The 554,520-nt window shown below is 41.2% G+C and overlaps 29 protein-coding genes, 7 long non-coding RNA genes and 5 other non-coding genes across 61 annotated transcripts; 18 read left to right on the top strand and 23 right to left on the bottom strand.

The window, feature by feature from the left end:
• Positions 1–10,668: 10,668 nt before the first annotated feature.
• On the bottom strand, positions 10,669–46,441 carry LOC148326079 (fibroblast growth factor 12). 5 transcript variants are annotated; one of them, XM_088310916.1, is made up of 6 exons: positions 42,926–43,293; positions 35,306–35,353; positions 32,005–32,115; positions 23,635–23,738; positions 11,738–11,936; positions 10,669–11,498 (listed from the first exon to the last, which is right to left on the bottom strand). In XM_088310916.1, exons 1-6 carry the CDS (start codon positions 43,077–43,079, stop codon positions 11,383–11,385), a joined length of 732 nt encoding a protein of 243 aa, XP_088167042.1. In that variant the 5' UTR covers positions 43,080–43,293; the 3' UTR covers positions 10,669–11,382. The 5 variants fall into 5 exon arrangements, with proteins under 5 accessions (XP_088167042.1, XP_088167041.1, XP_088167046.1 ...); XM_088310915.1 differs by lacking the exon at positions 42,926–43,293 and adding an exon at positions 36,279–37,271; XM_088310920.1 differs by lacking the exons at positions 35,306–35,353; positions 42,926–43,293 and adding an exon at positions 46,316–46,441.
• A 3,101-nt stretch (positions 46,442–49,542) lies between these two features.
• On the top strand, positions 49,543–55,082 carry LOC148326078 (presenilin-associated rhomboid-like protein A, mitochondrial). Its single transcript, XM_088311181.1, has 10 exons — positions 49,543–49,657; positions 50,012–50,159; positions 50,458–50,562; positions 50,650–50,782; positions 51,074–51,169; positions 51,839–51,988; positions 52,691–52,761; positions 52,856–52,957; positions 53,167–53,264; positions 53,572–55,082. The coding sequence occupies exons 1-10, from the start codon at positions 49,578–49,580 to the stop codon at positions 53,711–53,713; spliced, it is 1,125 nt and encodes a 374-aa protein (XP_088167307.1). The 5' UTR covers positions 49,543–49,577; the 3' UTR covers positions 53,714–55,082.
• Positions 55,081–69,597, bottom strand: rc3h1b (ring finger and CCCH-type domains 1b). Of its 2 annotated transcripts, none has more exons than XM_088311179.1 (19): positions 69,437–69,597; positions 67,976–68,399; positions 66,046–66,166; positions 64,220–64,459; positions 63,973–64,148; positions 63,649–63,849; positions 63,194–63,326; positions 62,912–63,030; positions 62,724–62,836; positions 62,377–62,616; positions 61,231–61,442; positions 60,738–61,147; positions 59,949–60,104; positions 59,705–59,860; positions 59,407–59,626; positions 59,179–59,321; positions 58,645–58,863; positions 58,169–58,272; positions 55,081–58,053 (listed from the first exon to the last, which is right to left on the bottom strand). In XM_088311179.1, exons 2-19 carry the CDS (start codon positions 68,204–68,206, stop codon positions 57,897–57,899), a joined length of 3,351 nt encoding a protein of 1,116 aa, XP_088167305.1. In that variant the 5' UTR covers positions 68,207–68,399; positions 69,437–69,597; the 3' UTR covers positions 55,081–57,896. The 2 variants fall into 2 exon arrangements, with proteins under 2 accessions (XP_088167305.1, XP_088167306.1); XM_088311180.1 differs by having other exon boundaries at positions 58,645–58,836.
• A 147-nt stretch (positions 69,598–69,744) lies between these two features.
• Positions 69,745–83,514, top strand: LOC148326075 (uncharacterized). 2 transcript variants are annotated; one of them, XM_088311507.1, is made up of 10 exons: positions 69,745–70,175; positions 70,496–71,331; positions 73,292–73,355; positions 76,587–76,739; positions 76,818–77,989; positions 79,394–79,541; positions 80,206–80,422; positions 80,740–80,852; positions 81,140–81,330; positions 82,048–83,514. In XM_088311507.1, exons 2-10 carry the CDS (start codon positions 70,530–70,532, stop codon positions 82,239–82,241), a joined length of 3,054 nt encoding a protein of 1,017 aa, XP_088167633.1. In that variant the 5' UTR covers positions 69,745–70,175; positions 70,496–70,529; the 3' UTR covers positions 82,242–83,514. The 2 variants fall into 2 exon arrangements, with proteins under 2 accessions (XP_088167633.1, XP_088167632.1); XM_088311506.1 differs by having other exon boundaries at positions 80,197–80,422.
• Positions 72,311–80,375, bottom strand: LOC148326076 (uncharacterized). 2 transcript variants are annotated; one of them, XR_015846187.1, is made up of 2 exons: positions 80,192–80,375; positions 72,311–72,656 (listed from the first exon to the last, which is right to left on the bottom strand). It is a non-coding gene; the product is annotated as an uncharacterized LOC148326076 (long non-coding RNA). The 2 variants fall into 2 exon arrangements; XR_015846188.1 differs by lacking the exon at positions 80,192–80,375 and adding an exon at positions 73,837–73,952.
• A 2,329-nt stretch (positions 83,515–85,843) lies between the features above and the next one.
• On the top strand, positions 85,844–94,167 carry tal1 (T-cell acute lymphocytic leukemia 1). The gene is made up of 4 exons (XM_088310498.1): positions 85,844–85,989; positions 87,029–87,692; positions 89,325–89,413; positions 91,546–94,167. Exons 2-4 carry the CDS (start codon positions 87,139–87,141, stop codon positions 92,052–92,054), a joined length of 1,152 nt encoding a protein of 383 aa, XP_088166624.1. The 5' UTR covers positions 85,844–85,989; positions 87,029–87,138; the 3' UTR covers positions 92,055–94,167.
• Positions 94,168–97,469: 3,302 nt separating this feature from the next.
• On the bottom strand, positions 97,470–100,263 carry LOC148326073 (uncharacterized). Its single transcript, XR_015846097.1, has 4 exons — positions 99,518–100,263; positions 98,799–98,844; positions 98,633–98,705; positions 97,470–97,906 (listed from the first exon to the last, which is right to left on the bottom strand). It is a non-coding gene; the product is annotated as an uncharacterized LOC148326073 (long non-coding RNA).
• On the top strand, positions 99,492–105,789 carry ppm1la (protein phosphatase, Mg2+/Mn2+ dependent, 1La). 2 transcript variants are annotated; one of them, XM_088310499.1, is made up of 4 exons: positions 99,492–100,241; positions 102,645–102,855; positions 103,454–103,615; positions 103,923–105,789. In XM_088310499.1, exons 1-4 carry the CDS (start codon positions 99,843–99,845, stop codon positions 104,276–104,278), a joined length of 1,128 nt encoding a protein of 375 aa, XP_088166625.1. In that variant the 5' UTR covers positions 99,492–99,842; the 3' UTR covers positions 104,279–105,789. The 2 variants fall into 2 exon arrangements, with proteins under 2 accessions (XP_088166625.1, XP_088166627.1); XM_088310501.1 differs by having other exon boundaries at positions 99,495–100,241; positions 102,645–102,819.
• LOC148326072 (uncharacterized) lies at positions 102,658–104,230 on the bottom strand. The gene is made up of 3 exons (XR_015846098.1): positions 103,913–104,230; positions 103,057–103,181; positions 102,658–102,844 (listed from the first exon to the last, which is right to left on the bottom strand). It is a non-coding gene; the product is annotated as an uncharacterized LOC148326072 (long non-coding RNA).
• Positions 105,790–110,811: 5,022 nt separating the features above from the next.
• arl14 (ARF like GTPase 14) lies at positions 110,812–112,497 on the top strand. Its single transcript, XM_088310502.1, has one exon. It carries the CDS (start codon positions 110,889–110,891, stop codon positions 111,498–111,500), a length of 612 nt encoding a protein of 203 aa, XP_088166628.1. The 5' UTR covers positions 110,812–110,888; the 3' UTR covers positions 111,501–112,497.
• A 3,715-nt stretch (positions 112,498–116,212) lies between these two features.
• On the bottom strand, positions 116,213–119,949 carry LOC148326069 (zona pellucida sperm-binding protein 3-like). The gene is made up of 8 exons (XM_088311901.1): positions 119,398–119,949; positions 118,190–118,302; positions 117,832–117,935; positions 117,593–117,770; positions 117,377–117,494; positions 116,829–116,914; positions 116,520–116,755; positions 116,213–116,397 (listed from the first exon to the last, which is right to left on the bottom strand). Exons 1-8 carry the CDS (start codon positions 119,779–119,781, stop codon positions 116,360–116,362), a joined length of 1,257 nt encoding a protein of 418 aa, XP_088168027.1. The 5' UTR covers positions 119,782–119,949; the 3' UTR covers positions 116,213–116,359.
• A 582-nt stretch (positions 119,950–120,531) lies between these two features.
• LOC148326068 (schwannomin-interacting protein 1) lies at positions 120,532–129,752 on the bottom strand. 3 transcript variants are annotated; one of them, XM_088311840.1, is made up of 8 exons: positions 129,526–129,752; positions 129,124–129,393; positions 125,052–125,161; positions 123,825–123,939; positions 123,270–123,476; positions 122,423–122,546; positions 122,198–122,291; positions 120,532–121,401 (listed from the first exon to the last, which is right to left on the bottom strand). In XM_088311840.1, exons 2-8 carry the CDS (start codon positions 129,313–129,315, stop codon positions 121,350–121,352), a joined length of 894 nt encoding a protein of 297 aa, XP_088167966.1. In that variant the 5' UTR covers positions 129,316–129,393; positions 129,526–129,752; the 3' UTR covers positions 120,532–121,349. The 3 variants fall into 3 exon arrangements, with proteins under 3 accessions (XP_088167966.1, XP_088167965.1, XP_088167967.1); XM_088311839.1 differs by having other exon boundaries at positions 123,822–123,939; positions 129,526–129,746; XM_088311841.1 differs by lacking the exons at positions 129,124–129,393; positions 129,526–129,752 and adding an exon at positions 126,850–127,015 and having other exon boundaries at positions 123,822–123,939.
• A 1,221-nt stretch (positions 129,753–130,973) lies between these two features.
• LOC148326067 (uncharacterized) lies at positions 130,974–133,348 on the bottom strand. Its single transcript, XM_088310206.1, has 5 exons — positions 133,073–133,348; positions 132,701–132,847; positions 132,131–132,249; positions 131,099–131,933; positions 130,974–131,021 (listed from the first exon to the last, which is right to left on the bottom strand). The coding sequence occupies exons 1-4, from the start codon at positions 133,293–133,295 to the stop codon at positions 131,106–131,108; spliced, it is 1,317 nt and encodes a 438-aa protein (XP_088166332.1). The 5' UTR covers positions 133,296–133,348; the 3' UTR covers positions 130,974–131,021; positions 131,099–131,105.
• A 1,244-nt stretch (positions 133,349–134,592) lies between these two features.
• Positions 134,593–137,006, bottom strand: LOC148326066 (uncharacterized). Of its 2 annotated transcripts, none has more exons than XM_088311300.1 (4): positions 136,664–137,006; positions 136,439–136,585; positions 136,214–136,335; positions 134,593–135,431 (listed from the first exon to the last, which is right to left on the bottom strand). In XM_088311300.1, the coding sequence occupies exons 1-4, from the start codon at positions 136,920–136,922 to the stop codon at positions 134,619–134,621; spliced, it is 1,341 nt and encodes a 446-aa protein (XP_088167426.1). In that variant the 5' UTR covers positions 136,923–137,006; the 3' UTR covers positions 134,593–134,618. The 2 variants fall into 2 exon arrangements, with proteins under 2 accessions (XP_088167426.1, XP_088167425.1); XM_088311299.1 differs by having other exon boundaries at positions 136,655–136,995.
• Positions 137,007–137,992: 986 nt separating this feature from the next.
• On the bottom strand, positions 137,993–140,423 carry LOC148326065 (uncharacterized). Its single transcript, XR_015846168.1, has 3 exons — positions 140,313–140,423; positions 140,026–140,211; positions 137,993–138,167 (listed from the first exon to the last, which is right to left on the bottom strand). It is a non-coding gene; the product is annotated as an uncharacterized LOC148326065 (long non-coding RNA).
• On the top strand, positions 138,571–142,745 carry LOC148326064 (uncharacterized). Its single transcript, XM_088311298.1, is given in 10 exon segments — positions 138,571–138,769; positions 139,403–139,464; positions 139,560–139,661; positions 139,904–139,990; positions 140,077–140,273; positions 140,352–140,404; positions 140,485–140,797; positions 140,893–141,051; positions 141,160–141,379; positions 141,696–142,745. Coding segments are annotated over 10 exon segments (1,470 nt in total). The 5' UTR covers positions 138,571–138,750; the 3' UTR covers positions 141,954–142,745.
• Positions 141,974–146,075, bottom strand: selenot1a (selenoprotein T, 1a). The gene is made up of 6 exons (XM_088311301.1): positions 145,868–146,075; positions 144,334–144,444; positions 143,611–143,737; positions 143,253–143,340; positions 142,889–143,055; positions 141,974–142,814 (listed from the first exon to the last, which is right to left on the bottom strand). The coding sequence occupies exons 1-5, from the start codon at positions 146,008–146,010 to the stop codon at positions 142,931–142,933; spliced, it is 594 nt and encodes a 197-aa protein (XP_088167427.1). The 5' UTR covers positions 146,011–146,075; the 3' UTR covers positions 141,974–142,814; positions 142,889–142,930.
• A 1,011-nt stretch (positions 146,076–147,086) lies between these two features.
• kif2c (kinesin family member 2C) lies at positions 147,087–155,499 on the bottom strand. Of its 3 annotated transcripts, none has more exons than XM_088311037.1 (23): positions 155,393–155,499; positions 155,201–155,271; positions 155,010–155,104; positions 153,964–154,068; positions 153,768–153,816; positions 153,653–153,682; positions 152,823–152,942; positions 152,623–152,742; positions 151,972–152,069; positions 151,790–151,885; positions 151,644–151,698; positions 151,415–151,577; positions 150,600–150,690; positions 150,468–150,531; positions 150,289–150,380; positions 149,577–149,719; positions 149,063–149,276; positions 148,883–148,993; positions 148,037–148,104; positions 147,849–147,927; positions 147,685–147,765; positions 147,488–147,599; positions 147,087–147,386 (listed from the first exon to the last, which is right to left on the bottom strand). In XM_088311037.1, the coding sequence occupies exons 2-23, from the start codon at positions 155,259–155,261 to the stop codon at positions 147,328–147,330; spliced, it is 2,106 nt and encodes a 701-aa protein (XP_088167163.1). In that variant the 5' UTR covers positions 155,262–155,271; positions 155,393–155,499; the 3' UTR covers positions 147,087–147,327. The 3 variants fall into 3 exon arrangements, with proteins under 3 accessions (XP_088167163.1, XP_088167164.1, XP_088167165.1); XM_088311039.1 differs by having other exon boundaries at positions 147,088–147,386; positions 152,823–152,954; positions 155,393–155,472; XM_088311038.1 differs by lacking the exon at positions 153,653–153,682 and having other exon boundaries at positions 152,823–152,954.
• A 22,223-nt stretch (positions 155,500–177,722) lies between these two features.
• ptch2 (patched 2) lies at positions 177,723–211,420 on the bottom strand. The gene is made up of 23 exons (XM_088311818.1): positions 210,845–211,420; positions 208,391–208,583; positions 196,980–197,169; positions 196,828–196,897; positions 196,647–196,738; positions 193,675–193,783; positions 193,509–193,595; positions 193,312–193,433; positions 192,441–192,588; positions 191,324–191,455; positions 191,067–191,222; positions 190,701–190,793; positions 190,502–190,627; positions 189,137–189,515; positions 188,526–189,047; positions 187,619–187,761; positions 187,358–187,538; positions 186,089–186,369; positions 184,662–184,799; positions 184,118–184,260; positions 179,979–180,357; positions 179,335–179,845; positions 177,723–179,087 (listed from the first exon to the last, which is right to left on the bottom strand). The coding sequence occupies exons 1-23, from the start codon at positions 210,992–210,994 to the stop codon at positions 179,017–179,019; spliced, it is 4,416 nt and encodes a 1,471-aa protein (XP_088167944.1). The 5' UTR covers positions 210,995–211,420; the 3' UTR covers positions 177,723–179,016.
• A 12,215-nt stretch (positions 211,421–223,635) lies between these two features.
• On the bottom strand, positions 223,636–251,426 carry eif2b3 (eukaryotic translation initiation factor 2B, subunit 3 gamma). The gene is made up of 12 exons (XM_088311365.1): positions 251,128–251,426; positions 250,497–250,662; positions 248,764–248,921; positions 243,184–243,343; positions 242,941–243,052; positions 236,583–236,672; positions 235,030–235,166; positions 233,913–234,103; positions 233,756–233,821; positions 233,428–233,576; positions 228,600–228,703; positions 223,636–223,778 (listed from the first exon to the last, which is right to left on the bottom strand). Exons 2-12 carry the CDS (start codon positions 250,642–250,644, stop codon positions 223,726–223,728), a joined length of 1,368 nt encoding a protein of 455 aa, XP_088167491.1. The 5' UTR covers positions 250,645–250,662; positions 251,128–251,426; the 3' UTR covers positions 223,636–223,725.
• A 970-nt stretch (positions 251,427–252,396) lies between these two features.
• LOC148326059 (uncharacterized) lies at positions 252,397–286,085 on the top strand. The gene is made up of 3 exons (XR_015846166.1): positions 252,397–252,466; positions 254,337–254,434; positions 285,957–286,085. It is a non-coding gene; the product is annotated as an uncharacterized LOC148326059 (long non-coding RNA).
• A 2,101-nt stretch (positions 286,086–288,186) lies between these two features.
• Positions 288,187–298,111, bottom strand: plk3 (polo-like kinase 3 (Drosophila)). The gene is made up of 15 exons (XM_088311254.1): positions 297,784–298,111; positions 296,556–296,663; positions 296,363–296,479; positions 296,045–296,174; positions 295,776–295,863; positions 294,560–294,655; positions 293,322–293,520; positions 292,778–292,904; positions 292,484–292,599; positions 291,940–292,060; positions 291,770–291,853; positions 291,332–291,494; positions 291,124–291,253; positions 290,935–291,045; positions 288,187–289,875 (listed from the first exon to the last, which is right to left on the bottom strand). The coding sequence occupies exons 1-15, from the start codon at positions 298,000–298,002 to the stop codon at positions 289,681–289,683; spliced, it is 2,004 nt and encodes a 667-aa protein (XP_088167380.1). The 5' UTR covers positions 298,003–298,111; the 3' UTR covers positions 288,187–289,680.
• A 1,696-nt stretch (positions 298,112–299,807) lies between these two features.
• cacybp (calcyclin binding protein) lies at positions 299,808–303,349 on the bottom strand. The gene is made up of 6 exons (XM_088312167.1): positions 303,191–303,349; positions 302,026–302,236; positions 301,849–301,945; positions 301,016–301,115; positions 300,505–300,599; positions 299,808–300,405 (listed from the first exon to the last, which is right to left on the bottom strand). Exons 1-6 carry the CDS (start codon positions 303,206–303,208, stop codon positions 300,240–300,242), a joined length of 687 nt encoding a protein of 228 aa, XP_088168293.1. The 5' UTR covers positions 303,209–303,349; the 3' UTR covers positions 299,808–300,239.
• An 826-nt stretch (positions 303,350–304,175) lies between these two features.
• Positions 304,176–305,594, bottom strand: mrps14 (mitochondrial ribosomal protein S14). Its single transcript, XM_088310652.1, has 3 exons — positions 305,458–305,594; positions 304,938–305,102; positions 304,176–304,601 (listed from the first exon to the last, which is right to left on the bottom strand). Exons 1-3 carry the CDS (start codon positions 305,524–305,526, stop codon positions 304,419–304,421), a joined length of 417 nt encoding a protein of 138 aa, XP_088166778.1. The 5' UTR covers positions 305,527–305,594; the 3' UTR covers positions 304,176–304,418.
• Positions 305,595–312,321: 6,727 nt separating this feature from the next.
• Positions 312,322–342,662, top strand: tnn (tenascin N). The gene is made up of 21 exons (XM_088310653.1): positions 312,322–312,489; positions 312,572–313,338; positions 316,598–316,780; positions 323,116–323,304; positions 323,394–323,594; positions 324,378–324,752; positions 328,292–328,425; positions 328,591–328,720; positions 329,478–329,660; positions 329,739–329,828; positions 334,822–335,085; positions 335,499–335,762; positions 335,843–336,106; positions 337,084–337,347; positions 338,409–338,539; positions 339,692–339,830; positions 339,913–340,064; positions 340,354–340,450; positions 340,532–340,696; positions 341,248–341,411; positions 342,012–342,662. Exons 4-21 carry the CDS (start codon positions 323,118–323,120, stop codon positions 342,138–342,140), a joined length of 3,333 nt encoding a protein of 1,110 aa, XP_088166779.1. The 5' UTR covers positions 312,322–312,489; positions 312,572–313,338; positions 316,598–316,780; positions 323,116–323,117; the 3' UTR covers positions 342,141–342,662.
• On the bottom strand, positions 327,312–338,659 carry LOC148326055 (uncharacterized). Of its 3 annotated transcripts, none has more exons than XR_015846108.1 (4): positions 338,381–338,659; positions 337,187–337,327; positions 334,842–336,086; positions 327,312–331,392 (listed from the first exon to the last, which is right to left on the bottom strand). It is a non-coding gene; the product is annotated as an uncharacterized LOC148326055 (long non-coding RNA). The 3 variants fall into 3 exon arrangements; XR_015846109.1 differs by having other exon boundaries at positions 334,842–335,035; positions 335,863–337,327; positions 338,381–338,656; XR_015846107.1 differs by having other exon boundaries at positions 334,842–337,327; positions 338,381–338,657.
• Positions 342,663–347,677: 5,015 nt separating the features above from the next.
• kiaa0040 (KIAA0040 ortholog) lies at positions 347,678–353,786 on the bottom strand. Its single transcript, XM_088310266.1, has 2 exons — positions 353,642–353,786; positions 347,678–348,474 (listed from the first exon to the last, which is right to left on the bottom strand). Exon 2 carries the CDS (start codon positions 348,196–348,198, stop codon positions 347,866–347,868), a length of 333 nt encoding a protein of 110 aa, XP_088166392.1. The 5' UTR covers positions 348,199–348,474; positions 353,642–353,786; the 3' UTR covers positions 347,678–347,865.
• An 11,387-nt stretch (positions 353,787–365,173) lies between these two features.
• tnr (tenascin R (restrictin, janusin)) lies at positions 365,174–479,230 on the bottom strand. Of its 3 annotated transcripts, XM_088311657.1 has the most exons (32): positions 479,211–479,230; positions 478,879–479,106; positions 438,406–438,450; positions 425,507–425,562; positions 414,430–414,556; positions 413,841–414,054; positions 412,887–412,987; positions 412,616–412,781; positions 409,606–410,082; positions 405,614–405,733; positions 405,351–405,494; positions 403,971–404,086; positions 401,019–401,169; positions 396,282–396,460; positions 396,017–396,107; positions 395,627–395,727; positions 394,707–394,809; positions 394,224–394,313; positions 392,689–392,822; positions 392,448–392,577; positions 390,262–390,528; positions 388,263–388,382; positions 387,915–388,058; positions 383,474–383,593; positions 381,684–381,827; positions 375,519–375,649; positions 372,488–372,620; positions 371,959–372,110; positions 371,778–371,874; positions 367,491–367,652; positions 367,147–367,310; positions 365,174–365,368 (listed from the first exon to the last, which is right to left on the bottom strand). In XM_088311657.1, exons 5-32 carry the CDS (start codon positions 414,511–414,513, stop codon positions 365,249–365,251), a joined length of 4,155 nt encoding a protein of 1,384 aa, XP_088167783.1. In that variant the 5' UTR covers positions 414,514–414,556; positions 425,507–425,562; positions 438,406–438,450; positions 478,879–479,106; positions 479,211–479,230; the 3' UTR covers positions 365,174–365,248. The 3 variants fall into 3 exon arrangements, with proteins under 3 accessions (XP_088167783.1, XP_088167784.1, XP_088167785.1); XM_088311658.1 differs by lacking the exon at positions 479,211–479,230 and having other exon boundaries at positions 395,627–395,709; positions 478,879–479,169; XM_088311659.1 differs by lacking the exons at positions 390,262–390,528; positions 479,211–479,230 and having other exon boundaries at positions 478,879–479,168.
• A 26,106-nt stretch (positions 479,231–505,336) lies between these two features.
• best4 (bestrophin 4) lies at positions 505,337–510,869 on the top strand. Its single transcript, XM_088311286.1, has 10 exons — positions 505,337–505,375; positions 506,463–506,633; positions 506,736–506,889; positions 507,899–507,999; positions 508,646–508,879; positions 508,946–509,100; positions 509,868–509,945; positions 510,008–510,241; positions 510,309–510,463; positions 510,656–510,869. Exons 3-10 carry the CDS (start codon positions 506,738–506,740, stop codon positions 510,867–510,869), a joined length of 1,323 nt encoding a protein of 440 aa, XP_088167412.1. The 5' UTR covers positions 505,337–505,375; positions 506,463–506,633; positions 506,736–506,737.
• Positions 510,870–511,554: 685 nt separating this feature from the next.
• LOC148326049 (uncharacterized) lies at positions 511,555–513,718 on the bottom strand. Its single transcript, XR_015846183.1, has 3 exons — positions 513,495–513,718; positions 512,965–513,026; positions 511,555–512,256 (listed from the first exon to the last, which is right to left on the bottom strand). It is a non-coding gene; the product is annotated as an uncharacterized LOC148326049 (long non-coding RNA).
• Positions 512,328–512,390, bottom strand: LOC148326050 (small nucleolar RNA SNORD63). The gene has a single exon (XR_015846250.1). It is a non-coding gene; the product is annotated as a small nucleolar RNA SNORD63 (small nucleolar RNA).
• Positions 513,719–514,276: 558 nt separating the features above from the next.
• On the top strand, positions 514,277–522,303 carry hectd3 (HECT domain containing 3). Of its 2 annotated transcripts, none has more exons than XM_088311217.1 (19): positions 514,277–514,395; positions 514,695–515,124; positions 515,858–516,111; positions 516,921–517,056; positions 517,459–517,580; positions 517,657–517,770; positions 517,882–517,964; positions 518,555–518,720; positions 518,816–518,897; positions 519,206–519,388; positions 519,569–519,790; positions 520,101–520,214; positions 520,300–520,389; positions 520,967–521,173; positions 521,249–521,378; positions 521,641–521,715; positions 521,784–521,859; positions 521,946–522,014; positions 522,109–522,303. In XM_088311217.1, the coding sequence occupies exons 2-19, from the start codon at positions 514,774–514,776 to the stop codon at positions 522,191–522,193; spliced, it is 2,559 nt and encodes an 852-aa protein (XP_088167343.1). In that variant the 5' UTR covers positions 514,277–514,395; positions 514,695–514,773; the 3' UTR covers positions 522,194–522,303. The 2 variants fall into 2 exon arrangements, with proteins under 2 accessions (XP_088167343.1, XP_088167342.1); XM_088311216.1 differs by having other exon boundaries at positions 521,784–521,871.
• Positions 522,304–522,928: 625 nt separating this feature from the next.
• rps8a (ribosomal protein S8a) lies at positions 522,929–525,746 on the top strand. The gene is made up of 6 exons (XM_088311218.1): positions 522,929–523,023; positions 523,750–523,856; positions 524,067–524,166; positions 524,935–525,110; positions 525,306–525,435; positions 525,604–525,746. Exons 1-6 carry the CDS (start codon positions 523,020–523,022, stop codon positions 525,711–525,713), a joined length of 627 nt encoding a protein of 208 aa, XP_088167344.1. The 5' UTR covers positions 522,929–523,019; the 3' UTR covers positions 525,714–525,746.
• LOC148326047 (small nucleolar RNA SNORD55/SNORD39) lies at positions 523,596–523,673 on the top strand. The gene has a single exon (XR_015846251.1). It is a non-coding gene; the product is annotated as a small nucleolar RNA SNORD55/SNORD39 (small nucleolar RNA).
• Positions 523,892–524,000, top strand: LOC148326046 (small nucleolar RNA SNORD46). Its single transcript, XR_015846247.1, has one exon. It is a non-coding gene; the product is annotated as a small nucleolar RNA SNORD46 (small nucleolar RNA).
• LOC148326045 (small nucleolar RNA SNORD38) lies at positions 524,202–524,270 on the top strand. The gene has a single exon (XR_015846246.1). It is a non-coding gene; the product is annotated as a small nucleolar RNA SNORD38 (small nucleolar RNA).
• Positions 525,153–525,219, top strand: LOC148326044 (small nucleolar RNA SNORD38). The gene has a single exon (XR_015846252.1). It is a non-coding gene; the product is annotated as a small nucleolar RNA SNORD38 (small nucleolar RNA).
• Positions 525,747–526,489: 743 nt separating the features above from the next.
• acadm (acyl-CoA dehydrogenase medium chain) lies at positions 526,490–530,257 on the top strand. The gene is made up of 12 exons (XM_088311081.1): positions 526,490–526,649; positions 526,940–527,054; positions 527,194–527,291; positions 527,371–527,440; positions 527,510–527,610; positions 527,721–527,801; positions 528,122–528,252; positions 528,328–528,436; positions 529,036–529,176; positions 529,254–529,349; positions 529,480–529,728; positions 529,846–530,257. Exons 1-12 carry the CDS (start codon positions 526,635–526,637, stop codon positions 529,915–529,917), a joined length of 1,278 nt encoding a protein of 425 aa, XP_088167207.1. The 5' UTR covers positions 526,490–526,634; the 3' UTR covers positions 529,918–530,257.
• Positions 530,258–530,384: 127 nt separating this feature from the next.
• Positions 530,385–532,303, bottom strand: LOC148326041 (uncharacterized). 2 transcript variants are annotated; one of them, XM_088311086.1, is made up of 3 exons: positions 532,066–532,303; positions 531,385–531,563; positions 530,385–531,297 (listed from the first exon to the last, which is right to left on the bottom strand). In XM_088311086.1, exons 1-3 carry the CDS (start codon positions 532,229–532,231, stop codon positions 530,806–530,808), a joined length of 837 nt encoding a protein of 278 aa, XP_088167212.1. In that variant the 5' UTR covers positions 532,232–532,303; the 3' UTR covers positions 530,385–530,805. The 2 variants fall into 2 exon arrangements, with proteins under 2 accessions (XP_088167212.1, XP_088167211.1); XM_088311085.1 differs by having other exon boundaries at positions 530,385–531,563.
• A 217-nt stretch (positions 532,304–532,520) lies between these two features.
• rabggtb (Rab geranylgeranyltransferase subunit beta) lies at positions 532,521–536,219 on the top strand. 2 transcript variants are annotated; one of them, XM_088311082.1, is made up of 9 exons: positions 532,521–532,645; positions 532,931–533,038; positions 533,982–534,179; positions 534,254–534,359; positions 534,780–534,832; positions 534,917–535,027; positions 535,120–535,245; positions 535,639–535,788; positions 535,855–536,219. In XM_088311082.1, exons 1-9 carry the CDS (start codon positions 532,643–532,645, stop codon positions 535,993–535,995), a joined length of 996 nt encoding a protein of 331 aa, XP_088167208.1. In that variant the 5' UTR covers positions 532,521–532,642; the 3' UTR covers positions 535,996–536,219. The 2 variants fall into 2 exon arrangements, with proteins under 2 accessions (XP_088167208.1, XP_088167209.1); XM_088311083.1 differs by lacking the exon at positions 532,521–532,645 and adding an exon at positions 532,652–532,818.
• Positions 536,220–538,079: 1,860 nt separating this feature from the next.
• Positions 538,080–554,270, top strand: st6galnac3 (ST6 (alpha-N-acetyl-neuraminyl-2,3-beta-galactosyl-1,3)-N-acetylgalactosaminide alpha-2,6-sialyltransferase 3). The gene is made up of 5 exons (XM_088311586.1): positions 538,080–538,328; positions 544,436–544,630; positions 549,374–549,783; positions 552,513–552,620; positions 553,734–554,270. Exons 1-5 carry the CDS (start codon positions 538,311–538,313, stop codon positions 553,921–553,923), a joined length of 921 nt encoding a protein of 306 aa, XP_088167712.1. The 5' UTR covers positions 538,080–538,310; the 3' UTR covers positions 553,924–554,270.
• Positions 554,271–554,520: the final 250 nt, after the last annotated feature.

The raw sequence follows: 554,520 nt of genomic DNA, 5'->3' as shown, positions 1-554,520 counted from the left end.
TCAGGCTGCCCACGATAAAAGACCACTCTAAAATTTGCATTTCTATGGTATTGGAGGGGCGGGGCGAGGGGAGTTAAATTACTATTTGCCTCATGCTGTGCATCACCTTTATTGCACAAGTGGGCCTCACGCCGCCTGCAATTCCTGGCTACTGTAAAATGTGCATTTCTATTATTTGGGAGGGTTAGTGGGTTTGATCAGAAAACAAGTCAGTATTAATTTACACGTTTACAATTGGCCCTTTATTGTGGGGAAACCTAAAATACATCTGTGCAATAATCATGCTGTCAAACCAGCATCTTGATATAACACACCTGTGAGGTGGATTGAGTTAGTTGGCAAAGAAGAAGTGCTCATGAAGAAAAGGTCTTGCTCTCTGAGGTCTGCTCATGAAGAAGGAGAGAAATAAAAGGGGATGCATTTGTAATTTTGTTCCGTATACAATCAAAACTAAAGTTACTCATACCTTTGCCAATTATGTTACTTTCAATGATATTGGAGCATGTACAAATTTCACAATGTGTTAAAAAAAAAAAAAACATATTCATCATAATAATAAAACCTCCGATATATATTGAATAGCAAAAAAAAAAAAAAAAGACTGAAAAATTCATGTAATAAAGCAGTTATTATTACACCGGTACCACTCTCAGTCAATCAAAGGTAACGTCACAATAAATAACACATGGCAGCACCGAGGCCGGTCCAAGAATTGTGTTGTCGTCGTGGAAATGATGACTCATTCATTGCGCTCGCTATAAAAGTGAATGACGTGATCGTGATTGGGAATTCCTGCGTTGTTCACATCCCAACTTTGAGTCATATTTGAGTCAATTGAAGGCAATTTTTTTTCCAAAAGGACCGCATGGATATGCATAATATAAGGAAATACAGTAAAATGCTCATGCTTTTTCCATTCAAGTAAAAGTCACAACGAAGCAATACCTGGACAGATATTGAGTATTGTTGTTCATCATTGTGTGTTTCTGCTCCATTGACCCAGAAAACTATCCACAGAGCAATACCCCTCAAAGGAGCAGTTATTCAAACCCGGGATCAATCGATGAAATCTCCCTCCATAGTTTACACTGAAACCAACATGCCCAAAATACAGTTGCCTTTTGGCACACGCGTATCCCATGCAATCGATTGAGGGCAGTCAAAAATAACAAAAAAGTCAGATGTTATGTAAGTGTGCACATATCACAGAAAAGCTGAAAGCGAGTGCAAAACCTCTTGAGTGGAATACAAAACGTGTAACGGGTAAAGCTTGTCATTCATTTTTTTTTTTTTTTTTTTTACTACTACTGCTCATGAGCACTTCTGCACCGAGTTCGAATCAAGCATCGGTGCTAGTTTTGTTTGATTAAAAAAAAAAATTCTCAATATGTTCATCATTTTGAATATTCTTAAAAAATGTCATTGTCACTGACAAGCGCGATAGTTCACTCACCTGACTTTTTTGCAGGCATGGTGGGTTGAGTTCGTGACCGACTTAATGCAAATGTGAATGGTTGTCTGTCCCGATATCTGCCCTGTGACTGAATGGCGACCATTCCAGGTTGTCATCTGTTTTTGGCCTGCAGTCAGACGGAATAAGAAAATGGATGGATGGCTAAAGCTCATGAGATTTTCTGATTTCCCAAAAACTGCACCTTGAGGAAGAAGTGGCGTACCAAGCAGACGCTCCGCCGACAGATGCCACCTTGAATTAAAGCCCGACCCAGCACGGGTGAGTGTGCACGCTTGTCAACTCAGAAGTGTGTGGCCTTCATAACGGGATTATTCGACTCACCACATTGCACTTACTAATTGTTTAGCTGGCCGGATGAGGACGCTACACCTTTCTAATTGTGTTAGCATAGGCATTTGTTGAAAGGTGGATGCCTCTCAAGGACAGCGTGTTCCACATGCAGTACATGTATTCTGTGAATGGCTGTGATCCGCTAGGTGATGCAGTTGTATTAGTGAGTCACCATAAACATCGTAAACAGTGACAAGTATGTCTTCATTTCGACCCTCTTAAGTTAAGCAGTGCAGAAATCTCATTAGCGACGGACACTAAAAACTTACTGCATGGAACAAATGATCACATGACCTTTATGGCCTCTGGATGTCACGCAGAGTTGTGAGCGCGTGCGTGTCCCGATTTATGATACCTGTGAGTTTCTTGCCATCATTATTCACATCTGTGCCGCGGTACTTTTTTTCATTCCACTTTTTCATACATGAGTTGGTTTTACAGCACACGTTTTGAGTAAATGAGGATGTCCTTATATGGATGTAGACTTTCCAACATCATCACAGTATGCAAATAACCTCCGTCTTCTTGGGCCACCTTAAAGTCAGACGAGGTGCATGTCTCCAGAGACGACAGGACAAGCTGAAATGGCGCACTCCTTTTGCATTCTGGCACTTTTCTGTTTGGTATTGCCTGCAATGGGGAAGCCAGGAAGCGAATGGAAAGACCCGCAACTTGGCAAAGGTCGACCGTGGCTCATGCAAATACAAGACAACCAGGTAAGACGGCTTCTATATATCAACAAGCATGCACACCACATTGACATGAATGGAAAATTGGGGGTGGGCATCAAACCCACAACCTCAGAGCCACAAAACTGTGAGCCACTCTGTAGTGATTTGCATCTCCTTCCATTGTGAACTTGCAAATTGCCCAAAATTCAGCCGAGTCACATATATTTAAAAAGCGATGCATTATCTTGATCTGTTCCGTTCCGTCCCCTGACAAAATCTGACGTGCTGTCAGAGTCACCTGTCAGATTTTTGTCACTCCGATATCCTTAGTCATTCATCTGTGAAATTGCAGCTTAGATATTACTGATTTTACTTTATAGTCCCCACTTGTTTCGTGCAAAAGTTTTCAGACCACGCAGAGTGATCGCAAATAATCAAGATATTATATTATATTATATTATATATTATATTATATTATATTATATTACATTAATTACATTACATTACATTACATTACATTACATTATATTATATTATATTATATTATATTATATTATATTACATTACATTACATTACATTACATTACATTACATTATATTATATTATATTATATTATATTATATACAATTCAGTTGTCTTTAACATTTTTTTAAATTGTTTGTTTTCAAACAAGTATTTATCAGCTGATGTACATTTTAGATTTCCAAACAATAAACAGGAACTTTCACTTTGCCGCCCTTTTTGCAGGAGCTGACAGACAAAGAGCTGTTGCAGTTGTTGTACAAACTCTTCAAACAGGACAACGAAATAGAGATGGAGATGGATGTGGAGGAGAAGCAGGTGGAAAGGGGATTGGAGAGGAGAGCGAGTCCTCAAGTCCGCAGAGCAGGGTGCAGAATCTTCTTCTGGAAATCCTGGACTGCCTGCTAACCATACCAACCAATTCATACTTTGTATTTCTTTTGCTCATATCGGTCGGAATCACATTCATCTGCTCCTTTTATTGAAATCCCGTTTACGTTACGTCAAGTGACGGTTTAAGCATCAATGCTAATGCAATCCAAGAGCTGTCTTGGCTTATCCACCAAGGATGCCATATTTGCTATTAAAACAATTTTAAATTGAAACTTTTGTTTTCGGGGAGAACAATTGTGATGCCAAATCAATTCTATAAATTACAAATAAAAGGAATACGGACAATATTTTCGAGGGTGAAACGCTCCCCTTATTAAATCATTTCTTAACTGTACATGCAAAGTTTTACATGACATTTTAACCCTCCCATTTTAACACAGAAAGACAAAGTCGACATCATGGATGTATTCATGGCTTCAACACCTGTCAGGAATTTTGCCATTCAGCTCCTTGTTAGAGAACATCACATTGTGCAAAAGTCATAAATCATTGAAGAGTTGGACATGTGCCTTCAAAGGTTACATAAGGTCACATTGTGTTCACTTGTGAAGGTTCTAATGCATTTTAGATGCAACCAGATTCTGCTTTGTTGTATTTAACCCTATATGGCTGCAGAATGTGGGAATATAAGTGGTAAAAAATGCACATTGACACAATTTACATCTCCCTATAACAGGAAGCGCCAACATTCCTTTAGTTTTTTTCAATCACATATTGCTACACACATGCCCAGCTGCTCTGGTAAAACAAGCATACATGCGTGGGTGGGGTTAGGCGGACAGCTGAGTGGGCGCACGAGTCCCTTGTTAATGGATGAGTGCGTTCGCCAGTATTCCGCCTGAGTGTGAATATAGGCGAGAAAGTGGACCCAAGTGCATGGAAGCAGGGGGAAACAAAAAAAAAAAAAAAAAAAAGGAAAAATGTCTTTTTAATGTTTGTATCCAAATAGTTAGGTCTCTGGAGTGTCTGCCCGCCACCAACAAGTGTGAAATAATAAAGGCATCTTTAGTCATCTGGCTATTTCTGAAAAGGTGCCTGTAAGCGAGCCGTTCTTCCCTCCAAATATAATTTCATAATAATAATAATAATAATAATATAACATGCAATATCGTGATAGATTTGATCATTTTCATGAATTAATTTATGCTCCTCAACAGGTGATTTTTTTCCCCCCAAATGTCAAATAAATAAATTACAATGCATGGTAAAACCTGTATTGCGCAAGCATTTACTGGTTAAACTTAAAAACAAAACAAAAAACACACGTGCCAGAGAAAAGATTTGAACCCAGAACCCCGAAAAATGTGCACCAGACGAGCCAACCACTCGGTGACCATCTAAAAATACCAAAAACAACTTCAAAATACACTAAGCAAAGAACAATTTTGTCCCGATGCTCTTTCTCATGCAGCTGCCCCACATGTGGAAGTAAACAAATGAGAATTGAGTCTCCCATACTCCGCACCAAGTGAACACAGCTCGAAAGTGCGGCACATCAAAGACGCACCAGTTATCTTCAATTGAGCACAGGCCAATTATTTTTAATGAATAGAATGAGGAGGAAACAGAGAAACGGGAGGAAGTCCCAAAGGTGCAGCACAGACCAAAGCAAAAAGTGAGCATGAGAAGAAGACGGCATTATCGTGGATCGTGACAACCACGCACCCTCGCGGAGACCTTGACAGCTTTATGTGCTCGTATCTTACACACAACTTGTTGCCTGGCGTCACGCATCCATTTTATTTATGAAATGGCGCGTAACTTCCTGCCCAAACTGCTGACAGTGAAACTGAGGAAAATCTTTTCTTGACAACAGGCAGTCAGTTGTTACTGTGTGCACTGTAGGCGACCCCAACAGACTCCCACCGGAGTCCTTAACGTCTCGATTTGACTCTTCTCTGCGCTTAAAGGGAATTGATGAAATCTATTTGGTTAACTGTGAGCAAATAGCACAGATCTTTTTTTCCATTACGGGAAGATGTGCTTACTGATATCATCTAGCATTGGAAGCTCCTCTTGTCCAGGCTCGAATGTTACCAGAAACACTTTACAAATTCCTTTATTTGTGCATCATCCTGCTTCCCGTCCCACTTTTGCTTCCGTGACCAAAATTGCCCGACAGCAACTGTGGATTCTTGCCAGAATTCTACAAACTCTGACTGGCCGTGAGGCAGTGAAAGTGTCCAAACATGATTTGTGGTTGGATGAGTACGTCTGGGACAGGATGACTGGAGGAGGACAAACAGCCTACTGTCTGCAGGATGTTTTTTAGGCCATTGTGACGACTAACACTAACCATTCGTTTTCGCAATAAACAGTTTGTTGATTTACCGCCGCTCATCCTCATTTCATTGTTTAAGCAGATGCTAAAGTAGTTCTGTCTGATTACTGTATTTTCAAGGCCAAAAGACGCTCTGTATCAAAGGGCGCAGCACCAGTTGAGGGTGCTATTTCTGTCTTTAATACTTAGATTGGGCGCGTGCTAGCTCGCGCATGCTAGCTCGCGCATGCTAGCTCTCGCAAGCTAGCTCGCGCATGCTAGCTCTCGCGTGCCAGCACTCATGCGAAGAAGGGATCGCTGTCAGTCGCAGCACCTCACACACATCTACACACATTAATAATAATCAGCATCTCTGTTCAGTATGGTGAAGTTTATTTATTTATTTTTTTTAGGTTTTTATGTTATTGGAAAAATATCGATTGTGAACTGCTCCACATACGTGGCACAGTTGTTTGTTGTTATTTATTATACTGTACAGTAGTGATGGTCTGTAGCAGTACCAAATATGCGTCCGAACACTGTCCTTGAGAATTGAAAAACACAAAACACCCAAAATTGGACTGTCTTCTTGTCCTTTTTGTCCCTTCGGTGTGCTGCAGCCATTGTGCAGAAGAGAAGACAGCGGCGCGTCCTGAAAGTCAGGGCAGCTTTCGCCCTCCTCCTCCTCCTCCTCCTCCTCCTCATTCTCTTTACAGCCGGCATGGAAGGTCTGTTTCCATGACAACGGTAGAATTAAGGCCGAAGGAGCGCCGTTCCAAAATGACACGACGTATTTAAGAGGATAGCGAGACTGTAAATCACTCCGGTTGAATTGATAGCAGGGGAAAAGGGGATTGGATTTTGGGGAATGCGAAAAGCCGCAGGCTGATGGATGTAGTCCGACGCACGGCGACGCACAACAACTGCCCGTCATCATTTGCAGCAAATAAATCACAGGGTGGATTTGGTAACATAATCTTTATTCTTAAACAATCACTAACTTCATTCGGATTGTTTTTGTTCATCATCAATGCATATTTTTTTTTTCTCCACACAATTCATAGTGCATATATGGGTGTGTTTCGATGCAGTGAAACCATCTGCAAACATAAAAAGAACTTATTAAAATCACATACAATGAAAGCCTTTTGCTTTAACCATTCATTCGTCAACAAATCTTTTTTTTTTTACTTCACAAACGCTCTCAATCTGCTGTCAATAAATAGTACATCCAATGACATGCATCACTTTGAGTCTACATTTGCACCAATATAAACCTCTGTAGAAAAGATACTTATGTATGTTCATGTGTATATATATATATATATATATATATATATATATATATATATATATATATATATATATATATATATGCTGGTTTTGTCGCTTGTCATCCTGTATAATCTAATATAACGCATGTATGCTAATATGCTGCAGGTTACTGTGGAAGTGGAATTAACTCAGATACTGATATCAACCCTCCCACACATCCTTAATGATACACAATGCACGCTTCCATATGTGCAAATTGCCGCCAGCATGTTCTCGCAAGGATTTAGTCAGGAATTGTACACAGAAAGTAAGCACTACATTATGATCAAACTGGATAAGATGCCAGCAACACACAGAATATGGTCAAATGCCTGCAAAAACATACCTGCCATAAATATGGCCAAAAGGCTGGGTGAAGAAAAACAATTCATTTTCAAGCAGTCCGTTGAAATAGGGCTCATATTATAATGAGATTTGAAAACAAACAACATGAAAAAAACAAAAACAATAATTGGACCTGTATTCTATGACTGTAGTTACCAGCATTTCCTCTGGCAAAGGATGATTAAGACCACAATGAAAACAAATACATCATTTACAAGACAAGAGTAAAGGAATCCCAAGATTAAAGCCAAGGTTTTACAACAAAAGTTAAGTAAAATCCCCAGGAAAAGTTCTTAGAGGTTTACAATTTAAAAAAAAATGAAAGAAAAACAATCAAGAGACAGGAATGCGTGACTGAGGAGATATAATTATTTCTCATGCTGACTTGTTTCCTCGGGCTTCAGGAGCTTTGCTTAAAGCGTGGCAGAAGGTCCACATCCCAAAAAAATGAAAAAAGGCCCATCTCTTGTTTGTCAACAATTAAGCTAGCAAACGGGCTGCGCAAAGGCAGCTAGTAGATTCAGAAGTGTCACCTAATTTGCAACATTACTGCCCAACATGTATGTTTATCACCTCGTTTTGATTTTTAATTGAGTCTACATTCCCCAAAACATTTCAAACATTTAACATTTTAGTAACATTCCATTACCAACAAGTCATGCTAGCAACATAGCAGCCTTGGCTTCCATGGATTTGTTTATAGTGCTAAAGCTAGCTTAGTATTGCTAACGTTTTAATTTTATTACAAGATTGAAGTGGCACTGTTGACAAAATAATAATGTATTGGTAATATCAGAATAGAATAACGTTTTTAAAAAAAATGATGAAAATTAAGTCATATTTTCAATCACAATCTTACAAATCTAGAAATTGTTATATTATAGTGTAGAAGTCAAGCTTACGAGAATAAATTCTTTTATTTAGATTTAAGTCCAAATTGCCGGACAAATTCAAGAGTCAAGTACTGCAAACCTTCACATGATCCTATAATTCGACTTTATACTCATAGGGCTTTATTTTTATATTTAACATATCGAAGTAATTTTATTTTTCCCCACCTCAATTTTCGGTGGTGCCCAAAAATATTCTTTACAAGAATGTTCTATGAAGGCCCACGAGTCGTAACATGGCATTTTGATTAATATTGCGTTTGTGGAATATGAGTTAAGCAGTAATATTCAATCGTTTTTAGCTATGTAGGGCGGCCATTTTGCCATTTGTTGTCAACTGAGAATGACATCACAGTTGCTCAGGGCTCAGATAACATCCAATCACAGCTCAGCTTCAGAGAACAGGTGAGCCATGATTGGTCGTTACCTGAGCCCTGCGCAACTGTGATGTCATTTTCAGTCGGGAGACGTGACAAAATGGCTGCCACCTACATGGCTAAAACAAGAGGATTTTGTTTCTTAACTCATATTCCACAAATATCATCTCAATCAGAATGTCGTGTTTAGACTAGTGAAGGCGCATCAAACGTATTATTGCTAAGAAGTTTTGGGGGTTGACTTCCCCTTTAAACTATTCTCCTACAAAATTAATGCGAGAGCAGGCTTTCCCTTGCCACACAACATAAATGTGACCAAAAGACTGGGTGAAAAAAACGGCAATTAATTTTCAAGCAGTCCATTGAAATATAAGATAAAAAAAGGCAGAGAAGAACCCCAACTAAGTCACAGTAGTACAGTGGATAAGGACCCATAGTGAATTTCTCTTTCATGTTTTCTCCCTGTACGAATGGTCGATGCAGTGAGCCTAATTATTACAATGTTAGTGTAAATCTGCAATTGCAGGTATTTAAAAATTTTAAACTCTTAATTGCCATCGTTGGCATTTCTGTAAGAATGCCAACATTGTTCTCCCACTGCAAATCTGGTCAGTGGATTTTTACGTCGTCATTATCCTCCCGCTGCATGTTTGATAATTTTATCTGTGATGCATTTTATTGTATATTTTATGAGTCTGTGTTAGTTGTTGTATAGAACAGTTTCGGACTTTTATATGTGTCGATTTTTTATTTTATATGCTAGACAACAGATGTCAATTAGCCAGCCGTCTGTCTTTTAATATCGATTCATGTCTACATTGTCCATAAATGCAATAATAAATAAACAAATAAATAAATGAATACAAATGTAATTGCCTATATTAATAATTGAGATCATAAACTACAAAATATAATACCAAAAAAGTTCGGAAGAAGAGGCGCTAAGCATTTCAAACACAAACATAGTGCAGACAGCATGTCATGAAAAAAAATCATCATATAATTGGAAAAAAATAGGAGTAGATGGGTTAAATGTCGGCGACTTAGCAAATGTGGAACCACAAATAAATATACACCGCACAGAATACATACTGTGAGGATTGATGTATGGTTCTGTTTGGACGGTGTTAAGGTTTATAATTACCAAATCATCTATGCTAATTGCAACTAGCCCATCTATGGCGTTTTCCATTACGTGTTAGCTGTAAGCTAGCTGACTTTCCTTTGACAAAATTACACAGTTGTCTCGAACATTTTGGGGTGTTTAGATTTTATGTGTCAGTTTTACAGTAAACTTCATCTGGGAGTGACAAATAAACAGTTTGAAGCAAGCACACTTGACTTCTTCTACTTGGAGAATTGCGAGTGAGAGAATGAGAACAGATGCTAAAGAATGCCTTTAAAAATATATATTTTAACACGTTTTAATATGTTTAAAGCACGAGGGAGGGTTAAAACCTGAACTAATTTGGTTATATGTCCTGCCTATGTCGCATAAATTCGCCGATTGTAGGTTGGTCTGGAATGTATCCCCTTTTCCTACCCCATGAGATTTTTTCAAACTTTCTAACTCTTGGTTGCAAAACGCCGCTTCAATGGACCGACTAACACTTCCTGAGACAGACATTGGACACACTAATTGGAGGAAAAGGAATTGGGTAATGTGGCATACACAGCATTTACACGGCAGAGCAGCCAGTTCGCTCGCTGCAAAGACCTCTGCAGTTCATTGGTCACTAATTCAGGCAAGGTTGTGTTTGCCTCCGTCGGATGGCAAAGGCGCTCTTCCACCATGGATGTTTTCACATTAAAATATCACCTATCCGTTCTCTCGTTTCATCAAGGTCCATGCCGTGATTTCAACCCTAATGTAACATGTGAAGATCGATGAAGTGCAAAAAATGTTTTGGGCTAATAGTGTTACTGATGCTGGTCATCCCCCTTTTTTTTTTTTTTTTTTGGAAGGAGAACAATATTTCCTGTAGTCCCCTTTCAACTTAACCCAACCAGCTCATCTCAAACATATTGAATCCTTTGTACTTGATCAAATAGTTCAGACACGCATGACACGTTCTAGTAATAACACGTTAATACCTCCTAGTCTGTTTATATTGCTTCTGACGCTGCGCACAAGTTGTAGTCACACATCCAGTACACACCTGAGTTACTGACATCCCATCATAAGCACTCTTGTGACTACATCAGCGAATACATTCAGGCAGAGCAGCTCATGTGATTCAAGATTAATCCATGAGGAATTATTAAATGTGTCGGTTTTTTAAAAAGCTGTACTCATGGTCAGCTTCACAGCAAATTGGTGTGTTGATGCATTAGTTATTATTGGCAAATCAAACACAAGAGAGCATTTACAAAAGAATGCATATGAAAAGTGAGCACGTAGTAAAGCTTTTTTTTTTTTCACAGCATAAAATGTAAATGAGAGATATTTGTGTGAGGAGAGGCCTCTGATCCATTGCGTGTCACAGCTCTTTTTTGCATAAAATATCGGTCGAGTCCTGATTGAAAATGTTTATATATATAGATAGATATATATATAGATTTCCTCTGTTTCATAGTAATTCTTCTAAAAGTTTTCACAGGCAAGCGTTCAAAGTTTGTCCCGTCTTGTCATGAGAGTACAGAAAGAGCTCCTCGGTTGCCACGACGACGACGACACTATTTCAGCGAGGAAGCGGTGGTGTGTACGTTTTGGGCGGGAAGTTTCCTAAGATCCCTCCCTTTTTAAGTGGGGGTGGGGAGGGCGTTCAGGCCACGCCCCTCAGTGGAAGCCCCTCCCTTTGATTGCTATGAGGAGTCCTGGTTGACTGCTTTGCCTCCGTTCATGGTGGGGGTCCCTGAGCTCTTCCGGGAGCGGTGCTTGTCCTCGATCTCGTGCAGCGACGGCTCGCGGTACATGCAGACTAAGAAAGATGGCAGGGGTGGGGGGGGGCGAAATGAACAAATGAGAATGCAGATGGATAGAAACAAGGTAAACAGTTAAGTTGGGAATTAGTTAACTGCAACGGACTAAAATATACACAATAAAAAATGATTGAAGGTTAACTTTTTTTTTTTAAAGGGGATGTCAACCCCCCAAAATTCTTTACAATAAATTATTCTATGCGCCTTTGAACGTTTAATTTATTCATTTTTTTGTTACCTTCAATGGGCCTCGGTACAAAGTGAGAGGAGGGTTTTGTCTTCTTGACCCGATTGCCTTTCATGACTTGGCCCTCCTTGGTGAGGCCGAGGAACCAGGCCCGGCCCGACTCCTGCTGCCGGTACACAGTGGACGAGTAGATCACGTAGTAGTTCTCGAAAACCGACTCCTTGAATTTGCACTCCGGCGTGAACATTTCCTGTGAGAGGCGAATACATACAGTACTGTAAATATATTAATCGTGAAACAATGTGTCCAAACCTTTTACAGAAAAATGGAAGCATGCAACAACACCGGCTTGGACATTCTTGGACTCTTGAGTCATTAAAATACACTAAAACAAATCCATCAAGCAAGTCAATGTAGTGGTAACCTAAATCAAATCGAAGTCAGTATGAACGCAGAAAGTTCACTTCCAGTGGAAAAGTGAAAAATGGACTCCCACCACGAGCACGTGAACATTGCCAAGGTCAGCAAACACACCACACATGCTAGCACACACACCAACACACATGTCCTTGTGAATTCAAACCAAATTAGGATAACGGGGCAACAATGGAAGATTTCTATCACTCCTCATCATTATCAAAGCAGCGCGTCAAGGAGAAAGTCAATGAGTCGCAGGAAAGATGGAAAAGACGAGATATTGGCTGCGTTCTACATGACTGTCATGGCAAAGCGGAGAAGCAAATAATGATCTATGTCATCACGGCCTCTGTGCGACTGTGTGTTTCTAATTCACCTCTCTGTATGTACGGATGTACACTGATTCTATTTTCACCTGGCATAAAATCCCACTCAAGCATATTCCCACCCACTCCGGGATCTTCATTGCGCTACTTTTGGGTCCAACTAATACCCGGACCGAGCAGCCGTTTGAGTAATGCGGTCAGTTTTAACGACTCCTTGGCGAAGGTTCAGTCATGAAAAACTTCTCTTTCACCTTCTCCCGGGAGTTCCTGCCCCATCCTACTCCATCACTACGGCTTTCCCACGCCCTCGGAATGACTCCTATTCACCGTTTCCACTGTCTCAACATGATCACCTCGACTCTACTTGGCTACAAAAAAACTATACTCCATTACATGCGCCATCCAACCCCTCTACAACCATACACACAAACGCACACTCCTCTACATTGTAAATCCACGCCCCCTCCTTACAAATAAAGCTCAGAATTCTTTTATTTTTTTTTTTAGAGCTCATTTTTGTTTGGTTGTCTGTGCTGGCGATACATTATGAATTACAGCAAAAAAAAAAAAAAGTGACCAACTGTTGTCCACGCATAAAATTAGCAGCAAAACTCCATGTCACGATCTGCTTTGTTGTTTTAGGATATTATTATTTATTTATTTTTTTACTTTAGTTCCATGTTTGTTTCCGTGTTCCTATGTCTTCTGTCTCATCAAGCTTATTGTATCCACCTGTGTTGGTTTACCCAAGCCTCAGTGTTCACCAATCAGCTCCCGCCAACCCTTCGTGTCTTGTCCAGGTGTTCCTCGTTGTCTCGCTAATTTGTTTGTATTTAGTTCCCGGTTTGCTTTCACTTCTTGTCAGTTCATTGTCCATGTCAGATGTTGTTGTCTTCCATTGTCTTGGTGCCTGACTCACCCCGTCAAGTTAATTCAAGTCCTTGTGTTTTGTTGGTTCCTGCTATTTTGTACTTTTTTTGCCCAGTCCCTTGTTTGCTTTGTTGTCTTTACTGCTGCCTCACTGCATTTGCGTCCTCCTCCACCATTCCGAAACCTAAATATGACACCTCACATGCTGTGTGACCGTTGCGTCAATTAGTGTACAGCTGCACTAAAAGTTCTATAAAAGATGAGAAATGTATTTAAAAAATTTGAGTTTTTCTCATTCCTTTTTAGGTCCATGTATCGATGGCAAGGAATAGGCAAAATGTTTGATGATTCATTCCTTTAAAAATGGATTGTTCATGATTGGCATCTTGTCGCAATTGAGGTCAACTGGAGTGGAGTTTGGATTTCCGTCTGAGATCCGGCTCCAACCCATTACAAATGTTTTTGTTTTGTCCTTTTCCTGATTTAGCATAAATTCCTCTTCAGCTCTTCAAGTGGAAGCCTGAAGGTTTTATTCCGAAATCCACTTTGTTTAAATTTCTCTTCCAACTGAAAAAAAACCAAGCTTTTACCTTGAATAATGTTTTGTCTGGTGATGCATTGTGCCTTTTTGTTACAAAGAACAGCATTTATTAGATAGACATTCGTCAGGATGTGGGGAAATATTTTATGGTCTGATAAAACTAAAATACCTAAAGTCAAAGTACCACATTCCAATATTTATGATGCGAAACCAACACTGTGCATCATCACACAAATAAAATAATTCATTTAACACGAATAACCTCATTTTTTAAAATATACCCCAGCTCTCCTCTTTATTTGAACGAGAAACCTTGAAAATGAAGAAAGTTATATTGATGTAGATAGATGTAGTTGATTCAGAACAGAGAGTTTTGTTTTTATGGAGCCTTGTCTCGATTTATCGGGGACATATTACTGAAAATTGTCTTTTTAATGGCTTGTATACAAATAGTTGGCTCTCTGAAGTGCCTTCCCACCCATGAAGTGTGAAATGAAACAACCACATAAATCGTTTGCTGTCTGCCGAGTTCTGAAAATGTGTCTGTGAGCTCGATGCTGTGCACTTCTGACCCGCTGTTACGTCATCGAGGGGCTGATTTAAATAATGACTCCACCACCAGCACCGTGGTGGTCCTCTGGCCATGACATGGCAAACGGCGTTCGGTTCTGATGCGTGACACCTGCTTGCTTGGTGAAGTTTTTCATATATTCACCGTTGCGCAACTTTTTCTCCCCACACTCCTGGCTCTGCTCCAATGCTCAGGCACCGCCAACGGTCGTCATGGTAATGATTGACGTGTGCTAAAAGTATGCTACGGATAGAACTGAGAATTGCTTTAAATTGTTGAAAAAAAATATTTTTAAAAAACATATATACTCCCCCGACACTGCTTTATCTAAAGCAGACACCTTGAAAATGAGTCAAGTTGTGCAGATAGCTGTAGCGATGCAGAACAGCTGGATTGGTTCTACACAGCCTAATCTCATTTTAAAGCAGGATTTGTGTGTGTGTGTGTGTGAGTGCATGCGGACGTGTATGCGTGTGTGTGCTGGCGCTTGTGAATGTGTGTGTTGGCAGTGTGTGTTGGCAATATCTCCTGCAGGTTTCTGTGCCCTTTTAAAGTTGTCCAATTCCAATTCCCGCCAGAGGTGACCATTTATATGATGTTGACGTGCGCGCAAGGCGTGTGTGTGCGCGCGCGTGTGTCGATGTGTAAAGCCAAAGAAATAATTAAAGCTGGTCCAAAAAAAAAAAAAACGACAGGTTGCGGATTTTTTTTCACACCTGTTACATTTCATAACTGGTCTCAAGGAAGTATGTTGACGCGATACATACATACACATTTTTATGTTGATGTAAGGACCTTTATGAAAAGTAATGCTGTAAGATAAGTTTCAACTGATAAATTGCTTCAGGATACAAGTTTGTGGTATATTCCTGCGTTAAACTATTACTATTAACTATCAATACAGGCATTTATAACTATATTTGGGGTGACGTCAAGTACTAGCAGTTTTCAAGTACTGAATTATGAAGCCTAAGTGGTGTTTTTGACCACTTGAGGGCAGTACCACAAACTATGAACAATATTTAAGGACACCAAAAGAGATAAAACTCCATCTCCATTTCGGCAATGAAATAAACGCACCAGATAATCGCATTGTTTATCTGTGTGTATTCATCTCATTGGTGTTACAAAGTATTGACTAATTAAAAATAAAGGCTGCCATATGTTGTCGAAAGGAAATGTGCGTGTGTGTGTGTGTGCGTGCACTATGCTCACACAGTATTTCACAGCTCAGCAACAGCTTGAGTCACTGCCCGTTTATTCCTAAAAGACACAAGCGTGCAAGGCAAGCACCGGAAAGGACTTTGGGAAGGTGAGGTCCTAGAGGTCAGCGCTGTATGGACACCTCACAGGGCGAGTTAGCGGTGGCCTACAGACGTTCCGTCAAATTGTAAAAGTTTCGATCTGGGCTGGGGCTCAGCGGGTCACGTCCTGCCTGTCTGGTGCCGGACGTGTTTGTGTGTGTGCTTGCAGCAGTGGTTCTGAAACTGAGGTCCGCAAGCAGTAATTTGGGGTCCATAAAATAATGAGCTATAAATGATAATGCTTTGTTGCAAAATTAAGCGCCTTTTCACTTAGAAAGCATATACGTCATATAATCTTTCATTTATTTATTTTTTTTTGTCATGTCGATGGAGGAAATTGCGATTGTGATTGGGGAGTACATTCGCTCAAGATGGTGGAAGACGCTCATTGCACTGGTAGTGTGGAGAAACAATGTTAGACAAAACAATCATTGAATATTTAGGATAGGATATTTACAGCTGTTGAACCGTGATTCAAGCTAGCAATAGCATTTAGCATTAGCCACAGTTTTAGCACCACCGACAGTGGATTAGCAATATTAATACATTTCTTTTACTGTGAGAGGATGGCTATGACGAGTAGCAACATCTCATCTGCAGTCTCAACGTAGCGTAACACCGCAACATTGGAGCTAATTGTTAGCCAATGCGTGACATTTTGCATTAGGAGTTAGCGTTAAGCTAGCAGACTTTCCCAAGGCCAAGTTATGTCATTTTTTTAAAGACACAATGTATAATTCACTGTGAGTGTCAATAAAAATAATTTTCAGTCATTCTGCTGCCTGTTAAGTTCATGCTGAAAAAATAAAAAATAAAACTCAACAATAAACTCATCATTTGGGTCACTCATTCATTAGTCAAAGAACCACTGTATAAAATTAAATTTATTAAAATTTTCTTCAGTTCCTTTCTCACGGGTGAAACATTCAAAATATAAAAATTCCCATGGCATTTTGGGCCGCACATGGTCGTTATGTTTGATTGGTAAAAGGGCAAAGTGTGAAACCTTGAAAAAGAATCTCTCCCGCTATGCAAGCCCGGACCAAAAAGTTTTCGGAATCCCTGGTAATAAGTCACAAGTATGAGCGCACTGTACTGCTCCTCAGAAGCTGTCACGCCACAGCGTCCTCCGTCCAAACAACGCAGCCGCAAGGACATCACTCCATGAGCTTGGCTTTGAGTATGTTGCGTGTAGAGAAAAACACTCTTGGGAATGATAAGGGCAGAATGTAAGTGACTTTGAAGTCTGACAGCGCACCTTGTTTGCAGATGACGGAGTGGGAAAAATGAGGTGAGGAACGCGGGTCGCAGTTTCTCATTAATGAAATCACCTTAATGGATTCGTGTGGAGCGCAGAAGCGCACAATGAAGAGGAATAAACACCGAAAAGGAGTGTAGCTCACTCACACGATAAAATGCTTGCCAAATGGTTCACCGACGGAGTTGGTTTGTCTGAGAGGAATACATAATGAAGCGTAGTTAGTGCAACAAAACTAGCGCACATTTCACGGCTAACAAACAGAGTGACTGCAAAATTCATATCAGGGCCGGCTTTTATGTTGCCTTTTGCCTTGAGATTTTTTTTGGGGTGTGTACAATGTGTGCCTTGGCTCAATAAAGTTTTGGGAACCGCTGTCCTAGACAGATGGGCGTTGCTAAATTGCAAAGCTTTTCTATCGACGTTGTCGCACGTGGGCAGAGCATGGCATTAAAGGCTGATGACCGTTTGGAGGATTGGCCATGATGAAGAGTGTGCGAGGGCATGTTCATTGCTCCACGTAGCTTTCATTTACATCACATATATAGAGGACTGAGAATTGGGGGGTATTGCTCACGAGCGCAGTGAAATGTTTTGTCTGGAAGTGGAAAGAAAACACAAGGGAACAAAACAGTGGAATAGTAGGTAAATGTGAATTAGCTATGGATTAAATGTTTCACTCCGCAGTTCAATATGACAATCTCAAGGGTTCTTTGTGAGATGAAATTTCAGGGGTGCTGAAAATTTGGTTTTGGCAACTTTAAATTTTTTAAAAACATTTTTGTCTGTTTTGGGCTCTCAATCAAATTCAAATAGTGCAAGTCACAAAAAGTAATAAATTTGACTTAATGAGTATGAAATTGCAGTCGGTTAAAACCAAGATTTGCGATCTCCCTGGCCAACTTTACTGTAAATCATTCGCCCGTGTAGGTCTGCTTTCAAGTTCCATATAAACGTCCTTTGCACACTACACGGACTCCAGCAAACCAATGTCGCCATCCATCTTGTCAACGACTGCCCCGATTCTTTTGGTGGTGATTTAAGTCAGCTGTGTTCACACCCACAGCGGCACAAAACACCTGTTTTAAAATGCACCAAGCTGTGTGAGTCTGCAAAAATGAAAACAAATGAAAAACTGCACAAAACTAGACTGTAGTATCAATTGAGCTGTGTCCGCTATTAGGAAATACAGCAAATGTGTACCACCTGAAGCTCAAGTTTCAGTTAACGGGGAGAATTAGTATTCATTGGGGTAAGAACTTGTTTGAACACAATTTTTAAGCATTTCATTAAACAATCTTTATCTTCCTGTGTTTAATTTTCACTACTTCCTGATGATTTCACACATGAATTTATTCCGTGAATATTGAGTGATTCGTGTGCCAGGTGCCTGTGAGAGGCAAGTGGCGACGTCGTTCGACAGATGACGAGAACAGAACAACAGAACAAACTGGGCTGCTCGCAGAACTGAGTTGAACGCCTTCACAAGCCTAATCAGCGTTGGCGACAGTTGTTCTTTGACTTTGTACGAGGCCGCAGAGGATTCTGGAAGGAATTCCATTTGAATTTGGGCCGAAGCCATCAATGTACCTGAAAGACTTCGCCTTAAAGAAAATCCCTGGACTGACATGGAATCCCCAAGGTGCTCATTCATATTCCGGCAGGAATTCAGGTCAGGTATGGTCTAGACTGGTATATTCGATCACAATATATTTTCCTCTTTCTCTCCACCTCGATGCTTATTTTCTCTCCGTCTCACTCCAAAGAGTCAGCATGTGGTTGTGTTTTGACCTTGCTGATGACCTTCCACAGAACACAGTGATGATAAATGACTCAAACGACAGCACAAACGCGTGCTAATACCCCACTGGTCAAAGGAGGGAAAAAAACTGAACGGCAAAAATGGCTTTTTATCTGAAAGGTTCTTTTTAGTTGCTTAATATGTTTAGGAAAAATCTGTTTAGTACTATGCCCATAATTTGTAATAATTTGAGTCATCACGAATGAAATCTGGAGATCTCAGCGCAAGCTTTTTAGACAGAACAAATTAAGCAATGAATGAAATGATCAAACATTCCCTGAAGCACAAGAGCATAGAAAACAAGAAAGCCAAAGCAGCATTTCATTAAGCTATTGTGGCTCCTTTTTTTTTTTTTTTACCTTGAACAAAACTGAACCACTCTCGCTAACCTTCCACAACTTTGACACAATCCTCCATTAGGACCTTCAGGGAAGGTTTTACTGTGACGTGTCATTTATTTCTGTGACATAAATAAGAAGTTAAATAAAAAAAGAATAGGAGCAGTTACTCGAGATGGATGGATGCTTAGCCCGAGCTTGATGGGAAGCTGGATGGAAATCGATGACAGGCAACTGACAAGGACTATACAATACGGTGCAAAAGTTTTGGGTCACTCTCAGTCAGCTGTTTTACTAATGCTGTTACTTGCACATACGACTTTAGAAGCTTGTCAGGAACCTCCGATACAAAGAATTCAATACAGCGCTGCTGTTTGTTAGTTAGGAGTCTAATTTCTCGTGAATGGAGGATGCCACACAGATGGGTGGTACCATCACCAATGTTGGTTACAGGCAGTTCTCTATTGATACCACAAGTTACTCATGTGGTGAAACAAAAATCTTACCTGCGCCTTTTGCCAGATGCACACAGAAACCTTTTATATATATATATATATATATATATATATATATATATATATATATATATATGTATATATGTATATGTATAGAAAGAGAGAGAGAGAGAGAGAGAGACAGTTAGACAGAAAGAGAGAGAGAGAGATAGACACACACACAGAAAGAGAGAGAGAGAGAGAAATATAGAGGGAGAGGGACAGACAGTTAGACAGAAAGAGAGAGAAAGAGAGAGAGGGAGAGAGAGAGAGAGAGAGACAGATAGACACACACACAGAAAGAGAGAGAGAGGGAGAGAGAGACAGACAGTTAGACAGAAAGAGAGAGAGGGAGAGAGAGAGAGAGTTAGACATAAAGAGAGAGAGAGAGAGAGAGACAGACAGTTAGACAGAAAGAGAGAGAGAGAGAAGGAGAGAGAGAGAGAGACAGATAGACAAACACACAGAAAGAGAGAGAGAGAGAGAGAGAGAGATGGGGACAAAAATGGGAATAGAGTTGGATGGATGATGGATGGATGACAACCCTTGTAGTTATTGATATACTTAGATTGTATAATTATAGAGGCGGATGGAAGGAGCGATAGATAGATAGATAGAGTGCTGATTGTTGCTGTGCTAGGCAACAGCAAACTAGGTCATATTGAGAAGAATTTATGAATAATGGAAAGGGGTATCTTCATTGTAGCTGCTCAGCTCCCACACTCTAACACAGCTAAAAGACTCCACACAAGCATTATTAACCGCCCTCACCCACAGCCTCATCAGCAAAAGCCTAAACAGGGCTCGAGCCAATCAACACCGACCACTTAAAGTGATGAAGACCGGCGGCAAAAAAAAAAAAAAAGGCAACAGCTACCTAAATGGCTTCCCAAATCTCACATCGCCGCGCCACAACAAGGCAGAAAAGCAGAGGTGAGGGAAGCGTGACCAATAGCCCTCAATAATGACCTCCCGGGAGAGAGCCTGCTGTGTATGCTTGAGATTTTAGGGAGAGAAATGATAATAAGACGAAAAAAAAACATCACCGTTTCATGGAATATGAAAAGTTGAAGTCATAAAGAAACAGATTTGTTTGCATTGTTGTTGAAAGGTAATTTATGGGCTACTCACAGCTCACATTTTTGTGAAGGTGTTGTCGTGAATTGTGCAAGTCAAAGCATTTAGTAAGTTAACAAATGTAATTGATTTTAATGAACTTTATTTCGTAGTAAATCGCGGTTCATTTGCCTTTATTTAAGCATAAACCTAATTTATGAATCCATTCATCTGCTATCGAGCGTAGTACAAATGAATTTATTGCTCGTGTTTGTTTAAAAAAAAAAATTGATGGGAAGATGACCTTGAAAAAAATAATCACAAATTCAATCGCATTATTTTGGGGGGTGGGGGGTGAGGGGGGGGGTTCATTATTTTTCAAACGCACTCAACCCAACTGAATTTTCAGCCTATCTTCTGCATCTAACCTGTACTGCTGAATAATTGGATGCGGGAATACACCCTTTGCGATCCATATGCTAATTTAGTCCATCGCTGAGCAGCGTACAAGGCTCGGAAGTCCATCTCATGCATTCTGCCCGCTGATGCATGCTGATTTCCCATGTTTCCATCCCAGCGATGTGACCAAAGTGCATTTGCCTCATGATTTTTCATTAAAATGCACTGCAAAAAAAAAAAAAAAAAAAAAAAAACACACTTCCTTTAGACCAACATTTCCGCCGCATGTCCAAAAAGGTCAAAATTGCGTTTGCTGGCCCATAAAATGGATAATTAACAGGATGAATGGCGTGTCATGGCAGTTAGGCTGAAAGCCGCCATTTGACAGGATGGCACCGCTCAGCTTGTAAGTCATAATAATCGTCAAACCGCCAGACACAAATGATGCTTTCGTGAACGGGGTGCACGCAAAGCTGGCCGGGTGAGACTGTGTGCTCAATTTGGCGTAATTTCAATGAATCACACGACGGCCTGGGTGCTATTTGACATTAATTAGACTGGCGGGCGGTGGGAGGTTATCACCGTGAGCAATGTGAGCTTGTTTATGTGTCTTAAGTTATGAATGAAATGAGTCTAGCCAGATGAGTCACGTTTGCATACGTATTAAACGTCCTTGTCTGAACTGGCAAGGGCTCATGAGTCCGCTCAAATTTGGAACGATACATATTTGCCAGGCATTGCGTCTCGAGAGCAAAATGGACGCCATCTGGACCCGTCTTTGTCTTGATTAATCTGCTCCCGTATCGGTTCATGCAATCAAACACCCGCTGGTCTGTCCTTTAAATATTTGATGAGGGTTTTGACATTTTAAAATCAAATCAGACAGATGGGCTGTGGCGAACACGAACTTCTTGTTCTGTCGTTTTCTGTCATTTCCAGCTGGGTTAAACGCCACGAGACTGGTAGTTACGTAAGCATGTTAACGAGGGATATGTTCCCGTATCTGCGCGTATGGCACGTTTTTCACTTCCTCTGCATGTCAAATATTCCAGTGTGTTACCGAGGCGCGTTTTCATCCTCGCTGTAACTGGCAGCGAAATTAAATTTGACATCCGTGACTCTTTCCACCCCCACCCGCCGTTTGGCTACCCACACTCGCCCGCGCGCTTCTCGCATCTTACGCCGCATAAGAAATCTCTCCGCATGATATTTACACCCCCGCTGAGTTCATTTCTGGAACCCAGCGGAATAATAATTCCGGTGATGTGCGGATTCGGTGCATAAAAGTTACATTTTCTTTGGTTCACATTCTTAATATTGAAATTGCTGATAAGCAATCAGAAATATTTTTGTGCAAAAAGAGGTTCAAATTGTTATTCGTTTTAAGATGTATGAATACAAATATGTAATGTGCGATAGTGTTTATAAGTTTGGGGTCACTTAGAAAAGCATTAGAGTATATTTTGATGTTCGAATTTTTTTCCGACAGATTCCAGTACAATTATTCACTCTTTGAGTGCTCACCGAAAATGAGTTATGATACCTCTCGTATTTTAGATATATAAAATTATACTCAGCACAATGACAAAAAATGAAAAAAAACATACATTAAATTTTTTAAATATACTAAATGGATTTTATTTATTTATTTATTTATTTATTTTATTTAATGATTTTATTTAGTGCAGCCACTTGATCAAAATGTAGTGAATTCAACACACATTTTTAGTGTTCTAACATGGAGGAATGACTTGATTTGATTTGTTTTGGGCTAAGTATTGGTGTCTGGTATCGGCAGCCTCCATGAGTACCCGATACCTCAAAATAAATACTATTTAATAATATTGGTACTCACCCATCCCAAATTGATAGATAGAAAAACTGTACATACCACAATTCAAACTTTTGAAGTCACTTAGAAAGCACTAACTATGGGTTGACTAAAGATTTTGTAGACTTTTTTGTAGTCAAATCCAATTTGGTAAAAGTTAAGTGAAAGTCGATGAATCGATTATGTCATTATTTCCTTGGTTTTTTTTTTTCTTTTGTTTTCCAGCACAGTACAATCATCCCCAACTTTCTTTGCACCCCAAACCAGTTTGACTTAAAGACGGAAACCAGTGGCTCAGCTGGAATGGTCGCCAGCTCACTCACAACCCTAATGACAATAAAACAGATGGATGGATACCCTGGCATCGCCTCAAAGCAATCTAGCTTTTCAACAGCATCCCTCTGCTACTTTTCAAACGCATTATACTCAGCGCATACGGCCACAACCGAGTGGAAGGTTTGTTTGCGGATAAACTCGACGGTGAGTCAATAAGACGAGAGCAGGCAATTTGAAACAATGAGTCCTGAACTCAATGTCGAATTAAATGTAAAACATGCGCCATGCTGCTTGATCAACAAAGTGGGAGGATAAGTGGTTCACAACAACACAATACCAGTACATCACAAGGGCTCTTGTGCTAATGCTGGATACTCATCAAAGAGGATAGAACAGAACGTGTGCTGCATGCACAAATGCTGGTCACACACACACGCACACGCATTCTGGAAATTGTGGGTCTTACAGAGCTGTAGAGCATGCCCTCGCCGTTCATGCCGATGTAGAAGCCACTCTTCACTCCCTGGATGGCCACCACTCTCAGACCCACGGGGATAAGATTAAACAGGGCTGCGCAGGCAAAGTCAGTCGGGGCAGCAGTAGGCACATGTACAAAGAGACAAAAAGAAAAGAAGAAGAAGAAGACAATTTAGTTTTCACTTAGCTCTCATCGGCATGAGAGTGTCTGATCTCTCTCTCTCTCTCTCGCTGTGCTTGCCTTTCTGGCGCTCTGACAGCGGTAAAGTGAAGGGAACAAGACGTGAACAATGGGAGGTGCAGCCACCTGCCAGAGGAGCATTAAAGTGGCTGTTTGGCAAAAGGCGATCGAGCTTTAGTGCTCAACGGTAATGTTTGAAAGGTAAAATCAACCTGCAACATGATATGTTTTTTCATAATGAAGACAAATGTACTTGGGAGCTGGATTGACAGGGAATTTCACTTTGATTGACAGGTGCGGGCAGAGTGATGCATGAAACCTCCAGTATATCTCCAGAATGCAATATTAGCAATGAAAGTAACAACTGAAATCACAAAGTTACAGATTTCATACACTTTTGGTGGTAAGTTGAGTTGTGCAGTCAGTTACTAAACAAATTACTTGATTACAGAGGCTAGTTGTGGTAGCATTTAAGCATGGATGTTCAGGGTTTGGCATATTTTACTTTTATTGATTTCAAATCATTTCGCCCCATTGAAATAAATGGAAATGACCTTTGATTAAAAAAAATTAAAAAGTTGGAAATAACATAGTAATAACGCAGTAATAAAATAATTAAAAAGTTCTATGAATTAAAATGTTTGTGCATCATGATTATGTATTATGTAATTATGTATGCAGCTCCTTCTGGTGGTCCTTTTGCTTTTTGTGTTTTTTTTTTGTGTATTTTTTATTTTTTTTTGGTGGGTGTGTAATGGCTTTTATGGGTGTATTTTATTGACCCACAGACAACATGGCATGATTGTCAAGATAGTAGAAGAATGCCCTGGGCGCTATAGAATCAAAGGGAGGAAACAGGTGACGGAGACTCTTCACGCTTTGCTTTGTAGACACAATACATGTGAAATTATGAATATAGTGAAGTCATCTGCGACGTTGCAACACCTGTGATCCAACTTCCCACTCGCAACAAAACTACTGGCCGACAGTCTGCAACTCATGAAAACTAAAACTCGGAATGGAATGTTTGTTAGTAAAACAGGGGTAATACAATTTTTAGATATTATTTACACGATTAATGTGACCATGCAGATACTGCAAATAAAAATCTAAAATTTTCTTTGCATTTCTTTCATTTTGTTAATGACTTAATAACTGTCGTGTTCTGTCTCAGATGAGTTTGATTTTGCATTTGGTCCACCTGGGCTTGTCATCCCAGTCCAAAGTGTGAGCCAATCAGCTCCCTCTTGTCCAGGTGCTCCTGGTTGTCTCGTCAATTTGTCTGTATTTACTTCCCTGCTTTCTTTCAGTCCGTGTCGGTTCGTTGTCCTCTGACTGTTTGCCATATTGTTTGTCTTTTTTTTGTTTTTTTTGCATTCTTGGAAATGACACACATTTTTTTGTGCACTCCTTGCCTGGCTCCCCTGCGTTTAAGCCTGTGATCGCTTAGGTTGTCCAATTCGACAGATATGTTGTTATCTGCTGGCCTTTTGGGTCAAACAAGAGTATTTGGTCAAGTACAAGACTCCTAAACTATCTTACAGTGCCAAATGTGTCAGACAAAAGAATATCCACCAGCAATACATCAGCACAAACGAATACAACAAAAAGACGGTCCTCTGGCATTCAGCTATTCTGCTTTATCACAATAACGTCTGTGAGTTTTGATCAGATTTGACTGACTCTGCAACATAAGCGAGACGCCTCAGCGTCGTTATCGCACTCGGTTATCACTGAATGTTGATTGGCGCCGGAGCGCCGCACTAAAACACAAAGACGAGCTGAATTTACTCCCGTCCAAATACCAAAGTCTGTTATAACTGCGGCATAATGCGCCGCTGTTAAATCCTCGTAAATCACAGCGAGACGCCCCCGTGATGACAGCACATTTTAATATTGCAATCCTCGTGGAAGAAATTCACCGAGATGACCTAAACGCTCCTTGAGGATGTTGATTGCAGGAAAGATAAAAAAAAAAAAAAGTGGTTATTAGAAATTCTCATCATCCAGGTCATTGGTTATCTGGAAATGTCACACTGGAAGCAATTTGCTTCTTGCGCTTTCATTAACATACCTAAGAGTCATTGTTATCTCTGTGGCTTCACTTCTACTCACGGCGAGGACAAAACTGTGACTTTCATGGACTTTGGTCCCGGCTGGCGTGTGAAGGGACATTCTCCATGCACTGCAGGTTTTCCCCTACATTGTGGGGATGATTGTCTGGCGAGTGGTGATGGGGAACATCCGATAAGGCTGGCGGGGACGAGGGCAGACGTGCCAACACAAGACTGTCCTCTGAGGAGATTCAATTTGGTTCAATGAATATCGACGGCTGCTCAGGACCGTCGATGGTGGAAATGTGCCCCCGGGCCTCTGACGCAGCTGATTCACACGGGTAGCTGTTTTAGGAATGTATATCCTCGAGACACACACACGTCGCAAAGGCATAAGGGTCCGCTCGCGCCTTAAATTCTTAACTCTGAGTTGTTTCATTTCTTCCGGTGGCCCTTGGTTGACCTCTGTCTTTCTCGCTTAAAACTCCCTGCCGCATTTGTCACGCTGATGGCCGGCCGTATTTCTTGCACGGAATACCGCAAAATTCCCAATTTTAATTCTAATTCTAGCCTTTTCTAAATACCGTTCGAAAAGCTTGCATTCACCTCCTTTCTGAAAACAAATTTGCGAACACAATTTTTAAATTGTCAGAATGTAATTATTGCAGTCGCACATGCTTAAAGCACTATAACACAGAAACCGCCATCGTTAGCGCGTCAATGGCGTTTCGCATTATGTGTTAGCATTAAGCTAGCGCATTTTATACAGTATGTGGTTGTTTTCAATTCACAATGTTGAGTTATTTTTGTCCGCCGTTTAGTTTGACAATAAACTTCAACTGGGTGTGCCACTGAAGAGCTTGAAGCCTTTTTATTTTTGTTTTGCGAAATTCTTCCGTATCCGCAAAAAACTGCAGTTTGATTTGAAGTGTGCCGCCACGACAGTGCTCATATTTCAATGATATTATTTTATTTTTTTTTTACTTGCAAGTCAAAGCAGAAAATCGTTGTCATCTCATATCTGTTAAAACTCATATGTAAGGTCTGTTTAATTTTTTAAAGAACACTTAGGCCTACTACACGACTGTACGTTAACGTTGGTCATGTTGGTGGTATGTGAGAATTTTTGCAGATGGTACTGTTTGAGAACGACTGTGGAATGACTTAACCCTGACTTTTAATATTTCTGCCTACCGTGACATTTCGAGCAATTCGATGCCCCCACTATTGTGAGAACAATTTCAAAAAGGCCCAAAGCAAAAAGCATTGCCGATGAACACGAATGCCAAGGTCACATTATCCAAATTTAAAGAGTGACAAAAGCCCTCTGTGTATCCCACAAAGTCTCGATCAAATTTAACCTCATGGGTTGAGAAAATGTTCCAAATTGTGCCCGGGAGCTCCAGTGGTTCGAAAGTCTTGTTTCATTCCATCTATCACCTTTACGTGTTTGACACAAATGGAGTGTGAAGGTGTCATAACCAATAAGAAATATCTTTCGCTGTGTGCCAGCAATTACTGAAGACGATCAAGGGATGGCGATGAAATTAATAACGGCTCTGATTTCTAAAATGGGTGTTAATTAATCGAATGAAGTTTCACAGCCTTCAACGTTAACAAGCTGTCATGCTTGTCTCTCTATTTGCAAAAAGACGTTTCGCAGATCGGATCGGCTGGATGCGATCGGCAGTATATTTTGCATTTTTATGCAAAATTGATCATCTTAGTAATGTCATAATTTGCAGATCTGATCCACAAAATAAGAAGTTAGAGCAAATGTCATTTTGTTCACTCCAGGGGCGTTCTGTGCTTCCATTGTTAATGATCCAAGGTTTCATGTAGACGAATGACCACTTGCACTCACACTCACACCTAGGGACAATTCAGAAAGTTCACTCAACCTACTAAGCATGTTTTTCAAATGTGGGAGGAAAGCAGAGTACCCGAGAACGCCGCGCAGGAAGGCCGGAGCCAGAATCGCTCTGTGTTGTGAGGCGGGCATGCGAACCAGACAACCACCGTGCTACCCCTAGCATATACAATCAGATTTAAAAAAAAAAAAAAAAAGAAGAAATCTATCCTTTACCACAACCCCCATCCCAGCTCCCTGCCCCATTTTACACATGCTAAATGTTTATCAGCGTTTTTATGAGTATTTTTAAGGTTTAATTGTGATTTAATTTTTTTTTATCCAGTGCATTTTAATGGGCATATCATTACTATTATAAATTTGGTGCTCTTCGTCGGCCGCAAATAGCAGTGATCAACTGTATAGTAAATAAAGATGCTTAAAAAAAATATATATATATATAAATATATATATATATATATATTTTTTTTTTTTTTTTAAATCCTAATAAATCTAACTTTTTTTAACTCACTGATCAATGATCGCCTCCAAAATCCTGATTGTGTAAAGCCTATTTGCAAGCGTTATCCATCTGCATACATTAATTTTACAAGCTACTGAACAATGCCTCGCCCTATCTGGAAGTCATTGAGTGCAGAAATTGATTTGAAAAAAAAAAAAAAAAGTGCCATTCCAACACACTGTTGGTTTAGGTATTCAGGTTGCATCATGTCGCTCACTTCCATCGGTTCTGCGGAATACTCGCTGAAAATAAATTACAGCTCATGTCTGCTGCTGAGGATGTCGCAGGTCAGAAAGGAGCATGGCTCAAGGCTCGAGGGCTAATCTATTATTCAAATACAGCAGCCTCTCAATCAATACGTCCGAGCTGGATCTGAATACTAAAATTTTTGTGCTGCGCAAGCCCGCTCCGGCACTCCCTTCCTCCTCACCCTGTTTTCTTTCTACCTTCAAACTGTCTACGCTCGCGGCACCACATATGGAGAATTATTTATTGGCTACAAACGGAGACGTTGGTATTTTTAGTTTCATGCGGCTGAATTATTCACCGCGGCCCTTCATCCTTGGACTGGCATCGCTGCTTAACAAGAGGATTACCTCAAGGTGGGGAAGCCCTCAACAAACTACAAAAAACTCTCGAATACATCAAACGCCTCTAAACAGAAACATTTTTAAAGAGCAAAAAGAAAATGCCATCTTTTTTTTTTTTTTCGCTAAACTCTCTTTCCCCTGCGCGGTAATCCTTCTTTGGCCGAACACCCTGCCTTGACATTAATCTGTAAGTGGTTCTCACTCAGAGTTGATCCACATAAAACATAGAAAGCATGACAGAGAGAGCTTGTTCTGTCCACCAGAACGCAGCCGGGGGTCCAGAAGCTTTGGCAAGATGTTTTCAGACAAGAAGGATTATGATTGTTTTCCCGTCTGGCTTCGCTCCAGACTGGGAGACCATTCTTTGCTGACATGTGATTTTCCCCTTATCCTCCTTATCCTGTACATTTTGTATTTTTTTTTTAGAAAAAGGCAGTATGTCCTTTAATCAATGGAACTCTGAAGTTAAACATTCCCTTTCAAATCAGGTGTGGGCAAACTACGGCCCGGGGGCCACATGTGGCCCGTTTAACGTTTTAATCCGGCCCGCCGAACTTGAAAAAAATTGTAATGAATAAACCTTGTTAATATTTTATTTTCTAAATACTGTGGTTTTTCAAAGTCATATATATTGTTCTAATGCTTTTGTTCACTTTCATTTAAAATTAAATTTATTTTTTTTCTCTCATCATTGCACTTAGAAAAACGTATCCAATGTTAATTATAACCTCACTTTTATTTTAATGCAAAGAGTCGAAAAGTAGACCTTGTTCCTTTGCCTGTCTTATATTCTCACTGGTGTGTGTGCATGTGTGTGCGCGCGCGTGCCCGAGTGTGTATTTGTGGCCGTTGCATGAGGCAGATGATAAATGTGTGTTCATTTATGCATCGAGTGAATGCCCCCTCGATCGCATTTTCCAGCTTTAGTCTGTGTGTCCGGAAGGTGAGTCACATCATATTAAGTCTCAACGCGCAGCAGACTTACGTTTTACTTTCTATTCTTTTCTTTCTCATTTATTATTGAGGTCAAATTTGTCGTCTTGGCCATATTGAAGTAAGCAGTCCGGACAGGGACACGCGACGCCACTTCCCCACGTCGCAACAAGTTCCATTTGGGGTTTTATGGTGATCAAACCTTTGTCGTTTTTTTTGGTCATTTTTTTGTCCTCTGCATTCGACCTATCACGGAACCAATAACGGTAACTCGGTAAAATAAAACCCAAAGAACAGAATTGTGGAGTTGCGCAGCTGAAATCGACAGAGTGTGCAGGGTTGGGCAAATTTGAGTGGCTGACCAGTGGCCAGTTTTACTGTTAATTTTTTTTTTTTAAGCTGCAGATGGAACATCCAATCAAAAATGCATATGCGCTTTCGCAAAAATCGAAAGTCAGGCCGACTACGGCTGCCATGTTGCCACTGAGCCGTTCCAATACAGAATATTGCTTGCATCAGGCGGAATCCTCACACTTCCAATTCCATCAACCTTTTCAAAGCCAAACAAAACGTTTGTTCATCATTAAAGACAGCGATGCAGTTTCAACACTTTAGATCAGCAATTTGTGAAAATAACAGACCAATAGAAAACAAGTGTCAATGACAGTGATATAAAGTACATACACATTTTTTTAAAGTAACAATTATAATGCTGTCAACTGAATAGTTATAATTTCATATTTCTCTGGGGATAGAAAGCAAAGCAGGGGGAGTCTCTGTCAGCAAAATGCAAGGATGCAGCAGGTGAATGGGACGAAAGAGCTTTGTCAACAGCCTCTCAAAACATCCACGCTTTCCTTATTGTCTTTTCTTTCCTCCTTAATTGTCTTTATCTTTGTGACGATCCGCGTCTCTCTTGACAGTCACGCTACGTTTTGGCGGTTCAATAAAACATAAAACTATTATTTTATTTTCTTTGTGGAACCTCAAAATCCACAAAAGGGTCAAAGTTTGTCTGTTGACGTATCGGTTGGTTGGCCGCTTGGTATGCGAGAGTGTGTCGCCAACTTCACTCGTGTTCTGTCGGCATACGGTGAGCCTCACTGAACAGAAGTTGCAGGAAATATGTTCACGACTGGTTGTTTTACAATTTTGACGGGACTTTTGTCACATATTTCCCCCCCAAATACTCTTTATAGTTTTGAATGTTGACATTTTGAGTTACACACTTTGAAGTGGTGCGGAAAAGAGTAAACTGCTCGTGAAATATTCCCATTAAAAAAAAAAAAAATTTAAAAAGCTTACAGAGTAAACTTTACAAGAACACTCCCATGTAAGAGTTAGCGTTGTTGTAGGGAGGAAACCTTTGTGGATGTGATGAGAATTTTTTCAAAAAGGACAGACTAAGCAGGAACGGAAGTGGCTTTTCGTCTGCCCCTATCATCGCCTCTAACGGTGTCAAGTACCCAGAGTATGGAATTCAAATATTTACACTGGGAGCAGAATTAAATCAAGTGTGCTGGCCCTTAAACTGAGAGTTCAACGATGCGAGAAAGAGAGTGGGCCAAAATACGGATGCAATACGTGCTATTGTGTGAAGAAGCAATTGAGAGCCAAAATGAGCATCCCTAATTTGCATTTAATTTGTGCAAAGGGATGAAGTGCAATAAATACAGCCAAATCTACAGTGCGACACCGGTCCGAGCCCATCTGTGAATTTTCTTCGCTGAAAAAGGTTCCCATAAACTCTCTAACGATATCTACCCAGTGCTTATATTATACCCCATTTAATAACGCAGAGACCCGCGGCTCTTAGTCCGAAGCGGCTAATGTGCATACAAATCCGTTTTTAAGGCAAAATTTTGCTATTGTGGCTTTTAATTGGGTGTGAAATTACGGTAAGTGGATGTGAATAGGAAATTAGTCAGATAATAAGCTTTAAATAAATTTAAATAAATACATTTATGAATTATGAAACCTCTGCCATTAGTCTCTCGTCATGCATGGACATTTTTAATTTTTATTTATTTATTTTTTTTTGGGTGGGGGCAAACTGGTGAAACGCAAGGACGGGCTTTAAAAGGACAACGATGGGAGGGTGCCCAGGTCGCGGACAGAGGAAGGTCCGGCAAAATATGGCAAAGTGCCGATATCTGCTAAAAACATACTTTGTCCACATACGCAGGTGTTACTTATTTATTGTAAAAATGGTGCGAAGGCGCCACTCACTGTTGTCGCTGTTCTCGTCCTTGCTGCCATCAATGGTACCGTCCGGCTTCATCTGCAGGTAGAAGCCCTGCTGGCTGAACAGTCGTGTCACGATGCCTTTCAGCTGTGGCTCTGCAACGCGCACACACAACACACACACACACACATTGGGCCAAGCCACAACCCACCCCGGCCCAGCAAGAGCATGTCAGACAAAAAATTCGGAAACAAACCAGCTTTTTTTTTTTTTTTTTTTTTTTTTTTGACATTTGATAGTCCAAACAAAAAAAAAATACATTTATACTGAAAGCTGGAGTGTACACCCAAGAAGAAAATGTGTTAAGAATACATCAGATCACATCCCATCGTCTTACTCACTTGAACCTTACCAGCTGCTCAGCAATAATGAATTATAATGAGACGTCTGTTGCGCCCCACGTGGTAATGAAACTACCCCCCCTGGACGGTATTTGCAGCGAGCACATTTTATAATTATCTCCTTCAAAGGAAGATTCAACAAGCAGTTTGAACGGGCAGATTCTCACAGTGCTATTTGTTCATGTAGAAGTTTCCACAGTTTTACATTTCAATCACCCTGACTGACCTCCAACTTTTAGTCTGTGTCATCTGGTGCCTCGCCAGGGTGCTGCTGAAAACACTTCACGAGGGGCGACGGGCGGGGAGGCGGAGATCAGGTTAAATAACTACCGCCCGTCTGGCAATGCCAGAGAGGGAACGGATGTGTGAGAAAACGAATCGCCTTGTTTGATAAGGTTTGAGGCTCGTAATGAAATTTGTTATTTGTTCCCCACAACGGATGAGCCTTTCGGGGGGTGGAGGCACAGAGACAAACAAAACAAATCATTTTGTATTCTCCGGCTGACAAAGGGAACAAATTATGCAGTTTGTCGCAGCAGATTTGTGGAAGATCTGCGAACATTTGCACTTATTTCAAGCGCGGCTGTGTCATACACAGGAATGTGGGATGGCATGCGTAAGAGGACTGCGCGTTCCTAAAACCACATTCGGAAAAGAAAAAGGAAAAAAAATCAAAAAATAATTATTAAGAGGAAGAAGATTATTCCAACGTATGGAAGAAAGACTTCCGGTAAAATGTCTGTGGAGCAGCATTCCGAGTATGCTCCACGAAATATCCATTGAGCAACACGTTCTGGGAAAAACAACTCTTATCTGAGCGACAGGCTAATTGTCCTGCAAAGTCATAACAAATTTAGAGGTCGATCCATTCGAGGAAGCAACCGCTAGTTTCTTTTTTACTACATCTCTCGAGAGCTGAAGGCTCAGGATCCAGATTACTGAACACTTTTTTTTTTTTTCAACTTTTATGTCGAGCTGATGTCAGCTCATCGTGGACCATCTGCTGCAGGCACAGCAGGCCCATGAAGAAGAGGGATGTTGCAATGGAACCTATAAAAAAAAAAAAAGTGGCTGCAGCCAGTGTGACCTCGGTTTCTGCACGTCCGTTACGATACACTGGAATTAAGTTTCAATCTCGATTTCTTAACTATGGTTCAATATACACTATGAATTTTCATACATGCATACATCTATTTTACATCCTGCTTATCGTCACAAAGGTTGTCATAATATTATGTATATTACAATTATTTTTTTTTACAACTATATTCCTTTTATTATGTTTGTAAAAGAGACGGACAAATGGCATCCCTCACTCTGAGTGGCCCTTGATTAATTTTTTAAAAATTTAAAATGGTCACAATATCTGAACAGTCTGAAGTTGTAATAACAGTGTTCACCACCAGATGGCAGACAATGCTCACTAGTGCACTTCAAGATGTAATTGTGCATTCGTCAGGAGCCGCATTAGGTCAAGAAAACGGTGTCTTTCAGTTAAAACGGGAAGCAAAGCTCCAGATTTTAACCTAAGTCACCACTAAAAAGACGATCTCAAAAATGCACAAACAGCAGCAAGCTTTGACAGTTCATTAACAGTGCATGAAGGGATCCTAAATTTTTCTCCTGTAAAAATATGGATTGGGGACAAACTTTACTGCTCTAAACTGCACTGTGTTAACCAGGAGAGTTATTAGTCCGATTAATATAAATAAATAAAAAAAAACATAATATAAGAAGTTTGGAGCTTATACAATAATCCCCCATTTTTTGCGGTTAACGGGGACCAGAGCCCCCTGCAAAAAGTGAAAAACCTGCTTTAGCTCACAGATGTCAAACTCCGGTCCTCGAGGGCCACTATCCGGCATGTTTCCGATGTTTCCCTCCTACAACACACCTGATTCAAACGATCGGGATCGTTATCAGGCTCCTGCGGAGCTTGCTGTTAGCGGGCCAGCGAGCGCTGGAGTTTGACACCTGTGCTTTAGATTCTCGGCTGCAATTTGATCCAGTCGGCTTTATTTTTCTTCAAAGTGTAAAACCAAAGAAATGTCAAACCTTCCAGGTTTCACTGTTGAAAAAAATGCAGCGCTTTCATTAGCAGCTCAATAAAACAACTATCAGAGATGTGCAGAGTGTTCCATATCTACTCAACCGAGACATCCGTCACCAACTCACCTACCCTTGGGGGCCATCCATTCCTGGGACGAGCCCTTCATCATCCATCACACGCTGGCTGAGTTGACCGGGCGCAATTACATGCGATAAGCGCACGTCCATAAATGTGTGTGGCCGTCACTGCCTGGCTCATCAGTTCCGATCATTTAACAGCGTGTGTGTACAGTACAAAGAAAAACTCCAAAGCACACAAGAGTATAATGGTTGCCATTGTGTGTTTGTGGATAGTGTGATGGCTGACAGCAGCCGGTATCAAAAGGTCATACACGTACGTCATACTAAACAGGACAAGACATTTAGGTACGCTGACAAATGGTGTCATGGCCGTGAAATGGTGAATGATCACCTGGTCTAATAGCGACACACACACACACACACACAGCATATTCATCAACACCAATGTACACCTACACTAGAGCTTGACACACACAATAGTTACAGATTTCGGAGGAGGAGCGAGGTTTTGATCCAACATTGACCAAAATAAATAGAAAAAAGAAAAAAAGCAGAAATCAAATGAGGAGGCAGAGCCAAACCTTTTTTTTTTTTTTTGAAAGACAGCCACACAGAGATGAGAGGACAAAAAAGTCAGCAATCAGACAGGTGTTGAAAGCCCAACGGAGCCCCCCCTTTCCTCTAGATGTGTCCCTCCCCACAACCCCCCCACCGGCCCCAAAAAGAGGAGGAGGGGGGCGAGTCGACATGGGCGCAAGATGGGGTGGAGACGAGAAGAAACACAGCACACACGGATGGAGGCTGAGCTACTGACCTAGCCTGCATCCCTTATGGGACACCTGTGGAGGTTTCGAGGGTGCATCTTACGAAGTACGGGGGGGGTGGTTGGGACAGAAGGAGAAACAGTCTTTTAAAACAGGCAGATTTGATTTCTTTAAAAAAAAATTCATTGAATCGGTTTGTATAAGCAAAAATATGTCAAGGCATCGGTAGGGGGGGGGGTGTCACATTCATCACGGTCTTATGATGTCATGTAATGTTTAAGAGTTACCTACCTGCCAAATAGTGGCCAACTAATTTTCACATCTGGCATTTTATGGCAGTGGAATTGTTTATTGACGCTGATCCATATGAGTTTTTAATCAGTCTGCTTGTCTGTCTGTGGGACTCTCCCATAAAAACTACCTGGGGGATGACTTCCATTACTGTGCACCAACACCGAACTATCGTATGGCATCAATAAAAGCGGAGTAGCTCTTAATCACTGAGGCCATACCTCCCTCCACTGCAGTAATGCTCCCACTCTCTGCAATAAACATTTACCATTAAAACATTTAATCTGAAAAGAGCCTTGTGGTGCACTGCGGTGCAACTTATCCCCCTCCTCTGGAAAACCCCAATCAGCATTCATTTGGAATTGAAGCTTTGTTCAGGGGGCGGGGACAGGGGGGGGGGGGGGTGTTCTAGTTGTTCACATGCACGACGGAAAACTCCTCGTGTATTCTGATCAGCGCAAAGGGGGTGACGTCACATCCGAAACATGTTCTAGATATCAGGAAGGGACATCAGAAAGGAACAGGTGGATTTATTTTTCTGGCACCGCGGAGAATTTCTACCTTCTGGGGGTATTTTGGGAGCCAGTGATTGCAGCACAAAGGCTCTGCTGCTTTGAAGGGGAGCGGGGAGGGTTTGGGCTGGGTTCAGTTGGGAAGGGGGGGTGGTGGTGGGGGGGGCCATTCGCACACAACGCGCGCATCGCCGTGCCGGTGAACGGGGGGTGCACTGACCTGGTCGCCGGCGCACGGGTCTTTTCTTGCCGCTGCAGAAGCGCACTTTGCTGAAGACCCCCAAAAAATGCCGCTCGCACAGAGAGCGGGGGTCCTTGCTGGGGCTGGGGCGACGCTTGGACGTGGACACCCGGTCGCTGTTCGACTCCCTCGCCTGGCGCTTCTGGCGGATCAGAGAGCTGGCGATCGCAGCCATCTCCCCGAGCCGAGTCAAAAAACACCCAAGAGTCTGGTGCAACTGAGAGGGGAAGCTGGTGCAGAATTTTGATGCAAAAAAAATAAAAAATAGGGAGACGGTAGATTCTGAGTGCCAAACAGACGCTTCAACCAAATGTCATGCTGATGAGGAACTCTGATTCCGGAACATCATTGAGATTCCAGTTGCATTTTCACGCAATATAAAAGAACTTTGTTGTACCGTCGGGACTTAATTGCTATCAATCTACCCACTGGACCGTGCAAACACGCAACAGTCTTGATAAGTTGCATGTCATCAAGAGAGCTTCTGCCTTCTGCTATTCCGAATCCTCCATCTCCTTCTGGGTTTCTTTTTAACAATTCTTCATATGGACTGCAAAAAAAAAAAAAAAAAAAACCTTTCGGTGTTTAATCCACGTTCATGACTGGGATACGCAGTGGCTGTGCACGGCGTTGTGCAAGGAGCCCAGATGATCCCGTGCATGCACGCTGCACGCTCCGGTTCCGACGATGGCACCTCTCAATGCAACGGGAGAGAGGGTGGGGGGGTGGAAAGGGGAGATCGGCAGTGAAGGGTGCTGCAGAGATGTGATAGAAGCCTGCAGGAGGGTGGGGAAAGGGGGGAGATTGTCGTATCAAAAGCAACAATTAGTTTCACGGAGCGCCCCAAGAAAAAAAGAGAGTGGCATTATTCCTCGGTGTGTCTCGCTGCGTGGATGCTGTGGGTTTGCTCCATCGCCGACAGACAACGTGAGCGCTCCATAGACCGCCTCACCCTCTTCCTCCCCTGACTGCTCCTCCTCCTCCTCCTCCTCACTCTCCCTTTCTCTCCAACTCTTTTAACGCAATCATACGTGATTGTATTAGGAATTCTCACAGCCATGCAATGAGAGTGCTGCTAGAAAATGTGAAGAAATAATAAGGCAAAAAAATAAGGGAAGAGGGTGGAGGATGATGCTAAATGTCTCACTATTGTTCCATTTGGATGATTATGGGATGTTAAGGAAATGGTCATGTATCGAATCATAATTGTAAAATAAGGACATATTTGTATCTCAGGGCTGGGGAAACCTTTATGAACAAATGTTTATCATAAAATATTTTATATCAGGGCTTGAACAAACACCTCAATTTTACCTTTGCGCGCTGAACATAATAGCTTGAAGTCGATAAATTACCAATGATATTTTGGCATTAACAACATAGATGCCTCGCTGAAACCAACAAGTGGTTTGTCGGCACACCACGCCCGCCTGAAAGGCGATCCGCTAATGCTAGCTGGCGAGCATCGGCCTAAATCCTCACCTCCATCGTCAGCGAATTCAACAAATACCCTCCGGTAACAATAAAGGCACATTATGGCGATTGCTTGAACGACAAAATGAAGACAAGAGGTGGTCGATCAATAACCTCTTTATTGGGAAAATGATCGATTAATGTCGCCAACATCTAGTGTTTCACTGAAGCCTCAACAGTCTATAAAACTTTTGGAACACAACCTCATGGTTGCGACAATACTTCATTGAAAAAGGATTTCGACCTCCTATATTTTTTTAAATCATATATATTGTACACTGTGGGACAGGGACGGGCAACTGAGGCACCCTAAAAATAAATTTTTTTTTGCAACCCCACACACTTTTTGAAAACACGCTTGTGAATAGTCATTATACATTTGAACGGATATGAAAATCTCAGAAACATTAAGGGGAGAAACTAAATTGAAAAAAAAAATGGAAAAAAAACTCTGTGATTATGCAAATCTCTGGCTGTCGAACAACAAATGTGCAAGGGTCGATTTTTGTTTTAAATTGTAATATCACCATTCCCCACTAGATGGCAGATATTGCTTAGGGAAGCTTACACTGAGTCTTATGCTATCCTTTTCTACAACATGAGTAGGCCTCATAATGTTTTGCAGATTTGGGAGGATATGCAGAATGCACATTGTAGCTCAGTAATATTGAAATTTTGAGTGCGTTGTTTTTTTTTATAGCAAAAATGCACAAAATGAATTCCTGCACTTAATTTTGGTTTGCTGTGAAGCAGTTTTGTGCCGTCCTTTAATGGTATTCTTGGTGCAAAAAAGTCCTTTGCACAGGAAGAAAAAATCAATTTTGTTGTCAGCTTCAAACCCTTTCTCGTTGGGTTAGAAAAGTGGCTCATTTGTACAGTACATGCATGGCAATGTATTATGAAAAATGAAATGTATAAAGAGCGTGTATTTTGCACATAATATTTAAAATGCCATATTTTGTTAGAAGTGTGTGGTACTATGAGGTACCCCAGTCGCACTGATGAAAAATTGCAGCTGCCTGCAGCATTTAAGTTCCCCAACCCTGACGGTTGTGTCATGTGAATTGGTCTTAAGAGTTTTACAAGTTCCAACTGTCAGTGAGTCCTTGAGGGTATGTGAAGGTGAATGGATGAACAAATTGGGGTCTGGGACCTATTCAAGGCGGGACAGAGGACAAAGTGAATTAGCAAGCTTGTGTGTGGTGCAAAAAGACACGGTGAGTTAGGAACTGAAAAACAATATCAAAGACATCATTCATTAATTGACATCAAGTTGAATATCATCACCTTAGTTAGCATCTGCAACAAAAAAAAAAGCAATGAGGATTTATGATGATTTTTTGTTGTTTTTTTTAAATCTCAAAGGTATGTATGACCAACAGGCCATAGGTTGTGCTATACTTTTTGACACTATAATGCTACAGTGCAGTACACATAATGAGAAGAAATTTGAACCCTTTCACCCCCTTCCAAAGACAGCAAAGGCCAAAACTACACGGCCAGCATCCCAGAACCACCCAACCGCATCCGCCCCGTTGCCGGTCCGCAAAGGTGATGAACCGGTCAATGACGGAAGGTTGGCGAACATTGGCATAGAACACACACTTAAAACCCAGACAATGACAGCATGCGTGTGAGTGCATGTTGTGCATCTTTTTCTTTCCACATGAAACATTTAAAAAAAAATTCCCAGGCTCAGTTTAACACATTTCCTCCACAAAATACTTATTTTATTTATACCTCCTTATATAAAATGAGAATATCATCGGTGGAGGCCCCCCGTGTCTGAGAGTGAGATAAGAGCGACAAACACATTCAGGCTATTTCCAGGGAGAGAATAAAGATAGCAAAAAACAAATGGAGTTTGCTTGCAAGAGTCTATAAAGATCTCTTCAATTCTATCTTGCCGTAATGCTATTGGCGTGTCTTTGATATGTCAAAACTATGAGAAGAAACATCGATAACAACCACATTCTCGGCAGAGTTGGGCTCTTAAAAGTGATGGGGGGCATCAGCTGGTGGTCTGGAGTATGTGGAATGATGTTTCACAGAAATTGAGACATACGTTATGAATTTGTAAAGAATCCTCTAAATAGCGCCAGAGACAAAGACAATTGATATTCTTTTCGACGTCTGGCACACGAACCCTGCTGCAGTAAAACCTAAATGTTATGTTCTGTTACATACCATGATCATATTAATTTTTTATATCAACATGTGTCCTGTTAAATTAAGCCGCGTTATGCATGTGAAAATGAGGAAGAAAATTAACCAAGCAGCCACCGATACAAGAAAAAAAAAAGCATAGTGGAAGAAGTCTAATGGATTTCTTTATGTGTGCTGACCTCTTGTGGTGAAAAGCTTAACTACAACTAGTAAAGGCTCCTTGGTGGAAGTTTTCATTCACTAAAGTCCATCATTTATTACGCTAATGACCTTGACAAGATGACACCAAATTGTTATTCCCTTCTAAAAGCACACATCAAATTTACCAATTCGATTTCATTTTCTATTCCGTGTTTAACTTATAATCATGCCATTATCTTTCAGCTTTGTATATCCATCCATCCGTTTGCCAAACCCCAAATTATTACCCATCCAGTTGAATCAAATGCTGTCATTTCATTGACTGTCAAAGTATTGATTCAATTGTGCTGTAATGAATTCGGTCGTGTCTGTTGTTTCCTACTAATTTATATAATAAATTGACTTGCAAGTGTGACAAGAATACTCAGGGTCTAACACTGTCCAGAGATGCAGAATGCAATGGCTATAAAAAGTCAACACACCCCTGGTTAAAAGTAACGTTTTTTCCAAAGTGACCTACAATAGAACTTGCACAAACCAATTTAAAAACATATTTTCAAGAGACGAAGGAAAAATAAGCAACTGGGATAATGTGGTTGCAAAACTGTGCACACCCTCCTATAAGATCTGAATTAACCAATCACATTCAAGCACATGTTAAATGGGAGTTAGCATAACATTTAAAGTACTTTTGATTAACTCATTCGCTACCATTGACGGATATAGACATATTTTCATTTTACCTGGGCTGGCAGTGAATGAGTTAACCTGAAATATTTTTTTTTATAAATGCCTGCCAAAGCCTAGGAGAACAGCTGAACTTTATTTGGAATGGGAACCACTTCTAAAGTCTCTAAAAGTTTGGTTGGTGTGTAGACATTTTGTATCCTGTTAAGGACTAACAATCAGTCATGCAGATCCCAACATTTGCTGCTTTTGGTCCATTTGTCTCAGAGGAGTCGGCTATACTTGCTTCTAATTGACTGGCCTGAATTAGGAGCGAGCCCTCGACTGAAATCCTGAAGATCATAACGTTGTGGAGCAGAAGGCCAGAGTTACTTTTAATAGTAAAGTGGAAAGGGTTATACACTTATGAAATGTGTGGAGTTGATAAGTCCCGTTATTGAGCTCCCACACTGTAAAGACAAACAAAACCAAAGAAAAAAACACAACTTGTATTTTTGGGGCCTAAAACAGTCATTTAAGTTGGAACAACTTTAAAACATAAGTTACTGACATTCATGGCAACAATGTTCGTTAACACAACACAAGCAAGTTGTTTGCGCCAAAACCAAGAAGGGATGGAAGGAATTTTTTAGTTTTTATCAAGTGCATGTAATGTCACTTGTACATGTAAGAAGGATTACAATTGCTGAAGACAATTGAAACAACTTGAACAGAAGTGAAAAAAAGTGCAATGTTATGGGGCATGTATTCAATATATTTCCAGCAGGCTTCACTTTCCACGGGAGGTCATTTGTGCTGTCCTTATTCAATGACTTAAAGAGGTTAATTAAAGCTTAAAACGTGCAAACGTGCAAGCCACTGAATTAATAATTCATTTATAAGTGCTTCTAAAGGGCAGACTTATTCATGGCAAGAAAAATTAGCAAACAACATCAGCCATTCATTGAACGACACACAGTCATACTAGTCAGTCTTTTTTTTATCCTCTTTACTTTCATGCTGTAAAGTTACTTTTTACAGCGTGCAACCCTGTTCAAATACCAGTTTCTCTGATTTAAAAAAAAATAGGACCAAAATATATCATTTAAAATAATATAAAATGTGACCTGACCTGTAGAACTCATTTTTCTTTTCTTTTTTTATTTATTTGTTGGTTTGTTTGTTTATTTATGCAAAATCAGATCGCTGATATAAAGTGGTTGCATAAGTGTCCACACCCTCTTAGAAATGGGCATGTGGCTAGTGTTCAGAATTAACCAATCACAATGAATCTCATGATAAAATGGGAGACAGCACACACCTGCCAACATTTAAAGTTCCTCCAGTTAACCCTGAAAAAAAGTTGAGCTGTTCTAGTGGGCTTTTCCTAACTTTGATTTTGTTTTGTTTTGGCATTCTGGCTGTTTCATGCACAAACACTGACTGGTATTTCAAAATGTATATCAATCACATCAAGAAAAATAGCTCCAAAAGCATGATGCTGCCTCCACCACGCTTCATTGTACATATAGCGGGTCAATCATACTTTTCATCGGATACCAGCAACTTCTCTCGGGAATTTAGGGAAAAGCCCATGCGGGTTATGATGGCACATGAGTTTAATGGGGGGAACTTCCTCAACTTTTCCACACGTTAACCGAGCTGCGGAACATGACCAGCAGGTTTCAAACAATAACCTCTAGGGCGCCAAGGGGAGTATTTTATGTCCTGCCTCCTTATTAAGTATAGTGTGAGCACATTCTGCCATCACTGCATCATGCACTGTGCATGCAGAACACGAGTGCACAAGTGAAAAGTTTGGCAGCCTGGGCCTTGTGGTACGACGCTATCCCTGGTGCTAATGTTTGGGGGATACTTTGACGCGACAATGCGCGCGTTCGACGTGTGCACGGAGCGTGGAAGAGGACTGCGGGGCTTTCGACGCTAACTGGTGCACACACTCAACTGGGGCCGGATGAGGAGCGACTCAGCCGCAGCACTTGACTTGTTGTGTGTGCGGGCCAATGAAAGCACTCGACAGCCTTCCTCTTCATCGTCACCATCATCCCCACTCGCAACCCCCCCCCCCCCCCCCACTAGGAGCATGCAAAGCGAGCGTGTTGTGTGTGTGGTGGGGGTTCGTGATGATGAGGAGGGGTTCGGAGGGGTTCGTCTCTCACCGTCGGTGATAGTGGTCGACTTCGATCGTTGTCCACAGAAACACTGCAGCATATGCGCTCCTTTCTGAAGGAATGGCCTCAGAATCTTCATTGATTTGGCTTTTTGGATGGCAGCCCTCCTCAATCCAAACAATGGCTCAACACTGCACAGCATGCAGGGTCAGGCAGCATAACGTATACAGCCAGCCTGCCGCGCTCTCCTTCTTTACAGCCTTGGAAGGGCACAGTCTGCAGGACACGTTTGGCTAAAACGAGGCATCTTGAGGTGGTCTCACCACCACCACCACCTCCGCCACCACCTTCTCCTCTAGTCCCTTTCGTCTACTCAGTCGTCATCCTCGCTCCTCTCGCTCGCTTCTCCAGGCAACGCAAAAGGACGACACGCCGTGCTCCAATTGTACGACACCGGTAGCGGGACGTAATAGCAAGGGGGGGGGGGGGGGGGGGGGGGACCAGGAGAGATCGGTGGGTGGGAGGAGGAGGGGGAGGTGGTGATGCTGCTGGTGGTGATGTTGGTACTGGCGCGGGAGGTTTTGTGGGTGAGGGAGGGGACACGAGGAGCGCTTGTGCTCCGCCAGAGGTGGCAAAAGTACTCGCGCTCTGGAATTGAGTAGAAGAGACTTTAGAGACGTGTTCGGAAAGACCACTTTTAAACCTGCTGATGAAGTTATAGCAACAAAGAAATGCGTTTAAATATTAATTATCGGTAGCCGAATTTGACGCGGAGCCTGGTATTCTGATTAGAATGAAACCGAATGACCGAACTGAATGACAATCCTCAGAATAGCCACTCACAGCCATCAAATTAAACATAAAACTAAGAAAATTATGTTGTATATTGAAAACAAGCACAGAACGTTGCTTTAAAGGCCACTATCATAATGCTAACATATTGGGAAGCACAGACGGTGTGGTGTTGTAGCGCTTTCAGCAACATTTTGGTGCAGCAACACATGTAGACAGACAATCTAACAGCGCACACACAGGCATATTTTTCTCCCCAGCAAAAGGATACAAATGAAAAATAGATTACAAAAGTATTGCTGCAGATTTCTGAGCCACTTAGTTGAGTGAAAAACCTCTTCATTTGTCTGCATTACTTTAAGCCATGCATAAACAGTTTAATTCTTTACATTCTTCTTGAGTATATTATTACATGTTTTTATAAAGTACAATGTTATAGCGTGGTATTTAATAAAACACAATAATTATTGCGCACCAACTTCAGTGCAGCATTTGCAGCATTTACATTGCTGCGCTAATAAGGTTTGCACAATGTAATAATGTCGCCACCGACCTTGGGCTTACGTGTTATGCGTATTTTAATGCATACAATGTACATAGGATGTTTCTGGTCAGCAAGTAGCCATGCAAATAAGAAAAGGTTAGTGTAGAGTAGAGAGATTGGGTGAGGGAAGGGAAGGTGGGAGGGGCATGCTGATAGAGCGATGGTGAATATTCATCTCTCTATGCTGTCCCTGTGCACAACCACTCCCCACTGTATGCAAAGAAGACAGTGAACAGTATTAGGAAAGAGTTATACAGTATACAGCAAACTCATGTTACTGTCGGTCTCCACTTGCTTTGCTGCCTCTGCCATAACCTTCTTTAAAACAAGATGTCCTGAGTGTGTTAGGAACAAACGCTCGTCTGCATGTGATGACACCACGGAAAGATAAGACAGCTCTGGTTTCACCTCCACTCACAGGAAAAGCGCAGAATGTCAGGTGAAAAGTTCACCTTGTAAACCGATCTGCAAACATCCGTGTCGTTCTGCTACTCAAATAGTAAATGTAAAAAAACAAATGGCGTCTATTAAATGTGAAATGATCATTATTTGGAGCCAGTAAGCACATTATGCTAACAAATCTGTACTACAGTGTTCCCTCGCTACTCTCTCGGTAATCAGGACTGAGCTAGGCGGGTCACAGTGAAAATCGTCGCAAAATGAATATATATTCCACAAGAGGGCAGCAAAGAACTCCTTTTTTTTTTTCAAATTGAATCTCCTCAACTCACCTCAACTTCAATTTGAAGACTCTAAATTGTCTGTAGATGTTTATGTGCATTTAAATTGTTGATTGTCTCTCTGTCCTCATTGACTGATGACCGGTCGAGGGTGTATCCCGCCTCTAGACCAAAGTCAGCTAGGATAACGTCCAGCTCACTTGCAACTTTGATTTGCGAGCAAAAAGATGTAGAAGCACTGATATGGTGCCAGTGAACTCAACGCACTTCACAATAAACATCAGCTTGGCAGATTTAAAAAAAAAAAAAAAGAGGATTCAAGTCTTTTATGTTCACCCCCAGAGGAATTTACTGTCAAACTATTAAATTTGAAAATTTAATATTACATTCAATTTTATTATTGTTGTTTTGTGAAACCGCACATTGATATCTATAGTCTATTGCGAAGCACTTCTAGATAGATGCAAACTACATTTCGTTGCTCTTAACTCTGTTGTGGTCAATGACAATAAAGTTGAATTATTTTCTATTTTTATTACAGTGTTATTATCTCATTAAGGTTTTTGGGGAGACTGGAATAATTTAATGTCTTTTTCATTCATTTCAAGGCGAAATATGAAATATTACAACGCAGTGAGTTACAAGCGTGGTCACGGGATAAATTAAACTTGTATTGTAAAAGTATCTTTTATTTCCTTTAGTTGAGACTTTATTTGTGTAAAACAGGATTTTGCCAAATTATTCAGCTCAATGTTCAAATGTAAAATATGATTTTATTCCTCGGCAACAACCTAATTTACTCAAATAGATTCTGTATTGCCATCACATAAATATATACTGAAGATATGCTAGTGTAAAGACTACAACAAACGTGAAAAAAAAAACATTTATTTGAGAATAAATTTGCCTACTTACAGCACTTTACTTAGACAATAGGCAACCTTAAATTGGGTCTAACTAACCTTAAATTTGGGAATTATGATCCGGCTACATATTTGACCTATGAAAAAAAAATTTAATTAAAAAGAGAATGGGATCCAAATACCCAGAAATTAATAATCAGCCTCATGTTTGCACCACAATAAGGATGCGTCATGCACAATGTTTGGGATCCAAATGTAAGCAAAGACAACTCGTGTCAATCCACTGTGCATGGTTACCGAAGGATATTCACACCCAGTCACCGAGTGAACAAAGTTAGGAGGAAGAGGGAGCTCAAAAGTAACCACGTGCTGCAGCAGCTAAGTGTGGCTCCTTATGATTGAACATATTTCGCCAACATCACATAAACCACATATAGTGCCCACCCCCTCTAATGCAGGTCCGATTTGACACAACACAAAACCGCTCGGAACATGATCCAACTGAACAAAAAGAACATCACCTTCTAGAAATGAGCTCGTAGCTACGGAGCGTCCTTACCGGCATTTTTATCCCCCATGTCCTTTTGTGGTGCCGAGGTTTAAGCGACCGCAGATGCTCCCTGGACCGGGTTCCGTTACTCGCCCTCCTTCGGGAGAGAAGAGCGCTTTGGAGTCAGGATGTTTGTTTCAATGAACAGAACTCCCCCCCACTCCACCCCTGTGTGTGTCGCAAAATGATGCACGGGGAAGAAAACTCAGAAAGGAGGTGGTGTTTGAAGGTGGACAGTTGCTTCAGGTGAAGTCTCTCTCTCTCCCACTCTCTCTCTCTCTCTCTCTCTCTCTCACTCACTCACTCACTCACTCACTCGCTCACTCACTCACTCACTCACTCACTCACTCTCTCTCTCTCTCTCTCTCACTCACTCACTCACTCACTCACTCACTCACTCACTCACTCTCTCTCTCTCGCTCTCTCTCTCACTCACTCACTCACTCACTCACTCACTCACTCACTCTCTCTCTCTCGCTCTCTCGCTCTCTCTGCACTGAGATTGGCTGATAAAGGATCTTTTCCTGAATTATTATGATTAAGGTAGAGTAAGGTTGCTTGTGTGTCTCATTAAAGTCCAGAAGTCAGAATATAGAATTGTCATTTGACAAAATCATACCCAATATAGTCTTCACTGTGGCACTTTTATTAACATACTAGACCTCACATTCCGTCGCGCAGTGAGTTGAGGCACGCTGTCCGATAATTGCTGACCAAATGCTGTCATGTTTTAACAGCAGTATGGGGCAGGTTATAATTTGCGAATACGATCAATAGCTGCCCCCCTGAGAGTCCACTCCATATTGTGCCGGTCGTTTGAGATTTCTGAAGAATACTGTGTGCAGTAGAATAAGTGTGGACTCTAAATGTGTTACAATGAGTCTCAAAGTGTGGTTAATGTACCAGTAAAACACACTGCCTGACTTTTACTGACAAAATATTTGTCGCCATCCTCATGTTCTACTGTAGTATCTGTGACTTTGAGTGTGTATGGCTTTAAAAGGCAGGTCCTGTGCTGGTGAGTGATATGGGTGTGAGGGAATGAGAGTGCAGAGCTGGTTGGCTGTTAAACCCGTTTGTCAGTCTGTGTGTTGAGTGACTCATCGTCAGTTGTGGCCATCTGAAGTTCGTGTATTAAATTGCGTGTTTTTTCTTTCTTGACGTTTGTTGAATAAATCATTTCCTTCTTTTATTTCAATGCATACAAGAGAACGTCACTTCATCGCCAGCTATATCACACGCAATTGATACAGAAATTGTACTTTCTATCTGTTTTTGTTGGTGCGCCACTCTTAATCTATTGCATTTTTAATACTAAAAACATCAGGCTCACTGTAGTGCAAACCTGCTTTAGTGACGCTGTCATGCTAAAAGGCTTGCGTGGTGAAATAAATAATGTGCACTGTTGGCTTTATTTGAAACGTCACTGTATTAAGTTCACACTGTGACCGAACAGCGCAATAGGGAGGGAAAATGACAGAAAACAAGAGCCAGTGTGTTAATGTCCGACAGGCTCATTGATCAGTGTTGGAGAAAGCGTCCTGTCAGCACTTGTGGGACTCGCTGATAACAGCTCCAGTTTCCTCTGATGTCTAAAAAACATTTGAAAGCTGAGCCAGGGAATTTATCTGCGCAACCACAGAGAATCACATGATCAGCTGAATTACATGATTTTTTGTTTTTGTTTTTGTAATCTCAGATCTTTCTTTTGCTGTCCTAAAATCAAGACCCACTGCCTTGCTCCAGCCACGGGCTGGCGTCAGTTCCCAGAGAATCGATGACAGTACCCTACGAAAGAGGACACGTCTGCTGGGGAAAAATAAATGTCCTGCATTGATCGGGAAAGAACTTGAACTCTTGCATAGATTTTGACAGCAGTCATTTAAAAAAAAAAAAGTTGTACAAATAGAGATTTTAAACCAAACAACCAAACAAAGGTGACCGTTCTCATACTGATCACTATCACCTTGTTTTCAACGTGTGTTCTCCGATTACTGTCACCCTTCATCATGTTTCTCCTCCGCTCCACCACCATGTCCTGGTCCGACCCACAGGATAATATCGCCAACAGGATATCATCTAACTTGGCAGAGTGTCCTTGGACCTATACGGAGGCAAAGGCATAATGCTGTCCTTTATGTATATTTGAATGGACAAATAATCAACAGGAGGACGCCGCATTTCTGTGAATGAAAATGTTAAACGTCAGCAGCTTCGATGCGTTACATCATATGGTGTGATGCTAAAGGCCAGCACGTGTATTGCAGATGTGGTCTTGGAAGGGAGCCCTGGCTTCTCTGCGGACACTGCAGTGCAGCTATATTGGAACGTCTTCCCCTAATTCCGGAGTCAATGGCAAGTTTGTGCGAAGTTTGTGGAACTTGTCCGGATGCCAATAACTACACCCGCCGACATCAATAATTCTCACCTCTGTGAGGCCTCAGCTGCTTTCGTTCTTGTTTTCTTAGAAACAACCCATGGCGTCTTCGTCTGAGTAAATAAACGTCAAATATATGTGTATATGGTTCAGTTAGCCAGTTGCAGATTTTATTCACAGTCTGGACGTGGAGGGGAGAACTGGTCGGGAGGGATCTCACAACAAAAATCTAATGGATTTGTTGCTTTTTTGAAGACTAGTCGCTATAAGTGGGGGGGTCAAAAAGGATGCTGGATAAAACAAGGTATTCGTTGTATGATAAAATAATTGAAATACTACTAACTGAAAAACACATAAGGGAAATGGAATAAGACTGTCAGCTTGGCATTTAATAGATACTGGTACAAATTATGCAGAGTGAGTGGTCACCTCGGTCATGTGTTCTTTACAGGCGTCAGGATAATCAAATATGGTGACTAGTCTTCATATTGACAGTAAGTGAAGCCGCTGTCACTGTGGTTTATTTTATTTTATTGTATTTTATTTTATCATGTTGAGATTTTGAACGCATTCTGTTATTTTAAACGCATTCTGAAATTTCTATTTCGGCCACAAGAGGGTGCTGCATATTTACTCACAAAAGCGATGCTGCCCACAAACTATTTGGACTTACTGCATAGAGCGTACAGTCGTAGAGTATTTTACTATTTTGTTTTTGACGTTTTTGGTTTTTAAATTCGACTCGCTCGCTAGAAAAGAGAACGATTACGTAGTGCTACGTAAACGCGCCTAAGCAATTTTTAACGTTTGGATGACGTATTGAACCTTGAAATGCAATTGGCTGAACCTCAGTGTGTGGGCGGAACTTCCGGTTAGGGGGACCCAAACACAAACATGGCGTGGAGGGGCTGCATTATGAACTGGACGCGAATAAACCAAATTCCATCTCAAAGCATTGCTTTGCGAACATCCTGGTAAGGGGAAAGCCATTATAGAGTATATTTTATATTTGTCGAGAGGATTAACGACTAGAGAATGCCTGTAAGTGGCTGACGCTTAGCTGAGAGCTAACCACTGTCGTTGGCAACCAAGTGTCAATGAATGACAACTAACTGCTGCTTGCATGTCATGTGTCATGCCGGTGATCTCGATTTTAATCCATGATAATCATATTGATCATGCTGTTGACATGTCATACATATGTTCTCCTAACCCATGCAATTTCTCATTGAACAACTCAAATCATGACGTAAGCTGTCTGTCATTGATGCTCCTTTTGAAATGCTTCCCCGTTTTTTCAAAGGCTCGATTTTTTTCTGTCAAACGAGGCGTGGATTCCGTCGCGACTTGAAAAGACCAGAAACCAAGAGAAGCAACGTCAGGAATGAAACACCTCCGGAAAGCCCGCAAGGACCGGCACTTCGACCTCATGTCCGCCGGCCGAAGCTGCTCAAGCCTCTGATGTTCACACTGGGGGTAAGCCCTCCACCCCTTGCTACTATGTTGACCTTAAACTGAAACTTGTATTGTATTAGTTCACCACACACACACAGACACCCCCACAATGCTGGCCTTCTCAGAAGTGTATATGCAAATTAAGTAATATGCCCTTAATGCTTTGTTGGGCCTCCTTTTAATGACAGCATCATGTGGGGGGCATGGAGGCGATCAGCCTTTGGAACAGTTCAGGTGTTATTGTGGACAAAAAATCTATATCATTACAACATTTTCATCTGCCTCTCGTCATGAAATAGTTGTCCTAACGCCACGTCAGTTTACAGGCTGCTCTTTTGGTGCCGCGGCGATCCTGCAGTACGAGAACATAAAGTCAAGAATCCGAACTTTAAGGGACGAAGAGGAGTCCGATAAACTGCTACGGGTGAGGTTTTGTTTAAACAAAAAAAAAAAAAAAAAGAACTTTGTTTGGACTGTCATTGAGGATCTTTGTGTTGTGTTATGATGTTAGGGTTCCACAGACATGACGTACTGGCATGACTGGTGGAGCCAGCTGACGTTCTACCAGCGCCAGCTCATCCTCCTCATGTCCATAGCGGACGACTTCTGGAGCAGACGCACTGAAGGCCAGAAGACTGTCGCTGGTCAGGAACATACTTTGGTTACACGCGTCTGTAGAAAGGCAACACACCTCTGAGAAAAATGTTTTCCTCCATTGATGTGACATAACAGGTATAACTGAATTGAAAAAGAAAAAAAAAATCAAGAGGCAGACTGAAAACCAACAAGTGCGATAACATGGTTGCAAAAGTGTGCACACCCTCTTATAATTCAAACTTCTGTTTAAATATGTCAGCACACACTGGTCACCATTTAAAGTGTTTCGGATTATTTGTCATTTTTGAGCTCACAAAAGCGTGATGGTTCTTTTGCAGGCATTATCGTGGCCAACGCGTTGGTGCTGTGCTGTTGGAGGATCCCTTCGCTGCAAAGGGGCATGATGAAATATTTCACATCCAACCCCGCCGCCAGTGAGTATCGCAGCAATCAAAAGGACATTTGTAATCACATCATCCTGTTTTTTTATTTATTTTTTGGTGATATATTTATTATACCAATTCAAAGGAAATTTAACTGCATTGAATTTTTCCTCCTGTGTCACTACTTAAATTTCATAACACGTTTTTCCTATTTTTGTCATGTTTATTTTGTCCTTATAAATTTCAGCTTTATATCAGGCCATTCCAGGAGTAGCAAAAGTCAGAGTCATAAAATCTATCAATTTTGACAGATGTGATCAATTTCAAATTTCTGAGTTATCAAGCAGTAAGTCCAAATTTTCAATTTTCTTAAAGTAAAAAAAAATATATATCTCAAGCCACTCCTCCACTTTCAATCTTTTTTTCCAGCCACCAAAAGAGCTTGCATTACCTATTTGTCCTTTTTTTCCATTCAGTAGCGTAGTTTGGCCAAAGTTTTCTTTTCTCTTGACTTAGGCGTGATTTTTCTACATATTAGAATTAAACTGACCTGATTCTCAAAATCTTTTCCTCTATCGTCTTTCATAATTAATACCTCTGACTTTATTCATAGTCTTCGTCCTTGTCATATTTCTTTGTTGTACATTCCAATTTTATTTTTGTAATACACAAATAGAGCGGCTCAACTGACGTTCTTCCTGGTCGTCTTTTTTTGGTCAGAGAGTCAGTGTCTTCCCATGGTCCTGTCCTCGTTCAGTCACTACTCCATCCTCCACTTGATGGCCAACATGTATGTCCTGTGGACATTCTCCTCAGGGATCGTCTCGCTCTTAGGGAGGGAGCAGTTTCTCGCCGTCTACATGTCGGCCGGTAAGTCGTGATTGACACATTTTTCAACATAAAAACGGTTTTCTCAGAATAACGTCACAGTTTATTGTGCTGCTGATGACGCTGGGGTACTGAAGATGATCATTTTGACTTTTTCATATCTTCAAATGTAGTTTTCCCTGCTTGAAATTAGTTTTTGAATGCATTTTTAATTTTATGCCTATCAAATTATAAATGTATTCACTGTAAGTTGTGACTTTCCTAAAGTGATAACTTTTACTTTGCAACTTGCACATTTTTGTTTTAAAATATTTTTTTTCTGTACTTTCAAGTCTTTTCATAAGAATATTTTTTAATAATACCATTTCATTTTCATATATTTACAAGTAACTTTTTTCTTTTTTATTTACCTCTTGTGTGCATTTTTTTCATACAAACACACATGACTGTTGCCATGGACTTAATTTCTTTCAGCTAGTTTTAATATATTAACATTATTTTTCCCTTTTAGGATGCAAATATATTATAATTTTAAATTATATTACAATCATATATATATATATATATATATATATATATATAAAAATAATCATATATAAATATATATAATCATATATAAATATATATAATGTATTTGCATATCACTTGATTCACTTAAACTAGGATATTTGACTGTTTAATATTCTTATTTACAGTATATATTTGTACACAGTTGTTAAGACTGACCGTTTTCTCACCCTCCAGGTGTTATTTCTACTATGTTCAGCTACGTTTGTAAAACAACCTCTGGACGCATCTACCCTTCCTTAGGAGCGGTGAGACACTTCTCCAATAACAGTTGATGCAGGACAAGCGATTTAAAACCAAAAATTGAACAGAGTTTTTTTTTTTTTTTTGGTCGCCTATCAGTCAGGTGCAATCATGGCAGTGGTAGCTGCGGTCTGTTCCAAAGTCCCGGACGCCAAACTGAGCATCATTTTCCTCCCTATGGTCACGTTTACAGCGGGAAATGTGAGTAGAACAGTCTGAGATCACATTGCGCCTTCACAGAAATCATCATGCTTTGTTTTGATTCAACACAACTGTTTATTTTAGATACTCTATGTGTGAATGAGCGGAATAAAGTCCAGTGTATGAATGAGTGACTGACTAAAATTAGAGCTGAGTGGGTTTGCTTCATGCCAGTTCAGCAAGCCTAATTCAATTTTGCTGCTCTTTAGGCTCTGAAAGCTATTGTTGCTGTGGATGTGGCGGGTTTGCTGTTGGGATGGCAGATGTTTGACCATGCGGCTCACATCGGCGGAGCTCTTTTTGGCGTGTAAGTGCAGAAATGGAGAAGATGTTGTGATTTAAGTCATGATCTGAAGAAGGTGGGAGCTTGTTGTCACATGCTCCCTCAGTCATGATTTCAATTAAAGCAAAATAAGTCAAGTACTATGAAATTGATGTAAGTCATGGGAAATCATATTCAAATGCGTTTCATGACCTGGTGCATTTGTCCGAAAAAGCAATTTTGCTGAGCGCGAGAATGAGAAGTCAGTTTTAAAAGACATTTGAATGAAAGTGAAATTGATTAGAAATAATGATTAATGTCAATCAACCCTAAGTGTGTTTTTGTTTTGCAGCTGGTACGTTGCGTACGGTCACAAACTGATCTGGGGCAAGAGGGAGTCATTGGTCAAGATGTGGCACAGCATTCGTGCGCCTGGCGGTGGCGGGTCAAAGCCTGGAGTGGATAACAAGGGAGGACCACCTGGCCCCAAATGAAACTCGCTGGTATCCCTTAAGAGAATTGAATCATGTTCCTCCATCATCCCCCTCAGGATATGCAAGCGGCCTCTTATGGAAATGGAGCTCAATGATGTTTAAAAATGTTTCTTCACTATTTACTTTTTTATTGTTATTATTTCCATGTCAAAGCTAAACGTTTACGATCTGCTTTCATATTATTATTGTGAAGTGTTGCATTTAGTGACAGTTGGGCTCTCCGAACTCTTTAACCACTACCAAATACACTTGTTACTGTTTTAATTTGGTCACTGTGCCCACTGTGTTCAATTCCATCCGCAAAGAAGTCAAACCATCCGTTTGTCTGCCACTTATCCTCATGTGGATGAGCTGGACCCTCTATGGCTTTCTGTCCCATAACGAACTAACCACTATGCACATCTATGGACAGTTACGTCTGCAGTGAACCCAAAATGCAAGTTTTGGGAATGTGTGATGTAGCATTGGGAGAGAGCCAAGATTTGAATCCAAAACCAGTGATGTGTCCTCTGTGTCGAGACTCGAGTATTTGAAGCACGCACCTGAAAATAAGTAAATTACCTACTTTTAAAATCAAGTAATTCCAGTTTTTAAAATTGAGTAATTCTAGTAATCATGTACTTAGTTGCATTTAAAGTCAAGTAATTACAGTAAAGTAAAATAACTCAGTTATGTATAAAATCAAGTAATTCTAATAAGCAAGTAAATTAGTTACTTTTGTAATTGACAAGTAAACGCATTTTGGCCTAAGTTAGAATTCTGGTCCGTTATTGCAACTTTTGCCATGCACGTACAAGCCTACGTAGAATTTGGATATTGGTCTGATCATACTCATTCTGGTGTATCAACAGTGGATATAAAAAGTCTACACACCCCCGTTTAATTTGTGAGAAAATGAGACCATAAAAAAACCTGTTCCGCCCTTAATGTGACCTACTGAAACATCTGAACTTTAACATAAGTGCATGTGACTGCCAATGCAAATTCTCAAGTCATATATTCCAGTTGAGGGTGTGCTCATTTGCGCACATTATCTTAGTCATGTGTAAATTTCTATTTAAAGGATTTAAAAAAAAAAAAAAATATATCAATTGAGCTGTTCAAGTTATAAAATCATTTATAATGGTGTATGGATGTCACAAATTCTATTATTATAACAGGGGTGTGAATTTTTTCTTAATCCACTGAGACACAAGATGACCGTCCATGACTAGACATCGTTCGTACATTTGAATATTTCATCTTGGCTCAAACAGCTATCACGATGACGTTCGTTCACAAATTAAAGCTGTGAAAATATGCATTTATTTTATATCCAAGTGTTTACATGTTTCATGACCATTTGTAATAAAGTGAGACCCACACTCAAGAGTTAGCAATCTCATTTAATCTTTTCCCCCTAAACTCGGAATCACTGTTGTACATAAGTTACATTTTGTGTCAAATTTCACAGGTTCACTTTTTTTTTCCTCCTCAAACTTCCAGTTTGACCTCTTCCTCGTATCAAACAAACAAACAAAAAAGCAGATTGTATTATACAAAAATGCAAACCAATTTTCACACAGTGAATTCTCTTACAAAGTCAAAATGGCGTCGTAATGGCTACATCCACATTGGAGGAAGATAATTCTAGACATTCCTTAATGGAGTATAATATACATATAAAACCTTTTTTTTCCTGCTGAAATTAAACCTGTACCTTAATTTAAGAGATATTTTTTTTTTTTTTTACAAGGGAAGCAATCGTTATTAAATAAAAAAAAAAAATCAGGTTGCAATTTTTGTTGCACGCTAAATTGGTGAAATAAAATGTGAGCCTAAAACAGCGGTAACAGAGCTCAGTGATTTAAAAAAAAGTTTGGGGGTGGGATTTAACTGGATTATCTCAGCGAGGGGGGAATTGGCAGCAGTTCCCCTCGGAAACATCAAATCAGCATCTCTTGCAATTCGCCGTGTTGTAAAGCCCCAAATGCGACGTTGTCCGACCTAAAAGGTGTTGGAATAGCAGTCAGGCAGACTTATTTTATGGGGGTTGATTTGCACTTAAATAATGTGACACAAAAAAGAGCTCAACAAAGAGCATTTAAAAAAAAAAAAATGACTGTGAAAGTCCTCCAACTACTCTTGCAGCTTTCGGTTTGGAGGTCACAATCAGATTCTACTGCAGAAAGCCCCAAAAATTAAAAATCAACAATTTACTAATCCAGCTAGACCAAGAAAAAATGCCTAAAAACTTCTGAATTTGTTTTGGCAGTATTGCAATGTTGAAATGGGTGATTAGGATACTGTGTGGTACGACTTGGGCTTTAAATATTTAGAAAACTGAGGAGGATGTCAGCCTTTAAGTCTACTTTGTATCCTTTTAAGCGGGCGGAGTTAACTTTTCTCATCTTTACCATTACAGCACAATTTGAGGACAAATAAAATAAAATCGGGAAAAAAACAATTGTTTACAATAGAACAAACACACAAAGCTCCATTAAAGTCTCCCCCCACCCCACAACAACAACAAAAAAAATCTCTCACCCCCGAAAGTTACAGAATTGTTTTTTTGTCTTCTTCGGAAGCATAGTCTTATCTTTGTTTGAACACAAAAGATTTAAGTGAACACACGTCAAATGCGCACAGAAAGTCCTTCGTCTGGGAAAGGATAAAGTCTGTGTTGGCAACCAGTGGACAGAAAAATAAAAAGTCAAATCCAAAAAAAAGAAAAAAAAAAACAAAATAAACATCTTGCTGATTCTAAAGTAGAGATCATTTAATATAAATGCTGAGCGAGTAGAATAAGAGGTGGCACATTAATAGTGCTTTAGTATATTAATGTATGTATACATACTCGTATGTATAAGTGAGCTGTGTACCTAAACGATAAATGTAGCGCTTGGCGGGCGGGGGGGTTAAAAGCGGGCGGGTGGCAGGAAGAGAACCGGATGGACACGAAACATTGGCGTCCGACTCCGTTGTGGCCTCCGTGTCAAGTGACGGCAGTAAACGTAACACGGATCGCGACTCGCTTAGTGGTGACGATGGTGGTGATGATGACAGCAGTGGAGCGTGTGATGATTCATAAACGTGACGTGAACGCTGCTGCTGTGGAAGCATTTGCTGGCGGTTCCTGACGGCTAAGAGTGCACACAAAACAGCCTGCTGCAGCTTCCCTGTCCCCCAAAACCGTCGTGTAAAGCATGAAAAACTTAAAAAAAAAAAAAAAAAAAAACACAAAAAGGGAAGGCAACTTCATAGAAGTTAGGCGACCACGTGACGAGATCATCCCAATGGGGAGGCTTTTTGTGAGTGGCCAGACGAGAAGCTCTGAGGAGGGAAAGGCTCATCAGTCAAGTTTGACCCTGATGCAGGAGGATGCGGCCGGCCTGAGGACGTGCATTCATCCAAAGCACTTTTTTTTTGGGGGGGGGTACAATATTGTGACCACGGTGCGTGAGGAAGAAGCACATTCCCTTATCAAGAAAGTTGCAATCTTTAAAACAGAATGCTTCCATTAAATATTTAATATACTGCTGTTAAGTATGCAAAAAAGACAGACATCCTAAAAATGCATTCATTTAAAAAAATAAAATAAATCATGCTTCTCGTGGCAGTCAGGTGGCGTTCTTTCCCTTCCCAGACCATCTGGATCTGTGCAACCATTTTTTATTTATTTTTTTTAACGATTCTGGGGGGCGAGGGCCAACTTGCGAGCTGCTGCTCTCTCCTCCTAGTGTGACGCTAGATTCCGGAGGCTGCTTTCATCGGTAACTGTTTGTTTTGTTTTGTTATTTTGTCGTTTTGTTTTGCACGCCTTGTGACAAGAATCTTGAGTAAGGGGGAGGGGACAGAGGTGGGACAAGTGAATCCCTTTCGAGTGCCACTGTCACCATCACCACCCTGTTCCTCTTCCTGAATGTGAGCCTTGTTAAGTCTAGAATTCAAAAGGGGTGGGGATAGAGAAGGAACAACAAAAACACACACAAAGAAATGTTATCATATGCCCTGGCTTCCAGGCAAGGAAAGTTCCAACAAAAAAAAAAAAAAAGCTCATTCACAGAACAAAAAGAAAGAAAATTCATATCACGGCAGATACTGCTCATCTTCTAAATAGAATGTGTATGTATGCCTGTGCATGCTTTTCAACAGAGCATCTTGTGTGTGTGTGTGCGTGTGTGCGCGTGTAAGTGTGTACTGCTTAAGAGCAGGAATGGACAACCCCGTTCTTCTGCATTTCTGAGCCCGTGCCGACCGGGTCAGAACACAGGTTCAACGTAGACGTCTTGCTTGTCAGTGACAGGATGGACCCGCCCACTGCACCTTCTTGTAGACTACTGGAGCCGTTTGACACCTCACTGCACAGACATTCGCCCACCACCACCAAAAAATTAATAAGAAACAGGAGACCAGAGAGACCACGGCGGTGGGAGGGTGAGATGTGAGATGTGAAACAACAGCGCTTCAACTTACCCGAGAGCAAGGGAGATTTCTTCCAGCTGAGTCTTGTGCTCAGGTTGTCCATTCTCGGCCGATTTCATCTTGTACTGTTGCACCTCGTGGGCTACTTGGTTCTCCTGGGATTGCAAACAAACATTTTGCTGTGTAAATGTCTGTGGCTTCACCGATTTCCTTACGTAATTAGAAATCATTCAGTGGTCACCACTGGTTATGTAACGAGACAAAAGACAACGGGCAACACGGCCGGACGCAACTAAAATGAAAAACTGGTGGATAAAAAAAAATCTGAGTCGCTTTGTTGCACACCAAACGAGTGAGCACAGCACATTGCAACGGACCAACGGCCACGCTGGATTGCGCTTGAGACTCAACATACAATAAACTATTAGCGTCTATTCAACCACCGCACGTTGCGTTTGAAGGTTGTGTTCTAATGAATCAAAACTGTTGTATAAACAGCTAAATGACACAGTTGTGCGGATCCTCACCATTGCCATTTCACGGGTGCGTTTTCCAATCTCTCTCTCCACCTGGTGGAGCTCCAGGCTTAGCTGTTCGCTGGAGACTGCTGCAGCACTGGCCCCCCCTGTTGGCCACTTGGGGGGCTGCTGTGACTGAGCAGCGGCAGCCTGCACTTGGCTGCTGGTCACCGGCGGGCCTGCTAAGGCACTGGTTTCTCTCTGCAGCAGTAAAGGGTTACTAGCAGACTGTGAACACAAGAAGGAAATGAATATGGGATGAATATGAATATTTGGGGGGAAAAAAAGCCTAAAGCCAGCAGCATAGAGCTGTGCAGGTGAACTAGACGGAATGGGGCAATCGAGTTGCCATCCTCACATTCAATTTTCTATCTGAGACTTTGAATGTGTTGGGCTTTAAAAGGCTTGATTTCGACATGTTGAGTGACTTGGTATAGACTATAGAGTGAAGATTTTTTTTTACATGGCTTCCCCTTTTAAACAGACAAAGCCCAAGTGACCTCTTAAAAATAAATAAAATAAACTTGTGCGCATAACGTTTACCTCCATGCTTTGCATCTGCGTCTGTTGGTTGATCTGCTGGTTGACCTGCTGCAGCTCAATCTTTAACTGTTCCCTGTCCTGGGCTGTCTGATGGGAGGGGTACGAAGTTCCGCCCCATCCTGCATGGCTTCCATACATGTATTCTGACGGAACGGAAATCGTAAGTCAAAGTGAGGCAGACGGAAACAAGCTTGTGCTGAGACGGTTTTAATTTTTTTTTTTTTGTACCGGCCATGGACATGTGTTTCGAGTTGGGATTCTGTGGGGCGGTGACCATAGCTTGGACTGGGCCGGTCTGGTAACCCGTCTTGGAGGTACGGGAGATGGCACCAAAGCGTGAGACGGTGGGCTGGGGACCAAAAGGAATAATGGGGTCGTCGTCCTTCACTTCTGCACCCCTCCTAGGGGCCTCCAGTGATGGTTCCCTCAGAACCTTAGCGTCAACATTCTGATAAAACACATGAAAGATCAGTAAAGTTCCAAGAACGTTATACGCTGGAGCGGTTTCTTTATAGTCTCAACTCACCATCATGTCCATGGCACCAGGAACCATAACATCTTTGGGTTTGGCATCCTTAGAGCCAATGTAGGAGCTAATCGTATCACACGACCATGGCGAGTATTGGCCAGCGTAGTCCGGCTCTCTGCATTTGCCGATGCTATTGGAGCTCTCATCGCCATACTGCAGATGTACACAAAAAAACAGCGTGCTAAAATTGAATCTTGAAACTTTTTACAGTAGATCATGCATCCAGGAGAGAGGTGCTGACCTCAGGAGGGTAGTCGCTGGGAAACGGGTGCGAGAGAGTGGGGGAGGCAGCAAAGGGTGGAGGAGAGATGACTTTCCTTTCCTCGAGCTGCGAGAGGAGCTCTAGGCGACGGCGGTGGAGATAGTCCAGACTGGGCTGGGATCCGGCATAAGATGTCTGCAACATAGAACGACCATTGTAAATCTATTTGATCTACGGGTGCAACTACTGATTATTTTAATTGATTAATCTGTAAATTGTTTTTGTCAATTAATCGGATTAAAAAAATAATTCCACCTCTTTATATTAAAAAATAATAAAATACAGCCAATTGCAAAGTACACACTTGCACCGTCACTGACCAGGAACCGATCCCGCATAAGTCAGGCAAGTGTACCACTACACCATCAGCGACTGTTAGATTGTTTTCCAAAGTAAAAGTAGATAATTGCACGTGTCTTATTTTGAAAAAGTCTGCTGGTATGGAGGACTACACAAATCTGGGGCTATTTACCGTTGTGAGGCTATAATTCCAAGATCTAGACAATTTAAATGAAGTCTGAGTGTCCGAGTGTGAGCTGTGGCTGACAGCAGCTCCTGGGAGTGTGTGTTTATCGTGTTGTAATCTCTTGGTGTTCAATAAACAGATTCTCACTTAAAGGGATTACAGTAGTAAGTAAGTGAGTGAAAGATATCGTAAAAACTAAAAAACAAAAACAAAAAAACAAACAAAAAAAAAATTGCTACCGAACAATAAGCCAGTATAGCACGGCCAACATCAATCATGACAAATGATTCAAAATCACTCACCCTGACACAAGTTCTCATGGGTTGTGATTGTGCTCCTGGTGGGTAGTAGCCTTCTGCTGGGTATCTATCCCGCACACTGGGCTCTGGGTGGTACATGGAGTTCGCCTGTCCGGCTGATTGTGGGGGAACATCCAATGGCGTGGAGCTTATCCTGACGAGACCATCCCTTTGAGATGGGTAAGGCTGAGGGGGAGGCGGCGGGCCGCTGTAGGTCCCGTGGCGTACGCGTTCATAGTGTGACGGGTGAGGGTACGAAAAGGGGGGACCAGAGTGGGGGGCCTGGTAAGGGCGCTCGGATGGGCCGTAACCAGGGTATGGGTCGTGGTAAGGGGGTCCTGACTCGCTCGGGGGTGGAGGGTTACGGATGTAATCCCGAGAGACATACTGTGGTGGTTGCGGGTAGGGGTACCCTGAGGGGGGAAAAAAAATGAGGAAAGAAAAGTCAATTTCCCGAAACGACAGATGCGCATCAGCGTGTTGCGCTAAATCGTACCTGGTGGATACTGTGATGGCTCATACTGGGAAGCAGAGGGTGGGGGGCGCGTGTCGGAGTAGAACATCTCGGGGAGCTGCTGCTGTGGGTACACGGGGGAACCTCGGGCGACAGGCATTTGCTTCACACCGGAGAGATGATCTGGAGCCATCCGTGGGTGAGCCAGGGCATGAGGTGGCAGAGGCATACCAGTCTTGGGCACAGGGTCCAGCCTAAGTAGGAAATAAATGCGGTGAGTCTTTATAGTAAGTCAGTAAATATCCTCATCAGCAATGTCCAAAAGTGCTCAAGTATTATGAATGCTTGTGTTTTTCTTCTATACTAAAAAGGAGGCAGATATTATAAAACGGCATTATTATTATTATTATAATTTTTTTTTTTTTTTAAATCAGGCATATTTTGATTAAAGTCATGTTTTTTTCCCCAATCACGCTTCAGGACGATGTTCCTCCCTTAAATGCGTATTTGCGGACAGTGTAAAGCTCTCTTGAAGAGCATGCACTCGAGCTGACCCCCAGTTGTCTTGGGTCTAATTTAACTTATTAGCTGGCACATTTTTGCCGCAAGACAAATTTGATTGTATCCAGAAGTGGTTAATTATTTTAGTCGCACAATATAATCTTAAAATCGTCAGACTAAGGGTGCACAAGAAAAAAACTCTGAAATCTGTGCTAAAACTCCAGACCATTGCAAAACTAAATTGTAATGGAGCGCTTCCATTCTCACCGTAAAGTTCGGACATCAGATTGAATTTCAAAACGCACCCGAGGCATCCAAACTTGGCAGACTTGGACTGTTTACTTGCAAACTGCAAATGCTACTAGCGCATGTTCTCTTGGGAATGTTTTTCGACCAATCTACACATGGCAACTCCCTGGGAACAAAAGACAAATCGGAACACTTGGCACCACTGCGTAAGAAAGAGCTTGACGCCTTTTTGAAAGAATTGTTCAAGTCTGCCAACTGCTACTTGCAAAGTGAGTTGAGCGCCCAGCCATCATACTATACTTGTTATCTCAAAGTTTTGCTTGCAAGGCAAATAAAAAAAAAACTGATTCAATAACACGCAGCACTGACGAGATGAATATCTCGGCATCCTCGACTGTGCATGACTGGAATCAGCAGCATGATGAATTCCCTACTCACAGATCAGGTGGTGATCCCGGGGCACTTGGACTCCCTCCATCCATCTTGAGCGGCTTCCGCAGCAGTTCGTACGGGACCGAATCAGCACCGCGCGGGATGAGCTGCGGCAGGGAGGGTGCGATGCACCCGTTTGTGAGGGGTGAAGGCTTCCTGGTCACGGCCACGTCAAGGGGAAGGCCGTCTTCGGGTCCGCCTGAACCGGGGAGACGAGCTGCCAAGCGCTTATTCATCTTTCGATACCTAATGAGTACAAATAAATACAATGGCTGTCGAAATACTGCTTTTGGCGGGTAACCGCTAGGCAGAAGGCAATGTCAATTCCACCACAATATCAAATTGACACTGACTTCTCCAGCTCTTCCTGAGAGTGAGCAAAGGTGCAGCTCGCTCCACGGGGGCATCCTCCTTTCAGTTTCATGTCACGACACATGTACGTCTTGTACTTGCTGTGTTGAGGAGGCTATAAACAGATTTGACTCTTATTACTCGGAGTGGAAGACAACCATTGGATACATTTTAGAAACTGACACACTACCTGTTGAGGGTCAGCTCCTTTTTTGCTGTGGTTCTGGATGAAGTCCACTAGTCCATGCACGACGGTCTTCACCGCCACCAAGCCCTTCTCGAGCTGCTCCCACGTGGGAGGGGGAGCGTCTGGGTGAGAAATGAGCAAAGCGGGGATTATGTTTCAAGATTGCAATTTCATACCTGAACAATTCTTAACAATTCTGCTCACAGCTCAGCTATTTGAGGTCATCTTTTTTTTTTTTTTTTTTTGTCTTGCTACATAGTTGGAACACATTTGTTTTATTCTTACCGGGGCTGGGATCAATGTTGGCGAGCAGTTCAAGGTGAGGCCGCAGTCTGTTGAGGTTGGCTGGATCGCCAGTCCTCTGCAGGGCAATTGTGAGCTCTTGGACACTCTGGGCAAAGGATGCTGGGGTCTGCAGCTATGTAGGTCACAAGGAAACAGGGAGTCAACGCGTCAGTGCTTTTATGCTTGGCAGGCTGCCTTATCAAATACTTTGAAAAGCGTGTTGTGAATATGTTCAGTGCAGTGAAAATTTGCCTCCTTCTTAAATATCGTTTCATTACTTAAATGTTTAAGAGCATCAAACACTATACAAATATAACCCAGTTAAAAAGTAGTTTTTAATTGGCAACCATTAATTAAAGAAAAAAAAACATTCAAAGCTACCTGATGCTGTGTGAGAAAGCAAAAAAAACTAAGAAGGTGCAAATACTCGATCCAGAACACCACAACAAACGCACCTTATCTATGATGGACTGCATGTGTGACTTGTGCGACTGATCCCCATATAACAGAGAAGACCACTGGTCGGGTGCGATGCGCAAGCCGCCCTCCATGGCAATTTGCACAATCTGAGAGTCGTGCTCGCGTCGCAGAGCCTCGTAAGTGCGGAACTCCTCCTTCAGTTGCATGAGGGATGAATCTTCGTCTCGTTTGGTCACCTAAAAAGCCATAGAATAACGCATCATTTTTCTCCAGTTATGGTACTACAAAATATTCACTGGACTGAAGGATGACACTCAAAGAAGCAAATTGTGATTCTAAAGACATTAAATCAGGCGTACCTTGAAGCAGGAGGCCCTGTAAAGGAGCTGCACCACATGGCCTATACTCGTCTTGGAGGCCTGTGGAAAGCGAGGTTCAAGCCTCTGGACCACAAAGAGAACCAAAACCTTCCTGGAAAGAGCCGAGCCATCCTCCAGTGCGAGAAGGACCAGTTTCAGGGCCTCTTCTTGCATGGCTTGGAGAAATAAACGTCAGCATTAACGACTGGTCATTTTTCTTTTAGTGCTATAGTGGCGGGCAATGTACCTGGGCCAAGAAACTGACAACCGCGCGCACGGACCGCAGCCCACAGGTTGGACGACAACTGCTGGGGGTTCTGGTGCTGCAAGATGAGCTCCGTGACTGTTCGCTCGCCCAGAGAGCGGGCGGCCCTCATGGCCCGAACGCGACCTTCCTCTTCCACAAGCTGGCAGTGGACAAGAGTGACCAGTTTCCTCTGCATGGGTCGACTCAGCATACTTTGCGCCGTGCTGCTCAGACCGACCCCTGGCGAAAGATCAAGCCCAGAGATTAATCATTGAATTTCCAACAGTAGAAATGTAAACTTTTTAAGCGCCAGTAAAACTTTATTAGCACGGGTACGTGGGAAGTACAGAACTCTTGTTTTTAAGGTCAATGCTCTAAGATGAGTTTAAAACAACATAAATCTGTTTTGGGTTATCTACAATGTAGACTATTAATATAGGTTGTTATAAAAAATATGTGGGTGGTGTTATTTAATTGTGGTTATGCACTGTACATGTTTTAAACAAGGGGAGCGTCAACGTTGCATAATCAACACTGCCTTTTAAGGACTTGGCAGTACGGAGTTCCGCATTTCAAATTTATTATATGCCAAGTTGCTTTGCAAAATCTTAACAATACACTTGTCACAGTTCAAACTAAATAATGACACATCAACCACCATAATGGCAGGTTACATTCATTTGTCTTGCATTACTTTCACCAACATGTTAAAATTTCAATCATGAGTCCACAAATTAAAATCCATTTTAAACTGTCTGTAAAAGCTGGTATTTTTCCGCCTTTTTGAAGTGTTATTTTTTATGTCTTGCTGGTGAAGCCGTCGTCCGCAATGGCCACATTGGGGTACGCTCAACACTCAATTCTCCTGCCCAGCTGGGTTGTGCGACAAGTTTTTTTTTTATATGTCACACCAGATGCTGCTGTTGACATCATCCACTTTTGTGATGGCAGAGTTCTGTGTGAAAGCGAAAGGTGGATACATGCCAAGTCTTTGGTTACGCTGCTAAAGAACCTTGCGAAGTAGTTGCTCCTGACATTTAAAATCTCACACACAAGGCAATGTTTTGTTCCTCGTGCACATTTTTTATTACTCAACATGTTTAGCGTGTGTGCGCGTGCGATAAGCAAGGTGCTGGCAGAAACGGCTCTCACAGCATTGGCACTGTTACTCAGGTTTTAGAGGGCCATTAAATGAACTAAACATTTTCAAATATTAATCATTGTCAAACACAACGGACAGGCAACCTGACTGGTGAGTAGGACTAGGAGAGGGTGTGAGTTGTTTTATCACAACATGCCATTGCCATGCCATCACTGATGACTATCATGGTGCCAAAATTGGGGGAATATTCTATTTCTTTTTTTGGAAACCAAGACTTTTATTGCTTTACAAAGCTAGCTCCCAGCTACAATCAACACCCAGATCTTTGTCGTTACAAAATAATTAAATGTAAATTACTACGCGTCAGTAGAATGACATGACACCATCTGGATGATTTGTCCCTAATTATCTCCTCACAAATCACGCTCATGATGTCAGCTTGTGCCCAGACAGACAGCAGCCTGGTCAATAAGGATGTCAAATTCATTCATCACATGCGCTAATTGTTGTGAGTAAGCAGGCAGGCATGCAACTCAACCACACTGCTAAATGTGCAATGAGGTGCCGACATCAGTGAGTATACGGCATCGCTAGTGTATTCTGTCTCTGATAGCGCACTATAGGCCACTACAATTGATCAGCCGAGATGATTGTGAATGAGGCAGGAATGAGAACTGGTCTTAAAAGGCAAGCAAGTCCATAGCGCGTGTGCGTGTTGCAGCACCTCGTGTGTTGCTGAGGGGTTTCAGGTAGAGGGCCAACTCCTCCACACACTGCCTCGCCTCATCATAATGCTGCGAGTCCTCCGGACTGCTAATCAAGGCAACTGGCTGAGCCTTGGGAACCTGCACAATAAGAGGGAGTGGGAAAAGGGTCAACAGCAGGAAGCTTTCAATGAAATGGGGTCATTTCCACACAAAATAATTGGCTAAATAAAGATTGTCCACGCAAATCTTTTTTTTTTTCCCCAGTGAGGCTATATAAAGACTATGTCGTCAATATAAAAAAATTAAGTCAGTCAGTCGAGCAGATCACATGACAGCAGTAATATAATTGCCTCAATTTATGCAAAATAACCAATTGTTGTACACAAAGGTAGTATTAGGGTACTGCGACACCACCATCATCGTCATCATAGTTCAAGGAACAAAAATTGGCCACAAGGATTTTTTAACTGTCATCACCCATTACAGCGTAAACAAATACCATATAAATATCTACAAACCGTTTCTATTTTTAGCTGTTCCTTTACAGCAGTGACATTTTCAATTCAAGGCCCAAATTAGAAGGCGCTAAAAAATACCATTTATTACCATATCAAAATATTCATCCAGAAATGTTTTAAACAAATTTGTTACAACTGCGTTCCTACTTGATGTTGAATGAAATAACTTGAATTTGATGCTTAATCAGCAATACAAACTTACATGTGACGCTGGAAGTCTTTTGTACACTATTAATGGGCTTATGGGACAGAAGTTTTTTTTCTTCTTGACTATTTCAAGATTTGATAATCAGCCCCATTACCCATTACCACAAGGAACTTTCCAAGGCATTCCTGCTTGACAGCCAATATGTTGATTGCGCCACGCCCAGCTATAAAAACACCACCCGGAAGAATTAAGATTCTTCTCACAAAGCAGAGACTCAAGAAAACACTTGTATCAAATAATGGAGCCTCAGAATCTCTTAATACCCAAACAACGCATTCATAAACCATTGGGGACACCTATCTGACATATTCTGGTTAGGTCGCCGCCGTTGGAACGGAATTTGTTGTAATTAAGTGTGCACAGCAACACAGGATGTAATAATATGGTTAAACAGCTCACAAGCCGAGCTGCAGCGGCAAGTGTCCTTTTGGCTAACGTGAGGCGTTTAAATGACTTACCTTCAACTGGATGTCTGACAGCTAGGAATTATGTCCTCATGTATTGGCGATGGAACTGACATGAAAATTCATTTGATATACAAGGAAACTGAGCACTGTCGGTTTTCTCCCTCAATATTGCGATTTAATGAGATTGTGGAGTCAAGGTTAATCCGTATTACAATAAACAATATCTGATTTATAATGTTTTGGTTTTATTGGTTAAGCTTACACTAAGGCAAGGCAAATGAACCACATATTAATATATATTTTTATTTTATTTGTTTAAATCTACTTCAATTACAGTTACCTCACTAAACACTTAGATTTGCAGTCTTTTACGCATTCATTATGCTAACTTCCCCAAAAATTCAACCAAAAAAAGTGTGCCATGAACATTAGGTCAGTAAATTATAAATCAGATAATGTTAGCAAATCTGAGGCTTTATCACTTCCACTTTTCATGTTTTATGATACAATGAGATGCAAAAAAAGTGGACTGCACTTCTTAAGCACTGAAATTCACGAGACATTATATAAATAAAATAAACACATAAAAAAAGCCTACTACTACTTTTCCCCCCCTCAAATTGAATTTGACTACACTGCAATGTCAATTTGAAATTGATTAACTGTCCAGCCCAACTCCCAAATCAAGGTAACGCTGTCTTTCTAGGGACATTTTGCTTGGTTGTGTACCGTGAGACTTTTCCGATGTAAAACATGTGCACTGTGTTCAATAAAGGTTGTGAAACACTGCAATAAAAGAGTAAAGGTGTCCCACCTGGCCTCCCACCAGTTGCAGCAGGGCTGTGTTGACAGGCAGCTGCTCGATGTCCGTGCTGATGGCCGTCTGGTCAAAGGGACAGGCCTTACGGTGCAGCTTGTTCAGGCACATCTTGCAGACGGTGTGTCCACAGCCCAAACTGATGGGCCGCCGAACAGTCTCTTCAAATGTCTGTGTGCAGATGGGACAGAGCAGGAACTCTGTCCACTGTGGCGCTTGAACTGGCATGATGATTATAAGTGGGTGGGGACGAGTGTGTGCAACTGTGTATAAACTATGACAGAAAAAAATATATAATAATAATAATAATAATAATAATAATAATAATATATGAAAGATTCCACTGGAATCAAGAATTGTTTTCTTCCGAACTAAATGTCCTCACACATTGTGGATTTTGGGTCACATCACACGATGAATACTGGAGAAAGAGGGAAACAAAAAAAAAAGGCATTTTACAGTCAGTAAACACTTCACTGCATTTACATGTCACATAACCAGCAATAATTCATACTCACAACATTTAATTAACAAGTCCTTGCTCTATATTAACGCTACGCTGACGCTACTTTAGCATCCAACATCCAAACAAAAAACGCCAGAGGTAGTCAGGTGTCCCAAATGCAAATCCGAAGAATTGTGCGGATCTGTCGCTGTGGGTTCGAGAGCAAACAAGCCCAAAACAACTACTTATGTGGCCTACTTAATCGTGCAGCTCGCCACTGAGGCTATGGACAAAGGGTGCTTGAATTAGCTAACAGCCTCTCTACGCTATCCCGAACTTGTTGTGAAGCTGACGTTTGCCAATAGAATTAAAGTAGCATTAAGCCGCAAGCATTCTTTGATTGTAGGCTCCAGTTGTCTACTGTCGTAACTATCGTGTCACACGTACCAAGTGGGTAACTGATAGAAAGCTCACACTCAGCTGATTTACGGGGGGCAAAAGCGGACTTGTTAGCTACCGTGCGGCTATGGGTGGCTAGGCAAACCAGCGATTCTAACGCCATGCCAATTAACAAATTAAGTTGCTTCCGTGGTTAAATATACCACCGGGGGGTTATAACACTGACATTTTCTTAACATTTCGACGGATATATTCCGTCCTTACAGGCCGTGGGCGAGTATTAATCCAGAAAACTGTGGTCGAACCAGCGAAAAGTGAGGCTCGGCAGATTATGTAACATTGGGAAACCAAAGCATCCAAAATGGGTTAAAATGTGTCTTTTACGATTAAATTACGTAGTTCAGAAAAACGATGGGTGAGTTCTTTCTTCAAGTTTTGCAGAGGCTGCGAATACAAAATACTCCGGTCGCTAGGCTGGAAGCAAGCAATGCTAACATGCTAACGAACAAACCCAGGCTATCGTTCCGAGCTCTGCATCGCAAATGCCACTAAAAACAAACACACAGCTTCCACCGAACCACACAAATGTTCTCTGCAACGGCGCCGCTACTCACTCATTCCAAAAGACTTGGAAGATGTTCATCTTTAGTTAAGAAAATGCGATATTTCCTTGCCATGTCGACTGTGCAGCGCAGCCGCTGCCGAGGGGGGGTTTTGTCGGGGAAGGGTGTCAACTCTACGGGGCGAGACCAGACGGGGCTAGCCGGTTACAGCTAGCTGAGGCGCGTGCGCGCGTATGCGCGCGCGTCGATGAGCCAAGGGCTCCCCCTAGTGGGGAGGCGCTGCAAGGGCGCGCGAAACCCCCCCTAAACAAATCACATCTGGAGGTGCACGCGTGGTTGTGTGTGTGTGTGCGCGCACGTATGACAACATTAGATATGAAAACAGAGAGGGGGCTGGATGAATGTTATGACAAGACGCACGCACTCTTGTGTCATCTTATTTTTCGATGATTTAACGCCATTAAGATTAAAGATCTGATGCACCCTCTGCCCTCTTTTTGTTATTTAATCCTCCTCATTGACATATCAATGTTCGGATCGCGCGTTACGCAACAGTAAAAGAGGAGCTTCACTCGGGAAAGCTGCTACGCGAGGCAAGGGCGAAATTTATGATTTTTTTCCGGGTTTTTTTTGTCAACTGTAATCCCGTTGTGATAATTTCTGAGTGGGATTACCGCGCCAATCACGAGACTGCGACCGACCTGGATGCACATCATGGGAGTGAAGAGTGATGTTTTGGCAATTCACTCCTGGACCTGAGATTTTAGTGCAACTCGAAAAGAAATTTACGGTAATCACCCCCATTGATAAAACACGTTGTTTTGTTTGCTACTTTGTTCTCGTATTATGCAGCGTTGTAATGCACTATTATGCACCTTGACTTAATTCCGAAGCATTTTTTGTAATGTTAGATTGCTTGTTGGCGAACAGGCTCAGTTGCATGCAGCACTTGCTTATTCTCATTCGAAAGGATTATCCTGCAAAGTAATCAGTGGATGAAGCAACGTGACCAAATCCACGTTTCATATCTCTTCACCGTGCATATCAGAAAGGAAGTTGTCCTTTGGTAATATTAGTTTGTTTTATTTGATATTTTTTGTTTTATAACAGCGCACAAGTAGGCGTCATTGTGCATGAGCAGCCAATGGAGGACAAGAAGGTGGAGGGGGAAATTCAAACGGAATCCGTCTCCAATTTACCCCTGGGCTCAGCTTTCCTGCCATCATCTCCTGGGAGCGGGAACAAATCGGATGGCGAAGATCCGACCGATGTCCCCTTCAGGCTACAACACACTGGGAAAGGTCAAGCCGTTGTTACTTCCTGCCAGTCGGGAGCACTAAGCAGCAGTGACGAAGATGAGAAGAAGGAGGAGGTAGAGGTGCAAGTCAAGTTGGAGATCCACAGCCCTCCGGCGGCCGCACCTGTGCAGCTTCAGGAAGATGAAGAAGAGAAGAGCGAAACACATCCTCCTTGTTCCCCCTCTGCATTTCTACCTGACAGCAACAGGACAGACAACCCCATCACACCTCCGTCACCACCCGCGCTCTCCTGCTCCATTTTAGCACCTAGCCCCCAAACCCCTCCCCCCACCACAATCAGACACTGGGCTCCCCCAAAGGGCTTCTGGAGGGTGGCCCGGCCGGAGACGTTGCTTCTAAACGGTGTGGACCCCCATAACGTGGCCTCGGCTTCACCCTGCAAGGACTACATTCAAGGGCAGGACAAGACAACAGGCCAGGGAGACATTGTGGGAAATGCCGCGGTTGACGCCGAAGCGTCCAAAGTGGACAAGCATGATGGCGTGTGTATGTCTTCATCAAGCGGGGGCTTCGCTGCTGATGAGAAAGTGAGGCAAAGAGCTTCTGAGAAATTGAAAGAAAGACAACAAAACTACACAGAGCAACAATGCAGAGAAGGATTTGCAACTGACAGCGTGGATTATGAAGGTACGTCTGCAGAGAATCTGCTGATCGAAACTTGCAAATAACTTGCACGAATGTGGCAAAAGCAGGATGCAAAAGTTGATGTGAGTTTTGACTTTGACATTGTGACTTTTACTGTTGAATTCGTTTGCATCGGAGGCCTTTTAGACTGTTGAAATGATCTTGAACAAAATTGAAGATTTTTTTTTCTGCTTTCTGAATTAATGATATTGTTTATTATTATATTAATAATAATAATAATATTCCCTTTATTAGTCCCACAATGGGGAAATTCGAGATTCGAACCCAGGCCTCCTGGGGAGACTGGGTCCTGAACGCGGCGCCTTAGACCACTCGGCCATCCTGGCAGCCAAAATATTATTTAATATTACTACATTATTTTACTTTAAAATGAACCTTCACAGATGGCTGATACATCTGCAACAGTTTTGTGAAATGTGAATTTTTGACTAATCTATTTTTCACAATTTGTCACAACCATTCCAACAATAATTGGAACAATTGCGTGAATTGTTCCAGAGCTACACTGTAGGAACAAACTTCGACAATTCTTATATTCTTTTTAATATTTAAAAATGTTCTGTTGAGGAAATGGTGTTTCCCGCCATTTACAACAAAGAAATAAGCATATACAGAACTGCCGTCCCAATTTGCTTGCTTTGTCGTGCTAGCTACGCTAACATTGTTGCCATAAATGTCAAGTAATGTATTTCATAATCATTTCAAATTTAAATTCCACTTTTAGTCCCCAAAACATACAATCATCACTGCCATGTAGCGTCGCATAAAAGCGCAATATGTAACCTGGCACGTTTCCTATTGAACAGACGTGCAGATGTGAGCGCTGTGCATGTTGCTATTATTAGCAAGCAGCAACTGTGGGGGAGGTGGCTGACTTTTTATATTTCTCTGACACTTTGCGTGTTTGGGGCGGTGTAGACTCGGTAATATTTGTACTTTATGATCATTTTAGGACGACAGGAAAAGCTACGTGATTTATTATCAAATCCGTCTCAGTTGTAATAACAGCTTTCTGTTCACGGAGGAGCAAACAATGACATTGTAATACACTACTTACAAATGAAAGCACTATAAATTTGTAGAACTACACAATTGAAGTGAAGTAGCATGAAGAAGTGTGAACCAATAATAAAAAAAAGAGTCCTAGACTTCCGTATCCATCCAACTCAGTGGTTCCTTTAACCTGGGTTGGCTCGAACTCCAAGAATTCATTCATCAGGTCAGTCTCAGCGGCCCAGCCGAAGGTCAGGAAGCACATCTTGAGATCCTCACGCCATTTGTTGCCACATATCTTTATGGGCAATCCTCTTCAAGGAAGGTAGACATAAAAAAAATAAAAAGGAACAAGCTTTGTTGTAAAAACAATATGAGCGTGATGCTTGCCAAGGTGAAGTTTTGTCTTTCTGAACTTGTCTGAAATGCAAGAGTAAAAGTCATTTTGATTTGTAGCAAATACTCACTGAGTTGTATTTCTGCTTTTGGTATTATTTGGTTTTGTTGGTTTACTGAACGCAGATTTGGTGTTCAACTAATGAATCATTGTGTGCACTAATGAACCTAAAGATCAGGTTTTGGATGTTATATTTTTTTCCAGTTCCAAGGGTTTCAGTCAATGTATGCATGAAACTTGCCGGTTCAGCGTCTCCAAAGTTAAGAACCACTGGTCGAATCGCAGTAGGGCAAGTTCGTTTTTGCAATCAGTGGTGTATGCTGTGACACAAAAGACGGAGCAGATAATCCCATGTCATAAAACACAGGAACCAGCAGAGCACATTTTGGGAATCGTTGGCATAAAACTCAAATCAACCAACAAAAGTAGCCCAAGTGAAGAGCTCAAGTTGTAATGCGATACGCAGACAATGAAATAAAATGATGGGATTTATCGTCACAGCTACATTTGCAAATGCCACCTCTAACACCTCTTTCGGTATTTTTGTGGCAGATCAGGGAGCGCACGGTGGTTTAGAGGACTCAATCATTCTTCAGGAACTGGAGCCCTACTTGAGGTGAGCGTTGACGTGATTATTTTGGTGCATAGAAAGTGTGGCGCGACTCATGTGGTGTATTTATATCCTCTTCTTATTACGGCCGCGTCACACTTGCGATTCTGTCAATGTCAGTTTTGTTCTAAATACGACATGAGTCGTGCCAAAGAAATTCAGAATGTCTCTGACGATAGATGTAGATGTTTGTTTTTGTTTTTTGCAGTGGATGAGTCATACTTGTATTTAATATTCCTTCTCTGACACACACACCCATTGACTGATGGCGGCATTCTCCTTCAATTCTTTTTTAAGCTTTGATGTCTCCATTGAACAGTGGTGGGAAGCGACAACGTATTAAAGTACTCGAGGAGATTTTTCAGATAGATTTTTCGGGTGACTTATGTTTGGGATCATTTCACACTAAAATAAAATAAAGCACTGCATAAGGTCCAACATCACAACAGCACAAGGTATCGATGCTAGCTAATTTCATATAGCCTACCGTCGCTAGTTCAAACATTTTGGAATGCTTTCAACAAGTGGTCAAGGATAGACGCAGCCACAACAACCGTAACAAAAGTTAAGGCGAAATAGATGTGACCACAAATGATGCTCAGGTAGTAACGCAGACTGGCTAACAGTTAGCTAGTTAACCGCCAGCCGCTAACAGCTAAGTAAACTCATTGGCTGGCTCCCAAGTCACTCACCAGGAAAGCCCCACCTTTTAAAGCCACACACGCTTAAAATCTTGGAAGTTACAATGTGGAATGTAAGGATGGTAACTCCTAAAGTGGACAACAATAATACTTGTACCTCATGTGCACATTTTTGTTGTTAATGCAAATGTATTTATTTTTATCAAATTACCCAATTCTAAAAATACTTGATAGCTGCAGCACAAAGTTAACAAAGCTTTGGGATACAATTTAATGTTGCTCGACATGTAACATCTGTTTTTCTTTTTTTTTTTAGTGTTTTTTATTCTCAGCACGAGCACTATTTAAATTAATAAAAATAGTGAAGTGTTTTAAAGTTTTTTTTCATTGTATAACTGACAGTAATGTTTTTTTTTGTTTTTTTTTTACTCTTGCAAGAAAATTCCAGAGTTTGGACTCTTTTAGTCTGACTTAAAAACAGGAATCCAATCAGTAATTCAACTTTAGTCTCTGCACTTTTTTTAAGTAGAGTGAGTCATTTTGCAGTCTGTGCGATCATCAACCTTGCCATCCACTTATTACATCATAATTTTCCGTGTCACATGTCAAAAAGCGATTCATCTGGATCACGCTGATTTTGCTTTAAAGCCCCACATTTTGGTGTCAGGCTTGACCAACAACTTGAATCATTAATCTCCCACTTCAATTTCAACAAAGGTGACATTTCCGCAGCCATTATCATTATTAGAGAAGGTATTATTGTAATCATGATCAGAATCCCTAGACTGGAACAGATGGTCAACCAAAACAGGCTCCTCGCCATGCCATGTTTGTCAATGTTGGGATGAAAACATTGACATGACAAACTTTAATCTAGTGAAAAACAGTATGCTCTTCCCCTGTATACACGTTGGCGAACGAATCCCAGTGTGTCCATGACAAGGATAATCCACGGCGAGTGTATCATGCTATCTTTATCGCTGGGCCAGGGCTTAAAAACGAGTACAGATGATGAAGCACAATGCAGAACAGCTTAGCCTCGGGCCATAAGGAGGAGGGATGGATAGATGACGTGTCGCTTTGCCGCTTTACGCCAGTGCCACGCCCCGGACTATCTATGATTGCATAAGAGAGATTCTGGAAGCTTGATCCACTCTTCATTAAGTCAATCTGCCGAATATGATGTAGTCGGTCGGATATGTCGCCACACACAAGCATTTAATTTATCGAATGGGGTTCTTATGGGAGTGTACTCGGAAATGTGTATTATTATTTTGACAGTGCGGTGGAGGAGGAGTTCTGTTTTGAGGTTCAGGGTTCAAATCTTCTCAACAATCTTTTTTTGTATGCATTTTGCGGTGTTTTTCTTGACTGCACTGCTTTCCCGTTGAGTAAGTGGATATTAGTGTGGCTTGGCCAACAAGTGTCAGCATTTTTCTGTCCTGTGATTTATCACAGGAAAACTTGCTTCAGCAGAATTTGACAAGCATAACAAATCTGTAACGAAATGAACAGATTAATAAATTTGATAAACATCTCTGGTGAGTATGATGTATTTCATTAAAAAACCGAAAAATATCAAGTTTGTTTTCAGATAAACATTGATTCTGAACTGCTTGATATGACCTGGCATAATTATTTTCTGTTATTTTTTGGGGGGTGTGTGGTATTAACGATTTCCCTAATTGAAATGTGATAGTTGGTGGATTTAGAGTTGGATTAAGTTGGGTAAATCCTCACTGAAGGCCCAGTTATTAAATGCAAAGCCCCCTACTGCCAAAAGCACATCACTTGGTGGTAACCTTGGCTACTATAGTTTTGGAATTTTAATTACAGTTGGTTTGGCTTTTTTTAATTTTAGTTAGTTTTAAATCATTTTTTTAGGGTAGTTTTTGTAAATTCTTATTATTATTTTTATTTTATTTTCAAAAATGTGTTTTAGTGTTGATTTAGTTAGTTTTAGTATTAGCTTTTGATTTACAAAAATGTGTTTTACAGTAGTTGTACAGTATTGTGCAGTGAAAATTCTACAGCAATTTTATTCCAAAACATTTTGATAATACAGGGTACAGTTTAAAAATCCACAGACTTTGAATCTTAATGCCGTGCATACCTCTACTAAAGTTAGCTGCAGGCACCCTAATTATAATGAAGCTAAGATGTCATGTTTGCCAAGTTGCAAACTTCCAAATTGATTTGTGGGTTGAATTCCTGTTGAGAAGTTTTCAACCTGGGTGTGCAGTGTACTATTTTTTTATAAAGTGTAGTTATTTTTTTCATGTATGAAGCAAAAAAACAGCACTTTTTACCCAGCGTTGCATTTTGTAGTTAAATGTCAAGAGCCATTTGAATTCACTCCCAAAGGCTCGCGTATTAAATGAATTGCCAAAGATAAAAACAAATTTTCTCTAATATTATAGTTTGTTGTTGTTTTTGTAAATCACTTTATTTTATTTCATTAACGAAAATGTTTTATCAATTTTAGTTTTAATTATTTCATTAGTTTTGGGGGGACTAGACAATAAATTCACCCATCCCGTCCATGTATGCGTTTCCTGACCAACATTTTTTTTTTTCTATCAATGTCAATGTTTAGATCACTCCTAATAATCAGCGATGAACTCCCTCTGAGTCCAAGACACGAGCAAGCCAAGCTCCTCCTGGAGCGAGCGCGCCTCAAGGCTCGCTCCAACCACGTTAAAGGTGACCGCCCCAGCAGACGCTCCCATTCCGATCACAGATCCACTGCGTAAGTTCACTCTGTAGGCTTATCCTAGAAACTGCATAGAACTGCATTCCGGTTTATCATCAACCATATTTATTGCAGTAAGAAACAGCAAGTTGACGCTCACAATCCAGCACTGGTGCAGAAAGCCATTCAAGCCAAAGAGGATCTCACTGCTCAAAGTGCATCTGGTCCACTTCTGGTCCCTGAGCAAGGAGACACCTCCCACGGGGATCAGGTTGGTCGATCCAGGCGGTATGGCTGCTCCCCCACTCGGGTACGCTTTGAAGACGAATCAGAGAGAGAAGCAGAATCTCGGTACCTGGACAGGGTGAGACAACGGGGTAGACCTGCCGTACCCAAGTCTAAAACCAGAGATAGCAATACGGATTCCAGCAGTAGTGGCTCAGAGAGGAGTAGGAGCCACAGGAGTGTCTCCATGCCTCTTCTGCAGAAGCAAGAGATGGGTGTCAATGCCGAAACCATGACGGTGATGAGAGAGATCATAATCTTGGTGAAGAAATGCGAGGCGTGTGGTTCTGTCGTGAGGGAACCTCAGCCGGTCTCCTCACTAACAGACCCGCAAAACATTGAGTTACAGCAGATTGGAAACCCTGAGGATACGAGGGGTAGAACAGTTCCTTGTTGGGTACCTCCGACCAAACCAGAAGTCAGCACCCGTCCAAAAGCTCCACTGACGGTCACATTTGCGGGTGCCTTTGTTCTGGGGGAGAACAAAGAAAGAAGCACAGGATGGAAATCCTCAGGTTTTGGGAAGCTCAGGAGAAGGAGCAGGAAAGGAGAAAGTCGAGTGGAGTCCGGCAACGGCCCCTATGGTCCATCCTGGGCTCAGAGGCGTAACTCCAATCCCAGGAACAGAGTCAACTTGAGCAGAGCTGTTTCCTTCGCACCAGACAGCCCCGTGACTCTTGAGCCACGTTTGATGGGTGCCGCCGGCGGAGTGAGGGAAGCACCCACCCTGCCTATCAAATCTGCTCTTAAGTCAAGCTCAAGGAACCGCTGTGCTGCAGGTCAGTCAACCGTGCAGTTCCAGATGGCGTCGAGTCAGGGAGGAGAGGTCGGGCCTCAGCATTCGGGACTCTTGGACTGTCCAGAGGCAAGGAGGGAGGCACCTGCGTCTTCAGCGCAAGGATCCCTTGCGATAAGCAACCCAGCAGCATGTATCAGGCCCTCCACGCTGAGGTACTCCCCCGCTCGTCTCAACCCCGACATGCCAGACGGCGAGGTCTGGGATGCATCTTTGGAAGGAGCGGGTGAGTGCACATGAGTAGAAAATTGCGCGGTTAAGAACTTGTACTTTTAGCACATGCATACACTATGCGCAAAAAGTTTGGGATATTTGGCTTTTGGGTGGCCATGGGCAAACTACGGCCCGGGGGCCACATGTGGCCCGTTAAACGTTTTAATCCGGCCCGACGAACTTGAAAAAAAATTAAATGAATAAACCTTGTTAATGTTTTATTTTCTAAATACTGTGGTGTGTCAAAGACATATATTTGTTGTAATGATTTTGTTCATTTTTATTCCAAATTAAATGTATTTTTTTTCTCAGATGAGGTGAGGTTACCAAAACACTCCATCCATCTGCTCTTGGTCCGGCCCCTCTGTCACATTTTAGAACCCATTGTGGCCCGCCAATTAAAAAGTTTGCCCACCCCTGTGTTAGATGAGAGAGGAATGTGATCAAAGTCTCCACTGACAAGAATGAGGGCGCCGGGATACTAAAATTGTTATGTCACAATAACAGCGTGCATGATGCCGTATTGGCTGGAGGATGAGCAAATGAAAAGTGAATGTAAACAAACAACTGCAGTTTTTTTTTTTTTTAAAGCCATCGGCGTGTTAACCCTTCATGGTAAATGAAAAGGACTGTTCAAATCTCCTGCCCCATTTAGTCCTCTCTCCTTCACTTTCTAAGTGTTGTATCTTGAAGGGCATTTATTCAGAAACTGAGGGAAATGTACTGATCTTACCTCAACTACATTAAAAGTATACTGTCTTTTTTTTTTTTTTTTTTTAATGATTCGGGTCCTTGCTTTAACCTTGGTTTGAGAATTATGGCTGCTAAGAGTGCTGACAACAAAAACTTTACTGTTTGTCCCATTGATTTAAGCTTCCTGAGACATCCTGTGTTTGATACCATTAGAAATCAATAGACTGCTTGCTCTGACATTGCGGCACATTGACACTGCACTCATCCCTGCCAAGCTACAAATCCAATTTAGACCAATTGTAAAGAATGACAAAATGGTTGATTACGCAACACTCAACAGGAAAAATGTCAAATGTAATTTTATTATTTCATACTTTATTGTATCTGGAATTTTTTTATTCAGAAATGATCAAATTTCTTTTAATTTGGCTTTTGTCTCATTTTGAAAGAGAACCGTACTTAGGATTTATGTAATACAGTGCAATCATCAGCGCAGTTCTCAGACGCAGTATAAAACTAAATGAATGTTCAGTGATTTGCAGGAATGCAAAGAAAAACCCAGTTCTTTATTTAGCCTAATATTACTTCTTCGTCACTTTTAGAAAAGAATTACAAATACAATTTGCAGTGTTCCCATTTGCAAATCTATTACACGGATTTAATCTTTCCCTCACTATTAGTCAATGCAACAAATCTGATCCTCACTTGCCTATTCTTTGGCCAGTGACTACAGACACGGGTGCTGGGTCAGAGTTCCATCCGGCTATGCGCAGCCTGGCCTTGTCACGGGCTGAGGATCTCAGAGCCGAGCTCTTGAGAGCCGAACATATGAAAGCGGAAGCCGTTTGGGAGGACAACACAGACGGGTCCAGGTGAGAGACAAGACAGAGACACATAGTTATTAGAACCTAATACACAACCTGCCTTCCATTTTGAAAAAAACATACATACAGTGCCAAAAACATGCTGATTTGAGAGTCAGTGTGGAGGACTTAATTAAATATAGATGGGGAAAAACATCCCCCTCTAAAAGCTAATCCACAGGGAATTAGAGCCATGCCATCAGTCAACAGGATGTCATTGTGAGAGGAATGTTGATCTAGTCAAAGCAACGCTGCCCTCTTGTGGAAATAAAATGCACTTGCAGAATTAATTAGAATAGGTGCAACTGAACCTCCAAAATCGAACACAATTCGTGGGTGAATTTTTTAATTCCCGGCTCAAATTGTCAACAATCTAAAACCTTGAGAATCTGTCATAATTTTAAAGTGATATATGTGCGAGGGTGGGACAATTATTAGTGTAAAGGGCTGAGAAGTCTAACTATCTCAAAATATTTTTTTATCACAAATGGCGCCTGTTCAAACTTCAAAGTTTAGTTTGACATAACGACCCCCCAAAAAATCTGACAGTATTTTTTCAGAAAAAGTTTGATTGATCTTTAAAAATTATTAAATTTTCGGGGCATTTCCAGTTTCTACTGTATTGTCAGTTGTGTTTTTATATACCATACTTTGTGTACCTGAGCTTTTACAGGAAGCTGGATGGGCGACCAAAGCTTTTCTTGCGTCGCTTCTTTTCCTCCATCGGCCTGAACAGCGTCGGCAGACTGGTGAAGGGAGGCCGTTCCAGTAGCATGGAGCAGCTCAGCATTCCCGCCAGCAAGTCCAACACCACTTCCCCGAGTCCCACGCGCAGACCGCATCCCACCATCCGGATACAGAGGACGCCCTCGCTGCAGACCCTGCACACGGTGAGCAACACGGGTGCTTGATTTGAATTTATAACTAGTTTGCACCCTACAGAGTCTATTCACAATACTCATGTCAACAGCATGGTACCCTGCAATTCCTTAAGATTTTCAAGGGTCAAGATTGAAAGAAGTGAAAAGAATATTTCCACCCAAAATGGCTTAGCAAAAACAAACATCTTGGCAGACAATACACAAGCATAGATATTTAATCTTGTTTAGATTTGGTTTTCCAGTGTAGTTGTAACACACTAAGTGGTCACAATACGAAATAGAACTTCACTCCCAACGCATTTTTAATCTTGTCTTTTTGCCACCAGGCGCTGCCACTGGCCCAACTACGCAAAGCCTCGTCTGTGCAGAGTTTAGAAAGGAGAACAGAGCGTACAACCATCCTGGGGGAGGTGCAGATACCTTATGGCCTAGCGCCAAGGTAAGTACACTAAAGTAGCACGGCGTGAAAAGCATTAGGACCCTCCCTAGTTTTGGATATGCATCGACACTAGCCTTTAGAAAGATAATAAAGTTTTTTTAATTAACTCATTTACTGCCATTGACGGCTAAAGACGTCAAAGATCCTTTTTTTTTTTTTTTTTTTAACTCTGCTGGTAGTGAATTAATTAACAATCAGATCTATGTCAAGGAAAATGGATGATTGGATAATTGTTGACATTGAGAATACCAAATATTGAAACATTCTACATACGTGTTCTACCACAGCCCTGACAGCCCCCAACTGGAGCTCCACCGGACTCTGAGTGTTGAAGACTTAATCCCCTCCAGGGTGGTGCGACCGGCGGGGAGGGTTTCTCAGGCTTTTCCTGATGGGTCTCTTCTCCTGGAGCTCATCAGACCCCCAAATGGTCCCTTTGGTTTTGTCATCTCAAGGGGCAAAGGCAGACCTGACACGGGTACAATTTTGTACAATGTAGAGATCAGGGATGGGCAATAGTCTGAGTGGCCCATTGATTATTTAAAAAAAATGTTGGGGGGGGCTTTATTTTTTTGCAAATCCAAATAATTATTAAACTGTAACCCTTTGGTGCACATAAATTGGGTCCTTGACTGCGCTATACAAAATCTGGATAGGCCTAATTTTTTTATGAATTTGGAATGCTATGCAGGACAAATATAGTATTCCAATACGTTCTTATTTAAACTTTTTACTGAGTTTTTTTTTTATTATAAAAATGTACAAAATGAGTCATTGCGCTTAATGTCGGTTTCTTGTTCAGCAGTTTTGTGCCATCCTTGAATGCTATTTTTTTTTTTTATGCAAGAGGGCCCTTTGTACTGGAAAATATACAGAATCCGGTTATTTTGTTGTTTGCTTTAAACTCTTGGTTGCCGGGTTTGGATAGTGGATCTTTTATTCGTGCATTGAAAATGTAGTAGCAAAAATTAAATGCATGTATTCTGTCCGTATTTAAAATAGGGTTTTTTTGTGATACATCTAATTAGAAAATGCGTAGTCTTACGTGAGCCCGCTGATGAAAAATGATGGCCCACTTCAGCATTTAAGTTGCCCATTCCTGATTTAGATCATTGTTCAATGCCATTATTAAACCAAAGTAACATTCCATTGACTTTACCGAAGATCATGCATACCTCTCACTTTGTTCTTCCAGGTGTTTATGTCGAGAAAGTGGGCGATGGAACTGGTGACGTTCCATATGTGGGTCTCCTGGGCGTGGGGGACGAGATTGTTCAAGTGAATGGGGAAGTGGTGGCAGGACTCAGTCTGGACCAGGTGACCCGGCTCATGACGAGGGAAAGCGTCGCCTCTCTCAGGATCATGCCGGCTCGGCGTAGCCCACGCTGAATGGAGGACAAACAACACCACAACTGACCTGTATGGAAACAATAGCTGGATTATATACTGTATACAGTGAGCCTCCGGATATTTGAGGTTCGGTATTCACAAATTCATATTCGACCCATCCTCTGTTTGTGAAAAAAAATGTATTCGAAGTCTGATTTCTAGAGCTCAGGTCAAAGCAATAGTGAAAATATTTTTGCCAAGGGAATGTTGAAATGAGTAGAGGAGCTTCAGTTAGACAAAAATAGTGCTTTGCCACCATCACGTGGCAAGTATTAAACCTTTTGGGGAGGTGTCAATTATTTACGGCAGGGGCATGGTTGAAAAATTCACTGCAGTTTGGTGTTCATTTTCACGCTTGATCCGAAGGTCCAGTGATGATTACCTTGCAGGAACGAGGGACAACACAATAGAAATACTCAACTGTATCAGCTTTATTTTTATATATATATTTTATGATCAGGAATACTTTTATCCTAAATGAACAGAGCATGATATACTTATTTGCATTATAGTGTGACATAAGTTGTACCTTTTACCATTAGATCCACAATCTGACATCATGCAAAATGTCCAGAAATATAATGTTTATATTTTTGCTACAGTAAGGGAACCATCCAACTATGACTATAAACTAAATCATGAATAAAGAGCAATGACTTGCAAAGGTCGCCTGAAGCAGCACGTGTCGGTTCACTATTTGGCAAGCGCCAGCATACAGCCACTTATTTATAGTTATCTATTGTCTTAAATGTCAGCATGTGCTATACAGTTTAGGACGAGGCAAAAGGGGAAGAAATTAATTGTCTTTGATGAGGCTAACATGCATGATTTTTTTTAAATGTGGGCACAAGGCAGAGTACCAAGAGAAACTCCGAACGGGCAGAATCGAACCTTAGACCTCTCGACTGAGGTAGACAGCTAACCAGTAGTCAACCATGCTGGCTGGGAAAAATATGAATTGTTCACAAATATATACAAATTTGTTTATCCTGAGTTCATATTTGTCACGTTAAAACTAATGTACAAAGCATTTAGAATGCTTTGTACATTAGTGAGGGGCGGAGCAATATGGTGGCCATGACCACCCTCACATTTAAAGTAAGATTTTAATACCTGTGACGTTCCTGTCATTCTAGCATGGGTGCAGTGATTGTAGATGCCTTATTACGGTGTGAAAAAATTTACTTGATCTGTATGCAATTTAAAAAAAAAAAATCTAATTTGTTTTTTTACCATCAATAAACGTTTTACTTTCACATTAGCACACAACCAACATGGCCGTGAAGTCACTGTTTTTCATACCATCCGCAGCCACATGGCTTCATGAAATAAATTGAACACATGCCAATTTTGTGCAGCACACATAATACGCAGATGAACAAACCTAAGCAAAAAAAAACAATCTTAAGAATTGAGAAGAATTAACAAATATTTGTGTCATTGTTCTTTTTAAATATTCAAATGAGCGAGCCATCAATCATAGTACGCAAAATGGTGTTGGCTGCTGGTGACAATTGATCACTTATTGACTGTGAGCTCGTTAATCAGTGCATGAGATTGACAGACTGCAAACAACACAAGTAATTTGCATCTAATAAATAAAGATCAGCAAAGTGTTTCTTTTTCAAGTAGATCCTGCTTAGTTTGTGAGTGTTGGGCAAGGTTCTGTAATTGTTTTCATTTCATGTGAGAATCAGAATCAGAAATCCCTTTATTGTCATTGTACTCAAGTGTGCAACGAGATTGTTATGAAAAACAATGACTTTTTTTGTCGAAGGTGTGACAAGTGTATGCTCACACTTCACTGAAAAGGTTTTGGCGGGCCCGCTGTTGGTTATGTGATAAAGTAGAAAAATTGCAATTTCAAAATTAAACTTTGGAAAATTGTCGTCGGTGAATCTTTGTTTTACGTGTAAAAAAAAACGTAACCGCTCACGCTGTCAATTTGCAATAAAATCTCGTGATTCTTTTCGTAAATTTTCAAAATAAAATTCCCACCCAACAGCAAGTTAGATAAAAAAAACGTGCAACATTAGAGCAAATTTAGAAACTAAAACCGTAGTCTTTTCAATTATAAATGTTGAGAAACAGCCTAAAGCATAATAACAACCAATACATGCAGACGTGTGGTCTCTAAAAAAGTGAAACTCATATTTCCGACCGTGCATGTGTTCTCATGCAGTGCTGTGTGCAGGATGACGGTCGTGACTGAACGCCGGACTGCGGTCGTGACTGCACGTTGGCTCGCGCGTGCATCGTGCAGACAATCGTGACTGACCGTTGCGCTTTGCAAACATCCGTCGGAACACGAGAAGAAACGATCCATAAAACACTGATAGCAATCTGAAGACGTCTACGGTGCACTTTGCACCAGTTGAACGAACCGCACGTTTTGTTGCATTTAATACAATTAAATTAGCAGACAGAAATCCGTTATTAATGGCATCCGTTGTTACCTGCCGCTATTGGGAGCTGCCGCAAATGTGCTCCGTGATAGTGTGTCACCGTTAATGCTGCTCCTTTATTTATTTATCTGATGTGTGTGTGACCACAAGGCGATAGCCTCGCGCTTTATCTCCCCCGGCCACGTCTCTCCACCTCCCCCGGGGAACCGCCACCAAACCTCCCCAGTGGCCCTCAACACAATGACACTGTACTAATTTATTATATAATAATAAAATCATAAAAGAATCTTGACATCAGAGGCATCACAAATAGTCAGATTGGACCTGTTTATTTGTATTTATTTACTTATTTTGTTTTGTTCGTTGAGACCCCAAAACGATTTAAAAAGTGTGTGCTCGTGCGTGTCTATACACTGTGCGCGCACACACGCGTGCACACACACATTCATATTATTGTAAACGTCTCCTTAATTCCCCATAGACACAGTTCCTTAAAAACAAACGTTCTGATTTTATTTATTAATTTCCCCGTCATTTATTCGAATGGCTCCGAATGTATCAAAATTACCCTGACTGCATGCAATAATATTTAAAAATGTCATTGTTCTGCATCCATACGTACTTTATGTAAAAAATAATACATATGTAACGTATGACCGTTAAATTATTTTTTTGTTTTATTTTCTCTCTGTTTAGGTGTCTCATATTGCATTATTAAAGGAATAGTGTCAATTGGCCATTAAGGTCCCATCTCGGTGATAATTGAACCTTCATCATAGTATGGGATATGCGTTCAAAGACATTGATCCTTTTAGGCTGCAAAAAGGATAAAGTCTTGTTTTATCTGATTTAAGGATAAATGAGCCTATCAGACAAAAAGAGAAGCCGGTCAAAAGCTGAACATGAGCTTTTGTTTCTTTTATATCTCTCAAAAAAAAATTAAATAAATGGAACACCTCGATAGCCACCGCTGTTACAGTATAGTCTACTACCTCACGTCAGTACATGCTCCCCCCCAACCCCCCCCCCGCGACAGGCAAATAATAATGAATCATTTCATAAATAATGGCTTTAGGGGGGCTTATCGCGAATGAAGAGGCCGCCGCCGTGCGCTTATCTCCCTCGGCCACATTGCGGCCTGGGTTCCGCCGAGCGAGCGCGCGTTGGATACGGTGCGGAATACACACACGTACAGTACACACACATACACACTTGGGCACGAAACACACACTGGAAGCCCAGGAAAAAAAAAAAAAAAAGAAAAGAAAAAACGTCAGACATGGATGACCCACTCACAAAATGGCTCCACTTACGCGGTAGCATCAACAGCAGCACTCCCGACGGTAAGTGCTCCCAAACGGGCGTTTGTCGTCGTTGGGTCGCTTTATTGTCTAATTTGAGATTTTGATGGCAATATGTGCATGGAATTGTGGGATTATTATGGGTTCGCTCGCTATTATGCTATTCGATGCTTCGGACTATGCTCGGAAGGCTAATGGAACGGATGCAAGGCCTACGAGGGGCATTTGGGAGGAATTCGAAATGTTTTACCTGTCAAATTCACCTTTGAAATGTTGTTTTGATGTTTGTTTATTTATCGATCAGAGCTGGTGTTGATTTAAGGTGTGGATCGTTTAAAAAAAACTGAAAGCACTACCGCCTTGGTTAAAAAAAAAAAGCTGTTTTTGTTTGTTTGAGACTAAAGATGTTGCATCCTTTCTGAGCCAATGTAACACGTATATACGTAAATGTTCTGTGCTATCGTAATTAAGTCGTGGAGAATTATGGAAAAATGTTTCGAAAGGATTTATCAACCTGTACCAGACAAAAAGCATGGCATAAATGAACAACATTTAAAGCAAAAGGACATGTGTTCTAAAGACTAAAATTGAACTTAAAAAAGATGAAAGCTGCTCTTATTATCGCGCTTGTTGTCACACACACACACACACACAGACACACAAAAAGACTGAAATAAATAAAGCTCCCTTTCTGGTTTTGGCACAATGAGACGATTTTATTTATTTAATAAGCGCTAAATTGCATTTCGTTACAAAAATGTGACTGCAGACAATCAAAAATATGATTAAAAATATTATTTTGACACACAACATTAAGGCTGTTATATTTTTAAGCTTTTGTCATTTTGCCACCAACTTGGCTTTTCAGACAATACAAAAATAAACATGAAAAAAAGTTATGTTCGTTTTGTCTGAAAAATGTGACTAAAAACAATAAAAAAAATCAATTTAAAAAAAAAAGGCTTTTCGCCTGGTTTTAAACGCATCGGCGATCGGGAATCCACAATGCATGTTTACACAATGAGATATTGTTCTGTACAAATGGAGAAAAAAAAGTGTCTAATTGGTTTTTTCCCCATAGGGTTGCACGTATACACACCACCAATGTTTTTATAATGGCGCGTGAATTATGGTTTGAATCGTGTTAATCCGGACTGTGTGAGAAGAGCGACCAGGAAAATAAAACAAAAAATGATGGAAAAAAGGCAGCCGGACCTTTGTCGTGGGAGTCCAGACGCAGAGTCCGGTCGTGCAAAACCTGAGGACTCGTCCATCATCATCAGATGCGAGGAAGAGGAGGAGGTGAGGATGAGGAGAAGGAGGAGGAGGAGGAACGAGGAGGAGGAGAAGAAGGAGGAGGACAAGAAAGAAGGGGGAGGGCTCTCCACGACTGATGACGCGCCCCTGCAGAACTCGACTAACGGGACCGTCATCGTCATCAACGGCGTTGCCAAGGAAACCGCCTCTCGCGACGCCCTTGACCTGAAAAGGGAAGTGCCGGTGATCGAGCTCTCCAGGAGGGACGCTATAAAGGCGCTGGAGAGGAGGGCGGAGAGCCATTTGGTGCCCATCACGGAGCTCCGCAGACCTCCTCTTCCTCCCGCTCTTCCTCCTCCTCCTCCTCCTACACTGCCGCACACCCAACGAGACGACGCTCGAATGGTCCAGCTGAGCCCCAACGCGTTCCCTGTCCCGGCCCGGGCCATGCTCTACAACCTGGCGCAGCCTCTCGCCGCCATCAACAGGTACACGCGTACACACACACACACACACAAAACTGTAAAAACATTTTTCTCATTTGTCAGATGAACGATAACAATGTGTGTATTTTTATGATTGCACAGAGCATTGGCGCATGTTGTAATAAATTAACACAATACACATTAATAATGGTGTTATTAACATCAATATCAATTTGCATCACTTTGCATGCGGGGGAGGAGGTTTTATAATAAGGTCCTAAAAAAAACATTTTGTGTAATGTTTTGTTAGGGAGGTTGCAGAATGATGATGTAATGATGAGGTAACGTGATCAGTGTTAAGATGTTTTTTTTTTCCTGCAAGAGGTCTTATTTTTAATTTATTTTGTATGCAGATGATCAATTTGTGCATGCCATATGCTGTAAAAACAAAATAATGATGACGTAATACCTGCGTTTTTAGGTTATATTTTGCAGATGATTACATGCACGCTATTTGATGACACACACACACACACGCACGCACCCCCACACCCACCCCACCCCCCCACACACACACTCGCGCGCGCGCGTACGCACACGCATATACATAGATAGAGACACACATATATATGTGACTATATGGAATGATGACTAAGATAACATTAGTGTTAAGATAAATGTGCTTTTCTGCTAGTTGTCTTTTGCAGACCTTTTTTTTACATGCATGTGATGTGATCACTCATGGACATGCAAAAATTATATTAGTAATGATTAAAGTTACATGTCAGCATGTGTTGATGTAGATTTTATTGTATCAGGTGTTTATTTGAAGATTGGGTGCAAAAAAGTAGCATTTTAATCCATGTTGATGAAGTTATGGGAAAGGGAAAGCGAAAGCTCATATTGACATAATGATGTAATGAAAATTAATTTTTTTTACAATGTAATGATCACACAATGGTGATAAAACTAACATATAAGCAGTTATAATATCAGTTTTCCTGTATGTGCTCTTATTATGATGATGTTGCGAGGGTCAGGGGAAATAACATTTTGATGTAAAATGATGATAAAATGAACATATTAGCAGTTTTAATCTGCATTTTGTTCAAGTGCTCTTATTTTTGCATTTTTTTGCAAATAAAAATAACATTCTTGATGACACAATTATGATAAGGCTAACATGCAGTGTCCACATTTAAAATTTTTATTATTAGAAAAAAAATTATCATTTTGAATTATAATGAAACTAACATTTGTAATTTTACACGCATTTCTCGCTTGAAGATAAGATGTAAAAAAAATAAATAAAGTAACATTTTAATGTATATTGATGGTGATGATAAAGTGAACATATTACCAATGTTAAAATGGATTTTACTTATTTTGATCATGTTTATAGAGAAAAATTAACATGTTGATGCACAATGATAATAAAGCTAACACATTGTCAGTATAAAGAAATGTTTTTCTTAATGTTACATCATTTCAACAAATAATGGTGATATATGATGATAAAACCTAATATGATCAGTGTTAACATGCATTCCCCTCCTTTTATTTCATGATGACGAGGAATAAATGTATTTTTTTTATGTAGATGTGATGATAATGCAGATGCCGTATATATGATATGAAACGACATTGACTGTAACGTGCTGCTCTTGTCTTGTTTTGTTTTCTGTGGCCGTCTAGTTTTGGAGGGGATTCTGAGCAGTACAGCATGTACCCCAGCAACAGGGTAAAACGCCGCCCGGCGCCTTATGAGGTTGAACTCGACGAGGGTAGGCGCATTTTAGATCTTTATAAGTATGGTAAGACGCACTTCTGCTGTGTCCTCCCACCTGCCGGTTATAGCGCCCCACCTCCTCACTCCCTCCTCATCGCCATCCGTCATCCATCCCCTGAAATGCATCTACCAGGTCTTGCAAAAATAAATAAATATATATATATCAATAATAATCCCTGTCAAAGCTATAATTAATTGTATCAAATTAGAGTGAGATCCTTTTCGGGTAGATCTGTAATTTCTGGTTTGAACCGTCTTCTCCACCATTGCCCACTCATAGTGACACATGCAAGGTTGGAGGATGGGAGAATGGGAGAGGAGGAGGGGGCTGCTTTTGCTGCTTCCACCTCCATGCCAAGTATTTACTGCAGAGTGGGCTGAGGGAGGGATTAAGATAGATTGGGTGTGTTCCAAGGACGACAAAAGCCTGGAAGACACCATGGATGGGGGGGGGTGTGAGGATGTGACTGCATGCACTAGGGTCTTTTATATTTACAGTATGTACATACATAAAACGATGCCTATCGCTGACAGTCGGTGGGTCATTTTCATTTCCAGCGCGATACATGTTTTTCAATACGTGAGTCGTCGTTTGGCCGATATTTTGCTTTGACTTGTGAGCAACAATAAGCAACAGTTTGGCAGAGAGTGAACAATTTCTTTTAAAAAAAAAAAAAATTTCTGTTGAAATTCCTTTACATCATGTATCAGTGACCTTTTATGTGACGGATTTATGAACACAAACTGTGGTGCAACAGATGTCGACAGACAGACATAACGATACCTTTGCAAAAAGTGACTAATGCTCATAGTAGATGAACATTAAGGATGTTGAATAAATGCTCAGACGGCTTTTTTTCCCACGACTGCAAGACATTTACGCACACTTTGGTGCACTAATGGGAAATGTACTAGTTGGCATCCTCATGCTATTAGTACTGCAAGTGAAGTGCTACATGTACAACTAGTAGAATTTTATAATGTCACCAGTAGTACAATTAGCACGTTGTTGTAATAAGTACTTGTCCTACCAGTGCATTCAATTATTCGATATCCATGATTTACATATTCTTTTTAAGTATACGAAATAGGTTGGCCATCGCATTGCTTTCTTCACCAAATGATGACGAGCGAAGTAAGGTTGTCATGCGCCGCTCTGTTTAACATTTTAAAATCTCATAAAAGCATAAAATAAATAATGTGTGTCTGGCAGTCTTCATTAGGGTGGTGGGGAAAGGCTACATCGGCTACATAATCTTCACTAACAACCCAGCCTAAATTTAGCTTCTCCCCGACATACGCAGCTTGTCTCTTACTCGACAGGTATCACTCAAATATACTTTGTTGTCCAAAAAAAAACAAAAAAAAACGACTCTACATGCCATTAATCCGCTCCAGCCCCGGAAAGACAGCAACATTTTTTGGTATGTTTTTGGTGAGGGGGCAAAAAAAAATTAACTGTGCTGTAAAATACTATTAAATCGCGATGGGTTGAAGGGGGATGTGGACCAGTGAGGGACATCAGGAGCTGACAGCTAAGTTCGGCCATTTTCCATTCACTAAAGCTCCATGCTCCTTGTGAGTGTTTTCATTTTGTATCTTGTCAAAGTCCGGGCGGAATCTCCAAAATCAAAAGACAGCATTCTGCTTGCGTTACCCGACTGGTATTACTACCTTATATTGCTGTCATATACCTTTACATACCAACATATGCACAACACCACCCCCAAATTATGTTAAATTGCACATTTAAAAAGCTAAATAAAATAGCATTGATTTGAAAACTATACGAAAATGACCAAATTTGGACATATGGCATTTCCTCCCGAAAGCGACAATTTGTATCTTTTAGTGTTTGTCCCTTTCAATCTGAGTTTGTCTTTCCATTTTATTTCCACTTCACTCAAGCGGTGGTCTATCTGAAAGCTCGCTCATGTCTAAAATGTTGGCTAGCAGCACAAAGACCAAAAAAAAAAAAAAATCAATCAAGCAACGGCTCGTAAATTGGGACATTCGTAAATGAAAGAAATTTGTCAGGGGGATTACTGTGTTCCTTTAATGTAATGTTCCTTTAATTTAAAACTGCTCTGTAAATTACTCACGTTTCTTTCATGTTTCTCCGTCTAGCCGGCCAACCGAAGATTGTCCGGCGTATCTTCACCAACAGCCGCGAGCGTTGGCGGCAGCAGAATGTGAACGGCGCCTTCGCAGAGCTCCGTAAACTCATCCCCACTCACCCTCCGGACAAAAAGCTGAGCAAGAACGAGATCCTACGTCTGGCCATGAAGTACATCAGCTTCCTTTCCAACCTCCTGGAGGACCAGGACGGGGGGCGCAACGTTGGCGCCACAACTGAAGGGGACACCGGGATCCTAGTTGGGGCCCACGAGGGGGCGCCTCAGGGCGGGCCGCGTCAGGGCACGGTGGTCGGCTTGGCCAGGGACGACCTGCTGGAGACCATGTCGCCCAGCTCGAGTTGCGGAAGCTTGCCCGACGGGGACGCCGAAGGCAGCCCGGAGAGCTTTATGGAGGATCAGGACTCTCCTCCCGCTCCGAGGACTATCGCGGCTTCACGCGGCCCTCCGCTCCATCTCAGGCGCAATGGACGCCCGCTGGATGGCTCCGGCCGACGATGATCCCGACGCCGATAGTGTGCAAAACACGACACGTGAGACTTAACCTGAATAGGATGAAAAGAGTGTGTTTACATGTGAGGGTCATTTGAGATGGAGAATGAAGCTCTGCATTGCGAGACAACATGGACCTGACTACCTACCTTCCCGTCTCCACACTTGACAACCAGACGCTGGAATTTGGCGCAACAACTTGTATATTCTGCATGTCTTTGAGCGAACGGCATGCGGATTAAATATTTCGTGGTTTTTAACGAGCGAAGAGATTCTGTAGCGACGGAGAAACGTATGGGCCAAATTCGAAATCCCTTGTATTGTATTGGAAAGAAAAAACAACAATGTGCAATCAAAGCAAAAACGAGACCAAACAATAATGAAACACTGCATAAAAAAAAAGCAAGACTTTTTGCAATTATTAACATTAAGACCACTGACCATTGGTTTTATTGAGGCAAATATCCAAAGTGAAATTGGACTGTCATGCCCACCAATGTCATGTGTACCAAAATGACTACAGATACAATGAGGTTGTTTTCTCACGAGAATTTAGTAAGATGACTAGAAGTCCTCGAAACCAGATGTAAACCATAAAGCTCATAAATTGCTCATTCCAAGATGACTATGAAAATAACCAAAGCTTAACAAAGAGTTGAATAATTAAGCCCTTTTCACACTGCACTTAGTGTGAAAAAGTCGCACAACATTAAATAACCGATTGCCAGCATGGACATGTTTGGAAGTGCTGAATTTGCAGTCTACCGGGAAGTAAAAAAAAAAAAATGGAGACTTTACTGCTTGTTAAAGTGGACAAGATTTAAGATTGTCATCACATTACACTGGTTAACAAAATTTGACTTTTTTTTTTAAATCAGAGATGCAAGAAATCTTTTCTAAATTAATCATTTCTAATCTACCCTTTGTTTTTCTTGAGCACATCTGATTTTTATAACAATACAAATTAGAATTAATATAATATGTAACATAGTAATTTATTCAATAATATTTATGAATTAAGGGTTAGGTTCAGCAACAGGTGGAATTTTCAAAGATAAATCGCACGTGTGCATGGTCAAATATCTGTTGTGCTGTAGGTCGAACTTAAAAAAAACGTGAAAAAAAACTGATGTGCTACGAAAAAAAAGTAAAGACATTTTTTTTTTAAATCAGCGTCAAAAATACATTTAGCGACACATAAAGCCATCTCTGATTAAAATTTGCTGTTGACCACTGTTAGAAGTGACTACAAAAATATCTTTAGTTGTTCCGGTCCTAATCCTAACAGTTTTTATTTTTAAATAAATCATTTCAGGGCAGTACAATGGAGTAGAGGGTCGCACTCTCACCAAATTCTCGTGAGAACACAGCTCAGTATGAAAGGCATAAAAAAACTGTCCTTTGAGTCTTATCGTAGTCAAGCAACGGTGTATTGTAAATAGCTTTATATTTTCACGGAACAACGTAATGTAGTTGAAGATGTACCTATAGTGTGTTGTTTGTCCACAGGTTTTGCTGAAACGAGAGAAGATATGTAAAGCAAGCGGCCGGGAGTCGTAAACACAAAATGTCGGTACCATTTAAATCTCGTTTCAGTTTGGTGGCGAGAAAAACGACAACGGACTCAAAACGAATTTACGCAACTTTGCATGGGAGGTACAAGAACACACGACGATTCTCGAGGTGTACAAAATGTCGGTCACGACGTCATTTTGACATGAATGTCTGTTTCTTTTTTTTTTTGTTTGTTTTTAACTAATGCCGTGTAGTTTTAGAAAGGTACAAAGATAAGCCCCTTGGTTGCCAAGCTGAACACCGACAGACAACAATCACAAGCACATGCACAGAAATTAATATCGTGACAGCACCAGCAGTTTTCGGACAGAGACGGTCAACATGTTTGCTGACCGATTTTGTGCATTCTGCTTTTTTTAGCAGAACTTAGTAACCTATATTGGTACCTTTGGTAACGATGGTATTTTATGAATTGCGGTAAAGGGACATTGTACGTTTGGTTATGACATATTTGTCGTATGATCGATGTATCTATGAATATATCCAATGTTAAATCCATTGAATTTTACACAAAACTCTCTGAATAAAAGATGCGGATCGAAAAGTCTCCGATGTGCTCAGTCATTTTGAAATCGAAAAATCAAAGGAGCAAGAAAAAGAAAAAAGGTCAATGGCGTAGAATACATGCAGCATGCATCCTAATCTTAGGCACAGCTTCAGGGTAAATCAATGAGAAGGTTTAATTAATCATCGTCATTCTTTAGCCGGCGTGGGCAAACCACGGCCCGGGGGCCACTTGCGGCCCGTTAAATGTTTTAATCCGGCCCGCCGAATTTGAAAAAAAAATTAAAGATTGTGGTTTTTCTAAGGCATATATATTGTTGCAATGTTTTTGTTCACTTTCATTTCAAATTAAATGCATTTTTTTGTCAATCAAACATTGCAAAAGCAAATGTTTGGTGCGGCTCTTGGATTGGATCTCATCACAGTATATTGCGCAGGGGTACCTAATGTTGTGGCCGGTCCTCAGCGACCCTCGCAGGCTGAAAGTGGCATTCCACTTCTTTGAAGCGGCATCCTCGTCATGCATCTCCCTCCGTGGACGCTGGAATCCTCACTTCCTCCCCAGCAAGTGACAACTTCCTGTCGAGGTCAGCGTGGCTCAGTGACCTACAGGATATCCTGCCATTGTCAAAGAGCCTTGGACAGCCTCCCCCAGCATTTGTCCGAACATACGCTGTTGTGTCTGCAATGCGCCAGTAGAGCTCCCACTCGATAAAGCGCGGTCCACACATACCGATAATTGGAACATATTTCAGCATCCTGCCCCATTAAGTGGATAATAGGGACAATTTTTTTTTTTTGCGCCTTCCAATCAAAGTCAGCAGAGGTTTCTTTCTCGGATGCCTCTTAAAAATGTGTGTTAAGAGTGATTATTTTATCCGCCACGATCTGTTTGAAAAACAATCGACCCGACAATCGTAAATGTTAAACCTGTTCAATATTCGCACAGAGGATGTGAAAATGGAGAGAAACACCAATGAGAGTGACGCAAATTAGCATAAGCAAAAGTGTGAGTTCAAGTAAATCAAGGTACAGCAATACGTGTTAATCGTCTACTTTTCTGGCGTCCAATCAAAGTCGACAAAGACTCAATTGTCGCCTGTCGAAAGATGATCCTGAGTGATTATCCTTCGATGTGGTGTGTGTTCAAAGTCAAAAACCTGATGTGCAAAAGAAAAAATGAGGGCAGATTCAAAGTCAGCACAAGAAAAAAAATAATCTAGAAAAATTCACTTTCATCTCTGATTTAAAAAAAAATTGAAAAAAAAAAATGTGTTGACCAGTGTTCCTCCCCTTCAAGTCAACAAAGTCCCAATTCTGAGATGTGTAAGGATTATCTTGCGTGTAAATGTAAGGCTCTAAAAGAAAAGAAAAACTTGTAGATCCCCACCCCCCCCGAATCCAAAAATGTGATTAAAATGCCAATAAACTTAATGCAACTCATTGCCAGTGACTAATAAAAAGTAATTTAAGAAAACCTTCGCTTGATCATTGAATAAAATCCAAATCAAATCTTGTATGGATGAATGACTCTCTCTCAAACCATTTTCTTGACAGTAATGATACGATCATGAAACCACCAAAAAGTTCCGTATAGGAAATGGCAAAAACAATCCTCTTGGACTTCTTTTGCAAGTGTATTGTCGATAGCGTGGAGGGGCACCACATGAATTCTCGCCTCGGCCCTGATTGGAGGTGTCTTTATATGTGTAGCGTGCCGAGCACCCCACACACTATCATCGTGAGCACACCTGGCAATTTCTCCATTTGTGGGGTCTCTCACATTTCCAAAAAAAAAACGGTCAAGATGTGGAAAAACTGGTTGGAATAATTTATTCTGGGGGGAAAAAAAAGTGGAATTACTTCTGGAAAATGTGTGAGACATCCATGTGTTTGAAAAGCTGCAGCGTGCTGCACGCTCTGACTCCGGTGAGGAGGCTCTCTGGGTTAATCCCTCTACCTGCCTCAGTGTTCCTGATGCTCCCAAAAAACTCACCAAAAGAGAGGGAGTGCGTATGAGAGGAGGCCTGCGCGTGTGTGTCTGAGTTGGAGTGTGCACTCCGCATAAATGTGTGTGTGTGTGTGTGCACGTGTTTATCAGCTCCGTGCAGATGGGTGGCTGAGTGGCTCTTGCAGCCAAATGATTCAGTATGTTAATTAGTTGTTATCTGCGCTGCTGCAGGAACAATATACTGTCTTTCTCTCAGTGGGAATCCAGCCTGCTGGGAACAGATTACACTGCACACACTGCCAACGTAGTTATTTATATTTTCACGCCCAGTAGTAGAAAATACATAAACGCAGGCCTATAAACAAACAACTAGGATGCACTTTTAACACACACACACACACACACACCACGATGAATATAAAATTGAGGACAATTTGGAAGAATTTTACACTCTTTAAAAAGTACTCTTATTTCATATGATCAAGTCACTTTTCTGTACTCTAAAATTTGATTTCTCCCATTTTAGCGAATTACAGATGATTTTTTGCAAGACTGATGAAGAATGCATCCTGCAACAAAAAAAAAAAGAAATCTCACGCTCAAAATATAGTGCTTGTTTTGATTGGTGTTATTATTATGACTTGCAATGGATTTATGATTGTGGTTGGAGGTTGCAGAGGTGTGCGACTGCACTGCGTCATACTGAAAACTGTGATATATTGCTGACATTGCACACTGTACTAGAAGATCATCGCACAAATTGTGTCTGTAGCACTAAAAGAAGTCACCGAGTGGACTCAATGGCTCGACTTGTGTGAATTTGTATGGTGGGAGTGCTTTTTAATTATTCTCAGAGGGGGGGGGGGATGCTGCAAAGTGTGTGAAGCTATAAGGCATCATATAAAATAAAATTGTATATTATTATCACCTAATTAATTAATTAATTTAGTAAATTTCCCTACTGTGTAAGTCATACTGTTGTCAGGTGCATGTGTGGCAATGAATTGATGAAATTGGAAATAAAGTTGCACTGCAATAAATTTGAATATCTTTTTTTAAAAAAAAAATCATTTTGATTGTTTCCTATATATATATATATATATATTTTTTTTTTTTTAATACAACACTCTTGAGTAGAAAATATAACTAACCAAGTGAAAACAATACTGGATTTGTACCTGTAATATAATCCTTAACACAGATCTAAATTTATTAGATTTATATTATTATTTTAAAAAAATCTATTCAATAATACATGTCTAAAAAGTTGATCATTTATTTAGTTAGTTTTTATTAAATAGTCAAAGCACAACCCGAATAAATGCAAATACAACATACAAATTCTCTCACCGCCGGGCTGATTCCAGCAGAATGTCACTGTAAAATAAAAATATTCTTTAGAAATGTATCGCTTAGATGGATTGCTGTTGTGTGCAGGCGAATGAGTTAGTGCCTCTCTGGGCAGGGATGTCACATTTGTAAAAGTCAATGCCATTTTTCACTGCATGGCGAGGGCACGGTCGAGTAGTAATTGATGTTGATGTCATGTTGTGTCTTTACTGCAGAGGGTTATCCGTACCGGGGTGCGAAAAGGCAGCTCTTCTGAGTCGTGTCAACCAGGCTTTTTAGATTTTACTTGCGTAAGATTTATTCAATATGCAATTCACCTTCAACCTTTTCTTAGAAGACAAACAGGAATGTCAGTGTTGCTTCAGTCGAGTTGGTGGCTTTTAGAGTGGCTTGGTTTGTAGATGGGGCAGAGGTTTGGGCCATAGTAAGAGCAGAAGCTTGATCGTTATCTGAGGTAGAAGCTTGGTTGGTCGAGCTGGGCCTGGATGGGAACACGTTCCTTAGAGTTGGCTAGATTGTACGGCCATCAATTGTCCAATAAAAATATATTTTGTCCTGAATGCATTCAGTCAGTCAGAGTGGATTTTTTTTTTTTTTATAAACTTTGCAATTTACCCCACGTTTGTTACAACTGTCCCTGAGTACATTAGCAATCAGTGAGTTGGGGGCTTAAAGTTAAAAGTTTAAACATTACCACAATCAATCTTAAAGAAAGATAACTCAAGAGACACACAAATTGATGTGATTAACTAAAAAGCAGGCTATGTAAAATAATAATTTGGGGGGGGGGGACTCTTAGCTCAAACTGATCTTTTCCTTAACAAATTTTCAAACTACTTCAAATTACTTTTTCACATGTGGACTGAGTAAAAAAAAATAAGCATGTATAAGGTGAATCAGGTGATTCCCAACTTGTTCCTGATTGTTGTTGCAAATGACCCGTGTTACATCTGTCCACGATTTCCCCTACCAGAGGAAGGACCCACAATTTCATAGTCAAAATGAAAAAAAAAACCTCTGAATACAATTGACAGACAAAGGAAGGGTATTTAAAAAGCAACACTGTCACCTAGTGGTGAGCTGTAAGAATAGCTGTCTGCTTCACAGTTATAAGCCTTAGGTTTTTTTTTGTTTTGTTTTGTTTTAAATCTTCACTTGAACAAAACACGCAAACACGGCGTGTGTTGAAGAATTGGGTGCATGTTACCATTTGATGAAAAGGAGCGCCTCATTGCTTGGGACTCATCATCCATTGCATTGCTTTTGCCCCACTAGGGCAACTCCAGCACAGGACAGGGAACAGGAAAAAAATATGTAATAAATAGACTATTATTTTTATTCACAGGCAATGTGTAAACACAGATAATACTCACACTTATCAGTAAGAAATGCTCTTGGGATCGCATCACTTGATGGTATCTAAAAAAAAGGTCATTGTTAAGATATGAAATCATCATCATTCAAACAAATGCAATTGTACACAAATTCCCTATTATTTAGTAGAGGTTTGCAAGCCCAAAACATAAAGGCTCGGGAAAAAAAATGCGGAGCAGTTGCGCGAATCAATTGATTAATTCGAGGAGCAACTATCTAATTTCGGGGAGCACATGTTTCGTTTTAATTTCTGTATTTACTCAAGATTAATCCCAAGGGTTTTATTAAGCACAGGAAATATATAACATAATGAATGAAAAAAAATGAACACCAAAATCCAAAGAAATAATTTCTTATTATTACGACTGCAATATAAAAGTGTGGCCTTTTTTTCTGCGTGACCCTAATACTCCTTTGTCCATGGGGCAGATTTTCCAAATGAAAAATTCGGACGACAAAATTCAAGGCGAGTGACATTTGTACGACTTTTGGATTTACAACAGACCAATTTTAGACCGGAAGTGTTGCTGCTGCTCACTCGCAATCACGAACAGTCAAATGTCGCAACATCCGCTGTGGATTTTCAGAACAAAAGCATTTGCTCAAACGCGTGGTTTACTTCCGTATAATTTTCCTCTCATACAAAATAGACTGAAGTGTGTTGGGCTGTATGTGTTTAAACGCCGATCTGAATCACATGGAAAGTAGAGAGTCAAACCAGGGTCTGCCGCAGCTGAAAGGAAGGCGACTCTTCCTACCCCGCCCCCCGCGTCGCTCTCCGCGGGGTGGGTCTGAGCCAGCCTGCAAGTTAGCAACATCCGCGTCCACCTCTTGAGATGGACCGTGAGACCTTGTGCTCAGGTCGGGAGTCGCTTCGCTGCTGATTTAAAGCCAAAGCGAATGACGGTGGCCCCGCCGCCTGAGTCATAGCCGCCCGGCGTGCGGTAGTCGCGGCCACAAAAGCTCCAGCAGGCCTTGGTGGCGGCGGTGGTGCGTTCAATGTCCCCCGTTGATGGAGTGAACCGTGCTTTGGGCGGCGTGTGATGATAGGAGACACGATGACGCTCTTGTCTCTTCTGGGTCGGATCATGCGCTATTTTCTCCTCAGGCCGGAGACGTTATTCTTGCTGTGCATCAGCCTGGCGCTATGGAGCTACTTCTTCCATACGGACGAGGTAAAGACCATCGTCAAGTCGAGCCGCGACGCCGTGAAGATGGTGAAGGGCAAAGTGGCCGAGATGATGCACAACGAGCGGCTGGGAGGCCTCAGTGTGCTGGACGCCGAATTCTCCAAGACCTGGGAGTTCAAGAGCGACAACGTGGCCGTGTACTCCATACAAGGCAGGAGGGACCACATGGAAGACCGCTTCGAGGTGCTCACCGACATCGCTAACAAGAGCCACCCGTCCATCTTCGGCATCTTCGACGGCCACGGCGGAGAGGTAAGCGACATGGGCCTCCCTGTTGCACCTGAATGCGTCATTTGGTCTCATCTGGACCCCAAATACATGATCTGCATCACTGGGTGCAGAGAGGCTACACGGAATATAACTGGATGAATATATAATAAATGATTAGACTGCAGTACACTATTGTAATGCGAAAATGGTTTTTAATTAGCCGCATTGGTATTACTCACAATAGTAGTAGTAGAGTAACAGAGTTCTCATCATTACCACTGCCTTGTTTCTTTGTGTGCACCCCCATACCCTCTCCCCTCTGCTTGAACCATCACAAAGAAAGCACATGTGTGTGTGTGTGTGATTGTGTGTTTTGTCTTCCTTCCACCCCCTGTGTCGTCAAGGATCAGTGGATTTCATGTCATCAGACTGAGCGCCCCATTGCAGCCATCTGTCTTCGCTACCCCCCTACCACCGGCCCCCAAAGGGCCCAATATACGTGCAGAACTCAAAATCATCTAAAATCATCTTTGCCTATTGACATGAATGGAAATGCATTCCAAAACCACGACTATCTATCGTTTGTCAGCAATAAGATAAGCATATTTTCCAAAGGCAAAGCTATGAGTTTCAAACACACAACATGTAATTTGCTTTGTTCCATGTTTAGTTTGACAGTAATCGTCAACTGTGAGTGACATTAAACAGCTTGTTCAATTGACATACCTTACGTGATGTTTATGATTTGGAATATAATGTAATGAAATGTAACCAAAAAAAGAGTTATGTTATTCACAGCACAAGTGTATGTTCAGTTTGGTTACTTTGAAATTGTTTGATTTGGTCAGACTTACTGCACACATTTCCAGACTGTCGACACAACAATTTGAAGCTTAAGGATTTAATTTCCTCAGGAATTTTCTGTGGCTGAAAAGTTAAATGAACATTTTTTTAATGCAATCCTCCTGCAGCGGAGCCACCACGGAACACGACACCCTCTCCTTCTGAATCTTGTATCAGGCTTTCATTTCCTGTTGCCCTTGGCAGTTTGTTAGGTCCTTTTTGATGACCGCAAGTTGGATACTGGAAATGTGAATTTATTCAACGGGACTCCTTCTTTCTATTCTTGTCCTATCAACAACTATTTAACCAACCCAAACAGGACATTTCTGGTTTTCTCTCATCATGCACTTTCCTTCCCATCTTTAACTTCTTCCTTTCTTCATTTTCATTTTACAGTATGTCCGTGTTATATTTTATTTGTTGGGGCTATTGGAATATACGTTTATTGCGTTTCTCTATGACTGTAATCCTCAGTAATAGTGTTGCTCATGTTTACTTGTGGTCCAGAAGTGGCAATTTGCTGCTTATGAAGCTGGCAGAACAGTAATTTCAGTTGGCAGTTAAAAGCATCAAAGATGCCGACAATAATCAAATATGGGTGGATGGATAGAAAATAATACAGTTCAGGCTCAAACCAAAAAAAAAATAAATAAATGACACGACTCACAACCAACATTTTAACATGAGCAAAATGACATAAGCTAAAGTAAAGCAAACCCGCTCACCTTATGAAGATGCTTGATAGGCATGTAAAAAGTTCAATTTTCTTCAGTACAGTTTCCATCTTCGCTCTCACTGGTAGTCTTCTGTAGCGTCTCAAAGGACCAGTGGAGTGAATCCTTTTGCTGCTCACTGAGCTGAAGTCTCAAAAGATTTGCTGGCGTCACACACACGCAGATGGTTAAAAAAAATTTAGCAACTTTTTTTTTTTTTTAATTCTCAGTTAAAAAAAAAGGGTTGAACTCCAAATGATTTTTTTTTGGTCTTGGGAGGTTTTACTGTACAGTAGTCAAGTCTAGTCAATTTTATTTGTATAGCCCTTAATCACAGACAGTGGTGTTCAAACTTTTTTTAATAAAGCACCACTATTAAAGGATTATAATTCAATAATTATTCAATTTCAATATATTGCACATAAAGTTAAATTAAAAAAATACCTTAAATAAATATGTGTAAAGAAACTGTACTGCAACTTTTGAATATTCACTTCAATTTGTTCAACACTTTGAGAATCACTGCTTGTGTGATAAAATCTAGAATTGTATCGTGTATAAACAGTCAAATAAAAACATAAAATATATTACAGCAAACTGGACCGTAACTGTCCGAGCTTCCCCTGTAAAAATAAATCAAAACTCTAAAAAATACTTGACATATAATTGTGATTATGCTATTGTGATTTTTACGTTTCACCAGAATCTTGCCGAGCAAAACGAGGAGGGCAAGCAGGCTGGACTTTGCTTAATAATTTAACAGGAGGCCTCAAAATATGTGACTGCACAATTAAACAAGCTGATTAAAGCCTATACATTTGTTTGGGTTATCAAATGTCAAGCTTTGGAAATGAGAACTCAACTCAACCCCCCCCCCCCTTCCCACAAGGCGGCAGCGGACTACGTGAAGGCCCACTTACCCGAAGCCTTGAGGCAGCAGCTGCAGGCGTTGGAGCGAGAAAGGAAGGAAAGCGCACCGTCTTACGCCGGCATCCTGGAGCAGCGCATCCTGAACGTGGACCGAGAGATGCTGGACAAGCTGTCTGCCAATCACGATGAGGCGGGTCAGTGTACAGGAAGCTGTTTGCACTTGATGGGAGGTAGCATATCATAAATAACTTTCAATGATGATGTGACTTAACGTTGTTTCAATGCTTTAACAAAAGTGACATTCTCGAATTGTCTTCTGTGATCCACATTTCTTTTTTTTTTTAACTTCATCAATCAATCAAGTATGTTCTCCCTATCAGAAGCTAACGCTAATCCATACATCCAACTAAAAACAATGCAGCTCTGCTTACCTTTTGTCTATGGCATGAGAGCACGGGTGTTCAGCATGACAGTGCCTCTGCATTGCAGTGCTTCAGACAGTTTTGTCTGGCTGCCGCTTGAAAAGGTCTCTTGATCTTCACCACAAATTTTCTACCTAAGTAAAAAAAAAAAAAAAAAAATCAAGGTCCTTAGCATTAATTCAAGGGTATATATACACAACAGTACAATGTAATTTCTGTAAAACAATACTAAAAATGCCGTGAGAAGTATGTCAGGACTGTAGTTGGTGATATAGTCTTTTAAATCATCTTTGTCAGCACGTTTGACTTTAAAATTTGATGTATGAAGCAAATGCAACTCCACTGTGGACAATGTACAGAATTTGCTTCAGATGTTTTATGTCCTTTTCAAACATGTGTTGTCCAGGAACCACGTGTCTGGTGGCGCTACTGTCAGACAGAGAATTGACCGTCGCCAACGTCGGCGACTCCCGCGGCGTCCTCTGCGACAAAGACGGCAACGCCGTCGCGCTATCACACGACCACAAACCATATCAGCTCAAAGAGCGCAAGAGGATCAAGAGGGCAGGTAAGATAAGAGGAAAGAATATCTAAGAAGAGAAAATGAAGTTATTAACAAAATATCTTAGGTTAGAAGGAGCGAGTCGAAGACGTGGCGAGTACAACACAACAGGGATAGATTTAAAATGGGACCAAAGGGGGGGGGGGATTTTTGTTGACAATTCAAAGCAAAAAGTTGAGGTCACTGTTGTATTTTGGAGACTACCAGATCTCTTAGTTCACACTGACAGTTTCGGGAGCTTATGCTGAACACGTGCATCTTGGCTGCCCCCTGCTGGTGAATTCTGACACGGCATCTTCTCACCTTTCCATAGGAGGCTTCATCAGTTTTAACGGATCCTGGAGAGTGCAGGGAATTCTGGCCATGTCCCGCTCTCTCGGCGACTACCCGTTAAAGAACCTCAACGTGGTCATCCCCGACCCGGACATCATGACGTTCGACCTGGACAAACTACAGCCGGAGTTTATGATCTTGGCGTCCGACGGCCTGTGGGACGCCTTCAGCAATGAGGAGGCGGTGCGCTTCGTCCGAGAGCGCCTGGACGAGCCGCACTTTGGCGCCAAAAGCATCGTCCTGCAGTCCTTCTACCGCGGTTGCCCTGACAACATCACCGTTATGGTGGTCAAGTTCAAAAGCGGGGCGGGAGGGAGCAGTAAGCCGGGGGAGTAAGTGAAGGGGACTGTATGCAACTTTTCCCATTGTGTTCAATACTACCGGAGGACAAAGACGAGCATGAGTATTGGCAAAGTGTACAACTGGATAAATTTGACCAAATTAAGACAAGGGAGTCTAAATATCATTAATCATTGCTTAAGAGAAAGTACCAGCATGTATCATTCAAGTACTGTACCCGATTGGTGCAAGCCCACAGGAGCTTCTTCAGAAGAGGCCAACGGTTAGTGCCTAATTATGTGTGGGAAAATACGAGCCTTTTGCTGCAATGCAACAACGTTCCCATTTAGCAGATTTCCTCAAATACAGGCGTCTGCCCTAATGGACACCTGGCCCCAGTTAAACGCAGACTTGAACAAATAAACGCCACAGATCAAAATGAACCGTTTTTTCCCGATCATAATGTTAACACTAGGTGGCTGTAATTACCTTTACTTTGCTGTCATCTGTTAAATTTAAAGTTGTGGGTGGAGTTGATCAAGAACCGATTATGGATCAATAGCACACATGCCACAAATAGATTTCTCTCGACCCATGGTTGCCGAGGGCCACCGCCCTGTTGGCCCCACCCTCTGCATGGCCCTGGCTTGTTGCCTTTCGGGTTGCGTCCATTTACACTCATCTACGGTTAATTGTCTTAAATTAACCTAAATGCAAGTTTTTTTAAACATGGAAACAAGCCGCAGGATCCGGAAATGCAGACAGAAAGATTTGAACCCGGGACCTCTCGACAGCGGGGCAGACATGCTTACCATTCTGCCATTGAAAACGATGTTAGCGAGTAACTCCACAGGAAAATTTTAAAGTCGATTACGTTAATGCGGGACTAACAATTCAAGTCCAGAAAAATGGTACGCAAGGGTTTATGTAACATTCAAAGACTGATGGAGGCTGAAATGCAATCCATCCATCCATCCATTTTCTGGAGCACTTGTCCACATTACGGTTATGAGTCTGCTGGAACCTCTCCCAGCTGAATTAGGGCAAGAGGTGGGGGCAAACATCTGGACTGGTCATCAGCGAATCGCAGGGCACATGTAGACAAACCCACAGCAGATAAGTCTTCAATTAACTTACGCGGAAAATTTCGAGATATGGGAGGAAACAGGGAGAACATACAAAATTAGATACTTGACTACTATAAAAAAAAAAAAATAGAAATTTAACGATGAAACTGTATTTGTCCAAATAAAGTGATCTCGCTAAAAGATGCCACAGTCCCAAATATGACTCGAATCTTTTAACGTCATAATACAGTGGTGCCTTGAGATACGAGTTTAATTTGTTCCGTGGCCACACTCAAAACTTCTCAAATCATCTTTCCCCATTCAAGTGTATACAAATTTTATTAATCCGTTCCAGACTTCCACCTCCTTGGAAAAAAAAATTGGGGTGGCATGGAATAGAGATTTGAAAAAAAAAAGTTATGTGAAAAATAGCACTGTATATTATACTTTATACAAGCATCTGTTTGCTTGATATAATTAAATATAATGTAAAGAATCTGGTGCGCACCTGGGAGCAGTATATTATAGATATTGATATGCATGCAAAAAAAAAAAAAAAAGAAATCGACCGAACGACAGCTCGCACCCCGAAAGGGTATCTCAAGTCACCGCTGTACACACCAAAAATGCACTTTTCATTGCTTTGTAATTTTTAATCACTTCCTCAATGAAGCAAGAGGATTTGACTGGATCGTATACCTAATGTGGTTTCTTACCGGTCCTTCTGTGCACGTCTCCGAAGCTCATGAACAAAAGTAGCCCGTGGCAGCTGCCATGAGAATCTGAATGATGAGGCAAGGTGTTGCACTGCAGTGCAGTGCAGTCGCACCTGTAGAGTGAAAGTGAAATGCGAGGAGTTCCTCAAGCAATAGTCTGATCAGTGTCTGGGGTGATATGTTTCAAGCAAAAGCTACGGAAAACCATGACTCATCAGTATATTTATTTCAATATATTTTGCGTTCTTGCTGGAATTTAGTTGGATATTGTACAAGTTGAGCTTTATTCCGCATACATAAAAAGCTTTTTAACCAACAAACGTTCTTTATTTTGCGCTAATTCTAAATGTTTTTCCTTTAAAAGATTGCCGTGCAAAATCCAACTAAATTCCCTTGAAAGGTGACTTCTTTGTGAAAGAAGTGGAAGTGTTCATTTCATTTTCAACTTACCTTCTATGCCTTATTTATTGAGTTGTTGGTGTTGAGCAGATTGCCAAATCTGCATACTGTATATTCATCTTATTTTTGTTCAACTGTTTTACAATAAAATACATACTCATCACTTTACTTTGGAACTTATCATTTCAATGGGTCGGGGGAAGCTAACGACCTGTGCACCACATGATATTAGTGGACCGGGCTGATGCAATTTCTCCCAAATAAAATGAGTTATATAAAACTTTTAGAAGAAGAAAACGCTTAACTCATAAATGCTCATAATGCATCACATTTGCTTTATAGCCTTTCACAATTGTACCTGGGCACAATTTTAAAATCCTTATCTTTGTCTTTTCTTGCATTCCGGATGCCATTTCGCTATAGGTTAGCATATGAACTGTTAGCATGTAAATAATTGAACCATTCATTTTCAATTTAGTTTGTGTCCTCGGCGCACAATGGTTATTTCTTTTAAATCTGGTTTTATGTTAACTGCACTAAACATATTAATTCGCTATATGTGAGCAGACAAATTGTTATTTTACTAGCAAAGACTACAAAGTTGAATCCTCGTCAATCTGCTTTTGTACTTTCTGCACTAGGGATGCCAGCTTGCGATAGGAGGGGTTCACCTTTGTGCTAAAAATAGTAACATATCCCACAATCCCATGTGGGCAACTTCACCTTGTATGTATATATACATTTCATAAAGCGAAAATAAAATAGCTTAATTTACATTGAGTAACTCGGGCAAAGACAAAGATGGTCCTTTTACGTAGTTTTACTTTAAAAAGTAGCTTGACAGATCCAAAATAATTTTTGCGCTTTGCTAAGCAAATTCAAATACATCTGTACGTCTTTAGCAAATCGTTTTCTCATCTACATTCAAGAGTACCTAAGCTCCTTAAGACTAATGATGGGAAAATGAAGCTTCAAATTTGCTTCATGAACCATTTGTTGTATTTTTGAGTCCCGTGGATGACACTGTTGGTTTAAATAAAGTTTTTTTTTAAAAAAAATGGCAAGTCAGTGTGCTTTCAGCTCAATATTGAACAGAGAGGGCCATCTACTGGAGCCCAAAAATACTACAACAGGTTCATGAAGCAGATTTGAATCACTACTTACGACCACTTCTACAATTACAAGGAAAACTGTTCTTTCTTGTTCTTCCAAGCTGTTGTTCTAGGCAAAATCGTCAAGTAAAACAATTGATGAAAAAAACAACAACAACAAAAAACGAACATCTGCTAGCAAAATGTTATCAAATGCTAATCAAAATTAGCATTGATGTTCAGGTAAATTATAAACCATCAAACAACACACAGGGAGCGATCCACGGGTGTTGTATACTTTTCTTCCTGTATCATAACTTTTCATGAGAACACGGAAAACAGCAGCAAGACTGCGTTTTAACATGAAGCTCTCTCCAGAATGCTAACCGATGTGGATTTTTTTTTTGTGCCAGGCAACCACAGCAACAGCTCACAGTGAAAGTAGGGGGTCAACACCTAAAGTTGTTTTTGTCCTTAGTGTCAGTTTGTAATGATTTTGGGAAATCTAAAGAATCCAAGCTATGACCGGCTTACTGTATACCGTCTTACATTTGATCTTCCAGAAGAACAAATTAGTTTTTAATTCGGATGACTGTAGATCCATCAACAATAAGAACAGTGGTGACGTCACCAACACGATGACTGTGCCTGCCTAACCGTAAACAACGTCAACACGGCACACGCAATGAAACCCAACACCTCTTCATCAATGTGCGATCCTGCACGTCCAAGTGACGGCCCGCACCAGGTGCACCCCCTCAGAATAGTCTGGACCAGACCGCAAGTGTCTGATGACCACAAAACCCACTGCGCTACATTACGGCTTAACGGGAACACTTCAACAAATACGCCAGAGGCGCGCGAGCCGCCGGGATAAATAAGGTACACAGTGGCGTTTTAAAAGATAAACTTCTGGATTTTGAAGCGTTTGCGTCCAGAATGGGTCAGCAAGGTTCCAAATCTCCGTCAGAAGCCCGTGTGATTTTCCAGCGTTTGGCTGCGGTGGATTTGTCTCAAAAGGCCGACGCGGGTTCCTCCTCTCAAGGCCAGGTCGTATGCATCCAGAGATCGATGAGCCGCCAGCCTGCGCAGCGGCCACCACCGGAGCGACCTGCGGGCTGCTCACCTCGCAGCCGCGGTCACCGGGACGCCACAGGGCTGGTCTACGTCATGGACAACCCGACCGGCGGCGTGTGGGTGAAGCCGAGAGAGCAATGGACAAGAACTTGAACCCGGATGTAACATGAACGGAATTATTCCACTAAACTAAGTGAGGAATAACACAAATCCAGTCGTGTTGGCCTTTGGATTTGGCACATGTGCCGATCGGTGCCCTTTTCCGTGGAGCGGATTCCACATGATTGTCTCTTGGTCCACCTCGGAGTTGAGTGGATCGATGACGTTTATTGATTTAGTCACTTGACACATTCATGTGGTCAATGCTGGACTTCATTGGGGGAGAACGTGAGCCCAAGCGCAAAGTAGTGAGCCATCAGACTGGAGGGGAAAAAAGAAATTTAATTTACATGCAGACTGCGAAGCAGTGCAGTATTCTTTACATGCATGGCATTTTTGCAAATTGGATGAGCTCAGATTCAAGAGCAAATAAGAAGAGCTGCAGTGTCAAGATAAGCGCAACGTTTACGTATTAATTGTCTGTGGCATTGATCTTCACTTTGTCGACATTTACTGATGCTAGTGACTGAAAATGTTATTGGATTTGATTAAGGAACAAGTTGTTCAGAAAATGCCAGGCAAAAAGTTAAATGACACAATTTCAATTTAAATGTTGTTTTCTTTCCAGAAATAACTTGACTATGCTTTGTTTGGTGAGTGTGAGGCATTTGTGGTTCATTCTATTACTGTAATAAACTTGAATGAGCCTACGGAGTGTTTGAAATTGTGGTTCCTTGCAGGGCGTGGAAATTGGAAGGTATTTCTTTCCTTGTTACATGTCACTGCCTGCCGATTCAGCTTGTTCTGAAACTGGTCAGAAGTCAAGTCGAGTGATTTACGATGACTACTGTACAATCAGGTTATACTTCTTTACTAAGTTGACTGTTTTGTGTCGCGTTCACTTGTTTGTTTCGTTGCATAACCAATAAAGCAGTCGACATTTCATTTTCTGATATGGCCTTTCACGTGTTTATTTAATACAAAAAAAACTCTTGTTTATATTTTTAGGTACTCTATGACTCACGATACAATGTTTGTTTTTGTTTTTATTGAATTCCACTGTTATGACGTGGTTGAGCTATTATTTGTTTATAATATTTACACTACAGTAATTAAAAAAAACAACATTATTTTATGCATAAGTGTCTTTTGAGGACTTATTGGGCTAAATCTGGGATCTTGTGTAGGAATTTTTCACCAACTCATGATTAAATTATGAGTTCAAATGACAAAATTCCTTGAATTCCAAAACCATGTCAAGTTTTAGTGGCAGATGCTCCAAAGCTACGATGATACATACGTATCATGACACACGTCTTGACAAACACTTACGAGAAAATGCAAACTACAAAATGACCCCTAAAGACAAAGGACTCCATCAGGGGGAAAAGGTGAAAGGTCTGAGACTAGCCAAGTCAATCACCAGATCATAACCCAATAGAGCATGCATTTCTTGAAGAGGAGCCGGAAAAGAAAAACCTCCAGACACAAACAAGAACTGAAAGAGGCGGCAGTAAAGTTAAAGCTAAAGTTATTCGATTTAATTATATATTAAAAAAATCCTGATTCAGCTGATTCTGCCCATACTAGAGTGGTTCGACCCAACATGTCACAAGCCATCTCGTGTCAATCACTTGAAGCCGCAAACAATTGAGTTGAGGTTGAAGCCTTCTGAAAAAAATTCGGGAACAAGTGCAAAAGAAGGCCAAATCAGAGTCGGCAAAATTACTTTATTACGTAAAATTAAAATTACGTTGAAGATTGTATTTGATTTCGATTTACACCCACAAGTTGCAGATCTCTTCTCTGATCAAAAAGCGGACACTGTTGATTATTTTTGTGGACTAAAACAAATGAAGTTCTAAAGTTTCTCAAGTTGAATAAATCAGACACTGATTGCATGTTTGAATGACTTTTTTCTAACCTACTTACTTAGCTGAAAAAAATATTTCGCAGTGGGTAAAATTGCTGAAAATTGGTTGCGAACCACTTCTCTAAGGTGTCAATATCGTTTAAAAAATTGACCGTCTCCTTTGTCGCGTCTGCTCAGGTAATAGTTGATCTATTAAGGTCATTACTCTCCACAGGAAATTATGCAATAGCAAGAACACACCTTAAACCTCGAGCAGGTAAAAAAAAAAAGAAGTGTTCACCTCCCCAGATGAAAACGCCTTGAATCAGACTGCGTGTGTTACCTGACTGCACTTGTGTGACCTGAATGGGGCAGCGGGGCTCCACACAACCCGAGGTCCGGGTCCTCATTCTGGGTCTGGACAACGCCGGCAAGTCGACCCTCCTGTACAAGTTGAAACACGACATGTTGGTCAGCACTGTCCCCACCATCGGCTTCAACGTGGAAATGTTCGACATCAAGAGGAAAAAGAAGAACTTCGCCCTGACCGTGTGGGACGTGGGCGGCCAGGCGGAAATGCGCCGCCACTGGCGCAGTTTCCACCAGGACACGGCGGCCGTCGTCTTCGTGGTGGACAGCACGGACCCAGCCCGGATGCCGGAGGCGAAGCGGGAGTTGGAGAAAACCCTGAAGAGCGAGCAGCTCCACGGGCGTCCGCTCGCCGTGCTCGCCAACAAGCAGGACGTGGACGGCGCCATGACCGCGCTGGAAATAATAGACAACTTCAACTTGCGGAAGATTTGCGGCCACAGGGACTGGTTCGTCCAGCCGTGCTCCGCGTCCGTTGGCTCCGGCCTGGAAGAAGCTCTCAAGAGGATCGGCCACATGGTCAAACTCCCGTCGGAATCTTCTTCGGCCACGATGAAGGAGAACATTAAAGACACCGTGAATTACATCAGAACTAAGTCTGTGCATTGAATGTGGATTTGGATTTTGGACACCACCTTCGTGTAATTGAAACTGACGGTTGTAGTGGTTCTGCCAGATTTTATTTGAGGTGTCGTTTTGAATAGTGGGCTGTGTAATACAACTCCCCTAGTGACAATTTCAAATGTTTTGTAAGAAACTTTAACTTGGGCAATATTTCAAAGAAAACATGCATATGCTGTAATTACAACGTCATAACTCAACTACTTGCAAAAATAGAGTAGTTTTGAAATCTAAAAAAAAAAAAACATTCTGTTTTCCTCAAATGCATTTACACTATGGTACACTAATGGACTGAAGTTTTGAAATCTTCCTTCAGATAAAGTGCTAAGAACATTGACACTATATTGTAAGTAATACATTTCATTGGAATTGTGGTTTGGAGAAGGTGTCAATATTATTAGTCTCATAATGGACAAATATTTGTTATGTAACTTTGTTTGGGCGGTGACAATGTCGCAAACTAAACATGCAATCGAAAACTTTTTTTTTTAATAGAGATTAAAAATGGGCTGTAGTATTGAAATCATGTATTGTATTCAACACGTCTGCCCTAAATGGAACATTATATTGTTGCATAGAACAGTTAGCAACTTTACTCTCATAATGAAAATGTGTTCTATTGTTTTTTTTTCCAGCAACTTGTGTAAATGTGGGGAAACATTTTTCATGTAGTCCTCGACTAAAGGGCTGTATAGTTTTTAAATCTTAAAAGCTTACGTAAAATATTTTAGTCCCGTTTCCATCAAAATATGCAAATAAACTACGCAACAATAATGGACTGCAGTTTTGAAATCTACTGATGTAAAGTCCTGTACAATATTGTAGTCAGACATTTGATTTGAATTATGGTATGGAAAAAGTTCTCAGTTATATTAGCTTAATACCGTTTGTAAGTAACTTGATTTGAATTGTAGAAATCTTTCAACAACAACAATTAAATACTCTAATAAAAACGTTTTAGTATTAGACTAAAAATGGACTGGTAATGAAATCTGAATTTATTGATCAGCATTTTGCTCTTATAAGTGAGATTGTCATAAGTGATAGTCCACATTTTCAAAGTCAATATTGAAGCTTTTATGTCTAATGAATGAATATGACCTTGTTGCTGATATCATCAGGCTGTAAAACTAATTTTATTTTCCGACTGTGGTGCGCCGTTTTTACCCCCCCCCCCAAAAAAAAAAAATTACTGATGCTTATTATTTTTTGTTCTAACAGTTCTGTGATGAACGTTGACCGTCATTTCAATTGTCACACTGCCAAATTCAGCAAAAGTAGAATAATAAAAAAAATAAAAAGTATCAAGTGGACCAAGCAATAAACTGGCATTAAATTGAGTAGCTGTAAAAAGTCACCGCTGGCATCACTTTGACTGTAACGCGATCCTTGTGATGCTGCAGACAAATACTGTTCATCACTATATTCATCCCTGAAATTAAATTATAGGGACATGCACCATTTTTAATGCACACAGGGGTGTTTAATTTTTATTCACATTCTTGTGGTGGACATAGATGCATTTATTTGATGTTTTGTCATTTTGAGAAAGAACTGACCAGAATCAGGGGGGTATGGATTGTGTAAATAAAACTGGAAATTATCATCACGTTGATTTAACGTTAACATTTTAGTTCCTAGTAATCGTTTTTGTTTGGGGGACATGTATAGTGTGGCTGGCTTGATTCTGTCTTTTATATATATATATTAAAAAAATCAACTGTTAGAATGTCAAATTTAAATGTTAATGGGTTGTACTTATGTAAAAATTCTATTTTATGGTTACCTTGTTGACTTTCAAGAGACTCAAAGTACTGTCAATATTGCAATGTGAGGCAATGCAATTATTAACCTGGCCTGCTATAAAAGTGAATAGCTACTCCCCACAGTGATAAAAAACAATAAAGCGGTGGTGCATCGTATAAGATTAAGTCACTAAGAGACATGCCTTGTGGGTTTCACCTGTGATTTAGAGCGCCGAACCAGGAAACAAAGTTATGAGTAGTTTATTCCAGACCTGCTATCAGGTATTGGTGAATTATTCATAAACATTAGCAAAAGGCCATTAAAGTCAGCTACTTATGGAGTATCAATGGTAGCTCATGAGCAAATGTTTTCTTGTTGACCATATTTCTTTGAAGTACATCCAAATGGAACACAAGTCTTTCGAAAAGACATCGGTCCTTGTCAAGTAGTTCCCACGGAGGACTGAAGTTGTCCATACCGTACTGACTCCTCATAGGTGGGTAGACGCTTGCACTGGTCATACGTGGGCAGCTGAGCCGTGGTTCCGCCGTCCGGGAGGCTGTCCGGCGTGGAGCTCTCCACCAGCAGCTCCTGTGAGGTCGTGACGGCCGGGTGTCCGCCGTTGTCCGGGCTGAGCTGTCTGGATCGGGAACACAACACGCGCTGGACCAAGTATCCCAAAGCGAAGAGCAGGAGCATGATGAGAACGCCAGAGAGTTTGCGAGTCGCCATGGCGACGTGGTAGTAGGTCCCATCCTCCAGGGGGTTGCAACAGGCGCTGGCGTTTCCTCGAGGGCAGCATTCCTGGTCGTCGCGGCAAAAAGTGGGTCCGCATCTCTGGATGGAGTGCGTGCGGAGAACAGAAGACAGGGTGAGTACAGCCAACATTTGGTATTGGTGGGAAAACATCGCTGTGAGTGATCAGATGAGCTGCCAAAGAGGCAGGATGCATTGGAGACGGGTCACAAACGGATCATTTCGAGTCCACAGAGAAGCGCCTCGCTCTCACCGTGTTCCCACTCGTATGTGCTCTGCAACACAAAGACTCAACACATTTATTATGCACTTAGTGAGCTCCTTATAGCTTCTAGTGAATTGCAACCAAAAGCCTTACATGCGTATTCATTTGCTATCAAAGTAAACAGGCGCCCGGGAAATCGACCCGTCATGTCCCTAGCGCTGAAAGACAACTAATGATTTATTACAGATGGGACCAAAAAAAAAAACAAGTTTCAGAACCACAGCCAAGGCTCCGAACACCCCCAGGAACTTTTAATACAAGACATGCTGACCAGAGGTGAAGGAGATGCTCATAAAAGTATTCGTGGCACACTGAAAGCCCCCGTGGATAAAAACGTAATGGATTAAAAGCTCGTCTACAAAGGTGGTCTTGTCTGGTAAAATGGTCCCAAGTGGTGTGCTGCTGCAGTTGTATATTTTGGGGGATTAATAATTGAGATGGGCTGCTTCGAGCTTGTCAAGAAGTTTGAAGCCAAAATTTAGTAATGGTAAATCATATTGTTTTGGTTAGCATTTTTTGTTTAACGAATAATTCCATCCATATTTCTTCATAATGGTTGATGACTTAAAGGGGAAGTCAACCCAAAAACTTTCTTTCCATTATGACCTGCGCATCGTCACTAGTCTAAAAACAGCATTTTGATTAATATTGCATTGGTGGAATATGAAATAAGCAATAAAATCCACCCGGTTTTCCATCTCAGGGGGCGGCCATTTTGTCACTTGCTGTCGACTGAAAATGACATCACAGTTGATCAGGTAATAGCCAATGACGCTCAGCTTCAGGAAACAGATGAGCCATGATTGGTTCTTGACAAGTGGCGGCGCAAAGTACTTTTTGTAAAGAAACATTTTTGGATGACTTTTAGTTTTAATCTACCGTTCAATATTTGGTTTTCAACAATGAATTTGAAACTTTTGACCATGACGGGATACATTTACAGGTATATTCTGCCTGGATGGCATAGTGCGGTCACAAGCATTAAGGGATCAAAGACATTTCATTTGCATTTTTAAATTAATGGATTATCAAAAATTTCTTCCCGCCAAATCAAGTGGCACAGGAAAAAAAAAATCCATCACAATCAGGCAGTAAACAATGTAGCATAATTGCAACTCAATTTATGACCGTGCTTGTTTTAATGAATTCATACATTTAGAATTGACTAAAAATTTAAATTCTATTGTAATGATATTTACATTGGATTCATCTACCGCCAATTAAAATCCAGACCATGCCTTTTTGTGCACTTTTTGGATAGATTCTTTAAAGGTGCGTTAAAATGTTAGTCTTGACTGACGTGAGGGCAGAAATGCTCTCATAATGAGCTTGGATTTCCAAAACCTAGCCAAGTTATTTCCTCTTCCAAGACTGGCGGAGGCTTGTTTAATTTCCCTCATAAATTAAGTCCTTTTTTTTTTTTTTTATTAAAAAGGCAACATGTCAAAAATATTTTCATTTCAGTTTTGTGCATCAATTACAGGCTTACATGGCAGGATGTTATTTGGGCAAAAATAACGTACAATATTGCCCAGATATCCACGGTACATGTTTTGTCTCTAAAGCCAACCCTTCAACGCTTACATGAGGCACCTCTCACAACAATCAATAATTGTGACTTGATGGGCATGTTGTGGGTGGTAATGGAAGGAAGTGCTCCTTAATAGCTTCCCTCCTCTATGCAGAACAGACAATATGTTGGATTGATCAGAGGATGCCGAAAGGGTTCACAGTACGTTTGTGTACTTGAACAGAAAGAAGCCGCATCTCTCAAATCCATTTCTGTTTTCTCGCGGCTAATGATGCTGAGTGCTTAGAAACCCAACGCTAATCAAATTGTTTACAAGTGTCATTCTGAGTCCCCCGCGGACCGAGACACAGGAAGCTCGCGAAAGCATCAGTAAAGTGGGTTAAAAACAACAAAATTCAGGCGTAGTGTAAAACATGTATATTGTCAAGAGAGCAAGAGAGATTGGAGGGGAAAAAAGTGCAAACGTGTTTTGTCACGAAATCAATTCAATTTCCAGCGTGTGAAGTTCATCATGGATTGAGCATCCGCAAACGGACTCGTGACAGATGTCTATTCAACAGAAAGAGGCCCAAGCTGCATGACTCTCACTGCAAAACACAGAATTAAAAATGACATCCAAGACACAAAAGCAAATAAACCACATGAGTTTAACCTCTCATGTCACATTTTTCCATAGTGTGCTGTTCCCATTTCCTCATTTTTGTCTCACCTGATTTGTAATCATTTTGTCGTGTCATGCCCGAAGAGGGTTGCTGATATCTGTGGCTTTGCAACCTTTCAGGCCGGACATGCAGAGAACTAGTTGGTTGCTTGGGCTCGTTCGGAGCAAAATTCGATCCAAAATTTGCATACATCCTCGCCTTCGTAGCAGTGGTCATTTCCTTTGTGGCTGCAAGTGGATTGCAGGATCGACAGTTTGCGTGTTCGCCATCTGCTGACCTCCACCTGCACAAGCAGATAAAACATGACTGGCCAAAAAGGTGCAATTTACTGAAATGTCTGTACCAAGTGCTGTTACCTGTTGTCAATAAAAGAGCAGGCCCTGTTTTGAGAGCTGTCAGCCAATAAGTTCGGAACAGCCCTCAACCAGCATGTGATGTAGACCTACCAAGTACACAACAACGCCTTTTAGTCGTCACCAAGCATTGCATCCGACTCAAGGAGGGTACACGTGAATAATCGGGACGAATTTGAGTTTCACCTTGCGATTTAAGGTAGCAAATTTTCAGATTCTCCTAAATGATTATTAGATCCAATACCCGGGATAGGTCCAACATGTGTTAAGTATTAATATAATTCCAAATCAAGAGAAGAGTTTGCAATTGCAATATAGACAACAGTTAGCCTAACTTCATCCATTCTTTTTTGGAATTCCTCAACATTCTGAATATCCAGTGGTACCATGAGAGCTCTCAAAGATCAGCCTTGGCATGACATGCATCTAGTTAGGCGAAGAAACTGTCACTGCATGTGCGGGAGGGTCTCATTTAAAAAAAAAAAAAAAAACAGTATGCATGTACCCGTTTGAGTTCCAAGGCAGCATTTTGTGAACAAGGATGTTATAACCTGACTGTGGGCCTGCTGGTGAAACCTGAATGCTTCGAGCTGCAGTTGAAGCGTGTGCCCCTCAAGCCTGGGCAAGAAGTGAGAGCTGGAGTTGGTATGGAAGGCATCAGTGAGGCATCTGATGGGGGGGGGGGGGCGGGGAGTAAATCAAGGTGGGTTATTCATTCTGATTAAGAGCTGCAAGATTATGCATTCCATATACTATTAAGAACTCACCCATTTTGCTCAATAAAGTCATATCTTAAGGAGGCATGCGGGTCTGGGACGGCCGTGGCAGTGCAATGCTCGACGTAGACGCGCAAGGGCTTGTGTTTGCGGACCACGGCGGACGCCTCCAAGTGCATCGGGTCACCCATGAAGTATGCATGCGAGCGCCTCTCAAACATCCAATTGTCTGGAAAAAAATTTTTATTTAGTGTAATATAAATTTTTAGACGAAATAGAATATTGTCCACCAGTCATGAGGCGCAGTTTGAAGTCGATGTGACTCTCAGCTGAGCCAACTCCGACGGAAGCAATCCACGTGGGGTGCAGGGAAATTCCGCCCACGGAATAGCTCCTGAAAACAGAATTGCTTAATCTCAATTGCATTGATCAATGACTTAAAAGTTCACCCAATCTGTTGTTGAAAATGACAATCAAATGCAGCTGGACTTACAGATATGCAAAAATACAACCAAAGTTTCAATTACTCTCTAACAGCAAACAGAAGTGCAATGTGGCCCACAATGAAAACATTTGACAATCTCAAAGCATGCATAAAAAGTCAAACCATGAGAATCAGACAAGACCTTAGTTTAAAAAATAAATTACTTGTCAAAATGGCACTCGACCGGAATAGTTGCTCCGTCCAGTCGTAACAGGCCTGCAGCTGGCTCGGGCGTGTAGACCAGCACGTTGGAATAGATGATCTTGTCTTGTGTTGACTAGAGGGATGGAAAATTGGTTTTGAGTAAGTCTTGAAATCCAGGGTTCATGCCTTTTTGAACATAAAATTCAAGCACTCGAGGTCAATTTTCAGCTAGATTTGAATACATAAGGAGCAACTAGCAGCACTTGACAGCACTGAGTGGTCCTTTTATAAAGTTTCTGGCCAAAAAGTTTGTAATTATTATTCTTTTTTTTAACACCAACATCTGTTCACGGTAAATGGGTTGGGCGGAACTCCTCAAAAATACATTTCAAACGGGGAAGGGGAAAAAAAACAAAAAACAAATATGCCGAACTGCATTCCTGCAGCAAAATGTGATTCAATCATGCACCGCTAGATGGCAGCCATGTCTTGGGTATGGACACACTGCAACTCAATTACAATGATCTATTTAGTAACATGAATTGAGTTTACATAAGTCACATTTATTTTCGTAAATGAGAAAAAAGATCAGATTTAACAAAATAGAGTTGCACTTAAAAATGGGTCTATACTACAACATGAACAGACCTATTTTTGGGGGATTCAGAATGAAATGCCAGACAAATATACTACCTAAATATTTTGAGTGAGTTGATTTTCGTGTAGAACAAACAGTTCTTGCACTTAATGTTGGTTTGCTGTTTAACAGATTTGTGCCGTCCTTGAACTGTATTTTTTTAATGGGTCTTTTGTACTTGGGGCAGCATGCGGTTATTTAGTTTGCTTCAACATCTTTGTTGCTAGATTTTTTTCCCCATACATGCATTGAGAAATTAAGTAATGAAACATATTAGGGGCACATAATTTGTCCATATTTTCAGGTTTTTGTGGGCCTGTGTGCTCCCCCAGGTAAACTGAAGAAAAATGGTGGCTACTTTTAACACATAAATTGCGCACACCTGTAATACACGTTCACATTGCGTTAAAAAAAAAAAACTCCATTAAAGACGAGCTAAAAGTTTTAAGTTCGGTTTGTCAAAAAAAAAAAAACACTTACACAAGCAATGGTCAACACTTGCATTAAAGTTAAATAACGGAAGTCGAGTGCCATCAAAATAAATAAAATAATTGAAAGATTTCAAAAAGCCCAGTGTGCAGTTGTGTTTACCGAGAGCCGAGTTCCACAGTCCATCAGGTCGGCCCAGATGGTCAACGTCTCGCCATCACCCGTTTGTCGCGCACGGCATGACCCACTTCCACCCGCTGGGTCGGAACCAAGGCGCAGATGTTCCGGCTCCACCAGAAAGCCCATCTCAAACAAATCCGCCTGAAGCACGAGCTCCATAGCGTCTGAATGACATTTTACAAGCACCGCTTTGGGTCGACTTTGCAGCTGCTGTGAAGACACTTCAGATTGGACGGGAGGTGAAGCAGGCACGCTCGGTACATGAGCTCCGTCTTGGTTGTAAGATACCAAGTGGTAGCGGCGGCTTTCTGTGCGGGTGAAAAGAACGAAGAGGACGAAAGCGACCCAAGATGGGGAGCGGTTCATTTTGAAGTTGGCGCGGTTAAGGTTGCACTAGCCTCACCACCGCTCCAGACAATCGCTAATGTGCGACTATGCCGCCTTGTTGATAATGAAATTAAGATATATTGCAGCTTTTCTTTTAGTTTAGCGTTTATTAACTTCCGTCGCAAAAAACTCCCGCCTTAATTAGACACCATCGGCATCAGGTGAGCGGTCATATGAGGTCATTTCCGGTTCAGGTCACGACAGCGGCTACTTCAAAGGAAGTCATACGTACTATACATTGTTTCTTTGTGTATATTTTTCTTAAAGTGTATTTATTATTTGTGTATTGAATAGATTAATTTTAAAAAGTGTTTTTTTTGGGTGGGTGCTGGCATTTATCTGGTATTTGAAGTCATTTGTGGTTCTCGTCAATACACTCAGCTCACAATAACATAAGTGTGCTTATCCATTCTTACGTCTTTATGATCTCGTGAAACCTCATTTTTCATTTTACTCGGCTGGTAAAAAAGATGTGGTGAAGTGTTGAAGAAGAACCGAATGTAGGCTCACTCAGACCCCAGTCTCCATGGCAACAAAAGCCAGATTAGAAGTCGACATTTGAAGGATGCATGAATTTTTGCACCGACATGCAAGCATACTCAAAATGTTTTAATGTAATATTTAAAAAAAAATTTAAGTTGCAATTTTGTTGGGTCACGTGCAATTAATTAAAAAACCCACTAGGTGGGGCTACAAAATCCAGTTAAGTAACAAGACTCAACCATTCCACACACTTAAAATGTTTATTATTCTATATCTTTAAAGTCATCATACAGGACATGTATCCACATAGCATACAATAGAAAAAACAAAGTTGACATTATGCTAAAAGGACACATTGACAATGAGCAATACGTTTTTTTTTCTTTAATAAACATCCTTTCTGTCCGTAAACCTTTCGATCACATAAAATAGATAGTCTGGGATTTAGTTATTCTCTTTTTCTTGCTGAGTAAATTGATCCTCAGAAAAAAAAAACTGCATTTATTTTGAGGCCGTTCATGATGCTTTTTCCATATCTTTCATGTGTTGTACAGATGTACGCAACGTAAAATGTGCAAAGATAAAGCTCAAAAAGTACAATGAAAGTGTGCACGATAGCAGCGACCGTTGTACATCCAGTTGTATGTCTTGGCGATTCTCAGCTTTGAAGCGATGCTTTAAATGCGCACGGGGAGACTAAATTTCTATTGCAAGAGCGAATTCCAGTTTCAACTCTGACGGACAAATAAAGAACAAAGTGTGCAAGTGTCCCTCTAAAGGTTTACTTTACAAAAACCCTTAAAGTGGCAAAGTTGGTTTTATGATGGAATTATGTCAAAAAAAATTCCCTTAACTCTTTGAAATATGCCATGTTGAATCCAGCGGAGTGGAAACGTGAAAAACCCGGTCGGTCCAGTGGTGCAATACTTTATGTGCATATCGAAACATTATATGGCCTCTTCTTTTCTCCACAGACAGCACAGATGGCGTTTCCGTGGCAACACAAGTGACAATCCAATGAGTGGGTACTACGTCGGACGGCGTGCAGATGGACACATGGGAATTCATTTAGCGTTTGCCTTCTCAGCCTGGTGCCGCTGATGACTGTGAGCGTGTCTGTATCAAGACAAAGAGCTAGTGTGAATGTGTGGATTTATCAGTGGTGGGCCAATGAGAAGCAACGACCGCCGAGAAGAAACTTATCCATGCTTTTATCTCAAGTAGACTCGGCTATTGTGACGACCTTCTCACTGGACTACTTCAAAAGAGCATCAAACAGCTGCAGCTCATTTAGAACCCTGCAGCTTGGGTTCTGACCACAACAAAAAAAATATCAGAATAAATGAATTACTCCAGTCCTAAATGATTTGCACTGGCTCCCAGTCAGCTGTAAAAGAAATTTTGAAATCCAGCTACTGCTCTATAAATCATTGAATGGCTTGGGTTCCGAATCTATTCAAGAAATGCTGATTAAAAATGAACCCAGTTGGCATCTGAGATCTGCAGACTTGGGTCAATTAGTGAAATTCAGAGTTCAAAGTAAACACGGTGAAGCAGCATTAAGCTGTTATGCTGCACAGAAAATGGAAAAAGCTGCCAACAGAAGAGATTTCTTAAAATTTTAATAATTTTTTTCCTTTCCGTAATTGTAGAAACCTACTTTTATTTCTATTCTTTATTTTTCTGTTAATGCGTTTAAACGTGAACTCCTTCACTACCAGTCAAGTAAAAAAAAAATTTAAAAATGGATATTTGACGTCTTTAGCCGTCAATGGCAGTAAATGAGTGAATGTACCACATGCTTCTAAAAAAAATTACAAGCTACTTTTGTGTCCACTGCTTTGCTTCTTAATGTCATTAACTGTTGTGTTTGTAAATGCGAGAGTGGTCATTGGTAAGAGCTGGTGCTCACCTGGTGAGGTCCTCGATGTCCACCAGCATGGCATCCTGCTCAACATGCTGCTCGTCCCTAAGCAGCAGCAGCTGCACCAGCTCCTCATTCAGACCTGGAATGTACACTCGCAACTGTGAAGCAGACTGCGTGTTGTGCAATGTAAACAAGATCTTACTAAAAGAAGTAACCAATGTTCTGTGCCCGATAAAGCATGACTGAAATACTTGAGTCGGATCTACTTACTCTGAATCTGCGAGTGCAAGTCGTTTGTAATGACTTGAAGCTGCCCAAGACTCATATCTCTCATGTCGCCTCGCCTCAGATTCCTCTTCATCAAACCTTCGCTGATGTGAGGCAGATGGGGAAGCTGCATGCATCGACAAAAGCACAAAGCAAAAAAACGAAAAAAACATAAATATATTAACGAATGTGATCTCTGCACCCTAAACATGGCAGTGGCAGAGGTCTTCAATCCTGTTCCTTGAGGGTCACTGTCCTGTCACTTTTTCCATCTGTGCCTGCTGCAACACACCGGATTCAAATGATCAGAATCATTGTCCCGCTTCTGCAGACCTTGCTGATTATCGGCTCATGTGAGGACAATGACCCTCGAGGAACAGGATTGAAGACGCCTGGTTTGGGGTTTTTGCAACAAGCATGCACAAACACAGTACAGCGCAGGAGATATGAAATGCAGTGAACAACCCACAAGAAACACAAGACTTAAAACAATGGCAATAAAGTTTTCTTTAGTTTTCTTAAATCAGCGCAATCCAAATTATATTAATGAAATAATAAAAAAAATTGCAAAAAAAAAATAATACTACATTTACTTTTTAGAATAAAACCTTTAAATTTTTTAATCAACACTTGCACCCACTATTTTTATTTTGCAGTTTTCAGGATGGTGGTGCTACATTATGTTTTTTATTATTATTTAATTATTTAATCTATAATCAACTTAATTGATATATTTAATTAAATTATTTATTATATTTGCACTGGAGAGGGGCGATCCAATGTACAATGACGATAAAGGGCATTCTGATTCTGATTCACACTTTAGAGAGAAATGTGCTTCTTGACTGACCAGATCTGCCACTGGCGAGCGTCTGTGCTGCTGGATCTGCCTCTCCACCTCCACCTGCATACGGGCCATCGGTCTGGCCAGAGCCAGGGCCACCCGAGCCTCCTCCTGTAGCCTCCGCTGCACCCGCCAGAACCCGCCGCAGTCGTCCAGCGGATCCGAGTCCTCCTCCGCCGTGTCTCGATCCGATAACGACGAGCTTTGCTTGCTCTGAAGAAAGACGATTTGGATTAGTGTCATTCAAAATGCTGGCACATGTATGCATGTTTTTTTTTTTTTAATGATGACAATTTATGGCAAATTATTTTGTCAACCCCAAAGTTACGAATCATGGACCCCAAGGTGGTCCGGGGACCCTGGTTTGAGAACCATTGGTGAAAAAGAGTGAAGGTGGATACTTGGTCTCTTCATTAGGTACCCCTGCATTATCTATGAGTTATTCATTTTGAATCCAAAGAGATACATTTATAATCTATATAAAGGGAATTTTCTTTGAAGCAGCTCTCGCATTTAGAGTTTCCAAGTACAACCCAATCTCGCTCCAGCTGTGCATACCACCGGTGACAAGGGCGTGTCCAGACTGGTTTCTGTCCTGCTGTCCTCCGCATCGCTGTCTTTGTCACTGCTGCTGTCGTTGACAAAACACACTTGCAGGTTGACTCCACTGTGGAACCTGACAGAGAGTACCCACACTTTTTAAAAACACAACTCCAAAGATATAATATACACACAAACAGCAAAATATGTATGACAGGTTGGACCATAACAGGCGTCTACCCTGTCAATGTCGGCCATTGTTTTTGGCTAATGTTAGCTTCAGTTAGCAAATTGACTGTATGGTGCTTAATAAAAATATTTTGAATTTCTAACGATTTTTACATGAATATTTCACTATTACAGTACACATAAAAATGAAAATGATGAAACATAAATGTAAATATTTATTCTGCAATCATCCACCGTTTCAGGTACCAAATGCTGGCTTGCATGTCATTGAAAACCATCAGATGGTTTCTAAAAAACTAAAAAATGGCAGTAATATGGTTGAATGCAAATGAAGTAATTAATCACAATATTGATGTATAATTTTATATGTTCTATGCGCCTTCACTAATCTAAACGTGGCATTTTGATAAATATTTGTGGAATATGAGTTAAGCAGTTTTTAGCCATCTAAGGACGCAGCCATTTTCTCACTTCCTGTCAACTGAAAATGAAATCACAGTTGCTCAGGGCTCAGCTCATGACCAATCATGGTTCATCTTCAGGAAACTGGTGAGCCATGATTGGTTATTACCTCAGCAACTGTGATGTCATTTTCAGTCGACAGAAGTGACAAAATGGCCGCCCCCTGACGTTGCTAAAAACGATTGTTTTCTCATATTCCGGAAATTTAATACTAATCAGAATGCCATGCTTTGACTAGTGGGCCTGCATAGAGCATATTTTGGTCAAGAAAATATTTGGGTTGACTTCCCCTTTAAATATGAAAGGCACCACAGACAGATTTACAGACTTTAATGCGACTAAGTAAATTGAATCTTTAGGCCTCCTAGCATGCTTCATACAGTATTCATCTGCGGTTTTATTCTACTGAGTAGAGCCGTCTTACTAAAAAAAAAAAAAGAAAAAAAAAAAAAAAAAAAGAGTGGCAAACATAATTAAATAATCCATGATGTTAGAAGGCGGGCGCATCAGCCAGCGTTGAAAATAGACTGAGATCAAACACGTCAGTCAGAATAGAAAAGAAAAACAATACTTCACACGCTCCATTCAAAAACCCACCGAGAGGACAGGTCGTTCTTGCTGCAGCTGGTGAAGATGACTGGCTCGTCGTCATAGAAACTGCCCAGGGCAAGTTTCTGCCTAATAGACTCTCTCTCATTTCGCTGGGCCTGGCAGAAAAACAAGGAAAAAAAAAATACAATTCAGGATTAGGAAACCAATTCATTGTTTACAGGGAGATGTTGGTCATCCTTCAACAAGAACATTCTGGATACACATGTTGTCAAATATTATTTTCAGATATACATACTTGTCTGTTTTTGATTACATTTTTGGAATTATATATTTTGTTGATCAATGCACAACACAAATCTCTGCAAAGTCAGCTGGGATTGGCTTCAGCTCGCACTTGACCCTAATTAGGACAAGTGCGATAGAAAATGGATGAGTAGATGTTCGGGTGTAATACCATAGACATCAACTTTTTCAACTCAAGAGAGATCCAAATTAGAAATACGGTACGAGTGACCCGACTGATGAGTTTTTGGAGATACAAGCCACCAATTTGCTCTGTTTCGTGAGATCAAATTTGAGATATGAGCGCGATTTGATGGCGGTGAAATCAACTCAGTTCAGTTTAGAACAATTTGCAATTTGACAGTTAGTGAACAAGGCTTTACAAAAGACGCTCAAGCCACTCCCAGTTTGCTGTCAAATTCAACATGAAACAAAGAATTACGTGTGTATAACCAAATAGTTGCCCGAATAAAGTCACAAATAATGCAAAAATCTACAACCAGCCTAATGATTAGCATCTGTGTCTGAGTGTTACAACCCCTTTAAGCGATGAACACAAACGGTGGAGCAACAAATGTAAACAGACATCAATAATAAGAAACAACCAGTTGGGCTGGGTGAAGATCCAGGACTACATACACGATGCGTACAAACGCCTGCCTCCACACGGTTGTCATGGTAACAAAATCCAGTGTAGCCTTTGGCCTCACAGTGTGCACGGTGGGATGAGGGCTACCTCATTTGCACGAGATACCAAGAAAGTGATTTCAGTTGTGATGAAAAATGCACAACGGGTCTCCTTGAAGTAATTTCCGTCGATTGAGACGATCGCAAGACTCATACTGGGTGGGCGGGTCACATGTAAACCATCGCACTGCATCATGGGATGTAAAGGCAGCACCCTGTGTGGATGAAGGAATGATGAGGCACATTCAGCCTCGCCTTGATTGAAACCTTCACCAAGTAGAACCAACCACATTTACAACAAGCGCTAGAAAAATGTATTGGATATTTTCCACATTTTTCCGCCACATTTCGATACTTCTTTATTTTTCACCACAACCATTAATCTCATTTGCATCGTATTCCCAAAAGTGTACCTTATTATTTTTAGCATCGACATCTATCTCAATGTCATCACAACGCATCCATGTTTCATTTCTGCCACTGTGGCAACCCTTTTTTTTTTTTTTTTTTGGTATAATGAGATTCATGTCCCAAGGCTATCAATGTGTATGACTGATTTTTTTTTTTCTCATGGCATACACACATACTATTGCCACAAAGCATGTGATAAAAGATAATCCATCTTTACCAGCCTCACAGTTACACACAACATTTGACTTTTGACACAAATGGCACACCTTTTTTGCACGGACGTCCTGCGTACTGAATGTGATGGGAGAGATACGCAGACGACAAAAAAAAGAACACACCCGCCTCTCTACAGCTGAATCATCCACAGCATCACAACAGTGATGGGTGCCAATCACGTCACACCTGACAACTGCTTCTGCACGACATCACGTACACACACGCACACGCATGAAGGGACACACACCTGGTAAACGCGTTTCTCCTGGTGCACCATCCTTCATCGCATCGTACTGAACACGCAAGCACGCCCTGCCCTTCCTCTACACTGCAGTGGAGCCGGACCCAGGAGACCCTCTCATATGCTGCAGGAGGGAGGGAGCGGGACGGGGAGGGGGAGGGCGAGAAGGGGGGGGGGCGTGGGAAGACAAATGCAGGAGGAGAGGAGGGGATGGAAGGAGGCGCTCGTTCTCCGCCAGATGTGCTATCTGTTCCTCCATCTTTGCTGTCTTTTTCAAGTCTGAATATTGTGAGTGCAGGCCGATAACTGATCAATAAATTGCTTCAATATTCTCCAATGATCTGTTCCCTCCCCCATTTTGAAAAAAAAAAAAAAAAAAAGCACTCAAAATCACACGTCTCAAACTCAAGGCCTGTTGGTCATTTTTAGCCATTAAAGGTTACGTCACGAATTGCAGAGGCAAAATAAATCAATTACACTTCATCATCGTCATCATCATTGCCCCATAGAATCAAAAAATTCACTATTTCATTAGGATGAAGTAATTTTCACAAGTCCTGGTGTGCGTAACTTGGCCACAGCAGCATAAAACAGCCACGCTAACAAAAACAAAGATGAGTTTCACAACTACTTCAAGTCACACAGTGAACAACAATAGTATCGGTCATACTTTTGCAGAGTATAAAGAATCCATACAAGCGAGGATTATTAGATTGTCCATCTACATGTGTTGCTGCACTGTTTTTGGTCATATAGGGTTATAACATTGCAACGATCAATGCTATTGCACTGAATCTGAATCTCCTGAAAGAAAGATTAATTATGGATGTCGCGTTAAATGAGTGGTCCGCAAAAAAAATAATAAATAAAGTTTCATACCCCTGCTGTGATTTCGCTATTCGTGCTTTAGTTTTGGTTAGCGGACAGTTCAAGGTACAAGCCACCTCTCGTCTAAATGAGGACATCCACAACAGAAATTGGTTGGACGATTGCTTTTCCTCCAACCTCATTTCGCATCACAGATCGCAATCTGACGACAAGAGACAAGAGCAACCACACACACACACGCACACACACGCGCACACCCCCCCACACACACTTACGGCTCAGAGTGGTGTGTCACAGCAAGGCATGCTGGGTAAACAATGTTTTGTTTTGAGTCATCTATCCCGCTTCATTGCATCAGATAACTATAAATATCCCGGCCGTTTCTCGAAGAAGAAAAGGCTGAGCCGCGATGAGTGTGCATTTGCTTGATGACTAAAACACAGGAGTGGCTCTTCTATGCAGGTATGCGCAGTAAAAACCTCTCAAGTACAAGTCGATCGCTTTCGTTTGCAATCAGCGGCTATTCGACACGACTGTGACATGCTGTTAGCGAGCTAGATACTGAATGTCATCGTCTACGCCCCGAAAATGCATCTTCCTTCCAGCTTGTCCACAGCTGTGGCCGCTTTAGAGCGCATGTACATGCACGAGAAAGGCTGAAGTGGAAAATAAAAGTCTTGCTTGACAACCATGCATCTGACAAGGCCACTTTAGAGTGCCTCATTGTCTGCTCTGATTGTGTGCGCCTCAAGATGATTTTTTTTTTTTAAGTCTCAAAATGCACAAATAAAACTGAAATGCAGACGTGATCAAGCTCATTTGAATCCTGAATTTCCAGCGGTAGTGTGATGATATTCATTTTTATGGGATAATTTGGTTTTGCAATATCCATAAACTGATCATTTTTCCTGCAATATGTGGATAGCTTCACGCAAAAGACAAAACACGCAACATACCATCCATGAAGATACATTTGTACCAAATTCTACAAAATGTCACACTGTCAAGGCTAATTGATAGACTTTGATTAATTAGTAGTTAATATTTAAATGATCTCATTAGCGTATTCATGATACATAAGCAAGCATGTTTTTTTCTGCGAGATGGGTTAACATCTTTCATTGCTTTAATACCTCTATTAAGTCGTTTACTGCCATTGACGGCGAATGACGTCAAAAATCCTTTTTTTTTTTTTAACTCGGCTGTTAGTGAATGAGTTCATATTTAAATGTGCAATTAAGCTCTGTGAGATGCATACAGTATATATCGTGCATACTAATATTATACTTACCACTTCAGCATTATTACATTTTTATCTACATTCTAGTTCTGTTGCAAAAAGATTTGCAGGCTTGTTTACTTCAAGCATGCCTTGTTTATAGAGGACTGTGATCCACTGCAGATCCACAGATCCAATAATAATAAACATAAATAAATCAAAATAAAACTGACCGATATGCTGGACAGTCTGCTTTGCCCACCGTTGTAACACTCCTGAAGCTCCTCAGCCCAGCTGCGACTGTTCACCATAAAACCTCTTTCAGCCTCCGCGCCGGCCCCCTTCCCAAAGTCCAGCCACCACTGTTCTGCTCCGACACCTCCCATGAACACTTCACCCATGTCCACATCATAGTCCTCCTCCATGGACAGATTGTGCGGATGCCCCGAGATGTGTGGCTAATCAGATAACCTGAATAATGGCAGCATCCATCTTCATGTTCCCTGGAATTATAAAACAAGGAAATTCAACATAATCAACATTGACAATTGATGTGGTGATCGTAATGGCATTGTGGTAACACTGCAACTGAAATTAAAATGCATCCAGACCACAAATCTCACAAAAGCACTCACCTTCATTGGAGATTGTCTGGTTTCCAGTTCAGTTCCAGCACGGCGAACGAAACAAGAGCTTCCTCTCGCATGCCTTAATGGGAGTTCGATTAAAACCATTTGAGGTTGCAATTTGCATTAGAGGAGGTTCATGAGGCTCAGTGCCCGGCCAAGAGGAGCGACACAAGCGCACATCCCCGTGTTGGCAAATGCAACATGAACCGGGAGGTCACGTGCGGCCCGGCTCCAATGATGTGTGGAGATGCGCATCACGGCCCGGGTGCCCAGAGGAGATGGCACCATGTGGAAATATATATGAACGGACAGAATGGGGTGGAGGGTGCATGCGCACTGGGAAGCAAAGCAAGATAAAAAAAATAAAATTAAAAAACAGCAAAAGAAGCTTGTTTACTCCCTCATTTTTTTTGCTCTACATTTTCAACTCGGAATACACAGCTATGTTCTATTTCATTTTTAAAACACGAAATGACAACGGTAAATATGAGTAAAATAACAGTAATTTGTAGTAATCACATTTTTGCTCAATGCGGGCAATGAAAAAAAGTCCACACATGGCAGAAACTTGAAAAAAAAAATATTCAGTTTTTCTTTTTTTTTTTTTTAAATTAACTTAACTAATATAAATTTGGTGGTCCTGTGAGATTATATGGCTGTATTTGACTCGAGGGATCGACTACGGCAAGTGGAAGAGGCATGTAGCGTTTCAAAGGCAACACAGTCTTGGCGATGTTGGAGTTTATTTTTAAACGAAATTCACTATTTTGGCCCAAATTTGTGATGACTTGTGAAACTTGAGGAATGCAACTAAATGAGAGGGGGGGGGAAAAGGAATTTTTCAATCAACATTAACTCAGGCGGTAAGACTGACATTTGGTCGGCAAGCTCCTCTGATCAATGTGCAACACGTGAAAAAAAAAAAATCATTTTTTTTTGGCAAGCGCTTTGCAGCACAGATGTATTAGCATTTTAAAGAGTGCTTGTGGACGAAGCTAAATAAAATCTATTCAGCCGAGAAAAATTGGCAGCAAATACAATTAAGACTTAGAAATGCGTTTAGGCCGTCTCAGCAATGAGTTTAATGTGCCGATATTTAATTTGCCTCAACATTTTTCCATCCACTTTTGGACGGAAAGAAGTGAGGGGGTGCTTTGCTCGTTTATCTTGGACTAAGTAACATCTGATTTATGTCATCGACTTAAATTGGTTATGTTCTTAGAATATCGAGAAGAAACTACAGCTGCATGCCATTATATAGCATCATTTAAATAATTGCTCACCATGTTACATCAATTTCCCTCTTCACCATCACCTGGTCTGATGGCGCAGAAAAAAATAAATAAAGCCTCAATCACTGAACTAGGTCTTAAGATTTCTTTAAGTCTGACGATTTTGAACCCCAGGTCGAGTAACATTTGTATTTAACAGCAGAGACGACACTTGAAACCAACTTTGACTTAAAACATTTATTGAATGCCAGTACGCCGTGATGATAAGCCCTGAAAGAGAAAAATGGACATTACAATACTGCACGCAACCATTCCAAAACAAAAATTCCCAACCAAGTGACGCTTACCATCAAGCTAGGGTTCAAGATCATCCCAGTCAAAGGGAATGTCTTCATCCTCCTCTTGGGAAAACCAGGGCTGCTGTTGCCAGTACTGGTAGTTCAGGAGTGGGACAGATTTGTAGCCGGCAGCGGGTAAACTTTTAGGGTTGGCTGCAACCGGCGCGCCTGCGTTGTACGAGATTTCTTGTGCGTCGGGGTCATTCTGTGATTGAGTTCTGGGTCGACACCGTCGAGTCGTCGTAGGAGAAGGAGTAGTAACGTTATCATCGATGATGCGTTTGCAAGGCCTTCTAGTAGTAGTTTTAGTGGGAGTGGGGGTGGTGGTGGTGGTGGCGGCGGCAGTAGTAGTTGTGGGAGGGTTGGTGGTCGGAGGAGGAGAAGGCGGGGTCAATGTAGTCAGAACTTGGGTAGTATCCAATTCTAGTTTATTTCGGAGCGCTTGATGATATAGAAAATGTGGCAAAGGACAAAGCACTCCAGGTGGGTGGCAGTAGGGGGCCGCCGGGTTCTGTCGATAGTGTCCATAGAGGGGATAAGGCGCTGGAAGGTACGGATAGGAGTGAGAAACGAGATGTGGGCTTGGGTACAGGGGGTTGTAAGCACGATTTACAAGCGGGTACATGTGGGGGTTCTTTAAGATATGCAAGTAGTACAGGTAATTCAAGTAGTTATGGTAGTGCTGGTATTGAAGGTAAGGATTATTGCCAGATGTTGCCTCGTCGACGTCACGCTTGGATCGGTCCACTTTCGGGGGGGTTAGAGGAGTCAATGCGGGAAACACGGGGCAGGCGAGTGTAACTGAATTCTCCAGGAAGTTCATCGGCAGCACATGATAGCCATTCTGGGGGAGGGGGGGGAAGAAAAAAAAAAGGGGGGGGGGTTGTTCAGCACCAGGGAGAAAAATTTGAGCATAACTGGCAATAACCTGACAAAGAATTTTCAAATTTTGTGAGCAAGTTTCTACCAAACTCATCCATTTCATTCACAAAGGCCGATTTTAATGCCACTGATGGAATCTCTTAAATAGTAACCACATACCTTTTGTGTCACATAACAGCCACCGTATGAAACATCCATAACTAGGCCAAGGGAATTCTGATGGAGCAAGTGGCCACAAGATTCCGACAGGTGATTTAAAGACAGAGAAAGCCCAGCGCCTGAAACAAGGACACAGCAAATGAAAAAGTGGGCCAACTGCATTCATCTCGTCTTTTTTTTTTTTTAAGCATCAATGCATCTGTGAATATTTACCATCTTTGATTAAATGACATGCAAGTTGTTAACATGTATACACCGTCATGGACACGCCCACAGAGTTGGAAACATGAGAAATGTTTCAGTCATTACAATTTTAAATTTAACTTGAATGGTGCAGGCCTCAGTGCACACGTTAGTGAATTGGGTTGTTCAAGTTACAAGTGCTGCGAGGTTTGCATACGACAACGCTTCAGTGCATCTGGCACAAACACTGAATCCCAACTGTTCCTTGCCCGGGCCCGCTTAGAAAAAAATTAAAAAAATATATATATATAAAAATTGGCCCACCCCGGAGTTAACCCACTCTTGTTCTCCGTGGCGGAAATTTCAAGGCGAGAGCAACAAAGTTACCCAGGTCGAGCTCCAAGTTGGCAGCGCCACGTCCAGTGACTTTTAATTTCATCTTCGTCGGACCACATTGCAGCGAGGGTTCTGAGAGCCGCCATGCTGCTTCAACTGCCATAAGCTTGTCCGACTGGGATCCCTGCTCACGCATTTCTTCAAGAAAAGAGCGTTTTGACATACATGAAGTTGATCACTTCAAAGCATGACAAGAAGAATTCAGCAGAACTGATTTTCTGAATGCATTCAAAAACAGCAACAAGGACAGCAAAAGCAATGGGGCAATTTTTTTAACCAATCAGATTACAAATTAGCCAAGCCAAGATTCAATATTTTATATGTTTGAGAAGTTCCTGGAAGAGAAGGCAGGTATGAACTTACCTGAAACATCAGCTTCTGACAAGGAGCTCAATTCTTTGCCATTGAAGAGAATCTTACCCTGCCGCATGCCGAGTTTCTCGCGGGCTAATCGCCATGGGAGAATCTTACTAAGGCTCTTCTGCCTAAAACAGCTGAAAGCCGGGAGAAGGGCACCCAGGAGCAAGACAACCACTACGGTACGACATGAGGCACGTCGTGTTGGAGCACCCGCCGCCATGCTCATGGAAACACTTGACGATGACACAATGACATCGATGAGCAACTCTTAAAGGGGAAAAAATGCTCTGTGGTTGGAGGGCGTCAGCCTGGCCACAGCTGACACCTGTGCTCATTAAGGGCTCAACAGGTGAGCTCATTAGGCCCTTACGATCCCATTGGTCCGCTCTTTTTCTGTTGTCTTTACAACCAATTATGCCTGATACACACACATGCACTTTTTTAACCCAGATTTTTAGAATTGGCAAGTATGTGCTTCCTGCTTTTAGTGTGCTGTACTCCAGATGTGCAACACAAGGCAGCCAAGGGTGGCAAAAAGTACTCAATAAAGTACTCAAAAAATAAACAATCATAATAATTAGCATAAAGAAATTGCAGCAGGATTAAACAATTCACTGGATGACAGGATATAAATAGGTGTGTTATATTAAGATACAATCACAGTTTTTAATCCATCTTATTTTTTCCAAGAATACAATTGTCACTTTGGGAAGTTTGAAATGTTATGATACTGGAGTTTTAAAAAAGGTTTGGTAAAAAAATAGTTTGTTGATTCAAATTATTTCATTAAAAAAAAAAAAGGTAACTAAAATGTATTGAGAGAAAAAAAAGTAAAGGTTGAATGCACGATGTTTCCAGGGGTGGAGTTAATTACCAGTACAGATACTTGAGTAAAAAAAAAAAAAAAAAACTATAAAAAATTAGAATACCTCGTTCAACTACTGAGTAAAAGTCAAAAGCAGACTTATACTTATGTACAAAAGTAAAAAAAAAAAATTGTCAATTAAGAAATACCAATTTTGATAACTTGGCTCAAGAGTGAATGTTTTTTTTTTTTTAATAAATCAAGAGGAAGCTCAGAGTGTGGACTCTATAGAAAAAAAATTCTGATCCAAGAGCCAGGTTTCATCAGATCAATGTTTCATGCTGTCAAAATGTTTCCAAAATGATGCAATACTTGCTAAGCCAAAATAAAAATCCCTTTCGTAAGCTTATGGCCACGGCAACTTGCCCTCATTGATAAATTCATATTCCCAAAATTACCCCATTCTAATTTTCAGTGTGCATCCAATGATGTACAACACTTATACCGAGAGAAAAAATTAGCTGCACATCACGTTCTGGCTTTCCCATTACCTGACATCTTGCTTAAATTTCACATTTGTGTAAGAAACCTCAAAATCACTCATTTTACACTTCAAACATGACGAAAAATAGCAATGATACAAATGCCTTCCCATTTCTGTAGTCATTCACTTGTCAACAACCATGAAATTTGCTACAAAAGAATGAGACGTTTTTTTTTTTTAGCAATTTATTTGAGTTATGTTCACTGATTGGCATACATTGCCGCAAGCAGGTCTTCATAGGAGATGTAGTGCATTAGCTCAGGTGGAAACTGGTATAATGGATTGTACGGCAACGGAGTGGTTTCAGCGGCAGGTGTTGTTGCAGTTTTGGTCGGCGCTGGGGTGGTTGTTGACTGTACTGGAGGGATAGAAGCAGGAACATGGGGAACTTTGGAGAGAGTTGCTGACTTGGCAGGAATGTTCAGGTGCCGGTTCCCGGCTTGTGGCTGATGTCCCGGGAAGGACCAGAGGGAGGGGTTGAAGAACGGGTACTGGGCCACCGCCTGGGGAAGCTGGTATGGCCGAGGCAGATTTGGCACATAGGGAATGTGTGGCATGACGGGGTACGGGGGCACAAAGGGGTTCGGTGGTGCTTGCAGCCCGTAATTGAACAAGGGGTTCTGAGGCGCTAGGGGATTCGGAAGCCCAGGCGAGGAGCCGGGACTATGGGGCATAGGTGGCCACTTGGGCACAAAGGGCCACTTGGGCATGTGAGGAATAGAATGGGGTGATAGGGCCCTGGGGTTCAGGGGGCCAGTTGGGCCCCGAGGGCTCATGACGGGAGATTGGGCCGGGCTGCGGGGCTCAAAGGGTGACCAAATGTTCAGAGGGGATTTTGGACCGTTGGAGACTGGGGGCCACTTGGGAAGATGCCTAAATTCAGGCCCCTTGGTGACCGCTGAATGGGTTTGGGGTGGGCTGCTAACCTTGGGGGCATCCATTGCAGTCTGTTTTGTGCACATGAGGACGACTGGAACCCCCTGCCAATACATTGGAAGCGCATAACTTCCTGCCTAAAGGGGAAACAAAAAGAAAATTAAAATAATTACACCTTTTCACACAAGTAGTATTATGGCCACACTTGGGGAAGAAAAAAAAAAGAAAGAAATTATAGTTTTAGTCTCAAGATTGAAACTATAAAATAAAATTGTATATTAGCAACAAAATCATGAAAGGCATTAATTCATTCTTTAAGTCATACTTTTGAGGAATGGCCAAATCTTATCATAAGTACACCCTCAAATACACAATTTCTAATCCAATCTTAACTAATCAACTATTCACATAAAATCTTTAAAAAAAAAAAAGACAAAATTGCAACTAATCTCCAAAATAGAACTTCGCAAAAATTTATTAAAGCAACCTCCGAATGACAAAAAAAAACATTTTATCTTTAATCACAATAAGCAACTTACACAACTCAAAAAAATACTAAACTCAAAAATGAAACTATACTCATTAAAACTGAGCCATTTCTAAAAAAAAAAAAAAGAAAAAAAAACATTTCACAAATACACAAGTATAATAAAAATGGCAAACTCCCAGAAAAATACAACTTCCTCCAAGAAACACTTTTCTTAAAGTCACAATTATCCTCCAAAATGCAAATTTTATTCCATTTAAAAAAATGCACCACTTACCTGGACAAAACTCAAGCATTTTTTCACAATAATCATATTTTAACTTATCTAAACATGTAATTTCCTCATACAGCAATATTTCACAAACCACCAAAATCAGGCTTGCCCCAATTCCCATTTGTTGAGGACATTGTGAACATATTACTCAGCCTTACCTGTTGAAGCATGTAACAACCACCATATGGAACATACATGAGGAATCCAAGGGAATTTCGATGCATATTGTAGCCACAGTGCAAGGGCACAAGTGGGAGAGGCAATGGCGGTGCATTGGGCGCTACACAAAGAGAGGAGGGGACAAAAAAAAAAAATTCAAACAATCAAACTCAACTGATAGACCCAATTGTTTTCATTTCTTTGTCCAAAGCATGACACTTAACCTTGCTGCACTGTCATGTGAGGTAGGCCTTGTCTCTTCACACTGAGCTTCATGTGGTTATCTCCACACTGCAGGGAAGCCATTCGTCTCCACCAGGCCTCTGGCGATGTAGGTGGCTGCAGGTGCAGCGGGCTCATGCCCCAGCCTCCTGAACGACATTTTAATGGACAACATAAGCGTTGAGCTGAAAATTTGGGAAATTTAAAATGAAGCCTACCTGGGGTACCTGCAGAATCAGCCTGATAAGCATATTCATCCTCCACTGAAATGTTAGGCTTCTTGGCTTCTTCATCCACTATTGGAGGGTCCCAAAGAGGAACTTTCCCAAAAACAATCTTACCCCGCCTAAAGCCCTCAGGAACATGTTTTCGCCGGTCTGCCTTCTTGAGGCGATAACAGTCGACCACGTGTGCCAAAAAACAGGCTAAAATAAGCGCTGCGGTAATGTGGCGGACTGGAGCATTTGCGCTTTTGTCTTTGTGCATCTCGTCGCTAAACGCGTGAAACTCGTGCAGAGGACGGACAGTGCCACTTTAGCGCTACTTTTTGAGTTGAGCATCACTTCCGGGTAGCGTGACGAGTAGAGCTGTAGCAACCAATCAGAAGCCTGGGTAGGCAGGGTTAATTGATTATCTGAAGATTAGTTGCACCTGGCAGGACACAAAGTTAAAAGGGGCGGGGCTAGTAACACCAAATATTTAATTTGAACGTAACTAGATATGGATACAGTCGAGAAATATATGAAGTAAAAATAGAGTCATCAGAAAATAAATATTAGATGAAAAGTCCAATAAGGTGTTGTCCATCATCATAAATTAATACAACATCAAATAGTTTGTCGAAGTATGAATATTTATTCATTAAATTAAACATACATGTTTCCTGTATAAGGTTAGGCGTCCGACGCGTTTGACCATTCTGACGTCATACTCGCGTTTTCATCGCTTTCATTTTGACGTACAGCTCTACACCACAGTCCCTTCTCTCAAAATGCTTCTTGTTCATCACCGTTTCAACTTTACTCGAAAATAAACCCACGTGTGACATAATGTCACATCTTTTTGTAGTCCACGTAAGGTGAAAATACACATCCCAAATTGGCGTCAGATATTATTAATCAGATAATTTCTGTGTGGCTCACATTAGTTTGCTCATTGGCGCTATCTGCTGGAGAGACTGTGTATAACACCATTCAGCCGGACTCAGGGTGATGTTTGCAGGTTAATAAATAAAAGTACGAAATAAGGGATTGCTCCATGGTGTTTCAGTCATTTTGCTATTCTTGGTAAGTAAAAGGTGATGTCATTGATTTTTCCAGGATTCAGCCACTAAATGTGTCCCAAGGCCTCGATCCATGACTACAGAGCAAAGTTCATCTGCTGCTTAAACGTTCCTGAGCAGCCACCACATGGCAAGTTTGGTTAGTTCATTTTATTTATTTTTTGCACATTATCATTTGAAAAGCTTACTCATTATTGGTTTGAATCTCTGCTCTAGTGTTCCTGTGTGGAATTAGAATTTTCACATGGGATTTGTCCTGGTAACTTCCTTCCACATCCCCAAAACTTGCATGTTAGATTTATCAAAGAATGAAAAATATTGTACTGGTGTGAACGTGAGTGAGAATGGTTAGTCTATATGTGTCCTGCGCTTGAATGACAACCAGTCCGGGTTGTACCCTGCACCTCAGCCCAAAGTCCACTGGGATAGGCTCCAGCTCACCCACGATTCTATCAAGGACAAAAAAAGTGGATGGATTGATAGTTAAATGGAATATTGCTGGTTGAAATCAGGTTAACTTGAAAATTAATAAAGACAAATGACTGACTAAGATTAGCTACTAATCAACATCCCTCTCCAGTGGACTACATAGTATCATATCAAATTGAGGTTGCTATGGTTACCCATAATAGCCACGAGTAGTTCATCTCCATGGTTACTGACAACAATAGAGGGTATGAGGCATTATTGCATGCATGTCTGGAGTGTGGGTGAGTTTTACTTGCACCTTGTACATATTCACAAAATTTTGTCACTTTTTTGTTCATTTTATAATCAAAATGTTTTGGAACTTCCTTATTATGATTGTTGAATTGCAATTTGAGTGAGGCATGGGCGTGTAGTAGTCGGATTTCAGCTTTACTGGAATATCCACTTGTCCTACTCAAACTTAATTGAGAAGAAATTGGTAGACATGCTAACCACTTGCCTATGGTGCTGTGTAAAAATCCTCTGGTGCAAAATGTATCTCCAGGATAGAAACTTTGAACGTGAAGCGAGAGCAGCGTGGAGAGGAAGGAAAAACGGAAAACGATGAGGTCCAGCATTTCCAGTGAGTCTTCTCCAAGCATACACAAGTCAATCGTCTGAAAGAATCACGGGGGAATACATAAAATCTACAATGGGTGCAGAAAGTCTACACACCCCTGTTCAATTACCGTTTTTTTTAAGCATTAATAACAAAAATTAAATGCAGATAGCAGTGAGGTTTATTTGTAGTGAGGAACCAACTCTGGAGTCTGATAAAAATATGAATTCAAATAAAAGATTCGTCTGCATTTCAGTTGTGACCTTATGATTCAATCATCTTGCTTCAATTTTGTTGGATTGAAAAAGAAACAGCAACAACTCTGCAAGATAAATCATCATAATTTATAATCTGTACAACACAATCGTTTCAACTATTTTTTTTCATACAAGAGTAAGTAAAAAGCATTTGACTGGTAGAATGATCATCCATGCATTTTCTGTATCTCTTGTTGTCCATTTCTATAATTAGGACTTGTCCATCAATGGTCTCCTTCTGTGGTGGCATCACAAATGCAAACAACCTCAATTTGCTGAAGTCGTCTATGACATCACGCATATTGACTGTTCCAAGATTTGCATCTAAAATAAAATGTACCACTTTTAGGTTTGACTGGAGTTTCCACTTGACCCTAAAATTAACTTGTTACTCCCTTAGAAAATGCGGTTGCAAAGCTAGAACATGATATCTGCGAGCTCCTCCGTGACCTGAACAATTACGTGAGTACAAACCAAGCAGGCAGGATATGACTGCTCGCTGATATAATTTGGTCTCGCTTGCATGATTGATCAGAGGACATGCTCTCTCACACCAGGCTTTCTGCGACACGCCCACCCAATGCATCAGAGCAGGAGTCCTGAGCTACCACCGCGAGTCCGACAACCACCGGCTTGCCATCGCAGCCGCACATTTAGAGGTATTCAAATTAAATTTATGGTTTTCTAGTCCTTGTTTTGTTGATATTTGATTTATTTTTTTCCTACATCCACATCAAAAAATCATTCTTTAAATAAGTGGAGCAAAAGAGTTCAAAGTAAACACGGTGAAGCGGCATTTAGCTGTTATGCTGCACACAAATGGAATAAGCTGCAGCCCAGAGTGTAAATGCTTTTAAACCCAGTTTAAAAACAGATTTTAATTTTCTGTACGTGTTCCCAGCCTCCGTTTGAGTGCCCTGGAAAGTGTGAATACTGCCACAAAACCGCCAAGCCTGTGCTGGATGTGAGATGGGAAGATGAAATGGAGGTGAGACAGAGTGGCGGCAGGATGCGGATATTTACCAAAGGCTCCGTCGGGCAAAGCTCATGGCCGACCGTGCGTGTCCCCGTCAGGCGGTGTCGAGCTTTTGCTGTGCTCAGCGCAAGAGGCTATGCATGGCCCTTGTTAGGAAAAGGCCTTCGGTGGAGACTGACCTGGAGGATGACTTGCCGCGGCGGGAAGAAAAACCCACCGACCTGGCAGAGGCGCTGCTTAGCGGCAGAGAGAAAAAGAACGCCCGAAGTTTTAGTGACCTTTCCCGTGGACTGATGTAAGGAATTGAGTGCAAAGCGAAAAGCATGCAACACACCATTGATGCGAGTCTAACGGTCGCAATGTGTTGTGTCAGGGAACTGGCAGGGTTAAAGAGAGATGACGACGCCTCCCAACAAGCAGAACCCAGTGAGTGCAGAAAAACATCCGTCGTCTTTTTTTTTTTTTTCCCAGGGAGGTATTTACCCCGAATTATTGTCGCCTCGCAGCCCCAGAAGCAAAAGTCCTCAGTTTCCGGCTCGCTGGTTCCGCAGAAGAGGGCGGCTGGACATTGAAGAATGTCGCTGAGAATGTTGTGCAACTCAAAAAGGAGGAGACCAGAGAGTCCACTTGCGACCACAAGCCGCCTCTGTTTGGCATATGTCACCAAAAGGGGAGAAAAGACGCACCAACTCTCTCGCTCACACTTACATTCCCTCACTAACCATTTCTACGTTAACAGGATGGAGAATTTCAACAGAAATTTTACATGGACGGCAGGCCCTTTCTTAACTTGTTCCCAGATGGCTCCGCTCAGATCTAGTATGCACTCAGCAAGATAATAGCTTGACCACGGAGTATACATTTTGTACGTAAGGCAATCAAATCTGTGCCGCCACCCTTATCTTTGCCCATAGTTATCCCGGAGGCCTCTTGGCTCTAGTCTTTGTCGTGACCAAAATGAAGGAACGGGTTTGCATCGTCTATGACAACAACCTGACGCCCCCCAGGGCCATCCGAGCCATCTTCCAGTACAACGGCAAGGCAACATGTTACCACAGCAACGGAAACATATGGTAAACAGATGGTAAAAAGAAATATTGACGTTCAATCAGTTTTGCTCTAATCCTGGGCTACGTCCAAATACGAACAACCCATTTATGCCGATTCTCCGATTGCTTTAGGTTGAGCCTAAATAGCTCAGGTGGTCAGTGTTTGGATGAGACGGGTGCCAGGGTCCGTCGCTGGAGCTGGAAAACGCTTCCACCCCCTCACCTGCCTCCTCTCTTCTTGTCTCTCAATAAGCACATCGGGGTGCGGGTCCTGGGGAAGGATCAAATTTTTGTCTCCTTCCTGGCTAATGGTCAACAGGCGCGGTGTAGCATGGGAAGCTGCAGCGCTCAGGTAATGTTGGGAGGATATCTGGACTATGTTAAGATTTTAAAGGATCTGCTATAAAACCAGCAAATGCTCTAAATACAAAATTTTGTTGAAACCTTTTTATAGATTTAGTATAGCACTCAGAGTACTTCATAAAAAAAAAAAATGATAGGGAAGGGGTGGAAAAAGAAAAACTTCCATAACCCATGAGTGCTCAAAACCTTTTGGAAAATGGATTCTCTGATGCATACTTTCAAATAAACATTTCCAAAGTTAGTTTAATAGACATGTAAAAATAGAGACGGCTCCATTAAAAGAGCAACGTGCCTTCCCCTTGCAGTGTAAATGCACAAGAGAGATGCCTACTAGCGGGCCTTCGCTGCTGAAGGACGAGCTGTTCGTGCTGGCCGCTCGGGTGAAAATCCACCTGTGCATCCAGCATCTCAACTGGAGTCTTCTGACGCCTCTGCACCAGAAGAGCACGCCGGCCCAAAGCATCCGGGTCTTCGGCAAAAAGCTGCTGGAGGTCAGCACCAACGTCTTGATGAGCCAGCACGAACGTGCCTTCATCAGGGGCTGCCTCCAGGACTGTCTCTAAGGGAAGAAGAGCCCGCTGCCTCATAGTTACAATAGGTTTTTATTTATCGTATCAACTCATTCCAAGTTATGCAAATATAAAAATTACTCAAATCAAAAAAACTAAATCGCCCAATGTTATTTGCTTTTCTACAGGGCTGAACCTACTTTGACAACAATACCTTTTTAGTAATTCTACAGGATGCTCAAGAGGACACTGCGCACTTGGATTTTTAAGACATGTTCCAATACGGACTACAGGAGGAACATACGGCATGTATTCTATATTTTTAACAAGACATGTTTCAAATAGTGCATGTTGCACGGAAACATTAAACACAACAAACAGAGCAACAAGAGCATTTCTTACAGTTCTTGCAATGTGCGCAAAATGGAGAATTAGAATCTCTGGACTTCTTCAGCCCCTTGAGTAGCGTACAGGGCTCGGCCTGGAACCTCAAGTAAACGACTTGTGTTGGCAAAAGTATCATATAGCCAAGTTGAAAATTGCAATGCATAACATGTACTCTATATTAAAAAAATGATGTCAAAAATAAAAGTGCACACTGACTTTCAGAGCACCGTGTACATTTGGCTCAGTGGTAAATGTTTTATTAAAGACTACTTTGTAAGCAACCATATAAATCTCATAATTTGACTTCTTTGATCACATGTTGAGAGAATAGTATAAGAAAATGACCGACTGGTTGGCAGTGTCGCCATCAAGCCCACTCTGCTGTCGGGGGCGGCTCATCTCGAAGGGCTGCGCTGACAATGATGTGCGCGTGGGCGGGGCATCCAGTCTGCGCCAGCAGTGGTCCTGCCTTTAGCGCAGACCTTCATAAACATCACGTCACAGCCCTACGAGAGGTCCACCTCAAACCTGGGCGGGGAGGAGAGAACAACGGCTTAGAAAGACCAGAACGGCAAAACAGTGAGAGATGGTAGCGTGCTTACACGGAGGGGCTTTTGGCCGCGGCCACACAGTGAGGAGCGCCGTTAGGAGTGGTGGAGCGGCTTCGTGTTCATGTGCACGTTCATCTTCATTTCATTGTCCAGGATCTGCACCAGCTGCTGCACGGAGGGCAGGTGGCCCGACTCCAGTTTGGACCATACCGGCACATCTACATACATACACGCAATAGCGAGAATCTATAAACTGCACCCCTGACTTCAGTCCTCGAGTAGTAGACGGAGCGGTCTTGAAACTCAAATTTTCTTTCAGTAAAATGATAATACTGAAAATTGCAATCATTTTGGTCATGATAATGAGAAAAAATTATCACATCACTATTGACTCTGGTTTTTAAAACGTACTTACCATTAAATGTTATTTCAAAAGCTCCCGTGGACATCAATTGGTTTTCAATCATGTTGCTGAGAAAGAACACCATCATGCATGCGTATATCTGAAAGAAATGTTGAAATACAACCGGATTTAGCGCAAGGGAAGATGGCCAATCAGAACACTCACTGCTCTTTCAGAGCCACTGACTTAAATGCGAGCCCTGGCCATAGAACGGTCACAAACATCACTCTTGAAGACAGGCTAATAAAATCTTATGGGGCTTGGAGTCAACTCGGCAAGCAACACGCTCTTCAGCCAGCACCCTAGAGGAAGTTACACCAACTAAATAAAGAAACCAAAACAGCAGACTTCAGCCACAATGATAACGTACCTTATTTCCCTGGCCCCACTCCCAGACCGCCGGGGGTTGCACGCCAAAGAGGGCGAACGGATCCTTGCCAATAATGATCATCCCGATAACCAGGAGTTTGAAGACAGACAGAAAGGAAGCAATGTGCCTGGGGGGGGGGCAACAAACAATAGCAGCTATCAAAAACCAGCCATGTGTTCAACTTCTTTCATGCACATGACTCAGATCGCCCTTGATAACACACTGAAGGAACATGGACAGTCACAATAAATTGAGATAACTGTCAAATATATATATATTTTTTTCCCCCCTAGCAAGCAAAGGCTAGGGAAAATGATGTACTGTAAAAACTCCAAAGGATATTTAGCCATAATTTAGAATTGGTCCTATTAATATAAAAAGGCAAAAATCAAGTCTGGGAAATGATTGTTTGACTTGCTTGAGTCAAGTCTTTTAGGTGCGTTTTATCAACAACTCAACTGATGAGGACCCTTGGGTATCATTAACAGACGTTGACCACAAACCCACGGGAACACTCCACAACAACAATACCGTCAGTTACTTTTATGGGCAAAATCAGCCACTTTTAACACGTTACTCGACACCCAACAATTGAAATGTTTGTCTCCTTTAACTCAGCATGTGTTCACACTAAAGCAGCGGACAATAATCCGAGTTGTCCTTCCAAACCCTTTAAAGAAAGCAGATTACAAACCGCTCGCGATTTGGCAGATAATCTCTTACCGATAGGCTGGGATGGGAAGGTAATTCTCCCCCTCGATGCGGATGTCCGGGTACCGCTGGTACAAGGCCTGCGTGTACTCCTCAAACACCCGCTTGTACCCTCAGGAGATGCTGCAAGGATAAAAACATTATACGAAGTGTACATTTTCAGGGTCCAGTGTAAATTTTAACCTGGATCTCTCGCAGCGCTAACTGCTCTGAGAAATCAATTGTTGACATTTCAGGTGCTTCATGTAGCTTGCAACTGGCTTCAATCCTGTTCCTCGAGCGACAGTGTCCTGCCTGTTTTTCGTTCCTCCCTGCGGCAACAGACCTGATTCAAATGATCGTTAAATAGCTTCTGCAAACCTTGTTGATGATCTGATGACTTGAATCAGGTGTGTTGCAGCAGGGAGAGATGGAAGGGCAGGACATAGGCCCTCCAGGAATATGGTTGAGGACCCCTGGTGTACTGGCTTGATGTGTGTAGCATTTGTAAATGTAAATAAAACTGAAAATCTACAACACAATGCCAATCACTGCAGTTTATGTGGAGAATATGTTGCACACTTGTGAAGCAGCCTTCTAATCTGTTCTTCTAATTGCTCTTGCTGATATTGTCAATGCGGCTCAAACAAAGAGCAAAAGAGAATTCTGAATTTTAATAACCTACCATATGCGAACAACGTTTAACTGACCTTAGTATCGTAACAGGGATGGACGGCACCAGGATTTTTTTCCTCTCTCAACGGCTAAAAGTGAGTTTAACCGATACAAAGGGGGCTAAGAAAAAAAAATTTAATATAAAATGAAATGCTGGAGAGGCTTTCCTGGAGTTACACAGAGTTCTAACAGGGATATAGGCATGATGTCACACCATCCCTGCATCAACCACACAATTGGGGAGCAGAATGCAACACACGAAAAATCTAATCCTTAACACAAGCAACAAAAATTCAATTATTGCACAAGGTTCTTAAGATTGTTTTGTTTTCGAAATGCAATATTTTCCTTTCTTAGATGCAGTTTTCTTGATTTAATTTTTTTATTTTCTGCTGTCTTCTTGTTTATAATTCTATATATTTGAAGAAAATATGAAGGTCTACTCCAGTGTTTTCCCATCGTTTAGGTGGGTTCACGCAGTGAGCCATTAAAGCAACGAACGCCACTGGCGGTACTTTTTTTTCAAATTTGGTGGTTTTATATTCATGCCTAAAAATGAAAATCATAAATATTTACTGCAATTATGATTTTAGCGTGGGTTAGTAACGGACGACAGCATGGGGGTTGACATTCGGTTTACGTCGCTACTCCATCGTAAATCGAGATACTTCTGTAAACATTCTAAAAGGGGCTCAGCTAGAACTGACAGACGTACATAAAACACTCTCACCCGAAATTAGAAATTTCCAACGAGGAGAGAAATTATTCGGTGCTTGTCACTCGAAGGTTACCTTCTCAAAACGACGCACGACGAGCGAGAGTACGAACGGTTAGCCTTAGCTTCCGTTTTAGTGCTAACACGCGATGACTAGCCACATTTCGTCGAACTTACCAAATCTGGAACTTGACCAAGGGCCCTGCGGCGAACTGCATTTTCATCTTCTTCACGCCGCTGCTGATGTCACCGGACGCGGCGAGACACAGCGATAAGACCCCTAGGGCGAGGAACGAGAAGCGGAGCCACTTCATCGCCATTTCTTTCCGGGTGGTGTATTTCCACCCTTCTCAACCGAACCCGAGTGAGTGACAACTGAAACGGAAGACATGGTTGGTCTATTATTGGGCTCTTGTCTTCTTCTCCAGCGAGTCAGGACCCTAAAACTGTTGCGTCTCAAATTTAGCACCACCTAGAGGTTTGGTTCTACTTAAATTAAACTGTTGTATTCAGAATTACGAAGAGTATTGAAAGCAATTTGCTCGTGACTGCATGCGAGAGCAATCTGCGATTGGAGGAGAACAAGGAAGTGAGCGGACAGATGCGTTCAGGGCGATTTGACATGTCTGAAGCCAGCGCTGTATATGACTTTGAGGATGTCGCCATTTATTCGTCATTTTAATGTATCGTACTATTATGAATCATCAGTAGAGGGATTTAAAAGATACAAATGCACAATATGTATTTTAATAGCTAACTGGATGATTTTCCACAACATTCCGAGTCATACGGCACTCATAGGGATACATAACTAACTCATATAGACCACAGGTGTCAAAGTCGTAATACGGGGGCCTGATTTGGACCAACACATTTTATGTAGGCCACACAAGCAAATCATGTGTCAACTTTCATTATCTTGTTAAAATCTGAACCAAAATTTCATGTCAAGTGTAATTGCAAAAGTTTTAGTTGCCCATTTCACATTCACTCAAAAAGTAACTCAAACTATGAACCAGGACTATTTTCAAAATTGAGAGCCATACAATTTGTTGTGCATATGTAATACAATGAGACAAACTCGTATTTGTTTTCACAAAGTAGCCCGCTACAAAAAGTAGTTTGAAACCCCCAAATTTGTCCTACTAAAACTTACAAAAATAACCATGTATTCCATTTAGCATGAACTTTGTCACACTTGCCAGATTAGTCTTTAGCTCATTGCTGCCCATTGAAGGCATCGGAAAATAGACGTACATGTCTAATCCATTTACGTTCGCCTACATGGCAGAAAAAAAGCATATGGAGGAAAAATATTTTTACAGAACATTTCACTTTATTCCCTCATTCCAGGACTGGAAAATTGGCTATTCATGTGCCAGGTTTTCCAGGACGTGTAAGAATCCTAGCAAATGGACTTGGGCTGGCCTTCAGGGGACATCATGCAAACCCCGTGTTCACAGGTCCGGTCACGGCATCATGGAACAGGCACAATATGCAGCAGCCATCCACAAGTTAAAGATAATTTTCAGTTATTTAGTGCTCACATTCTTTTATTTAAAAGGTACACACATTTTATTTAATATAACCAAGTAAACATAAAAACAGGTCATTTAATTGACAGTTTAATCTGTGACTCAATGGCCGAGTCGGGCCCTCTCCTCCACCAAAGCAGTACGTAATGTCAGCAATATTTCTGTTGATGGATTTAAGCAACAAATAAGTGTTAATTCAATAATTCCCACATTCTCTACTTGAGAATGAGTTGAATTCGAATTTGATATGATTTGCACAAACCTGTTAACTTGGAGAACTGGGAGAAGTCGATGAGGTTGGGGAGCGCTGCCTCAATGTCATATGAGGGTTCCTCCATGGACTTGAACAGTTCTTTTGTTCTCTGATGAAGGCTCTTCAAGCAAACATGGAAAGCATTGAAGATGACAATCATATTCATTTTGAAAGTCAACGTATGCCGCAACGTAAAGAAAGGCTACCTGAAGCTCGACATAGACCTTCTCTTCCAAGTCGGCCACATGACTTAAAGCATCAAACACTGTGGTGGCCACAGCAGAGTCCTTTGACAGAAATCAACTGATTTAGTCACAAGAGGTGTTTGATCCTTGAAAATCTCCAAGGACGTCTAATTTAACGTGCTGACCTCATCTGAAGAGCAGTTCACTGGCTCCTGTGTTTTGGCCTCTCCGCTGGCTTTGGACTTCACATTCAGCTCCTTTACTCTATTAAAAAAAAAAAAAAAAAAGTTCAGGATTAACCAAATTGAAGCAAATAAAATCCAAATTCTTCAAGGATGCATCTTTGTAATTTGGCACCAAGTTAAAAGTGTACCTGTCAGCGTAACGTAGTGTATTCATGGTGTATTCGCAAGAAGCCATTCCTGGTGACACCATTGCGATCTGATCAGGAGAAAAGCAAGGAACATTTGCAATTTATGCGAGTGAACAAGTTTGATATTGTCGCCATTCTATTAAGAAAAAGTCAATGAAAGCATCAACAATACTTTTCTTTCTACTACCTGACTATAAGCTCCTACTTCCCCCCCCGTGCTTTGAACACTGCAGCTTTTAATGTGATACGGTTTATTTATGAATTTTGACTGTCTAGCTTCAAGCAGTCAATTGATCCACCCAAACGAAATTATCAAATACCCCACAGTTGACCATTGAAACTGACCAGAGTCAGCCCTCAAATCGAATATTCATCAGCCATTTGTGGTTGGAGTGCGCACATGGGCTACCTGAAATGTGAAAATCTGCGCGCATTGCTAGCCACAGAAGACAGCATTTCTGGCCATACAGCGGCATCCTTGATGCAAGTCAACTTGTCCAGTTGATTTTTTTTTTGCGCTGATTCCAAATCTTAATTTTCTGTAATATGAATAAATTACCAACAGTACAGGTGGAATTTTTCTTTGGAAACGTCAGCAATAAATCTTTTTTGTGTATGCTAGCTATTACAGGTCAAACAAAAAACAAAAATACATCTCAAATACCTGATGTGCAAGAAGCAAGAAAAAAAAAAGTGAAGGCATTTTTTTTTAAAATCAGTATTCAAAATATTCTCAGTGACAAATACATTGCTGAATAAAATGTGCTTTGGACCTTTGTTACTGTGTTTTACCATTTGACTGTAATGTAGCAGCGGCCATAAGTAACATCCAGAATGTTTACATACCATGCAGGTTCTAGACTTCTCTCCGATGAAGGAATCTCGGAGGACCTTGGTTAAAGTGCTCATCCTGAAGGGAATGTGATCACTGTTCATGCCCAGTGAACGGATGCACTCCTACGATAAAGAGTGGAAGCAGAAAAACATTTAAGCACATGCTCAAATGTCACATCGTCAACGCCACACCTTCAGGGCCAAGAGGCTGCGGTTGATCTCGGCCGTCTCCACCATGGTGTTACGGTCGTTGCTGTTGATGTCCATGCCCCGCTCGTTGCCCGCCAGGTCGACCAGGGAGAACTTGCCGTGCAGCGTGGTGGCGCGGTCGTTGCGTCTGAGGATGATCTGGAGGACGGCGTGGGAGCGCGAGGAGTTTGCGTTGGCCGAGGTCTGACCAAATGTTCTGGAGAGGAGAGGAGAAGCCAGTCACGTTGACGTTAACAGTTGGGATGCTCATCGTGATCAATTGAAGGGGACAACATTTTGGAAAATGTAAGTTTTAATGTTTTTGCACAGTTTACAAATACTTCAATCCCTTGTTCTCAGTCATTTGATTCTTAGGAAAGTAGGCTAGAATGGACAGCTGCAAAACAAGTACGACGGCATTTTCGGCGCATGTCACTCATTCATTTTCTGTTATGCCTAAAACGGTAGAAAAACACATTTTGATGGCATGGGAGTTTTAAATTGGTTCAACTCATACCTGCTCGCACTGCCCAGCTGAATCAATTTAATGACTTCGTCTGCCGAGGGCACGTAGACCTCCTCCAGGCCCACAACCTGCACCTGCTGATGCTCGTCCTGCAGCACCCGCAGCATGGTCTTCTTATTCAGCAGGTCGTACACCTGCAGAAATTGAACATTGATTACTTCAAGATTAATCTGTCAATGATTTAGTGAATCAGGTACAAAGTTTAATCCCTGTTAAAAAACAGGACATTTTCCAAAATAATGTGCATTTTATGCACTAACACACATTTTTTGATTTGAGCACTCGTTTGGTCCGTAATGTAGAAAACAGGCAAAAATGACGATCATTGTTATCCATATTTAAAGCAGATGTTTAAAAATTCTTATTTTGAGTCAACACAATAATAAGCAGTCTGCATTCATAGAGGACTAAAGAAATCTGAGAATATTTAGAGATAAAAATTCTGAGGACTTGGATAATTTTAGGTCTCCTAATGACTAATAAAATAGCAAATATTATTCTAATTTGACAACTGAAAAATCATTGCACTTATAATCACCATATAAACAATCAACAGAGGGGAAAAAAGGTAATGAAAAAATGAATGAACAGGGGAGCAAGTGAACCAATTAAAAAATTAACGCCAACACTTGAGAGAGCAAATGAGAGGAAAATTGAATTAATAATGGAAAAACAGAAAAATGACAGACACAAAATATCTTACTTTGCCATTGTAGATCTCAAAAAAGCTGACGTAAGTCAAAAGATTCAGGTTGGCGTACCTCCTGTGACTGAGGTAGGTGAAAACATCCTGGGCTAAAGAAAAAAAAAAATGTAAAGAAACGTGCGGGGGAATTCAACAGGCTTGAAATGAGCTTCAGATTCGTCGTCCTGAAGTCATACCTGCTAAAGCGTAAATCCCCTTGGAGCAATTCTGCTGCTTTCCTGAGAAATCACCACCCATGGTCTGTGCAAGCAGACAACAAGTCAAACCACAACAACAACATTTTACAGCCCAATCAGCAAGACACTCACATGAGTTTTCCCAGTTCCCGTCTGCCCATAAGCGAAACATGTGGCCATGCCCCCTTCGAAGATGGACTGCACCAGAGGCTTTGCAGTGAACCTGGGCAGCATTAAAAGCAGTTGGGGAAACAAAACAAAGCAAGCTCATTTGGACATGATTTTTTTTTTTTTATTGTTTAGCAAATTTCTTTGACTACAGACAAAAGCTGGATCAGGCGGGCCGTGCAGTTTGACGACTTATTGTATGTTAAAGTTGATGAATATTTGATATGTTAACTATTCATTGTTTTCCCAAAAGGAGGCATTTATTTCCATATTAAGGTGTAAAGAAATTTCGGTGGAAGTCGATCTAAGACGGAAGTTGGTATCAGGGGGGAAAAAAATGACATGCCGGAAAGGGGTAGGGGACCTAAACTAAATTCTGTCATTGGCATTTGCTTCTTCTGTAAGCAAAGTGTGAGATCTACATAGAAAAAAAAAATAAACACCAGAATTGCAAATCTGATTTTTTTTTTTTTAATGGCAAAATCACCCAGCCCAAGTGATTTATTAATAAAATGCTACATATTTTTAAAAACAGGAAAACAGTCATGCATGGACGATTTCAGTTAGTTGATAGAAATTTGAGAAAATATGAGTTCATGTCCATGCCTTTCTTAGTCGACTTGTTTTTCATTACGCAATAGCATGAAGCTGTCACCAATTTTAGGTGGTTTTAAGTATCAGTACACATGTAATCATGTTTCTTGTTCAGTTTGACAACAAACTGCAACTGAGAAGCAATAGAAAGGTTTTCCTTCAGGCTAGCTAAATGCGAGCGTTACCTGTAGACCAAGTCATTGGTGGACGTCTCATCAAAAGAATAGTCAAACTGGAAGATTTGAGTATCCAAATACTTGGTCAGGTCCACTTTTTGTTTTGGCTCGTGGACCAGCAGAACGCCTCTCCCAGGCACTGAGACCACATCGATATCCCTTCTATTCAGCTCTAATACAGAGGAAAAAAATATTTTAAGGCTTGTGAAAGGCAGAGCATCTTCACTTTTGTACACACCTTGCTTATTCATTGGACGTTTGCGGACGCACACACAAATCTTGTGAGGCTCAATCTAAAACACACACAGAGGAAGGTAAAAAAAACAAACTGCATGCTATAGGCAGAAAATCTTTATACAAGATGTTGCTCAAGTATAAACATACCACACCAGTGGGTGATAACGGGATGGTTTCCATGGTCTCTCGGAAGTCTTGGATCATTTCGTAGAATTGCTGGTTGGGTCGGGATGACTCTTTGAACTTGGAAAGTGAATGCAAGATGAACAGATAACCTTGACAAGTTTCATTAAAGGTTTTAAGCGTAAAATGAATATACGACGACTAACCTTGCCCTTCTTGGTGTGCAATTCAGGCGGCTTGACAACGTTAGACAGTCTTTTGTTGGTTTTGTTGAGTTCCTGAGGGGCCACAGTTTTCCTCCGGCCTGAAGGATGAAGAGGGGGAAAAAAAACCATGACTCATGCTATTAGTGCCTTAGAGGGTACATTCAAACAATGGAGTTTTTAATATTTGTGTACAACGACAGCGTGAAATTACCCATTTCACTTAATTGAGTCGACAAATCTACAGTGGAACCAAGGCTTACATTACAATCCGTTAGTGACTTACAGGGGGGGAAAAAAACACGCAAGCCTCGATAAAACCGGTTTTGCAATGCAATTTGCTGGTCACACTTCACATTTTGCACCTCAATAAAACATGAAATAGCAAAACTGAGAATCGGGGAATTTTACATTTTTCCAGAACCTCAGAGACCCAAAAAGCTTCACCTATGTTAATGTTACAGAAAAGCAGTTTTGTCACCTATGCGCAATGCAAAGTTCGTCAAGGCAAGTTCAGCACTACAACCAGCTTGCTGGCAAAGAGCTTCGGCAGGCCGCAGGTTGTTAAACACATCCTCACTAACATGGCGGCCAAAAAGATAGACTTCTGATGAAGGGATGACGAGTAGTTTAACAGAAGACAGAGAAGTTGACCTGAAGATTTAGATGGAGCAATCTTCACCGATTCAACATTTTCCTTCACGGCCTCGTGGACAAAAGGCACAGATGACGTTGGTTTAGCCTCCCTCTTTCGTCGCAACTCGTTCGGAATCACTGTACAAGGCAAAAAAAGAATGCATCAAAGTCAGTAAATATGTTTGCGTGATAATTGAGAGGTTAAGGTTTCGACCGACCAGCATTTGTGAGGGCCGTTGGAGGTTCAATGGGAATTGGCCCTAAAGCGCCCTCGGAAGACGGCGCAGGGACGGAAGTTTGAGCCTGGAACCGGTTTGTCTGTCGGAACTGAGACCGACCTACAATTGAAACTGAGAGAAAAGGGGGGAAAAAAAACCCAAAAAAACAAAAAACAAACACAGGTTAGTCATATTTGCACTACAATATTTTGGGGAAGTCATTTGAGAAAGTGAAGTTCCCAGTTTCATCAACCATTGTTGTTCGTTCAGCCATAACCATGTTCCCATTGTGGCAAAACCAAACATGTCATCATCATCACTTAAAATGGAAAACTTTAGGGGAAACCTTTTAAAAATTATCTTTCTACAAAGCGTTGTCTCCCGAATGTCTGCACACCTATCGAGTGTGAAATTAAAGCACCAAGTTCACCTTTTGTCCTTTGCCTATGTTTTAACATGCATCTGTGAGCTAATTTACATAAAAACAGACACACTAAAAACAAACAAATGCAGTTCCATTAACTTGCCAGCTAGGCTGGGAGATGATCCAGAGCTAATTTCAAGCGGCAGACGGACTGCACGGAAGAACTTTTATGACAAAGAGTTAAAAAAAAAAAAAAAAAAAGAAATCTCCCTTAAATTTACAATGCAAGAAAGCATTAGTGGCGTGAAATCAGCAGATGCTATAAACAAGCAACAATATCGGTGATCGGTGGTGTTGGACCTCCCCCAAAGATTAAACACCTCAATCCCACCGAGAGGTGTAATAAGAAAATCAGTGATTCGCTTTAAGAGAGCGGGAGAGAGTAACGGCGCTTGCATTGCCTTGCCTTCAGTCTTGTCCACAGATGGTGTGGAGGCTTTTGGAGGGAAGCATGGCATTCGGTGACAAGATCCAAAACACAGAATCAGAACAAGACAACCCAGTGGTTTTTATTTCCGTACCTATGGCCGGGCCAGGAATCCTGGATGAGCGCAGTCGACCCTCGTACTTCTACGGAAGCAGACAGAAAACACACCTATCAATGGTGAGAACTCTACACCCTGTGCCTTAATTTGAGTCAGGAAAAAAATCCTGAAATCTGCCTTACATATTATTTGGTGGCAATGAAAAATAATAAACAGAAAAAAATAAACACACCCTCTGTGCAGGAAGAGTATTGGATTTTTCCACAGATTTGTTCATGGCGGCCGGGATGTCGTCCTGCAGCTCTGGATTGAGTGCCAAAAACTCATCCATATCCAGCTGTATGGAAGAGCAACAAGATGGTTCAGAAACATTGTGTTAAAACCACCAGTAGTCCACTTTAAATGACCGTTACCGTGAGTTGTGTAGGCTTGGCACTGGCAAATGCCTCTAGCTGCCATGTGTGTGATTGTTTGATTATCGCCGTAGTGTTTTGGGTGCTGTCTCCACAAGTGATTATTTAAACACGTTTGCCATGTTGCCATCCGAACGGAGTCTCTACAAATAACTTTGGTTTACGTCCTGCCCTTCAGAGAAAAGCCAAACCAAATCCACACTGTGGATGTTGAGTTTCTTTTTGGTACCAACTGTTTTGTGGAGACTTTCCGCCATGGCTACCCGCCACACAAACAAACAGGAAGGAGGGAATGTCACATGGGTGCACTGTGTTTGCTGTGATGGTCAGGTACACGTCAGCGTCTGTGAGCCACATAGAGCTAAACTAAAATGTGCCCTATAGACGATCGAACGATCTTTCGGCTTTATGAGATCGTCAACACATTAAGATCCTTAATGATCAAATATCGCCCACCACTACGTGAGTGCTTTTAGTTCTCTGATGATTTTTTTTTTTTACTCTCGCAACATTTTAAAAAAAGATTCAATTTCTAGTCCTTACTTTGCCAAAATAGGATTGCTACTGGAGATGAAAAAAATGATGGACAACTACGGGCAAGTAAATTCAATAACTATATTTTTTAATTACTATAAAATTTGGGACTTTAACTTAAAATTCTCTGAATTTCAGCCTCCTGACTGTAAATATTCTCAGATTTCAGTCGCACTCCATAAAAGCAAATTGATTAGAATTGAATGATTTTTGATAGTGCGAAGTTGGGAGAGAAGGCCTTACTCCGTAATTAAAAGTGCAGAATGCAGATGATGCTACATCGGAGTGGAACCGTTCACAATATAAAACTTATGTATTTATTTTAACTGACCTCCTTAGCTCGATGAATCTCATTCTCGACCCACTCTGCCATCACGGTGGACTTCACGGCGTCCACAGACTTCAAGGTGGCCTGATGGACGCGGCCTGTGACGGGGGGACGTAACCAACGGACCGGTCAAAAAAAAAAATAAAGCCTACAAACACGACATGACAGCGTCTTAAAGAACACTGTGAACTCACCATCGCTGCGACTGATTTTCACTGAGCGTCCAACAAGTTGCCTGGACATTCGGGACTCCATTTTGCCAACTCTGAAACGACAGAATTAAGTATAGCGACCGCGTTAGCGTTGTCGTCGATATTGAATATTCCTTTGAGGTCGGTTAAGCAAGTGAATGTGTGACAGAGTCGTCCTCACGTCGTTCCTCTTACTTGTTTTGTTGTTTTTGTTTTCTTATTGCTTTGACGCACCCGGGGCAAGCCAAGTCTGACACAACAAACACCAGCCCAGATTTGAATTGGATTTATTTCGAGTGTTTAACAATCTGATTGGTCGTCAGTGTGACGCTTTCTCTTCTTCTTAAGAAAAACATCCGGGCTCTGCTTTCACAGCGCCATCCAGCGGCCATATGGAATATTGTCGTTCGTGCCATGCCGCGGAGACATTAGTGCAACATTACAGCGTAATAATACCCTAAAAAGGATGGACGGTATAATAATAATAATAATAATAATAATAATAAGAATGACATGTGATGTGCTGTATTGTACATTTAGGAAATTGCTATATCAATATTGCGATACTTAACATGTACCAAAAGAATCCAATTTTTCACCTCTAAACAAATCCAATGAGAGAATTATATATATTTTTTTCATTCTGCCAAATAATCTGCTTCTCCTCACAAGGGTCACTGGCGTGCTGGAGCCTATCCACAGCTGTCTTCGGGCAGCAGGCGGGGTTCAGCTTAACTGGTTGCCATCCGCTCTTACACTCGCACCTAGGAACAATTTAGAGTGTTCGAACCGGAGCACCTGGAGAAAACCAACGTAGGCACCGGGATAACATGCAAACTCCACACAGGAAGGATGAGCCGGAATCGAACGCACAACCTCTGCACTGTGAGGCCATCGTGCTAACCACTTGTCTACCGTGCCACCCTGAGATGTTTCCGTAAAGTCATATTAGTTATACTATTCAACATTCATATTGAATCATAATTTAATACTTTTATGTTGAACATTAATTATTTAGGTCTGTTCTAAAAATAGCTTGCCTGTGATGGTACATTATGATTTCCCAGTACCATTGTGGAATTAATCAATTAGATATGTGAACATTGGCTGACATCTATCGTAATATTTCTTGCACTTTGATGTTGACCTATTTCCTAATCAATGTAAGAAGCTGTTAACATCATCAGTGTCTTCACATAAATGAATATAATTAATTATTAATGTAAACGAAAAACACAGACGGTCATCTGGGCAAAATTTTTATTTCAAAAGCATTTAACAAACTGGTCGCCATTCCCTTTATTCAATAACAAAGAAGTAGCACTTCGCTTCAGAATGGTTGGTCAAATCTGCTCCACATCCTCCAAAAATTAGAGAATGGTGACACTTGGCATTAATAAAGGTGAGTTGAGTAGAGATTTCATTTGATCAGGGTGCAGGAATCCTAAATTCATCCACATGCTCCCCCCTGAAACACACACGCACACGCACACACCTGCGTTCCATGGCTCACTCCCCCATGACATCAACGACCAAGGACAGCTGGGGAATGACCCATAATTCAGCTCAGCCTTGCCTTCAGCGTGCGAGGCTTCCCGTTTCCCCTCTTCACGCCGAGTCGCCCCCGAAGCCTAAACACGGTTTTTGTGTCCACACCCTCCCAGACCCCCTAGTAACTATACACAAGCAGGTATGTGTACACATTTCCCGCAAGTGACGCTGACATATGACATATCAAAGGTTTCATAAACAGCTTGGTGGGCCTTCCGCCTGCTCCCTCCCCTCAGCAAAGGATGAAAAATAAACAGATCACTGTGGGCTTGGACCATTTGGTGGGTCTCGCCTGCGGATGACTGGGTGGCCCAGGGCTGCTTGGTGTGAGGCCTGGGATGGAGCCACAACTGTTTCCTGTGAGCTGCCCAACCCCCACTGCTTCTCCACAACTGCCTTTGTGGGTGGCATAAAACCCGGACCCCCAGGCCCCCACTAAAATCCAGTCCTCTCATGCCCCTCCCCCATTTCTTTTTTTTTTTTTTTACACTTTGCGTCCACTAGCTCACAACTGCTAACACTCCCCTTAGTGGCCGCGTACGTAATTAAACGAGTAAGTGAAACAGCAGTTCTCAAACTTTTTGCATCACGTACTATCTGAAAATGACTTCACTCTCCAAGTAACTCCATGACAATCAGTATTAAAATACAGTAATAGGCCTAAGTGTAAATCAAAAACGTGACAGAAGTTGTACCTCAAAAGTATATTTAATATATATTCCTCTTTGCATCTATAATTCTCTTTTTTTTTTTGTCATGACTGGATCTCAATGCCACCCTAGTGACTGACTAGGGACCAACTCAGCATAAAATTTACCCAAGTTTGCCCAAAGTCATCTGGGCTCGACTCCAGCTCACTTGTGACCCTGAACCGGATAACATGGATGACCGGATGGGTCGTAAAGATCTTAAAAAAAAAAAAAAAAAAAAAGAGGGAAAAAAATTCATCTGGCACACATGTGCCAAAGTTAACAGATACCCGGATTTCCTGGAAGGAAACAATCATTTAGATCTTTGATCCCAGCAGCGATTATCTTAATTAAGACGACATCATTCGGGAGCTCCTTTTATATCACATTTAAAAAAAAAGTCTGTTTTTCCTGTGCTGTGGTTCTGCATTAATGGCACCAACATGGAATAAGGGTGATAGTGCTGGTGGGGGGCCCGGGGCGGGCGGTTGAGGGTTGGTTCAGTTGTGTTAGATAAACTGTATACTGTAAGATATATTTCTTTATATTATCTGAGCACATTTATTTTTAGTTATATTTTTGTGTTTCAGTTTGATGTGTAAGATTTCAGTTATATGTGAGAGTATGTCAGCAATGAGCATGAGAGTATTTTTTAGTGGGTGTGCGAGAGTCCATCGTTATATGAGCGTTCAGCAGGGTTTGTGAGAATTCCATTATTGCGTGTGAGAGTGTTCAGTAGTGGGTGTGAATTGTTTCAGTAATGTGTGAGAGTTGTGTTTCAGTAATGTAAAAAAGAGATGGACATTTCAATGTTATGTCTTGGAGTGTTTGTTCATTGATTTTGTGAGAGTGTTTCAGTAGTGTGAGAGAGCATATCAATATAGTGATACAAGAGTGTTTCAGTCGTCTCTACATGAGAAAATACATGTCACTAATGCGTGAGACTGTTTAATTTTTTTTTATGTGAGAGAATAACATTTCACTAGTGTTTGATAGAGCGCAAAAAGAAATTCAGTCATTCGTTTGATCGCGTTACTGTGGTGTGTATGAGAGAGTTTCAGTTGTAAGTGTGAGAGGTGATCATAAATAATGCCATGCAAAATAATCTGCATCTTTGAATCTGCACTCTACTTGGAACTTCATTAGCATGCGCGCATTTGCCACGTGCTTTGCCGCAGCCACGGCGTTCAGGTGGGATTTCACTCGAGCTCCAAGCAAGCACGTTATTAGTGTCACTTGAACCACCCAGCATGTGTTTCCACTCATGAGCTTCAAACCCCAACGATAGATAAAAAATTGCGAGCCGCCAGGTTTGAATTTCTGAGCGCACGAACTTGTGACATCCACCTTACCGTCCGACTCGTGCTGACAAGATTTGAGTAGTAATCTTGCTAATGATCATACCGGGGGGAGTCATGGGGTGATTGGAAACGAAGCAGCATAAGTGTTAGCGCTGGTGGTTTGACGTGATGGAAGGCAGGGGGGGCTCTTGTATCTGTTGGCCCTGAATATGTTTGACTGCTTTTTTCCGTCTGCGAAAAGCATATTTTTCCCCCAACTCAATGTAAAGAAAATTGGCCGAGGCGATGGCTCTGTTCCGCTTTGCAGACTAAATAAACACAGATGCATATATTTTGTGAGCTCAACAAACTGACAAACCACCCAGGAAGCTTGACGCCTGCACAGAGGAGCTGAAAAAGACATTTAACCACTTTGGGAAAATTGGGGAGTTTTGCCATTTTAGGGCAATCGCAGTTAACTGGTACTGATCACTGGCGAATTCTAAACAAATGCAAATAAGACAAATTGCAAAAACTAAAAAAAAAAATACTTAAAGGCGAAGTCAAGTGAAAAACAATTGCTCCAACTAGTCTAACCACAGCATTCTGATTACATAATACAGCTTTTGTAACTATGATTTGTGACAAAATGGCCGCCTACTGAGATGGATAAAAACATGAGGCTTTGTCTGCTAATTCATAATTCCACAAATGCAAGATTAATCAGAATACCATGTTAAGACTAGTGGGATGGCATAGAACATTTTATTGTCAAGAAAATGTTTGACTTGACTTTCCCTATTAAGCAACGAAGCTAACTAGCGCTTTAATTAAGTTAACTAGTTAGCTAGCTAGCTTGATAATTTTAACATTTTTGAATCAAGTACAGTTGCTCCAAAGTGTTTTTCATCATTAAAGGATAATGTAAATGGCAGTCAATTTAAAACTGAACAAAGGTTGGACTGCTCGGAGCCACTTTTGTGATCCTGGCATGGAAGTCCATTGTTTCAGAGGGGTCTCGTTCACACCTCCTGTGGTGCAGCTGTGATCTAATCTTCCTGCATTCCTCTCCTGAATGTCTGGTCATTAGCATGGTCTAAACTTCAGTTACACTTAAAGGATTTCATACTTTTGACTATTAAAGGAATATAAGAGTTTGAGCTTAACATAGTTCATTAGATGTTGGTGCATCCAATGTATGAAAATGTGATATTGTAAAATGCTGAGAGTGTGACTGGTGGCGCGAGGCTGGTTGCGGGGGTTGTGCAAGAATGGAATGTTTTAGAAACAGAAGGTGCTGAGCGAGACGAGATGACTCCGGGAAGGAGCGGCCATCGGGGGAATCGCACGCAGGAGGAGCCACGGGATTCGGCGGGAGGAGAAAGACCAATGAGAGCGAGCTAAAGTTAACTGCAATACACATAGCCAATAGAATCATGCCAGGATGCCTTTGTCTGTGCCATTTTGCATGTTGTATAGTATGAATCAGGACTGGGCAACTCGGGGGTAGAACACATTCGCTGGTGGTATGAGAGGTGTAGAGCTGTATTGAGAGGGACCCAAACTCAAGTTGTAGATTTGTGTGTTAGGAATAAATCCACTCGTGTGTGAAAATGCCGGCTTCCTGATACCTTTCTATTGCAGAACGAGCGCGCATATTGTTGGATGTGTGAGAGTTGGGTAAGGTCGCAAATTGGAGTCAGATTACTTATTTGAGTTTACATTGGGTTAAAGTTAAATTCTAACATTGATATAAAGATAAATTCCAACAATTTATGGTGACGCCGACGGTGATGCATGAGAGGTAATAGAAGTCTGGGACTTCAAAGAGAGTCTGGGACTCTAAGAAAAGGAAAGAAGCCTGGGGCTTCAAGAGCCTGGGGCTCAAAGGAAGCCTGGGGCTTCAGGAAAAACCACAAGAGTCTGGGACTCGGGCCTGGGGCCCACGTCCACACCAGGTGACGACCTGATAAAGATTAAAGGATAAAGGAGCCACACTTCTGACCGGCCTTCCTCTTGGGCCCACAGTGACATAAGGTAAGCAGATCCTTTTCAAATTCTGCATATTGGCAACGCTAAATTATAAGAGGAAGGCGGAGTGGAACGGCGTTAAAATGTATAAATAAATAAGTGTAAAAGTGTGGACGATAGTAGTGTAAAATCTGGGATTTACCTACTAGAATAGTTTGGAACTATTCGTGGTTAAGATATGATATGGTTAAATAAATAAATAAATATATAAATAAATAAGTGTAAAAGTGTGGACGATAGTAGTGTAAAATCTGGGATTTACCTACTAGAATAGTTTGGAACTATTCGTGGTTAAGATACGGTATAAAATCTGGGATTTACGTATCGGGACACGGTTTAAAATCTGGGATTTACGTGTCTGTGTGGAAGCTGTGTGAATGTGAAGGCTAAAATTGTTCTGCGTAAGAAGTGGTTGGGACACACACGAGTGGATTTCAAGATGGCGAAGGAGAGTAAGTGTGATAGTGGTCTCGGGTGTGGCACGGAGATTAAGGATAAATTCATAAAAATGAAACATAAAAAAAGAGAAGAAAAACATGAAGTAGGGATGAAATAAGAAAAGAGAAAGAAAGAAAGCTAGAGAAAAGAGAAGAAATTGTGTCAGTGTAGAGATTGGAAGTTCAATAAGAAAAGAGAAAGGAACAATTAATGTTCCATTGAAAGGAGGATGATTAAACAGGCAGTATTGAAGAAGGTGTGACTTGAACAAATGAAAAGGATAAGAATTAGGGTCTGCTGTAAGGAGGAATTGAAGAAATAAATATTTTATGTTTCATACTTTAGTTGATGGTCTTTCTATTAAGGTAACTGTAATTAGTAACTGGAATGAAATGCACAGATGGAAATGACACAAAGAAAAAAGATTGGTGTTAAGAAATCATAATTGAATGAAGCTTTTGAGAGCATGAGAAAACTTTGCAAGAGCATAGGTGGTTCCTGACTTTGTAGTTTGTGATTTGATACCTTGATTGTTTGAGTGGCTTTGGTAAGGCTACAGTGAATTTGGAAAATTAAAGGAAAAAAAATAAGAGTGAGAAAGATTTTACAGAAGGCAATGAGTATAGGTGTAATCGTAAAATCATGAGTGTGCTCTAACAAAGAGTTAACAGCTCTTTGAAGTTAGATGCTCGTTCCCAAGTAGGGGGAGGAAGTCAGAGAAAGAGGATGAAGTGATTGAAAAAGCGGAAGAAAAGACGGAATGTCTGAGAGGCATTTATCCACAGTTGCCAGACTCGCAACAGTATGTGTTTGAGCCGCCGCCCGATCCGACGGCGCCATTAATGGGGGGGGAGCAGAATGGTTTGAGATGCAAAAGATAAAACGATTCACGGATGGCACCAGCGACCATACAATTGATCGAACAGGCTGTGAATAATGAGAGAGAGGGTGCGCGGAGAACAGCAGGGGAGTGTGGAGACGCCCGTGCTGGCCCCGGGGGGGGGAAGCACCAACAGGAACATGTAAACATTTCAGACACAAGAGGAAAAACAGGCATCAATGGCAGTCGTTAACTGATTGAAAAGGAAGATATGCCTTTTGGTGCTCTCGTAAGAAGGTCACAGTCCTTTTGTTTCAGAGGTGTGTCGCGGCACCCCCCACGATGTTGCAGACGTTGATCTAATCTTCAGGCATCTGCCTCTCATTGAGGTGTGGAGCAGTTTTTTTACAGTGCTAGTGTAGTATGGTACGGGATAAAATATATGTATTCAACCTAACAATAAATACAAATTAGCAGGGAATTAGAACACAAGTTAAACACTGAAACATGCAGGGGATGCCTGAGGAACAGCAGGGCGGCGACAATCTTATTAAAATTTAAATTTTAAGCAAAGGGATTATGGTTTTGGGATAAGTTTTAAGTGAAGTATTCTATGAACATGTTGAAAGAAAATCTTTGGAAAGGGGAATATCTAGCCATTGGAGATTGGTTTACCAAATATAAAGTTGGACTAAATAGTTTTGTAGATGATTTATTAACTGATGTGTATTAAATGTGACAAAGGTGGAAGACAGATGTTTTTTTTGACTGTACGACGCGAACGCTGACATGACAATTTTAGAGGATATGACATCATTCCATAAATACCAGACTGCTAACATTCGCATCTATGAGCTGTTTGATGTCACAGGTGCAGTTTCGTCAGCTACGTCCTTGAGAGGAGAAACAACTTCACGGGGAGTGAATGGGAAAATCCAGAGACCCACAGTTGTAAATTTTGGCATACGCTGGCTAAATTGAGGCAAAATTAAGGAACTGCCAGCACAAATCACAGTGGAACCAAGGCGGACGCGCCAAGGGAGGGGTCTCTGTGTGGAATTGGAAAGTATCGTTTGGTGAATGAAAGTGTGAAAGAAAAAGTGTTTGGATGCATATGTGGTGTGAGTGAATGTTTAAGGGACGGGCCTCAGGACAGACAATTGTTTGAGGTCACCGGCAAGCCCTTACAGTACTTAGGATGCGATGGGTGGACAGGCCTGATCAACCTGAATCCCTATTGCACTCCCGAGTATTGATTTTCAAATTGTTTTTGGAGAAAGATTGGAGTAATTAAATTCAAGCATCAAGTGAATGGTTGATTGACGTTATTACACAAAATTTATGCAAAACTGAAAGTTTTGGAAGGAAGATAATTTACCCCTTCTCATTCTCACTGGCAAGTGCCACTCGTCCAGTTCTGTCCACAGGTTTGAGGTGACATGTGACCAGTGTGACCAGAAGGCCAGAGACTGCTTCAAATAGCGCCTCACCACTACCATCCCAGAGGTTCTCCTCAACAAGGAGGGAGATATAAGACATATTCACATTGGATGCGCGACTAGATAACACACACCCAGTCCAGGATAGGGCAAAATTTTCTTGGATTGTTCAGACTTTTCCATATAATACAGCACCACAGCAGTGATACTTGAAGTTAATGTCGAATTAGTGGCACTGTTTTTATGGAAAATTACTCACTTAACGCAAGGGTAAGTTGTTGTAGAGGAGATATTTCAGACAAAAATGACCCTGAAGTGGTCACAAGCACGTGTCTCATGTTGGATGTATGAAATTTTATTCTGATATTTTCCATTGTAACGTATTTCATTGTATTTAGGACTAAGACATTGTAAAACACTGTTTGGAAGAACTTATAGAATACCTCAAATTTAAGAACAAATGGGAAATAGATGTTGAAGCAACTTTAGTTGACCATATGTGAAAAATGTTAGGAAAACAAAAGACAGGCGCAAATTTAGAGTGACAAAGCTCTTTCCGTCTCCCAGCAGGGGCAGTAATCTAGTAAAGCCAGGATACTGGGTGCTTGTAGGAAGTTTGAAGATAAGACATTTGTAATTACCCAAGGGGGAAGGAGGGGTTAGTAACAGCTCTCACAGCTGTAAAGATAGCAGAAAGGTCAACATTGGTTTATTCGACATGTTGTAAAGAGGTCACACGTTGTAAAGAGGTCACGTTGGTTGAAATCTCCTACAAAGGAGACACCAGACTAAGAGGTTTATACAGAGTTACAGGCGGGACAAAATTTATTTCAGAGGAACTATCCTCACTTGAGGCCGAGGCCAGATCTGCTGACCAGCATGATGGTCACCAGCTAAATGGGGACACCTCAGGTGAGATTGGCTGTGCCGTGCATCAGATATTTCTGGCCCGTTGGGGTCGATGTTGCTGTGTCTTTCAGGTGGGGAAAAGGGAGACAGGCCTGGTCTATGTGGCCAGGGCGAGACATGAATGGAGTGAGACTTCCGGCAGTGACCCATCCAATAATGTCGACATTACACAGCTGTTCCAGTTGGCCGTCCACAAGGGCGTGCACCTTCCAGTGGCAGACATCAGGCGAAATAGTCCATGAATGAAATAATGCTAATCGGCCTAAGTAGAACACATTTTGTACCTAATTTTGCACGACATCAGAAAAGGAATATATGGGATTGGATTAAGGAGCGTGACTAAAATTGTTGTACTTGCAGGTTTAGAAGGCCAAGAGAGATAAGAAAAAAGGAGGCAGCTGCTCCTTCCACTTCTGCTGCTTCTGGGCAAGGTTCGGGTGACGCAGCGCCACAGCAGACTGGCTGCTGTCCATAGCAGGCCAGTCAACGAGGTTGGGATTGCAGTAACAGAGGTACGGGTGGTTACTGACGGGGGTTGTGAGTGGGGTGTGCACTTGCTGCGGGGTGTGGGGTCACTGGGTGATGAGCTGTCCATGCCGAGCCACTTTCTGGAATGTGCCATCCTCCGGTGCCATATCTGTCACAAAGAGCTCCACCAGCGCAGGGGGCGCCACCGTTACCCACTCCCAACGCACTTGACACAAACCCGCTCGTACCCCATTCCATGACAGGGGGCAGCGGAGCTTCAGCATTCGAGGACTAGCAGGTCCTAGCAGTCCGGGGACGGTGGATGGACAAGTTTTCGATGGTGCTGGATATTGGGGCGAGCTATGAGCTCCTTCCGCAACCCCCACTGAGCCATGTGGACTCTCAAGAGTGCCTGAGTCACTGCCATTGACTGAACGAACACTGGAATTCGAGTGGCATTCCCGGATGGGACTGAACTTGACTGTGCACATCCGTTGGAGGGAGCATATGTCGTGCTCTCTTCCTTCCCAGTGGCTAAACTGAACTGAAACATTTGAGGGCAGCTCTGAAACCTGGTTCCCATCCTCCCGCGGTGGGTATTCCCTGTTCTTGCTCTGGTCTGAGTGGTTTAGCAACCGCCACCCTTTCAATTCACCAATTGACATATCACATTGTACATGTGATCACAAACATGATTTGGTTTATCAAAAATGCACTCATCCAAATTTAGTCATGAGTGCATCTTGCGTTAGAATTATATATTTGTTATGTCTACTGGCGTTGCCTCGCACGCGTGCCTTGTCCCTGAGCAGCGGAAATGGTATGAATTGTTTACTTTCGCCGAGCCACAAATCGCATTGAATATTGATGAGCGTCATCATACTAGAGATCTAGACCCCATAGTTGTTGCACAATCGGGAGATCATATATCAGCACCGACTACAAATTCTTTGGTTTTGGGAACATTACTAAATTTCAAAATTTCCAGGGAAGGGTCGCTCGGAAATGGTAGTTCTGTGTGTGTCTCTGCTAGAGGTGTTGTGGACCCAGGGCCCGACTGAGTTGGGGCTCGGCTCCACAGCTCCGCGATGTTTTTACTGTCTCTACCCCCTCCCCCAGTTGACAGAATCAGTGTGGGCACAGCCTGTAGGTGGATTGAGCCAATCATGAGACAATAGGAGGTGAAGACTGCAGCGGTCTTGGAGCTGTCTATGTCTTGTAGAGCACCTTTTCTTCCCATAAAAAAAAAAAAAAATAAATAATATAAAAAATAGAGGTTTAATTCGGTATCTGCGTTATTATAGTTTTGGGATTTTTTATTTTAAGCATAAATGGTTACTGTTTCATTTGTGTTGCTTTAAAATTTGTCAATTAACAGTCAAAATTGGAGCGTTAGCTCGAGGCTTAATTTGTAATCTCGGAACACAGTTAGATGTTTGAACTCAGTGAACTCAGCATCACTGGAGTCGGACATCGCTCCGTACATCAACCTCCGGGTGCTTTCCCGGAGGTGGACTCATTCTCGCTGATAAGGACAGTTTAGAGTTCTGGCTAGAACCTGACACGCCATCCAATTGGGAACTACAGGATAAAAGTGGTGCCATAGCTCACAGTTGCGCCCGGCCCCAGTATTTGTGCCCGCCATGGTTGAGCTTAGAGGTTGACCGCCCGGACGGGCAGGTCAAGAGAGGGAATGTGTAGATGGCATGAATTGGATCAAAGTCAGACACTTTCGAGTCTGAACAAAGACGATGACGATGCAAATGTTTAACTTATTGACTATTTTACCTGCTGGCGTGTGCTTTGTGTGGACGATGTTTGCGTTTGAACATAGGATGCGGGATGACAGAAGTGATGGAGCGAAAGGAGCATGTAATGGAATGGTATGGTATGGAGCAGAGCGAGATGATGGTAAGACGCTGACACAGACACAACAACTACTGCTAAATCTGAAATGTAAACAACCGACACAGGTGAACACTTGGGTACAATTTTAATTGGACACACCCATGGAATGATGTGGGAATAAAAAAGAAAGAGCCTATTTTTGACACCCAAGTTGCAAAACAAAAGTTCACCTGCCTAAAAGTTAAATGGGACTGGTCCTGGGATTGGAAATCTCCAGGAGTCATGGTGTAATGAAAATGTGTCTTTGCCAGTAGGAATCCCTCTCGCTCGTGATGATGTTTGGCTGTGGTGTGGAGAGAAAGTGCTGTACGATAGGCTTCCCACCAATGCCTCAGGTAAGTGCGCCCTGGTAACGCTGATCATGCCAGTTAGTGTGACAGCCTTAGATCTGGCCAAAATGGAGTGGGAAGGTGTTGGACAATGGGGAAGAATCCCCTTCCTTAACAGGAAGAGAAGGGACATGCAAGAATGGTTGAATGCAGGAGATCCCACGTATATAGATGCAATTGGAGTTCCAAGAGGGATCCCTGACGAGTATAAATTGGTGGATCAAATTGCGGCAGGATGGGAGAGCCTTTTCCTGTTCGTTACAGTAAACAAAAATGTGGACCGGATTAATTATGTCCACTATAATGTCCAACGATTGGCGAATTTTACCACCTCAGCACTCCAGGCAGTGCATGAGCAATTGGCTGCCACGTCTCTTATGGCATTCCAGAACAGAATAAGCTTAGATATGTTGTTAGCCGAAAGAGGAGGGGTGTGTGGTATTTTTGGGGATCAGTGTTGTACTCTGATTCCCAACAATACATCTCCTGACGGTCGCCTTACCAAGGCATTGGAGGGTCTGCGCACGCGAAGTAACAAAATGAAGGAGCACTCAGGTGTGGACACCAGTTGGTATTCTGACTGGTTCAACATCTTTGGTAAATATAAAAGCCTGATTGCATCAGTACTGATTTCTATCGCTGTGTTTGCCGCTATTATGGTGTTATGCGGATGTTGCTGTATTCCATGTATCAGATCATTAACTGTTAAGACAATAGAACGCACGTTGGGGCCACTCCCTCCGGGTGGTCGGTACATGATGATCCCTCAAAAGGACCCCCAGGAGGCGGAGGTAGCCGTGGCCCTCCGGGAGTCCAGGATGTGAGTATGGAAAGATGGCCTCGGGGACCTGAGGCCATAAGGAGGGAAGGAAATTTTCTACTGATTCTTATTCTTTTACTAATTGTTTGATGTGTTTTAGTTTTATGGCAAGTGATGTCGAGCTCGTGTGCAGCAATGAAATAAGGTGTTCAAGTGATGACCTCAGATGTCTGAGGTCATGAGAGGGATTAAAGGATAATGTAAATGGCAGTCAATTTAAAACTGAACAAAGGTTGGACTGCTCGGAGCCACTTTTGTGATCCTGGCATGGAAGTCCATTGTTTCAGAGGGGTCTCGTTCACACCTCCTGTGGTGCAGCTGTGATCTAATCTTCCTGCATTCCTCTCCTGAATGTCTGGTCATTAGCATGGTCTAAACTTCAGTTACACTTAAAGGATTTCATACTTTTGACTATTAAAGGAATATAAGAGTTTGAGCTTAACATAGTTCATTAGATGTTGGTGCATCCAATGTATGAAAATGTGATATTGTAAAATGCTGAGAGTGTGACTGGTGGCGCGAGGCTGGTTGCGGGGGTTGTGCAAGAATGGAATGTTTTAGAAACAGAAGGTGCTGAGCGAGACGAGATGACTCCGGGAAGGAGCGGCCATCGGGGGAATCGCACGCAGGAGGAGCCACGGGATTCGGCGGGAGGAGAAAGACCAATGAGAGCGAGCTAAAGTTAACTGCAATACACATAGCCAATAGAATCATGCCAGGATGCCTTTGTCTGTGCCATTTTGCATGTTGTATAGTATGAATCAGGACTGGGCAACTCGGGGGTAGAACACATTCGCTGGTGGTATGAGAGGTGTAGAGCTGTATTGAGAGGGACCCAAACTCAAGTTGTAGATTTGTGTGTTAGGAATAAATCCACTCGTGTGTGAAAATGCCGGCTTCCTGATACCTTTCTATTGCAGAACGAGCGCGCATATTGTTGGATGTGTGAGAGTTGGGTAAGGTCGCAAATTGGAGTCAGATTACTTATTTGAGTTTACATTGGGTTAAAGTTAAATTCTAACATTGATATAAAGATAAATTCCAACATCATATTTAACCGTCCAAAAGTGAAAACTTCAAGGGACAGCTAATTGTAATCTGGCATCAATGTGGGAGGCCTTCATTTGATTTTATATTATTTATGGAATAATATTAAACAACATGACTGGTAAATTACAATTCATAAAGTGAATTTGAAATAAAAAACAAAACAAAATCGTAATATTATGGAGAAATGCCAAATTATTAGCCTAATAGCATAACTGTGATGTTCTTTATTTTTTTTTTGACGTTTTCACAAAACACAATAAGTTTAACCATCAAGAGAATCCAGTCGCTTAGTTACAACCTTTGTGGGTGACAGATTTTCACGGGTAGGTCTGGAATGTTTCCTTCCCAAAGTATTCGATTCACATATTACGGTACATATGAGCTCAAGTAGGTTTTAAGAAGGAAATTGTGTTCAGAAGCGACTGTGTATAATGTTTCTTTACAAAGCGACATAGCCAACTATTAACCTGGCATACATCAAACAGGTTTACTTTGACCTGCCTTCTTGTGAAACTTTTCAAAAAGCAAACCTGTTTTTTTTTGTGTCACCACCAGGGGGAAGTGATGCTACAGAGAGGTGAGTTAACCTGCCAGGCTAAAATAAATAAATAAATAAATAAAAGTGAATAAGAACAGAAGTGTAGGCCTACTCCCCAAAGTGTCCTATTTTAGACTGAAGCAGACCTTTGGAGGCTCTTTGTTGATTTATTGATTCATGACTGAACTTAGTGTGTGTCCAAGCAGCCGAACTGAGCAAATACAGCCGCACGCCTGGAACGTTCTCTCATTAGAGCGCATTAGTATTGGCGGCGCGTGCTGAAACGCGCCCATTTTGCTTCCAAGAGCATCATTAGAGAAAAGCTGCCATACAGACTAAACTTACTCTTCAAACACATCAGTTTCAACAAGAAGCCTGTTCACCTTTTGAGCTCGGCCATCGAAACCGCCTTGCAAGCCAGCGGCCACCTACTGTACGTTTGCCCAGCTGGCAAATATGATCCGTTTCTTCGGGTCTAATTTTGTTTATTTATTAGCTGTGTGCAGCAAAAGTGTGGTGAGAGTAGCACACACAGCTGCACGGCACCACAGGGACGGCCTGTGTGCTTTCCTCTGACAGTAACAATTTAACATCCAAACTATTTATTTATGACATTAATAAAAATAACTTTACTACGGAAGACGGGATAATTGCTTATTAGCCTTTCGTTTACATTGTGTTCGACTTCCGCACAGCTTTAACTACTTAACGATTGCACTGATATTGGAATCATTTTATCTTTCAAAACACAGCCTTGGGTGATGGTTTTCACAGGAACGTATAAAAATGAAACACTTGCGTGATAAAAATAACCCTAAATGGCACACTGGCAAACGTTTCAGCAAGATGTTTTCCGCTCTCACACAGCTTTACATGCTTCACAACACGGAGTGAGGATGATTTCATCTTTAAAAATAGCTGTAATTCTGGTTTAGGAAGAACTGTTTTAAAAGTTAGCTAACTAGCACAGTAGCCAATTAGCTAGCCAGCTAGATTGTTTTTTCCTCTTTCACAGCTTTAAATACTTAACAACAGCGCTAATATTGGGATGGTTCTGTCTTATAAAACACCAGTGTTGGTTCATTAAGAAAAAAAGTCAATTTTGACGTTAATCAAGTGAACAGTACTTTTACTGCCTGACTGGGTAGAAAGCTAACTGGCACATTTGCTAAAGACCTATCTAGAAAGATGTTTTTTTTTTTTTTAACAAATTCAACAATATAACTGTAATATTTTGTTTACCCTACCCTTGTTTTAATAATATTGAGTAATGTGAAAAAAATTCTACATATAAAACATACAAACTCAAATGTGAACACCAACTGGAACCGCAACCCAAATATATCATTAAATGTATTAGTGTGTTTTTTTTTTAATTAATTCTTTAAACACATGGCTATAACATTTTGACTCCCTTTTTTTTCATTAGTGACCACAGCAGAGGGGCCATCTGTTTGCTGGCATAGTGATAGGTGCAACATGTGGTCCCCAAAAACTCAACGCACACCCACATCTTGGGTTTTAATAGCCCCCCCCTCTACACCACAGCATACTGTAAGACCAAAAAAAAGAAAAAGAGGCTAATATAACCATTTCAAGGTTTCAATCAGTTGACAATAGATTGTTTAATATTAAATTGCTTAACTATTCAATTGTTTAATGCGCCTTCTTCCAAGCCAGAAAATATTTGGAAACACACTGACTTCTGTTGCAAACGTAGTGGGATCATATTTACGACTGTTACGGTTGTTTTTAATGAGCAAGGCTTGAATTGTACAAATGACCTCATAAACAATTGGAGAAATTGTACTATTTGTTGTGTTGAAACATATGCCAAGACTGACTCATTAAGTCCAAATATCAACGATGGCTTATGGAACGTGACTTTATTGTAAGATATCAAACAAAACATCCACTCGTCCATTTAATATATTTCTTGTTCTCATTATAGTTGCTGGGCTGGATGCTATTCCATCTGACTTTGAGCAGGAGGCAGGGTACATTCTGAACTGGTCGCTCGTCAATCACAAAGCACATTTCCACACTTTACGTCTATGAAAACTCATAAATTAAAGTTCCTCTTCATTTACTAACAAACATTCACACAAGGGCTAAACGATTTTGAAAAAATAAACTATTTGTTTTTTTTTTGCCCCAGTATTGCGATTGTGATTCATTATGCGATTATTTTTTTTCAAGGTCCTTGTCGGATGTATTCATTTTGTTTTTTCTCACAAACACAAGTAATTAATTAATCAGTATAACAAGAAACAATATCAGATTTGTTATATGTAATGCTAAAATAAAATCAAGTGAACAAAAAAATTACATTTATCAACTCCAATTACAGTTGTAAACTTACTATACACTTTGCCTCGCAGTCTTTTAAGCGTTCACTACGACAACGTCACAAAAATCGACCAAACAAGTGGGGAGTAAACCTAAGACAGCAAGTCACAAGTCACATTGCGACAATAATTTTACATGCAACATGTGGCCTTGCACTTGTTAATGGCGCACTAAATTTATCTCGACTTTCCAGACCACCAAATAAAGACGTTTTGGTGAGTTTTGGTTGGAAATCTGTGTCAAGAATTCTGACATCCATCCTGACTTGGATTTGAAGCACAGTCCTCATGTCGGAAGTGTCACCCAACAAAAAGTCATTTTCATTATTTGCTCCAAAACGACCCAAATTTGATGTGCGTGTGCTGGCGAAACCCAAGATAAAAATAAAAATTTGATGCCAACTATCTTCTTGTTGCCAAGCAACAATGTTGAGCGAAGTCGAAGAGTTTTCAGTCCATCATTTTGTCGTGCTTCCATCTTGATAGTTATGACTTTTTGTCCATGGCGTGTAGAAATGTTTTTGCTCAAATGAACATGCGGAACAAAAGAAGCCACATTGTGAGCGTCAAAGAGCATTTTTCCTTGTCATCAAAGATGTCACCACCGCACACACACATGGCCTGAGTGTGTGAAGAAGTGTCGAGACGAATGAGAACGCACACTGACGCATGGTGTCAATTACAGCCATTGCTCCCTGGCAAGGCCCAGTCCACCTCCTCTTCCTCCTCCTCACCACATGAAATGTGTGTGTGCCAGCCGAGCACTGAGCCTTCATTAGCTTTTACTAGCCCACTTGGATGTGTTTAGCGTTGCTCTCCATCACCACACACACTCCCCTCTGCTCTTTCTGACTTGTCTAATTACTATCCCCCGCCTTCCCTTCTATTTTTTTTTTTTTTTGTTGTCAGCGTCCCTTTCCTATTATTACACCATAGCTGCAATTTAAACTTCAGTAACACTTACAGACCCACGCAGTGAGGTGTGTTCGATAGAAGTTTTTTTCAGATCAGTACAAGAAAAATTTAATTAAACCAAAAACATTGTGAACAAAGACCTTTCTTTCTGACACGGATTAGATTTGGCTGATTTGACCGTCTGCGCCAGAGTTCAGTGCCAACTAATGCAGATGAAGACTTATTCGATGCCAAATGTTTTAGTTTTTTTTTTTTTACATTAAGTATCGGTGCTTGGTATCGGTAGCCTTCATGAGTACACGTCAAGGCACGATACCTGTTATGGGTCTCGCCCATCTTTAACCACTGCTCACGTTTCTTTTCACTTATATTTAAAATGCTCTTGCAGTCTGTTGAAACACACACACACATTACTGAAATGCTCTCACACACGACTGAAACACTCAGAGCATTTTGGTAGTGTGTAACACACTACAGATTTATTTGACTTCTGAAAAGCTCATACAACAAACATACACATTTTTTTTTTATCACATTCACAACCGAAACGCTCTAACACACAAGTGAAACACTCTCCTAGAAACTAATACAATGCTCTCACACACTGCTAAAACACTCTTAAACATTACTGAAAGGCTCGCACACTTTACTGCCATTTTGCGTGCTCACACATGCACACACGCACAATTAAAACGTTCTAAACAAATTTTTCTACTCATATATGACATGCTCGCTGATTTTACAGATTTTTTTCCCCACTCATATGCACTCACACATCAGACTGACATACATTCATAAGACATACTGAAATGGAATATGCGTTTCGGTAGTGTGTGAGAGCGCTTCAGTCGTTTGCGTGTGAGCATTTCAAAAGTGGTGAGCGAGAGGTAATCTTGATTTTGTCCCTGACGGCCTCTCATAGTTGGGTCCCCTACTCTCTCTCTCTCATACACACAATGATCCAGCGTCAGGTCTGGCCCTCGGAGTGTTATGGTTTGAACTAAACAAAGCGCTTCTAAACACTGAGGCCCTCTCATAGTTAGATTCTTCTGTAAACAGCCAGGCACAGAATGAATCAATTAAAAGGGCATTACGACGCTTCCTGTTTATTTAAAACATGTTTACTCTGCGCCGGCCCTCCCGCCTGTCTACATGATTGCTGGATTCCTCCTCCTTTTTCTCCTTGCAGCCAAGGTATATCCACACGCGCACCCCCCCCCCCCCACACACACACACACACAACACATGTATACATAGGATGTTGATTGCAAACACATTTGCTATGCTGATTTTGGTATATATTGATTTCACTCCTTCCTCTGATGATGAGAAGAGCTTGCGAGAGTGCAATCACAAGAGCGGAAAAACAAACGAGTGCATTTTCTGATTGAGCGGGAGAAGGTGTAAAATCAAAAAGAGCAGAAAAGTTGAGATTGAATGTGATGGGGGGGGGGGAAGACCAAAAAAGCCGCAATGTTTACAGCTGTAGCACATTTGAAACTTTGCTGCGGCAAGCAACATATTTGACATTAGAAAAGCATATTTTGAACGCATTTTGTATTAACAAAACTCTGGTACACCACCAAAAAGTGGATATGCAGATTTATTATTTAACAAAGGAAAATGATTTGTTGTAAATGAATAATTTTAATGGGAGTAATTAGTGACATTTTATCATTTCACCAAAACAGTATTTGCAATTAGCTTATTTTGGGCTCTATTTTAGCTAAATATCAATTAGCTTTTTCCAGAGGATTATGAGTGTGTGTGTGTGGGGGGGGGGGGGGGTGGTAATCAAACCAACAAAACAGATGTTTTAATCAATGAAACCAAATGAGTACTGAGTTTTTTTACAGTTGAGTCGCATTGCTAACATGGCTCTTCGCAGAGCACTGGTATTGATTTCAGTGTAGTTGATTTAAAAAATAAGTCAAGGGTTTGTTTTACTGAAGTGGTAGCCATAAGGGAAAAAACGTGAGAAGAAATCATGTCAAATATACTTTTTAATCAATGAAATTAATATATTGAGACACTTTCGTAATGGAGGGGAAAGGCGATGTTAAATGAGAACGTGTGGTACGTCACCACCAAGACTACTTTGTTTCTTGCTTTTCTTCCAATTCCCCCATTCTTCGTCTTTCATGTGGCTTGCTGAGTGCAAAAGTACACTTACATACACAAACGCGTGCAAACACACGCACATAGTAGCATGTATTTCAACACACCCCTAAACACACTTTTCTTTACTAATCAGCCCTTTTGAATTCAGCCAACAATGGCCGCTCATCCTCAGGCCACCCACTCAGCAGTGTACACACACACACACGCACACGCACGCACCATCAACAGATCACAAGTTCACTCTTTTGTTCACCTCACCTTCGCAATGTCAGGTCAGCAGTGTTATCTGCAATATCGGCCCACACACACGCACACGCCTGTGTTTTATGTTGTGACTTGATGTATTGTGTGCGAACACAAAAGAACAGTCCATGATTTTCAAATCAACTTATTTAAGGAAGTAAGTAAGTTATGAAGTGAGGGTGGATGATGGTATGAAAGGCAATAAGTAATTAATTAAGGATGGAAAGAAGGACGAGAAAAGAGCAGCAATGATGCAAACAAGAAAGAACAGAAAATAGGTAGGAAGGACTAAATGAATGAATAATGAGAGCAAGGTAGGAGGAAGGCTCATACAATGTTAGAAGGAAGTAAGCAAGAAAACACAGATTTTATGTAGGGTATAAGAGCAGAGGAGGAAGGTCGAAAGGAAGGAAAACAGAAGGGAAGAGGTAAGGAAGGGAGAAAGTGAAGAGGAAAGGATGTTTTATTTAATTGAAAGCAAGCAAGGAAGGAATGGCAGGAAGAAGGGAGGTAGTGATGAAGGAAGTCTGGAAGTGAAGAAGGAAGATGTACGAATGGAATCAATGATAGTAAACAAAGGAAGAGGAGAAAGAACATAAGTAAGGAGGGAGGAAGGGGGAAACAATTGAGATGGATGGAAGTAAAGGATAGAGGTTAGGTGTGAAGTTCAAGGATGTATGAAGGTAAGGAAAGATTGAAGAAGGAACGAGCTAGGATGGAAGGAAAGAGGGAATGAAAGTACAAATCATGGAAGTCGGGAAGTACAGTTGAATGGGCAGAAGGAAGGACGAAAGGAAGGTACAAAATGTACTAAAAGAAGGAAGAAAATTATGTATGAACGGAAGGAATGGAGAAAGGAAGGATGGAAACAAGGAAGGAAGAAGGAAAAACTATAAGGGGGAGGAAGGAAGGAAGGAAAGGAGGGCTAAGGATATAGCATGGCGGAAGTAAAGCGTGGATGGAAGGAAGAAAGAAAACTGGGATGCAAGGAATGAATGGAGGGGACAAGGAAGGAATGAAAGAAAGAAGGAAAAAAGGAAGGCCATAAGAAAGGATCAAAGGAAGGAAGCAAGGTAGGAAGGGACGATAGAATGAAGGGAACAATGGTTGGTTGATAGAACAATGGAAGGATGGAAGGAAAGAAGGAAATAAAGATGCATGGAAAGTAGAAAGGATGTAGGAAAGAAGAAAGGCACAAACGTCTTCTCAATATGTTTTGACAGTCGACAGTGGGCGACAGTTTGAAACACCTCGAGGCAGACATTTTGGGACTCGCTGAGACAGAACCGAATACTGTGTCAATATCAAAAAGACAGTCGCGTCAATAATGTTTCGTGTTTGAGGTTTGCTTCAAGTGTGGGATGACGATGACGCTATCAGATGCAGACAAATGCTGCTGTTGTATGAGAAGGACAGCCTCTACCTTTCATCTACACAGGTGGGCCCAGTGTGTGTGTGCATGCGGGTGCGCGTGCATGGCTGTATATTTATGTATGAGGAAGCGAAGGATGGAGGCTGTTAGTGTATGGTTCGAATTTAGGTTGATTTTGTTTGTGTGTGTTCTCATTGCGGAGGGTCTCAAGTGGAACAGTGTGAAGAACTGTCAAGGATGAAAGGTTGTCAAACAAAATGTGAGGCAATTTGCACATTTAACCATTTGACACAAACGGTGGCTTTAATGAATGAAGGAAAATATTTTTTCCCCTCCATTTTCTTTGATTACCCATTTAAATGAAAAGAAAAGGGTTCAAATTTCAAGTTATATTTAGAAAGCGATATTTTAAAAAAACATGAAATCTGTCAAAAACAAGGAAATGAAAACATTTCTAAACCACATCACACTGATATATTTCTTTCAATAATATTCCAACGTGCTTCACACAAACAAGGAACTACAAATGGCATTTTTCAGTTCTCTGTTTACAGTGACTGCTGAACATTTCTTAACGAACAAGCATATATGGGCGCCTTACCCCATTTGCCGGTCCGTCCTCTGCCCCCCACCCTCGACTTGGACACCCTTCCGTCCTAACACTTTCGTCCTTATTCTTGAAAGTAATTGTCCTCTGGCCTCGTCCGTCTTCGTCCTTACATTTCACCTCCTGCCCCCTACAAAAAAAAAAGACCGCGCATATTGACGTCATTGACCAACGATGTCTCTTCTTTTTCTTCTTCTCCTCTTCGTGCAACCAAAACGTTCCCGCCGACGCGTTTCCAGTACAGTGCGCGCAGTTGGGTGATTGAAGCGTTCCAAGTGATACAAGTCGAAATCATGCTTTCGTCAGTACTATCAGCTCCAAACGTACGTGCAAACTGACTGGAGTCCGCGTGGTTAGCAGGAATGAAGTCACATCAGGTCGGTTAATAATCGGGTTTCCCATTTTATTTTCACTTTCTCCTTCTTCCTCCCGCTCATTTAGACTAACTTCTCTTCCGGGTTTTCTCCCGCCAACCTTGTATACGTCATACGACACGTACAGTAGCTGTCTAAGGCCATGCCTGAAAAAAAAGAAAAGAAAAAGGCTTTGCCTGTAACAGAAGGCAAATTTTGTCCGCAGAATATTAGCATAACACACGTCAATACTGCAACCAAGAATTGGCAAAGACACATGGAACTTTTTTTTTTCATTGAATTTATTTTTGTTAGTTAATTTTCTATAGCAGGTGAGAGAACATAGCGGTCACACAGGGGGGTTTCTTGAGCATAGTTTTCTGAAGTCACAGTGTTTTAGACATGGACAATGACAAAGGAGGGCGCCAGGAAGGATGAAACAAGGTGTAAAAGTGACACCTTCATGTTTCTCAACAACTGCCCCAATAACATAATAATGCCCCCCTTTTCCTAGATACAAACAAAAAGGAAATCAAACTCAGCAACAAATAGATATATTTATATATAATATAGATTTACTCTTTAAAAATAGAACTTCAGTCTAAATACTAACATCTGTACAAACTACAAAAATAAAATTTTAATATAAATAATTTATATGGCATGACATTAAAATTTTTTTTAACTACAAACAATGCACAAGCTTCCCCTCAACCTCCTCCATATAAACTCCTCAAGCCATGGCTGGTTATGTAGGGAGATTGTTTTCCCACACTGCACAGTAGCTACTCAACATTTTATTTTATTTTTTCTTTATGTAAATAAACCAAAGCTGCCACTTGAAAACTACAGAAAAGATCTTCCCTGCAAATGACACTGGCAGTGATGAGACAATTTCTGTAACGTAAGAACTCCAGAGGAAATAAAGTGGAAAGACAACAAAATAACAACAACAAAAAACAGAGCTGCTGTCAAATGTGAATAATAGCTTATAGGTAACTCCATTGGGGTTACAACAAATTCAAAAGTCTCCCTTATAGTTCCCATTGTGTTAAATGTGAGGTGCAGCCACAAATAACAAAACCTTCAAGTAGACACAACTGCAAAGGACTTAATACTGAGCTCTGGATTCTGCATTGACAATAACGATGAAGGCACATTGTTAAGAAATCTGTTAGATCTCACAGTACAATATTATATTATGCGTGTGTGTGGCTTTAAGCGGGAGGAAGAGGGGTTACTGCATTTTTTTTAAGGCAAATCACTTAAAATGACTTTGTGTAGCAGCAAAAAACCCAACATCATAATACAAATAGAAATAAAACACTGACCATGTATGTTCAATAGCCTATTATCTTAATAGGATCTCACTCTGTGTGGACACTTTTTACATATAGCACATTATTCTCCTCATTCTATACACTATGCTGGGGGTCAAGAAAAAAAAAACAACACCCCCCCCACAAAAAAACTTACACGAGTATACCCAAAGTTATACAGTGCTCTTTTAAATAGCTTCCCTCTTTTTTTTTAGTATTAAAATATATACTCATAGATTTACATAATGTCCTTCAAATAAATCTGTGGCGTCTATGTACATTTTCCAGACGATGGGTGTGCGGAGGAGTCGAGCACTCTGGTCGTTTGGATTCTTGACCCGCCTGAAAAACATGAGAGAAAAGTGAATTAGATTTTTGGAAAGGTCTTTGCTCGCTATTTATGCCGGCGATGTATAGTGACAGGCAGAAACATTAAATGGTCTTCCACTAGATGGCAGAATTTGTCTAAACACTTTTTGTGATTTTTTTTCCTTTGCTCTGAGATTCTTGTCTCATGGAAAATATTTTCCATGACTCAAAAAAAGGTTGGGAAATTGTTGCTAAGAACGCAAAAGGTGCAAAGTCTCACCTTGTCTGGTCTGCTGCGTCATCTGATCCTGTGTACATTCCACATCCTGGAGCTCTAAAGAGTCTCTCTTGCACGAGTAAAACTTAGTCCTCTTAGCGGCCTCAAAGCAGTCCGACTCAGTGTCCGTGTCGAAGCCTTCGTGCATGTAGCCCTGATACGCCGCTCCGGGCAGGGTCGGATGCACAGCCACCGTCACGGAGGCCGTGGCCGTCACCATGGTGACAGGCCCCCCGGCTGCCGAATTCCCGTAGCTGGCGGGCCCTTTAGTCCTGTTTGGCTGAGGCCCTCTCCCGCTCTGTACTCTGGGGCCACTCGGGTAAGTCCGCCCAGGGTTGTGAGCTCTGTCTCCAGGTAAGTTTTGTTGTCCTGGCTGCTGCTGCTGCTGCTGCTGCTGGTCCCGCTTGGGTCCATCCCAGCATGTCACCTGTGAGCTCAAAGGCGACTGAGCATTGTGTGAAGAGTCACTTGACGGTTCTAGCCGTCCTCCGGTTTCTCTCAGCGGCCTCACCACCTATCACAGAGAATATATTTTTAAACTTAAGATTTTTCTAAATATTTCTGCTGGCTCCAAACTTTTGGAGTCAGTGATGTACATAGAAATTCCAGTGTAAATCTAAATGGTGTGTGCGTGTGATTCTGCGTACCGTGAGTTTAGGGAAGCTGGGATTCTTGCTGGCCTCCAGCAGAATGTGCGAGGTCGCAGGCGGCACACTGTACAGGCTGCGGTCGCAGTACTTGTAATCCTCCTCACCGATCCCCGACGTGCTCGTCATCTCCGAGTAATATTCCGAGTCGGACGTCTCGGAGAAAGCCCGGCGAGGGTCGTGGTGGTCCGCGAAGTACCCGTGGTGAGCCATGGGCGGAGGGAGAGGCGGCTCGGGCGAAGGCGCCGATGGGCGGCTGCCTTCGTCAGACGCAGCCAGCTCGGCAGGTGGGCCCAGCATGGAGAGGAGGACCGGGAGCAGGACCAAGCCGTTGAGCATTCCCAGAATGGTCAGAATGGCCAACACGGCAAAGAAATATCTGAGAAGGCAAGAGGTAAGGGACGTTAAAGCGGGATATACACAGATCGATAATTGTGACAAATCAATTTCAGCATAGAGCATAGTCTGTAAACACAAGTTAGAAAATAAGCTAACAATTAGCTTAGCTTCTTCTACCATGTGGCACCATGCTGCCTCTCACAGGTTAGTTTTGTTACTACACCAAACATCTGGTCCTGGGGGGAGCCTTGTAGTTTTCGGTGGCATTGCTAATTTTTATTCCTCTTCAAGTATGGGGTCTCTCACATTTTTTAAATTGGAAAGGCACTAAATCATCATCCGTATTCTGCAGTTTGATGAAGGCGAGAAGAGGAAGAAGTAAAAGAGGAGCCCGGTCGGTGTTTGTGTATCAAAGACTGAGGATGAGAGGGGGGCAAATCTGATTCCCGTTCTCTACAAGCAAAATACCCTTTGATGCTGCCGTGGCTGTTGCTACAAGAACTTCCCTCCGCGTTTTTGTGTTGTGTGCGGCTAAGCACAGCTAAAGAGAATGTGGGGGGGGAGCGCACCACAAGAAAGAACTCCCAAGAAAATTAGAGAGGAGTTCACTTAAATACTAACAGAAAGCGAAGCGCGAGAACGACAGTGAGATGTAGGCGGTACAGAATGGAGACAAGCTCTGAAAATGATTGGTACTTATCACCCTGTTCTCTGAGGGTCATACGAAATTTCGCATTTATCCACATTGGGGTCGCAGGTGTTTCCGGCCAATCACAGGGCTCATACAATACAAACAATCATTCACACGCACGGAATTTAGATTTTTTTTTTTTTACTTAACATGCATGTTTAATATTTTTTAGTACATTTATCGAGCTACCCATTTTCTCTCTTCATTGGAAAAAATGTTTGACACCCTAACATCCTGGATTTTGGCCTGTTTTCCTCCCACTTCTCCTCTCTATGCACCACTCTTCAGCTAGGAGCGGAGGCTTGGTAGCGATCGATGTTAGGCTTTTACTCAAATGATTTTGCGCTGACGGACCAGGACAAGATCTGAAGTGGTGCACTTCCCGTCAAGCATCCCTGTAGTGGATTCGAATTTGAGTGACTGGAACACATCCTGAGGAAGAAACACCTCCCCAAAAGTGTCCACCTTCATTTTCTGAAATGAACTTTCATGATGTTTTCGCCAACACCACACTATGCGATAAAAATGTCCACTTGGCTTCCATTGCATCCTGGTCATCCTGGATGGGGGTTCTTCCCATCTAAGATTCCTTTTCAAGGTTTTTTCCCCTTCCAAACGGTTTCTTTGAGTTTTTCCTTGCCTGGCTGTGGGTTTTGACTAGAGGATGTTGTCAAATTTTCGTGAACTTTGGGCTTTGAGACTCTATTGTGATTCAGGGCGATACAAATATACTTGACTGGTTTGATATGTTTTTAGAATTGCATGTCGGGCTGACTCAAATCCTCTCACAAATCGCAAAAAGGCCCATGATGAGCCAAAGGTCCCCCACATGCATGCATTAAAACGGCACATCAACTGAAATCTTTCAAGAGCTTTGTAGCAACGCCAAGCTGACTTCACGTTGCGCGCTGTGCCATCAAGTCTCCTTTAAAAAAATGCATGGGCGAGTGAGACAGATGGACGATGGTGAGACCGAGGCGAGAGAGAGAGAGAGAGAGCGCGAGACCGACGTCAGCATGGACCTCCGACGGCGTCTCGCTCTTCGGAATTCTGTTGTTTATACAAACTTTAATCTTTTCCATTCGTCGTCGGGGTCTGGGGAGTCGTGAGTGAGAATGAGGGCAGTGGGTGTTTACATGTGTGCATGTATGTGGATAAGTGTGTGTGTGTGCGTGTGTGTCCACGCGCTCCTGCTACGGACTGAATGTGCCGAATTAGGCGTGCTGTTTATTCAGTGTATTACAAGGCCACGAGATGTTTACTGCAGCTTATTTACCCTACTCTGGCTAGTCAGCTTCACCACAGGACCTCCAGCAAAGATACCCCAGACCAATTTGTGTCATTTTGAAAAGGCAAGCAAACAACAATATAGTGTTCCTTCATTTTTTTTAATGTTTTTTTTTTTCCCCCAGTATCTGCTTGTGTTGAAAAGTAGCAGTTGTTTGAATGTTTACAATTACCACAAACATCTATTCTTATTTCCTTTAGCCGGTCTATGGTGTTAGCACGGAGCTATTTGACTTTCATTAGAAGGAATTACACGGTTTGGTTGAACATTTTGGTGTTTAATTTTCTAATGGGAGCAGTAAAATTGAAAATATAAAGAAAATTCTCTCTAGATCGCAGATTTTCACCTTTGCATGTGTAACGTTTCCCCGTTATAAATGTACACTGTACATGTTTACACCTTTTCTCCTTCATCTGGATGCAAGGAAGCCACCCTCTGAGCACATGTCCGCCTCTCTTCTCTCTCTCTCTGCTCCCTTGCCTTCCTTTTTGCAGACAAACTGTGCTTTTTATGTCACGGAGGCCCTGCTTGCAGTCTGTGAGCTCAAGGTTGTGGTTTTGGGTTCTGGGCCCCGAGACCACATTCAGCTGAAAAACATTGAGCTATTTGCCTTCTTTTTTCCCCACTCTGACCATGAAACACTGGTAAAAAACGGGTGTACGCACACGAACACACGACATCCATGTCTGTTGGTGGCCTACGCACAATCTAACTGCCTGACCAGTTCAAATTTAGCACCACTTTTTTTTTTTTTAACTATGGCACCCAATGCGGAGGTGGTGAGCGCCAAACAGATGATAGGAATTTTTTTCCAGATTCCCGTGCATGTGTGTGCGAGAGAGAGAAGGAGAGACACCACCCAGTGGGTAGGAGAACACTTCCATGTTTACGAGCAGCTGCTACACACCCTTGATGTTTTCCCCATTTGTTGTGTGTTCTGTGGTCGGTCGGAGAGATGGATTCATGTGCGTGTGTGTGTGTGTGTGTGTGTGTGTCCGGAGTGACGGAACCAGGTGCATGTTTGTTGCCGTGTGCGTATGTGTGTGTGCATAAATAAGGGTGTAACATTCCCACCTGCATGCTACTCTGACCCCCCACAAGGCTTCCTACCAACTGGCTCCACACCTCAGCGACGTCAAACTAAATATTTTCTGACGGTAACATATGGATGGTGTCGCATGCTCAGAAGCAGCAAGTAACAAAGCATTTGTACAAAAGCGGATTGTTCAGGTGTGTGTAATGCACTTGTGTATTCACTTTTGTCCTCTACATTTGAAAAAAGAAGCTTATTACCTTTTTCAAAAATATATTTTAGTTCGCAGCAATAGCAACGCTATAGGAGCTATAGCCTCTGATTAAAATTGCACCCAATTAATTTGTACTCCTACTAAGTATATGAAATGAGGCTTGAAAAATGGCTGCAAGTTCATCTAGCATCTTTCTCATGCCTGCACATTCCTACATGTATGGAATGCTGGATGCCCCACCGGCAAGCTCACAAGCGAACGCGCTTTGGCCTAGTCATAATAACTAAAGTAAATCACAATTGCACAAGATAACCACTGATGAGATGAAAGCAATGAAGTTCTTAGATGGCGAGGGAGGTGCGCCAAAATGCATCACTGGGTGCTATTTTAACCAAAGCCCCCACCACCACCCCCAAAAAAAAAAAAAATCTGGAAAACTGAAACGGTCAAATCGGAGTCTTTGCGATTATCTTCAAACATGTACGATGCTGAATGAGTACTTTACTTTTTTTTTTTTTTCAACACAACTATCCGTACTTCTATTTGAGATCATCCACACACACTTGCGTCTCACCTCATGATGAAGTCAAACTCGGAGCCCGCCAGCATGAGCACGCCCAGAAGGGTGGAAATGGCGCCGTCAACCACCGGGGCAAACATGTGCTCCAGAGCCACGGCCGAGCGCTTGTTTCTGCTGCCAATGGCTGTCAGGAATCCCTGCCGCAAAAAAAAAGAGGGGGTAGGGTGTGAGTGGGAAAGGTGGAAAGGAGCAAGGAGTTGGAAATCTTGCCGATCGCACAAAACCCGCGCTTGAGGTGGTGAGGCTTGGCACTTGTCGGAATTCCTGGATTTGTTTTATTTGGGGGGGGCGGGGTGTATAGAGCGACAGGATGGTATTCTATATGTGAAGCGAGGTGGTTTCAAGTGAGGGTGGGCACTGGATGGAATTTCCTTTTGGGAAAATTGGGGAAATTAACAATAAGTATGTGTATTTTTTTTTTAGATTTGGTCTGGTGTACCGAACACAGATTTAAAACACCAACTAGAGGACTGTGAGGCAGATGTGCTAACCGCCTGTCCACTCACTGTGCAGCAAACATCTCCTGATGTGAACTCACCAGCGCAATGTGAACAGTGAACTCCACTCCGATGCCCACCGAGGCGATGAGGATGACCACGGGGATGGCGCTCAGCTTGATGCCGATCAAACCCATGATGCCGAACAGCTCCACTGTCATCATGGCCAGGATAAAGACCTAAAGACAAAAAAAAAATATTTTGTTGGACGGAATTGCCCGATGAAAGAATGGAAGCAAGACGGCGTGAGGATTAAAGGTGACGTGAGGGAATGAGTTGAGCTCTTTTGCCTTTTCACCCCACACACTTTGACCTCCGGGTCTCGGTGGTGTGGCATCAAATTACCCAGCCCGGGGCTAATACTTCTCCATCCCACCAAGCTTCTTGCTTTTCCTCCCACAGAGGTGCTCGTAATGATTGACAGAAAGTGAGACAATAGCTCCCCTCATGTTTAACTGCCTGCCGGTGAAATTATCGCAGCTCGGTTTGCTGTTAATAATCGTGTTACGACGCTGAATTGTAGAGATTTGCAGTTGACGATATTTTTTTTTAGAGAACACACATCCAAAGCTGCTGTAAGCTACAGCTCACGTCCAGACGCTCACACACATGCATCACATGCAACCACACCAGGCCCCGCCTCTTAAAGGCACACTCATGTCCACAGACACTACAATACGTTAAGTATTTTACCATATTATGGTTCGATTATCACCCGCGATAAAGTATAATAAAAGACACACCCGCTGTTGCAAACAGGGACCAGAAGACAGTTTTTGAGAGCTTTTGATCCAGGCGGGGCCTCGTCACCGAGGCATGGTTAAATTACAACTTGATAAAAGCCGTTTTACTGCTCAATCAGATACAGGCCGACTGAACGCTTCCAAAGGATGGAGACTACACGCGCATGTATGTGTGTGTGTGTGTGTCTGATTTCAGTCCAATTAAACACATTCCAGCAGAAGCTGCAACTGTTGTTGCGGTCCAGCCCACCCCCTCAACCGGCTGTGGACATGCATTTGTCGGGGGGTGGGTGGGCACCAGCTTGTGTGTGAAACGTTTTCTAACAACTCAAGACTGTCTCTCTTTTTCTGGCTCACACATCTCTCTGATGGATGGGTCGAGCGGGCCAAGGTCGCGACTGGGCAGATCCGTCCTGTCCCCGAGCCTCTCGTTCTCCCCCTGACAAAAGCAGTGATGGAGTTGGAGGTAGAGGCTTTGGGAGGGCAAAGTCTTTGCATTCCCTTTTCTAAGGCCGGCCCTGCCTACATTAGAATGACAAAGGTCCCGCGTATGTGTGTGCGCACCGGCCCTCCGCAGCGCGAAAGGGGCCCCCCGTCGGACGACGTTATTGAGCTGTGCCGAGGTGGTTGAGAGCAAAGTGGGGAGGAAGACAAGCGGGAGGAACGGGGGGCTAATCATGTTGTTGAGGTGGAAAATATTAAAGACGGTGGTGCGGTTGACTCACAATGATGCCGGCGGTCCACGGGTTGAGCAGGAGCAGAGCGCAAACCAGGAAGGTGCACGCCAGCACCACGCTGATGGCCAGGAGGAACCAATGTCTGAGTCCTATGTACTGTTCCCAGAACAGGAACGGGTATCCGTTGGGGTAGTTGAACACGCCCTTGCGGGTGAACTCGTCGCAGATGGCTCGCACGCTCTCGATGGCTTCCACAAAGTCGCCGGCTTGCCGCAGTCCGTTCAGGTAGTACGGGAACTGAGCAAACTCAAGGGGCTCTGCGGCTGGAACTGCGAGGGCGAAAAGAAGGGCAGGATGTGAGGGAGTAGTCGAAATTAAGATCAAAATTGCAGTGTTGATTTATTTATTATTATTATTTATATTATTTATTTATTATTTTGATTTATTACAGTATTTATATTTGAGATCAATTTACAGAATTACATTATAACAGCTTTGTGTGACTAGGCCGCGATTACCAGAGTAGGTTAATCTGGGAGTTATTGAAAGAAGATAATTATTTTATCACAGATTTTTTTAAAATACGATATCTATTTTTTTTTAGGTGTTATAACAGTGAATTTAAATAGTGCATTTAAATGTATGCCTGTGAATTTTTATTTTGGGATCATGTTCAAAAAACATATGCCTCAATGTTAAGAATAAAATAATCATTTAATCTTATATTTTAGGAAGGCATAACAGTAGATCTTGTTCCTTTCTGTCTCTTTGATGTTGTAATATCACTTTGAGGTGTCAGCTGCATGAGGCAGATAATAACGGCCTGTTCATTCATGTACGCGTGACCTCGCCTGAGGAGAACTAGGCCGACACCTTTTCGAGCGATGAGGTTGTATTTTCTTAATCAAACTAAATCGACCATGGGTGTGAATGTGAGTGTGAATATTTCATGGTCCAATTTTGTCCTACAATTTTCTGGCCCTGCCTCTCGCCCAATGACAGCTGGGATAGGCTCCAACATGCCCGTGACCCTTGTGAGGATAGCGGTTCAGAAAATGCATGGCTGGATGGGAAAAATTGTATTTCTCATTATTCTCCCAGTGCTTGTCCCGTTTACGTGTCTACTAGGGGGTTCACTTTTCTGAAATATGTTGACTTTGTGTTTAGAAACTGTCTTTTATGGAAGGGGTATTTTCAGGCTTGTCTGGTCTGTATCACGGGTTGGGAGGATCTTTAACATAACTGTAGTGTGTATATTTTTCAACTGTAAAATGTTTGGGGAAAAACAGCGAAATAGGATCAGTCATGAAGACTTACTGCGCAGATTCTCCCCCGTGGTGTCGTACTTGTCGTGTATCCACTCTCTGGGATGCGGATAAAAGTTGGCCTGAGAGGCGGCGTAGCCCAGAGGGTCGTTACTGACCCACACCGTCAGGTAAATATAGAACACCTCAGGGGGGATGAGACCCTCTGCATCCACCAGCCGACGAGAAGTCAGCTACAAAGGAAAGATTTTGTCAGATGGGATGCCAAGCAGAGGTGTACGTAGTGCAACACACAAGCGACGTCTCCTCTTACCTGGCTGTAGTTAAAAGGCTCTTTCTTGGAGCCGGTCTGGATCAGGAGTTTGTACGCCAGGGCGCCGTCCTCTGTGCCGTTTCGGTAGCTGTCCGAAGTGATCCTCCCCGCCAGCCAGTCGGCGTCGAAAGCAGCCTGAAGACCTGTAAAAAGATTACCGCGCTTGTCATTTGTCGTTTTATTTCTGCTTCGGTGAAACTATAAGAACAGCCTTCGAGTGTGGGTGTTAAAAAAAAAAAAAGGTGACCGATCAAGTTTCTGTTTCTGTCTCGTTTTGGACAGCTGGCTTTGATTGACCTGTTAGCTATTACTTCCTCCTGACTGGGCCTCTGACATGTCCTTGCCTGAGGACGCACATGCACATGCAAAAGATAACCTCCGATCCCACCCCAATCTGTCTACTGCTCCACCCCTGAGCCCAGGTGGATGGGGGTAAACAGCGCGACTGAACTTTCACTCACCCTTCGCACCAACCCTTACACCCACTCCAATGCTCATTCATTCACTCCCAGCTTTAGTGCACCTGAAAAAACCTGTCGGCCTAAACCCCCCTCCACTATCACGCTATTCACTGATTCCATACATCCATTTTCTATAGCGTTTGTCCGTTTTAGGTCACAGGTGAGCTGGAGCCTTTCGCAACTGACTACACCCTGGACTGATCGCCTATGGACAATTTGGAGACGCACAATACCCAGAAAGAACATGCTAACCGCTACTCAAGCAAATTTTGATTGGGGTTAGAATGCTGAAACGTGAGCCATAACGGGCCATGTATCTTTGTGGCGGACTGTGAGGCAGAATTTCTCACGACGAGGACACCATGTGGCAAAATATTCATTACGTGCCCATTCTCACCAGCGACTCACAAAGCACCCCCCCCAGAAAAAAAACTACAATAAAGTACCTCTGAGCCAGTCCTGGAAGTAGTGCAGCCACATGCGAGGCAGTTTTCCGTCGCTGTCCCGGACCACGGATCTGACCGAGTTGAAGGCGTTGTGTAGCTGGATCAGAAGTCTCTGTGAACGGGCGTAATCAAATCCGTCCATGGTGACCAGATACATGTTGTAGAAGGAAAAGTATTTGAACTGGGCGTCGATGAAGTCGTATTCCTTGGTGTCGCGCGGCACAATATCGGTCAGGTAGAGGCCGTCGTGCACCATGGTGGTCCCGTACAAGCTGAGACCGAGGAGGCCCAGGAAGAGGATGACCACGATGGCTTTGCTCTTGGGCTTCAGGAGAAGTGGGGCGTATTTCTCCCGAGCAAAGTGGGACAGGTTCCAGTGGAGGAATGGGAGCGGGACGCATTTCTTGCCCAATTTGGAGTCGTCCACCTGAGCTAGGAGGTCCCGGGTGGAGCTGGAGGTAGGGGTGAAGAGCTGGGAGCCGTAGGGATCCTGAACGGGGGTTGGGGGTGTCGGCGTGATAGCTAGTAGGGGAAAACAGAGTTCATGTTAGCAAGTAATTATCTTTGCCACCTCTGAAAAAGCAGCTTAGTCATGTTTTGAATCCTCTTACCTTGTGAATGCGAAGTGGGACACAAGATGATGGAGGTCGGGCTGGTGGAGATTTGAGAGGTTGGCGGCAGGATGGTGACGATGTGCTGCCCGGCGGCGTCGCACTGTGTGAACGCCTGCACCGTGGTGGTGATCTGCGTACTGGTGGTGATGGTGGAGCCCGTGGCGTACTGGTGCGTATGCGATGCCGGCGCCTGGCTCTGCTCGGCGGCGTCCGACAGCTCGTGCGGGGACAGGTGGATGACCCGGTCGGCGCAAGGGCTGTACAGGCAGCACAGGACGTCCAAGCGCTTGTCCTCGCGACGGTGGAGGTCCAAGCTGAGTATGGCCGGGAAGATGAGCAGCACCATGGCGAAGTTAAACACCACGACAATTGCCGCCTGGAAGGACGGAGGAAACAAAATGAGATTGAGAACGTCTTGAGACATTACAGACACCTTTTGTTAAGGATGAGAGAGATTATTTTTCCAGTGTCGTTGGTCACAATCCTTATAAGACAGTAATACTTTGCTATAAATCACAGGTGTCAAACTCGAGGCTTGCAGGCCAGATCCGGACCCTCCATGTCATTTCATGCCACAGTCATTTTTACAGCAAACCAGAAAAATTATAACAAATGTGTAATATGACGTTTTTAACATAAGTTAAAAACAAGAAGTGTAACTGTCTTGAGCTCATTTTCTTTTTCTTTTCCTTGATGGCAACCATAACTACAATGGGGTCCATGTTGAAAACAAGTTAGACATGCTCTAAACAAAGAATGGGCCAGAAACACTAAGCAGGCCTTGCAAATAGAAACCGACCAGAAGGTAAAAACCTCTCGAAGGATTCGGAAAAGAGAAAAAAAACAAAACAGCAGGGAGTGTGTGCGGGTGAGTGTGAATATATACATACAGTATATGCCGCGAGTCTGAGCTTAACCATCAGCCTTCAGCAGCCCCTCGCTGTAGCCCCCTCCCCCTGGCGTCCTGACTGAATGCGGTTTGCTCTGTGTGTACTACCGCGAGTGTGTATTTGTGTGTTGCGGACCACCCACAGTTAAGTCACAGATCAGAGCAAAGCGCCTCGACGGCCCAGTGATATACGGATCTGAGAGCTCCCCTCCAGTTCTCTCTCTGTCTCCTCACTGCTTTGCTCTGACTCTTCCACATTGCACACATACACACGTTTAGAGAAAAAAAAAAAAAAAGTTGGCGCTCTTGGTGCAGTGGCCATAAAAATGGGAACAAAGGCTTTCCCCTGCTCTGAATAAATGTCACCTCTCTTAAGTTATCCCTTTCATTTTCAAAGGAGGCGCGGGGCTCTTGCAGCGCAATTGTTGATTTCTTTGCATAAGAAAAAAAAAAAACAACCAGAAACCGGATACCTGCAAGGAGAAAGCTCGCAGGGCCGGGATGGGCACGAGGGCGGCCATGAAGAACGCGATCATGTTGTTGATGGAAGTCAGAGCCACGCTGGTGCCCGTGCGACGCAAACAGTCTCCGGTGCGCTCCTGCGAGAGAACACATCTTAGAGGAGAGGGAGAGAAGAGGAAAGCAGAGAAGAGAACCGGAGAGGCAACGTACCTTAAAGGGAATGTTACTCCCGGCCTCTGTGAAGGAGTGAGCCAAAAGAAACATGTCATCCACTCCAATTCCAAGTGCCAGGAAGGGAAGCACCTGGGATGAGAAACACAAAGGGTCAGATAGAGTGGGCGGCATCAAAACGGAGTCTTTACAGTTAGGCCTAAACACGACCAGAAGCACTGATTCGCATTACCACTCGACATTCATTGCATAGTATGGCTAATGTCTAGAATTAGAACACGACAATTGCAAGTGAATTAAACCCCCATCGAAGGCCTAAGCACCAAATGCACAGCCCGCCACTGAAATGTAAAAAGGCGACTGCTCTTTGTTGTTAAATAAAGGAGTCGTTGTCCACATTGTTACCTGAGTGGTGGCGGCATTGAAAGAGAGTCCCAGCAGGGAGCAAAGACCCAGCCCCGCCGCGACCGACAGAGCCACCAGCAGCACGCCGGCCAGTCCCACGGCCCCCTGGGACTTGGCGCAGTCCCACCTCAGCATGGTCACGCAGGCGTACGCCAGCTGGCGAGAGAAACACACGTGTGTCAAATCTCCAGTAATCCCACGGATGGCGCGCTCTTATTTTCGTCAAAATTGATGGACAAATCAATTGCTACGCTCACCATGAGCAGGTACCCTCCAGCTACCCGTAAAACGCTGACATCGGAGAAGGACTTCATGATGTCGTTGAGTGTGGTAGTGGAGAAGGCGTGGATGGACTGGCTGGAGTTAGACGGGATACTCTGGTGGACCACCTGAGGGATAAACAGCGATAAATCAACGCAAGCACAGAAAAAGCACTTCCAAATCTCATGTTTAGTCCAACGTCAGCTTGTCCAAATGCTATTAGCATTAAACATAAGACGGGTCGGATGCCATTACATATATTCAGCACGTTGTTTATTTAACATGAAAGAGTCCAGTACCATCAGCGCTCGCATGTCCCTTTCAACACCCCCCAAACTGAAAAAGGCCTTTGAAAGAGAACACGGATGCGTGTGTGCGTGCACGCGTGTGTGTGTTTTCACATGTGCTAGTGTGTGTACGTATGACAACCAAGGAGTAATGAGCACAGATGCCAGAGGTTGCAATGTCAAAGGTGAAAGGGATGGGGATCACATGACTCAGGAGGCTGCAGCCATGAACGCGACTCAGCTATTTTTATTTTTACTGCTTTTATATCATCACCATTACAATTATTTTATTATTATTTGTTGTTTGTTGCATTGCATTTTGGGTCGGTTGCACGCTGGGATAGGGCAGAATGTCTCCCCCCCAAGAACGTCATTCGTTCGCCCTCCCACTCTCTCCGCTTAGCCCCGCAGTGGTGGGTGTCAGCTATCACAGCAACAGCTTGTTCCCATAACGAGGGCTCTGACAGTGAGAGATGATTGGCCTGCCACACACACACACACACACACGCATACGCACACACACGCACATACTGCTCTGCGATTTGCTTACAAGGAAGCTGACGGAATTCCAACAGGACAGAGAGTGCGCGTAAGAACATGGAAATATCTCCTCATTGTATGACTTCAGTGAGGCCAACGTTTACATGAAGGCTACTGTGGTTTGAAGTGGATCAAAAAAATAAAACAAAACAGGTAATTTGTTTGGAGTCTGGGTGGTACCTCCAAAGTCGAAAAAAAAAAAAAAAAACATTTTGAGCTTTGGTGGGGAAAGAAACGAGTAAGAGTAGTGGCGATCCATGAACAATTCAGAGACTCTCGTTCCTACCTCCACAAACTTCCGTTGCCACGACTCCAGGATGGCCGTAGCCTTCTCTTCATTCCAGTTGATGTCGTGGATCTCGTAGTCATCTTTAAAGTGCTCGTACAGCTGCTTGGGGCTCATCAACAGGAACATGGTTTGAAGAGCCTCCGCGCTGCAGAGAAAAAAAAATAAAACAGAAAAAAGACATTAAATGTTGCCACAACTATTGGTCCTAAAGTTCTTCTAAAAAAAAAAAACAAAAAACAAAAAACAGGTGTTAGTGTTATCTGGTCAGTCTGCTGCTCTCTGGGCCGCCAACCCGGATGACAAAAAAGGTTTTCTTGGCACAAGCGCGGCGAGCGGCGGCGCTGCTCAAAAAACCGATCGTAAATCAAACGCCAGAGTGTGACTCTCTCTCGCAAATGCGACGGGAATCCTTTCATTCACGACTCTGCTAAACGGGCCCACGTGGGTCGCATTCTGGGCCCGGGCCCAATGCGGTCAGCATGCTTTTTAAGACCAGAGCGAGTTAAAGTAAAGAAAGGAAAGAAAATAGAGAGTGTCTTATTGACATACTAGCTTTCGTAAAAAATGTGGATTCTTTTAAAGCCGTCAGTGTTTCCTAACCTTTATCGAGCCAAAGCAAATTTTTTGCATTAGTAAAATCAAAAAGTGTATCATCGACTGTGGCTCTCCTTGCCCGCATTTGAGGGCATCACCCTGTACTGTATGTGGCAGTAAGTCATCTTGTCACAAATGCAAGCGAGCCCACTTAGTTGCGAGGCATTCCGAGCATGTGACTTCTCGGGTTATTACGAGGCTGACGGGACAGCTGCTGGGCGTTCGCACCTGCGCCTAAAAAGAACAACTCCAAGGAGGAGAAAGCCTAGCTCACCTCATCAGAGCATCCTGGGTGTTCTTCACGCGCCCTCCCAGGATCAGCTCCTCCTGCCAGTGCATAAACTTCCGGCTAAAACCGTGGCAACCGCCTTGGAGGCGTCCGGCGATGTCAGGAGACTACGAGGGACAAAGACACATGGTGAACCACTTGGGCGGCGTACTGTACGCTGAATCCGTTGGCCGCATCCATACCTCTAATTGCTCCTTGTTGGGAGCACTGAGAGGGCAGTCGGGATCGGATGGATCCAGACAAGGTCGGTTCATGTAGGCGTGGCCCACCTGCGAAAATCACACAAAAAGCGTCAACGCATCGAACCAGTCACGGACATCCCTCTTAATAAGTCAAGCAAAATCCCACCTGGGCTTTGTCCAACATCTCCTTAAATCCTTCCAGGGATGTGAACTGACTCAGTTCCTCCATGAGCTTGACTGGATCCAGATTCATCCACTGGATGTCTGGCATACCCCTGCGGAGCAACCGCTGATGATCAACACCAAACCCAAACACATCCGACGAGCTATAAAACCAAACGCTTTGTGCACTCTGTTTAAGGAAAAACTCTTTCAGTCGGCTTGAACGCTCCCCTCCTTTCCCCTCGGCAGATACAGGATGAAATGGCCTTTATTATCCCATTTCACACCGCCACAATGCCCAGGGGGAAGGCATGGTGGCTTCCATTCCTCAATGTCCCGCACCGAGTCATAACAATTACCTCTGCCTCGCAAACATCTTGATATGTTTCACCTACGTACAGAGAGGTAAAAATGCAGTCAAAAGTTCAATTCAACGCTGAACTTAACTAGGTTCTTTTAAGTCCGGGTTGAATCGCATTTAGCGTCGGTAAATTCACATCCCAATACCATCTCATAAGGCTTGTCAAGATCGGTGCAGGCATATTTAACTTTTGATTTATGTAAATTCATTTGCATTTAAGATTTTTGGAATATTTATTTAGGTGCAGTTTTTCATTTAGTTGCTTTTTTGTTTGAATCTCGAGTTAATTCCCTAAATAGTTTCTACTGACCAATTTCTGTGTACATGATTTCATTTTCACTATGCGCTCTCATCTGCTCACCTTCAGAATTTTCATCAATTTCAACATCATTCGGTTGTGCCAGTTTGTGTGATAGTTGTTTTGTCTTCTAAAGTGCCAGAGAATTGCCAAAGTACTCTTGAGGGACGATTCTACCTCAGCATACAGTTTTATCTGGTTGAGCTCCATTCTGCATCAATACCGTTTCTACAGCACAGCCACACAAAATGTGTGTGAAAGAGACTAAAGATAATGAAAAACCGAATCTAGCCTGGCCCTTTTTTGTTTTTTCACAGATTGCTGCTTTTTATTCTCATGTTTATTTTCTCTCACTTTTCTTTTGCTTCACAACCTTTTTGGTGTGTTTTTAGCTGAAGTGAACAACCGAGGCCGCGCTCCACATCCTCAAAACCTCCCCACAAAAACAATTAATAATAAATAAATAACAACAGATGCCGAGAAGGCAGAATGCGGCACATTCAGAGCACTTGGCCCTCTCGAGTGGAGTGGGAGAACATAACAATGTCGGTCCTTGACGGGAACATCAACAAATTTGCAAGGCAAGCTCAGCCGTATAGTCTCTTTTACAAATGAAGCGCTCAATTGAAATATCACTTCTGGCTCTAGAGAACTTTTGGGCAAGGGGGCAAAAAAAAAACGCCCCAGACTCCACTGTTAACCGTCTTGTTGCCTCTCTGTGTCTTTCTCGAGGGACTTGAGGTTTGAATGCGGCCCATTTTATTTGTTGGACAACTTGGGGAGCTGGGAGCGCGGGGCCATTACCATGAGAATGGCGAGTGTTAGCCGCGAGCTGACAAAGCCGGGGCACCCCCAACTCCCAACCCTCCCTCCACCGGGGCCCCTGCACTGATGGACACTCACTCGTAAACTGAAAGAATGCTTACCATTGTCTGACCCAAAGGGCTCCCTTGCCACCACCACCGCCACCCCGCCCTCCGTCTCTCGACCAGCCCACGATCTCTCCCTCGCCCGCCTCACTTTCTCTTTTTGAATTTCCCTGTCAGGACACCCCCAAACTATAACAACTCCAGACCCTAAAAGAACTCTATTACTGACCACTGCTGTCAGTCAGAGCACCCACTGACTGTATCTTCCCATACAGTGTGCGGTAAAAGTTATGAACAACCTCATCCACCCCCCCCAGAAATCTGCGATGACAACGCCAGAATCTGTCAAGTCAAGAAATATAGCCTGCCAACTAAAATGCTATTAGAAGTAGCTTCGGTTGATTCTTAATTACATTTATACATGCTGTATAGGAGTTACAGCAAAATTAGAGATAAAAACGTTTTTTACTGTCCGTATGATGACAGACGGATGAAAATATCTAGGCTAACTAGCTTGGAGCTAACCTTCAATCACCTGGTTATATTGCTCATTAAAAATAAATTTGTGATAGAAAGCTTTAGAGAAATTAAGTTTTAAAGTGTATGCACCCTATTCTTGTAAGGACAGAAATGGCAGGCAATTACATTAGTTACGCTACAAGCTAACTTTGGTCGGCTGGTGGATTTTAGCTAGTACCCGGTTTAACGGTGTGAGTATGTGTGGAAAAATGACCCAAAAATACGGATTATGAAGTGACAGCAGAATTTACTATTCCTATTTTCATATTATCTCAGCAACTTCAAAAGAATTTCTTGGGAGGTTCAAGACTATGGGTTAACTTTAGCCGAATATTTGTTAGCTCCTATTAGGTAAGGTCAAATTTATTGGTGGCATTGGTGTGTATTATTTAAAATGCGCAATCAGGAAATGACTGACAACTGATCATTTTAGCACCTTAGCAACTAATTGCTGTGTTGAAAAAAAACCTGTTAAGCTACAAGCCAACTTAAACGGGCTCGCAGGTGTTAGCCTAAGCAATGTTGTGTATATAAATGCGTGTAGAAAAATGACCAAGAAATAAAGTTTTCAAAAAGTATCAAATTTAGCCTTTAGTCTTATTCAACTTGTTGCTGTGATTAAAATAAAATGTAATTGTTCCTTCACATTAGCTAAGATATTAAGTCCAATTAGGTGACGGTGCTTATTGGTGTAAATGCGCAATACAAAATTACAGAGAAATACCCATTTTACCATCATATCTGTTACGTTGATTAAAAAAAGGGGCACAAGAGTGGCTTCATCCGCTGATGCCACTCATTAACTGAAATGCACAAATTCAAAAAAAAGATGCTTTCCCTCAAATGTACTACTGAGGCCTGTCTATTATAAAGACAACATATAAAAACTGAGTTAAGAACCGCATGGGCTTGAGTATCTCAACACTTACGGTAAATAGGCGGACCCTCCCTGTAGCTTTGCGCCTTCCCAGAAACAGTCCAACGGGGTGATTATCATACAAGGGAATAGCTTGTCAATCATCTGGGAATGGGAAAACAGCATCAATTAAATACACACAATGAGGAAATATTAAACTGATCAAAATAATAATAAAGTATGCTGAAACTAACCCTTTCAATCATGACATTTTCAATTATAGGCACTCCAGATTTATAGCATATTTTGTTGAGATCCCATGACCTATGAAAGCAAACAAAAAAAAATATTAAACTATATTTATCAAACTAAACGAAAGATAAAGCTCACAAAGCTCTCCACTTACTTTCCAAACAGTGACACCTGCACCTTGCTGGCAGACAGAGCAGCTTCCATGTGCACCAGCAATGCCTCCTGGGTAAGAATGTCGGTGCCCTCTTCTTTGGGGGTCTGGATGAGCATCTGTGAGGTAAATATGGACTCCTCGCCTTGCTTCTCCCTGGTGTAGCGAAGCTCCTGGCTCACCCGGCTACCAGCTTAAAAAAAGGAAAAAAAAAAAAAAAGGATCCTTTAAATAAGCAGTTCGTCTTTTGGATTCACACATCACGGCAGGCATCCATCAATGTTACACATTTGGCCCGATTGTATATAAAAGCGTGTTCATATATTTTGCACATGAACACACCCCCACACGTGTATATCGAGCAACGCCCTTGGCCCTCGCCAGTGTTGGTTTTGAAGGCACTTCACACAAGGCAACGTCTGGCCAAGAGAAATGACTAATGCAGCTTCACATTGGCTCCTTCTGTGAAACAGATGTGCCCTGTTTGTAAAAAAAAAAAAAAAAAAGTCCCCCAATGCCCCGCATCCCTTCACCATCCCAGATACCATTGACTAGTTCACATACGTTAAAAAAAATCTAATTTATCCGTTCATCTGCAATGGGGCTAAGATGCTAGGATAAGATGCAATGGCACACAGAATTGGGAAATTGTTACATTTTGAGAACACAAGAAAAAAAACTATCATGATTTATTAAAAAAATATATTAAAAAAAGTCACTTTCTGGACCGCTTATCCTCATATATATTTTTGCTGCATTAGGGATGTTTAATACCATTTTTTTTTCTGACAGATACCAGTACTATTCACGCTTGTGCGCTCACAGTTACCGAGCACCGATACTACTAATGCTATTCAAATTTCAGTTAACACAATACTCGGTAATTGTGAACAATGAAACAAATTTTTCTTTCTGACACACGTTGATTTGCTGATGTCAATCTGCCACAGTGTAGCGCCAACTACTGGCGAGGGGGACTAATTGGATGTCGGACATTTTTGTCAGAAGTATTGGTGCCTGGTATCAACAGCATTCACAAGCACCCGATATCTTGAAATAATCGTGTGTGTGTGTTTCAGTTGGTACCCAAACAAGAACAAAAAAAATGACTGCAATCTACTCTAAGGGTAAGAGAAGGTATTTCAATGGGTGCTCCTCGTAGCCTGCTCGCTGTAGACGGTTTGCTGTGCACAGAAGTTGAGGATGAAAGACATAAAGGCAAATAAAGTCAAGTAAATGGATTTGATTAAAGACGCCGTGTCGGAGAGACGCCGACGAAGAGGAGAGCGAGACGAGCAGGAGATGAAAGAGGGGAAGAGGAATGCTGTGCTGTGTGTGTGTGCGGTGTGTGTGCGTGTGTGTGTGTGTGAGCTATATACGCTCCAGCCTCCTAATTACAGGAGGTTGCCCTGAAAAGAGTTTGCCAGCCGGGGGGATCTGTGCCTGTGCCAAGTGGACATGAAACATGCCGCGCCGGATCACAGAGGGCCCGTCTGCCCCTCTCTCGTTGTCCCGCTACATGACAATGCCGGGAGGAGATTGAGGAGGGGGCTAATGTGGGAAGCTTTGGGAAAAAAAAGTAGCTCCTCCTTAATTCTAACTCTTGTCACTCTTGTCGTCACTTTCACAGCATTGCACTCAATCTTGGGCACGTATCACTTAACTCCTTGCAATAGTGGACTACAGTTTTTTTGCGTAATATCTTATAGGCTCCATTTGTATGTCGAAGTGTGTCTATAATGCATATTTGGGCTCAGGGGTCTCGCTATATTGCGAATTTTCACCTGGAACGTATCCCTGCGTGATTAACGAGGGTTGACTGTACACTCGTGTGCGGTGCACCTCCCCCATGCAGCCAGTAATTGATGGGGAGCAAAAGAAAAAACAAACGTTGAGGAACGTGTGAGATCAAGTTGGACCTCGGGGAGTGGAGGGGAAGGGGGGGGGTGTGTTTGGTTCCAATATTCCTATGCCGCACTTTCAAGGCTTTAATTACCTTCGGTGCGAGCGGGGCTGGAGGATATCGCATCACCACGTTTATTTGCAGTCGCCGGAGTCGAGCTCAGTGCATCGGCCCGAATGGACATTCCTCCCAATGTTGACATAGACGTTTTCATTTGGCCAGAATGGCAACAGTAAAAGTTGAGGTCATTTCCTCACAGATCACGTTTGGTCTAATTGGCGCTCACACAGGGGAGAACTGGATCTATTATGAATCCATATATTAGCGTTGAAATTGCTTCGTTGTGGGGGTGTGAAGGCCCTCTTAAAATCATTTATTATTTGTCCGATGAATTAATCACTTTTTTTGGGGTGGCCGCAAAATGGCACCACTTTTTGGATGTGGATCCCGCTTAAAATTGAATTGCAGGGGTCCCCAAAACGACCTCCCAGTAATGCCCCTTCGAAGGTTCGGGAAAAAAAATGAGCCTCTCACTAGTTTCACTGAAATCGGGTGGACATGTCCATTGTAACGGGATGCACCAAAAAGCTTCACAGATCCGTGGCTGGAAACAAAAAATAAGTTGGCTGAACCTTTGAGCTAATTCCAATCAGGGGTTGTATTTTGACAACTACAAGGCAATCGGCCCAAGATGAGCCCAATCAGAAGCAGGCATCCCGGACGAAATATCAACAACAACTAAATATTACTTTTCAACGATGCAGAAGACTGACTTTGTGAACGTTCTGAACATCTATTTCCATGTTGCACTGAGCAGAATAATGTCGCCTGGAAAAGTTGCGCCATCATTAAGATCTAACAGATAATCGAAAAGATTTCACTTCTTTAAACAGCAAACTAATTGTGATTGAAGCAATATTTATGCCTCATTGGCTTCAGGATGTGATTAATTAACAACAACAAAAATAAAAAGATTCTAATGGCTGATGAGATATAAAGCTACCTCCCAACGTGTAAAGACAAAATAGAAGTTCTTGCACTGACATCTGTTAAAACCTTTTTTGTCCTTTCGTACGTTAACCTCTAAAGCGTCGGGGTTTTGATCCCAACAGGAACTGGGTGGCTTCGGCGAGAGAGACTCTGGCTCTGTAATTACAGGCCTCCTGAAGTAAATTATAGCTATTTGTGTCTCGTTCCTCCCATCTGGACCACCCAGGCGGCCCGATCCGCCCTCCTCTCTCCTTCTCGCCTCCTCTCTTGCTCTCTCTCTCGCTCTTTCCCCTCGTCCGGCCCCAAACACCTCAACTTCACAAACCACCACGCTCGCTCAATCCTGCTCAGCCCCAGATGGACCACTTGTCTTTCCTTTGAGTCTCCTCTCGTCTTTCTTCACCGTGGTGCCCCCCCCCCCGCTCGCTCAACCCGTGGACCGCAACCTTAAAGAGACCGTTCGTCGGAAAATGTTCTCCTCAGGGGCTATTAAAAAGCAAAAACACCTTTGAGTGAGGAGACTGGAAATGGAGGGGTTGAATGCCCAAGTGGATGCTTGTTTTACTACACGGGGAGTCAAACTGTAAATCCGTGGTCGGCAGTGTGATTAAAGATGAATTAAAAAAAAAAAAAGCCTCGAAATAATACCGTCAGTCTTTCACTGCTCCTACCAAAGAGTTACAACACTGAGAAGGTAAAGAGAAATGTCAAAACAAGCCCTGACATGGCTTCATGACTCAGAGTCGTACAGACCTAATGTTTGGATGAACGTGTGTGGCCCGACGTAAACGCTGGACTCAAGCAACCTCAGTCATTTCCTCTCGTCGTGACCCTTCCCTTCCCCTTAAAGCTTAAATTTCCCAACCTGAAGGAAATTTATATACGAGGCTTTACGGGACAGAGCTGATGCAACCTATTCGATTCTATTCTCCTTTGGTGGCGTACAGGCCCTAGTCCTCTGTTCCAGGCCACGCTGGGTCAGGCCAGGCCACCTTCAAAGTTCAGTGTGGTAGATTAGCTGGATTAGGGGGGGCCTCTGAAAGGCCCCACGCTGTTCTGGAGGAAGACCCGAGAAGAGGAGGGCTGAAAGTGACATGTGGGCTTTTTTTTTTTTTTTTATATACCTGCTAAACAAGTGCCATGCTATGTAGTAGGGATGGCTATTTGACCACATTTTTGTCATTCTGAGACGTAATCAAGTATGCGATTCTGCATTCTTGTTTGTGTTGAGAGGAGTAATGCTAACGTTAGCTTAGCATGGACATAGCTCAAAACGGTTGGAGCCTAGTAACGGAAATTGTTTTGAATCCATTGCTTTATGATGCAATTAATCAATTCACGAAAAAATGAAATTGATTAATTTAAAAAAAATGATTATCTAATCGATTATATATTGAGCTTTACCCAATCAGGATTTTGGAGCCAATCACCTATCAGTGAGTTAAAAATAGCTAAAATTCATGCGTCTCATCTTTTTTGGACCATAAGGCGCAGTTAAAATCCTTTAATTTTCTTAAAAATAGAAAGTGCACTTTGTAGTCCTTATAGATGGATGAATGTCAGCTTTTTAGTTTATCGTCATGAATTCAAATTCCTCACATTATAACCCATCACCATTATTTTTCCAATTTATTTAGCATTTATAAAGTTACATGAGAGGGCTCGTGAAAATAAATAAAGCATCCCTATTTCAGTCCACTCAACACGATGACCCCGAGTCCAGAGTGTACACAGCCTCACGCCCAAAGTCAACTGGGATAGACACCAGCTCACCTTTGACCCTAATGAGGGCCAAGCACAATAGAAAATGAATGGCTGGATAAATGGATGGATGGATGGATGTCCACTTTTTTGTCCCGTTTGCCACATGTGGACCAAACTAGAACCGGGGCTGGTCCGAGCAGATGGGCAGGCCCTCCAGAGTGCCGCTCCACTCTCAATGCACCGCCCTTTTGTTGTCAGTCAACTCTTCAATTTCTTTCAGATGTTTCCAAACAAACAACAGAATAAAATAAAGCGGGACTTTTTTTTTTTTTTCCTCTTCCCTCTTCCTCACAACAAAAAGCAAATGGACCAAAACGTTCCCAGCCGGTAAAACAATGCCAGACTCGACTGTGGGAGTGGTAATGGGAAGGCTGGGAGGGGTGCAAAAAAAAAAAAAAAAAAAAGAAAAAAAAGAGAGACAAGCTGTCACTTAGCTATCTTACCTATAGAAATACAGTGTGTGCTTTTTTTTTTTTAATCCTTATCTAATGTTGGATAATATTTAAAGTTGGAGAATTACAACATCAACAACAAAAATAAAATATGTGTGACAATGAGCTGTTTACAGTCAAAAACAGAGAAAACAAAAAAAAACAAAAAATCTGTTTCACTTACATTCTATTCAGATGTGCCAGCGGTGTTAGCCACCTCACATAAATTTCCACCAGGGCTGGCATTTAGGCACTTTCCATTTCCATATGTATAGGCTTGCCTCTGCTAATTATGCTAATCGCGGCCAGTGTTGGCCACTGTGAAAAATAGTCACATTAGACACTCCACTGACCGCTAATACTGCTTAATGTGTGGTTGAAACATACATTCATCCCGGCCTGAAAGGCAAAATTTTTCCACGTTGCTGGTCTCATTGAAAGCAGAAATGAATTTATTGAGCCCGGGAATCATTTCTTTCTTTCTTTCATTCTTTTTTTTTTTTAACCCCTAAGTACCAAGACATCATCCAGTCTCCTCTACATCTAGGTTTTATATGACTACGAGGGAAATAGCGCAAACTCAGAGGTGACTGGTGTCACTTTATGCTACGCACGGCAAAGACAAAAGCGTCGGCTCCTCTGCGAAAGAAAGAAAGGGTGACACCCTGTATTGATTGAGATTTCATTCTGCCGCTTTTTCCGCGCTGCTTTGTAGCGTTCCAAAGAATCCTCCATTTGCGATCCACAGCCTCTATGAAAGCTCCCAGTCCAAAAATAGTAAGTGAATATGCATGACACTTTGGTGGTAAATATGCATACATCCATTTTGTTTTGGTGATGATCCTGTTCAGGGTCGCTCAGGGTGAATTAAAGCCGATCCTATTTTACTTTGTCAAGGGCCGCTCGAATATTAGCGGATAATTGACTAATCGAATATGTTTTTTCTATTCTGTCAACTGCACTATTTGGCTGCGACTAGCAGAGAATGCTATCAATTCAACCTCAACTACTTTGCTGTCGATAGAAGTTTACACAAACACAACATCTGAGGGAAGAACCGCTATATACACACGATGGTGCTCGGAATCAGGAGTTCAGAACCTTCAAAAAGTAATTATAGCTATTCATTCATTCAGTTCACAACAATGAGTTGCTCATTGATAAATTTCACAAATTCAGGAAATTTAGTCCAATAGCTATGCCTACGTCCACACAGCAACGTGGGAGCTGAATATTTTCAGATTGTAGTATTTTACCGATTGAACAATCGATGAATTGAGTAATCAGATAATAATCTTGCATTTTTAAACCCAAAAACGTTCACTTGGGGTACAGGTATAATTTTTATCCCCATGACATCTACACGTTCTACTGTAGTATCTGTACTTTGAGTGTATTTGGCGTTAAAAGGCGGGGCTTGGCCTGGTAAGTGACATGGGCGTCAGCGAATGAGAGTGTCGAGTTGGCTAGTTGTTAGCTGGTTAACCAACTTTGCGTATGTTGTGGCCATTCAAGATATGTGACATATATCATGGTATGATCGTGCTCTTTACGCGTTTGTTTTGTTTTGTTTGTGCAATAAAGCGATACATTTTACATTGGAGGGGGGGTTGGCTATATTAAATTGGTTGTGTCAAGTTATGTCGATTATTATTATTAATATTATCATATTTGATTAATCGTTGCAGCACAAGCCTTCACGTCATAATTGATTGTTAGAATCGAACTGTACTTCGTGATCCATAAAGACAAGCTGAGACACACTCGTCATCTTAACGCTAAAGTTGTGTGATGTGAAGTTAATTTGAGGGGTGGTCCTGCTCTCTGTGTGTGTTTGTTTGGAGGGGATGCCGAGAAAAGCAAGGATGGAGTACAAAAAAGGGGTGTTGGGGGGGTGGTGAAATAAACATTTGGAGGTGACCCAGGTTGACTCTGCTCTTGTTTGTTCTCTCTACCAGTGAGGTCCTAGGCCCTGAGCGCGGGGAGTTTATTTATCTAGCTGGGGCACCCAACGCGCACTATTCACCTCCAATAATGCCTCATAGAGCTCCCTTTCTCTGTCCGAACTGGGCCGCTGTGTGCGCTCACATGAATTGTAGCATTTACCTGCTGTGGTTTGTTTACAGGGGGGAAAAAAAATTCCCCTCCTCCCAAGCGGCCATAAAATTAAAAAAAAATGATAATTTTTGCAAAGTCAGAGGTGTTTTCTCCTTTCTCTCATCAAGCCTCATTTGGATGCTTAGTTGACTGTACTGCGCATTGCTGTGGTCTTGAACACCCGCCTCCCCGCAATCCCACTTCTGTCATCGTCTTTATGGGACATGTGGTGTGCCTGCTCGGCCTTCTCTCGCCTGCGCTGGTGTTTGGACAGTTGGAATCACTGAACGCGTCTGTCACAGCTCACCTAAAACTCGGCTAGGAAGCATTTGTTTACAGAAACACTCAGGCCTTTTCTCTCCTTTTTTTTTTTGTTTTACCCCCCAGATGTGTTTTTTTTTCAATAGCAACACCTCACCACTGACAGGATTGTAATGTTTAAAAACGAGACAAGGCAAGGCGAAAAAGTGTCAGCGAGTCATAAACTTCCAGTCTTCCTGTCTCAACCATCCCCCCCCCCTCCTCCTGGGTGTCTACTCCCATCACTCTCCTCTTCCTGCATCTCTCGCTCTCTCTTTTTTTTTTTTTACGACCCTCCCGTTTTACTCCCCTCCTCAAGGACAATACTGGCTGGGTCACACGTTGCCAAGCTCAGCTATCACACTTGAAAGTGGGATAATGACTACTTACAGTATGCAAATGTCGTTTACGTGCATTTTTTTTTTTTTTTTAAAGATATGCGGGGTGTGTGTGGGTGTGTGTGTGTGTGTCATATTTTCTCTGTGGGCTTTAAATCCCTCATCAGACTAAACACCCTTATACTACCACACAGGTGTGAAGACTAAAGACGAACCTGGAGGAGGAAGGAAGCCCAGAATCTCAAGACACACCAACACAGCAGATAAGTCAGGCTGTGCACGCAGAGAGACGACAAAGATGACAGTGTGAACGTGCGAGCGCAGCGTGAGGACAGTTGTCAAAACAACACACGTCACGATGTGAAAGATCATGACACCTCCACCAAGCACATTCCAAAGGAATCGCAATCATTTGGTGGCAAAGTGTTTAGATTAGATGATGTTCAAGCGATTATTTTCTTATAAGATGCTGCTTAAATTATCACTGCAGCAAAAAAAAGTGTCTTACATATATTAAGTTATTTTAAAGATGCCAAGTACTTGGTGTTGAAAAAGTTTTATTACCGTAATATCTGTGGCATTTTTATAATAATTTAAAGCACATCAATTATTTTTGAAAAAACTCTCTATCTCTCTTATTTATTATTTCAATCACAACAACAACAACGTGGGATGAATGCAATTTAATTGAAATTAAACAAATGAGATTTTTTTTTATATTTTTTCATTCATAGTTGTTTTAAAAATTATTTTGCTTTAAAACAAATACATGGGGCGTTTTTATACTACTTATTTTGCATAATTTAAAGCATTTGATTTTTTCAAAAAATACTATGTACATTGCTTTAAAAATAATTATATGTGTCACATTTGTATTTGATTTTTAAAGTCAAATGAAAATGTAAAAAAAATATATATATATATATTAAATTTGGTCTGTATTGTATTTTTGAATAATATTCGCATAGATTGGCCGACTGGTTAGCAGGACGGCCTTAGTACACAGGTCGTGGGTTCAATTCCGCCTGCGAGTTTGCACGTTCTCTCCGTGCCTTCGTGGGCTTCCTCCGGGGCACGAGGCAAAAGCTCCCAACACATTTATCCAACTGCTGGAGCCATAAGTCTACACACACTCATACATGGCTCCTCAATGTGGCCAATTAAAAAAAGAAAAAAAAATAAAGATCTGCGTCCTACACTGAAAGATCCCTCTTATCAGTGTCTTTTGTCTTACGGTTTATGTGCGGCCATGTGAGTGTTTACGTGCATTTGTGCGTGCGAGAACTAACCACTCCTTGTCCCACAACCACTTTACTCTCCATTGAGGCCCCTAGCAGCTTTGTGAATGGGCTATTGGTGGAAACAAGGCAGGCAGAAACTTTAGAAACATGGCCACGGCCTCTTAAAGGCACAGCATTCCTTTTTAAGCACCCACACACACACGCACGCACGCACTCCCTCCTCACTGCCCCGTTCCTTCCTTCAGTCCCACAGCAAAACAACTGGCACGCAAATGTCCAAACATCTCTTTTAAAAAAAAAAAAACATGTCCTGGCCAATTAGCTCAAGAGGTAATCCGAAATCTTGACACTATTAAGACGTGAAAGGGAAAGGAAACAGCGACTACTTTTGTTACTGCTGATAATGAATATATATTGACAAATAAAGCTCAAATTGTCGAAATTCAACAATAATATCAAGAGCCTGCAACTGCTACGACAACTCCGTTCAGGCTGGAGCCGTCTTGCCCCCCCCCCACACCCCGCCACAACCTATGCTGACATGGTGGGCCGAAAAAGGCCCTATAGGGTCTGTTTATATTCACCAACTGCTGTGGCGCTTTTAGAGCGTGCAAAACAGGTGGGTAAACTTCAGCTGCATTCACTTAAATTTTTTTCTACTCATGAAGGAGGAGGAGGTAGGGCAGGAGGCGGTGGTTTAGAAGGGGGGGGGGGTGCCTGCCTGCCTGCCTCGCCTCTTGTTGAATGGAATCCAAGAATAGTTAGGGACCACACAGGGAGCCGTAGAGGAGGAGGGAGGGGAGGTGTGTGTGTGTGTGTGGGGGGGGGGGTGTCAGAACCCCCCCAGTACTCCCCTCCTCTCTCAAAGATGGCTAACCATTCACACAGTCCATCTGCTGCAGGGATCAGCCGCGGCACTGAAAGCCTGGGGGTTTAAAAGGAATTTTGGCCAGTGTGAAAAACCAAATAAAGCTGCTTCTGCCCCTGAAAAAAAAAAATAACGTGCAGATAACTTTGACCTAAAACCCAGCGGCGGCCGGACAGAAGATAGCGTGTGTGAGGTGCGACACGGTCACTTTCCACTTGACAGAACACATGAGCTCCTCGTACTAATAGACCAGATGGAATCATTCCGACTACATAATTGTAGTTGAGTGTTGATAAATCGTGTCTTGATGCAAATTGAGGCTGAACCAAGTGCATTGTTGGTTCAGTCTCAACTAGCTAGCTGTCTAAAGAAGCGCCAACATGACGTCAGCTGTGGGAAGTTGAGCTCCATCCCTATCCAAGACCTGACATTGCGCTCACAGCATTACAGAGAAAGATTCTCCCAATTGCGTCAGTGTCCAACCAAAACAACAATTGATGAAACAATTTAAGGAAAGGTAGTCCCGAAAAAAAATTATACAACCAGATCGACATTAATTTGATTGTTTCCCATTTATGACATAGAACTGTTTTTCAAACCACTATCGACACAAAATATGACTTTACGACTATGTTAGCATTGGTTAGCAACAGGCTCCAAATACATGGTCACAAGAAGGCATGTTTGTGTACTGCCGTACTTCCTGTTTTTTTATTTGAGCATTTCAGACTGAAGACCACGTGTTCCTGACAAATATTTACAAAAATTAGGGTTTTGATAGTGTTAACATAAGTTAGCGATAGACTTCCCCATAGCGTAAGAATAACTGCATAGCTTGCTGTTTTTCATTTGATTATTACATAGTTATAACCTTGAAGTGTTTTCGAAATCACAAATATTCATCTCTTATAATTTTATGATGTCATCAAGAATAGGTTGGTGATCGTCTATAGCACAATCCGATTTACCATGTGTATAAACTTGGGTTACTTCGCCACTCCAGAAACGAAATTAGCGGTTCGACATACAAAATTTCGACGTTACTAAAACAATGACACAGCGGCAATACATTACGTCATGACAAGGTACAGGAAAGCACATTCAGTACCTCCTAATTGCTATCAATGTGATTGTCTTATAATTTGATATTTACGTGTCTTACATGCAGCTATTTACTGTGATCATGACTTTACGAGTGCGTAACCTAGGTTAGTAGTTCTGGCTTACGTCACCACCGTCGTAATGAAACTTCATTGTCAACGCGGACCGCCTTGCAATTTTAACCAAACAGACACTGAATCTGTTAACACGTGATACCAAAAGTACCGCCCCGATAAACTGAGGACACAAGCTCACAATTACCGTTAAAGCCACCATTGGCACCCATCAGGAGTCAGGACAAGCATCAAACCGAGAAAGATTAACCAAAACACGGGAAGCACGGCGGCCTCGCTTCTTTTGTTTCAAACATGTTAAACTCACCTTCCACCCACAGCTGCTCAATGTCCGTCTCGATGGCGGCCACTCGGAGTCCCACCGAAAGGGCCCCGAACACCAAGAGTCCGATAAAGAGTACCTTCCCGCAGTGCCTCTGGATGTGGCAGCCCAGAGAGAACAGGAGGGCCTGGAACCTGTCGCGGATCCACAGGGGTGCTTTCTGACCTACCGCCTTCCCCTGGAGTGGAAGGAGTGGGGGGGCGAAAGGACAGTCAGTATGATGATGTACACTGTAAACCATGAGTCAGATGCAAATTCTGTTCAGAACTAGCCGTAAAACTGATCCTTAACAAAGGCAGTGACAATTGTGTAATATGAAGGGGCGGTCATTACAGAGAACAGATTAGGTAAGGGCAGAGACATCGCAAAAGGGCAAGCAATTGGGGCAATTAACTTGGGTCCTGGTCTGAAGGGGCCCCCAAGAGACGACTGACTCTGGACCAAATCAATGACAAAAACCATCTCACAAGCTTTTACTGACTAGTTGCTGGAAGGAGGCTCCAAGAAACGGCTAATCTTGTTCCTGATCAACGACCCGACTGGAAAATTGTGGAATCTCAATGACAGGGATTTTTGCTAATCTGTTGATGTTGTTATAGATTTTTGGGGCCATCATGGTCTTTCTAGCCTGGGTCACCCAAAGGTCTAGAAATCATCCTGGTTATAAGATAAAATGGTCCAACAATGCACCTAGTCTGCAAACAATCACAGTGCAGCTCAGCTTCTGGCTAGATTTTTGTTGGTGTAGCATTACATTCAGTGAATTGTTAACCATCCATCTTCTACACCGCTTATCCTCATTAGGGTCGTGGGTGTGCTGACTTTGGGCGAGAGGCGAGACACACCCTGAACTGGTTGCCAGCCGATCACGGGGCATCATTATTAGACATATGATATACTGTACGTTTGTGGTTCCATCAAGGGCAATTCTGCACGTAATTTTACAACATATGAATTCTGCAGAGTTTAAGAGCAAGCAGGCATACATCATATGAACCGGGTCCAATGCTGAGGCAGGATCTCCCATGACGCAACGCAATTAAAGATGAGTCGGACGCCAACATCGGGCCTAAGAATGGATTCAATTATCACACTGGAAGTCTCCAACGTTCCACATTAATCAAGCCACTTACTAACTTTTCGGCATATTCCAAACAAGCCTGCAACTCATCTATCTTGCTCGATCGTGTGCATATTTGCCTGAAATTTCGCTCGCAAGCGCTGCAACTGTCACCGCCGTGTTTCTTTCTCTCCCCTCCCTTCTCTCCGCGGCGCTGAAACACATCCAAGCATCCGGGCGGTCCGAAAAGATGCTTTGTCAGATCAAACTCAATCAGTGAATTCCTTCACAGGACCCACCGCATTTCCAAACAAGAGCCTGGCGGAGCCCACCGTGCTGCTCTGAGGGGCTGCCTCAAGCCAGAAACACACGCACGGGATGTGTGACATTATAACAACACGGAATGGGAATGCGAGTCAACACTTCAATAACCCTTTAACAACCAATACGAGTTTGCATTTTAGATTTCTTTCGGGCAGTTTGAGCCTCAACCAAATGCTGTCTGCTATTTCTACAATTTACATCTTCATCTTACCTGTTTAGGGTGCAACAGCACACCTTTATTTGAAAACCGGTTATAAATGTAAAATCATTTATTTAAAAAACAAATGGTCTACCAAACGGTGGAGGCATCTACAGTCCTTAAATCTGACTGGCTACTACTGATTGCTTGAGCGGGTACTTAAACCTTTAAGTCGTCTGTCAGATATTGATATTTTAGTGTAGTTCAATCATACATGAGACTTATTTGATTTTGGTTCCTTGAGGGGTTGTTTTGAGACCCTCAGTAAAGGATTATAATTCAGACAAAACATTCCTATCACCAAGATAGCCAACTTGTTCTCATAATCCTGTAACTCCCATTAATTCGATGTCAAGGTTTGACTCTTTGGTATGGTTGGACATTCATGAGTATGAGGAGAAAGGGCTGGTTTGGGGACCCCCAGTAAAAGACTACATTCTAAAACCAGCAAAAAAGATGACCTTCTAAACAAAATCCCCTATTTAATGTAAATTCAATGAAACTAGCAAACTAACTAATTTCATCCAAGTGCAGTCCAGTCTTACATGAGATTACTTGGAGATTGGCTCTCACAGTGTTGGTTTGTGGACCCCCAGTTAAAAACACCTCACAGCACCATCAAATAAAAACCCTTATAAACAAAACCTTTAACTGTAAATTCAATTCAGTTAATCCTGAAGCAATTAAATACTAATTACGTTAAAAAGCCAAACCTTGACACTAAAATAGTCAAACCTTGTCATCCATACATGAGACTTCTTGGAAGTGGGCTCCCACAGAGCTGGTCTTGGGACCCCCAGTAAAACACCCATACCCCCCAGAAAATGCCTTTACGAACCAAATCCTGGGTGATCACCTTTGAGATCTGTTTAAGTGCGAAAGCGGCGTGGCAGTAACCGCTGGCTTTCCGGAGCGCGTCGGCGTCGGTGGCCGGCCGGGAGCGCGCGTAGCTCGGGGGTAACTCTCCGAAAACGCCGGCCCCTGGGACCCCGCTATCCGAGGCCATGGTCCGAAGAGGCTTGGGGGGCGAAGCGACACACAAAGCGGCTGCGATTTCACAGAGCGCCGCAGTAATCCGACATGGGAGAGGAGCGCGTCCGGCGCCGACGAGTTGGAAGAAAGTGTCCTGCTAGTCTTCCGTGGAGCCGAACGAGTCGCCAAACTCCATCCCAACATTATGCGCCCAAATACGTAAAGATCCTTCAGTCGTCATTCGATCGCGGAGTTGTTAAAAAACACACACATACAAAAAATAAAATCAAAAATTATAATAACAGCGTCTCGGATAGTATCGGTAGTAGTTGTAGCGGTGGTCTTGCTGGTGGGCGCGCGTCACGTCTAGCTCCGATCGCGCTGCGGCAACATTTGGACGAGCTCGCCTCTCGGCAAATCCTGAAAAGAGAGCTTTGATGGAAAAGTGCCGCGGCTCCCATTGGCCGAGGAAGAGGCAAATTACTTTGCAAACATCGCCTATTATTAGCTGCTAAGCAACAGCTCACCAAAGTGGAGAGAGAGAGAGAGAGGGAATGGAGAGAGAGGGAAGGGAGAGAGCGAGAAGGGAGACCACCCAGGCTGCTGCTGCCTGGGCTGGGAGTGGAGGGGGAGGGAGGGGGGGGAGAGAGAGAGAGAGAGAGAGAGAGCGAGAGGGAGGGAGGAGGGAAGTGAGAGAGAGGAACTCTTTCAATAAAGCCCGCACACGCACGCTTGCTCGCTGACTTGACTGCATGCTTGTGCACTTTATTCCCTGTATGTACACATAATTCCCAGTTTAAGAACATTATTACCAGTTAGAGCGCAATGGTAGTCTACTTGTTCCCAATTGGGCCTATAATTTTCGGGTTTCGCTACATTACTCGGTTTAGTCAAATTTTGTACACGCACACTATGTGTTAATGTACATTATTAATGTGCATTGTTTGTGAACATTATTTCTTGTGTGTTATTCCCTGTCATTGTTCCCCGTTAGTTAAATTACTTCCAGTTTGTGCATATTATTCGCTTCGAGTTAAAGTAGTTTTTTGTTTTCTTTTACACATTTTCACGTTATTTTTTCATTATTGTACATCAAGTTCTGAGTGGCTGCTTAGTATTTTCTTTGTTTTAATTTAATTAAAAAAATATATTTATTTTTACAAACCAAAGAAATTCTTAAAAAAAACTCTGATAAACATACACGAAATCTTTCCGCAAACACCAGGGTGGATGGGAAAAACAATTGTGGAAGAAAAAATAAAATAAATAAAAAAAAAAAAAATCTGGAAAAAAAAGTGAATACATGAGTCCGCGGATACCAAACAACAAGTATACAGGGGGTCTAATGAAGTTTTAAGTTGCACTATCACCATTCACCACTAGTTGGCAGACACGGCTTAGTTGTACTTACGCTGGGCCTTTTACTGCTCGATTGTATGATACAATGTGAGTAGGCCTACTATTTTTGGGGCAGATATGTCATGCAGGACAAATAATATTAAAGTTTTGACTTTTGAGCTGATTTTTGTGAAGAAAATGCGCCAAATGAGTCGGTATCTCATTTAGTAGTTCTATGCGGCCCTTTAAGTTGTCAACTTTTGTCAAATATTTGCTAAGCATGTGTCGCATTTCGTTTTTTCTAACAGAAACAGTTGACGTGATAACCGGCCACATCCTGCTTAATGCTATCATTGTGCAATATCAGCATTTATTTGAAATCATCAGCACATAAATGACTCAGAATGTGAACCTTATATGTGATATGTCATTTTTTTAAATGACCCAAGTCCTTCATGTGTTTGCACCATACAGTACCATATCACTGCTCTTTTTTATGGACTTATTTACAGTTGAAGGAAACTGTAAATAACACATTTTGGAATCCAGTGGAACTTTTATAGTAAATGCACATAATATATCTTAAATAATTACACTGTGGTCCTCTATAAACAGAATTATGCACCCCTCCTCTTATATCAACCCACACATATTCGTAGTGCATGCATGCAAGTTTGCAAACACAGGAATCTATGTGAAGACGTGTCAATACTAAGTTTACCGCTCATAATACTGCAGTTTCCTTAAAGTGTCACAAGACTTATAGTACAGTACGTATCCTACCCCCCCCCCCATAAAAAAAAAGACCCTCAAAGGTGGCTGCCTGGTTCAGAGTGACACTCTTATCTAGAGACTCTTTGGAACGGTTCCACGTCTTGACATGCATGATTTCATGAGTTCACAAAGGCGCTCACATGAGCCTGGAAAGAAGGTTCCCAGACAAAACTGCTTTATAATCCTCGAAAAAAAAAGAAGAAGAAAAAAAAAAAGCTTGTAAGTGTAGTTTGCCAAGCAAAAAGTACGAGAGTGAACAAACGTGTCATAATAACACACGGTCGTCCTCGCAGGGCGAGCGACGCAGGCTGTACGGGAACATTTGTCAGGCGCCTGGTGCTAATTTGAGCCCCTTTGCTTGACTTAAAAACAATTGGAAGCTGATGTGGGGTAATTGGATTTAGGTGTTGGTGCCGCGGCTTCAGTCCACTACTGACAGCTGCAAGTTTGGGGACCACGCACGTTCACTGAGTTGGCTTTTGTGGCCTTTGCACCAATAGGGCGCAAGGCATGATTATCGTGCGGTCTGTGTAATTGTCGATAGAAAACACATTTAACTCAAAATATGACGCCTGGAGGGGGCGCAAGGGAGAGCAACAATTCCCAAAAATATATTACCGTTGTGCCATGACTTAGAGTGTAATTATTATTTTCTCAATAACAAAAATACTACTCTATTAGAACTTTCTGAAAATTTACAGAAACGGAATTATTAAACAGGATGTAAAAAAAAATGAAACCGACATCATCAGCGGGTGCGCATGCCACCAAAGTACCCCGATACAATCTTGCAGCCCAATCACATTTGGTTTCCCACACCGAATTCTGGACATCTCATTTCTGCGTGAAACGTGCATGCGTCCCGCATAACCCAAACTTTAACACATCATCACGACGGTTTGTTCACTTTTTGCGTGTACCTCTGCTAATCTACCATCTATTCTTCCTCATAATCACGGAGCTGGAACACTAACATTTCAGGAGGTGCACTTTTTTTTTTCTCCCACCGCGTTGGAAAACGGCTTGACAGGCTCGGTCTGGGTTTGAGCGGTAGAGGGAAATAGGCAGCTGGAAATGGCAGCTCAAGTGGAATGTGAAGAATTGGGTTGTGCGGTAGGGGCCCCCTTCAAGCCTAACAAACTCAGGGAGGTCCGAGGCCTGGTCTGGAGGGCCTTGGATAAATAAACCGTCGGAGATGACCATGCGCTGCGCAGATATCTGCCATCACAGCGCCTCGCCTTGTAGTGCGTACACAAACCACCCAAGACTCTCTCAGTACCCCACATGGTCTCTCTTGTGCGTCCACGTCACTACTCAGACCTCCATCTTTCCAGCAACTCTTATATTCCCCCCTCGACTTCTTACCAACGAGCAGAGTACATTTCATCACTCCCCAGTGGCTCCATTCATCCATCCATCCATTCGTTCGTTCGTCCATGCATGCATGGCTGGCCGTCCGTCCGTCTGTCCGTCTGGAGCTGCAACAGTACCACACCCTCAAGGTTCAGACCCACGATGTGTTTTTTTTTTTTGCAAGAAAGAGGGATCAAATCTGCTCTCAAGTGCCTTTTTTTGCATCTTCTTTGAATGTAAACGGGATGGCAAAATAATTTTAGGGCTTCAAACACAGTGAAGATTAAACATATGATGATTCAGTATCGGCGTAATTTGAGAAGCTTTGATATTTATTGTTAACACCCCGACTAAAAAAAGGGGGCATCCAGAATTCATTGAGGTTCAAACGGGTTCAACAGTCAAACAATAATCAAATGAGGTTTAAAAAACAAACGAAAAAAAACAGTACATGCTTTATTATTATAATTTTTCATAGGAGACTATTTCCATTGACAATACAACGGTCTCATACCTTTACTAAAACAACAGTTTTTTTCCTACGAAACATTAAGCCGTTTACTTCTAACATTACGACTGGATTCTTGGAAGATTTTCTCAAAATATTTAGATTTAGTTTTAGACTTTTTTTTCTCATAAGGTTTCAACTTTTTCTGTGTGGAACATTTGATTCATTTTTTTTACCTCAATAGATTAGAATTTTATTCTAGTATTATCACAATTATTTTGTCACAAGATTACGACTTTATTCTTATAGCATTTGAACTTTAATCTCATAAAATTTTGATTTAATTCTTGACAGATTGAGACTTTTTCCTGGTACTATTTCGATTTGTTTGTATGAAATATTTAGTTTTTCCACACAAAATTGACTTTTTGCCATTCACAGCTCAGCTTGTGAATGTCACGTGAGCAAACTCAAAAGACAGGTGACTGGTTGTTAATAGAGCCCTGAGCCACTGTGATGTCATTTTCAGACGATAGCAAGTGCCAAAGCGGCCGCCCCATGAGATGGATAAAAACGGGTGAATTTTGCTGCTTAATTCATATTTCCCAAACGAATTTCACACGTAGGCCTTCAGTGAAGTCCTACTAAGTCCGACTTGAATAAATCCCCCTCATATTACCACCATTCATGACAACACGGCTGGATAAATAATATACAGAAAAGACACTTACCCACTACCGAGTGAGTGTCGGACGACCGAGCGTCTCTTGAAAGGTCGGTCTTGAAAATGGCTCCGCAAGTGTATCCGCAATTTAATCCCCACCTTTCCCTCCTTCGGCCGTTGTGGTTAAAAAAAATATATAATATGTAATATATTTTAGATTTTCGAACGGTCGCAGTTACGACTTCCGGGTGTGTTGATTCCGCATAGTGCCGCCCCCGCACAACAGAGTATCCAATGACAAGCCCCGTTCATCACCTTCAACCTGAGGCCCACGAGAAGGCCTTACGGTCAAAAACTCGTGATTTGATCGGCTATTGTAACTGTCTATCAACCGTAAAATCCTCCTTGCACACGCAGAACACGCCTGCACGATTGTATCTGAAGGCCTCTGACGAATCGTGCGTACTTCTGAAATCTGCCTAGCAACACGAGCTAGCTGAATTCTAATTGGATAAAAACTCTCCCCTAAAAATTCAACACTATGATATAATATGACATCAATGTGAAGAATATGATCTTGATTTCTTGATTATGTTCGGCCAGCAAAGAAGGCCTTAAAGGCATTGAGTTTGAATAAAACAATAACAATGAAAAATGGACTTCTTCCACGGTGACATAAAACATTTTCATCTTGGGTGTTCCACTACATGTATATTTGAGAAGAACACACAAGTTTTCACCCTACTTTTCTATAATTAGCCCAATATTCAATGAAAAGGCAACAAGTTACCCAGAGCGACACTTTTCCTGCATTAAAAACGCCTCTTGTCAGTCTCGGAAAGGAGGCGAAGCTGCCACCCACAGCTTCAGCACAAGATTAATTATGATAATGCATTTCTTTAGCGCCTTTTGTCGCCCTAATGAATGGTCGCCTTTCTGGGGGCCAAAAACACACAAAACCACAGAAATGCACTTTTTGTCAAGTCTTTGTTTGTGCGCTTGTATCAGAGGTATTGTCGGCGGAGTGTAGCAGGTGGCGACGCCGACCCGGACCTGTGCTCTTAAAACAAACCTCCCAAGTCTCTCAGTGTGTGAAACAATGTTAGCAAACATAAGGGAAACAATTTTTAGATAACTTCCATTCACAACATTCAATCACGTCTGATTAAAGAGAACAATTAGAATGGTGCATAGTTGAGCTCAGACCTCCACCAAGGCTTAACAACCCTAATTTGGATCAGCATCACATTGTACACAGGAATGTCGAAAATGTATGACAATCCTATTTAACAACATTTGGTGAAAATGGATAAACAAACACATGGCTATAAGAGTGTAAAGATTCTGGACAAGGTTGGACAATATGACAATTAGAAATTGAAATACTACAACAAATATTTCTAGAAGTTAAGGTGCGTTTGGACCACCCTTGAAATATTAATACAAAATATAATTCAAGAATTAAGTTATAGAATTATGAGTATATTGCCGTAAACACAAGAATAACGGATAAGGTGACATTCAGTTTGCCCCTGAGCAAAATAAAAATACAAAGAAAGTTGCAATATTGCTGTATAAAATGTGTTATATTATGAAGGGGAAAGGTTTTAATATAAATAATAATAAAAAATAAATACATAAAAATAATTTGAATATAAAACAACATATTAGAATATTAAGATGAAATAAGTTATCACAAGATATAACTTAACTAACATAATGTAAAAAAAAAAATGCAAAGAATTGCGTGCACCAATTGCAACTCTTTCTGTGTGTGTGACTTGGCCACTGGGGGCAGTATAAAACTGTAAAGCCGTGCAGACCAAATAAAGAAGACTTTCACAACTACTGTGATTCAGTAAACTGCTGTGATATTATTCATGTTTTGTAGAGGATAAAGAAAATGTGCCTGTGTGTATGTCCTGATGCAATTGTGTTAAAATATCAGTTTCTTAGACTTTTACAACACTGTGAATATTGATGTTATTTGTTATCCCATCTATGGCGTTTTACAGTTTGTTTTAGCATTAATCAACCAGGAGGCAAAGTTGTGTGGTTGTTTTAAATACATAAAACGTATTGTTGATCATATGTTTGTTTTATGTTTAGTTATATATCAAACAGGACGTGGCACTAAACAGATTGTAGTAGCTTTTTTTGAAGACATGCTCACTATTTTCCAAACTGTTGCATGTTCACAAGTCAAAGCAAATATTTGTCCGACCTCTGGCTAGTATCTCCAAAAAAAAAGTTGTAAATTGGGTCACTCGTATTTGAAGGCACAACTGTATTTTTAATTATCCCATTGCTGCAACTTTCCTCATAAATTGTGGAGTATTTTTGTAACATTTCAATAACCCGAGTAATTATGCAACTTTCTCCTTCTTCCCTTAGAATTTGGCATGGCAACTTTTGTAATGTCACACATTATATGTTTTATTTTTTTCAACATTCAATTTAGACCAGTTTTTTTTTTTTTTTTTTTTTTTTAAGACAATATATTCTTTTATTGTTTTTCAAAAAAACCCACATGGGTTGACTGTTGCATAACTCGGTCGGAAAATCCTCGACGCGGCTGGCGAATTATGTTGCAATAAACCGTCGAACAGGAGATAAAAGTCCACCTGAGAGCGTAAATCAGGTTGTTAGTGTGTTTCTTCCTGTGACTTTACAGGCAAAGCCATTTAAGACGCGATCCCAATCAACCACCCAGCCAATGTTTAGCTAATTACCTTGGGGGGAGGTGGGGGGTCACCAATGTGGCAGGCAGGGATGTCTGGCTGTGTGTGTTTGTGTGTGTGTGTCAGTGGGGTTGTGATGCCGTACATGGTGTCTTAGTCACAACGCACACACACATTGTTAGCAACATAAGCAAGTGTTGCAACTACAAAGCTTGTAAAAAGGCCGCATGCATTCAGATGTTTAAGTTAGAGACGGGGGTGGTTGGGGTGGTATTGCTATGTGTTAGTTGGAGGTGGGCTGGTTGGGTAGGGGGGGGTGTTTTGAGGGGGTGAGGGGTGTCATCTTGAAAGGTAGCGTGTGGAAGGAGAAAAAAAAAAGTGGGAGGGGAAATTCATTTGTGGCCGGAGAACACAGAAGACAAATTGAGGAAGTGTTGTGCTAATATGTCGGGGTCAGTAGCAAATACACACGCGCACATACACACACACACAAACTCACACACAGGCATACACATGCAGGTTTGACTGACTGCCACTTGGGTGGGCCGCTCGCGCGCTGTGTCTCTTTGCTCACCCACGATCAGCCCTCAAGCCATGAAGCCACCCAGCTTCTCGGCCAACCCCCCACCGACACTGCCACCGCAACACCAGACCATCCCCTTTGCACCCCCTCCACAGATCTACAACTCCACCCTACCTTCTCTTCTATGTCCACATTTACCTCCACCTTACTTCCTGTCCTGTGTTGTCTGTTGAATTGATTCTTTAAGTAAAAAAAAAAAAACAGATGGGGACATGAAATGTAAAGTTGACTTTTTAATTAATTGCAAACAAAACATTGAGTTTTTAAACTGCCATTAAAGTGCCAGTCAATTGACGTTCCAACGCAGTACAGATTTATTCTTACCAGTCATTCTCCCAAAAAAGTAGTGAGGTGGTTGGAAAAAAAAATCACTTAGTATCAAAGTTGCTAAGTTGGCAACACTGAGTAGCCGCTCGTTTTGTTGCAACGCCCTTGATGCGCCTCCTGTTGTCATGGCAACAAAAGAGCGTACTCTGCATAGAAAAGAACTGCACCCCGAATAATTTAAACAAGTTTGCTAAGTGTTTCTTAAATGGGATGTAATTCTTTCTCACTGATGTATTTTGACCAAATAATGTCAAGATACCTTTCAATGAGACTCTTGAACTGTTTTTAATTGTAACGCATCATACGCCAACTTTCAACACAATGAACCACGATGGAGTTACCAGATAACGGCGAGCCTCCCAAGCTTCTCCTATTTCTTCTTCTTTGCATTATCCTGCAGTCTGGATGGCCAGTGGCACTGTGCTGCCTCTCAGAGGTCAGTTTTGGTACTGCGAGAGGAGGAGATAAGGGAGACACTCGCGATTGTTGGAGACATTGTTATGCAAGTAAACCGCACACTTTAAAAGTAGGAAGCTCATGCGGTGATTGTCTTGGGATCTCTCTCACGTTGTAAAACACCAGGTAAGATGTTAAAAATATGTATACGCATTCCCTTTGTTGAAAAAAAAAGAAAAGCATCTAAGTAAAACATCTAAGACGTAGATATGCGCTCTGAACGTTCACAGTTCACGTCTCACGTCACGAATTTGACGTGCGGAAGGTCACTCACTCCCTCCCTCTACCACCGACATTCTCCACAAAACACACTATTTTTCTTATCCAGGGTGATTCATTGCAACTCTACACTTTCATTTCCAGACATCATTTTCATTAGTTTTAAAAGAAAACAAAAAGCGAAGGCTGATATGTCGAAAACTTGGCCGGAGGGAGCCGATCCTTCACGACCACACGTACTGCGTGTCGTGACGAGTGCGAAGGGTTAGTGCGGCTGGAGAAACCAACCAGTAACAACAGCTGTATTTTATTTTGGAGGGACATGTGAGACATCAGAGGGTGTCAACATGACAATTGGACGATCAACTGTCGACACCCATTTGGAACACTGAGGCCACCACCGACCACACCATGCTTGAAAACAATCCGATGCGAACATTCCTGTTGAAAGTCTCTCTATTCAAAGTGGGACATTGATGCCAGATGATTATTGTCTCTACAACAACTGAAGTAGGAGTGGGATGCTGTTACTTGGCATGAGAAGTGCTTTGACGCACATCTTTTAAATAGTCATTAGAGGCTACATCTTCAACATATGAGCAGTTTAAACATAATTTTTTAAAATGTGAAGTGATGGCCATGGATCAGATTACTTTTTGAGATTCCTCCGTTGGTGTACCAGCCACAGCGGTACGGTTCTTCCAATGATGCAGCAAATGCGAAAATTTTGCGAGAATAAAAAGATGTAATATTACTCACTGGCAAAAAAGTTATAATAATATCATTGCAATTTACTGAGTCACAGTAGTTGTGAAAGTCTTCTTTGTTTGGTCTGCACACTATACAGAATTATACTGTCCCCGGTGGACAAGTCACACACACAGAAAGAGTTGCGATTGATGCACAATAAAAAGCTGTAATATTAAGATAAGTATATGAGGACAAACCATTATGACAGAATGCCAAGATATTGAGAAAATAAAATCTCTTCTATTTAACATTTATGCTCTCATTAAAAGGCCATCATAAATCATTCAAAACATTTTTTTTAGGATTAACTCATGCTCAAGAAATTATTTGGAGGATTCCTTTTCTTCTACGTAACAGTACTCAAATAACATTTTTTGGCTATTTAACCGACCACTGCCTATGACTGACATCTGAGGTCCAGAACTTCACTGCCACACACATACAAAATCAGTGGTGCGCTGAGTTTGGGAGACGGCAGATTAACAACGGCCACACACAGGTAAGTGCAGGCATTAATGTGCGAACACATACACACGAGCAAACACACAAATGAACTGGTAGGCGGTCTCAGCCACGGTGGCGTTGTCTTGAGGGGACTCCGGGGTCTTTGTATAAATATACAAAAGCTTTATGCAAACACTGGCAGCTGCCACGTCTCATCATGAGCCGTGCGAGAGAGGTCAGAGTGTGAGATGGTTGAAAAATGTTAAAGAGTGCCGTAAACGTGGCTTGGACTTTCACACGTTCAGGTGTGCCTTTCAAATGTAGACGCCGGATTCCGAAACAATGTGACAAAGTAATCGTATAGAGTTATGTGACGATAGGTAGAGTTGTGTTCTTAGAACAATCCCCTAGACCAGGTGTCCTCGAGGGCCACTTTCCTGCATGATTTAGATGTATCCCTCCTCCAACACGCCTGATTCAAATGATCAGCTCCTCAGCAAGATCAACAGGAGCCTGACAATGATCCGGAACATTTCAAAAAGGTGAGCTGGAGGAGGGAAATATATAAAACATGCAGGAAAGCGGCCATCGAGGACCGGCGTTTGAGACCTCTGCTTTAAACAGCAGTCAATATGACTTTTAAAACAAGAAAACTCATGGGACACAGCAGCTTTACACGAAGGAAACTTCATATTTTTTTTTTTAATGATGTGAGTCAATATGGTACTACCAACAACCACTGGAACCAAATTGACACTCATTGTTCATCCCCATCAACCTGAAAGTACCCAGAGGGAAAAGAAGAAAATCATTTTTTTTTTCTTCAATAAAGACATTAAATGAATCAGAACTATGATCTAGCAGGGGTTAAACCGACCAGCTGATTAGTTAATGGGCCAACTTCACCACTCAGCGAGAATGGCTAAAGCTTGAAATGGATTCATTGCTGATCACGTATTTTGGCACGATGAACATGGACGCCTCACTGAAATCAAAAGGTTGCAGGGTGGCACAGCAAACTAGCAAGCTAAATTGTACAGTAAATACGATCGCTAGCTCAGTCACTGGCAAAATATGTTAGTCAATTCTCAAAGCAAGGCCACCTGAAAAGGTAGCCGCTAAGCTAGCTGATAGATAGCCTGAAACTCAAGGCCTTCGAGGTGGCGTTATTCGGAACAATAACAATGTGTTACGTGGGTAACCAGTTACCATTCAGGGATTTCCAGAACACTTAACATTCCATTTTGTAACATGAAAGCCAATTGGCATTTTTTGGTTTGTTCGAGGAGAAAACTGCAAATTTTGCTGGCAAACTCGTTTTCGAACATTGTCGTTCAGAGAAACCCGAGAATGGGTTTAATTGGAAGGGAGGGAAAATGCCCGATTACCACGCTTAATCACTTCATCACTTCTTCTGATTATCCCAGAAAAGATGAAATGGACACAACTGACAACAACAGGAGCTTGATCCAAGAAAATTTCCTTTGAGAAAATCTTGTTTGAAGTCTGTCAAGGGCGAGGTCCCGTTGATCAACTGTCCGATGACCAATTTTTAACGCAACCAAGAAATTAATCGGTCCACATTAGTGAGCTGATCATCTCGTCCGAGTAAAGCAAGTTGTGCAAAAAGTACTGAAACATTGCAGATCTGTTGGAAGTCAATCAAAATTTTAGAAAGGTCAAATTAAGTTCACCTGTAAGAATTATGGTGCAATTAGGTGCATCCTGAAATTCCACCCTCAAGCCGAATATCGCTAACTTTTTCCAAGTAGTGTTACGTTAAGTCAGATCCTTTTTCAAACAATTTATTAGCTAATGGATTCCTGACATTTGAGAGTGAGTGGATGCACACGAGTTTTAGCGTGTTTGTGACATCACATGTGTAGTCGGGACTTTTGAAAAGCATCCTGCGGTGAGCGAGGTTTTGACGAACCACATGATGGGCTACCGATGTGACTCTACAGCGACATTGGCCGGGGCTTTCAAAGTCAACTTCATGTAAGTGTTTCATGCTCTCTCATCAGCGAGGCTTTCCTCCAACCACTACTGACACATTCAAAAAAATCATCCCGTTTTTTAAATCCTCACACAAAAGGAAAAAAGAGGCCGTCGTAAATCACACGCAAAAAACAAAGCTTCCACATCGACAACTCTCTCCTTCGTGACTAAAGAACTTCCAACCTGTAATTTAAGAAATGCTTTGCCGAAGGGATGCAATAAATCTCGTGACAGCTAAAGGGGGGAAAGATGAGGTTGTGGTGGGGATGAGGGCAAAAAAAAAAAAAAGAAGAAAGGCGCCAGCTCGAAGTACGCTTCCTCTTCCGAGGAGTGTGTGTGAGGGCGGGGTGTTGGTGTTAACTGATACAGGATCAAGCTGGGTGGTCCAGAACTGACACATACACCATTTTTGTGTACAAATAAACGGAACCCCCCACTCCATTGTGGTCACCACTCCCACCGCTTTTGCTCGACAACTCTGGTTTTCACAGCTGCACAGTGTGCAACACACACACACACACACACACACCGGGAACACAGAGCGGGAGGAGCGTGGCATACTCCTATCAGAGTCAACTCAATCATCGAGTACAGAAATGAGAAATTAGCAGTAATAAAAAATGCACCATGTCAAAAATAATGAGACTTTGAGTTTTTATTGAAACACAATTGACAAAGACTGTAAAAGTGTGTCACAGGTTTCCAGATGGTGACGGTCAGGTGAGGTCACTTAGATCTCCATCAGCTGGTCTGTGCCAACAATGACCTCATTGGTCCTCTCAGCTAAAGACACAAAGCACAAAAAACGATGATAGTCAAACCGGAAGGAACAAATAGGGTGGGTATTATCAAGGAGGGATTTCTTTTACAATATGTTAGAAATACTTATTGCGTAGTTAAAAATTCAACAAAAATACTGTAAAAACAACCAACCTACAGACTTTGAAGTACGATCAATGCATCACAATCCTGACGTCTGGAGTCGCCAACTTCTAAAGTGGATTTGTGGCTTATACGAACCGCACGTGTTACCTAGCGACGCGTTCCCGGCTGAGCTAAGTGACAAAAGCTGGGTCGCCGTAACAAGCACGTCGACTCGCTTCAAGACTTGCTTGTCGCCTCGGCGTAATGTCATTTAGTGGCGCCTTTTTATTGGCAGCCACCAGATGATGTCGCTTCTCGGAGACAAAATAAAAGGACCGCAACTCACAGACGGCTGTTTGCCATTGTTTCTTTTCACTGACGACTGTGCTGTCACACCGAAATACATACTTTTGAATTTAATAAATATATTTAAAATCAACCCCAAAGGGTTATGCATTACGTTAACTGCCAAAGAAAAAATGAAGGAAATTCATGCTATAATTATGTATATACTTTTACGTAATTGTACGTAAAATTTAGTTTCCGTTAATTTTCTTTTCATTTTTTTTTAAGCGTTTTTCTCTTTTGTTAATCAATTTTTTCCGCGCAATTTTATTTTATTATTTTGTTAGTCTTCATTAACTAAAAAATAAATAATAAAAAAAAAAATCAGTTGCATGAGGCATGATGATAACTGCTTTTTCACGAGAAATAGGCAGACACTTCTATATAACGAGCAATTAAGTTATATTTGAACTGGATACAACTTGTACCTACATTAAGAAATACATTTTGATCAATGTCGTATGTAGAACGCCCACACCCATAAAGGACTGAACAGGGGACACTGAAGCTAATGCAAAAATAGAAGGAGAGGTTTTTCGGCTTTTCATCTTTGGGATCATGCTGACAATGCAAAACAAAGCCTAATTCGTAGTTTCCGATGCTTTTGAATGCATCAGAGATGAGTCCCAGACGCAGATGCGGCGTGGCAAGTCTTAGCTCATACTGCCTGCCACCTGAACCTCACAAAGGAAACAGATGATGCCTGAAAGTACGTCTGCCTGCAGCCGCTACACACGCCTCCGTCCGAGTCGTCCAAGCCCCAACATCTGGACCGATCCAAAGCAAACGGTGAACGAGAATAATGTTCCATTCACGCCAGGCGGCTTCTAGTGTGAAGGAATCTCTTCACAAACGGGTTTTTCCTCAGCTGTGTGGATGGGAAGACAAATGGGGCGTGGGACACCAGGACTGAGGCAATTCGATTTATTGCAGTGACTTGTCTGTAACCCATATACAAAGGTGTCTTGACGTGTGATTGCCCCAACGAAGAATTTGACCGTTTGGTTGATCTTTCATTTTTTTGAATTGAATTACAAATGCATTTCTGATGGAGTGCCGTAGGAGTGAAGGCCATATCCTTTACAGGCACACTTTCAACACAAGTAATAAAATATGGACAGTAATGACTAGTGCCCGACTTGATTTTTCAAGGCCGATTCCAATGTTTGAAAGAATTCCGATAAATGATGAATCGGCTGATTAATAAAGAAAAAAAAAAAGAATAAAATAACGTATTTTTTGGTCCCTTGACACTTACAATAAATATAAGAATCACAGGCATAATTTTTGGCTATACTTTATTATTTGTTTAACAACAGAAAGAAAAAATGCCCAATTTTTTTTTTAGGAATATAATTATCTTTGTTTTATGTTGTAAAATGAATGTTTATTTAAAAAATAAAACAAAAAAAAGAAAAAAAAAAGCCTAATATTTGCCAATTTTAAAAGCACTTCTATCTTACCTTATATATTTTATACAAAACCAGTTTATTTTTTCACATTTCCTTTTATTATGTTTTACCGTTCAATGGTGCCTTGAGAAACGACTAATTTCTTCAGCGCTCTTAAATCAAATCACTCATACCACAAATCATCTTTCCCCACTGAAATAAATCAAAATGCCATTAATCTTTTCCAGCACGAATTGTTCAATATGTAACTAACTGCTTCTTGTTGTGAAATGAATTCAGTTCTCTGCCACCATACAGTGCTCGGATCTCAAATTTTGACTCACAAGAAGAAAACAAAATTGTCCAAAAAACGGCTTGTATCTCAAAAACCTCTCATATCGGAAGGCACCATTGTATTAATATTTCAAAGCTTAACCTGAACTGAATCGTTGTTTTGTGGCTTATTGTTTCCCCTCCCGTCTTACACACCACACCACACCACAGGTGGATGACCCCAGACTGACACACAAAACGCAGTCAGTCTGTCTGACAGCTTACTGATGGACATTACTGGCAACGGAGAATTATACAAAACACACCCACTGTTTGTGTGTGTTTTCAAAGCACACAGCAAAGAGGTACAGTGTGTATGCACTAATATCAACACCTGACAGGGGTGTGCGTGCATGTGTGTTGACAGCACTGTGTGTGTGTGCGTGTGTGCGTGTGTGTGTGGTGGACAGTCTGGGTGGTCCTTCCCTCCTCACAGCTTTCCAAGTACTGATAGTGTAATGTCTTCAGCAGCCTACACTGCTGCTGTCGCTACATGAACACGTCACCAAACGTCATCTGCTACTGTGTTACTCAGGAGGATCAAGTATTATCTGCCATCTACTCTTTCTCTTCTCTACCTACTGTCCTTCTTTCATTCCATACTACCTAACATCTGGAGACTCCTTCCTTTTTGGATTTCAACCTTGCTTTGAATGTCACTATCAATTATCATTTTTTTTATTTGTCGTAGCCCAAGAAGCAGCACACTATCGAGACACGTAAATCGGAGTCAATCGATCTGACAGCCATCAGACGCGCCGCGACAAACGACGGCAACCAAAACATCACAAAACGGTAAACACGTGTACACGGTGATTATTTTCCCCCCGCCCCAATACTTAAGAGGTTTTAACCATGTGAGCTGAAAAGGATTAAGCATGTTAGAAAACTGAAAGCGAGCGTGGAAGTGTTAGCTTTGTGTTCTGTGAACCCCGCTGCCTTTGCGATTGCAGAATTATGCTCTCTTAAATCTCAATTAATTTGCAAATGCAATTAATCGTTCAAGCCCTTTCTACTTTCTACGCATAAACACGTTACGTCGCATAATGTACTGACCGGACAGTAAAAAACACAACTTGTACTGGGGTTAGAACAGTAAATTAAATCGGAAGTTACCTCACACTTCCATCTTGCCTTACCTTCCTTCAAACCTGTCATCCTGAATTTTACTTTCCTCTTTCCGACCAGATGCCGTGAGAATAATATAAAGCAAAATTAGGAGATTTTTCTTTGGCTGCCCAAATAACATTTTCAAAGCTTCTTAACAGAGTGGCACTTTTTAGATAACTTTCAGTTAGAGTAAAACAATTAGACTTATATCCACCGGTTCGCCTGTCATGATGCAACGAAAACAAATAAATCATCAGCTAAACCGCTGTTCAGGCCATTAAAGAGACAAAAGATGAAGCTTTGTCTTTGTCTGACAGAACTTTGGCTGCGTGGCTTACTCACTACAATTATGCAAGCAGGTTTCAAGCATTGGCTGATATCATGTTAGCAACTGCGTACTTTGCCAGTAGTTACAAGTCTGCCAAAACTCACACTCTGATTTGCAACACTCGGCAGATGCTGTAAAAAAAAACAAAAAAACTCCCAAGGGCAACCTATCGTTTCAGCACAATGATCTCTGAAAATTTGAAACATTCATCAAAACCACCGATGATAAATGCAAAGCCCATAACTATAATTGAAGCTTAAATAAAAATATTAAATGTTCAGCTCTATTAATACCACACGTTCTCATTTTATTGCGCATCTCAAGTGGATAAAAGCAATGTTCGATCATATGTGGGTAAGTTGCACTATGATATATTTGATGTGATAACTGTCAAAATTGAAGGAGATAATTTTGTGGCGGAGTTCAGACAAACGACATCCTCGTCGGATACAAGGAGGTTGCACTTTAGATATCTTAACTAATATTGAATATCCTTTTTTTCACATTAGTATTACTAGACGAGAGATCAAGATTTTGAAGTTTGGTTGATAAATGTATTCAGTCTGAATTAATCACTATAATAATGAATTGAAAAATGAGATCAAATTTGAATGAAGACTAAAATTAAAGCAAGGGTCAAAGTGGTGTTTTTTGAAGCGCTCTATTGTTCTCGCAATTAGGTGTCGCGGCGATCTGGTGGCCTGAGCATGCGTCTCTTGCTCTGAACGTGCATGTGTGTGCTGGACGTGGCTGGAGGGCGCTGCTGTTGAATTCCGGGTGGTCCTGTTCTGGCCTTGCTCTCTAACCTCTCCATCAATGTGACACACACACGCACAAACACACATTCACTGACACTCACGCACGCACGCACTCCCATATACGTAGCTTTGGCTACAAGAGGATTAAGGAAATTGGGGGGGGGGGGGTAAAATCGCTTGATCGTACAGGAAAAGAAAAAGGGGGGGGGGGGGGGAAGTCTTTCATTGGCTGACTTTCCAGACAACCCTCGCATACATTTTACTTGGTATTTTTGCACCATTTACTTTATGATGGATGGTAACATTTATGCATTCTAAATCATTGTCAAACTCATTGAATGTCTGTTCAAATATTAAATATTGAGGCAGTTAATCTTTTTGATTGGGGAAGAAAAAACATTTAAATACATTGCGTGAACAATAAAATGGCTGATTTCGTGCCATTTTGTTTTCACTGTGTGCATCGGGTGCTCACCCGCAGGCTCGATCCGTTGTCCGCTTCCCACCAGGCAGTATTTGAGGTCCGCGCCTCGCCCAATGACGGCGTTGCTGCAGATCACGCTCCCCTGGATGTTGCACCTGTAAAAAAGCAGGAAAAACATTCTCATATAGTTTTCTTACTTCAGGCTGCTTTGGGGCTTTGCATCGTTTGTTAGCATTGAGAAGGTTGTGTGGTTGTTTTAAGTAGTACACAATTTTAGTTTGACAGTAAAATTCAACTGGAGTTGAGTTCAATGCCCATACGGCACGTTGAGTTTCTAAAGTTGGGTCACTGTTAATTGAAATGTTATGCTCATCCATAATAGTAAAACTACCAGACTAACAATTAAGTTAATTATGTGTGTAGCTGTTTAATTGTCTTTTATCAATTGCGAGAAATTGAGTGCACAACTTGCAGAGGCGCTGTTGATTCGATTTCAAAGAATTTGCTGTCTCAAGAAGTCAACGCAATGCCTGTATTGGCTCTAGGCAGCATTATTATGGTCAATATGGTGCTGGCAGGTAAACAGGAGTTCAGAACACTCAGAGAACTATCAATCCATTAATCCCATAGATGATGAAAGGAATTTCGTGCTCCAAATTCCTGATTAAAGGTTTTCCTGTTATGTCAAAAACACGATTTTCCCACTGCACTCGTTTAAAGCGCCTGCGGAAGATCTGATCTCATTAATTCCTCAAAAACCTGCACCCTCATACAGTTACAAGCATTCATACTGGGAGCGGCCCAGTGCGACCACAGCTTTCCACCCGCCGCCGCCACTGATGTAGTGCCACGGCGGAGGTGAGGAACGTCAGGCCGTCGGGCCTGTTCACGCCGTTCACCTGCTCTGAAACGTTCACCATGGAGCATCCCCTCCAACCCTCATGACGTGACATTAGCATTTATATGAAACAACAACAACAGCGGGCACGTGGGCGAGCGTGTTGGGAGGACATCGCGGGGCTGTAAGCTCCCACCTGAGCTGGCGCTGCCAAACCACCGTGCGTGCTCGCCTTCAGCCAAACCATAGCCATAAATTTTTTTGGAGAGGACACACAGACGGTCTTGTGTTGGCTGAACATGGAGGCCGTGTAGGTGTGTGTGAAACGTGTGGGAAGGAGAATGTGTGTGTGCGTGCTTCAGTAGCCTGGGGAGACCAGTGGTGAACACATGTTGGTCTTGCCCGGGCAGTGACGCACACACACTTGGCCTTCTGTAGCTCCCAAACAGACAGGTTTGTATTGGCCCGTTTTATTCAGGTGGTAAAGCCAGGAAAGAGTGGAAGCCGGTGTGTGTGGGTGTGTGGGTGTGTGTGTGTGTGTGTGTGTGTGTGTGTTTAAGCGACTGCCACGGAGGTGGTGCTGGTGGTAGCTGGTGATGGGAGATTACAAGAATCCCAGTTTTGTAACATTAGCGAGAGAGGGGAGAGCAAGAGACCACCAAAGAAGTTTCAAAGCTGAAACACCACTAATTACTAACACCAGGGCTCCTCCTTGCCATGACCACCCCATCCTCTCTCTCACACTCACACACACACACACACACATCAACCCCCACCTCCTGTTCCACCCCCCTGTAAAGTTGACCCCTACTATCCCCCTTCCCAAACACGCAGCGCTTTGTCAACAAGCTCTGGTCAGCTCCAAACAAAGAAACGCGAAATGCGAGGGGTTTCGCCGACATGGCCAGGGTCTGCTAATCCGCTCATACTGGCTCTTTCTTTCTTTCCCTCTTTCTCCTTCCTTCTTATGTCCCCCAACGAAAGAAAGGAAAGAATTGCAATTTTCTCCCCGGTGTCGAGCCTGCTTTGCCCACTTTCTTTCGCATCTCCCTCTCTCTCTCGCTCTCTCTCTTTCATGCCTTTGTGCATGCGCCTACGTGGCCGTGATGAGGGTCCCCACGCTGGCTGGCTGGGGTCCTCGAGAGGTTTTAAGAAGCGCCGCGCAGAGACGGAGGGACAGGAGGGAGATGGCGTCGAGGCCTCGGTGCAGAGAAAGAAAAGAAGCGGACCCTTTGAATAGGTGCTTTAAAGAGCCAGACTCGAGGCCAAGATGAATCTCTTTCCGCCAGAGTGGAGATCTGATTAATCTACACGTCAATTCTACAGTAGCTTCTGTACAAGCGCTTTCTTGTTGCAGCTGCACGAATGAGTGACTCGGCGTCATGATGACATCAGTGAAATATGTGCAGCATCACAGATGATCCCAGCGTGATTTGATTCACTCATTACCTCGGCAAAGAAGGTTTTGTTGTGCTGGGTTGTTTGCGATTAAGATTATGCAAAAAAAAATTGTGAACTGGAACATTGTGGAGGCCAAAAACGAGTCCATCCAATTTGGGAGAAAGGTGAACAGACAGGATTGTTTTTCCTTTATTTGTGTTAGCAGTTAATTAAACAATTTAAATAAATAAATAAATAAATAATAAAAAAGAAACAAGAAGTTCATTTAACAAAAAAGTCACGGTGTTTCATGAATTAGGGCTGGGTATCGATTCAAATTTCCAAAATCGATTCTATTCGATACACAAGGGCCCAATTGGATCTGATTTTCGATTCATTTTGTTTAATTTTCGATTCAGCCACGGAGTTCACGCAATACCAATTTTACAAATGCTGCAATTAGTACAAACTGCATGCTGTAATTCGGTGCATTAGTAAAAATATGAATATTTACATTAAGAATTGATGCCAATGCAGTAACATTAATTATGCATGTCTTACTTAACATGACCAGATCGAAACAATAAATATATCTGCCTTCATGCTTGTTGACGCTAACTCCACTGCTTCCGCCATTTTGTTTTGACGCGCTACTTTCGCATCGTGATAAGTTCTCGCATGACGCGCGAAGTCATGAAAATTTATGGGGAAAAAAAGGCGTGATTAAAAGTATCGACATATGGTTTTATGAACTGATATGGGGCTATGTAAAGGAAAATCAATGAAAATCGATATATGGATTTTTTTCACCCAGCTCTAGCCTAATGTGAGGACATTTATGTTTTTTTTTCAGGGGATAATTATTACAAAAAATAAAAATAAGATTAAATACGGGAGGATAGTTGTCATGGTAGGAGTAAAGTGTGAATGTTATGAAAATTAAACATTTACATTACGGAGGAAATAGTAGATATGTTGAGAGAAACTATGTTTCCATGAGGTCATACTGTCACTAACAACATTTTACCCAATTTCTGAACATCTAATTTTTCATTACTGTTAAAATGTCAACATATACACGCTGTACCTGGATATCTCTGAAGATGTGCACGCATCTACAAAGGAAAAAAAAACAACTCATATCTCTAAACCCAACATGTTTTTCAGATGTGCTCGCCAGATTTCCACTCCCTCATTTCCTAAATGGCGCAGGATTTTACTGTGTGGAGTAACAAGGGTTCATAGTGTTCTGCAAATTCCATAAGCAGTGGGAATCCTGGTGTGGCCAAGTAAATTAGCGGTCAAATGAGATATTGGGATGTTGTGTGCTTCACTTCAGCAGCTCGCTGTTTGTTTGGAGCTGGCCTCTGGCTGGTCGCACACCAATAGACACATTGTGGGCCCAGTGCGCCTTGTTCGACCCCGTGGAGCATGGAAAACAAAACCTGTGACACCTCCCTTTTACACAGCATCTGACAACACACACACACACCCACACACACCCCTGCACGCACACGCACGCACACACACACACCCCTGCACGCACACGCACGCACACACACACACCCCAACCGGACGCACACACGCACACAACGTACACACCAACAACCACTATTTGCACACATTTGGAAAAAGTTGAACTTTGAGGGAAAATAACAGTTGCAATGTTACGAGAATTCTTAAAGAAACATTTTAGGAAAATAAATGAAAAAAAAACAGTGCAATGCTCGGCGCATAAAAACCTAATAATAATAGACTGATTGACTGGATTGGATTGGCAGATATTTTTTGTCTAATTTGAGAGACCATGATGTTGAGAGAAAACGTCAAATAGAAAGAAGAGATAATAAAGTCATCCATAATGTTCAAATAAATACTATAATGTTATGAGAATAAATGCTTCTAGAATAAAGGTGGACTGTTAAAATACCCAACATTGTAATGGTAATGGTAACCCGCGATTGTTGTGAGGAGAAGCGGTGCAGATAATGGATGGATGAAAATCGTAATGTTAGGAGAATCAAGCTGCAATACAAATAATGAAAGTCGTAATATTGTGAAAATAATGTCATTATTAAATAATAAAAATACAGTCGTGTTGTTATGAGAATGAAATCGTAATGTTACAAGAATGTCAAAATTTTACAGACAAAAGGTGCAATTTTCTGAGAAACAAGTAAGAGAATTACAAATAAAGAATGTTAGCATAAAATAGTAATATTATGGAAAAAATCAAAAAGATACAAGAAACAAGCCAGAATGTTAAAGGGAAAAAGAGGTAATATTACAAGAATAAAGCTCTTTAACAGTCTTAATTTTTACGCAGGATTGCATTTATGCTCACAATATTGTGACAATAAACAGGGGAGTGGTTGTTTCAGGGGCATTAAGAAGCCACGTGCGGGAAATACCAAATACCGGTATATAATTACACGTTTTGGGTGTTCACAGCATCTTGGCAAGGAGAAAAAAAATGAAAACATTTATCAAAGTATGCGTGTACCAACTGAATCTTGCACAACCATTTAAGGTAACAATTAAGTCCTGAACCATAAACAGACCTTGAGCGCAGAATTCTTTCTCAATGTGTACTTGTGAGCTCACCTCAAAGCCAAAAAAATGAGCGCTTGTGTACATGCGTGTGTGTGTGTGCGTCCTCACCCTTCTTCGATGGTAACCCCGTGCATGATGATGGAGTTGGTCACTCTGACCTTCTCTTTAACAGTGGTAGAGCTTCCAATAGTGGACCTCTTTATTGAAGTCTTATCTGCGATCTGACACAGAGCCCCAATCATGCTGTCGGATCCCATCTGAGCAGATGACAGTGCACAGGGACATTACTCATAGTCACACGCACACGTACATGTGTAATCCTCATCAAAGCCTAATATAAACGCTGAGATCATCTGACCATCTGAGGACAATTAGCACAACCCCAATTGACCAGGAAACACGAGACAAAAATGTTGAAACAACCGCTGACACAAACCTGACATCGCTCTGAAATGACGGCAGAAGGGTGGACTGCTGGCTCTTCAAACAAAAGCTTGGGAACCTTGCAAAAGGACGAGGGGGGAAAAAGTGAGCGGGATTAATTAGGAACATGTGAACTGTTTATCTTTTCAACGGCGGGTCTTGCAGCTTACCAGGCGGTTCGCCTCGATGTAGGCGGCGATCGTGTTGACGCGGTAGCAGATGCCCTGGTCCATGAGGTGCACGTAGCAGCGGAGCTTCCCTCCGTGGTACGCCTCGCTCATGTCCCCGTGATGGTCGTTCCAGCAGGAGCGCTCCTGGGCCAGCTGGAGGAGGCCATCGTCGCGTGATGAGATGAGAAGCTCTGGCAGGAGAGACAAGGAAAAGCAGCCGTTGGTGAAAAAACTTGAACTTGAGCGACCATCCGACGGCCCAATTAGTTCAGAAACATTTCGTTGGCTGCATAAAAAAAATGCTGTATATGGGGTACCCAAAATTTCTTTTAGGTATAATTTGGACAGACGTGAGGCCATTCCTCAGCCGAGGCTTTGCAGTTTAGCAAATCTTCTCTTTGCCCATGGCTCACAAACTGAGATTGGAGCAGTATTGCAAAAAAAGTTCCTGCCTCGACTGTAGTTGAGTTCCAGTTTGAGAAGCTATATGACAGTCACACTTGTACAATTTACGCTATCCATGATACATTTCTCGAAACCGGATTTGTTCTTGACCTGCCACGAGAACCGCCGATGAAAACACTGAACTCCTAAAGGACACATTTGAAAATCCAGAAAGCTGCACTCAAACAGCATCAACAAAAGCTCAACAAGCTGAAGTCAGTACGGATTTAACTTCATTGCTCTCCCAAGCATCCGCTCCATCAAGCTTTTGGAAATGCGGCTCTACAGATACCTTTTCCAGAAAAATGTATGGAAATTTAAGACGATAAAGTTTTTCACGACAGCCATCCATCGATAAGGCTCTCTCGATTACAACACGCACTGTGGATTTTTCGGAAAATAAAAAGGACTTTAAGTATAATATGGTCCGAAAAATACGGTACACAAATCAAAGCTTCCATGCTAACAGATTTCAACCTGCAGTCAATAAACACCCAATTCACTACATGGCAAAAACAGACCATCACTTCATAAATCCAGAAAGGACTAAGTATGCACGCAATTAATTTCAAATATTTGTTAATACAGTACAACTAACCCAGTCCAAAGTTCCTTTAGAGCAAATGCAGTCACATGAATAGGAAACGGTGCTTTTTGTGTGCGTGATGCTAACCATTGCTTGTAGAGTTGTCACTCTTCGTCTGGCTCTGCTCATCAGTGTCATCCTTTGGTTTTGGACTGCTCCTCGCTTTGGAAAACTGCTTGCGCACCAAATATGGCACGAGCTCGCCACGGACTGATGAAATGGATCTGCAGTCAAGAGGAGGAGCTCTAATTTAGCAATATTGTAAAGCAGGAATGTCACTATTTTACCATGCTTGGAATTATCGAGTCTTGCATGAAAAATACACGTAAGGGAGTAGGCACTAACATTTTTTCTGCAAGTTAAATTAGCTGACAACTTTACTGCTATGCAACATCTCTTCAACAAACATCCAACTTTCGAGTGATTCGCGGTTTTGTAAAAGCATTACAGATCGACATTTAAAATAGCCTTGGAGCACTATTTTCTTTTCTTTTTTTTTTTTTTAACCAAAAAAAGATATGAATAAATCTCTCTGATGACTTCCGTAAGCGTGGTTGGGATGACTCACGGACAATACATTTTTTTTTTTTTATCCTCTGCACAGCTCCGCTGTACTCTGTGTTCTTATCCAACACTCTGCACCCCCTTCACCCTCTCCCTTACTTTCTTTTAGAGGAGCGAGATTAGAATTTCCATGTGAATGACAGGAGAAAAACAACAGTTACTGTGTCCATGTCTTCTGGAGGGAAGGGAGAAGGAACGTGGAGGAAGAGAAAGGGAGAACGAGAAGGAGCCGAGACACTCAAATAACAACAAGACATATAGCGACTGCATATAAAAATATGAAACCTGGCAAATTATTGCTTTATTTAAATGACTTGGCCACACGAGATTAGTGTTGGAATGGCCGGTGGATCGAGAGAAGCAGATTTGGTTTCGTGAAGCTGCTGCAAAAAAGTGTTTGGCTGCTGGAATTTCATTAGACTTGTGTCTTTTGGCTAAGCGGTCAAAGGATTCATTCCTTGAGTGATGTTTGCTGTGACTACAAGGAGCTTACTAATTTCTGGTCAATGTCCATATTCACGAGCGACCCATTGCTGTTGTTATTTTTACCAACCTGAAGAGTCGTTCGACCAATTATGGCAATTGAACAACATCCAGAAGCAATCAGGAATGTTAAAACACATCATTTGAACAGAGTTTGCCACCAAGTGAAACAATACAGTCGAGTGAAATAAAACTGGTTCATCTTAGTTCAAAAATGACACCTCGTGAATGCATATTTCCACGATGGAGGCCAAATCGTTCCGATTTTCGGTGCATTCAAGCCGCTGGAGCGGAGCGGTGGGCGGCCAGGTGACACGGCACCACTTGACGGGCTAAAGGCCTTACAGCCTGCCTTAGTGACACGTTGTAAAACAAATTAACACCTTGGTAGAATACCGTGCTAACAGGACCTTTCAAAGCCTCACACACTGTGAAACCCTCTTTAACATTTGCTACAGATTAAGCGGCGAATGCTCGAGCTTGGGGAGTGTGTTGCATGTCGGTTAAAATAAACGTGGAAAACGTCCGATTGGTTGGGAAGAAATGACAAAAGGCAACTTCATGCTGCTGATTTAAGAAGTGGACGAACTCACTTGTTGTCTGTCAGAAAGTCCACCACGGCTTTTTTCATGCAATAAAGATGAGCGTCCACAAGGCCCGTTTTGATGAGCATCCTTGGATGTCTGGACAAAAAGAGAGAGAGAGAGCAACAGCAAGCATTTGAGATGGGCATAAATTACTTAATGAACTGATTGTTTCAGACTATGACGATTATGTGGGATTCGTAGGTCATTTGATCACATATGGAAACATATAAACAAAACAGGGAAATTGAATAATCAATGCATAAATCAACGAACAACAGAATCACAGATGACGGTCGGGTGGCTGAGCCGAATGACGAACCGGCAAAACCGTAGTAAAATGCCCACCGCTTCTATTTCCGACTAAAACCTCTTCCTCGTTTTGATGAACACTACCGACTACTCTGCAGGATTTTCTTGGTCATTATGATGGTATTTGGACAGCCAAGTATTTTTTTGAGGTGGTACTCGGTGTAAAAAGTTTGAGAACCACTGGCTCAGATGATACAAGCTAGACAACAACATTAAAGTCAAGAGGGTGATCATATCTGTCTGTTGTCCGGCGTCGGCTACTGGAGAGGTCGGCCCACTTTTTAAGCGCCAGTGGCCGGGGGAGAGACAGGTTTATGTGTGCGGGGGCGGTTGTACACAAACACATGTGACATTTATGAAGCGAGAGTCAAAGAAAACCAAGTCATCCTTCAGGCTTCAATAAACAAATCCAAACTCACCCCTTTATGCCTTACACATACTCCTCTTCGACTGCCCGTTCAATTATTAGATCGTTAAAAAAAAAAAACGACAAGGTGGGCGGGGCTCCCTACAACAGACGACGCCAAATTTTAACTACGTAATACGCAAAGACCACTACTAAACTTTTTCCAAGACACGCTGTAGTTGGTTATTTAGATTCTTTTTGGTTGGAAGCTATTGATTTGAAGGGACTGTGTCTCATTACCACAGAACAATCATGCAGCTTTGACAAAATGAAAAGCAGACATGGCGGTTGACTGTTCACAGTGGAGCTTTGACACGAAAACCTTGATTTTCATTTCCAAAACAGAACCAAAGAATGTCTGGCAAGTCCCGACACTTTAACATGACTGATGCGCCATGTCTGCAAGCCTGACTGGTTGTCTTGAGATCTGAGCATTATTACTAATTATGACAGAAGGTCTGCAACTATTTGTGCTGACAAAGAAGAAGACATAAAAGTGCATGCACAAAACGGCCTGGTTTGAATGATACACTAAACATAATCACAAACATTCCCACAAGGGATGAGCACATGTTTTAATTAACGGAACAATATAAGTCCCTATGAATTGAAAATAGACACAAAGAGTGGATAACAATTCTGCAAAATTCAAATGATTACAGAAATTGTGTAGTATGTGAAATGAGCAGAGCTGGGCACGTGACCCTTTTTTTGTCGGTCAGGCCGCCGCTCTACGGCCGCTATCTTGTTACCGTTCCAGAAATTGTTACGTGATGCCAGAATAAGGAAATACAGACACGCTTGAAAGCACGATGCTGTCTCACGTCTCTTCACACACAAATAGTTGGTAGAGGAGCTTTTGATGCGTTCTGAGTCCCAAAAATGGGGCGGACCATTCCGGCCCGGGACGGACAGCCCAGCTCTTAAAATGTGGCTACAAAATTGTGAAAAATACATCATAATTTACAGCACTACTTGCTGCAACTAGGTGGCGCTCTAAAAAAAAAAAAGGTAAGATGGCGTCAGCCTGTTTGAGATAAAAAAAAAAAAAACACTGAAATGAACTTATTTTCCCTGTAATAAATAAAAAAAAATCCAGTCAAATGCCATCCTCAGTTTGTGTGTGGATGGTCAAAAAGAAGCAATTATTTCCATAATAAAAGTAATGTTTGACAAATTTGTCATTTTTATTGTTGTTTTTGTAGCACTAAATAGCAGCGTCATCATTCAATAAATTCTAACAAAATGTTCGACTAGCATGGGCTCACTAAGGCGATGCCATACTGCTTCGTGTCACACCAAGGGGCCATTATATGCAAGGAATCGGGGAGCTTCTTTGCTGAGACATTCTGTAATGGATTAACCATCTTTATAGTTTTTCATTAATTCCTTTCTTCTGGATTTTGGTTAAGCAACAGTATCTATCATTCATCTGCATGCAATGTCTGAGGGAATATCATCAGCGAGGAAGTTTAACTGGTTGGATGGAACAGGAACAACTCCATCAAATCATGTCCAGTGAAATTAGCATTGATCATTAAAACAAAACCTCCAAGCAGTCTGACAAGTGTGACTCAGGAGGATCGCTTGGTCACACATATTTTACGACCAAATGCCATCAATCAAACTGCGCGTGTTCCTCTGTGTGATGCGATTTTCAAAAGCATAAAACCACATGTGCGCTCACACACAAAGACGTGCTCTGTGGGTGTTTTCAATGTATTTTTTTTCACAAGATATTGCACAGGTGTGTTGTGGGGTCCTCTTGGAAATTGGACTCAGCGTTTGTGACAACGCTGTTCATCACAGGCAGGCGGAAGGGGGGGGAATGATACCAAGAACAGGTGTGCATGTTGACGCATGAACAGCACATGTACAGAAGTTAAGCTCCAAATGTTAAATGAAAGAATGTGGTCACAGAAGTCAAACACTGACAGTAAAATAAGAAAAGAACAGTGAACATCCCACACAACCAGCGACATATAAAAAATCAGCGATATAGAAAGACCACAATTTTTCACTCAGTTTTACCTCTCTCATAGACTTTAAATGTAAAAAAAAAAAAATCACATCACATTACATTAAAGAAACAAACACCATGTTGCTCACACAGTTCCCCAAATACGAATCCAAGCGTGCTTGCTTCAAGCTGTTTATTACTCAATAACAGCTGAAATTTACTGTAAAACTGAGAAATAAAATAAAAGACAATGAAACATTGTTTATTGAATCCCCAAACTGTTCGAGCAAACCATATAATATCCTCTAATGAAAATCAATTAGCCTAATGCTAACATATAATGGAAAACGCCATTTAGGGTAATTATAAACCTTCAAACAACTGCAACTTTAACCCTCGGAGCAGCAACACACAAATAGGGCATACAACACTAATCCCAGACATAAATTTCATCGGTGGGACACGACTACTATTGGACCTTTTCTGCTTCCTCTCGTTGCTCTTAACTCATTCACTATCTTCCCTGGTAAGGTGAATGTAATTTTTGACGTCATTATCCGTCAATGGCAATGAATGAGTTAACTATACTGCATTTCCTCCAGTAGACGTCAATGCTGCCAGGCATTTTGCGGCACAATGTGGCACTATACTGAAGGCGCACAATTCAACTTGCCTGCATACTGTAAAACTCCATTAAAGGCACGTCAACCGCCCCAAAAATTTGCAATAATAAGTTCTATGCGCCTTCACTGGACTAAACATGGCATTCGGATTCATACCAAATCCTATCCACCTCCTAACATGGCTAAAAACTGGTTGATTTCACCGATTAACTCATATTCCACAAATGCATTATTAATTAAAATGCCATTCGACGAGTGGGCCTGCATAGAACATATTCCTGTAAAAAAAAAAAAAAATGGGGGTTGACTTCTCCTTTAAAGGTACATGCTAGAGTGGAGGCACAAGGGAGAAAATACAATTTAGCCGGGGTTCCCTGTATCACAAGCATCCGCACGTCTGGCGGTCGCAACAAAAGTTGCTGTTGGGAAGAAGCAGGTATTTTATCCCTCGGCAGGCAAGCGTGACATAATTCTTGGCCTAACGACAACGACTAAAGTTTTTGACATTCCTCAGCGAGACAGAAGCTTGCAACACACAGGATGATGTACAGTTTATTTGCAAGCAAAAATGTGCGGTGAGTCGTACGTTGCAGAATGCTAATACCCTCATTAGTCAGGTTTCCATGGCTCAGCCGACCGACATGGCTGTGCGGTTTTGTTTCGGATATTTGATTATAGCCTCCAAAATAAAAATGCCTGGGATTCCCCTAATGCTGAGATAGTCTAATGCATTTTGTTTTAAGTCTCATATCTGACACATCTTAAACCCACACATGGTCCACTGCTGGTGGAACAAGGCTAGTCTGGCATACTGACGATCTGGAAACTGAGCTAGATCCTTGCCTGTGTCACATAATAAAATAAACGTGTTAAAAAAAAAAAAAAGGGGGGGGGCCAAGTGAGGAAAAGAAGAAATGGCAGCCGGGCTGACTTGTTTGCCAAATCTAAGAATTTTGCAATCATGCCTCCTAAATCCTAAATCATCCAATTTCATTATTTAATCTAATGAAAAATACGTAACAGAATACAACCCAAATAAAACTTTCAATATGGGTGAAATTGCTGACACACCATAAATCACATGACAGGGTTTAGATAAAGGTAGGTATTATTAACGCAATCCCGTTATTGGAGGATGCAGCCAGTGAGATGATTCAGTTTATGTGCCATCATTGGAAACAGATGCAAACAAGCCTCCTTGTTGAAAATCTTTAAAGGTCACTGCTATGATGCAATGATACTCACAAACTTCAAATCAACATCTAAACCCCCAACCAACCGCTTAAAAATGAGTTGCACTCATAAGAACAATATGATGAAAATGACTTAAAATCATAATTTGAATAAATAAAAAAAACAATAAAATGAGGCTTTAATATATATATATAGCTACTGAATGCCTCCGGTGGTTGGAATTTATCCCACCGGGTTGCCATGGAGCTTCGTCACATTGAGCTCTCTAAAGCGTAAGCCAGCGCCGTTGACCATACGCAAGCTGTCATGTTAGACATTTGAAATTTGTGGTTATCTATACCTCTTCCTCATTCTCACTTAACGTGCCTAGAGACATGGAAGACAACAAAGTGCTACGCCACCGCACTATCCCAAGGGAACATACATTTTTGGGATGAAGGCATAGCTAGCTTGCTAATGCAAAATCACAATTGTGATGGATGAAGTCAGTCAGTCCTTATATATTGGAGGGATAGGGACTCTCTATTCTCGCTATTTGCGGGCAGGCCCGGTGCCTATCCTCCACAAATAGCAGGGGGTCCATTGCATTGCAATGATATGCTTCCTACAGTTTAAGGCAAATTAAATTCAAGATTTGATTTGAAAACGTTTTAATTCGATTTGAATTTAAAGTCAAGACGTCGGCGTGGTGGGTGACTGGTTAGCACGAGATGCAGGCTTCGCTTCCGGTTCCGGCCTTCCTGTGTGGAGTTTGCATGTTCTCCCGGTGCCTACGAGGGTTTCCTCCGGCTACTCTAGTTTCCTTACACGTTCCCAAAAACATGCAAGGTCGGTAGATTGAAAACTCTAAATAGTCCCTCGGTGTGAGTGTGAGTGTTTTTTCATCTGTGTGGCCTGCGATTGGCTGGCAACGAGTTCAGGTTGTACCCTACCTACTGCACGAAGTCAGCTGGGATATGCGCCAGTACCGACCTTTGTGAGGATAAGCGAATCAGATAATGGATTGACGAATGATTAAATGCCTTTCGGCTCTATTGACATTTAGTGAAAGGCCGATAAACATTACAAATCGTGGACAAACTTTCAGAGAGCACACCAAAAATGGAAGCCCCACCCCACAGATGATAAAAACGTGTATGTTCTTTAGATGGGACCAGTGGCTAGAGGGAAACTGATGCGTAAAACAGTCCCGCTACCTATAAACAACTCACGAGTGGCTTGTAGAAATCCCAAACTCCGGATATTAGTCTCCGATTTCCTGATATCCAAACACTTTGCATTGTTCACTTTTTATAAGTTTGCTTGTGTAATTGTTTGATATCGACGCACATCATGATAACATCACAAAAAAAAAAAAAATGCTGTCTTTCCATCCGCTTCCAGCACCATGTTGTCTAGGTTAATGTACTGTACATAAGCAAAATATGCATGTGGGTGTGTGTGTGGGGGGGGGGGGGGGGGGGGAGGGGGAGGGGGGGGGTATGCGAAGACAGCGGCTTAAGAGTTCTCTGTGCAAGGACCCTTGCAAGCAGCTGCTCTGGACCCTACTCTCATTTTCCAGAATTTACAGTGGCTTTGGCTCCATGAAGTATTTACGAGCTCCCAAAACACTGCTCTCGCGCATATGTGCATTTTCGGACGAGGAAATGAAAACCTACCACACGGTCCCTTCCTTTTAACAAATATCCCACACACTAGCTACAGAAACCCTGATTAGAAACCAAAACATCTGGTCACTTAATGAAGTGGAATGTAGTAATGTAGTGTGTGTGTGCGTTATACTACATACGCTGGAGAAGTTCACTTTTTCCTTTGTGGAATGGAAATTTCAAATATAAAATGTGCAGTATTAAGATGAATCATCTTACTGACTTGTTCAAGATGGACTTCCTAATTGATAGACCGTCTTCCAAATCCACCTCATTGGCCATAAACAAGACCCTCTTGCCTGACTGGTCCACGCCTACAAAATCTCGCTGCTCAGCTGCGGAGAAACAAATAAAATATTCAATGACATTTTCAGAATAGAATATGACTTTAAAGAGTCAACTCGTACAATCCAAACAAATAAAATATATCACGAGGAAGACGGCATGTTTTTTTTTTTTTATTTACCTGCTTTCTTCTTGCCCTTTTGACCGGGAACAGTTTCTGTGAATTCATGGCCTTTGCTCATCAGCATTGCCAATGTTGCATCATGGGCCCTGAACAGATCGACCACCTCGTGAAGCGCCACATCTGTGATCACGTCACAACTCAACACCAAGATGTCCGTCTGAGAAGGCAAGTGAGAAAGAAAGAAACACAATATTAATTTTTTTTTAAATTAAAGGACCTGCTTTGCTTTTTTTTTTTTTTTTATTCAACATCACTAAATGAAGAATCGTCATTACCGGCATATTTAAAGTTCACTGTTCACGTTCATACATTTTCCTTTTTTTTTTTGCCCCATCTAACCTAGTTGACGTACCCACCGTCACTGAGTCACAGGAATATGTGAAAATGACATCTTCAAATTCCATGGAGGTCACAGTAGGGATGAGAAACCACTCACATGGCCATCCATAATTATCAACACCTGGGGTTAAGATGTGTTATTTATCTTCTGATAACGAGCATTTAATATGTGACCACAATTTAAAAGGAGCAAAATGCATTTATTCAGTGGGGAAAAAAAACACATTAAAAAATAATTATTTGACATAAATGATGTGTGCCACAATTATTAGCTACATACTCTGATGTTAAGACTTTGTAGGATCAGGCATTGCCAACAAAACAGTTTCTATATATAAATTTAAAAAAAAAATCCGGCCCAAAAAAAAAAAATGAAAAAATTAAATCCATGTTATATATTGTGCCATTAAAAAAATAATAATTACAACGAGCCGGCATCCCATCAACCAAGTACCCCAAAGTGTCCAGCCCTGCGAGGGGCTTCATAGCTGCTCGCTTCTTTCGTATACTATTGTACGTCAGGTACTGAGTAATGCACCAAACCCAAGAATGTCCAAACATCAACGTATGAACTCCATTAAGATATCACTTACACAGCATCAGAGTGCAAGTAATATCAGTCACTTTACCAGACCTCCACTTACATCACGTGCGTATGTGCAGGAGTATGTGTGTATGCGTTTTAACTTGTGTTTCTGTTCACAGTAGCCATTTGTCTGCTCGGTGATGCGGGTTGTCAGCATGACGACTAATCCTGCCATTAGTACTCGCCGCCTTATTGACAGAGATACCTCTGCTTGGGCTTACAATGGAGAAGAATATGCCATAACTACAGCGACACCTAGATTTTCATTCGTTCTGTGACCAACATGGTTGCTCAATTTACTTCCACACCGAATCAACATTCCCTGAGTAAAATAAACGGAATTGCCATTAATCCGTTTTGGCCTCCAAACAAACTCCACTTTTTTTTATTATATGTAACAAAAAACATCACTGATATGAAAAGAGAATGGAAAGAAATAGTTTGGTTGTATGTGAAACGTAAAGGGGGGTGGCCAAATTATTGACCTAAGGAACATGATGACTTTAGCCCTTGCACATAAAGAACAGTACGCCGTCAACAAACCCATTCATTGTCTGTGTGCTGCCAGGGCGCCCCAACAGAAAAGAAACATGAAAAAGCCTGAAGTACACTTTGCATCGCTCTCCAAATAGCTGTCGCTCACAGATGAGCCTGAACTGCCTGAGATCCCGCCAGCTTTTTTCCCCCACTTCACTCAAGCATTGGCACATCTGAAACCCGCTCACAGCTCAGAATTCCAAAGGAAAAAAATAAATCGCACAAGAAGGGGCTCGTACCGTGAAAAATTGAGAAATCCGAGCGACACGGCACCTGAGACTGGGATGCAACAAGAAAGGACGAGGACGTCATTCCATCAAGTAACCACAAGGCATTACAATTAATTGGTTTACAAGAGACATGAATTTGATCATAATGTGCTCTGTTCCAAGGGCGGTGCGTCAGTATGTCAGTGAGGGGAGTTTCGAGGGTCATGTAGTTGATCCGGTGGGAACTTAGAGCATAGCCTGGTCTGGACTTGGTGACAGGAAGCTGCCACTGCAAGGCTGCGGGCGTCTGCAGGAGATCTACTGACGCGGCGACCCAGAGACCTTTCAACTCTTAACACGCACACATACACACAGGAAGACTGGGACACATGCTCCGAGACGGAACACACACAGGCGATGGCGGAGTGGAGTCAGCTGGAGAGACAGAGACACTCTGGCCTTTCAACAGCCAGGATCTCTGGACAGGTCAGGACCACACACACGCTGCCACACACACAGTCACACTGTCTTTTATTTACTTTTTTTTTTTTTTAAGCTTCCTTTCTGAAAGCCTTTCTTACAGGATATAATTGCAAGCTGTGGTTCCTGGATGTTGATGCTGGTATTCTCACTTGCAAAGCCACCAGTTGCATTCAACTGAGGGTGATAACACTAGAGGACAACACGATTTGTCTGTTCCCGTTTAACGTTTCGTGTCCTTCCCATTCCGCTGCAGTGACTCTGCTATTCAATCAACAGATGTCAGTGTGATCAAAACTCCAAGGCCCAGACTACTCTAATTGATACCACGGTTGAGCATTTGACTACATTTCCTTGACTGGGTGGACTCATATGAAAAAATATATAAATAAATAAACAAATGCCGGCTGAAATAATGTAATGTAAATTTTATATATTACTGTACATTAACATTCACTTTAAAATGCATAGAATATTAAGGAATACATGTTTTCCAATCAGAATTTCTTGCAGAGGTCCATATGGATAAGGATCATTGACAGGGACATCAGAAACCATAGATGTGACTTGTTTACTGAATATTAAAATTAGATATTGGATTGGCACCCAAAATCCCTCGTCGTGTTGACTTTCTTTTTGCAGTTGTCAAATACTTCTGGTGCATTACCGCCGGTGGCCAGGTGATGGCGGTAATGCACCAACCGTATTTGACAACTGCCAAAATAAAGAATAAATTGGAGAAGACGGCAGACTTATTTAGCAAGATAACATGTGTGTTTTTGAATATGAACCAATCTTAACAATCACTCAGAAGAACTGTAAAGCGACACAATTTTATTCTATTTATTCTAGGAATCCCTTCAGGTTTGTTCGGGGCATGTTCATCACTAAAACCACCATTCTCCATTTCACAAAAATATCGACAAAACATTTGCAGGCCAGAAGCTGAGTCACCCTGGATACTCACTCAGGTTTGCCAGGTGGTTAAAGGGAATGGAAATATGTCCGAGAGGCTTTGAGCATACAAAAATAAAACCAACAAAATAAAATGTGCACATCAAGTACTCCTTTCACTCATTGAACTTAATGTGAAAGACATTGGCAACAATCCGGCATAGGCATCCACCTTTGTGCGGCTTCACTAGACAAAATAAAATATGCTGCTTGTAATCTCTCTTTTCAGGGAACAAAAATTCTCTGCTCCCCGAGAGTGCGGATGGATTATTCTAAGCATTTTGTTTGATCGGTAACACAAAATCCCCTCATAGAAAGTTGTTAGCATAAAGAGATGGGCTTTTGTGCATGTATGTGTGTGTGTGTATGTGTGTGTCTTTTCTGTATTCATGCACCAGACTGACAGTTTGATTGATTCCGCTGCTGGGATTTGGCAGGCCATGGTTCTGGTCCCTCACTCATCACCCTCCAGTGTGAGAGTGTGTGTAACTCAATGCCTCTAATCTAGCTGGCTGCTCAAAGGATTACGGACTCCAATATCCTCAACGGGAGCGTGAGGGAACTTGTCCTATTGGAGTGTGCTTGCGTGCGGTTACACTAGGGGTTAAATAAAGAACTCTTGGGTGAGGGGGAATAATAAGAATCTCTACGATTTCATACAGGGGGGGGGGCATTCAACCTGTCAAAACGCATCTTTGTACAGAGAACAAAACTAAGAGGGATGTGTGACAGTTCCTGATGGAGGATACAAAATTTGTCCATCATATAAAATTTGATTGCTTTTTTTCTAGGGGCGAGACTCAAACAGTCCCCCCCCCCCTTTTTTTTTTAATGTAGCTAACCTTCAAAATGAGAGCGCTACAGGAGTGGGAATCATTCTGAACGGAAGCAGGATGGGAGACATTTTTACTGTTATAGGACGTGACGGGATTTTTTTTTCTTTTACGATGGCCCCGGATGGGACTGTACATGATTTTTTTTCTGTGGGAAAAGGTCGGGACAGGAGTGAAAATCCACTCCGGTGTCACCCTCTAGTCCAGGGTAAGGGAACCTCTCCCTACTCCAAACCAACTGATTAAGATAATCAAGATTGTTTCAGGCTTCTACAGAGCTTGTTGATGTGCCGATTGTTTCAATCAGGTGTTTTTGGAGTAGGAAGACATCAAAAACAGTTTGGCAGACAGCAAACAATTCTTCAATTAAAAGGCCAAATGCTTGCTTGAAGCCGATTATTACCATTCCCAGATGAAGTTTAATGGAAAAATAAATATTGTACATTCCAACACCAAATAACCTTAATGCTAATTAAGAATGCAAAATGACATAGATGGGCTAACGGAACTAGCATCGATGTTGCAGTGATTTAACCATTTAAAGGTCCTCTTTATTTGGCCAAACACTGAAACTTTCTTTGTCGCCCTGGATTAAAAAATTAAGTCTGCATAATTTTCTGCACCCAAAACAGGTACTAAAGTAGCGACTGGTCATAATTTTGAGCTGCTATTGTGTGGGGTGTGATTGTTCAATGGGATATGATAGCAAAACAGTACATGCATTATACTATACTGTTATATGTTGATGACATCATCAGGTTCACGCTGATGTTGAGTGGCTGAAAATACTTGATCGTGCCCCCAGGAATAAAAACGGGAATTGAGTTTGTTCACCTGATGGCTTCTTTCACCAATTCTGTTAAATGGGCTCTCGTGCTGTCCAAAACAAGCAAAAACTTTTTTGCGCGGGGGAAAAAAAAATCTCTGTCAGCCAATCCTTCATTAGGCTTTCTATCATCCTCCCTTTTTTTGTTGGCTTTCACAGCGATTCCCTCCGGTAGTGTTTCTTCTGGCATCGTTATCCGTTTAAAAAAATGAATAAATAAATCAACATAGGTGGAAGCTTTCGTCCGGATGCTGTGCAGTTTAACACACAAGTGAAATGCGTTCTCTCATTGCCAGTTGTTTGCACCGTGACGGAGGATTCCCCTTCTTATTTAAAGTTCAGGTGAGACGCAGGTCAAATGTCAAAAGTACTTTGTCCATATTGATGACATCATCAGCTTTGTTCAAATATTCTGTTATCTTCGCTTTAACCTGACCTGCATAGTGGAAACACCTTCTGCTCTTTTGGAAGTTTACCCAGTCTTCCAGATCGGTTTCAAGCTCCGGCTACCTACTTTTGTGACCCCTGAAAGTTAGTTAGTTCTTTAAGCTGTTGTTTCAAGCGTCTCACCGTCGACTCGTTTATGACTATTTTATTCGCGGCAGAGACTATGGGTAAATGTTTTGGTGGAATGAAGTTCATTCGTGAACCTGTCAGCAATTAGCCACAGGGCTGAAAGTTTAGGAAAACAGTAGCGTCTTATAGTCTGGACATTACGGTAATTATAATTTATACGATACGCTATTATACCAAACCTAAGTCATTGTAGCACATGTATGAGAACTATTGTTTACATGTTTGCACGCGTGACACCTTGATTTTCGGCTGGATGTGACGGAGAGCGTCAGCCGTGCCCATGTCTTCATCTTCCGGGATGCAAACGAAGTCGAGTTTCATCTTCACGTCCATCTTCAATTTGAGGTCTGTACTCATCATCTTCTGGACCTCCTTGGTGGTGATCACGATCACCTCTGAAGACAAAGCAAAGAACAAACGGCGATGAATAATGACGTAATGACCATGAAGGAAGGAAAACATGTTTTCTTGAACAAGATAATCATGTTTATGTGTGATAAACTTAAACCAGTAAGATTGCACATTATGCTCATCATGTGACATAATGTGCATCAGTCGTCCCTCTTGAAAGGGCAATAAATAAGTTGCATGTATAATCAGTCTAGTTTTTGTAATTTATTCAAGGCTTTACTAGAGATTGCATAGTATTCGATTAATTGATGAACAAATCTGTCAATTGTGTGAATTATTTTTTGACGAATTGCGTCTCAGGCAATTGAGGCAAATGGAGTGCATTACTTGGGCGCAGCTGGTCTCAGTTTAGTTACTAAAGATTCCTAACGTCACATTAGATTCTGGCACATTTCAACCACCAAAATTAAGCTTCACTTTAAGTAGATAATAACACGAGCAGACCTCTTTAATGCTTCTTAGAATCGCTGCCTTATCGGTATAAAACGGTTTGTGTAATGCATTTGCTCACTCGCTGTGTCAGCCTTGTAAAAGTAAATTGCAGGCCTTTGGCTAGATGGCTGCACACAGTAAAAAAAAGTGCTGGCCACACATGGTGATTATATTTGAAATGTAGTTTTATTCAGGGCAGTGAGAAGCAATCGGCTTTTTTACAATGAGCAGCAGCCCTGTTTACTGGCGAGAACAGCACACTGCAAAAGATCCCTTTATAAGCCAAGTGTTTCTGGACCGACTGCATGTCGCAGCACAAGAGGCCAAACGACTGCAGTCTAAGGAGTCAGGATGCACACACCTGACAATGGCTGATAAAGTGCTGAAAAGCTGGAGAAAAAGCAGCATAATTGGAAACGCCATGCCATGAAACCAATAGTGTGATATAATGCACGGAGTGTGTTATCCAAGTACCAAACAGCATGGGGTGAAGCTGACATGATATAGACAATTTACTTACAATATATATAGGAAGTTAGGGCGAGACAACAGCCTTATTTCAAGCTATCAAGGTGTTGCGAACACTGCCGATACCAGTCACTGATACCAGTGACTGGCGCCCTCCTGTGGCCATATCAGGAAGTAAATGCATGCATGGCAGACAGAATGTTTTTCTGTAAACTGCATCCATTTCTATCCTCCCTTAAAACGCAATTTCTGTAAGTATTAGTATGTTTATAAGGTTAATATTGATGCTTAGATTGTATTATTAATGTATTGCAGCAAAAATGTATATTTTTTTTTTTTTTGCTAACTCAATTTCCGCATGACAGATGGATCGTTTTTTTTTTTTTTCTTGAATTCCATCCATGTCCATCCTCTCAGAGATGCAATTTCTATAACTAGATTTTAGTTATATTGACACTCAGACTGCAGTTCAAGTGTGTTGTTACCAAAACTTTGTCCATCAAAGTTCCTCAGGTAATGCTCAATCACAGTTCTCCTGTTTTCTAAGTTTGGTCAAGTGACATGACAATTGCAAGCTTTTGCAATTTAATATTTGCTCAGAGATTAAGCTAAATCATAGCAACACAGGCACGAGTGCAATGTAAAGACCCGTTTCTCACCGTCAAAGCCAACCCTCTCCAGCAGGTTTAGCGGGTACCAGATGAGGGGCCTGTTGCCAACTGGAAGCATCGCTTTGGGGGTGTTGTACGTCAGGTCGGTCATCCGTGAGCCCCCGCCAGCCGCCATCATTACCGCTTGCAGCTCCATGCTGCCTGCTTGGGATGACTGCAAGAGACACCAACTTATTTAACTCACATTAATTAACATCGGTGTGTGAACTAAAACAAAATCAATTGCGCTATTACAGCAACATCGCACAACAATAACCCAGACATGTTAACCACATTAAAAAAATAATATCAAGAAGTTCTCATATCATGAAAATAAGCCTTTTGACAGCCATATGGATGGTGTTAGCACAACAGTGACAATACCGTATTATAAGTGTATGTGTGTATAACTTCATCATATGGCGAAATGAATAATCCATAAAAGATTAAAAAAGAAAAGTGTCGGGTGAGTGATGAAATGTATGAATGGCCGGTGAAACCTTTACAGTAAACGTGTGTATTATGCTATTCCATCTGAGCTGAAACGTGAGTTAATCAAAGTCCTGACAGAATACTGAGCACATTAACGCGTCAACAAGACAAATCAGTTGAATGGCGCAAAATGCAAATAAATGTTCACCTGTCAGTAACTCCTGGATCCCGGGTGAACTTTTACCGGTCGACACATGTAAACTGAATGAGCTGTCAAGGAGTTAGCATTCGGCTAACAGATAGCACGTATAATAAATCCACAAGACTGCTGCTTGGTCGACGGCTGACGAAGAGTTGGGATTCAACAGCGAACGAACTTAAAACATCCCAGATGAAACCTCCCAATGGGAGAGTTTAACCTGCTGCTTAAAGATAACAAGGAGGCGAAATGAACAACTTGTGCTTCAGCTGTTGCCATCAGGGTTGTTCCACCGTAACATGTCCGGCTAGGAAACAATTCTGGAGACGAGAGTGTTCCCAGACGAAAAAAACAAAACAAAACCAGACTCAGTTTACTGTACAGTGATGTATTACATTATTTTGTGTATTTTCAGCAACAATAATGCCCGTAGTGTTTTTGTGTATTAAAATATAATTGATTAAGACAGTCAATAATTTAATTTTTCCTATTCGAGTCCGATTCTACCATCTTATTTTATTATTATTATCATTATTACATCTGTTATTTATTATTATTATTATTTTAAATGTGATTAGCAAAAATAACTGTCGTGTTTGTGTGTATTAAAATACAATTGATTTATCACGTACTATAATTTTAATTTATTGAGCTCCGGTGCTATCATCTTATTATATTATTATTGTTACACCCATTATTTATTATTATTATTATTATTATTATTTGAATATGATTTGTATTAATGTTTTCTGGTTTACTATGGTTACCTCACCGCAAAGGAATGACCCACCCACATTTTTTACTTTCTTAACCCCCTATTATTCACAGTGGTGAGAACAGATTAGCAGCCACAAGCCACCCAACAACTCCTCCTGACTTCAAGCTTGACAACTCCCATTTCACAGAGGATAAGAGAGACGTAACAGAAAATTGAGCGCGGGGAATGTGGCTTTTGGTTGTGTTTGCTCTGGCCAGGAGATGAGCTTGACTGCCCGTCGCTGCTTGGTCGAAAGTAGAAGACTGAGAGAATGCCAGAATACATAAATTCAATTGTAGGGTATTGAAGTCATATACAATGTGTATAAAACGATTATATGAATTGTCTTTTAACCCTGAAAAACTAGCATGTGCGATTCACTACTATCAAAAATGTTTTCTAGTAAAAGAAACAAAACACAAAACACACGTACACGAACACGCAAACAAACCAAACTGCCAGTTAAGCGTTCAAGCACCGTTCATACTACAAGTCCCACAATGCACCGTAAGTGATGACGACAGGACCATTTCGCCGTCGAACGTGATGTTCATTAGCGCTCATGGAGGTTGTTCGGACCGACATTCAAAGGTAATTTAATGACACTATGAAGTTGTTCGGAACACAGCTCACAGTGAGTGTTTTTTCCCTCTAAAAGTCCCATTCATTTGGCTAAAATGTAAAAGTTAACATAAATGTAATGTTTCTATCGTTAACATTCGTGAGTGACAGTGTACTTTCAAACTCAAGGCCCGGGGTCCAGATATGGCCCACCACATAATTTTATGTGGCCCACAAAAGCATATCAAGCATGTCAAAGACTATGATGCTTGCTAAAATTTGAACCAAAAGTTCAAATTGGCATCTATAATAAAAGCTTCTGCAAGAATTTTCTTGCTACATAATTACAGTAATTTGAGCAACAGTTGAACCCAACTATTACTCTTGCCTTTTGGTCTGTGTATGTAATAATAAGAGGAGGCTATTAAATATTCATATGGTTTCACAGTCATCCCGGTCCTCTGAGGGAAAATGTAACTCCAAAGTGGTCCATGACAAAAATAAATTTGACCCCACTGCACAAGACCATTTAACTAATTTATTGGTGTTGTCTGCTTACGACATATATGATAGCTCTCTAACCCAATAAAGTGGCTTGTGCTAATAATTATATGACTGATAATGGAATACAATTACCATAATATAATCATCTAATTACATCATGGAACTGGCTGTTAAAGTATAGGATTACTGTAAAATACAGAACATTAACATAACTTGAGTTTTCATCCGTTTTCCATCAACATGCATAAACGTCCTTATACTGTTTCTTCTTTTTACGTAGTCTACGAGTCAACTAGGGTAGGCTCCAGCTCGCTCTGACCTTGAATAGGATAAGCGGTATAAACATTTTCTCAATCAAACTTTGGACTTTGGGATTCAAATACTGCATTTCGGAAAGGCTGCTGTCAACAGTCAATGCTATTGGAAGAGCAAAGTGCCTGAAAGACATGATTGATATCATGATGAAGATTTCCCTTTTCCACGAGGGGCGAAAAAGAGCTTTGTGCCTGCTGTCAAAGTGTAGCTAATTTGTCAGTTAAAGACGTCTGTCCAAGCAGCAGACTAAAATACAAAAACACATTGCAGTGAGAAACGGCGGGGGTGGTGGTGGGGGGGCGGGTAGACAACCGTGCATGTCTGGACCAAGAATGACTTGAAATGGAGCCTTAAGATTTCCTCGGGGCTCCTCCTCTGCTGCAGCATCCTGTAAATCATTCTCAATTCAGCGAAACAAGCCAGTTGGATTAGCTCACTTTAGATCATAAACATTTTCAGTGCAGACCACCCAGACAGAGTGCAGAGCCGAGGCAACAGTGTGACGAGTATATGTGTGTGTGGCTCAACTTTACCAACAAGACCATATGTGGCTTTACAAATTTGCATGTATGTGTTATGCACATATATTGTATGTTGCGTTTGCCAGTGCAATGTGGCTCCACGCCGCTGCCGTGGAAACCCCCCAAAAAGGCCCGTTTAAAATACAATGTCAGAGATTAACACACACACATAAAATCTGAAGATAAAGATGTCTCACCGCGCTCTTGGCCAAAAGCACTAAGACACATTTATTCAGTGTAAAAAGACATTCCTTTCTCTGTTCATTTGAAATGATGCGTCTTTAATGACTTTGAATGCCTTAGCCTCACTTGCTTAACAAACTAAAGTATTGCACAAGCGTCCTTTTGTTTTTGTGTTTTTTTTTGTAGAATAACATCCATTTTGTTGCAGAAGGGAAAAAGCAGATTAAATCAACAGCACTTATTTAAAAACAGCTGCAAATTGTTTAGCGACATGACGCAAACAAGTGCAATATGATGCAGCAACTAACTACATACTTGTCAATACCAGACCTTGATTTTTTTTCTGTTATCAATTTAATGTTTTTCTCCATATTCAGGAAAGAACTGAGAGCCAGGCCTGTGTCAGAACCTGGAAGTATTGTTGATGTGTTTAAAAGAGGGAAACTTTGGGCATCTGCCCTGGCAAAATCAAACTGTGAGTATATTTATTTATGTATTTCAAAAACAGTGCATTGCAGAAATTGAGTTGATGCTCTTAAGAGACAATGACACCTTTACTATCTTACGACTAAGACGTTACAACAATAGTCCTCATATATTCTTCATATATTCTCTTCACGTTCCCAAAAACATGTACGGTACTCACACAAGTGATTTAGCAGGTAGTTTTAGCATTTCATTGTAAATGTAACACTTCACAGCCATTAATTATCACTTAGTAATAATATAGTATGTTATTAACAATTTCATCTCATCAACACTGAATTAGATGTGTGGCAATGGCCAACTCCAGCGGGTATCACGTGCAAAACCACGCCTCTTACAGGTGCATGTAAACAACATGTGATACAGTGTGCGTGTGACTTTTGGGTTAATTACGCTGGTCAAGAAATTGGATTTATTTTTTACATTTTTAGTCAGAAATGCATGGTAAGGGACGAGTAAACTTTTCCAGATGATTTTGTTTTGCTGACTCCGAATCTGCCCTCCTTTATCCCTTAACATGCGTTGTTTTCATAATAATAACAACATACATCCAATCACAATGATATAATATGTAATATAGGAATACATTTTGCAATTATTTATGAATTAGTTAGGTTCAGCAGGAGGTGATTTTTTTTTTCTGAATCGCCATAGCTATAAATTCCAACACCTGGTAAAATCAGTATTGCACAACCTTATCTAGGTCAAACTTAAAAACCAAACAAATGAAATATATAATATATATATTATATTATATTTTATATATCACATAAAACCTTGATGTGGTAGAAAAAGAGCAAAGATGTATAGGGACACATAAAGCCACTGATTAACCAGTGTCATGTTTCATAAAACCACTTCATTTCCCATATATATATATTTTACAATATGGAAACATGCTCTTGAGCTGCTCGTTTGACTACACATGTGGTGTAACTTTCACTCGCATACACAATACTGTAGACACTCATACGTGCAAACCGCACACAAAAATCTTCTTTTCAACCGAAAAACATGTTTATAGCATTGCAAAACATTTAGTGTGAGGCAGCGCGTGTGTGGTCCAGTCTGCACTTAGTGTGAGGTTTCAGTTTAAGGTGTTTGTCGGCATGTGTGTGTGTGTGTGCGAGAGAGTGTCTCTGCGTATTTATTGATATAATAAAAGCAGAATCATTTCTAAACATAAAATTGTAGTTGTAGCTTATGAACTGCATATAAGCACTGACAATTTTGAATATGTTACAATAAAAATACATGAAATACTACATACTAAAAACTTTGAAATGAATGGAATTCCCATGAATATGTTCCAGCCTTACACAAAAAAAAAATGTTTTTTATTTCACACTGGATCAATTGATTGGCCCACTGTTCATTGATACGTCTCAGCTCTTCTGGGCTCATCAGTACGACGCTATATAGTATTAATTGTTCTTTCCAGAGGATAACAAATATTCAACAGAGATTTCTGTTGTATTTTCTGTCTGCATGTGTTGCTGCACCGTTTGTATTCTGGCTGTTCCTTAGAGTGTTTTAGAACCGTAACATAAATGCTATTTAGCATTAGCATTAAGTCAATGGACTGAAAGGCTCAACTATGTGGTTGTTTTAAATCCAGGTGAAATTCCCTTTTTTATGATTAGTTTGACATGAAACTTAAAATGTAAGTGATTGAGAGCATAATTGCTAACCTTTTTTTTTTTTTTTTTAAAGTTCCTAAAGATTAAATGCCAATATATTGAACATGAAAGATAAATACAACTGGTCGCTACTTTGACAGAGATTCTTTCACATACCACTAGAGGCACCCATACCACATTTGCAGAATTGCTAGTGTAATTATATAGCATCTTTCTTCAATTTCCTCCCACACGAAACTCTTTTGTTCCTGTTCTCTCCAGTCAGCTAATATTCTCTCCAGGACAGAACCAGAATAAGCATGAACAAAACTTCACGCTCCATCTTGTATGATGATATGGTTCGGTCAGAACTTGCCAGGACATTGTTGGAATTTGGTCTGACTCGATTCGAAGGACGTTTACGGCTTTGTGACTTTTAGTTGGATGTTTCCGCACCATTTGACTTAAGTGAACAGAATCTGTTGGAAAATGGAAGCAATGGAAAAAAGGAGCGAATCACAAACATGTGAGTTTTGTCATGTACAAAAAAAAAGACTCATACATGAATGACACCGCTGCCAAAGCAGGCTTCAACTTCATATAAGGTCGGTGTTGATTTATGCCATCTGCCGCCCCTCCCACCAATGTGACCTAATGATGGGCTTCAGTCAAATACATGAAAATGACTATGCTTGCTTCTCCAACAATAATATATATATAAAAAAGGCTCAAGCGTGACTTTAAGAATGGGGAGTATATGTATACTCTAGCTTTAAATGTCCCACTGTATCTACAAAATGTATATACATTGGCTCACACCCATTACTTCATACTCAAAACACATAATCCTGTGAGTTTCTGTGAAACAGAGGTAGGAAAGCACCGAATAAAAATGCTTTGTTAGATTCTTTTTTGAAATACAGTCCTTTGTAATGAAGGCTGATTATCTTATTAGTGGTTTCTGCACCAGGAAGAATACACTGTGTAAGTATTTGGTTTCAGGAAAGGTAGCAGTCGAGATAAATCACAGCTCAGTGAAGACACTTTTAAAGGGCTTTGTAACCCGCTAGTGTTCACTTTGGTTCCCATGTGGCGATATTATCACATGCTGTCAGGAAAGACAGATGCAGATTCAGATGCAACGAGAGCAGTACAGTACACAGAGCCAATTATTTTCACTGCTGCCCATCAAATTTTATCCTCCATTCGAGAGCGGTGGGAGGCGCTGCATCGCTTGAGAGAATAAACAGATTGAACATATCACGTCATGATCGGATACACATCTGCTTTGTTTTCATATTTATTCTAAGTGCGGTGAGTATGAAACTTGACAAGCCTGTGATAAGATGTCGTCATGTAACGGCACAACATGAAGGCATTATCTGAGACAAGAATTCATACTGATGCCTCACAGATTTTTTTTATATGCTGCTGAGCCTCTCAAGTCAGGCACAGTAAAAGTTGTCAGCAAATCTTGTGACACTTCAGCTCAGTGAGCGTCAGTTGGATTATCCACGCAAATGTTTTAACTTCATCTTTGTTTTTTTTAGTTTGTGTTATGTTTCAATATTCACATTTTTTGTATTCATATATTAATTTCTTGGTACTTTTTTCCTGAGGTGCCAATCCTCAACTAATTCACTGAACATTTATTTGAACAAAACTCACCTAAAAGTGGCTGTTGATGTATTTTTGTCCTCTTTCAAAAGCTTCTCTAATAGGAAAGTAGTAATTGGTGTCAAGGAAGTATGTTGAAGTGATGCATCTCGATTACTCTTAGGTCGTCTTATGCCAAGGAGGCGTTTAGCCTGGGTTGTTAGAGGAAATATTTGAGTCTTTGCCGCATTGGTCGATTTTTGCGCAAGTTCTCTATTTTTACAGGTGGCGAACCAGCAACATGTCAAATATACTGTATGCCATTTGTTCCTGTAACGTAAGATGAATTTGCAGACAGGCTCATAAACATAATAATATATATTTTACGGGCCTATGCCAGTTGCTCTTTTTTTTTCACTAAAAAATCAGAGGTGAGACTAAAGACAGAAAAGTAGCAATGCTCTCATTGTTCGGACACTGAAACAAAATGGTTTGCTTCGGGGTTCCCTAATACTTTAATCTAAAGAATAATTGCAGCAGAATGTTTTGCGGCTCAGTAGCAGACTAAGCATCAATCACATCTTCAAACATGCCCACAAACCTCCCGTGTAGAGGAAATCACAAAGGGGAAGATGAAAAGTTCTTTTCTTTTTTTTTTTTTTTCCTAATCCTATGTCCGTGCAAAGGGACATAAAGAACTCGGCTATAATTTAGAATTACTGTAGGGGAATTGTGTTCATAAAAGGGATAGTTGGGTTTGTGGCACCTATAATTTTCGCCCAAATTAGACCAAACGGACTTGAATGATGACTGACGTTTATACCCTTTGTTAAAAGTCTTTTAATCTTTTACAGGGGAGTCTAGTCTAGCAGAGAAAAAAAAAGGAACAAGCGAGCCAATTTTATGCAGAAGAACCAGGGAAAGAGCACCATCTCATGGGGCTCGGAGGTAATGACCATGGCTTTAAAATCCCATGATGTGATAAGGAATGATAGAACTCAAGTTAAGAAAAGTCGAGCAGGATGTGTCACAAGAGACCCTTGAATTGAACTGTCATGTCAGTTCCTAAAGTGATGTCGCATATTGGAATACAGTCCACACGATATGCTCCTGTTGTGATGAGAATGTCATGAAGACATTTGAGTGGACACCTGCATGATTCAACGTAAAATGAAGCATTTAGTTTGGGAATGCGCTTTTTTTCCGGCAGGCCGCCCGCTGCTTGATTTTCTAGAGTGTCGATGCGAAGTCACCTTTGTGACCTTCAAGTCCTTCGGGGTTCCATCTCAATGTCACCTGCTGTTAAGTTGCAAGTGAGGGATATGTGGTCTCTGTCCAAATGTACAAAGTAATGATTGATCCAGTTTGTTTTCCTTACTTTGAGGATGACAAAACACCCTCCTGCCCCTCAATAAAATGAAAAAATACAAATGTTCATTAACAAAACATTAGCAAGGCGGCAATATAGACTTGCATCATTTTAGCCGGTCAGGGATCATTTTGCGAAAATGGCTCATTACCATCAAAGACAAATGAAGGAATAGTATGAAACTGGTTGTTGAGTTACTCCGGAATATCTCATTTGAATACTAATTTCACATAACAAAACAACGAGTCAAAATAATACAGTGTATCTTCTGACTAATTCAAACTGATTAAAAAAAATCACCCATAATAATCAGACTAAATTTGAGCAGGTCTGAATCCCAAATATCTCATTACTGTATTTTAATGTTGGTCATTCTGGTGCGCCAAGAACCGCATATTTATTTTTATTTTTTTTTGGTAATGTCGGTACTCGTCAAAAGTTCCAGAACAACTCTATCATTACAGAAAAGATATAATACATTGCGATGTGGGTAATCAGTCCCACCCTGTTTGGATGTGTGTTCAAATTGTGAAGAAAAGCATTCACTCTTTTAAAAAAATCTCTTGTTTGTGTGGACATGGGCTTATTATTGAATTGAATGAACACACACAATGCACCCTCCCAACACGTACACATGCACGCACAGCAAGTCACCACATCCTCCTATAGATCCAAGCCAAAAGCGACGCAACTGCTACTTCATTGTCAAGCCCCCTGACCCCCCCCCACACACACACACATACACGCATACACCAGCCCCCCTTTTCCTTCACCGACCCCCTTCCAATCTCTTCCCCAATTCTTGTGCGCTGGCCCCCGCTCTTTTCTCCTGGTTGCCATGGGGATGGCTAACAAAGCCATCACTTTTACCAATTTCCTCAGAGACAGGTGCTGGCACAATGACTGCTTCCTCGCTTTCTGAAAGGGGAAGGGGCAAGAGGGGTGCATGGGAACTCCAGGCGGACACTCTGAGGGCTGTCCAAGTGTCCTCCTCCCTGGGTCCCGCAGAGAAAAAAAGGCTAATTTGTTGTCCCTGTTTTCCCAGGGAGGGGGGATGCGGGAGAACGAGAGCGAGGCTGGGGAGGGGGAACAAGGCAAGGCTAAGGCTATGTGGAAGAGAGGCGTCAAAACAAACCGCCTAATATCAGTCTCGCACTCGCTTGTTGCTGCCAAATGGAAGCAAAGCGCTCCTTGGTCTCCTCCAGTTCTTCTTCATCTCATTGCTCACTGGAACAATGGCCAGTCATGGCATCATGACTGGGAGATGTTTCAATTTAGCTTCAGAGAGCAGTGCCCCCCTTCGTAACTCCCACCACCATTGTTGTGAAAGAGGATCTGGTTTATGTCCCCTTGTTGAACAAAACTTTGCCTCATAGTGCATAGTTTTTACATGATGTCCAGTGGTGCCTTGAGATACAAGTTTAATTTCTTTCAGAACCACATTTGTAACGTTTTTGTAATATTTTTTATTGAAAAAAAATAGCACTCTGTAATATTATACTTTATAAAGAACATACAGTAAATACATAATATCAATATTTAAAAATGATGCATTGTGCTGATTATTCTGGTGTGTATGCTTAGGCCACTAGGGGGCAGTATCAGGCAGACTATATGGATATATTGAAGTGGAGGCTCAGCTCCTCTCAAATTCTCTGTATGGCAGGAGTATCAATCTTTCTTTGCACAGGAAAAATAATATTTTTGACATCACAAAATAATGACCTGAGCCATATTTTGACAAAAAAATGTAGTTTTTCGCTGTAAACATCACAGGATGCTAGCCAAAATGCTAAAATAGGCTACAGCTTTTCGTTAAACAGATCATTCAACTTTATGACTGAAAGGAAATTCTTAACAAATATTACCAGTAATTGGTTCAGTTTTGCCATGTTTTATGAAAAAAATGAAAAAATACCTTGGGCCATTAATTTCGGAAGATGACAACTTGTCTGTAAATCTTGCTGCACACGCAGTGTTAGTGTTCTCTTCCATTACTTGAAGAGTAACAACACCGCCTCATAGATGCTAATTATATACATAACCTAAAACCAAAAAATTTACCAAATAAAAACTAAATCACAGGGCACATACACTCACCTTTATACCGTCACTGATGGGAAAACTAACACAGGCAAAAGAATTGCTGCACTTTCTGTCATCAAAAGTAAATCCAAACATGACTGTTTCAGTTTATTGCGTCGTTGCGGTAACAGACATCTTCAGACTACCAAGAACTTTCTCATCTATCTGGGGAACCCTCATGAGTCATGTGCTGATCTATATTTACGAAACCTTCCCCATGACGTTAGGACGGCGAAAGTGGACTTGGCATAAAACCAAGAAAGGATCAGGGGCTGTAAAATGGGGGGGGGGGGGGGACATGAACCACAACCATCTGGATTCACACGATAACACAAACAGATTGCTTATAAAAACGTGGGTACGAAAACTGAATTTATAGACTATTTACAGTTGATAAAACCATTTGTGATTTCATTGACTCACGTTGTATCCTGTCTGTGTGGGTGATACTTTTTTGGCTCTGTCACTGCATATTACTGCACATAGTCATATGTCATGAATGTACTCGGCTATCCACTTCCCTCAACAAGCCATTTTTATCTTAGGGGGTAAGAGGGTTAGTTGTATATCTTGTGACAGATTTAGATGTGAAATATACTGTCACCTTTGAATCACTGCACTTTAAATTTTGATTGCAGACTGCCTGAGCAATAACTTTCTGTTACCTCTTCATGAAAATGACCTTGAAACCTGTTGACCCGTGTTATTCTAGGTTCTTCCACTAGATGTAAGCATAACTCAATAATAGAGGAGACCATGAGATACCGCACACGTTTCAGATTGTGAAACAATTTGGTCACATCTCTTCCAGATTAACAAAATATCATCATCGGCCGCATCATCCTCCAGTTATTTTGGGTCATGTTCCGGAAGGCCACATACTGTAATACCTCTGGTAAATAGATTCCCTCTACTCTAAGCTCAAGTCTGATGCATGAGTCATTTTAGTTTACTTTAATAAGATAATTTTGTCTGGTTCCACTAGAGCTGATCATTACAAATGCAAATTATTTGTCATTTTAGTCTACTTTTGCTGAGAATTTCCTGATAGCTCAAGGGCTCTGATAAAAAAACTATATTGGTGCAAATTTTGTTCAGTACATGAGCTAAATAGTGCCAGTAGATGGCGCTGTGGTTTAGAAAATATACAATTAATAAATAGAAAATTGATTTTTCAATTGTAGTGAGACAGTGCAGATTTATAAAGGATATGATGACGTTTTTTGATTGCATTCCTGCCAGCTTTGGGGTAAAACATATATTCTTTTAACAAGGGTCCGAAGCGGAGATGGAAAAAGAGTACTAATGCACGTAGTAAATCGCAAAACCCGGTTGTGCAAACCTGAAGTGCATATTTGACCCCGCAGAGGAATGCACTGAAGACAGACAGATAGAGAGAGAGAGAGAGAGAGAGTGAGAGTGAGAGAGAGAGAGAGAGTGAAAGAGTGACAGAGACAGATTAACCACACACACACACGCAGACACACACACACACACACACGCACAAAGGCGCACACAGAGAAATGATCCTGAATTCGGTGGACGGGATTATTAGACAGGCCTTGAAGTTATTCGGCCGCTGCGTTATTTATTCTGTGGTTGATTCGTCCAAATGCATTTACAGCTTTAATCTCGGTCGTTCCCACGTGTGATGTAATTACTGATGGGCCTCGGCTCCCTTCAGCACTTTTCATCATGGATTTCAATTTTACCTCTTTTTCTCGTTGAATCTATTTCTGTTTCGTGTCAGTGTTCTTCTTATGCAGCATTCTATTTTGATAAAATGCACAGTAGGCAAGGGATTCACATAGCGACAAACAGGTTGGCGAATCCGTCACAGTCCTTCACACTACTGTATTATTGACGAGTGAATAAGGGGTGATATTTATTTATTCGTAGGAATGTCTGTCTCTGAACCAAATCCACATGGATCTAAAAAAAATAAATGGGGCACCACATGAATCCATTAGAATTTGGTAGAAAATAATGAGCGTACAATTATATATATGTTTTGCAAATGCGTGAATGATTGTTTGTTTATGTGTGTCTTGTGATTGACTGACCAGTTCAGGTTGTTCTGAGCTCGGATAAGATCCAGCACACCTTGTGCTGATAAGCAGTTCAGATAAAGTAATTTTTATAGGTCGAGACAAATGGCACTCAGTGTAATGTTCAAGTCGTCATCTGTTATTTTTTTGCACTGCACTATTACAATGAAGTTACATTTTAACATAGGAGCTTTTAATTAACAGCAAGAATTTATTTTTTACACTTAACTTAAGATGGGAGTGACAATGAACTCTGTCTTTATTTTTTTGAAGAATTGTTGACTGGCGGCCAAACGCCTGCTTCTTTTGAATTATATCATAATTTAATTTTTTGTAAATTGAACATTTGCTTAAGAACCTCCAGAAAAATCAACCAAGAGAGGACTCCTATTTTAGGTCGCTTGTAAGTCAAGGTAGGACAGTAATATTAATATTACCAAGGCATCATTGTCACTACAATTATTTACATAATTAAGAGCTGGGCATTACTTTAATACAGCTCTTGCTGACAATAGTTATGCAATATCGTCCAACAAAAATAAGATTACCGTGACAAAGTTTCACACAGGTTGACTGCTAATTTCTGCATCAACCGGAAGCCGAGGCTGCTGCTGCAGCGACATATGAGAAACAAACAAACAGGGTACGTTTGACTTTTATCAGAAACTTTGAGCAAATTACACAACATTGTGGTTTACATATTTTTTTTCTGTGGTGTTTGGTCTAGATTTCCGAGTCATGCCTTTTGATCTTGAGTCTTCATTTCTCTCCACTGGAAAGGTCGATCAGCATTATGGCATATAAAATCGGTCTCTTCCGTATGCTGCATTGCTATTTAACAGTGAATATATGAATTATAGAATATGTTGTTCCAAATCCCAGGTCGGATTATATTTGCTTGTAATTTATTTTATTTTTTTAGTGGATTAAGTCAGAGAGGTTGTGTTGCTCTCATACCTATCTTAGCCTAACATCCTCTTCATGTGGACTGCTCTTTCCTCTAAACTGTGATTATATAACACAGCACACTGTAATTTTGTCAGACGCGAGTGTACAATAGCATTAAAGAGCTTTTACAGTCCCCCCCCCCGGTGGTTAAGACTGCCAGTGTGTTCAAAGTGTGTCCATCCAAATGTACTGTCCTTACAATCTACCATCTGCTGTCATTTTCGCTTTCTGAATACATTTGTTCTGGCAGTTTACAAGAACTGTGTGGTCGAAAATGTAGTGTTGTAAAGCTGAGGCACACAGTGCTGGTAACTAAAAATATATCCCTCGGTCACCTGCACTGTACTGTGCTGTGCAAAGGGTCTCTTGTAAAATATAATGCTGACAAACACAAACGTTGGATCAAGGACTCTAACTTTGCCAAGATATTATTTAATTTTCACACTATTGTCAGACAAGCAACAACAAAATGCAACAGGATGGCACCGAATTATGGAATTCAATGTATTTTTTTTTCCGTACAGAAATAGACCAAATAACAGATCATAGTTAAAAAAAAAAAAAGGGCAATTTGGTCAACACTGTACCTCCAATCTCAAATGCTGTAAAAAAAATCGGCCTGAAAAGATGACATCATTAAGCGTGTAACGTTTAGGAAGACTTGCCTCCTGCCTCGTAATCTCCGTCCACACATCAGTCACTGTGTCACGCATCTGTCACTTCATTAGAGGTAATAATGAACAAATCATCTGTTGTTTTACTGGATACACTTTTTGTGATGAATAATTCCATGACAGTTAAAATGACCTCAATCATTGCCTGTATTATATGTATTCCTTGAAATGAAATTCACAAAGCAGCCATTCTGCTTAGTACTGCGTCTTCTTATTTTTTCATAACGATAACAGTTGGATGGATATCCCTCTGTGATGTTTACAGGCTCAGTATCAGGTGTATTCTCTTTGTTTTGCTCCTCCGTCGGCCTCTGATCTTTGCCATTTTCCTTCTACCTTCCGAACATCTGTCGGTTTCTCATTTGGCTCGGAGCATGCCATCATTTCTAACAGAATGCTGAAAACCTTAAGAAACAAAAAACATGTACAGTATTTTACCAGGTTTGTCGATTAGCATATTCCATCCAAGTGATATAAATGTGCTTACCCACATTGTGGCATAAGAAGCAGGATGTTTAAAGGTCAAGTAGCGACGCTCAGTGACGTGTGCTTTTGCTTTCTTCTCAGAATTTCACTCTGCTTTTTTGCGTCAGGATTTTTCCAGTGAAGACTGCTATGTTGTGTCTCACTTGCCACATTTGTATTTGTTTTTATTTTTGAAAGTATACAGGGACAGTGCATATTAATCAAACAGTTTCCTGTAAATATGCCAGATTATAGCCAATGGCTAATTTGCATCCGTTGTCCCTGTAATCGGCCTGCCATGCATGTTTTTACAATGTGGGAGGAAACCGGAGTACCCGGAGGAAACCCACGCAGGCACGGGGAGAACATGCAAGCTCCACACAGGATGGCTGGAGCCGGGATTGAACCCACGCCCGATGCTGTCTCTCACTGTGAGGCCATCGTGCTAACCATTCGGCCACCGTGCCGATAATAATAATCAATTCGTCACAGATTTTGTTGCTTGCGTCGAATTGTTAGGTAATGCCTTGAAGCAATTGAAGATACTACTTTGCTACGGAGGCGACTAGTTTTTGGTTCTTAAGATTACCAACATGAAAAAAATGTGATTGAGTTCTTGGTTTGGTGATGATGGGACGTAAAATTGCACTGTAAGGTTGTCACGATGCTAAAATTTCAAACTCGCTATTGAAAGCTAGGAAATTACTCGCTACTCAATACCATTCTCAAATCCACAAGGATCTAAAACTGATAAATACTATAAAAAGGCATTAGAAATATTTTTCTTATCGTAAACAAGACTGTTTTTTTTTTTGCCACCATCGTTGCACTGGCCATACTTAGCTACAGCGAAATGTAGAACAAGCGGGTTTGCAGTGAGGGCTTTGCGGGCATGCGCAGTGTAGTATCATCCATCCATCCATTATCTGAACCGCTTCTCCTCACGGGTGTCGCGCGGTCTGGAGACTGTCCCAGCTCTCTTTGTCCAGTCGACGGGGGACACCCTGAACGGATTGCCAGCCACTCGCCGGGCACGCATAGACGAACAACCGCACTCACACCTCGAGGCAATTCAGTGTCTGATCAACCTGCCATGCATGTTTTTGTAATATCAATACCGTGACATAATAGTATCGTATTCGGATATGACGTGTCTGACAACACGACACTGCACACAGGCTGAGGTCTAGTTGGCTGCAAGCTGCAAAGGAAGAGCTGCGGGTGATCGTTTGCGATGGGCATTGATTGACATTTGCAGATGACATATTTTTCCATGATAACCGGCCGATCACCATCATGGCCGTCTAGGTGACTGTGCAGACTAGCTTAAGCGGTGTCCACGCGTACTCTTTTATAACATCACATTGCATGCATTTCCAAAGGCCTGCTACATTTTGATGGGCTCCCTAAGTATTGTAAGCGGAGAGTGTAAGATACCGGGAAATACATATTCTTCGCATCCCTCTACTGACCGCTTTCAAGTTTTGATACACCTTATTATGTAATGTTACGTGCATCCTGTTTCTTTTCACGACCAACTCGATTTGTGGCAAATTTTAGCGCTCTGATGGCTGGACGTTGACGTTTCTCCTTCCCGTCACCCCGCTTTGTCACATGTTCATCACGTGAAAACGCTCCCTCTCTCTTTTCCAAAAGATGTCCCTTGTATATCAAAGATCTCTTAAAGCTCCGCCTTGTGTATTTATACATAGTGGCATTCAACAGCCATGTTGTGTAGAAATAGAGGAGCCGCCTAAGATCAACATTGTCACACGGGACGTACTTTATTTTTTTTGTTCCATTCAGGGAGTGTTATCATATGACAACAAAGCAGGTCTAAAGGATAGGTTTCGTGATTTGGTGATGCACCATGTATCAAATAAAAGCCAGTGGAAGGATCACAAAGTCGGTTTAACTGACAGCAATGGAATAATGGGAATCAGTGAGGATTTATTATTATTATTTTTTGCTTCACCAATCTGCAATCCAATCAAACGAGTGACGCAGGAAGATGAGACGATGCCACTCAAGCAAACTGTATACCCCAACACACACTTTCTCACTCTCATACCCACACGCGCGCGCAAACACACGCTCACGCACACACACACACACACACACGCACACTATGTATTGCAATAACCCCAAAGCCTCCAGCAGCGTTTTGCAAACCGCCCACAGCAACTCTCAAAAGCCTCTTTGTGCCTCTCTCTCTCCTTCCCACTCCTTTCCTTTCCTTTTCTTTTCTTTGCCTCCGACATCCCCCCCCAGAGCCTTGTGTTCCCTCCATCCATCTTTAATTATAGAACATCCTTCTATAAAACCACTTCCTGTAAATAAATTGCATGTGTGCCGTTTCTGTGGGGGGTGCGTTCAAGACGAAGGTGCAGTTTAGATTATTGCACTGACAAAGGAAGCCTTGTTAAATTTATGTTGGGGGTTTGGGATGGGGGGGGTCTTGCCTTTAGAGTGAGTTGTTAAAGTTTGGTATGTTTTTGGGGCAACATCAAATTACATCTTGTTTTTATTACTTATTGTAATAATACCGCATTTCCTCAAATAGCAGCTCCTACGCTAATGGAAGCCATGCTTCAATTAGTCATCAGGTTGCAAATAAATGTCTCTACCCAGATAAAGGCCTCAGGTTCTTCCAGAAAAACTAATAAAAAAAATGAACATGTACTCTAATTAGCCCAGCCTATCGCTATCATTCAAACTGGGACATTAAGTTATGTTGCTGAACCCTTCTGTTGCTAACTAAAACAGCGTCACCAAAAAAAGGTTTCCCTCCTGCAACACAGCAGATTCAAATGATCGGGCTCCTGAAGAGCTTACCGATGAGCTGAACGTTTGAATCAAGTGTGTTGGAGGACGGAAACATTTAAAAGATCGTAAAAAGAGGTATTTAGCGTTCCGCCAAACTCACATGCGGTCACTCCACAATGTTGTGTGTTCATATTGACCGTATAGTCAGTGAAACTACTCGACTCGCTTCTTGCCGTCTTGATGCATTTCGTTGCAATATTACAACTTTGAACACTTCTCAGCAACAATTTCAGTCCAGAAGAGTCGATGGAAAAATACTTCTAGAAAAAAGTAGACATGAATCACATCTGAACTATTGTGGTGCCTTGAGATGCGAGTTTAATTTGCTTCTTGTCGATGCTCATATCTCAAAACACTTGTATCTCAAATAATCTTTTTTTTCCATAGAAATGAATGCAAATGGCATTCATTTGTCCTAGCCAACATTTCATTTGCTTAAATGGTTATAACACTGCAACACTGATGCATCATTAGGCTGGCCATCCCCATTTGCATAACAGCAAGTGAAATGGATTCACAATTTCTTCCTTAACTGGACGAATTGTTATCCCGGAAAGGTGATTGACTTGGCGTTGCATTGTCATGATTATGTATTCGAATAAAGGCTTGCGTCACGCATCTGTGTGCAGCATTTTGTGTTACTTTAAAATGAAGGCCAGTTTTTCTAGGCGGCGTATTTGCTTGTGAACCTCTTTATTCTCAGAGTACGTCTTTGTTCCCCCAATAAAGCATTTACATAACACTAAAGCCTAAATCTCCTCTGTATGCCCGCCTTTGTTTCTTCACATCTAGTGCTGTATTTGCAGTCAAATTTCATGTCTGGTGTAATGTACACAATGAAGTTTGATTGAGATTAAGATTCAGGGGAATATTAAGTGCTCTATAATTGAAATTATTATCATAGTCAAATAAGAAAAATATATATATATTTTTTTTTTTTGAGGACACAGTGGTGTATGTTCAAGGAGACCAACAGGGGGCTCTCAAAGCTTTTTCCCAATCTCAATCCGTCTTTTTTTCCCTCTGTCAAATGGTAACAAACAAATAATCCTAAACATGTTGCACCACTGTAACACAAATGTAAAGCCCTCCTGTGTCTCTTTATTAATATTTGTAATCTTCTGCCATCCAAGTGTCATGGAAACTTCAAATAAGCTCTTTTACTCCTCAAGTGGCCTAATGAATAATTGATTCACCCCAAACCAAAATAGTGTGGCTTTGAAATGTGAGGGATCTAATTAGCGTGATCAAAGAAACAGGATGCAAACTCACAATTTTAATGACCACTAAGCCTTTTACATGTACTATTAAAAAGCCAATAGAATAGGCAAATAAGCTAAATAAATTCTGCTGAGGCACACATCGGAAAACAAATGAGGTGGCCTTGCTAGTACACAGTAACCATCACCCTCACAAGTGTGCCAGAGAGTGCGAGAGAGAACAACAGCAGAGATTAGCAGTGTGAAAAGAAGCTTTCTACTCGCACACAGGCACACAGGCCTGACCTTTGAAGGAAGGTGACAGATGGGTCTTTCTGTGTCCAGGTCTCTGCTGACAGCTGTCCAGGATATGGGGGAGGTGAAATTGGGAGGGTGTGTTGGGGCTCATAGGCGACCTTGGGGCTCATAGGCGACCGTGGGGGTCAGATATCCCTTTCTTAGAAAGAACAGAAGACAAGCAAATTTGCATGAATGTATACAAAAGTGCACACGCGCTGGCAGGCAGGCGCCAAATCGGACATTATACATATTTACATATTCATAAAGTTTTCTGTCTGCTGCATGTTCTTGGTCCAGCTGGCTCCTTGTTGCCCCTTCATCTGCTGGCTCTCTTTGCAGTCTTTTTTTTTTTCTCGTGCCAAATTAATCCACCACCCGTCAACCCTATTTTATGACAACCCTAACTGCTACACTTAAGCAGGACTGCACCGATCACATTTTTTTTTTTTTTTACTTAACTAAGTACTTCCATTGGACTAGTAGCCGATAATAAGTACCAAGCAAAAAAAAAAAAAAAAAACACTGTTTCATAAACAGACAGCGTTTGATCCACAAGTAGGCACTCAGCAAAGGCAACAACATCCACAATGGGAGGCAAAAACGACAAGGTCAATAATCAAACAGGTTTAACGTCTGTGAGTCAGCAGTAAGAACAAGGAAAGCTGGCATGCGACAACAAGGTACTGGCAATGAGACACCAGGTTAAATACATGAAGTCATCAGCGATAGCCAGGCGCAGGTGAGAAAAGCACAAGAGAGGAAGGAGTGGCGCGACACACATACAGAGACATAACAAAACCAAACCAAACCCTAAACTGTCTAGATTGGACACTAAACCTTAACCCATCCAAAAATCCCATTTTGCGACAACCCTAATCCCTGAACTCTTAAACCCAACAATAACACATCTGTGATCCTTCTTTTGTGACCTCGCAAAAAATAAAAATCTCTAATCCAAAACGCTTCCCTAATGCATCATTGGACCTTATTTTCTTCAACTCCTAGAGAGAATGTGTCTCAGGCTATAAAGCCCCCGTGAATGATGACAACATAACAGTAGGATAAGTGTTCTTTCTCAAATGTAGTGGCTCTCTTTATGGGAGGGGGGGTGGGGGTTTCCGCATCCCCAGTCTGCACGTGTCAGGACATGTTTCCGAAGAAGAAAGTGAAATCTAGACACATCATTAAAGAGGAATGTTGGTTATTTGGGGTTTCCATACCTTGTTTGTTTGTTTAAGTTTGGAAAGTCTGTTCTTTGTGGCAGTCACAGACCCGGAAACATTTGCAAAGATGGACTTGTCCATTTGATGGCTTTTTTTTTTGCTTCGAGTTTGGAAGATCTGCTGGCCCTCCTGGCTGAAGTATGGCAGTTCCAGCATGTAAAAGTTTCTTCATCACCAAATCCTAACCTGTCTGTGGACATATATTATGCATTTGTAACTTTAAAAATAAACACTAGGCCGAGCTAGCGACGAGAATCAAAAACCGTCTACGAACTCCATTTTGCGGCAATCCAGTGGCAAGCTCCTTCTCTTATTTGCACTCAATTCACGGGTGATGACGACAACTCACATCACTCTGTACCTTCATTTAACGGGGGGGTATCTCGCAATTTGATTGCAGTCATGGCTCTATTAAATGAACATAGGGGAGTCCACCACTTCTCTCCATTCCTTTGTGTGGCATGTTTCACCGCGAGCGATAAATATTGATCGGCCTTGATCCTGGGAGAAAGCTTCGAGACTGGTCCCAACCTACCAATCGATATCAGTCCCCGTGCGGTGATAGCGGCGGGGTCATAGAGTCATTTGGATTTTCTTTGAAGATTCTGCTCGTGTCAACAGGGGGGAAAGGGGAACAATCCCCTTGGAGAACTATTTTTTTATTTATACAGGTGCGTTATCATCTGCGGTGTTGATAAAACCACTTTAAAGTCTTATGAGTGGGATCGGAATTCACGTAAACACACAGTATCACATTTAAAGGTGCGTCGGGTACTAATGAGAGGCGCGACAGATGGTCTTTAGATTATGAAGGAACAATGGCATGTGAGACTTCATATATACATTCACCTGTTCAAAACCAACAAATATATGTTCACTCACTGCATGGAGAATCAGACCATATGTGCTGACCAAGCACACTGTTTTTCCACCTTCTTCGGGTCGTGACATGGAGCATTAAATCTAAGGAACAGGTGGCTTTTTCTTACGCTGGAGTCAAAAACTTTTCTTCATAACTTAATGGAGGAAGCGAAGTTTTTGAGATATCGTTGAGACACGAGCGCTGTATTGTGGCAGGGAACTCAACTTCCTTAACAGCAAGAAGCAGCTTGATAGATAGTGAGCAATTCTTCTCAAAAGAGGATTCAAGCTGTTAAATGCCACTCCCACTTAACATAAAACAAAGAGAATTACACATTGTGTGTATGCTAACACACAATGCAAAACACCAAAGACAGGCGAAGTAAGTGTCTGTTTTACGACAATATAACAGACACAATACAATACAATACAACTTTATTTGTATAGTGCACAGACAATATAACAATCAACACAAGCATATATTCTTTATCCTCCATGACCGAGCGACTGTTACTGCAGTTTACTCAGTCACTTAACAGTAGTTGTGAAAGTCTTCTTCTTTTGTGTCGTCATGACTTCCCTCGGTGGTCAAGTCACCAATGTTTAATTTTTTACATTCTATTTAATGATGTTATTACTAAAGGTTTTATAAATGCCGGAATTATAAAGTAAAAGTAAGTAAAATAATTATTTTCCGTAGTTTAAAAAAAATAATCACATAAAAGCATTTTGTTAGGTTTTGGCGGCGGCGGGAACGGATTTGTGTCATTTTCATGGATTAATGGCATTCTAGCTAAAGCATTGCATTTTCTGATTGTTGCATTTTTTCTTGCATTTGCTGAAATTCTCACATTATTCTTGGAGGCTACTGTCTTTTCCCCCCTGATAATTTTACTTTTCAGTGTGGCTTTCCTTTGTTTTGTCTTCATGATAATGAATGGTGTAATGTGACTGTTAAAATAGACGGCGAAAGTACTGCTCTTGGTACAAAAGCACCAAATATCTGTGGTAACAGCTGGCTTGGTCGTGCATCAACGCATTCTTGTGCCTCCCCGCCCGCCCGTCCTTCCGCCCTTTATCTTGTCTTCTTAAAGCAGGCATGCTAAGGACAGGACAGGTGTGGGCCTCGCTCCTCCCTACTCGGACAGCCGCGGCTGCGGTTTCAATAATGTCATTCTGTGGGGCTGAATAGGAACCAGTAGGGGCCCCACTCTTGCGCCTCCGCTTGACAGACGAGCAGCCGCGTCTTTGTGCCGAGCCGAGGGGCCCCGAGTCATTTAGCAGAGAAGGTGGAGGATGGGTTTGTCGGGGTGCTGGAGGATATATGGGGGCCTTGTAATCACCAAAGTCAAGTGTCAAGTCAGGACCTGCTGATTTGCTGCATTTCTGTCTTCTATATGTAGTCCGTTCTAAATAATACTGCCTGCGATATCTCCGTACTTTGGATTATCACATGTGTCAGTGGTTGCATGTCAGTGGGGGGTGATTTTTGGTTTGATCCCTCCTGCTGAGCACCATACAAGGCTTTGTGCACTTTTCCAAAGCTGCTCCAGCCTTACAGCCTGCCCCCCCCCCCCCCCCCCCCATTATAAACAGACCTCTAAACGGATTTCTAAACCCTTACTGCTAGGGCTCATATGAATATCAATGCACGGCTCGTGCAACGTCTGCTCTCACTTAGACATGCCCCACAATGCAAATCTGCAGGCACCTCCTCTTACGTTTTTGTGGCCCTGTATATTCAGTAAACAGAGTCTTCAGTTGAGTTGTTAATTGTAATCCTGGCAACTAGGTGATATGTTGACATCTCGCTTGTATTTGTAGTCAGAGAACTTATTAAAATCTTGCCCGAAGTTTGGCAAAGATGAATGTTATTAATTAGTGAAACAGTTTGGCTTCCACATGAACACAATTCTCTTTGTAGAGGGAAAGCAATTTAATTTAAAGTGGTTCAATCGGAAAATCACGCGTAGCTGCTTCTAGCCGAAGGTTTCAAACTGTTGAATGCCACTTGCAGTTAATTTTTACTGTCAAACTGAACATAAAAAAGAGAATTACACATTGTGTTCCGCTGGCTTAATGCGAACACATAATGGGAAAAGCAATCAATATTTTGAAGACGAGGTGTAGCAACACTTGTAGACAGACAGTATAACAATACTGTGGCTTACTGAGTCACTTACAGTCGTTCTGAAAGTCTTCTTCGTTTGTGCCTGCATGACTATTTTTGTGCTTCCCGGTGGCCAAATCATGCACACCAGAAGCTGCCACAAGGAATTAATCATAATATATAAGCAACATTTTATAGAGTTCCATTTACCTTTTTAAAAATAAAATAGATGGAATTTCTATTCATTTCAATGGGCAAGATGATTTGAGATGAGTGCTTTGAGTTACAAGCGTGGCTGCGGAATAATTTAAACATCCCTCTTAGGGCAGCAATGTACAGGAAAAGGATACCCCCCTATTTATATACAGTACACTAACATCGTTTAATGTGAGAAATGATCAGGACACGAGCACAGTTACTGACTCCTGCCCGCGGCAAGATTTTCTCCTCGTGAAATATTTAAATTCTTGCTAGTTTGCGAGCGCTCGGGGACGTTCAGAGAGTGGAGAGTGAAGTCCATTTATACTTGAATAACATTCAGTCTTCTTCCTTCTGTTCCCACAGTACTGTGCGTATCCTCCCCTAAAAATACAATCGGACTTGTAGGACTTGAATTTGTATAAAACAAATCGAATTAACTTTAGTGTCCATAGTGTAAATAATGTAAAAATTTTTTTTTTTTACCATTTTACAAATGTCTCTTCTCAATTTTGTTAGACTCGCATTGTCATAAAGCCATGCAGCAAATGCAAATTTAAATGTTAGTTTTGTTTCATGCTGTGTCCCGCTCTTTGAAATATTTGCGTGAGACTATCCTTCCATCCATTTGCTCGAGTGCTTGTCCTCATCCGGTACGTTTCCCAAAATTCCCCAAAAATGCATATTAGGTCAAATGATGACTCTTATTGTCAATATGTGTGATTGTGGGTGTGATTGTAACGCTTCTCTTGTTTTTCTTTATTTTTTTTAGCTGGGTTCTTGGGGTAACATGGAGGAAAATTATGATTAAATTACACTGTATCTGCCTCACCGGGCATTTTCCTGTTCGAAAAATGGCTAGTCCAGCCTATGATACACTGAGGACCAGTCCAGGGTATTGGTTAGGCTTCATAGAAAATGGATGGATAGCCTTGGCAGAGATTTGCCCTCAAAGTCCCATTCAAGTATCATACACAATCTAATACTGTGGAGTTTTGAATGGGTGACGCAGCACTTGATGTCTCTAATCAGAACTAGGATGATGGATCACGAACGTGTGGCGTAACCTTGTTTAGCCGGCGGGTCCGGTCTGAGTTGTGATGTCACCGCCCCCTCCTCTCTCTCCTTTAGCGTTTTGTCTCCACATCTGCTTGGTATTCTGCACTCGAAGGCCCGTCTTCCCACTTTGAGTCAGATTTAGAAGCACGGCATGGAGGGTCAACGTGAGGGAGGCCGGAACCAAAAGCAGGACAGGTGAAATAAGAAGTAAGTGAGGAAGATAGTGAAGAACGACAGGGACCCTTGGGAGATGCCTGGCTGTCTCCAAGCGCTGCTGCTGGGAAGGAAAGCCATTATATCATCCCCCCCCACCCCCCCTTTTCCTCGCACCACTCCCTCCATTTCTACCACTCGTCTTCTTCCTATTCGCTGCAGAGGCTACTACTATCATACTGTCCTAATCCATCATTCTTACATTCCTCATTGCTCATGTGCTTCTCAACAAGCGTACAAACTGGCTTTAGGCTCTTCAGATGAAAACTTCAATTTTCGTTGAGATCTTATTAACATCGGTCAGGAGACGACAACTTTCTCTGAAGGCAGTAAAATAATGCACGAACCTGCACTTTGTATTCCCTGTGCTGCATTCAGACAGTGTGTGGTCATTTGTAAGTACACCATTTATTTCAGAGTGAAGAGTGCAAAAACTGTTTGGGCCTTCATGATTCATTCATCCTCATTTTCATCCGCATTGATCTGCTGTGACTGCGGGGTGCATGACGTTCTTCTTCTTGAGTGTATATCGATTACATGTCTGCTAATCCGACAGAGCATCGATCCAAGCGGGTTGTTTGGATGTATTGACGCACATTTGAGAGAGATTTCATTTTTAGGGGTGCTGGGCGGGGTGGGGTGTGGAAGATGATGATGAATGCAAAGATGACAGACATTCAGGAATAGAAAATGGGTTTGGTTCGCCTAAAATTGTTGTGCCATGCCAAATTGTTATTGTCGTGCAATGCGTGTGGTTACCTCACACAGTACAGTCGAGTGCCACATATTCACATACCAGAATGTGAATGGCGCAATTTACAAGCACATTAATAAAGCATACATTACATCAACATCTGTCCACCAATGAGTGCTATCGTCTTTATTTATTATTTAGATTTGTAATGTGGAATGCCTAGACCAGATTTTTAGTGCTACGATTCTTCCTATGCGTCACTCCCACCGTATTCGTTTCAGACAAGACAGATCATTTTCTACGTCCATCCTTTGACGAGACAACTGCAGCTTGTGTCACAGCTGGAGATCCTCTCAGGCGTTCATAGCCAGCTGAGGAAATGACTCCATTTTTGTAAAGAACCGAGCCAGAAAAAAAAAGTATTTTTTTTGTACTGTACATCATTAGACCTGCATGAGGTCCTTGAGCCATGACTCATCAGAGATGTCAATACAAAAATCCTACCTGCATGGGTGCAGTCTACTGGGAAAATAAATATTTTTTTTTGTTAATACATACTGTGGTTGAAACGATATGCAAATTCCATAGTATGATTTTAGTTGCTGAATTGATCACCACTATCTGTATAATCACAACCTGAAAAACGCGCTTAACTTCACAACTATGTATAATGAATGGTAAGCGTTTTGATGGTTTATTTTTATTTGGGTTAATTTTTATTTCGTTTTGACATTCATTTTTACATTTCATTCATTCATTCATTATCTGAACCGCTTCCCCTCACAAGGGTCGCAGGGGTTTCTGGAGCCTATCCCAGCTATCTTCAGCCAATCGCTGGTCACACAGAGACGAACCATGTGACTTTAAATCCAGAGTCTGCGTGATAAAGGTGGATGTTTTCGGAGTTAGTTCATGGAAAACGCATCAGATCAAGTGTCAGAGAAGATTGAGGAGACAAGTACAGTAGCTGAGTACTGGAAAAAAACATCACCGCTCTTTTGTATTAAACACAAAATGGGTCAATCGCAAATGGACAACCACGTATTGTGCACGGCAGGATCTCACCGTTGCCCGTATTAAATCACTCGAAATTACGTGAAGGAGCAACATGCGCGCTTGACTCACATCACCGTGCGATTAGAATTGCCATGGTAACATATCCTGTCACGTGCTAACCGATCATGTTTGCGTGTAAGTGGGCGGAAGGGGACCGTCATGTCACACACTTGAAATCAATTTTCAAAGTCATTTGGTGCTGTAACGTGGGAGAAAACGTGACTGCTACTCAAACTTTCGCAAAAACACCCCAAAGTGAGGTTGAAAGATTAATAAAAGACTCACAAAGTAAGTGGTGTTTTAACTTGGGTGCCACTGCATCTGCATGTTAGTAGAATTGATGTTGTGTATTACGGTATGATTTGATGAAATATTACAGATTTGAAAGATGTTTGGACACATGCACGCAATCTTTAGAAGGAGTCATTATGCGGCAGTCATAAAACTTTCAATCACTGTCCTGCAAGATGACAAAAATGACTTACTACATTACATTAGTCAGTTTGTGTGCTCAGCCCAACTCACCTTGCATGATCCGGCACTACGCTTTGCACTATATTTATGCATCTTGGATTCCCCGTCGCTCTGTCTGCATTCTTAATGTGCCTCTCCCCTCCATTTCTGATATGGTTGTTAAGTTAGTTCATGAATAACGTAGGCTTTACATAATAGCAACCTCGTAAAAAAATGGAAAGATTTTGAACGCCTGCAGTGGGTACTCTGCTGTAAAATACCAAATGCCTCCTATCCGTTCATATCCAACCATACGCTGGCTTCTTCCCATTTTGGTGTATGACTGAATTAACAACTCCAGTTTATTCTCTCGCAATTCCCACTTCGGATGAACACGAGCCATGTGAAGGAACAAAGATGTTGCGGTGCTCCTGAGAAGCGCTTATCTACGCTTCCTTCCATTTACACATCTGATAAATTTAAGTCAACACGCATGTTCACTGCATTGCCTGGAGGCGCACACAATAACACAGTTGTTACCGGCTCACGTTGCATAAATGATGACAAATGTGTGTGATTTTTCCGCACGTGACGTTCGGGTGGGTCCAGCCGGGGTCAAAAGCGACATCAAAGTGGATGTTTAACCACAGAGCTACTTGGAAAAAGATTATTTCATAACAATCGTTTGTCAACGTACAACACATGGTGGTCATTCTTTACGTTTATAAGGGCCATATTTCATTCGTTGATTCGAAACGGACACACAAAGCTTTACTATAAGCCAACTTGACCAAGTGATTTATCAACAAATAATGATAAAAATGAAAATATTTTGCCATTAAAAGAAATAATATTAAAAGAAGTGTACTGTATATAATTGATATAACAGTAATAATGGTATTTTTCAAATAGCTACAGATTAAAAAAATAAAAAACACACTCTGACATACGACACAACAGCAGATTATCTGCTCCCATGACTTGGAGGCTAGGCTGGATCAAAATCTGCCATTTTCAAGCGACAACTGGACTACACTGTGGACTCTATTTTCGTGATTGAGGTTTCTCATGTGTGGCCAAACTCTACGCAGAGGGAGGTCTGTGCCGTTGTGGGAGTGGGCCCAACCTACTTCAATAACGGCCAATAAAGTGGCTCCTTTCATTCCGTTTATATGCAAAATGCTAGGCTCGCACTAAAGTCTTGACATGGGGGATGGTTTCAGTGCCCCTTCGCCCATAGTTCCGCCCAGTGGGATAATTTTTAAAAATATGATGGGATAGGCTCCAGCACACCGTGACCCTTGTGAGGATGAGCGGCTTGGTTAATGGATGAATGGATGATGCAATGATTCAGATGGGTTGTACGAAGCTTCTAGCTGACCTAAAGCTAAAAAAAAAAAAATACAAAAAATACAAAAGACTAACATGCTAGACATCATTTTATACGTAAGTTAAAACAAAAAAAAAGAAACACAGAACACACTGCTAACAAACCCTCGACAGGTGTGGCTGAATATTTACGACATGACAGGGGAAACAAACAAGTTCAATGCCAAACGCTTGAATTGTGTGGAATTTGTGCAGCTTGTCAAAGTGGGAGTGTTGACTTCTCTGAGGGGAAACAAATGAAGGCATATTTGAGCGGTCGCCACCGACTGATACCAACAACTCCCTTTGCCTGAACTTTGTCCGAACTCAAGGTTGCTATATAATTCTTTTGAAGGAAGAAAAGTGCTATCTCCATGGTTTTACCGCGGCAACTGTTCAGCCCTTACTCCTCTTTTTTCTTCACCAAAGGGGTAACCATGACACTCACAGTGCTGTCTCAACAGCCACCTTATGTAATCAATTGTGTTGGTGTGCGTTCAACATTTCTATTCCAGCAACAAATACGTACCGTATTTGTGATAGAAAGCTCATCGACACAGACTTTGAAGCTCACTCATTTATGTAAACTGTAAAGAAGGAATAGCTTGCATGTTTTGAATTTCTGAGCAAAAGGCGAAGAACCTGCATAGGAAAATTTAGTTTTTTTTTTTTTAATCTTCATAAGAAAAAAAATGCTTGACATATTTTAGTGTTTAACTTTTCCATTTATTCCATTTAAAAAAATAAATAAATAAATAAAAATAAATCCACCAAATTCACATTTTGCAGCCAACTATTGAGTCATTGCACATTAAACTTTATGTGTATCCTATCTTTTACCCTTTGCCGCCAAAACAAAGTCACGCGACGTTATAATCGCTTTGGACAGTGCAATATAGGAATGCAAAACAACGCCCTAAAATGATCCAAGACTCATCCCGAATTATCAAAGCATGTATAATCTGTGAGGCGTCATAAAAATGTAAGCAGACATTCACGTGAGTGGTTTGTTTCTCAACGATGCCGAAGATAAGTATAACTTGTTCAGTTATTGCCTTGAGATGGAAGTCTTGATGTTGCTGACTTTCTTTAATCCCCGAAAACAGTTGTCCCCAAACTTTTTTCCGCCGTGGAACGGTTCATACAAGTTAACTTTTGCCGACCGACTGTTGGGGAGGCGGGGGTAGCTGGCACTTGTTGCTAATGCTAACAGCTAGCTGCTAGCCAGGAGTAGCCATTAACGCTGGAGATTTGTGTCGTGCCATACAGTAACGGGGTAATTAACTAGCGGTTAGTTAGCGTCCTAAATTACCGACTGATTATTATTTCGCGATGGTATTGAAAACACTTGGACTACATAGGATGCAGGGTTTCCTGTATGTAACTCTCAATTGTTAATTAAAAATAATCTTAGGTCAAACTGTTGGCTATAACGCCGCACCAACAGGGCAAGCTAACGTTAGCAATGTGTGTTGTTTTTGCCAAAACACACGCCCGCACGTTTGAATTGCGCCGACTTATCTGAAGCAGATTATGAATGCACACACACGTTTGTTTTTGTGATAAAGGCGGCATCTGCGTATAGTTTATTGACACCCATAAAAAGATTATATGAAAATCAGTGGAATGTGAATAACTCAAGAAATAATACAGGCCTTCTCGTCCTCACTTGATATGACACCTGACTACCATAAAACAGAAATCTTTTCTCTTTGCGTCTGATTACATTGTAGGGAAACATTTTATTAAATACAAAGGTTACAAAAGTTATAAATAGATAACACGTGATTTGTGTCTTGTGTGTCTCCACCCAGTTTTTTACTGATATCCACCACATGAAATCTCACATGGCGCATCCTTTAATTGTGGCCAAACACACCCAAAATGTTACTTTTCTTTTCTTTCAATATGGCATCAAGCAGTATCCGGAATATCTGTTTCTACACGATACAATGTAAATCCACTGAAACATTCATTCTCTCTCTCTCTCTTTCTCTCCCCCACTTATCGTCAAAAAGGTCACAAGTATAAAAATATGCGTAACATTAATAAATATGAGGGTTCATGTTGACATGGCCTCAGTCTACAACTGGGAATGTTGCAGAATGAGCTCCGTCGCATTTGTGGCTTGACAGACATTTGTTCCTAATTAGATTAAACTAACAACTTGAAGGTGCTTTCCACTGATGCATGACGTCTCGGTTAAGCCTTGTTGTGCATCATGTGGCCTCCAACAAAAGGGTAAATAGTCAAACCAAAACGAAATTTGTATTTCTTTGAAATCAAAAGGATTTTTACCAGATTTGGATGTTATTCAAGGTTTTTTTTCATGAAACCCGATTCATCATTCACACATGGGTGAACTTCAAATAATTACTGCGGTAAGAAAAAAAGAAAAGTGAAAGGCACGAGTTTGGGATGGCTGAGTGGTCTAAGGCGCTGCGTTCAGGACCCAGTCTCCCCAGGAGGCCTCGGTTCGAATCTCGAATTTCCCCATTGTGGGACTAATAAAGGGAATATTATTATTATTATTATTATTATTATTATTATTTGACTGTTATGCTCCCCTCATTTACAATGAACCAGTTTTCGGTTACGTGCGCGTGTGTTTCTGCGACATGTTGTTGTTCCATCTGAGTGTGACACAGTTTTTGGACACTTGGTCCACACGATAAGATACGATATAGATACGATCACGCAAGCTCCTTTTATTGTATTATACCATGTGTGTGCGTGTGTGCGCGTGTGTGTATGCGAGCGCGTGTGTGGGAATTCCCCTGTTATCAGTTGCTCTGGAATCTGTCCCAGGCTCTCAGTGTCTGTTTTGGTTTGGAAGAGGAAAGAGGAAATGCAGTCTAAACACACCAAACAGTGTCTAATGGTTCCTTTTATTTTCCTTAGACGGTTTGTCTCTTCAGATTTAAATCAGTACTTATCATAATTCTGCTGCCATTCAACATAATACAGTGGTGCCTTGAGATAAGAGTATATCAGTAATTATTTTTGCAACCAGGTTCGTAACTCCAAGCACTTGTTGGCAACACAAAAAAAACAACACAAATGTGTTTTTTAATGGAATAAAAGAAACCTATAATGTTGTACTTTATAAAAACATAAAAAACATATATATACAGTTGACCTCCCTTGTTCACAATAAAAAAACAAATTCTCCCACCCGCCAAGCATGCAAATCCAGAAATTCCTGAAACATTATGTACCTTACTTTTCAAACGCATTCATTCCCCTGTGACTGTAGCACATGATTATGTTTGCAGCCGGTAGTTTTTGACACGGTGGATGAAAGTTGCATGGTGGCAGAAAGTTTGGGATGACGGCGCTTCAGCGGGTGTCATATGAGCGGAGGAGTGGTCCACTCTCAATGAGCTCATTCAGAGGAAATCACACAATCATGTGAGTGTTGCTTGGTCACACTGATCATGATGATGAATTCATGACTGAGGGATATAAACTTACACTCTGCGAGCAATACAACAGTTACAGTTAGGGGCAGATATATTTGGATGTTGTTGGGCAGGGTAGCGATCGCTCATCTGATGGGATTTCCCCCTTTATGCATTAAAATGAGTATTATGCATTCATATTTTAATGATCCATTTACTAAGATTAACAGCCAATTTTCAGTGTCTCAACGATTTCTTGAAATATTTTTCGAACATACAGTGATGCCTTAAATTTTTTTATTTTTTTTGCTTTGAGTTGCAAGCAAAATATTTGAGCTATAATGACTGCATGGTGGCAGTGAGCTCGTGCCACTTCACAACAAGCGGGAGGTTGGCAGATAGTGATCAGTTCTTCACAAAAGAGGCTCCGAGCGGTTTATTGCCACTCACAGTTAAAGTTTAAAGGCAAACATAAAACAAAAGAGTTACACATCGTGTTTTCAAAAGAACCGCCTGACTTTGCCGCCATCTTATTCCTAACACAAAATGGGAAATGCCATAGATGAGGTAACAGATAGCATTGCTATTTGAACACAGAAGGTGGAGCCACACATGTAGACAGACAATATAACGATACTCACAGGCATATAATCCTTTGCGAAAAATAATTGCAGCCCACTGAGTCAGTTAAAAACACTTCTTTGTGAGTGTTTCACTGTTTATATTATGATGCACCAAATGAGTACCACAATGTCCATCAAATCAAAGCAAAAAATGCAGCAAAAACTTTTGAATTCTTAACATTCAGCTCAATTACAGAATTCCAGTGTGTTTTTAGAAAGTACAATATTAAAGTTTGCTGGCTTCTGGGGGAGGCTGGAATGGATTAATAGAATTTCCATTCATTTCAAAAGAAATATGTGAGTGTTTTGACTTAAGCGTGTGGTCACAGGGCAAAATAAAATAAAATCTCAAGGCGCAATGTTATTTGAACATTTTTTAAAACCTCACCTACAAATGACCTGGCCCCTCTCTCCATTCCAAAAATCTAATAAAAGATTTGCCCTACTCGACTACAAGACATTTTAAGAACATGGATTCCTTCTAAATTCAAACTCAAACAGCAGTTTCAGTCAACAATTTGCTTCATTTATACTGTTCATGCTTTTTTTGTAGGCACTTTAAGCAATGATACATTTGAACTCCCCCCTAAATCTGAAGATCTTCAGCCGGGTTACATCACGTTAATCCGAGGCTTCCCCCGCATGGCTGTCTTTTGGCCATCTGCTTTTCAAGCTGTGCATTATTTTGTCTTGTCAGCAGAGTCCTCCCAGTCGCGGAGACATTAATGGATTAACAGGCTTGCACTCAAGGTGCTCCGGAATACAGTCAAGGGTGTGGACATGATGCAAATACATACATGGGAAAAAAGTTCACAAGCCTTGCAAAAAGCTGATCATAATCATTTGTATTTGACTTGTATCTGAAATCATCTTTACCCATTAAAATCAATGGAAACGCCATTAATCCGTTCCCGTGACCCGCAGAAAACAACTTGCATCGTTTTTACTACAAAAAAATAGCACTTGACAATATTGTACTTGTTAATTTTGAAAATTAATAATAAAAAATAAATAAACAAATTAATCATAATTATTCAATATGCATTGTGATGCTTCTTCTGACATGGCCACCGGGGGGCCAGCATAATATGTACAGACAACAGAGGATAAAGAATATAGCACTGTATTTTTGCATGTGCCGTCTGTACCGCTTGTGTTCAAATAAAAGTTGTTTGAATACTGACAGCAAGTGCTCATAACTAAACTCACAAGTCAAGACATTGGCATTAAAAGTAAACCCACAAATCAGCATTTTGTCCTCACATTATGTCTATCGGTCGTCCAAAACTATTCTGAAAAACTGTTTAGGGAATCTTATGACTCATGAAACAGTTCCATAGCAACGCAAAAAGTTTTTTATGTTGCTGAATTTGGTAGATTGTTGTTGTGTGGGCACTGCAACTTCCTCTGCAGCTGGAACAAAAAACAAGCAATTTATCTCTGTGTCTCGTGTGTCTCGTGTGTGCGCATGTGGGTGTGTGTGTGTACGTGTCACAGGATGTGCGATAATCTTCGATGATCTTTCAACAAAGTCACTGAAGCCCCCTCGCCCCATGAGTGAGAGACCCTATAAATAGTTGTGTTTCCACGTGCAAACACTTTCATTGTGCGGTTCACCCACATACTCGCAAATCAACTGCAGGACGTCAGCACACTCGTCTGTGTTTGAAATCAAAAAGATGGCCTAAAAGCCATCTGGGTTCATTGTCCCAAGCAGAATGTAGCACATTTCAAAAAATTGAAAGGGAATGGAAGTACATAGTAATCCAAAAAACACTTCTAAAAGATGAACTGAAAATGTATTGTAGTGATAATTTAAATACAACTGAAATGCACAATGTTAAGTAAATCTTGCTAAGCAGTAGGCACCCTTTATTCAGGATTAAACTAGAAACTACGGAAAGCTTGGTGACAACAGTGGTCTTTTGAAGAGTAAAAATATATGCTTTGGAAGATGTGTCTAAATGTGGATATTAAAAAAACAGACATTGTCTTTCATGCCTCGTTGGCACCATGACAAACACTACAAAACTGAAGAATACACATTCAGAATGTAAATGGCAGAACCGATTGTCATCTCTAAATATATTCAGAGTGTTAAAAACTGGCGTTTGGACAAGACAAGAAGAGTGCACGCCAAATAGTTGGATAGTTAAAAAAAAATAAAAAATAAAACTTTGGACTGAAAAAAAACCCAAAATTAAATTAAATTAAATTAAATTAAATTAAATTAAATTAAATTAAATTAAATTAAATTAAATTAAATTAAATTAAATTAAATTAAATTAAATTAAATTAAATTAAATTAAATTAAATTAAATTAAATTAAATTAAAATTGGACTAAAAAATTGCTCGTCACGTCATGTGAAAACAACCATTCACGCCTAAGGACAATTTAGAGTCTTTATTCCACCTACAGCATTCCCCCCATTTTGTGTGTTTTCTTTTTTTCAAGAGATCGACTCATTGATTTGACTCATTTCCTAGGGCTGATCAATTGATCAAATTTGCAATGTAGTAGATCATGCCCCTTTATTTTGTTCCTTTGCTTGCTTCAATTACTTACTTAATTTTTGGTCCATTTTATGTTTGCAATTGTTGTTTTTTTGTTTTTTTTTGTTCAAATACTGCATATTTACAAAATTGTATTTTAATAACTTTTAAATATATTTAAAACATGTGGTGGGGGTAAAATGGTGATGATGAGAGCATATCCCCCCTAAACGGGGGTTCACTATATAGGAAAATAACTCTTTTTGGACACATGCGCACACACAGACACACAGACAGAGTGGTGGGAAGGGAAAGAGAGCTGATGAAACGGACAGCAATGAGTCAAATAGGTCTGTTTCCTGAGAGGAAACCATCAAAAGAAACCGGCCGCACACACTCATGCACGCCTCGGCTTGTGGCCTGGGCTGGAATTTGCAGGAAGCGAGAGCATGATGACAGCGGCCTTTCATACACACACACTCAAGGAGTTGAGTCTGGGAAGAAGAGGGAAAGCTCTTGAGGAAACACAAGTTACTAATTAGCTAAAATTGTCCCTCCGCACTTAGATGTCTGCCTGAATTCTTCCCCCTCCGCCGTCATCGTCGTCTTCTTTGTGTCACTGCTTCCAGATGTTTGACTTCCTGGCCTGCTCACTATTTGCTTCAGGCTGTTTCCAGTCCAGTACTGGCATCTCAGTGCGAGAAGTGACGGGGGATCATTACAACGAATGCAAGATGAAGCCAAAAATAGAAGATAGGAAAATTTAATTAAAACAATTAAAACATGTCAATTGCTCAATTGAGGTTGTTAATTATTTCGCTCGTCACGTTCCAGGCCCCAAAAGTACCCATGCAAGTAAGCGCATACTATGGATAAAGCTAGCAGTCTTTGGCATGGTCGGTTCAATCCACCTTTGCTAACAAGTTACCATCAGTATCGCTAACAAGCTTACATAACCAAGCTAACAAGGCTAGCTTCTATGCGTTAGCTATTTGTTTTAGCATTACATCGGGTTCCTTCATTGTCATTCAGATTGCTTTTCGTCACTTCACTGTCTTTCTTTTATTCATGCTGTTACTTTACATACTTCACTTCCAGTTACCTCTCTTGAAATTATATCTACAACGGAATCCAGTTTTGCTCCCGCTGCCTTTTTAAAATTATGCTAGCGTATATTTTAGCAGGCAGGCATGCTATCATAAGCTAAGCTAACGTATGGTTTTACCATACCTACGTCCAATATGCTTCTCCTTTAAACAAAACAACAGGAAAAAAAACCCATTTCTCATCAAATCTCTACTGTTAAAGTTAAGATAAAGACTTTGGCAACACATTTTGGCAGCATAGGCGTGTGTGACATGATTCTTTGTTCTACTAATGGGACACAGAAGAAGTTTGGTAAAAGGAAACACACATTTCCTTGAGGGCGGCGGCGTGACGCGCGTAAGCGTCGTGTGATGCGCTCGTTGCAGGAGAGTGACATCAGCACGGAGCTGCGGCCAACACACACACACACACACACGCACACACAGAGGACACTGTGGGGTCAGAGAAGGAAGGCAGTTCCTTCCTCTGATTACCCCCACATGCCACCCACTCTGTTGTGTCCTGATTGCTTTCTTGGATTGGACTTGAATGCTTCCAACAGGCTTCTGCTGTTCCTGGTTTGTTTCCACTCAATATGAACGTCACACGTGAACTCACATCAACCTTTCCCGAAACAACTGTTTTACGTTATTATCTTCGAGGGGGCTGTGAGGATGCAGGCGACACAAGTACCTTGTCTTCTTACAAAGTGTTTAAATGGAGCCTCACTTTGTCTTTGTTTCCATAAAGCATGTATGTCATCTCCATTCTACTTGCTTTTTCTTCACTTAGGTTTTGCTTGATTCCACTGCACTTCACATCACTCTGCTACTTTACTCTGTTACTTTATATGAGGTTACTTCACTTGACACCATTTTGCTTTATTTAACTTCATTTTATTCGATGGCAAGTATGACTTTACGATGGATTACTTTGCTACATTGAATATATTTACTCCGCCTATGGCTTTACATTGCTTGAATTAATTAGCTAGTGCTAATTATGTTGCCGATGGTATTGCCCAGTCACCGCAACCTTACTTGCTTTGTTACTTTTAAGGCCATAAATTTGTTCTATTGTTTTATCCTGTTATTTGACACAGCAACTAGCGCTCATTTGGAATGTCCTTTTTAAACACTTTCAATACCTCACAACGTAAAGGAGAGACAAGATGTGTCATGTTCCAGTTACATGACATTAAATATAACCCAACGTGAGCTTTCATACCCTTGAACTGTGTTCTAGAATGAATACATAAAGAGTAGAAAATAATTTTAGTTATCACATGATGACAAAATGGCTTTGTTACACTGTGGAATTATTTAGCAACTTTCACAGTGAACATGCAGTGTTAAAAAAAGAGTTACAGTGCATGGGCGAAAAAATAAATGTGACTGTTATGTACACAGTAATGTGAACGTGTCATTTGGCAGCGTTTGGAGATGTTAAATCAGCACATTGCCGCTGCATGCACAAAGCAAGTTGAAGAGCGTGTTGCCCCACTTTAATGCCTACCCTTGATTTAGAGTGACAAGAAGGTGATCTTTTTAAAACGCATAAGTTTTGCTACGAATTTTATCTATTTTATTAAAGTCTGTTGAGCAACTGCACTTAGTTGAAAGTGAAGCTTTAACTACTAAAATGGGTTTTACATAGTTATATTTTAGTTTATCAAAAAATAAGGCACAAGGCAATCAAGAGCAATATTGTACTGGGATATTCACACCATAAAAGACTTTATGCCAACTAAACATTACTATTGAATATCTGACATTTTCTTTTCAATAAACTTTATTTTAATCCCATGTCCCCCCCATACAATGCATACAAAAAGTGTGAGTGGAATTAAACATTTGCTTGTGTCAAGACCATACATATACACAATAAATTAAAAAAAAGAAACCCGAATAAATAAAAAATAAATTAACAGGACGTTGTGTGCCAGTCAAAATAAAGACTTTTCTGAATTGGCAAAGTTGCTTTCACAACGTTTCTGAAAACACGACACTTTGCATCCCAGGTCACAGCTTTGAGGATACAACTCTTGGGTTGAGAAAGCCAATGTAAACCTATGAGGGTCACAGTACGACGAGTACAACGTTTTCTTCTTGCTGGAGATTATACATTGATGAGAGCGGGTTCATTTTAAAAGCTTATACCAGGTAGTGACAGTGTAGCGCCGTTGGACGTGCTTTTGAACTGGAGTGCAAAAGCACACACAAACTATGACAAAGCCGTCAGCTTGACATTCACAAAAGAGGCTTGTTATTGCACTATACAGAAATCCCTCAGAAAAGGCACTTTTCACCCCCTCCCTCCCTCGTCTCCTCCTTTCGTTTCCCGCACCGGCCATCTGTTTGACTGGAACACGTGGGCACATACGCATCCACCTACGTGTCAATTTAAAACTCTTTCTAAAAAAAATTGACTAAAGAAAACAGGCCTTTTTGGTATCCAGTCAAATAAAATCAAATAAAACCAGTGAGTAAAAAACACACAAACAAACATGAGTTTGGAGGGGAAAAAAACCAAACTGTGCATTATGGTGTCACTCCAATAGTCCCTCAAGTACTTTGTGCACCATGTCAGTGAACGCTCCAAACAAAACGAGTGACAATGAGGCAGAAGAAGCAAAGGCTCACGCCAGACCTCACCGTCCAAATATGGCCAGGAATGTCAAGTGTGTGTGTGAGGTAAACCAAGATCGTAGTGTGATCTGTTGCTGGCTCATATCTTTTTTGTAAAAAACAAAAAAAGAGAACAAAAAACTAAATGAGCGCACCAGTGTCCACAGGTCAGAAAGCGGCAGAGAGGATAGACAAAGAAAAAGAAGAGGGCCCACCACCATGTGTTCAACTAATACAAGTTGCAATTTTAAGTGTTTAGTTACCATGGAGATACCACATCTGGCACTAACTTCATCTATAAGGAGGTGGAAAGCAGAAGGCTCCATTGGCACCATGCAACCAAGAAGGAGATTCGGTGGTTGAGATATACTTTTTTTTTTTTTGGCATCCATCATGGAGTGTCCAATCATTAGACATCGCCAAACAAACTTTGGACAGGCACAAACCCTGGAGGCCAGCGCGTCATCTGATCATATCAGCAGAAATATCACATCAGCTGCCTCGGCACCAGTCCACATAGGCCGAGAGGCCCGTTACGGCACTGCAAAACTGTCAACCAATCAAGCGGGAGCCGGTCATTCAGCCTCTAAAGTCACAGTAGGTCAGTCTGTTTTTTTTTTTTTTTTCCCGTCGTATCTTCTCAGGCATCGGCGTGGTGCTGCAGGAGATGGAGCACGTATCTGAGGCGGTGTCGCAGCTCCGCCGTGCAGCCAATCTCGCTCAGCATGCTGAGGAGGTACGTGTAGGAAACGCGCTCACGGGTGATGTAGGTCAGCAGGTACGAGTCCGAAGACTTGGACAGGATGATCTTAGTGTGGTCTGTGTAGAAGTTCACCTGCAGTGAAGGAGGAGGGGGTTGAAGTAAGCAGTCGAGAATTTATCCAAAGATGATAAACTGATTCCATAAAAATCAACTCTGCATTGGTTGACCAATGATTTGAAGTGAAATGCATTCCGTGGGAAAATACTTTTAGGGGGGAGAAAAAAAAAAAAAAAAAAGTGCCTTCACACCAAGTCTAAGGCTATGAAATTAGACTTCCAACACTACAAGGACTAGACATGATTGAGAACCTCTTAGGTTCATTTGCAAAAAAGAGCGTAGGCTGGACGGCTATCCTCGTCATCAGATAACACTGCGTTTAACTAATTGGAGTGTTACTGTGTCACAACGGTATGATGTCACTATATTTACGTCGCTGATGCAACCGTCATCCTGCTGTAGAACGGCAAGTCTGATTAAGGTGAACACAACAGTACATTATTAACTGTACCACTGTTATCTGAGTGCAACTTTGTGCAAACAAGTTCATAAATCGTTCATGCCGTCATGGAAGTTTGACTTTTTAACAGCATGCAAGCAAATGGCGTGTGTGAAAATACAGGTGAAACGCGCCAGTGGTGACTTAACAAGTGACATGCATTTGCAAGCTGTCACAGGAAAGTGAGCAACTCTCGGTCACCACAAGTCTCCAATAACACCACAAAAAGTCACTAGATTTAAAAGTTGCTAAATTTAGCCACAGTCACCAAGTTGGCAACAGAGTAGCTGCTCGCTTCATACTGGTCATCGCCGCAAAAGCCGTACGCTGCATTTGCATGAGACCTTTCCGAAAAATGGAATGATTCCAACAAGACGATGTTGAGCATTTTGACAGAAGAACGTCAGAGTCATTAAAAACACCCAGGCACTCAAACTGTAATAAAAAAAAAAAAAAAAAAAAAAAAAAAAAAAAAAAAAAAAAAAAAATCAAGCCTACTGTATTGCTTTTCAAATAGGATATCAAATAATATGCCTGACACAAAAAGTCAGTCGAACCCATTGATTTTTGTCAGCCACATAATCTACTTTTTCAGTTGGCATGTTGGTCAAGAGAAGTGCCGATCTTCGACTAACCTGCAGCGTTCCGTTGTTGAAGAGCATGACGAGTGCGTGATCCGTCTTCACCCACTGCAGCAGCAGAGGCGGAGGACCAGGAACTTGTTCATGACAGTGAATATCACCACCCTGCAAGCCGACAAAATGGACCAAACGTCATTCATCTCATCTTCAGTAAATATAAACTTTATTCTCCTTATAACCTACCTCCATGAGATTTTGTTCCATGTAGTTGGCCATGAGCTCCACAATTTGTTTCTGGCTCCGAAGCTGCTCCGGTAGCGAGCTGGCAGGGAAGCTAAAGTGCTTGTTGTTGGTCAAGCAGTAATGGACCGTCCTGGTGGAGCACAACAACAAACCATCAATTTGTATTTCGCAGCCATTAAGAGATGTTGTTGAGGTTTTCCCCACTCACTTGCGTTGGTCACAGAGGCTGAGGTGTGTCCCCTCGTTGAAGAGCACGCCGATGCTTTGGTCTGACAGCTGGTAGCCAAAACCGTATTTGTTGGAATAGTCCACCCATTTGGTGACCCACAGGAACGACTGGGGCCTGGACAGGCACGGTGGGTTTCTTGAGGCTGCAGAAATGACAACCATGGTCAATAAAACACAAAAGGCAAGAATACAATAAAAAAAAAAAAAGGAAATTCCCCATCTTGAGTTGTACACGTAAAAGCTTTGAAGCATTAAAGTCCCTTAAATCCACATGAGTCAGCAGAAATTTAAGGTTTTAAAGAGCTTAGACTGGCAAATAATCAGACCGATTAAACTGGAACCACTCGGCTTGCATGTGATGCAACAACGAGTGAGACAGACCAAAGTAATGCGCTGAACATGTGCAACAATGCTCTACCTGCAGGCATGATGGCCAAGCAGCCGCTGAGAACCTTCATGGCCGATTCAGCCACAATGGAGGGAGTGATGACATCCTCACAAGCTGGAGAGTAAAAAAAATAAATAAAAATTATATAAAAGTTGTGCTATTGGAATGATTACAAAAGAAAGTATATAACATGATCCTACGTTCTGAGCTGCTGGCCATGGTGCCTTTGAAGGAGCGCGAGATGGACTTCCTGGATTCCTCCTCAGCTGGGGTCTGCTCCAAAGGCACCGAGCTGACCAGCTGACCGGTGGGCATGGGCACCTGTGGAAACACACCAAGCTCATTCATGTACTATAGGATGTTCGTACTAAAGTGTACATTTGGTACTGCTAATGCACTGTTGAAATCTATAAATCTAGTTTGCGGTAACTAAAATTTGATTCAGATTAATCATAATTCCAATTTCAGAAAACCTTACTTATTTCACCTCAATTGTCTCAATCGGCTAAAATAGAGAAGGAGAAAAAACAAAACAAAAAAAAAAAAAAAAAAAGAAGAATCCGATACCCTTAGCCATCTGAACATGCAGGCCCGTTCATGTGTTCAGTAAGTGTAATTTATTTGGATATACCCCTTGAGATGAGCCATTTTAGATGGGGTCCAACATAGACTAAGCATCACTTTAAAAAGGACATGGAAATAGACTGTCCAAAATAACAGAAGCAAGAGGATTAATAGGCACACCTCATTTGGGCCGACAGTTTTGTAGCTGATCTGGCGGTTGATGGAGCACTTGACGATGCCGGAAACCAGCTTTGAAATATCTTTGTCCTCCTTCTCCTCACAAGGCGCCTTCTCCGCTGCAACACGATGAGTCACATTCCACAAAATTAAATTTGCAAAACAAAGCATCACACTTGAGCACAGCCCTTTTTAAGCAACCGCTCCCAGGAGACGAAACCGGCCATGCAAGACGACAAGTGCCGAATAATTACCGGACCGGTATGCAAACGCCATTGACGCTTTGGTTGTGCTTACCTTTTGCTTTTTTCTTGCCGAAGAGGCTCTTGGCCACTTTGGTGAAGAATTTCTTGGCCGGGCTTGGGGGACGGAGCTCGGGCACCATTGCACAGCTGTTGGGGGGAAGTTTGTCGGGAGTGAAACCCTGCATGGGGACAACGGACGGATTAGTTACAACTACGCCGGGAGTTGAAAGTTCCCCTCCTGAACTCTGACTACTACCACACAAGAAGCATCACAACACACAGGGTATTCATAAAAATAGATTGAAAATGACAATTACGGGCGTCACTATTTAATATTTTTAGAATCTATTATTGCATTAATTAATCAGAAAAAAAAAATCTAATTTGCATTGAAGTGTATTACAAAACCATTTTGTCCATTACTGTTCATCATTGATTAATTTTGACACCTCTAATGACAATGTAAGAGTACTTGTCAATGTAATGATGTAATCACAACCTGTATATCCTACAGCACATGACATAACACCAAACGTAAATGATGGCTCCCTAAATTGCCCTGCAGGGAAAAATAGAGACAGCAGAATGTGAATTACTTTGGTGAAGAACTCATGGTTGAGAATTTGATCCAGGGTGAGTCTGTCGCTGGGGGTTTTCTGCAGGATGCTTGAGATGAGTTTCTGCGCAGCGGGCGAGAGCCCGGAGGGCAGGTTATACCGAACTTCTTTGATGCATTTGTACGTCTCTTTCAGGTCAAGCGTCTCAAAGGGGGGGTTGCCGCACATCAGTGTGTACCTGAACGGGAGAAAGCCGGGCAAACCGTGTCAAGACTCACAATAAACATGCTGACCGATTAAGCAGGTGGGTGTCAAAACTTGGACACATAAGATGCAAAGACCACTTTCATTGTGTTTGACTTAAAATGTATTAAACACACTAAGACAAATGTAAACAATTATATTGTTCTATTATAGTTATTTTAGGAAAAACTGTAAAATCCCAGCTTTTTCTTAAGGCATATAGATTAGGTATCCCTCTAGAAGAGATCTGCGCCAGCACTCAGCAGCAGCTGAATCAAATCTCCAGTCAGAACCAAAACTAAACTTCAAATCTGCAATAAGACGATTTCTAAAAGCGTTTTGTGGATCAGTGATATGACACGATCACACGCCTAAAACTTAAACACAGATTTGATGAAAAAAAAAAAAAAAAAATCAGTAGACAGTTACAAGCAACTAAACGGCGAGAAAATTAGCCCTTCTTCAGAGAGGATAAAGAACGCATGCCTGTGGGTATTTTGTATACATGTGTTGCTACCACTTGTGATTTAATTGCTTTCAATTTTAAAATGAATGCAAATAATGGAAAATAATTTAGCCAGCCCATGTATGGTTGATGTGGTTTAGTTAAACACGCAATCTGCAAGTCTTTGTTTATTTTCACAATAGACTTCAACTGGGAGTGTCAATAAGGAGCTGAAGCAATCACGCGGCCTCTTTTTTCCGAAGATTTGTTTACCATCGGCCCAAACCCTGCTTGTTGGAAAGATGCGCCCACCATAGCGCAGTACCATGCATGTTATCTTGACATGCCGCTGACCGCTATAAAATTGACACCTGGCCGTAAATGAACCCCGGATTGGAGTTTTGACACCGCTTGATTAGGCGCATTATGTCCGCATTTCACAATTGACTGAGGATGTTAGCCATTCGTGTTCCGGCTCGCTCAAGATGACGTCAGTGGAAGTCTTCCCACACTGAATGACTTCAAGGACACAAAGTCTGAAAGGCCGCCACAAACGTGCAAGGTCACACATGACTGCCAGTTTACTTACATGACACATCCAAGGGACCAAACATCTGACTCGGTGCCGTGGCCCTGCCTGTTGAGCACCTCAGGGGCCAAGTAGTTGGGAGTTCCACAGATGGTTCTGAGAGGGACACACAGGAGAGTCAATGAAAACGCCTTCAAAACATTCAAAGCATGCAATTGCCATCCTGACAGGGGCCAGACAAAACTATTTTGATGCTCTGGTATTCCACAGCGTCGCGTCAAACCTGCAATGAAACAGGCCTTTCAGCGCTACATTCAACTACCATTCGGAAACCGGTTTAGGTGGGTGATCGAGAAAGGTTGCATGATTGCGCATGTTACACAAGCGCAGAAAAATGCCAGATGTGCAAACGTACGGAACACCTTGGAACAGAAATGCAAGGTTAAGGCAATATAGAAATAGAATAGAAATCCCTTTATTGTCATTGTACTCAAGTGTGCAACGAGATTAGAGGGCTCCCCTCTCCAGTGCAATACAACAATAATACAGACAAATATATAAATTAGATAAATAAAGAAGACAGTGCAATGGAATTCAGTACTGAATAGGGCATATAGAAACACATCACAATGCTGTTTTGCGAGGTTAGGGTGGTCTCGTGTGTGTGTGAGAGTTCAGTAAGGAGATGGCTCTCGGAAAGAAACTGTTTCTCAGTCTAAGAAACTGTTTCTCAATATATGCCAGTGGACAGGATTTCTCTTGAATTCTGATCCACAACATCATGAAAGGGCATTTGAGTGTAGTTTGCAGTCACACGGCAGCTCAATTCCAATTTCTTTTGCCCAAATGCATCTGGATTGTTTGTTTTTTTTGGGCAGTGTGAAAAACACAATTCCAATTTTGCGATGCATCTGCATTATAAATGTTCATCCGCGTACATCATCACAAGCCCAAAATTTCTACCTCCTCCCGCCTTGCTACTCTGGCAATATGAGATAAAAAAAGGAGGCCCTACACACCGGACCAAATTTATTTCCCTGAACATTAGAAGTCACATTTATTTTTGTAATGTGAACAAGTACATAAAAAGATTGGGTTTAGCCAAAAAAAAAAAAAATCTGAACCAGGCATCACACCCTGCAGTAGCCCCAGTTGGATTTGTCTGAATTGTAGGTGATAGGGAGCGGAGTAATAAGTCTGTCCCAAAAAGAGACAATAGTCATGTCTTGTCTGTGATGTTGTGGTCCATTTTATGAGGCCATGCAAGCAAACATACTTTTTCCTCTGCTCAACAGTTTCCAGTTTAGCGGCGAGGCCAAAGTCTCCCAGTCGCAGTTCCATGTTTTCATTCACAAAGAAGTTGCCTGGTAAAGAGACAAAAGCAGTTTTTCCAAAGTCAGCATTCCGCAGCCCGGTCAAAGTCACAGCAGATGCTTTGGATGCCTTCATACACGTTTGCAACATTCCCACCATAACAGCACCCGTCCCACCCCCCACGCACGCACACCCAACCACATCGCCCTCCTGCTGCTCCTGCCGTCTTACCTAGTTTGAGATCTCTGTGCAGGATGCCTTTGCTGTGGAGGTACTTGAGGCCTGATATGATCTGCTTGAGGTAATATCGCACTTCAGGCTCTGTCAGTGTGTGTCTCGCCTTCCAAATGTGCGCCAGTGACTGTGGGGGGAGGGGGGAGTGAGTGAGTGGGAGTGAGAGAGAGAGAGAGAGCGAAAGAGTGAGCCAACCACTGTAACCTTCAGAAAGACGACAGCGGCCGTACATGACTGCCTTGGACTGACTATCAGATTGCATTTGTTGAGCGTGCCGACTTAAAATCACACCACTAATTCAGGACAACTCCTCACCTTGCGACTACAGAGCTCGAGAAATATGTAGATGTTATCCTGGTCCTCAAAATGGTGAGAGAACTTCACCACGTGCTTGTGCGACAGGGTTTTGTGCAACTCGATCTCATTGGTGATCTGCCATTAAAAAGGAGACGATGAGCCTACTCATTTGTGATGGGGGACACACAAATTGCGCCGCAGTCGTCAATACCTTCTCCCTCTGGTGCGGTTTGGACACTCTGCTCTGTGGAATCACCTTGACGGCGAACATTTTGTTGTTCGACAGGTCCGTCATCTCGTAGCATCGAGCGAAGCCACCCTTTGGGAGAAGAACGGAAGTGATTAGATTGGAATTAGATTAAATAACCTGCATAACTAACGTAGGGATGACAAATGACTCAAGACACCACTGCACTTTTTCTACTAAGGCAAAAATTAACTGTCCAAATGTTAAGGCAAAAAGGAAAAAAGTGACAGTGCATCTCTTGTCATAGCTACCTTTTGGAGCAAAAATCTTTCTGCTGCGATACTTTTTTTTTTTTAACAAGGCTATGAATCACAGCAGTTGAGAGCGATGTCAATTTGTCATTTCATCAAGAGGGAAGAATATTTAACAACACGACACAGCCTAAAATTCTTTAAAAAAATACCATGATGATTTAGGACTGAAATGGCGACCTCTTTGATACATTAAATATCATTTGAGCCAAGTCTCTGCCAAAATACCCCCTGGGAAGTAAAACAGAGTTCAAATAACATTCATAACTTGATTGCAGGGGTGGGGAAATTCACATACAAAGCTTCAACCTATCGCATTTCATAATATATACCAAATATTGATTGGTGCACCACATGAGACCATGAATGAGTTAAATGGCCACCCTCAGCTATGATTACCTACCCAGTCAACTGTGTCAAAAGACATTTTATGTTTTAAAAAGCTCATCGAAGAAGTTGTGATTTTTAGCCTCGGTCGTTGTGCATGAAGCACCTCTTGCATCATTTGCATGCTTTTGATGCACCCCGAAAAAAATAAAAAACGCTTGGACGGACGATGGCTGGCAGGGAGGCAGGCCGGGTTGCTGCATTCTCATTAAGCATGAAACTGACGTTGGTCGGTGGCTCTGCGGCATCTCACAGCGCAGACATGACTTGGCAGCTGTGCGCGCAACATGTTAATACAGCGACTTAATTGTCTTATTTCGAATAAAAAGAAGAAAAAAAAAATCACGCATCATCTTTGCGACGTGTTGTGTCGGGACGGAAGAAAATAAAAAAAGCTTCGACTCATTTGTCGTAAACATTGACACACCTTGTACTGATTACACACACACCTGCAACACAGCGTTAATTTTGCACACACAAGCAACATGCTAACGACACGCGCACACACAAGCAACACACACGTACACACACTTTGAAATCATATGTTCACGTACCTTTCCCAAAAGCTTCCCTTTACTGTACGACCGCCCTGTCCTGGCATCGGTCACCACCTGCGCCAGGTCAGGTTTGGCAGACTCCGATTTTGAGCGGCCGGTTTTGGCCCCCGGAGCGCCGGCTTGCTGGGCTCCTTCGGTGGCAGTCTTGTTGGTTAAATCCGCATTCATGGCGTGGCACGACAGACGCTGCGCCGCCGTGAAACAACCGACATCCATTTCAGGCGACGGCAAGCAAAGCACACACAAAAAAACAATCTTGTTATATTCCTATTTGGAGGAGACGGTGTCGTGTTCGGGAGAGCAACGACTGGCTCAGTCCACTGAATCCATCTAGCATGTCCGGGAAGAACGCCCCACAAAGTGTATATATAGGCGGTGGTGATGTCACAAAATAGTGGGCGTGGTTAGGTGGAGAAAGTCCAGACAGACGTACCAGTCAAAATGGGAGAAAATGTGAATGGAAAGAAAGAAACAACACATGAATATAATACTGCGTTGTTAGTTTTATGACTGTACCTTCCTGGTTTCCACAATGGGTTACCCTGTCAGTTTTTAGTGAATATTATTGAGATACAAGTTCAATCGTTCCATCACCACATTCCTCCTAACGAAAAGCAGTTGTACCTCATTGCGTCTTTTCCCAATGAAATAAAGGGACAGACACAATCTTGACTTAAACTGCTCGGCTCCTCTCAGTTCATCAGTATGGCACTCATATTAATTATTCTTTGCAGGGGATAAATAACATATGACTGTGTATGTGTGAGTGGGTGTGTGTGTGTGTGCTCTATTGTCGTTCTACATGGGTTGTTTAAACTTTTGTGCTGGCAGCTGCTAATTTTTACAAATACAGTACATACATTAAACATGAATTGTCTTTTACCACAATACTTGACCATATTTAAAATTCCATGCATACCATTGGTTGCAATAGAGAAGCTTGCTGTAAAAATTTGCTTCCCGGGTTCGTGACAGCAATGACGATGTCCTCCAACTGCTTCCCGTTGCCGTTTTATTTTAAATGCCGAAAAACTAGTGGCCAAAATTGCCACTCATGAAATCGAATGACAGAACCCCGCAAACAACAAGTGTGCAGTCGAGTCTGCACAGCTCAGTTATCACTCCCCATTTGATGGATGCCTATTTGTAATGGAGAAGCAACCGAGGCGAGTCCATGCAGCCTAAGTGGCATCAGTCAGCACTATTTACTCTGAAGGCCCTCAGCGGATTAAACTGACATTGCATCACATAAAACATGAATTGCACAAAAAAATAAAAATCATACATTTACCGGAAGCTGTGCTGTCGGGATAAATGCTACCAAATGAAGAGAAAAGGTTGTTGGTAATAACTTGATATATTTACCAGAAGAAAAGAATGAAGTTGTAAAAGATCTTACTGGCCTGACATTACACCACTGATATTTTCGCATGAAGTCATATTTTAGCCTTGAGCGGGAGTTGCTTGTTACATTGTTGTACACTGACCTATTCTAGACTACATCTCCCACAATGCCCCTCTTTAGCTCGACGTTTATTTCCTATAAATTTTCTTACACCTAATATACATTACACAGAAACAAACGCCCGCACGTGTGCATGTTTTGACTCACTAGACTACTGGCGCCACCTGGTGGACAGAAATTCTGTAGCAAATTCTAAATACTGCGTCAGTTTACGACTTACGTTTCGAGTTTACGGACCAGAAAAGGAAGTGGTCACGAGGCACAAGAAAGCACGGTCAGTTACCACGGTCTTCACTTGTTTTGTATTTATGGACTAAAAATGTTTTTCATACAAATATTTACTGTGCCGATAACTCAGGTTAGTGAGAGTACGAAGCGTTTCGACGTACGTACTCATACTATAATGTAAGCAGAGGACATGACTCAACAGTACCACCTGCCGGTAGTATTTTTTGAGAGCGGGTTCGCCAAGCTGAACCCAATTGAAGAATTTGACTTTTCAAGTGAAATACAGTTCGTTTGTAATCAAATACAATAAAAATAAAACAATACAAAAAACTTTTAAAATTGTATTCATGAGAACTGCACGAATGACTGGAATGGTGTCTGCTAACAATCCTTCAATTTGACAAAGCAAGAAAAGTATGACAACTATCAAAAAAGACATGGTGTACAAAAAAAAAAAACAACCTTCATAGAATGTCAAGAAAATAAAGGCTGATGATGGTTAATGCTCATGTCATTTTTAATACCAGGACTAATCTGATGTTGCATCTTGGACAGGACATGTCATTTTCTTAACGTGCTGTTTTGGTCCAAGCTAAACCAGGTCATAATCAACATGGCTGCTGGCGCCCTAATAGTTGTATGTTCTTTAAAACATGTAGAAGGTAATCACTAAGACATGAAGTAATCCCATTTTTTAATCGGTCAAAATTGGATTGGTAGCTCTCATATAGTCCTGCGATGGTGGAATGGTGACTGAAGTTTAAAAATCCATCATGCCTTCTTCTCCTCTGATCTTCTTCTCCTGGGATTCCGACCAAGCTTTGTTGATGGTTCTCTTCATCTCGTCGTCGCCGTCCGTGTAGATTTTCTTCAACATGCTCATCAGGCCCTCGCTGGGGTCGGCCTTGTCATCGACATTGGGCTTACTGTCAACAGGCGACAAGAAGAAGCGTACGGGGAAATGGGGGGGTTAGTTGGGTTCAAAATCATGGCAAAGGATCCTGTCAAATTAGGCAATATCTTACTCTTTCTCCTTGGACTGTTTTTCTACTGAAGTGAGGAACTCCCACTTCTTGGTTGCCTGCTTCTTGCACATGATCACAACCATATCTGTTTTTATCTGAAAGGGGCAGAACAAGGCTTTTAAAGATATTGCTCTTCATTACAAAATAAAATTTAAGGCAAGAAAATGGATATACAATTATATAGTTCTAATAGTTATGCTTGGAAATAAGCAACATTATTTATTTGAGGGGGGGGGGCATGAAAACATGACATATTATTCTAGTAAAACATTTCTTTTCCAAACCGTTTTGAGCCACCGTATTGTGTATTTACAATAAACTTTCCATTTTATTTTTTACATAAATAAAGGCAGACATACGACGGTATACTCCACAGTCGAGTAAATAAAATCCCAAGCTAACATTTCAGAAAATATTAGGCCTGCGCAATATTGGGGGGAAAAAAATAATATGTCAATATGGTTTGTTCAACATTTGATTTTCAAGCGCTTTCAGTAAACGTGTTTGTCACCTTAGTGCTGCTGTTCTGCTCATCAATTGGATACAACAGATTGAGAACGGTCATCTGGTGATTCTTCCCTTCAAGCTCCTTGACCAGCACAGAAAATGACCTGCAGAATTGGCAGTACAACATCCACATTGGTTTGATTAGCAGTGGACAGTAAAGAAACAATATAGGGGGGGGGGTCCTTGGATCACAATTGGCAAACCGTCACCTCAATTGCATCAGAAGGCTCTGTCCTCTTTTACTAACCATGTTCCATTACAGTAAATATTTGTATGAAAAACAGCTTTAATCCAGAACCACAACATAGACTCGCGTCAATACAGAAATTTGTTAACCGCATGCTGGTCAAAATTGTTTATCGTCTCCCCCTGCATATTCACCTTTTTTTCGGCGTAATGCATCCACAGTGTTTTCACAGGAAATCAATTCTATTCATTTTTTTGTGCTGTCTACCTGAGCTTGTGGTGTAGAGTTGCCAGTATTTTGGAAGAACAATTTTGAACAGAAATTTTGGATGAACGCAGTGAAAAATTATTTTGAGAGTGTTTAGGAAAATCTGGCATTCATTCTGGGGATGGCGGCCCGGCCGCTGTTGTCGAAGAGACAGAAAGAGTGTTAAATCACTAGAACACTCAATTCTAAAATCAGGCAATTTGGATTGTATTATATTTAAGCAGCAAGTGTTTTTCATACAAATATTTATATACAGTTATGATTTTACAACTGTGGTCGGTGACAGACCTGTGTACAAACTTAATTTGCTGTGGCAACACCAGGACTACATTTCAAACCGAGGAGCACCTGTACTTTCTTGTGGTTTTCATGGTGCGACATACCTTTCAGAAAAATTGACTTCCACTTTCTCAGATGGAATCTTGTGCACATTTTTCAAGGTGAGGTAAATCTTCACAAACTTCTCCGACTGGTCCCACGCTGTATTGGATTGAAATATACATCACACACTTGTAGACTGATTAAGAGAAACCTGACAAGCAGTGCCTTGCATGCCGTACCATAATTGGTGATCTTGACCGTGTACACCGCCTTAGAGGATGCCGCCGGGTCAGCCTGTCTCCGGGCTTGTTGCTCTTTCTGTTGACGTTTGGTCGCAAGCTCTTTCTCAACCTTTTCCTGCTCTTGCTTGAGCAGCTCCTGCACCCTCTTCCTCTCTGCCTTCTCTGTGAGAGAAGACAGCTCCACCAAGTCTGCCTCCAACTGGTTGATCTGTTTTCAGGGAATTTATTGTCAAAAAAATGTTTTGTGAAAACTAAAAAATTCACTATATGATTACATTTTACGCTTTGGTTGGTGAGTATGTTCAACTATCAACCAACCAACAGCTATAGAATATTTTTAGAATTAATTATTCACTCTAACCTATTATGCAAAGGAACACCACCAAAAAAGTGAGCGCTCCAAGTTAAAACATTATGATCATTATTAAAATACAGTAGGTCTCATCTTATTCCAAAAATAATTTTTAAATTTCGATGTGCCTGGGGTGAACGCAATGAAAACCTGTTTGTGAAGGCAGCACAGAATTTCCCTGTATTGAACATGATTGCGTTCGCTGTAGTGTCTTATTTTGCGGATCCGATCAATGACATTAAACGGATCACCAAAACATGACATTACAACCGATCCGATGCAGCCGATCAGATGTGAGTATGATTAATTATTTACTGCCTTAATCCTGTCGTAATACATTTATTGTATATAGGGTCGAATCAAAACTCAAACTGGTTGATTAAAAGAGTTAATTAAAAAAAATAGATGCATAAAATTATGGAGGCACTTTGACTTCACATTGTTGTAGATGTAGAATGTTCTCCACGTCGAATGTCCTCGCAAACTACCGCGTAAGTAGCTCTATTCGGGTGACTCGAGATGCTTTCGTCACTCTAAGAGAAATTAAACTGTAACAGCGGGAATATTCACACTAACATTGCATTAATAATGTAGTACAACCAAATATAATCAATGACTAAAAGACATTCAAATCGAATCTAAAAAGGCAAATAGAGTAAAATGGTCCAAGCCATAATTTGAAGTAGTCTAGCTAGCTTGCGTAGCATTACTTTCATTTTAACCGGAAAAGGCCAGATGGCTGAGTATATAATTAAAGAGGTAGACATGTACAGTGGATATAGATTGATTAGATGAGAACATGTAACGTACCTGCTCCGTTAGGTCCATTTAGTGTTTGGATGGAGTTTTTTTTTTAATTTGCAAAAAGACGCTATCTTGCGCGTAGCAGGTCAACGAGTCATGTGCGTCCATTCGCGGAGCGCCACACTGTTCCTCGACGCCAATTTCAGATGCGGCTCAATTAGACCATGAGCGCGCTAGCGCCACCCCTCGCATAAATGTGGCATTACAGACATGTGGGTAACTTCCTGTAAACTGTTGGCTCATGTTATATGCATATTCTGCCTCTAAATTCGCAGTAATTTTTCAAATTGGAGAGACAGTATTTTTTTGTCTATAATACATCTTATTTTAATATAATTTCCCCTCAGATTATGCATTAGGACTACAGTACAGTATAGTGTATATTACCAACCACATACTGCATATATCAAACATATTAAATCCATCCATTATCCAAACCATTTCTTTAGAGGGTCGCAGGCATGCTTGAGTCTCTCCCAGCTATCTTCTGGCGATTCATCACAATGTAAAAACAGTGATTGTACTCACCACTTTGCAGGGATTGTCAGGGGCTGACAATTTTTATGAATAAGGCCGGAGGGTCGAGGCCGGAACCCGTACCAAGATAGCAGCCGGAGGGTGAGGGGACTGACCGGCAAAAAAGGGTCAAGTGCCCAGCTCTGGTTATAAATATATTATTTAGGACAGAGTGAAATTAGATAATTTTCCATGGCACACTGATTGAGAATCAGAGTTTACACCCCCCCCATGAAATGCTATATTTTGGGATGTTATAAAAACAAAATGAGACGAAGATAAAGCATTTGAAAACTTCTCACCTTAAACGTAGGTGACTGTTCCGACATAGCCAATCACATTCATATTCATGTTCAATTTGAGTCGGCACACACCTGCCACCACTTAACGTAACTCTTATTAACAGCAAAGAATGTTCAGCTATTCTAAGCATAATGACATCTACATATTTCTTCAAATAAGCAATACACAAACATGAACGTACATTTGAATTTATTAACAATGTTATATTGAGTTTGACATTCCCCATTCAAACCCTAAATATGCTGTCATGTACAGTATACTTTGTTGGTACCAGATGGGCTCTCCTACACGCATTTCAGAATAAAATAAACTTTTTGTCATGAACCAGCGCTTAAACACCTTAACATGACTATAAAATGTCAAAACGAGTCATGCACTCACTGGCACGGAAAGTCACTGGCTGTTTCTTTCGGGGTTACCACCTCGCCCTCAGGATGCCGGACAATTGGTTGTGGTCGGCCAGGTGACGGAAGACGATCCGACTAAGTCGCCACCTGCGCTTCACTCCGCGTGGCCGGGAGGTCATCACACACCTGTTGCGTATCCTCACAGGACAGGAGTCTCGTGGCAACGCTGCGATTTCTTTATCTGCCAACTCCTGGAATATGTGTAAAGAGCATTTGAAGTATTAACTTTGAACAAAAACAGATATGTAGTTTTGCACATTCAACTATCATATAACTATCAACTTACACTTTACTAAAATCAATCAGAATAATGCACCGATAATACACATCTATACCAATTCACAAGTGTGACATACACGGTACATTATTGATAGTTCCAGTTGTAACAAAGTGCGTTACATGGAGTAAAGGACAACGTAGCAATTAATTACGATGCACAAATAGTTTTACTTATATTCAATTTAAGCTCATTACTATTAGTACAATGCTATTAAGTTTTTATTTTTGAACATTGTTGCATTGTGTACCTGGAGTTCTTTAGGTAAGATTGTGTTCTTCCTCAGCGAGTTGATCCGCAGCCGCTCGTCAGCGTAGTCAAAGGCCATCTGTCTTCTCTTGACGTCTCTCAGCATCCTCCAGTCAACGTAATAACCCCTTGCTTGTTCCACAGCGCCCCAGCAGACCCTCAGAGCCTGCACACAAGTGTTCAGGAGGTAATCAACCAACCCATTTTGTTCCACACACAAAAAAATGTCAGTGTCCGGTGTGCAACATGGAGGAGTGCACTCCAAATGATTCGGTAGAAATCTGCTTTTGGTACAAGAATTAATTTCTAAGATAATGCAACAGTATAAACGTCTATTCATATCACATATATATATTAATTTGTTTCTCATAATATTGCGATTTTTATATGTAAAAAATGGTCCCGAAAGTATGAATTCGTCATGTATTTAGCTCCTCCGTATCAGCTCACGACGGAAACATACTTCAGTCCAGTATCACGACACAACGCCAAAATCAAAACGTAACTTTTAAGTTCACTACCTGATTGGGAGCGCAAAAACTGTTATAAAGGACATCGATGCCCAGCCGCGCAACAACGGCAGCCGCCATGTTGAATTAAATCGCTTGCTCCCGAAGCTGAGTCGAGACTCAGACCAGCTTAATGTCGCCTCCTAGCGACCAAGAAGGCGAATTTAAAATATTTTATGTCAAACGTTATTTTCCCTGAGTGGGGAAAGGCAAAATAATAGCACGCTGTGCTAACATACACTAAATATGTGCCTAAAAAAAATCAAATAAAAGTTGACTCAAAGATTGTAATTTACACTGCAGACACCAAACTGAATGCGATTTAAATATGAAGTCAGTTTTCAGCCATCATAACTTGACAAAAATACCTGCTTACAACCATACAGCAGTATGCAGTATATGTGTTTATCAAAAGTAACTCTGGTGGAGAGTGATTTAAAGCTCATCAAGCACATTTATATTTATTTATATTTATATGTGTCCTTTTAGGGCCACATTTGAGTTTTAATACATTTAAATTATGGAAAACAACAACAAAAAATGCATAGGCAAAATAGTTCATTTAAATAATAAAATAATTTATTGTGATTCATAATGGTATCATTTCTAATTAATATACTTGTATTTATAATAGTTTACCTTTCCGCAACATTTAAAACAAAAGTAATCAATTACTAATTAAGTGTTTCAATGAACTAAATGTATTTAAAAAATTAAAAAAAAAAGGCTAAGTGAACGCAACAAATATACCAATCCTCTTCCGCTAGATTTAAGGATATACATTGTCCACCCTTCATTTTGACAACAAATCCAAACTAAGTCCTTAAGGTGGCAGTATACACCTACCAAAATTAAAGCTGGTTAGGATCACCAAAAACATATTGGACAAACTTTGTAGCTCAAGAGTGTAATTGCAACTTGGTGAGGGTGACGGAGGGCTTCCACCCTTGAACATGCAATCAATGGCTTCATGGTGGGCGATATGGTTAAATTTGCCAATGGTGGCTTTGTGCAAGCGCCACTAATCTGCAGTCTGGACGTCGACGGACAAGCACCTGCTCTGGAGCGAGTGTCAGAGTCTACAGAAGTCAGTGCTAACACTATAATATATATATTTTTTAAATCTGTCGATGAGGTCCAAAATAAAAAAAAAAAATAAAAAAAATAAGCTAAAATGTGATGTATGACCCCTGCCATACTTTTATTCGACAAAAATAAGACAAAAAATAAAAATAACTGTACACTGTATAGATCTTTTATTAATTTAATCGACAATTTTAAACAGATTCCGATCTTATTAAGATTTCCATATTCATGCTGGTGTTATATGATGGATAAATAAATATTAACAAATTATAAACAGTAGTTGGTGGCTTCCTCTATGAACACACTCTAGTGTATAGAATATAAAACAGGCTTAGAAAAGCTGTGTACACGCCTCTGGGCATTGCATTCACCGCGAAACTAAATGTGAAACAGCATGATGCCTGACTGGTTAGAAAACAACAAAACATAAAAACCTAAAACAAAGAATTACATATGGTGTACTTAAAGCAACGGCATAACTTTGCCTTAGGATAGTCTACTAGTTTCATGCTAACACACAACAAAAACGCCTTAGATGGGCTAACAAATAGCATCGGTGTTTTAGAAATCGTCTGCCTCAAACCTGAAGAATTATTTTGCAAATTTCCCTACTGTGGGACTAATAAAGGACATCTTATCTTTTACCAGCTACAGTATGATAGCAAATGTAGCATTTTCCTTTTAAAGTGTCGAAATCATCATAAAATAAACAAATTTCAGATAAAAAAAAAATAGCTTAATAGTATCTTAAACGTGAGTAACTCATTACTCTACAACGACAATAATATTGTAAAGAAACACATTACTTTCACATGCACGTAACTTGTAATATGTAATAGATTACATTTTGGAAGTAACTTGCCCAACACTGCGCATAATTTTATTGATAGCAGTAGACGTTTTTTCAACTGAAACAAGCTGATTACAGTGAACAAATCATCATTGAATTTCTTGAACAACAGGCTATACGCTGTGTTTCTCCGCAACGTCACGCAAACTCCAGACAAGTTGACCTCGACGGGTTCACCACTTCAGAGTCAACTTTTATGGGCACAATTCAACTTGTAACAACAGAGTAGCCCTGCTGTGTTTCCAAAGTGGGCGGCTTTCCCATTATGTGCAACATGACCTATGGATGAACCTGTGGATCAAACTGAAAGGTGCTCAGGAACCACGCAGACTTGTACCAAGGCTGTGCAGCCTTAAATTCTTCACATACTGGAGTGGTCCCAACATTTATTGATCCAAGCCAACTATTTTAGGCATACCACCAAATAAAAATGGCTTAAATTGTGTCTGAAATATAATAACGATAATCTTGTCTGAATTGAATAACAAATATGCTTGGTTATATTTAACGCAAAGCTATTATTACGGACAATTTAGTCCTCAGTGAATCTGACATACGTGGTTTTGCAATGTGGGAGGAAGCCGCGTGGTGGGGGTGAACGCGCAAGCGAAGGGAGAACATGCAAACCTGGGATTCAAACCCGCAGGCAGGCATGCTTATCACTACCACAAAGTGCTGCAGATGTATAAAGAATGCTTAACACATTTCTTAGAACACCCTTCAAATTAGCGAACATGTATGCAGCACGATGGTGCTTTAATGCGGACGCTTTCAATTTCAGCGCGCGTACAACGTTTTCTCATTTTAAACAACATTGAGGAATTTCAAAGTGAATTCATCAGTCTTATACTTATCTTTAACTCATTTGTAACACATTCATCCTCTTAAGTATTTTTTGCTAAGGATTGTACAGTGCACGAAACGGAAAATTGGAAAATTCATGGAAAAAAATAATTTTATTTTAGTATTGAAAATATCTATTTTTTTGTGTTTAGGAGCTTCTACATAATAACATAAACATATTTTTGGATAATTGCCAATATATTCCAATGGCATTTAGGGTAACTGTGGAATAATGTTATTTTTGGCTAATAAATGATCATGCTTAGTTAAGATAATATATTACACAAGTCAAGTCAAAATGACACGTCAAAGAAAACCCCCAAAAATTGTTAATGTTTTTTGTGTATTTCAGATGTCACCGTGCTCAATAGACAACAGAAAGTGCAAATCCAGGTTAGGAATATAAAGAATATTAAGAAAAAAAAAGAGAAAGAGGAAGAACCCCCTCGAACAAATGATTTATTTCTCTTTCTATGAAGCCTTTGTGAGATGTACTCCAACTCCTGCTGAGGGGAAAATGTGAACGGGAGACATTTCCCGTATTTCTGTCACTAGGTAAAATAAATAGCTTTTCCTACCTCAAGATCTTGTCGGCTCAACATTTGGAGCCTCGCTTTTCAAGCCTTCAACTGGCTCATTGTTCTACACCATGAATGATTGTCACGGCACAGGCAAAGAAATAACTGAGCACGTTGCAGCATTTTCAAATAAAACAACCACCGTCAAACCATTCATACTTGAACTTCATGAAATGCTTAAAATTAAAGCATTGTGCATTTTTTTACCACATTTTAACCTGGCTCTCGGGTGTCTTAATAACATGTCACGGGTACACTTTTGTCGGGGATTTTTTGGGAATAAATTATTTTGTAAAAAAACGAGACTAAAGAACAGTAGATTTCAGACCTGCAGCCAAAATCTCAGTTCCCTAATCGTGGATGCATTTGGAAATTCACTCCGAGCACACACTGCCAGTCGTCGCTGCATCGGCGTCCATCTGAATGACGCAGATGCAACTGATTCTTAGTGACCCCACTGACCTGGTTTCAACACCTCAGGAATGTCTGAGAGCGCCACACACACATGCACAAATACAGATGTTTCCCAACATTGGAAAAAAATGCTTGCTTACTCAAAAGGTCACACGGACTCACCTTGGGAGGTGGGAGGCGGTCTCTAAGGGCCCATTTGACAGCGCCCAAGTCCACATCATCCGCAAGTGGAGATCTTGCGATTACTTCAACTTCATTTACGTAGACTGTGCACCTCTCGTGCGCTTAATTTAAGCGGTTTGAAAAGAGCTGCTTCCATTGGCCGGGAAGCAACTCGACTGTGTTCACTCCCACAACTGAGCAAACGCCCGTGTCGACCTGCATACGTTTATGTAAATATCAAGGGAGAGAAAACTCCACCCATGCGTACAGTTAAATTGTGCTTTGCGCTAGACTTGTTCTCGCCACTTAAGTCAGTTTAAATTTTAATTGAACTTCATATTATTTATACAAAGTACATATTCAGAGATTTAAGTGTGATGGGAATGGCGTCATTTAAAATTCAAAAGCCTCCAATAAGGGCCTTGGTGTTCCAAAACTGATTACAAAGACTCTAATGGGACTTTTGTCGTGTGGTTTTAATAACGTAGTTATTACAAATATCGGAGGTCCTCGGTTTACAGCGGATATATTCTTATATGTCTTCGTTACGTGTTATATATCTTTATATGCTAGTTTCCCGTATGCGGAAAACGGTGTCTGCTGAATAATGCAGGGACCGTCGTGTTTCATCATGCTCTTGCAGAGACAGATATATCACCAACTTTGACTGTCTGTGCGTTTCAACACTTGCAGCAGAACCAACAGAGTCTTGTGGGTCCAACGAAGGGGATTTCTCTCATGCTCTGCCAAGGGCAACATTTCTAGAAAACCAGAAACTCCACTCCTGAGATTTATGTGATACGGCAGCACAATTTCTGTGAATTAGATACTGTTTCATTCAAGCATGTGCGAAGTGCAATGGTAAAAGGGCCCTTGTCCCAACCCCCCCGCCTCCTTCTTTGAAAATAATTGCGTAAGCATGATGGTAAAAATAACAGTAATAAAAAAAGAAATTGTGCGAGGGGCTGGAGACACATCTGGGATTTGATTTTGCAAAAGGGACCACCAACATTCTACGATGTATGGCAGTCCTCGGGCTTTATGGACAAAACTTTTATGAACCAAAGAATCAAGAAGTGTAATTCCAGGTGTGGTTTATGCGGAAATCAGTCATTTTATGTCCCCTATCTGTCCCGCTTATGAGGTACAAACTTTTCTCTGATGTTTAAAATGTCAGCGAGTAAAAACTGCTCTCATGGTGTGTTGTGGTATCCAGGGTGCGGGAAAATGCAAAGAATAAGAAAGTGTCGCATTAGCGGAAGAAATAGAGGAAGCTAGGCTAACAGTTAGCCGTTCTGCTAAGTGGAAACCAGTTGTTGTTATTTTTAATGTGCTGAATGGCTTGTGAGACGTTCAAGTGTTTCCGTAGCATTTAATTTAGTTTTTAATCAATGCACTTTCGGATATCAATTGTAGTTGCCATTTTCAGTCAGTCTATTTTATCTCACACATTGGCCTGTGTGGGTTTTATTGATTTAAATGTGCGACATCGGGTGCTAAATTTGGTGCCATGTCATTGAAGAATGTGTGCTGGAATCTTTCAACACAACCACTTGTTCTTGTATTTTTGCCTGGCAACAGCGAGAGCGTCGGGTCACTGACCTCTACAGAATGTTTACGATGGTTGTCCTTTGACGTTTATTTATTTTTTTGGAGCACATAGTGGAGGAAAATCCTCAGATCTGATGCAAGAGCTGTGTAAAAAAAAAAATACAATGCTAATTCTCTGAGTAGCTGCAGTGATGCAGAACTATATTAAATCAACTTCATTACAGTAAAAGGTGAACATTCATGAGGGGATAATGTGGCTTATTTTTTTAACATCTCAAATCTGAGGGCTGACAGCAGGTGCAAAGGGAGTCAGTGTAGTGATAAAAACAGAACCAAAAAAATGCGGAACATGATGTAACAATGTTGCAGAGCAGGTTTAAAAAAAAAAAAATGCCTCTGAGGCATTCGACAAATGTAAACACGTCAAATCTTTTCCTGCGCTTCCTCTAAATCTAATCACGTCGTTTCCATGTAAACATTTTTTTTTTTTCATTTTTACAAAGGCTGGAAAGAATTTGATATTGTAATGACGTAAAGTGGCCAACTCGGAGTTTGTTAGCGGAATAACACACATGAGGCTTTCAAACGTCGGTTTTCATCATCAAGTCGCTTGGACAGCAATTGTGCTTCCCAATGACTAAACGGCTTCCAGATTCACAAGGAAACTTGTAATCAGTGGCACTGCGCTGCCCTGTGGGGACTTGCCTATTTGATTGAACGTTAGCTGAACATATATAATAATTGTTCAAATTCAAACATTACAGTGCTGCTTTTTATCCACTTCCATAGGAAAATGCGTTTTTTTTTTATAGCTTGTGGAATACACATTTGTATTATATTGACAAAAGTATTGAGACACGCCTCACGTTTTAATAATTTTAGCTATTATTAATTATTATCTTAGTTTACCCTGAATCTCAATTCAATAAATAAATAAATTAATTAAAATAAGATAAGATTATCCTTTATTGAAGTCTAAGGAGGAAATTGAAGCGTTGCAGCGGTGCAGGGTAAAGCAGCACATGGAAAATAAAGTATTTATTTTTTTTTTATGACAGACTAGTGGTGAGCACATTGGCCTCACAATTTTGAGGTTGCGTCATGACAATAAACATTTTCACTGATATATGTGGTCGATGTCATCATATTTCATTCATAAATATGACCCTCTCAATCATTGCAGGAATCAATTCATTGAACACATGATCATTATTATCGTCATGATTATATTTTAAAATTCTCAACTCGTGTTATCGCATAGCTAAAGTGTGCGTATGCGTGCGTGTGTCATGATCTATTTTGTTTGATTTTCGGTTTTCCTTTTGTTTCTTTGTGTCTGGTTGCTTTGTTGTGTGCTTGTCATCCCGGTTCCTGGTGTCACGCAATCAGCTCCCTCCACCCTTTGCGTCTTGTCCAGGTGTTCCTCGTTGTCACTGTCGTTAATTCGCTTGTATTTAGTTCCCTGTTTCCACGGTCATGAAGGATCGGGGCAAAAGGTGGTCAACCAATGTCCACGTCATCTGTGATTTTTTGATTGACCTAGCCAACTTTAAAACATGCGTAAGTACAGATATTCTAGCAAGGTTTGTATAAACCTACTTGGGACATGTTAATCTCCTGCTTTTCTCCTTCTGCCTTGTAGTGCGTCCGCTTCAACTCTGTTGAATTTAAAGCAAATGAAAGCATCTGCTTCCATTGGCCGGGAAGAAAGTCGGCTGTGTTCACACCCACGACGGCGCAAAAGCCATCTGCGAAAATACCAAAAGACCAATACGCACAGTGGTTTTTGAATGTGGGAGGAAACTGGAAAAAAAGCATTTGGAGAACATGCAAACTCCACACAGGAAGGCCCTAGCCCAGATACAAACCGATGACCTCTGAACTGTGGTACCAATGTTCTTAGGAAGGTTTGAAGATGCAACTTAACAGGCATCTTTAAGATAAAGTAGAACTCCATTTTTATTTCATTTTTTTTTTCTTTCTTTCTGTTGTCACTTCATGTGAGTGTAATATCCTAATACTTTAGTCCACAACTAGGAACGCGACAGGAATTGCCAAGGCACCTGGCTGTGCATTATTGAGATGCTTTGAGCAAACAAACGGTAATAAACAATGGCGTTAAATCAGATTGTGACACTTTTGGCAGGAGTGCTGATTTGTTCCGTTAATTACGGCACAACACCCGAGATGGCGAAATTCATTTGGTAAACAACAGCTGGGTGTTCTCGCATATGGCGGTCGTCATGAGGAATGAGCCAGTGCTATGCGGCAGTGGAGCGATTCATCTTGGCTGGATGGGACGGGGCATAACGGTGAAGCTCTGCAGCAGGTGTGGAGGAATTCTTAACAAATTGCTTCCTCCAGCTGAGCAGAGTGGCATGGAATGGAGGCGCCCAATCTGACAGTAAGGTTAGCAATTTTATCTCCCTTCCATCTTTATTGTAAATAACAATATTCCCTGTATTCTACTCTCTTCTGGGAATAACGGGGCAACTCTGAACAGTTAATGTTAGATTAGACATGCGTTGGCTGGTTCAGCATGACAGTTGCATAGTCTTTTTTTTTTTTTTTCTTTTTTTTTAACTTTCTAATCCCCATAACCGCAGAAATCCTGCTTTGTCTCTCAGCAAAGTGACAAGACAATATCATAGAACGACAGAGAGGAACAAGGTCTATTTTCGAGGGGGGGGTCACAATTTTTCCATCAGTGACACTTCTTAGATATGACAAAATATGTGCTTATGTGCTATTCTAGTTATCCTAACTCAAAGGGTTTGAAGAAACCCCCCTAAATAACTACATATTGGGATTGTTTTTGTTCTAGTATAAAGCGCTCTTAAAAATGACCATTCAAGGATGGCACAAAACTATGGAACAGCAAACCAACACATGCTTATTTTGTGCATTTTTTTTTCCTAAAAATAAAATCATTCTTAATTTGTACATTGTCAAGGGATCATGTTTGTCCTGCATATCATTTCAAATCCGCAAATAAAAATTAGGCCTATTCAGTATGTAATATATTACAACTATAAATAACTACAGTCGGCCCCTGCATTGGCACTCTCTTTTTTTTTTTTTTTTAAACCTTTTTTATACGGTTACTTAAGTCTATTTTCGGTTTGGGACAGGCTGCCAGTCCCGTCCCTGAAATATTTCTTCGGATTTGCATATCGAGCTACTGTATCTCCCTATTCATCTTTACATCCAGCTATCTATCGAGAAATAATCTATCTGTCCCTAATAAAAATGAGATTAGTGTAGGTCAAATAAAAACTAATATTGTTGCTATATTTCATCAAGAGCACAAATCAAATCAAATAAAAAGCGAATATGGCATTGTTATTCCTTGAGGGCATTCAAACACAACCATTTTAGAGTTGCATCACCCGCTGTGACCAGCCACTGTCGCCTAACAGGAAACAAAGATATTTCCGTGGAAGTATAAGTTCATGGATGGAATACGTGCTCATTTCCCGGGAAGCGCTGTTATCGTCATCAGACGCTCGTATGCATACAAACGCAGTGAGACACTTTGGCAACTCCCGAAAATGAATGATCTGAAAAGAAGGAGGCCGGATAAATACCAGGAGATGGCAACCATTCAAAATTGGAAGTTAACTTAGAATTTCTTCAGTCACATGAGATCAAATTTTGCCCAAATTATTCCAATGGCTCAATGTGGAATCAGGCGAGACATTTTTAAAAATTTTTTTTTAAATACTCAGAGGAACGCTGTACTGTATCGCACATAAACGTGGTGACAAGTTTGCAGTTTGACATATGCGTGGCGCATTCCTTAGTGGATGCTCCGCTTACTTCATCTTCAACCCAGCCAAAAGTTGGACCCTATGCACAAAAAAAAAAAAAAAAACACTAATATATTTTTCTGATGGGGGGGAAAAAAAAATAATCCATGTGATATGATTACATTTTCGTAAATCATTTAGTTTGGAAAATTCCATCAAAGGAAAGTAAACGAGCTGCTTGTTATTTTTAACTTTGGAAGGAAGTGTAAATTCTTGATAATGATTGAGTCATTATGTCGCATCCGGTTGTCTATCTGTTTGGACTTCACTGCACTCGTTTCTAAACATACAGTTAGAACGCTTTCAGGCCTCTCGGCGGCATTCTCTTAACTTCAATCATTAGCTTCCATATTCCCATTTAATGAGAAATGTTGATGTTTAATAAAAATGCTCTATGGTGCATCTTAAGGTTTTTCCAGCCTGGTTTGACTCCTTCCTGCTGTTTAACATCTGCAGCATGTCAGCCGCGGCCAGCGAATTGTTCTTGCGACGAAAACTGTCAAGAGGTGTATGACACTTACACACACAGATGGAGAACAGGGGCGTTATCAGCACACTAAAGAGGTGTATTTATTTATTTATTTTTTTTTTTAGAAGTCGTTCCATATCGGCTACATTATCTTAAATAATTGCTGATAATTTGTGTTGTTAAGTGGAGCCATTTTGGGAAAATTGACTTTTCTTTGGCTTGTCTACAATTACTTGAGTCTGTTCGATTTGATAATGTGACTCCACAACAGGAGTGTAATGAAGTGTTGCGCAAACTTTATTGAGTCAAAGCACTCATTTGTGAGTAAAAAAACAACAATCTCATGGCATACCCGCCTCATACAAAAAATGTCAAAAACTGAATTGAGATGTGAGTGAGCTAAGTCTTTTTTCGAGATACAAGCTGTTATTCCGATCATGTTTTTTTGGCAGATAGTGAACAATTCTTCAGAAATGAGGCTTCAAACTGCTTATTCTCACTTCCTGTTGAAATTTGCTGTAAAATTTAACAAAAAAACAAAACAAACGAATTACAAATTGGCGACTTAAAATTTTTGTTTGTTAAGCTCAATGCTCACAAAAAAATACAAAATGCCATAGACGGACTAACGAATATCATTGGGTTTGTCGTGTTATAGCCCTTTAAGCAACACATATATGAACACAGACAAATAAAATGTCAATATTCACGGGAATATATTTGGGAAAATCATTTAATTGTTCTACCTGTCACAAAAAAGTATGAATGAATCCACAATTTAGTCACCATTCATCCAATCAATTTCACTTTCAAGATATGTTTTCAGATGCAGGAAAATAAAAGGTGTTATTGGCTGATACTTTGTTAAAATTATAGTGAGCCAAAACAAGTCATGTTGAAGATGTTTGTCACTCTAAAAACATCACTTGACACGAACCACTACGGTGTGAATCCCTAAAATATATTTACACTCATACTTCCTGCCAGTGTAAAGTATTGGCAACCGAGGTTATGGGGGCCGAAGCTATTTTGTGCTTCTTTTAAATGCAGCCCTCTCCCTGTTGACTCTAAATGAAGCTTTTCCTCAGCTTTTCTTCCTTGAAACAAGACGTGATCCAGCTACCTTTTCTGCTGAACGCATTAGTTTTACCCCCATCCTCTGCCACCATAACCAAAACCTTACACAAGACTAATATTATTCAAGGTACAGAAAGTATTGCGCTGATGGAAAAGTGAGCTTTGTGAGGAGAGGCTGAGCACCGTGTGTGGGGGATTGGTGGGGCAAAGAAAAATCAAATCAAAACATTAAAAGCTGCTGAAAAGTGCTCTCCTCCTTCACTTCCTCCTCTCTTTTTTTTTCTCTCCTTTCTGCCTCTTTGAATCCCACAAGGAGAGGAGACACTCCCAAATTACTGCCCATTGGCCTGGAGGCAATTGAGAAGAGTGTTTAACAACTGAAGCAGCCCAAGTGAGAGCAAGAGAGAGAGAGAGCGATAGGGGAAAAAAAAAATCCCCCGGTGGTGCGGAGGTTTTTCATTCATCAACAGGTGCCACGAGAAGGATTCTTACAAGGGTGAGAATTTTGTTTTACTGTCATTGCATTTAATTGCCTGCAATTACTGTCTGTGTGAAATCTGTGAGAGGTTTGTCGCCATGAATGAATGAGTCATCCTAAGACATGAGAGTGAATGTTGAGCAGCTATTGTGTTTTTAGTGATGTATTAAATGTGCTTATTTGTGGCCAAATTATTTAAAATTGCAAAAAAAAACAAACAAAAAACAATCAAACTCTTCGATATATATCTATAGTTTATGCATTAATGTAGTTGTCTGAATTATGATTTCATATTACATTTGCATTGTCAAATAGGTATTAATTTATTTTTGCTTACATTTACTTGTTTTTTTATATGATATATTTTTTTCAATTTATTTTTGAGTGGTTGCTTTATATTTAGTATTTTTGCGCAGTATACTGAGAAATGTTTTGACATTAAGAGTGCCACCCAAATCTAATTTAAATCACTAAAAATGAACACTGAAATGGGCTCAATGTCAATGATACAATAGTCAAAGAATTTTATTTTCCATGCTATGTGAAATTCAAACATTTAATTTAACTGTGATTGTAGAATATTTACAAGTTAATGGAATTGCTTACCAAGTTTAAAAAAGAAAATGTAGCAAATTCCATGACCTTTAAAAAAATGAATTGGAGGATTAAGTGTCATTTGTACGGATGGTTAAAATCTTGGAAAATGGAAAAATTAGATTGTGCAGTTGTGCCTAATATAGTCATCATTAAGTCCAAATAATATTCCCACAAAACTGCATTTATGAGGATGTTCCCATTGGAACACCTGTAAAGGACTTGCGTTTCTCCAAAAAGAGAACTATCATCCTGTTAATAGCCCCGTTGTGTGAGATAATCCTCGATTGGCCGTTAACGCTCATTTCCCTTATGATGCTAACACGTTCAGGTGGAGATATTCACATTAACGAGGAGCAGATTGGATTGGCTTGGTGGGCTGCTGATCCCGTAGATTTACATTTAATGCTTCTGTGCGCGGCCCACGGGACCTGCACAAGCCCTGGAAATGAGTTCCAGATGTAGGCTCTCAGCAAAGCACGACGCTGACAGACAGTCCCACATCCCAGAGTGAGTGGGTCGCTTATAAAAATAAAAAAAAAAAATAAAAAAAGGCCTTCGGGTTGCATAATGCAGTGGCTTTCATAGAAGCCTCACGGCTCATGAGATTTGCTTTTCACCTGGTGACCCCACAGACAGAAGCTCAGCCCCCCCGACGATAAACACTCTCCATTTTATTTTCCTTCTCTGCCAGCCAGTGTTGCGTCTGGGGATCACTGACCCCCGTGCAAAGATGTCATATTGAGCCCCGTCATTGGGCTTCCAATTTTTACAGCACCCCTGCCGACTGCGAGCATGGAAGGGAGGAAAATGGAACCACAAACATTAAAAAGTTTGAAGATACACATGAGGTGAAGCTCACTTTTGTGATGATGAAAATCAGGCCATATTTCAGCATTGCCACTCCCTTATTTTCCAAGTCAGAGGTGTTCAATCCTGTTCCTCCATTTTCCATCCCTCCCTGCTGCAACACACCTGATTCGAATGATCGGATAATCAGCAAGGTCTGCAGAAGCTGGATAACGATCCTGATCATTTGAATCTGCTTTGTTGCGGCAGGGACAGCTAGAAAATGAACAGGACGGCGGCCCTCGAGGAACAGGATTGAACTGGATTGATCTAAAAATCAAAGGCCGGATTCTCTGATGTCCGCTCACGATTTCCCTGAGTGACTATCTTGTGGTGTCGACTGTGCTATTTTCTTCCCCTCCCCAATTTACACAAAAGATAATCAGAATGTGAGAATGAAGAGAAAACCAGAGAATTGGAGGCAAAAGAGTGTGATTGCAAAAACGAGGATCGGTGATGCCATCGTGATCAGCGTTGGCATAGGCCAGACTTTCAAGATGATCCCAAACGATTATCCTGTGGTGTGGCGTGTGCCAAGATTTGAATTTTCCTTCTCCATCAGCTCGGAAAATAGTCTACATCACCTACATGTTTCTTTCGTAGCATGCTGCCACTCACAGGTCAGTTTTGGTACTGCGCCACGGTAGATATATCGTTATATGTGTAATGTTCTGCGCTGAATCATCTCAAGTGAACCACACACTAACAGGGCAGTCCTTCAATCAAATCGGTATGTGCGTCTCGTGCAGAACAGCCGGTGATACTTACAGCCTTTTTGTTTGGAAGTTTAATAGCTCTGCCCTCTCCTCTGTGTGTTTGTACGATGTGTTGTCTGCTTCTGTTTGCCTCACACTCTTGCCTTGCTGTCAAGTCGATGTTTGTGCATTCACAGCTTCCAAACAAACACAGCGGCATCTGTCACCGCCGCTTGCCCGGGAAAGTGTCAATGCATCCAGACAGGCTTGCCTCATATGCTGAGGGAACAATCGAGTGAACGCCGCTCACAAATCTCCACAAGAGGATAAACATATCGTTAAATACCTAAGGGACAGTTTCAATGCAAACTGATCAAACGGACCCAGATTAATTTTTACTTTTGTCGAGAGTATAACTTCTGCGGAGGTCTTGTGTGTGTTTGGGTTTTAAATTCGAAATAACACCTTCAAAATCACGTTGACATTCCACTGGCTTTGCACAACTGGCTTGTTGTCATGGCGACCCCAGAGCACCTACGTTTCTGGTCTGGAGTAGACACCTCATGTTGTGTTAAACTTTGTCGCCCACTAAAATGATCAGGCGGAATTTATTTCAAGAGGTGACGTTAGGCTTATACATTTATGGGCTTTTTTTTTCTTTTACTTTTGCTAAATTCTCTCTAGAGGATTTTATATTCCGCTGTGGCTAAAATGTTCATGTCGTTCCGCCTTTATGAGGCGTTTTCATGGAAACACAAAATATCATTTTTACTGGGGAAGGAGGTGAATAATCCAGGAAGTGGAACTGTGTCATTTCCAAACAGAAGGTACCTAGTCACCAAATAAAAATTCACTTTTACTCAAACTTTGGCCAGAGTAAGCGTTAATAGCTTCAACTGTTCTTAGCGACATAGTAGCCAATCGATATTTCCATTGCAATTGCCGATCTGGCCCTCCGCCTCCCATCTCGCGAGCATTCCTAGTAAGAAACCGAAGCCATCCGTTTTGCTTAAACTGTCGCGCGATGTCCAAAATGAAGAAGCAAAGGCAGCATGCGTCAAATAAAACTGACCGGCGCTCGTTAAAGCATCTCAGCACCCCAGAAACCTTTGCCTCACTTCATGGTATTGCTTGACAATCACAAAGTCTTTGGCTCGATGGAACTCGGAGTTGACCTCACATGTAACCAGTTTAAAATTTATATTGAAGACACCGATGGTTTTTCCAAGCAGAAAATCAATCCGAAAGGACAATCGGGCTTTTGCTCACTTTCAATCCGAAGAGCGATATTGAAATTTGTGCGTATCCTGCTTCGCCTGCACTCACTCTCTCACACTCGTGCGCTCCACTTCTTTCGGTGCATCTCCTCATTCGACACAACCACTTGAGTCGATGCGCCGACCGCCACACGTGGTCGCCTAAGCAGTGATGTCATGACTTGGATTTCTCAAGCAGCCGCCAATCGCCAACCTCAAACCTTTGACCAGTAGTAATTACACCGGTGGCTTGAACTTGTCTACGTGAGTTTGAAGGGCTTCAGCCGTGTTTTTCCACGCGGTGGTAGTTCACAACAGTAATGATTTGGAACAGCTCACCCTAATCGGGCTGGTGTTTCCACCGTGGGGTGTTGGGCAGATGCCGATGGTTTTACCAGCTATGTAAATAGCAGCGTGACGCTATGGAGTAAACGGAACAAAAGAGGATGTACAGTGCATATGGAACATTTTACTGTACTTTACTTTTTCCCTAATTTATCACGATACAGCCTTGTCCCACCGATGATTACATTATTTTCTCGCGGAAATTCTAATGACATGCCACAACTTACTAATGGCAGGATACCTATTCAATAAAATAGCATATTTTCCATTGACTGGGAAGCTTGCCCACGACGGTGTAAAACAGACGCTCTAAAAAAAATACCAAAACAACCAAAATCCCACCCACGTGCTTAATTTGACGGCATTTGCACAAGACTTGCGCCTAAAAATTCTTAAAATAGAGCCCTGAGAGTGAAAGAGGTGCATTTAGAGTGCTGCACCACTTGATGATAGGAACGATGCCTTGCTCAAGGACACCAGTTAGCAGACGCGGATTTCTCTATCAAGTGGCCATTTAAATGATTATTATTTTTTGGGCACAGTGGGACTCCACTCCGTGCCCTCCAACTCAAATGAAATGAATCAAAAGTAAAATGGGTCATTCTTTGGAGAGGATCAAGAATATACGACTGTGAGTACTGTTAAAAAAAATGTCTGTCTTCATGTACTGCTGCACCATTTGTGTTCAATCATTTGCCTAAAGGGCACTACATAGAGGCTCATGAGTTGAGTTTATTGCCTCCATGCAGAACTTTGAGATCAAAACTACACACTCAAGTCGTAGCATAAAAAAACAAAACAAACAGATGAACGACTGTATCTTGAAAAACTTTTGACGGCAAGACGGAGACAATTGCAATTGTTATGTCGCGATAAATCATGCACAAGGGTCTATGGTTATCGTCACATTATTCCTTTCCACCATCAATGGTACACATCGTGCTGGCATCACAAAAACACCAAAAATAATGAAAAAGTACAACTCGTGTGATGTTAATCTGTTAATTTCTCCTTGGCCAGTTTTACGATATATGTCGGTGTGAATTTTGCCTGCTTTCCAAATTACTCAAGTCTTAGGGCATTTGATTGAAGAGAACAACTGAGTCACTTGTCAGGCCCACGATTATCCAGTGAAGTCTACATTTTCCGCGTTGGCTATTTAAAAAAAAAAAAAAAAAAAGATCCTTTCATAGCATTCTGGGGTCAAGACTTCTCATGGTAAACATGCTGAGAAGTGCTGTTAATCTGATAATGGTTTCATTATAGCGCCAGGGGGGGAAATCAGCACGTTTACCGACCACTTGATGACATTTCAGTGCACGGGGCCAAAGCTCACAATGGGCCCAGTGGGCTTATTTGGAGGGGATTTACTTGGAAAAAGTTCTTCAGCGTCTGTTTCTGCACTTACTGCTCAACCTGGACGGTCACAGCAAGAGATTTTGAAATATTCATGAATTATTTTTAGATTTAACCCTTGCGAAAGCGCTTATATGATAACTAAAAAAGGAACTTGGGGTTTTCTTTTCTTTTATTTTATTTTTATTTTGAATTATTAACTACGCAGTGAATGTATTTTATAAATGTAATAACCTCGTGAATAAATTACTCAATTAAATATAGAAAATATGAAATTAGACGTAGTAATTTCATGCCAAGTTCATTTATCAGTTTATACAACTCATCTTTCGATAACTGCATTTTTTTTTTCATGAATCTATTATTTCACGACCAATTTATTAATGAATTAACCAAGCTCTCAGCCAAAATTGTTGACGTTTAAAAACAGTAGCCCACACAAACTCAGTGCATTCCCTCATGTCTTTGCAACACAGTTAAATTCGGACCTGTGAGGAGAAAAAAAAAAAAACGAGCTTGCGAAAGATGAAGTGACACGGCTTTTTGAGAGTTTGTAATTTGCCTTCTTGGGGGAAGCCGCAGCAGGGACGTGAGTGCACATGACATCAATTTGGCTAAACGCAATGACATCATGGCGCAGGGCAAGGTTCTGTACAGCACAAAGTGGAGTTCTGAATGTTTGACTGGGCAAAGTTAATAGTGCTGCTGGTTTGGTCGCAAGGATTTTTTTTCCCCTTCCAGATAGACAACATCACACAACACAGAACCACACAGCGTGACTTAAGAGGGTTAGTTTCATTCAAATAAATAAACAGCATCCCTGCTAAATACAGAACAAGTCATTGTCTGAAGTATTTCTGTTCTCAGTTCTCTTTTAACACGTGCCAAAGATATTTAAATGTGAGCCTTTTTCGACGTCGGTCCACTCAGCTGTGACGCCAAACATCTGCAGTTCCCCTATCATATGATACAAAGTTCATGCAAAAGATGTAAAAGGATAATGGCAGCAACAAATAGATGGAGGATTATCCAAATTCATTCCAGACTTGCTTCTGTTTTAATTTAGCATTGCCATGATTAGGATTTTAGCACACTTCATGCCAAATGGCTGATTGAGTCATTTAATTATACAGCTGACCAGCCATGGTCTTTAAATTAAGAAATACTTTTGCCTTGGAATGAACTAATGTGGTTACGCTTCCTGATCCCCAAGGAAATTCTGCATTTGTTTCTAATTTTCTCTCATCGTCTCCTTCAGCCATGACCACTCGACCTCAGCGGAGGGCCCTGCTGGTCCTCCTGTGCATCACGTCGCACTGCAGCTTTGCTACTAAAATTGATTCCTCCGACTCTGAGCAAGAAGTTACCTTCAGCCATGTTTATAACATCGATGTTCCGGGGATGTCCGGTTGCCAACTGGAGCGTCTGCCAACCGCGGACGGAAAAGGTCGCACGGAACATTTAACACGTTGAAAGAAACGGCTAACTAATAATTGAAGCGTACGATATGAAGTGATATTTGGCCATTTGTTGCAGGCCTGCAGACGGAGACCACAAAGAGTGGCGAGAACGACGTCATCTTCAGACACAACATCAGGTTGCAGTCGCCCAAATGTGACTGTGAGGGGTCTGAGAGCTTTAAGTCACTTCTGTACAGAGTGAATGGCTTGGAAGAGGAAGTCAATTACCTGAAGAGCCAGTGTGCTCAGGGATGCTGCGGCAGCGGTGGTGCGGCAGGTAGGATCCAAAATACAGCAATTAATCGAAAGTAATAGGCTTAAAACCGTATTTGATCTATTTTTCAAAACCTTTCTGGTCTGGAACCACAGCTTGGACTACCGCAAAGGTACCAACGCAGAGATCATCTGATATGGCGATCGACCATTGTCGCTGTTGGCAGTTGTTAGTGCACGGTTTCGTGAGAACCAAGACAATCGTGTCATCGTGTCAGGAAGGACGCTTATTAATTGTAAACACGGAAACGCAATGGTAGCATTGACAGTTAGAAGTCTTAAGATACAAAAATACAAAGTCACAACAGAGAGCAGGACTCGATGCAGCACGGCATGGAAGAAATCAAGAAGAAAGTTTGACATTCTGACTCTCACATGAGCGCTGAAATTGGACTCCAGATGCAGGCAGGACACGGAAGTGGAAAAGTAAAAAGTCTTTCCGTACAAAAATACAAAGTAACAAAAGAGAGCAGGGCTAGATGCGGAAGGGAATGGGAGGAATCTAGAAGGAACCGTGACGTGACTATCATGTGAGTACAGAATTTGGATCCCGATGCAGACAGGACACAAAAGTGGAAAAGTAAAAAAATCTTCCCGTACAAAAATGACGTTCTGACGACTTGTCACTGAGCAATTCAAGCTTAAATATAAATAGACATCAGGCCATGGCCAATTCTATATGACAACATAAAAGTGACACCGCAGCAACCGGACAACTTCAAGGACCCGACGAACGCCAACCAGCAGGAGGCAGGAGTTGACTGTCCACTTAATATCGGTTGTACAGGTGTGGACACAAGCTGCAGCGGCCACGGGACTTACCAGCAGGACACATGCAGTTGCCTCTGCTACCCCGGATGGGAAGGCCCGGACTGCTCCGTGTCCTCCTGCCCGGACGAGTGCAACGACAACGGCCGCTGCGTGGATCGCAAGTGCGTCTGCCATCAGGGCTACACGGGAGACGACTGCAGCGAGCTGATGTGCCCCGACGATTGCAACGACAAGGGCCGCTGTGTGGATGGAAAATGCGAGTGCTTCCCACATTTCACTGGCGACGACTGCAGTGTCCGCAAGTGTCCCAACGACTGCACCCGGAACGGTCTTTGTTTTGATGGCCAATGTGTCTGCGACCAAGGCTTTTACGGGGAGGACTGCTCATTATGTAAGCTCTATTTTTTTCTCTACCTTTATCTTTGAAACTATTTGTGGCTGAAAAATATTTTATTTTTGGACTCCTGACGCAAGCCAAGATGCTAATTGTCTTTAGCCTCAATTGTTTTGGGGCACAATTACTTACCGATAACTTCCACATCAATCAGTTATTACGCCAATCAGTGGGATTTGGAGTATTTGTCAGTTTTCAAATCAAAAAGTAATACTTTGGGATTGGTATCAAATTCAAGGGGTCCTTGGTTTATTGCATTTATGCTCTTGCAGCAGTCAAATATCGCAAATTTGTATGCAAGACGGAACACACTGTGGTCCGTCACTAACCTATTTGACCAAAGTAGTTAAATCATGTTTGCGCAAAATATTTGTGCTAGGTGACAACATTATTCAACCCTTGTGTAATCTGCCGGGACCTTGCTATGCATTGTTTGTAACCTCAATCTTTAAAAATTGCAGTAAATATTTGTTGGCAAATCTCATTTCTGTCACAAATATAAAACAATAAAAAGGATATAGCGGAATCTTGTGCCACCGTATTTTTAATACTTAGGGTATTTTGACCGATGTAATTATCGTGTCACTTTGTAACACACACTCGCCATCTCTTTAACATGCAGACGCTACGTTGCTCATTTCGATTCAAAATAGTCCCGCTCACTCATAATATTGTGTTTTCCTACTGGGTGAAAAAAAAAAAATCCCATTTCAATGTATGACTTTTTGTGCTTACCCTCCCAAAAGAGACCACCTTCACTTTTCAGTTCGTGTTGATACCGTCACCACGAGAACCACGCCCTAACCCTGACCAAGTAGCGGATTCTTGCTGGAAACGATGATGTGGGTGGAACTAAATCAGTCCTTGTCTGTATGTGGAGGGACAATCACACCTTTAAATTGTTTAGCTGTCAGGATATTTAAGGTGAAAGTCTCTGTGAATGCACTGGAGTGACCCCTACAGAAGTGGTTCAGTGAAAATATCAGTCTACAAGTCAAAACTGGCCACAAGCTGGTGATGTCCAAAAGCATCATTAAGTCAAAATATGATTGCGTCACGTGTTTATTCAGTCTTAGATGGTTACACTTATTTCTTTGGTGTTCCAAAAAAAATCTGCCCAAATTATATTTTAGATAGCAGATGATGGGTGGGAGGTCCTTTCACCATTCAGACCCCTGACAGTCACTGTATAAACTTTTCCGTCGAATGTCTCGTGACATTGGGTCACATAATAGCACAGGAAGGAAGGAATAAAAAAATAAACAAAAAAACGACAACCTCAATTGAGCATCACCTTCGCTGCTAAATGCGCAGTTCCCCAAATTCCTACTGCCTCAGGAGTGGCGTGGAAATTGCATACTGTCGCAATTTAAGTCGATACAAGCAGGGAGGGAAGCAGCTGCAAGTCGATACACAGCACGCGGCAAGTTTAATTTGCACTTTGAGCTTGTGACAGTTTCTAAAAAGATCTCCCAGATAAGGATGTTGTACGGTGGCAGGTAATTTCCCTTTAAAGTAAAAAATGGTTCGTTTCTGCTGGGGGGGGAAATAACACGACTTAAAGCAATGTTCCGAAAATGACAACTGTATATGCATCCCGTGGCACTTTTTTTGCGACGTATTTTCCGCTTATCTTTCTCCACAAATGGTTTCTTGCCTACAGAACATGACTCCTTCACTCTTAACAGTAGCATGAATGTCAGCTATATCAATTTCAAGATTTATGTGATAGGAGTGGCTGACCTAGCTTGAATATTTGTGAGGCCCCCATTCATCGACCGTATTTTCCAAACTCTAAGCCGCTATGTTTTTCCCAGATTTGGAACCATGTGGCTGTGGATTTTTCGTTCGCCAGTAGGGGGGCGCTATAGTTCAGGAGATACGCCAAATAAATCTCGCTTTTTAATTTTTTTTATTTTTTGGGTCTGTTCAACTCAATTTTTTTCAACTCAGAAAACTGCGGCTTATACTCTAGTGCGGCTTGTATATCGTTTTTTAGAGTTGCTGCGCCTTATAGTCCATAAAATACGGTACATATGCCTTGGGATTATCTGGTATCCCGCCCAGGATGTACCCTGCTTCTTGCCCAAAGTCAGCTGGGCTATGCGCCAGCACACCTGCGACCATAATAACGATCAGATGTATAAAAAAAAATTGATGGATGGCTGGGAAACTTATTGCAACAATTTAGTTCCCAGCGTGTGGACGCGTTGCTATGCCGACCTGTGCAGCTTCACATATTGCACATGCCAGAAACCCCCAATGGCGCCAGGTTAAATGAATGTCTTTGATGTTAATAATAATAGCAAAAATAATAATAATCATGGTAATATGTGATTTAGTCATTTATTCAGCAATATTTCTGATTTATGGGTTAGGTTCAGCAACAGGTGGAATTTTTCTTCTGAAATGACAGCTTTAAATTACTGCATAGGAATTCATACCACTATTAAAATAAATATTTTGTTCATGCTATGGGCATACTCGTGGATGTTTTTTTTGTGCTCCCTAACAACAGGTTGACCATGATCACTTCATTTCAGACAATTACTTCCATTTATAGAAATTTTTCCATTTTAATATAATTTTCATTTTCAAGCAATACAGAAATGTTATTTGAGGACAACGATTGTTGATGTCTGAGTCTCAAGTTGCCGTCAGTAACTATTAGCCGCTAAGTGGCGAAAGCTGGTACTGTTCCTGTCTTACGTCAACTATACAGCACAGACTTTTTCCTTTTGCAAAAAAAAAAAAAAAAAATCTCATGTTTCAGCATGCAAAGCCTTATTTATTCAAATCTAAATATTCATCGCCTATTAATCCACCACAGGGGTTGCCTCATTCGTGGAAAGCCGAGCAGCACCGTTGCTGCCGACTGGCCGTCTGCCGCGTCTTGGCCGCTGCGTTGTTACGGTTCACCGCTGTAGTTACATTACCTTCTTGACATCAGTTGTTCCATCACCTCCAATAAAGAGCTTTGCATTCGAAGCATGGAAGCCGCTCAGTGTCCTCCCCATATCCAGATGTGTGAGGTCACTGTCTGATTTTTTTTTTTTTTTTATATATCTATTTTTTTTAAATAACACAATTTTATGGCATGGAGTCTCATTACAATCGAGGACATTTTCAAAATTTAAGATCCATCTTTTTTCTAATCCGCTTGTCCTCAGTAGGGTCAAAGGTCAGCTCGAGTATATTCCATCTGACAATTAAGAGTCTTCAATGAACCAAACCAGAATAGACCCAAACAATTACAAATCAAGTACATGTGGTAATACAAATTATATGATGAATTTAAAAACAAAAAATAATAAAAATTAAAGTTACCATGAATATAATTGAACAGCATGTCGTCATCATTTGTATCATCCCAAATAATTGGATACCACGTAGAAACGAAATAGCAGACTTATTACTAATGCTAAAATTCTTTAAGAGATCCAACGGAAAATGTCAGTACATAATCAAATGAAATAAAATATCTAATATGCTGATGATAAACATTAAAATACTGTCGGTATTTCTGCATTTGTCAGTGCTGAGTCCTCAAGGTCTCCGCTTGGTCCAGGCGACGGACGTCTCCCTTCTGGTCCAGTGGCTGCCAGTTTCAGGAGCTGACTATTATGTTTTAACCTATCATCCCCGAGGTCAAGGGAGCGCCTTGAAACAGGTAACATTTTTATTTCCAATTGTATCCCAACGGTGTTACTTGGAGCAAAAAATGGAAATTGTCTCACTTGAACTTCAACGCGTAAATCCAGATGAATAAAAAGCAGAATGTCGTCCGCAAGTCCATTCATCCCACTAATTTATATTTCAACAAATTTCCTCGCAGGTTCGCGTTCCCAGCGTGGAGAGCTCCTATCTCATCACAGGCCTGACATCTGGGCTGACCTTCTTTGTTCAAGTCCACGCTGTGATCCGAGGCATCCAAAGTGGAGCGGAGGAGATTGAAGCGACCACCGGTGAGGCTGCGACCTCTCCTGAAACAACCCAAAGCCATTCTAATGCTCAAAGAACCAGAACGTGTTTCATTAAAATCTGGTTTGTTAATCATGGGATTTTAAAGGCGGTTTTCACATCAATCGGACTTCCTCACTCATGTGGCAGGAGACGGATGTGTGACGATGGAGATTGCGAGACACGATTAGTGCGAGAACATATCGTGTTGGATTTCTCAAGTGTGGTTACTCTTGCCATGGAAAACTCACGCCGAGCACGGTGTTGACGGCAACACAAAATCGTCTGGTTTTTGACTGCGCAACGACTGGTCGCCATCTGGAGGAAGATGTCGGGCTGGTTGTAAACTTCAGACGACGACCTAAATCAGATATCGTTTAAGGCAGAGGTGTCAAACTTGTTTTTATCAGGAGCCACATCGGAGTTATGAGGGGGAGGGCTGTAACCTCGTGGAATTTATTTTCGGACACTTTTTTTCCTGTTTTCACCGTAGAACTCTGTCAAAATCTCTTTCTGTCGTCACTCTGAAATTGTTCCCCAACCGGATTCACTGGGATGTCATGCAGCGTGTTGCGCAATCGGAAAATATCAAATTTGTGCGCCGCCAGCTATTGCGCCACCGAACACATTCAATGATTGGGTTGGTTGCAAGCGCACCACACTGTGCTAAGTGCAGAGCGAAAGGGCCTTAAGACAAAAAAAAACACACACACAACAGTCGTCAACAATGCGCAGTTGAAATCATATTATGATGCTTTGCAGGTGTCTCAACAGTCAACGACATTCGAGTTCTTGACCGGACCGACGTCTCGATCCAGGTGGACTGGAGCAACCCGCAAGCCGAGGTGGATCACTTCCGGCTCACGCATACTGACCCATCGGGGCAGGAGGCGGAGCTGAATGTACAAAGAAGCCAAGAGGCGCGAACCAAACACACCATCGTGGGTGAGCATCTCCAAAAATGAATCCGACAAACGTTAGGTGAAAGTGTGCTGACGAGAAGTTATCCGATGTTTCCTGCAGGTCTGTTTCCCGGAACGGAATACTTAATCGCAGTGCAGGCCATCAAAGGACCGATTGAGGGGAACTCTTCCTCGGTGACGGGTTCTACCGGTCAGTGTCGATTTGCAATTTTGTTTATGACCATCTGTGACTTGGATACACCTGATGAACCTCTCTCGACAATATGTGCGTTTAATTGACCAGCTACCGACCATACCCGGTTGAGCGCTTGTATAAGCTAACAGCCCCGAAAATGAATAGAAAAACCAGAATCTTGTTGCATAAAATGACATACGATACAAGCCTCCGCGCTTGGCCAATGATAACAGAACAATGAAGTGATGCAGTCCCGCCAGCGAGAGCTACAATTATGCGTGAATGACGTATAGGGCTTTGAATTTACAAGCTCGTAATGCGGCCCGCTTCGAACGGTAAGTGCGGTCACAGAGGGGAAAGGTGATATGATTGGTATAACGACTGCAAGACGCTCGCTGATGCTTGAAGTGAGTTTTGTCCAGCAATGGTGATTGAGGTATGGGATTGGTTTGCAATCTTTTTAGAATGCAATGAGAAATATTTAGCGTTTTAATATATTGGCGAATTTGTCTTGAATCACTGCTGGGGCTTACTTACCTGACCTAATCCACCTTTCAAGACCGCCACCTTTTTTCAAAATCTGCTTCTTTATCACCAGATTGATTGAGTCAGAGTGTGGTGGGGGGAATTGCGGAATGTAACCTTAATCATTACTTACACTGGACAATTTGGGGATTTTTTTTTTTCCATCTGCTTGTCAGATTTTTTTCCTCCATGTTATGTTCAAGACTTAAAAGGGGAAGTCAACCCCCCAAAAATTCTTAGCGACTGTATGTTTTATACAGGGCCACTTTTTTCCCAATTGTCATTTTCAGTGGACCAAAGTGACAAAATGGCCGCCCCTGGAAATGGCTAAAATCCGGTGGATTTTGCTGCTTAACTCGTATTCCCAAAACGCAATATTAACCAGAATGTCATGTTTAGACTTGTGAAGGCACAGGGACCATATTATTGAAAATAATATTTTTGGGTTGACTTCCCCTTTAAATTGGTTGATAATATGTAAAGTAACCGAAGCGAAGAGTATTGATTTGTGATAAAATATTAAATTGACCATATTTGGACATATGGTATTTCCTAATATTTTACTGCAGACAACAAATTGGGAAAATCCACATCCAAGTTTTCATAGCCCCTAAGAGTTTATTGAACCGCCACTTAGGAACATTTTCTACTGTGTAAAAATATGTAACACGTAGAAGACTGGCAAATAAGCCCGGCAAAGCAATTGCCGGAAAATTGAGAAAAATTGTCAGAACCAGCAAGCATTGTAAAACAACGTGTGTCCCTATGAAAGATCCTCTCAGGCTTGGCAATTTTTAGGAAAATAGTCTAATCAAAGCCACTTGGAGTGATCATGCTCAAGTGGCTAACGTGCTAGAAAATATTACCGCTGCAGCTGCTCCTTGTTTACGTTCGATGAATTCATCAGCAAGGCCCTTCAAACCAGAAGCAGATGGACCCGGTAAAGGAAGCAAAATATGTTGAGTCTTGGTATTATGGGGGACACCTTATATGGTCCCGTGGGTTGTAGTCTGTCTGTCAGGCTTATCAGTCAGAGGTTGTATTACGCGGTCGTCTGCGGGAAAATCAAAGGCCAAAATGGGCAAAGTAGAATAACAGGCAAGGACCACAGAATGGGTGCAGAATATTTTTCTTTCTTTCCTCCTCGCTCTGGTCAGACATGTCGGCTACACATTATGTGCATTTGGTTTTGCTTTAGATGGAATATAAATGAGGGTTTGTTCTATTTGTACAAATAACGTTGAATCTGCTACTTGAAGTCCTTTTTACACTTCGTGCTTTTCCCCTAATCATAAACTTGCAGGCAAAAAAAAAAATCTCAACAATTATAAAACAGTCCTTGTCACCTCCACTGAACAACAATCACGTATGACTCTAACTACTTGAATGACTGGGTATTATATTTAATTTTTAAATTTTTAAATTTTTAAATTTTTACATTTTTAAATTAGAAAATGTAAAAAAAATTTGTGAATTGTGAATTTTCAGATTTTTTTTTTTGAATGTTTTTATTATTTTTTCAATTTATCTTTTTATTTATTAGGACTGATACACTTTTGTCGCAATCCGAAACATATTGCGATACTTATATATAATATTAACCTTAAAATATGTGCATTAAAAACAGAAGTTTCAACTTTTGTGACATTTGACATTTATTCAAGTGTCACATTTGAAAAGTGCATAAACCGTTCCATTAACTGTTTCTGACTCACAGGAGTGCAAGATAGGGGGGCGGGGGGCGAATATACACTCACAAAGCTCAACATGGTATCGAAAGTGTCGATACTCCACCAACGTATCGATACATGGTATCGGCATGAAAAGTATCACAATACATACCTATTGGCCGAATTATCAGTTATCAGGCAAAATATCCGCTCTTGGATCAAAATAATCCTTTCAGTTTCAAAATAGCGTTATGTTTCCGATCATCAAATGGCGAACCCAGAAGAGCAAAGGAATTACTACATGAGAACAGAAACAAGGAACTAGAATCGGGTTGAGCAGATGGAGCCATTCTTTCCTCTTCCGCCTGTATCATCGATCAGTCTTCATCAAATCAACCACACCGTGACACCAAACTCCCCTTGAATTGCACCACAAAGGAACAATCCCTAATGATGATTGCTTTTACATTTCCCTTCGTCTCCCGTCTCTGCTGGGTGCTTGTACCGCAACCCTCCCTTTTACACTCTTCCGTCATCAATCTTCCCTCAACACACACTGACGCCTGTCATCATGCCTGGCTCGCTTGTCTCCCGCGATACTCGGCAACCTCTGATGTCACACACGGAGGCCCTCTGTGCTATCATTGTGTGCAAGGACGCCGCTTAAGTTTGCTTTTCCACAAGTGTCATGAACAGTGACTCAGTCGGTGTTTTTGTTCAATATAAACCAGGATTTTTTTTTTCGTCTACAATTTGGTTTGTGGTTTGGAAAGTGTGTGTTCTGCTTGAATCTCCGGCTGCCTAATAATGTAGAAGAATATTCCCCTTATCGCACTGCTCATCACAGTTGATAATAATCCATTAGCAGCCATTTCTGCTCAAGGAATTGAAGTCTTTTTTTTTTTTTTTTTGGTAATTGAGCGCCCATCCTCGTATTTTGTATTCTCCTTATCCTGTTCAGAGTCACAGGGAACTACCGAAACTCGGACTCGTCACCTATCAATCACAGGCCTCAGAGAGACAGGACAATTTGCACTCACGTTCACGCCATCAGTGAGTGTGATTTGAATTCTCACGACTTGAACGGAGGCCGGCCAATAAAACCACAATAGCATCAGTGACTCAGCATTGGAACCGCTCAATTTTGTTGACGTGGGCTTGCTTGTAATCAGCAAAAGTTGACAAATAACAGCGATAAAATAATGAAAAAAGGAAAGATTTCTCGTTCATATTGAACAAATACTCCGTAAAAGCCCTTTTCCACTGAGTGGGTGGTGGCACTTAAATTCGGAGCTGCAGCCAAAATTCTGTGCCTACACATTCTGGAGCCCCATGTAATATATTACAAATAATGAATAAAAAATGTTATTCATTTTTAAAAAAAAGTTTATTAATATTGTATTATAATAACATTATGGATGGGACTTGATATGAATTCAGAAATTCCATTTCCATTAACAAATTTGTATTTTTTTTTTAATTAGACATGGAAGTCAACTTTTCGAGATAATTTTTATTGCCTTGATCCGGGATGCTTTCTCTCGCACATCCAGTTTTAATAATAATAATAATAATAATAATAATAATAGAATATGTAACAGTAATATTTCATATTTATGAATTAAGGGTTGGATTAAGCAAGTGTTTTTTTTTCTTTTTTTTTCTGAAACGATAAGTGCACGATAAAATCTGTATTGCACAAGCCTAAAGAAAAAAAAAAGAAAATATCTCAAAAAACAGATTTTCTTTTTTTTTTTTTTTAAGTAAGTGTCAATATTATGTTCAGGGACACGCCAAGTTATCGCTGATTAAAATTTGCTGTAGGCCAGAGTGATCGATATTGCTCATGGATCTGAGTACATATTGTCTCTCTTAAGCGGCCTAACCAGCGACTGAGCCTCGACCATTTCTTCACTCACCACCTGCTTCCCCTCCACTGCATTTGTCGAATCATGACAGAGAAAAAGGCATCCATCCGTAGAGGATATATTCTTTTAGAGGACATGCGCTGGAACCTTTCCCAGCTGACTTTGGGCGAGAGGTGTGACTGGTTGCTCGGTCGCAGGGCATAATCACTGTTTTTTTTTCATTTTATTATTATTATTTTTTAATCACAAAAGCACGAAACATATGGAGTTCTCTTCTTAACCTTCAGTCGTATGTTGCATCATCAAAATTTGCCAGATATTTAGTTTGAAGAGAACTCCTTTTCCATTGTGTAATCAAATCTTTCTTCTTGACTGCAATGCAGTTAGCTCAGTTGGCTGAGTTCCACTTGTCAAAATGTAATTCATGGCCCCTGTCAAAGATCGGAGAACCGATTGATTTATGGAAACCTTTGATAAAACCATAAAAGGAATGTACTGTAAGGTATATGATGTTTTTGATGACCTCATTTTGTCAAAAAGGGAAAGTGTAGAATGATTCATGTCCCCCGTAAAGGAATGTTCTCATTTTTATTACCGCGACAGCTCAAAAGGATATTTGAAATCAATAATACACACCTTTTTACTGCTTTTTGTTCTTTGACAGTTTTGTTATTTTATTTAATTGGACGACCATAAACAAATTTGGGGCAATTAATCATTTGAGCATTTAGATGACACCACCTTTGTGCTTTGACGGTTTTAATGTTTTATTGGGGGTTGACGGAAATTAATTAAGGCCAATAAATCAATCATTTTGCCAACTCTATTAAACAATACAACTTTATCTATATCGCGCGAGGCACATGGTCACTTTCTTCAAATGGCATTTCCATTTTCAAGCCGTCCACATAATTTGAACATTCTTCTTATCTCCACCACCTTTAGACATTGACGCGCCAACAAACCTGATCACCACTCAGGTCACCGAAGATACCGCAACAGTTTCTTGGGACCCGTCGCAAGCCCAAATCGAAGGCTATATGCTGACGTACACCTCGGATGCGGGCTCCAGCGGCGAGATCGCAATCGGCCGCGACGTGACCTCCTACAGGCTGGTCGGCCTGAAGCCCGGCGTGGTCTACACGATTGACATGTGGGCCTACAGGGGTGAGAAGGTCAGCAGGAAGAGTTTCACGATGGCTGAGACAGGTAACATTTAAACGATCATAAAAACTTGAACGATTCATATCCCATCCATGGCAGAATTCGATTAATCGGTTGTGCTGTGCAAGATTACTCTTCCTAAACTTTTCAGGACCTGACTGCACAGTACATTTAATTTCAATATCTTGCACATTTTGAACATTCTTCTTGCCTTTTTTTTTGCGTGGACCTCAGCAGAAACTTTACACTTATTACCTCTTCACCTCAGCACCACCAAGGGAAACATGAACTATTTTACTCCAAATGGCAACTTAGCACAATTTGACTGGAATGAATTTCTGACGGGGGCCTTCAGCAATGTGTCACGTGTCTCCTTATGCTAAAGCGGTCTCTTTAATTTGACATTTTGAGAGGTTCATCCTTTTGCTGACTAACCTGAACCATCCGCCATTATCCAGAAATGGATGCTCCCGCTAACCTCCTGGCCCAGGAAGAAACAGAGAGCAGCCTGCGAGTGACCTGGGAACGTGTCCAGGCAGAAATCGACGGCTACAAGCTAACGTACCGTTCCCCTGATGGCTCAAGCGAGGAAATCCCAGTTGGGCCTGCCAGTAATTCTTACACAATAAGGGGCTTGAGGCCCGGGGTCGTCTATACCGTCCACATCTGGGCTGTCAAGGGGAATAAAGCCAGCAGAAAGATCTCAACACAAGCAGAGACAGGTCTTCGACTTCTTAGCATCTCGACTTTCTACATAAACTCGAGTGTACGAGTAAAGCTCACGACTAACATTCTCCTCTAGAACTGGATGCTCCCGCTAACCTCTTAGCCCATGATGAGACAGAGAGCAGCTTCCGGGTGTCGTGGGACAGCGTCCGGGCAGAAATCGACGGCTACGTCCTCACCTACGACTCCTCGGAGGGCTCGAGCGGGGAAATCTCTCTGGGACCAGACGTCAGTTCGTACATTCTGACGGGCCTGAGGCCCAGTGTGGTGCACACCGTCTACATCTGGGCCATCAAAGGAAGCAAAGCCGGCAGGAAGATCTCGACACAAGCAGAGACAGGTGTTAAAAGATGATTGTTCAACACCGCTTTTTATAGAACCAACATGTTTGAAAGCCAACTTTCCACTGAATGAGATCATATCTTGACACCGCCCTACTAGCGACCAGTCGATCGCATTTGTGTGAAGTGAACAAGCAATCCCACAAAATATGTCATTAAATCACAAATTTTATTTTCGAGTTGAGGCTAAACGGTGTCAACCAGAATGTCACTGCAGAGAACATTTAGATCTGCCAATCTTAGATTATTGACAGGATTGAAAAATAGTTGTAGGCCGCCAAATTAGTTTGTGTTTGTCCATCCAGATGTTTGCATGTCAGATGAAGTAACGCTGCCAAACTCCTGTCCGCTAACTGCAGCAGACCAAGAAATTCTGTTCAAAACAACATTTTGCTTCAACTTTGATCATTTTAGTCAACTTCTAACTTATTTCTGCTCAAAGACACAATAGGACTGGGGTGGGCAAACGTTTTGATTGGTGGGCCACAATGGGTTCTAAAATCTGACTGAGGGGCCGGACCAGGAGTAGATGGATGGAGTGTTTTGGTAACTTCACCTCATCAGAGAAAAAAAAATACGTTTAATTTTAAATGAAAATGAACAAAAGCATTCAAAAAATAAAACATGAACAAAGTTTATTCATTTCATTTTTTTTCAAGTTCGGCGGGCCGGATTAAAACATTTAACGGGCCGCATGTGGCCCCCAGGCCGTGGTTTGCCCACCACTGCAATATCTCACTCCAGCTCTTGAGCAGTTTCACGCAGGCGTCACCTAACGGCATCATTGTTTTAACCTCTCCTGCCAACAATGAGAGTCTTTTCCCATTTTTTTATCTTCACGATGAAAACACAAGGCTCTGCTTGAATTTTCTCATCAATTATTCATACTTAAGTTACTCATTCTGATGTTTCGTGAGTCAATACAACTTGTGGTGCATCATTAGCATTAACTGCATCTCCTAAAATCTTCCTCCAGAGCTGGACGATCCTGCAAACCCTTTAGCCCGAGACCAAACCGAGAGCAGCTTCAGGGTGTCCTGGGATGGCGTCCGGGCAGAAATCGACGGCTACGTACTCACCCACAGCTCCTCGGAGGGGTCTAGTGGGGAAATCCGTGTGGCTCCCGAGAGTGATTCTCACAGTCTGACTGGTTTGAGACCGGGCGTCGTCTACACCGTCTACATCTGGGCCGTCAAAGGAGGCCGAAGCAGCAGGAAGATCTCCGTACAAGCAGAGACAGGTTCATACAACAGAAATAAGTTCTTCTTAAGCAAATGTAGAGGTTGTTTTGGTATTTCAAAGGCAGGAACTAGAGCACATTTTATGGATGGCTGAAAACCACTTTTCATACGTCAAACATTCCACATGTATACATTACTGTCACGCTGAACATTTTATTTGTGAAATCCTCAGGAAGTAGCACAATCCTTTATTTTGGCAGGGCAGACTTCCCAGAATTTGGATAGTGTACGTTCTGTATTTCCGTATAGGTCAGCAGCAGCGGCACATGGTGGATGGCTTAGAACAAACGGATCTTTGTGCCAAACACGTGTGTGGAGTGGAAAGTTCATACTACCGCGAAGACTTTTTCGTTGGCCACTCAATGTGTGGCCTCAGTCTTGGACTGTCTCATTTCAACTTGCCAACCGTCACTACTCATGCAAGAAAAGAATTCACTTGAGCGTGCCTAAATATGCCAATTATTATTATTTTTTTTAATAATAATCAGTATATTTGATCTGCCTTTCACTTCACGTCTCTTTTTTTTTTTTTGTATTTTATATTTATTAGTGCCAAAAAAAAGTACAAGGCAATGGATTTTTGCAAGCGTGTGTATCCGTGTGAACACGTAATTCACTTTATGCGTTCCAAACAAGACCCACATGCGCCCCCCCCAAAAAATAAGATAACATTCTCTTGAAAGTAAGAAAAAAAATTCTTCCCATCGAGACCAGTTTCCTTAAATGTCCTAAAATTCGGTGGTCTTGTCGCTCATAACAGGACGCACGGATAATGCTTAGGCTCTCGCACCTCCGCTGTCTCGGTGTTTATTTAAAAAAAATGACAGGCTAATTGCTGGTTTATCGGTACAAAGCAAATGAAAACTACGCATGCACATAATTGTCAGCTTTAGACAGAAAAAAAAAAAAATTCTGTCCACTAAACTTTGCACACCAGTGGGATGATCGTCATTTGCAATTTCAAGCTTTACAGCCCCCCAAATCCAAAGTAATTAACTCCAATATTCCTTCCCGGCATGAATGAGTACTTACTTGTCGTCTGCTGTGATCCGACTGACAGACATCGACGCTCCAAAGGACTTGCAGGCTTTGGGCGTCACCACGGAGTCAGCGAGGTTGACCTGGGCTGCTCCTTTCGCTGACATTGACGGCTACATCCTGACCTACAGAGATGACGATGGCAACATGGAGGCGAGTTGAATATGCACTCATCCAATATTACAAATGGAAAACGAACGATATTCAATTAAACGGGTGACTATGTAGACCAAGAAGCTCTCCGAGGCTTTATGTGAATATCCTCAAATATAAACAGCGCTGAAGGCACATTTATTTCTGGTCTTACGTAAATATTACAAATACCTGTACTGGGAATGACTTGTTTGCTGCATTTTTAGATTCAAGGTCTGTGCAATGCTGCCCTCTTGCGGTCATGAAATGCATATTCTTGTTCCATAATCACATTGTTAATCAATGGAATTAGTCAACCAGAACTTGATATCGACCCCCTTTTCTCGTCTGAACAATAAAGGAGACATATACATTTTGTTCACAACCTATCCCATTTTCTAGGTGTTTAATAACGTGGTTGTGATATGCTTTCGTCAAAATGCCTCAAGGATTAATATTCATGCCACACATTTATTTTTATTTATTTATTATTATTTTTTTTTTGATCATGCCTCACATAATGCTGGACGACTGGCAAGTCAGCAGTTCACAGTACGTGTGTGTGTGTGTGTGTGGGGGTGTGTGGGGGTGTGTGCGTGTGTGTGTGTGATGGAGAGGCACATCACTCACCACAACCAGGACTTAAGCCATAGCTTGAAAGTGGCTCTGAATCTTCCTCAGCCTAGCTAATCATGTCATGGGCAAAGAAAATCTCAAATTACCCCCCATTTTTTCCCCCCCGGTTATTTATTTTAGATTCACAGTAATGTGATATTACTGTGAACAGATATTTAATGTATTTGCTAAAACTATGCTAAACTCTACTCCTGTTTCTTTCAATATATATTTTTGGTACTTCAATATGAGTATTATAAATCAGAAGATAAAAGTTCAATTTTGTGAGAGCCGCTACAAGCAAATGGCACTTATTCAGTAGAATGGCCGCAGAACAGTTTTGGGGCAACACTTTTTTTGGTCCACGATGCACCAAAAAACGATCCATAAAAGCTTGGATTGGGGAAAGCTTGCACAGAACCCCGATCTAAACCCCAGAGAACACCTTTGAGATGTTGTTATCTTCCGGATGAAGGTCTGTGCCTTTTTCCAGTCTCTCCCGAACTGGTGAAGTCATACATACCGTAACGAAGAGTTATTTGTTGTGTTGCACGTCAGACTGTTGAGAAGCATCTCGGAGCCCGAGAGCGCAGCTTTGTCATCTCCAACCTCCAGATGGCGAAGAAATACATAGTGAGCATCATCGCTTATCGAGGGAGCAAGAGGAGTAAAGTGGTGGAAACCGTCTTCAAAACAGGTCTGCGTCAATCACAACGCAAGTTTGGGTTCGGCGCTCGATCTCACAAATGCTTTCAACCCATCTTTGATCAATTCCGTAGTTGGCCTTTTGCACCCCTTCCCCATGGACTGTCTTCAGATCATGAAAAACGGCATCAAAAGAAACGGCGTCTACACCGTTTACTTCAACAACGACAGCTCCAAACCAACAGACGTGTACTGCGACATGGATACTGATGGAGGCGGCTGGCTGGTACACTCTCACTCAACGAATAGTATTTACTTCATTTTTAAAATTTTTTATTTATTTAAACATTGCTGACTACTATTGGTTGGCTTCGCAACTTACCGATTCCTTGAAATTCCGCCAAATACCGATACCCGCTACTAGTATACAAATACACAAGTTTTCAAAGACTTTTTGAGCAACAACTGTTCTTTCCTTAAATTCTGTAAAAGTGGGCCACAATTTGACAGCATTAGGAAAATTCGGACAACGTGTACGTGATTGTGATATCTCCTCAAAAGCGGTGTTCTTTCAGGTCCTGCAACGTCGCACCACTGGCAAACTGGATTTCATGAAACGCTGGAGGCAGTACACGGCCGGTTTCGGCAACATGACGGACGAGTTCTGGATCGGTGAGCTCCAAACTCCAAAGTTTTAGCGTATGTCTGGCAAAACAGACCGTGAAGTATTTTTGTTTTGCGTGTTGATTTCAGGGTTAGATAAAATCTACCAGATGACCAACACGGCCATCCAGTACGAGGTGCGGTTCGATTTGGGCCTCGGCTCCGAGAGGGCCTACGCCGTCTACGACAACTTCAAGATCGCCAATGCAAGGCAGAAGTTTGCGCTCACCGTCGGCCACTACAGAGGGACAGCAGGTGCTCTTGATATACACAACTCATGAAAAGGCAACGACGGAGTTATTACACATGAATGCGCGATTCGGGGTGGAAAGGGATGTGTGAGCGCCCGTGCAGTTCCTCCAATCTTCTTAATGGACTCCGATGAGTCGATTTCTTCTTTTGCAATGTAAAAAAACTGCCTCTCGCACGCTAATTTTGAAGGGAATGAGTGGAGTCTCATGCGCGCAGTTAGATCACGATTTTCAGTTTCACTTAAACTCGGGCCTTTGATGTCATTGAAGAATTTTCAGGAAATACAATCTGCTCCACCATTTTAAAGCATCCTGCCACTTTATAATATTCAGTCTCAAAAAGGCGATTTCTCTATTAGGAAGTCCTCTCAGGATTTTGTCACAGTTCGAAATTGGGCATTTATGAACTTATTGTGATGCCACAACGTCCGAAAGCAAAACCGCAGCACGGGCGTCGATATTTATCCAGTCAGCCATCAAAATGTGATGACGCAGTGAGGTTCGGAAGTATTTACTCGCACATGATCAATCACGTCTGTCTTTGTGGCTCCCCAGGTGACGCCATGACCTACCATCAAGGTCGGCCCTGGACGACGATCGACTCGGATAACGACATCGCCCTCGGCAACTGCGCCCTCACGCACCGCGGAGCCTGGTGGTACAAAAACTGTCATCTGGCCAACCTCAACGGCAAATGGGGAGACAACAGGCACAGTCTGGTGAGGAATCAGAGATACGCGCCATTAACTTGGTCATCTGTCAACGTGGTTTACTGTCGCCAGCATTGGGATCAGCGTCCATACAAGTTGTCGTTGCGCGCCAACATTTAAAAAAATGAAGTTCGAACCCGCCTTTAATATGCTAAAAATTCGCTAATATGATCTGTCAATTTTAAATATAAAAATTGATTAAAATCAATGCACATCCCTCTAGTGCATAGGTGTCAACCTCTGGCCCGCGGGCCAAATTTGGCCCGCAGTGTAATTATATTTGGCCCGCCAGGCTATACCAAATGACTCCTAGACCATTTTACATTCTATATAATAATAGTAGTTTTAAAAACTAAACGTATTGCATTAATAAAAATGTTTCTGTATTTATATTGTTTATAAAAAATTAAATGCTTGCCCGCGGCTTTTGTTCAAGTTTTACTTTTCGGCCCACTGTGAATTTGAGTGACACCCCTGCTCTCGTGCTTGAATCTGACGTTAAATTTTAAACTTTTATTTATTTATTTATTTTTTTTTAGAAATTACACAATTGATTTAATAGCTCATTCGCCTTCTGTTGACATCAAAGCTTTCTCTTCCCGCTCTCAGGGGGTCAACTGGGAGCCGTGGAAAGGCCACCTGGTGTCTCTGGACTTCACCGAGATGAAGATCAGGCCGGTGGGAGCGTACTCCAGCAGGAAGAGGCGATCGTTGATGGTCAGAGAGAAGAGCCTGTAACAGAATGCCGTCCACCGCCAGGAGAAGTTGAAAAGTTGCCATGGAGACGTATATCATACTCAACTTTGACATATTCAAAGTGAGCCCGTTATCATGAGAATTTAGAAGGATTTGGTGCAAAATAATTACGAGGGGAAGTTGAACTACAGTTGGTAAAAAATTATGACCATGTTACCATTGGTCAATCCACCAAACAAAGAGATCACAGAAATGATGATCTCATCCCAGTTTATTCGCAAACGTACTCGGTGGGAAATCTGGAACAGTTTATTGAACACATATTGTGGAAGCGGATTTCATTGTTTAGCCAACAATATGTTGGTGGCATAGATAGATGAAGAACAAGATAGTCGCTTTTGTAGAAAATAAATCACATTTTTCAGTCAAATTAATGACCACACTTAAAAACCTGATCGTGAATCACTGAAAAAACGGAACTGGATTCACTTTATCTTTAATTTGTTTACTGTATTAGTTTTATTACGAAACAACATATTTTCTCTTTTGTGAAGGAGTTTTGTCATATTAATTGGAATAAAGTTGAAAATGAAAATTCCATTTTTTTTTGTGTTTTCTTGATGAGTTTTGGACAAGCCCGGGCAGGCTTGACGCGTGTTGTCACATCACGTTCGCCAGCCAGAGAATAAGCATTAAGCGCTAATGGCTGTCTGCACTTTTGCTGTTTTACATTCCAGTGACGACAAGGGCGCTGATCAATCAACGCAACGGGCCTCAATCAAACATCAATTAGATGTCGTTCCAACTCGCTCGCTTTCCGTCTCCACATCACTTCATGACCCAAAGCCCATTTTAATGCGCAAAGCTGACAAATGTTATTAATACGGCTTTCACTTTATTACTTCAGTGCATTTCTTTTGCTATTCATCACCGACTCCGACGTCGAGAACAGAATGTGTCGGCCGACGTTTTTGTTCTGCTGCCAAACTGATTTATTAGCGTTGCCCCCTATTTCAGTGGCACAGTTGCTTGGAAAACTTCGATTGGCATTACAGAAATTTTTTTGTCGCGTAGGAGGTACTGTGGATGGATGTGGACTTTTAAAATAAATTAATTCCTGTTTTTAAAATCAAGTAATTCTAGTAATCATGTACTAAGTTACATTTAAAATCAAGTAATTACAGTAATTAAGTAAAATAACTAAGTTATGTATAAAATTAAGTAATTCTGGTAATCAAGTAAATTAGTTACTTTTATAGTCAAGTAAAAGTACTTAGTTACGTTTGAAATAAAGTAATCCAGTATTCAAGTAATTTAGTTACATTTAAAATCAAGTAATTCCGGGAAATAAGTAAATCAGCTACTTTTAAAATCAAGTAATTCCACTTCGTAAATTACTTTTAAAATAAAGTATTTCTAGTTTTTAAAATCGAGTAATTCTTGTAAAATTTTACTTTGGAAATAAAGAAATCCAGTATTCAAGTAAATTAGTTAGGTACTTTTGAAATAAAGTAATCTCGTATGGATGCATATGAAAAAAAAAACATAACAGACTGAGCCACGGTTTCCAAAAAACGTTTTTGAATAAAAATGAACGAGATCAAACTTTTTGTGAGTACGTTTTTTATCCACAACAATAAAAACTCAATTTCTGCATTTTCCTCCACCCTTTCCATGTCAATTTCATGTCATAATGAGTACGATCCTAATCAAAACTTTGCACACGAAAACCTCTTCCTTGCATGTCGATATACTTTATGTCCACTTGGTGGCGCCAGAGGAGCTTGAAGCACCTTTGAGGCTTCGACACATGAGTCAAAGCATGGAAAGCCTCGAAGCTTCATCTCACCGTCACTACTGCTCATGTTGTGCTCTTTCAAAACAGTTTCCCACGTTTCCCCACGTTTTAAAATAGCTCAGGCGCTGTCTGGACCGGAGCTATTATATGACGGGGTCATGACACCATTTCAACCCAAAAAGCTTTAGCAATTCAGACGTCATTGTGCACTGCAAACAGGAAGTCTCTTGCCAATGAAGTACAGCACATTGTGGCACAGTTGACTTGAGGCGAGCGGCAGGCGACATCCTGGAATACTCGCCACTCAATTCGTATAGACAAGCAGGAATGAAAAATATTGTGAAATGTTACTTAGAACATTATCGGTACAATTTTTAGGACGTTTCAACATCCCCGCTTTTTTACATCATCCCCCTCCACACTCTTTTTCTTGCACAGTTTTGTCTCTCATGGCGATAGTCAGACCGTGAAAATGATTATTATTATTATTATTTTCCATTCGTTCTCTTCCAACATTTGTTTTGACATTAGAGCATCTCAGACATCACTGATTATGCTCCACTTTGATGACTAAAGTTTCATTGTAAAGTCATCAAAGTCAAAGTTGCAGCTGACATTTCCAAGAAAGCACGTCTTGAAAATGAAATGTCTTTCCACCCACGCAGTCATTTGCAAATGACTTGAAGAGATTGGATCCCGCCATTGCTCGTCTTACTTTGGAGCCAGAGTAAACACAAAGAGGAGAAAGAAGAAAGGCCTGACTTCTTAAAATAAAGACCCAACCCAACTCAACACACGCACACACACACGCACACACACATGCAGATGTGGCGAGTGAGTGTCTGCCCGAGTCAGTCAGGTTGACACATACGCGTGGGCTCAGCCTGAGCTATTTTTTTCCATGACGGCGTCCGGGGCTCTAATAAGGAAGACTTTGTTTTCACGGGTGGCGCACTTGACGGAAAGAACAGAGCAGGCAGAGAGCACGGCAAGCAGCCGTTCAACCATTCTCTTCCAGCTGTTTATTGCCACTCCCAGTTGAAGTTTACTGTCAAACTAAACATACAACACAGATAATGTATTTCATTCCTTTAAAACAACCACATAGCATAGCCTTTCAGCTATGCTAATGCTAAATAGCCTCTCCAACAATATAACAGTAAACACTCATATACAGTATCCTTTATGCTCTGTGAAGAATGACTATTATTAGTGCCGCACTGAGGAGTTGCGACATTAAATCATTTTTCTGTCTTATAAGGAACCAGGTGGATACGGGGGGAACTTATCAATCTTTTTTTTTTTGAAGTTCACGTGGGACTGGCGACTATAAAAATCATTCTTAAACATATTAGTTAGGCCAATTAAATACATTGATTAATACATACTGAAGGTACACACACACACTCACATATAAATCCGTACAGTACATACAGTTCTTACATAACTTTATACATAGAGTATCTCATGTACATATATACACACACACAGACGGGAATGATCAAGGTAGAAGGCAGTCTCCATGTGCCCACTTGAGAGCTGTGATCTGTGATCGCCATGTTGAACTTTATACCAATCACAAATGGAGGGCTGGTTGCAGTTCCTTATGCACCTCGGTGCACTTTGCACGCTTCCATCTTCTGCATGGACTCCATAATGCAAAGACTTGATACTCCCGCGCCAGGAATTTAGTCAGCAGTGCTCACTCCCACAACAGCGCAAACACACGTTTCGACCCAGTTTGACTGCACTTTGCACTGAGCACCAAAATATGGATCATTATGTGCAATTTGCTGCACTAAGATCACCGTGGAGGTGACTTGGAGTGATTTGAATACAATTTTCTTGAACTCACTACACTAAAGTCATCAGAACAAATTAAATAATTTGATGTGTAGTCCGGCTAATTTGATGTCTTTCTCACAGTAAACGCAGTCGGCATGCCGAAAGAACAAAATGTAAGCTTTGTTGTCTTTGCGCAGCTCAAATAGGCAGAGAAAATGCCTTCCTTACGATGTCTGTGTGTTCATAGTCGCTGTTCATTTTCCAATAGAAGAGGAAGACAAAACAATTCAAGGTAAAAACACACTTTATTTCCTTGCATTGTCATCGCGGACCACACATTTGGCCTTTTGCTCCATGTATCAAGAAAAAAAAAAAGAAAAAAAGAGAAACGCCTGAGTCTTTAAGAAAAGCATATCTTAAATATACAATAAGTCATTTCTTTTTAAATGTGTAACTGCAGTCTGATGCACAAACTGAAATGTTTTGCTATCAATATGTAGAGGATAAAATAAATTACGATTGAGTGGCGCAAAAAAAAAAAAAAAAGACAAATGCTGCTTTGTCGCATTCAGACACCGTGCACCTCTGAATGTTGAGCATTGGAGGAAAATACTGATAAAATTTACCTAAATATTGAACAGTGGTGTCTTGAGATATGAGTTTACTTTGTTCTGTGATGCTGCTCTTAACTCAAAACACAATCGAAAATCATCTTTCCAAAATGTGTCGTTTATGTATTTTGAAATAAGAACGTTAGGGGCCTGATATTGAGACCCCCCCCCCAAAAAAAAATCCTCTTAATAATAATATTCCCTTTATTAGTCCCACAATGGGGAAATTCGAGATTCGAACCCAGGTCTCCTGGGGAGACTGGGTCCTGAACACGGCGCCTTAGACCACTCGGCCATTAATCCCACAAAACAAACGCGGCATCTTTCCCACAACACAAACCAAAGCGTCTCCACACGGGCACATGTACATCGGGGCCATAATGAGCGGGCCTCTTTCTTTGTTTATCCCAGCAGCGCTTGGAAGTCTGATGCCAGCGTATGCAAATGCGCAATACTGCACAGATGCCCCGCGCCTAATTGCGCTTTGAGACGTCACAAATACAAGCCCTGTGGCACAGCTCATTTGAAGCCAAACTCATTTGGCTTTTGTTGACGTGTTCAAACGCGTGTAAAAGAAACGACGGCACGCTGATTTTGCTTTTTCATCCGAAGTAGCCACTTAAGACCTCCATGACACAATCTTGGGATTTGTTCTTCAACCCTGAATGGAAGGCAGACTTGTAATCGTTACACCTCCAACTGTAGCCTAATGCGCTTTATAAAAAAAAGTTGTATTGTATTAAATTGGACTTGGACTCAGATACAATGGTGGTAGTGGCCTTTTTATTTTATTTTTTTATTTTCTGGGTTTCGCTTGATTCACAATACTCAAGCCCCTTCATCGGACTCTTTTACAGTTTGACAACTTGATATGTATTGCTGCAAATGCCCCATGGGACGTACCGGAGCAGCAAAGCAGTCCGAGACGCAAACGAGCAACGGCAGTAGCAAAAAGCATGCCTTGAATTCATAAGATGAAAATCAAGAGCAAGCGATATGTTTTTTTCTCCCTTTCTTTCTTTCTTTCTTTGCTTTAAACGTGAGCCATCTCAGATCGCTTGTGACAAGTAGGCAGGGTTACATCTGGCTCCTTGAAAACTGCAGCGGCTCCTTGAATACAGACAACACATTTCACACAGGAGCTTCAGGAACTTGCGCGCGCACACGCACACGCACTTGCAGCCACAATGTACAGTGCTGTGAATAAAAAAAAACACGTGAGTAATTAACACGCCCCTAAAAAGCTTAAGAAGTTCTCAAAGTCGACACAAGATGGCAGCAGAGCACAACATGAATCTCCTCAACTCACTTCAACATTGTTGCATGGCACCAAGAGCAAAGCTGCACTTTTGCTGCTTCGGCTTAAGCACAAAAACAGCAAAACAAAAAAAAAAAAGATTCAGCAAATTTCTGACTTGGTTGGAATTGTTGTACCGCAAACATTGTAAACGTAGAGCTCCACATACTACATGGCTAAAATTGCACTGCTTTCAACACTGCTTTGAAATCTCACGAGTCCTTTCTGCCTTCTTTTGCTGTCCGTTAAAAGTCTTCGAACAATAAAACGGACTTGCTACTCCATCGACAGGGCGACCAGATCCGGCATGTTCTGCTCCGCCTTGACCGAAATCCACAAATCATCATTATTGCCAGAGTTTTTCTTCCTCTTCTTTGATTCCGACTTGGCGCCGCCGCCTCCACAGCAGCAGCGGCAGCGGCAGCCGTTGGCATGGCGATAGCAGCAGCAGTGGCAACATACCGCCAGGGTGGTGATGAGGACCACCAGGGGCAGAGTGAGTAGGACCACGAGGCACACGGTGTTGTAGACGCCTTGGTGGTGTTTGTCCATCACAAAGCTCCAGAGATGGTTGAAGAAGTCGTGGATGCCGTCCGTTGTCCCTTCCATCGCTTCAGGAGGCAAAGTTCGTAAGTTGACGTAATATTTTCTATGAGGAAGGGGAATTTACTTGGCGACGTCAGTTCTTCTTACATGTTTATTTTCATTGGGTGGCAGATTTAACATCTCTTTGGAGTTTCATTTCTTTCAACTGGATGGATCAGAAAGTTCAACGCCAGTCTAAAGAGAGCCAAGATAAAATGAAAGGTCAAACTGTGATGACTGAAATCTTGCGGCCATGTTTTTCGCCCTCACGACGTGAATCCTGACAGGGGTTTCCTTTTCCTGTGAAGCAAAAACAAATGGAAAAAAACCACCAAAATTAGCATTGATGAAAATGTGTGGGTTATCTGCAACAAATACTTTGTGATAAATTTCTTAGCAGCTGACAACAAACCCTTAAAAAGATAAATGTCATCTTTCGAAAGAACTGAGAACGCTATGCAGACATCCAATTGCAAAACCCTTGAAACAATCTCCCGCCGCTTGCCTCCCGAAAAAAAAAATCTGGACTGGGTGGGGTGCAGGACCAGAAAATCTGAGCAATGACCAATTGTCTGTTTAGATTGTTTGCAATAATAGATGACGTTTATGCAACTGTTCAAAAGTTCCTCCAAGTCCCCAAAAAAACAGCGGTGGAAGATTGTCTTTTCCAAAAATCCAGCCACAGGTCCTCTATTATTTCTCAGTTAAATTTTTTCTCCAAATGTTGCTTGTATAGATCCATCCATTTATCAAACACCGGGAAAAAAGTCGAAAACATGCAGAAGATGCTGCTAAATACTGCAAAGGAAGCATCGAGGATTCACAGCCTGATCTCGATCAGAGGACAACCAGAGGCCAGAAAGAAAGACAGATTGGGCGGGCTTCACATCGGGGAGATGGCATCTGGCCGAGGGATTTAGTTAAGCAATCTGGGTGGGAATCCCACTGAGAGGGAGATTCCCCGACTGGAGAAGATGAAAAGAGGAGGATCGAGTTGGAAGCGGGCGCGAGGGAGAGTCAGTTGTGCAGGATGCAAACACACGGCGCTAGTGGCCCCTGTTGGAGCAGCGACGTGGCATCTGGCTGGTTGGAGTCGTTTGGATTTTTTTTTTTTCCCTTTATTTGAAAAACTAACATCATCTCAGAGAAGAGCTCATTTTAGAGGAGTAAAAATAATGGGAGCTGGGGAAGCATTTCGAAATCCAAGCTCTTAAATGAGCCATATTCTGGAAAATGGACTCTTTTAATTGCGTTTATGTGATTTGTTTGGACTGTGGAGTGCTTGACCACCCACCAAGTGGCAAATTAAACAACCAAGTAAATCTTTTATTAGCCTATTTCTGGAAATGTGTTTGTAAGCGACCCTTTCGGTGGTGCAGCGTCCCCCGTGACCCGAGCGAGGAGAAGCGGAACATAAAATGGATGGATGGATAAATACATCGAAAATCGACTAAATGTCCCCGGAAGTTAATACTTTAAAATCTATTTTAAAAGTCCCTAAAAGTTATATAAACACCCCTAACTCATTTACTGCCATTGACGGCTAAAGACGTCAAAGATTTTTTATTTTTTTTACTCTGCTGGGCGTGTATGAGTTAAATAGGCTGCAAATAGTCTCTTAAACTCAACAAAATCGTTCCTAAAAGTTATCGAAATCCTCTTCAATCTACTCAAATACAAATGCTTCCTAAAAGTGACCTAAATACTTTTAGATCTACTTAAATATGCCTCAAATGTAATTTAATGTTTATTTCAATAGTCCCAATAAGTTACCTTAAGTCTTAAATCGACTGGAATCGTGCCTACAAGGTACCTAAATACTGTTCATTTTATGAAATACTCCGAAAAGTTATCTAAATAATTATATTTAATATTTATGGAAATATTTCCGAAAAGTTACTATAATACTCTAGTTAAATAGCCGTAAAACTTACTTAACAAAAATCTACGAAATATTCCTTAAAGTTTCTTACATACTCATATTTATAAAATACCAGTAAAAGTTACCTAAATACTCCCAAATTTATAAAATAACCTCAAAAAGGTACCAAAATAGATCGTATCCTCGCCATTTTACGCTTCATGTTTTGCGGCTTCAGTGCTTTGTGGGTTTTTCTAAAATTAAAATAAAATAAAAAAAAAATTTAAATGAAAAATAAAAAAAATAAAAAAATTCAACCTTTAATTTGTGGTTTTCCACCTTTCGAGGGGGGCGGGTTCTGGTCCCCATTTACCATGATAAACAAGGCATCACCAAAAGTTACTTAAACATTCTTAAATCTACTTTATCTTATCCATAAGCTACTCCAAATCTATGAGCACCGTTATCAGATGGCTTCACGAGACTTTTGGTCTATTTTGGGTCTTTGAGATTGCGCAACTTGCACTTACACAGCTCCTTTTTCTCACAAAAGCATCTTAGAAAAGGTGGAAAGCTTCCCATCCCATATTTGCTGGCAACAGAGTGCGGGAAGTGGCACCTGCGCGAGGACAGCAATTACATTTGGCATCACAGCTGAATTGCTTTACGCGCTAACAGCCCGCTCTGCCTTCACACCCCACCCTCGTCCTTTTCTCAAAAATGAAAAGAAGATCTTGCAAATAAGTGGCATCACAATCATCACTAAAAATCCAAAAGACACCTTTCGTTTTGTTTTCTAATTATATGCTTTGGACTTTTTTTTCTGTTCATTGAAGTGTTTGGGAGATCATTTCAGAAGCCAGACAGGAACAATTACACCATTGCGCAACGCCCATATAAGGAAGTCGACATTACTCCAACTTGTTGTTTTTGTCTCACGTCTACTTTTTGAAGAAATAACATTTGTCAACTGAAAATAAGAAAAGGTCACATAAGCGAAAACACAATTGTGACACCAGCACAGCAAAATGAGTCACACAAGGGAATCAAAAATAGAGTGATCTCTGTTTTCCAATCATATTTCAACCGTTGTCGTACGCCACTCATTACATCATTATTACCGCGGATACGAACAGGCTATTTGAGCTACGTGGCAACTCCCAGTGTTAAAAAAGATGCTAAACTAGCGTTGAAGAGGATTGTTTATGGGAGATCCTGCGGATTCCACATCTAATATTAGCTCATTATGACATACAATTATAAAATGAGTAAGAAATGAGCTAAACGCAACCGTCAGCCTTACACGGACACTTGGGCGTGGCTACGACAACAGCAGGTTAAGTATACTTGGAGAAAATGACTGACCTTTATTTAAAAAAACCTTCACAGAATGCAAATTTTGACCGGCGTCATAATTTAGAAGAATGTTGGGGACCACCTCGGTCATCAGCGAGCCTCACAAGGGAAGAACAACTGGCGCAAATGATCGTCTGATGACAATCAGATCGCGAGAGATCCCAAAATTGAGCTTCAATTGCATGTTGAAGCGATAAAAGCTGGAAAGGTTACAGGCCAACATAAATCCACATTTTTTCTTTTCTCCTCTTTTTTTCAGATTTGATATCTTGGTGAAACTGTTTGACGAAATCAATCCGTGCGCCGCACACAGACGGTGTAGTTTAAAAACGGCTGCCTCCATGAGTGAAAACGGGTGCTTGTTTTTTTCCCTGCCCACTCTGGGATTGCACCCGGAACTCGAAGGCACTTGCTGCATGCTCAATCCCATAGCTCCGCCTCCAGTTGCCATGGCAACGCAAGGCCTAGCTGTATGTGAGACAGTGTGGGCTAATTTCAACAAACCAAGAAAAAGAGTCTGTGAAGTGTGTTATTTGTGATGCTTGGTGCAGAATCAAAGTGGAATATGTGTGCTTTAAAATGAAATTAGATTTCATAACTAAGGGGAGCGCTGGGAAAAAAAATATTAAATAAATATTTATTACTTTCACTTCAATATAGCAGATGAAGAACAGGAGAACTAAAAATTAAAAACAACATTTCGTGTTATTCAATGTGAGAAAACTCCAAGAGTCCACTTGACTTTCTCGCGCTGTGGTGGAGGATTCTTTAGTCCAGGAAAAGCCAATTGATGAGTTTCACAAAAGCAGGAAGGGGTTGAGAAAAAAATGTTCTGATTGCATTGGGGGCTGCTTTTGCGCGACCTAAAAGAGCAGAAGTGGCGACAGAAGGCATGACAGGAATTTTTAATGACTGGCCTCCAGTATAGCGCGCACTCGACAACTGATACTGATTTTCATATTTTTCATATTTTGGGGGGGGGGTTTGTTTGGGGATTTTAGCGGAAGACAAAAGCGCAAAAGTGCGTGTCAAGATGTACGAGGACATATTTACACAAACAATCATTCACGCTCTCATTTATAACGATGCACAGTTTAGAGTAAGGGTCACCAAAAGTTTTGAGAGTGAGAGCAACTTCTTGGATACTGACAAATGGGAAGTGTTTTCAATTTGAGGCACAATTTCAGACAAGATCAATAATCAATGAGATGCACGTTCAGGATTTCTCACAATAAGGCAACACTTAAATTCTCTAAAGCCATTTTCTAGGAGGTTTTTTCTGGTAGTTTAGATGCTTCAGTCAACTTTTGGAAAGCAGCCCCGCCCAAAAAAAGATAAATAAAAAACAAAAAACACGCAAACATGACACCAAAAGTCGGAGCTGAGCTGAGATTCAAACTCCAGAACTGTGAAGCAGACTCGCTAAACACGATCACACTGTGCTGCCCACACAAGAACAGTAAACGCACGAGTTATCTGTTAAAATCAAAGGCGGCAGTCGAGAACAGCTCACATATTTTTATTTTTGCCAGGCAGAAATTTATGGCCGCTGTCCTAAATGCCACAGGAAAAAAATCCCACCGTACCTCGAGACAGACAGCTGAGTGTTAGTCATCGAGGAAAAAAACCCAACAAACCGTACACATTATCAGTTCATTTTCCAGTGCAGAAAATATAAAGTACTGGTTAGTACCCATTGGCGCACGTATTCATTCACTTATTAAAAAAGTCAATTACAAAAAAGTCAATTACTTGCAACTAGCAAAGAGCTCATTTTATAAAATAAATCAAAACACATTTTTTTGGGGGGGGGATTCCAGTTTCTGAAACGATGCATTGATATACAGTGCCAGCCGCTAACTCAAGACGGGGTGAAGATCCAGAGCCACTTTCAAGCAAGCAAATCAACATCAAGCAGCAGGCAGGTCGCAGGTGAGCTGCAGTCCGTCGGAGTGGAAATCGAATAAAAGGCCGACTGGATTGGTCGCCTGTCAATCGCACGCACGTAAAGAGCCAGACGGCCATTTCCCTTCCCATTCACATCGTCAGCCACTGAGTTGCACCGAGTCACCGCGCATTTTTTTCCCGTCCATTTTTAATACTCATTAGGGTCAAGGGAAATATGAACAACTTTCTAACGATCCTAATAGTCATCCGAGTGTAAAAAGAAATGAGCCGATCCACCAAATACAAACTCTAAAAGTTGCAGCGCACAGAACGTCTCCAGCAAGTCATTCCAAGTGACCTTACCTTAAATGGGGTCAGGCCTCCTCCTCCTGTCAGCGATTCAAACATGTTTGGCATCGGCTTGCGTTCTTCTTTTTGTTACCCTCACACATCATGACGAGGCTTCACTTTCTGTTCCTGTTTGCTCTTCTAGCCCCGTCCCGTCCCCCCCCCCACACACACACACAACCCCCAACAATATCCCTCCTCCCCCTCCTGGCTCCAAATGTGTGTTTATATATGAGTGTGTGTGTGTGTGTGTGTGTGTGTGTGTTATAGCCACAACGTCACTGCACCCTGCCCACTTTTTGTAAGAATGGGCCCTCTGTCTGTGCTTGCTTATTTCCAGCATGGATTCTTGCGGCGGCTTTTACTGTACTCGCGCATGAGCGCCGGGTGACGTCGCACTGAGTCAGGGACGAGCCAAGAAGTGGAAACGTAACGGAACGAGTGCACACAAAAGGCGGCTCGTTCTTGTTGCTCACTTCAGCGCAATAAGACTTAGCTCTATATTTGCAAACACATCTCCACCCTGCATCTAAATGGGGAACAAACACGGGAAATGAAAGCTGCGAAAGTATGTGAGTGCTTTACCAGGTGAACGATGCACAGTGTGCACACACACACACACACACGCACACACACGCAAACACACTTACAGTGGCCTGCCTGTGGCATTGTGGTTAATTCGCTTTCTGGCTCAGTCGAGCAAAAGAGGCTTTTTCATTCAAAGTTTTGAAAAGAGGAGAGGGAGAAAGCGTGTCGGTAACCGGGGCAGAGCTTCTCTACAAAAAAAAAAAAAAAAAGATGAAAAAGTGAATGTGGGCCTCTGCCGTGCTTCAGCTCCAGTGCACAAGAACATAAATCAACCGTTTCCAAGTGGCGACATTGTGACAACACATTACGAGCGTAATTAGAAAAAGTGAAAGAAACATAGACCACAATTATTATTAATTGGATTAATTTTCCCTCAAACGATTCATTCTCTTTATTTAGTGGCATTTTTCTGTGTGCGTGTATGCGAACATTCGATGATTTCTTTTATTTTTTTTTGTGGCCCAAAAACATTTCAGTGTCTCATGTGTTACTCTACTCTACTCAGGGAAATTCAGATTCAGTAGGAATTAGCCACACCAGTGGACGACCCGAAGGGAAGACGCAAACGTAACTAGCTGACTAATTGCGCTTTGCGATTGGCCAGAAAACAATTCTCTATTTAGAAACAAATAACTGCTTTTACTGAAACAATAATTAAGTTTAATAGATTTAATAATTAGCATCAATGGCAAGTTGGCGATCATTGCTGTAAAGAGCAGCCATACATGAGGTTTCATAGTTTTATAATTCAGAAACATTATTTAAAGATCGTGAGCAGGCTAATTTCTTATTCGCCATTCATTTAATGTGATTTCCAGACTAAAAAACACACCTGGGGAAAAGCCACAATCGCTGAATGTAGCCATAAAAACTGATTTGTAAGTTAGCCGATTAGGACACGGGTCGCCATGTGATTATATGGGGTATTATCTATGGTATAAACATTTTTTTTTCCTCAAAACAATGTCAAACACAGCTATCGGCACACAGCGTATGCACACAATTTATTGCACTTCATCCCTTTGCTCGAAATAAACGCAACTTCAGATGTTAATTTCGGCTCTCAATTGCTTCTTCACACAGTAGCATGCTTGCCGCTTTTTTGTTTTTGCCGACTTCGTCTCTCTCTCTTTTTCAGTTGTAGGCACTGTACATGTAACAGAATCACAAGATTTCATTCTGTTCCGAGTGCAAATTATAGGGACGATTACAGGGACGGACAAAAGCCCACTTCTGTCCTGGCTTAGTCCGAGATAGAATATGTGCAGCTTCAAACAGGAAATGCTCATTTGTTCATTTTTAAATTCATATATAAATAAACGAGGGGAGAACAAGCAAACTCAACGCAGGGCAAAGCCAAGAAACAAATCTTGAAGCACAGAACTGTGAGGCAGGCATGTTAACAACAAGCCCACCGTGCTGCCGTGACAAAATGTAAGAATCCCAATAATGATTGCCTCATGTTTCAGCGTGTATCAGCCAGGTTTGCTGGCAGGAACATTCATGCTGTATACTGTATTAAAAAAAAAAAATCCCTCCGAGCTGAATATACAATCACAAGCTGTGAAATGAATATACGATATGGTGAAATTCGTATAAAATACGGCAAATAAGGATTTACAACATGGCGTCGGTTCATTCATCAGTGTTTGCCGGAGTGGACGGTGATGACTGCAGACGCCATCTGGGTTACTGCCCCACTGTGTGCACTTTGTGCATTTTAGCATGCGTGTGTGTGTGTGTGTGTGTGTGTATGCGCGTTATTTGGCCAAGATAGCTGCAAGACTCCCGCAGACATGATGAGGCTCGTCTCATCCATTTTCATGAAGTCACGTTGCCTCCAAGCCACAAACAAGCACACACAGACTCAGTCATGGGGTATACGTGGGTTTTTAGCCGTGGTGGTCGTCCATTTGGTACCTCGACCTCTCGTAGGAGATTTACAGATTACCATTATAGAATCTATCAATATTATACAAAAACCGTAACTAAATGTGATAATGTGTGCCGATCGTTACAGATGAGTTTTCCTAGTCGCTTGCTTTGACCAAACTGTTGAAGGACAGAAAAGTGCGGACAATAGCGGCCAGCAGGTTCTGTGGGCAAGAATTCGAAATTGATTGGTTAAGGAGACAGCGCAAGATACGGCCTGCGTTACAGATTCTGAAAGACATTGGCAAATAAAATTCATAGAAAAGTTGAAATCAAATTTAAAAAAAGGTATTCCAAATAATCCTGAGGCCCTCCAATGGTTCGCAAACCTCGATTTGAGAACCACAGCCCCAATGCACTAATGGAGTACACTAAATATGCATATGACGTCGTGTCACAGCCCCTCCTCTGTCCTCGATACACACACTTTGCGCTTTTCCATCCGTTACCAGGCTGTCAAGTGATAATGGACACACACTCAATTCATTAAGTGTGCATCTGGACACGCTCGATCCACTAATGGCGGCGTAGTGCGCACGCCGAGTGCAGATATGAACGTGTCACATCTCATTCGTTGTCTATGGACACATTGACGATGCGTGAGCGCCTCAAATTTCACTTCATTTTGATTTTGTTGACGTGTTTAGCGCCAGCTGATCACCACGCCTCTAAGGATCCTTGTTTTAATAGAACGACCGACACTTTTGGGAGACAAAACTCAAAAGCCAACATGCTGCTGAGAACATGAAAGGAAAAGTGATGCAAAGCCCGTTAAAGGAAATGCCTCGATTGGGCAAGCAAGCGTCAGAATGGCACACATAAATAATTTTCTGTCATTTTTTTTGGCAACATTTTCATTCGCTCACCACGTGAGCTAAAGTTCTAAACCCTCAAGTTACTCGTGGGCCACTGTGCAACTCACTATCAGACACTATTTGAAGCATGAATACACAGAATTATTAGCAGCCCATTGTTTGCGAGTCGACATATTATGGTAAATGGACTTTTTTAATTGCTTTTATACAAATAGTCCGGACCCTGGAGTGCCTGCCCACCCGCCAAGTGTGAAATTAAACAACCAAGTACATCTTTTGTTATCTTCCTTTTTGTGAAAATGTGTCCGCGAGCGAGCCCTTGTCAATTTTCCAATCTGAAATTTCTCCGCCCATGACTTGAACAGAAAGGCTTGGTGAAGATCCACAATTACTTTTATGTCATGTCCAGAATAGCCAAAAGGTAAGCAGAGCTGCAATGACTAATTCCAGTCAGCCAGGTCAAAACAGTTTCAGAGTTGTTTTCAGTTCATTAGTTCCAAAGTTTCTTGTACTGGAGGATGAATGTAACTCTCGTTTGGTCATTTTAAACTTTAGTGCAGAAACAAATCTCTTTCAGACGGATGCCAGTCTAAATCAAGGTTTCGTTCCAACTTTGACATTTTGTTGCGTTCCATTATTTCACACAACACTTTTGTTTGAATTGGCCTAGTTATGTCCGAGAAACTGGTGATTTTTATTGAAGTCGCAACATTAAGAGAAGCCATGTCACAAAGGAACGATAATGCGAGAGAGATGTGTTAAAACAGGAAACGAGAGTGGTTTTGTTATTATCTTCAAGAAACACCATTTGCTTGGAGTTTCCTGCAACTTGAAACATCTTCAGAGGGCAAACCGCAGGCAGCTGCATGACCTTGTCTGCGGTCATGAACATGCACAACATTATCTGCGTTTCTGTTCAGAAACAATAATGGAAGGAGGTCGCAGTCATTGCATGAAGTGCAAAAGTTCCTCAGAGGCTTGAGATTTGAATCGTTGGCAGGATTGTAATTTGTTGTGGTTTTAGTAGCATGGAGCTTGTCACTCTGTGGAGGATGACACATCATTAAAGTGGTTCCACAAAGAGGAAGCCCCCGAGGAGGTTACTTGACGACGACACCACAATCGTTCCAGTCGTTCAAAACAAAACATTTTCAGCAGAACAGTCGTTTGCAAGAAGCCTTACAATGATTTTGTATACGTTTAATCAGGTTTTTATTTTTATCATTGCTTTTTACGAATGACTAATCCGATTTATGAGATCAATTTAAGGGGACGTAGTTTGGAAAATTTACTTTTTATTGTTTGAACATAAATAACCGGATCTCTGGAGTGCCTGGCCGTTTTACGTATTCACTGCTCGTTGTTAGCAAAGACGGGCTTCCCTGAGTTTCCTGTTGAAAATTTTGCGGAATATTTCAATATTCAAAGAATAGACTACAAAAAGAAAGAGTAGACACTGACCAGGAAAAAGTAATCAACAGTACAAGATGGCTTGGTTTAAAAAAAAAAAACCATTGGTTTCCGACCAAAAAGTCAAGGAAATTAGCTTCTTGTGACAAGAAACGTGACACAACGTTGACATTTTGTTTTGCTTTCGAGACACCTCAAACTATTTAAAAAAAAAAAGGAAAAATATTTGCAGTCTGGACACAAACCTAAAGTCAAAAGATAAGCAGAGCTGCACTGTGTTTTGTTGGATGCACTGATTAGCATTAGCTGCAGATAAGCGCCACAAGTGAAAGTTGCCGATGCCCGTGTGAGTCGGGCAAAACAGCATTTTTTAGCCATTTGATATAAAATAATAATAATAATAATAATAATAATAAATTAGTGGATTTATTGCAGTAAGGTTTTTTGGTAACTTCATTAAAATCAGTTCGAGGCAAAGGCAAAACGAGATACAGTACTGCACTTACCAAGGGACAAGCTTCCAAGCATTAATTTTCAAATTCAGGGATCTCAATGAAAAAAATCAGAATTTTATATTTTGCTCGATATGGCTTTGGACTGCGGTTGTTTGCGTACTTTAGTATCCTTAACAAAGTAGAAGGTACAAATAATCACACTGGAGTCCAATAATTAATTCTATGGGCTGCATTAATGTAGCTTGTCAAAGCACCTTGAGGCACCAAAATAGACTCGCATTGTAACATTGTGTTGTTGTTTCCAGTCATTGTTTGGAAGCAGCATGGAAACGGCTCCTCTAGGCCTCAGCTGCACTCTCACTAATAACAGACATCCAAAGCACATCGAAGAAAAAAAATCACCCTCGCAGCATGATGGTGTGTTCAGGGTCATGTGCATTGTTTGTTTTCCAGCACACATTCAACATGTTGAAGCCCCAAACTTCCATTTTGGTCTCATCTGACCTCCAATTTTGCAAACGGTTGTGAAGTGAGCTCACTTGTGTTCATTGACAGCATAAAGCGCTCAAAGGTTTGTGAGCGAGTCAAAGCAAAGCTCGCATTTTAAGGCATCGTTCTGAAAACGGCTCTAGAAGGTCTCCTGTCTAACAAAGTTGCTTGAGAAAACTCGTCATCATCACCTACAATGACAGGATAACGAATGAAGAGGAGCTGAGCAGAAGGTGAAACTGTCAAAGAAAGATACATGGAACTCGACCGACACCTTCTGCGCATGTCAGAGACAGAAATCCCGGTGGCAATGAGACGGAGCCCTGTGGGTCGCCAAAAGAAGACCAAGCGATCGATCGTCAACGAACCACAGACAGGGTTGAAATGGAATCATGTATTATTTTCTTTCCACTTCACTATAATGCATCTTGAGGTTGTCACAGGACAAAATGTGAAAAAGGTGACACCGCTTTCCTCTTTGCAATGATCCTCCCACTTCCATTTTGCAGCATTTCACGTTCACTTTTAAAAAAGCCGTAATAAAAAAAAATAAATAGCTGGGTTTTACAGCAAATAGCCCAAAACAATAAAAAGGTAAATATAGGTCATTAAAAAAAATTGAAGCGTACAAAATAAATTGGGTGTTTGAGGAAGAAAAATTAAAGTCTAATTTGGCGGACTGCATATTTTTTGAAGATCAGAAATAACCGTGTTGTTATTTTACTGCAGAATACCCTCCAGATTGACGAAATGTGTTTCACACCGTGACATTAACTCCAATGAAGAGTTAAGTAGCACATTGTCAACGTCTTAAGATGTGTCCTGTGCTACGATTGCATAAACAGTGTTTAATAAATGGCGAGCCGTTTCAAAAGAAGAGAGCAAACATCACAGGGAGCTAGTGTAAGTTCTTACCTCATCTGATGTTCTCACTGGCTCCCCATCACCTCCATGCAACTTTGGCCACTCCATCGTCATCTTCTAAACATCAACGCGCTCCCCACTGAGCTGAATGTGTTTCCAGTACGAGCACAGAAGCCGACTGGGAGATAGCGTATGTGTGTTCCATCTCCTTACTTCTTCATCACATGCCTGGCAGGCCCAGTTAACACGCTATCCTCACTCACATGTGAAGACACTCACCGGTGGGAGATTCAGTACGGCTCTCTCGGCCCGGTCGACGACTCCGTCCTGAGCGCCAGGAAGCACAGGCAGTTGACACACAAGTCTGCACAAACATCTGCTAATTATTCGAACAGCACTGGTGTGATCTGCGTTTACTTTACTGCACTTCTTGCTGAATAAGTTATGAGCTTACGTTGTAACATGATTTTTATAGAGTAGTTTATTATTTGTATTGATACTTGGAAAACACAAGAAAAAATGATTTACCAGGTCCACGCACCAGAGGTGGGGGACTCGAATCACACTTAAGGGTGGACTTACCACTAAGGTAACAGACTAAAACTGATTAATAAAGTTTTCTTTAAAAACATACTAAAGGACTAGCTAGCTAGGCAGCTAGCTAACGAGCTAGTAGTTAGCTAGCTCAAAAACATTAATTATATTAATAATAACACTCACACAATTTTAGGAATTGATGGTGCTCCTACTTCTGAATTAATTACAGCAGATGAAGGTGTTGCCGTTGTTGGCTGCACTCCTGGAAGCGCAGGTACAACAAATTGTAGCAGCAGGGTGGTTGTCTGTGGGCGATGGGTGACATCAGCCGGCCAATGACGGTATGGATTCTCTACATTCAGGTACTGAAGATTATGAAGAAAAGTATGGCAGCAGTCGCAAAAAAATAAATAAATAAATAAAAAGAGTTAGACGAGTGCGTCATAAATTTGGGATGGATGTTTAATCAAGTGGAAATGATGAATTGTGTTTTTAGGAGAAATGAGAGTCGTCACAGTGTGAGCGTGTGCGCTCAAATCCTTCACTTCTGCTTTGGCTTTCCTGCTCTGACCTTTTCTATAAGCGTGTTCACTTTAAACGGTACGCAAGCCGATTAGTCACCAGCTTGTTTCTGCTGACCTGACACTTGCATGCATAATTAGCGATTCATTTGAATACATGGTGATAAAAGAGTGAATGTCTCAAAGTGCTGAATTCAGAGTTTTGGTGTCATTTCATAAGAATGAAACACTTCGCCACTGCATGCTTGACTGTTTTTAACATGTACAGGAAATGTCTCAAGTAGGAAGCTGTATAAAAAAAATTGAATAAAAAGCGATTTATACAGTATGAGACTTCGCTGTGAAAAACATTGAAATGAGAATTTTGGCTCAACCTTGGTTTTATCGGACAGCACCACACGTTCCCACGTGTTTGGCTTTTGTTATAGTCTGATGAAACCAAGGTTAAAATTGATACAATTCGAAAGTGTGCGCTTGGTGCAAGTCTGCTCATCATCATTTAAAGACAATACTTGCAGTGCGGTTGTGGTAGCATCATGCTTTGGGTCTTTTTTTTTCTTCAGTTGGCACAGCGGCCTGAGACACGGTGGAAGGAAATAAGTGTTCCAAAAATTCGACTGTGAGCACAAAACCATCAGGCATCTGCTACAAATAAAGGAAAAGCCTACATGAACGGAGTTTGAATATGAATTAAAATTGCCTCAGTTGCTTATTTTTACTTTCCCACTCCAAATACATTTTTGAAAATTATTTAATTGTACTTGTTTTACATTAACACATTCAGTACCAGCCGAGCTATCGCCATTGAACGGGACGAGCCATCTTCTGTTTTTCCTTCAAAAATTCTAAATGGAAAAACGAGCTTTTATCTAATCTTTTTACACGCGTTTATTGAACGCAACTCGGGAAACAAAATACGACCGCAATTTACTTCTCTCGAGCTTGTTTGCCTTGACACAAAGACATTCTTCTTTGTCCGCTGCTGCAGCGGCCCTGAAAAACAAAAGGTAACAGCAGAAGAACAACCTCCGTTTCAAGGCAAAAGAAGCTCGAGAGCAACACACGGCTGTCATATTTTGTTTCCAGGCTTGTGTGAACTAGACAAATAATAAAAAGATCAGATAAAGGCTCATTTTCCATTCTTCAATTTCCAATTTTTTGAATGAAAAATGGAAGATTGCTCAGTCCCGTTGAAAGGAGGCAGCAACACTGCCTCCTAGTGGACAGAGAAGGGATGGTCTTTTAATGATAAGTTTCTCATCTTAATCACATTATGCGATCTGTACATTTTGTTCATTTTGAGAAGGAAAATAAAACAGCTGGATGATTTTAGCATGAAAAACAACAACAACATGAAACTGACTATTTGAATATTTTATTAATATGTAGAAAATGTATTAAAAAAGGAACTCTATATAGTGCACGTTTATGTCAAACTAGAGCTAAATTTTAACAGCAATATCCAAGGGTATCCAACAACAAATCCCAAGTTTTCAGCATGTATCACATCTTTTTTTTTTTTCCGACAGGCAACAGTACATTTTGCCAAACTTTTACATTTACATGGCGACATTTCAAATCAGCGTAAGGTACAGTGTCACACTTAGTACAAAAGTCTACCTGCAAAAGTAAACCGTGAGTGTGGATGTGGAGATGAGGTCATTTTATTTTTAGAGTCACCGGAAAGCAAATGAAGCTGCAGTGGTTCTGGTTGTCAGTGTTTTGTTTCAAACACCCTGTTTTAGCAGCAACAAACGTCAAAGGAATTTCAGGAATTGTTACTTGAACATATGTATGAAATGAAATCACTGCAGGTTTTAGATGTACACGTTTGGGTCGCGAATTCCAGTGTTGGAATAGCCGGGGAGTTACTGTAGCTGGTGAGCAAATTGTTGGACGACAAGTTCATGATCAATACGTTAGAAAATAATTTCAAATTGTGGTAATTATAAACAGATTGTCGGCGACCTCCATTGTAATGTTAATTTGAGCGTTTCTTAAGTTTCATTGAGTGAACGAAAAAGAGTAGAAAACAATGTTTTCACATTTTGTACTAAAAACCGAGTAAAAAGTCTGACTTGACGTACATCCCTCATAATTCCCTCCCACGAAAAACATTCAACAATCCCTTTGTTCCTAAAGACGCCCAGAGACAAACTCTAAGTGATTAATGCAATAAGAACACACAAGATGACGTCGTCTAGTGGAGATCACGATGGAAGATGGCGCACAAGTAACAAAACTCCGGGAAATGTCACTAGCAACTATTTAAACAAGCGACTCGAGCCCAGACGGGCAAACGTGTCCTAAGAACGACAAGTGGAACTGCAGTTGAGAGGCCATGCAGTGTTGTCAGTAAGAGAGGGAATCGCTTTTTGGCATTAGTCTGCTTCTAAAAGAGGAGAGTATCAAAAGACGGGATATCTTCACGTCGACACGAGTATATGAGCGGAATACGTCGAGTTCAGTCTGTGCTGGCAGCGATGGTGACATCCAAATTGGATCATTTTTTCATTTTCTTTTTTTTTTCCAGGCCAAAAAAGATGCGCTTGAGTTGACAGTTTGAGGTCAGGTTGCAGCTCTAAAGGGGGCATATTATGCAAAACTGACTGTTTAATTGCTTGGATTAAAAAAAAAAAAATAAAAAAAAAAGTAACGACCCATTAAGTGTGACCAGGAAGAAAAATGTTTTGATGGAAAAAAAAAAATTACGAAGAAGACTGAAAACAAAATCCCTTGGTAGCAAGATGTCGTGCACAACGCTTGTGTTTTGGACGGACGGCTTCTATAGTTTTACATCTCTTCCTATGTTTCGCATCTTTGGTATTCAAACCATCACTACATCAAGATTCAACAGCGCTTGAAACTATAATGCAACAACGACAAAAATGAAATTCAGTGAACACAGAAATTAAACCCAGAAAAAAAACAAGATTTATATATTGAAAAAGAAAACAAATGTATATTGGCGGGGATGAGTTGACATGAATAAAATCGGTCAGAATGAAGCTGCACTGCATTATGAATCTGAACGTCCTGCTTAAATGTTCTCGTCTTCGTTAGCCTCTTTTACACGGAGACGCCTCATTACAGTCTCATCAGAGCCGGCATTTTACATTTTACACAGAATTCAGACAAGGCAGGACTTAAAAGTGTGCCGCTGAAAACGATCCAATTTAACAAAAATGACTATTCACTTTTTTGCTCCTCTATCTGCACCCTTGACGTAAAGCATTTACACGGCTCCCGTCCCGGTTCTGGTCCCAGCTGAAAAGACTTTGTCCCGCCATTTTGTTTCCATGCCGATGATACAACAACCAACCTGGACATAATTGGTGTAAAAGAGGCCCATGTTGTCTTGTTTGCATGAATCTAATAATGAAAAGGCATCAAATCAAATTTGCCACAAGATCAGTTATAAAAATATATTTATATATCTTACAGTAACGGCGTTTAGCGTTGTTGTTAAAAGTGTTATTGTTAAGGGTTAAAATAGCGCATCCTTGTTATTGTTTTTGTTGGGTTTTGTTTTTTACAGAAAACAGAAGAATTGTCATTCAAAGAGTTGAATAAATTACATACAGTGTTTTTACCTCCTGGGAGGAAGGACAGCAGGGAAAGACGGCTCTACGCGTATGCAAGGCGGAGACAAACAGAGGTTGGACGATGTTTTCCTTTGATGCTCGCTCCTATTAATCGGATTGCCAAACATTTGTTGCTTTAATTTCACCCCCACAAAAAAAAAAAAAAAATAATTAAATACTGCTAAACAAAAGTGCCTTATTGTCACCGCTGCCTCCTCAACTCTGGGGGTATTCTTTCTTTTCAAATTCAATTGGCAATCATTTGTGATAAAAAAAATAAATGACTATTTGCTTGATTTTAATTTTTAAAAAAAAAGGCCAGATTTTTCACATTTCCATTTCTCCTCAATGAGAAGCATCATCCAAACAGTCGTCCAAGCTCCACCCATCTCCGCCTCTCAATTGGGAGGCGGGCTCATACTGGCACCTATACAGGCGCCGACCGCCTCCTCTTGCTGCTGATGCTGCGGAAGTTGAACGGCCTCATCTTCATCTCCACGAAGGGAATGGAGAACTCGTGTCCCTTCCAGTGATACCAGTTAATTCCCTGCAGGAGCAAACCAAAGTGATTTTAGAAAGGTGCTTGCAGCCGACACGGTTGAAGGACTGCGGAGGGGAAGTCATGTTTCATTTCAGACATACACACTTGCATTGTATCCCAATCATGTCCTGACGGGAAGTCAGAATTTTTTTTTTTTTTTTACAATAATCTGTTGTGTGTGCAAATGCTAGTCGACACACAGCATTTAATTATATGGAATTTCAACGTCACCCGTTTTCAGACCCGACCACGTGAAAGCATGTTTTAAAGATATGAATGTGCCTCGGATTGATTGTCGGGATTTTCAAAAGATAATACGCCATTGGTAGTAAATGCATTGGCGGCCATTTGTCACTTGCTGTCCACGGGGAATAACGTCACAGTGTCCAAGGGCGCAGCTTGCGAACGTCTCGTGACCAAACCAAGAAAGCAGGTGAGCAGTGACTGTCGTTAGTTCAAAATACACAACTTGCACTATATTTCTTTGTTTAATAATCTTCATCCTGCAGCTTCCAACTGTCTCTTTGGCTCCTTTGCTTCTCAAAAGGATGACGGGAAGGCTAACAAGACAGGCTCTAACGCTCTGGAGGCTTTTGCCACTTGGCATGAAGCGGCCTCGGCACAAGGCTCAAAGACATCAGTAGCTTGTCAGAAGGACCAGACCGGCCCTACACGCACGCACACAAACAGCTGCTGTGATAAACTCTCGCCTTTCTCCCTCCACATAATTCACCTGCCCGCTCTAGGATGAATTCAATCATTTCCGAGTGTGCAATGCCCCGGGGGACGGCGGCAGACAGTTTGGATCGATAAATATCACGTCTCATAATGGGCGGACAACTGCTGGAGCAGTTACGGTCCTTGGGAAGTGTGACCTTTCATTAAAGCTCCAACAGCAGGCCAATCAGCACAGCCAGTGTGGTTATTCAATCTGATTCACTTACCTAATTAGCCCCCCGAGGGGACATTAGGAGTGCATTTGACCCGTCTCTTTAAGTGGACAAAACACACACACAAAGGCTGTGAAAGGACTTTGTGACTTGCTCAAGGGCACTTTGGTCAAGGATGCCTCGTCCAGAGTGATTGAATCTTTCACCTTCCATAGCCGACCCATTCGGAGGGCGCGCGTCATGTAAATGACCATAAACGCATTTACTGCCATTGACGGATAATGACGTCAAAGATCCATTTTATTTACTCGGCTGGTAGTGGATGAGTTAAGCTTGCAAATGTCACATTTTCTCTTTCTTTCATCAAAAAGGCACAGTACACAAAGTACATTCTAAAGTAAGGACATTTCAATGGTAAAAGTTCAGGTTCTTAACCCTGATGGCAGTGTATTTCTATATAATTAAACTAACTCATTACTGATATAATGCTGGACATATTACATTGTATTACATAGAAACAATTTCTTAAATCTAGTTTTCAGGTGGTAGGCAACAAATGTTTTAATGGAATTGATCAATTGACCAATTTTGCAATTTCTATTTCTTTTACAAGCGGTGACAGAAAACGCAGACACACAGGACTATGCGACTTATTTTTTCCAGCAAAGAAAAAACACAGAGGCACATTATAGACACTGACCACTCATAACGTTAAGATCAACCTTAATAATGTGAAGTGAACCCGTCTACAAACCTCATCACTTTGATTCAAAGCAGTGAGCTGCATGTCCACAAGAGTGTCCAACTTGGAAATGACATTTTTTTTTTTGGTTTCCCGAATGAGTTTGTACAAGTGGCTGATTTATTGATTTCTTTTTTTTTTTTTGGACTGACCTGACTGTGTCTGGACTCGCCGTACTTCCCGTTGAGGTTGGCTCGATGGCAGTTCTTGTACCACCAGGCTCCTTTGTAGGACAAGGCACAGTTGGTGACAGCTATGTCGTTGTCTCTGTCTTTAGTGGAGAAGGGCCGTCCCTGATGGTAGCTCAGAGAGTCGCCTTGGTTCACAGGGGAAAAAGAACGAGAGATAGGAGGACAAGTTAGTTGCCATGGCTGTGGGGGATAACAACAAGATGTGAAGAAAGCAGGCGGTATTGCCATGCGAAATGTTTTTTTTTAGTTGAGTTAACATTGAAATTGTTTCGTCAAAGTCTGCAAAATAATATCCGAGCACTTACCGGCAGTGCCGTTGTACTCTCCTATCCTGAGCTTGTACAGGTTCCTGGCATCTCCCAGGGAGAATTTATCATAATTGGCGTAGACGGACTCCTGCCCATCCTTCATGTCGATCCTCAGCTCGTAGCGGCCCTGAGCGGAGACCCGCTGGATGTTGTCCAAACCTGAGTGACAAGAACATATTGAGATTCAGAACTTCAGTGACCTCACGTGTATTGTGGGGGGTTACGATCAAGACAGGTGAAAATACATCATATAAGTGAGACCATATTAAAAAAAATAAATAAATTAATACAGTGACAGTTAGTAAGGCAAAGCTAGGTTGCTTGTTGTCTCACAGTCTTTCAAATTGTGGGTTGGAAATTTATGGACAAGCGATCACAGCTCCGTCTAAACTTGAGGTGAGAGGTCTTACGCGTTTTCCATTTCAAACTATAAAAGACGAGATCCCCAGTATTTTTTAAACAGGACTTTTACACTTTATCATTTTATAACAGAACAACGGCTCCCCTTAAAAGTGTGAAGGAAAGGCTATATTTTAGCTTTTTATTAGCTTGTAAAGTTGTTGACATCGATGCCGCTAAGAAATTGGGTTTGGTCGCCACATAACGTTTGCAGTAACCGGCCACTTTGTTGTCATAAAAGACTTTTTTTTCTTTGTAACAAAACGGCTCATTTTGTGTTCAAATATATGCTCTAATATTTCTAAATGCAATTAAAGCTTTCAATTTAGTTCTGCCTTCTTGCCGTGTTTAAAATACGGGTCCCATGAAAATAAAATTGTGACAAACAATCCAATCGCGAGTGAAGACCATCCTTGCGATGCAGTTTGTTGTAACTACCGTCTTTAATGATATTAATTTTTACAATGAATTGGAAAATGAGAAGGATAAACAGTTCTTGCTAACACCTTACGCTTTAGTTTGCTATAGAATTTACAACTGAAATATTTTTGGACACAAGAGTCAAAAGACAACCAACCCCGTGGTCACACAGAATAAAAAACGTAATACAATATATTACGTTGTATAGTCGGATATCTCCAGATAGGATTTTGGTGTGACCGTTTGATAAGACGCCGTGTTGACCCGAGAGATCAGAATAGCGCGGCAAAAAGCTAAGATGCTGCCATCTACAAGCAGCCTCTCAACTGGACTTTTCGCCAGATATAATCTTACACGCCCAAAGCCTCGACTGATAAGGACGCGCAATTCTGCTGTAATACGTCGGTGGGGAGCAAATCTAATCTACGGTACAAGTCCAAGGCACTTAAGGCGACAGCGAGATGGGATGAATATAACATTCAGTCATTTTTAATTTGCATTGAATAACAGGATTGCATTATCAGCCTATAAACATTTCTTCCATGAATAGTTTCACGGCTTGAGTCCGTGCTCTATTCCAAACGCGCTCCGCCGTTTAAAAAAAAAAGCATTTTCGACACGCGAATGAGTCCTCTTCCTATAACATTAGCAGTAAAATCACCTTGTCGCCTTTTATTATCGTCATTGCACGCATGCAGGAATAAGGGCGAGCAACCCAAAGAGAAAACAACGACCATTGGATGTAATTATAATAAGCATGGTTCGTCTGGGTTATTGCATCGTGAATATGACACAAAGGAAGAGGGATGGCACTGGACCAGCCTGATTGGTGGCCGTTTGCAAAATACAATACATAACAATGAAGCTTAATCTGCACATTGTTTACTGGGAGCCAATTTTCTTTCGATGACTATAGTTCGATACGGGGAAATACATCACTGTCCTGCATGTGGAGGAGGTGGTGAGTGTGGAGCGAATCACCGTTCACGGAAATCTGCGCCAAGAAGAGTGAAAGTCAATGAACGTTGGATTTATGTCTGGTTTGTCTGAAAATGATGTCATGACGATAGCACAATTGTTAGGCATCAATGTTAGAACAAGTGCTGTCAAGTGATGAATTTTTTTAACTAATTTACTCATTCACTACCAAGTTAAAAAAAAAAAGGATCTTTGACGTCTTTGGCCGTCAATGGTACTCAATGGGTTAATCACATAAAATTCCATGACTAATTGCGATTAATCACATTTTTCAACTCCTATTTTTTGTGAAGCTTGTAACATTCACTTGAATAATATCACCCAATATGAAGTATATTTAATTCAAAGACTGTTTTAAAGCTTTCTTTGATTCTTGGATACGATCTAAATGGAGATCCAGGCATTTTTCTTCGAAACATTTCTCAAAACTGCCCACAAGCGCCCCACTCCAGCAGTGTTGGTTTGCAAGGCCCAGTGGTAACTTGAACGCGGTGTTTTGTTCTGAGACGGGCTAAAGATGCACAGCTAATATGGTACAAAGTATGCAAATTATTTTTGAAGTAACTCAAACTGAGTTAAAAATATTTAAGTGAGTTAAAAAAATTTGTATTAATCACCCGAGTTAACACTTTGATTTTGACGGGCCTAGTTAGAACCATTTAAACAACGAATATTTGAACAAAAACGGTAGACAAACAATATAATCATAATCATTGGCATAAATTAATATGCTGAGGGAAAAATGATTAATATTACTGCAAAGTTGTGACCGTCTCCAACCATATCGGTATTAGACTGCGAGTCCACACCGGCAGCACGTTGTCCAATGAACTGACACAAAAACTGTTTAATTCTTTACATTCTATTTAGTTATCTCATTTGTGTGTTTTTTTTTTTTTTTACAAAGTATAATACTATAGAGTGCTATTTCCCTGAAGGTTGAACTGGATTAATGGCATGGGGTGGGAAGGTTGCTTACAATGGAGCAAAGAGCTGCTCTACATCCCGAGGTGACATTAGGCTGCTTTTAAAAGAAAGAAGGGCTTGCAGGCTGAAAACAGGGAAAGTATGTCTTATATTGGACCTAAGAGGTAAAGCGAGCGCAACTTTGAACTGCAAATGGTCTTCGGTCTTAGCGTGCGCTAAAAGGAACAAACAGGCTTTTAGGTTCGGATGCGGACACACTTGACGTGAATCAAAAACTTCCAAAATGTTGGTAGCTGGTAAAGAAATGTGATTGACAATTTGCCAATGATAAAACAGCTTCACTTTGGGTTTTCTTCTCATTTTTACATTATATTAGGCACACCAGCGCCATGGCAGGTAATAGCTCCGCTTTGCTGGATAACCTGCAAATAAATGATTGATTCATACCAGCAGAAAGTGATATTGCACATTTCATTTCCCTTTGAGCGAAAACGCTAAGACCTTCTTTTAAAAGCTTGTCGTGCTGAATAAAAGCGAGCGCAGATTGCTCAAAATTGGGGTTTGATGTGAAATGACACATAACTGTGTTCTTATCTCTAATAGATGGACACCTGCCTCAACTTTTTTTTTTTTTGTGTCATGATCCAGAAAAGTGAGAATTGCAACAGAGCGATAATATAACACAAAACTCCCGGCAGTTCTATTTAATTTCTCTCATCAAGACGCTAAAAAAAAACAAAAAACAACAGTTTTTCTTCCTCTGAAGTTCTTAATGAAATATTCATGTAATAATCTCCTTTAATCATCTGCAGCAGAAAAACAACAACAACACAAACTGTGGCATTTCGATAAAGGTAACTCATTTGCACATTTAGTCATGAATATGATTATTGTTTCATAATGAGTGGTGGGGGGGGCATCAGGACAGTGAGGTTGTTTTGTTGCTTTGTCTTTTCAGGATGTGGGGGACGGTGGGATTTCAAATACTCAAAGTTTTGTGCAACATATTTCCTAATCATAAAATATCGATTGAAATAGATTATTACCATTATTATTAATATATATATATATATATATATATAAAATTGATATATTTATATATATATTATTATTATTAATATATATATATATATATATTATTAATATTATTAACTTATTTTTCCATATAAATATCCTTTTCATTCAGTTGCAAGGAAAGAAGATGACAATGAATAAGAAAAATAATGCATAGTCAAATCAATTCAAGATTCAGTCAAAGCTCTGTTGAAATAGGAAAGTAGTACCGCAACTGCATCTCGAGTGAGAGATGAGCTTTCGATGTTGGGGAGGAGCCAAGTTTAGCCTGGGTTGTTAGTAGAGGTTACTAGAGTTTTAGCATGTACATGCACCTCTGATGAATTATTTTCCCCAAATCAAATCATCAATAATGTACATCATTTATTTTCAAAGGTAATGTTGTGAGATGAGTTTGAAATTGCCTTTCCCATTCCGATACTGGCAGATTACTGTATTTGCTGAATGAACGTATGTGATTTTTGACCATTCGTGATCCAGCCTTACCTAACCAGAATTCATCCTCCAGGTTTCCAAAGCCGACCCGATAGTCACTCCACTTCCTGGAAAAATCAGTCAGGCCGTTCTGACGTCGTTGAAACACCTGAACGAAACGGCGATAACAGAAACCTTGTTGATATTCCGTGTCAGCTAATTTGTTCTGCAACTGATTTGAGCAACATCTTACAATCCAGCCTCCTTCGTCCGTGCTCATGTCACAGTACACCTGCACGCCCTGGCTGGGGTCCCTGTTGATGTAAATTGTGTAGACACCGCTCAGCGTCTCGCCGTTGAGCAGGTGCTGGGCGCAATTCTGAGGCGTCGCAAACAGCCGACTCCCTGCGGAGGAGCAGAGGAGGAGGTGCAATGTCATACTTGAGAGGATTGGAGCTCGTGCTGCATACATGCGTGGCACCTGGAAATAAGCATAGGCTTAGAGGAAAAAAGGATTTTACACCACCCCCCCCTAAAGCTGCACTAAAGATGCTTTGTGCGAAAAGTGGATCAAATGTAATGCGATGTAAAGTTTCAATGACCTCAATTAGTTCAGTACACTTGCATGGCAGTTACGACATCCATCCCTTTTTGCAATTCATAAAGGCCGGGAATGAATTTCATTTGCCTACACAACACATGTAGTAATAGATTATTTTTTTTTTTTTGCGCCCGAGGAGGACCCACAAAAATCAAAAAAATCTGCCGTGTTTTGAGAGCACCTGTGGTGAAGGTCGTGGAGACGACAGCGCTGGTGTCGAGACCCCTTGCCGCCTGCAACTTGACAGTGAACTCGGTGGTTTCGGGCAGGCCCTCCAGGCGAATCCACGTGTCCTCGGCGTCGAGAATCAACTCCTAGAGTAGAAGAACGCAGACAATTTGTTCACACATGCGACTTAGAGTATAATAGACATTCAGGCAAAAGTAGGTTACTTTAACATTTCCATTACTCAGTGCCAAAACACTAAAAGCACTACATTTGGAGCGATCCAGTTACTTCTGTTTTTTGCCAAAGAAAAGAAAAAAAGTCATGTTTGGAAAACAAACAAACAAAAAAAAAAACAAGCTCACGCTATCAACTTTCTATATATCATCATATTATGTAGCCTTGAAACATTTCCCATCGAGTTGTGATTGGAACTGGTGACTGCACACTGCAGTGGTACAAAAATGGGTCGAGTAATAATCGCAGTTACCCCGGATAATCACTTAACTCATTTACTGCCATTGACGGCTAAAGACGTCAAAGATGCATTTATTCATTTATTTATTTATTTATCTTTTTACTCGGCTGGTAGTGAGTTAAGCAAAGCAAATTAAGGAGCTCAAGCTTTTAAAGTGGATGACTATGTACGTCATTGGAAGCATGTCACCACTCCAAAAAAAAAATAAAAAATAAAAATGAAATGATTCATATGCCCACCATTCTCATCTGTTGTACAGGCAATTGAAATAACTTACACACCTCAAATGTACATCGGAGGATATGCATATGTCTGTACTTATAAAGCACGGTGTGAATCTAAGCTACAGTATATGGTGTTCATTTATAGACATTTTGGATTTTTACCCTCATTTGAAAGCGGCCTGCTTGCAATCTGACAATATTGGTATTTTTCCAAATCACGCTGTCACAACGCATACACCAATCGTGTTATGACAGCAAAATAAATCAAAATGGTGTGACTTGAAGCATGCAATGTAAATCTAGCAGTTGTTCCTCGGGTGCACCGTAAAATATGAAGAGGCTCAAATCAAACATTTAACAGGTTTTGAAACACAATAAATATCACACATTTCCCGGCAATGTGTCCGTGTGAATTATGCAGCAGAGCAGCTGGCAAATGGTGTCTCTCTTCCGTCTCCAAGGACACCGGCGGTTTTTAGGGTCAAGACAAGACGTTTACTGCAGGCGAAAGCGAGGATGATCTACAGCTCCAAACGCATCGTGGTGATTTTGTAGGTGTGGTTTACTTTGCACTCGGTCAAATGCCCGGCGGACGTGCGCTTGTCCTTGTGAACCAAAGGTGAGGCGTTATCTTTCCAGGGCAGCATGTAAAAACACAGGGCCATTAGCATATATTATGCGCTGTATATGTTAATGAGATAAAGTACTGAGCCTAAATATAATCATTTCTAATCTGTGAGGCAAAGAAGCTGCAGTAACGGAGAATTTGTAGCCAAAAGTCGTTTAAAACGCTTGGAAAGCCTTGAGGAAAAAGGCACTTGAAATTGCGGCTGAGGAGAGCGGTTTGGTTCAACACGCGAGTGGCTCTTCTCTCCCTCTTAGGCGCAACTCGGTAAACTACCGACATTTTTCCGATTCCAACGGAACGATGCAGCCTTCTTGATCACACGCATGAAATTAACGCAAGCCGCTAATGAGGGAGGTGTCGCTGTGCTCTTCTTTGTGTCATGCAGTTCGCCTCATTTGAATGAAATTCAGTGCACCATGGATTTTTTTTTTTGCCTCTGTATTCAAGTCTTGCTAAATTTTCTCACGGTCTATCACGGTAACCCTGATGGACAAAGCTTTCTACGGGTGAAAATTGGATGCCGGGCAGCATTGGAGAAACATGTCTGTTGCCTCGGCTGAGTCACAAGCAGCTTGATCATTTCGGTATTTTGACAAAAAAAAAATGACAAAAGACTACCAAACTGTAAAACACGGGGGAATTGTTTTAAATTGCGGGGTGAAAATGAATACAACGTCTCCTTTCCCGTATACAGTGGCGGGCTCTCTGAAATTTAAACTGTCCCCGAGGAGCAATGTAATAACTCCCAAGTATTTTCAGGCCTATGTAAAGACTCCCATGAGATGAAAGCTAACCTTTTATACTGCCAACTGCTGCTTCATTCATTAATAATGTATGTCTTTTGAAGGGGCAATAGTGAACGGAATGTCTTGAAATAGTGTGTCTTGGAGTGCAGCACAAGCACGACAGATGATTCTGATCCAACAGTTAAGTACGTGATCTGGGATCACGTCAACAGCAACAGATGTGATCCTCCACATGACCCAAAAGCAGCTTAGAATTGATACTATTTTTTTTATTTTATTTAGGTACTGGTAGTCAGTGATAAATGCCATTCTATACACACATACGCTACGGGCCAAAAGTTGGCAAGTCAAGCCAGAAAAATTCTTTGCAATAAAATGTTCAATGCCCCTCACGAGTCTAAACAAAGCATTGTGATTAATATTGGATTTGTGAACTATCAGTTAACGCCAAAAAAAAAAAAAAATCTCTGGAGGCGGCCATTTTGTCACTTCTGTCGACTGAAAATGACATCATCACAGTTGCTCAGGGCTGAGCTAATGACCAATCACGGCGAACCTGTTTTCTGAGGCTGATCCATAAAAATAAGGACATTTTTTTAATTGAGCATTTTGACAAATTTTAAACCTTTCGGACAAATTTTACTTGATGGTAAAACTTTCAGGTAATACCAAATTAATATTTTTTTAATTCAAGTTTAAATATTGAATTCTGGTGGATTACTTAAAATTTTTACCTCCAGTTTTTTTTTTTTTTTTGGTCTACTAGACAAGCAACAGATTAAAAACACTTGATGACGCCTAACTGCCAAGAATCTTTTAGATCCTCATCGCATCATAGTTTAATCCAAACAAGTGTCATCCATTACAAAGCTGGGGCCGCATGAAAAAAAAAAAAAAAAAAAAAAATCTCTTCCATTGTTAACATGGGAAATTGCCAGCATAAGACCATTTTTTTGAAACGTGATGCTTACTTTGCGGTTGCCGTCGGCTGACTTGTAGGTGAGCATGTAGTTGTCGATTTCCGAGATGGGCGGTTGCCAGGAGATGAGAGCGCTGCGGTGATTCACTTCGCTGGCTGTCAGGTTCAGAGGGGCGTCCATCGCTGTCAAAAAACAGATGACATTCTAGATTGAAGCTGACTTGATTATGATGTTGCTCTTCGAGGCAAAAGACAACACATGCATAACTTGAACGCAATTTCCACAGCTCAAGGTCAGTTGTCCGTCTGATCCACGCCTTGTTAATAAGAAAACATGTGTGACTCATTCACGATGAGGCCAGATGCACCAGACGATACTATCGGCGGCAGTAAAACGGTCGGAGCAGCTGCGGCGGGCCAATGTCGCCTCACGGGCTGTAAATTAATATCCTGGAAATGAGACGCAGCGGGCGGTATTTGACTGACCCGTCAATGTGTCATTGACGGATAATTACTTACAAAAGGCTTCAAAGAGACGACTGGGCTGGAAGAAAAAAAAAGTTTTCGAGGTCACCTGAAGACTTTTGAGAGAAGCATCTCTAATGTAACCAAAGCCACTTCTGTTGAATATACAAGTCACACCGCAGTATAGCCGATGGGGGGCATCTGCAAATGTCCTTTTTTTTTTAATTTTTATCGATATTTATTTTATTTTATTTTTAAAAGGCCTTTTCATCCGCAAGCGTAAGTCTGAAAATAATTCGACAGAAAGAAGAGGCCACACCAAAACAGTGGCAGTTCTGCGCATCAACACTGTTGCTTGTCTAATCTACAAAGTAATCAGATACCGTCTTTGCTTCTACTTTGACTTTTCCGTTTTCATTTAAAGCATTCCCGCTTATCATTCACGATTGAACTTGCTAATGGGTTGGACAAGTGTCGACAACCTTGAAAAATGACATTATGCAAACGGGACTTTATAATGTCTCGTAAGAAAATATTTGGTCTGCCCACATTAAGTGTGATGTTAAACATCTCGGCAATTATTTTAAATGGGCCTTTTTTTGTGTAATTCACTTAATGTAAGAATAATTTTGTTGCTTCTGATATAACTATATTTTTTATTGTCTTATGTTTATTTATCTGGAGAGCTAAATGCATTTGAGGTGATACAGTACTTGGTGTAAAATGTTTTCAGAACCACCGCAGTAGATAGTCATGAAAAATGGAGAATGGAAATAAATCAATAGCAATATTTGCCTGCAAGGTAAGTTTATTTTCCGGCATAAACAAAACAATACAAGCCTCCCAAGCAATTTCTGGCCTATTACGAACACCCCGCAGGATTACAGAGAGTGGAGCAGCAAGACCACTTTCCAGATTAGCTCAAAGTGCATCACATCCTCAAAAGCAAATTGGTGATTGTCAAGCCCGCCCAAGTTTTTACCGCATGTTACATCACACCGCACGGCAGTCAGGATATTCTGACTCTCCCCAAACTGCTTTACATGAGGCTCTGTGACAGCGCAGTCGCAATTTGAGCCACATTGCCCGCACTTTCACCACCTTACATCACCTGTGTTTTGCGGTTCGGAGGGTGGTGACCTCCTTTTTGTGCGTGATAGAAAGAAGATGACTTTCCATTCTGAAAATGTTTTGGCAACCTTTATTGAGCCAAGGCACATCTTACATGAGAAACATATTTTTTGGGGGAGCTCCGAGCCTTTGTTTCGCCGATTTTCTTTTTTGATTCATGAATGCTATGCGCCACAGAAACTTGTATTGAATTGTACATGGGCAGTAAACGCAACTCACTTCACGACACGCAGCAATTTGGCAGGTATTGCACAATTCTTTATATAAAAGAGGCTTCAACCCTCATAGTTGAAGTTTAACAAAGAGAATTAATTACATGTGTATTTAAAACAACAACATGGTTTTGCTTCAGATAATTCCATTTATCTCAATGCTAACAACCACAGACGGGCTGAAGTGTAATAACTCATTTATTAACAGACATGAACATAAATGGTGCAGACAATTAAGCAATGCTCACAGGCGTGTTTTCTTTATCCTCTGCAAAAAACTGCTAATGCAGTTTCCTGTGCCGCTTACAGTATTTATGAAACAATTCTACTGTACTGCCCCCCCACCCCAGTGGTCTCAAAATGGCTTAAAAAAATATATAAAGGCACCCCTGCGTAAAAAGACTTCCGCTTCCCTCTCAATGTCCACAGTGAGCGACCTCAACTCCCCCACGCCCCCGTCTATTATTTGCGCGTAATCAGTGACAGCTCAGTCATTAAGTCTCCTTCTCAGCGACTCTGATAGTCAGTTCCACATCGTGAAACTTTGACATTTAAGTAGAGACTCACTGGTGCACTTGAAGATTTAAGAAAAAAAGCCTGAGTACTCAGTGATGTGTGCAAATCTTCCCACCCATTCCCACCGTATTTGATTCCCGCTTGCACCTCAGTTTAGCCTTTCCCTCCTCACTGCCTATTTCCACATCACTATGAGCTTTGCCTCTCCATTGCACTTTTTATCTTCTCCATTTGCTTCATCTTCGGAGTCCATCCACCCGACTCCCCTTATCTGAAGTCGCCATTCCGGCTTCATGTGCTAGAGAATGAACCGAGCTTATCTTTTGGTTTGTCTCGATGGAGCTTAGTGCCGAGATGACAGGCAAGAGTTGAAAGGCGAGTGGGCCGTATTTCTTTTCAATTAGGATAAATTGACCAGGAGGCGTTATTAGTTTTTTTTTTTTTTTTTCAAACCGAGCGCGATGAAGCAGGTGAGCAGATGTTCTGCCGGTTTGGCTCGGAATAGGACTGAGCCGAGTATTAACGGAGAGTATAAACAATGCTTTATGGAATAAACGCACACAGAGGCAGCAGATGGGATCATTTGTTCATGCTTTGGAAAGGAGCAGCATTAGAGCTATAAAAAAATGAATTTCACTGAATAACGGAATGAATTGAAATGAATTAAGTAGATTAATTATTTGGAGGAAAACGCAAGTCTGTGTTGTAATGAAAGAAAACTGTGAGATATTGTTTAAATTTTCCTCAGGTTGACAAAAACACACGCAAAAGAAGCCATTGAAGTTACTGGTGACAATTAGCTGCAATGTGAAATATAATAGCATTCTATAAGCAAAGTACAATATTGGTGAAGTAGTATCGGTTATATTTCTTCTACAATCGTTACAAATGAATACAGTCCGAACAGATGTCCTTTCATTAGATATGAATTTGGAAGAAATAACACGGCAACCATTTTTGTGCGACAAATGTTACGGCAGATCGTTTCCCTTTACAGAGGACATTTTATGGAAAATGTACTTTTTAGTAGCTTGTATACAAATAGTTGGCTCTCAGGAGTGCCTGCCAAGCCATCAAACGTGAAATTTAACAAGCCAATAAATCTTTTGTTATCTGCCTCTTCTGAAAAATGTCACAGAAAGTCAGTCCTCTTGCATTTCCGTCCCATTGCAATAACAGCGGATACATTTATATTTTCTACACTTACACATTCATAACTAGGCTGGGCGAAGATTCAGAGCCATTTTCACTTATTTGCCTGCCTGTCGTTGTCCTGTTGGAAAATAAATCCTGACCCCAATTTGAGGTCCTGAGCATTCATCCATCCATCATTTCCTCAATACTGAGTCGTCTCATACTTCCTACCACTGAAAAGCATCGCCATGTCATGATGCCGCCACCACCATGCTTCACATTAGGGATGGAATTTGCTAGCTGCTGAGTGGTGTCTGGTTATCTCCAAACATGACGCCTAGAACTATTTTATTCCATTGTTTGTGGAGTTCTGACTCAATTTGAGCCATTCGCAAGAAATATGCGTTATCATGCACCAACTACATAGCCTACTGTAGTTAGATCAGAATCTGACTTAAACATGTTGCCATAAACTCTTTAACGCAGTTCATAACGGGATTGATTAGAATTGGCATTTAACTCAATCAATACCAGCCGGGTAAAAAAAAATAAAATAAATAATGGATCTTTGACGTCTTTAGCCGTCAATGGCAGTCAATGAGTTAAAGAGTCTTATATGGCGATACTGGCACTCAAAGTATGTCTGGCAGTGAGGTCTGAAGCACTTGGCAAAGGAATGCAACATTTTTTGCAAGAGCAGCAGGTTCCGCAGTAGCAGCTCTTGAGCTCAGTGACGCAGCTTCTGCTTCATAAAACACAACCATCACTTTTCCGCAAATGGGCTTCAACCCAAATTGTCAGAGCAGTGCGGACCTTCCGGCGTAAATATATATTTTTTTTCATTTTAAGTTTTATTTGAAAGAGACAATGCACATTAATGAACACTGATACAACACCTGCATAAATGTGCCGGAGTTAGCAAGAGCTAATTTAGTCCCTTGGCAAGCAACATCAAACAAGACAAGAAATATCAACAAGACATCCTCCAATAATTCACAGTTTCAGAATAAATAAACAGTCTGTGCCTAGGTGCTAGCACTAAAGATGCTCGGGGATGACCGAAACAAAAGGCACTATAGGAATGTTTCAAAAAAAATAAATAAATGATTAAATCACTCAATCATCCACTCGTTCGTTCAAACATTAAATGCATGTATATATGTATAAGTGCATTGCTGAACGACGGAAAATGTACAGCTGTTCAGGCAGTCATGGCACTACGTTACTTTCTTGGATTCCAGCCATCCAACTTATAATATCCTCTAATGGTGAGCCACGCTGTCTAACAACAAGGCAGCACTTGCCATAATGACATACTAGTGCGCCATTATTCCTTGTAAATGTGTATATTGATTTTTTTGGGCTCTGATGCTTCACTATGCCTTTCATGCTCATCAACATCTTCCTCCTCCGCAATATGTCAATTGATCCAATCATATAGAAAAGATATAAGCGTTCACGCTTCAATTGTACTGCACTCTATACTTGAAATCTGGGAAGTGGTGGCCATTGGGAGTTTCGGGAGAATGTAATTTCCCGAACGGCCCGTCTGTATCGCGGCCAGTCCATGCACATGACGGCTAAAGTTAACTTCCATAGCGTCCCGCAAGCCATTTATACCCCGGTTCGGTGATTATGTTTCCGCCCGTGACAACGATGTTTATCCAATTAACTTGCCTGTCGTCAAAACTCTCACTGAGGATTCCAACAACTCAACTTGAGTGATTATGCTGCGCTAAAGTGAGGATCCCCCTTGTGGTTCATGTCATCACCAAGACAACTTGTGTCGCCTTGGATGCGCCAAATTAGACGAACATACATTTCACTCGTTTCGCTCAGAGGAGTATCAGTAAAACTGCTGGCTTTATATTTTCAAGACCGAAGAAGTACACACACACACATCAGGCAGGATTTCTTTCCAAATGTGAAACACCTTTGACATTTGTTTACTTGTGTTACAAGATGTGCACTGGTATGGCTTTACGTTGTGTTTCTCAGCCTCATTTATGTTTTCAGGGCGCGGCAGCACTGCTATGGCAAGTCTCATCTCTGCTGCAGGAAAAGTTAATGCTCCTTTGGGAAGAAAAACTCCTCTGCTTAACTTACTTTATTCACAAAAAGTTACAGCTTGGGTGAACTGGAACAATTGTTTATAAACGTGTCACTCCTCCATGGGAAGGTGAATATAATTAAAGGTGTGGAGCAAAGTTTGAGTTGTAGCAGTCTCGTAATGTACGAATTAAAATGGATGTGCACGGGGAGACCATTTCAAATTTTTCTCTCGGCATATGCAATATTGCAGCATAAAGAATGGGATATTTTCAGATGGAAACGGGTCTCTTCCAAATGTGGATAAAAAATATTACTTGCACTGCTTAAAATACATTCAAAAGTATTAAAAGAAGCTTTTTTTTTTTCTTCGTAGCTGAGTAACCCCTGATCAGTAATTTTAGGGGCACACGTAGAAGATGTAGGGACACAAACCGCAAATTGACATGGAAAGTAAATATTCACCGCACTCATTTTCACTGTTACAGATAAAGGCGATGAGGTTCGTCAGCAACCAAAAATATTTGCCAATAGGAATTACTCAAGTAGATGAAAATTGGTGTGGTGGAGTGCTCAGCGAGTTTACGTAAACATGTCTGGGTGTGAGGATTACATGCAACTGTTCTCGTCGCTCCTCCTTTCCGAAATACGAAGGCACTCCGTACGTTGGAGACTGTATATGCAAGAGGCTAAAGAAAGGCATCGCTTACGTGTTTGGAAGTTAGCGATGACAGTGCCGCTGGTGAGCGGTCCTTTGGTGGCATAGAGGGCGATTGAGTAGGACGTGCTGGGCTTCAGGTTGGATAGTTGGTGCTCCTGCTTGTTGCCCTCCACGAGAAACGTATCAGCTGTCACTAAGAAGAAGAAAAAAAAAAAAAAGAAGATAAGGGAAATGTAAGGAAAAGACTTGCAATTGCAATTCTTTGGAGATGTCACAGCATTACAAATTTTGAAGTGGCGAGGTTTACTCATCTTTAGTCAATGCATCAATAAAAGTTGTTTGTCTAACACAGAATCCTTGGGGGGTTTTTGTTTTGAAAATTGTCTCTTAGTGCTGAGTCGTACTGTTTTATCTGGACAGGCAAGAAGCTGAAATATCGAAAACCAAGCAACCCTTATTACGTGTTTTCTGTCGGTTCACATAAATCAGAAAGTGAATGATGGTTGAGCAGGAGTCACTTTTCACTTTTTGGCAGCTCCGTCAGGTGGCCTTCTGTACTATATTGCGCAAAATGCGCTTGGGCTCGACTTTATCGACAGTCTGACCGCAAATGTTATCTTTATTACAACAGCTCGTGTTACGGATAGTTTCCTCCGACACCCAATTTGAACTTGCCGATGTATTAAGAATACTGTATGATTAATAATTTGCCATAACCCGTGCCTTTCATATGACAAGTCATTTAAAACATCGATTACAGCAGAGCAAGATGATTGTGGGCAGTGACTTGATTATCTAAATGCTAAAGGTTAATGACTGCCGACAGTGGCTGAAGAGACAACAGTATGCATGTCGAGTAGTTCGAAGGCAGCTTTGCTACGATGGTTCATGGAGCAAATTATAAAGAGTGACCCTGAGAGGCCAAGCAATATGGCTATCTTTCACCTATCTGGATAAGGCTGTCAGACGGTGAGGACACAGGCGGCATGGCAAAAAAAATAAAAAAAGAAAATGCCGCAAGCTAGCTACAATGTTTTCACCCGGCCTTAGAAGTTCAAGCAAGCATGATGATGGATAGTGAGGGCAAGACAAATGCGTCTGTGCTGCCTCGCGTCACAATCTTAATGGGGGAAAACCTCGGCGTTTGCGTATTGTATCTCATCCGTACACAGATTCCGAATGAGGAAACAAGCAGGAAACTTGAAAAATCTCATCCTACAGCGCCCCCATTTGCAGGGGAAGTGTACTGAGTCAGCAATATGTTCTCTAATTGCAATGTTTTGGACTGCCTGAATAAAATGTCGAGAAAGTGGTTCTCTTTAAGAAAGTAGTCATCATAAATGAAGTGCAGTCGAAATGTTCAGGAAACAACCACATATAACACAACAGCGGCTCTGTTAAATTTGCCCTTTGAAACTTTCAACTTGCTAAAGGTCGTGGGCAGTATATGGCGGGTTGCGATTTGAAGAAGCGTGGTCAGGAATGTCCGATCCTTGACAGGAAGATGTTAAAGGGGAAGTCGAGTCAAAATGTTTTTTCACAATAATAAGTTCTACGCGGTCCCATTGGTCTAAACATAGCATTCCAATGTTGGTTGCATTTGTGGAATATGAATTAAGCAGCAAAATCCAGCCGTTTTGATCCATCTCAGTGGTTGGCCATTTTGCCACTTGCAGTCGACTGAAAATAGGCCGGGTCTAGGGAGGGGCAAGAGGGAGCACGAAGCCCCACCCCTCCCACAAACTAAACCCCTGGAAATATATTATATCTTAATGTCTGGCTTTCCCCCTTAAATATAAAATATATCAATTGTTTCTCCGACTCCGTTCCATCTCTTACCTTGATCGTTTGTGAGAGTCAGCACATAATTGTCGACGTTGGACATTGGGGGGTTCCACCTCAGCAGGGCTCCTTGCGGAGTGATATTGAGTGCAGTCAACTCTGATGGCATGTCCATGGCTGCAAATTCAACAGTACAGGTTATTTGCAAAATCTTCATTTCAGCGCAACAGAAATCATGCGGGCATGACGTAATCTCTTCAGTAAAAAAATGTCACAATTAGAACGCAGAGTTTAAATCACATTATTATACTCTTCCATTCACATCAGCGTGGTAATTATCGGTTAATAATTTTGAGACTTTGCCACTGTGAGTCCACAACTTGTTCTAAATGAATTTTAGTAGTGGAAAAAGTACGACGCAGACGTTCACCTTCGCCTGCGGTAGCTCAACCCTCCGCCGGACATGCAAGCATTGAATTTCAATTTAATTAAACCTTTGACCTCTACGTTTTGATGCCAATTTCACCCTCAGGCATGTTACTTTGGCACAGCATGGAACATGGCAGGCAAACACGGAACACAGAGTGCTCCGCAGTGCTACTTGTATGAAATAATTAATACTGTCATTTCCTCAACAGAATAATAACAATTTTTTTAAAAAATCGGTCCCTCTCATCAAGATACCGCGGTGACTGTGAGTCCTTATCACTGGGATAGATGAGTAAAACCTGAACCAAGTCATTAGTTTAATTGCCAGAAGGTTTAAGCAAATTATGCAGAGGCTTATTCAGTCAATTCGATTGGCAATGGGGAATACACGGAGCGAGACCAGGGGCAGAAAAACAAACCGGCAACTCTCTCTCTCTTTTTTTTTTTTTTCAAGGTCTTTGATAATCCAATCACCATGCTCCATCTTCTGATTGCATTTGTGAATTACTAAATGGAGCTGCAGTGTGTTTAAAAAGTGGACGGAACAAAGAGATAAGTCACGGTAGTTAACGAACGACAAACTATGAGTAAAATTCTAGCGACATTTTTGTTTAAAACAAGCAAAAAAAAAATAAATAAATAAAAAGAATGTTAACAAACTGAGTGGGTTTCACTCAATAATGTTCCCTTAAGTTGACTTGCACTATTTATTTTTTTTGTTTTTATTTGAACTATGACGGGTTAGAAGGGTTCAAATTTGACGAGATGCTCTTCATAGTGCTCTACTTGAGTATGCTGAAGACACACGGCCGTCTTTTGATTGGAAGTTGTGTTTCTTGTTTGCAAGTCCCGTCAGCGCTCAGCACTGTACCGTGTGGCGCTAATTAATTGGCAAATTAGACGAGCTGTCTCACCGGCATGGGATGATGCCGCAGTGGAAATGCAACCATGCTCAGGATTTACAGGACCTGATTTAAGATGTACCAAGAAGCCAGTGACAACAACAGGAATGACTTGTACCACTTGGTGGAAATGAGTCTTTAGTGTTTTAAAAACGTTTAATGGAAGAAAAATCTAAACAAATGACTTGAAGTAAAAGCTTTTTTGCATTTCGTGGAAGCAGATTGTTTTTCTTTTCAACAGTTTTTTTTTTTTTTTTTGGAGCTGACCTCTTGGTATCCCTTATTAAAAAATATTGCATTTTAATAGCAGTGTTTTTTGGTTTGCTCCCGAATACATTTATTATTGTTAAGGCAAAGCTTTGATCAATCTTTTGCAGGACACGGCAGTCCGGGAACACGCCAGCTGTCCTGGTTGACCGTGAGGTCATTCTAATTTGTGGAGTGCCCGTGGCCATTATGGAGACCGGATAGAGAGGACACCCCAGTTCTTCCTGGCTGCAACCTGTCAATACAATTTAAATTACACTGCTTGTTGCTTGATCGACAGCTTGAGATAAAACGGAATTAAAATGTTATATCACGATTATTGCCATATATATATATATATATATAAAAACGTGTTCTAGCACTTTTATAAATTGTTGAAAAACATCCAACGGGTTTTCTCATATAAGCATCCTTTTGCCATTTGAAGTGCAAAGCGACTTAAAATATTGTATATTTAAACTCGATAGCCATCACACGAGGTGTGTTCTTTGGGAAGCCGATAAATTAGCCAGACTTTAACAGCCTTTCTTCCAACTCCAGTGTTGAGAGCCGAGATCATTTATTAAAGGTCCTGACATTTTGCGTACGAGCCCATTGTTAGTCGTTAAACATCTCATCTCATAGCCCATTTACTCTCGAGCCAAACAGTTTTTCTCAAATGCCAGTACATTAAGTTTGGTGGCAAAAATGAAATATGGCTCCATGCGTTTCTTATCTGCTCTGATAATTAAACAGCAGTCGATGCATATTTGCCCATGCCATGTGTGATCACTTTTGTAAATCCCAAGCGTGCCATTTTTAAGAAATTACACAAAGGATCCTTGGACGGGTAATGTGTTTAGAATCTCATTTACCAATTTTCCAACTAGCTAGACTATGTACTTTCCAGCCTATTACAACTCTCCGTGTCGCTTCACAAGCACACTGGGATTGTTAAAGGGGAAGTCAACCCCGAAATTTTCTTGACTAAAATTTGTTCAATGCACGCCCACTAGTCTAAACATGGCATTTTGATTAATATTGCGTCGGTGGAATATGAGTTAAGCAGTAAAATCCACCCATTTTTATCCCTCTCAGGTGGTAGGCCATTTTATCACTTCTGTCAACTGAAAATGACATCACAGTTGCTCAAGGCTCACCTAACAACCAATCGTGGTTTCAGAAAAAACAGGTGAGCCGTGTGATTGGCCGTCACCTGAACCCTGAGCAACTGTTATGTCATTTCGAACATTTTATTGCAAATATTTTTTTGGGGGGGGTTGAGTTCCTTTTTAAGGTGCCATAATAGAGAAGTGTGAGTGCAAAACAAGACAAAGTGGGCAAAAGCAAGAAAAAGCTTAAAGTGATTCGACTTTTACCTCACCAATGCCCCCCCCCACCTCCTGCCTCCATCAATGAATTCTTGAACCTGTTTTTTCTTTTCAAATCACGTCTCATTGACATGCAAACACACCTGCTCTACTCTCCTGAGCTTCCTTAAACTCCCCCCCCCCCCCCCCTCACGCACACGCGCACGCACACACTGCAGACTTTGCATACACCACGGGGAGTGTGTTAATTTTATGCGAAGGAAATTCTTTGAATGAGAAGCGTGTTCCATATTTCGGTGCATTCATGTGGAAGCGCGCCGTGCCGCTTGATTCCTATTGGAATAAGAATCAGACAGAAACGAGGGGAGATTTTATTTCATCTTATTTTTTTTTAGAAAGAAGCAACGAAGCGAAAGAGCGGGAAAGTGTGCAAGGAGGTGCAAAGATTCAAGAGGATAGACGTGAGGTGAAAGGATAAGGAGAGTGCTGAGAGGTGGACTGCGGAATATGTTACCAATTACTGGGTCAGGGGGTCGACATCATCGTCACTCGCTACAATGCCAGATGCCGGCTGTACCCTTTCATTTGTGTGTGTGCGTGTGTGTGGGGGTGTGTGTGTGTGTGTGTGTGTGTGTATGTAAAGTGTTCTTAGAAGTGCGGCACGCCAACCTTGTGCACGACAAATTGCAGGAATGTGTGTGTGTTTTATTTTTATACTAAGTATTTGTGACAGTTTATTACAGTTAACAAAAACTAACTCTCCAATTAAAAAAATCAAATTCTTGTTAACAACATCAAATAAAAGGAGAAAAAATAAAACTGAAAATATTTAGAGTTTATCAAACTAACATTTTCCTTCCTATCCAGTTTTGACAGTTTTTAATCATATTTGCGTTTTCCGGGTTAATTTAAAATCTATTTATTTTTGTGTTGCCGAAGCTACAGGTCAGCTGTTCGAGAATCATTGGTTACAACGTACTCAACCTGCAACATTTCGACTTTATGGCGGCTGTGCCTCAGCTGGCATTTTAGGTTCCCACTGGAGGAAAATACAACCCAGATAGTATTTTTTTTTTTCGGCTGGATGCAACTTGTATATTTTTATTTATTTATTATTTATTATTTTATTTCTATTTTTTATTTTCTATAGTTCTACCTCCTATTGAATCGCTCCTCTAGAAATGCCCCCACACGCTGGACCACATTTACTTCCCTAGACCCTACGTCATGAGTATGCAAGGTCGTAATTATAATGTAATGTGATCGCTTACGTACGGTAAATTATTTTATATTTTAATTAATTTCATATCAGTAATATTAAGTATAAAATGTACATTTAGGTATTTATTTAAAGATTTAGGGAGTACTAAAAGGTTAATTCCGATTTACACGGAAATTTGGGTTATATCGCCAGCGTAGGAACAGAACTTTTTTGCAAATCAAGGACTTCCTAGATATTGTCTTTGAAGATCCAAAATATTAAATGACAAGTATGCAAATCTGTTTCCTTCATCAATAAGACACAAGGAAATAATGACTTGAGCGACTTGTCTCAGCGACTTTCAGTCCACAGCATGTTTTTCCGCGTACCTGTGAAGACCGAAGCGCTGACAATATTGCTCTCCTGGCTCCCCCTGACAGCGTTGAGACTGATCTCATACTCCGTAGCCGGGAACAGACTGGACAAAGTGTAGTTGGTCACATCGCTGTCAAGCACCACGCTGTCCACGCGGCCTGCGGGAAACGCATGAGAACTCAGCTTTGTCTTCATTACCAGCGTGTCGTGAACAATTCGAAATACATCTACTATTCAGTCACAGTGAAGGAGGAGTAAAATATTTATAGCTATAATTTCAGATTATAATTAAGATTCATTGGCAAAAGATGAGGCTATTAGAGTTTCAGCAAATCATATTAAAATATGGGGAAATTAAATACCTCTGGCTGACTGGTAGGAAAGCTTATAATATTCAAAAGGAGCCAGCGGTTTGATCCACGAAATGGTCACTATGTCCTCAGAAACGGCGGACACCGTCATCTGCTTGGGGGGGTCCATACCTACAGCATAATTCAGAGTTTGGTTAGAAAAAGAGCTGTGACACTGAACACTTCACACAATTGTCTGACATGTTATATTCGTCTGTCGCATTTGTTGGTGCACATTACAGATGTTGTCGGGTTCCAAGTACGGGAATTTAGTGAACCCCGGGCTATATTGCAGATTTGTAAGCGATCCTGATTTAATGGCGGTTTTACACTCCAAATTTTGCAACACTGAGGTCTATTGGGAGAAATGCAGTGTTATTAAAAGTAAGAAGGCGAAGATGTCCCTTTCAAGTAAAAAAATAAATAAATAAATAAAAACATATCTTGAGGATTAGGTCAATTTTAAAGTAAATAAGGTCTCCAACGGATAAATCGACGATCAAGAATAAAGATTAATCGGATAATTTAGTTGCTTTTGAGCATTGCTGTATGCCGTTTGTATGTGCTGCTGCTTCGTGTGAGTAAAAGTAGAACTGACATCACAGTTGCTCGGAGCTCAGCTAACCAATCACAGGTCGCCTGTTTTCGGAAGTTGCGCTATGATTGGTTGTTAAGTAAGTCGTGAGCAACTGTGGTTTTTCACTCGACGATGTTAATCAGAATGCCGTGCTTCGACTCGTGAAGTTGTATAGGAAATATTCTTGTTAAGAAATATTTTTGGCGGACTTCCCCTTAAAGGTTTATAGACACCGTGATATAGTGCATATGCTAATTTCTCTCAGCGAACGATCACCATTCAAACTAAATTGTGCGTGAACAAAAGTGTCAACTGGTTGAAAACATATTCAAGGACCAATTCGTGGTCCTGCCGAAAGAAAAACAGCAAAAACTGCTAACCCATACGAAATATCCCCCAAGCCCCTCCCTGCTGACAATTTGTTTACCCGTGTCTCCGGAGATAGATATCGAGCGACTGTGGAAAAGGTTACAGCGGAGACGATGTGAGCAAACAAGTCATGTGATGGCAGTTACCAAGGTATTAACGGCATCAACAAAAGAAAGTAAAAGTGAAGGGGGTGATGAGGAGATGAATGCGCTTCCATCTTTTGCGAGGGGAAAGCAGCAGCACGGGCAGCACTTCAAATCCAAAGAATAATGACGAGTATTCATGAGAAGAGGGGGTCATTTATAATTCCTGGCTTTGAAATTATTTAATTTCCACTTGGCTGGAAAACAGCAGCTTCTTAATAAAAATGGCGCCCATTCGGGTATGGTTATCTTCCTAATTGTGTTTGCTTTGGCAAATGTGGAACTAGCATGACGCTGTGTGTTGTTTATTATTTAATGAAGCGTCGTTTAGAGGCAGCAAAGGTGCCGAATACAAAAAAAAAAAAAGCTCTGACTGAAATGATTCACAATTTATTTTCTCTGTGTCCGACCGTTAATGATAACGAATGAAATGCCTCTGCATTTGTAGCAACAATCTTCTACCGCAGCTACCGTAAGTTAAAAGCCGCAGGATGCAAAAGTGACAAAGCCGATTACATCGCTAACTACTTGGTCGCGCACGTAAAGGAAGAAGCAGTTTGCTCTGGCCGGTGTAGAGGAGTGAGAATTAATTAACTGCACTTTTGGGAACAGAGACTCTTCACGTTTTGCTTTTTCGTCATAGTTGCCCGTACATTAGAAATTATAAATAAAAATAAATAGTATAGTAAAACTGCATTGATAATTCTGAGGCTTCTTACCTGAAAACATTTTTTGATGTTACAGATCTGCGATCTTTGACACTTTTTGCAATCGAATTGAGTTATTCGATTTATCGTTTCAACCATTTGAAACAGTATCACAAACGCCGTCGTAATGCATGTGAATGAAGCTAGCCAAGAACAAGCAGGAGTGTAAAGCGTCCCCTCTCCCCGAGACTTTTCCATCCGATCAGGCAGCTCACCTGTCGTGAGGGACGCCGTAATAGGCTCGGAGGTGACGTCGCCCTGTATTGTGATTAGGCTGACGGTATACTGAGTGGAGGGAAGCAGGTCTTGCACCAACGACCTCGTCTTGGAGCCTTCCAGGGTCACCTTTGAGGTATCGGTGCCGTCAGCTGAGCTGTAGCTGAGGATGAAGACGTCAGCGGGCGGCGCCGGCGAGCTCCACGCCACGAGCACTGAGTCGGAAGTCACCTCGGACAAGTAGAGGTGGGAAACGGGTCTGATCCCTGGAGGCATATGGATTAAATGTCACGGGGGAGAGTCTCCGAGTGCACAGAAAGCAGGAAAAAGCGTCGAAAGGAATAAGGTGTCGTCCAGGATGGAAACGGAGAAGCCACGGTGGTGATGAATGGATGGATGGACGTGGTTGGCGAAATTGCCTCGGGTGCGATCTTGATCAAGCAGACCACAGAGTCATGTGGACGTGATGATTTAATCGCTGATGAAGACGAGAGGCTAATTGGATTATGTGCCATAAAGATGAAGTTGTGATAGGATTGATCCCGAAAAGAAAATGAAAAAAGCCATGATGGTAGCAGATGTTGCTGTCAAAACGGATGACTTCGACAGCTAATGATGAAGTGAATGAACATCAAGCTGCTTCCAGTAATGCGCATATTATATTTACCGTGCAGTCAAATTGAAGGTTATATCGTCATGCATCTAACAGCTATTTATGCTGAGAAAAAAAAAAAATCACGCTTTTGAAGGTGCACTTCAAGAGAAAATCCCATGTTTTCCTTTAAGATGAGCTCCCTTGGGCACCGATAATTAGATGTTACTCGTGAAGTGGATGAGAAGATGACATCCAATTAACTTTTTTTCATCGTCCTGATCGTCCATCTTATCATCCTGTCATCTCTCCCAATGCCCAACGGTTAGAGCCGTGAACGACACGAAATGATGAAGTTACACATCTCGATGATGATGATGATGATGATGATGGCGGCGGCCACGATGATGACAACTGCCATTTTTGTTCTGAAGAATGACGAGATCAAGATAAGGATGATGAGAAGAAAAGGCAAGTGCTCAAGTGCATCGTTTTGATGCGGAAAAGTCAAATCAGAAGTAAAAAAAAAAAAAAAAAAAAAAAAAAGCTTCTTGCTGGTGTATATGGCCAAAAATTCCCAGAAAAAAAAACAAGGCAGAAGATGAAGAAATGTGTCGTGACTGAAGAAACCAACAAGCATGTACTAAGATGAAAAGACCCGTTGCAAATGTGAATCCAGCTCATTAGCAGGCTGCAATCTTTTCGATCAACTAATAGTCTCGTATTCATTTTTAAGTAGGACTCACCTTATGGTCATTAAATTCACCACTGGACTCTGTGGGATCTTTTCATTCCCACATATATTAATATTTGTAACTTTTTGAAGAATCCCAACTTAAAATGGGTAAACACAAACACACACAAATAATCAGGGTGATTTTTTAAGTATTTACTTTTTACTTTTTTTTTTAGCCAAGCCCGATTGTCAAATGTCCCCAAAACGATGATCATCATCGATTTTCAATAGTTAGTGCTTATGCGTGTGTGTGTGTGGGGGTGTGTGTGTGTGTGTGTGTGGTTGACACCAAGTCATGGACGGTCTACCGTGTTTTGGACACACGTGTATACATTACGTGTCTCACAAGTCATTTGTCACAATAAAAATGAGCGTTACCAGAAAATAAATTTCTTCTTCTACTACTACAGTGAAGCACAGCAAATTTTCCGTTTGGCTGGGGTAAATTTGCCATTTTGGCGCCAAGGAACAATGTTGAAGTCAGAAAAGGCACTTTGCTTTGTTAAAAAGAAAGGAGTGCTTTGACGCCATCTTGTGGCATATAGAGGCAATTACAAACCAATTTCTGCTATTCACAGCAGGGCATTCGTCACTATTTTTTTTTAGATTGTATTAAGGACGGGAATGATAATTTAGCCATTCCGATGTCATTAGCAATCATGCTAATTGATCCGATTCCTTGTCGTTTATCTTACCGATTTCCATAGGATGAGGGAATGAAATAATACATATGAAATAATTGATGTCAATATCACTGTATAGCGTATGTTGATGACAAATTGAAGGGTTGTACAAAGTATCAACTTTCAGGTACCGATACGACGGGCAGGACGCTTCAGACGACACTTCACTTCTACCTGTAAAGGCATCGATGGAAGCCACGTTGCTCTGCTGTCTCCCCCTCTTGGCTGCCACTGTGATGGTGTATTCAGTGCCGGGCTCCAAGTCTGTCAAAGTGGTGGTGGTTTCATGTCTTGGCACAGTCAGCTGGAAAACAAAGAACACTTGAATCAAAATAGCAATCAAAATCAAAATATTTACCTGCAAGGTATATTCTTAATCAATATTTGAGAAGTAATTGCCGTTGTGATTGTTCACCTCAGTCGTCACACCCGAGGAGGACGTAAAGGTGACTTTGTAGAAGTCAATGGGGCCCTGGACCATGCCCCACACTAGCGTGATGGTGTTGTCTGTTGAGGCCGTCACGGTTAGATCCATAGGTACGTCCAGACCTGGCATCATGAAGAACCAAAGACATACTTTTGAAAATTGGTCACGTGCGAAAGGTGTTCCAAATGTTTCAGATAGAATTCTGATCTTTCGTTATTTTGAACATAATCCCTGGAGTTCAATCAATTTGATCCATCAAGTCCGTCCCGGAAACGGGTTTGATCACACCGCACAAGGAATGCCTCCAAAGCTTCAGACACATGTTTTGTAACCATGCATGTGTAATTAGGTCATCATCTAAATTTAGCGCTTTTAGTGCAGGTTTTTTTTTTCAGTAATAGAAAACCAAAACCATAACATAAAAAAAAAATTCGAGTGAGAAAAATGACTACTGTCACCTGTCTTCTGAATCTACTCTGATGTCACAGATAGCACGTCTACATCCCTTAATGCGCATAAAGCATTCCGAACATGACGTCTTCCCAATCCACGGGAGAACAAATGTGATGAAATGGAGCAGCCTTGGTTATACGCGTCACTACGACAGATCGATAATTCTCTTCTTGACATGAGAAGAGGCACTTTTGTGTCATAAATGTAATTTAATGAATCTTGCATCAATGCAGACACTCTACTCATGTTTCCAAGATGCAGTCAATCAAATTTGGTGGGCTTTAAAATATGGACACGTAAACTAAACGTTTACCATTATAAATACAACTGATATTTTCTTTCAATGCAACGAAGAAACAGAAGTTTGATCGATTTATTCGTCAGGACATCAAGCTGTTAATTGGGTGATCTTTTGTGCTTTTGACCACTCGTACTTTCGTGGAATGAAAAGAGCTGCTCAAAGAAGATCTGTCCAACCGAAGGATGCTGTTCGTTCGGATAATTACGGCAGAGTATTGAAAAAGACCATCCAGCTATTAGATCAAGTGCGACATGAGTGCTTGTCAGGTGACACCTGTGGGTATTTAACAACATTTCCTTGATTTCCCTACTATGGGGAAAGTCAAGTAAGGGTTTAATTAATTAATTGGTTGCGGACGTGGGGGGCACCAAAGAGTCAGTGAACAAATCTTTCAACCAATTATTTTTGATCAACTGATTCTAATTATCTGGTTCACTGAAAAGAACTGTCATGCCCATCATATGTCTCATTTGCTTTAAGACACAATTAACTCATTCACTGCCAGCCGAGTTAAAAAAAAATAAAAAAAAATCGTTGACGTCTTTAGCCGTCAATGGCAGTAAATGAGTTAATCAATTGCTCATATGACAGATTTTCTCCTATTGCAAAATAGTCTGGAATGGTTCACTGTATATTTGTGTCTCGAGTGTGACCAGGTTCCTTTATTTGTACCCGTAGCATAATTTACATAACATCTCATGCTGTACGCTGGCTTTGTGGGAAATAACAATTTAGATTTTAGCGACACATCCTAGATAAAGTCACCCACCGGTCCTGGCGTTCATAGTGGCCGATGTGCTCTGGTTGTTGCCCCTCATGGCAGAAATGCCGATACCGTACTCCGTGCCAGGCAGCAGGTCTGAAACACAGTCAGTGAATTAAAATCAGCCACAGACATGCAGAAGCAAACAGAAGGGAAATGTCAAAAGTGAAAAGTTGATCGGAGAGGGAGAGAGTGAGAAAAAAACCCATTTCTTTTTAAAAAGATATTAAAGCATTGATTGCAGAAAATAACATACACTTCCAAATTTCCTTGCTTCCAGTATGCCCCCAGGACAACAAGTATCTGGACAAAAACAATCAGTAGTGGCCAGCCAAGCAGTGGAGGCCACCCTGGCATGAAGAACACTTCCCTCCGTAAACAATAGATGAGCTGGGATAATTTTGAAAAAAAAAAAAAAAAAAAAGGCTCCAGCAAAATTGTGGCGCAAAGGACCCTCGGGTTTGTTGATGACAATTTCTCGACACTTACCGGTGAGAGTGGTCTTTGTGGTTGCACCCTGGTTTCTTGGAACAATAACTTTCTCGTATTGATCACCTGCCAGCGTGCTGTACACCACCTGGTAGGCTTCCACCTACATGTGCACATAATTAGGGATATTAAAACTATTGATCACGCTCAATGTTTATTTTCAGCTTCAAATGGAAGGCTCAGATCCAACGAGCAAACACACACAGAGTGATGATAACGTATGGTAGGAAATACAGTAAAACATTTTAAAGGGGACATAATATCAAAAGTTATCGGCCTGTGCACAAATAGTGCGTTGCCTTCTCATCGAGTGTTCACTTAAACACCCAAGCAAATGTTATGTGAGACTATTTCTTAAAATGTGTCAGTGAGCGAGCTAGAAGACCTTTTAAATATTAGCATGAAACAATCTGGATCGTCAGTTTTGACAATTTTTGATTTTATATGATGATCTGATTTTCCACGGCATACTTTATCTCTAGCTGCAGTGGTTGGGAATCATTGCACTAATCTAAGTCTTAATTATAGTAATTTATACTATTTTGAAAAAAAAAAACTGTCTCAAGTCACAAATATACAGATCAACTCAGGTGCCATATTTTTGTTTATATAAGAAAAGGAAACCAAGATAAATCATTTAAAACCTTTAACGTGAATTCAAATTAGTCATTATTTTTTTTAACCAAGAGTGAAAGTACAAATAATGCGGTTGCACAGGTGTACACACCCTCTCATAAGTAGCATGTGACTCTTCTGAGCAGGTGTTGAAACTTTTTTTTATATCCACAAAAAAAGCCTTTCTCACATCACATGTCACCCTAAACCTCCAAATGCGGTATTTTCAGAACCATCATAAAGCGAGAACCCAATAAGTGGTTAAAGCCACACTGCCGGGTCAGCGGAGCGCTCGATGAGCTTACCTGCGCCTCACTGTTGTCCCATTCCAACTCCAGGGAGGTGGAGGTCTTGGAGAGGAGACGCAGGTTCTTGGGGGCGTCGATCTCTGAGAAGAACGATAAAGCTGACAACGTTGGGGACACTGAGACCGTTTCTCAGGGGAGGTGAACAAGCAGACATCAGCAGTGTAATCGTCGTCACAAACACGCAGGATGCCAAACTCGCTGCGAGGTGCATGCATTAGCCAGTTGAACACCGCCTAATATCGGGTGTGCAAACTTTATTGGGCTCTGCCAAATAACCTTGAGCAGCGCGGCACATCAGGCCATATGTCATCAACAGTTCTATTCCCGAAGGCAGGCTCGGGATCGCATGCAGCGTGATTACCACATCTGCTTGCTGTCAGCCCTCACCGGTTGTAAATTCAATGGAAATGGAGCCGCTCGTGTTCCCGTTCCTCACGCCGCTCACAGACACCTCATAACGCGAACCGGGGCGTAGGACCTTCACAACAAAGTAGGCAGAGTTGGTGCTTTGAATCCATTTGCAGTCAAGGGCCACATTCACATTTCAGTTTTAAAAACAGATAGCGAGACCTGGTGAGGTGAAAATATTCATTCAAAATATACTTTGCGTATCACGATTTTAAATCCACACCAGTGCATCCCTCCCACTCACCTGCAGGGTGTACTGGCTGAGTGTGGGCTGGAGGCGGAAGGTCGTACGCGGGCCTTCGCCTCCCACGAGGCCGTAACGCAAGACAATCTGATCAATCTTGGCTTTTGGCGGAGTCCACTCCAGGAACGCTACCGTGTCGGACACATCGCGCACAACCAGCTGAGTGGGGCCGTCGATCACTGCAAAGCAACGAAATTGTCACCAATTGCACACTAATTGACCACACCTGGCATTTGGTGACATTTCTACCAGCATGATTAGCGGTAATTGCATTGATTAGAAGTGAAAAAGTCTTGGAAAAGTGTGGTTTATTTTTACCTAAGGAGCCAAGCTGACGAATAGGTGCATCTGAATGAAATAGAATCTGCTCGGAAAGTTTATTTCTTTAATTCAATTGAAAAATTCATCTCTCGTGATTATATACTCAGATGAATTGTATTGTAATCTTGTTTCAAGCAAATGATGAATTCTTTCAATAATTCCGACATGGCCTCTGTTAGGGTGACTGTGGTACTGAATAATTGAAGAGAAAAGTGATTCTATCATAGAAAAACCCATTTATTTCCTATAATTTTATTCTGAAAGTCAAATTCATTATATAGATGCATTCACACATTCAAACTACTTTTCAGCAGGCCAATTTCTATTAAATATCTGTACATGAACTCTCGCTTTTCTCAGGGGGTAGAGACCAGGCCGGCGCATGAATAGCGGAAATCTACATATAATTGACGGCCATTATAAATGCATTAGTGGGAAGGAAAAAAAAAATCTGCAAAACAACAACAAAACGGTCTGTCTGTGATTGAGGCACCTCCAAACATGCATTTGGTCATAAGGACAGTACTTTGGTTAAATTACTATTATTGGCCTAATTTCATACAGAATAAAAAGTGGAGCATCATCTCATTTCTCCAAAATATTTCTATCGCCCCTCCATCACGCTGAAATGAGCAGCTACACGCAAGGCCACATTTACTTTATAAACGCTGTCCAACCCAAATTTTTTCCCGACTGTGGGCATGCATCACATCACGGAAGCGTTTCGTTCACATTCGAAGTTGAAGAAACCTCCTGTGTCACAATTATATTGAATTTCATATTTTATTTCACAAATCAATACAAATTGGGCAGTCTAATCGTGCGGGTGTTATTTTTACAAATCGTTGAGCAATCAAAAGTGTTGAAAATGGCTTGCTTCGACAAAAGCAATCTTAATGCTTGATCAATCGTCTTTTGTGGGCTCTCCTGAAAAGTGATGATTTTGGGGGAGTTAGGATTTCACCTAACATCAGTGATTTGTTTTTGTAACGTGAACAAGTACATGAAAAGATTGGATATCACAAAAAAAAAAAAAGAAAGTGTGAACGAAGCCAAACTATAGTCGGAGTAATTGGCACATACTGCATCTGCTAGTAAAGGATCACAAATCACGCCCAAGCGCATAAAAAAAGTCTTGTGTCATGTCATTATTAGGTCTGCTAAAAAAACTAAATGTATACATTTTATAAACCATTCCATGATATTCACCTTTTACCCAGAAAAGCCTTTTGATTGCTCAAATATACAACATCGTACGCACTGATTCAAGTTTTTTATTTTTTTTTTTAGGTAAGCAGATGTGAAAATGTTTATTCCCTGACAAGCTGCTGAGCGGCAACTGATCCGAGCTGACACACGAGGAGAAAATAAGTCTTATCTGTGCAAAGTGTAACTCATGAGTGCTTAATTTTGATGACACAAAACACCTCCTGGGTGTCAAGAGATGAATACACAAAAAGTGTGACAAAACTGTGTAATTATTAACACAACAGGGATTTGCAGTTTTCCTTTTTTTTTTGTGTGATATCACAGATCATGAGGGCTAACATTTTAGTTCAGTTCAAGATTTGTATGTCCTTTTGATCACATTACCAGGCATATTTCAGTTTAGTGCTATCCCCACTCACCACATAAACACAGTGAAATGTGAAAACTGCCGCCAGGAGTTAATATGCTTTTACCATCCGTAACAGGGGTGGGCAAACTTTTTGATTGGCGGGCCACAATGGGTTCTAAAATTTGACAGGGGGGGCCGGACCAGGAGGAGATGGATGGAGTGTTTTGGTAACCTCACCTCATCGGAGAAAAAAAAAGAAATTCAATTTTAAATTAAAAAAATTACAACAATATATATATATATATGTCTTTGAAAAAACACAGTATTTAGAAAATAAAAACATTAACAAGGTTTATTCATTTCATTTTTTTCAAGTTCGGCGGGCCGGATTAAAACGTTTAACGGGCCACATGTGGCCCCCGGGCCGTAGTTTGCCCACACCTGATCTATAAGGAGGCTCTCTGTTTTATATAATCAGGTTGTCCAAAAATAATTCTCACTCATTGAGTTCCCTTTATTATATAAGTGCAAATAACCCCAAAATAATGGCAACTATTCAAAAAAAGTTTGTCAAAGTGCAAAGTGCTATTATTTATTTAACTCAATGTGTTTGTAGCCATGTCAATAAATACTCATATTAAAATGAAATATGCGTCTATGCGTATTGGCCAATGAAAGAGTGAATACATGCTTTGGACAACCAGTATTAGATGTCAAGTAAAACTGAACTTAATTAAAAACATTAATGCACACAACAGTGAAAAGAAAGTGCAGAGGTGAACGCTAATGGCCTTGTCTAAATATTGTAAGATCATCTCTAATTGTACACAAAAACTCATTTACAACATTTTCATTAATTAGCACGACTGTTAGAAACAAGAGTTCACTCTTTACTCTTTGGTGTGCATGCATGAACAATAGCATCCGCAAATCAAAGGATTTTTTTGTCTCATTAAATGGGAAAAAGGAGACATCTATTTATATATTTTATTTGTATCGAATTGATGATGCCGTTAAAGAGAAGAAGAATGGTTTACATACTGGCGCATCCCATGCCGATACCTTATTCTGTGCATCCTCTCAATATTTTAGAAGGCCTACCTACTGTATGTATAAATGTAATCCCTATTTATGAAGTATTCAAATATCTTGAGATTTTCATGAAATTGTTGAATGAAATATTTCATTTTGTGTGCACTAAATCAACATAATGTGAGTTTTACTTTTTGCATTAAGACGGATTTGATGTTTGGGAAATGTAGAAAATCTTTTCCAAGGTGTCAATTTGAGAGTAACAATCCATGCTGAGATGGCATTTTTATTCTGCCGTGTTGCCCCGCGTGGGGGGGGTGGACTCAAGTGAATGGCATGTTTACCGCAATGTGCAAAAAAAGAAAGCACGCTCTCCTCAAAAGTATTTCTTTTCGGGGTGGAAAAAAAAAAAAGTCCCGGACTCAAGTTTGACACATTGCAATACGCCTTCTTTCTTGATGTAGTCACAATTGGGCCCGTGGGCCTCGTCCTAGAAAAAGAGCCTCAGGAAGACAACAGCCAAGAAGCATTTCCCTCTGGTTTTTCCCTCGGACACCTCATCATACTTTCCCGTCTCCATGGAACAATATATCTTTCTCATAAATAACCAACTGCCTTCAGATTTATCTTAACTCTTCCGCTAACCAATCAGGTGTCTTCTTATGGGCTGTCATGAAATATTAATGAGGAAGTGGCACGAATTATTAAACGGTACTTAATTACAACTCCTAACTTGAACAAAGTCTTGACAGGAAATTGATGGTGTTTGGACTACAGAGATGAGAGGCTGAAATTTGATGAACAACTTTTGAATTGAATCTACGAGACACGTGTTCATGCAGCCAGCTGGATGAGGAGGAAAGGTGATACATCATTGAGATAGAGGCAAGCTCATCAGTATGTACTTGTCTTTGGGGATGTGCGTTGTGTGCATAATATTTAATATTAATATGATAACTTTGTTTGGCATTGAATGTGATTTGTGCGTTTTCTTTTACACGTCAATCGTTTTACAGGTAGGCTGTTTGGTCCACAGTTATTGTAGGTCGGTTAAAAAGTAAGCAATTGGGTGCGGTCGCCTATGTGGACTATGCCAGTTGATTTTGGGCAAGAGGCGGGGTACCCACCTGGACTGGTCATAGGGGCGTTACTTTAGCCAGCTGCCCAAGATAACCAAAGTTGGTTTCAACAAAAGAACCAAATTGTCAGTCCAATTCAAAATCCAAATTTGAGACTGTTGGCTTTAGATAAGTTGCCAGGAGGGCCAGAGTCAGCAGGGTGGGCTCTACAAAGGCCACTGGGACCACACACCATAACGTCTGTTTTCTTTTCATTGAAATTCAGGCCTTCACTTCATCCAGACAGGTCAAAAGTAGCCTTAGAGAAAGCGTCCTTTTAGCTCAGCGGGACATGAAAATAGCAGGGGCCCAAAAAGTGACCCCTGTGGAACGCCGGGAGTCAGAGCAACCGAGGCTCACACACACACACAAAAAAAAAAATCTGTCTGCAAAATAGAATCTGAACCACTCAAGAGCTCGATGACTAATGCCCAGCTGGTGCTGCAAACGAGCCGACAGAAAACGGCGGCCCACCACTTTGAACGCTGCAGTCAGACCCAACAAAAAAAGAAGAAATAATACTTTTCCCATGTTGCACTGAGGCACAATCCACTCAACTCATGTTATTACTTACTTGTGAAATCTATTTTGTTTTGTGTCAAAGACCTGTTTCGCAAGACTGTTTCACCTAGTCAAGAGAACACTTGCGACGTTTGACTCCCCCCTCGCCAATAGAGCATGCTTGTCTGTGTCAGATTCAGTACGTACATGTCATGACCGTAGCGGTAAAAGGTTGACTGCGACCTTGGTCTCGGAGCGCTACCAGGTTCACTGTGTACTCCTCGCCCGGTCTCAGACCAGTTTGTACAAAGGATGTGATGGTGCTGGGCAGCTGGGCAGTCATCCCACCGTCATTGTCCTGGGGGAACAAAAAAAAAAAAAAAAAGTGACAGGCTGCCAAAATTGGATTTTTTAGTAGACAAATCCAACATGTCTGTATGAAGTACAGTGAACTCCCATGCGGTTTGGGATGCGGAAATTCATATTATATTATAATAACAGTAGAGTTGACAAAAAAGTACAGGGATTGGTCTGACTTGCGAATAGCGAAAATCCACATACACGAGACGCCCGTTGAAATACGTTTTTAAACAGCAAAAAAAAAAAAAAAAAACCTTCATGAAATAAGAATAAAAATAAATTAGATTTGGAAGCGCCTTTCAGGACTTACTAATACTAAGCATTCAATATGCATTTTCCACAAACAAATTGGGGGTGGGGGTTGACTGAGACAAAAAAAATTTGAAAAATAAAAAAATGTAAAAAAAATAAATAAATGTACGTAAAATGATTCCGCATAACAATGACAGTCCAGACATGAGCCCAGCAATCTATTCGTATTTTTTTTATTTTATTTTTTTATGATGGATAATTACTTTTGCACAGAAGTGTAAATAACATTTTGGCAAATGCTCAACACCTGTACATTCGAAGGAGTTGGAAAAAAGAAATATGAATTTCAATGTTTTTACCATTAGATTAAAAAGTTTCGACGACAAAAATGACCAAATTTCCACTTGATGATAAAACCCTTCTGAACTTTCAAAGTGCCAAGTTTTACATCTCTCCGTCGGCCTTCCCATGATGCATATGCATCACAAGCTGTTGGGATGCACAGGCAACAAGATTCTGCTCGCTATTTTCTCGCTTTCAAGGGTGACGGGATGAGTCACAACATGCAGTTTGAGCAATGTTGAAGCCACGAGCATCAATTTAACACAACTTCACGTTCCCAAAGACGTTCCATAAATGCAAAGACTCTATTACGCATCGTAATCTTTGAACTGTTTTGAAGAGCAATTCAAAAAAAAAAAAAATAACATGATGCTCAATTGTTGCCTTGAATTTTCTCAGCAGGTTTCACTGTAGGAGGATGTTGCCAAGAAACAATCTTGTCATCCTCACCTCACAACAAAACAATTCTCACAAATTGAATCATGTTATTTTAAAGAATGCCCGTAAATGATTGATGAATATGCTGGAAAGTTAAAGAAACGCATCCGCTGGAAAATGTCACCTCTGCTATCGTTGTAGAACGTGACGTTCGCCCCTCCCTAAACGGCAACAAGTGTTTGCATAAGCAAAAGCTCGAACGGATGTTTCCATTAGGAGATTGTCAAAATTCACAATCCCCAATTGCTGGATTAAATTCACAGGGTGGGGGCAGGACTTCAAACTCCTAATGTGATTTCCCCGGCGGCTGCGAAAGCGCAGGAAGACGCGTGGTGGGTGGGGAGTGAGGATCGCTTGCAGGGAAAAGAAGAAAGCAAGCAGGGTGAAAGAGGATGGAGGTTACCTTTGGGGCTAGGCGGCGGTTTGGAGATCACGGCGAGGAGGTGGAAAATGGAGAGTAAAAATGGGATGGAGGGATGAGTGGGGAGTTGGATGTTACTGCAAAGAGAGAGGAAGAGGGCAGCATCATGAAAGATTGCATGGGGAGAAAGCACACGGGAGCGGGAAAAATAATCAAATCAAATTAGGAACGACTTCAGGAAGGTTTTTTTTTTCTTATTTTTGAAAATTTCTACATTTAAAAGGGCTTGAAAAAAACAAAGGGTTGTATCGTCGGATTTAAAGCTTGGAAAACCGGTCAAACCAAAGCACATCTCCCCCATAGGAGACCTTAAAGGAGAAAACCAATTACTGTGAGAGGGCTGAGATTAAAGTGCCCAGAGTACCTGAGTTTACCGGCAGATTTAGAAGGAGAAAGGTTTTTGATTACTGGCATTGGACCCAGCCTGACTATGGTTTAACAAAGGGTTATGCTCTCAAAGGGTTTTTCCGGATCATCCTTTTAATAGCCAATAAGCTTCACACAATCCGGCAGTCTAATTCAAAACAGACTTTGAATTGGGCAAAATCAATGCTTTGCCATATTTTGCTCTCTAATACCACATGGATGCCAAACTCATTTTAATGCCAGTGCAGCTATTTTGTCTTGTTTACCCTAAATCTCAAAAAAAGATCCTCGTCTTTCCTCCCATCAGAAGGACAAAAAACATGAAAAAAAAAAAAGCCGTCAGCCCTTTCTGGGTCTATATTGTACCTCTAATTTGATTTTCACGAACCCGCTGCACCCGAAGAAAAACAACCAATCAGAGAGTCACAGCCTCATTTTGACCTATTACCTTGGACTTCAGGAGATTTGCTCAAATGCAACTAAAGAAAAAAAATCCACCGCCGGGGGAAACAAACAAACAAACATTCCATTGCTTGCGAACAAAAGCATAAAAAGAAGGAATTGGACATGATCCCGAGACAACATACTGTACAAGTTGGCTTTACAGGTTGAAGGAGCTCAGCTTGTGGCGCAGGAGGTCTAACGTGATTTTGGTGGAGAGATCCTGAGCTCCGCCCACGTGTATGTGGATATGATCGTATTTCATTGTGGACTATGATAACATAAATCCGACATATCATTACTAGGATCGTCTTTAATATATTCTTAAACGCACGGCCCCGTCTGGCACACCCGGTGTCACAGACTGACAAACGATCAGGGGGGGTTGAACGTGGTCTCCCAATGCCCACTTGGCAGACATCAACTTTAAATCGTACCCAAGAGAACATGGCATGAGGTTAGAGATGTCAGTCTGCACGCAAATCTAGCGAACAAAAGCGCCTCTTTAACAGACTGGTAGTAAAAGTGGAGTCCAGTACCTTGGGGATGAAGCTGATCTCCCAGCCATCGAAGGAATAGAACGAAGGTTGCCACTGGACCTCGACCGATGTCTCAGTGATGGATTTGAAGATTAAACCATCTGGATTGGAGAGGTCTGGTGTGGAAGTGAGAGAGGGATTATTTGAGTTCTGTGACCCTCACGCTACATAAATCACATCCATCGCATGCTGGAAGTGGCCAATGTTGAACTTTTGCCTCATGCATTCATTTGTCTCTTTATTGCCCAAAACTCTTGTTACGTCTCATTTCCAAAGGACATTTCAATTAATACATTGGTAAACCTTTCCAAAAATACAGGCTCGTTATCAGGTTTGTGAAGAGCTTGCAGGTGAGCTGATCATTTGAATCATTTGTGTTGGATCAAGAAAATAGCTACGACATGAAGGAGTGAGGCCCTCGAGGACCGGAGTTGAGGAGCCCTGGCTTAGGCTGTATTTCAGCATGATGTATATGTGGACCGTGGACCAGTACCAGACCACAGTCCACTTTGTGCCATGCGACGCAGATGAAAGAAAAAAATAAAAACAAAAACATCTGTTTTATTTTTTATTTGAGGCTGAAAAATATTTTATTTTAAAAAATGACAGTCTTCGCTCCGTTTCATTCATCTATGATGGACTACACATGTTAAGATGCTAATTATCTCGTTCACGTTACGCTACTATAACGAGCTGGGCAGTCCATCCCAGGGGCGGAACGGTCCGGCATTTTTGGGGCGGGCCGGGGGTGTGACAAATTTAAAAAAAGGGTTCGACTAACGAAGGCCAGGGGTTGATTTTAGTCCGGGCCACGAATCGGCCCTCGTGCGTGTGATAATCAGCCAACAACGCCCACCCAACCCTGGCCCCGCGGTTGCCGGTCAGCATAACTTGTATGCACCCATCCGAGTAGAAAAAAGGTTGGAAACTGAAACTGATCTATAGACTTCAACAGTGAGTTATCTTGACAGAGGTACAGTATATACTCCATTCTCAGAGGAAACTATATAAAACCGCAGATGGCACCATGAATACATAAAAAAAATTAAAAAAAAATAAATATATTTGATTGATTTGGAAATATAAAAAAAATATTGCCTACATTTTGGGTTTTCCATTCCTTATTTATAAAGTAGGTGCCTTCCTGTATTTGTGTGGATGCAAAAAAAAAAAAACCCTTCAAATATTGTGTGTGCTTATGTGTGTGAGCACACGCATCTGTCTGTATTTGTGACAGTGCGTTTGGGTGGGAGGAAATCGGAACCAGGTGGCACGGTGGAGCAGCTGACATTCTCACTCTGTCCATGCTCAGGAGCGTACCATATTTCTTTTCTTTATGCATTCAATAAGATTATGAATAAAACATGGTGGCACACTTACAAGTTGCAACAGTAATGCTGGCAGGAACACTGATGCTGTTATTAATGACAGCAAACACATTGATGTTGTACTCCATGCCCGCATCCAGGTCTGAGATGGTGCAGGATGTTGTATTCCCCGGGAGGCGCATTTCTAGTTGGACACCTGAGAGATGGAAAATACACACAAGGTTGATCTTTTTCATTATTTAGAAGCTTTTTGTCCAGGGATTATTATGGAGGCGTCCTGTGCGCTTCGACATTCAATCCCATCTGCGGGCTCACCCCCCGGGCTGCTTGGTGTGTAGGTCACGAGAAAATCCGTCAGGACTACGGAACCTTCCCACTCCAGTTCGATATCGCTATCTGTTACACCTCGGACTTTCAGGTTCATTGCGGGTGCCACTGTTGAGGGAGAACGTGTGAAATCAATCTCAGTCTCGACAGAAAGGAGAAACTACAATGTAGAGTAAATGGCAAAAAATATATTGCAAGTATCGCAATGCTTTTAGAACGCCACGTCATCACCCACAAGTGCATGCACATCAAAGCGAGAAGACCAAAGAACGTGAGGTTAATTATGTAGTCCTAAGAGCCAGTGGGTAAAAAAGTTAAACTAACAATGTCAGATGCAAGCCCAGGGCTTGGGGCTGCTTTAGAGCGCCTCGTTGTCGGCCATGAGTGTGCGCACGTCATACAGAGAAGGCCAACGAGTGAAAGAGGAGTAAATGAAACACTGATTTGATAGCGCCTAGGTTAGTGGACTAGGACTTCGGGCTGGTGTAGCCGCTTTAGAGTGCCTCGTTGTCAGCCATGAGTGGTGAAATGTGGGATTTTATAAAACGCAACTGTAATTATCAAATTATAACAAATAAAACGGTTCACTCTTCACTGAGTTTAGAATTGAATTGAACTACTAAAAAAGACAAGTATTCTTAATCTAATTTAATGAGATGCTTATTTATATATCATGATTGAATATTTCAAAAGCTTCTAGGTAGCCAGAAGCAAGATAGATCAAGGTAATGAATGCGTGCGCGGAACCCTGAATTAAAACTTGATTTTCCAATTCTGTGCATTTCCACATTTATTGCATTTCCAAACCCGACCAATGACATTGGCATCGATACCATCAAATATCAACTCAGCATTATTGAGATTACCAATATTTTTTTACCAAAGTTCTCCTGAGTTGATGCATTCGTGACAGTCTACGGACTATGAGCACTTGGAATTCAACTTGTTAAAAAAACTCGAATGTCAATATTACATTTTGTTTGTGATTAGTTCTGACAAATTGATGACTTTTCATTCTGAGATGGTGAGAATGGAAAAAAAAAATGAATCAGGAAACAAAAAAGAGGGTCTTTCAAATAAAAATGTATCGTCATAACAGCTTTTATCTTAAAATGGGCAAGTTTTTAATTTATTTTCCTTTGCAGGGAAAATGTTACTTGGGCTTTATTGGCATTTGCATTGTCAGGGGAAAAAAAAAACTAATCTCCCGTCGTGTTTAACTGAATTCAAAACAAATTGAGAACCACTCATCGATGGTTCTAGAGATAACTGCTAACTTCTCGAATCTGCAATTTTTAATTTTTTTTTTTTTATGAGCTTCATTTCTTCTAGCCTGTGGAACGTAAATGAACAGCCACCAGCAACCAAGTGTTAACACGAAAGGCAGAGCACACCCCATCCAGGTTGAAGTGGCAATAGTCAAGTCAAGTCATGCGCAGAGAGGTGGTGTTGAATTCTAATGCGGCTGCATAAACACGAGTGTTTACAGTTCATTCGGCTCAAAAAACAACGACAGAGAGGGAAGGGAGACAAGAGAAAGGAAGGCACGATGCAGAACATGATGTTGCTGCGAAGAGGCAAAATAAGGAGACGGACGGATCGACACTCAGACAGGAGAAAAGCGGGGTGGTGGCGGCAGTCTGAAATGAGGGACAAATAAAGAGAGGAGAATAAAGGAGAGTTTGGAGGGCCTGTGGAGTAACAAATGGCATCTTCTCATCATCGTCGCTGCGTCCTGTGATATTGGACTTTACAGCACAATGCTGACTCCTCCACTGGGAGCCTTTGGATACTTTAGTGGCCTTTTCAGCTGCCCCTTGACAGATGGCCACGGGCTGTTTAGCATATTGGTCACTTTGTAGCAGTCAATTTCCATGAGAGGGGGGGGGACTCCCGAGTCACTGACTTGGAGATGTTTATATACTTCATCCCTTCGATGAAGGCAATAACATTTGAGTAAAATGGACAAATAAAAAAAAAAAAAAAAAAGTTCAATGATGATAGACTGCACAAAGACCACATATGATGACTTAAAGTTTGAATATGCAGAGTCGACGCAGCTTTCTACTCAATCAAAAAGACGTTCTAAAGAGGTAATCGAGGAGCAACGCACTTAGATAAAACGTTCAACATCACGCTGCGCCTGCATTTGACATCCTGTTCTCTCATACATTAAGTAACACAATTCAGACATAAAAACGTATCGTCAATCAAGTGTTTTACAAAGTTGTACATGGCAGGGGGTCAACTGACTAGTTGACTTTACTACTCAACACTGACTTTTAAATCTTAAAGTCGACTAAGTTCTCATCTTTTAGTTGGCCATTTTTACAGGCCTTTCGACTGGCCGCCCGGTGGCCATTGGTGGACTATAATACTCAACATGTTATGACTGGATGAATCTCTCTCGTCATGACATCATATTGAAAATAGTGATAATACAGCTTGTAGAGGCTCAAAACCAAAGACTTTAGTAAAATTGTAACAAGTGTTATTTCGGCAAGTCTCCTTCGAAAGGCTCGCTGCAGCCATCTGAAGGTGAGTCTTAAAGCCTCATTAGATGTAATCAGCGATCTGTCAATGGCAACGACGACAACAGATTCGACACAACTAAAACCAGGGATGGTTAAATCGCTTGCAGACAACAAAGGTCAGCATATTATTAGGACTCACCTTCGGAAAATAGTCCCTATCACTTGAAACATATTCTTTGGAAGAGGTTTTTATAAGCACAGCCGGCATCTTTAGGAGGCATTTGGTTGTCAAGACATTCATGCGTGGATTGACATATTCAGAGAAGTCCAATCATTCACCAGCAAAACCGACGCCAATCATTGACGAAGCACTGACGCAACGCCTACCTTTGAAATGACATTTTCATCGGAATTGCACGATGTGGTGACATGTTCTGCAAAAAGGTGATATCGGTTGACTATCAGCATGTTGAAGCTTCTTAGACAAACAGGGAGTGGGGGGGGAATGTTTCTTTCGAAAACGTGCTTCACTGACACGTTTGATATGCAGGAATCATTTTCAAAAGTATTCTCACGTTCTACTGTGTGTGCCCACGCTAAAAAAAAGTCAACGGAGTCGGAGTGCTTAATGGAATGATAGTGAAATTGAACCTTTGCTGTCAAGATAAAATAGCACGACTCAGTTCAAGTCGATCGCTGCTTTGTGGGTGGATAGATGTGCATGTTAAGATGCACTTCCTCTTATCTCACGCCTGAAGCATCGCGTTTTCAGTCAACAGCCGTCATTATTGCTCATAATGGGAGGGGAGAGGCCACCAGAAACATATTCCGCTTTTCTGCTCTTTTCATACTGCGGAACACTTAAGCCAGTCAACCGAGAGGTCTGCGAGGTAATTGGACTGCTTTGTTTAGTATTCAGCGAAAAGCGCCACCTATTTCCACATGTAATTGCGAAGGTATCAGCAATTCAGACCACCTGACTTGGATACAAAAAGGGCGGCGAGGAGAGATCAACCGGAGAATACTGCCTGTATCTGTCATCTGCTCCCTTGTCTGCTCTCATTCATCACTCCGTTGACAGTTGCCTCCCAAATGGCAGAGGAGGATCTGATATTTGGCGAGGAGGCGCATCCAACAAAGGCGCGTGAGACTCCCAAGGCCGACTCAGCGGCGGCTAATGTGTAACGCCTCTCTCATAGGATGCATGTGACGTTTGACAAATGGATGCTTCTACACCTTCTGCTGTCCGGCGGGTCGCGCAAACTGCCACCTAAAAAATGATGGCAGTCAGAGCACGGTCTCTGTAATTACCGCTACATAAGCTATAAAGCAAAAGGCATCGCAGGGATCAGTGGGACTCGGATAGGCCTCCAAGTGTCGCATTTAATACGACGCCAGGTGGTTGAATTAATTTTTTCTGATGAAATCAGTTTCATTTATCTGCATCCATATCGCGCACATATGAACCTTGATGATCTCAGGGATTAATTTCACAACTTGACTTACCAGAGTTGCAGTCATCTCCGGCAAAGCCATCCTGGCACACGCAGAATCCGTCCTTGCAGATTCCCTTCTTGCTGCAGTTGTTGTCGCAGTACACCAGCGAGCAGTCTTCCCCCACATAGCCGGGTCGGCACTGGCACGTCCCGTTGACGCACAGTCCCTGGTCCGAGCAATCGTTCACGCACCTCCCGACCATGCAGTCGTCCCCGGTGAAGGAGTCCTCGCACACGCACTCTCCGTCGATGCACAAGCCGCGGCCCGAGCAGTCGGCCGGGCACCGAGGCTCGGAGCAGTTTTCCCCGGCGAAGTCGCGATCGCACACGCACTCCCCTTCGATGCACACTCCCTGGCCGGAGCAGTCGTCGGGGCAACGGGGCTCTGAGCAGTTTTTGCCAGTCCAGCCTTCGTCACATATACAGCCGCATAGCTCCATGCTGAAGCTGCCGTGGCCATTGCATCCGGGGAAATAGTCGAAGCGGCCTGGGGAAACATTTACGCAAAAAGTCAGGTTACAATGCTTTAAAAATAAGTACAGTCGTATACAGAGTCAGTAGATTTTTATCTGACCTGTATCATGAATACAAAAAGTTCAAATACAGTGAAGGTTTGGCAATTTTTAGTCAGGAACCTATTTTCCGTCATTTAATAAGATATTTCTTTTTTTTTTTTTTAAACTCAAGTTTTATGTCTACCAGGTTTATTGTAAAAATGTTTTCCAAAAAGCAGAGGTGGCCATTAATCAGTTAATCTGTTTGTGAGTATAGAGAATAAACTTAGTACAAGTACCACGTCACACGCAGGCGTGGCACACCTGACGCACAGCCAAATAATTAATTAAATAAATAAATAGAAAATAATGTTGTACGCCTTTCAGACTCACAGACCTCAACAACCCGTCCGTCCCATATTGATTTCATTGAAAGGATCACCCACACGGTGAGTGACTACTGTTTTTACTTTTTTTTTTTTCTTTATTTGGCTGCTTATCTCCTTGACTGGCTAATGTGTGAGACATGGAAATTGTATTCTCGGTGCCGATTGGCTGTTGCTGACGAGAGACGGACTGGGCTCACAATACTAACGGGAACTTAGCGATGGACCGACAATGCCCACCTCTGCCAAAATGAAAAAAAAAAAATCAAGTGTAAAATCGAGTCATACGAAAACTCAAGTAAAATTTCACACAGGAAATCCAAGTAATCCTTTCGAGACATCCAAAAATGTGAATAAAACGTTTATTTTATAGATCGTAACTATACTCTAACGTATAAAAAGCAATGTAAAATAAATATGAATGGCTAATGAAATAAATAAATGGACATTCAACACGAACTTGAACCTTCATGAAGCCTCTTGATGGTGCGTGAAAAATGGCGAGAAGCAGAGAGACGCGAGGCGGAGCGATTATTATTTGGAAGGGGAAGCCGTCAATTTCGTACTTCCGTAGTTCTTTTTTAATTCATGCTCATCGTTTTCTTTATCAACGAGCCAGTACTGCTATCTTTTTCTTTGGCACCGTGATGGCGTATTGTACAATCCCACAAAATAAATAAGCATGGACCACTTGAGAAATTCTTCCAGTCAATGTACAAGGTCATGCTCATTTAAAGCAGCACAGTGTGGATGGTTTGTGTGCGGCTGGATTCCAAGCGGGCACGTGGATGAGTTTGACCATTTTTAATGGTACAAAGCCCGCGCAAAGAAAATGGTGAAAGTTGTTCATTGGGAGAGAAGAATGGTAAAAAAACTAAAAATATTGGGGCACTTATTGGCCCTTTTTTGTGCAAATACTGACAATAATACACTAATCATAAAGATTTGTTCAAATGGGAGAATGACGAAGAATTCAGTCAACTCTGAACAGTGAAGTAATACGCATCCAACTTTTCAATATTGTGCTCATCCTCATCCATTGCGATGACTAATGAGAAGAAAATACAAAAAATATACTTGTTGAATTTGGAAGACTAGAGTAAATATTAAAAGCCACATGGCACCGAATACAAAAAGGACAAGATGAGAAATCTATTTGAGCTTATCCTTGATTTTTATCTTTTGTTAGATCACCCTTTTATCTCAGGTGAGCTCGAATTTTCCTGGGGGCTTGAATCCTTAGACAACAGCTTTTGCTTTCATCCTGCACATGCTCGAAGTCCGGGTGAAATGAGGAATATAAAAAAATGCAGCGAGTAATTACACTGCGGATGTTACTTTTTTTTTTTTTTTTTTTTTTTTTTAAAGTTTCCCCACTGGACATGCTCGTCAGACTTGACTCGGCGTGGTAGTTAAGCCAGTTTCCAATGTCAACTTAACGCACGAATAACTTCAAAAGACAGTGATGCCTTGACTTATCAGTTTAATTAGTTCTGGGAATTACATGCTCATAACTCAAAACGCTCCTATCTCAAATCATCTTTCTTTAGTGAATAAAAATGGAGATGCCATTCATCCGTTCCAGTCCCCCCCAAAAAAAACATCACTCTATAAGGTCCTCTGGAAATTTGTAAAAATACAGAATGTAAAAAAATTAAAGGGACCACAATAATACAGATGTGATGAAGAGTTTCACAACTGACCTTGTAAGATGCAGTAATATTAGTTGTTGTTCACAGGATGACGACTACAAGCCTTTGATTGTGATTACATTCTGTCTGTCTATATGTTTTGCGGCAACTTTTGTGCTTTATTATCTGTCGCTTAAATGGTTGGAACTATCGCAACATCACTACTAGTTTGCTAGCATGTTTGTGGCATTTAGTATCATTTGTTAAGCTAGCAGACTGAAGTAAGTTCATGCTTAAATACATAACATTTAATTCAACGTGTTCTATGTTGAAGGAAGAACTTTGTACAGGATTGATTGTCTGCTATCTGCTGCGTATCGTGCAGCGGCTACCATGCGCTTAATAAAAAGTTTTGCTCACAACTCAAGGCAAAAAAAAAAAAATGGCCGATGCAGGTGCATCAAAGCGTAGGAACAAACGACGAAAATGAATTCGAGGAAGTTTCTCACCAATTGCTGGGTTTTCCCGACAGCAACCACCGGATCCACATTGAACTCTGAGCATGGAAAGCTCTCTCTCCAGCATCTCCAATCTGGTGGCGAGCTGCTGGATCGTAACTGTTGCCGGACATCCGCACGCCGTTTTTGGGATGCTGATACGGTGAGTGAACGTCATCTGAAAAAAAAAAAAAAGACGTGTCATTTTTCATTTTTTTGCCTTTTCTATTGTCTTGTTTAATTGAAAGTCATTTTTAGACAATAAGGTAGAAATAGCAGATACCTGGCTGTCTGCATCCAACGTCTGTTCGGTGTACTCTGTAGGTCCAACTGGGTCCAGAGGTCCCTCAACAGAAGCTCTGGATGCAAGTTCAGCACGTGGGCCTTGGAAAGAGAAATAGGCAGGTTTTTTTTTTTTTTTTAACTGTAATTGACACAGTGAGCGTGCAAAATAATTGCAATAAATTGTTGCATCATTTTGAGCAAAATGACTTTACATTACAGGAACATCATTTTTTTTTTTTTTTTTTTGGGGGAGGAAAATAATTTTTTTCTTTAAATATTATCCTAAAAACATTACTTCTAAAGTCATTTCTAACTTTTCCTTACCAAATCAAAAAATACCAATCTGTTTGGTCAAAATTATGTTTTACCTTGCTTTGTAAAAATCTTCGAATTTCATAGATAGATATGCAATAAGCTAGGATGTCGTCCTAATGTAAAGGCGTTTCATCCACTATAAAAACCAGAATAATACAATTAAGTTGCATTTGAATTATAAAATATATATATTTCAACATAAAACTACTTTTTAACACAAAACCAAAAAACTACCTCCGTCTTTTTAATCTTAAATCATTTTTGGGTGGGAAATAAGACGATATTATAACAAAGTACTGACATTTGTTATCATTCTCCACAATCTCGAAAACATGCAACTTTTTAATTCTTGTTTACTTGATGTTTGGTTCATAAGGGGGTCCTTGGGGGAAAAAAATTCTCCCGGTCTTTGGACTGAAAAAAAATCCATGGTCAACACAAACAAAAGTTGACCTAAAGCAGTATTCAACCACAATTATTGGCACATTTGGCTTTCCAAAGAGGAGCAACCTTGACCCACTGAAGAGGCAGACAAATAAACGGCTGATTTAAAAAAAAAAAAATGTAAAAACAACCGCCTCTGTGTGAAAATAAAATCTGATCACTGCCTCCAGAAAAATGAACAAGAAAGCCTCACCATCCTCCGGAGGTGAAGAGGTGTCAAGGTCGAAAGAGCAAAGAGAGTCCGCGGGTACGTTGATGTTGTAGACGTGGTTGAAGACTAAAGGTTGCTGCTGCATTGTCTGGTTGGTTGAGGAAGCTGAGGAGGCTTCCCCATCTGGGATCTGTCTCCTTACTCGAGTGGTCCGAACCAGCTTGTTGTCTGCCGAGGGAGCAGCATAAGTTGCGCCCTATTCGGGTAAAAAAAGGAAACACTTTTGGTCATAATTGTTAAAAGAGTTACAATTTGACAGTGGTAAAAAGGGCTTCAAAAAAATAAATCAGTCTCGAGCCCCATCTCGTTCCCTTGTGCGCCTTTGGGGGCGTGACAAAAGATTGACACCTCATAATTCATACCTACTGTCTCTGATTGGCTGATTTTCCTCAGGCGTGGTGGTTCCTTGACTTTCAAATTAAAGGCACAAGATGATTTTTTTTTTTTTCACAGCTCATATTTATCATGTATTACTGACAGGCCATAATGACAGCTAACAAACATGACAAGAAGTGATTTTATGTGAAATGAAAATGTAATATGTGGATCTAATCACATTTTGAGCTGTTACCTGCAGAGCCAGAAAGAGAGCGAAAGCCAGGATCCAGCCCGGTGTTGGCACAATGGCCGTGTGGCGCTTCAGGGCAAGTGGCATGCTGGGGAACAAACCTCTCGAGTCCACTCCACTCCACTCACACCTGTGAAGGAATGAATGGAACATATGGCCAATCGGAACCGGGAATAGGAGCCAACGAGAAAATAGTGCTGTGGAATATCAACAAGACCACATTTCAAGGTAGGAAACACCAGGGGTTCTCAGATTATTGTAGTTCAATCATTAGGACAGAGTTTGCCGTTAATCCAGTCTGGAAAAATGGATCATTCCTGTTATACTTCAATTGCTTAATGCAGTGCTTCTCGATTATTTTCTGTTACGCCCCCCTCTAGCAAGAAGAAAACAAATTCTGCCCCCCCACACCACCCACTCTCCGCCACACTATAAATAATAGCATTTTCGTTGTAAATCAAACCTACACCGTGGAGTTAATACTTGCTGCGCACAATGGGCAATGAGAGTGCCACTGCCATCTACTGGAGTGGATGTGCAATTACACTTTATTGTAGTACGGAGGGGGTGGGAAAAAAGCATGTTGCCCAGGGTCAATCACCCTTAGCATCGCACCGCGCCACCCGGGGGGGGGGCGCCCCACTATTTGAAAAGCACTCGCTTAATGTCACTGGCGTCAATAGCCTTGCTGCATTTGTGTGTGAAGAGGGACTCCGAGCGTTATCTTCAGTAAATGGAAAATAAAGACCTTTGATTAAATGTGGAATAATTGGCTCGGACAGGAGGAGGGAATGAATAAACTTCAGAGGATTGAAGCGCTAGCTAAGAACCGTTGAACGCATTTCTCTGTGCAATAACGGACATTTGATCTCTCCACACGGGAGGAACGCACAAGTGTTGCTCAGGGAGAAAGCTGATAGAAGGATTTCAGGAGAGACCTGGTTTTGAGTGATGCTGCTGTAATCCTCTCTCTGCGGAGCGGGGAAGTGAGAACATGCCGGAATAATAGATACACACGGTCCTCTCTTCCAGAGCAAACCAGAATGAGGAGAGTCAGTCCAGACAAGACAATGTGCGGTGTTCCGACAAGATAAGGTTTAAGATGCCGTTTTTTTTCCTCCGTTTTTACAGTCAGCCAATTTCAATATTCTCATTACGATCGGATTGGCATGACCATTACGCCTACAGGAAGTGAAAATGGAATATGGAGTCGGTCATTCTTTGCAGCTGGAGTGGAAAAGACACATTGATTTTTAACACATAGGATGAGAATAAAAATAAAATTTTGTGCGCCTTATTCCAATGAATATGTTTGAGATGAACAATAGAGCACATGTAACTGACAGAGACGGGTTTCCTGCCCCGAACCAGATGTCTGTCATGCTTGATACATCTCAATTATTTCATTTCACGTCTACTCTCAAATAATTTTTTTAAGTAAAAGGAGGAAAAAGTTTTGAATTTAACTTGGTCTGTTTTTTTTGATATCACAAAAAAAAAAATGGATTTGAACATGGGTGTGTCAACTTTATATCCTCTTCGCAGGTGCATTTTAGAAAATTAAATGGAAGACTTTTTAAAGACTTGTGGAAACTAATTACATTGGTGGTGTCGTAAATATACATGGAAAAATAAATACATGGCTTCAATAAATGTGGCCAGGTCAACAGCAAATTTTAAAATCAGAGTTGGCTTTAAGTGCCCGAAACGTATTTTGGACACGGTTTAAAAATAATCCTTGATCCATTTGTTGACCATAGGGATGCACAAACCGTTTTTATTGTTTAATATTTGGGGGTAATAAGTAACTCATTGGAATCAGTATTAATAGAACCCCAGTAAAATGTATTTCTCATTGGCGTATCAATCATTGACTTAAATACTGATTGGAAAAATTATTTTTAAAAATTGCCATGGCAAGATCAAATCTGGTAGAATGGTGTATTGAGCATATTTTGGTGACTACAAATCACAACTGAGACCTGCTACCAAAAAGGAATGTAAAGCAATTAAGGAATGAAATTGTTATGTGCATGCTGGCAAAAGAGAGAAATATGTCAAAAATAGGCACAAAGCAAGCCTATTATGTCTATAAATAGAACAATACATGAGCGCAGTCTTATAGTGTACAGTTTTACACTTCCATGAACACGCGGAATGTTCAATGTCACCGGGTTGGATTGAGTCCAAGGGTCAAAGTGCAAAACGTGATGCCGAGAAGTGTTTCCAATGCGCACGTGTGATCCAAAGAGGCTCAATTAAGGATGGATTCCCTCATTCAAAGGCAAGAGGTTTCTACTTCCTCCAGGCTTTATTTATTCTCGAGGACACATGCACTTAGATGAGCACATGCAGCCGACGCAAACCCCAGAGTGCTGCAGCTTCAAATGTGCGCGCATGCTCGTCAGCAGTGTCACGTATCAAGTGTTTCTCTCTCGTCATTGTAATAATCATCCTGCCTGCCTTGATGCTAATTAGAAATGTCATGCAGCCTCTCAATCGAGCATGCACAACGTGAACATAAACCCCCCCCCGCATGTGGAAATGAAACGTGAAAAGCGTCAGGAAAAACCCGGCCGGCTGATTTTGAACAACTTCAGAAATTAATTTGAAAACAAAAAAATTGAAATAAATACATACATAATGAAAACGACTTTAATACCCAAAGTCCAAAGTAAATGATAAAAGCCACACAGCACACAGTACTAAAATTACAAGATGAATAATGTATTTGATCCTTTGTGTTCCTCTTTTATTAGACTGGCCTTCTATCTGAGGTGAGCTTGATATTTCTAACGGACACAAGACAATAGTTCCATCTTGCACATGCTCCAAGTGGGTGTGAAATGAGAAGTGAATTGCAAAAAAAAAAAAAAAAAAGAAAAGCAGCAGCATGTAATTACACTGAGGTTACCGCCCTTGTATTGAGCTTCCTCACTGAACATGCTGTTTGTTCAGACTTTAAAGGGGAAGTCAAGTCAAAAATGTTTTTTACAATATGTTCGATGCATCCCCACCAGTCGAAACACGGCATCCTCATTAGTACATGTGTGATTTGGGAGTATGAATTAGGCAACAAAACGCACCTGTTTTTATCCATTTCAGCAGGCGGCCATTTTGACACTCGGTATCGACTAAAATGATCGCAGTTGCTCAGGGGTCAATTATGGCTCAGCTTGTGAATTTCACACGAGCAATCTCAGAAAACAGGTCCAATGAAAAATGGGTTGTTTGAGCTCCGTAATAAAAACAAAAAACAAGATTTAAGTGAACAACTGTGAACTTTCTCAAAGATCTTGGCGCCATAACTTACAATAAAAAGCAAAGTAATGCGAGAAAGGGAATTGGTGAGCACTTAAGTACTACTTTCATGGCTGACATACTTCCTGGTTCTTTTTTTTTTTTCTTTTTTTTTTTATTTATTTATTTTTTTTTTTAATAAATCAGGCTTACTTAAATGTAACTAACTGTAAATATTTTCACGCTTTGTCTTAAAAAAAAAAAAAAAAAAAAAAACATCCAGACTTTCAAACTTGAACCAACAAATCCGCGCATTTTTAATTGGTTGAAAATTCCCTGAAAAAAAAAAGAAATCTTTCCATATTTCGACATGTTTCGCAAAATAAGTTTTGGACTACATTTTACGGGCTCATTCAATTTAAAAAGTCACTCCAAGGTTGAACTCACTTGATGTTTTTGAACACAAAAACTGCCAGACGGTGACGCTTTACTAATGTACTTTTCGAATAAACAGAGTATCTGAATACAAATCTCACACCAAATAATAGCGGCAGTACATCAAACGTTCCTTTTACACAGACAACTCTTCCAGCATGAAAAGGAAAACAGATCCATCATACTGCATAACTAAGAAGCCAAACAGGACATGTTCAAAATAAATTAAATAAATCTGAATTATAGACAAGGCATTGCAATTTTCAGCTTTCACAGAAATAGATCACTTCACTCTGAGATCAGTTTACAATGCCTCAAGTCAAAAAGAGGACATTTATGAAGCATCTGTCTGCTATAATCCATCTGTCATGTTAATCTCTGCCGCTTCTCCAGATGCCAGACCCAGTGGGACGCCGTTTGTCGGAGCAATAGTGGGATGATAAGACATCAAGTGCCGTTTCTAGACTTAAGGCTGGTCTCCAACCACAACTCCTCCCAGGCACCAGAAAGCATCTACGTGCTGATCTGAACCGGCCCAGTGATGTCACAAAGAGGGGTGAAAGCCAAGAGTAGTGCTTAAATTGACCATTTTGTCAAATTTCCTCTCTTCAAATCACCTCCGTGCCCCAGTTGCCCGTCTCCCCCCTTTGCTCTTTCATTTGCCACTTTCATTTTGCATTATCTGCAGGCGTCATACTCATCAGCAGCCTTCAGTCCTCTGATGGCTTTTCATTTTTCTCTTACTGTGAGGATTTTGGTTATCCGTGAAAGTCTTTTTATTTCCACTCACTTTTGATACTCGGGTTTCAAAGTAGCGAAGGAGAGTGAATTTCCCATTTGTTTTATTCATTGTTTTTTGCACCGTTTCTGACAGCAGCCCTCTTAGCCCTCCCTTGCTGACCGTACGCACGTCGAGCCCACAACCTCCATTTGGCTTCACGTTAACCTGCAGGTTAATGTGCAACACCCCCAACATGAAGACCAAACCAATACCTGGTCTTATTGCGTAGGTGCTTACTCGTCCCACGTTTATCTCTCCCCCTCTTAGATGCCCGAACGTCCGAGTTGCGAGGATGTTGCCGTAGAGTCTGCGGTATCACAACTACAAAACCTGCCTATTCATCTGATTTCACTATCTTCAGAATTTCAATGTTGCCTGCCCTTTATCAAAGTTTCCACTTGATCTTTCCCAAACAGATTTTTTTCCCAGTTTTAAAGATCTCGAAGTAAGAGTTGTCTCAACTGGGATTTCAAGCAGAGTTCGGGATGTCAAGATTGTTTCCAGCTGTACAGTGGAGTGGAACCAAAAAAGCAACACTGACTTAATTCATTCATTCCCAGCCCAGGTAAAACAAATGTACTTTTCGACGTCTATGCCCGTCAATGGCAGTGAATGAGTTAAGAATGGGTCATTCAATTAAAAATCAAAAAAATAAAAATACCGGAAGATTAGAGAAAGACAATATAGGACGTTAAGAATAAAAACCGCCAATATCCAGAGAATCAACATGTGGAGCAGTCGGAGCTTTGTCAGAAGACTGTCGCGTTATAAAAGGAGACGACAAGAAAAGAGCAAAGGTGCCGTGCAAGTCCTCGAAGTTCAAGCGGTTACAAGTTGGAGGGAATTGATTTTTTTTTTTCTTTCTTCAACTGTCTGCTGCAGCTGAATACCCATGGCCCTTCTATTTTGAAGGTCGTCTACAAGCCAACTCATTGTCCATTTTAGAACTGGACGGTGGTCCTTTAATTAAAAGTGACAAAAAAAATAAATTAAAAAAATCTAACAAAATGGTGCATGCTTAAAAATTTCAGACAAATTTTGCTGGTGAATTTGCAAAAAAAAAAATAATAATAATAGACTACGTACCTAAGGATTCAATTGGTATAAAAAAAAAAGATGCTTCAAACCTTTTAAAATCAGATTTCTGAACACATGTTGCATTTCATAGACGTACAGGGATGCACAAATGACTTAAAGAAAAGAAAATAGCCGTTTCCACTCTGAGGGGAGGCCCAGCCAGTCGCTGTAGCCAAGAAACGGCATGAGTCTTGTCAACAATCCAACCAAAATCAGACAAAAGGAAGAAAACAACTCGAGCGGTGGGAGCCTTTAAAGCAAAGGATTTACAAGCACAAGCATATGTTGTAATGGAACCGCACTTGTTGAGCATCCTGAAACGGCAATATGAGAACCCTTCGTGTTGCCACTTTCCAGAAAGGTAATACATTTTATATAATAATGTGAAAAATAATAATGCAAGGGTCGCAACCCAATTTGAAACAGAGCTAGCTCTTGGGTCCCGATTAATGCAACGTTTGATACACACTTCTGAAATCACCAATGACCTCAAATTACCTTGGGTTATTAATATTCATCTATGTGAAGACACTGACGTTATGAGTCCTCAGAATCTCTATTTATTTTTATTATTTATCTATTTTATTTCATAATGATTTAACAAGGTAGGAAACGGATAACTATCGAGGTGTAGCACTTCACACATATCCTGGAATTTATGTAAAGATCACCAAATATGAAGTATATTTTAATTCATTAAATTTGGCTTTGCAATGTATGCAAAATATTTTTTTAGGTAAATAAAATAAAATAATAAAATAAAAATATTAAACTGCGCTAAAAAAACATTTAGTTCACTCTCCAGAATGAACGCTTTGAAGTGTCCGTCCCTGATTTGTAATTAATGATTGATTTAATTCAAAACATTTTTACTCAGAATACTTCCATTGATCAGAGGCTGGGCTTGGCGTTTTAGTATAATCTTTCTTCACCTCACTTTTTTTTCGCACTGCCCCGACCTCCAACAAAAAGCAAACATAAAAGTACTTCAAACAAGACTACCCGCCGCCTCATGAGGCCGCCGTTGTGTGTTGCTCTGGTCCCTCGCTTTCAGAAGAGCCATCCCCCCCCCCTTTTATGTTCCCGTTTCAAAGCCCGCTATATCTTGTGGGACGCAACGACAACACATTGTCCCGAAGCTTTAATGGCGAGTAAAAAGGTGTGTGCATGAAACATCCTCTCCCACCTGTGCTATCACTCTACGGCGGTTTAAAGGTGGGCAGGATGGCACGCGCAGCAACAATCCAAAACCATAAGCCGTGTGGGAAAGATAAAGCAACTGCAGAGGATCAAACAGAACATTTGCTATTGTGTTGCTTGCAAAGTACCTTCTCGAAGGACTGGCTTTTGATGACCGTCATTATTATTACGACTACCACTGCATACTCTTGCCACGAGCTTCTTTTCTAAACACAGAAAAGTGAAACCTCCGGTTGATTGTGAGGTGAAAATCTGCAATATGCCACACCATATTTGGGTTGTTTTCAGAAAACTAGTAACCTACCTAATTGTTACCAAATATTCACACTGTCCTCTATGTGATGAAGTGGGCAAAAAAGAAAAGTGCTTTACGGTTGCTAAATTTTGAACTCCCGAGGTACACGCGACAACATTACTTAACCTTATGCATCAGCTGGAAATACTTTAGAAACTAAAATGGAAGCTCAGTTCTTTCGCTTTAAAATACAATGCCAGCATGTTTATCTCTTATGTTTTTTCCAAAATGAGTGAGGAGTTTTTGCACACGCAACTATTATTATATTTTGGACGTATTCCTGAGCATGAGTGGGAAGGATTTGAAAAGCGTGCATTCCAGCTGAAGGCATTTTATATTTTGCGACACAAGCAGCTGATAAGTTGCGGGGTCCACCTCGATCCTTGAATGTATCAAAAGTACAATACGGCAAGTGTTTCCGTCGGTTCACCATTCTTGGGTAAATTTCTACATATAAGTGGTCATTTATACTATTTTTATCTTTGTATAGTGAAGCTGTTCAAGTGAAAAAAATAATTTCATTTGGTAGTTTTAACTGGTTTTCCAAAATGTCAGTGTTGGGCTCACGTCACACGCAGTAAAATGTATGCTTTATACTTCCGGTTTGCAAGCCAAACCATTTTCAAAACAACGATTTAAAACCGTTAACGAGTTTCAATTTATCTTAGAGTACCTAAAGAAAACTTTTGAATTAGTCTCACAAAGTTGAAAGACTTCACCTTCTTAGCGCACAGAGGCCACAATAGACATCCATCCATTTTCTGTACCCAGCTCAATTTGTGTGGGAGCCGACCGGTGTACACCGTGAACATGTCAAAAGCCAGTCGCAGGGCACTAAACAAACAACTATTCAATCAAGTTTTCTTAACTAAGCTACTGGAAAAGAATAAAAATACCACACTCATATTGTACCATAGGTATTAAACTGCATATACAACATTGTTTTAAAAGAAAACCGGTTTTTATATGAATGATAAATAATAGTGATTTTGTGATTATCCGACCAAAAATATAATAGGCAAACTCTTATGCAAGAGATCAGATTGCGTTTTAAAATGTATTTGTAATCCAACAGATGGTGACCTTTTAATTGAGGAAAAACTCTTAATTGGTTATTGTTCTGTCGTACAGAACAAAAGACGATAAACCTTACCAAAAAAAAAAAAAAAAAAATTGTTGAACCGCAAGATAAATACTTGGCCTGATCATTGATTTGTGTAAACAGCTTTCACAACCCAGACAGATTTAAATCACAACAAAGTGTGATATCATCACGCTGTGCTTTAAAAGTTTGCGCGCCAACTCGTCTGCTCCTCTTGACTGATCATAATCTGATCAGTTGCTACTAACGTTGAATGAATTCTGCATATGGTTTTCGGTATGTTGCAGTTCATCCTACCTTGTGAAGACACCTGAGCAAATAAAGGAGGATTTTTAAGACATGAGTCAGACTGTTCAGTATTGAACCGAGCTATCGGCCAACCAGAGGCTTTAAAGCCCCGGATTGAAACGCGTTATCTCGGTGGTGAGACATGCTTGTGATGTTATCTCAGCAAGAGGTTGGTGAGGAGAAGAAAAGACAAAAAGGTCCAGTTCATGAGCAGGGAGGCTGTCATGACGACACATTGCTGCGGCTATTTCAGCAGGCAGATCTTAAGTGAGCGAACACACACGAGTACAATATCTCATCTGGGTATTGGCTTCAATCAAGCTTTTGGTTTTTAAAAAGAACCCTCAATGTTCAGGCAAGTTTGTTCTTATGTGACAGTACAGTTATTTCTTACTTTTTCTCATTGAAGTCACAGGTGAGGTGGTGTCTATCACAGTCAACTTCAGGCGATCAATTTTTTTTTTTTTAATTTCTATATTTGAATAATAAAAGGAGTTTGACAATGAAAAAGATCAGAGATGGGATGAAGCCACAGCGACGCGAAATGAAAAGCAACACGGCTTCCACTGTGTCAGGCACACGGAGCGACGTGGGCGAAAACGACTGAATTGGACGATCACAAAAGTGACATCTGAAACTGTTGGCAAGATTAGAAAATTTATATTCTCTTCACTTGGAAAAAGAAAACATTTGTCTAGAATAAAAAGTGAAACTTTAAACCTATTTTTAAATTTATGAAAACTACTAAGCACCCGCACACTTCATAATAGTTCTGTCACGTTTGGCCGCGTCCCTCAAAGTGTTTTAAGTCTCTAAGTTAGTCAGTTCAACAAACAACAAAGCTACGCAGAAGACAAATTGTTATTTTAAACTTTGATGCATAATTTTGATTAATGATTTTCCTTGGTAATTAATTGTGATTAATCATATATATCAAGTACTACTTTTTTGTGAAGCTTGTAACGGATATTTATTTGAATAATACCTTGGAATTGGTACTCATATGGTACAGTATTTAAATTTGCAGGGTTATGAATGCAAATTATTTTGAAGGAAATAAAACTGAGCTGAGTTAAAATATTTAACTGGCTTAAAAAGATCACGTGTGTATTGTTACAATACTCCACCAAATATTTCCAAAATGATGTTAACTCATTCACTGCAATCGACGGATGTAGACGTCAAAAACTGCATTCTTTTCACCTGGCCTGGAAAACTAGTCTGAAAACTTTTCTCTTGTAGGAGTTGTTCATCAACTGCACCCAAAAAAAAACACATGCTTGAATTTCTGGTTCATTTTATGGAGTGTCGGCAAAGAGAAGTCTTCCTCCTTGCTGCATTGTCTCATGTTGCCTGTGCCATAATCAAGAGTGACACAGGCGCGCGCACACTATAATCCTCCGTGATTAGGAAGCTGACATCAACGGCTTCCGCTGCTGTCACTCCTCGCTCAGGCAGTTCAAGGTGGGAAAGTTGTTCTCCTCTCTACAAAGAGCTCAAACGCAGCGAGGGGGCCCATTGTTGTCCTGACGCTAAGCTGGCAGCGAAGGGAGTTGCAGAGACGAATTGTGTCCATGTGAAATGGCAGCACTAGAATAGGAAGACAAGTGTACAGTGCACCAAGGAAGCCAACATTGTCATGTTGCGTCAAGTCTCCAGACTCGAGAGGGCTACCATGAAATCGTTCATTCAAAATTGGGCTTATTTGGTTCCCGTCAGTACTGCTGTTCATAATTTGAGCTGTGCTTTTGTTTATTTGTGGCATGTATCGGTCTGCAACTCCGCAGTTTATAGTGATTGTTTGATTTGAGATCAGCACAGCTTTTGAGTAGAAAAAAATGAAATGTGATTAACTGATGCTTGAGCCCCAGATCGAGAAAGATCGAGTACACACGATAATAACGTGATAATAACACAGAAATCAGGTAGTTGTAGTTTATAGCTGTGTAAAATTGTTGTGAAGGTACTACAGGTATAAAAATGATGTCTTGAAGTGACTAACTGATGCTGAGCCTCAGATCAATAATGATTGAGTACACACGATAATAACATGATAATAACACTGAAATCAGGTAGTTGTAATTTATAGCCGTGTGAAATCACTGTGAAGGTACTACAGGTATAAAAATGATGTCATGAAGCGATTAACTGACGTTGAGCCCCAGATCGAGAATGATTGAGTACACACGTGATTCCTAATCCTGCGCGACATTAAAAAACAACGATGCGTAATTACACCAAATGCCTATTGAGTCTTTATTCATGTATGAGTGGCGCTCTTCAGCAGATTTGACGGTGTTGGTGTAGTATACAAACAAAAATGCTCGGTCCTCTAAATAGAAACAGATGATTATGTTCTCATGAATCAAACGTGTGCGCGTGCGTGCATGTGCAAGAGCGAAAGTATGTTACCGTGTAATAATGAGGTGACAATTGAGTCTGTCCCAATTAAAAAGTCACTGATGGTGATGAATCCACACGAGGAAATTAGCCCAAGATGAGCGCTAATTGTCTGATTGGATGTGCTTCGGCTTGATAAATCCACAACAAGCCGGAGCATATAAAGAACACATTAAATGCTTTCGACCATTAAATTGCACATTACGGATATTGCCAAACGGAAGTGCGTGTGTGTGTTTGCGGAGGTTGTTTGTGTGTATACCTTTAGTCCAAGTATTTTGTAGAAATCTTTTTGCCAGTCTTTTGCAGTGCACTTGTCTAGGAGAGGAGAGAAGAGGAGAAAAGTTTAGTCACATGTCTAGCTGCAGCGGTGGATTGTTTCAAGGTATAGCACAGCATTTAGATTTCAACGGGACATAATGGCATATTGACTTACTAAACTGTTACGTGACATGATTAGCTAGGCTGGGCGGAGATCCAGATGGTAGGAGAGTAGAAGTAAGACGTATAGACATAGTGTAGTGTGCTCTCAGCTCAGCAGTATGGTATTAGTATGACTTGTTCTTTACAGAGGATGAAGAATATCCATCCACCCATTCAATATCTGAAACGCTAATCGCTGGAGCCTATTCTGGCAACACGTACTGGTGCACCGTTTGTGTTCAGATAGTCGTTGCTTAAAGGCGAACATACCACATAGACGCTAATCGGCGGTTCATGTGCTTTACAGGTGGCATATCAACTTAGTTTTGTTAAACGCATCACTAGTTGCCTTCTTTTTTTGTTGTTTGTCTTGAGGGAGCCTCTCACCCTCCTGAGAGGTAAAATGACATGCTTTGTTGGCTGGAATGTTTTTGGCGCAGAGGAATCACACGTTTTCTGGGAGCATCATTTTTGTCCTTTCTTTTTTTTTTTTTGCATTCTTCCAATGAGAGAGAGAAGGTTGATTCAAAAGATAAAGTGGCAGTAAATGGTTTTCATCTGATTGAACTTCTCATAATGGAAATCCCTCATATGCTAATGATGCATGCTGTTTCGCACCAATAGTTAATTTTCCTACAAATTAACACACACAAGCTTCGTCTTTCATGTGAAGTTAGAGATGATCTTGGTTTCAGAAGATGGACTTGTGGATGCTATCATTCACCTGACTGGGATTTGTTTCCCAGTCCCCGGTGTCCTCGGGGCCGCTACCCGCTGAGTCATCCAGCCGCTTATGCGAGGAAAAAAAAAATGCTTTGCCACCATCTTGCAGCATCTAGTCAATTATCACCCTTTTGGAATGGGTGTTATTTATTATAAAAAAATTTTTGTCCCCTTGCATTCATTTTCAAAATATTTTTGAAATAAATGAAAATGAACAAAAATAAATAAATAAATACATTAACTGAATTTGAAAACTAAAAGTTAAGATGAAATAAAACTCAACAAGAATGAAAAATCCAATAACCTTCGTTCACGGATATCATCACCTTCCCGGCCACCGCCAAACGTTTGTGCCTGACGTCGTAAAATGTTGATCCTCACATATCACACTAGCAAGACGGTCTTGGACATGATCTCACAATGACCTTGTCTCATATCTACTCAGTTCATCCCTGCGTTCAAGTTAATACGTTGACATATCTCCTAAGGCTTTTTTTTTTTTTTTTTCAAAAGGCTGAAATGTGTCCCCAAAAGAAGGCAAAAACAATGCATCTTAAAAGCCTATACACTCGCTAACCTCAACACACATTTCTCTTTCCTAAAGCCACCAGACACAGTATATATATCACACTGACTTATTGAATTGGAGGAGTATGAAATATCTGGGATGATAGATTGTTGGTATTTAGTTGGGTTGGCATATATAGCCTCTGGTGAATTGTGAATTCAGGGTGTGTAAGTGGATTGGGGGGAGAGAGACAAATACAAATTATTTTTCACGGCGATCGACCAAAAAAAAAAAAAAAAAAAAAGATGGTACTTACTTTGGCTTTAATTGTGAGGGATTGACTCCATAATATTTGCACATTTGTTTTAAATTCAGAAAAAGAACATTTGTGACGCATCCCAATAATGATGCCGGTCAAGCACAGGCAACATTTGTTTACTTGCATTGGATGATTTTGTTTAATTTACCTGCATGTCTGGAAAATGTCACCATTCACTTTCCAAATGTGGTGATGAAAATAATTAAGATCAGCGCCGTTGTTAGAATGAGAATAAAATGAGATGTTTGTAGACTCGACAGAGCGGGAAATGATACGGAACCGATGTTTACTGCTGATTTTTTAATTGCTTTTATAACTAATATGATTAGGGTTGCAACTTTACGCGAATGTTCATAGTTTGAAACTCTCCACGTTGGGATAGCTGTGTAAAAAGAAAGGCCTCCAGTGCCCTCCACCCATCTCAATGAGAGTAAATAAGCAAGCACACCTCGCCACAAATTTGTGAGAATAAAATATGATACAAAACCGAGGCATCGTGTTTCATGGACAAAAGAACTGGGAAAGGGAATTGTCTAAAATGTTTGGTAAGATGAAGATTTAAGATTTGGCATTTACCGGTGGACAAGAGCAGCAGCAATTGACTTAAATGTCGCCTGTTTATTTATTATTTGCTGCACTGTGTGAGAGTTGTAAAGAAGTTGGGAAAGAACTCCGCTCACTCGACATTTTTGGGAAATACATATTTCACCATTTCAATGACTGAATGGAACGCACTGTTAATAAAATATTATGTTCGAGGTGCAGTGGGTTAAATTGCAACTGGATTAAATTCAATAAGGCAAAGCTGAGATTTAATTGCTGACAATTCATTAGCTGAATAATTGTTGACTTTTACTCCAGAATAAATAGATAACGTTTATTTTGAGTCAAAATTCCCGCATGATGCTAGATGCAACAGCATGAGATCATCAGCTGGTGAACTGTGCCTGAATCAGAAAATATCAAGATTTAAAGTAATTAAATGCATTTAATTGAATTAAAATTTAATATTGAGACTATTTTTTTTTGGTAAATAATGATTTGATTCTCACAATATTTTATTCATGTTTTTTTTGGAATATTATCACGTTAACCCAAAAATTTGGACTTTTATTCACAGTATTGTTTTTAAAAAATATTTTTCTCCTACTTTATTCTGACATTATTATAATATTCTGACTATAGAGTAGTACGTTAACATTTCTTTTCATCAGGCAAGTAGTGAATAATTATTAAAAAAAAAAAAAAAAGAAAAAGATTCTTCAATTCTTCTACTGCCACTCCCAGTTAAAGATTGTTGTCAAACCAAACAGAAAATAAAGAGAATTCCAACATGGTTTATTGATATAACCACGTAACTGCCTTTTGGAAGTCTGCTATCTTAATTCTAACACAGGAGCAAAAACGCCATAGAGGGGCTAACGAAACCAGTATTGATGTAGTTTAATGGCAATTTGAACAAACAGTGGAACAACATGCCGATAGCAAGTACAAGAACACTCACAGGTATATTTCCTTTATCTTCTGCGGGGGAAAAAAAAACGGCAATTACTCCACATTACTGAGTCGGTTGTAAAACACGACTGTCTATTTTACTACTTCCTAGTGGCAAAAGCGTACACACACGAAGCAGCACAATGTGTCATTTGTCATTTTATTTCCATTCATTCTATTTCATTGTAATTCTTTTAAATGGTTCCCGCGGTATTTTCTTGCTTTCAATGTGGCCAAAAGACTCCACAGTAAGTGTCCCTCTAGTATCATGAATATTAACTAGTATTTTGTTTGCATTCAGCCCAGACTGATCCGTCTGTTTGCAAAGAAACCCAAAGAGAGTTTCCCCTTTAATCTCTTCTGAGCTGCACTCACACTGTGACAAAATACAATCTCGGTGACACAATATCCTCTCAGCCACAAATGCCACCGAAAACGCACATCGTGTTGTTATAGACCCGAACGTTCCATCATCAAAACGTCCGTATGGTTTGTACACGACCCCACACATTCAACTGGACTGTCTTGATGGATTTTGCACCGAGCTTGCCTTAAGCTGTCACCCGGGTTCTCTTTTAGGATGGGGGATGATCAGATTTGTAAAGATGGTGTGAGAGATTACACACAGCATTTTTTTTTTCTGATGATTCTCACTCAGGTGGATGCATTATTTGAGAGGCACGATAAGTAGTTATTACGACGTTGTGTAATTTTCCAGCACATACCACTGTGAGTGTACATTTTATTTTATATTTATTTTATAGCAACCGAAACACTGCCACAAATAAAGTCACCTCGTTGTTTAAAAGGTTATCCACGGATACTGTGCACAAAGCTACACCCGCTTGACCTTTTTGTGTCGGCGTTGTAAATGAGAATGTGTTCGCGATCGCTTTATTTTGATCAATAAAAATACATCTAATTGGATTAAAACAATAAAATTAAGCGCTTGGGTCGCTTGACAGTCGCTAATATAAATCAAATTTGTTGCTACTATAAATCAAGATTTAAGAATAGGTTTTCCAACTTAATCAGCTACCTCAAATCACCACTATATTTCTGTGATTTACAAACCGATATTCAAAGGTGTGAACTTGAAAAATTCAATCGGACCTTTTCAGATGAATTAAAAACCAAGACGGATAGTTGTGTGCCTAATGTTGCCCTGTACCTCATTAAACAGAACGAGTAACCATGGCGGCCAAATTGGATTAATAATAGAGCAATTAACTTAAACATGCACAACTGTCTCCTCCTAACAAGCTCTTATATTCTCTTGTGTGAGTGTTTGTCTCCTTCCCTGTCATCTTGTCCCAATAATATTTGCTGTGAAGAAAAGCGAGGTCAAGAGTGCACCGATGAGCTTGCTTTGTTACGCAGTTATTACACGTGGAACTGCTTCATCAATAAGGCCCCACGCAAACATGTTTGCATAAGCTCGCACGGCAACGCGCGATGACAGACAGCGATGAGCGCAAAACCCGATACGTGATCATTTGTGATTTTGTTTCCATTGATTGCCGAGTTAAGCGACGAGACAAATCAGTTTCAGCTGCTCTCGACTCTATTGTGCTTCCTCATTCATTGCTCTTGAATAATATCGTCAATAGCAAGAAGCTGACTCTGCAGAACAGTGCCGAGGGGAAATACAAAACGGGTGACAAACATGAAATTGCGTTGTTTTGTGTACAAGGTTTTGCACCCTCCCGGGCGTCATCCGTTATCCAAACTATTGTGCGAAGGAAACATAAAAATGATTCTATTTTTAGGCAGCCATTTCTATAAGCACCACATGCCTCTTACATTGCAAAACAAAAAAACACCGGGCTAGGTACAGGAAGCTACAAATTATTGCATCAGCAGGGCGCATCATTTATAGATGGGGTCACATGTAATGGGAAGCGATTTTCACCCCGGGCTCTTTTCCATGTCGGGTGGCTACATACTGAAAGCATCAACCAGGACAAATGGCCGCCTGGTGCCTAAATCACTTCAGTTACCTCCACTTAAGTGGAGCCAGCTGGGGACTGCAGTGCCCTCAGCAACCTTCAGCGGGAATTATGGAAAAACACAGCTTTTATTTATGTTCTTTATACTGAAAGTTGCACAGAAGCAAACACCAATTGAATTACAAATTAAACACATTAGATGTGTGTGTGGAAGGGTGTTATATAAATAGTGGAGGGCTGCAAGTTGATATCCAGATCCTCCAAACAGTTAAGCAGTAAAGCAAGTAATTGTTTTTTCATGGTGGCAGATTTTGGATAAATGTGATCAAATGAACAAATCCTTATCACTCATAGAGCAATTAAACTCTTCAGTAAACATCCGTGCAACACTCGCAACGGTGTATTGGCTCTTGAAAAATTCTTTTTTGCATCATCAAACAAATGTAAAGCTCAGAAAACGATTACCCAAGTAAACATAAAATGCAAATTTTTAAGGGTGTTTTTATTTATTATGGGTAAAAAAAAAATATTTAAGGCTACCGGACTCTGTGAGGAAAAAGTGCCCCCACCCCCTAAATGTCATAAATGGTTGAGCCACCCTCAGCGGCAACAAGTAAAATGTTTTATTAGTCTCTGGGGTGATATTTTGGCCAAGATTTCCTTGCAGAATTGTTTTTCAGAGAAACTCAAGTCAAAATTAGACAGTAGTGATCATCCAGTAAATGCTTTATTATTCTTTTTTTTTAACTCTTTTGTTCAGTAGGTTCGGTGCTTTTGTCATATCATCAGAAATATAAATATCAGTCAAAAAACAGATGGTAAATGCTGCTTTAAAAACGGTGTGCAGTGAATAGACAATACATTCAATATCTTCAAAAGATTGATTTTTTTATTTTTTTTATTATGATATTAATATCCTTTTAATGGGTTTAATAGTGAAAGAAATGACATGTTCAAAAGTACATGACCGCTCCATGACGAATGGAGGTTCCACTGTGTTATTATCGTGTTAATGAAAGGTTTTGAATTCAAATTAAATAGATCGAGGATTTCCTACCTGCTTTTTGGATTGTCGTAAGAATTCCCTTTAAAAAAGTGACCGTCACACCAGGAGTAGATTCTATTACTGCACTAGTTTTCACTCTTCTGATTCTATGAGCATCACCGTGAAGGCGTCACACACGTTTTCCAGCATGACTTCATGGAAAATGAAGCTTTTCCTCCCTCTCACCTCGGCACCTTGTCTACTCGGCTGGTGGTTTTCTTTTATGAGTTCACTTGCATTTCCTGAAGCCAGCGTGGCGACCCACCATGCGCCGCTACAAGCTTGCAGACAAGCGCGGGCCAGCATCTATCATGTGGACAGAAGTGCTGAGTAGCTATTACTTGTCAGCGGACCACATAAAAACCCACAGCAATTAAACTGTATTGGGCCGTCTGACGTTTTCTTTTTAGAGGGGAAACGAGAAAAAGGGCAAGGGTGAAAGGAGCAATAACAATGACTTCCACTGATGCTGCTTAGCATGAAGAGATTTATGTTGACGTTTTGCTAACAACATTCAGATGGATGAATTTAAGAGTGCAAGTGACAGTAAAATTACCACGCATGAAATACAACATCAGCGTTACAAGGAGGAAAACACGACCCTATGATCATGCAATTCGGTATACAGTGGAAAGCAGCTCTTTACAACGGATAGGGATTGGGCCGGCCTGCGAATAGCAAGAATGCCAGGATAATTGACGGCCATTATAAATCCAATGGAGGAGAAAAAAAAAATGAATCCCCCAAAAATTCTTGAAAAAAGCGGATAAACCTCCAATAATCCCTTTGCACAAAAAAAATATATATAAATATATATATATATATATATATAAATATAAATATTTATTTATATATATATATATATATATATATAAATATAAATATAAATATATATATATATATATATATATATCTATATAAGTATAAATATATATATATATATATATATAAATATAAATATAAATATATATATATATATATATATATATATATATATATATATATATATATATGGGCCGGGGAATAAAAAAAATAATAAATCACCTATTCAGTTAGATGAACCCGCAGGTGCCCAAGCGTGCATGTGTTTTTCTTATTTCTCTGGCCTTTGGTGCTTTTTTTTTCCTTCTTGTAAATTTTCTGCAAAGGACGAAAAACATTGGAAGGAATATAGAAAGCAATGTAAAAAAAAAAAGTTCATACAATCAAAGCAACAAAACTACAACAGCTGTAGCCCCGATCCCATGCCAATAATTTCAAATGGAAGGAATGGAATTTCTAAGATAAGGCACCACTTTATTCATATATGAGGTATATAAGATTTAAAAGTTTCGACATTTACAGTTCGTGAAATTGGTATATTACAATTAGAGCGCAGAAGCATGAGAACTTTTCACTCTCCCAAATAATCTGGGATGTCAATAGAGAAAAAAATTGATCAAGTGCCTGAGGGCGGCAGCACCAAACTAATTACAAAACCACGGCAGCTCAGTGCCTTAAGGTCATTAGAACTAAATAATCCACTGATGTACGATGCCATTGACTGTCATTGAACATCATCAGCATGGCCCTACAGAATTACAATTTATGCAAAAATGAAAGAGCGTTAAAGAGCAAACAGGCCCAGTGCAGATCCTGATGACTCCAATTCAAGATTGGTTCTGCACGCATGCTTCTCAGTGCCGATCTAATCGATGGGGATCGCTAGAATGAAATCAACGTCAAAGCAGCATGTCTGCAGTATTTTAGCCCAACCAAACCGCACTAGGTGTCTTTCCTGCGTCGAAGAAAATGATCAAATACACTATTTTCACACAAGTTCATCCGCTGTCATTGTTTTAAGACACAAGCGCATGGCGCCGTGAGAAAATTACCGTCACACTTCGACAGGCTCTTGTTACAGTTGCTGCTGCCAAAATGCAAGGCCATTGCCATTCATCAAGTGATGTCTATGCCATGTTCCGCGCTGCTAAAAATAAATGTCTTCAACCTTCCAGTAATCAGGACGAGGCTGTACTGTAGGTACAATGCGCCAGAATAAAAAAAAAAAGGCAAGACAAGCAGTAACCCCACATTGAAAAGTACAAATGACTTCTTGTCTCATTACCCAAGCAAATCACATTACATATCCTTTGGAAACCTAATAGAAATGTGCCACTGTGTGGCCCTTTCTGTTACAATCAGTCGCTCTATTTATCTTTTTCTACAGTGAGTCTGGAGCGGTCTCTTTGTCTGCCTTCTCACCAAGTTTCTTTCATTTTTGCAGGCCCCCTGCCTTTGCTTCCGTCCCTCCCCGACTGAGCCCGTCTTTGTCACTTTCTCTGCTGAGCAGACAAATTCAAGTGGAAGCTAAGGACACGGCGTTGCATTATTCAAACTCCTCACGGGAACAAGAGTTGCAAATTATGGCCAGCAAATTCTGATTAAAGCGGTTTGCTGAGACGACAAAGCAAAAAAAAAAAAAAAGATTAAAAAAAAAAAAAAAACAGGAAAGGCAGGAAGTGGCATGACAACATTATGTGGGATTATAAAGAATTAAATGAGTCTGAGGTACTCACTTGGACGCATTCTGCATTTCACTTTTACTGGTTGGGTATGACACCAGCAAAATTGATACATTCATCCATTATCTGGATTATCTGAGCCGCTTCTCCTCACGAGGGTCGCGGGCGTGCTGTAGTCTATCCCAGCAATCTTTGTGCCGTAGGCGGGGTACAATCTGGACTGGTTGTCAGCCAATTGCAGGGCACACATAGACGAACAACCATCCGCACTCACAAACACACTTAGGGGCAAGTCATGGTGTCCAATTAACCTACCATGCATGTTTTTGGAATGTGGGACGACACCGGAGTACCCGGAGGAAACGGGGAAATTCTCAATTTAATGATTATGATGACGACAGGAAGATGTTATAACTTGTAAATCTGCATTATTTGCAGACTCAAACTTTTTCAAATGTCTCATTTTAACTGTAAAGAGAAGCTAACTTCTGTAAAGTAAACCAAAATGAAATCCACATACTTTTTGAAAAAAATCCTGACCGACACACCGATACGTAGACTCGGTCATAATTTCTCATTATATAATTTAGAGAATATTTTTATTTTATTTTATTAATAATATGTTTTCATATTTTTTTATTAATATATATATTTTTAAATTAACTATTTGTTATTAATGTTTTTTTTTTTTTTTGCTGTGCCTAAGCTCGTCCAAATTCCAACGTGTTGGCCATTCTCACGCACATAATCAACGTGACAAGCCGAAATTCACCGCCTAATATATTATCTTTGACTCAAAAATGGTGCTAATCTCAAATCCAAAGCAATGCATCTGTCTGTCACAACCGTTATGTGGATGGTTGAATTTCACAGAAAAGCTCAAAGATTACTTGCATGCCATCTGCTGAAATTTATACTTGACGAATATATTCGTCGTTGGCAGTAAATGGTTGACTATGATACAACACTTCCGGAGCTATCAAATGTTTGTATGTGAAACATGTAGTTAAGCAGACACTTGACGTTTAGAATGTACATTCCACTCAAAGACTTGGCTTTGTTCACCTCTTTGTCAGCTAATAGAATGTTTTTTGACAAGTGGCTACGACTTTAAAGACAGAAGAACGTACAATGGAACTAAACAAGACTGGCTCCTTCATTCTAATCATGCTACGTCTTCAGTACACACGTTTTTAAAACATACTGACTTCAATCCTCCAAAATAATTATAAGCGTTGTAATGCTTACCAAACAAGTTGGAAACAAACACATTGAAGGAGATAAGCTGATTATTGGTGGAACACCTTCTGACCTTCTGACATCGTGATCACCACTGGGAGTTCAGTCTTGTGATTTGGCCCAATGCGAACAAGCAGTTTACCAATAGACTCGGGTTATCTCTCCATTTCGCCCGGCCAAATCGATGCCTCTTGATTGGGCTGCCTGGACGGAACGGAATGCGCCCGGCGGCACACTTATTTTAAGAACAACAGACCCGTGAACGCAAAACAACACCCGAGCTTGAGCACAAAAAAATATATATATATATATACGAATGTGACAGACTCAAGCGTCATACAGACGTCATTCCTTCTGCGGGATTTGGGACAAATGTCAAATAGTGTGAAGCCGAGTTTAAAATCAATTGGCATTTGCAACAATTAATGGCTGGGTTCCGATGAGAAGTAATTAGAAAAGCAAACTGGCAGCACCACAATTTGTATTTGTTTTTATTTTTGAAAGTATACAGGGACAGTGCATATTAATCAGTTTCCTGTAAATATGCCAGATTATAGCCAATGGCTAATTTGCATCCGTTGTCCCTGTAATCGGCCTGCAATCCTCTTCTTCTTTGACTGATGCCGTGTGGGCTCAACTAAAAGCTTTTCACACAATGGTAAAAAAAATGTAAAAAATTTTTTTTAAAAATGAATTAAATTAAAAAAAAAAAAAAAGCTTCAGTGAGCAAACAATTTGATATACTTTATATGTATAAATACGTTTGGTGCCTTACCTCCACCTTGTTTAGCTTGTGGACGCCACATGCGACACCGGAGCGTCTTATAGTCCGAAAAATACCATGAATAAATGCATTTGTCTTGTATTGTGCATGAAGCTGGTATTTGAAATACTCAACTATTTTTTTTTAGCTTCACCAGGCACGTTGCGTTTTTGCACCAGGTATTAGACCAGGATCGCTGTTTGAGTTGAGTTTTAAACATTCATTTTCTATTGTGTTCGGCCTTAATGGGTAATCACACTCTGAGAGCCATTTCATTATACTTCATTTCATAAAATTTGAAATCAGATAAAAAAAAATTGGATTTGTATTTTCACCCACAAAATAGTATTTTGTCAACACTAAACTATTTTCTATTAATCATTATTATTTTTTTTTATACACATGTAAGCCACTGGTAAGATAGCTAACCCAGCAGGAAAGAGATTGACCTTACACCAGCCAATTGCTTCATACATGACCGTGTCACATAAGAGCCACCCGACAGTAAACGAGGTCATCCGCAGATGCCAGATAACGACGACGACTGGAGATGTGGAGGCTCCGAAAAGGATCGGCACACAATTCCCTGAAGGGCTGACCAGCATGTGCATCTTGGTGACAACATATCCCAGCTAAGCTACAATCGGCGCTCTTAATACATACTAGCAAACGCCAACACCAGTGTTGGGAGAGCAGCCAGACAGCCAAAAGTCAGACACAAATTGTCTTTTTCCGCAATTAACTCAAATTTGCAGTTGTTTGCGCTGTACCTCTAAAAGTGTGCGAAGTAGCAGCATGCATCACTTTGTGAGTTTTCTTGAACAGTATCAGTACAGATAGCAACGTTCAAACAAACTGCGCTCAACTTCATTTAAACGGAACCAATATTGGCAAGCGCGAACACGGCCTTAAAGATCTTGCTGAAGCAAAGCAGGAAAGAGCATCTTGAGAGGGAGCAATATTGGAGATTTATGGCACGAGAGAGCGAAGCTCCGGCTAGTCAACTAGATGCTGCGGTGGTCATCGAGATACAGAAGAGAGCCACGTGATTGATGGAGTAATCCAGACCGAGTCAACGTGAAGATGAAAGACACTAGACTAATCCCAAGCAGAAGAACAAGATTGAAAAAACTGAAAGCCACGCTAAAAATGTGGTTTGACCCTCAAATTGCAAAATGTAAGTCACATCCTGAAATAGGGCTGCCTTCAGTATCTTGCACCTTTGTTACACCGCAGCACAAAAAAAAAAAAAAAGCGCTCGAGAATTGGATGAAGAGCAAAAGATGCTGCAAGGCAAAGTGATCAGAGTGCAATCTTTGCTTTGTTCTTGGTTTTCTAATTCTTGACAACTGCGAGCAGGCAACTTGTTTGCCCCGGGCAATCTCCGCAGCTAACGACAATGCCGTATATGAAATGGATGTTTGACGCAGAGAATAGAAGAATGTCGAACATTATCCTTGGATTCACCTAAACCATATCCCTGCAAAATAATAAAGACGGAAAGGGCAATTTGAGACTGCGTAGCACTGTGGAAGTATAACTACTTTGTACTTTAGCTGTGTGACATTGTGAATGCTAATTAAAGTGACATTAAGGCGTTGGAGTAAAATCCCACAGCCCCCACACACACACACCCCCAACAAAAAAAAAAAAAATTCTATTAAAATCAATGTTTTACCTTTCAAAAAAAAAAAATGGAGCAAATCACAATTACGATTTTACAATTAATTTTTAAAACCCTGGCGTAAGAGTCTCCCTCAAAACACGCTTTGTTAGCTAGTTAGCGAGACAGAGACAACTAGATAGATAGCTAGATAGAAACTCAAAGAATGATATGGAGTATACTGTAACGCCTACAAGTACGGACACTCTGTTCTCGTTCATAAGAAATGCAGGAGTGCAGGATTAAAACAGCACCAAACCCTTATCTTACTTTGAGGCCTCGGGGGCTTTGGACTTTTCTCAGATGTAACACTATCTCAAGGAGTAAGTAAAAAAAAAAAAAAGCATTGCGACATAACCTGCAGCTAAAAGTTCAAGCTGCTGCAAGCGATTGCAAAAAGTTCGATCAGCTACGGTTTGTGTCGTCTGAATTAATGCGGGCAAAAAAAAAAAAAAAAAAAAAAAAAAAAAAAACATTTAAAATGAGAGCTTTTCTCGTCATAAGTGATGATTATCTGAAATTGAAACTCACTTTGAGCTTGTCCACAGTCTTCGTTCTTGGCTTCCCAGGTTTTGCCTGCCAACAGAAAAGAAAAGGAACACTCAATGCTTCAAACATGTTGTGATGAGTCTTCGCTCGGGTAGAACACGAGCGCAAAAAAAAAAAAAAAAAGATAAACTGAATGTGTTTTTTTATCTCAATTGTTAATAGTCCCTCTCAGGGCACTTTGAAAACATGCAGCTTGTAAACACATTAAAGGATTATATTCAATAAAAAGTGAAAATCATACAACAAAGTAAGTGCATGAATGTATTTTGGGCAAACTGTATCATCTCAGTTCTGGGAACGGATGCCGAAAAACCAGAGCAAAGATGACCCGCCGTTGCTCCCATACCGGACAAACAAAATAAAATTCTGATAAGAAAACAGACCAAGATAAACACTACAAGGTTAGTACACAGAAAAATGAAAATAAATGGATCATTTACGTTTTGTTCAATGTGTTTTTTCAATGCTTAGTTGCCTCCTTTCAGTCTGTTAAGAAATAAATTATAATTAAGTGGGATGTTTGACTTCCTGATTTATTATGGGGTGATTTAACCATCAATTGGTATTACTTTTCAATTAATTTTAGATTGTCTCAATTAAAAAAGTAAGATATATCTATCTCAAAATGAATAACTGGTGTCGCAAATAAACATAATAGGTTATATGTAATGAATTAGAGGTGCATTTATCGAGCGCGCTTTGCTTTGCCTCGACTGCTTCAAGACTCAATTAATCAGCAATTAACTACACGCTACTGACAGAATACTTAACGGTTAATTAATTGTCTAATTAATTATAATGCCATAATAATTGACTTGGAAGCAAATAAAGTGCTCCATACTGCATACAGTCCATTACCGTAATTTTGGCGCGAGGTGAGGAAACATGAGCTATAGCTTGAGAATTAACAGTACATTTAATCGAAAAATCGGACTTTGCATCGCCGATACCTCAGTCTGTTCTTTACGACTGGTCCAAATAAAACTTTACACGAGACTTTTTTTCTATTTGCATATCAGACATATGGCTGCGTTTACGCTGACAGAACACATGAAACAATCTGCATGTGCAGAGAGCCAAATTGCAGGAAAGTGAGTCCACAAGTGCAAAACACCGGGGAAGTAATCAATAAGAGTTACCGTACATAGCTTCAAGTTGGCTTCTCTCTCTCTTCCCCAAAATTTATTTCAATGATTAACGTCCACATTATTACACTGGCAGTAATCGAAAGTTATTTGGGGTGTTTAATGACACAAACGCCGCTGGAATACAATATGTACATCATACGTAATGGGCTACAGATTTTGGGAAGCCAAGGCGCATATTTACAAGTTACATTTTTAATTAATTGGGGGGGTTTTTTGTCTGCGTTTGAGATGTTGTGAATTCACCTTGTGCACAGTCAAAAGTGAAAGTGAAAATAGGTTTCTGCCTCTCTCCTGAACCAGCCACTAATATACCATACTTGGCCTTTTTTCTTTACACACTAACATTTTCGTATAGAATTATGTTGCTAAAAGGGAATATAAAAAGTCTTGTTACCATTTTGTTTGCCCGAGTGTAATGTCATGTCAGTTTGTGATAGCATGAAATTTAGTTGCGAGTTAATTCGATTGATGAGCATCAGGTGAAGGTGGTTTGTGATGAATAACACTTGTGAAAATGTCCCCGTATGTGAACGGCAAAGATCGATTTGTGGCTCATAACGATTTTCAGACATCCAAATTCAATTTGATCATCTTTTATGATGCACTTATGTGGTTGAAAATCCTTGTCTGCACTACACTTTGGAAAGTATTTTTTTTTAATCCCCAGTTTGCCTTCCATATGTCTCTCAACACCGCATACTGTAAAAAGCAGCTCAGATGTTTCGCCGTTTCCAGCGCTTTGGTTGGATTTACTTTTTCCATCCGCCGCACACTCCCAGAAGAAGACTACCTACACATTACAGGTGTTGACAGCACTGCCATGCAGCTCCCTGACCTTCTACCAGGCGACAAACCTCACAACTATTCGTCCTCATTACAGAGGAGCCTCCGACCGACCGACCGACCGACCGCCGTAATTCCCGTCGCCTGACCCTCGAGGGGGTTGTTTTCCACCCCGGACTTCCATGAGTCATTTTTACAGCCGCCACTTTCGGCCCCCGTCGCCTTGAGCCATCTATGCTTTAAAGCCAGCCAGGCGAGTAAATCTGCCAGATTTAATTAAAACAGCTTCTTTTGTAGTGCTTCCGTGCCTTCTGTCCACTTGTCCCTGACAAAATACTGACGCTGGAAACCTTGTGACACAAAGGAACTGACCCTTGGACAAATGGAGGCATACACTTTATGATGACTTGCCACAACTGAGCCACAACTCATCTAAGATTTGTATCCACCTACCATTTATTTGATGTCCTCAGTGAAACGACAATTATGGCGGTCATAGATACAAGTGCATCGACTCCGCAGCATATTCATCTAAAATGACAATCTTGAGGCGGAAAAAAAAAAGTAGATAAAAGAAAGGATGCATTCTCTTTTTTTTTTGGCCGCTTAAGAAAGTTTTACATAGAAATATGTTAGCCGGGCGGTGCCCTTGTCTGTCACGCTCAATGCCTCTTGGAGAAATTAACAGTTTGTGCCGCCGGATCAATGAGGCTCATTCACACCGTTTTCCTACAATACAGTTCGGGGACTTTGACTTTGGTGCCATTGATTAGCTGATTTATGGCTCGCATCTGTCGCTGGCTCACATGGAATCTCAAGCTGCTCGTTAAAGGACAATGAAGGGAAGAGATGAGAAGAAAACGATGGAGACGGAGCAAAAAATAGAATGTGGCAAGATGTATGGCTTTCTAATACATGTACTTCAAAAGCAATTTTGTTGGAAAAGAACGAAAAGTAGCAAGAAAATCATCCATGCTGCTTTAAACCATTTCTCACAAAAACTTATTTCTTCATCTTCAATGTATTCAGTTCTTCTCATTTCCGTTCAAGTTTTCCAAATCGTATGATTTTAAGCGCGTTTGCATTTTCAGGTTTGGGTTCATTAGTACGAAAATCATGTTGTGCTGCCATCCAAATCAATTCAAGGACCCGATGGCCCCCCCCACTCCATCTCGATACAATAATGACTGCACTGAGGCATCGCATTCACGGCCTCAATAAAAGGCTTTATAGAACATCCCTTGCTTCTTCCTCTACTTTCTTTTCGGCATCCGGAAGAGAGGTTTTCTGTCTCCCGACCAGCTGAAACAAGGCTTCTGCCCATCCCGGGCCTTATTATCAGAGCATGACAAGGCTGCAGTGTCAACTTGTCAGCCTCATAAACACCCTTTATGGCTCCCACCTGGGCGTGTTTAAGGGGAGTGGAAATACAGCCAGTCCCCAAACAGAACCCTGCGTTCAGGATGGAATTGCACTTCCACGCCACGTTATACGGTGGTCAAGCTGGAATCGTTGCCATGCACAGTCTATGTGGTGATAGAGTGGAAAAAAAAAAAGAAAAATTTAAGAATTTAAGAAAAATGTGAATATGGTCAATCTAATTGCAGAAATGTTTTTATAGGGTTTTATAACTCATTATATGACCCCTTTTTAAATAAGTGAAGATTAATAAGGCCAATATTATTATTTTTCTATGGGTGGTAAGCACGCGCTTTTGAATACAGCAATTAATGACCGTTAAGTCAGGGACAAAGACCTGCCACAAGTAGCAAAAATAAATGAAAAATTAAAAAAAAAAAAATAAAAAAATAAAAAAATAAATAAATAAAAAAAAAAGACTACTTCCAGAGCATGCATGCAACTGCCTTGATTAATACTTTCAACCGAGAATATTCATAAACTATGATCTCTAACCTGTTTAATAACATTACAAATTCAACATTACACTTAAAAATGACTGAGAGATCATTTGATTTAACAATTATGCAACAGAAATGGAGGCAGGCATACATTCGATCTTTCTTCTTCCCAACTTTCAAAGCTTGTCTCTCAGTCAAAGCGAATCACTTTCTTATTTAGACATGTTTTGGCGCAATGTTAATGTGCTGCCGAAAGAGAAGAAGAACTACAAATAAGCAATTTTTTTTCAGTGAATAGCTGGCGATTCCAGAGGAAGCACATGCTAATAATTATTTACGAATAGTGAAATAGTGACGAGGGGAAACATCAAGTAGCAATTTGAAGAGATGCAAATGAGGAAGGAATGGCTGGAATGAATTAACAGCAGAATAAAAATTTAAATAAACAGAATACCATATGAGCACAACAAAAAATGGGTTTCCAACTTTCTGCAGCCAATCATGTTTTAATTTGAATGTGTGCATATTTAGCATAATTGACCATTTTTGTTAATTGGGTTTATGTTATCAAGTCTGACAGCCTTGAAATGTGACCGACAGAGACGTGACTTATGCCGGAAAACAACCGGTGAGCTAAATTAGTTTCATTTCAATAGTGTAGGAAAACCAGCAGGAGCCGCAACCGTATTGGATGAAGCAAAGTAAAACTAACAGTGAAGATACCGTGTTCACTTCCTCCTCGGGGGAATGTAATGACCAAGCCAAAATTTATTGGATTAATACAGAACCATTATTTTACAGCTAATAAAATAGCCACATCCAATATGGAAGATGCGCTGACATATCGCTTCGACAAGGCGTGTCTAAAGCAGTGTTAAAAGAAAATGTGTCTTCATTTTAGATGTCCAAAGAGTTTGGGCTCCCATGGAGTCGTTTATGAAACGGTTCAAACGGGTCTTTAGTTGCCCATAAAAATCTAAGTAATGTCGGAAATTAAACGTCGCCTAATGTGCAAAAACTAAGATCACACGCCCCCCCCCCGTGCCTCGCCATTGGTGACGGGTAATTCCAGCTCCAGCTTTATGTGTGGTGTTTACTTGCACTCCCTATGTTGCTCGGGTTTTCGCCACATACTTCCTCCCACATTCCCAAAACATGTATTTTAGGTTCATCGGAGGCTCTGAATTGGTGATTGTGAGAAGGAATGCGTCGCAGAGTGCAACCAACCTCTTGTTGGGATAGGCGCCGGCTAATGCCTTCAACGAAAATGGTTGATTAGCCACAGAAACCAAAGTGGTGGAATTTTGGAGGGACTTTTTAGAAGCTGAAAAGCCAAATTGGGCTTTCATAGAAAAAAATGTCTCATATCCTGGTCTTTTTCTCTCTCCTTACTCCAGCCAGTTTGAGTGTCAGTCTAGTTCAGTACCACGGACAGCAGCACACCAGCAGGAGGAGCACATGTTAAATAAATACAAGCAAGCCCACTTCAGGCCAAAAACTAAAATGCGCCGTCTTAAGCCTTTGGTCCACATGTGTTTTATAAATATTCATAACAGGTGGGTGGGCAGATATGTCAGCTTAGCAAGCAAGCGGCGTAGGCTTATGCAGAGAGTTCATTAATATCAAACACAGGTGAGAAATGTGATGAAATATTCATCTATTACCTCACATTGCACGAAGCATATATTGACTGTTTTGTTTTGCAGGTCATGAACCAGCGTGAGGATGTTTTGCCAAAATGGCTTGTGAAAGTGAACGCTTTGGTGCCTTGTATGCAAATGTTATTCGACGGCGGATACGACGGCCCTTCTCTTAAGACAATGCATTTTGATGCCAGCGGCTGCACTAGAGGAATAGTCGCAGAGATAGCCCAGTGATCCGTGTACTGCAACAGGTCCAACAATACAGTAAAAATACAAGTCTTTGCTGACGGTACTAAATTTGCATTTGTTAACCAGTTCAAACAAGGTTGCATTGTTGCAATTTTTTTGCATGCCGTGAATGTGTGTTCATGCATTCCGGTTTGAATAAACACCGTCTGATCATTTTAATATGGAGCAATGGTGGACGCTCTGAACGGTAATGTCTTGTACTCATCAAGAGCCTAATTGGCAAAACAAACAAAACATTATTGGAAAAATGTTCATCTTCACCGGATGAGTCCGAAGATGCAAAATGTTGTAAATTCTTAAGAATTATTGGACTATTTTTTGACGACGGATATCATCATGCCATAAAATATCTTAAGATGTTGCATAAAGTGGTTGTTCACGTCCCTGCTAAATGAGGCAACCATCTCATTACGGTAGTCAAGTGCGCTAATGTGACGTCAATAGTTTCCAGATGCTTCGATTGGCCGGAATCCTGCGGCGTGGCATCCCACCTGGCCACATCTCACTCCCCTTGATTTTTATCTTTGAGGGCATTTGAAGGTCATGCTGTGTCAAGAAACGATACAAAACATAAATCATCTCCGGGAACGTATCACCAACGGCGTTACAGGCGTGAGACTCTCGCTGTGCTAATATGTGTTCGTCAGCAGCAGAGGAAACACTGGTAGTCACCAAGAGCATAATATATAAACGGTTTTCGTTTCGTTTCACATGCAGCTCTACTTTCATACCCAGTTCAAGTCAAGTGTGAGCAGCCGTCTCGATCGGACAACCTTTTTTTTCCTGAAAAAGCGAGCCTACGTTTGATAGGTTCGGGGGCTACTGTAACATGTCACAGACGCAAAATTGAAACCGCTGGCTGCATTGCTCTGGAAACATCTGGTGGCGAATAAACAGTAGCAAGGTACAAAAATGGAGTTTGTAATTAACTCTAAAGCTTTTTTTCTTAATTCCAGAAATGTTTGATGCATGCAGCTCTAGTAACCACCGCCGTATCTGATTTGTGTCACTTCAAATGAACATGGAAATAAGGAGTGGGGAAACTTGAAAGGCATTAAATTGGAATTGCTACAATTCTACACTGCACTGCTTACACTGCAAGTACAAAAATATCATTCAAATGTTGTTCTATATAAAAAAAATATATAAATATACATCTGGTTTATTTTTCTTTTTTTTTAGCATAGCATAGATGAAAGACAAAAAACTCAAAGTTACAACAGTGGTGCTTTATCATGTGATCAGGTCCATATAATGAAAGTATTGGCTACACCTTAATTGTATTACGCTAGCAAGTGAGCTGTCCGTTGATCCCGAAGGGAACAAATTCAGCAACGCTGTGCAAAAAGAGCATTGCGTGCATTGTGAAGCGGTGACACTAAGGCAGGCAAAACCCACGAAAGCATAAAGCTGTCGCAGCGACCTTCACTTACCCTCAGTATTGATGGCCCAATCATATGGCGAATATGAATTAGTACCTTCGGGGATTTCTTCAAATGGAGCATAATTCTCGGATATGTCAAAAGAAAAAGCTATAAATCATGTGGCGGCTTTATGACATTGCCCAGAGAGCTGAGGAAGATGAATTTCCAAAAAACCTGGTTTCGCTCCTCCCGAATCTAACAAATTCTGCCGGCATGTATGGCGTTTTTACGACGCTAGCGCAAAACGCTCACACAGTGGACACACCTCAACCACATCCGCTGCCGTGCATTTTAAAACATGTTGGTCAACTTTTTAGGCAACTTCCAGTCCAAAAAAGTCCCATATGAATTGAGAGGCCAACACGGGACATTTGAAAATCCCTGAGAGAATGTCTTCTGTGACTTGAAAAATTGAAGTGAAGCATAGATGTTCAAATGCACGTCCTAACAACAAACATGCCTTTCATCAAGTTATCTGTTCATAGCTGCAGGAAAGCACTAGACAAACACTGCTGGTGGCCTCGCTCCCTCTCTCTCTCTCTCTCCTTTTTGTCCAGCTCTCTATTCACTCCCTTTTGCTCTTTCCACTATTAATAGATGTCTGTGTCCATTACCGCTTGAAGCCTCCAAAAAGGCTCCGCTGTACTTTTCCAAGTTCTTTGTGCACACCAGTACGCCTGCTTTTAGAGACGAGATGTACCCTGCAACTATAATATATTCGCATTTCTTTGAGCTTTCTTTTCGTCAAGGCATGAAATGTTGGCGCTGAAAAAAAAAAAATGCACCTTTCTTTTGAGCGTTTACAACGTAGTAGTGCAGAGCATTCTTATATACACTGAAAAATATTGTTAAAACTGCCTAATAGTGAATTATTTCTTTAAATAGAAGAACACCGGATTCAAATGATCAGCACATCAACAAGCTCCGTCGAAGCCGGAAATAATCCTGATTATCTGACCCAGGTGTGTTTGGCGTCTGGAGAGGTCGAAAACAGGCAGCATATGGCACTCCAGGAACCGGAGTTCCCTACCCCTGGTGTATGGGCCGGCTGCACGTGCAGTGGACCCGACAAAGACAAATGCCTCAAAAGTGGTACAATTTGAAGAACTTCTGGAAAAGTACAAAACAAAAATGGTCGATAAGAGCTTTTTTTTGGGGGGGGCACCACCACGGAAATGTGTCATGACTAGGCCCTATTAGTTAAAATGGAATTTTTTAGGGTGATGCTTATTTCCAGTTTTGGCAGAATAAAATTCTCATTAATCAGCAAAATAATTTTAAAAAATCTATAAAATAATGACATTTTTAAAAAAGTTGTTTTTTTTTCTTTTGTCCCTTTATACATACAAGAATAAATGTATGCATTACAGGCAGAATAGTTTAACAATAGTTTTACTTTTTTTTTTTATTAAACTTTACAACACAAAGAAAAAAATATTTGCAATTTTTTTTTTAATCAGGGACACTTGCATGACTGTTGAGAATTTTAGATTACCACTTAAAAAAATTCTACCAGTACACAGTATGTCCTTATTGTAGCATCGAGCGGGTGCAGTCTAAGCACTGACTCCCCTAAAACTGGACTTCAAACCATTTAATTCATGTGGTACACAAAGGAGGAGCTCTTGTGTCTCTTGTAATTAGATTGATTCTCAAAAAAAAGCAGAAGACAAGGCAAAGACAACAAAGACGGAAAAAGAACAGAGGAGGGCGGCGAGGAATAGAATATCAGAAAGGCTTTTGCAAATGGCAACGCTTCATCTTCAATAATTACACTGGGTCTTTCAAAGTTGTTGATGTATAATATGATTACGAGGCACACGGCACTGAATATAAATGGGTAAATAAAACAAGGACGAGCGGCTCCATGCTAATTATTTCCGCACATTGGGGTGACGCTTTTTGTCCACATTGCGCTTATTGTATGGTGTGACAGTTTGATAATCACACTGACAGCCACAGGGGGCTGGAGTGAATTAAAATGCATGACAAGTTACATATTGATCAAAGCCGAGCATGAGCAACCCTGCTTAAACAATTGCTTTATTAGATAGAGCAAGTAGATATGTCAACTTTAATTATTACTATTACTTGGCGTCACAAACGTATCTGTGGCATTTAATGCCCAACGTCAAAACAACTGACAGCGAGTGGCTATTAACAGTTGATGACTGCAGACTGAATAATAAATTAGAATTCAAGCCGCCCTTGTTTACTCAAAACTCGACACCATTTTAATATTTTTGCAGATGCATACATCAATCACTGTGCTTTCTGTGACACTTGCGATAGTATTTAATGGTGTTCATATTTGCACAAGCAAGCAGGCAATTTGTCAATTTTACGTGGTGTCAGGCAATCAGTTTATAGAGTTTGACGCTCCCCTCATTGAGGACCGAGACGAAACTGACCTGAACTCGGCTTAGAAAAAGTCCAAAGTGTGTGCCCCATTTGCATTCACGACAGCTTGATGAATGCCCTTCTTATTATTGTTAAACTCGACTTCCATTGATCTGCAAAGTTGATTTATTGATGGACACGATGATTGATAAGCACGCTGGTTTGAAATTTGAGGCACAGCAAAAGTTGCAGACAATTTTAGACGTGCGACAATATTTTTCGGCATCTTGAAGGGACAATTCATCACTCATCCATACAGAAGTGCACCGTTGCCAAGCCCTGAGTGATAGAATCCAAAGGAAGAAGCCAGCATGTGAACAAACAAAAGCACAAAACGGGGAGTAGTCCCAATGAACAAAATTTCGACGATATAAATGGCAGGAGGTGTAAAAATAATGAACGAAATAACAAAACTTAGTTGTAAAAGAGGAATACCTGTCCAAGACGTGGACGTGATAACCCGTGAGCAAAAATTTCACGGTATTGCAATTAAAGATCTCAAATCTATTATTCTGAAACGATTGGGGAAATAAATTATTTCCATTGAGCAAAAATGATTTGATTATTAAATGAGATCAAATATTTTGTACACCTAAACGGTCATAAAAAATTTTAAAAAAAATGCATGGTCATAATTAAGTCTATAGTATAGGAGGTCACAACATACGAACGCAATTGGATCCAGGAGGCTGTTTGTAAGCTGAATTGTTCAAAAGTAAGCGACACGTTACATTTTAATCAAATATCGCCATTTGAGGTCATTTTAAAAAAATTGATGTGGTGTTTATGAGCGGGTGGCATGCTGACCGATTGGGCTTCCTTTTTCTTCTCATCACAGATACATAGTAAGACAAACAAACAAACACGGCCTTATTCCAACGAAGGAATTCATCAAGGCAACCAGAAAAGTCCGGTTGTGAGCAATTCAATGGCCTGAGAATATAATGACTTGCATGAATGAGAAAACTCACAGCTGCATGGAACTTTTCCGCTTTGCTAGCCAAGTTCGCACCAAGTGGTACCGTTTGGTTCAGTATACTGTATTACACCCTGAATATGATTAGATTACACAAAACCGCATGTCGATGCAAATATAAAAAAAAAAAATAAAAAAATAAAACATCTTTACAGACGGCTTCCAACCGGAAACAGTTGGAGCCGTTTGCTCATAAGAGGAGGTCCCAAATTATTAGTCAACAGGTGCAAGAGTCTCATAGCTGCAGAAATCATTTGATTGAAAAGATCGCGTTAAAGGTGCCATAATTTCATATCAAAATTTGTCACTTATTTCTAAGAGTTTTTTTTTTCCGAGCTCATTTTTTTGCTACATGAACATTCTGACCACATATTCATGGCTCCAAAAGCACCTCTGTAAAAGACCACAAAGACCAATCTTTGTGTCATATGATTTATATCACTACACCTCAATCGAGCTACATCAGAAAAAAAGAAAACTGACGGCTCCCAGACAGGGTCAACTTCAACGGCGGCATTGGAATATATTCCACTTTAGATCTTAAACTAACAAGAATCTATCGTCGGTTTATGCCTGAAAAGCAATCTCTCAGATTTATTTGCTACTGAAGTACCCGAACACAGCCTCCAGCTGTTTTTTTTTTTTTGTTTTTTTAGTTATTGTTTTAGCTACAAGAATTTCATGTGTAGAGGTTTGCTTCCAACTCATTCATCAGGACACCATTTGGTATGAATCAAGCAACAATAGGATGCAACACACACCACGGCCCCGGTGGGTTCGCGGAGAACAACACAAGATCAATGAGGGTGTTATTTTATTCTCCTCAACCAGGTTGTCCTTCAAGAAATGATCTACGTATATCTCATTAGCTCCCAATGATGACAGATGTACGGCCGAATGATTAATGGCCATCCGGAGAACGAGAGAATTATTGACCTGACCTTTGGGCGTGCTGAGGAGCAAATGGCTCGACATGTCTTCTCACTTTTCTCTTTTCCGATTCTATCCTGCTTTGCTGTCAAGAAACTCAGAACTATTTGGCATCAGCGGTCATATTTAAAATGGGACTTCTTGTCCAGACTATAACCAAATTCACATTCAAGTGTTAAAATCACGTTGATCAAAATCACAGATTGGATATTGCGAGAGAAACCTTTGGGAACGGGGAGAAGAAAAAAAATGTGAAAAGTCTATATCGATAGAATAGACGGTGTCAGATGATGAGGTTTTAATGACGGGGAGCACATCCAGTCACCTTGGAGATAAAGATGACCGACGCTGATCAGCATGCGTACGAAGTGTGGGTGGGTGGGTGAATCATTTAAGTGATCTAAAAGGTTTGATGTGGAGAATGTAATGGAGCACGGCGACTGTAAGATCTCAAAATATCATGATTGAAAGTTTAACACTGGTCTGTTATTGAAAAAAAAAAAAAATTTCCACTATTGTATACAAAAAATTAAGAACCTTCATTCACATCAGCGGAGCACAAACAACACGGATGACGACGTTTTAAACACGGGAAGCCATCCAAGTCAATTTTCCACATGCCCTTTTGAAATAAAGACCACCAATAATAACTTCTTCCTGTGAGGTGAAGAAAGGCGGAGGCGGAATGACGCAAGTGAGCTTGAAGGCATGCCATGTAAGGTGAACCTAAAAGAAAGCCAGGACCAAAGTTGTATTATGTAAAAGATGAAACGGCAAAGAAAGTGCACACTAGAGCGAGGTACAATTAGGGAGAAAGGAGGTCGAGAGAAAGACGATGCAAGAGTAAAAGGGATGGAAAAGTGATTCAGAGGAAAATGGCATGCATGGACGAGGATGAAAAAAAACAAGGCAGGTAATGGCAGGTTAAAAAAAAAAAAAAAAAAAGATGAGGAAAGGGCAACAAGAATTACTGAAGCAGAAGCTAAGGGTCAGCCTCGACAAGTATCCCGCCTGAGGCATTTGCTTACCATTTTATCTGTGGCTCAAGAGCCTCCTAATTGATCGAGAAGCCTTGGTCCGATTAATCTTCCTGAATCTGCAGACTTTAAAATGAACACCGCACATATTTACATTCATCCGCGTTTCATACTGTATGTATTTCACTTATTCTGTGGTCACGTTTGATCCAGATGGAATTGATTGGAGCAAACATGCTCACAGCAACTTCCTCGGCGAGCTGTGAGAAAATGTCAAAGCGGGACGGAAAAGGTCTTGGAAAAGAACATGCTAGGAAGGTGAGAATTAAATTTTGATCCATCTCTATGACCCATGCCCTGGAAGTTCATTTCCTGATTATATCATGGGACGCCACAGGAATATGATTTATCGTTAAGAGAAGAGTAAACGGGTGTTTACGATAAAGTCTCGCCTCATAGTCGTCTCATTTGCTTGGTTTTTGTTTGGGTCCCTTAAATCAGCCCAAGGGGTCATTTTGGGTAAGAGGTGGGATCAAACTGTAGGATGCTTGAAACAATTTGATATTACATCAACGTATTGATGCTTTATAGATATTCCCTAAGAGGTCTATAATGTATATTTTGAATGTCCTTTGTTTTAATCCGATCCACATTATCCAAGTCTGGATCTGTGAAATATAAATAGCTTTTAGAAACCTGAAATGGATTCATCTACTTGGGATTAAAATGTGCTGCTGAGCATTACTAAGTGGGTTTATATATGCAAAAGTGCAGCAAAAAGTTCTACGGCAAAGGCACCGCGGTTCAACTTTATTTTTAACAAACCATACTTTTTTGGCACTGCCACTGTGAAGAAAAACAGATTGAAGTCAGTGATTCAGGGTCACAGAAAAAAAAAATCTTATTTGATGCTAAATTGTGTAAATGTCAATTGACTGCAGACTGAAAAAGAAATTCCACCTTGTTTAAATTGGAGCGAATTCTTACAAATTCTTGTAAATTGTTACATCAAGTTACTAACCTAATTGGTTCTGTGAGCTTGTTTATAACCTGAAACATTCATAAATAAAGGTTATGTTTCGTGTGTCAATGTGTCATTTTTTTTTTTAATTTTTACATCAATGGTATGTCTCTAAGGTGGAAAAGCCGTTAATGTAAAAAAATTTTTTTAAAAATGTAAAAAGTGTTTGTCATAGATAATCGCTATGCCGTGTAGGGAAAAAACAAGTTTTCAGTTTACAGCAATGCTTTACCGACACAAAGATTCATCCACTAGTCCATGCCAAGACCGTTTGAATACCGAAAACAGTACGTAAATAGAAGTCCTTTTTCTACAAACATTTTGTGGATAACTTGGAAACTTCGTAACGAGGTTCCGCAACATACTGTACGACTTTGTACAGTTTAACGATAAATCACATTGTGTTCTACGGTGAATTAGAAGAAAGCTGCAAACTTTACTTTGGTATTTCTATTGCGCTATTCTAAAACAACCGACCTTTCAGAGGTCTTTGATATTATTGACATAGCACACAAAAGGCCTTGGAAATGAAGGGACGTCTGTAGGCCTTCCTGTGTGACGTCTTCGTCAGGCGGCCAAATACGTCGTATTTGTGGTGTCATGAAATTGAGTGACACTTTCAGTTGTGTGCTATCTACGTTGGCGTCTTTCACTCCATATTTTCTCCCTCGCTCTCTGTCACCATTAAATAGAGATGCCAGCCACGTCACACAAGGACAAAATATATGGAGGGCCATGTTATCACAAAGACGAGGGAGGCTTTGCACACGAGTAAAGTCATCATTTTTTTCTCATATTTCTGTATTAGTGCGAAAACACTTAAGGGTTTACAGTCATCTATTATTAATGACAAGATCAAAATAGAGTCGGGTCAGTTTAGCTAAAAATCTAGCAAAACGGAGAACAGGAAGACAGAAAAAAAAAGTCAGATCATGCCAATAGATAGATAGCGTCACGTCACTATCATAGAATGTAGGCACAAGTTCAAAATGGCCGACAAATTTCCATTAACGAAACAATGACAGAGGCTAAGATCTCTGAATTCATCACATTTGTACGTCGATAAAAGTAACCAGTAACGTCCATTCATTGCTCACACTTGCAACGACACGCAAAGAAGTGTACATTGAGCTGATGGAGCAGATACATTTTCAAGCGCCAGTGAAAGGTCACAGCTCTAATTATCATCAACAAAGGCTCTTTTCCGCGACAGGTCGATTGAGACCTTGTCTAGTTCCCATACCTGGAAACGTCTGGCCCTCACTCACTCTCGGTCTGTCTGCACAAGCACAAACAATCATAGGGTATTCGTCGTAACCTTGGTTGTCCATTACTCCTAGCCCACTTGAACCGATAAGTCGGGTTTACTCCTCCGAATCAGCATTTTAACGTTTGAAGTCGACTAACAGCGAAACGTGTGTTTTGGCATCTCGTCACTCAATCGTCCAAATTACAGAGGACTTGGAAATTCATATCAGCAGTGCCTCAAGACTGGCGGCAAAGAACGAGGGCATCCGCGAGAAGTGAAACTCCATCTTTATTGCGGAAATGTCATGCTTAAATGATGCACAACAGAAACAGTCAAACAGAGAAAGACTTAATTTTATGGAGCCTTCCTACTGCCTACCTAATTTATGATGAGCGCCACCATGGAACACAAGATGAGCTTGGCCGGTCTAATTCATTCATTACAATTATTGTAATGGTGAGTTGTAATTTTTAATCATTTGATCTTATTTGTTTCCATTCCGGTCAGGCTAAATGTATCTTTATGTGAAACAGGTCCAAAAAAAGGATTGGGAAAAAAATCGGACGGCATTGATTAGCTGTCTTCGACTTGACTTTCCCTGCGTGATAGTCGACTGCAAAAAAATGCTTAACCTTCAGCAAGCAACAGATTTTCTATAAAATAGTAAAAAAAAAAAAATTAATAAAGGGGAGTGCACATCTATGCCGAGGCCTAAACCTTTGACATCCATGAAACCAATGAATAATCACAAAAAGTCTTTCCCGGTTCGAAAGTCAAAATTGCTTCCAAACTAAATGTGACTAAGACAGGCAAAACAAATTAATATAAAGAGATTTGACAATGAAAAGGCATCGCAACAAGATCATGGGATATTCCATCATAAATTTGCAATCCTGCCAAATGCTTCATCTGGATCAGAGCCAAAGAAAACAGAGCATCTGAACCTGCATACACAGTTTTCATTTATTTCACAATTATTCCGGAATACTGAGTAGAATTTGACACTGACACTGACGATACCTGACTGGTCCATTTGTCAACTGAAGTGGATCAACGGTGGATTGCTTTATTACCGCAACACGACTACGCTCATTTTATTTGGGACAGTACAAAACCACCTGACGTGGATGGTCTGCTACAGGCCGAGTTGGATTCTACCAAAGTTTCGTTCATATTTATACCAGACCAAACAAACGGCATCAAGAGGGAAAGAAAGAGGGAGTGAAAGCAGAGATTTGGAACAATCAGCCCAGGACTAACTGAAAAATCAACATACGGACAAACCAGGCCATCAAGAACTTAAGTGCCTTGGCAGCTCTATCGAAACATAACGGTTGAAGTAAAGTGAGAGAAACTTTTTCTCAGCAAATCGAAACCCTAACGACAGCTTCGCAGGTTCTTCAAAGGTGTAGAAAGCTGCCCAATGTCGATAGTGCCGACCCAGTCCAACACCATCAATGCACTAATTGCAAAGCTCAACGTTACACACCAACCCGTAGACCCTGAACACACTTTGCAAATGGAACTTTTGTTTGCCTTTCAATCATCTCTTGCAGATTTGCTCCTTCTGGGGACCTACAGGCATTGTGATATGATGCCTTACTGCACAGGTGTCAAACTCAAGGCCCGGGGGCCAGAAATGGCCCGCAACCTCATTTTATGTGGCCCGCAAAGGGCAAATCATCTGCATCAACTGTTTCTAGCATATTTTCTTCACTTTTAACAACACTGAGATATGCGATATTGTCATTTATTTGTTACCAATCCTCCCCTTTTAAAATAAATTGAAAAATTGTTGAACAATTGCTTACTAGCTTCTGATTTCAAAACTGGCTTTCCAATCAATTTATATGGGTTCACAGTCATACCGGCCCTCTGAGGGAAACCACAACTACGATGTGGCCCGTCCACAAAAATGAGTTTGACACCCCTGCCTTACTGCGACTAGTTTATGAATAACAGATAGAAATTATCAATATTAATAAAGCGCCACTGACTACAAATATTGACTGAATCGTAATAGTGGGATTTGACTCATAATTCTGCCGAGCTGAGCGTTCTTGCCGACCGCACAGTGCAAGGAATTAGCCGTGAGTCCACGCCAATACAGATCAATGATTCCTCAATGTCAAAACCATAGACTGCGTGTTGTTTTGATTTGGAACAAAACAAGTCCTTGGTGAATTACGTCCTGCGGAGGCAAGCTCGGGAAGCCGCTGACTGCGATTCTGAAGAACTGCAAATGTGAATACAAATGACTGTGTTATTGAGAGCGCTAAGGAAAACATCATCCCACAAGTCCATTATGTTAATTGAAATTGCCCTTGCCATAGCAGGCGATGGCTGCAGCCGCGTTGGGGTAGAGCGGTGATAAATGAACGGCGGGAGTATGAATGCCGCCTCGGCCAATGATATAGCAGAGCGTGTGAACAACTGCCCTTTTTTGTTTATAGTGACCTTGTAATTAATCAGACAGATGCAGGGATGTTGGAAAATGTCCAGTCAGGAAAGAGGGCAGGGATTTAAGACCCTGAAGTAAAGATTGCAAGAGGAAAAGCGCAAAGTAAATACTTGCATAGGTCACAGATGTCTCAAAATATTTGATGAGGAAATATCACGTGGTCATCTCGGGGATGGATAATAAGGCCGAAAATTCATATTGCAGTATAAATTGGATAAGAATAATTTTGGAATAATATAATATAATGTGAGTGAGAACCTGTGCTTCTCTAAAAATTAAAAAATAGCTTTCTATGGTTAAAAATTGTGTAAACCATTTTTTTTTATTTAATCTAATTTATATTTATCTACATTTGACCTTACAAGGCTACATCTCCTGACTGACTTTTGAGGTACTAGACTCAACTTTATTTATTGAACACTTCCTTTCCGGTTCTCCAACACGTCGGGTGTGCTTACTATGGAACCGTTTCTGTTTCTCACAGATTGGTGCTAGCGGCGCCATGGTCTGATATGCTTGAAGCCATTTTCACTCGGAGGCAGGTGCAAGGACATCGTCAAGGGTTATAGCGATTGGTTGGTTGAAGTCAAATGCAGAACCAAAGCAAAATTTATACCATCTACCGCATGTACCGTGTATGGCAGTCAGATATCTGTTATAACATGTTATTTCAGAATCCCCAATTTTGATTTAAATTTGACATAATATTTTCTGAGGATGGACTACCACACCTAATTTTCATCAATTGATTTTTTTTTGGCCAATGCATCACAAAAATATAACATTATACACTGATTCAGCCAATCAGTGAGTTGCTACACAGTAGTTCCAAAATAGAATTCGTAGGAATAAAAAAAAAAAAGAAGAAACACAGCCAGCCAGCAACTGCTCATAATGTTCGCAACAAAAGAAAAACGTGACAAATGTAGAACAGCTCAGGCCCTTATCTTGAAAATTTTAAGCATCTTATTTTATGCTTTAATAACATGCTGAAGGACTCAGCGGAGCCTCAGAGTGGATCGAGACTTTTCCGTTGCCGGTTGTTCACTCTGAAATGACCTTCCTTTTAATGTTAGGCACTCTCTGGCCTCTCTGTCCATTTTTAAAACTCAATTGAAGACATTTTTATTCGTTGGCTTTCGACGCAACTTGAGACTTTTTGTTCACTGTTCTGCTGTTTTCTTTTGTCTACTGAATATGCGTTAGTATCATTCATTTGCATTTTAAATTACTGCTTTCACGCTCTTTGTTATTCAATTGTTGCCATTTTATGTCACACTCCATGCTTTGTCACAGCTGCTGTCAAATGCGCGATACAAATAAAGTTGTATTTCTATAATCACAGATTTCACTTATTACAGGGCTTTTGTAGAATTTTAACCGTGATGGAAGTATACGAGACAGTCATTAAATATTGAAACTTTCCATATATCATAATGTGCATCACTCTCAATTAGACGTCAACTCCAAAAACATGTAAAGTTTATGTCTCAGAAACCTGCGGGTCTGAATATTCATGCACAAATGCTGAGAAAAAAAAAGAATTTGTGTACAACATTTGCATATCTACAACTCAGATTTACTGTTGCAGTTATATAAATTAATGAGATGGCTAACTGTGACCTCCACAATAATGATGCCGCTCAGAGCAAAAAAAAAAAAAAAAAAAAAGAAAGAAAAAGAAAAATAATATATATGAGTTATATCAAATTGGACTTTTTATGCTTGCTAGTCTTATCGCTGCCCTTAAGTGATGGCACCCATTATTCAGTGAGTATTATAGATTTATTTGGGAAAGGCTAAAGATTTATTTCGGTGCCACAAAGAGTAAAATACGGCACCACTTTATGGCAGAGTCATAATTCAAACGTGGGAAATGCATTAAAGCACAATCTGATGCATTCCAGGAATTTATAATCAGCTGTGCAACACTGCCCATTGATCGATGGGTAACTGTGGGAAAACACGGATTGGACAGCGTTCAGTTTGCAAATTTGGTTTAGTAAAATGTCAACTGCAGATTATTTTTTTTACACTGAAACGCCTTTCTGCGAATAGCAAAGCTGAAGCGACTAGTGCTTCAAGAGCAACATGATATCAGCTCGTTTCTGCATCTTACCACACTTGAAGATTCAGAGAAAGCCTCGATTCACCTGGCGCTTTGATTCAATTGTGATTCAGAGGGAGGGCGATGCGATGCATGATGAGTCACTGCCCTATCGCTTATTCGCACTGAAGCCTCATTTGCAATGTGGCCACAGTCTGTCGTGTGGAAGACTACTACTTTTTTTCTTCCCGAATTAAGCTATTTAATAGACGTTCATTAAAAGGCATTCAAAGATATTGAATCGTTAATACCTGAATGAAGATGGATCTAAGAATAGATTATTTCTCCCAACCCCGAACAGAAAAATCATCGGTGGAAACCTCAAACCTTCAACCCATGTCTCTTGGACCTTTCAGAACATTTTCTAGAAAACCAATCAGTCATTTTTTCTGTGATGTACTAAAGCATTTTGGACTTTCTATCGGATCTTCACATGTGCCAGATGACGAAACCAGTCAGCAGTGCGAGCTTTTAATGCGTATCCATGTTCTTAAGCCAGACACTGGCTCCTTTTGTTATTGATTGTCCAGAAAGTCAAACTTTAAAGCAAGAGGAGGTATTCCAGTAGCAGGCAAGGGGGAGACCAATAGAAATATTTGTACAAACGGGCTTGTTTGTCCGTCTGTGTATTTGCTTTTATCCTTGTGTCATGCGCTTCATTGATCAGAGACGATGATCAAGGCCGAACTTTATGACGATGGTCGCTTTTGGCTGCCGTTAAAAAGACTCATTTCCTCTCACTGTGGCGCTGCCATTCCGTCCGTCTACGACAGAACTGAACATTCGGCCACTTGGCAGCATCAAAGAGATTGGCCAGCACCGAAAGAAAGGACTTGTAGCGAAGCAAAATCCCGACTCCAGTTCGGTGAATGAGCTCATTTTCTGCCCAGTTGCACATTGTCATCGGCATCGCATATGCAAGTCCGCAGAGATTATAAGCAGTTTTATTACCAAGGTTCATAAATCCACTGGATGGTGTACATTAACCTTGCATGATTTTTTTTTGAAGGCAAAACTTCAACTGTGTGCAATCTGGCAGCATGAGACATGCATGTTACGTGTCTGGCAGCAACAGCTGGCTGACGCATTATTCATGTCATTCCAAGTTGTGGGATGAAGGCTGCGCAATGACTATAAAGAAGTAAACTGGACTTCATTTAGAACTTAAGCCGCCTCACTTACTTTTTGCTTGAATGCCTGCTCATACTGACAGATGGGAACACCGTGTGCAGCATTTCAAAACCCAACTCCAGCGCTTGGAAGTTGTTTTAAATCCCTTCAGTGAATTCATTGTATTTCACTGGCCCCCTTTTTTTTTTTTTTCCATTTGCTGCTTATCCGCACACGCAACAACAAGCAGCCCAGAGGACCTATCATGGACGCAATGATTTTAGCAAATGACATGGAGCATCACATGACGTGTCCAGTAATTCAGCGGAAATCATTGACAGGATCTAGCATCTAAATGGAGAGTCGAATTGGATAAGCAAACTAACATTGCATGAAAAATTGATGAAATTTAATGTAACTGCAACAACCCTAGTGCCTTAACCTTTTGCACCAACTCTGCCCGTAATTACTGGTTGGCGGCACTGCTGGAGGAGCACCGACATACATATTGTACGGTACATTACAATGTACACAAAAGTGAACATTTCTTGAAAACGATAATATTTAAATTTTCACTGGATAGTCGTGTTTGAATGAATTTCTATTCATCTTTCATCCAGTTGTTTTTTTAACAAAGTGTGTGAAAGAATGGAGACAAATTTGCCATGAATTAGGCCATATATTATTTTCTGGATTTAAAATGTCCGTATTGCACAGCGGTATGTAGACATATTTGGAATGAATCGCATCAATCATATAATATATATTTTGTATTATTCCATTCTCACATCCAATCAGAATGAAAAATACAATTGATAAGGAACTGGTTCAATAAGAAGTATCGATAATGGAACCTGAGTTGAGAACATTCATATCAATTCACATCCTTACTGGTAGTCGACTTATATGGATATTAAATCTGGTCCAGATGTTTGCCGCCGAGGTGGCTGCGGTTGCACCATCACAGGAAACTCTCTCTCAAAAAAAAAAAAACTAACTACCAACATCCCTGTTAACAACAGCAGAGGGACTATAAGACTCCTCTCATTGCTGTCATCACAGCAAGAGTTGTGTCTGCACTTCTTCAGTGGTTGAGCTCATTTGAGGATGTGGCATTCATAAAAGGTGGATGTCGGGTGAACAATCAGCTAAAATAAAAAAATTTTTAAAAAATGTAAAAATATCCTGGTTCCCTCGCTAGCTTCATAGACAGCCATTAAATTGGCGGCGCTTGTTAAATATTATTTCCACCAAAGGTCGTTTAAACCTGCCACTTGTACAATCTGATGTGATCCAAGATAACTCTGCTATAAACTCTGCCAGGTGTACCCTCTAAAGTGGCCGGGGGGCGTTCACATTTCCAACAGACCTCCCATGAACTCAGCTTCAGGCTAAAATATTAGCGAGACTATTCCAAAGTTCCAGCACACGCGCACGCACGTGCGCACATTTTGCTGGCTCGCTTTCTGGTAGCCCACACCCTGAGGCGAGCTGACAAAATGGTGCTGCTCAGGTGAAATGATTTAACTGCTCGAACAGGAGGAAAGAGCTTTGAGAGCCACTATTTTTCACACAGAGGTGACACCATCTCCAAAAATGTCAGCGAGACAAGGCAGATACCGAGTGTAGCTCATTTTCGACCTCAGCATCCAGCTGTACTTTGATGCTTTTTTTTTTTTTTTTTCTAAAACACTGTTACACTAAAACGGCTGGCATAAATATGAGTATTGCCAGCTGAGCCCTGTCAGAAACCTGGCAGGGGGTGGGGGACACACAAAAGAGTTAAGTGCACGCCATATTCCCAATTTAATGACACTTTGAACACACGTTGCCTCACTAGTGCCGTGACCGCTGAGAAATGCTCAGCAGAAAACATTGGCCGTCTATCATCCCAAAAGTCAAAGTGCAGATTTTGTACCAAAGTAAATTTCCTCTCTGTCACTGGTCTGGACCCTCTCCATTCCACCTCTCTGGCGCGTTGGTTTACGACCACTGGGCAGCCTAAATTAGGTCTCCGATCTTGCGTTAACAGCACCAGTAAATGTCGGAGGCCTTTCGCAGCTGCAATCAACACCTGTGAACAGACAGGATGGGAACGAGCCGGCTCTGGGAAAGCTGTTGGTGTCGCCGAGCTTCGCTTCAGAACCGCGCCAGTTGGACTGGCGAGCTAACTTGGCAGCATCTGATATGTTCAGTGATTTGGCTGCCATAATGGCAACAGATCCTCATTTACATTCTTGTGATTTAGGTCCTCTTCTATTCTCGACGTCCAATTCAGAAGTGGCTCTCACGTGGATCGCAGATGGTGGGGATGAGCCCGGACAATTACTGTTCAAATCTGCCACTGGTAAATGTGTGTCGAGAAAGACGTTTAATGTGTTCAGATTTGAAAGTCACGTAATGGAGGGTTGTCTGTCCTGACTGTGGCACCTGCGCCAGACCACTGTCCGAGGTTATCAGAGCCCAAAAAAATTCATGTCACTCACGTATCTCGACCATGAAGGGACGTGAGCAGCTGTTTTGAAGACTATTCTCTGAGCAACTGGAAACCAGTGCAGAACCATTCGTACCTGAGCCTGTGGCATTGGTTCAGTTCCCACTCATTGATGGTGTGAGTGGTGTCGGTCTGTCTGTCTTTATCTGTACAGGGTGTTGTCTCTCTTTTGACTCAAGTCAACGAAAGTTGGATTTAGCTCCCCACAACCTGACAATGGAGAAATGGTTGTTGAAAATTTATAGCCAGGCGGTGGTGGAGGGAAAAAAAAAAAAAAATCACCGCCTCAACTTTATCGCTACTGCTCAGTGGCGAGGTGACTAATGACTGCTAACCTGCTTAGCGGCCTTTCCGGTGGCTCCTGCAAAATTCTCCATTTTCAACCTAGAGTGCCCTTCACATGGGCTCTGACACCTGTTTCTATGGTAACACCATCAACAGGGGACCAGTTGGGGTCAGTAAGTGTCTTTTTTTTTTTTTTTTTCTGCCTTCTTCTCGTCTTTGCTCGGGTCTTGACATTTACGCCGCCGCAACGTGTACCTGGTCATCCCAGAACATTTTCTTCAACTTGTACATTTTCTCACTCTATTGATTCGTCTTGCTCTGATTCTTGTTGTGTCGTATCTGATCAGTTCTGTCTCGAGTATGCACGTCTGGACTCTTTAAGCTCCACTGACTGTTAGAAACGAGAGGCAATCAGACAGAGCTGAACGGATTTTTAGCGAATCCAGCAAGACGACTAAAAGTTAAAAGTGAGTTCGGCTTCTGCAAATTTGCTTTCAATTCAGCCAATTACCATGAATGAAATTACCACATTTCATAATGGCCTTAAATAAATAAAGTTGATTAAGGCGTAAATACTAAATTAAAAGAATGCATGTCGGATTTATTCAACAGGAACTAATTGTAAAGAGTTGGGGAATTAACAACTGGGCATAAAGTAATTAAGTCATACATGCAGCTGCGCAATGAACTTTTGCTTGTTGGACAATGCATGGCAACTAAGCTACGGCGCCTTAATTATAATAAGGTCTGAGGCAGGACTTGGCTGCTTATCCACAATTACGCTAAACATTTATTCCATTTACTAAATGAATGTCTGCAACAAATTGATGAGGAGTCGCAGTTGTGAGGTTAAATTAAGTTTCTTTTCCTGGAAAAATGCTGATGAGGGAAGATGCTGTGACGCCAGTTTTCACAACAGCCCTGAATCAATCTTCATCTGCCAGTGACACTCGGGATGGGCGAGCCAAGTGCATCACATGCACAAAAGTGTGCAGCATAAATCTGGAGACGGTTATGGATGTGTCAATTAGACCGTCACTTTTTCCTCAACAAGGAATTGGATGTTCTGGCCTGAGCTAACCCGGTTTAATCCCACTCCCGGCGGCGTTGTGCGGGATTGATCGAGTCGCACATTTTGCTGGGGAGAATGCTAATTGTGGTCAGAGAGACACCTGCCCGTGCAGGCGCCACCGGGGCAAGGGTTGCTAGGTCAAACCCCCGATGATTAGGCTCTTTCTGAATCTCAATTGCACTCTCCTCACCCTGATTTCATTCCTAAAAGGTGTGACTAATAGGAAGCAGACCTTCAAACATTGACTCATAGCTACTGGGAAGGGACAAAAGATCAATTTTGTAATACTTTGAATTTGTATCTCTCGTGGTTCATGATCAATACACTGGCGTCAGATATTCATTGTTATACCGCATATATAAACAACCCTAAAAGAAAAAAAAACGGTTTATTCATGTCACATTTTCAACATGTGGATGGCTCGTCGGGTCGTTCATTTCGTTTGGACGGCGAGCAGAAAGTCAGAACACGACAAAGACAAGCGCTTAGAGCCATTACTTTAATAAACCAAATGCCTTTGCCAACCTGGGGTAAGGAACATAATGTTTGGAGATGACAATAACAAACATGTATATTTACAATTAGACTAGAACTTGCCACTGGGCCCTATTTTCATTCCGAGCTCATGTCTAGAGCAAACCACAGTATCATTATGCGCATGGGAGGAGTTTTCTTCCTTTTGGTATTTTGTTACACTGCCACACTGATTCTTATAGTTATGAAATCTGGTGATGAGCACCACACACACCCATGGGGCGCCAAAACTGTCATCATGCGCCTCAATTCAACGCACCAAAATTGCATGAGACGAACTGCGCCGCAAAGTGAACCTGTTTTTGAGAAGTCTAAAATTTTGTGACCACATTTGGAGATGTACTGGGGGGGGGGGGTGAGCCAGAAACAGTCAGTGAGGCGTCTACCAAATTCTCAAACGGGCAAATTAGTCCATTGCCACAGCACGAAAATGATGAAGTGCCCATTTTTACGCAGAGGGCAGACAACAGTTACCAAATTGTCAGATAACTCGAGGGAAAGGCAACTTTGTGAACCGAAACGCCAAAATGGGCGGCCCCAAAGACGCTAAACTCGAATCGTTACGCCCATTTTCATGTCGAGCGCACAGGCGCCAATTTACAGAAATAGGGCCTTACGTGATCATTTGTACGTAAATGAAGGTTATGCTGTCAAAGACTTTGTCAACATGCTCATTTTCTTTGCCGCCTACTGAGAAACATCTTTTATATATGACACTCCAATTTAAATTTGGAAAACATGAAGACAATATGACTGTGTTCATGCATGTTGGGTTATTATTAGAAATAGAAGAAAACATTTAGTGAGAAACCCTGTTTTTTTTAAGGGTAAGATGAGGGGGAAAAATGACTTCTTCAAATTCAATGTATTATTGTATATGCATGACGAGCGAGAAAACTGTTAAATGACACTGATATTGAGATGCATCAGCCATACAATAGACCAATTAGAGAATAATCACTGTCTGTCATTTGGCAATGATGTACTGTGTATTTCATCAAGTTGCAATTCCCTGCACTGATAAAAATACAAAAAAATAAGTAAATAAATAAATAAAGTGAACAATATAAATTAAGAACTCATGGGGTCTCATATCTCACAGAAAAACAACGGTAAACAGCTTTTGGTACTAATTATAGCGAGCCATCATTATTTTCTAAATGTCACGACAAATGACATCATACTGTGAAATTTCTCCACCTAATTGCCACGCTTTGTTTGTAATTGCTTATTGACGGAATATTCAATTATCCACATCTGCCCAGCTAATATTGACTTTCAGACTTATTCAAACCAGTTTAGCCAAGTCTGTTCTCGCAAGCTAGGGCTTATAAAGACAATGGCTCACTGTGAATGGACTGCAATTGGTCAGAAATCCTTTGCAAAATAATACACTTCTTGAGGCATACACCAAAGCGAAAAATATGAGGACACATTACAAGAGCTCGCCTAAATCTCTTTACAAACGAGACCAGACTAATTTGTGACGCATTACGCCTCGTCAGACTCTCGGCGAAGAAGCCTGTCAGCTTCAGACTTCAGAGTCAGATAACCGAAGTGCAATGTCCCGCCTGCTCCTCGCCGCATTTTGATTATCTATCAGTGCGAAGAGTTGTTGTGGTGACACGACTGTCCTACCGCCTGATGTCCGTCCGATGAAAACAGAACACGGCCATTCCCTGAGGACCTTAACGATCCAAAGGCTAACATACACACAATTGGGTGCATGTAAAAATAGAACACACACCCACACGCGGGCACACAACGGGAGATTATTGATTACTGTCACGTCAATCAATAGACTGGAAACGAGCCTCTAAGCAAGGCAAAATTGGGACATTGATGATTTGTTAGTTAATGCAGACATTGCTGACAGCATCACTGTCCCTCTTTCTGGCACACTTACACACGCATTCAAAGAGAATCGCCAATAAAAAAAACACACACAGACATTAATTGACCGATATGGAGCAGTGAACAAGAAGTTCTTGTCTTTTTTTTTTTTTTTTAATTATGTCTGGCACCGAACAGTTGGTATCCAGTCCCTGGCAGAGAACACAGTGTGGTTGTCTGACAGGAGAACTAGAGAGAGTGAGAATGGAGCATGGCAACAAGCAAACATTCAGGCCCAAAGGAGTGAACCTTGTGAACCTTCGAATTGGTGCGCCAGAGTACCCGCTGGCAAAAGCAGGAAGAGACCATAAAATATCAGCAAATGAAGCGATCCGTTTCAGCCAGAGGGGAACCCCCCCAAAAAAAAAAAAAATTCAGTCGTCAGGGTGAGCGATCTGGCGATTTGGTTGGCCTGCCTGTTGTTGCCTGTCTGGGCAGAGAACAAACAGCGAGAAGGAAGGCGCCAGGGCGAGAACGGGAAGATGCAAAAACTGCAAGTGAACGAATGAAGGCAGAGGCTTTCTTTGTGATTAACGTGGGTTGTAACTACGGGCCAACAGAAGACGACCACAGAAGTGGCGTCCCCAGTAAGGAATATAAACTGCTTGCTTAAATGTCATGTCGAAATGCGCTTTAAAAAATTCATGTCAATTTTATTTATGGGACGCTTGAATAAAAACGCAGCTGATGTTTTTGCTTGATCCTCTAAACATCTAACACCAAGTTAGCAACTTGCTATTGACTTGCTATTGTGTACTTGAACGTGCAGCACCATCCTCTTCTGCTGTTAAGAGTAAATTAAAAGCACACTTTCACCATACACATGCACAATCATCATCTAACTTATTGTCATCAAATCAGACAGCCATGACCTCTGCGCTTGAATCTCCCCAAAAAAAAAAGCGTAATCGTCTCTAATTGCATCTGTGTGCAAAAACTGCAAGTCACATAACTGCTTCAGTTTTTGCAATTTTTGGTGACCTTTGTATGGGTACAAACTGAAGGAGAACAATGCATTCATGCAAGATCAAATGCAGCACAATACAGAGTAAACATCATGAGTGTTGCGTATGATCCAAAACCGCAAGATGTTTTTTTTTTAATGCCAAGAGAACAAATTTTCCAACGGGGAGGAAAAATGTGAATGTAGACTCTCCCATGTTCAGCTAATTTCAGGCATGGTTGCGACTTGCCTCTCTCTATAGCTACGACCAATGCATTCCATTTAAAGGTTCCACCAGAAATAACATTTATCCAATTTGTTTAATGCCATTCTGCTCCCATCCCATTCTCATCGCATGCATGCTGCCAGGCGTTAGAATAGAGGAGAAAATACAACCACGCTCAAAATAAATGTATTCAATTGAATCCACTTTGTAAGGACATTTGCAAAATGGCCAGCCACCTTAATCAGCTAGAACATCTTCAAACATCAGCCTTTTTGGAATTGTTTCACCTTTAATATTGTGTCATATGCTGATTAACCAAGCATAACACACTTTGGACATTCAAGTAGCAACAGCGACCTTCCTTATGGTGTTCTCTGCAACGCTTGTACCAAATAAAATGTATTTTTTTTGAAGCATAGACATTTAAACATAGATTCCACCAAGTACTTTTCCGGTTGCGAGCGTCTCCACCATATTGGAGGGGGCAGAGCCACTGTAAACGAATGCATGTCAACTTCACTAAACTTGAAAAGTGACAACCTACAAAGGACAAAACTGATTGGCACCAAAAACAAAGTATGTAGTTTTCAAATCTGATGATTATACATTTTTACGCCCACATTCAGCATATTTCAATATTCATCACTGCAGTAACAGTGTTAGATATATTAGTAGCTGTAAACACTCGCACAAATGTCGGGAAAAATATAAATATAACATGCATTCAAAACAATTGATGACATTTGGTGGCGACTAAACTTGATTTGCATGATGTTTTTCCACAATAACTTGTGACATGCATAAATGTGTCACTCCTACTTCTGATTGCCAACGCAATTAATACATCTTTAAGTTATTATCATTATCTGTGTCATGGAAATACTGAATTATATAATCACTGAAAAATATCTGTCATTACCAAATACGGTGACAAAAGTCGTAAGAAGAATGAATGCATTTATAGAAAATCATGCATCAATTAAAGATGCACTGCGAAATCAAATTAAATCCTAGCCCTCTGAGAGAAATTACAAAGTGGCAAAATATTAACGCTCTCGGTGATTAGAAATATGAACAATGTCAGACTCTTTTCAAAGGGTTTAAAAAAAATATATATGTCCTGAAAGAGTGCCTCAAAAATCCTGAAGAACAGCCTTCATAAAAAGGAGGCAATTGATAATAAGGACTGTGCAAGGACAGAACAGTTTATTTTAATACTTCTGTTGGAAAGTGAGGCAGGATTTATTACTTTTTGGGGCTCTAAACCACAACCTAAACTAAAACCAGGTTTGTTACACAACCTTTAAAAGCAAACCGATTACTATTGTGATTCTGTGTAATTATCAGCTCACGCTCAGCCATCGGAATGTTTTTTTTTTTTGCCACGTGAACGGAATCATTGTTGAAAGATTTCCCCGATCAATTGTTTCTAAGGAACAAATACAACCACTTTGAGGTATTACAAATTCACAGACTGTTCCACTGTTTATGATATTCTCTACAATTACCGATTTTATTTGACAGCTTTACCACTCTAGTCTAAGTTTACTACAATGTCAACTCAATACACCTTCAAGCGTATAAAAGCCACCAATATTCACTGTTGATTAAATATTTAAGCACTTCCTACGAGCTGCAATTTAGAACTAAAGATTACCACACCCCAAAAAAATAAATAACCACACAGGCTTAACAGGAGTGAGCGAGTGATTCGCATTTACATGCTTGAAAGTAATAATCATCGTAGTCGCTTCCGTCACGCTGTCAACTGTGCAGACCAAGAAAATGACGCCAGTCAACAACGCATGGAACATCAATGAGTCCAACCACCACTGGCGATTTAAGTGGAATCGACTTCTGCTCATTTCCCAAATTACCCGTATCTGACTGGCCCACCGCTGCAGGGGCAACAGGAAGAGTGGCGTTCATTGCCACACACACACACACACACACACACACGCGCACACACCCCGGCACATACACGCACTCCATTTCCCCATTTCTCTGCGGGGAATCGATGATGTCTGCTTAATTATTGGGTGAATTTAATCAGCAACAGCAGTACTTACTGCCGTGTGACCTAGTAGCTGTGAGGAAGTCATTTACCTTCCATTGCTAGTGTGCTTGGGCTGGCACCATAATCAAGAGTAGAACTCTAATTGTACAGAAGTATGTTGAGTAAACAGGAAAAGTGCTGAAAAGTGTGTATTAATTGTCCGAATGTTTCTCAAAGAGACAATAACGAAATAGCAGCTGGATGTTTATCATTAATAACGTAATAATCACGTCAGGTTTGCTCGTCTGCTGTACCCTGCAAGATTTCCTCTGCTTTGTGTACCACTGACAATGATAGACAGGCGTTGATAAATATGGAAACAAAATGACATTCGCCCTGGTATTGCCGATTAAGCTAAACGCATCGATCATGAGCAAATTCCAGGCGGCAACTCACGTCGCTTCACAGTATATAATGTTTCCCTAGACTACAGTCGCCTCTTTATAGCGCATTTTGTTTACAAAGCACTCAACTAATTCTATTGTGGCGCAGAGGAAAGGGTTGATTCAGTCAACATTTCGGAAAGCAAGGGTAAAAAAAAAGGGACACAAGGGAGAGGGATTATGAAGAGAAGCTTCGAACTACCCTATGTGAGCCAAAACAATAGCTAACATTTTCCACCAACGACAGAATAATAAATTGCTTGACATTTTCTCTTCTTTTTTGCCGAAGCCTAGAAGAGAAGGTCACCGCAAAACTCGTGCCGAGGTGCCGGAGAAGATGGAAACGAGTCATTTTTGACAGACAGTGTCACTCTATTCAAATCTGAAGTAAAAACTGACATGGTGTACACCCGATAGAGTGCGGCTTGCACGGCTCTCCTCGGCCTGCTTTCTAGAACCAGGTTGGAAGAGAACAGTTCCATTATCAACTCACAACCCTGAAAAAAATGTCATGGGGAAAAAAAAAAAATCAGACCACACAGGCTATTTCGTAGTACAACAGAAAAGGGACGTTGACTCGACTATCACCATCTTAGTGTACACTACAAAATAGCAATGTTGTGAAAGCCCAACTATTTATCCCATAAGTTAGACACGGCCCAGCTATGAATATTATCACTCTCCGGAAATTGCAAAGAAACGATCGTTAACATTCATTGAAGAGAACGTCTCCGCCTGCCTGTTGTTTGGATGGAATCACCCTCTATAATATTACATTCAGTTGTAACAATGATGGTGGAAGCAGCTGTGGGCCAAAAGTGGCGTCGTTGTTTGTTATTTGTTAGGGGCTAAATTATTCTGCCTCTTTGGAAGGGGTGAAACGACGGCATTGTAGGTGGGAGACAAATGATGTCCTAAGAGCCCTCCTTGGTTTAGAGGTGATACGTAAAGTTTAACATCACTTGTCTTTCAAACCATCCGTCTTTGTCCAGAATATGAATATTTGTGTCCTCACAAGAGTGCCGTTTCTCATTTGAGGTGCAGGTAGACAGCTAAGTCTTGACCTGTAAAGATAGCCCGTGTCTCTTGTGACATGCTCCTACTCACTGCATGTTTGTTATTTGCGTTATATTATCTGTTTCCATGATCTGTTCAATGTATTTATTTCTTAAATAGTTATAACAATGTAACAACTGTCTTTTGCCCCATTGTGTGGCATTGTGTGCAATTCCCTTTGTCATTTGTGTAATTTGTCAGTAAACACCAACTGGGTGTGTCAAGAAACAGCCTGACGCCTCATTTTTGAAGAATTGCTCACGATACGGTATCGTGAAATGCTGCATGTTGTAAAAAGGCTGGAGTTGATTTCATGGCCGCAATCGAGCGTTGCATCGCTCAACTCAATTCAAAATGCAATTCTGGGTTAAAAAGAGTCATGCTATGCTTCAATTTCAGGTTAGTCAATATAAAGGTCATCTAGGATGTGGATATTGTTGACCCACCCCGAGGGTGGGCGTGTTGACTAATGATGACAGAGGTTGCGTGTGGCAAGAGGAATTGAATTGAGGACGGATTGTTTCATTGTATTGTTCAGCAATAACTCATATGTCGCATCCATGAGGAATGTCATTAAGTTCAGTGGAGCCAATTATTGGGTATATCTTGCGAACCAGCCGACAACACCTCTGTTTTGCATATTAAGTGGAAAAAGCTCATCAGAAAAGGAATTTCCCATAGAAATGTCTAAATGGGACAACTGGAGCAGTTATAATTGCTGCAGGTGTGCTCAGAATCAAATATAGTCACCACGTGTGAGCGACAGACATGTCAAGTTAATGACGCCATTGGTGGTAATTGGACGACAGATGGAAAGACCACATCTGCAAATAGCAGGTGCAACTGACGTAACGTGTGTGTGCGCGCGAGCATGTAAGTAAAGGTGGTGCTTTGATTGGACCCCTGGTCCGATTCATAAGAGTTATATGATGTGAGTCTTCATAGTATAATGGGGTACAGTAGAATAGAGAGTATAAAAAAAACTATAATATTCATAATAATATTCATAATAATATTAATAATATATATATATATATATATATATATATATATATATATAAATATAAATATATATATATATATGTGGGAAACACTGCAGCTGTGATCGTTTATTTCATGGCGCCAATCAATGACATCATTGAGCAGGTCAGCAAATGGAAAAAAAAAAAAAAGAAAAATATGGGCCGATCCGATAGAGCCAATCAGAATGGTGTAAAGTCTAATAAACACCACTGTAGTTTATTGAACAGCTATTGTAACAGAATAACAATGTTTGTAATATCAGCAGGTCTGGGTCACCGTCATTTCATCCTCAGAACAATTAAAATTGATTTACTGCAACTAAAGATTTTCTGATGAACACAATTTGACTCAGAACTGATTTTTAATGTCCCTCATATACTACAGGGAAAAACATTTTCTCATATGCGGTATGAACAAAACCCATATCAACTAGCATACTGTGCTTCAGCTGTGTGGTTGCACTGTACAGATTGGCCTTTGTTCAGAATGAAAAGTGATGGAGTTCTTTCCAGGAGCTGAAAATCAGACTGACCCGCTTTGAACCGACGCGTTCCAAATTATTTCTCTGGTTTTCAATATGATCGTGACTAAGACCAAGCTTGAGGACAATGGTCCATAAATTAGAGCAACGCAATCCAGGTACTGCAATAACAAAATGATGTACTGACTAAATCGGAATTACTCTCTCCTAGTATACAAGCTAAGAAAATCCCTTTGAGAGATACGCTCTTGGTGTCCACTCAGCACTCACACACACAAACACTGACTTGACAGTTTATTAGCGTTCTGAGAGGGGTTTTTTTTAGTTGACAGTTTGAGAGGTTAATTAGTAGAGGAGGAGACCGCCTGCACTGAACCTTTTCATTTGAAAATAAATATGGACTCCTTTGTGGAAGTCCAATTTTAACCTTTCACTCATTCTATATGAGCAACAAAAAAAAATAATTTCAAAAGCCACTTTTTTTTTCTTCCCCCAAACACCAACATTAAACGTATTCTGTGTGAATCTGTGTGAGATCTGCACATGTTTTGCTATTTTCCTGTGTGAAGCTTGACATATCCGTTTAGTTAGAAAGGTGACATAAAGGAAGAACGTTTAGATAAGAATCAAACTGATGTGGCGATGGCAGCTCGGACTGAAAAGACTCACATAATCCCGAGGCAGTCAGGTATCACACAGCGTCCGCGGCGCACCGCACTGCAGTTATTGTAGAAACAGAACCAAAGCATATTTACCCGCTAGCTGAAGGCGTCTCTTGGGGCTACATGTTTGTGTATGTGAACATCCTTCACAGGTGACCTGGGAGGGGCTTCACCGCCTGAACTTTCTGCTCTCGACTTCACAGTAGGGGAGGGAAAAGCACAGAGTTCGAGGTCATTTGAAGCCGCTTCCTCATTGGCTGTACACAAACACGCGCGCGCACACACGCGCGCACACATTTCAACTACAAGCACACAGTAGCACCGGGGGGGATTTATGCTGCACAAAAAAACATTTGGAAAAAGCACACATCTGAAGGAGCGGTTGAAAGATAGGGAAGACCTTTACAGAGTATTTCTCAGCGCAGTTGCTCAGGTGCAAGAGCAAAATAGAAAGCAGGATGGGGAGAGACATTAACTGTTGAGGGATGTGCAGAGAGTCAGTGGGAGAATGCGAGCGGGGTGAAAGGAACAACAGAAATGTTATGCGGCACTTAAAGTGGAAGAGCTCCAGTTTGGATTCGAGCGACTTGCCTTAATGAGGACCATTAACGCAGCTTGCCCAGATTCCCTAAACGCTGGGGAGGACTGGAAGACGGCAGCTAAAAATAAAACACCTCAAGCAAATCCCGGATTCTTGAGGCGGGAGCTTGTGCAAAAAAATACATTTAAAAAAAAAAATGGAAATTACACAGGCTGGCATCAGAAAGTAATGCAACAGTACTTCCTGGTGGAGCCTGGAAATTAGAAATAATGCGACGACAATGCTGCCTTGACTTGAGAGTTGAATCGCTTGCAAATGAATGGAAATGTGATTAATCCATTCCAGTTCCTAAATAAAACCAACAAAAATATTTGTTATTTTTTTCAATCCGAAAAAACAGCACCGTGCCGCATTGTAGCCCCATTTTCATTCTTTTGTTGAAGCCTTTTTAAAATGAATTTCACGAGATGCTCTTTCAGTCATTTCACAAAGCTACTTTTCTTTTCTTTCCTTTGATTTTAAATGCCTTTAAATCTTTTATTTGTACACGTGTTTACATGTCAATGTCCTTTCTTTGAATAATTTTAATGAGCTACTTTTGTTCTCCTTCCTTTGCCTTTGAATGACTTCAGCTGTTCTATTTGTACATAAAAGCTTTTCGGTGTTGTGCTTTTGGTTGCCTTGTGGATGAAATGCACCAGAAATGCTTCCTTGCCTTTACTTTCAAAACACACCGTACTCCCAATTAAGTAGAATGTAAACAATTAAACAGTTTATGCATCATAACTTAATGTATTAATTCAATGGGCATTGCATGTCTTGACCACTAGGGGGCAACATAATAAATATAGAGAGCTGCTTATCCTACAAAAGATTTGAACGCCGCAACTGTTTTCTGGGTTTGGACACCAGACGTTGGCAAAGCGAGCCTGTGGCCCCTGGACTTCAATTTCAGTCAACAGCAGGAAGCAGTGCTGCATTATATGGCATCCTCCTTGAATAGTTTAAAATAGGCGGATTGATCTTAATTCTTATTCCACAAACACAACATTTAAAAGACTAGTGTTTAGACTAGTGAGGGCACATAGAACATATTGTAAAGAAATGTCTCGACTTGACTTCCACTTTAAAGACTATGTTTGATTTATCTGCGCGGAGCGCCATGGAATGACTGGAATAAGAGTTTTAGCTCACGTCCAACATGGGCCATTTGCCTCAAAGGAACAGAAGGGAGAGAAAAATCTCGACTGTCAAACTCTGCTCTCCTCCACATATTTCTTTTTTTCAAACGGCTAGTTCACATTTTAAGATCCTCCAAGGCTTTTCTCTCTTCACTCAATGTTCGCACACAGTGGAGCCAACAGTAGCCCACACTGCCCGTCCCGCTTCTGCGATTCGTCGTGATGTACAGTGCACATTTGTCAAATTTACAGCATTCATCCAAACAAGACAATCCTTGGCCTGTGCATACTGCAAGGGTACCGTTCCTTTCAGTTCTATTGTCAGTATGTAAATTGGTTTTCTTTCTTTTTTAGTGGGGGGGGGGGGAGCACACACATATTGTACGGTGTACACGGTACTGTGTGAGACCCCAGCCAAGTGCTGTGATGAGACGAGCAGAATCGGCACATTCATCCTTGCGCTGCTAATAAAGCGTTATGTGGCCAGGAGGTCAACGACCAAGAACTGTGTCGTTTAGGGAACGGCTCTCTAGAAAACAGCATAAAAAAGACTAAAATCCGTGGCACACGCGGTTAAATCAACATATAGCATATCAGCAAAACATGAACGAGCAATTAAAGTTCCACAAGGAGCAAATTGTCACAAAAACATGTTTTTCAATTTTTTTTAATTATGTCCACAGACTATGTACACCCAAGCAATTGTGAGATCCAAACAAATTATGGGGACTATAGTATTTAAACAAGAAGAAAATAGGACTTTGGTCCTTTTTCAGCGATGTTCAAGCAGATTGTTTTTTTGTATATATTTTTATTTTTGTCAGTTGTTATAAATTGCACCAAAGGCAATTTCTCAAAGCCTAAAAATATAATTTGCATGTTTAGAAAATAAAATTAACGCGGGCAAATAAACAAAAAATGATTTATATGTAGAAAGTGCTTTCAACTAAGTGGCGCAACAATTAACTAATTAATCAACACCAAACAATTAGCAAATTAATTAAAAACTATTTTCATTGTCCAATAATCACCCAGAGACCTTTTATATTTTAAAATTGTCCAAATCCTAAGAATTTCAGCCTCTCAAAAGTAAACGTTCTCAGATTTCTGTGATCCTCCATGAAATCGATAATCTTTGCGACAGATGCAAACTTTGCTTTGGAAAACAAGGATCCAATTTTGTGTCTATTTTTTGCTACGTTATGGACCAAACCAGCCACCAAATCATAAATAGTTTGTGTATGTTGATTTCTTTCAATGTCATATTGAAATGTCATGGTTTATTTAGTTTTTTTTTTTACAAAAGAATTGAAGAAGAAAAAGTATTGATCGATTAATCCAAAAAAATAATGATTTTATTTTGATTTTCAGTCTCAGGAGAAACCGGCAGCCCCCAATTCCGACACGATACCATCTATGCCAGCTTTTAGTGAAAGGCATAACAAATAAATGCTCTTCCAATGTCATAACGTACAACAAACGTGTGTTATGACTCAATAATAACAACCAACGATTATATCTCTAATCTCGTTGCACACTTGAGTACAATGACAATAAAGGGATTTCTATTCTATTCTATTCTATATCAGCTTTGTGTTCCATTAAACAGGCCCAGATTTCAGTCAATTGGTGAGTAAACTGAGACGAGCTTATCATCATTTCAGTATTTGTGTTTGGTGGCATGCCATGATTGTTTTCTCATGTAAGAATAAGCACATTGGCTCAAAAAAAAACCTCAGGAAATACAGATTCAAAGGATAGTTTCAAAGGCTTGATAGCTGTATTTTGAAATACTCAGCTAAATATTTTAGTTATAAAGAGTTCACATTTAAATTAATAACGGATGAACACACTTTATTAATTGCCAAGGCATTCAAAATTCAATTAGTCAGTACGTGAACTCATTATCTTTTTTTTGTTTTAATAAGCACTGCGGGAAAACTGTGAATTTATTGTTTCAGTAACATCTGAGAACATGGCCGATATTTTCCACCTTTCTTATCACAGCTTCATCTGAATAAATCTTAGTGGTATCTGATGGATGATCCCGACGCACATGAAAGGTCCACATTTCACGGTCTACCTTATGGCAAATAATGACGGCGCCGTTAGGTAGAGCAATTAATACTTAAGGAAGAGAAACGCAACAATTTTCTATGAATTATGTAAATTATTAATGACCAAATAGACCACTAGAGTCTTGTTCACTTCCCCGCCGGCTGGCAAGTCGAAGTCAATGAGTTGAAAGCCGTGAAAGAAGTGGCGCTAATGCACAAGCAGCAGCGGTGTGTGCAAAGGTTAACAAATGCCACCTGTGTCATCTGCAATTTATGGCAATACTTTGCATTTGTGATTTAAGCACTTTGCTGAAGCTCTCACAGGCTGGTTCCATGAAATAAAAATATATAAAAACCTGCCCGGCAACAAACATCGAACCCTAGAGCTCCGTACGGGGAGATTGCTTCATTCCAGCCATTATAAATTAAATAATACAGTGGAACGTATAAAATAGAACATAATCCTTTCCGAAACACTAGATGCCTTCCAGTTTGTCAAGTGTATATTAAAACTCAAAACGGCATGCAAGATTAGAAACTGTGGAGATCCATCACGGTTCGAAGACAACACTCGACGGAGTAGAAGTAGGAGCGAAAATAATGATTGGGCACTCAAATATGAGTATTGACTGACTGGGAGGCGAGTCTCCTCACATTATGACGAAGCACAAGTGACTTTGCGGTGAACATTCCCCCTTTACGTTAACAAGAAGGATGAAGGAGACACTTGTGGCTCCGAAGCCGCGGATTGCAGACCCCTTTCCGAGCTAATGCTCTTCTTTGTTGCATTTTCTAGCTTTCTGGATGCATTGTGATAACGTCCTGCCCCCCCACAGGTTAGTCTTGGTACTACAGGTGATATCTGGGTAAAAGGAAGACTTCAGGCTGTTGTGGGGGTGTCGTGTTTATGGTGTGCTGCGTTGTCATCTTGAATACACAGCAAAAGACATTTTTTTTTCTTCCTTCACATTTAAAAAAAAAAATCGGTTAAGATGTTAAAAATCAATATGCGTTTGCCATGAATAAGACTTAAGACTCAAAATCAAGAGAGAAAAATGGCTCAGATTCTGCATCACGGTTCGGTGATGCCCACGGTCACATGGGAGGGCGGACATAAAACTCTGCCAGACACAATATGATGCATACGAACAAGAGAGCAAATAGGCAAGAAAGGAATAGTGACGGAAATCACTTCTCGGTAATCTTTACAAAAGAAATTGAACCGGTGCTTTTTTTGTTTGTTTTTTTTGTTGAGCAAGTCTGTCTCATATTCATAGCTTGTGCTGCACAATTTTCCTATCACTCTCATTTTGTGCTGAGATTTCCACATCAGCACCACTTTCAGACACATCCCGATGCCCGTCGCCCTGCTGTGACCACGGACAATGTGTCTCGCTTTTCTTTGACAAATTAAAGCAACACGATAGATGGCAATAACCTTCACAGGACGGTGCGGAGGGGAAACGAGAAGGTGGGAAGGGGGGGGGCACGGCAGCTGGACAGCTTTCGGTTGAGGGAGGAGAGACTGGAAAGAGAACGGGATACATGTGCAGATGGATGGCGAGACATATCGGACACGGCGGGGCGTTTACAAATTGGACAGCGACGTGGGACGTTCACTCAGTGATTAGCGGGGAGAAATGGCACACGCGTAAACCGACAGTAAAAGTGTTTTCCCTAATGAGTTTGAACATTTGTAACTCTGCTGGAGAGGCGCTTCGTCAGCGAGGCATTTCATCATATAACAATCACACTGAAAGGTGCTGAAGGTGATGCATAAATTGGACTAACGACAAAAACAAGACTTTTCTCAGTTAATGATATCATGCTCATGGTGTTAACGGTGAGTTTTGTTTGTTATTTTAGCCGTGGCCACACCCCAGAGAATTGCTTCATTGCCTTGTTTGAACTCTTATATCGTGTTGCTTGCCATTACCTGGACTTGAGATACACAAAGAAAATCCAAAAGTTGCATTTATTCATGATTGTGGACTCCTCTGCTCACCAGCCACAATATACGCCTTCACACCATGATAATTGAGAGTTGCATTCACAAATCATGAATATATAAACGGCAAAATGCTTAGTTTTGATTGACAAGGTCGATGAGGTATTACCGGTAACTTCAGAGTGTTTATAATTGTGACTGTTTGTATTATCCTGCAACTGTACTGAGAGTGCTTTCGATATTTTGGTAAATGAACAACTTCACTTTGATGGTCAAAAATTTAGAAGCACGTTACAGTAATGTAAGCTAATGTAATGTTCTACACCATGGCAATAATCATAAATGCATAAATACCTGAAACTGAACTGAGGATAACATTCTATACGGTTCTTGCTTTGGATCTCAAAGTGCACAGAATGGAAAAGGGATGGTGTCATGGTCCGTTTCCGTTATGTCTTGTTTTTGTTTACGTTTGCTCAACGGGCGTGGGGGCGTTCCCTTCCAGCGCGTGACGTCATGGCTGGAGAGACGCGCCCACCTGCCCTGCACCTGTTACTCGTTGACTCATTTAATTGTCACTACTTAAATGCCCCGGCCTGACTATTCGGCGTCGGTGCGTTGTCCTTTTCTTCGATGTCACTGTTGCTCTTTGTTCCTCGTTCACGCTCATAGCTCATGGTTATTTGTCAGTGTCCCTGTTTCCTCGTCAAGTTTAGTTCTGTCCAGTCGCGTTTTGTTCATCCTCATTGTTTTGCACCTTGTCACGTTCGTTTGTTCCTAGTACCTTGTTTCTCGTATTATTTGGTTAATTAAATTCCCTTAAGTTATCCTTGCCTGGCTTCCCTGCATTTTGGGTCCTCCTTTACCTCCACCCCATCGTAACAGATGGTAAACGGTAAATTCTAAACCGGTGATGTCTCCTGAGAACATTTAATCGAGGCTGCCAAGCAATTCCAAAACCAAGTAAATCCTCACAGAAAATGCAATAAAATAAAGCCCAACCATTAAACCCACAAATCCATACAAAGAAATCAAAGTGGTTATCACATTGTGAGTTTTGTGAGCCCTCAAAGGACTGAAATATCACCCCACCTGTGTTCTAATGCAAGCTTTTTCATGCAAATATGTAATTAAGGCAAGCGAATGCTGTTCAACAACTTAAACATAACCACAGCATCCAGAAAGCCGTCATTTCTCGTCAATTTCTTGCCTCGCATCGCTTCAAAGGTGCCACAATTAAAACACACGCAAGGGACAACGCAACTTCAGACAACTTCACTCACCTGCTCTGACGCGACTTGCCGAAAGCTTCAGAATTCCGGCAACCTCTCCCGTCCTCGCTCTCCGTCAAACAGCGGCTGGTTCACACAAGTCCCGGGCCACTTGCCGTTTTCGAGCTCGGTGCATCGAGGTGTCAGCCGCCTCCGCTTTGTGGTGCTGGTGGTCGTGGTGATGGTGGTCCTGGCTGGTTGCACTGGTCTCAGATGTGCCCTCTCATCTCATCCGCTCAGCTGCAGAGGCGAATGTGAGGATGAGCCAGGCGAGCAGCTCCACTTGCTCTCTTGCTGGGAAGCAGAAACGCCACCTCCCCCACCTTTCTCTTCCTCTCACTCACCCTCTCTCTCTCCGTCAGATGCTCACTCCGACTTCCCTCTTCACTCTGTCACTCCCACCCGCTGAGGCCGACAGATGGATGCGAGCTCCCCATCTTATTTTCTACCGTTGTCTATTGAATTGTCAGGTACTTTCTGCATCTCTTCATCGATGGGCACACCGGTGTCACAGAGAGTGCAGCCTCTAGTGGCAGCCGTCTCTCCATGCTCCTCAGCAGTCGAATTTGTGCCTCAGGACTGCTGGTGTTCAACCCCGAAACCTGGCATAGAAAAAAAGCCGAGCAAAACAAAATAGAAGACAATTTAAAAAAAATAAATAAAATCAAACCAAACATGAATATAGTGTGACTATGCTAAATGGGGGAAAATTTTATTACTTAAGATGGATCAATATGAGGCTTTTGATTAATGGATGCAACGCAGCTAAAATGCCAAAATTGTTTTTTTTCAAGAGTTCTCTTGTATCGAAAAGTCCTGTAGACTTATACTGTATTTGCCAACGTCTATTGAGCCAAGACATCGACTTTCAGAACAAAAAAAATAACAAAAATGCAATAACCAATCACTAAGACCAGCTCATCCGTTTTATCAAGTCTCAGCTACAGAATATATAAGAAAAAGGAAAAGAATATGTATCTTCATTTGAGGTGTCCAATGATTTTGGAATCTTTTATGAAACGGTTCAAATGGCTTGTTAGTTGCAGACACAAATGTCACATGTCTCTCCTCACTTGCCCTACAGTGACTCACGGTGACGGTCTAGACGCGTAGAAAAAAAACTGCAATCAGTAGAGACCAACGTTTATGTTGAAATCTCACATCAACTTCTGAAAATCTTACAATGAATCGCCCAAGTATTATGGATTTATGTGCGTTTTCCCCTTCATAGAGGCGATCACTACAAAGCTTATGTTAGCTTATGAAAGAAATGTGTCATCCATAAAATACAAAATATTGGGGCAATATGTTTTGAGGTTGATGTGGCTATAAGAAGAGATGTTCACAGACATTTTGGTAATGAGTGACGTAAACTTTTATTTTATTTGACGTGACAGCTGCCTTAAGTGCAAGCCGAACAAAGTGTCCCATGCAGGCTCTCGATATTTATAAAAAATAAATAAAATTACAGACATGCCGGACATTATTTTCTGTGAGGCCGTGATTGGCTGCGGCAGATAGAACTGGCCATCAAGCAAACAAAAATGACATAAGCAACTCAACATTAGTATTTCACCACACAAAATAACCACAATGATATAATAATAATAATAAATAATAATAATAATAATAATAATATTGGGTTTATTCTTAAAAATCCGTGCCTCAACGGGGGTGGCAAAAGTATCTTTGTGGACGGGGGCACTATGGCCCGCCCTTTGGTGAGGGTTCTGGAAAAGAGAGAGGTGAGATGATGCTTAACCCTCAATGAGTCACACTCCTCAAATTCTGCTTCCAATGATCGCAACAAGATGAGGACTCAAAGGAGTCTATTTGTGTCTCCGGAGGAGAAAAGAAAAGACCGTTGCTTTTCCAGCAAACACGATAGATAATAAAGACTAACGTGTGGGCAGACCGCTGAGGAGCTGGCCTAGATAGATAGAGATGCAGGGGGTGCCATTAGACAGAATTAGACGGGGAACCTGATGCTTGCGGTCATAGCGGAGGAGCCAACTCCAGTAGGAATAATCACTAGAAAATTGTTAAAGGTATATAACCTAATATTTACTGTTCCATAATTATTACTACTTACAAATATTGACTTTAATTATTTTATAGGCTAGCATACAAATAGTCCGATATCGGGATCGCCTGCCATCCCACAATGTGTGACATTCAACACCTAAGTTAATCTTTTATTTTTCTATTTCAGAAGGTGTGTCTGTAAACGACTTCCACAATTCTGATCCACTGTTACATGACAGTGTTACAAATTCACATATTTTCCCCCATTGAAATAAATAGAAATGCCATCAATGCCTTCCAGCTGCCACACCTCCAAAAAAACATGATTTTAATACGAAAAATAGCACAAAAAAAATAGTAATAATAACATAATAAAATGCAAAGTACAGAATTAAACAGTTTGTGCATCAAAATTTCTTACATTCACTGGACTGCTCCTTCTGGTATGTGTGCCTTGTCCACCAGAGGGCAGTAGAATTTGGTTTATATACCCCAAGGGGTGTGTAAACTTATTAGCGCAACTGCATAGTCCCATTAAGTGCATTCGTCAATTTACTCACGGAGATTACATTCCTCACTTCCATATCTTTCCATCATGACTAAAGTGGAATATATACTGTACATATATGAATCTCATTACTCCCTCACATCTAACTAACAGACTTAATTTCCCTCATGGGATGAAAACGTATCCATCAATCGGTCTAGCTGTCAATTTAGGGAAATGAAAAGGCGTGGTTTAATTTGGCTTTAACTCAGTGGGGTTTTAGGAGGAGCTAGACTGGGTGAAGATGCAGTTCCACTTTCAAGTGATAGACAGAGTCAAACTGCTGAGCTGGACTTTCTGATCCGCTATTGTGCAGAGGCACTATCTCGCAGAAACACCCATGGGTGCTGCTATCATGTCAAAGTCAAAAGGTAAGCAGAGCTGCATGACATTTTGTTGGATGCGCGGATGAACGATAGCGAACAACATTAGCTTCTGAAAAGTATAACATACTGTGCTTGATTGCCTTGAAAATACAAGCTTAATTTGTTCCGTGACCACACTTGGAACTAAAAACACTTGTATTATATTTTCTCATTGAGATTCATAGACATTGTGTTAATACATTCACACACACCCCACCCCTCCAAATAAAAAAGAAAACTGTTCAACTTTCTCGTGTGCTGCCTTGGCCAACGATTTTTTTAGGCATAATTGTAAATAAGACTTAAGTTCAAAGCTGTCTTTGTAGCAATCTCAAATGGGATTCATAATAACATCTCAACTCTTCCTCTATGAGTTCATCAGTACGGCACTATTAACTCATTCACTACCAGCCAAGTAAAAAAAAAAAAAAAAAAAAATTGACGTCTTTAGCTGTCAATGGCAGTCAATGAGTTAATAGTTGTTCCGCGCAGAGGATAAACAGTATTAAGACGGCGAGAGACTGTGAGAAGTAAAGTCAGTTCACATTTTGTTGCTGTTGTTAAATCTAATGCTTAAACAGTTAAAGCACTGTTACATAGATGCAAATTTTTCATTAGTTGCCATACTGCTGCTTGTTGTAAAGTGTGTTGAGGTGAGTGCCCCGCCACCATACAGCGCTCGTATCGCAAGTCAAAAAATAGTAAAAATTGGTCAGACTACGACTCATATCAGGAAAAATTCGGAAGTCGGGTCTCAAGTATCTCAATGCAACACTTTATTAACTGCTGTCTCCAGAAGAGAAAATGATTTTTTTTAAACACTTGGGGCTCTGCTCCCTCATGAAGAAAGCAATTTAGTTGCAAGGCATGGCTCCGCCCCTGGTTGCCATGGTAATAAAAGCTGTACACACAGTTGATCCGGCGACAAACTATCCAATATTTTCTAACCTTGGGGTAATTTGACAAAAGCATGTCACAAGTATGTTATGAAGACAACTGGGAGATGCTTTAAATCATGCGGGAACAATATAATAAGTCCCCTAAAGGTCCGTTTCTTGTTCTTGCAACAGATACAAAAACATTATTCTCAACCGCGAGCTATGAGACTCATGGCACACTTTGCATTTTGTTTACCTCTATTAACAACCAGTCCTTTGGAGAGTAATGCATTTTCAATATCCCGTACTGTGTGACCATTCATAGTTGTGTTGCCTATTATGGTGAAGTGGAGCATTTCATGAAAATGCGATGCTTAGCAATGATTTCGATCACAAAAGTCTCTTATCACCGTGCCCTTAACTGCTCCCAATTGTCTTCATACTGCATTGTCAAACACGGCTTAACAGGTCTGTTGTGTTGCAGACAACGATGTTTATATTTACTAAGATGCGATACCGGACTAAATAAGGCCTGTAATAGGGGTTCTTATCAAAGACTTGCCTATCTTGGGCTCGGTGTGCCCGCTTTTGCTTTGCTGCTGCAAAATGGGTATTGAAGAGGAGAAAAAAAAAAAAAGGCAGCATACATCAATACGGCGACTGCATAGTAATGCAACTGTTCTGTCTGGCAAGCTAATTCCATTGCTGCAACACAATAGGGCTTCGACATCAAGAAAAGAAGTATTAGACGATGACCTGGGTTCATCATGAACACACAAGGGCAAAAAAAAAAAAATTTAAAAAATCTTGAGGGTTTCCCTCACGTGGTGAGAGTGTGCAAGTGAATTATGCATGTGTGCACGCGTGTCTTCAATGGATCACGGATGCTGACAGGGGATAAAGCCTCCTGCGCGCCAATCAATACGGCTTTTTATGGCTCTTCACATTTCTACTCTGTCACAACTGGAAAACCGAGGAATTGACTCAAACTGGAGAGGGAAAGCTACCGGGGAAAAAAAAAAACTCATTTTTACCATACACGGAGTGTGGCAAATCACACAAACAACTAGCAGGATCAGGGAAGAGAGTATACTGTAACTCAGGGGTGGGCAAACCTTTTGCTTGGCGGGCCACAATGGGTTCTAAAATTTGAGAAAGGGGCCGGACCAAGAGAAGATGGATGGAGTGTTTAGGTAACCTCATCTCATTGGAGAAAAAAAATAAATTTAATTTCAAATGAAAGTGAACAAAAGCATTACAAAAAAAAAAAAAATATGTATATATATATATATATATATATATATATGTAACCAGAGAATTTAGAAAATAAAACATTAGCAAGGTTTATTCATTTAATTTTTTCAAGTTCGGCAGGCCGGATTAAAACTTTTAACGGGCCGCATGTGGCCCACGGGCCTTAGTTTGCCCACACCTATTGTAAATCTTGTTGCCCATTTATAATCGGAGGGAAAAGTGTGCAACATTTTGGGAAAAGGAAAATGGTTGTCTTCTCGTTACACTTGTCTGACAATTAGGAATGTTAAAATACTGCCAGGAATCGCTTGTGCAGGTCATGAAGAGTTTACGAAAGAAAATGGATGGTTGAATAATGTTGACACTGTGTTTTTATCATCTATCATTGTAAGCATCTGTGGAATCCTGCCATTCTGTTTTTCTCCTCCAGCATGAACGTGAATACAAGTAGCATTTGAGTGATGGAGTCCTGCGGACGCTTGCGAGTTGCTGACTGGAAGCACAGCAAGACAACATCCGCCCGAGGAGCTCAAGTTGCTAAATCAGCACATTGGTTGAACAGAATCTTTTTATTCTTTTATGTTCTCATCATTTGTTGTCTCAGGCGTGTCATACTTGCAATTCTCTTTGCTTTTAGTGCCGTCTGTTATTGTACAGTTGTGTATTTGGTGGAGTCCACTATTACAGTGCAGAGGTTTAGGCCACCACTGGGTGGTTGTTTTAATGATCCTTTTCACAGAAGTCAGTTGATAGTACATTGCAGTACAGGAAACTTTGGAGATGGGTGCTGTGAAAGAAATCATAAAATTTTGTAGAGTTTCTTGACGAAGGTGTCCATCCATTTCCTATTTTTCTATTTTCTAGGGTTGCAAGTTAGCTTAAATTCATCCCAGTTGACTGAGCGAGAGATGGGATGCACGCTGGGCTGCTCACCAGCCAATTGTTTGCCACAAATAACCATTCACACTCACATTTACACCCACATTTACACAATTTAGTCTTCAATGAACCTAATGTGCATTTTTCCAGAATGGCCGAATGCCCAGAGAGCTATATTCTGCGTGCAATGGTGCAAAAACTAAAGATATTATCATGTATTTAAAACAACCATATATGGCAATTAGCTTAATGCTAACACAGTGGAAAAGCCATGGATGGGCTAACAAATACCATCAATGTGAAGGGTGTTAGAACTCTGTATATTAGAACACTAACAGTGCAGCAACACATGCAGACTGGCGATATAACAATACCGGCAGGGATATAGCCTTCATCCACTATGAAAAAACCACAAATATTACCGCAGTTACAGTCACTTATTTTTAGCGGGTGTATTCTCTCTATAAATTCACAACACTGCTTGAGTGTGAACCCTGTGAAAAATAAGTAAAGATAAAAATTCACTATCGCAACGAGAATGACACCAAGTGTAGTGAAGGTAATTATAGGCCTGTTTGTTTGCACGCCTGAGCCGTGTTCCTGCTTCCATTCAGGAGGAGTGAGGCTGTGCGCGGTGAGCACGCTTCCTCTCGGCGCCCCCGCTATGTTCCTCTTGAAATCAACAAATGTTGACGGTAGAAGGGTTCTCTCACACAAGCGGTGTTGACTTTGCCTGGAGATTCATTTGAGGTTTTTTGTTGCATTGGCACATTTTCAAACCCAGCCACAAAACACAAATATACCAGCAGTATATTCAATAACAATTGAACCGAAGGAACCTCGCAAACAATTTGTCCCATAACGAATAATGTGTCTCGGGTGCGATGCTGTCTTGTTTTGCGCTTATGAAAAATCTTTCTGCAATGTCTACACAGCATTGATAATAAAGATGTAAGTTGGCAGAAGTCACGTTGTTAATGAGTAGTGAAACAGATGTCAGCATTGTTGATAAATGTGGGTGAAGCTAAGTCCAATACACTCCGCAAATGATAGAGAAGTATATAATCGACGAATAAATCATCTACCGGGTGAGTTGTAGCATGCTTCACATGTCAACTAAAAAGACAATTTCAGACTAGTAATTGAGATTTAGTATAGTTTCAAGTGATTGTTGGTAAATATTTGAATTTGCAGATTACAATTTTATATTTGTGTCTATTTGATATTCACTCACCCCAAAAAAAAATAAAATAAAATTTTAAAAAAATAAAATAAAATTCAGACGTTACTCTCTACTTAGTATATTTTTTGACTATTTTTTATGTACATTCAAGTAATTATTTGGAGGTCTCCTTTTAACTTTTACTTGAGTACAATTTTTTTTGTTTACTCTACCCATCTTCGGTCAAATCGACAAAAGTAACGGGACACCCTGTTTTTGGAATGTGGGTGAAAATCAGCATACCCAGAGAAAACCCACGTATACGTTTTGTTTTCAAACACACAAACGGACGTTATGTACTGTACATAAAGTCCAATTTCCAGGTTGCATTTTACCGGAGGGAGAAAGGCGATGGGCGCCAAAGCACTGCAAAGGCAAAAAGGTGTAATGATAATATCAGAGCGAGTGGAAATCAACTCGAAATTGAAGAGATGTTGTCTCCTCCTCCCTATCATCGGCCTGAGTCTGAGGCCACACTAGATTCTGTTGTGGCAGACGCTGATATGGCAGCAGTGCAGACGGTTAAGCAGGCAGGCAAAGAGATTAAATCATTGATCTGTGACCTCGACGCAGAAAATCATGACAGGAATAACAGGAGCGGTGATGTGTAGCTACCAATGTTCAGACATTAGTTACTTCATAAAAGCTGATAATATCCCGCTTAGAGTCGAACTGCATATTGACAAGTGTCATTTGAAAAAAGACGATGTTCTATCGTGCCTTTTTGATGAAAAAAAAATGCCTCTTTTATTCTTTTTCTAATCACGTAGGGGGAAAAAAACTAATTGATTATTAGATTTTTAGCAAAAGAGCTTAACAAGAAAACACAGACAGTTTTTAATACCCGGAAAAGAAGGTAGTTTAGATTTCATTTTGGTTTTCAGTTTTTGGAGGTTTGATAGGTTTTACCCATTTTTATTTTTATTGATTTTTTTTATTAGTTTTAGTCTTTTATATTTCACATTGTCTGTCTGGGGTTTGAGTTCTCCCCGTGCCTGTGTAAGTTTCCTCCCACGTTCCATAAACATGCATGGTGGGCTAATGGATGGATGGATACATTGTTTATCCAGTATTGGTCGAGTGAAAGCTAAAAAGGGTCTCTAGTTGGTCGCTCGGTGCAAGTATGAGCGTGTGATCTGCAATGAAAGACATTGATCGGCATCGATCAATATGCCGATCGTGTACTTTTTCGTGAAAATCAGCTGATCATGATTGGAGACCGATCGACCGGAGCACCACTAATTGCTAATGATAGCGTCAAAGTCATTCATTTGGCAACCCTGATTAATGTTCCAGCTCCACCATCCGTTACCACGGTAACCAAATGGTTCTAGACATTTGCACCAGACAGAACCACCTCCACAAGAAAATTGTGATTTGTATTAGTCAAAACAAAAAAAAAGAAAAATCCGTTCCGGCCATGATCCTCCGGCCTTAATCATAAAAGTTTTAGGGCCACTGACCCCGTTCAAAGTAACAAATGAAGTCATCACAATAGTATAAATGACAGGACAATGAAGAAAATGACAATGAACCAAAAAAAAAACACAGAGCAAGACTGAAATACAAGAAAATTGATGAAACAACGAGGCACACCTGGACAAGACACGAGTGCCTGGAGAGCGCTGATTGATAGACACGAGGAACAGGGTTGACGAGAACAACTGGAAAGAAAAGTCAAAAGTTAAGCATAAAACGAGATTCGATCATGGCTATGGAAAAGTCGCACTACAATTAGGATCAGTCATCACCTCCTTCATGCAATGCTCAGATGAATTTGGTGTGGAAATAATTTACATGAACCACGTAAAAGGAATTTTAGAATTAGCCCCTCTTGGTCACAAACAGGTAAAGAATATCTCCTTTGTCATATTCCCTTGAATATCGAAGAGAAGAGAAATAAAAAAAATCCTTTTAACACAGCACATTCTTCGAGTAAGACTTTAACCACCGCTGAGGCCATCTAAACAATGCATTCCCAGTAGAATCCGTGCTGATCAATAGCTTTGCAATTTCCAGACATGGCAGGTGTGTGCTGTGAGCTTTGTGCCCTGCTGACATTTGCTTGCGCCTCCTGAGCTCAGCAGAATAACAAGAATACGACAGAAGGGAAATCCACGCTTATTTCTCGTCTGCATTTCCTCCACGATCAGTCAGCCAGGTCAAGGTGGGTCTACGAGCGCAACGAAGAGGATGGAAAGGAGGATTCAGAGCAAAAAAAGGTGGTAAAAGGAGGAATAGCACATAAAGAAAAAGGAGAACAGCAAAAGGAAGGTTTAGACCATCATGTCAAAATTAACCGCCGGTGTATTTTAAAGGAGCGAAAACACGGCGATGTGACCTTTGCCGAGTATCTCGTCAGCATCCATCTCGTAGCTTTGTCCTTGGTTACGAGTGATTCATCCCTCAGGCGAACCGAACAAGCATGCCTGTTGGACACATCCCATAATACATCTGTATTTATGGCGAGACCATCCGGAGGGCCAAGTTGGAGAGAAAAAAACGACACGAGAGGAGCACCAAAGCTTTTTCAGAAGAGATTCATCTTAAGCCAGAGGAGCCAGATTTTCGCAGCAATGTAATTGGACTTAAATGTTTTTGCGCGGGGGAGAACAGATTGCTTTCTGCACGGAGCTCCTTATGCAGGTGTGATACCTAAATCGCTGCAATATGCACAAAGTAAAAAGTCAATCGAATAGGAAACTCGTGCTTCAAGTTACCTTCCTTGCAATGCCGTTTATGTCATCAGTGACAAAACGAGTTCCGTGACGCTCTCGTTCTCATGACAATAACGCAACTATGACGAGCTTTACATGGGTCTTTGATAGTTCAAACCTGATGAAGCGTGCTCGAGTTTTAGTTGACAAGACGGGAAGAAAATGTTATATTGCGGTCTGTCAGGTGATCAAAATGTTTGCTTACCAGGCTGATGTTCATTCGAAGGTCAGTGGCAAAAAGACCTCTTGACATAACTTGTGCCAAGGCTCGAAATTATTTATTTATTTATTTATTTTATTTTATTTTTTTTGTTCACGGAGCAGTTTTGTGAATCAATGACTTCATTTTTTTTTTTTTTATGATCAACTATGAATTTCTTAAATTGCCATTCTTTATAGCAGCAAAGTTGCTTGCTTAGAAACATTTTCAGCGAGGCAATTTCAAACATAAATATGAATGGTTTATATCATCCTTTAGCAATGATTAATTGACCAAAAATATCTACTGTAATACATTTTGAGAATTATGAAAATTAATTTGAGAATTTTTAGATTTATTTTCCAGACTTCCAAAATTTAAATCAAAACTCACTGTTAAAACAAACAAATAACACGACTGATATAAATAATACTCTATATACTAAATTAATATACTTATTCTGGCTGACATACGCCCAAAATGATTCTGGTTCTGTTTACCGAATATGATTTTCCCTCCAATGACCGGCCTTGAAATAATCGGCCGTTCGAGAATCTCCCGAATTTCTCGATGGCCACCACCACCTGCCTCTGCTTATTCTTGACAAATCTTGCTTCCCTATCCAGTCTTGATGCATCGGTCAATGTGTTCATTACCATCTAAGCTGTATTTGCCTCTTCCTCACTGCAGCGCTGTTAAAACTCTTCAAAGCAATAATATAATTAATGTTGCCGTTACGCACAGTTTAATGTTAAGACCCAATAATAATAAATGGAGGCATGAATATATCCCACTCATGCAATGAGACTATTTTCTAATACCCAACTTGGGAAATATAGCTAGTGAGAGTTATAGGGCAGAAAGTCATCCAGGGACGCATATTTTTACACTGCACACACATTTTTCTTTACACTCTATTAATCTACAAATGATTAAAGTTTGGCTAATCCCACAGGAGATTACCACACTTTGTCTTTAATGCGTTAACTTGTTTAGTGTTGACAGATGAATTTGCTATTGCCAGGAGAGTCTTAGCATAAAAATAAACACTGGCACAATTTATTTATTTGATATAAAGAAGAAAGAAAAAGCTTTAAAAAGAAGCTCGCTGTTCCTGATGTTGGTTCTACTTCCACGCTCCCATCAATGGAGATCTTTATTTTAAGGTGACATTGCATCAGTTCCACTCTGTTACTTATCATCACTCGGCATTATTGTGTCACGATGCAGGTGACAGCACAGATTTGTGTCTATTTCCCAAGCAGGGAAGCGCGATCCAAACAATATCCAAACAGTCTCTGTGTCGATTGTCAACAAGCACATCTCTGCAAACAAATACTTCCCAATGTCGTCGAGTTCCTGTTAAGATTCAGAGCGAAGATATTGTATTTTTTAACACCAATGTGTTGGGTTCCACTGAGAGTTGCCGTAGTTCTCACATCTGGTATCAGATAGTTCTGAATAATGACAGCAGATGATAAAAATGGTAACTAAGGTGATGTTGATGATTTTTGAACCAGGGAACCCCTCAGGAGAGATTTTTTTTTCCCCCTCAAGGACTCCTCCATAATCCTAACTCTATTAAAAACAACCACCACAACGTGAACCCCAAAATGACATTTGAATTTATTTTCTGATTGACTCAACTTGAATATTTATGGTCTGTTTAATAAAAAAAAATAGAAGAGCATTGCCAATTTAAAAAATATATACATGGTTATAAACCCATGTGCAATCTTAGACTAACAACATGGCTATTTGTGTTGCAATGACTGTTTGTGCTAAGATGCAGGATTTTGAATTTCTAAACACTACTGCCACCTGTGGCCGAAAAATGAAATTGCACACTAGTTTCTTCGCGTGCATGTGTCATGATTTTCCTTTCTTTTTTTTTTTTTTTTGCCCTCCTCAGAGAAATTTTGGGTGTCTTTGGGCATGCTAAACTGCCGTCTCTCCTGAGCAGATGCAGATTCCAAATAATGGGATTCTACGAGGCAACTACGAGAACACCTACCATGTCCGCAGAAAGAGCGCGGGAAATTTGAACCCGATTCCAGTCTGAAAATTATTTTCCAGAGGCTTGCAAGAATACTCATTGTGAACAGTTAAAGTGTTAATCTGCCAAATATAAAAATCTGTGAGTCATAAATGGTCAAATGAAAAAAAGCACAGTCACAGAGGCTAACGTTAGCCTGTTAGCATTCAGGTAGAGGGGGCAATATAATCATTAAACACGTGTTAACCTCTTTGTTTTATGTTTAGTTTGACCTTAACATTTACCTGTCTGTAGCAATCCACAGTTTGAAGCCTTTTTTTTGAAGAATATCTTGTCGCTTTTTGTGAATGTGAGTTGAGTCACAGCACCACTGTACGGATACATTTTGCCCAGAGGTCTGATCTGCCGAGTCGCAAATATTTTGTAGAGGTTAATTTGCCTCACCTAAACAACTCTACAACTCATATCTACAGAGAAACGCGAATGAGAGACTCAAGGTGTTGATGAGTCCTTGCAGGGATTTATGATTTATGTGATGATACAGCACAATAATATCACAGTTTTTAATTGGCCCAAAGCTGAGGTCGGGTGGACTAGTTAGTTCAGTGCACTTGTTTTATTGGCTCCTAAATGTACCACAGGTATGCATTTCTTTAAAACAATATGACATAATCACATATTGCAAATTATTCTGCCAACCTGTTATGACTTTTGTAAAGTGTTGGCTTGATCCATACTATCAAGGGATGGCTTGACCCGATCACAACATCAGAAATTGGGCCCAAAAACACAATTTAAAGCGGATTAGGGCAAAAAATGTTTTTTTTGTGTGTGTGTGTGTTAACGATCAGAGTTGCAGTAAATGCCTCACATATACACAGAGACAGGTTCGCCTGTGCACAGCTCTCTCAACGTGGTAGCAGAACTAAAATTGTTTTTAGGGCGACAAGGACTCCTGAGCAAAGTGTAAACGCTCGGGTTAAACCGAAAGACCTCAAAAATAGCTTAAGTTTGCTCTGCCTGATATAGAGTCACCTCACTGAATGGCATCATCAAAGAATTGAGACAGCGACAGTCCGGTTAGCAACCGTGATGCATCCAAATGACATCACTTCAAATGCAGCTTTAAAAATGTGACTTTTTTTTTTTTTGTTCACAAGCAAGCTTGTGCCCCACTGATTGCATTTAACAAAGTCATAAATCAGCAGTGTTGTTTGGAGATATACGCACACAGACCCACTAACTAGGTCGTTGCGTGCACTCGTCATTTTAGCATGGGCGCGCCTATAAATATTGTTTACCATTAGATAAATCAAATGCATTCAAACAGAGGAATTTCTCCTTCTATAATAAAGGTCAATACACAAGGAAGTAAAAAAATATTTAAAAAAATAAAAATAAAAAATATTTAAAAAAAATAAAAAATAAATATATATATATATATATATATATATTCTTTTTTTAAAATATATATAAAAATGTTTATTTATTTGTTTTGTTTTTTTAATTAAGTATTGCCGTGGTGTCGGAATCGGACTTGGCAGAACCTTTAAAACCAAACACTCATACTCGAAGGCCAAAAAAGCATGTCAGGACATATCTAATAGTAACAGTAGAATCTTCGCAATCAGTTTATTGGTCATTCAACTGCGTCGCAAACAGTTACACACCGGGTCGGAGGTTTTCCTAAAACAGTTCTCAGCTTAGAAGGAGCTCCTTCATTGTTTCCCCATTGTCCAATTAGCAGACAGTCAGACTCTACTGTCTGGTATATAAGGCGCAAAATGGTTTATATGGTATTTGTATTTTTTTATTTTGACGATTGTGATATTTGACAGCTGTCAATAAATTTTGCTCTTTTCATAAGGCTAATGATATCACGTGGCATTCTTCACAAGACTGATTGTCTCCTGAACTGGAAGGGAAGATAAGCCTGATACAACACACAAATCTTTAGCTTAAAAACACCAAATAACCAATTGAAATGCAATTAACCATCACGCAAAAACAACATATCTTTCCGCTTTTTCTTCCATCACAAAGTCAGAGAAACCATTCTGGAAATGTATTCATGGAGAAAATAAGATCCCCCATTCCGAAGTTACTTTTTAAAATATTTCTCCCGCATTATCAGGCAATTAGTTCCTCACCGTCATCACACACCAGGGGGTTCCGTTCTCAATCTCGCATGCAAAGTAACTCTGCTCCTCTCTGACGCACACCCGCCAAATCACACAATCTCATTAATGGCAAGCTTGTATGCGCGATCACGCAAACACACACAGACACAGGCAGACTCGCAACACACAGGCGTACAGTAGAGTGCAAGCGTGCACTTTGGCTCCAACACGATTAGCATATAATTTCGCAAAATGATGGGTGTAGAAGACGCATCCGTCTGGATATGAGGCACACAGTGATGATGACACAAGTGCTGATGTCTCCTGATAGAGCACAGTAATTAGATCTTCACACTTCAAAACAGTTGCCGGAACGAATCATCCCTGTAGTGGATACAAACATTTTCGAGGCAAATGTGATGAATATGGTGATTGTGGGAAGGTAGAAGCCGCAGGCATTGAAGATACATTTTTATTTATGGTTACTGTAGGTGGTAAAGACTCATCGGGGACACACTGTGCTTGTCTAACAAATCCAAACTACCCGCTATGAGTATCAATAAAGATAAAAAGAAGGCGATGACTTCAATGATGGATTAATAAGGGCCAAAACTGCAAAAGACTCGGAATTAACTTCAACTAATAACTTTTTCTTTTTGGCCCCTGCTTAGTGCAGGTTTTTTTTTATTTTTTTTTTTTATTACACGAGGAATTGGTAGTGTATTAATAGGGCGAAGTGGGTGAAACATTTTGTTCTGGGTTGTGGTCAAGCCTATCCCAGCAGACTTTGGGTGAAAGAAAATATTTTTCGGACTTAAAAATCTTTCATTTGCTCAAAAATCGACAGTGAGTCTTATAATCAGGTGTGCCTTATGTATGGATGTCGAATGGAAGTAGATTGAATTTCACTTATTTGCTATAGTGGTTTGTTTCCCTTAATGTGCAGTAAAATAGTCCAAAAAATATGGCAGGGGTGGGTTAACTTTTTGATTGGCGGGTTCTAAAATTTGACAGAGAGCAGATGGATTTGGTAACCTCACCTTGTGGGAGGAAAAAAAAAACATTTAATTTGAAATGAAAGTGAACAAAAGCTTTACAACAATATATATGTCTTTGAAAAACCACAGTATTTAGAAAATAAAACATTAACAAGGTTTCATTCAATTTTTTTCATGTTTGGTGGGCCGGATTAAAACGTTTAACGGGCCGCATGTGGCCCCCGGGCCATAGTGGGAAAATGGGGGAAATAAAATCCTGGTCTGCTTGGATCATGCAACTCTTCAATTTGGATTCGTTCTTCACCTGGTAAAAAGCTGTTTTAATGATTATTTGTCACCTTCCATGTTGTGATTTATCGTCCCATGAGGTCTTAACTGTGTTTTAGCATACGATGACCATGAAAGTTCTTGTGACAATATTTTAAGGGGGCGGGGTTTTAAATTTAAATGTTGCGGGTGTTAAATTAATGCGCAAGCAATTTTCAATTTTTATTGTTACTTTTCAGTGAAAAGCACTTCTGACGTTTTCTTTCTCCGTTCAAAATAAATCTTGGAAATAAATGCAAATCAATGGACAGCGACAATAGGCAAATGGCTCTAGTTTTCCAAACATTGCAAACAGACATGACGATAACAATTAACTAAAATAGCTCTCAGCAGGAGCACAAAAACAATGATGGTGAGACTTAAATGGCAAGGCATGAAATGAAAAGATGAAAAATGCAACCAGAGGAAAATGGATTTGAAAAGGTAGATTCTTTGTTTTCCCAGCCTCCTCGGCTCTCAAAAAATGTGGATGGCAGTATTGTTCAAGACACAGAAACTAGCGGCAGACCTAGTAGCGCTATCATAAAGGCATGAATCCTTCCCTGCTAAAAATAACTGTCACCAGAAAACAAACTACACGACTGTTTCAGATCCCATCAAAAACAGTTCCCTGGCATTTCGAAAGAAAATCGGTGACGTGCTTTTATCTCAATACCTAACAGATCAAGAATTGTGAGCTTAGCCCGTTTGGAGGGGTCTCTCACTCTCGTTCTGTCCTGTCTCATGCAAATTAGCCACTGCTCACTTGGCACCCTCGACTGCTCGGCCAACGCAGAATGCAGATTTCATTCCAATGATGACCAGACGTGACATTATTTGTCCATCGTGTTAAAAAAAAAATAATAATCTTCAGCACCTGCAAAAACTGAAATTTCTGAAAAAAATTATCATATCCCCGCAGGCACTGATTTTACATATTCTCTTGTGGATGCAGTATACAGCTCTGCTTATCTGTTGGATTTGGTCGAGGCTCGCTAACTAAACAGGCCGAGGTTTCACACGGACTAAACAAATCTAGACTTCAATTAAAACAAGAGCGTCATTGTTTTTTGGGGGTGACAATTTTTCTAATGTGAAATAAAAGCATTTTTTTTTTCAATAAAGCCCGGGAAACATGGCTTTCGAGAAATCTCTTACGTGACCTTTTCAAAATTGTGATTATTATCATTTTATATTATAAAGTGGTTTTTGGGGGGGGGTGGGCAAAGTCAAATCCTGATTCATTTCTGAGTTTTTGCAGCACACCATAAAATTGGCACCACTTGGCTGGGAAACAACATTTGACAGCTGCCGACCTGTTGAAATGGCCCAAAATTGCACCCCTGCTAAAAACGAGCTTTGAGGCCATTCCTGGGGCAAGACAGGCCCACAGAGGCCTGATTGATCCATTTTGAGAAAATTGAGGTTGTGGGCAGCCAAGAATGAGCAAGTGGAGAAGACAAGTGTGACATGAGGAGGATTATGAAAGAGTAGCGAGTGGGCCGAGAAGCTGGTTTCTTCTCTTGTTTGATAACATTTTGCTTGGATGTACCCCTCCTACGATTTTACAATTAATGTTCGAACTGCAGTTATGCAGCAGTAAGTCACATTTGTGCAAGTCGCCAGATGAAAGTCTCAGGTCTGAAATATTCAAGTTTCAAACAAGTTACTGAAACAAAAATTAAGCAAGTTAACTAAATATTAAGCAACTTAAGTCAAGTCATCACAGTTTTGCTGAGTCACATAGATATATTCACATATTAGCCACTTTGCCCTTCACAAAAAAAAAAAACTCCCACACTCTGATGAAAACTCAGACTTTCAAATGTAAACAGGAAAAACTTGTTGAGTCATGTAGTTAAAATCATGCCAAGCAAGTTTCCATGTCCTAAAATTGGCGACTTACAGTAAGTTGGACTTGGAGACAGAGCAAAAACTTAAAAAAATTATTTTTCTTTAATTCGATGGTGATTTTGCTGCTCCGTCTGGTGTGCGCAACATGGCCACTTGGGGGCAGTCGAACACATACGTGCAGACACGTGAAGCATTTCTAAACTAATTCCATAAGTTGATGTTCATAGTAGTCTTTTTGTGCAAAAAATAAATAATATCTGAGGATAGATATTTGTTTTTTCGACGTGTTTTGCTTCACCGTTTGTGTACAAATATCCATTTCAATATTTATGGCACCTTTTAGATTTTGGAAGCATCAAGCTAAACGGACTTGATTAGGGGAAAGCTTTGTGGTTATTTAAAATACATGAGTCAGTAATTCTGTGTTTGATGAATAGTTTTACAGTAAAGCCTTTTTATTGAAGAAAAAATGTTCAACCATCCAAGCTGCTGTATGTTATGAATTGACTTGAGTTGACTGTCAACATACAAAAAAAAAATCATGTCATTAGTTTTTTAGTGCAACATTATTTTGAAAACATTTGTTTTCTCATTTCTATTAGCGCTATGTGATTACAATAAGTTTTTTGACATTATTTGATGCAAGCACAGAAAAAAATAATGTGAAATAAAATACTACGTAATCTTTGCGTATTCTGTCTTTTTGAGGGAGGGGAGTAGAGAAGTAATGATGTCTCACAGTGAAAGGCTATAACGAGGCAAAATAAAAAGTTGAGGAGAGGGAGGAGTCAACGCCTGTGCCAGGCATTCTGTTCTCACGTGGGATGGTTCTAATTAATTTGGACACTTGGCTGCTGGGTGGCATTAGCAGTAATTTGTGTACGTGTGCATGGGCGCATGCACGTGTGTGTGTGCGTGTGTGAGAGGGCGCAAACTCATGAACACACTCTGTGTTGCCCTTGAGCTTGCAATTTGCATGAGTGTCAGAGCAGGACACGTACTGGAAGTTTGCTGACACACACACACACACACACACACACACACACACACACGCACGCACCCACACAGACCCACGCACGCACACACGCTAACACACACAAACCGCCAATCGAAGATGATTTGGACGGCGCAGGTTTGACTCACGCAGTACGCAATCATTACTAAATTGATTAAATGGATGGACAAGACATTTTTTTTCGAATTAGGAACATTTTGGCTGGTGGTGTTTACAATAATTTTATGACCTTCACTATTTTGTGCAAGATTTCATTCGACGTTAGAGCTGGGGTTTGCTAAATATTCCTCATTAAACATTAAGTAATTTCAGTATTTGGGTAATTAATCGATGGTTTATTAGACACTTTCCGCAGGGTTATGACCTCACCCACCACTTTCCAATCATCTATTTTTTTTCCATCAATAGGGCTTGTCCTCATTAAAGTGGGGGGCGGGGGGGGGGCTGGAACCAATCAGAGCTGACTTTGGCCAAGAGGCGGGACACGTTGGACATTCATTCATATACATTCATGCAAAAATGGTCGAAAAAAAAACACAAATGAAAATTTTTCTTATAGTGGCCAACAAAAAGCTCAACCTCTGGCTACATCCATTAATTTCCCATATTATATAAGCGCATTTTCTGTCTTTTTGCTTAGAAAAATTCTATTATTTAATAAATGTATTTAATATATTAACATCGGAATATTTATGGAATTCCTGGAACGAAAGCCCTTCAGAAATTACTTGGAAAAATAACCTCACTATAATGATGTATGGTCACCACAATAAAACCATTTGTTTTGCTTTTTTTTTTTTCCTCGAGAAAAAATAAACTTATATAAATTTATGGTGCGGATCCAAGATATTTACCTCATTTTGCCTCTAAGAAAGTAGTCATAAAGCCACTATTCACATTATCACTGCGTAGGCAGAGTTTTAGCTTTTGCTTTGTAGCGAATCTCATTATGTTGAGCAGGTGTACAAAGATGTCACGGCCATCAATAAAATATACCAGCAACTTGTGTGTTGGTACGTTTGGAAGAAAATTTTAACTTTGAGACTTTCTTTTGTTTGTGAAGAGAAGGCGAAAGTACTGTACTTTGCACTTTAAAAGTAGTGCGGCTTCAGTTGAAGAGTGCTGCGGCAGTCGAGACGGAAAATCCAGCGGAACGTCGGCTGAACAAGGTCATGACTGAATGAAGCTTCCATACTCGTATTGGACTCATTCTTTCATATCCTATTTGTGTGCTTCTCTTGAATTTATGATCTCATTACTGTGACTTGTGACTTGACTTTGCTCCAATTTTTCTCTGAAAGAAACAGTAAATGAGATTATAATTTCAAAACATGCGTTCCTTTTTATTTCTGTAGCTCGGTATCAACTAGGAGTTCTCAATTATTTGGGAGTGCTTCCAAGGACCTCCATATAATCCTAACGGCAATTAAACATGACTACCATGTGTATCCTAAATGTCATGGGAATTATTTATTGAGCAGGTTTTCGATTTTTCGGCGTTTCCGAGATAATATTCATGAGCCGTTTACCACAAAGGAATTTGGTGGAGGAGGCGGAGGTTGCATTTTTAAAACCACTGCACCCAAGGAAGTACAACAACCAATCAAAAGGCATGACAGGCGAGGTGTCAATAATTTGTCACACACAGAGAGAGAAAGATCGAGCGAGAGAAAGAGCGAAAAACAAATACATGCACACGCACGCGCACACTCAGTGTCAATGCAAAGGTAATTACAAATTTAAAAAAAATATATAAAGCAGCTTTCATAGGAGTGTATTGGAGAGCATACCAGACGATCCAATTCAATCATATCTACAGTAAACTAATTTTCTCACCATCCTTTAGTTTTCATTGCTTTTCATTTCCATTAAAATTTGTTTTATGGAAATTTGTGCTGTGTCTGCTTTGGGGTCCAAGATTCAGCAGTATGCCATTATTCCATCCAAGTTACAACTTGTGGAACTCTCAGTATGAGAAACGTGGTTTTGGACTGATGTGGACGACTGTCACTAATCCTAAAAAAAAAAATAAAATACTATTGCTGACTTCATGCAGTAGTACTCCAGCTTCCATTTCGACAATTTAATTTGTCTGAACAACTGCTCCTCGGAGTGTGTGTTTTAGCACACGACCCAGCATGCCTTCTCGTGTCGTTCTATAGGGATTGGGGGGTGTTTGCCAAAGCTAATTAGGACCAGCTGGCATGTGCCAGCAATTTACAGTATAATGGATTTTCCACCACAGGGGTGAGTAATTCTGCACTTAGCGAACTCTATCAATCTGAAAAAGTATTTTCTTTACAAATCATTTTTGAGGAGAAAGAACCCAGCAACATATTGTGGAATGATCCCCTGTTGTCACGAGACAGACGCAGAGTTGAAGTATAAGATATCCTCTTTTAGGCTAATTTGCCTATGAATACAACCTCCAAATGCCCATCCAGTGACTGCAGCGTAAATCCCAGTTGAAGGTTATCCAAAGCAGTAGCCGCTTTCCTTTTTTGCCAATATGCTGACAATCAAGAGTAGAGAACATTCAAACACCTGTTCGACAAACACTTCCAAGCCATTTGTGCCACCTCCGCAATCTGCCACATGTTAAGAGCTTTTAAGGAACATTTGCAACTACAATGAAACAGATTGTTCAAGCACAGCTGCTCAACCGTGATACTTATGGAAGCTTTAAATGGGACATAGGTGAGGAAAAACATACTTTTTTATTGGTTTTGTTTCGTAGACGAATAGTTGGTTCTTTAGTATGGCTGCCCACCCATCAACTGTCCAATTAAATTACCGTTCTAAAATGCGACAAAACACTTGCTAATAGGAAAATCACTCAAGGACGTATTTTGAAGTGATACATCGCAATGTATGTGAAATTCCTGCTTGTAAGCTAATGTAATGACGAAGAGATCCGAGTCGATGGCGGCGATGCATCACTTTGGATTCAAGATCAGCACAGCTTTTCAGTGGACGATAAAGATTAGGGGGAATCGCAGTTTGTCTCATGGATTTTGAGAGATCGAAATGTCACCACATCGGAAAACTTAAAACCAACCCCAAGGCCGTTCTGACGCGCACCTCTCTCTCCCCTGATTCTCTTTGAAGGCGTCAGTCTCTAAAAAGTGGGTTTCTGTAAGCTATTTTAGCAAAACCAAGTCAAATATGCTCTTTTTATTTTACAAAACAAGTCTCTTTAATGTTCAACCTTGTTTTGGATTACGATGAAAGCCAAAGGAACAATGTAAATACTAAAATCTGATGGAACTTTTATCTTTAATGCTCTCAATTTTGTACTAACCGTATCTATGGACGATTTTCAACCCAGCTGTTTTGAGGGCGTGCTATTTCATTCCCTCAGACAAAAAGAATCAAGAAGGAATCAGATAAGATGTATCAATAATGGAATAGGAATCACAAATTTCTTATCAGTCACGTGTTCCAAAAAGCTTGTTCACATTAAATTTGGGTAGGTCCACATAAAAAAGTGCTATCTTCTAAGTTGTGGATCCACCACAAACGTATGTACCAGGAAAGAAAACGCCAAAAGTTGATCTTTTTCTTTCGCATTGGTCATTTGATGCCACGCCAAAATATTTTCTGTCTGTCTGCAGATTGCACGAATGACAAAAATATGCCAGCAACATTTCCCTCCAAGTCTTCAAGTGTCTCCGGACTAATTGTCTCTGAAAGCATCTTTTTCCCCACAACACCCCAAAATGTAAAGCATGCACTTTGTCTTATTGAATAGTACAAAGTGATTACGCCAGGGTCTCCACCTCACTTGGAAGTCTCCTTTGATAAAACAGTCCGCCAGATAGGTAAATGCAATGTAAATGCAAATCACAAAGGAAAAAAAAAAATCTTTTGTTACCATCCAAACAAATCTCCAGAGCATTAAAAAAAAGCTTTCTAAGTGAACTCTCCGGAATTGCAAATGCGTTCAATGCAATTTATGGTGAGAAAGCTGAAAAACAGAGCCGGGAGATTTCTTCGACTGTTGATGTCACCGTTTTCGTATTGAGGAGCCACGTGGGGAAAAAAAGGGCAACTGGGAGGAGATTCATTTCAGCTATGATACATCAGAGTCGCAATTTATAGGCTATAAAAGACATAATCATTCATCCTGTCCGCATGAGGATCATGTCGCCTATCAGTGTCAAGTTTACGCCTAGTGCAATGTGCCAAACACTTCCATAGCTGGTCTAAACGGCTGGTGGGCTTCATTACACAAGCGAGGGCAAGTCAAAGGATCGTCAAATAACACTAGAAGTGCTGACCTTATCCTAAACGGGCCGACGAGCGCGCTTTAGTTGTCTCTTCACAGCCGTATCGCTATCAAGGTAATAGCATCGTGAAGCGATGACGGGGAATGCGCGTGTATTTATTGCACTTGCATTTCAGAGAAGAACCCATCGAGCTTCATGTTCAGCTGCCACTTCAGACGAGTATGTACATTACTGTTTCCGGTTATGTCACCAACGAACTAATAGAAATTTGTTGTCCACTGAAGACCGCAAGCGTAGGATATGGATACAAGCAGGGATTACAAATGAAAATGTTTCTCATGCTGGTTTAATTAGTGTTGATTTTGCCTGCCGGCTCTCCCCAATTTAGGTAAGAAGTGTTTAATCCCCAAAATTGTTTTCTTTAGGTTACTAATGCCACAAGTCTTCTTAATAATCTCTCACAGTGAAGGATGACTGTTTCTCCCAAAATGTCTCCCCTGAATTGATTTTCTGGGGAAAAGTAGTACAAACCGCACCCTCTTCGCACACACATTGCCTGGAGAGACATCATTAGCATGTATTTACACACAAGGATTTATACCTTTAAGATTTATCATGAGAGCCTTAGAATGAAGACAAGCGATACCAAGCTCCAGGCAAGGAGGATAACAACATGCGGAGAGAAGAAAATTATCATTTAAATTTTGCGCTTATCCTTTCCCATCCTGAGTCTGGAAAACACTTTCACAGTGAAGGGAGCAAGGAAGGTTGGGGTTGTAAGGTGGGTTGGTAAATTGGTTAGACTGGGTTGGTTGGTTATTTTGTCAATTGGTTGGGAAGGGGTGATATAGTCAGTGGGTTAGTTGCTTGGATTAGATAGGATTTCATTCGATTGGGTTTGGTCGATTGAGACGGGTTGGTTTGTTGGTTGTTGATGAATCAATTTGGTTAGTTTGTATTAAATTGGACCATATGGTATTGGTTGTGGTTGGTTTGTTAGGTAGTTGTTGGTTTATATTGGTTCGGATTTTATTTGATAGGGACCGGTCGGATAATTGGTTGATAAATTGAGATGGTTGATCAGTCTATTGTTTGGAATGGATTTAATTTGATTGGTGTGTTGTCAGATGGGATGGGTCGGCTTGGTGGCTTTGTAAATTGAGTGGTCGGTTGGGTTGAACTGGATTGATAGGTGGGATGAAACTAAATATTTGAACACAGATTTTAATTCATTAAAGTGACAAAGTGTGTATTTTGTCAATAGCTACTGTGACAAGGTCGGACCATGTCAATGATAACCAATTGAAAATGCGTCACCAACACGTTGCACACACTATCTTTGTGTTTCTATGAACTGTGAATGCACTGCATTTCAGTAGATCTTCATTCTGTCCTTGCTGGAATGGCATTGTCACTTGATAGACTTGCCGCCACATCTGCAGTAATGCAGCCCATGGATCACAGCGGAACCCCCCCCCCCCCAACCCCCTCACTCTTTCTGTCTCACTCTCTCTCTCTCCTCATTCATGCTGTAAGGTCATCGCCGGAACATCACTGGGGGTTCATTGCATAGAAAGTACCAATAAACCTTGGGAATGGGTTATTTAAAAGTAAAATATATCATCTTCACATCCCTCGCAACTTCTTCGAAGAAAAGAAAAGGACAGTATAGCAATAGCATGCAGTAATGCAGAAATGAAATGTTACCAATAATAATATTTTTTATTTTTTTAAATTTTTTTTTTTTTTAATTAAAGTTCGACACTATGACGCGGCACGGTGGCCGACTGGTTAGCACGATGGCCTCACAGTGAGAGACAGCATCGGGCGTGGGTTCCATCCCGGCTCCGGCCATCCTGTGTGGAGTTTGCATGTTCTCCCCGTGCTTGCGTGGGTTTCCTCCGGGTACTCCGGTTTCCTCCCACATTCCAAAAACATGCATGGCAGGCCGATTGAACACTCTAAATTGCCCCTAGGTATGAGTGTGAGTGTGGATGGTTGTTCGTCTTTGTGTGCCCTGCAATTGGCTGGCAACCAGTTCAGGGTGTTCCCCGCCTACTGCCCGAAGATAGATGGGATAGGCTCCAGCACCCCCCCGTGACCCTAGTGAGGAGAAGTGGTACAGATGATGGATGGATGGATGGATAGACACTATGACAATAAATCTGACATATTTATGAATTACAGCAGAGTCTTAAGATAGGAGTTGAAGTCATTATGTGACAACTTTGGAAATGCCATTAATCCATTCCAGCCTACCCGATAACAATTGTTTGTTTTTTAATAATACTCTGTAATAAATAAATAAAATACAAAATATAAATAAATAAAATACAGTTATGTTTGTGACAACAGAAGTTCCGTATATGGTTTTCTTTTTTTTTATGCAGATGTGTAGGAGAACAGAACAGAGGATGTGAGCATTTCAGTAAGCAAACAAATAATGTGACGCGAGCAAATGTCATTTGGCCCAGGTGGATTCCTATCTGCTTGACTTGTGACATTTGAGTCACTGTATGGGAGGAATGTTGCCTTCAGCAAAGGCAGAAAGCAAAGCAGAAATAGTCTTTCAGTTGCCTTCGACATACTGATCTTCCACATCCACATTTTTAACACCAACTCATTGTTCTCCAGATATCCTTAATTGTCTTGTTTCAATATAAATATGAAGCATGTAGACAGTGCTGCATATACACTGATGTCCTGCTTATTAATATTAGCGAAACAAAACTTAGCTAAAATGTTGAAAGTTTTGTGAAATAAAATTAGGTGAATAAAATCATATTTTCTTGGACTAAAATGCTTGAGTTATGGTCGACTAAAAATGTACCCAAAAAAATGGATGAGGTTAACTAAATGTGATTTTTTTTTAAAAATAAAATAACAAGCACGATTTAAACTGGACTTAAACAGAGACTCAATTTTAAAATGGCTGATAAAATTACTATTACATTCAAACGTATGTTAAATGGAAGTCAACGTATGAGTGCCAACTCTTGACCCCAAATAAAGTACCACTTTTTTGTTTTCTAGCAAAGGCCTAAATGTTCAGTTTATTTTTATTTGCCCTATTAGCTAGTTTTAATCAGTGGTGTTGTCACATTTATGTTGGATTTTTTCTTTATTTTTTATTTTTTTAGCGATTCACCTCGGTCAAATGTTCTCTGCATGACAAAATAACATTTGAACAGACGTGTGTCTACAAACGATCCACTCCTCGTCGTTTGAGGAACTCAAACTCTTATCGGAAGTGAGTCACAGGAGCTGGTTATGAAAAATGGCCAACAAGTAAGGATGCAAAGAAATCCTAAGGGGAACCTAAAATACGTTTTTCTCTCAATTTAAAAATGTGTTGCTGGGGTCGCGGTCACTGTTAAAACATTTGTAGCACATGAGTGACATCTAGTGGTGAACATGGTAACATTCCAAATTCCACAAGAAAAAAAACAATTGTTTGCAAATCTGCACTAGCCATTCATCCATCTATTTTTAACGTTCTTGTCCTTGGGTGAGCAGGAGCACATCCTATCTGTTTTTGGTTGGGGGCCGCTTGCACTGGACTGGGCAACAGCCTATCATCAATATACAGTACAAATTACAAATGTGTGTATTTCAAGCCATACATGGTGTGGATAACTAATTCTAAGTCAAGTCATCTGGGAGATGCATGCATCTTCTAACTATGATCAGCTCTAATCCACACGCTAGCCTCAGGCTCCCCACGCAGCGACAGGCTAACTCTTTCCGGGAGAATACATTTGACTAAGATGCTCCAAAATGACTTGAAGCAAGCTTTAGCAAAAGAGAGAGGATAAAAGTCGAAGGGGGGGAGGGGGAATCCTTTCAGGGGGTTTATTCAAAATTGAGACTTTGAAGATGGAGCACAAATGGAATTTGGACCAAAGGTAACCAGGGTAGATGAAAAAACTAACTTTATATTCACTACTACTGGTGGCACAAGTAGTACCTTTGACCTTCAAAAATTAAGCGCAGACAAAGCAGAGCTGTAGCAGAAATGTCTTCAATAAAATATCAGCGTAAGCAAAACAAAAACACAAAGTAACTGGTTGCTAATTATGAGGAAAATCCAAAATGCTGACTTGACAGCTCTAAAAACAGGAATGTAATTGTGCACATTCATCCATCCATTTTCTGCTCATCTAGATAGTGCCTCAATTTAATCAGCGATGCCCAGACTTCAATGTCCCCAGTCACTACCTTTAGTTTTAGGGGAGACATGCAGATCAGGGGTCTTCAATAGTGGTTCTCCAGGGCCGCTGTCCTGGCTGCTTTCCGATTCTTCCTGCTGCAACACACCTGATTGTAATGCTCAGGGTCGTTATCCAGCTCCTGCAGACCTTAATTGTTGATTATCTGATCATTTGAATCAGGTGTGTTGCAGCAAGGAAAGATAGAACACAGGCAGGACGGGAGCCCTTGAGAAATAGATTGAAGAACCCCTGGCATAGATGGATTTTTTTTTTACTTTTTCAGAGAGTTGTCACATCAGGCAATGTGGCCCAAAAATAAATTGAAATGAAAAAAAGAAAACATCAACTTTTACTGGAGTGCAGTTTGGCTATTTGATCAAGTCCGTGCCTATCACAATTTTTTAAGCTGCTAAAAAAAACCTTGTCAGGGCTCTTGAAACGGCAAATAGTTTTACTTCACTGCATTTTATTTGACAACATTTAGCTTGGGATTGGTGAGAAAGTGCAGTTGGCGTGACGTCCAAAAGAGCGTGAGGTGTCTTCATAAAAGCAAAGCTTGTATGATTTATAGCAGATATGAAAGTTGACATGTGAAAAACATACAAATGGCCAAGAGGAGAAGAAAACGGAACTTCTCTTATCTCATGGCGTGACAATGTGACAAATCATTCAAAACACATCTATATCAGTGCAATAGGATTGTCTTCAGCAGACGTCCACGACCATGAGCCCGCGAACCACCTCACAGAATTTTTTTTTTTATGAACTTGGTGTCATGCAGGGAGCAGTGATAGGGTTGATTTGTGTGGAAGTTGTCTTTGGCACGATGCTCTCAGCTCATCAATTAAAAATAAAGGTGTGTTGTGACAAGAGGACACACAGGCGAGACTTTAAATTGGGAGCCAGAGGAGCAAAGAGCCTCTTTTCATCGGCTTCATCGGCTCATTTGCAGGTGAGCCTCCACCGGTTGCGTTGTGATATGCTGTGGTCCTCAATATTTGATATTGAGCCCCCCCCCCCCACCCTGCCACGACCCTCCATTCTGCTCTTCCAGGCATGACTGTGTCATATTCTCTTGAGGTGGCTAACGTGAGGTTTGGAGGCTTCTCCAAGCTCTTGTTCAGGTGGAAGGGCAGCATCTACAAGCTGCTCTACAAGGAGTTTCTCCTTTTCTGTGGGGTCTACATCTTTTTCAGTGCTCTCTACAGGTGGGGCGTCAACTCATTTTATTGGGAATGTGAGAAGAGATGATTGGTATTGTTAGCTAAGTATCAAGATCTTATCATGTCATGATCTTATTGTTATAGTCGTACAAATATCGTGATAACACCTCCATGTTTTTTATATCATAATAAAGTGTATTGATATTATTGGTATCTGTAAAATATCATGGGGTTGTATCGTGATAGTAATGGTATTGGTAGCTATGTATCCCAATCACAACAAAAAAAGACAGCAATTACACCATATGAATGTTCGTTCAAATATCATAATGTCGTATCATGAATTTATTCTCATTGCACAAACATCAAGATAACGCTATAGTGTGGTTTTATTGGTCTTGTTGGTTGACTATGATAATACTTTGTAGTGATATTATTGATATCATTGGCTAAATATCATGATACTGTTTTGTGATATTAATGGTATTGTTGGATAAAACCATATTGTGATATGATTGGTGTCGTTGTCCAAATATCATAAAACCGTATTGTGATGTTATTGTTATTGTCAGCCAAATATCAGAGTATGTATGGCATAATATTGATATTGTTGGCTATAAAAAAAATGATCACATTGCGGCATATTGTTTTCTGTAACATTGTCCAAATATTATAATCCTGGATAAAGGGAAGGTAAAATAAATATATGGATCAATGTATATGGTAACCGTGTCCAAATACCATAATACTGTATTGTGATCTTATTGTTATCTTCATCCACGTACAATGATGATACCGTATTCGAAGTATCCTTGCTCGGGTATTGTGATAATAAATCATGTTTATCATTGATTGGCCAAATATCATAACATTGCACCATGATAATATCGGGATCTTTGACCAAAATCATAAAAGAATTGTATCATGATCTAATTGGTGTAATTGGTCAAATATCAAAATATCATTTGATGTTATTGGTTCATTCTTATTGATATCAATTCAGCTTCGATTGCTAACTCTCTCCGGCTTGTTTTGTTGTTTTGAACACACATAGGTTGATGCTGACGCCCAAGCAGCAGGATGTGTTTGAGCGTATCGCTCTTTACTGTGACCAGTTCACCAACACCAGCTTCATCCCTGTTCTCTTTGTGCTAGGTACACTGGTTGGGATACAATATTGATATTATAATGTAGCGTGTTGATACAGTATTGATTAACAAGTGGGTGGGACAAATCACTGAATATATCGTGATGTACTTTGTAGCATTTTCACTTAGCAGATATCGTATCATTTTAACTTCAGGTCAGTCCTAATCTTCATAATGTGGTATACAATTTTCTTCAATAGAGCACAGTATCTTGATACAAGCATCAAATATCAACATTTTTTTCAATATTTTTTTTTTCGTTATGGTGGGCTTTCACGTGCACAACGCTTTTCAACATTCAAGGTCCTCAAAAGCGCTTCGGCACGCTCCCCTCTATCACCAACATAACGGACGGTGCAGTATACTGCTCAAGGGCACTTTAACATGGTCCCAGGGGCTCAGGATTGAACCCACAACCGATTTTTTTTTCTCTTACGTACAACAGCCATACACAAGTGAGAAATGTCTAACAGTTTGAACTGGTGGGGGGACAAATATCGAAATTGTGACAAATCCTGTTGGAGCAGTATCAATACACAAAAATATCAATCACGTTTTATCTAGGGCTGGGTCAAAACAGTATCATGATTTATTGCTCACAGTTCATTATTGAAACATTAGCATCAATTATCAATTATCTTTGGCATTTGCAGGCTTTTACGTAACATTGGCGTTTAATCGTTGGTGGGGTCAATACACCAGCTTCCCGCTGCCGGACAATCTGATGATGGTGGTTTCTGGGAACGTCCACGGAGCCGACGAGAGGGGTCGACTGTTGCGACGCACTCTTATGCGATATGCTAACCTGTCATCCGTCCTGATCCTGCGCTCCATCAGCACTCGAGTATGCAAGCGCTTCCCCACGCTGGAGCATGTGGTGGAGGCTGGTAGGTGCCACCAATCTGCCCCCCTTCCTCCATCTAAAACATAATCTTGATAACGTTTGTGTTCAGGCTTTATGACATCAAACGAGTTGAAGATTTTGGAGTCGCTGCATTCTGACTTCAACAAGTACTGGATGCCACTGACCTGGTTCGCCAACTTGGCATCCAGAGCAAGAGAAGAGGCCCGTGTGAGGGATGATATTGCTTTGAGACTCCTCATGGATGTGATTATCTTTTTTTTTCCATCTTCACATGAAACAATACACTCTGAATGGGTGCTTCACTTGAACAAGCAAAGTGGTTTAAACTCTTTTTAATATCACTGTATCGTCAGGCAAATATTTTCATATCATTATATTGATATCTTTGGCAAAGTATAATGGTATCATGTGAAAAATAAGACTATAGGTATCCTTGTACAAATATCATGATAATATTGAGATGTCATTGGTATCGTTCACATTTCGAGACATTACTGTTGCCTCTCACGGAGGATTGTGATATCATATCAAGTTATAGGTCTATTTCGACAACTGGTATCATGATCTGTATCTTGGGCAAAATTTTACAAATATGGTATCGGTATCCATAGTAAAATATCACAATGACATTGTGAGGTCAGTGTTATTGTTGGTCGATATAAAAAAAATTAAGTATTATGACAATTTGTTTGTCAAATATTACCTTATCAGGATATTATCCGTATCGTTAATCAAATATCAGAATTTATTTGGATCATGATAATATTAACTAAGCCTCAACCACGATCACGGTAAAAGCATATCTTGATAATATTGGTATACTTGGCCAAATATCATAATACAGTATTGTGATATAGAGATTGTTCTCATCTTGCCCAAAGTCTGCGCCAGCTCACCAAGGACAAGTGCTATAGAAAATTAATTGGATGTGTGGATATTAGCGTCCTTGCAGCCATGCGATGATATAATCCAGAGTTCCCTTCAGAAGTCACGTATGGCTGTCGCTGCAGGAGCTGAATAACTACAGGGCCAAATGCAGTCTCTTGTTCCACTACGACTGGATCAGCATCCCTCTGGTCTACACTCAGGTGAGAGAACCACGCCGCCTCCTTCCATCGCCTTCGGTTGGCTCCTCTGTTTCGCTCCACAGGTGGTGACGTTAGCGGTCTACTCCTTCTTCGCTTTGTGTGTCGTCGGCCGCCAGTTCCTGAACCCGGATAAAGGCTACGAGGACCACAAGCTTGACCTGTACGTGCCCGTCTTCACGCTGCTGCAGTTCTTCTTCTATGTAGGATGGCTCAAGGTGGGAGAGCTGATCATCAACCCTTTCGGCGAGGACGACGATGACTTTGAGACGAATCAGCTGATTGACAGAAACATTCAGGTGCTTTCATTCCACCTGTTTTTTTTTTTAAGATGTTATGATGCACTGTTGACATTGTGTCCGCAAGGTGTCCATGCTGGCTGTGGATGACATGTACCAGAAGCTGGCACCCCTGGAGAAAGACAAGCACTGGGCGCAAAGACATTTCTCCATCCCTTACACCATGTCCACGGCAGCAGATCGCCTCAGGCCAGCCTTCAAAGGCTCTACCTTTGATATGAGGTCTGTCATGTTCTTGTATAGCATGATCAGTATCATTGGTCAAGGATCATGATGGCCAACGATCGTATATCATGTTCACACACCTGCATGTTGTGCCACTGTGGTCCAAATATATTGATATCATGGTCAAACACCATAGTACCAGATTGGTATTTAACATCTAAATTTAAAATGGATTTGTCCCATTTGCAGGATGAGTCTGGAGGATCTCGAGCTGGAGCAACCCGCTGACACTTACCCTCTACGGGGAACCACACTGGAGGAACACAAAGACGGCCTTTTGCGAGGCTGCAGCCTCCCGTCGCTGATTGTCTCAACACAACACTTGATGGAGGATGTCAACGAGGAGGATGAGCTCACACTCACAGAAAAAAATAATGAGTTTGACTGCCTAACTTTAGATTAAAGTTACCATGTTGGGTCAGCAGCAATTATCAGTAATCAAAGACATTTGACACGGACGTTTAATTAAACATGATCTGCACACTGAAGCTAGTCCTGCAGCTCATCCTCAATGAACACCACAATCCGTCTGATGGGTGACAAACAAATTTATTGTTGAATTAACATGTAATAAAAAAAAAACATTGATACATGGCCAAAAATAAAGGCCTGCAGTTTGAACATAGCCATTGTTGCTTCCCAAATTGGCACAGTAATCTCCCTTGTTTTTATTTGAACACTCCAGTATCACAATATGCGTCCATCGGCAACATCACAGGCGTGTCGCCGCAGGAAAACATTTGACTCCACCGCACAATTCTAGTTGCCTCTGGACGAGGCAAAGTCTTCAGTCTTCATCAGAAGCCCAAATCACTAGAAAGGAAAAGGAGATATTTAAGGCAAAGTCAAGTGTGGCTCAAATTCATAATTAAGGATGTTTGCAGCAATGTTCCAGGGCTTTAGTCAGGTTCTGGCAAACTGGATTTCACACGAATCTGTGCCAGTCCTGGGTTTTTTCTCCCGCAATGCTACAACGCCACAGCAGAGATGGTCATCTCTGGCATGACCGAACATGATTGGGGACTGACATTTAAAAAAAATACACAAGCGTAACATACCTGAAAGTGAGTCCCCAGTCATCCGCAGGAGGCCAAATCACGAAGGAGAAAACCAGACATTCGAGGTCAAGTTAACATTAAGGTACATAAGCATATTCGCACATCCAACTTGACCATCTTCCAAAATACTGTGAGTTACGTTCTAATGACTTGGGACTATGGTTATCATATACGCAGGTCCACAAAAAATTTTTTAGGACATGTTTTTGTTCAATATGTGAAGGAATGTTGCCACTTTATAAGGAAAATATGGACAGTAATCTAAAAATGCGATCATCATCCAAAATCTTGCACGCTTCGGTCTGATCTTTTCAGAGAATAATCATCACGTCTAAAATGGCCAATGATTGCATACAAGGCGTCATTATTTTGATACTTAATCAGCTAAAACTTTTTCCCCCCGGAAATCAGATCCCCCTTAGTGTTTGCTCTTTCATTCTTAATACATGAATATCAGGAAATTATTTTAAGAGTTCTGTTCCTTTAAGACAACGTTGGCAATGTACCAGGGCTTAGTTCAGGTTCTGGTAAACTGAATTTTACACAGACCGGTGCCAGTCATGTTTTTTTTCTCCCAATACAAAGATTCCACAGCAGAGAGGATGGTCTCTGGCATGGCAGTATGTGATTGGGGATTGACATTTGCAGTTTAAAACACACACACCCACACACACCTGTAGTCAATCTTGACATAAGGCTTCCCTTGTAGACAATCAACTGCTGGGGGGACCCCTTGGAAAAAAAAATAGTGGCGCATTATTAGTACATGTCCTTGTAAAAAGCATCGTGAAACTGTAAATTGGTGTGCTCAGTGTTTAAGTTCACCATTGTGTTGTCTGAATAATGTGTTAAAGGCATCAGTGCACACATTAAGAGTAGGCATGGGCCAGTGTCGGAGTCGGACTGTATGGTAACTAAGCAATAATCACAGTAATAAAGTATTGTAATTAGAGCTCGAAGATTTACATTTTTAGTTTGCATAATGCTCCATTGAACATGCTGTGCGGGTACTTTAGTAAACAAAGACTTTAAAAATAAAATTGCAATACTCAGCAGAACATAAGCAGCTGCTTCTCTACTCCCCTCCGCTTAGTGAAATCAGAGGAAACGCGCTGATTTTAGCCAAATTGGCTACTTGTGGTATGCCTCTGTATCAAGTGAGGCATTTATTTTACGAGATGTAGACATGCCAACTCGAAAGCTGGTTGTAAACAATTTTAAAACAACTTTAGTAATATTATACCATGCTTTTTATTTGTTTTAGTGATTGGTGGTGCTCCTGTAAATGAGTCATCATACTGGAGGTCGCGTCAGTGCTGGCACTGATGACCAAAAAAACAAAAAACACTCAGGTTCCAACGCTTTTAAAAGCAGGATATATCTTGCACCCGACACCTGGCTCATGTCTAATGACAGGTACATTAACAATGTACGACTCACCCTCAGTTACCGTGGCGAGGCACAGCTGATATCACGACATTGCCAACAGTTGCAATGTAAGGCTGCAAGACAAATGCATCAATAACTGAAATTTGCACTTTGACACCTAGCAGAATAGGAAGATGTTTGGAGAGCAATAGTGGTGTTCAATATACATCATTAAAACCTCGTGATAATATTATGCGAGGTTACATTAAAGACAATAAATCCTAATTGGCAGTACGTAAGATGGGCATGTAAGGCCCAGCACTAGGCCCGTTCCGGCGAGGGTCCGGGGCGGGCCACTCTCGTCGGGCCTCGCTCTGCAGCCGTTCAGCAACAGCAGGTTCTAGAACAGAACCAGCGGAGCCGAGGACTAGTGCAGAGACTTCCTTTTCCAACACAGTAACACTGAGCCAGACACGGCGCCTGGGCAGCTGACTGAGTGCTGGTTGATACAGAATACAATAAACACCCACCACTCCCAACAAAAAAAGATTACAATACAATTTTAAACTTTTTACACTGGTCTTAACAACAAAGGCACTTACCTAATTGTAAGGACACAAAGTAGGTAGTTCGTTTCATCCCACGTCGATAGATCTGCTTTCTTTCCACAGGGAGGCCTTCATCGCTGAAACAAAGGGTGAATTCAAAAGCCGGCCTGATGATCAACGACTAAACACTTCGGAACGACCCGAATGTTTATGACACTCGAAATTAATCGTAAATATTCATATACACAAGTGCAATATGCTTTAATAGTGAACATAAGCGCAATTATCTTTAGCGGTGCATCGTGGCGACCTCATGTGACGATTGAAATGAAAAATAATGTATTCATCGGATTTAAACACCATAGTAACATAGATAAATATTTCTATTACAAACATGTTCCACACAACCGGTTATGCATTTAATTCCTACCAAATTTAGCAGCACGAGAACACGTACACTCCTCCGGACGGAATCAATCGAGAAGGACAGAACGGAAGTCACGTCCTTCATAATATAGCGTCTAACGCAGTGCATTGTGGGAAAGGTAGGACGGCCTTAAAGTCGATAAATGACATGAATAAAAAATATTGGAAATATTTATCGTCCTTTTTTGCTGTTTTTACTCTCGCAAAAATATTATACTAATGTCACTTTGTACATCATGCACCTTATGGCATTACTCTCTGAGTCAGAATGTAACTAAAATAATTCAACGTAGGCACACAATTAATATTTAATTTATGTTTTTATTTTCTGTTTAACTTTTGACGCAGAAAAAAAACAACTAATCTACCTAAAAGTCACAAATCACATATTATTATAGAATATTAAGTACGGAAGCGTGAGCGGGTCAAATTATTGGAAAGAACTTCCGTAGTGTACGTCACGTCTCCACTGACTCAACATTACATTGATTTAACATTCAACAAATTAAGGCGCTCGCAGTCATTAACGGTACGTAGAAGAATACTCCATTGAGAATGTATTTGGTTTAATGTCGTTTCTACACGCTAAATGTTCCATTGTTAATAGCAAATGACGACTCGCGCGTTGCTTCATTTACACTACATTGCTAGCTTACTGTGTTAGCTTCCTCGAGGACTTGATTGTTTTATTACTACGTTTGCAAGAACTTTGCTCACATAATCACCTTTAGACTCTCTAGGTGAGAGATTGAAAGCATCGCCCTGCGCGTGACCGCTACTTTTGTGTTGTTTGACGTTCAGAAATTTCGCTTTTGTTTCGTTTGACAGGTGGGGTCCAAGCGCAAACAGGAAGGAGCGTGGTGGTCATGTCATCTGACTGCCACTTGCATCCATCTCCAGCATCATCATGTCTCTGGGGGACAGTCCTCACCTGCTGCTCGGCCGGATTCGCTTTCTGAACCTTTGTATTGAGTGCTTCCGGAAAAGCGAGCCACTACCCGACTGCCTGTGTTATGTGCCCAGAGAGGTGTGTTATAAAATCTGCAAGGATTCGTCCTCCAGCTCTTGCGCCGCTGCCTCCGGAGCCTCGTCGGGGGGTTCCGGCAAGACTGTGGTATCGGTTTTTGACAACCCGCATCAGAGTCCGATTAACAAGAAACTATGCAAGTACACTATTGAGCTCAAGAAAGGGACATGCATCCGGACCACAGGGGAGGAGTACTGTAACAGCCAAGGTCTCTGGGTCAAAATAAATAAGGTAAGAAGCGATGTGTCCTGGCTCCTGACACAATTACGTTCTTGTTTTCACCATTATGCCACACATATTTCCAGGTGGTAAAATGTAAAGTCATTTCCAATTGCTCCTCTGGTAAACAGAAATGTCAGTTGATCAAGCAGAGAGATTGAGAAAACAAAGCAAATGGCTTAAATGATGATTTTTTTAGCAGTCGTCTGTAGTTTCAATTTGTAGTGTCGGAAAGAAGATTTAATGCAAGGTAAATTGTTTCCAAAGGAGACAGAACGCCAGACATAACTGCATTTCACTGGGTAAGTTGATTCAAAAATAGATGTGGTGGAAACTTAGACAAAGTTAACATCAACATTAAGGGACTGGCTTATTCCTTGGCTTTTCTGTCGTTTGGATAAATGGCACTGACATGGTGTTGACGCTTAGTGTGTTATCATGTACTAGCAGGCTAGCTGTAATGTTTTGCTAACTTACTCCAAAAGGCAACCCAACCAAACATTTCACATAAACCTGTGAGAAAATGTGTTCCACAAACTTGATAAGCGCTTTCGTTCCCAATGTCCCCTTTAGAAGTGGCAACTCTGCCTGTAGACACTCTTACAATCCTCTATCGACAGTGGCCGTTTGTGCATGTCCGATATTTGTGGTCACACAGGCAGCAATGTGGCGATCTCAAGGAAGGATTTTTCAACTTATTAAATTTAAGATCCACTTGTTTGTGTGGGTTTGTGCGTGTGTCCAGGAGCAGCTGGAGGAGCACCGTCCTGGGCAGGAGCTGGAGGAGGGTTGGATCCTGGTGTGCAAGCGCACGGAGGGCGGCGACAGGCTGGTGCCGGTGGAGTCGCCCGAGACGGTGAGCAGACAGCAGCAGCTCTTTGGTTACGACCACAAGACGTGCAACAGGTGGGAGCACGTAGTGGACGTGGAGAATGCCATGTTCCTCGGATCCAAACCCAGGATAGCGGAGCCTGACGCCGCTGCGGTAGACAAGCTGATGTGAGTCTGGGGTAATAAACGTTTAGCAATAGAGCACTGCAGAAGTGTTCCGATGTCACTGACTATTTTTATGTTTTTAAAAGACGGATAATTTTGCTGAAAATGATGATTACTCTGGTCAACACATATTTACATATTTTTTTAATCAGACATGTTTTCTAGGTATTTTTTTTTCGATGATTCCAATTCTACCTCAATCAGGTTTTTAATAGTAATAATATATTAACAATAATATATTATGTAATATATTTAGTAATATTTATGAATCTGTATTGTGCAAGCTTTAATAGGTCAAACTTAAACGAAATAAATGAAAATATCTAAAAAACCTGATGTACTTGAAAAAAGTACATTTTTTAAACCATTATCAAAAATATGTTTAGAGAGAGAAAGAGATTTCTCATTAAAATTATTTCCCCCGATCAAACCGAATGCAATGTGTATAAACATTGGCAGTAGAGGCACATATAATAAATATATACTGTTCTTATTAATAAAGCCAAAAACAGTCCAATCAGATCTGAAAGCTGGTCAGCATCCGCTTTGCATGAGTCCTATCAAGACAAACAAAAAAAACAGAAAGCAGAAGTCATATAAAACCACAAACAGCACAAAGTGATGGACTAAGCTGCAGAACACTAATCTCTGATCCAAATCAAATTCTTTAATTCACATAAAGTTGGTCAGTCCCGATTACGGCTGTCCGTCCTAACTACCAAGCAGGATTGAGGGGGAAAAAAAACAAGGAATAGAATCCTGCCCCTCTCCTCATAAACTGGTAAAATAAAACACTGTTTCATCACTGTTAGGTACGTACCCCCGACATGGACGTTCGAATGCGACGAGGACCTGGTTCACTACTTCTACAACCACATCGGCAAAGAGGATGAGAACCTGGGCAGCCTGAAGCAGAGCGTGACCAGTATTGATGTTTCCTCATGTTCGGTGAGGAGCAAAATATGTTTGTGTTTTCACCTAGTACCGCCATCATGACCAACCTAATACAGTAGCATAGTAGGCCCAAGTGTTCCTCAAAAAACACGCAGAGGTTTTATCCCCTAAAATATATTACAAGCCACTGTAACAGGCACAGAAAAAAAGACAGAACTTAACAATTCAATTAAGATATTGTACTTGGTGTGTATTGTAGTTAAAAGTTAAATCCAATTGAACTGTACTAAACAAATGTACTTAAAATTAAACTCTACAATCATTCAGTTTGCATTTAATACAGTTATTCTTTGATGTACCACAAGAGGGAGCCCACCCACCGCACGTTAAGAATCTCTGCTTTAGACGCTCACTGATCTGAAGTCTCACAAATTATGCTGATCACATCACTGCTAGGAGGATCCCAGCGGCGGCGTGAACAGCTTGACGGATGGGGACACCAAAACATACTGGGAGAGCGACGGAATGCAGGGACAACACTGGATACGCCTTCACATGAAGAGGGGAACTGTTGTCAAGTGAGGAGCCACCGCTTAAACCAGTGTTACATTTTTGTTGTAATCCAAACGCAAATGTTTGCCCACTGTGTCGTAGTAAGCTGATTTTGACGGTGGACTCCACAGACGACAACTACATGCCAAAGAGGGTGACCGTGTACGGAGGCGAGGGAGACACCCTGAAGAAGCTGAGCGACGTCACCATTGATGAGTGAGACGCTTAAAATTACAGCACTTCAGTCCGCAGATTCTGAAACGCTTCAATAAAAGCTTACAAGAAACAATCTAACTCTTAACCGCTTCTGCTTCACTTTGTCTGCAGCAATCTGATTGGGGAGATATGCGTGCTGGAAGACATGTCATCTCACCTGCCAGTCATTGAGGTCCGAATTGAGGAATGTCGGGGTGAGTTTTGATTTTCAGATGCAGACGGAGCGAGGTACATGTTGGAATGAAGGGTCGATTATTTGTGCAAATATAATTTTGTAATATTGTTATGTTATGATCCAGAGCCAGCAGTGACAGATGGAAATCTGTAAAATGTTGTTATTTGCAGGGCTCCAGACAGCCATTAAATTGTGACATTTTGAGACAGTGTAGTCAGTAAATTTTTCATCTACACGGTCCTTGCGACAAGGAGGATTTTTAATTATTTTTTTTTTTTTTTATAACTAGGACTTGAATTTTCTTTTTTTTTTGCTGACAAACTTCTGCTCCACACTTCATCCGATTCATCAGTAATAAGGTAAAAAATAAGTGGAATGAATATTTACCTCTCAAATCTACTTACGTGTCCCCCCCCCTAAATTTTCTACTTGACCCCTAAAGTTTTCGGTTAGAGGCCACAGTGCTCTTGGTAAGAAAAAAAAAGTTAGTCTGGACCCCTGATTTGTATCTATTTTAAAATCTTTATGACCCTCGCGAATCTGATTTATTATTCATTTATTTGCTGCATTTTTTTTTTGTGTGCATATGTGACGCTTTCTTTGGGAAAGATGAGGGGATAGACGTGCGCATCCGAGGCTTGAAGATCAAGTCGTCATGCGAGCGAGACTTAGGACTGAACGCCGACGTCTTTCAGTCCTCCTACTTGGTGCGCTACCCCCGTCTGCAGGGGACGCCGGCTGATGTACTTTACCGTCGAGCGTTGATCATCCAGAGGTAGTAAATGTTTACACTCAAAGCTAGCAAAAAATGAAAGAAAATGCTCATATGGGCCAAATGTTAAAATCAGCCCTTGATGTTTCTTCTCACAGGTTCATTTCTTTACTAGACAGCGTTCTCCCACACTTGGTGCCTGCCTGGGACTACAGCCTGGGCACCTTCAACCACATCAAAGTAAGGTTATTGGTGTTATAAATGTCGAAGATGAACTTGTAAATTAAAATTCTCATTTTCAAGACTTCTTTGTTGGTATAAATGGCAGACTGATCGACATCTGACAACATGCTTCATTAGGGCTGTATGCAATTGTCTCAGTCAGATTTTATACATCACACCAAATGCTTGACGTCATCTAATTAAGTGAAACTGAAAACATGCTGATGTGTGAAAGAACACGCAGTTTTGGCAGTATCCACCTTTTAAAAGGTTCTGAATAAAAGTCTTAACCTTTTTTGGCTCTGCTTCTCTTCGGCACCTCCCAGAGCATAAAGCAGTTCCTGCTGCAGTCCAAACGTCGCTCTGCGCTGGTCACGCAGTGCCTGAAAGACTCTGAGACCAGCAAGCCCAACTTCCTGCCGTGCCTCTACATCAACAGGCGTCTGGCCATGGAGCACAGGGACAACCCCTCGCTGGACCCCAGCTGCAAGAACGCCGTCTTCAGTCAGGTCAGCTCTGCTTGAATTTACGATGGCCAAAGTGTTCAGTACAAGTGCTGATTCAACTCCTTTATGCAAGTGAGAGTAAAAAAAATAAAAATAAACACAGACTATGAAATGTAGTCCACGTCATAAAAACAATATTCGTAGTAAGTACTTACTCACACATTTATACTTGTCACCACGCAGGTATACGAAGGCCTAAAGCCATCCGATAAAATGGAGAAGACTTTGGATTACAGATGGCCCGCTCGTTACGATCAGTGGTGGGAATGCAAGTTCATCGCAGAGGGCATCATCGACCAGGGCGGCGGCTTCCGGGACAGCTTGGCCGACATGTCCGAGGAGCTTTGTCCTAGCTCGGCCGAATGTCCAATGCCGCTGCCCTTCTTCACACGAACGTCCAACCAGGTATGATGGAACCTCAAGAGTCCTCTTTATTAATTGTACAGGCAAGACAAGACCGAGAAAAATAAGAGCAATTAAAGTTGGAAATAGATGGATCAAAGCCCTTTCTTCACAACAAAGTTGGTCACCAGCTCTGGTGGAGAGTCGTACCTTGGTAATGGGCACAAAAACAAGTAATAGAAACCTATCAGAATAAAAACAGGACAACCAGCTCTCGTGACATCATTAAATCTTATTTTTCCCCACAATGTTTGGTTTATATTTCTTTCCCCCCTTCTATTTCCATGGATTTTGGGCTCGTGTTTCTCTTCAGGGTGCTTTGGAGGCCAGAGACTACTATGTCCCCAACCCGTCCTGCAAAGAATTCCACAAGTACGAGTGGATCGGGCAGCTCATGGGTGCAGCGCTTCGAGGAAAAGATTTCCTTGTCAGTGATTTTTGTCTTTTTGATTCCTTTTCCTCTTTTGCCTTACTTGATTTTGTTGTTGTTATTGTGGTTTCTCATCTGACAGGTTCTGGCTCTGCCCGGCCTGGTATGGAAGCAGCTGACCGGGGAAGCAGTCAGCTGGAGCAAAGACTTCCATGCTGTCGACTCAGTGCTGGTGAGAATATTTGTGGACTATTATTTTCATATCATCACTGTCCTATGAAAAACACTTTAGTCTTTTTTTTTTTCTTTTTTTTTTTTTTACAGACATTGCATTAATGTGAAAATTACAAAAGTGGACATAAGTGTTTTTCACATAACATGTTATACAATGTTATATTCATGTACCATATTTGTATTTTCCAATTTCCTCAAATAGTAACCACATCTAGAAGCCTACATTTATTTTCGAAAATAAAAAAATTTAAAAAACGCAATGGCCGTAAAAGAACAAACCATTGAACAATAATTTGAATTGCCATGAATAAAATTACATTAAAAAATGAAATTATGATAATAACCCTCCTATTTTTTTTACATTAAAAAAATTACATGAAAGAAAAATGTCTAATTATGTGAATCAACAAATAGAATAACAGCCTACACTTTATTTACAGTGTAAAAACTTTAAAGAGGAACAAACAAAACATTACAAATAATCACCGAAAGTAAAAGTGCACTAAAAGTGATAAAAAGCTTCACACTAAATTGCACAAAGAAAAAGTCACTCATCAGGTTGGCTGCATTTTCAGGTTAACCTGCTTGATGCCATGGACAACATGGACCGCGAGACGTTCGAGTTCCGTTTCGGCGAGGAGCTAGTGTACACCACGCTCCTAAGCGATGGCCAAATGGTGGAGTTGGTCCCCGGTGGTGGTAACGTGGCTGTCCGCTACGAGGACCGTCGCGAGTTCATCCGCCTGGTGCAGAAGGCTCGGCTAGAGGAAAGCAAGCAGCAGGTGCGTTTCCACAACTTTTGTATTGATGCTTGCTTTTTGCGTTGTACGCGTCATCCATTGTTTGCGGCATTGCAGATGGCGGCGTTACAAGCCGGGCTGTTAAAGGTGGTCCCGCAGGCCGTTCTGGATCTTCTCACCTGGCAGGAAGTGGAGAAGAAGGTTTGCGGAGACCCGGAGATCAGTGTAGAAGCCCTCAAAAGGCTCAGTGAGTTAACTTATGCTTATAACCCAGGAATTTTGGGGGGGGGGGGTGGCGGTCATGTGCATTTTTAATTGGCTGTTACATCTTCAACATTGTGACCTTGTTCACAAGCAATTGCAGCAAAACTAGTGGCTGAGGGTGTAAATGTTACACCTTCTTTTAAGGATCTAGTGTGGTGGGATCGCTTTGTAAAAAGATCAAATGCAAGTGTGATGCTGGATAACTGTGGAGAAACAGGCTAATTTGTTTCTGATTGGTTTGCAAGCTTGCTATGAGGACCTGGAACAAAATGACGTTCGTGTGCAGTATTTGTGGGAGGCACTCACCAACTTCACCAACGGTAAGTTGACGTCATCAACACATGAATCCAACATCAAACTTGATGGATTTTTTTTTTCATCTTTTCAGAGGACCGTAGCAGATTTCTGAGATTTGTCACGGGTCGAAGTCGTCTTCCTGCCCCCATCTACATCTTTTCTGACAAGCAAGTATTTTGGCAAGTATATAATAACTTAAAAAGACATGCGAGTGGACATTTTATCCTTTAAATTGCATTTCTTCCTACTGTAGCTCTGAGAGCGACGCGCTTCCACAGTCTTCCACGTGCTCCAGCACATTGTATTTACCCAACTATCCGAGGTAGGCGGTCAGCCGTCTAAAACCCGTTTTCTCATTGCATTTGTATATTTATGAGCCCGCTGAACACCACATGTTTGGATTTTTGTCACTGCAGCGCCAAAGTTTGCGAGGAGAAGCTGCGCTACGCCGCCTACAACTGCGTGGCCATCGACACGGATGTGAGCCCTTGGGAAGAGTGACCCCCTCGGGGAGCTTCGCTGCACACGCATCACTTTTGGAAAGGAAGAACTGCCAAGTCATCACAGCTGTAAATAATAGAGGAAAGAAAATAATAAAGAAATATACTGTATATGGAAAAGTGGCTTTTTTTCTTGTGACCTGTGTTGTGTTTATTACTATTTTATTACTACTATTATTACACTGTTTTAACTATGACTTGTAATATACAGTCCAGGGTGTACCCGACCTTTCACCCAAAGTCAGCTGGGATAGGGTTCAGCTCACCGTAACTGTAATGAGAACAAGCGGAATTGAAAATGGTGTCCAAGGCTTAAACAAACTAAGCACATGCTTAATAACTCAGTATCACTCAAGGACACTTATCATTAAACTTTTTATATTTTTTATCAATAACATTGGTCAACATTTTTTTAAGTCAAAGAAGCAAATAAACTAATAATACGTTTGGCGACGCATAAGCCACCTCTGTTTAAAATTTGCTATTGACTAGTGTAATTAAAAAAAAAAAGGTTTTTGTATGACGTATAGTTGTAGTATAATCAATTCTGTGACCGGTGAGTGAAGAAATTAAAAAATGTACAGGGAAATTTCGATATACCATATATAGAACACAACGCGAATTATGTTATGGCAAACATTAAAACTGTTAAAATAAATACTGCATTCGAGATGTGTATAATATATTCTGTCTATATATTTTTCCATTATAAAATTTTTAAAAAAGCGGCACAAACTTCGTTGTTCGATGTAAATTCTCGCGAGACGAGATGGATTCTAACCTTCCCATGATCCCTTGCGGGTCCTCTTTCTAGCCGGCGCCTGAGAATGGGTACGTGTTTTCATGCTTGGGTCGGGAGTGAATCCATGTCCATCTGTCCTTTTATCCCAGGAATTTCGAACTATCTTACGAATATATTATCTCAAAACATAAATGTAGTCGATGTCTTTTCAACTTGAATATGTGCGGGCCGATTATATTATTTTTTAAGGCAGTCGTTTTCCGTGGACGTGTGAAATGCTCCAAGATGGCTCCTCGCTAGCTGTGTCTCGATCATTTGATGCTGAATTACGGCATAGCTCGCAAGATTATGTTTTGGGGCACAAATTAAGGTATTTTATCATATTGTGTTCATGACTTTTGAGGTTCTTTTCACGTAGAAGTTGGTAGGTAGTAAATCTAACATGGCTAACTGTACAGTCGATGTTAGCATTGCTGACTAGTCTGGTAGCTTCTTTAAGCTACAACGTGCTGTCTTTTTTACACTTAGTAAAATGTCTTGCATTGGTTAATTATACGCGCCGCTTTTGTGTCTGCTGTTTGCCGCCAATGTAAGTAGTAAACTTTTTTTTCCAACTAGTGCAGTTCTGTTCCTGCAGGTACTGAAGTATTCTGACTATGCTTGAGTGACATGATGAAGCTTTTCATGCGGAATCCGAATGCACAATGTGGACAACCTACCTTGGAGAACTGATTGCTCAAGCATACTCAGACATTCCTTAGGGTGCATGTGCTCATATGCCTGCTGGTCCTTAAAAATATATAATCTTTTTACAGGTATCTCAAGGGACAACTGGCACAAACGCCGTAAAACCGGGGGGAAACGTAAGCCCTACCACAAGAAGAGGAAGTATGAGCTTGGACGACCTCCCGCAAACACAAAGGTAAATGCCAAAAGGTGTGGTTTCTCCCTTGATGCCACGTGAGTGATGAAAACTGGACCTTAGGTAGGTCTTTTTGTGCACCGTTTTGGTGGCAAGTTTGAGACCTACCCGTGCTAGGCCTTGTCATAGTTACACTGACACAAAACTAAAAAATACATTTTTTTGTTTTTCACATGGTTGTTGTTGGTAATAAAAATATGTTTTCTTCAGATTGGTGCTCGTCGTGTCCACACCGTGAGGGTCCGCGGTGGGAACAAGAAATACCGGGCTCTGAGACTTGACGTCGGCAACTTCTCATGGGGCTCAGAGTGTAAGTCTCGTAATAGCCTAAAAGCTTTCATGGGATGTTCAATGAAGATAACTGTCCAGTTCTGCTACTGAATGCAAGTGCTGATAGTTTAGACTCTGAGAACATGCCTATTGTAAAAACCAGAGATGGGCACTTAACTTTTTTTTTTTTTTTTTTTGTCAATCCGTCCTCCGTCCTTACTCATTAAAATAATCATCTTTGTCCTTTAAAAATGCTTCCGTCCTTACTTACCCCACTCCCCGCTGGCAAAAAAATAAAATATACAAGAGTCTAACTGCAGAGGTTTCGTTCCTGCCTTCAAGTTCTAGTCTTGCAGGCATTCAATGAAGCTAGCTTTCTCAACTGTCAAGTGGTTTCTTGTGAGTCAATTGAAATGTTTACAACTGTTGTAAGCGTATTTGGATGGCAGCACAACCACCGTCAGTAATTGAACTGACGTGTAAACTTTTTTTACGGCAGATAAGTGTGTTGGCTTGATGCAAAAGTTGCGGCATACAAACACGGTGAATGCACACGACGCAAGCGACGTGTCGCGATAATCCACATTCTCTCTGAAGTAACGGACACAAGAGTGTCTTTGTCAGTGAGTACTTGACCTGGAGAATTAAAGGATGGATGAAAAACCACACCCGTCCTTGCTTAGTCCATCCTTTAAAAAAAATGATAGTCTTCAAAATGGTCTCGGACGGATGGGATGCCCATCTCTGATAACAATTACTAGTCGTAAATCAGGTGGAGGTGAGAAAATTAGCATTACGTCTCATTTAGGCTGCACTCGCAAGACCAGGATCATCGACGTGGTCTACAACGCCTCCAACAACGAGCTGGTCCGAACCAAGACCCTGGTGAAGAACTGCATTGTGCTACTTGACAGCCTCCCTTACAGGCAGTGGTATGAGGGGCACTACACCACTCCTCTGGGACGCAAAAAGGGAGCCAAGCTGGTGAGTGACCCAAGTTTGATGGACAAATAAGTCTCTGTCGTCTTTCTGTGAAGATAACTGTCCAGTTCTGCTACTGAATGAAAGTGATGCTAATGAAGACTCTGAGAAAGACCTGTTATTTAAAACTGGTAGCGCTTGAGAACTGTCAGGATGTTATACATTGCAGCTAAAATGTCACCAATCTTTGTTGTGTAGACTCCTGAGGAGGAGGAGGTCCTGAACAAGAAGAGGTCCAAGAAGACTCAGAAGAAGTACGACGAGCGCAAAAAGACGGCCAAGATCAGCCCTCTCCTGGAGGAGCAGTTCTTACAGGGAAAACTCCTTGGTGAGCCATTCAGGGGCTTGGTTGCTGTAGTGCAAGAAATTTGTGCTACTTGAGTTTTCTACAAAAAAACATCCCTGCCAATAAAGAGGGAAACTTGTATCAAAATGAAGCGATGAACTTGAGTGGGAACACCTACGTGAATGTTAATTCCATATTGTGCATTTACAGGCTGCATTTCCTCCAGACCGGGCCAGTGTGGCCGAGCAGACGGATACATTCTGGAGGGCAAAGAACTGGAGTTCTACCTGAGAAAGATCAAGGCCAAGAAAGGCAAATAAATGTTGAACTTGCCAATAAAAAGAAAAGTCTCACATTTTTCCTGGTTTTTACTCTCTGAGAAAACCTGTCTTGGTGCAAGTCATTTTTTTAGTTGCAGTGCTTTAAGTGGGCCAGTATGCAGTGCTACAGAGCCTCACCACAGTGGTCCCCAACATTTTTTTTCTTCTCTCAGACTGGTGCATACAAGTCATTACTTTAATTTGGGCGTGTACGCCTTTATTTAAATTTGTCACAAAAGCTATAAACGCACAAGCAGCCGACGCAAAGGCTAGCTTTAAAATAAAATGTTACCAAATATTAGATTGACGCCAATGTAATGCCCTTAGTTGGCTTTTATTTTTAAGTTGGGCTGCCGAGACTTGTTTTTGACATTTCGCCTTGCCTTATTGTTTTTAGTGCCGTTACATAAATTCCACAACATGATGCCATCCCAAAATTATATTCGGTTGCTCATTTAGGGCGGTATGAAACCGCAAGTTGCGCTAAAATTTGAAGTCCAGTCTTAATATGTCTCATGTTGTACTGAGCTGTCCGGAAAAAAAATGGCTTCTTGCATGAACTTTTTAACTCGTCCATTTGACTGCAACTTTACAAAATTTTATGCCCGTGTTTTATTGAAATAGGTGTGTTGGATAATAGTTGCAATAATCTAAACTTTATTTACAACAAAATGCTCAACGAACGGTACCTTATGTAACCTCCCGGTTTGTGTTGGCTGCGAGTAAAGCGTTCCAAGACTTTTGAAGGGTGTAAAAGATTAGGTAACATACTCAACCACTGGGACAAAGTTCACTCTTCGAGCGCCCGCTATGGGTCACGTGAGTTAACGCGCCGCCGTGATTGGACGAGCGGGCCGTCATATTCAAGTTGGGCCGAGCTGTCCTGATTGTTGTGACGTCGTCTGAACTTAAGTTGCAGCGATGCTCTTGAATAAGGTAAGTGTTGATTTTTATTAACCGTGGTCTACTGGTATATAAAACACAACCATATAGTGAGTCAAGCCACCATGTTCTTGTATTCGATTTAAAATGACGCGTCATTGTACTGACGTGCTAGCTAACGTACGTATCTTTGGCTAACGTTAGCTTGTTTTTAACGTTTGTTTTAACGGTATTTAATGCTATAGCGCGTTTTAAACCCATTATTAAATACCCCAGTCAAACTGCTTTCATGGTGTTCGTTACTATTATGGGACTGATTTGTAATTACCCACCACCACGTCCAGGTACTGAGAGCCGGGGTGCGCTGCGGTGTCGTTAGACTCCAGAGCACCACTGCCACTGCCGCTGATGCCAAAATCTCCGGCGAGAACACCTCAGCGGCTACGGGCTTCTCGTTTGGTGGGTAGTATCAAGATCTTCACTTAAGACGACTTTGTTACTGCATTTGGTTGGGTGGTTGTGCGTTGTACTCTATCCAATGGTATGAAAATGTTCTCGTTTTGCATTTACATCAGCCCTTTTGCTGTTTTTCCCACAGAGTTCACGGATCAACAGCGAGAGTTCCAACAGCTGGCTCGCAAGTTTGCGCGTGAGGAAATTGTCCCGTATGCTGCACAGTACGACAAAACCGGGGAGGTGAGTCTGCCTGTATAATGCGGCGGGCAAAACGAATATATAGAATTGCAATTTGACGTGTTTGTATTTTGTTTTGTAGTACCCATTACCTATTATCAAGAAAGCATGGGAGCTGGGTCTGATGAACGGTCACATCGGAGAGGAATACGGTAAGTTTGCACGGTGCATTTTTAATTTTCATCGACATTTTAATCTGATTGTTTAAAATAAACATTAAGGTGGAATGGGATTGTCCATCTTCGACAACTGCCTCATCACGGAAGAGCTGGCCTACGGCTGCACTGGAGTCCAAACTGCCATCGAGGCAAATTCTCTGGGAGTAAGAGCTCTGAATAATTTCTGCTCATTCCCAGGCAAACACTTTCATGTTCAAATCTGTCGTTTTGAATTGTAAAGAGGGTGATTAAGCCTCTGCTCTCCTCCCTACAGCAAATGCCTGTTATTATTGCAGGTAATGAGGCACAGAAGAAGAAATATCTGGGCAGGATGACAGAGGAGCCTCTTATGTGTGTAAGTACATGTTTATTTTCTGCTGAAACACCTGTAAAGCAATGGCGTCTTTGGTAGTTAATGCCTGTGCATGTGAAATTTGACATATTTTAATGCTCATTATTGCTGTACAACTGTAAATGAACAATGTAATTAAATAAATCTTGCTCATCCTTTTAAAGTGTAATGAACATTGTTTAAAATTTCACATTTTTGCCATCACTGGCGGCATCACGATTTTCTTTTATTTATTTTTTTTTAAAGATGCTCGCCCCACTTAAGTCTTGATCTCCTGAATTTACAGTTGTACTTTTAACCTTGTATCTTATCTTGTCCCGTAGGCATACTGTGTCACGGAGCCGGGAGCGGGCTCGGACGTAGCGGGCGTCAAGACCCGGGCAGTGAAAAGCGGCGACGAGTACGTGGTCAACGGCCAGAAGATGTGGATTACAAACGGCGGCAAAGCCAACTGGTATTGTGCACTTTAGCAATAAAGCTGCGATCCGTCTTGCCTGGATTGTGTTTTATTTTTTCCTTCTGTTCTCAGGTACTTCCTGCTGGCCCGCACTCACCCTGATCCCAAATGTCCCACCAACAAGGCTTTCACTGGCTTTATTTTGGATGCGGACACGCCTGGAATTCAAGTAGGAAGAAAGGTGAGATGTTAGCGTACCGTTTTTTCCAGTTTTTCCACCTTATTCCTTGGGCCCATGAGAATGATGGGCACAACCGCTGGTATGAATCAAACTGGCATTTTGTTTACAAGGTAACTGTTGGTGCAAGTCCGCTTTCGATGACAGGAACATACTATAACAATGTGAGAAAACTGGTCGTTACAGCTAAAGAGAAAACATTTCATTCCCACTGCAGGATGACAACGCTGTTGTCTTGCACGTGTGTTCTGGTGGTCTTTTCAAGCAAAAGTTTTCAGCCTTATCCTTTTTGTGTTCCTCATCCGGAAACTGTATAGGCTCTTAAAACAATATTCTCCCCTCATGCATACCCAGGACATGACCCTTGTAGTTGCAGATTCAACTTGTTCTTAATGTTAGTGCAGCAAACAGTGTAAAAAGTTCCAAAGCTGTGCATATTTTTTTAATTGCTATGGGGATATATGGACTGTTTAGAAAAACAAAATGTTTTTTCTAATGTTAAATATTTTCTTTGGTTCAAAAGTGGGAAACACTGTATTCGACGGGTGATAACTATTTGACTAAATAAGCAATTATAACCCCCCCCTTGCTGGGGTCCACAGGAAATGAACATGGGCCAGAGGTGTTCAGACACACGAGGCATCACTTTTGAGGATGTGAAGATTCCAAAGGAGAACGTCCTGCTTGGCGAGGGTGCTGGGTTCAAGATCGCCATGGGTGCCTTTGATAAGACTCGGCCACCTGTAAGTCACGCGACAGCAAAGTCGTGTTATTTTGTGTACGTGACATTGAGCTGATTAGATTTGCTGATGTGACACAGGTGGCAGCTGGAGCCACCGGGCTGGCTCAGAGAGCCCTAGACGAAGCCACCACTTACGCTTTGGAGAGGAAAACATTTGGCAAAGTGATTGCTGAGGTTTGTTTCCAAGTGTTAAGGGATGCAAATTAATTGCGCCCCGTTTACACACGCGTTTCATAATTGCCGTAAGACCATACGCCATTTTACTAGCGCGTAAAAAAGAATATTGTTTTTCCTTCTCTGGCAGCACCAGGCTATCTCCTTCTTGCTGGCTGAGATGGCAATAAAGGTGGAACTGGCACGCATGGCATACCAGCGCGCTGCCTGGGAGGTGGACCGCGGCCGACGCAACACCTACTACGCCTCCATCGCCAAGGCCTTCGCCGGTGACATCGCCAACCAGGTCGCTTCAGACGCCGTACAGGTGTTTGGCGGTAACGGCTTCAACAGCGAGTACCCGGTGGAGAAGCTGATGCGCGATGCCAAGATCTACCAGGTGGATGCGGCTGTGACAATGCCACAATGTGATGTTTTGCAAGGGCGGGAATTAAAATTGATGTAGAATTTTTACTTTCGAACGTTTTAACATTTGCTGCATTGTCTTTCTTTTTAGATCTACGAAGGCACCGCTCAGATCCAGAGGCTCATTGTTGCCCGTGAGCACTTGACAAAAGCCAAGAAATAGTTTGTTTTGTGGGGGTTTTTTTTGTGGGGGGGGCTTCACGTATAAAAGAAAAACACTATTGAATAATGTTATTTTTTTTGTGTGTTTATCTCGCCTTTGTCACCTGACTGCCTTGCTGAATAAAGTCCAGAAAGGGGACATGGGGATCCATCCATTTATAACCCTTCAAATAAAAGGCACACATGGCACCAGAATGTCGGTTAAATTATGAGTCCTATGTACAGATGCCATACTGAAAACAAAATCATGTAATCATTGTTTTGCTACAAATGATAACGGTGTTAGTTGATTGCTGTCTGTTACTTGTTCTAATAAATATTTCTTTATGGGTAAAAAAAAAGTTTTGATACCTTGTGGAGTTTGTGAAGTCGCTCAGATCTTGACACTGGCACACAGACGTACTCTTGATATTATCCACTCGGCTATGTGCTTTTAAAAGGCACTCTAACAACACTACAGTAAATGCATTACTTTTTTAAACCTTTTTTTCTAGTTTTTTTTAACAATACAGTGCTAGTACATAATTATTTAATTCAGGAAAATTCATTTTATTTTTGGCTCAGTCTCTGTAGACATCTGCACTACGCAATTGCATATGCAAAGAAGTTATTGGGAGGAGGATTGCAGTTTCCTCGAGTACAGCTTCTCCCTGCAACCTCCTTGATTGTGGGTGTGCAAGGATGACTATCGAGATCCTCGAACACACAGAATAAGAGATTTTGTGGTTGCTGAGAGATCAGAGCGACTCAGTGTTGTGTCCATGTGTGTGTTCAAACCCCGCCTGCAAGGACAGCATTTGCTTCACAATGCACAAAAATATGGTTTTTCGTCTGTGTCCAGGTTTCATTTGAGACATTTTTACAAGTTGAGCAACTAAATATTTTTATTTTATCCAATGTGCATTCTCATGTGCCTTAACATGTTTTGCTTAATAGTGAATGCCCTTCCACAAAATGAGCAAGCGAAAGGTTTTTCTCCAGTGTGTATTCTCATGTGTGTTTCCATGCAGTCTTTTCGAGTGAATGTTTTACTGCAAACCGAGCAACTAAAAGGCTTTTCTCCAGTGTGCATTCTCATGTGGCATACCAAGCTTGCCTTTTGAATGAATGTTTTATGGCACATTGAGCAATTAAAGCGTCTTTCTTGCTTGTGTGTTCTCCTGTGTTTGGTAAAATGCATCTTTCTAGAGAATGTTTTGCCGCAAACTGAGCAGGTGAAACGTTTTGGACGCGTTTGCAAAGTTTTCTTCTTCCCGTCACCTGCCGAGTTTACTTCACTTCTACAACGTTCTTTAGTCTCGTTGATGCCTGACGGTGGAGCAAAATGGTCACCAGGTGGTGGTCCCCCAGAGGGGGCTCCACTTGGATTGTGAGGCTGAAGCTGTGGCAAGTCAAAAAAAGGTCCATCTTCAATGTCTTCACTCTGACCAGAGAATCCAGTCGGTGGCAAGCTTGAGATGTCACCCACCTCTTCCTTCTGTGGCAAGTTTGTGACGCCACCCTCCTCCTCTTCCTTCTTAACATAAAGGGGCTGTAGATCTCCCTCTTTAACAGGGGGGAGCTCTAAATGCTCATCTTTTAAACTGGAGCTACCCTGCAGCACTTGAGAGGGAGGTTCTTCTTGACGAGCAGTCGGCACATTGACATCTGCGAGACACAAACGACACAAAGTGTTTATCAATTAGTCCGAAACTTGGGGTGGCGGCATTTTTGATCGCTAAACAACACAGAGGCGGTGCCTCGACAAACGCTATGATCTACACATACAACACTTTCAAATCATCTTGCTCCATTAGAAAACATAGACAATTACATAAACTTGGATTCATTCATATTTGTGGTTTAATTCTTCTGCACTGTGTGGCCAATTACGCAGAAAATAAAAGGTTGAATTAAAACACGCTCGATATCAAATAGGCAACGAGTACTTATCAGCCTTGCTATAGACTGGAGTGAAGTCAAAAGTGAATTGTTTGTTTAGGAAATGTAGTCGCGGTCAAATAAGTACTCCAAAAATAATGTGCATTAAGCATACCTACATATTACCACTTATTCCATATTACTTGCGCTTGCAATTAAAGCACTAATATGACTTATGTACAAGTTCTAAATAAAAACTTTTAAATACGAGGACGTTTACAGAACAAACCTTCGACGCGAGTCCTGCAAACAGCCTCCAGTTGCAGTCTTTGTCGCTCGGTCTCCTCTCTCGCTTGGCAAAGCTGCTTCTCGTACGATGCTATCGTTTGTTCAAACAATCCAAAAATTTCATCGGCGGCCTCAATAAGACGCTCCCTCACCAAATCTTTCAACATTTTCACGCCGGTAACAATTCAACGACTATTTTGACAGTTTAGCATCCGAGAGTACTTCTTTCTCTTTTTCTTTTAATTTACTGGTACATTACATCTCTTTTTAGTATACTGCCACCTAGTGTGCAGGAGTGTGCAAAAGGTGGCTGAGAAAAATATTTATAGAAAGAGGGTTAGGGTTTCAAGTCAAGATTAGGGTTTCAAGCCAGAGTGAGTGTAAAAAGTACACTACAGTACAGTAGATAATTCATTGTGTGGTAGCGTTGCGTCAAATAAAATTTTAAACTTGCTCTTCGCCCTCCAGTCTGCTGGTGGCAGTAAAGCTTTTACTGCCTTTCCGTCTCTCTGTCAATATCGTTGAAACCCATCGAAGAAGAGCAGGCTCCCGGACATGATCATGCGTCAGATTTCGGCATGGTAAACAGTAAATACAATATAATACAACACAACTTTATTCATATGGTGCATATGTGTCTATCTTGTTGTAAAGTTTTAATGGTAACATGTAGCTAAAGTGAATTAACGTGTCGTTATTGCTCCGTTGAGTACAACTCGGTCCTCATTGAGAAATTGAGACGGCAATTAAAATGGTTAGCATTTTTGGCTAGTCTGTAGCGCTTTTACATTGCTTTTACGCTCATGCAAGCCGTGTTCATACTTCTTCGGTACTGTACGTGTTAAAACTATATTTTTTTATGCCAGGCTACTCCAGTGAAAGACGTCTTCATTAGCCCTGATGCCCCCAACATTCTCCTGCTGGACAAGCATGCAGACTACATCGTTGCTTATGGCTCCAAAAAGGATGACTATGTAAGTGTTAAATGCAATTCATGTCATAAGAGGTGTGTCACAAAATATATACAGTATATTGTTTTGAGTCCAACTCGTTAAATAAAATCAGTGTGTTGAGCCATGGTTAAGGTTTATAATTAGTGTTTGAAATCAGTTGTCAATGTATGCTTGGAATTTTAGTGAAGGGTTAGGGTTTAAAAGTAGGTCTTAAATTAGTCTTAATTGGCTACAGAGCTGCCTATGATCATTTTTTTTGTGATCAGTAATGAAAGGAATTGATCAATGCCAGGATGGCCGAGTGGTCTAAGGCGCCGCGTTCAGGACCCAGTCTCCCCAGGAGGCCTGGGTTCGAATCTTGAATTTCCCCATTGTGGGACTAATAAAGGGAATATTATTATTATTATTATTATTATTATTATTAATCACATACCTTTCCACGGAATTTGGCCCATAGCTATCGGAGGCCACAAAATGGAAGTATCACTATTTTCAAACCAAGGTTGGAGTTTGAATAAAGGTTTCATATTTCAAATTAAAGTCTAAAGACAAAATTAGGGTTTCCTGACAAGGTGAGGGTTTCAAATGAGGCCGTCTGTATTGGAACATTTTCCATGTTGTTGTTGTTATTCCAGGCCAGTAGAGGGCATATGTTCATGTTAGTTTCCAATCTATTGCCCTCTATTTAGCAAATACATTTCTACCTGTTGTTCAATTTTGTAGTTTTGCTAAGCGGAGTTGAGCTACCTGCAATCTTACTACACCAGAATTTGCATTGGATTCAGTACAACAGGTTTAATGGAAGGTTAGGCTATCAATTTACCATATGACGGCAGGATCGCAACACAAGATATTTACAGCGAGCATTTATGTGTCTTAAATAAGTAAATGACACCGACCAATTGGAGCTGGGTGACTATTAAGAGTCAAGGCTTCTATTTGAGGTAACAATGTGTGCGTGTAGGAGTACACGCTGTCCGAGTACCTGCGCATGAGCGGCATCTACTGGGGTCTGACGGTGATGGACCTGATGTCTCAGCTGCCACGCATGAACCGCCAGGAGATTGTGGACTTCATCAAGGAGTGTCAGCACGAGTGCGGCGGTGTCGGCGCCAGCATCGGCCACGACCCACACCTGCTCTACACGCTCAGCGCCGTGCAGGTGATGCCACGCACGCACGCGCGTTTCTCTCCAGCTCTCAACAATTTATTTATTTTTGTCCTCCTCCTCGGCAGATTCTGTGCCTGTATGACAGCGTGGACGCGTTGGACGTAGACAAAATTGTGGAGTATGTCAAAGGGCTGCAACAGGCCGATGGATCGTTTGCAGGAGATAAATGGGGTGCGGCACCTAAGTTATATAAACAATATCATCTCTCGGCAAGGGAATGGAACACCCACTTAAACAATGGAACAATATGATTATCACCATTTGGATTTTAATATAGGGAGTCAAGATGGGATTATAGTTTTGAATTTGCATTCAAAACTCAGTTGGGGTTTTAAATTAGGGTTTGTAGCCATTTACAATTTCAAATTACGGTTTCATTGCAAGATTAATGTTTTAAATTCACATTTCTCAACAATGATTTTGAGTGTGGCGCACACAAATGCGCAACATTTCGTCTGGATCTGCTCCTGATTACTGCAATAGAATCTCATGTGTTGCGTTTAGTTGATGCCACGACCTTTTGGATGATGCAGGAGCTTGTTCACGTCTTGGCTCTGAGGTCTGACATTTTCATTTCTTTTGCCTCCTCAGGAGAAATCGACACAAGATTTTCCTTCTGCGCTGTGGCTACCCTTTCACTACTGGTGCGTATTTTCATTGCCGAGCTTCTTTATCCAGCGCAGATACTCATCTATAATATGGCCACCGTCTCCCTCCCCTCCCAATAGGGCAAGATGGACGCCATAGACGTGGACACGGCGGTGGCGTTCGTTTTGTCCTGTATGAACTTTGATGGCGGTTTTGGCTGCAGACCCGGGTCAGAATCTCACGCCGGTCAAGTAAGTGTCGTCCTAACTCCAGAAGTATCATGGCGCCTGTTGTTTCCCAACATTATGATGCGGCCTGTAACCAGAGTGTCCCGTTTTACCAGATTTACTGCTGCACAGGCTTTCTGTCGCTGACGGGCCAGCTGCACCAGCTAAACGCCGACCTGCTGGGCTGGTGGCTCTGCGAGAGGCAGCTTCCGTCTGGTGGCCTCAACGGGCGCCCCGAGAAGGTTCCCGCCATTCCTCGCCGTCTCACTTTTGCGTCATCATCAGCTTTTATGATCTCTTTCTGAAATGTCCGTTAACAGACACTTGATTTGCTACACGTGTACGCACTAATGATTCTGAGAGCCGTTGCTAATATTTTGCTTATTGTTATTAAGCGATATGAAGGAGTCAAAATGTTAAAAACAGTAAAGGTTAAATATATTTTTATTTAAAAAAAGAATCATCATAAATATAAAAAAAAAAGTTTAATATTACAAAAAGAATACCATAAACTAACAAAGCAAAAACATTTTATACATGCTTGCTTTTTTTCTTTGGCAATAAAGGACATGTTTTAAATGTTGCGGGCTGCTGCAACGCATTGTGGGAAGTTTCACTATGTCGGCCTGTTTCAGCTTCCGGACGTGTGCTATTCCTGGTGGGTTCTGGCGTCTCTCCGGATCATTGGCAAGATTCAGTGGATCGACAAGGACAAACTGCGCTCCTTCATCCTGGCCTGTCAGGACGAGGAGACGGGCGGCTTTGCCGACCGGCCGGGAGATATGGTGAGCGGAAAAGTCTCAATCAACCCTTCTGACGCGTCATCGTTGCTGACTCGTTGCTGCGCGTAGGTGGACCCTTTTCACACTCTGTTCGGTATCGCCGGCCTCTCGCTGCTGGGGGACGAGAAGATCAAGGCGGTGAATCCTGTGCTGTGCATGCCCGAGGATGTGCTGCAGAGGCTCAGCCTGAAGCCGGAGCTCCTCAGCTAGCCTTCGTGTGCTCGTGTCTCACACTGACACACACTGAAGTTAACATTCCTGTATGAGAAATTTATCATCAAACAATATCAAAATCCTACATTACACAAGGACTCTTACATCGATTTCCCAAAATGTCAACTGGCTTTTACATTGTCCTCAGTCCAAAAATAATTTAGTGTGAATATGAATATGTAACTTATTTGGTTGCTTCGGGCAATAAATGTTTAGATGCACTCCTCAGAGATAATTGTTGTTGTTCTGTCATCCACAGGCAGATAGCGCTGTTACCTTTGTGAATGCGCCACACTCTCTTACTAAATCTATTACCACTAGTCAAGGGAGTTTTGGACGTAGTAAAAGATAGCAGTGATGCCAATAAACATAGTCATGTTAGTAAATGACATTGTAATGATACGAGTGGACATGCCACTACTAATAGTAATTGTAGTAATGGACATAAAGTAGTCATAGTGGTTGTAGTGGTCATGGTAATGGTTGTCATGGTGATGGGAGTCACACTCAGGCTAGTAATTGACAGTCATGTTAATGATGGACGTTGTGATCATTGTAGTAGCAGACAATCGTAGTAGTGGTAGTCATGGTGGGAATGTTAGATTGGTATTTTTGTTTTGCCGAGACGAATAAGAACACAAGAGGACTGATGCACTGAAGCCTGACTAATTAATGGCGTCCATGCTATTGTTGTCCTTGTCGTTAAGACAAAACTGATCACATAACATGTCATTCTCTCCGCCGTGCACTAATTACAGTATCATGTTCTTACAATGAGGTCTCCGCACCACTGACTTCATGCTGTTTGTTGCTAAGTATTCGTGTACTGGAAATTTTATATTTATATTTGCTGTGCCGCCAAAACCCAGCGGCTCTCATTAGTGAGGAAGAAGAGGAAGCTGAGAGATTCGTGTGAGAAATAGAGGAAGCAAGATATTGAAGGAGGGGGAGGGGGGGGGGGCGAATGTATGTCTCTTTTCGCTTTCTTTGCAATGGACAAACACCAGCAATTACACCGAGCCATCCCTCTTGTTGTCTCGGCTACAACACAGCAATTCAATAAGTTACAAGTGAGCAGCCAGTCTGTGCTCAAACTTTTAATGCAACAAAGTAGCAAGTTTTGCTTGCATCTAAGTTCACAACTTGAAAGTAGCTAGCAAGAGGGGTAGGGCTTCAAATTAGGGTTTCAAGTTAGTGTTAGGGTTTTAAACCAATGAAAGAGATTCAAATTAGGATATGAAGCCAAGGTTAGGGTTGCAAATTAGGGGTTCAAGTTTGCGTTCAGGTTTCCAATTCAGGATTCATATCAAGTTTAGGGTTAAAATTTAGGATTTGAAGTCATGAGGTTTAAATGTAAGGTTTCAAGACAAGGTTGCAGTTTCAAAGGAGGGTAAGAAATTCAAAATGGTAGGAAATTAGGGTTCCAATTTTGTCTAAGGATTCCAAATTAGGGTTTGAAATTTGCATTAGGGTTTCAAATCACCCGAGGGTTTAAAATTAGGGATTGTAACAGGGTTCAAACGTTTGGTTTCTAGTCGTGACTGGGGTTTCAAAACAAAGTTATGGTTCAATTCTGTGTTTGGATTTCAAGACGAATGAAATTTGGGTTTGAAATCAAGATTGGGGTTTGAAATTAAGGATTCAAGTTTGTGTTCGGGTTCCAATGTAGGATTTCACATTAGGGCTTCAGGAAAACATTAAATGAGTTTTGCAACACATGGAAGAAAACTGACATGCTTACTCGAAGAATTCTTGACGTAATGACAATGTGTCACTGAGTCACTCACTCAAAAGTACTCTAAACCGTCAACAGAAAGTCTTCATTCTAATTAAGGATTTGGTCAGGATTAGAACTTCAAATGATGATGGTTTAAATTGGTGCATTCAAGACAGTGTTATATGGTTTCAATTCCGGTTTGAGGCAAATAAGGGTTTTAATTATTTCAATTTGGGGTTTGGGGGTTCAAGACCGTGTGTTCTGGTCTCAACCCTCTCAGTCAGGAAGTGGCCTTCACAGTCACAGTGACCAGGAGGGCTCGGAAAGAGGAGAGCGGGAGGGTGAATGGGCGGGTCCTCTTGCCCGTGCGGACCAATCGCAGCATAGCTTCTGTTCCGCTCACAGCAGCTCCATTGTGGAGTTGGAAGGAGGGAAGGGGTAAAAAAAAAAAAGGGCTGCAGAGGAGACGAATAACGGTACCAACCCTCAAGCTTGTTTTCGGCCTTCTTTTCCTTCCCTTTCGAATGTCCGGGGAGACCTTTCATGGCGTCGCGGTGCTGCTGACGAGCGTCCAACGAGCATCGTGGAAATAAAGATGGCCTGGATGTGGAAGGTAAGCGAGTAAATGGAAGGAGACGGACCAGAAAAGCGGGAGGGTCCTTGTGTGATTGTGTTTTCCACCGCATTTATTGGAACGAAAACAACACGTGAAGGTGACATGCACGCCGATGGAAGCGATGCACAACGCGAGCAATGGTTGTCCTGATTTAGCGGGGATCAGCTCGGCGTGACCCCCCCTTTTTCGGAGGTCTATTTCAATTAGCGTGAAAGTGGGCCTGTCGTCATGCAGTATGTCAGTCATGTCATTGTGCATGCAAGTGTTTCTGTATCCACGTGGTGCGTGTCATTATCATTAACAAGTAATGGTGATCACCCATATCAAACTGTCTTTATGTGCGCTAAGTTCACGTTCCGAAGCAGTGGTGCCCAGAGAATGTGAACGTTTCAGGGTGTAGTCTGAGGCCTGCTGTAATATCCTGGCTGCACGCAGACGTCCCCGACGCTAGCATCCAGCTGGCCGGGCGCTCGCTACATCGCGCGGATCGGACGAGGGACACCGGTAAGAGAAGGGGCGGGGGGCTCTGTGGTGCGGCGATAGCACGATCGTCGAGAAGCACTCTTCCCCCGACATTGAGTTCATGTCCGTTAAATGCCGGCCTTATTTTCTCCCGAGGGAGCTAACGGTCGTGATTGTCACAGCTGTTTACATCCCTCCCGACTCTAGCACTAGCACGGCGCTCTCGCTACTCGCGTGCGTCATCAATAAACCTGATGGCGTTCACGTAGTAGCGGGAGACTTTAATAAGGCCAATTTAAAGACTGTACTCCCAGAGTTTCACCAGCATGTCAAGTGCCCAACGAGGGGAGACAACACTCTCGACCATGTGTACTCGAACATCAAGCACGCATACAGGGCCCTCCCACTCGCCCCTCTCCGCCAGTCAGACCACCTGTCCTTGCAGCTCGCACCTGCGTACACCCCTCTCAGACGCAGATTCAGGCCCACCACAAAGACTGTGAAAACCTGGCGTGACGACGCCATGAGTGAATTACAGGACTGCTTTCAAGACACAAACTGGGACCTCTTTGATCATCAGGACCTTGATGTCTACACACATTGTGTACTGGACTACATCAAGTTCTGCATGGAAACTGTGTCCCTACACAGGACTATACGGACCTTCCCAAATGCGAAGCCCTGGATGTCCAGCAGGGTTCGCGCTCTCCTCAAGGCCCGTGACGCTGCCTTCAGGTCAGGCGACAAAGCCCAGTACAGGGTGGGCCGTGCTGACCTGAGCAAAGGCATCAAGCTAGCCAAGGCAATCTACAAGGGGAGGCTGGAGGCCCACCTTGCCAGTAACAGACCACGGGAGGTGTGGCAGGGTCTACGGAGCATCACCAACTTCCGTGGCGGCAGCACGACAGAGCTATGCAAGGATGCTCTTTGTGGACTACAGCTCGGCATTCAACACGATCATCCCAGACATCCTCGTCGCCAAACTGGACATTCTCGGCCTCCCTGCCCTCACACGCATCTGGATTAAGGACTTTCTGACCAACAGACCCCAGACTGTGTTGCTCGGCCCCTACACGTCCTCCACCCGCATGCTGAGCACCGGTTCCCCTCAAGGATGCGTGCTGAGCCCTCTCCTGTACGCCCTCTACACCTACGACTGCAGCCCGGCCCACGGCAACAACACCATCGTCAAGTTTGCTGACGACACGACAGTGGTCGGTCTGATCTCGGAAGGTGACGAGACAGCCTACAGAGAGGAGGTAAAGAGACCGACGGCTTGGTGCAAGGACAACAGACTGCACCTTAACACTGCAAAAACAAAGGAGATTGTCGTCGACTTCAGGAGGAACAAGACGGTGCCGCCCCCCCCTGCATCGAAGGCGTGTGTGTGGAGAGGGTCCACACGTTCAAGTTCCTGGGAGTACAGATCTCCGACGACCTGTCTTGGACTCACAACACCACAGCAGTGGTAAAGAAGGTCCACCAGCGTCTGCACTTCCTGAGAGTCCTCAGGAAATTCAACCTGGACAGGAAGCTGCTGCTAGCCTTCTACCACTCGTCCATCGAGAGCCTGCTGACGTACTGTGTCTCCACCTGGTACAGCGGCTGCACTGAGGCGGACAGAGTGAGGCTCCAGAGGACAGTCAAAACAGCGCAAAGGATTATTGGCTGCCCTCTCCCCTCACTGTCGGACATCTACACCGCCCGGTGCCTCAGAAGGGCTCTCAACATCGTCAAAGACAATACCCACCCAAACTCACACCTGTTCGACCTGATGCCCTCTGGCAGGCGCTACAGATGCATCAAATCAAGGACCAATAGACTGAGAAACAGTTTCTTTCCGAGCGCCATCTCCATTCTGAACTCTCACACACACACGAGAACACCCTTACCTTGCAGAACGGCATTGTGATGTGTTTTTATATACCCTATTCAGTACTAAATTCCATTGCACTCTCTTATTTATTTATCTAATTTATATATTTGTCTGTATTATTGTTGTATTGCACTGGAGAGGGGAGCCCTCTAATCTCGTTGCACACTTGAGTACAATGACAATAAAGGGATTTCTAATTTCTAATTCTAATATCAGAGGTGTGCGTGACATACTAACTACTTAGTTATTTTTTTAAATCGGAAAAGTGGACTTGTCCCAGAAAAATAAGTCATGGAATTATCATGATCAGTATCTTCGAGTCAGCTTTTGCAGTGCATTATGGGACTTGGGAGTATTAGCTGTGGGTCCCTGTGTGTTACACTGTAAAAAAAAATGTGGAGTGATATTTACTTGAAAAAAAAATTTGAACTTATTCTTTTCCTTTCGGCTTTTCCCTTAAGGGGTCGCCACAGCGAATCAGTTGCCTCCATCTAACCCTGTCCCCTGCATCCTCTGCTCTCACCCCAACTACTTTCATGTCCTCTTAAACTACATCCATAAACCTCCTCTTTGGTCTTCCTCCTGCCTGGCACTTGGAAACTCAGCATCCTTCTCCCAATATACTCACTATCTCTTCTCTGGACACATCCAAACCATCTCAGTCTGGCCTCTCTGACTTTATCTCCAAAGCCCCAAACATGTGCTGTTCCTCTGATGTACTCATTCCTTATCCTATCCATTTTGGTCACTCCCAAAGAGAAGCTCAGCATCTTCATCTCTGCCATGTCGAGCTCTGCCTCCTATCTTTTCTTCAGTGGCACTGTCTCTGGACCTGAAAGCATCGCTGGTCTCATCACAGTTCTATAAATCATTCCTTTCATTTTTGCTGAAGCGATTCTATCGCACATCACACCTGACACATTTCTCCACCTGATCCATGATGTAGTCCCACCTCCACCTTTAACTCCTCCGTCGCACCTACAGCACACCTCACCACCGTCTTACAGTCCTCATACATGTCCTGCATCACATTTTCCAAAATATGGATTTGCCCTGGAAAAATACAAAAATATCTCATGTAGACATGCCTGAAAAGATAGAAATTTGCCATTTTAAGGTCCTTTTTGTTGATTTCCAGTGGCGCTTCAAAGACTGACTCATCTTAAAGATTTCATATTAGCCAGATGGACGACGCTGTATCGTGTCAGTGTGGGAAACCCGATTTGCATTCATGACACGCAGGTGCTCCCAAAGCCTCGCAAGCGACCAATCAACAGGCGACCTTGTGTGAACAGCTCTGCGCAGATTGCCCGGATGGCAAAGTGATTCACTGCAAGGCTAAACGTCCGAGCCGGCAAAGCCCGGCTTGATCCCGTCACGTCAAGTGTGGGATCGCCACCTCGTCTGCGCCAAAGTGCCGTAATCCTCCGTGTACTTTCTCACCGGCTTTTTCCGCCCCCCCCGTGTGTGACTTACTTTGTTCAGCAGCTCACCGCGAGCTGGCGACACCCTTGAAGCAGACCTCTGAGCCAGCAGAAAATCCCGTTATCTGCTTTGGCCTTGTCGCAACTGTTTGCATTGCGTGAACATGTTAAACTTAAGCTACTTGAGTGAATTAACAGCCCCCCCCTCCCCCAAATAAAAACAATCACGAAAGTGAATCTTGGCACATCCTCATGGGGCAGGGACAAATAAACCCCTGCCACAAATGGCGACAAAAATGAGAGTAATAGACAATCCCCCCCAAAAAAATTGCTGCCTTGAGATACAAGTGACCCAACTTACAAGTTATTTGAGATAAGAGCCTGTCTGACACTATTTTATTGACTTGCGAGCAAAAATTTGAGCGCTTTATGGTGCAGTGAATTAGTTGAAAATATGCTTTACAATGCAAACCACTTTAGGTTTACCGTCAAACAAAACATAAGACAAACAGAATTATAGATTGTGTATTTAAAACAAATTATTTAAGAGACGGTTGATCACATCCAAATGCATTGGGACGACATGGTCAATGCTTTTTTTTTTTTTTTCTTTTGCTGTTGCATGCAACAGAGTTCCAAATCAAAAGATGAATGCATATAAGACACAAGACCATCTTTTATTTCATGTTTGATATTTCAAAAGTATTGGAACACGTGACTGTGAGTTTCTAGTTGCTCAGATGTTGACTTTTAGATTTATTGCTTAAACATAAGCTAGTGCTTCCTTTCAGCTTTTGCTTTCTACTGCGTTTGCTTTTTTTTTGCAATGAATACCATGAAATAAAAGCTGGAATTCTGAACTTTTTGTCCTATATTCGTCTTTTGATCTGAAACCCAAATGTGGTGTGCCCTTTTACAGTCGCAGCATGCTGCCCGTGTTACGGCTGTGATGCAACCCCCAAAGGCAAAAAAAATTGCCACTCCTAGCACTGCGGAATACCCTCACACACAGAAACCTATATCTCGTTGCTGCTTTCAAGTTTCCAAGCGCAACTTGAACAATTCCGAAAAATCTTGTGAAAGTGATGCGTCCGATTTATCTGCCTTTGCTTTTTATGCAAAACCTAGAAAACTGCGATATTGCTCCAATTAGAACCGTGACAATTGTGTTCGACAGAATAGGGCAGCAGTAAAATGCCTCATTGCAGTTTCGTCGAATGCTAGAAAATGTCGGTGTCCTTTTTGTTGTTGTAAAGACCAAATTCTTTTGACACACTTGTACATTGTTATTCCAAATACTAAGGTGAACATGCGGTTTGTGTGTGTTTTCTAGCGTCGAAGGGGCAGATATTAGTGTTTCATCCTCTGGGGGGGATTATGTTCCATTAGATGTGCAGTATGCATTGGCCTAATGGCATCTCACTGAGCTCACATCAAGGTCACACACACAAATGCACACTCGTACACACACGGGGTTGGTCACCTTTGTTTTTTCAGGGCACATTAAGCTCCCTTAGCGACGCTAGCAGATTAGTGCTAGTTTGACCTGGATTGAAGGATTTTTACTCTCATGTCATAAAAAAAATAAGAGATTTTAAAAAAGAAAATCTACAGGAGGTACCACAGCGCCCTCTGTTGGTGTTGGAGGGAAGGACGAGCATTTTGGGGTATTTTGAAGACGCTTTGACTGTGTATATAGCAAAGCAGCTCCAGCACATAATTTAGACGAAGCTTTCTGATACCCGGAAGTATATTTCTCTCCAGAACACCTTCATATAGTCTTTAGATGTCATTAGACCCAAAATAGTCAAGACACCATGTGCTGAATAAAGCAAAGGCTGCCCCAGAACAAAACTGCTGACAGGAAATTTGCTATAAACAGCCTTCTTGGTGTTTTTATTTCCTGAGCTGTTTGGAGGGTGTATCTCCCACTTGAGAGATCAAATAGTGCAAAACAGACTACAGATAAGTTGTTCAAAATATATTCTAATTCCCAACGCAATTAGGTGCTCCCGATGAAGCGCTTGTTTACGAAGCTGGAGTGCGGCTCGGCCCCGCAAGCGCCCCTTTGAATGCCCATTTCAACCAATCATGTGCTAGTAAACAAGCTCATTTTCATCCTTAGAACGAGGCTGATTGTTAATTGTTAAGGAATGCGTGGTATGTCGGAAAACTGTTTTCTCAATCGCACGTCCTCTAAATTCATGCTTTTAATCTAATATCTAACTTTTTCTCACTTCCTTGCACTTCGTCTCGCAAAGAGACTTGTTCCATTTTATTTTTTTTTTGCTGTTGTAGCCAAGTGCCATGCTGTTAAACGTCTGTTGTTTTCTCGCCCACAGAGGAAGTCGGTGATCGCCACCGGACTAGTAGCGGCGGTATCACTCTTCGTGGTGGCCGTCCACCTGGCCGAGAAGCCCTACTTCCCGTGGCATCCCACATTTGGCGAGGCGTTCAGTGCCCACTGGGCGGCGTCCAAGCAGCCCTACCAGGCTTTTAAATCTCACCCGGGCTACGTCAGCATTCCCAAACAGGAAGTGAGTTTTTTTTATTTTTTTTTTTTTGTGTAAAAAGGGTTCAAGATTATCCCGAAGGCCTTTGGCCAGTACACTGTTGTATCAGGCAATTACCCACCTTTAGACGCTGGCCAGATCGTTCCAGTAGAGCTGTCAGAGCTGTCGAAAATGCCCACTAAGGGGAATTTTAGACGTGCCACTGTGAGTGTCTAGAAAGGCACTTTATGAATAAAATGTGCGCCTATTAAGGAAAGGTTGATATGATACAAGGTATTGGTATCTGGCCGATACTGGACTTATTTCAATGTATAAGATACTCTCAACAATGATCGTCCCTGATACCAAGGCACCCTTTAGTGGTCACTTTTACTACAGTCATGGCTGACTGAACGTCACTGAGTGAACTGTATCTAGGGTTGAAATTAGAATTTATTCAATATATTCTCTTGCCTTAATATTAGTGAGGTTAGTGCAAAATCATAGCCATGAATACAAATGTACTGTATGACGATGCTAAATAAACCTTAACGTATTACTTTATGTACAGTATATAGGGAGCCAGTACCATTTCTGACTGGGCCACTAAGAAAAAAAAGACTTCCTGTCGGTCACATGATAAACAGGCCTGAATGTCATCCAATCTATTAAAAAGGTGTGTCTCGTCGCGTATTGGCTTAATTCTTAAGTCGCTGGATGGGGAAAATGTCTGGTTTGATGTTTGCGTGTCACTTTTGTGCCACGCTCCGTGATCCCATTCTGCTGCCTTCAAAAGGCTCGCTGCTGGATACTCCCTGCGCAATTTATGGAAATTGAAATATCAAAGCGCCTTAATTCCCAGACATTACAAGCCGAGGAGGAGGCAGCCGGGAAAAGCGGCGAGGCTCACTGCGGAAAAAGACAAACTAATGTCGAGCTTCGGAATGTTTTGCTCTGAACTTCCATTCTATCTTCCCTTCACATTGACCAGACCATCCCGGCGGTAAATCGCCACCATAGGCCGCTGTTGGGGGGCCGTGGGGGTGTCGGTTAGCCTCCCTTAAGACCCCGTCAGCGGCACTTTAACAGGCGCTTATATTTCACACGGTTGGTAATCTCGTAGCGCGGTGTCACTGGAGGGGTTATAAACTCCTCACCTCCATGTTTAATGCATGAGAGCATCCCTCTTTTCACCGATTCTTCCCGGGTGAAATATCATCATCCTGACTGTCTGGCTGCAAAATGTTGCTTAAATCTGCACTTTTCTCAATGGAGTCTGGTTGCAGTCAATCACGTTGACAATGCGGCCTGAGGACTTTTTTTTATTCCTCGTAATTGTGATGTTACTACTTTTATTTTGGTAGGCTTTTACTTCCCCCTTTAGTTGCCATGAAAGGGATTTAAATTTGTTTATGACTGCTTTTATGAATTTTGCTCAATCTGTTTGTGTTACTACTTTTATTGTGATAGGCTTGATTCCCCCCCCCCCCTTGTTAGCAATCAGCCTGTACTGAGCAACCTTTTGGAAACAAAATACTGTCTTGCATTTCAGCCAATCTCTTTGTGCTGTTTATGCTTTTATTTTGGTTGTTGCATTCTCCTCCTTGTTTTTCTTCTTGCGTCCCTGATAGGACTCTCAAGATGGTTTTGACCAAGTTTTTGGGAACAAAGCACTTTTTTTGGATCTTTTGTGACTGGCATGTTCAATTACATCTCAATAAATTTGTGTCTTTAGTTTTATTTTTGTTGACTTCTTTTTCTGTTTTTGTTACCTTGATAAGAAACTCTGCTCTCCATCTTTTTGCGAACAAAGGATGTTGCTTTCGAACTAGAGTGGAGCATTTTCTGATACCAATTTTATTTTGCTAGCTTTATATTTCCTGTTTTTGTGATCATGCTCGGCCACTTTTGAGCAACCTTTTGTGAACAAAGAACATAATGACTGGCGAGAAGTATCTGTGTCCCAAATCTTTGTGCTGCTCCTGCTTTTATTTTGATTGGTGTCTACTATTTTCATGAACGGGACTCTCATTCAGAGCAAATCATCGGCAGTCAGACAGATGTACATGAGCACCCGTGAATGATGGCTAATTTCGAGGACGTTGCTCACCCGTCAACAGACAAGCACAGAGCGTCTTTCAAGGAGAATGACTCAGCGTGGGCGCAGGCGTCCGCCGGGAACCATTGCGCTAATGTAATAATCACGGCCTATTAATGAACGCCGCCTTGTGCATTTTAATCAACGGCGATGCTAAATTCACAGCACAAAGGCTATTGAGCGAAATTAACTCTGCATTTTCCCAAATGCCCCATCTCTGCTTTTTAAAGGATGTGGCCAGATTAGTAGGATTACAACAAATGCCTGCCGTAGGTGCCACGATTTGATTTACTGCATGTGCAACAGGGGTGAGCAAACGATTGTGCTCGAGGGCCACATTTTATTTGTGAAATGGGCAAATGGGCCAGATCATCCGCAGATGAATGTAATGTGTAAAAAGAATTGTGACAGAGTGGTGTCTTGAGATGTGAGTTGAATTTGTTCCGTGAACACATCTGTATCTCAAGTCATTAAAATGACTGAACTCCAAGTAATAACATTTGGTCGCCAGGTACCGTGCAAACACGGAAAATGCGAGCACATAACGTGACTGCCCCTTCCTTGTTTTGTGGGCTTTACTGGCAGTTGGCAACCAATCTTACTTATGGATTACTTCCACCAATTGATACTGTCCTACCACTGCCAGGAAACCGATGTGAATTGATGGCGTCTGGATGTTATGAAGTTTGCTGGCGCCATTTAACGGCTGGGTTCTTAAGTGCGCTCAGATCTCAAGACCCAAAAAATAAATAAATAAAATAAATTGGCCAAGCAACAGCTTGGATCTAAAAAAAAAGTCAAGGAACTTGTTTTTCAAGGCTTCACTGATTTTTTTAAATTTCTTACAATTAATCTGCGGACACATTATTCAATGCAATAAATATTTTAATATTTATTTATTTATTAAAAAAAGAATAAAATTGATGTACATTTTTTGTATGTAAATGTTTTTTTCACTATTCACAAATCAGCTATTTAATGATCTAAACAATTTATTATTTACAATAAATCTGGGGACACATTATTCAATGCAATAAATAATTTAATAATTTATTAAAAAAAGTAAAATGAATGTACATGTTTTGTATGTAAATGTTTTTTCACTATTTACAAATCAGCTGTTTAATAATCTAAACAAATAAAACATGACTCAAAATGAATGAATCCATTTTAATCGGCCAATTTAGGAAGAAGTGGCGAAATAATTGCTAAGCAGTGAACGTTCAGCGCCGTTTTTATTTCGGGACTATAAAGTGTAAAGTTCGCAGCGGACTCGGGGGCTCTTTGTAGGCATCTGCAAGTAAAGGTAACCGATTCATAGCTATAATGTTCTACAGCCACTTAACGACGGCGCTTCCGCACTTCTCGGTTCTGCATCGTAACCTCCCGGGGCCCATTCAATTAACGTACTCGCTGACGGGGATATTATACGGTGCTCTTAAAACCTATATAAGTTATGATCACATCCGTGTATTTGATGGGCTCCTTCATAAGCCCCCTTTGCCAAAAACATCCCTATAATATCCTCATTGCACTCGTATTAAAGGACGTAAAAGTGTACTGTCGCTATGATTATGTCCAGCAGTGTTACTTCATGCGACGGGCAATATTTAAAGTCACATTTTAACGTTCTTTGCTGTCACACTAATGTAAAAAGAGGTGTTAACCACTGAATAATAAAACTCAAAACTACTCACCCTTACAAGACCACTCACTATAACAGAGGCAACAGGAAGTTAACCATTTTTTTTAAACACCTTCCCTTTTACACAACTAGTAAAACATTTTTAAAACCGAGACAAGCATACAGCAAAGAGCATGACTCTACATCGTCTGTCGATGCTCGATCACAGCAAAGACACCAGTCACCGAAGATCCAAGTCAAAGTGCTTTGTTTACGAAAATTGGTGTTACCAAGTCTGACGGGTGTCCGATCAAACAAATAAAAGAAGAAGGAGACACTGTTTAAAATAAAGAAGCGCAGCTTGTATTTTGGGGGGCGAAAACATTGATTTAAGTTGGAACAATTTTCAAATCTAAATTATTGACCTTTATTGCAACAATGTTAGTCAGCATAACAAAGCAAGCAATTGGTTAGCACCAAAACAATTTGCTGAGTTGCTTTTGCTTATAAAGTATCTTTAAGTTGGGGGACAATACAAGAAAAAAAAAAGGGTCTTTAATCTATTTTTTTTTTTTTTTTTTAATGCGGGAAAGACCATGCAAAGCAAAACCTAAAATATTTTGTTGAATTGCCCCAACCTAAAATTGTATTAAAGTTTGTTGCCTTGAAAATTCAGTCAACTTTTTTATTTATTTATTTATTTATTTAATAGTGTACCAAAATATAAGATGAAACAGTTGGACAAAACCAGCTGCCAGATTTAAAAACACAGGAAGCAGAACAGCACAAGCAGATGGACTAAAATGCATGACGCCGAAATCCAAATCGAAATTAAAATATTTTCTTCACAAAAACTTTACAATCTGCTCTTCAGAGGTAACTAAAAACAGGAAGTGGAAACCTACTAAAATAAAACAGTAAGCAAAAAAAATCCAAATCAAAGTCCTATGTTAACAAAAACAAAAACTCTTTGTGTCATATAAAGCAAAGCAACTAAAACAAAAATTCTACGGAAAAAAAAAAAGTGTGTGACGCTAATCTTGTCTTGTTTCCTCTCCCACGGCAGCCCCTGAAACTGAAGTGCGAGCTGTGCAGCGTGGTGTCCAGCTCAGGCCAGATGCTGGGCCAGGCAGCGGGCGCCCTCATCGACCGCTCGCCGTGCATCTTGCGCATGAACAACGCACCCACGCGGGCGTTCGAGCGTGACGTGGGCCGGCGCACCACGCTGCGGGTGGTGTCGCACACCAGCGTGCCGCAGCTGCTGCAGAGGCCGCAGCACTTCTTTGGCCAAAACAACGACACGGTGTATGTGGTGTGGGGCCCGCTGCGCAACATGCGCACCGACGGCAAGGGCGTGGTGTACAACATGTTGCGGCAGGCGGCCGACAGCTACCCGCAAGCACGCATCTACGCCACCACTGATGACAGGATGAACTATTGTGACATGGTCTTCAAAAAGGAGACGGGTATGGACAGGTGAGCACGCCAGTATCGAGGCCGGAAATCACTGTGTGCAAACCACATCGAGTCATATCTCAAATTAAAGGGGGCGATGAGAGATTTTAAGATATGAAATTATTAGGTCAGTGTGACACCAAAGGATGATATAATGATCCTAAAAGTGCTATTTTTCTCCATGAATATTTAACCAATCTGAAACTGAAAATTGTGCAAAGGCTGAGAACTATGTTGTACTCAGTTCCGGAGATTTAGCATTAAACTGTTCATCATTTCAGTTTTCCAGATGCTAATAACAGGACCCAGAGATTTGTTGCCCTTCCTTCTCAGCGGTTATTGAGATGACTAGCCAGCTAGCTAAAACTCTTTGGTTCTTTTATATCTCTTTCCAAGATAAAAAAAAACAAAACAATGAGTTTTATTACAAATATTACTCAGTTAGCTAGCTAGCTATGCTAACACCCCAGGAATGTGTCCCCCATTCTGGCACTCTTTAGAGTGCCTCAGTGACAGCTATGAGTGTGCGCACATCACACAGAAAAAGACAGAAGAGTAAGCAGTGCAGAATTTTCCTTTTTTTTTTTTTTTAAAGTCCCAATTCGATTACCAGCAAGTGGGCCGACCGGGGCTTCGGGCTAGCGTGGTCGCGTTTGCGCGCCTATGTGACTGTGACCACTTATATATTGTATGTCGCCCGCCACCGGACAAAAGTCTACCGTGCCTCTCGGCCAAATTAACCTGGGACAGCATGCAACCCTAATTACGACAAGAACTTTAGAAAATGGAGGGATGGATTGACAGGAAGTCTTCCAATGTTTACATCCCACTGTTCTTCTAATCACAACCTGTCTAGACTGTTCACTAATGGTACCATCTGCTGGTTGAGGAGACCCCCTGTTCCACTTTCCATTTACCAAAACATGTCACGGGTGTTATCTGGTGGTCATAATCTGCAAGCCGCACACACAAAGTTTATCGGCGCCACCCGCCGAGCTGAGCAGTGGCTTCCTGTCGGATGCTGTCGGTCAACGGCGGCTGATAAGCGACCTTGCTTAAATCACGCTGTCATGCCCGCTTTTCTGCCAGAGGATTCATTAGACGCCAAGATACCGTCCATGGTGGCGCATTCACCGTGTTAGCCAGTGTTGGTTAGTCACCAGTTAAACAACACAATCAATAAAGAGAGAGAGAGAGAGAGAGACTTAATATTGGATTAAAAAGGCATCAGTTTCTAACTTAGTTTTAGGAATATTATTTGCGGTTGCGCTGACATATCGCTTCGATAGTGCCACCGGGTTCAACGGGTGTCTGCTGAATTGAAAGAAAAAAGGAAAAGAAAATGTATCTTCATTTAAAAAAAAAAAAAAACAGTTTGGGCTCCCATGGAAACGTTTATGAAACGGTTCAAACTGCCAACATAGTCAACATCCATATCACATGTCGCGTGTTTTTCAATATTGTGCAGCTCTTATATAGACACACATTTGTTAATTCATTTCCTGAAGTGATTTGTGAAGGATATTTAATTGTAGCTGCAATGATAAGTGGCCGACAGTAGCAATCGAGTGAAAAACGTTGAACTTGTCTTTTGTATTTTCATCGTGTTTACAATTACAACATGAACATGTTTCCTCTCAAAAAATAATAAATGTCATCTCTGAGAGCAACACAGCTGAGCTGTTAAACAGATTCCTTTTCATTTCAAAGGCCAATTTTTCCATGCGACTGAGCACCGATTATGAAGCCCGATTACACAGCCGTGACATCAGCGTTACTAAAGCGAGATTGGTCACATCAGCCAGTGTGCAGCATCTGCCGCCTCGCGATGAGACCTCCATTTTGAAACTTTTCAAGTGTTTGTTTGTCCTTCGGGTACAGAACCTCCTGAAATTCACAATATACAACATAGGGAATGTTCTGTTCTGGTTTGTCAATGAGATTACTTGGCAATGTGATGGGGGGGAAAAAGTGTCTGCTGACAGCCTGCGTCGGAGGTGACATTTTGCATGTGTGGGCTGCTGTGTTATGCATTCGTTAAATCGTGTACTGTACATGCTGTTGTGTTTCGCAGCCATTTTGATTTTTCACACCTTGAATGTCACAAATGAGCACCCAAACACTCGATATTTCCCACAATTGGTTGTTTTGTTTTTGGCATTGATCCACCTTGACCTTAAAGAAATCACCCAAGGTTTAAGGTAACAAGTTTTAAAAAAAATCATTTTGGGACAAGCTGCATTGATTGATACCTCATGTTAAAGGTCACGGTGGTGACCTTTTAGATATGTAATTATTTCGACAATATGACCTCGTATGATTACATGCTAACCCCAAACATAAAATGTCACCAATCCCCCCCAGGTAAAAAAAAAAAAAAAGAAAAACTTCATACACCAATATGGTCTTTTTTTTTTTTGTTCCATTAACGCCATTGTTTGTTTAAAAAAAGTTCTCCCCTGTTGCAGCACCCACTTAAAATTCTTCAAATTCTGCCATCATAAGTAGCTCGTTTGTGGTTGTTGCAAAGAAAGCAATAAAAATAAACAGCAGGCGCATTCACATGGTCTTCTTATTGCCCTCCGGTAGAATGAAGAACCGCTTGAGCGAGCTGACGCTGCGGCATTGCTCATTCGCGTCATTAAAAATGAAAAGCAGTGCTGTGTCGCCCTTGCAGGGGGTCCAATAAAAATAAAAAAACAAATCCAGTAAATGTTGCAGCTCTTCTTAGGATTTGTGTGTGTTTGCAGAATCCAGTCAGGGTCGTACCTCAGCACAGGTTGGTTCACGCTCATCCTTGCCATGGACATGTGCAAAGAGATCCACGTCTACGGCATGATCAACGACACTTACTGCAAGTAAGATTCCGCCAGTGTGGAGAAAACAAATACTAATTACAAATGTAATAGTGTATGTCAAATGCTTTTTTGTATTCATGTAATGTAATGTCCTTTGTACATAAGTGTAAGATTTTTCTAAATATTTTTCCCACATTTCTGCTTGAGATTTTACTGCTTCAAACAGAGGCTGACTCACACTGAGTTTAAAGTTTCAAAATCATGAAGAAAATATTATATTTTTATATTATATTAAATATTAATATTATATTTAAATGTGAAACATATTTTATTTTATGTTGAAAGACTCAAAGCATAATCTTTATTCCTCTTCTTTTCCACTCAATTTTTTTTCATCTTTTTTGTAATGAATTCTATTCAACAAACAAGAAAACAGCCCCTTGGAATAGCTAAATTAATTTTAACAAGAAAGTCATTTTGACAACTATTATTGTGTGTGTCTCAAAAGTCAGTTCTCAGTTGTGCAATTCAGTGCAAATAAACACAAATAACATTGCTGATAACGTCTAAATATTTAATCTACTTTTGACATTGGCCTCCTCATCATGTCAGCCAGAAGTGTGTTCCGATTTTCAAGCGTGCGCTAATGTAGCTTTCATCTTATTATATCTCCAGCTACTTACTACTTGTAATACAAAATTTTTCTGTTCATCGCTGCTTGCTCTCAGCCTCGTTGCGTCCGAGCCAAACGTCTTTGAAAAGTACACACAAGCACTTCCTGTATTTTGCTCTTTCCCAACTCTGCATTTCACATTAGCGATTGCCGTTAGCGCGTTAGCACCTCCATCTTCTCATGTTCTTTCTCCTTATTCGATGTGTTGTATGCTTAGCGACTCCTCGTCATCCTTGAGTAAAAGCGGTAATTGTTTGAAAGATATCTTATTTGTCGCCACGGAGCCAAGGATGATTATGAAACTAGTCCTGCGGCGCAAGCTAGCTTAGTGTATTGTGTTCTCAAGCAGCCGCGAAAGACCTTCAGGAATATGGGTTAACGAGCTCTTTAAAACATCGTCGCTTCGATGATCACAAAATCACAATGTCTGAAATTGCGATTTCGATCCCAAAACGATATATCGTCCAGCCCGACTGTGATCTTCTTTCTCCCTTCCGCAGGACCGAAGGTTACCGCAAAGTCCCCTACCACTACTACGAGGCAGGGAGCCGGTACGAGTGCGCCGAGTACCTGCTGCACGAGAGCGCCCGCTACGGAGGGCATCGCTTCATCACGGAGAAGACTGTGTTTGCCAAGTGGGCCAAAAACCACGCCATCAAGTTCTTCAACCCACCATGGCAGCTGTCATGATGCTCAAAAACGCTTATTCCGCACGTCATTCTTTGGGTTTTTGCTTGTTTGGCGAGTAGCGACGTCATGCAGCAGTCCAGCAAAGACTTTTTTTTTTTTTTTTAATACGAGGACTAACCCGAAGGAAAAAAAATGTTAGGTCACGCTATGAGCATTCAGGTGGCCTTAGAATTGAGCGTCTGCTCCTACTGGGCAACAACCAAAGGCAAAGACATCGGCACTCTAAACCCCCACGAAGTGTTCAAGAGTGTTTGCAGTTTTTTATTTTGCAGTGCAAGTCACGCAGCAGTCCAGGAAATACTTGCATTGTTTTTTTTACCTGGAAAAAATAAAACATTGGCAAACTTTTGCAGACATCACTGATTCTTGGTCACGATAGGTACGATCTGACCGGTTCAGAATCAGGTTTTCGCTCTGAATGAGCCACAAATGAAGGCGGAGGCGGAAGATGTTGCCGCTCCAAATTCTCTCAAGCCTGTGAGGTTGTTAGCATTTTTTTAAATGAAAATTTGGAATGCGCAGTCTGGCCAGAATCGAGGGAAGCCCCAACCGAATGCAGGCAGAGAAGACGTTGGCAACACATTCCTGGTGTCAAAC

Source organism: Idiotropiscis lumnitzeri, chromosome 12 (assembly GCF_059441095.1).
Source record: "Idiotropiscis lumnitzeri isolate Australia: NSW breed Sydney's pygmy pipehorse chromosome 12, RoL_Ilum_1.0, whole genome shotgun sequence".
NCBI classification, from domain to species: Eukaryota; Metazoa; Chordata; class Actinopteri; order Syngnathiformes; family Syngnathidae; genus Idiotropiscis; species Idiotropiscis lumnitzeri.
The sequence above is the reverse complement of the archived record's forward strand: the minus strand, read 5'-3'. Positions and strand labels throughout refer to the sequence as shown.

Bases quoted from the DNA above. Each gene is read 5' to 3' on its own strand.
- LOC148326079 (XM_088310915.1), bottom strand. From the start codon at position 36,474: ATGGCTGCGATCGCCAGCTCTCTGATCCGCCAGAAGCGCCAGGCGAGG. The intron at 35,354-36,278 runs GTCAGTGCACCC...GTACTTCGTAAG, and splicing joins ACCCGTGCGCCGGCGACCAG to ATGCACCCTCGAAACCTCCA. The intron at 11,937-23,634 runs GTAAGACCCACA...CGCCTCTCACAG, and splicing joins AGGGCATGCTCTACAGCTCT to GAAATGTTCACGCCGGAGTG.
- LOC148326078 (XM_088311181.1), top strand. From the start codon at position 49,578: ATGGCGTGGAGGGGCTGCATTATGAACTGGACGCGAATAAACCAAATT. The intron at 49,658-50,011 runs GTAAGGGGAAAG...CTGTCAAACGAG, and splicing joins ATTGCTTTGCGAACATCCTG to GCGTGGATTCCGTCGCGACT. The intron at 52,958-53,166 runs GTGAGTAGAACA...GCTGCTCTTTAG, and splicing joins TCACGTTTACAGCGGGAAAT to GCTCTGAAAGCTATTGTTGC.
- rc3h1b (XM_088311179.1), bottom strand. From the start codon at position 68,206: ATGCCAGTTCAAGCGCCACAGTGGACAGAGTTCCTGCTCTGTCCCATC. The intron at 64,149-64,219 runs GTACATTGCCCG...TATTTCTCCAAG, and splicing joins TTGTCAGTTTCTTGGCCCAG to CCATGCAAGAAGAGGCCCTG. The intron at 59,322-59,406 runs GTACAAAAAAAA...CCGTTCCGTCAG, and splicing joins GAAACACATGTCCATGGCCG to AATACATGTATGGAAGCCAT.
- LOC148326075 (XM_088311506.1), top strand. From the start codon at position 70,530: ATGGAGGACAAGAAGGTGGAGGGGGAAATTCAAACGGAATCCGTCTCC. The intron at 79,542-80,196 runs GTGAGAGACAAG...TGTGTACCTGAG, and splicing joins GACAACACAGACGGGTCCAG to CTTTTACAGGAAGCTGGATG. The intron at 81,331-82,047 runs GTACAATTTTGT...TTGTTCTTCCAG, and splicing joins CAAAGGCAGACCTGACACGG to GTGTTTATGTCGAGAAAGTG.
- tal1 (XM_088310498.1), top strand. From the start codon at position 87,139: ATGATGGAAAAAAGGCAGCCGGACCTTTGTCGTGGGAGTCCAGACGCA. The intron at 87,693-89,324 runs GTACACGCGTAC...GTGGCCGTCTAG, and splicing joins CCTCTCGCCGCCATCAACAG to TTTTGGAGGGGATTCTGAGC. The intron at 89,414-91,545 runs GTAGGCGCATTT...TTCTCCGTCTAG, and splicing joins TGAGGTTGAACTCGACGAGG to CCGGCCAACCGAAGATTGTC.
- ppm1la (XM_088310499.1), top strand. From the start codon at position 99,843: ATGATAGGAGACACGATGACGCTCTTGTCTCTTCTGGGTCGGATCATG. The intron at 100,242-102,644 runs GTAAGCGACATG...CCTTCCCACAAG, and splicing joins TCGACGGCCACGGCGGAGAG to GCGGCAGCGGACTACGTGAA. The intron at 103,616-103,922 runs GTAAGATAAGAG...ACCTTTCCATAG, and splicing joins CAAGAGGATCAAGAGGGCAG to GAGGCTTCATCAGTTTTAAC.
- arl14 (XM_088310502.1), top strand. From the start codon at position 110,889: ATGGGGCAGCGGGGCTCCACACAACCCGAGGTCCGGGTCCTCATTCTG.
- LOC148326069 (XM_088311901.1), bottom strand. From the start codon at position 119,781: ATGAACCGCTCCCCATCTTGGGTCGCTTTCGTCCTCTTCGTTCTTTTC. The intron at 117,495-117,592 runs GTGAGTTCTTAA...CCCCCCCATCAG, and splicing joins GACTTTATTGAGCAAAATGG to ATGCCTCACTGATGCCTTCC. The intron at 116,756-116,828 runs GTAACAGCACTT...CTGCTTGTGCAG, and splicing joins TGCTCTTTTATTGACAACAG to GTGGAGGTCAGCAGATGGCG.
- LOC148326068 (XM_088311839.1), bottom strand. From the start codon at position 129,315: ATGGAGGAGGACTATGATGTGGACATGGGTGAAGTGTTCATGGGAGGT. The intron at 125,162-129,123 runs GTCAGTTTTATT...TTTTTCTGCCAG, and splicing joins GCAGACTGTCCAGCATATCG to GCCCAGCGAAATGAGAGAGA. The intron at 123,940-125,051 runs GTGGGTTTTTGA...ACTCTCTGTCAG, and splicing joins AAGAACGACCTGTCCTCTCG to GTTCCACAGTGGAGTCAACC.
- LOC148326067 (XM_088310206.1), bottom strand. From the start codon at position 133,295: ATGAGCATGGCGGCGGGTGCTCCAACACGACGTGCCTCATGTCGTACC. The intron at 132,250-132,700 runs GTAACTTTGTTG...TCCTTGTTTCAG, and splicing joins CAACTTGGAGCTCGACCTGG to GCGCTGGGCTTTCTCTGTCT. The intron at 131,934-132,130 runs GTATGTGGTTAC...CCCCTCCCCCAG, and splicing joins GCTGTTATGTGACACAAAAG to AATGGCTATCATGTGCTGCC.
- LOC148326066 (XM_088311299.1), bottom strand. From the start codon at position 136,922: ATGCACAAAGACAAAAGCGCAAATGCTCCAGTCCGCCACATTACCGCA. The intron at 136,336-136,438 runs GTTAAGTGTCAT...CTCTTTGTGTAG, and splicing joins TCACATGACAGTGCAGCAAG to CGCCCAATGCACCGCCATTG. The intron at 135,432-136,213 runs GTAAGGCTGAGT...TTTCCCCTTTAG, and splicing joins GTTGTTACATGCTTCAACAG to GCAGGAAGTTATGCGCTTCC.
- kif2c (XM_088311039.1), bottom strand. From the start codon at position 155,261: ATGGAGTCCCGAATGTCCAGGCAACTTGTTGGACGCTCAGTGAAAATC. The intron at 153,817-153,963 runs GTGTGTTTATTT...CTGCTTCCGTAG, and splicing joins ATACTCTTCCTGCACAGAGG to AAGTACGAGGGTCGACTGCG. The intron at 150,381-150,467 runs GTATGACTTCAG...TTTTTTCTTTAG, and splicing joins GGGGATTTACGCTTTAGCAG to CCCAGGATGTTTTCACCTAC.
- ptch2 (XM_088311818.1), bottom strand. From the start codon at position 210,994: ATGGCCTCGGATAGCGGGGTCCCAGGGGCCGGCGTTTTCGGAGAGTTA. The intron at 208,584-210,844 runs GTGATCACCCAG...CTTCCACTCCAG, and splicing joins CACTTAAACAGATCTCAAAG to GGGAAGGCGGTAGGTCAGAA. The intron at 191,456-192,440 runs GTAGGAACGAGA...TTTATCCCTCAG, and splicing joins GGCAACGGAAGTTTGTGGAG to GTGGTCCACCAGAGTATCCC.
- eif2b3 (XM_088311365.1), bottom strand. From the start codon at position 250,644: ATGGAGCTGCAAGCGGTAATGATGGCGGCTGGCGGGGGCTCACGGATG. The intron at 235,167-236,582 runs GTGAGTTCGTCC...TCTTGACTGCAG, and splicing joins GACTTTCTGACAGACAACAA to ATCCATTTCATCAGTCCGTG. The intron at 223,779-228,599 runs GTGAGCACCCGA...TTGTGTCTTTAG, and splicing joins ACAACGGATCGAGCCTGCGG to CTGAGAGGACCAATGAGGTC.
- plk3 (XM_088311254.1), bottom strand. From the start codon at position 298,002: ATGGATGTCGGTTGTTTCACGGCGGCGCAGCGTCTGTCGTGCCACGCC. The intron at 292,905-293,321 runs GTAATTCACATT...GTCCCCATGCAG, and splicing joins ACCATGAGTTCTTCACCAAA to GGTTTCACTCCCGACAAACT. The intron at 292,061-292,483 runs GTGTGCCTATTA...GTGTTTCCACAG, and splicing joins AAACTGTCGGCCCAAATGAG to GTGCCCATGCCCACCGGTCA.
- cacybp (XM_088312167.1), bottom strand. The intron at 301,946-302,025 runs GTACGGCATGCA...AATCCAATACAG, and splicing joins GGTCAAGATCACCAATTATG to CGTGGGACCAGTCGGAGAAG. The intron at 300,600-301,015 runs GTGACAAACACG...TGCCCCTTTCAG, and splicing joins AGCAGAACAGCAGCACTAAG to ATAAAAACAGATATGGTTGT.
- mrps14 (XM_088310652.1), bottom strand. From the start codon at position 305,526: ATGGCGGCTGCCGTTGTTGCGCGGCTGGGCATCGATGTCCTTTATAAC. The intron at 305,103-305,457 runs GTAGTGAACTTA...ACTTGTGTGCAG, and splicing joins GTTTTTGCGCTCCCAATCAG to GCTCTGAGGGTCTGCTGGGG. The intron at 304,602-304,937 runs GTACACAATGCA...CACATATTCCAG, and splicing joins TCTTACCTAAAGAACTCCAG to GAGTTGGCAGATAAAGAAAT.
- tnn (XM_088310653.1), top strand. From the start codon at position 323,118: ATGACCACTCGACCTCAGCGGAGGGCCCTGCTGGTCCTCCTGTGCATC. The intron at 323,305-323,393 runs GTCGCACGGAAC...CATTTGTTGCAG, and splicing joins GCCAACCGCGGACGGAAAAG to GCCTGCAGACGGAGACCACA. The intron at 329,661-329,738 runs GTGAGCATCTCC...TGTTTCCTGCAG, and splicing joins AACCAAACACACCATCGTGG to GTCTGTTTCCCGGAACGGAA.
- kiaa0040 (XM_088310266.1), bottom strand. From the start codon at position 348,198: ATGGAAGGGACAACGGACGGCATCCACGACTTCTTCAACCATCTCTGG.
- tnr (XM_088311657.1), bottom strand. From the start codon at position 414,513: ATGCCACTTGCCCTGAAGCGCCACACGGCCATTGTGCCAACACCGGGC. The intron at 392,823-394,223 runs GTGGGTGACTTT...TCATGATGCCAG, and splicing joins CACTATGAACGCCAGGACCG to GTCTGGACGTACCTATGGAT. The intron at 381,828-383,473 runs GTAAGAGATGGA...TCTTCTTCTTAG, and splicing joins GACTCTCACAAACGATCAAG to TGACAGCTGATACGTTTCTC.
- best4 (XM_088311286.1), top strand. From the start codon at position 506,738: ATGACTGTGTCATATTCTCTTGAGGTGGCTAACGTGAGGTTTGGAGGC. The intron at 510,242-510,308 runs GTGCTTTCATTC...TGTGTCCGCAAG, and splicing joins TGATTGACAGAAACATTCAG to GTGTCCATGCTGGCTGTGGA. The intron at 510,464-510,655 runs GTCTGTCATGTT...TCCCATTTGCAG, and splicing joins GGCTCTACCTTTGATATGAG to GATGAGTCTGGAGGATCTCG.
- hectd3 (XM_088311216.1), top strand. From the start codon at position 514,774: ATGTCTCTGGGGGACAGTCCTCACCTGCTGCTCGGCCGGATTCGCTTT. The intron at 517,581-517,656 runs GTGAGGAGCCAC...ACTGTGTCGTAG, and splicing joins AAGAGGGGAACTGTTGTCAA to TAAGCTGATTTTGACGGTGG. The intron at 517,965-518,554 runs GTGAGTTTTGAT...TCTTTGGGAAAG, and splicing joins CCGAATTGAGGAATGTCGGG to ATGAGGGGATAGACGTGCGC.
- rps8a (XM_088311218.1), top strand. The intron at 523,857-524,066 runs GTAAATGCCAAA...TGTTTTCTTCAG, and splicing joins GACCTCCCGCAAACACAAAG to ATTGGTGCTCGTCGTGTCCA. The intron at 525,111-525,305 runs GTGAGTGACCCA...TTTGTTGTGTAG, and splicing joins GCAAAAAGGGAGCCAAGCTG to ACTCCTGAGGAGGAGGAGGT.
- acadm (XM_088311081.1), top strand. The intron at 527,292-527,370 runs GTGAGTCTGCCT...TTTGTTTTGTAG, and splicing joins AGTACGACAAAACCGGGGAG to TACCCATTACCTATTATCAA. The intron at 529,177-529,253 runs GTAAGTCACGCG...GATGTGACACAG, and splicing joins TTGATAAGACTCGGCCACCT to GTGGCAGCTGGAGCCACCGG.
- LOC148326041 (XM_088311085.1), bottom strand. From the start codon at position 532,231: ATGTTGAAAGATTTGGTGAGGGAGCGTCTTATTGAGGCCGCCGATGAA. The intron at 531,564-532,065 runs GTTTGTTCTGTA...TGTGTCTCGCAG, and splicing joins TTGCAGGACTCGCGTCGAAG to ATGTCAATGTGCCGACTGCT.
- rabggtb (XM_088311082.1), top strand. The intron at 534,360-534,779 runs GTGCGGCACCTA...TTGCCTCCTCAG, and splicing joins GTTTGCAGGAGATAAATGGG to GAGAAATCGACACAAGATTT. The intron at 535,789-535,854 runs GTGAGCGGAAAA...TGCTGCGCGTAG, and splicing joins CCGACCGGCCGGGAGATATG to GTGGACCCTTTTCACACTCT.
- st6galnac3 (XM_088311586.1), top strand. The intron at 544,631-549,373 runs GTGAGTTTTTTT...CTCCCACGGCAG, and splicing joins TCAGCATTCCCAAACAGGAA to CCCCTGAAACTGAAGTGCGA. The intron at 552,621-553,733 runs GTAAGATTCCGC...TCCCTTCCGCAG, and splicing joins ATCAACGACACTTACTGCAA to GACCGAAGGTTACCGCAAAG.